Source organism: Microcaecilia unicolor, chromosome 2, assembly GCF_901765095.1.
Source record: "Microcaecilia unicolor chromosome 2, aMicUni1.1, whole genome shotgun sequence".
Lineage (NCBI taxonomy): Eukaryota > Metazoa > Chordata > Amphibia > Gymnophiona > Siphonopidae > Microcaecilia > Microcaecilia unicolor.
Window position 1 is genome coordinate 320,500,769 of NC_044032.1, and position 576,716 is coordinate 321,077,484.

A 576,716-nucleotide genomic window follows, 5' to 3' on the forward strand; every position below is an offset into this window, starting at 1 on the left:
CCTGTGGGTCACTAGTTATTAATTGGGACTTAGCCACTAGACCTTTACGGATTAGAATCGCTACCCCTCTCTTCCTTCCCTCAGCCGATGTGGCATGCACTTCTCCCACCCAACCGCGCTGCAGTTTTTGGTGTTCCTCTGGAGTTAAGCGTGTTTCTTGTAGGCAGGCCACATCTGCTTTATGGCTCTTTAAGGCTGCCAGGATCTTAGTCTTCTTTACTGGTGTCGTGATACCTCCCACGTTCCACGTCAGGAACCTAGTAGATGTAGCATTAGGCATAGGGTGGGATCGAAGGTCTGTCTAGTTACTTCCATCTATTATAGCCCCCAGTGCCCAGCTCACCGTGGCTTCTCTCCCCTTCTCATAATTGGTCCCCTCTAATTCTTGCTGTCTCAGTGTTCCCTCAGCCCCTTTTTTATTGTACAGTCTGAACCCATCCTCAACAGTAGGTCCACATTCCTTTAACATTACCGTTTGTGCCCCGCATTCTATCAGCCTCTTCCCCTCCATCCCTCCCTCCTTCCTCCCCCTCCTTCTCTTTCTCCCTTCCATTCCCTGCCCACCAAACCCTCCATACTTCCCTACCATTAGCCCCTCACTCTCCTTCCCGAACAACGGTTGGGGGAGTGCAGATCTAATGATGGTGGACTGCCCCCCCTCCACCTTATATCTTATCTTAGGAAACTGAACCCCTATTTAAATGTAATTTATCTGCATAAAGTATCAGTTGAAAACAATCTCACATTAACAACATATGTTAACTAGAACTCTTGTGAACTTAACTCAGTGTCCTTCATTTTGAAAGCCTTCCGTTTCATCTGGTATGCCTGGTTCAGATTTGGCTTTGTTGCTTTTCTTCCACACACTATAAATCCTCAGCCTTGTTCAGAGTCTGCAGTGTTATCATATTTTAGTCCTTGTTGTGCTTCTTGTGGCGTTGCAAAGGTTCTCCACGTGCCATCAATTTGCACCTTTAGAAGCGCTGGATATAGCAGCATAAATCGTTGTTTATTAGTTACCAGGTGTCTGCATATAGGCCCAAAGCCTCTCCGCCTCTCTTGTACCGCTATGGAGTAGTCCTGGAATACTTTTATGGGTGACCCTTCAAAAGCCAGTGTGTCCCATTTTAATCGGGCCCCTCGCAAGATTTCTTCTTTATGTACAAAGTTATGTACCTTTACAAGTACTGCCCTTGGCCTTGTTCCCGTGTTGTTCCGCTTCCCCAAACGATGGGCACGCTCTAGGCATAGCGGCCCTACACTATCAGACAGTGCGAACTCCGTCTTGAGCCAGCGCTCAAGCTGAAAGGAGAGGGAACGTTCCGGGACTGACTCAGGTACTCCGATTATTCGGAGGTTCGATCTCCTAGATCTATTTTCTAGGTCGTCTAAATGTTGAGTGAGAGCTCTGAGCTCACGCCGCAGATCTTTTATCTCGGACGCCTTAGCAGTCCTTCGGGTCGTTTCATCTAAGTGCGTTTCCATTCCCGCTATTTGCTCGGAGAGCTTGGAAAATTGTGGTGCCAGGGCGGACTGCACTGCTTCTGTAAGTTGAGATAGTTGTGCAGCGGTAAATGTTGATACACCGTCTGACTTCGGGCTCGTCGCCATCTCTCCCTGCCCGTGTTGTTTTTCAATCTCTTTCTTTGCCGTCCTGGTCGACATCACCCTCTGTTCGCACACTACAAAGAGGTCCATAAACTCTGTCACGATGCAGTGTTCAGGATTCGTTCCCGTGTTTTATCGTTTCGAATGATTTTAAGGGGGGGGGCTAACCCAGGAGAGAGCCAAGACACGTCTGCTCTCTCTCAGTCCATCACGTGATCCATCCATGGTATTTTAATGATTATGTGTTGAATACTCTATGCAAAACTCACTCAATATAAAAGCCGCTACCTATTTTTCTCAAAACTGCTGCCAATGGACTTAAATTTGGAAGAGTGTTAATTGTTCTTGAGTAGTGGGTAGCATGTTTTCATAATCACATGTATGCACTTACCCCCTAATTCCATAAACTTATGTGCCCAAATATATGCCTAGTTCTGAACAGGAATGGTTTTGGACTATAATATCTAAGATTCCAGAAAACTTGAGAGGATCATAGATTGTGGTTAAACACCTGGAATGAATTTAATGAACAAGTATTATATCAAATTGCACCAATGCAAACTAGGAAGGTTTAAACATCAGAATAAATGGTTTACAACTGAATTAATCTGTTTAAAGCAGAATTGTAGGACAATGGAAAAAAAAAGTGGCGTAAAGATTCAAATGCAGGAAAACTGTAAAAAATATAAACTTGCTATAGAGCACGCTAAGGGAGCTTATTGTTCCTATATAACTGATAGGGATATTTTGCACACTAATAAACGTTTTCACATAATGTTTAGACTTAATGTTATCCACAGCTCCACAGTTAGCTTTGTATTTTAGATCTAAAATTGAAAAACTACAGTCAAAGTTGCATACTCAGTCAGTACTTAGAGACTATTGCCTAGACACTGGAATAGGGCTAAACTATCATGCAGCAGATATGTCATGGTGTTCCTTTCCATTAGTTGCATTGATATTAATAAACTGATCCATAAATTCTCTAAATTCCATTGTATCTTAGATAAGTTTTCAACATATCTGATGAAGTTTGCAACGTACCTGATGAAGTTTGCACCAATTCGTTTTTGAAGCAGCCTGATGTCTTGGCTTGAGTATTATTTTGATCTAGGTGAATTTCTCATTGAATTTGGCAAAGTTGTTCTCACTCCTATAAGGAAAAATTTAACAATTCCAACATTGAATATTACCAACTACAGACCAGTGGTTTCAATTCCATACTTTGTCAAGATTATGGAAGGACTGGTTACCAAACATTTAGCTGACTGTTTAGATCAGTTTAATGTCTTACACATTTCTCAAGGAGACAAAGATAGTGGGAAAATGACCATGAACTCAAGAGACAGGGGCAGCACTCTTAAACTTCTCAAGTTGATTTTATTGATCGTAGACTACATTAGTGAGAGTCTCTAGTCAGTTTTGAAGAGCCTGATCCTGTTCCCACTCCTTTTCTTGGCTGTCTCTCTTACGTGGGACTCTGGTGTTCTTTCCATTTCTGTGGATCTTTTACATTCTAATTTTTTTAATTTAGTTTTTAAAATAATATACAATATCACAATACTATGCAAAAGAAAATTCAGAAAAATACAGGTAATCAATATTTCAAGAATAAATTCTAATCTTCATCCATAGGCGCCCGGTATAAGAGGCTTGGGGAGGCTTACAGCTGCCATTTCTTGCCGTCTTCCAGATCCCCCGCTCCCCCCGTCATCAATCATCTCACGTCTGCCCAGAGTGCCCGCCCCTCAGCTGCCCGATAGCCCATTCCCTTCCTGCCCTCGCCCTACGCCCTACCTTAAAATATTGTAATTTTCCTGGAGCGGGCGGCGCTGGCATTGCAAGGAGCAGCAGGCTCCAGCCTTCCCTCGCATGGCTCCGCCCTCTTCTGACATATTTCCTGTTTCCGCGAGGCCAGAACCATGCGAGGGAAGGCTGGAGCCTGCTGCTCCTTGCAATGCCGGCTTCTCTCGGCATAACCTCCCCGTCTCAGCATCCGGCTGCAGCTTAACCCCACACTGACACTAACTACTTCCCCCTGCAGCTGCAGGCTGGATTGTGAGAGCAGAAGGAGGCAGCAGCAAGGGAGCATCTGGTACAAGTTTACCCAGAGGTAAGGCAGAGAGACAAGTCCCCTCTCACGCAGAGAGTGCCACTAATCAGAGAATGTGACAGGCAAAGAAGGACTAGGGCTATTCACTGCTCCAAGTCCTGAACAGAGGAGAGATATGAAACACAGTAGGAGATATGAAAGAGGAGAGACTTGGAGAGTGCAAAAAGATATAACAAGAGATTGAGAGAGATAGGAAAGAAGAGACAGAAAGCGGGAGAGATTGATAGGTAGCAAGGTGAAGAGATAGAAGATGAATGGAGGTTAGAGAGATTTACCAGTTAAGGGAAAGGGGGGAAGAAGGAAAAGTTGTGCATAGTGTTTTGCAGTTGAGCGATTGTGGTTAGCATATGCTTTGAGCAACCACTTTATTCTTTGACATATGATACATATCTAATATCTAAATTTAATAAAAGGTATTAATTGTGACTTATTTTTATTTATTTTTTCTGTGTTTTCAGCCAATTATGGATTTAAGCTCCACCCCCAACCCCGCCCCCTTTAGCCTCCCCAAACAGTTGGGCCACCGACCGCCTATGTCTTCATCCACTATAAAAAGTAATCAAATCCAAGATAAAGAAATAAAAAGTAAAACATAGTAACATAGTAGATGACGGCAGAAAAAGACCTGCACGGTCCATCCAGTCTGCCCAAGAAGATAAATTCATATGTGCTACTTTTTTTTTATTTGTACTGTCCTCTTCAGTGCACAGACCGTATAAGTCTGGCCAGCCCTATCCCCGCCTCCCAACCACCAACCCCGCCTCCCAACCACCAGCTCTGGCACAGACCGTATAAGTCTGCTTAGCACTATCCCCGCCGCCCAACCACCAGCCCCGGCACAGACCGTATAAGTCTGCCCAGCACTAGTCCCGCCTCCCAACCACCAGCCCCAGCACAGACCGTATATGTCTGCCCACACTAGCCCCGCCTCCCAACCACCAGCTCTGCCACCCATTCTAGGCTAAGCTCCTGAGGATCCCTTTCTTCTGCACAGGATTCCTTTATGTTTTTCCCACGCATGTTTGAATTCCGTTACCGTTTTCATCTCCACCACCTCCCGCGGGAGGGCATTCCAAGCATCCACCACCCTCTCCGTGAAAAAATACTTCCTGACATTCTTCTTGAGTCTGCCCCCCTTCAATCTCATTTCATCCCTCTCGTTCTACCGCCTTCCCATCTCCGGAAAAGGTTCGTTTGCGGATTAATACCTTTCAAATATTTGAATGTCTGTATCATATCACCCCTGTTCCTCCTTTCCTCCAGGGTATACATGTTCAGGTCCGCAAGTCTCTCCTCATACGTCTTGTAATGCAAATCCCATACCATCCTCGTAACTTTTCTTTGCACCGCTTCAATTCTTTTTACATCCTTAGCAAGATACGGCCTCCAAAACTGAACACAATACTCCAGGTGGGGCATCACCAACGACTTGTACAGGGGCATCAACACCTCTTTTCTTCTGCTGGTCACACCTCTCTCTATACAGCCTAGTAACCTTCTAGCTACGGCCACCGCCTTGTCACACTGTTTCATCGCCTTCAGATCCTCAGATACTATCACCCCAAGATCCCTCTCCCCATCCGTACCTAGCAGACTCTCACCGCCTAACACATACGCCTCTCTTGGATTTCTACTCCCTAAGTGCATCACTTACAGGAGATACGTCCCTCCCACCTATTTACTTCAGACACCTCCTAAGAGTGAACATTAGGAGCTGCATTTTAACATGGACTTCTTCTCTGGCATTCAAAAATTCTTCCAATTGTTTAGGCTCAAAAAACTGAAATTGTTTGCCTTCAATCAATATTTCATTTATTTGTTGCATTTGTACCCCACATTTTCCCACCTATTTGCAGGCTCAATGTATACAATTACAAAGAAAACATAACACAAGAGCCTGTACCTTGGACCGCAGAGCCAAAAAGGCCTGACGCCTTGCCTGTGTTTCTCTTGCTAAATCAGGAAACATCCTTATTTTTGAACCCATATGTCGATAGAAAAGCTTTAATACAGAATTACGGTCAGGTTCAGAGGTGAAAGTCACCACCAATGTAGTCCTCTGGGTAATAACCTCCAAAGAAGATTCCAAAAAAGCTGTTAAATTCAAGTCCCTTTCACCTCTAGGCTTAGCAACCAAACCGTTGGAAATCCCAAGGTTTAGAATATACTGAGCCCTGGTGATAGGTGGTAAAGCATCAGAGGGCATATTTAATACTTCCACCATATATTTCTTAAACATTTCCAACGCAGGTAATAAAGGAGACTTCGGGAAGTTCAAGAGTCTCAAATTAAGCCTTTTAGACTGATTCTCCAAGTATTCCAAATGTCTTGTAACAATATTTTTTTCCTTAATTGAGGCTATCTCCAAACTTTTTTCATTGTCTGTACTTTAGATTTTAGAGAATCAACTTCAAGGGCTAATTGGCCCATCACCTAAGCCTGCATCAGAAACAGAGATTAAATCCTTAGTATTTTGTCTTGTAATATCCAGAAGAGAAGTTTACATGTTACCAATGGTATCCTACAGTAACCTCAATGTCACTATGGCTGGTCTCACCAATACCCGCCTTGAATCAGAAGCATTTCAAGTAACAACTTGAGTTAAAGAGTTAACAATACCTTCACCAAGGATCTTGTTATCATGCTGGTATCCCAAACTCAAAGTTGAAACTGTACTCACAGTCAAAGTCCCCCCTGAAATGACAGGATTCTCCCCAAACTGAGTCATCAATGCCGCTTCGACTACAGCTGCGGATCTACTTCCTGGTTGTGGGGGAGCCTCACGTTCAACAGGGCTCAAAGAAGCACCGCTCAAACTACCTCCTGAGGCTCCTGCCTCAGGAAGAGGCGAAGAAGTAAAAGGCAGTAGCACTCGAAAATGCTCGAGAGTTGCCTGCCTCATCAGAGGTATAGAGGAGGGAACTGGGAGAGGCTCACGGATCTTCCCTCTCCTCTTTCCTATTACACTCAATGAGCCTGATCGGGTAGCAACACCAAGAGAGACAGAGCACCACCAGGTGCATCGCTCCTCACAGCGCCATCTTGGATCTGTACATTCTAATTTTTTAAATATTTCCCAGCCCTAAAGGTGTTCACTACTGAAAATTATTTCAGACAGCTTTTATATATTAAACAGCAGCTTAATCACATCTTCTAAATGGGATTAAAGCCTTGTCTAGTTTTGCTAGTTTTAAGAAGATGCTTAAAACCTATCTCTTTAGGAAATATGTTTTAAATACAGTGAATTAGTTGTGACTTTGTTGTTAGTTCAATATATGCTCCTAGATATCTAGGTCTCTTATGGTTATCCACTTTGAAATATATTTGGTAATAACGGACTATAAGTTCTGTAACTGTAAATTTGCATGCACAATTTATAAAATAAGGTCAGACAATTATTGGCTTAAATTGGTGTTAATTGGAACCAGTTAGCAGTTTTGCACCCAACTGCCCTTGATTGCTATTCTATAAGTTGCATAAGCAAATTCTATTGTGCCCAACTTCTAGGGGGCGTGAATATGGGAGGGGCATAGGCAAGTCAGTGGCATGCCTAAGAGTTAAGTGCAAGTTATAGAATACTAGGTGTTACGTGCCTAACTGCCACAGTTAGGCACAAGCACTTATACCAGCCTTTGAAATGGCATAAGTGCTCATACCTGGTTAGGCGCAAAACTATCCTTTATAATAAAACGCACCTCCAACATTCTGAAGCTGACTGCATGGCTAAGGCATTCCTGCTCTCTGTATCCATCTCCTGAACTGACATGTACTTCTGGGTTTGTCACAAGCAGAAGTGACCAACCACACGAGGTTTCTCAGCTTCAGAATGTTGGAGGTGCATTCTATTAAATAGGATTGGTCAGTTCCTTGAAGCACAGCCAGAGGTCAGCGTCCTGCACAGTAATGCTCAGACACCAGAGAGAGAGGGGGGGGGGGGCTGACACCAGAGGGGGGGAGGTATCTCTGACACACACACACTCTCTCTCTCTCACACACTCTCTCTCTCACAGTCAATGTCTTTCTCTCTCTCACTCTCACACACTGTCTCTCACACACTCTATGTCTCACACTGTATCACATTCACTCTCTATGTGTCACACAGTCACTCACACAATCTCTTGGTCTCATACACTCAGACTCACAGAGAGTCTGTGTCTCACACTCCCTCTCTCGCACACACTATCTGTGTGAAACTCTCTCTCTCTCTCTCACACACTGTCTCACATACGCACTTGCACACACTCTCATTCTCACACACACTCTCTCTCTCTCTCACAGACACACTCGCACCCAGACTCACTCTCTCTCTCTCTCACACACACACTCTCGCACATTCACTCTCTCTCACACACAGTCACTCTCACATACACTCTCTCAAACATACACACTCCAAGGAAAACCTTGCTAGCGTCCGTTTCATTTGTGTCAGAAATGGGCCTTTTTTACTAGTTGTTATAGAATTTGCACTTAGTGCACATCACCCTGGTGCCTAAATGTTGGTGCTCTTTCCTGAATCTACCCCTTATTGTTAAAATGCATTGAGTCATTGCATAGAATTAGAATGGAGACTCAAAGATCAGCAGTCTCACCATAAGGTTAACTAGTTGCAAAACAAAGTATGTGAAACTGAAAAAGTGCTTGACTCGTTCTGAAAGTAGTTAAAGATAACAAACTTTTATTTTACATATAAATAGAAGTACTTAGGAATCCTACCGTTCTTTGGAGCGACCCAAATGTTGAAGAGCCTAACAGAAAAGAAGTGGACTCAAATGTGAGGTAAGCATAATTTATTCTCTTGGCTTTGTTCATCTGAATTTAAATGTCATATTCAGCATTTTATTTTATTTTTTTATTTTTTGCTTAAACTTATTCTAGACCTGGACCAGAGGCATAGCCACAGGTAGGCCTGGGTGGGCCGGGGCCCACCCACTTAGGGCTCAGGCCCATCCAACAGTAGCACATGGTAATGAAAATGCTGCTCTCCACAATACTGGCACCTTCGCATGCTCAGTTTTCAGCGCATGCCTGCTGCAGACTACCAAGGTGGAGACTGGAGAGAAGCATTTTCCCACCAGCTGAGATATTTTTTTGATGTGGGGGTGGGGGAGAGAACATTTGGTGCCCATCTTCTTCTTGCCTAGGCCCACCCAAAATCTGCTGTCTGGCTACGCCCCTGACCTGGACCCTAAGCAATTCACAGCAACATAAGAATTTTTTTTAATTTATACAACAAAAACAACCCTCACCAGGGGCGTAGCTAGGTGGGGCCACAGGGGCATGGGCCCCCACAGATTTAGCCCTGGCCCCCTCTACTTTCGACCCCCCCCCCTTCGCCGCCGCCACCAGGTACCTTTGCTGGCGGGGGTCCCCAACCCCCGCCAGTTGAAGTCCTCTTCGCTAATCTATTTCTGTGAGTCTTGACTCCTGACGTCCTGCACCATAGCCTTCTGTGTGCCACGAACAGCTCTTTTGATCCCACCATCCAAAACTAAAAGTTACATCAAAGGGATGTGACCTGCAGAGCTGCTAATGGGGTGCAGAGAGCTATGGTTCCACAGTTTCTCATTGTTTTCAGCTACTAAGTTGGAGAGTTGGTGGCTCGGCAGGCAAAATGAGCACGTGAGGGAACGGGTGGGACACATGGAATGGAATGTTGTAGATTCTATTTCTCGTTAAGTAGTGGTCCAGCAGAACTACCACTGAAGGAGTGAATTACCTGGGGAGGTGAGAGGGAGAAGATGGGCAATGATGCTGGTGGTGGTTGATGTTGTGGAGGTTGAGAAGATGTTCAGTGGTGCTGTTGATGGTGGGGGAGGACATAGAGAAAGAGATGAGGTGATGGTGGGGTGAATGGAAAACAAATGAGGCAATACTAGATAGTAGATTATTGGAGTAAAGAGACCAGGCAATGGTGGGAGGGGAGAGAGAAAGGAGTGATGCTGGATGTTGCAGGGAGATGGAGAAACCTTTTTTGGCAGATAATTCTCTTGAGTGTGTTTAGCTTGCATGTTACATCTATTAATAGAGGTATGGGGATGGAGAGGACAGAGGGACATAGTGAAGGGGTCATTCCCTGCTATGTTCAGAAGTGGTGACACAGATGTTGCAACCCCAAGGATTTAATCCAAAAAGTTTCCCAATGAGACTCAGGAATGACCTCCCCTAAATTGAACAGACTTGCTCAAGTGCAACACAGGTATACAACCCACAAGACTTCATCTTGCAGCACACACACAAAAGAATTTTGGAAACTAATTGCATTTTATCATTCAGCTGTTGACTCTTAAGGCTCTTGCCTATGTGGAGTGGAGGAGTACACTAATGGTTAGTGCATTGGGCTTTGATCCTGACAACCTGGGTTCAATTCCCACTGCAACTCCTTGTGACCTTGTACATCAATTTAGATTGTGAACCCTCTAGGGACAGAGAAAGTACCTGCATACATCTAGTAGCACTATAGAAATGAGTAGTGTAGTACTCTTGCTTTTTTTCAGCTCAGCAGGAACTTATCAATAGACAAAAGCTTATGGATGACCATTGAAGGTGCGGTATGGCAGCTGTGCTGCCTGTGTGACATGAGGTGGTAGGCCATCGGCGAACTAGTATAGTATAGCATATCATTGGAGGGGCTAGCTGCAAATTTGGAGGGGGCTCTTTCCCTTTAAACAGGTTGTAACTTCAGGAAAGACCTGCATCCAAACCCCTAAAGCCAGCCACAACTTCAGAAGGAAACCCCTTTACTACTACTACTACTACTTAACATTTCTAGAGCGCTACTAGGGTTACGCAGCGCTGTACAATTTAACAAAGAGAGACCCATTTGACTCACATCTTTCCAGTAGTAGCTCAAGATGAATTACATTCAGGCACACAGGCTATTTTCCTATCCCCATAGGGCTAACAATCTTAGGGGCTCTTTTACTAAGCTGCGCTAGTAAATGGGCTTAGCGCCTCTTTACATTGGCCTTTCCTGATTGCTAAGTCCATTTCTAATGCAGCCATCAAAATGGATTTTTTTTCTAAAGTTAGATTAGTGCATCCATGTCCATTCTCCACCCCTGACAACTGCCCTAACCCCCCCCCTCCCCCCCTCAAATAAGAGAAATAAATACTGCACACTTAGCACATGCTTACGCATCCTATGTTAGGCACCTAAAGAGCCCCTAAGTTTGTACCTGGTGTAATAGGAGAGTTAAATGACTTGCCTAAGATCACAAGGAGCAGTAATGGGATTTGAACTGGGCTACTCCACCATGTCTCTGCCAGGTATAAATCCACCATTGCTCATAAAGTTTGACTGCCAATACTAATAGCACTCAGCTACAGCATTTTGTATGAACATTTAGCAAAATGGAGTCATCACATTTTGCTTTTTTTGGTACCAAGCACAGATTCAGAACTCCTATAAGGCTGCAGTAGATGTTTAATGCAGGACTTGACCCATGCCCATTCCTACATTGATATAAGTGTTTGCTCTTCCTTGTAAGCAAATTCTAGGCAGTCAATAAGTCACATTTTAATTATCTGCTACAAGAAACCATTCATTATGAACAGAATTTTCAAAAATATGTCTGACTGTGGAAGTGAACATCGAAATGGAAACGCACACCCCCAACGCCATGTAAAATCACCCCTCTGAAATGGACATTCAAAAAAATGTATAGATGCCTGGAGAAACCAGAGACAATAAGTAGGCCAAAACATTCATGATTTCAAAGGATGTGTCAAACATATATGTCTGACAATACGAAAATAAACTTGCCCAAATATCCATAGTGCTCACCAGACACCTGTCAAAGGAGCACTGTAAGCTGCAGACACCAAGCAACATGCTGACATATACGGCAGCCAACAGAACATCTAGAAGGTACAACAGGAGTGCTCTCATCATGTAACATAGTAGATGACGGCAGAAAAAGATCTGCACGGTCCATCCAGTCTGCCCAACAAGATAAACTCATGTGTATACCTTACCTTGATTTGTACCTGTCTTTTTCAGGGCACAGACCGTATAAGTCTGACCAGCACTATCCCCTCCTCCCAACCACCAGCCCCGCCTCCCACCACCGCTCTGGCACAGACCATATAAGTCTGCCCAGCCCATTGTATATCCATTAGTGCACAACTCGATGTCCATTCACTGTCAATGTCAGACCACTGTAAAAGTGATGCCTTGGACATCCACTACACATGTGATGTCTTGGGCATTGGCTACTATACAGTACACTGTGGATGTCCACCGCAGCTGCATGATACTCTTTCCCCCCCCCCCCCCCCCCCCCTTTACAAAGCCTGGACATACAATTTCAGGTCTGCATGTACCTTCAATTGGTATTCCTACAAGTTCACTAAACACCTCCATGACCCTAAACACTGCAAACATTGCATCTTCAATTGGTAACCCTACAAGTTCGCATGCAAATTCAAAGTTGCTCCAGCCTCCTCATATCAGTGCCGTATAAGACTATGAGATGCTCTGCTGAACCACCTGTCTGTAACAAAAATAAAGGCCATACACTGGCAACAAGGCTAAAACCTGAATAACATGTGCATCAATGGGTACTGTGGAGAAGTGCTACAATCTTGTCAAATCTACACCTTGGGAATTAGACAATGATGGGGGAACCCTGTTACAGCTCACATTGTTCACCCCCCCCCCCCCAATCATTATCTGATTTCCAAGGTGTAGATTGACAAGGTTAGAGCACTTCACCACAGTACCCATTGATGCACATGTTGAAACAGTGGCAGCTGGCCCTGAGCCCACTGCGCCAATAATCAGGCCATCCCACCACAGCTTATCAGACTGAGCAGCTACAAAACCTACATCACACACATTTGTACGTTTTCTCATGCAAGTGGCCAGGGCAAATTGTACTGTGACATTAAACATACGCAGCAGGATCCCCTCACCTAAGTAGGTGGAAGGCCCGTATCACACCCGATGTACAAATCTCTTCAGCAACATGTATTAACAACCATTAGTGAAAGAGGCGGGACACTGAGAATGAACGAATAAGGAAGCTTCTGCTAGAGACGTCGGGACTCGGGAGGGGAGCGCTTCCAGTGATGCTGCTGCCCATGCGGTCGGACTCGGACGGAGGTTAGGTAAATTTAAAATAAAAGAAAAAGGATCCTTGGGGGGAGAAGAGGGTGCCAGGGCGGGCAGATAAGTGGCGGTAACCATGGCGCGGTGCAGGGCAAAAAAAAGGTGCTGGTACGCCGTACCGTTGTGTACCGGCATAAAAAAAGCACTGGAATCATATACCCATAATCTCTCCTTTTCTCTACGGTATACATATTGAGGTCTTCAAGTTTCTTCTCATACTTCTTTTGGCACAAGCCCCATATCATCTTTGTCGCCTCAAATCTTTTAATGCTCGTAGTGAGATACAGCCTCCAAAATTTAACAGAGTACTCCAAATGGGGCCTTACTGATGTGTACAGAGGCATTAACACCTACTGGATATGCCACTCTGTAGCCTAGCATCCTTCTGGCTACAGCAACCGCCTTGTCACATTGTTTCACTGCCTTAAGATTCTCCAACACTATCATCCCCAAGATCTCTCTCCTGGTCTGTGCTTATCAGCCTCTTACCCCCTAGCAAATACAGCTCTTTTGGATTTCTACACCCCATGTGCATCACTCTACACTTATTTGCATTAAATTATATCTGGCAAACATTATACCATTCTGATCTTTTTAGATCACTTTTTATGTTGTCCACTCTGTTGCAAATCTTCGTTTCATCTGCAAAAAGGCAAACTTTCCCTTCTAACCCTTTGGCAATATCAATCACAAATATATTGAACAGAATTGGCCCCAGTACCGACCCTTGGGACACTCTACTACTCACCTTTCTTTCTTTTCTCTGAGTAAATTCCATTCATTACCACCTTCTGGCTTCAGCCTGTTCAATTTGTTCATAAGCTTCCTATGAGGAACTGTGTCAAAGGCTTTGCTGAAGTCCTAATAGACCACATCTAGCACATGCCCTTGATCCAGTTCTCTGGTCACCTGGTCAAAGAAATCAATCAGATTCATTTGACACGATTTTCCTTTGGTAAAACCATGTTGCCATGGATTTTGCAAGCCATTGGATTCTAGGAATTGTACTATCCTTCACTAGTACCTCCATAATTTTCTTGCTATTGAAGTGAGGCTTACCAGCCTGTAGTTTTCCACATCTTCTCTGTCACCATTTTTGTGGAGAGGGACCACATCCGCTCTTCTCCAATCCCGTGGAGCCTCCAAGGATTTATTATACAAATCTTTAAGGTGGCCCACCAGAACCTCTTTGAGCTCTTTCAATATCCTCAGATTTATCTCATCTGGCCCCATACCTTTGTCCAATTTTGTTTTTTCCTGTTGTTCATAAACACTTTCTTCCATGAACGGTGTGATATCTACTCCACTCCCATTTATGACTTTGTCAGCCAACAGAGGTCCTTATCCAAGATTTTCCTCCTTGAACACAGGACAGAAGCATTTGTTTAGCATGCCTGCCTTTTCCTCATCACTCTCTACATACATATCAGTTCTCAGCAGCTTTCAGTCTCATAATTCCATTATTAGCCTTCCTCCTTTCCCCTATATACCTGAAAAAGTCTTGTCGCCTTCTTTTATGTCTCTAGCCACTTTTTTCTTCTGTCTGTGATTTATGTGGTATGTGATATTCTTTTCTATGTTCTTCTTTCTGCATTCTTCTTTACTTCATAAATGCCACCTGTTTTGCTTTTATTCATTCAGATGTTTGGTGAACCATATAAGTTTACTTTTCCTCTTGCTTTCATTTACTTTCCTTATATAAATATCCATTGTCATTTTTCTTGCTCCTTGGACCACTTTTTCACTTCTCTTATATCCTCCCATCCTGCTAGCTCTTTCTTCAGGTACTCTCTCATTTTACTAAAGTCAGATTGTTGGAAATACAGGACTGAGTTTTGTGTGTCTACACTCCCCTTTAGCTCCTATATCGAACCATAAAGTGTAATTATCACTGCTGCCCAGAGGGGCACCCACTCGGACCTTAGAGACATTTTTCCCATTTGTGAGCAGTGGCCAGCTGCAATACCTGTGTGTGACATTTGAAATATCCAATATTTGCTACATAGAGCTCTCATGGCCTGTTCCTGCCATCTGACAGAGGGGATCAGATTGCACCATTACTTAAGAATACATTGCACCAAACCCCTTCCGAATACAATGACTCATCTGCCTCTCGCAAACATTTGCACTATGAAGAGACTTACACACTGCTCTTATGCCTGTTCATTGCATGGATGTGTCCAGCATGGCACACAACATTACAGAAACTTCTAGTATGGGATAAGGGAAGGGTTCAGGCAGGGGTAGTGGCAGCAAAGTTGGCCGCAGTGGTCTCAACTTTTTTGTACACTAGCATATGACATTCAGGCAATCAACATTACATCCAAAACATAAGAAGGATTTCTCCAGACAATGGTAGTTCCCTGTGCCCCACAGTCACCTGTTTGGTGCTGTGACCAACATCAGCAATACCAGTCACTTTTCCACAACTGTTCTCCAGTAATACTTCAGGGAGCCTTTAATTAGTTCAGCAAATTGAGATTTTGCAGTAAATATATCGTTAATGATTTTAAGGTGGCCAAACAGGTAGATAAGGGTAAGAACATAAGCACATAAGTGTTGCCATACTGGGACAGACCAAAAGTCCATCAAGCCCACTATCTTGTTTTTAACAGTGGCCAATCCAGGTCACAAGTCCCTGGAAATCCCAGAATAGTAAAACAGATTTTATGCTGCTTATCCTAGAAATAAGCAGTGGATTTTCCTAAGTCCATCTTAATAATGGCTTATGAGCTTTTAGGAAATTATCCAACCCCTTTTTAAACCCTGCTAAGCTAACTGCTTTTACCACATTCTCCAGAAATAAATTCCAGAGTTTAAGTTACGCATTGAGAGAAGAAATATTTTCTCCAGTTTGTTTTAAATTTACTACTTAGTAGTTTCATTGTGTGCCCCCTAGTCCTAGTAAGAATAATGTATTTGGTATATCACCTTTCTGTGATAACAATCAAAGCTGTTAATGGCAAAAGGATGCTAGAATGCATAGGGAAACTAAAGAAGGTGATAATTTGTTTGCCTATCAGTCTCATTTGGAGTACTGTGTGCAATTCTGGAGACTGCACCTTAAAATGACATAAACCTGATGGACTCGATGTACCATATTCAGACATCCTCAGGGCCAGATAAACAGTCAACTACCTGGTGCATTCTCGACTCCCTAGAGGGATCATAGAGACTTATACAACAGCTCACATCACATCTTTAACTAACAGTTTTCTGTATATTGGGCTAGTTTTCTTATGACTCAGCCAAAACATGTCCTGGTGGGTACCTTGGCCTGCAGCAGTTCCCTTGGCTGATTGTGGCTCAGGTATTGTGAATGTGACTCTTATAGGTCTCTTGGGCTTCTGGTTGGAGTATTCTCTTGTATGGTGCCCGGGTTGTGTGGTACCTCTTCAGTGGTAACCAAAGGCACCCCCTACCCCAGTAACACAATCCAGATCTGTCTGCAATCAGGGACTCATGACTAAGTCAAATATGTCTGGACATTATTCTCTGCTCTGATCTATCCTCCGTTTTGACCAACAGCAAGTGATGTGGAAGATTTTTTATAACCTCTACCTTCCTCCAGTCATTGTTGTCATCAACTTTGACCCGGATGGTCTAGCCTTCTTTTGGGACTAGTCTTTCTTTGGCCTTCATATTGCAATAGTAAGCCTGTTTTTTTCTTAGCTGCCTTTAGATGATGATAAATCATCTGTGATGGTCCCCAGCACAGCATTCATAGAAGGCAGAAGATGATTCGAGATGGAGACTCTTCTAATGCCTACGATGGGGTATTCCTCCAATCCAATAGACTCAGAAATGGATCAATTCAGGCCTCTGAGGCTTTCTATTAAATTTGCTTTGCTGTTCGGACAGCATTTTCTTCCTTCTCATTTAACTGAGAGCATCTAGGGAGGACTTTATACAGTATGTCAAAACTCAGTGTCATGCAAATTTTGCAAACTTTCTGTAGATGAATGAAGAGTTATCACTAAACACCTCTTCTGGAATACCATGGCATGCAAAATGCTTTCTTAGACAATATATGATGTCGCTTTTCTTCCTATCCAGACAATCAAGTTCAAGGTAATTGCTCAGTAGTCCACTACTAGGACTAACTTCCAACTGGATCTTAGCACATTTAGCACTTCTGGATAAAGTTCTCAATTTCACATTTCATGGACAGCAAGAGAAGTACCTCTCTCCCACGAGGAATGCATCTGTGTCTGCCTCTGTGTGCAATGTACAACCATTATGCTTTGTAAATCAGACCCTGTTCATCACAGAAGTTGTGAAAATGTCACATCTTGGGCAGCAACATCTCATCATTTTGTGGACACTGGGATATTGTCTATTGCTTTGACCTTTCAGGGGGTCTGACTGCAATCCTTCTGCTTTGTGGTCCATTCCAGCCAAGGAGGTTTGATTAACTTCCTTGTGTGCAGTCACCTCAGAGGCAGACTGCAAGGGCTAGACAACTCCTGAGGCAGGCCTATGACCGAAACATGGATCTGTGTCGAGTCTGTAATAAATTTGTGTTTTTTTTCTCATTTAACCTTACTGTCCCAGTCTCTGGTCCACTTCTCACTCCTGCTTTTTTATACAATCCTTCTGCTGACAGCACTTGTCCTGTAAATTCTACAGACTAGCAACTGAGGAACAACTTCTCTTGGTTTAAACAAATACATTTATATATGCATCTGACTAAGATGTCTTCAAGGTTATGATCTTGGTTCATTTGAGCCTGCTCAATGGTATCTCCACAGCTATAGACAGCAGGTCTCAGACCAAAGAGTGCATCATGAAGGCACCTTTTAAATTATTCCAATGCGGGGGTCACGCGTTGCCGTGATGCGGAGCAGACACTGAAAAGCTAAGCTCCGTGCACATCGCCCTAAAAACAGCAAATTTATCACCCCAAAAGCAGCTTACGGACTGAATAAAGGAGATTAAACGTATTTGGAATTACTCACTTGGCGAGACAGAAAGGGACCGACGTCGGAAATCTGGAATGGCGGCGAAACTGGTCCGAAAAGATCGAGAGTGGCTGAGGTCGACGACAAACAAAATGGCTGACCCTCCGAATCCAGAGGAACCTACAGCGGGATCAGCATGGGTAGCTGAAATTACAGCCGAGATCAAGGCGGCGGTAGAAGCGGCATTAGATAACAAGCTGCAGCAGATATATGATCGAACGGAAGAAGCCCATGAGAGTCTGGATTCTATTGGCCTGGAATTAGATGCAGGCTTACAGTGCACCTCAGAATTAGAAGACCATGCAGTGGCGATCCGGGCAGATCATAAGGCCCTAGCACAACAAGTGGCAGATATGGCAGCTAAGATTGACGACTTAGAAAACCGCAGCCGAAGAAATCATTTGCGGTTAGTAGGTCTACCAGAGGGAATCCTAGATAAGGACTTAACAACATTTCTGGAGACCTGGCTGCCGAAAGAACTACAAATCGAATCATACTTGGCGAACTTCTGCGTAGAGAGGGCCCACCGGATAGGACCAAAACGATCGGCGATGACTCGACCCAGAGTGGTTATATTTAAAAGCATGAATTTTTGTCACAAACAACAGATATTGACGGCAATGCGAAACGGCCGCCAATTACAATATCAAGGACAAAAAATTCTGTTTTCAAGATTACTCCCCGCAGGTACAGCAGATGCGGAAAGCATTTTCACCGTTGTGTACGAAGTTATACCAGAAGAAGATTCGATTCGCATTACTCTACCCCGCTAAACTAAGAATTATGGATAATGGAACAACTAGGATTTTTGAGACAGTAGCGGAAGCCAAAGAATATCTACAAGGGAGAGATGCAACTAAAGCGAGGGAGGACAAAGAGCCGACCAATTGAACTGGCGAGAAGACAGAGACTGATTAATGAATCGAAGAGAGGTTGATAAATTAGCAGCCGATGGGCGGCTGCCACATGGAATGTGATGTGAGTAAGGACTTAATATGTAAAGAATGACTGCTTAAGAACAAAGGGTAGGTAAGATCCTTCCTTCCTTCCTGAGCCCTTATGCCAAGCCCCCTCCCTGCCCGTCTTCAAGTCTTTGCTTAAAGCCCACCTCTTCAATGCTGCGTTCGGCACCTAACCCTTACCCTTCAGTGAATCCAGACTGCCCCAATTTGACTGCCCCTATCGGACCGACCGTTCACTTGTCTATTAGATTGTAAGCTCTTTGAGCAGGGACTGTCTCTCTTTGTTAAATTGTACAGCGCTGCGTAACCCTAGTAGCACTCTAGAAATGTTAAGTAGTAGTAGTAGTAAGATCACTTGATATATGGGCACATTGCATAGAGGGGGCAAACAGTTAACTAAAGGAAGTATATAATGGATTAAACAATGTGATATAGTGATAATCGATGTTGGGGAGATGTGGGTGACAAAGAGTGCCTCACTAACCGAAGGAATGGGTTGGAGATATGGGAAAGTTGAGGATGGGGGGGAGTGGAGACGGGCGGGGGGAGGGAGACAGAGTGGGAGGGAAGAGAGGTGGGAGGGGCAAGAGGGGATGTTTAACAGATACTGGCAAACTAAAAGACACTCAGACTGTTGTGCAGACAGGACAGAATAGATATGTACACATGATAACACAAAATGGAGGCATATACGGAAGTGCAGGAAGGCTGAAGCTGGGACAGCGAACTGCAATATACTGGATGAATAGGCTGCTAATGAGATATATAAAAGAAGGGCTAGCATGAAAGGTATGACACTGTATTCCTGGAATGTGGGAGGCATTGGGTCACCCATTAAGCGAAAGAAAATACTGGGGGTGCTGAAAAAGAAAGAGACATCTATAGCAATGTTGCAGGAAACACACCTATCATCAGAAGAACATGCAAAACTTAAGTCCTGGTGGGTGGGTACACTGATAGAAGCTCCAGCGGTGAGGAATAAAGCGGGGGTGGTGATATTATTCCATAAAATATTGCAGGTGGACCAACACTATATATATAGTGACCCCGCAGGTAGATTCATAATAGCGAAGGTGATGGTTAATGGTATAAAGATGCTATTGGTGAATGTATATGCCCCTAATGTATATAGCAAAAAATTTGTTGGGACATTAATAGCAAAAATCCAAAATATCAAAATACAAGACCCGCATATTAGAACTATAATAGGGGGAGACTTCAATATAGTGGCAGACCCCAATATGGATAGATCATATAACTCAGGGGGCAAGCTGGGAGACCAAACGAAGGGAATTCCACTGATATGCGACTCACTAGAAGTAGTAGATGTGTGGCGAATCTTAAACCCAGATATTAGAGATTACACCCACTACTCTTGAGCACATCAAACACAATCCTGAATCGATTATATATTGGTCAATGAAGGAGGAGTTACAGACATACAAGAGGCAGGAATAGATCCTACTATAATATCGGATCATGTGCCGATATTTCTAATCTTTAACAAAAAAGGAGCAACAAAACAACAATCTAAATGGGTGTTTCCCCTAGAGCTTTACTATGATAGTGCTTTTTTGCAATACATTAGAGAAAAATGGATGAACTATAAACAACATAATGAGATACATACATCAGAGTCTATATTGTATTGGGAGGCAGCTAAGGCTGTGCACTGAGGAGAAATAATTGCGTATTGTAGCCACAAGAAAAAAAGTAGAGAGAAAGAAATACTTAGGTTGATTCAACAAAGATGAAGCTATGGAGATAAAAGCCAGAGTATAATATGAGAACAATTATTAGCCACACAAGCTCAGCTCAATATGTTATTTCACCAAAGAGCACATAAATCAGCTATATATTATCATTACCAGTTATATAAATTTGGAAATAAGCAGGGCAAATTCTTAGCAAGGCTGATCAAAAAAGGAACAGGGCCTCGGAAAATTCTTTCTCTGCAACATTCATCTGGCAAAGTGATGCATTCAGATGATGCAATTAGGCAAAAATTCCAGGCCTACTATACAAAACTCTATAGACCTACAACAAAGGATCAATTAGATCCAGCAATGTACCTATGCAACACAACACTGCCCCAAGTAACAGAAGGCCAAAAGGCGAGGTTAAATAAACCTAATGATTTAGATGAACTTACTAGAGCAATCAAAAATAGTACACTACATAAAGCCCCAGGACCAGACGGATATCGGGCGGAGTTTTATAAATTACTAGAGGCAGATATAGGTAAACCGATTTTGCAATCATTTAATCGGGCGGTGGAACTGGAGGAATTTCCGGTGACATTGAGAATGGCAGACATGGAGGGGCATAATGGAACAGAAATGCCTATCTCCATGGGCGTTAATCTCCGAGAACGGGTCCGTGAAGGGGCGGACCGAACCGTATTATCGATAAAAAATAGACGCCCATGTTTTATTCGCCAATGTGTGAGCTGGGCGTTTTTGCTTTTCAGCGATAATGGAAAAGGAAAGTGCCCAGCTCAAAAACGAATAAATCCAAGGCATTTGTTCGTGGGAGGGGCCAGGATTCGTAGTGCACTGGTCCCCCTCACATGCCAGGACACCAACCGGGCACCCTAGGGGGCACTTTTACAAAAACAAAAAAAACAGGTAAAAGAGCTCCCAGGTGCATAGCACCCTTCCATTGTGTGTTGAGCCCCCCAAATCCCCCTCAAAACCCACTGCCCACAAGTCTACACCATTACTATAGCCCTAAGGGGTGAAGAGGGGCACCTACATGTGGGTACAGTGGGTTTGGGGGGGTTGGACGACTAATAAGCATTAAGCAGCACAATTGTAACAGGTAGGGGGGATGGGCCTGGGTCCACCTGCCTGACGTCCACTGCACCCCCTAACAACTGCTCCAGGGACCTGCATACTGCTGCCTGGGAGGAGGGTATGACATTTGAGGGTGAAAATAAAAAGTTGTGAAACATCATTTTTTTGTGGTGGGAGGGGGTTAGTGACCACTGGGGGAGTCAGGGGAGGTCATCCCCGATTCCCTCTGGGGGTAATCTGGTCATTTAGGGCACTTTTTGGGGCCTTATTCGTGAAAAAACAGGGTCCAGGAAAAGTGCCCTAAATTCTAGCTACAAACGCATCCATTATCGGCGAAGGGCGCCCATCTCTGTTCGGGTGATAACCACGCCCCAGTTCCGCCTTTGACACGCCTTCAACACGCCCCCGTCCACTTTGTCCGCATCCGCGACGGAGTGCAGTTGAAAGCGTCCCAAATTCGGCTTTTGATTATACCGCGTTATTCGTTTTTGTGAGATAAACGCCCATCTCCCGATTTAGGTCGGAACTTGGGCGTTTTTCTCGTTCGATTATAAGCTGGATAGTGGTATTTCCTAAACCAGGGAAAGACCTGGTTAAGCCAGAGTCGTTTAGACCGATATCCCTAATCAATTATGAAGCTAAACTATTTGCAGGGATTTATGCCAGCCGACTGGCAAGGATACTACCAAGCATCGCTGCAGGGAGGGTTTATTAAGGGCAAACAAATAGTGAAGAACATCAGGGAAATTTTAGCATCGTTAGAATGGGTAAGAAAGAAGAAGGAAGATTCACTACTTACAAGCTTCGACGCCGAAAAGGTGTTCGATAGAGTAGACTGAGGATTTATGTTTAGCGTAATGGGTGCATATGGGTTGGAAGGAACGTTCGTGAAAGCAATCGCCACATTATATAAAGATCCAATGGCATGACTTATAGTAAATGGAGAATATACAACACCTTTAGAGATATGCAGAGGAACACGGCAGGGATGCCCACTGTCTCCCTTGCTATCTATTTGCTTTGACACTGGGTCCATTAATTTGGACAATTCTAGAAGATCCAGAGATCACTGGAGTTAGCATGGGAGAACATGAGTTCAAGATCTCGGCCTTTGCCGATGATCTATTAGTGCATTTGACTAAGCCAAGTATTGCACTACCAGTACTACTGGAGATATTTAAAGAGTATGGATCGTTCTCAGGATTTAAACTAAATATGCAGAAATCCGAAAGTATGCCCACTAATGATAAGATGCAGGGGAGATAGGAAGGAGACTTTCCTTTGCATTGGACAATAGGAGAATTTAAATACCTAGGAATAATATTGACGGCAGATCCCCAAAAGCTGTATAGGCGGAATGTGGACAATCTCCTACAACATACAAGACAAAAGTTGGCTCAATGGCAGAATTTACCGTTAATATTAAGTGGAAGAATCAGTATGTTTAGTATGGTCCTCTTCCCTAGGTGGCTCTATGTTCTTAGGCAATTACCAATATACATACAAAACATAGAACTAAAACAACTAAGAAAGATGAATTCTCACTATTGCTGGAGGAGGAAAAAAAACAAAACTTAAACTAGATAAACTGTTTGGAGTGTTGCGAATGGAAGGGATGGGGTTGCCTGATTTAAGAAGATATAATTGGGCATGTTTAATGAGACATCTGGCAGATTGGATATTAGGAACAGATGACTATACACCGTGGGAGATGGAAAGAACCTTGTTTAGGCCATATCACCCGTATTATCCACTACATGCAGTTGGTAAACGGATTCCTGCACAGTGGAAGAAACATGTTTTACTAGAGTCAATGAGAAGAACATGGCAGTATGTGGTGAAGCTTATGGGGAAAAACCCAAGATCTACTGATATAATTCCACTAATTGGGAATGCTGAATTTGAGCCTGGACTTATATCAACTAGATATGATAAATGGGCACAAGAAGGGATAGTAGTAGTGGCGGACATACTTCACGACACAGGAAGGATTAGGACTAAAGAAGAGATAGGGATGATAGTGGGGGATAACATTATAGATTGGTACTCGTACTTGCAGGTGAACACCTATGTAACTAGAGTGTTAAGGTCGGGGTGCTCCAAGGAAACCCTGGAAACCTTTTTTCTGCCCCCAGGATATCAGCGGGTGATGGTATCAGGGCTATATGGAGCAATAATGAAGGCAACACCACCTAAAAAATACGATGGGGTAGCACAAAGATGGGCCACTGAACTGGGAACGGTGATTAGAGATGAAGATATCCTAGCATACATAAAAGAAATTAAAGATAACATACATAGTGCTAGACTTAGAGAAACCCAGTATAGAATAATCACGAGCATATTTTACACCTAAACAAGCATTTTATGCGGGGCGGATAGCGATAAGTAAATGCCCTAAATGTGAAAATACAGAACCGACTTTGATACATATGTTATGGGAATGTACGCATGTGAGGAACTTTTGGACTAGGATTCAAAGATACTGTGAACATATAATGAATAAACCAGTTCATTTGACACCTCTGCACTGCTTACTAGGTAATAGAGGAAGTAGGAGTAATCTTAGATGACAGGAACGCCAATTTATATATAAAGCATGTATAATAGGGAAACAGTGCATAATGCAATACTGGATACAAAAAGAAAGGCCATCATATTGGCATTGGCACAATAGCTTACATTTATTAGTAACGTGGGAAGCTAAAGAAGTCAGAGGAACTTTAAACCGGAAAAAAGAATTCTGGGAAATATGGGAACCCTATGTTCAAGCCTTAAGTAGTATAATATTATCATGGGAGTCTTGAGAGTGAAGAGCGATTATTTTAATATGAACATAACAGGAATTGGATGTATAACAGTATGAGGGGAGGGTGAGCTGTAGAACATTAAGGAGATGAGGGGAGGGGGGGAAGGAAGGGGAAGAGATTAAAGGTGATGAACAATTCTAAGGTATGCAGTTATATGATAAGCTAGATTGTGTAATATATATATAATCAGAATATGTTGACATCTCATTGTCAGGTTCTCAGGTTCAGAGCCCGCGGGGCCGGGCTCTGGAGCAAACGTGAGCCCTTGGGCTGCTGACGAGGAGCGACAGCAGCAAGCAAAACCCACCAACCAACGCTGGGCAAGCACACCGGCAGGGACTGCAGGCCCCGCCCAGCGAACCGGAACACACGGACTGGAACACTGGACTGGAATTCCCCGGACTGGAGGACACAGGACTGGAACTCCGGACCGGAACACTGGACTCGAATCCCCGGACTGGAACACGGGACTGGAATCCCCCGGACTGGAGGACACAGGACTGGAACACTGGACTGGAGCACACCGAACTGGTCCACATAGCTTCACCTGCACTTAGCTACTAAGCCCCCCAGGAGTTGAGCTCCTGGGTTCAAGTAGCCGGCAGGACTTGCTGGACGACACAGGGACCAGGACTAGAACAAGCTGTAACTGAAGTGCGCCCAACTCCTAAACTGACCAAAAGTGTTCCTAAGCCCGGCACCAACAGAAGAGCTCCTAAGCTCTCCACTAACAGCAGTGCTCCTAACAGAAACTAACAGGGGTGCCCCTACGCCCTACACTAACAGAAGTGCAGGGAAGCCACAAGGGAAAAGAAAGGGAAGACAAACGCCAGACCTAACACTGGTGCTTCCTAAGCACCAAGCTGCAGCAGCTAAACACGGGTTCTCACCCCGGTGCGTCCTAAGCACCCAGCTACAGCAGCTAAACACAGGTCACGAGGAAAAGCGGGGAAGACACCAGGAAACAAGTAGGAAAGCCAAATACCCAAACAACAAAGGTGCTTCCTAAGCACTTACTAACAAGGGTGCTCCCAGCACCAAACTCCAGCACTGCACTAACAGCAGTGCTACTCACCGTAACAAAAGGGAAAGTAGGGGAGCCAAAGGGAAAAACAGGGAAGTCAAACACACAAGTCACAAGTGCACACTACACTAAACTAACCTGGACCTAAAGCAAGTAGCCAGAAGCAAACGTTGTGAAGGCCCTGAAGGAAAGAACACCACTTCCTTATCAAGGCCCTCCCAGATGATGTCACTCTCCCTAGAGCCAGGCAGAACACACTGAAACCCCGAGAGGCCCAACCCACATCAATGCAGCACCGAGAAGCTCTTGAAGCCTGTACACCCAGGGAGAGGTAGAGCAACTCAGTCCACACCCACAGCTGCAGTGAAGTGAGACAAATAGCCCCATGCTGGCAGCAGCGGGCACAGAGAGAGAGAGAGCTAGCTCAAACAGGACAGAAAACTGGAACAGAAGCCAGCTAAAAAGCTGACCCCCAAGCAAAAGGTAAGGTTGAGAGGGGTTCTGACCACGATCATAACAGCACCTCCTCCTCAAGGCTCCCGTGTCCCCACGGGAGCTTCAGGTCTCCAAAGAAAATTTTAGGTCTCCATGGGCAACTGTGATGAAATCTACCAATGGGTCTCAAAACATAGACCTGGACTACTGGACAGGAAGTAGCAAGTACATCTGGAACTTGGAAACCAGAGTGGCTTTGGCCGCCACGAGGCTCATTAGGATGGCTGCTAGGCAGGATCAGAGTCTTGGATGCAACAAGTGGAGTTCTATTCAACAGGAACCATCTCCTGAAGGAGTCCACAACTTCCTTGACTTCCTGGCACTCCACTGTAGCAGCCAGAACTGGGCTAGAGCCCACACCCATCCTGAAATCTGAAGCCGGACAGGGACTCGAACTGGACTTCAGACTAGACCTTGCCTCTTGGTTAAAGTGGGAACTCAGAATAGACTCAGCATCTTGACTGAGACTGCAACCTGATCCGGCCTCAGCATCTTGGCCAGAACTGCAACTCACACTGGACTCAGCATCTTGCCTGGGACTGGAACTCCAACTCGACCCGGACTCAGCATCTTGCCTGGGACTGGAACTCCAACTCGACCCGGACTCAGCATCTTGCCTGGGACTGGAAGTCCAACTCGACCTGGACTCAGCATCTTGCCTGGGACTGGAACTCCAACTTGACCCGGACTCAGCATCTTGGCCGGGACTGCAACTCCAACTTGACCCGGACTCAGCATCTTGGCCGGGACTGCAACTTGACCCGGACTCAGCATCTTGCCTGGGACTGTAACTCAATTCTGATTCGGCATCTCGGCTGGACACTTGGTGTAGACTCAGTGCTCATCGTGGACTCGTAATCTTGGCTGGGCTCTACATTCGGTATAGACTCAGCACTCATCGTGGACTCATTGTCTCGGCTGGACTCTGTACTCAGTGCAGACTCAGCACTCATTATGGACTCATCACTCGGTGTAGACTCAGCATCCCGGCTGGGACTGCAACTCAGTCCAGACTCAGCATCCCGGCTGGGACTGCAACTTGATCCAGACTCAGCATCCCGGCTGGGACTGCAACTCGATCCAGACTCAGCATCCCGGCTGGGACTGCAACTGGATCCAGACTCAGCATCTCGGCTGGGACTGCAACTCGATATAGACTCAGCATCTCGGCTGGGACTGCAACTCGATATAGACTCAGCATCTCGGCTGGGACTGCAACTCGATATAGACTCAGCATCTCGGCTGGGACTGCAACTCGATCCAGACTCAGCATCTCGACTGGAACTGCTGCAACTCAGAGTGGACACAGCATCACGGCTGGCCTCAGCACTCGGGGTAAACTCAGCCCACAGCGTGGATTCAGCATCTGGACCGGGACAGGCACTTAGTCCGGGACTACTAAGCCACCTTCTTTCAGCTTGGGCCTCAGGATTATCGCGCAAGGCTGGATCCGATAGGAGTTGGAAGTGGTAAAAGAACAGCTTGGTAGAGGGATCCATAGCAGAAACTGGGTTTTCTTCGAACCCAAGCCAGGAGACACGCCTTCTCTCTGCGGCAGCTTCAGGGGTATCCTTCAAGGCTGGATCAGACAAAAGTGCAACCCGGTAATCCTGGAGTGTCATAAGCAGATCCAGATCAAAAATTGGGTTGGAACTGGGATCCGAACTGGAACTAGGAGGCTCGGTTTGAAGCGCCACTCGAACTGGACTCCGAGGCTTGCATGGAGGCGCCATCTGGACTGGCACCGGAGGCTCGGTGAGAAGCCCCCCTCGGACTGGAATCGGAGGCTCGGCCAGTAGCATCCCACGGACTGCACTCTGAAGCTTGAGTGGAAGCGCCACTTGAACTGGCATCGGAGGCTCAGTCAGAAGCATCCCTCGGACTGGACTCAGAGGCTTGAGTGGAAGCGCCACTTGAACTGGCATCGGAGGCTCGGTCAGAAGCGTCCCTCAGACTGGACTCTGAAGCTTGGCTGAACGCGCTGCTCGGACTGGATTCAGAGGCTTGTCTGGGCGCGCTGCTTGAATGGGACTGGACCCCTGCTGGGCCCACAGCATGGAATTCCCAAGACGTTTCCTCTCAGCGACAGCTTCAGGAGTATCCCACAAAGCTGGATTCAAGACCAGGCTGCGGCGATATTCAGCGAGCGTGATAAAAGGGTCCATATCTGAAACTGGGTTTTCAGCTATTCCAAGCCACCGGACACGTTTTCTCTCAGCTGCCGCTTCAGGGGTCTTCTTCAAAACAGGATGAGACAAAAGTTTATTCCGATACTGACGAAGAGTCATAGAAGGATCAAGAACAACAATGGAGCTGTTCTTGCCGGGCTCATGGCCTTCGCAATCTGTCAGGTTCTCAGGTTCAGAGCCCACGGGGCCGGGCTCTGGAGCAAACGTGAGCCCTTGAGCTGCTGACGAGGAGCGACAGCAGCAGGCAAAACCCACCAACCAACACTGGGCAAGCACACCGACACCGGCAGGGACTGCAGGCCCCGCCCAGCGAGCCGGAACACACGGACTGGAACACTGGACTGGAATCCCCCGGACTGGAGGACACAGGACTGGAACACGGGACTGGAATTCCCCGGACTGGAGGACACAGGACTGGAACACTGGACTGGAGCACACCGAACTGGTCCACACAGCTTCACCTGCACTTAGCTACTAAGCCCCCCAGGAGTTGAGCTCCTGGGTTCAAGTAGCCGGCAGGACTTACTGGACGACACAGGGACCAGGACTAGAACAAGCTGTAACTGAAGTGCGCCCAACTCCTAAACTGACCAAAAGTGTTCCTAAGCCCGGCACCAACAGAAGAGCTCCTAAGCTCTCCACTAACAGCAGTGCTCCTAACAGAAACTAACAGGGGTGCCCCTACGCCCTACACTAACAGAAGTGCAGGGAAGCCACAAGGGAAAAGAAAGGGAAAACAAACGCCAGACCTAACACTGGTGCTTCCTAAGCACCAAGCTGCAGCAGCTAAACACGGGTTCTCACCCCGGTGCGTCCTAAGCACCCAGCTACAGTAGCTAAACACAGGTCACAAGGAAAAGCGGGGAAGACACCAGGAAACAAGTAGGAAAGCCAAATACCCAAACAACAAAGGTGCTTCCTAAGCACTTACTAACAAGGGTGCTCCCAGCACCAAACTCCAGCACTGCACTAACAGCAGTGCTACTCACCGTAACAAAATGGAAAGTAGGGGAGCCAAAGGGAAAAACAGGGAAGTCAAACACACAAGTCACAAGTGCACACTGCACTAAACTAACCTGGACCTAAAGCAAGTAGCCAGAAGCAAACGTTGCGAAGGCCCTGAAGGAAAGAACACCACTTCCTTATCAAGGCCCTCCCAGATGATGTCACTCTCCCTAGAGCCAGGCAGAACACAGTGAAACCCCGAGAGGCCCAACCCATATCAATGCAGCACCGAGAAGCTCTTGAAGCCAGTACACCCAGGGTGAGGTAGAGCAACTCAGTCCACACCCACAGCTGCAGTGAAGTGAGACAATTAGCCCCATGCTGGCAGCAGCGGGCACAGAGAGAGAGAGAGCTAGCTCAAACAGGACAGAAAACCGGAACAGAAGCCAGCTAAAAAGCTGACCCCCAGGCAAAAGGTAAGTTTGAGAGGAGTTCTGACCACGATCATAACACTCATGTACCACTGCTGATACCAATGTTGAGCTCAATGGAGAGGGAGGGAAAGGATAATGGTTAAAGTTAATGACGAACTATAACCTCTAATTAATCAAGAGGTCATGACATTTTTGAACATCGATATATTTAGGTTAATGGAAATACCTTTTTGAAGTGTCATCAATAAAATGTTGGAACTAATAGGTGAAGGGGGAAGGGGTTAAATGTGAAAATTTGATGACTATTAATAAGGATGTGTATCTGTGGAGTTCATGTCAAACAAGCTCTTAATGTGTTATAGTAAAGTTGTATTTTCTGATTTGTCATCAATAAAAACTGTTGAAACATAAATTATTCCAGTGCGAGGAGGTCACGTGATGCCACACTGAAAAGCAGACGTGAACGAGGAGAGCTCCCAGGCCCCGACCGAAAGAACAGCTAACACAGCTGCAAAAATCGGCAAAGATAGATTTTAGATAGCGGAGGTCGAGACAGAACAACTGTGGGCATAAGAGATCCGGGTTTCGATGGCATCTAAATCGGTGTGGAAACAAGGGGCTAAGCCGAAGGTGGCTGAAACCCACAAAATGGCGGAAGCTGAAGAGGGAGGCCCAAGTTCAGTATGCTCCACAAGGGTGGCCGAAATCGTATCTGAGGTAACTCGGGCATTAAATTTATCCTTAGGATTAAAGACAAACTTGAAGCAATGGACGGGAAAATGGAGGCACTAAAAGGCAAATTTACAGCGTCGTGCCAAAGACTGTCGGACCCAGAGGACTGAGTGCAGCAAATAAATACAAGGAAATGCTACAAGCGAGGGTAAAGGATCTGGAAAACAAACTTGATGACATTGAAAACAGATCCAGAAGAGAGAACCTTCGCTTAGTGGGTTTACCAGAAACCATCACGGATATCAAATTACGTCCCTTTTTGGAAGAATGGCTCACTACCGCGCTTCAGTTACAATCTACGGCAGGCCCGCTCCGAATTGAGCGGGCACATAGACTGGGCCCTAAAAGACAAGAAGACGCTAAGCCGAGAGTAGTTATTTTCAAGTTGTTGAATTATGTCCACAAGATGGAGATCCTTAGAGCGATCAGGGCAAAAGGCCCATTGAAGTACGAAAATAAATCGGTACTCTGTTTTCAAGATTTTTCGATGAGAGTTTTGTTGCTTAGAAAAGCATACTCACAGATCTGTTCCACATTGCATCAGCGATAAGTGCAGTTTGCACCGTTGTACCCAGCTTGTCTTGAGATATTCTCGGATGGAAAAGCTACCTTCTTCGACACACCTGCGGCGGCTTGTGAGTTTCTGAACCAAAACGTATCAGCGCAACAGGCTGCCGCTGAGTGAGAAGAGGCGAAAGCAGATAAGGTCAGAACTGGGAAGAGTCGCTGGTAAGATGAATCACTTTACTGGATTAAGAACGATTGGTGCAAAGTGGAAAGAGGAAGATATTCAGCTCTGTTTGAAAGCTGTAAGACTTCTGAATTGGTTTAAAAGAACACATTGATTGAGAGCACGACTAGAGAGATATTGTGAAATACAGTAGATGGGAGACCAGAGTGCCCGAGGAAACATATCGGATCTGGAGGTAGGTGTGTCTCTGTCGGAGAGGTGAGATCCCTATTTCCCCAGACTAGGGTGAAGTTTGGCTGGGCATTCGGAAAGCTGAGGCTCCGAACCATTTTTGAAACGTTATAATAAATCACGAGTTCAGAGGAAAGTACTTGCTTTGTGAGTGGACATGAAAAGTTGGACTGTTATAAATAAGCATGCAATATGAGATTTTTTACCGGTTCGAAAAGCACAATTGGATGTATAATTTAAAAAGGGCTGGTAGAATTGGATCAATTAAAAGTAGGGGTGGGATACATTGGTGTTGGAGGAAAGATGTAAGATTGGGGGAAGGGAGAGGATTGTAAATGCTTTGGATCTGGCTATAACTATGGTGAGAGCTGGTATAGATCATATGACATAAAGGAGTACGAATATTTTATGAGGAACCTGGGGAGGGAGGGAAATGTTATTGTGGTTACAGGTCTATCTGAGGGAACATTTGATTGACTGTTGTTTAATGCATAAAGCAAGACCATTTCAAGATGGATTAGCTGCATAAAAGTGATTTTGCTGAAAAATGGAATGAGAGGACTGCATATGGAACGGGCTGTCTCTGAGGAAGGGGGGGAGATTCTCTCTCGAAGTGACCTAATAGGCTTTGCTCGGCACAGATATGCTGTGGACGGGCAAACCTCAGGGGAGGTTGTTTAGGAATTTAAGGGATAGAGGGGAGAGGCTTAGCAGGGGAGCACATCAAGGAAGCGGGGGGTTGAGGGGGAAGGGAGTTCAAGTTAAGGATGGGAGGGGAAAGGTAGGGTTTCGGCTCTGTGTGGTCCAAGGGGTGGGGGCTCCACGGTGGCTCTGGGGGAGGGGCGGTCGGGGAAGCCTCCAAGGTGGATCCTTCTGCAGCTAGGTGGAGAGGGTCAGAAGCTGGGCCGACTCTCCTTTTGATGGAGGAGTTGGAATTTTTGGTTCAGAGGAAATTAAAGGGGGAAGGATGAGACCGCTGAGATTTGTTTCATGGAATGTAAGCAGTATAACGTCTCCGATTAAACGCCAAAAAGTTTTGCAGCTTCTGAATCGGCAGAAGGCGGACGTAGTATTTTTACAAGAGACCCACGTCTTCGATAGAACATGCTAAATTTAAGAGATGATGGGTGGGACATTTGCTAGAAGCTTCAGCGCAGGACCGCAAAGCTGGGGTGATGATACTGTTTAGGAAAACCCTTCATGTACAGACACAGGGCTGCTGGCGGTCAAAGGATGGTAGATTTGTGATAGCCAAAGTACTGATTAACCAGCGAGCATTATTGTTGGCAAACATATATGCACCTAACTATAACCATAATTTTTTTTGGTCGCTGGTCCACACTATTGCTAAACACGAAGGTGTCCCAGTAATTCTAGGAGGAGACCTGAACACAGTTCATGACCCTAGCTCAAAGAGGTCAGAGGGCTGAAAGGGGGACGAGTACGCGGGGGATTCCTATGCTCTGTGCGGCTCTGGAATTGATAGATGTGTGGAGGCTTTTACATCCAGATGATAGAGACTACACACATGTGTCAAGGGCCCACTCATCACAATCCCGAATAGATTATTGGCTTTTGTCTAGAAATCTTTTTTCCATGATCTACAAAGCGGGAATAGGACCATACGGGGTTTCAGATCATGCCTATGTTTGGTGGACTATGAAGGTGCAATCAGGAGGGGGTCAGCAGTTTCACTGGCAGTTCCCCTCATACCTGCTACATGACAATGAGATTCGAGAGCATTTAGCGCAATATTGGATAGACTATCAAATGCACAATGCCGCCCATCGAGAAGACCCGATATTATTTTGGGAAACCGCCAAGGGGGTGTTGAGGGGGGTTATTATAGCATACTCAAGCTATAAAAAGAAGGCAAGAGATAAAGCTATTATTCGTTTAAGCTACCAGGTGGGAGAGGCCCGAAAACAGTGGGCCTGTAGGCCTACCTCCCAGAATAAGGCGAATCTTTTTGCGTTGCAGGCCTCCCTTAATACCTTACTACATGCTCGAGCAATAAAGTCTATGCAATATTATAAATACCAGTTATATCTTCATGGTAATAAACAGGGGAAAACGTTGGCAGGTCTGGTGCGGCGGAAAATGGGAAACAAAAGATACTGCAAATTTTGAGACCTGGGGGAGAGTTAGTGAGAACTGATGAGGAAATAGCAGAAACTTTTCAACAATACTATCGGGAGCTGTGTACTTGCCCGAAGGAGGATGATCTAGAGAGCAGGTCCTATTTAGAGGGGAGGGAATTACCAACTCTACGGGATTCGCAGCGAGCTAGACTAAATCAACTGATTACAGAAGAAGAGATGTTCAGAGTGATACAACAAGGGGCTTTGTTTAAAGCTCTGGGCCCAGATGGCTTTCGCTATGAATTTTACAAAGTGTTAAGCCATCAGATTGTGACACCCCTGGCGGCTTTGTTTAATAACTTTGTAGAGACAGGGGATATGTCGGACTCTCTGAGTGAAGTCCGGATGGTGGTATTGTTAAAACCGGGCCGGGACCCTGAGCAGCCGTCATCTTATAGACCCATATCTTTATTGAATGTGGAGGCTAAGATGTTTGCCAAAATACTGGCCAATAGACTGGCAGTGATATTACCTTCTTTGATAGAAGATAGTCAGGTTGGGTTCGTGAGGGGGCGGACTATTGCTAAGAATATGCGGGAAATACTAGCTTCAATAGACTGGGTGGAAAGGAAGGGGACGCCTTCTCTGCTGATCAGTTTTGATGCAGAGAAGGCGTTCGATAGAGTGAGTTGGGACTTTTTGTTCGTGACTTTAGAGACCTACGGTTTTGAGGGATCATGGATTCAGGCGGTGCGAGCATTGTACAAAGCACCGCGGGCAGTAATATGGGTGAATGGAATCTTCTCAGAATCTACTGACATACAACAGGGGACACGACAAGGGTTCCCGCTATCGCCACTGTTGTTTGTTTTAAGCATAGATCCTTTGATTAGGGAGATATTGTCGAACCCAGATATTCGTGGAGTGGAAATGGGAGGACAAGACTTTAAGGTATTGGCTTTTGCCGATGATCTGTTGGTACATTTGACTAACCCCAGAGAATCCCTTCCTGCTTTGATGGATAGCTTCGCCGAATTTGGCGACTTCTCAGGGTTTAAATTAAATTTGGACAAGTCTTTGGCCTTACCAACTAGTAGTTCAGTGAAGCAGCAATGGGAGGGACAATTTCCTTTGAAATGGGCTGTGCGTCACTTTAAATATTTAGGTATCAAACTCCCCTATAGGACGTTTCTGATACAGGACTTGAACGTGTCTCATCTGTTAGAGCAGACAAGCCATCTCTTATCACAGTGGTCATCGCTGCCTATCTCAGTGTATGGGCGTTTTCAGTTGTTTCATATGATCCTGTTTCCCAGGTGGTTATATACGCTGCAACTACTGCCGATCAAACTTACTAGGAGGGAACTTAATGCTCTATACGGAATGGTATCACACTTTTGTTGGCAAGGGAAGAAACCTAGAACTCCATTTAGATACTTGATCGGTACGTGGCAGCAGGGGGGATTAGGGCTGCCGGATATGCAGAGCTATAACTGGGCATGTCTGCTCCGGCACCTGGGAGACTGGGTGTTGGAAAGCCAAACATACACACCTAGGAAGTTGGAGCAGGCCATGAATGGTAAATGGAATGTTTTCTCCTTGGTCCACTGCCCTGTGGCTAAACTTCCCGAGGAGTTGCGCTCCAAATTTCTCCTGAAATCGATGCGGATGTCATGGAAGTACTTGATATCTTTGTTAGAAGGGAATCCGCAACAGTCAGACCAGATACCCTTGGTGGGCAATGTAGATTTTGAACCGGGGATTGATAATATCCATTTTAGACGGTGAGAAAGCAGGGGGGTTAAGTATGTTGTTGACCTTTTAGATGCGGATGGGAAATTAATGACATGGGAGGCAATGTTGCAGTCAGGGAAGGTGGACGGGCGTGATTTGTTTGCCTATAGACAGGTACAACACTATATTCGCAGTATGGATTTGGGGGACACGCGGTTTCCCCTTAGACAACGACTATTAAACTTTTTTGAGCCCATTCAAGATAGAGGGGTCTCGGTGTCCACCCTGAAGCGAGCGCTAGAGGCAATTCAGATGAGACAGGAGAAGGGGGAGTTGCAGCAATGATGGAGTCAGGATTTGGGCATACCGGCCGCATCGATAGATCCAAATCAATTAGTAGGGCGAATACCATCGGGGTCGGTGAGCGCGGAGCTTAGAGAATGTAATTTTCGAGTGCTGCACAGAGCGTATTTTACACAGGAACGCCTTTTTAAAGCGGGAGGAATAGAATCCCCAATTTGCAAAAAATGTGAGACTGAAGTCAACTCATTTATACATGCGCTCTGGAAGTGCATACGTATTCAGAATTTTTGGAAGACTATAATCTCTTATTTAGAGAGCCTGGGGGATAGGCCAATTAAGCTATCTCCTACAGGATTGCTACTGGATCAATATGAGGATTTTGGCCCGCAAAATAAACATTTTAAATTGTTGATCAGGAAGGCAGGGATGCTGGGCAAGCGAACCGTGTTGGGGGCGTGGATCAGCGACCAAGCTCCATCATATTGGCAATGGAGGAATAAGCTACATGGTCTGATGCTGTTAGAATCAGAATATGCTCGCTTGACATTTAAGTGACGGAAACAGTTTTTGTCCATTTGGGATAAATATATCCAGTCCTTGTCCCACAGAGCCTGCAGCTTGGTGCTGAATTTGTTTTCCTGAGGCAAGGAAGGGGGATTTTTGGAATAAGATTGGGAGGACCCGTGGCATAGCCTGTGGCGGTTGGGGGGTGCCCGCACTTGGAGAGTACAGAGCGGAAGGGGGAGGGGGAAAAGGGGGTTTGACACTAAGCACTTGATGAAGAACAGTACTATCGGGACATTGAAGATGGGATTAATCACCTTAACGTAGGATGATAGTCCTACGCAGAGTCACTAGTTATAGGGTTGAGTAGTACATGAGTGGTTTGGGGGGGAAGGAGGGGGAAAATGGGAGAAAAGATTGATGAAAAATCGTATTATTGTTTTGTTGCGGAGGTCTACAACTTCAGCTTTGATCTGCATATCTGTTGTTATTTGGAATGTTCTTTTTGAATTATCATCAATAAAAAATGTTAAAACCGTAAATTATTCCAGTGCCACGGGTATTCCAAAGGGGAGTCTGCACCACATCTATTTCCCCAAATGAAGTCCCAAATGTAGTCAGTTTGGTGGTCTGCTCATCTAGGATCACATGCCAGAACCCACTCTTAGTGTCAAGGCAGGAAAAAACCTTAGCACTGTGCAAATTTGGGAGAATATCCTCCAGGGTTGGCATGGTGTAATGAGTGTGACAAAGAGCTTGGTTGAGTGGTTTCAGGTCTATGCATATTCTGATCTTTACCATTAGGTTTTCTGAACACCAGCAGTGCTGATATCCAGTCAGATTGCTCCTGCATCTTAACGAGAATCCCATGATCCCCTAACTCTTGTAACTCCTGGCCTTAATAGTGACTGGCAGGTGTTTTATCCACATTTGCATGGAGTCAGGCTGTTTGTTGTTTATATATGTTAAGCATTGTTTGTAACAGATTTTCTCCATGGACAAGCAGGCCTATAATTTTCACAATTGGGTAACATTTTAAAATACCCCAAGTCCCATCTTCGCCCTGACCAGAAATTGGAGTTTATTGGAGCCCTGCTCGATATGCAAAAGTTTTGAGTCTTTCTGGCTTCTCAGGTTCAAGCCTCTCAGTAGGTCGTGGCTCTGCATATGTTGAGGTTGTTGGGCCACATGACGTCTACAGTGTACATAACACCCATGACACACCTTCATATGAGATCAGCCCAATGGACCCTGGCTTCTCAGTGGTGCCAAGCCATGTGACGTCTAGAGGATATCATCCGGAACTTGTTCACTCCCTTCTGTGGTGGACCATTCGATCTAATTTGACTCTGGGACTTCTATTCCAAATTCCTCTGTCATAAAACATGCTGACGATGGATGCATCCCTCCTGGGTTCAGGAGCTCGTATAGATGGGATTCACACTCAAGGGGCTTGGTCTGCCCTGAAACAGATTTCCAGATCAATCTCCTGGAGCTCCGTGCAATCTGGAATGCTCCAAAGGCTTTCAGAGATCGTCTGTCTCACCAAATTGTGCTCATTCAAATGGACAATCAGGTTGCCATGTAGTATACCAACAAGCAGGAGGGTACTGGATCACGTCATTTGTGTCAGGAGGCTGTCCGGACGTGGTATTGGGTTCGCCGAGATGGCATGTTCCTTTGAGCCACTTATCTGGTGAGCAAAAACAACAGTCTGGCTGACAGGCTCAGCAGGGTCATGCAACTGTACGAGTGGTCTCTCCACATAGGCGTTGCCTGTGAGATCTTCTAAGCATGGGGCACCCCCTCAGTGGATCTCTTTGTCACTCATATGAATCACAAAGTCCCTCAGTTCTGTTACAGGCTTCAGGCCCATGACAGACTAGCATCGGATGCTTTCCATCTTCATTGGGGGACAGGTCTTCTGTACGCATATCCTTCCATTCCTCTGGTGGGGAAGACTTTGCTGAAACTCAAATGTAGTAACTGAAAAAGTAAGGCAAAAAAGATTAGTCTTCATACAACAGGACTCAGAAAAAGAAAAACAGGCAAAAATAGCTGGTAAAGCTAAGAGAAGCTGGAAAAGCTGTCAGGAAAGTGAAGAGGCAAATGGAAGATAGCTGACACGGTGAAACTGAGGGACAAGACATTTTTCAGATATGTAAGTGACAGGAGAAAGTGCCATAATAGCATTGGGAAGCAGCTGAGGGGGAGGAATATGTAGAACTGATAAGGATAAAGCTGATCTTCTTAACAATTATTTCTGTGTTCACAAATAAATGGCCAGAGTAGGGACCTCAGAAAACAAATGTAAATGGGGATGAATGCATGGTAGACCAGGACCGATTCTCACAACACTGTGTTCACGAGGAGCTAGCTAAACTTAAAGTAGACAACGTGATGGGGCCTGATTGGATACATCGGAGGGTACTCAAGGAAATCAGAGGTGTTCTGGCAACTCCACTGTCTAACCTCTTCAATGCTTCCTTAGTCTGGAATGGTCCCGGAGGACTGGAGAAGGGCAGATGTGGTCCCTCTGCACAAGAGCAGAAGTATGGAGGAGGTTGGGAATTGCAGACCTGTCAGTCTGACCTCAGTGGTGAGCAAACTAATGGAAACTCCGATAAAAGTGGAAGATTGTGAGGTTTTTTGAATCAAATGGACTGCAGCATGGCTTCACTAGAGGCAGGTCACCTCAAACAAATCTGATTGATTTTCTTTGACTGGGTGACCAAACAGTTGGACATGGGAGGGGTGGTAGATGTGATGTACTTGGATTTTAGCAAATCCTTTGACACGGTTCCACATAGGTGACTGATTTAATAAACTGAGTGCCTTCGGTATGAGACCTAAAGTGACTGGTTAAAAACTGGTTAAACGGAAGGAGACAGAGGGTAGTGGTAAATGGAGCTTGCTCTGAGAAAAGGGATGTTATCAATGGTGACTGCAGGAATTGGTCCTCGGACCAGCTCTTTTTAATATCTTTGTGAGTAATATTGCGGAAGGACTGTCTGCTAAGGTTTTGCACTTTGCAGATGATACCAAACTCTGTAATAGGGTGGACATCCCGGAGGTTGTGGATGAAATGAGGAAGGATCTAGTGAAGCTTGAAGAATGGTCCGATAATTGGCAACTAAGATTTAATGCTAAGAAATGCAGGGTCATGCACTTGGGTCACAAGAATCCAAGGGACAGTATAATATAGGAGGTGAAGTGTTTCTGTGTACGAAAGAAGAGCAGGACTTGGGGGTGATTGTGTCTGACAATCTTAAGGTGGCCAAACAGGTAGAAAAGGCAATGTTCAAAGCCAGAAAGATGCTTGGGTGCATAAGGAGAGGGATGACCAGCAGGAAAAAGGAGGTGATAGTGCCCTTGTATAAATCTCTGGTGAAGCCCCATTTGGAATACTGCTTGCAGTTCTGGAGACCGCGCCTACAGAAAGATATACACAGGATGGAGATGGTTCAGAGGGCAACTACAAAATTGGTAAACAGTCTCTGTCATAAAACATATAGAGAGAGGCTCATGAACCTCAACATGTATATGCTGGAAGAGAGTTGGGAGAGAGGGGATATGATAGAGACGTTTAAATATCTCAATGGCATTAATATACTGGAGGTGAGCCTTTTTCAAATGATCTGGAATGAGAGGGCATAGGATGAAGTTAAGAGGAAATAGGCTTAGGAGAAATCTATGGAAATACTCTTTCATGGAAAGGGTGGTAGATGTGTGGAATGGCCTTCTGGTGGAGGTCATGGAGACGAGGACTGTGTCAGAATTTAAGAAAGCTTGGGGCAGGCACATGGGATCCCTTAGGAAAAAGTGGCTACTGAGAAGGGACAGACTGGATGGGCCATTTGGCCCTTATCTGCTGTCATGTTTCTATGTTTCATTGGGTCTGTAATAGTTAGTCTGCAGCATTCTCCTCTGTAAACTGAAACTGTCTATGTTGTGTTTTACTGTATGACTCATGAAGCTACCATGACGCTATTAAAAGTTTTTGCATGGAGAAGGGGAGGAACAAGATGGCGGCTTGAAGGGAAGTCGCTTCTGGTCTCATACTGACTCCTTTATATTCTAAGCATTTTACTTAGCTTACTTTATGCCTAAACTGAGAGGTAGACAGCGTATAAGCCCTGCTATACCTGTCTCACCGATAGTGGGGTCCATCAATCGTTTTGCTGTTCCAGGAAACCAAGGACACTTTGATTCTTCACTGTGAGGGGGAGCGACAGGAGGTGAGTCACTCCCCCAGCTTGAAGCCGATACATCTTTAAGCCCTGAGATTAGGCATCCACCGCCAATGCCGGCAGTCGAGCAAGGATCGTCTGAGCAGGAACCCCTGCGGTCCGAAGGGGCGGTAGTACTTCCTACAGGGGGGCCAGACCCAAGCGGTGGATTGCTGAGCACTCCCGCATGGATGGGTGTGCCGCAGCATGGCGTCAGCGCTTCTGGTGTGACAACTGCGGAGATGGAGAAGCAACTATCTGGAAATTTACTGACGGAATCAATTTCTCTAAGTAAGTCTCAAAAAGTTCAGATTGCCTTTGAAAAGGTCTCTACATTGGAAAAGAAAGTTACAACTGTAGAGGAAAAAATTGAGACATATTAAAGATATAAAATCCTGTCAACAAATTTAAACAAATATTATCAAAGAAAATTTGTGGCTGCAAAATAAAATTGAAAACTTAGAGAACCAACAGAGGTCTAAAACGTTATGGCTAATACATTTCCCCAGACAGCTTTCAGTGGCACCTCTAATAACTTTTAAAGATATATATCTGAAATATTGAAAATACCAGAACAAGCATATCCTCTGATCTCAAAAATTTACTATTTGCAGACTTATAGAAAAAAAAAATTACTGACCAGTCTGTTGCTGACGGAGGTGAAGCTGTTTTTGAGACTTTAAACCTCATGCAAACATTTGAAGATGATAATCTAGGTTTAATACCAACAACCTTAATTGTGACTTTTGTGTTGCAGCCTGACAGAGACTGGATATTAAAACAATTATTTCGTCATAGAAATGAGACTTTTTTAAATTCTATGATTAGAATATTTCCTGATGTATCTAGAGTGACCCAAAAAAGGCGTCAATGTTTCCTTAAATTACTCCTCGTGTTCTTCAGTTGGGTGGTTTGTATTGGTTGAATTTTCCATGCAAGTGTGTTGTCAAGTTTTTTATTTTTTTTTATTTTTTGTTACATTTGTACCCCACGCTTTCCCACTCATGGCAGGCTCAATGCGGCTTACATGGGGCAATGGAGGGTTAAGTGACTTATGAATTATGTTTTTTTTAGCCTTTGCATTTGAGTTCCTTTTTGGATTCCAAGATAGTAGCAACACCACCTCTGCATCCAGGAGTGGTATTGTCTTCTACACCCTGATCTGTTTTGATTTATTCCTGTGATTCTCCCTTCTTGTCCCTAATTTTTGACAAGTGATTGATAATTTTTCCTGAGTACACCTTGTTCCCCTCCTCAATAGTAGACTAAAAATGGATTTTATATATATATATATATATATATATATAATTTTTTTTCTCATTGATACAATTTGTAAATGTAAAAAAATTTGCTTTATTATTCATTTTTTCTGTATCAAGATATATTCTTAGAAATTTTGTAATATACTTAAAAATAAACTTTAAAAAAAACGTTGTTGCATGGAGAGAGAACTGGTGGAGAACAGACTCCCAGTTTGCAAGGCAAAAACTCTTGTCCAGCACATCTGAACTATAAGTTATTTTCCTTCTTTTATTACTGCATCAAAGAAGATTTTGGTTCAAGAGTTCTAAGTGGAGGAGTGGCCTAGTGGTTAGGGTGGTGGATTTTGGTCTTGGGGAACTGAGGAACTGAGTTCAATTCCCGGCACAGGCAGCTCCTTGTGACTCTGGGCAAGTCACTTAACCCTCCATTGCCTGCCACATTGAGCCTGCCATGAGTGGGAAAGCATGGGGTACAAATGTAACAAAAATAAATAAATCTTCATATAGTGATGTTCTATATTCTGATTTAAGCTGCATGCCAATCACACCCAGTGAAAGGGTAGAACAGTAAAATCTTGTGAATTGCAAATGAACTCTTGTGGGTCTCAGTGAAAATTTTGGGATTCTTCAGTGGACTTCAGTTTAATAAAGTCTCAGTACATTTACTTCAAAGCATTAAATGGTGACAGAGCAATGCTATAATTAGTTTATACAGTTACTACTACTACTACTACTACTTAACATTTCTAAAGCGCTACTAGGGTTACGCAGCGCTGTACAATTTAACATGGAAGGACAGTCCCTGCTCAAGGAGCTTACAATCTAAAAGACAGGTGTACAATCTAAAGACAAGTGTAGAGTCCGTCTGATAGGGAATACTATCAGTTCAATACAGAGTCAAGAAAACACTCTCTCTGAGGAAGTTTATCAAAGCTAAAAAATTATATTGTCTTAAGGAATTCAAGTGAGAAACTGAACTGTAAAAAATCAGAAGCCTGCAATAGCAAATATTGTATAGAGCTCCCCAGCTCCTACAAAGCAGGAAATCTCCAGAGCTTCACCTGCAGTGGCGTACCAAGGGGGGGGGGGGCGGTCCGCCCCGGATGCACGCCGCTGGGGGGGGGGGTGCCGGGTGCTTGTCAGCTCTTCATTTTCATGCTCCCTTCTTGTTCCGGGGCAGAGGGAGCATGAAAACGAAGAGCCAGCAGGCGCGCAGCACCCCCCCCCAGTGGTGTGCACCCGGGGGGGGGGGTTCTTTTGCTGGGGGGGGCGTCACGCTGTTCCAGGGGGGGTGCTGCACCCGGGGGGCGGGGCACATCGGCGATCCGCCCCGGGTGTCAGCCCCCCTAGGAACGCCACTGTTCACCTGCTATTCCAGGATCAAAAGTTCAGCTCTTGCACAGAGTGCTTATCTCAAAATGTATTAAGTAATGAAGTAGGTACTGTGTACTAGCAGAGGAAGGAGCTACAGCACACACCCCATCTTTGCACTAGCTACAAACAAATTAACCAGTTGAGCACAAACCCAAGGCACACTCACTACAGCACAAACCCAAGGCACACTAAGGGGAAAAAAAAAAGATTACCATATAAAGGTTTCCTGGCTCCCCTCAGTCTCAGGTCAGTGCTACCAGGCCTAAGCAAAAAAAGTAGCAATTCTGACACAGAGCCAACGTTCACAGTCACTGCAGAGGGTATTCTAAGAAAAGGAAAAAAAAGTGAAAAGGGGGTTTATTTTTATATGTGTAAGCAAAGGCAGATTCTATTGTGTCACTGTGAACTAACTGAGCAGACTGAACAAAATGTTCAAGCCAAGCTAGATGATGCTGAGAACATAGATTAGAATGGACAGTATACTCATTTAAAGAGAACGCACAAGCTTACAGAAAAGTCCAGAAAAAAATATGAAACAGAGGTAGACAAATACCTCTTTCTTTTGGACAAGTTCTGGTTTAAAGTAGAGAAAGGTATGTTTGAGTTAAAAAAAAAAAAAAGGCAAAGCTAATAGACTCCATATAGAGCAATTACATAAAAAAAGGAAAAGCTAATAGACTCCATATAGCGCAATTACAGTCAGTCAATCTATAAGCGGTACCAGTGCAGTCAGAAGAATATTGCCAGTTTCTATGCAGGAAAGGCACTGCAGATAGATCAGCCCAGAGAAAGAGAGAGACAGATCTCACACACAAGATCATGATGACAGAGGCAATTAAAAGCACAGAACCTCACACAGATCCTGCAGGGGAAAATGAATCCCCATATTCTGTCACCTGTAGGCATAGCTCTAGAACTTCGAAATCACACAGGGCAAGCCATTCCAGTACGGTCTCTATTGCTATCAAATTGCAAATTGAAACAGGCTGCCAAATCACTTTATAGTAAGCAAGAAGCAGCCGTAAAAACTAAGAAACTTAAACTAGAAGAAAAGGGAAAGAAAGCAGTGACTGATGCTGCCACTGCCACTGCTGCCGTCTCTCAATGTAAGAAGATGGAGTTAGACATTGCCTTGGAGGTGGTCCAGCAAGAGAACAAAGAAACTGCCATTGAGGCCCAATTTAAAGTACTTGAAGAAGTCGCAAGGCAGGATGGCAAGGATTCTGCCCAGCAAACTGCAGCTTATGTGAAGGCTCACACCTTTGCAGATAAAGCATCATCAGATTCTGAGAGAGTGCATTCCTCCACAGTATAGCTCACCTAAAAGAAGCAAGCCTAAGGCTCGCTCCAGGAAAGTGCACCATGGGGAAACGCTTCATTTCAACAACAAACTTTGGTGCCACACAGGAACTGGGCCCAAATAAAGGACATGCCCAGCTAAACACACTCCCCCCTGATATTCAGCTGCAGCAAGCAGCACAATTAGTTGCCACCACCAGCACTGAGCCTGAATGTTCAGTGTCAGGCCATTTCTAGTGACCGGCATTCAATATCTGGGAGGGGGGTTTGGCCGACTCTAATTTAACTAGCTATGTGAATATTTGGCGCTGGCTAGTTAAGTTAATAGTGGGCAAAGATAGGACTGCTACTTATGCAGTCTGATTTGCCCACTAAACTTAGCCAGCCAGAGCTTGAATATTCATGGATAGTTGGATATATTACGCAATATAGCTAGTTAGCCACTGTGCGCTAAGTGCTAATATTTAGCAGAGATAACCGGCTATCTCACACTGAATATTAACACTTAGCCAGTTAAGTGCTATTTAACTGGCTAAGAGCTGTTAAATGAAAAGTTATGATAGTGTGTGTGACTTTAGTGGGCCTGATATTCAGCCAGCGGCGGGAAGCATATTTGCTGTCCGCTGCTGGCATTAAACCTGGGTATTCAATCCTGGGCTGTATCCGGTGCTGGCATTGAAAATCTTGGTTTATTTTACCTGCTATAAAGTTAACTGGCTATATCGTTATTCAGCGCTTAGCAGTTAACGTTTTAGCAGTCAAAAATAGGCCTGCTATTTAAGTGGCCTGTTTTGACCGCTCAACATAGCCAGTTTGACACTGAATATCCACACCTAACTGGCTATATCGCTAACTAGGATATTCAGTAGAAGATAACTGATTATCTCCTGCTAAATATCTGCAGTTAAGCACTTTAGGTAACATAGTATGTGCCTAAAGTGCCAAGTTATGAAGGAGCCCAAAAACGAGGGCTTGAGGCCTGCCATTCTCTAGTCTGTAGGGGTTCTTCTGCCAATGGGTGTGTCCTGCTAAACTTTTCTGCTTCTTCTAATACTGTGGATCCATGGTATTTGGGTGGACAGGGAAGCAGGTCTGGATCTTCAGGATAGGCTCTTATCTGGATACAGTCTTTTTGCAGTAGCACTGAAGTTCAAGAAAGGGAAGACGTGAGTAGAAGGCTACTCCTGAGACTATAATCAAATCAGCGGGTAACATTCTCTAATGACATATTTGTGGAGAGTCCAACAACTACCACCTTTTTTTTAAAGCAAGAATAATTGATGATAGTTAATAATACATTTACATAGGACTTAAAAAAAAAATAAAGTCCCCGGTTGGGTAGCCTTTGCACATAGAAAATATATCTAACATATTTATATTTGATAACATAGCCTCCAACTGAGTAACCCCGGTCTAAGAATCTCTCTCTTTCTCTGCTTACCTTGCATCTCTTTGGTTATATCTGGAAACAACCTTTCCCCATATCTTAAATAAATTTTTTTTGAAAGAACTGATCTCTATCAGATCACAAAGCTAAAGATGCAAGCCTCACTGCCAATGTGGCCAACTCAAAGTCAGAAGAATCTATGAGAACATCAGACACATCCATCAGTGTGCCTTCAAGCTGAGAGCCTGACTGCTTTTTCATTGCTGATGGCAAGAATTATATCCAAGATACTGGAAGAATAGTCTCAGATGGAATCTGCAATACAGCCATTAAATACCACTTAAACAAATCTCTAGCTGTACTCAGAGGCAGTCCTGAATGACCTGAGGATCCCTCAAGGTTTATACTCACAGGCCACAATAAGCTGAGCTGATAGCGTATTATTTATTTATTTATTGCATTTGTATCCCACATTTTCTCACCTCTTTGCAGGCTCAATGTGGCATCATGAATAGTGGAAATACATGATAAGATGGATATTTAGTATTACAGACAGATCTTGGGTAACATGATTATAATAAGACAAGATAGTAGTCTAACAAGCAGATATACTAAGTCTTTTCTGGATATACTAGTAAAAAAGGCCCGTTTCCAAAACCAATGAAACAGGCGCTAGCATGTGGCTTTTTTTTTCTGTGTGTATGTGTCACAGAGTTATTTTGTGTGTGTGTGTGAGTGTGAGTGTGTGAGGGTGGGGTATGTGTGCAGGTTGTTGATGTGTGTCTTTTTTTTGTTTTGTTTTTTGCTTGGGGGGGTTGGGGGATGTGCTGTGCTGTGCTGTGCTAGCAAAGTGAGATGGATTGGTGTGTGGCTTTGAGGGTGTGTTTCTGTTGTATTGTGTGTGTGTGTGTGTGTGTGTGTGGCTTTGTCTGTCAAGGAGGTTTGTGGAGGGAGGTCTTTCTGTTGGTGAAATGTAAATGTGGTTGTAGGGGGGTCAGCCTTTGCTGAGTGGTGGATTGTTTTTTCCGGGGGGGGGGGGGGGTTGTGTTGTGCTGAGGCAGCAGTGTTGTTTTAGATGGGCGGAAGGTAGAGGAGCAACTTTGTGTCATCAGCAAATTTGATAACCTCGCTAGTTACCCCCATCTCCAGGTCATTTATGAAAATATTAAAAAGCAACGGTCCCAGTACAGATTCCTGAGGGACCCCCACTAACTTCTCCATTGCGAATAGTGACCATTTAACCCTACTCTCTGTTCCTATCTTTCAACCAGTTTTTTATCCATAACAATACACTACCTCCAATCCCATGACTCTCTAATTTCCTCTTGAGCCTTTCATGAGGGACTTTGTCAAACACTTTCTGAAAATCCAGATACACACCTTTGTCGACATGTTTGTTTACCCCTTCAAGGAAATGCAGTAGGTTAGTGAGGCAAGACTTCCCTTCACTTAAATCCATGTTGACTTTGTCTTATCAGTCCATTACATATCAACAACAGTAGCTCTGCAAGCTCATCTTTTAGTTCCATCAGTACCCTGGGATGAATGCCATCTGGCCCAGGAGATTTGCTACTCTTTAGTTTGCAGAACTGCCCCATTACATCCTCTAGGTTTACAGAGATTTCATTGTTTCTCTGATTCGTCAGCCTCGAATACCCTGTCCGGCACCGGTATCCCAACCAAATCCTCCTTGGTGAAGACTGAGGCAAAGAACTCATTTAATCTTTCCGCTATTTCTTTATCTTCCCTGAGTGCCCCTTTTACTCCCCGGTCATCCAGTGGCCCAACCAATTCTTTTGCTGGTTTCCTGCTTTTAATATACCTGAAAAAGTTTTTACTATGTGTTTTTGCCTCTACCGCTATCTTTCTTTCAAAGTCCTTCTTAGCCTTTCTTATCAGCACTTTGCATCTGATTTGACATTCTTTATGCCACTTTTTATTATCTTCAGTCGGTTCTTTCTTCCATTTTCTGAAGGATTCTCTTTTTGTTCCAATAGCCTCCTTCACCTCTCTTTTTAACCACGCCGGTTGTCGTTTGGTCTTCTGCCCTCCTTTACTGATACATGGAATATATTTGGCCTGGGCCTCCAGGACAGTGTTTTTGAACAGCATCTACGCCTGTTGTAGGTTTTTTACCCTATCCTTCACTCCTCTAAGTTTTTTTTTTTTAACCATTCTTCTCATTTTATCATAGCTCCGTTTTTTGAAGTTAAACACTAACATATTTGACTTCCGTTGTCTACTTTTTTGAAAGCAGATTTCAAAGCTGATCATATTATGATCACTGTTATCAAGCGGCCCTCGCACCGTTACCTCCTGTACCAGATCATGTGCTCCACAAATGACTAGATCTAGAATTTTTCCTTCTCTCATCGGCTCCTGTACCAGCTACTCCATAAAGCAGTCCTTGATTTCATCAAGGAATTTTACCTCATTGTCGTGCCCCAATGCTACATTAACCCAGTCTATATTGGGGTAATTGAAATCACCCATTATTATCGTGTTGCCCATTTTATTAGTGTCCCTAATTTCCTTTAACATGACTGTGTCTGTCTGCTCATCCTGGTCGGGTGGACGGTAGTACACTCCTACCACCGTCCTTTTCCCCTCGACACATGGAATTTCAATCCATAATGATTCTAAGAGGTCGTTTGTTTCCTGTAAAATTTTCAGTCTATTTGATTCAATGCCCTTGTTAATATGCAATGCTACTCCTCCCCCAATCCGGTCCACTCTATCACTGCAATACAATTTGAATCCCGGTATGACAGTGGTTATCCTCCTTCCACCAGGTCTCGGAGATGCCTATTATATCTATTTTTTCATTTAGTGCAATATATTCCAATTCTCCCATCTTATGTCTTAGGCTCCTGGCATTTGCATAAAGACACTTCAAGTTAGGTTTGTTATTCCTAGTCACATTATGTTGATTACTTGACAGTATTAATTTACTATCTTCTGCCTGATTTTTATTATTTCTATTCACAGATGAATCTATTAAGGTCGCCTTTGCAACCTCACCATCAGGAACCTCCATCCTCCCTGTTTGGGCAATATCTTTACAAGATACCTCATTCCGAACCTTACAGCCTTCTCCGGGGTGACACCCAGGTCCACTCCGATCCACTCAGGGCCTCCGCTCTAGGTGCCCAGTGTTCCCACCAGGTGCTGTGGAGGATTTGCAGCCCTTCTGCATTTCCTCACAGCTGTATCCGGGGTGACCCCAGGTCCACCCCGATCTTCCCAGGGCCCTCGCTCCAAGTGCACAGAGTTTCCAGGTGCTTTTTGGCTAGGATCAGGCGACCCTCAGGGGGAGGACTGCTGGCTTCAGCCTAACCCCTGGTAAGCCTTTCCTCAGCTGAGAGGTGCCCAGCTCTACCACCGGCTGCCTTTCAGGTGCTGTGGAGGACTTGCAGCTCATCTGCATATCCTTACAGCCTTCTCCGGGGTGACACCCAGGTCCACTCCGATCCACTCAGGGCCTCCGCTCTAGGTGCCGCGCACCTAACGGCGCGGGACATTTTTTTCTTTACATCTAATCTTCTTCCCAATTGCTAAAGTACCTCAGTCGTTTATGGCCCCTATTCACATTCTCTTCCTAGCCCTGTCCCTTCCTAATCTTTTCCCTCACCCCCTACCTCGCTCCACTACAGGAACTCACTGCCCATCCATCGACTTCATCACCTCACCTTCTCTCCTACCCTCCTCCTCCCTCTTGGCTTTTAATCTCCATCTCTTTCTTCCCTCCATTTTGCCTTCCCCATTCCACCTAAATATCTCTCGCCTTTGACGCCTTCGTGGCCACACCTCTCCTACTCTCCTCCACTCTCTTTTACTCCTTCTCTTACTCTCAGCCGGTGACATCAATCCCAATCCTGGCCCTCCTCACCAACTATTATCCCAACTCTACAGATCTCACCGCAACCTCTCTAACCTCATCTCTATTTCTCTACTCCCCTCTTCTTCTCTGCCCTTCTCTTGCGCCCTATGGAATGCCCGCTCTATCTGTAACAAACTCCCCTATATCCAGGACCTCTTTATCTCGCGTCACCTCCATCTGCTCACCATAACAGAAACCTGGCTCTGCCCTGATGACTCTGCTTCAGTCGCAGCCCTCTGCCATGGCGGTTATCTTTTTGAACATACTCCTCGCGGGCGGTGTTGGACTACTTCTCACTCCCTCCTCCAGATTTCAACCCCTTCTTCCACCTCAATCTCACTGTTTTTCCTCCTTTGAAGTCCACCCTATCTGCCTTTTCTCTCCTCTGCCTCTTCGAATAGCGGTCATTTATCGTCCCCCTGATAAGTCCTTTTCATCCTTTCTCAGTGACTTTGATGCCTGGCTTGCCTTCTTCCATGATCCTTCCTCCCCCTCTCTCATCCTTGGTGACTTTAATATTCCTGCTAATGATCCTTCCAACTCTTATATTTCCAAGTTACTTGCTTTAACATCCTCCTTTAATTTCCAACTATGCTCCACCTCCCCCATTCATCAAAATGGTCACTGTCTTGATCTCATCTTCTCCTCCAACTGTTCACCCTCTAGTTTCCTTGCCTCTGATCTTCCCCTCTCTGATCACCATCTTATAACTTTCACACTTAAATCTCCTCCCTCCCAGTCCCCATCCTATCTTATCTAATTTATCTAGGAATCTTCACGATATTGACCCTTCATCTCTATCCTCCCATGTTTCAAACCTCCTCTCTACTGTTGCACCATCTACGTCTGTCAACGAGACTGTTTCTTCTTACAACAATACTCTGTCCTCCGCCTTAAACACTCTTGCACCTTTGATGACCCGCTCTATAAGGCTTACAAAACCCCAACCTTGGCTGACTTCTAATATCCGCTACCTACGTTCCTGTACCCGCTCCACCGAACGCCTCTGGCGGAAATCTCGGGCCCTTGCTGATTTCTTACACTTTAAGTTCATGCTGACCTCCTTCCAATCTGCTCTTTTACGTGCCAAACAAGATTATTATATCCAACTGACCAACTCTCTCGGCTCTAACCCTCGACTTTTCTTCACCACATTGAACTCTCTCTTCAAGGTGCCCCCTCCCCCAACTCCCCCTTCATTATCTCCTCAGGCCCTTGCTGAATTCTTTCACGACAAGGTTCAAAAGATAAACTTTGAATTCTCTACCTCGCCACCTCTCCCTCCACTAGTCCGTTCCCCTCTCTCTCCTTCCCCTCATTCCTTTTCCTCCTTTCCTGAAGTTACTGTAGAGGAAACTACACTTCTCCTTTCTTCCTCAAAATGTACCACCTGTTCCTCTGATCCCATTCCCACCCACCTTCTTAATGCCATCTCTCCTGCTCTTATTCCTTTTATCTGTCACATTATCAACCTCTCACTTTCCACTGCAACTGTCCCTACTGCCTTTAAACATGCTGTGGTCACACCTCTCCTTAAGAAGCCTTCACTCGACCCTACTTGTCCCTCTAATTACCGACCCATCTCCCTCCTCCCTTTTTTTCTCCAAATTACTTGAACATGCTGTTCACCACCGCTGCCTTGAATTTCTCTCCTCACTTGCTATTCTTGACCCACTACAATCTGGTTTTGGCCCTCTCCACTCAACCGAAACTGTGCTTACTAAAGTCTCCAATGACCTATTACTGGCTAAATCCAGAGGTCTCTATTCCATCCTCATTCTTCTTGATCTTTCCGCTGCTTTTGACACTGTCGATCACAGCATACTCCTCGATACCCTGTCCTCACTTGGATTCCAGGGCTCTGTCCTTTCCTGGTTCTCTTCCTACCTCTCCCTCTGTACCTTCACTCTGGTGGATCCTCTTCTACTTCTATCCCTCTGCCTGTCGGCGTACCTCAGGGTTCTGTTCTTGGTCCCCTCCTCTTTTCTATCTACACTTCTTCCCTTGGTTCATTAATCTCATCCCATGGCTTTTCCTACAATCTCTATGCTGATGACTCCCAAATCTACCTTTCTACCCCTGATATCTCACCTTGCATCCAAACCAAAGTTTCAGCATGCTTGTCTGACATTGCTTCCTGGATGTCTCAACGCCACCTGAAATTAAACATGACCAAAACTGAGCTTCTCATTTCCCCCCCAAACCCACCTCCCCACTCCCCCTGTTTTCTATTTCTGTTGATGGCTCTCTCATTCTCCCTGTCTCCTCAGCTCGAAACCTTGAGGTCATCTTTGACTCTTCTCTCTCCTTCTCTGCTCATATCCAGCAGATCGCCAAGACCTGTCGTTTCTTTCTTTACAACATCCGTAAAATCCGCCCCTTTCTTTCTGAGCACTCTACCAAAACCCTCATCCACACCCTTGTCACCTCTCATTTAGACTACTGCAATCTGCTTCTTGCTGGCCTCCCACTTAGTCACCTCTCCCCTCTCCAATCGGTTCAAAACTCTGCTGCCCGTCTCATCTTCCGCCAGGGTCGCTTTACTCATACTAACCCTCTCCTCAAGTCGCTTCATTGGCTCCCTATCCGTTTTCGCATCCTGTTCAAACTTCTTCTACTAACCTATAAATGTACTCACTCTGCTGCTCCCCAGTATCTCTCCACACTCGTCCTTCCCTACACCCCTCCCCATGCACTCCGCTCCATGGATAAATCCTTCTTATCTGTTCCCTTCTCCACTACTGCCAACTCCAGACTTCGCGCCTTCTGTCTCGCTGCACCCTACGCCTGGAATAAACTTCCTGAGCCCCTACGTCTTGCCCCATCCTTGGCCACCTTTAAATCTAGACTGAAAGCCCACCTCTTTAACGTTGCTTTTGACTCGTAACCACTTGTAACCACTCGTCTCCACCTACCCTCCTCTCCTCCTTCCTGTACACATTAATTGATTTGATTTGCTTACATTATTTTTTGTCTATTAGATTGTAAGCTCTTTGAGCAGGGACTGTCTTTCTTCTATGTTTGTGCAGCGCTGCGTACGCCTTGTAGCGCTATAGAAATGCTAAATAGTAGTAGTAGTAGTAATTCTGAACCATACGCTGTTGTGTGACTGAAACAGGACTAATTAGCAAGTAAATCAGGAGGCTGAGACACAGACTTCCAAAGCAAGGCAACTTTTATTAGCTAGCTGACACAGTACTAAGTTCAGACTCAGGATACTGCGCCCCGAGCGTCACCTGACACTCGTTCTTATACAAATTAGTGGTCATGCGCATAAAACACACCATACAACACACATACACATGCGCAGTACATTAGTAGTTCTGTAGTTCTCTTTCTGCAAATGCGGGGGTTGGGAGGAGTAGGTTCATGAGGGTAGGGTTCTTGACAGGCTTTCTTGGCTGCCTCGTCCGCCCGCCGGTTGCCCCGGGCTATGGATTCTGTCTTCCCTGTGTGGGCCCTACAGTGCATCACAGCGACTTTTCTTGGCTTCCATACAGCTTCAAGCAGGTGACAGATTTCAGTGGCATTTGCAAGCCCTCTTCCTTCCGCTGTCAAGAACCCTCAGGCGAACACTACACAATCAACAGGTCACCCACGTACTGGACAACTGGTCCATATTCGATCTGGCACATCATCAGATCTCTGGCGGGTTGCTATGTCGAGCTGCATAGGGTATACTGTGTTTGGGGCTGGATGAACTTTAGGATCTTGAGTTTGCAACATGAGACAATACATGCGATACCATAGAAATATGTCTTGAAACAATATCATACAGGAAACAATCAGTGGCTTCAGAGGCGTTACTGATGATGCCTATACCAAGTAAGCAAAAAGAAATCATTACAATTGAGAATGTATAGCAACATTCCTATATGGACCACCAGTTTAAATGCTGGCCTAGAGTTTAGCAGTTTATCTAACAAAATGAGTTCAACCAAAATCTCCTTCCAGCATTGGTGCAACCTTAACAGAGTTGTTTTGGGATATAAAGGTTACAATCAAGGGTGTATCTGCGTGGGGCCACAGGGGCCTGGGCCCCCGCAGATTTTGCCCCGGACCCCCCTACCGCCGTTAACCCTCCCTCCCTCGCCTACCGCCGTCACCTACCCCAAGGTCCGCTTCCTCTGGCTTTTTAAAATATTGCTTCAGCTGGCGGGGGACCCCAACCCCCCGCCAGCCCAGCCGCGATTAACTTTTTCATCCTTGTCGTGCAGCGCGCTGTGAAAGCTGCATGCATCTTTAGATCCAGTTGGATGGAGTCTGACGTCGCAGCACGTTGACATTACAATGCAAAGGTGCAAGTGTGAATGCAAAGTCCAAATAGAAAATCCTGCTAGTGCAAAAGTCCACAAAAGTCCAAATAAAGTAAACAGTGCAAGTTTTGCAAGTTCAGTGCAAGTTTTGCTCCCTACATGACTGTCGGCCTTCCCCTCATTTCTAGTTTAAAAGCTGCTCAATTTCTTTTTTAAATGCCGATGCCAGCAGCCTGGACCCATCCAGGTTAAGGTGGAGCTCATCCTTTTGGAATAGGCTCCCCCTTCCCTAGAATGTTGCCCAGTTCCTAACAAATCTAAAACCCTCCTCCTTGCACCATCGTCTCATCCACGCATTGAGACTCCGGTGCTCTGCCTGTCTCTTGGGCCCTGCGCGTGGAACGGGTAGCATTTCAGAGAATGCTACCCTAGAGGATCTGGATTTGATCTTTCTACCTAAGAGCCTAAATTTGGCTTCCAGAACCTCTCTCCCACATTTTCCTACATCATTGGTACCTACATGTATCAAGACAGCTGGCTCCTCCCATCTAGGTGACATGTGAGGTCCGACACCTTTGCACCAGGCAGGCAAGTCACCAGGCGATCCTCTTGTCCACCAGCCACCCAGCTATCTATGTGCCTAATGATTGAATCACCTATTACAACAACTGTCCTATCCTTTCCCTCCCGTGCAGCACCGGGAGACACATCCTCTGTGTAAGAGGATAGTACATCCCCCGGTGGGCAGGTCCTGGGTACAGGAGAACTTCCTACATCACCTTCTTGGGGTCCTCCCTCCTCCAAGGCAGCACAGAGGCCACCCGACAGGAGGTGGGACCTCTCTACAATATCCCTGTAGGCCTCATCTATGTATTTCTCTATCTCCCTCATCTCTACCAAGTCTGCTACTCTTGCCTCGAGAGAACTAACATGCTCTCTGAGGTCTAGAAGCTCTTTGCATCGGAAACACACACATATGACAACTCACCAACTGGGAGATAATCATACATGTGGCACTCAGTGCAAAAGACTGGGTAGCATCCCTCCCGCTGTTGGACTGCTGACTCCATCTTAGTGTTTTTAAGTTTTCAATCTTATATGAGTAGCTGTAGTATTAAGAATATTAGTAAGATATAAGTGTCCTGTAGTTTATATAGGATATTGTATGATCCCTGTTGTGTTACCTGCTTAAAGGGTAATTAATGGTAATGTATGGTAATGTAAGAGCACTCCTAGCTTATTAGCCTAATTACCTGCTATAAATGTAAAGTTATCCTAGGGGTGGGTGGGAAAACCAGACCAGATCCTGCCGTGCTTGCTAGCCTCTATCTGTTAATGCAAATGAAATGGCTTATTTCACTCAGTAGAGAAGAACACAGTTCCAGAGAGCACCCCCAACACAACCCCAGCACAAAGAATAGGAAATCACCAGCACAGCAATTCAATACAATATAAAGAAAACCTTCCAGCCCAAAATTGAAAAACTAGCAATTTTAGATTAAGTAATAGGATAGACCCACAGCAAAGGAAAGAACAGCATTTTTTTGTGGGTTTTTCTTTTACTCTTAGTTTGTTTTAGATAAGATATATACCGTATTTTTCGGACTATAAGACGCACTTTTTCCCCCCAAATTTGGGAGGAAAATGGGGGGTGCATCTTATAGTCCGAACATAGAGAAATTCGACTTCGGGGATCCCCAGCCCGCCCTCCCTCCGAGTTCCGAGATCGCCCGCCCTCCCTCCGAGATCCCCTTCCCGCCCGCCCTCCCAGGACCAGAGCTGAGAAAAACAGAACAGGGAAGAGTGACGTGCTGAGGCTGCATGTTTTTCACTTCTGCTGCTGCCCCGACTAGGTAAAATTACTTAGAACTCAGAGGGAGGGAAGGGGATCTGGGAACTTGGGAGGGCGAGTGGGAGGGAAGGGGATCTCGGAACTCGAGAGGGCGGGCGGGAGGGAAGGGGATCTTGGAACTCGGGAGGGCGGGCGGGAGGGAAGGGGATCTCGGAGAGAGGGTGGGCGATCTCGGAGGGATGGCGGGCTGGGGATCCCGGAACTCGGGAGGGCGGGAGGGAGACAGACGGAAGGACGGACCCTGGAAACGGGAGACATTTGGACAAGACACACTGGCGCACCTAGGTTGTAGAGGAGGAAAAAGGTGCGTCTTATAGTCCAAAATATTTTTTTTTCCTATTTCCCTCCTCTAAAACCTAGGTGCGTCTTATGGTCCGGTGCGTCTTATAGTCCGAAAAATACGGTACTCAAACAGTTATAGAAGAAAAGTTTTAGGACACTGGCAGCCTCAGTCCGTCAAACAGTTTAGTAATAAAAGATTTAGAACACAGGCAGACTCTGCTACCAATCCAAACCAACTCTAAGAATCCCACAGGTTCAAGGTAAGTGAAGCTCAGCATCTCCCACCCCTATATTTGTTGGGGTTTTTTTTTTTTCAACTACTATACAACCTATCTACATGTACAGTACAATCTCGCTTATCGGACATAAATAGGACTGACTCGTTGGATAGGTAAAAAGTCGGATAACACAGAAAACACTGCATAAACCCCTCAAACAATGCATAGAGTTTTCCGATTTTCAAAAATTGTTCTAAAACAAAGATTTTTAATAGAAATAAATGTGATGATGTCACCAAGGTGTCTGTTTGATAGGCTGAATGGTCGGATTAGCGAAGGTTGGATAATCAAGACTGTACTGTATCTTAGTATACAGTTTCTCTGGGAACATTACTATCGTAACATTACTTCTGGTTGTATGATCCATATTGATTTGTGCAGTGTACCAGACCTGGGTGGAGACCTACTGTATGTTGCCTTTATAGAATAAGTGTAATGTGTGTGCCTTTGCACGTTGACAGACGCAGCAGACTTTTATAACATCACTATCCACATGTCTAATGTTCTGTGTACACTGCTGTTGTGTCACAAATATGCATTGTTTTATTTCTACAAGTATTTCTACTTGCCAAGGAGTCCTTGGAAACCCGTCAGAAGTAGAAGTAACTAATAAAAAACTGTTAGGAATGGATGAAATGAAACCTTCATACCAATTTCACATTACTCAAGGTACCATACAACTTGATTTCTCTCTCTGTTTTGGTTTTTTTTTTTTTGGGGGGGGGCTTTCTTTTTAAATTTTATTATGCTTTTTAACTGACATCTTCATGACTGCTCATTTTGGGGTTTTCTAGCTCAGACAGCTCCCAGGTATGCAAGTGCACTATTTGGGGCAGGAAATGTTTTTGTATCATCTCCAGCATTATTTGAAAAAGTGGGCTAAAACTTTTTTTTAGGTGACAGATCAATAGTTTATATAAAAGCAGGATAGTGATTAATGTGAGTAATGGCAACATCTGAATAGTGAATTGTTAGGTTACAAGCAGAATTTATTTTAACTAAACAATTATTTGAGGGGAAGGGGTTCAAAACAGGGTCTATTTAACAGGTTCAGTTCAAGCAAGCCGTCTCTTACAGAGCAAACAGATAATTTAGAAGCCAAGTATCAGCACAAATTTATTCAGTCTTCAAGATCCTAGGTAGCTTTTATGAGCTGTAGTATGGGGCTAATGCTGAGTAGGCTCAGTACTGCTGTCAAATTTCTAAGAATGAGACATGTCCAGGGCGCAATCCTCTGTTTCAGAAGCCAAGATCAAGACAGTACAAGGTCTTTTTACTTTTATAACTTTTATAAGGGGGGGGGGGGGGGAAGTCCACGGTTCCTACCCAGAGGCTTCACTGCTAACACTTGGTTGAGAAAACTTATATTATACTCTCTTCTGTTTGAAGCTCTTTGCACTTAATACTTTCTATAGAATGGGCTTGTGTGGCCATCAAAAGACATTTAATATGATCAAAACATTTACACAAATATGAATATGTATGTCTGGAATCTCCAGAATATATTTAAAAAGGTATTTTTAAAGGACTCAGATTGAATCTATTTAAATGGAATCAAATATTTGTTTATAAATCTTCATTTCCAAGTACAAAATTAAAATGTAATTTTATTTTCTTTTATTGATGTTTTACATTAATCTCTTGTGCTTTTCATAGGTCATTCAACAGAGATAGATCGTTCAGTAACAGTAGCTCAGATTTTGGAAGTGAATGAAAAACATGAAGATGAGTCATGGGAGGAAGAAGTAGACTGCCTAGTAGCCTGGACAAATACTCTTAGTTCATCAGTGCTAGAAGATTAAGCTGTATTACCACTTATGACAAATGGTTTCTGAATGGTCTGGTGTATATATTTTTCAGTAGGAAACAGATATGAAATATGTTTATAAATAACTTTCTACAGAATAATGAAAGTAAACATAGACTGATGCCAAGTGATTATTTTGATATGCCCCATAGTCTTGTAAAGTTATTAATATAATCTGATTGATATTCAGCCAGCGTTTTTTAAAATGCTGACCACTGCTGACTAAATTAGTCCCAGATATTCAGTGCTAGGCCGGGCCAAGTCCTGGCACCAGCACTGAATATCCAGGGCTAATTGTCCCTGTGCTGGCCACCAGAGTTTATATGATTCCAGGCTGAAAGGACAATTATGCAGGCCCTGGCTGAATGTCTGCCAGAACCTGCATAAAGATGAAAGTGCTCTTTAGCACCTCTGATACATCTCCCTCCCCACCCCTCCCTGAAGCAGCCTCCTCTTTCTGATCTGACTCCCACTCCTTCCTCCCTGAGTCACCCCCTTTCACACACACACACCCCTACACCCACCACCCCCCTCCCTGAAGCAGCCTCCTCTTTCTGATCTGACTCCCACTCCTTCCTCCCTGAGTCACCCCCTTTCACACACACACACCCCACCACCACCACCACTAAGGATATGTCCCCCTGGGCCTAAGTGAAATCCATGGAGGTCCAGCAGGGGCAATGGGAGCAGAAGAGAAGCCCACTCGCTCTTGCCCCTAATGGCTGCAACTCCAAAATAGCTGCCACAACCTCTTACAGTAGAGATCCCAGCAGCTATTTTGGAGTCACAGCAACTAGGGCCAGGAGTGAGTGGGCTTCGCTCCTGCCCCCTTTGCACCCACTGGTCCACTAGGGACTTGAAGTAGGGGATACTGTCCTGGGTGGGGTGTTATGAAGGAGGTCAACTCATTGAGGGGGGTGGGAGGCAGATCGAAAGGAGGGGCTATTTTGGGGGGGGGGGGTAGGAGGCAGAGCTGCTTTGGGGAGGTGGAAGACAGATCAGAAGGAGGGGGCTGCTTTGAGGGACTGAGGAGCACTTTAATCCTTTTGCAGGTGCTGGCCAATATTCAACGCTGGTACCCGAACAGCTAATCGGCCAACTTTAGGACAACTGCTGACTCCTCCCCAACTTTGCACTCTGTATCACCCCAGACCTGCCCACTTTGGAAATGGCTGGTCAAAGCCAATATTCAACAGTAGCACTACCCAGTTGTGCCACTGAATGTAAGCAGCTGGGCAGCCATAAGTGATTAAAGTGGGCAGGACTCTTTCCTGTCCATTTATATTGCTTTGAGTATCTAGTGGAATAAGACTAACTTCCATTTCAAAGTCAGTGTGTATAATTCAAAACCCACAAAGGGCAATTCTATAACTAGGCATGTGTAGTTATGTGCATCTTGTACATCTAAGAAGTGCCTTAATTGGAACTAGGCACTATTCTATAAGGTAGCACCTAAGTGCTATAGCATATCACTGCAAGGGTGTTGTACACATAGGGTGACCATAGGCAGGCCATGGGAATGTCACCAAGCAATGTATGCAACTTATAGAATACTGTCAGTTGCGCCACACATTGCATGGCACACCTAAATGTGCCAACTACACCAGCCATTGACCTGTCGTAATCTAATCTAATATAGCATTTATATTCTGCCAAATCCCCAAAGATTCAAAGCAGATCACATTGTAAAAAAACAATCTGGGATTAACAACAATAAGGTTAAATGATCAAACTTACATGAAAAAAAATTTATTTAAGATGTTTAATCCTATATACTTTTTAAATAAGTAAGAATTGAGAAGACAGCAGAAAAAAAGAGTAAGCTGACAAAGATAGTCAGCAGTGGGTTGAGATCCTGGAGAACCAGGTTCAATTCTCTCTGCAGCTCCGTGTAACCCTGGGCAAAGCACTTAACCCTCCATTGCCCCAGGTACAACAGTAGTACAATTTGCTACATAGATTGTGAGCCCACTACGGACAGTCCCAGTACCTGTAAAATGAAACTGTAAACCTCTTAGGTCTAAGTGGTATATAAATACTTAATGAATGAAATGAAAGAATTTCCAAAATTGAAAAGGCTGAAAATTAATAGAGCTCTAAAGGGTTCTTTTATAACATATTCCCTTGACCAAAGGAAAATAAATAAAAAGGTCTCCTTAGTCCTAAAGGCAGTGGTGTAGCCAAGGGTGGGCCCAAGTGGGCCCACTTTGGGCTCAGGCCCATCCAGTAGCAGTACACCTATGATGTGGCTGGCAGGTATTCTTCCCAAGCCCCACCAGCCGAAAACTTCCAACAACTGTCCCTCCTGCATACCTTGTAAATAGATCTTCACCTGCAGCAAGTAGCGACTGATACATGCTGTAGGGCCAACATGAGCAGTGTGTATTAGTTGTTGCTCGCTGCCGGTGAAAATCTATTTAATAGGTAGGCGGGGGGGATGTTTGAGAGACCATATGGTATGCAGGCAAGAGAGGGAGAGACCAAATCACTGTGGGACAAGGCGGAGTTCTGCCCACCCATCTTGGGCCCAGGCCCACCCAAAATTGGGTGTCTGGCTACGCCCCTGCCTAAAGGGTCTAGAAAATCTTGGAAAACAGAACAGATCTACCAGATATTTAGGACTAGTGCTTTCAAAGATTTTAATTATATATTCCAATTTAAAAAGAACTCTGGCTTGAACTGACAACCAATGCAAGACTTTAGTGTGCCAAAGCAGCTTTCCACTAATATCCTATAATGACTTAGGTGCTCCTAAGTGCCATTATAGAATGGCGCTAAATGCACCCCATTGTGAAACCTACATCAAGGCACCAAATTATAGAATTACACCCCATCCCTTGGTGTGTCTCAGTCTATGTTACAAAATCATACTAAATATAATTTGAATACTAACTACAAATATCTCCAGAGCAGAAGCCCATGATGAAATTAAGGGCCAGTTTTACTAAAGGGGTTTCCTCATTCTAGACCAGATGTCCTAAGCATTGCCCCATAGATTTAGAAAATAAGGTGCTTAGGCTAACAGGGCATATAAGCACATATGTTGTACCTAATCTATAAAAGCAACATATAAGCCTATGTGCCTTTATAAAATTACCCAAGAGAAGGAAGGAGCAAACATTTCTACCTGGTCTGAGGCAGGAGTAACTCTATGCTGGAATGTGTAAGAGCCTATTTGAGCTTATAAAACACTCTTCTACACACACAAGTCCTTTATAAAACGAATCCAAAAATGAGTATACACCCTTCAGTACATGAAGTCCTTTGTATCTGTTGGGAAAAAGCACAGTACATCTGGCTCCAAAGGAACATTAACGCAGTTACAGTATTCTGTTATTAAAAGTTTGTTTCACATGAGAAGTTACCTATAATTTTGTTAGTTTTATATAGGAGTTTACATGTACCTATTTGGTTTCAATCAAAGCCATCTTCTCCCTCTGATGCTCCTTGGCTAGGTAACAGTATATGAAGTGTCACTAACATGAACACAGCTTATGTTGGGAAATGTAGCACACATTGGGACACTAGAGGTGAAAGGAACAATCACCTATTTCAAGAACACATCAATAGTGGAGCAGAATCAGCCATTTGGACACAGATAAGTTCACTTCACTGTCATTTTGAGAATTGTTTTGAGTTTTAAACTGTGACTGGCAACATCTCGTCAAGATATATATTCTCGGATTTCATTCACATTTAGAAGTGACTTTAACGGACCTATGAGTGTGCAATGATGTTTAAGAAGGTTGCTGCCTTCTTGGTGAGCACATGGTTCAGAGCACACTTTACACTTTTAAATTACATAGCAATATAGTAACATAGTAGATGACGGCAGAAAAAGACCTGCACAGTCCATCCAGTCTGCCCAACAAGATAACTCATATGTGCTACTTTTTGTGTATACCCTACTTTGATTTGTTACCTGTGCTCTTCAGGGCACAGACCGTATAAGTCTGCCCAGCACTATCCCCGCCTCCCAAGCACCAGCCCCGCCTCCCAACCACCGGCTCTGGCACAGACCATATAAGTCTACCAGCACTATCCCCGCCTCCCACCACCGGCTCTGGCACAGACCGTATAAGTCTGCCCAGCACTATCCCTGCCTCCCAACCACCAGTCCCGCTTCCCACCACCGGCTCTGGCACAGACCGTATGTCTGCCCCGCCTCCCAATCTCGACTAAGCTCCTGAGGATCCATTCCTTCTGCATAGGATTCCTTTATGCTTATCCCACGCATGTTTGAATTCCGTTACCGTTTTCATTTCCACCACCTCCCCCGGGAGGGCATTCCAAGCATCCACTACTCTCTCCGTGAAAAAATACTTCCTAACATTTTTCTTGAGTCTGCCCCCCTTCAATCTCATTTCATGTCCTCTCGTTCTACCACCTTCCCATCTCCAGAAAAGGTTTGTTTGCGGATTAATACCTTTCAAATACTTGAATGTCTGTATCATATCATCCCTGTTTCTCCTTTCCTCCAGAGTATACATATTTAGTTCAGCAAGTCTCTCCTCATACGTCTTGTAACGCAAATCCCATACCATTCTGCTCCACTATTACATAGTAACATAGTACTATGTTACTGTGTTACTATGTAATAGTGGAGCAGAATCAGCCATTTGGACTCAGATAAGTTCACTTCACTGTCATTTTGAGAATTGTTTTGAGTTTTGAACTGTGACTGGCAACATCTCGTCAAGATATATATTCTCGGATTTCATTCACATTTAGAAGTGACTTTAACGGACCTATGAGTGTGCAATGATGTTTAAGAAGGTTGCTGCCTTCTTGGTGAGCACATGGTTCAGAGTACACTTTACACTTTTAAATTAATATATGTATATGAACATTGAATACATTAAAATGTTTGTTTTTGACACTTTTTTGTCAATACATATTCATTAGGGATATCCTGAAAACTCAAATAGCTGGTGGTCCCCCAGGACAGGTTTGAGAACCACTGGTCAAGGGCAATGGAGTGGAGGAGTAGCCTAGTGGTTAGTGCAGCAGACTTTGATCCTGGGGAAGTGGCTACAATTCCCCCTACAGCTCCTTGTGACTCTAGGCAAGTTACTTAACCTCCATTGCCCCAGGTACAAAATAAGTACCTGTATATAGCTATGGGGGGGCATCCCAGCCTCAGCCCCCCCCCCCCAACCCTAGTGGACAGTCAAGCGCCTGTGTTTTAGGCACTACTGGCTTCCATCCTGCTCCCGCTCCCTGTACTTCTGTCCGATGGCCAGTCAAGTGCCTGTAGTTAGGCACCACTGGTTGCCATCCTGCTCCTCCCTGTAACGTTGTCCTTCAATTTTACAGGCAGCTGGCAGAGTCAGTGAGGTAAACACATTGCCTTCAGTGACCCGGAAGCTTTCCCTCTGCTACAATGCCTTGTCCCATGTAGGCAGGACACTGCAACAGAGGGAGAGCTTCCGGGGCCGCCGAAGGCAGTGTGTTTATCCCACTGACACTGCCAGCGGCCCGGAAAACTGAAAAAGGGCAGTGGTGCAGAGAGCCAGAACAGGCAACATTAAAAAGCTAAAACCAATTAGGTACGTCTTCTTTTCCCTCGCCTCCAAGCAAGCAAACCTATGAGCCACTCTATCCACATTGTCGATCTTTATGATTGGTAACATTTTTATTTGATCTCGCTTATATTTTCAAATGTGCCGGCTTCGCAGCATGTGGATATACACAGGGGAAATATTGAGTAATTAGTTCTAGATTGTAAATCATTTTGTCATTTGGAGGGGCTGGTTATAGGGACTCTCTGTATTTGTGCAGAGATGTTTTCACCTAGTAAAGGGCTACCAAAACAGGTATTATGAGAATCAGGTGCTTAACAATCAGACTTACTATTTCTAACTACAATTTAAAAAAAACCCAAAAAACATTAATTAAGTTGAGACCTGGGATCCTTTAACATATTTTTTTTTCTTGTATGGGAACATGCAGAGATTATAAAAATGCACTTACCTTTTTTATTACTACTGTTTCACAGAGAGGTATAGAATAAAGAGGCAGGGACTTCCTGTCAAGAGGCAGTCTAAATGTGCCAACGTTTTCCAGTTCAGCACACTGTTAGCCACCAAATTCAGTGGAAAATATATCTGTTGGTTCAGGCCGCTTTCTAAGTGAATATTCCATCACTGTTTAATTATTGCTACTAAGTATTACATATTAAGGGAATTTTGCTTTAAACTTTGTTTTAATTTGTTTATCCAGTCCTTATTCGCACATGATTTTGCTTTATAAACCCAAAGGTGAATCCTAAAGGTGGTTGAACAATTAGGTGTAAACTGTGTTGTTTCTGACTTTACCTGTTTTGGACTGCTTTGGGTGCTACTGATCTATTCATCTGCTGTCTAGAATTTTGGAAGTTTGAAATGAAAAAATAAAAATTAAGCTTTGCATGTACTCTGTAGTTGTTGTTTACTTTTGCAGTGTGTGTGTGGATGCCTGTTCTGATGTGTGCATGTCTATACATATGGCTATGATTTCTGAACATGCGGCATCATTAAAGGACAGACTTTTAAATGCTCAGTTGGGTATATATGCTAATCACAACTTTGTTAAATATTTCAGACATATCCATCTATTTGCTCCCATGAGAATTCATTTATTCTGTCTCGCTGTATTTTCAAATGTAAGCCACATTGAACCGGAGCTTGATTGGGATAATGTGGGATATAAGTGTAAAAAAAAAAATCCTTTATCCTCCACCTTTTAAGACACTGCCTATCCAGCTGGATGGTGATGGCCCAAGGAAAGTAAGTTTGGTCCTGTGAAGACTGACTAACCTGTTCCTTAGCTGGGATCTAGTATTACCATATTGAAAATGTGACTATACCATGCTTCTGTGGTTATGTTCCAGTAATAAGTTGGCTAGAGTCACTAGGGCTCATTTTCAAAGCACTTAGTAAGGGGCCCTATTACTAAGGCGAGCCCAGAAGTGGCCTGCGCTGGTCCATTTCCTGAGCGCACCTGGAAAAAAGGGGATTTTTTAATGTGCCAGAAAATGGACGTGTGGCAAAATGAAAACCAGAATGCGTTCATTTTCTTTCTGAGACCTCAACACCTCCCATTAACTTAATGGTAAAGTCTCATGTGCTAACCAGGCGGTAAGCGTGCAGCACGCACCAACTACCGATTACCACCAGGTAAGGTCCCCACGGTAGAAAATATTTTCTACCGTGTTTTGGACGCATGCCAAAAATGGAATTACTGCCCAGGGCATGCAGTACCCAGGTGGTAGTGCCAATTTGATACATGTTGGACGCATGTAGGTGCCTACGTGCCTTTGTAAAAGGGTTCCTTAAAATTCCATAGGTTACTCACGTAATTTTGTAAGTCTAAGTGCTTTGAAAATACAGCTCACTATTGTCCCACAAGTTTTAACTTTTCATGGGTATCCAGATTATTTGTGGGTTTTATTTTGGGGATATAGCATACAGTTCAAACTCCTCTTATTGACGTATAAGTGCATTCACACTGCAGCTCCTCAGTACCTCTCCACTCTTGTCTCTCCCTACACTCCTCCCCGGGAACTCCGTTCACTGGGTAAATCTCTCTTATCTGCACCCTTCTCCTCCACCGCTAACTCCAGACTCTGTTCCTTTTATCTTTCTGCACCATATGCCTGGAATAGACTTCCTGAGCCGGTACGTCAAGCTCCATCTCTGGCTGTCTTCAAATCTAAGCTAAAAGCCCACCTTTTTGATGCTGCTTTTAACTCCTAACCCTTATTCACTTGTTCAGAACCCTTATTTTATCATCCTCACTTTAATATTCCCTTATCTCTTATTTGTCCTGTTTGTCTGTCCTAATTAGATTGTAAGCTATGTCGAGCAGGGACTGTCTCTTCATGTTCAAGTGTACAGCGCTGCGCAAGTCTAGTAGCGCTATAGAAATGATAAGTAGTAGTAGTGTGTTCAGAATTGGTGCTGTTAAGAGGCCCTTTTACTAAGCTGCATAAGCATGTAAGCGTGCCCAATGCGCACCAAAGTGGAGTTACTGCCCAGCTACCGCTTGGCTGTTGCAGTAATGGCGCGAGCCCGATATGTGCATCCAAAAAATAATTTATATTTTGGATGCACGCCAAGTGGCATTTGACACTCGTAGGTCATTACTGCCCTGTTACCGCGTGAGACCTTACCGCTAGGTCAATGGCTGGCAGTAAAGTCGCAGACCCAAAATGGACACGTGGCAATTTTTATTTTGCCTCATATCCATTTTCGGCAAAAATTTTAAAAGGCCTTTTTTTACAGGCGCGCTGAAAAATGGATCAGCGCATGCCCAAAACCCACACCTACAGTACCGCAAGCCATTTTCAGCACACCTTAGTAAAAGGACCCCTTAGAGGCTTCTTTGCAGGATTTAGTGTTACTTCAGAAAGTAATTTGGCAGACATTCCTTTATTTGTCTGCTCCTTTGTAAGGTGAAGGGGGTGGAAGGAACACTGTCAGGAACTCCAGGAACTTGAACTGGTTAATGTCAGCTTTAGAAAGAGAAAGCAGTAGAACCAGATGAAAGAACAAGAAAATTTATTAATACAGCTTAATAAGGCATTTTACATTTCTTATAAAGTAAAGTTGAAATGGTCACGTGATGTGCTGAGGGAGGAAGACGCATCTTCCATCTTTCTGGGATTCCCCCTCGCCCTCCCCACTCACAACAAGCGTGAAAGTGAGCGAACTGGCCCCTAACTCAAAATAAACACGGGTGACAACTGATGGATCACTTTGTGACCCGGGAAACAAGGGCGAAATTGAGCGGAGTGGGAAAGAAGGGCGCAGACACGAAGCGCGGGCCTGGAGAATCCAAGATGGCGCCCAGCCCATCCCCGGACCCACCTCCGCAGTTCCACCCACAGCAATTACAGTAACTCACCGAAGCGGTGAAAGCCACGCTCGAACCCCAACTCTCAAGGCTTTCAGAACAGCTGGCCAGAGTAGAATCGCTACTGGGTGAGACGACTGTGTTCAGTTTTGGAGGCCATATCTTGCGAAGGATGTTAAAAAAAATGGAAGCGGTGCAAAGAAAAGCTACGAGAATGGTATGGGATTTGCGTTACAAGACTTATGAGGAGAGACTTGTTGACCTGAACATGTATACCCTGGAGGAAAGGAGAAACAGGGGTGATATGATACAGACGTTCAAATATTTGAAAGGTATTAATCTGCAAACGAACCTTTTCCGGAGAGGGGAAGGCGGTAGAACTAGAGGACATAAAATGAGATTGAAGGGGGGCAGACTCAAGAAAAATGTCAGGAAGTATTTCTTCACGGAGAGAGTAGTGGATGCTTGGAATGCCCTCCCGCGGGAGGTGGTGGAAATGAAAATGGTAACGCAATTCAAACATGCGTGGGATAAACATAAAGGAATCCTGTTCAGAAGGAATGGATCCTCAGGAGCTTAGCCGAGATTGGGTGGCAGAGCCAGTGGTGGGAGGCGGGGCTGGTGGTTGGGAGGCGGGGATAGTGCTGGGCAGACTTATACGGTCTGTGCTGGGGCTGGTGGTTGGGAGGCGGGGATAATGCTGGGCAGACAGACGGTTTGTGCCAGAGCTGGTGGTGGGAGGCAGGGCTGGTGGTTGGAAGGCGGGGATAGTGCTGGGCAGACTTATACGGTCTGTGCCCTGAAGAGGACAGGTACAAATCAAGGTAGGGTATACACAAAAAGTAGCACATATGAGTTTATCTTGTTGGGCAGACTGGATGGACCGTGCAGGTCTTTTTCTGCCATCATCTACTATGTTACTATGTTACGACGCGCCGGACGGGGGAACTGGAGGTGCGGGTGTCAGAGCTGGAGGACTCGGCCAGGAGCAGGGATAGAGAAATAAAAGACTTACAAAGTGCATTAAAAAGACAGGCGCAACACCTAGACGATATGGAAAAACGATCAAGAAGATCTAACTTACGCCTGATCGGCATCCCGGAATCGATCTCGGACTGCGCGTTGTCCACGCAGTTGGAGCGCTGGTTAAAAACAGAATTTGCGCTCTCTGACAGCATCGGCCCCCTGTGCCTGGAAAGGGTGCACAGGCTGGGCAGAAGGACCAACCCAGGCAACAGGCCCAGGGCAGTCATAATAAAAGTCCATAACTTCCTGCACAAGGAAGAAATCGTGAGGGGTGCAAGGGCAAAATGGGACACCCTGACCTATGACGGCGTGGGGAATAAAAATTTTTCAAGACTATTCCGCGACCTTGCAGGAGCGAAGGAAGGCTTTCGGCCCAGTGTGTCGCCATTTGGCCGGAAAGCACCAGAGATTTATGCTCCTCTACCCTGCCCAATTGAAAGTACTCATGGAAGGCGGGTGGAAGATGTTCCAGACCCCAGAAGAAGCGCAGGAGCTGCTCCAGAGAGACATACCCCCGGATGACGAACAGAACAGCTGAGGGACACATCAGCTACTTGGAGGAGCCCATAGGAGGTGAACTGTTACAGCCCATTACCTTGCAGTACTATTGCAGCCCTTCACTAGGTAGCAGACATGTATGAGTGACAAGGCTGAATGCGAGGATGACTGTGAAGGGGTGAAGTGGTTGGAGGACCTATGTGGGAACTAAGAAGGGATGAGGGGAAGAGGAGACCAAGGGAAACACTGTGTGGGGAAGTGGGGAGGGGGACCCGCAGTCACAAGACCTAGGAATTCCCACAGTAAGTAGTGGGAATGCGAAGGAAGTGTAGAGGGGGGAAAAGGGGGGGGGGCAGAAGAGGGGAGGGGGAAAAGAAGGGGGGAAGCAGAGGGGGGAGGGATGAGGTGTAGAGAAGGGGAACCACAACAACTACGAGGTCGCAGACCTTCTAAGCTCTGACATAGGGAAAAGACTCATAGAACCTTGAACACTGTCAACCCCCAGGTGCATAGAAAGACGAGGAACCAGGTGAAGGGGAGGGTGAGGCTGGGCGCCCGAACCCCACTAATTAATATGAGATCCATAGACATCACAGTACGTACAACATGCAGGGATGACAAAGGTGACTAGATTTGTGTCCTAGAACATATTGCAACACCAGTGAAAAGGGCGAAAATATTACAGGCCTTGCAGAGACATAAAGCAGACGTGGCTTGCCTCCTGGAGACAAGACTCACGGAGGAGGAGCACCCTAAATTACAAAGAGCATGGGTGGGGCAAGTATTTTCGGCCTCAGCGGGAGGTAGAAAACGAGGAGTAGCAATTTTATTCAGGAAAGGGCTGGCGGCGAAAGCTGAGTTAATAGCAGCAGACCCCCAGGGGAAATATGTCATGATACACCTTTGGCTCCAAAACAGGGAATTTTTGGTGGTCTCACTGTATGGAACGAATGATTATACACCAACTTTCTTCCAAACCATTATAAAGCAATGCATCCCCCATAACTCAATGAAGTTGATGATCTGAGAAGGACACCACAAATCCTAGGGGAGCGCCGCAGGGGGTAGCAAGAAAAGAGCACTCCCAACATTTATGCGCACCCTGAACCTAGTGGATACCTGGAGGGCCCTGCACCCCGAGACCAAAGACTACACACACTAATCTAGGGCGCACGGAACAAGTTCGAGAATAGATTACATGCTGATAGATAGCCTGGCCTTTCCCTGGGTATGTGGAGCCGGCATTGGGCCCACAGAGATTTCAGACCATGCACTGGTGTGGACGGAACTAGAAGTCCCAGACCACTACCGAGGCACAGGGGGCTGGAGATACCCGAGTTACCTTCATGGAGATAAAGAGTTCATGCAATACTTAAATGCTAAATGGGGGGAGTATGAGAGATTTAACAAGCAGCACGCAGACAACCCCAACCTCTACTGGATGGCCTCCAAAGCGGTCATACGGGGAGATATCATAGCATTCGTGCAAGCACGGAAGAAAAAGCAGGCTAGGGCGATCTTGCACTTGGAGGCCCAACTCAGGAAGGCCAAACGACAGTATACAAAAACCCTGACTACCGCAAACAAAGAACAGTATCTAGCGACCCAGGTGATGCTCAACACGCTAATACATAGCCAAACAAGAAGATCCCTCACATATTATAAATGCAGGATGCAGAAATTTGGGAACAAAGCAGGTACGCTCCTAGTGAGGTTGATTAAAACGGAAGGCCCCAGCAGAGTGATCACAGCAATACAGGACCCCCAGGGTGTGACAAAAACAAGAGTGAGGACATAGGGCAGATTTTTTATAATTATTTCAGTGCACTCTATGAGGGGTGGACCACAGGGGACACGAGTAGTTTGGTAAATTACTTAGACAAGTTAGGACTCCCTAAACTACAGCAGCAACACATAGAGATGCTAAATCACCCTCTAACAGGGAAAGAGTTGCAAGATACAATCAAAGCCCTGGCCCTGAACTCGGCCCCGGGAGCAGATGGCTTTATGGGAGAATATTACAAGTCCTTACCCAAGGCGGGGCTAGAGGCGATTGGGTGTTACTTGGAACATGTAATTGAAGATCAGAGAGTTCCCCTATATGCGAATGAAGCCCTGATCACACTGATACCTAAACCAGGAAAAGATGTGGCGTATCCGGGCTCTTATCGTCCCATCTCATTGATAAATGTAGATGTAAAAATATTAGCGCAGATACTAGCTACATGCCTGGGGCACTTGTTGCCGGAACTTATAGGAGAGGAGCAGGTAGGCTTCGTCCGAAACAGACAAGCAGGCAGCAATGTTAGACGCCTCCTGTTGGCCATGGCAAAGTGTCAGAGAGAACAGAGCTCAGCACTGATCCTCAGTTTAGACGCCGAAAAGGCGTTCGATAAGGTGGATTGGGGATACCTGTTCGGACTACTGAGCTACATAGGCGTGCAGGGCTGGTTTGGAGACGCCTTAAAGGCACTGTACAGCGACCCTAGGGCAGCTGTCTTGATGAATGGGGTCAAGGGAGAGCTTTTCCAGATACATCAGGGGACAAGGCAGGGGTGCCCACTCTCGCCCCTCCTGTTCGTACTAGCGATGGAGCCGTTGCTTCGTGCCTTGCGAGCGGATGGAGGGGTGAGAGGGGTGTCCTTGGAGGGAGGCAAGGTCAAGGCCCTGGCATTCACTGACGACCTGCTCGTGGTGACTCAAGAACCAGAACAATCTGTACCTAGGATCTTAGGGGTGATCCAGGAGTATGGGGAACTCTCGGGCTACACATTGAATATTCAAAAATCCAGAGCCCTAGAGATTCTACCGGGGGATAACATAAAACATAGACTTACATTACCTATAGTGGGAGGAAGGGGCAATTACTGTAAGTATCTAGGAGTCAAAATACCTCAAGAACTCTCCCAAGTGTATACCTGGAATGTGCGGAAGTTGCTGAGTGACATGAGAATGAGCTTACAAATGTGGCAGGGACTCCCCCTATCACTAATGGGTAGAATAGCCCTATATAATATGGTGGTAGTGCCTAAGTGGTTGTATATGTTCCAGACCCTGCCACTATACCTAACTAGGGCTGTCAAAAAATGGCTGAATAAGATGCTACAGACTTTTTTGTGGGCAAAGAAAAAGCCAAGAACAGCCCTGACCAACTTGCACTTGCCGGTGGAATTTGGTGGCCTTGGACTACTGAACTTGTGCTATATGACGGTAGCCAGTGGACTGAGGCATCAAATGATTGGCTAAGGTGCACACAATATTTCACCCTTCCCACCTGGAACTACAAGAGACTGAGCAACGACATATAAGTTATCTGCTACATATGAACAGTAAAGAAGAGACTAATTTGCTAGACAGGGCACAGCTTCTGCCAGTGGCACACGCAGTTTGGCGCTGGCTCTGCTGACACCATCGGTTTTCAGCCCATATAACCCCATACCTCCCAATCTGTGGTAACCCGGAGTTCCAGCCAGATCAGCTTCATGAAGTGTTCACATACTGGAGAGAGAAAGGGCTGGAATACATTCTACAGGCCATTGACGAGGATGGAAAGATCAAGCCGTGGGCAACCCTCCAGGCCCAATTCTCTCTGAGTTCGACAGACTGGCTTCATTACTACCAACTACACCACTACATAGCGAGCCTCCCACAAGAAGCACTAGCAGAGGATGTACAGGAGGAACTAGGTTCGGCACTCTCCCTGGGGGCACAACAAAAAGTCCTGCTAACGTACTACCACAGGCACTTTAAAGACATGGCAAAAAAACTATCAAAACTGTGGAGTGAGGAATTGGGGACAGAAATTACAACTGCTATGTTATGGGAACATCTCATTGGACACCGCAAGAATTCGGATCAAGCGAATTTCTGGGAATTACAATTTAAGTTCACACTGAGAGCGCACATACTTCCCAGACGCGCATTTCATATGGGGGTTTCGCCGGATGGAGCATGCCCCAAATGCGCAGCAGAAGGAGCCACGTTGGGCCACATGTTTTGGGGCTGCCCACGGGTCCGAAAGTTCTGGAGAGAGCTAAGCAGATAACTGCCATCTGGACCATAACCTGGCAGGAGGACCCTAGACTCCTCTTTGGCTGCCCGCACTTATCCAGACCCCTGCCCAGGGGATGCCGGGCATTTGTCCTGCGCACAGTAATGGTGGCGAAGAAAACAATACTGTTAGCGTGGCTGTCCGAGGAGGGCCCCACAGTATCCCAATGGAGAGGGCAAATGATCCACCTGTTATGTAAGGAGAGAACAAGCCTGAGAACCCGAAAGCCGCGATTCACCAGGACTTTCTGGAGTTCCTGGACCCTGTTCTGGTTGACATTAACGCCCTACGCCAGGGGGCACATAATGAACATGTGACATAGACAGAGTACCTATGCAAATGGAGTGTGAGGACTGCGAACAGGGCATGTGAAAAAGAATGGGAGGGGGGAGGGAAGAGGAAGGAGAGGAAAGGGGGGAGAGAAGGGGATGAAAATGTAAAAAAAACCACAGGAGAAACAATCAGGAGAAATGAAAGACGCGAGAGACTTGCGGCTGTGTGATTAGCACTGTGTTTTATGTCAAAACAAAACGTTAGACCAATAAGCAGATGTTCCATATGTAAATGTTCTGTTGTGATTTCTCCAATAAAAACTATTTAAACATAAAGTAAAGTTGAGGGCTATTATTTTCCAGGATACTGTGATGTGTGTTAAGACATTGACCAGACTCAAGACTAATGGTAAAGTGTAAGTTATGGGATAATGCAACTTCATTTAAAAATGTCAGTGTTAAATGGGAATGGGAAATGGGACTTGATATACTGCCTTTCTGTGGTTTTTGCAACTACATTCAAAGCGGTTTACATAGTATATTCAGGTACTTATTTGTACCAGGGGCAATGGAGGGTTAAGTGACTTGCCCAGAGTCACAAGGAGCTGCAGTGGGAATCAAACTCAATTCCCCAGGATCAAAGTCTGCTGCACTGACCATTAGGCTACTCCTCCATAAGTGTGTATGTGGTTTATGTTGATGCAGGACAGACTGTTTACTTAGAAATCTGTTATCAAGTGCACTGTAAGGCATTATTTAGGAGTATACCAAGCACTACTCATGCCTATATGCCTATTGTTCCCCCCCCCCCCCCCCCCCCCCCCCCCAAATGTCAGGTCTGGATACGCACCTGGTATACAGTATGTAAATTGCTTTGATTGTATATCAAGTCCCATTCCCTTTCCCTAGGTTACATAAACATGTCAGATGTTATTACCAATTACTTGATATCTTTCTGTTTAGTTCTGTATGACCATTTATCTCAAAATAGTTTTCATTTCTAGGCATATTTGCAATAAGTAAATAAGAATGCCATATTTATTTATTTATTTATTTATTACATTTGTATCCCGCGCTTTCCCACTCAAAGCAGGCTCAATGCTGCTTACATAGTAATGGGAAGAAAAGTATAACAATATAATATAACAAATATAACATTAATAAAAGAGATAAGTAGGTAAAGATAGGTAATGTGGAAGGGAGGAAGGTGGGAGATTTAGTCTGGAGCAATGTCTTTGTCTTCTGGGTATGTTTTGGGTAGATGCTTGACCATTGGGTATGTGTTGGGTAGATGCTTGACCATTGGTCTATATAATTTTTCTTCTGTAGACATAGACGCTTAAGCACATAACTTTCTCAGAGGACAATCTTCATAAATGGGTGACAATTATGCTTACTTGAGTATGTCAGAAAGCTCTTTAAAAATTTACTTTTAATTTTACAGTGTTTGATATCATGCTTCACCAAAACAGTCTGAAGCATGGAACAAAAATTGTTTCTATAAAATCTCCCTTATGACCTCTGTGGCCTAATTAAATAATAATAATATCATAAAACACATAACACCCTTACTCCCACTACCACCCCACCACTGCCACCCAAATTAAATCCTCCCAACTAACCAAAAGATTGGAATAAAACCAGACTTTTGACTGCCTCTTAAAGGAGGGATACAATCTCTTGAAACATAAGTCTGCAGATAAAATGTTCCATAGTTTAGGGCCATACACCGAACAGGCACAACAGCTGGTTAACTGCAACTTAAGGACGATTCCATGCAGAACTGCTGTTATAGAATTGACAATCAGCACCCAAATGTGTGGTGCCTAACTTGAGGTGAACTTCCTTGAATCTACCCCTCCTAACTGTTCAAAAGAAACATGTCTAAGTTCAGGTGGGTGCATCGAGATAGAGACTTGATGAACGAGGAAGGAACCCTATGGAGAATATGCTGTCCAACAAAGAAGGGAAGGGATGTAGGTCAACCAAAAACAAGTAGGACTAGAGAAATTGATAAATAGAAGTCTTTATTGCCAAAGAGCAGATACAATGGACTCGACATGGTCCCATGCTTTGGCAATAATATGCCTGCCTCAGGAGTCTGAGTATCTGTTAAGCTGTCTCAACATCCATCCACAGAAATAACATAAAAACAACAGCAACAGTTGATCCAAAACGCCTCACAAAATGCCAAAATATCTCTATAAAAGCGTGGGAAAACCGCATTTTCTGAGGCATTTTGGATCAACTGTTGTCGAGTCCATTGTATCTGCTCTTTGGCAATAAAAACTTTTATCTATCAACTTCTACAGTCCAACTTGTTTTTTGGACGATCTCCATCCCTTCCCTACTTTGTTGGACAGCATTGAGACAGAGACCATTTCTGAAGGTGCAGAGCCAGGAGTAAACAAAGTTCCCCCAACAGGATTGTGATAAATTAGACCACGTCCTTGAATCCCCATTGCCTTCTCACTATAGGATTATCCCCAGGGGAGCTATAATACAGTTTTGGAACTCCAAGGTCAGAAGTCAAACCTGGACTGGCTTCATGAAGGGGGAGCACTGTAACAATCTGTTCAGAAGACTTGGGTAGGGGACAGACTAAAGGGGGAAGACAATGTCTTATCCTGAGAATTAGGACCAGATAATAGGGAAAATAAACCCTCTTACCTGCTAAAGTGGCAGCTGCCAGAAATCCCATGCAGCAGCCAGGATTGTGAGAGAAGCTGCTGTGATACTTGGGGGAGGGGCATTAGTAGTACAACCTCAGGAAGCGGATAGCTTACACCTGGGAGGGAGCAGAGTGCCCAAGAATCCTAGTAGTTGGAGTGCACAGTCTGTCCTCCAATCCAGGTGAAGAAAGACTATGCCAATCAGTCTGGGAGCCATGGCTGACATCTATACAGAAGCTATGGAATAGGAGGCATGGACAGCTAATGTCCAGGACTTGAGAATCCTGTTCCCTGCTTTCCAGAAGCATATCTCAGGCTGAAATTCCCCATTTCTTTCATTGCATAGTGCCTTGGGAGTCAGGTGTCCTGGACTAGGGCTAGTGTGTGTTATCTTTGCTCTACCTTGACAGGTACAAAAATTCAAGGTTCTGCCATCATTTTGGGTAATCCTGCATAAGTGCAGTATCTCTGTTGCCAATATCCTATATAATAATTTGCACCTCCAACGTTCTACGTCTGGATGACTGGGTTCATAACATCTATTCCCATTGGTCCGCCCTCGCGTCAAAATGTAATGATGTCAGAGGGCGGAACAGTGAGAGGGAAGGGAAGCCAGCGCCAGCCAGTCAGAGAGCGGTCAGGTACAAATCGAGGGGAGGAGAGAATCGCCCCACTCCCTCCCCTCAGGCCCCCCTCCTCCGAGTTCCAGGTCCCTCCCTCTCCTCTGAGTTCCAGGGCCCCCATCCCTCCCTCTCCTCCAAGTGCTAGCCTGATCTGTGCTGCCCGCCCTCTTCTCCCAATCCTCCGCCTGCCCATCACTTTCCTGCGTGCTGCCTAGAATTTAAAAGTTCTTACCTCGGGATCTGGCAGCAGCAGTGAAAGGCAAGCAGGCGCGGCGCTTCAGCCTGCTGTCCCTTCTCTCTCAGCTCTGCCTCTGGTCTCGCCCTCATTTCCTGTTTCCGCAAGGAAGGTGATGGGCAGGCGGAGGATTGGGAGAAGAGGGCAGGCAGCACAGGTCAGGCTGCCACTCGGAGGAGAGAGAGGGAGGGAGGCAGGGGCCTGGAACTCAGAGGAGAGGGGGGCCTGAAACTCATAGGGAAGGAGAAGGGGGCCTGGAACTCTGAGGAGGGGGCATGGAACTCGGAGGAGAGGGAGGAAGGGGAACTCGGAAGAGAGGGAGGGGGCCAGGCTGGAACTTGGAGGAGAGGGAGGCCAGGAACTCAGAGGGAGGGGGCCTGGAACTCAGAGGGGAAGGGAGGGAGGGAGGAGAGCCAGGTTGGAACTCAGAGGGAGGGAAGGGGAGGGGGCCTAGAACTCGGGGGGGGGGGGGGGGAGGAGGAAGGGGGAATGCACTACCTGTAAAAAAGAATTTCAGCACCCCCAATCATTTTGAAAAGTTGGCTCCTATGGCCCCATATAAGAGGTTTGGGGAGACTAACAGCCTTATTTTCGAAAGTGATGGGCACCCATATTTCGACCCAAATCGGGAGATGGGCGCCCATCTCCGTATAATCGAAAGCCAATTTTGGGCACCTCCAACTGCAATCTGTTGTGGGAGCGAACCAAGTTGGCAGGGGTGTGTCAGAGGCGTGGTGAAGGCGGGACTGGGGCGTGTTTATCAGCCGAGCAGAGATGGGCGCCCTCGGCCGATAATGGAAAAAAGAAAGGTGTTTTAGCGAGAATTTTGGTCACTTTTTCTAGACCCTTTTTTCTCACAAACAAGTCCCCAAAAAGTGCCCCAACTGCCCAGATGACCACCGGAGGGAATCGGGGATGACTTCCCCTGACTCCCCCAATGGTCACTAACCAAGAAAAAAGAACTTTAAAAACTTTTTTTGCCAGCCTGTATGCCAGCCTCAAATGTTATACCCAGCTCCATCACAGCAGTATGCAGGTCCCTGGAGCAGTTTTTAGTGGGTGCAGTGCACTTCAGGCAGGTGGACCCAGGCCCAACCCCCCCTACCTGTTACACTTGTGGTGGTAAATGGGAGCCCTCCAACCCCCCCCCCAAAACCCACTGTACCCACATATAGGTGCCCCCTTTCAGCCATAAGTGATATGGTAATGGTGTAGAGTTGTGGGCAGTGGATTTTGGAGAGGATTTGGGGGTCTCAGCACCCAAGGTAAGGGAGCTATGCACCAGGGAGCTATTTTAATGTTTTTTTTTTTAATGTTTAAAAGTGCCCCCTAGGGTGCCCGATTGGTGTCCTGGCATGTGAGGGGGACCAGTGCACTATGAATCCTGGCCCCTCCCACGACCAAATGCCTTGGATTTGTTCGTTTTTAACATAGGCGCCTTCGGTTTCCATTATTGCCGAAAACCGTGGCCTCCCATCTCTAAAGGCGCCCAAATGTTGATATTGAATCGAGAGATGGCTGGCCTAATTTCGATTATAGGTTGGGAAATATGGGCGGCCCCAGCTGTTCTGTGTTTCAGATGTCTTCGTCCGCAGCTGCTCTTCCCATTTGGAAGCTTACTCTGTGCTTGCACTTCAGAGGTATTTCTTTACATTATGGAGTGGTATTTGAAAACTTTTTAGCTCCAGTTACAGTAAACCTTGTTTTTCCCACTGTATGCTTGTGTACATTTGTTTGTAGTTTTGTTTTTTGTTGGGGGGGACGGGACTTTTTTGCCAATTCTAAATTCTAGCCTGCAAACTATTTTCAAGGTGGCCATAGGTATGTGCCTACTGAGTCCTTAAGTCATGGTGAGGGAGAGGGTTTTTGGTTACAGTTCCTAATGCAAATTACCTGCAGGTGGCTACAGCGGCCTAGTGGTTAGAGCACCAGTCTTGCAATCCAGAGGTTGCAGATTCAAATCCCACTGCTGTTCCTAGTGATCTTGCCAAGTCACTTAACCTTACATTGCCTCAGATGCAAACTTAGAACCCTCCTAGGCCCGAGAAACATCCAGAGTACCTGAATGTAACTCACCTTGAGCTACTACTGAAAAAGCTGTGAGCAAAATCAAAATAAATTCAAACATATATATTTATGTCCCCTAGCCTGTGCCCTTCTGTACCTGTTGTATTATATTGCAATTGTGATGAAGTAAACATCCATCTAATGCTTTTACCATTGTTTTCCCTTTTCTCCTCAGCACTATATACCATTGATGATACATTCATAGGCGCCCGGTACAAGAGGCTTGGACAGGCTAAGCCTCCCCGGCTGTGCTCTGAGGGGTTTAAATTGTTGATTTACCTCCATCCTCACAGCAGGAGCTGCAGTGAAAGCCCTCTAGCCTTGTCCAGTTGTAGAAATTGGTTTATGGTTTGTTTACCTTACTGCTGGGAGAGCGGGGGAGGGGGGGTTGGCTGGAGGTGTCCTGGGTTGCCGGGGAGATATTTAACGAGGATGACTTCCTGACTTGCGCTGAGGACAGATAGCAGCAGAATCATACTGGGCCAGCATGATCAGAAAAATAAAGTCACCAGACAACAAAGGTAGAAAAGATCATTTATTTTCATTATAGTGTTTGGAATATGTCCACTTTGAGAATCAGGTGCTCAACATTAAAAGTTTATATTTATTTACTTATTTATGGCATTTTATCCCACATTAAACATGAATTAGGGTGTTTTGTGGCTCTACATGAGAATTGTGATGATATGATCCCTTGTTTCATATTGTTGACGGTCTGCATTTTCCGTATGGGTGGTATATTGGTGTATTAGGTTCTGCCCAGTGTAATATTTATGGTACAGTAAGGTTCTGAGTGTGTTTTTGCACAAAGTTGCGCATAGTGTTTTGCAGTTGAGTGATTGTGGTTAGTATATACTTTGAGCAACCACTTTATTCTTTGACATATGATACATAGCTAATATCTAAATTTAATAAAAGGTATTGTGACTTTTATTTTTACTTATTTTTTTTGTGTGTTGTCAGACAATTCTGGATGTAAGCTCCGCCCCTGACCACACCCCTAACCCCACCCCCTTTAGCCTCCCCAAACAGTTCGGCCACCGACCGCCTATGATAGAACCCCACAGCACAGAGTTGTGTAAATAATAGGTATGTTGTCTAGCACTAGTGATCTGCCAAGTAGAAACTAGCAGATAACCATAGGTAGTGCCTAGATGATGTTTGCTCTCTGATCGCCAGACACCCTTACCCACAACCAAACCTCATTGGTGAGGGCCAGGAAGGAGCTACAAAGAGCTGGGCCATCTTTTCACATTGAATGTATCCATAGGCGGTAGGTGGCCCAACTGTTTGGGGAGGCTAAAGGGGGCGGGGTTAGGGGGTGGAGCCAGGGGTGGGGCTTATATCCATAATTGTCTGATAACACACAGAAAAAATAAAATAATCACAATTAATACCTTTTATTAAATTTAGATATTAGCTATGTATCATATGTCAAAGAATAAAGTGGTTGCTCAAAGCATATTCTAAGCACAATCGCTCAACTGCAAAACACTATGCACGACTTTGTGCAAAAACACACTCAGAACCTTACTGTACCATAAATATTACACTGGGCAGAACCTAATACACCAATATACCACCCATACGGAAAATGCAGACCGTCAACAATATGAAACAAGGGATCATAATATCACAATTCTCTTGTAGAGCCACAAAACACCCTTTTAGGGTGGATAGTGTTCACAATGAGCTCCTTTTATTAATGACCAGATAGAGATAAGAGTTTTCAAATTTCAATTTTGGCATAGTATAAGTCATCACAAACAAAATATAGGAAAACCAAAAGCATTAGGGGCTTAGAGCCCATTTAGTTATGTTTAAACAAAAGAGATCTGCATGAAACAAAATATTAATTTTTTTATTTTGACTTAAACCCTTCAGAGTAAGCACCTACCTCTCCTGAAATCCAATGTGCGCTGCATGCCACAATTTCCTCAAATTATTATGGTCTGGGTCTGGGAAGGAAGTGGGAACACCTCAGACAGCCACTCTTAACCAGCCTTGAGCCTTCCCTACTCAGTGATGGCCCCTCCCGCGCATTCCCACCTATGCGGAACAGGAAGTTGCATCGTGATGGGAGCTCTCGTAGGGAAGGCTGACTCTGACTGGCTGAGCCTGAGGCAAAGAAGAACATCATGATGACGATCGGTGACGTTGGGTAGCCCGAAGCCGGTTTAAGGCGGATCAGCGGTGTGGAGGCAAAAAAAGGAGGAGGAGGGACGCAGCGTGCCGGTGAGAGTAGCCCCGGGCGGGCGGAACTGGGCATGGAGCTCAGGTGATGGTGAGCCGGCAGCACTGCAAAGAAGAGAGAGGACTGGAGTCAGTTGACTGGTCTACTCTCAGACAGTGGCGTAGCCAGACCTGACATTTTGGGTGGGCCTGGAGCTAATATGGGTGGGCACTATGTATATAGGTATGTGTATAGTGTGTAGCACTTAATGATGGATTTCTAAGTAGTCCACCGAACAGCTGCCCTGCATCAATATAAACCACATATATTGATATATATACTTCAATATATATACTTAATAGAAAAACAGATATTTGTAATACATTATCCCATATCTTAAACTTGACCAGACATAAGTCTGCAATAATGGCAAACATCTTAATACACATGACAGGATCCTGCAATATAATTACAGCAATAGCATAGATCCTTCAAACTTTGCTTTATAACAAATGCTTGATTAAGTAAACTTTGAAGTCTTTTTCACTTCCTCTAGCTCTACTCTATCTCCCTTCTGATACTGACAAAATAAAATGACCACGGTTTGGTACATATCCTTCAACTTTACATTATAATAAATATATATGCCTTATTAAGCTGTATTAATCAAACATTTAAAATTTGGTAAATATACCTTTGAAGACTTTTTCCTTTCTACCTACTATGGAATTTGTCGCATATAGAGGACATAGCTAGAATGTTTCCTCTTATAGCTTTCCAAAGGAAAAATATATTTAAATTCGGGTAGCACCTCAATAATAGCAACACAAAATCCCTTCACCTCCAGGTACTTTGTGAAGTAACAGAAAATCCTGCAAAGAAGCTTCTTAGAGTCTATGTTGCAAACCTTAACCAATTCTGAATACAAATGCCAATAACAGTACCTTTAAAAAGGCACCAGTGAATACACACAACAGCAATACGCATCTCATTGGAAAGGCCAGACAAGTCAGACTCCTAGATCCCCCACACAAACTACATGCCAGCAAAATCTCTCACCTGCTGGTTCACATGCAAAAGTTTAGCAATGTCATTAAAGCAAAATGTATTTTCACATATCACAAACTCTTCCTATCCGAGAATGTTTTATATAGAAACAAACACAAAAAAAGCAATCAGATTTTCACTTACCAGCTCTGTCAACACTTTGTCAGCTAAACTATCTCTTTGAACTTACTGTTGGAACCATCAGCCAATGAAATGGCTTTTAGCTGTAGCTATCCCAGGTTACCTGATAATTATGCACACATCATTGCAGTCATGCCCTCCTCTTGGTGTACATGCTCAGAAAAAAAAACCCCAAAAACTTTGAACCATTTAAAGATTTTAACAATTACACTATTTATTTTTGATTTCTTCCCAGTCTCACTTGCACACCTCCCTCCAAACCTGTTCTCTTTAATTTGAATGTTGTTCACTTCAAGCTCACCCCGAAAGAGAAGTTCTTCCCACACCAAAGACATATATAGCACTGGTTGTATTCATTTAAGCAACTTCAGCAGAGCATGCCTGCCTCAGTGAGCATTGCTGCGCTGCCTTCACTTCCAGTTCGCCAGGACAACTTGGACAGGGGAGAGAGGAAAATCACAACTTCAGGCAAAATATTTTGCAAGTGAGCAGACCTCAGCTGGGGAGGCTTAGCCTCCCCAAGCCTCCTATACCGGGTGCCTATGGGCTCTATGGTAAGGGGGGGAGAGCCTGGACGGGCATTTGTCATAGGCGCCCCGTATAAGAGGCTTGGAGAGGCTATGCCTCCCCAGCCCAGCTGTGATCTTCCCCACCTGCCTCCTCCTCCAAATGTCCCGAGACTACCATCCTGCTAAATTCGGCCTCTGCTGCTGCTTCTGTTGAGCAGCGGCAGGAACAAGCACAGCGCTAAGCCGCTGCTTCTCTCAACAGCCATCATTAGAAAAAGAAGCACGGGGCCGCAGCAGCCTTCAGGCATGCGCTGTCGACTCTGCCATCCTCTGCCCCCACTGACGTCAATTTCCCGTTCCGGGAGCAGAGGACCGGCAGAGTCGACAGCGCATGCCTGAAGGCTGCTGCGGCCCCATGCTTCTTTTTGTTCTTGTCTTGTGCTGTAAAGAGGGAGGCCCGGAGGGAGAGAAAATGGTTGCAAACAGTAAGGGAAGTGATGTGAGGACGCTGGAGGAGAGAGGGAGAAAGTGGAAACATGCAGGGGAGAGCCAGGGACATGCAAAAGAGCAGGGGAGAGCCAGAGAGAGATGGGGACAGAAAAAGGGACCATGGAAGAGAGCAGGGCAGAGCCAGGGACATGGAAAAGAGCAGGGAAGAGCCAGAGATGGATGGGGAGAGAAAGAGGGGTCATAGATAAGAGCAGGGGAGAGCCAGGGACATGGAAAAGAGCATGGGAGAGCCAGAAAGAAGATGCTGGATGGAAGAGGGGTACAGAGAGAGAGAGAGATGAGTGGAAAGATGGGGAGAGAAAGGGGACATGAGAGAAGCTGCTGGGGAGAAACTGGGGGAGACCCTAGCTGTCAGACGGAGAAATACTGAATGAAAGGAGGGAGAAAGAGGGAAAATGCTAGGAGGGGGACGGAAGAGTAGGGAGGGAAAGAGGAAAGGATCCTTCCCACTGGAAGGATAGGGAGAGACAGGACATGCTGAATGGAAAAGGGTCAAGAGAGAGAGCAAGAGATAACTGTCTAGAAGGGAGATAGAGGGAGACAATGGACGGAAGGAGAGGGAGACAATGGACAGAAGGATTGGGAGAGGGTAATGGGTGGAAGGATAGAGAGAGAAAGAGGGATGACACTGGCTGGAAGGGCAGGAGAGAAAGAGGGAAGGTGCTGGACATGGATGGATAGAGGGGAGGGAATACTGGAAGGAAATGCACATGGATGGAGGGGATGGAAGAGAGGAGAAATCTGGACATGGATGGAGTGGAGGGCAGGGAAGAGAGGAGAAATGTTGGACAAGGATGGAGGGAAGGAAAGACAAAGGAAGGAGATGCACACAGATGGAGTGGAAGGGAGAGAGGAGAAATGCTGGACATGGATGGAGGGAAAATTGCAGAATTTAAGGCCTGGATCGGAACACTTTGAGGGCAGATGTTGAAACTGGAGAAAGGATATGGATAGGGCTAAAGGTGGTAGACAGGACGCATAGGGAAACAGGAGGATGGTGGACATGGTGAGAGAAAAAATAACAAATGGAAAGAAGACAATGTATAAAACAGAAGACACTGGGACCAAAGTGAATAGAAAAACTAAATGATCAGACAACAAAGGTAGAAAAAAGTATTTTATTCAGAATTTATTAACTGGAATATGTCAGCTTTGGAAATGTGCATCTGTGGTATTTTGCATGTAAGTTTCAATTTTTCTAGTATTGCTACATGCTGAGTCTGACTTCTTGAGGTAACTTTCCAGTTCAGTATTTTGCCTTCATATCTGTTGTGTCATGTGTTTTTCATGTGTGATCAAGGTGCAGTATTCTGCTAGCGTGTAGTATTTTCAGTCCTTTTTGTTTTTGTGTTTCACTAGGTTGTGTACTGGTGTTTTAAAGCCCAGTGTAATTACAGTGCTGCCTTTCCACGCATAAGGTTGTAGCTCGTCCTGTCCTTGGAATTAGTGCTGTTATGGTTTAGTAAGGTTATGAGTGTGTTTTTGCACAAGTTTGTGTATAGTGTTTTGCAGTGGAGAGATTGTGTATTGGCCTTACTGAGGTGGCACCAAAACATCAGAAAGGGTGTAGAGCCTAAATCATGACACACTACCTCTTGAAGGATCTACATATGGTCATTCATAAAAGGAGCTCATTGTGAACACTTTCCACCCTAAAAGGGTGTTTTGTGGCTCTATATGAGAATTGTGATATTATGATCCCTTGTTTCATATTGTTGACGGTCTGCATTTTCCGTATGGGTGGTATATTGGTTTATTAGGGACTGCCCAGTGTTATGGTACAGTAAGGTTCTGAGTGTGTTTTTGTACAAATTTGTGCATACTGTTTTGCAGTTGAGCAATTGTGGTTAGTATATGCTTTGAGCAACCACTTTATTGTTTGACATATGATACATATCTAATATCTAAATTTAATAAAAGGTATTGTGACTATTTTATTTTTACTTATTTTTTTTTTCTGTGTGTTGTCAAACAATTATGGATATAAGCTCCGCCCCTGGCTCCTCCCCTAACCCCACCCCCTTTAGTCTCCCCAAACAGTTGGGCCACCGACCGCCTATGGTGATCACACAGGAAAAGAAAATAGCATGAGATTGATGTTGTGAAGTTTTCTTTTTGAAACACTCAGTCAAATTTGGAAACACAGGAGTTAGTCTTAAGACTGTTGATTTGTCCGTTGTTTCTGTGTTGTTGCCAGTGTTTTGAACATTCAGTGCTCTGTAGATCTCTAAGGAGCACCATAGGTGAATAAAATCCCATGATGAAGTCAAACTTGGAATCTTACAAGGTTGGAAGAATTTACCCTGGCAAACAGCAGTATCATCATTTGAAAGTACTGAACAAAATTATACCTAATGGAATCAAAGAAGCTTGAAAGCACATATTTAAAGGACAGGAGGAACTGTATCTAACAGGTTTGCAAAGTAACAAGGATTTTCTCATTCCCACATGGTTTATACAAATTCATGTTTAATCGTACTACTCGCCCTTACTGTGGTCAAACTGTAAGAGAAAGTAGCATGAGCATGATGTTGTGAACTTTTATTTTTGAATTGATTTCTCTGTTGTTTCTGTGTTGCTGCCAGTGTTTTGAACATTCAGTGCTCTGTACATCTCTAAGGAGCACCATAGGTGAATAAAATCCCGCGATGCAGTCAAACTTGGAATCTTAAAAGGTTGAAAGAATTTACCCTGGCAAACAGCAGAATCATCATTTGAAAGTACTGAACAAAATTATAGCTAAGAGAAAGTACGAGAAAGTAGCATGAGCATGATGTTGTGAACTTTTCGTTTTTAATACTTCAGTCAAATTTGGAAACTAAGGAGTTAGTGTTAAGGATGTTGATTTGTCTTTTGTTTCTTCTGTGTTTCGTCCAGTGTTTTGAACATTCAGTGCTCTGTACATCTCTAAGAAGCACCATAGGTGAATAAAATCCTGCGATGCAGTCAAACTTGGAATCTTAAAAGGTTGAAAGAATTTACCCTGGCAAACAGCAGAATCATCATTTGAAACTACTGAACTAAATTATACCTAATGGAATCAAACGAGTGTGAAAGCACATATTCGAAGGCAGGAGAAGCTATATCTAACAGGTTTCCAAAGTAACAAGGATTTTCACATTCCCACTTGGTTTATACAAATTCATGCATAATCGTACTCCTGGCTCTTACTGTGATCACACAGTAAGATAAAGTAGCATGAGTATGAAGTTATGAACTTTTCTTTTTGAATCCCTCAGTCAAATTTGGAAACTAAGGAGTTAGCGTTAAGACTGTTGATTTCCCTGTTGTTTCTGTGTTGCTACCAGTGTTTTGAACATTCAAGGCTCTGTAGATCTCTAAGGAGCACAATATGTGAATAAAATTCTACGGTGCAGTCAAACTTGGAATCTTACAAGGTTGGAAGAATTCACCCTGGCAAACAGCAGAATCATCATTTGAAAGTACTGAACAAAATTATAGCTAATGGAATCGAACAAGAGTGAAAACACATATTCAAAGGAAAGGAGGCGCTGCAACAAACGGGTTTCCAAAGTAACAAGGATTTTCATGCTTAATCGTACTCCTGGCCCATACTGTGATCACAAGTAAGAGAAAGTAGCATGAACAAGATGTTGAGAACTTTTATTTTTGAATCCCTCAGTCAAATTTGGGAACTAAGGATTTAGCGTTAAGACTGCTGATTGCTCTGTTGTTTCTGTATTGCTGCCAGGGTTTTGAACATTCAGGAGGTGAATAAAATCCCGCGATGCAGTCAAACTTGGAATCTTACAAGGTTGGAAGAATTTACCCTGGCAAACAGCAGAATCATCGTTTGAAAGTACTGTACAAAATAATACCAAAGGAATAAAACGAGCATGAAAGCAGATATTCAAAGGACAGGAGGAGCTGTAACTACCTGGTTTCCAAAGTAAAAAGGATTTTCTCATTCCCACTTGGTTTATACAAACTCATACTTAATCGTACTCCTGACATTTACTGTGATCACACAGTAAGAGAAAGTAGCATGAGCATGATGTTGTGAACCTTTTTTTTTTTTTCAATTCTTCAGTCAAATCTGGAAACTAAGGAGTTAGCGTTAATACTGTTGATTTGTCTGTTGTTTCTGTGTTGCTGCCAGTGTTTTGAACATTAAATGCTCTGTAGATCTCTAAGAAGCACCATAGGTGAATGAAATCCCACGATGCAGTGATACTTGGAATCTTACAAGGTTGGACGAATTTACCCTGGCAAACAGCAGAATCATCGTTTGAAAGTATGTAACAAAATTATACCTAATGGAATCAAAGGAGCTTGAAAGCAGATATTAAAAGGACAGGAGGAGCTGTATCTAACAGGTTTCCAAAGTAACACAGATTTTCACATATCCACTTGGTTTATACAAATTCACGCTTAATCGTACTCCTGGCCCATACTGTGATCACATAGTAAGATAAAGTAGTATGAGCATGATGCTATGAACTTTTTTTAAAAATTGTTCAGTCAAATCTGGAAACTAAGGAGTTAGCGTTAAGACTGTTGATTTGTCTGTTGTTTCTGTGTTGCTGCCAGTGTTTTGAACATTCAAGGCTCTGTAGATCACTAAGGAGCACCATAGGGGAATATAATCCCGCAATGCTGTCATACTTAGAATCTTAGAAGATTAGAAGAATTTACTTTCTCAAACACCAGAATCATCATTTGAAAGTATTTAATTATACCGAATGGAATCAAAGGAGCATGAAAGCAGATATTCAAAGGACAGGAGAAGCTGTATCTAACGGGTTTCCAAAGTAACAAGGATTTTCTCATTCCCACTTGGTTTATACAAATTCATATTTAATCAAACTCCTCGCTTTTACTGTGATCACCATAGGCGCCCCGTATAAGAGGCTTGGAGAGGCTAAGCCTCCCCAGCCCAGCTGTGACCTTCCCCGCCTGCCTCCTCCTCCAATCGTCCCGAGACTACCGTCCTGCTAAATTCTGCCTCTGCTTCTGTTGAGCAGCGGCAGGAACAAGCACAGTACTAAGCCGCTGCTTCTCTCGACAGCCATCATTAGAAAAAGAAGCGCGGGGCTGCAGCAGCCTTCAGGCATGCGCTGTCGACTCTGCCGTTCTCTGCCCCCACTGACGTCAATTTCCCGTTCCGGGAGCAGAGGACCGGCAGAGTCGACAGCGCATGCCTGAAGGCTGCTGCAGCCCCATGCTTCTTTTTGTTCTTGTCTTGTGCTGTAAAGAGGGAGGCCCGGAGGGAGAGAAAATGGTTGCAAACAGTAAGGGAAGTGATGTGAGGACGCTGGAGGAGAGAGGGAGAAAGTGGAAACATGCAGGGGAGAGCCAGGGACATGCAAAAGAGCAGGGGAGAGCCAGAGAGAGATGGGGACAGAAAAAGGGACCATGGAAGAGAGCAGGGGAGAGCCAGGGACATGGAAAAGAGCAGGGAAGAGCCAGAGATGGATGGGGAGAGAAAGAGGGGCCATGGAAAAGAGCAGGGGAGAGCCAGAGACATGCAAAAGAGCAGAGGAGAGCCAGAGAGAGATGGGGAGAGAAAGAGGGGCCATGGAAGAGAGCAGGGGAAAGCCAGGGACACGGAAAAGAGCAGGGAAGAGCCAGAGATGGATGGGGAGAGAAAGAGGGGTCATGGAAAAGAGCAGGGGAGAGCCAGGGACATGGAAAAGAGCATGGGAGAGCCAGAAAGAAGATGCTGGATGGAAGAGGGGTACAAAGAGAGAGAGATGAGTGGAAAGATGGGGAGAGAAAGGGGACATGAGAGAAGCTGCTGGGGAGAAACTGGGGGAGACCCTAGCTGTCAGACGGAGAAATACTGAATGAAAGGAGGGAGAAAGAGGGGAAAATGCTGGAAGGAGGGGACGGAAGGGTATGGAGGGAAAGAGGAAAGACACTGGAAGGATAGGGAGAGACAGGACATGCTAAATGGAAAAGTGTCAAGAGAGAGAGCGAGAGAGAACTGTCTAGAAGGGAGATAGAGGGAGACAATGGACGGAAGGAGAGGGAGACAATGGACAGAAGGATTTTGGAGAGGGTAATGGGTGGAAGGATAGAGAGAGAAAGAGGGATGACACTGGCTGGAAGGGCAGGAGAGAAAGAGGGAAGGTGCTGGACATGGATGGATAGAGGGGAGGGAATACTGGAAGGAAATGCACATGGATGGAGGGGATGGAAGAGAGGAGAAATCTGGACATGGATGGAGTGGAGGGCAGGGAAGAGAGGAGAAATGTTGGACAAGGATGGAGGGAAGGAAAGACAAAGGAAGGAGATGCACACGGATGGAGTGGAAGGGAGAGAGGAGAAATGCTGGACATGGATGGAGGGGAGGGAAGACAGAGGAAGTACATGCACATGGATGGAGGGAAGGGGAGTGAGGAGAAATGCTGGACATGGATGGAGGGAAAATTGCAGAATTTAAGGCCTGGATCGGAACACTTTGAGGGCAGATGTTGAAACTGGAGAAAGGATAGGGACAGGGCTAAAGGTGGTAGACAGGATGCATAGGGACACAGGAGGATGGTGGACATGGTGAGAGAAAAAATAACAAATGGAAAGAAGACAATGTATAAAACAGAAGACACTGGGACCAAAGTGAATAGAAAAACTAAATGATCAGACAACAAAGGTAGAAAAAAGTATTTTATTCAGAATTTATTAACTGGAATATGTCAGCTTTGGAAATGTGCATCTGTGGTATTTTGCATGTAAGTTTCAATTTTTCTAGTATTGCTACATGCTGAGTCTGACTTCTTGAGGTAACTTTCCAGTTCAGTATTTTGCCTTCATATCTGTTGTGTCATGTGTTTTTCATGTGTGATCAAGGTGCAGTATTCTGCTAGCATGTAGTATTTTCAGCCCTTTTTGTTTTTGTTTCACTAGGTTGTGTACTGGTGTTTTAGAGCCCGGTGTAATTACAGTGCTGCCTTTCCACGCATAAGGTTGTAGCTCATCCTGTCCTTGAAATTAGTGCTGTTATGGTTTAGTAAGGTTATGAGTGTGTTTTTGCACAAGTTTGTGTATAGTGTTTTGCAGTGGAGAGATTGTGTATTGGCCTTACTGAGGTGGCACCAAAACATCAGAAAGGGTGTAGAGCCTAAATCATGACACACTACCTCTTGAAGGTCGTTCATAAAAGGAGCTCATTGTGAACTTTCCACCCTAAAAGGGTGTTTTGTGGCTCTATATGAGAATTGTGATATTATGATCCCTTGTTTCATATTGTTGACGATCTGCATTTTCCGTATGGGTGGTATATTGGTTTATTAGGGTCTGCCCAGTGTTATGGTACAACAAGGTTCTGAGTGTGTTTTTGCACAAATTTGTGCATACTGTTTTGCAGCTCAGCAATTGTGGTTAGTATATGCTTTGAGCAACCACTTTATTCTTTGACATACGATAATATCTAAATTTAATAAAAGGTATTAATTGTGACTATTTTATTTTTACTTATTTTTTTTTCTGTGTGTTGTCAAACAATTATGGATATAAGCTCCGCCCCTGGCTCCACCCCTAACCCCACCCCCTTTAGCCTCCCCAAACAGTTGGGCCACTGACCGCCTATGGCATTTGTGTTCCTCAACAGAAACGCCGACCCAGCCTTCCCCCTTACCATACAGCCATGCAGTTTGGATGGAACAGGTGGCCTTCTGTACGGCCACACATCACACATATGTACCAAAGTTTATCTGTCACAGTTCACCTGTCATGCAATCCATATTGCTGCCTGCTCTCACATCAACCCCAGCATTTTGATAATATGTAGTGCACAAAGAAATATGTAACTTGTATTAAATAATCCAAACAAAAAAAATAAACTATGTACAAATTTTCCCCCTTCCCCCCCCAAATGTCCCTCAATGTTGGCCATGTCCTCCTCTTGCAATGGTTATGTGCAGCAGGCTAATGAGCAGCACCAGGAGCAGCCTCACTGCCCTATGGTGCTGCTCATTAGCCTGCCACATTGCCCCCATCTCCTGCCTCATTGCTGACACCTCCTGCAGCAACTGGTTTTGGGTATGCAGCAACTGGTTTTGCCCATCAACCAGCTGCTGCAGGAGGCACAGTGCTGGGGCATGGGATGGGGTGGAGGGGGGGGGGTGGGGATGAGGGCGGGGGTGTGGGCTCTCATCATCCCCCTCAAGGGGAGGCATGTCTGGCCAGGCCTCCTCCTCCTCTTGGGCCGCCTCCTTCCGCCGCTGGTGCTCTGTGTATGTAACAGAACATTTCTCCTAACAGTTCCCTTAAAAACATAATCGCCATTACATGATAACCTTGCTAGCGCCTGTTTCATTTGTGTGAGAAACGGGCCTTTTTTTTACTAGTACCTAATAAACAGCTTTTCTATTTTTCCTATAATATCTGAGCCTTATAGCCTTTCCTTTCAGTGTTTATTTTGGACTGTAATGAGTCTCAGATCTGTGTAGGAGAGAAGTTTATAATGTATCTAATCCCAGAGTGCTAAATTACAATTACTTGTCATTTGTGTAATTCCCTTCTTTGCCTGCTCTCTACCTAAGGCATGACAATTGTGTTTGGTCCCCACAATTAACTTGGGCAGTAGTTGCAGACTGGTTCTTACCAACCTACAACCATGAACGGATGTCATCTGCAAGCATATAGTTTCAGTCCCGTGGCCCTTCCAAAAGCCAGACTGCCTCGGACTAATGCAGTCCACTTCCTCTGCAAATTCTAGCATTTGTTTATATACAAATCATTCAATAAATTTACCCAAAAAGGATAGCTGAGAGACCAAACCCCTTTACATTGTTTAAAATCAGAGATACAACTGTCTTTTTCAATGGAAAGGAACCTGTCCCGTAGTCGGGGATTCATTCAGCAATGCTGACAGTAAAAGGGCTATCCATTCTCTGCCTTTCTTTAAAAAACAAACAAACTGTAGGCATTAGATTCAACTGACAGGAAGTAGCTCTAGTCTCACACATATCCCCAACTTCTTCCATCAATACAGAATGGAAATAATCCATAACATTCTCTGGACCTAAAGTCCTGGATGGTTCTACAGCTATATTATCAGAATTCCATCCTATTCCAATTCTGTCATCAATCTTAACCAATTCAAACAAATGTTGCAGTCTATAGTCCTCAGCGTTCAACTAAGTCATTAAAAAAGGGGGTTTTAGGGAGCAGGGTGCTAGGCTGTTTGCAAATACAATAAACCTATGGTTCCAAACCTCTATCTGAGCACCTATCCCCTTTATCTGAAAGTGTTGCCTCTCCGAGTTATATTTGACCAACAGCTCCAAGGTAGCCACATTAATAACAGAAGGTGGTCAAAACAAGGAACAGTTAGTCCCTTAAGTTCCATCGTCCCTCCTCCTGTACAAAACAATCAAGTCAATAGTATGTCCATCCTAATGGGTAGGTATTGAAACCATTTGTTTAAAATCCATATCCTCTAGAAACAATTTAAAAAACCCTTCTCATAAAACAAAATATGACCCCCAAAGTGAATATTAAAATCTCCCATGAGAATAGGTTCCAATATACCGTAACTTCACTAATAAACAGACACAATTTATCTAAGACTTCGGGACTAGGAGAGGGACAAGATAAATAATCATTACTCCCACACCCTTCTGCAAGAAAATTAAGATGTCACAGCACTATATTACAAAGATCATTTTCAAATATAAATTCAGATTTTAAAAAAAATTTAGAACTATCCCACCCCTCTCAAGAAACTAGAAAATATAAACATTCCCTGTGCAACAACCGATAACATAAAGGATTACCTTCTGTTCAGAAGGTATTTCCCTAGTTTTTAACTGAAATAAGTATTACATTGACTTTCAGCCCTCCATGAAGTGCTCCCAGATAACCCCTCTTCTTTACCTACTCCCCACCATACTCAGTGCAATAGCCATCTTTAAACCCATCAGCTGCTTATCTCCTTTCCAACCCCAACCTACTTATTTAAAAGATTTCTAAAACCCTCAGCCCTCACCCAGTACTCAATACTCCACACTACAACACATAAAAGAAGAAAAGGAAGATCTCTTACCCACTACCATAACTAATACAAGAACCATCAAAAATAGTTATTGCCAGACAGTTGTCACGTATGTGAATGCTTCCTTGTTTGTGCTCACCTCGCCCTCTGGTGGCCAGAACCGGTGGCTGCTATGGACTGTCACCTGTTCTAGACTTCAGCCCAGTCTGGTCCAGATCTTCCGGGCTGCCAGACTTGCTTTTCTTGTTTGTGCCTGAACAGCACCCGTAGCTGCCTTGTGATTCCTGCAGTGAGCTTCAGCAGCTGATGGGCTTTATTAATCACCTAGAAACTTCTGTGTTTGCTTTTGCATCGTCTAAGGTCCCTGGTTTGTTGGTGCTTTAGATTGTAAGCTCATTTGAGCAGGGACCGTCCTTCTTTGTTTATTTTGTACAGCGCTGCATAACCCTAGTAGCGCTCTAGAAATGTTAAGTAGTAGTAGTAGTTTGTTGCACTTCTGCCTAGTCTGGTTTCTTGTATAGTTCCTTGTCTGATTCTAGTTAGTCTGTGTGTAGTTTAGCTTAGGTTTATTGCTTATGTCTTAGTCTTGTTTCTGGTTTGTATTCTTGGTCTAGTTTCTGTTTGTCTGTGTCTCTTGCTTAGTTGCTGCTCTGCAGCTTTGTCCTGTCTCTTTTCTGTCAGTGTTTGTACCCTGTTTCAGTGGCTGCTTGTCAGCTTTCAGTTCCTGTCCTTTAGCTTGTCCATTTCCTGCTTTGTGTGGTTTTATCGGTCTGTGACTCCTAGCCCAGTTTCCTGCCTTGCTGCCCATGTATATTTCTTTCTCCTCTGACCCTGTCTCTGTTCAGCCTAGTTGGTATTCAGTTTCTGCCCTGTCCTGTAAGTCCTGCCGGCCGCCTGCACCCAGGGGCTCAACTCCTGGGGAAGGGCGGTCAAGTGCAGGTGAAGTCTAGCTGTTTCAGTCAGAGTTCTGCCTTGTCTCTGGTGTGGGGTGGTTTTGCCTGCCACTGCCACTCCTCGGCAGTGGCCCAAGAGCTCACGAACCTAGTTTCTGACTTGAAAACCTGACAACAGTGCAATAATCTCAAAAACAATACCTTCCCCCAGCCCACCCATGACTCACACTAAAGAGTGGACGAGTAGCCTAATAGTTAGAACAGTGGGCTGAAAACCAGGGGAGCCTGCTTCAAATTCCCCTGCAGTTCCTTATGATTTGGGGCAACTTACTTAACCCTTCATTGCCTCAGGTATAAACTGTGAGCCCTCCAGGAACAGAAAATATCTACTGTTCCTGAATATACACTGCTTTTGATAGTTTTGGGGCTTGCAGGCAGTATGTAAGAAATTAATAATAATGCAGAATACAAAAAGGGCCCTCTGGTGAGACCTGCTGGAGGGAAAGCCCACCTCTGGGTCTACCCTGCTCTCCCAGCAAGGGTTGAAGACTAGGAAACTCCTGGCTGCTAAGCAACAAAGACAGCAAAGACTACAATGAAACTGGCAAAACCCAGTATCTACTAGTGTTCAGTAGTTCAAGTCCTGATGCTTAGCCTTCTTGAAGTGCACTCTCCTTACAGGTCATCCCTTTTGAAGGAGCAGTGTCAGCCCAGCGTGGTGACATCCCCCAGCAAAGGGGCTTAGTCTAGGGACCTCCAAGCTTCTGAGCAACAATTAAGGCAGAAAAGATGATGATGGCACCTGACATGGCTGAACATGTACTAGTTATGGTAAGTTTAGTAGTCCAAATCCTGGTGCTCAGCCTGCTTGAAGTCCATTTTCGAGATCCATGGATGGTTGGGCTAGCCAGCTTTGGGGTCAGAGACCACTCTATTTTTCACCAAATTTCTTTTTATTAGTGCAACAAATACAATACCTGCAAACCATTATTTCTACACTATCCATAGCTGTAGAGATCTCTCTTTTGTAGCTCAGTTACTATTCTGACAGGCTCCATTGAATGACATCACTCATATGTGAATTTTGATATCCTGCTGGTCCCAGAAAACACATTACATGTAAGCAATCTGTAACTTTCCACTGACAGAAAAGTAAAACTAAGTTTCTATGCATGGATCAATGAAAACTAATATAGAACTAGAGCAGCAAGAGAAGCCATCACCTGAAACAATATGTTGTAATAAAAAGGATTTTAGAGATTGCTTTTCAATTCTATCTGCCTTGACTAACAAGCGCACTTGGGGTCTGTATTGTTGATTAGAAGTAATTCTGTTTAAAATGATTGTTTAACTCTAATTGTGTGAAAATAAGTTGGAATGTAGAAGATAAAGGAACATCTCTGAAGCCAGCTTATGCAGGAGGGAGGCAGGGTATGCTTGAAGTGCAGGAGATAAGCCACCTGGCCAGTGGTTTGTTTACCTGAACCGAGAGCGTGTGACTGCATCCTCATGTACATTCCTGTAATTTTCCTGGGCTCTGAAAATAAGTTTTAGCTTAATAAAAAGGGGGGCTTGCTACAGCAGAGCTTTGAGGCTTATCTGTGGATGGATGCATCGCGCAGAAAAGACTGTTCCTGGTCATAAAGAGACTTCGGGCTTTCGCTGCAGTGGGTCTCCCGGCTGATGAGATAAGGGCCTGAAATTCCTGACTAGTGATGTTGTATGTATAATATGTATATATCGGTCTTATAGCTTTCTTTTAGTTAGATGATTTAATCATTGTATAAATCTTAATCATTGTAGATTTTAGAACCTCTAATAAAGGTCTCATTTACCTAATACAAATCCAAAAGAATCCACAGTAATTATTGAGTAGTCTGTGTTAGTAAAGCAGGCTGTAAATCCATAGCAGTACATATTTCTGATGCAGTTCCAAAGGCCCAAGCATAAAAGAACAGTGAGACGCCAGTGGCTATGAGCACAGTGGCTTTGGGACTCCCCCAAAAATGTTGATCCTTGCCTTCTTATATAACTGCAGATGTTGAATTCTTGCTGCCATCCAGCCTGGTTCACCACCTGATATGGTCATGGTGGCTGAAGATATCTGCTGCTTGATAGTGGGAATGGGAGAGCAAAACTTTGGGAAGGCATGAGTGAGTGAAGGGAAAGGAAGAGAGTGGAGAATAGAGGCAAAGTGTGAGAAAGAAGAGTGTGCAGGAAAAGATAATAAGTGAGAAAAGGGCGAAGGAAAGAATGAGTGGGGGAGATAGGAGAGTTGAGGAGTAGATGAGTAAGTAGATGGATAAAAATGTATCAAAAAGGAGGTGATCGGGGAAAGGAAAGTATGGGGGCAAAGGCGAGTGTGGACAAAGGAGAGAGAAGACAATGAGGGAATGACTAGGTGAATGGGAAAGTCCAGTCTATAGTCATCAAACTTCTTTATAATGTCTACCGCTTTGACAATGGCTCGCCTCTTTTGATACCCAAACACTGGCTACCTGTATCTCTGTCTGCTTTAAGTTCCTTTTGTCAGCAGAGATTAAATATGTTCTCCTGCTGACCATTACTTCGAGTAGGGTTTAGTGCCACTTATCCAGGAGTAAGACAAGGAGAGTAGCTCCTAACGATAATACTTTATTTTAGGTGCCAGCTTCATTATGTGTTTCTGACATCAGAACAGTGCAGTTTGCCATCTTTAATTAAAGCTCCCTTACTATAACGTCAATGTCCACTGAATTAGAAAACCTCTTTGAGATTTCATTTTAATTGGCAATAGAGTTCTTATGCATGTGTATGTATATATATGTGTATGTGTGTGTGTATATATATATATATATATGTTTCATATATTTCATAGATCTCAATGACATTTTTCCTTTATGTCATAATCTTTTGTAGACACACACATTGTTTTTACATTTGGATAGAATAATCAATATACGGCAGAGAAGGTAAAAAAATACATTCTTCTTTTATTTTATACAGTTTACATGCTAATGTTTGATTTGAAACATTCATTATTTTTCAATATGCATTATTGAATACTGCTCACATAGAGATTCTATTATAAAATTTAAAAATTCATGAACATTTGACTACATTTTTGATTTTGCTTATGAGTTTTTAATGTTTAACTATATAATTTATCTCTAATATATACAAGATTAAATACTACTCATATAAAGTCTCATTTTATAAGTTTGTGAATATCTGATTTAACCTTAGGTTTTGAGATTGAATGTTGATTTTATATTTATGAGTTTTTAATGATTGACAGGTGTAATCTTTATTGTCAATGTGTTGGATAATCTTAAAGAGAGATATTCATTTAATTCTGTGTATGTACACTGGAATTGAATGTAAAAAAAATTTTAGGTTTATTATTTATACAATATCCCTTGAACATTGTTTTTTGTAGAAGTTAAATTATTACTGATCTTTATTAGGTTTAGTTTATCACTGTGGTTGGTTTTATGTTTATTTGCCTTTTATCTCATGTTTGAGATATCGCTTGCAATAGTATAAATTTTTTTAATATATTTGTATTGTCTCTTCACATGACCATACGTCATTGTTTGTTTTACATTGTTTATGTTTTTTGATTTGTATAGACTCCTGACACAGGCCAGTATGGCTGAAACACAGCTGTGTCGAGTCCCTTTCTCCCTGCTAGTTTGGCTAATAAAGTTGATTCTTCATTTTTACATCCAAAGTGTCGTCTTTTTTATGTAATTTTTGATTTTGATGGATTTATCTTTTAAATACATATTTTATGATTAATTTTAAATTTTGACATTTTTCATATATATTTTTTATTTTTACTTATATTTTTTTGTTTTTGTTAGTCATCTTCGCTGTTTTGTTTCTTGTTTAAGTTAAAGATTCTCTTATTGGTCCTCAAAGGTCTCACCCCCCTCTAATCCTGAACACATTATAAACCTCCCAAGTCCCTATTCTCCATTACACCTGCTTTGTTCGTCTCAGCAGACTCTTCTATGTTTATTCTCACAATCCCAACTTCCAGCTTGAGGTCGTTCGCAAAACCACTTTCAGCTACATTGGGCCAAAACTCTGGAATTCATTACTATTGATATTAGGACTGAATACTCATACTCCAAATAAAAAAAAAATGAAGAGCAGGACCTATGGGGAAAGGGCTGGGATAATGAAAGGAGGAGGTAAAATTATGTACCAAGCCTTGAACACGTTTTTTTTTTTCTTTTTTCTCCTCGACTTTTCTCTGAAGGACGGATCTAATCCACTTTATTTCTTCTCCCTTCTTTCTATCATTAAAAATTGTAAACCACTTAGAAGCAATAATCTTTGCAATTGAACATAAGAATAGCCATACTGGGTCAGACCAATGGTCCATCTAGCCCAGTATCCCGTTTCCAACTGTATCCAATTCAGGTCACAAGTATCTGGCAGAAACCCAAATAGTAGCAACATTCCATGCTACCAATCCCAGGGTAAGCAGTGGCTTCCCCATGTCTGTCTCAATAGCAGGCGATGGACTTTTCCTCCAGGAACTTGTCTAAACCTTTTTTAAACCCAAACACGCTAATCGCTGTTACCATATCCTCTGGCAATGAGTTCCAGATCATAACTATTCATTGCGTAAAAAAATATTTCCTCCTATTTATTTTAAAATTTCTATGTAACTTCATTGAGTGTCCCCTAGTCTTTGTACTTTTTGAAAGAGTAAAAAAAATTGATTGAGCCCTAACCTCTTTAGCCTTTCCTCAGATGAGAGGAGTTCCAGCCCCTTTATCATTTTGTTGCTCTTCTTTGAACCTTTTCTAATTCTGCTATATCCTTTTTGAGATACAGCAAGCAGAACTGAATACAATACTCAAGGTGAAGTCACACCATAGAGCGATACAGAGGCATTTGAGTATTCTTAGTCTTATTTACTGTCCCTTTCCTAATAATTCCTAGCATTCCTTTCAGGGCAAAAGATTTCAGCATATTATCTACAACAACATCTAAATCTTTTTCTTGGGTGCTGACCCCCAAGGTGGACTTAACTGAAATCATAGTTACCTGATGCTATCTTTCCAATGTGCATCACTTTGCATTTGTCCACATTAAATTTCATCTGTCATTTGGATGCCCAGTCTTCCAATTTCCTAATGTCTTCCTAAAATTTTTCATAATCCGCATGTGTTTTGACACCCTCGCACCTTCCACCACCCGTCCCACAAAGCGTACTAATCCCCAGCCTTGGCTGACCCCTTGCATCCGCTACCTTCGCTCCTGCGCACGATCTGCTGAATGCCTCTGGAGGAAATCTCGTACTCATCCAGACTTCCTTCACTATAAATTCATGCTATCCTCCTTCCACTCCTCCCTATTCCTTGCAAAACAGGACTATTACACCCAATTGACCAATTCTCTCAGCTCCAACCCCCGTCGTCTGTTCGCCACCCTTAACTCTCTCCTCAAGGTGCCCCCCGCTCCCACTCCCCCCTCACTCTCTCCTCAATCACTGGCTGATTACTTCCACAACAAAGTACAAAAGATCAACCTTGAGTTCACTACCAAGCCATCACCCCCACCCCCCCTCTTCACCCATTAACCCTCTCCCTCAACCAACCAACCCAGGCCTCCTTCTCCTCCTTTCCAGAGATCACCGAGGATGAAACCTCCCGCCTTCTTTCCTCCTTGAAATGCACCACCTGTTCCTCTGATCCCATCTCCACCAACCTACTTAACACCATCGCCCATACTGTCAACCCCTCCATCTGTCGCATCCTTAACCTCTCTCTCTCCATTGCAACTGTCCCTGATACCTTCAAGCACGCCCTAGTCACACCTCTCCTCAAAAAACCATCACTTGACCCTACCTGCCCCTCCAACTATCGCCCCATCTCTCTCCTACCCTTCCTCTCCAAAATACTTGAACGCGCCGTTCATAGCCACTGTCTTGATTTTCTCTCCTCTCATGCCATCCTCGACCCACTCCAATCCGGCTTCCGCCCTCTCCACTCGACAGAAACAGCACTCTCTAAAGTCTGCAATGACCTGCTCCTGGCCAAATCTAGAGGCCACTACTCCATCCTCATCCTCCTCGATCTCTCTGCCGCTTTTGACACTGTCAATCACGATCTACTTCTCGCCACTCTGGCCTCATTTGGGTTCCAGGGCTCTGTCCTCTCCTGGTTCTCCTCCTACCTCTCCCACCGCATATTCAGGGTGCACTCTCATGGATCTTCCTCCACTCCCATCCCGCTATCTGTTGGTGTTCCCCAGGGATCTGTCCTCGGACCCCTTCTCTTCTCTATCTACACCTCTTCCCTAGGCTCACTGATCTCATCTCATGGCTTCCAGTATCATCTCTACGCTGATGACACCCAGCTCTATCTCTCCACACCAGACATCACCTCAGAGACCCAGGCCAAGGTATCGGCCTGCCTATCCGACATTGCTGCCTGGATGTCCAACCGCCACCTGAAGCTGAACATGTCCAAGACCGAGCTCCTCGTCTTTCCACATGTGTCAAACAGAAACACTCTATGTATGAATCTGAAACATCTGTTTTGACATCTGTTACCCCTGGCCATACAGCGAGTGGCCAATGTCAGTTCTGTCGTCAAACTATCGTTGGCTCTGAATGGACCCACCCTGTTACTAAGCATGTTTACAAATTCAGATTTATGACTATGCGAAAGTCATCATTAGTGGTATACGTGATAGTATGCCCTTGTAAACTGCTTTATGTGGGTCATACAAAAAGACCTTTCAAAATACGCCTCTCTGAACATTAGAGTTGTTTGAAGACAAATACTATGACAGCTCCACTGGGCACTCATTGTATTCAACAGGACCATAGTTTTAATCAATTATGATGGTTTGTTATTGATCATGTTCCCCATTCTAAGCTTGGAGATTTTGAGGCCACACTAGCCACAAGAGAACAGTACTGGATTTTTGAACTGAACTCTGTAGCTCCTATGGGACTTAATGATTTCATTGAATGGAATGCTATTATTTATTTATTTATGCATTCTTGTATCTCACTATTATCCAAAAACAAGTTTTGGTTCAAAGTGGCTTACAATTTACATTTTTGTGGAGTTACAATAGTGTTGTGCAATGTGGAGAGGGCATCTACAGTTCATGTGGTTATTCACATGAGTTTTTGAAGAGACAGATTTGAAGTGGAAAAGGTAGTGGTAGCTTTTGTGTTCAATTGTAGAGTTTTGGTGATATTTATTCATATAGTTTTTGAAGAGGAAGATTTGAAAGGAAGGCAACAATATATTTGTGATTAGCTGTAGAATTCTTTTTGAAGAGGTAGGTTTTCATTTCTTTTCTGAATTGGAGATTTCTTATGGTTTTTGGTATTGAGTTACACCATTTGGAACCCAGGTAGCTAAATCCTGCTGTGTACATTTATTTACATTTGTACCCCACATTTTCCCACCTATTTGCAGGCTCACTGTGGCTTACATAGCGCCGTGGGGCGAAAGCCTCCTCCGGTCAATAAACAAATATAAAGCAATGTATTACAAATTAAATAGATATGTACAGACACTATTGTGTACAGGAAAACATAGAGAGTGAAGTTATATAAAGTTCACTAAGTTCAAAACAAGCCTGGGTTTACTTGAGTCGCTGGATTCAGGTGACTAAGTTGGATTATTAGGATATGCCTTTTTGAACAGATAAGTCTTTAGTGATTTCCGGAAGTTGAGGTGGTCGTACGTAGTTTTCACGGACTTTGGGAGTGCATTCCAGAGTTGTGTACTTAAATACAAATCAGTTCATGGATCCAGCTTCTCATATATGAATCCTTTGCAACTAGGGTGGCGGACATTTAAATAAGAGCGTGATGATCTGATTGAGTTTCTGGTTGGTAGGTCTTTAAGGCCAGACATATATCATGGGGCATCACTGTATACAATTTTCTCCGAGGACAAGCAGGCTGCTTGTTCTCACATGTGGGTGACGTCCAACGGCAGCCCCAGATCGAAGAACTTCCTAGCAACAAATGTTTGCTAGCCCTTGCGTGCGCATGCACGACGCGCATGCACAACCGCCTTCCCACCCGCACGAGATCAGTCTTCTTTTTTCCGCAGCTCAAGACGGTTGTTTACGGTCGTTCTGTGCCTCAAGGAGACCCCTCGCGCGTTTTTCACCGCTTTTTTCCTTTCGGAACGTCTCAGAAAGTAGTCCGTTGTGTTCTTGTTAAAAAACAAAAAATTTCCCTCTATTTTTTAGTTTTGTCCCATTTTCTTTCGTCGTCGGAAGTGGCCTTTCTTTTTGGCATCATCACGAATTTTGATTTCGCCGGGGTGATTTTTCCGCCCATGTCATCGAAGCCTGCCAGCGGCTTCAAGAAGTGCACGCTTTGCAGCCGGACGATTTCGCTCACTGATAGGCACGTTTCGTGTCTTCAGTGTCTGGGGACTGGTCATCGTCCTCAAGCCTGCACTCTCTGTCTTCTGTTGAAGAAGAGGACCCAGGCAGCAAGACTGGCTCAGTGGAACCTTTTGTTTGGAGCCTCGTCCGGTACTTCGACGCCCGCGGTACCGAGGTCATCGGAGGCATCGATGTCATCGGAGGGTGCATCGTCATCAGGAGCGCAGGTGAGGGTTGTCCATTCCCCTGCTGGTAGCGGTGAGCCCTCGATTAGGTCTCCGCCTGCCTCGAGGGCTCCTGCGGTACAGACGCCCCAGGATCAACCTGTTTTGGACCCTGCCCCGAGGAGGCGTTTGGATTCAACGTCCTCCTCTTCGGTACCGGGAGGTTCCAGTGATGTGCTCCGTGCGAAGGCAAAGAAGCATTGTCATCAGTCACTTTCCCGTCACTGAACCGAGCGCTGAAGGATTCGGCACCTGCTAAGCATCGATGCCGGGAGGCCCGCTCGCCCTCCATACAAGAGGTGTCGGTGCGCTCTGCTCCGGACAGCCCGGTACCGCCTCCGTGCCCCAGACAGATTCTGAGCTCGTCGCCGGTACCGGCCCCACTGCCTTCCTCGACAGCTGCTCTGAATGAGAGCCTCCATGCCATCCTTCCAGGGATCCTGGAAGAGCTGCTACGCCCGTCCGCTCCGGTACCAGGGGTGCTTGCGCCACCGGTGCCGTAGAGAGAGGCGGCGGCTGGTTCCTCGCCCATGGTGAGGTCTCCGGTTCCGGTACCGCTTAAGGTACCTGCCTCGGCGGCCTCCCAGGCTGACTCCCCGACGAAATTGATGGAGGGAGCTTCACTGCCACCGGTGCGGGAGTCTTCCTCCCGGCGTACCCACCGTGGCCAGGTTTCCACGGAGTCGAGACGGGCCTGGCTTCGGACTGAAGTTCACGAACTGGTGTCTGATACCGATGGTGAGGCCTCGTGGGAAGCAGAGGAGGACACGAGATATTTCTCTGACGAGGAGTCTTGCGGTCTCCCCTCTGATCCTACTCCCTCTCCTGAAAGGCAGCTTTCTCCTCCCGAGAGTCTGTCTTTCGCGGCCTTTGTCCTGGAAATGTCTACGGCCATTCCCTTCCCTGTGGTTACGGAGGATGAGCCAAGGGCTGAGATGTTTGAGCTTTTGGACTATCCTTTGCCACCTAAGGAATCATCCACTGTACCCATGCATCATGTCCTCAAACAGACATTGCTGGCGAACTGGGCGAAGCCATTATCTAATCCCCACATTCCCAAGAAAATAGAATCCCAGTAACGGATCCATGGGGATCCAGAGTTAATGCGGACTCAGTTGCCTCATGATTCTGGTGTGGTGGATCTGGCCCTTAAGAAGGTCAAGAGTTCTAGGGAGTACGCTTCGGCGCCCCCATGGCCGAGACTCTAGAACCTTGGATTCTTTTGGGCGGAAGGCCTACCATTCTGCAATGCTCATTTCCAAAATCCAGTCATACCAGCTTTATACGAGCATTCATATGTGGAACAATGTGCGGCAGTTGGCGGACTTGGTGGACAAGCTCCCTTCTGAGCAGGCCAAGCCTTTTCAGCAGGTGGTCAGGCAGCTGAAGGCGTGTCGTAAATTCCTGGCCAGGGGTGTTTACGATTCTTTTGATGTCGCGTCCAGGGCTGCTGCTCAAGGTGTGGTGATGCGTAGACTCTCATGGCTGCGTGCCTGGCGAATAGAGTCCAGCAGCGGATTGTGGATGCTCCTTGCCGGGGGGATAATATTTTTGGAGAAAAGGTCGAACAGGTGGTAGAGCAACTCCACCAGCGGGACACCGCTTTCGACAAATTTTCCCACCGGACGCCTTCAGCATCTACCTCAACTGGTAGACGTTTTTATGGGGGAAGGAGGACTGTTCCCTATTCTTCTAATAAGTGTAGGTACAATCCTCCCTCTCACCAGCCTGCTGCTCAGGCTAAACCCCAGCGCGCTCGTTCCCGTCAACAGTGTGCGCCTCAACAGGCCCCAGCAGCTCCCCAGCAAAAGCAAGGGACGGGCTTTTGACTGGCTCCAGGAGAGCATAGCCGAAATCAAAGTGTCCGAGCCGGATGATCTGTTGGTCGGAGGAGGTTAAAATTTATTCATCAAAGGTGGCCTCTCGTAACCTCCGACCGGTGGGTTCTCCAAATAGTTTGGCTAGGATACTCCCTCAATTTGATCTCAAAACCTCCAAATTGTCCACCGGGAGCTCAGTCCTTCAGCTTCCGCCACAAGCAGGTACTTGCAGAGGAACTGTTTGCGTCTGTTCTTGCGGCCGGCGGAGTCCAATCAGGCCAGCAATACTATGCAGACAAACCCTCTCAACTATACCTTAAGAAACTCTGACAGGTGGATTAAAGCCTTTAAAACAAAAACACAGAAAAGAGAGCCAAGAGCAGCTTCCGTTGGGGGGAAACACAGATTTATTTTTTTATCCAGAGATTTAGGATAAATAATAAGAAATAGTCATAGAAATAGTCTAGAATATGACAGAAATTAGAACATATTATAGAAATAGAAATCACAATGGAAAGTTGGCCAGGGCAGTCTCCCAGTTCTCTGGCATGAGACCAGGAGCGCTGCACACTGACCAGCCTCCTATCTGACAGAGAAATATTATATAGGATTTCTTTTCCCTTTCAATACCAGAGGAGCACAAGAAGGGGGGAGGGTTTCTTCTTACCCCCTTAATTAGCATCTTACAGTGAGGCAGGATCTCCTGACAATAAAGAAATATATAGCATCTGTTTATATTTCCTTTTGAAGATGCATTTGGTCTGTTGTCCAAATGTTTTGGACCTCTTCTATTCATCTTTACAGCCTTTCTCACACAAGAATACATTTCTCAGAACCTTTAATTAGTATTTCCCCTATTCTAAAAGAGGAGACAAAAGTTAACTACTGCTTCCTTATAGAGTTGCTATAGAGGTGTTAGGTTTCTCTGTCAATAGAACTATTGCTATTGACTCCAGGGAACAGGGAGATAGTGTTTGAATTGTTCTAGGCAGAGAAGGAAATAAGGTGTTACCTGGTCTTCCTCTCATGGTTGTAAAAAAGGTAATTCTCTCCTGGATAGTAGCCTTACTTCAAAGGGCATGGGAAAGAATTCTGTCTCCTGACCATATTCAATGGGAGAGATTGTGGGCAATCAGGGCAAGAGGAGGAGTAGAGTGTTCTTCTATTCCAGCAAGCCAGCAGGCTGTTCCCCTGATTAGAAGGAAAGAAACCTTCATTTCTCTCTGTCCAACATATGAGACATTAATTTCTGTACATTAAATAATTGGAGGCCTTCCACCTCCTACAACAGAACTCTCCGCCTTTCTCAGCGCCAATGCGGTCGAGCCCATGCCACCGGGGCAGGAAGGGTTGGGATTCTATTCCAGGTACTTCCTTGTGGAAAAGAAAACAGGGGGGATGCGTCCCATCCTAGACCTAAGGGCCCTGAACAAATATCTGGTCCGAGAAAAGTTCAGGATGGTTTCCCTGGGCACCCTTCTTCCCATGATTTAGGCAAACGATTGGCTATGCTCTCTGGACTTAAAGGACGCTTACACTCACATTCCGATACTGCCAGCTCACAGACAGTATCTTCGATTCCATCTGGGAAGACAGCATTTTCAGTATTGTGTGCTACCCTTTGGTCTCCCCTCTGCGCCCAGGGTGTTTACAAAATGCCTGGCTGCCGTAGCGGCATCTCTACGCAGACTGGGAGTTCACATGTTCCCTTATCTCGACGATTGGCTGGTGAAGAACACCTCCGAGGCAGGAGCTCTACAGTCCATGCAGATGACTATTCGACTCCTGGAGCTACTAGGGTTTGTGATCAATTATCCAAAGTCCCATCTTCTTCCAGTACAGAAACTAGAATTCATAGGAGCTCTGCTGGACTCTCAGACGGCTCGTGCCTATCTCCCCGAAACGAGGGCCAACAATCTCTTGTCTCTCGTTTCCTGGGTATGGGCGTCGCAGCAGATCACAGCTCGGCAGATGTTGAGATTGCTCTGCCACATGGCCTCCACAGTTCATGTGACTCCCATGGCCCATCTCCACATGAGATCAGCTCAATGGACCCTAGTTTTTCAGTGGTACCAAGCTGCTGGGGACCTAGAGGACGTAGTACTCCTGTCCACGAGTTTTCTCCAATCCCTGCATTGGTGGACAATTCGATCCAATTTGACTCTGGGATGTCCCTTCCAAATTCCTCAGCCCCAAAAAGTGCTAACTACGGATGCGTCTCTCCTGGGGTGGGGAGCTCATGTCGATGGGCACACCCAAGGGAGTTGGTTCCTCCAGGAACAAGGGTTACAGAGCAATCTCCTGGAGTTGCGAGCGATCTGGAACACTCTAAGGGCTTTCAGGGATTGGCTGTCCCAGCAAATTATTCAAATTCAGACAGACAATCAGGTTGCCATGTATTACATCAACAAGCAGGGGGGCACCGGATCTCGCCCCGTGTCAGGAGGCCATCATAATGTGGCTTTGGGCTCGCTGGTATGGCATGTTTCTTCAGGCCACGTATCTGACAGGCGTAAACAACAGTCTGGCTGACAGGTTAAGCAGGATAATGCAACCTCACGAGTGGTCGCTGAATTCGAGAGTAGTACGCTAGATCTTTCAAGTGTGGGGCACCCCCTTGGTGGATCTCTTTGCTATTCGAGTCAACCACAAGGTCCCTCAGTTCTGTTCCAGACTTCAGGCCCACGGCAGGCTAGCGTCGGATGCTTTCTCCTGAATTGGGGGGGAGGCCTCCTGTATGCGTATCCTCCCATACCTTTGGTGGGAAAGACTTTGCTGAAACTCAAGCAAGATCGAGGCACCATGATTCTGATCGCTCCCTTTTGGCCGCATCAGGTATGGTTCCCTCTTCTTCTGGAGTCGTCCTCAGAAGAACCGTGGAGATTGGAGTGTTTTCCGACCCTCATTACTCAGAACGAGGGGGCGCTTCTGCATCCCAACCTCCAGTCCCTGGATCTCACGGCCTGGATGTTGAGGGCGTAGATTTTGCCTCCTTGGGTCTCTCCGAGGGTGTCTCCCGTGTCTTGCTTGCTTCCAGGAAAGATTCCACAAAGAAGAGTTACTCTTTTCTATGGCGGAGGTTTGCCATCTGGTGTGACAGCAAGGCACTAGATCCTCACTCGTGTCCTACACAGACCCTGCTTGAATGCCTTCTGTACTTGTCCAAGTCTGGTCTTAAGACCAACTCTGTAAGAGTTCATCTTAGTGCGATTAGTGCATACCATTACCGTGTGGAAGGTAAGCCTATCTCGGGACAGCCTTTTTCGCTTCATGAGAGGTTTGCTTTTGTCAAAGCCCCCTGTCAAGCCTCCTACAGTGTCATGGATCTCAATGTCATTCTCACCCAGCTGATGAAACCTCCTTTTGAGCCACTGAATTCCTGCCATCCGAAGTACTTGACCTGGATGGTCATTTTCTTGGTGGCAGTCACTTCAGCTCGTAGAGTCAGTGAGCTTCAAGCCTTGGTAGCTCATGCTCCTTACACTAAATGTCATCATAACAGAATAGTCCTCCGCACTCACCCTAAGTTCTTGCCGAAGGTGGTGTCGGAGTTCCATCTGAACCAGTCAATTGTCTTGCCAACATTCTTCCCCCGTCCTCATACCCGCCCTGTTGAACGTCAGTTGCACACATTGGACTGCAAGAGAGCATTGGCCTTCTATTTGGAGCGGACAAGCCCATTCAGACAGTCCGCCCAAATGTTTGTTTCTTTTGATCCCAGCAGAAGGGCAGTGGCTGTCGGGAAACGCACCATCTCCAATTGGCTAGCAGAATGCATTTCCTTCACTTACGCCCAGGCTGGGCTGACTCTTGAGGGTCATATCACAGCTCATAGTGTTAGAGCCATGGCAGCGTCAGTGGCCCACTTGAAGTTAGCCACTATTGAAGAGATTTGCAAGGCTGCAACGTGGTCATCTGTCCACACATTCACATCTCATTACTGCCGACGCGACAGTCGGTTTGGGCAGTCGTTGCTGCAGAATCTGTTTGGGGTTTAGAATCCAACTCCACCCCCCTAGGCCCTTTTTTACTCTGTTCCAGGCTGCACTCTCAGTTAGTTGTTTCTATTTAGGTCAATCTCAGTTATGTTCTCACCGTTGCAAGGCCCAATTGACCCTGTTTGTTGTTTTGAGTGAGCCTGGGGGCTAGGGATACCCCACATGTGAGAACAAGCAGCCTGCTTGTCCTCGGAGAAAACGAAAGCTACATACCTGTAGAAGGTATTCTCTGAGGACAGCAGAAGTTAAGTATAACAGAATAATAGAAGAGATAAGTAGGTAGAGATTGGCAATGGAGAAGGGAGTAAGATGGGAGAATAGTCTGGGCCAATGTTGTTATCTCCTGGGTATGTGTGGGTAGGTGGGGTCATAAGATTAGTCTGGGTCATTCGGATAGGCTTGCTTGAATAAATGGGTTTTTAGTGCTTTCCGGAAGGGTAGATAGTCACAGATTGATCAGATGGGTCTGGGGAGGGCATTCCAGAGTTGGCTGCCCAGGAAGGAGAAGTTGGATCCATAATAGGTTTTGTACTTGAGTCCTTTGCAATTGGGGTAATGCAGGTTGAGGTAATTTCGGGAAGATTCAGACATGTTTCTGGTTGGAACGTCAATCATATTGAGCATATAGCCCGGAGATTCACCGTGGGTAATCTTGTGGATTAATGTATGGACCTTGAAGTTGATTCATTCTTTGATAGGGAGCCAGTGAAGTTTTACATGAAGAGTTGCGCTCTCAAAATGTGATTTGCCAAAAATGAGTCTTGCTGCTGTATTTTGTACAGTCTGGAGTTTTTTCAGGATATGGGCCTTGCAGCCTAAGAAAATACTATTACAGTAGTCGACATGGATTGCACCAAATTCCGGAATGTTTTCAGGGGGAGATAGGGTTTTACGCGTTTAAGTATCCACATCATATTGAACATTTTCTTTGTAGTGGATTTAGCGTGATTATCGAGCGAAAGGTGGTTATCTAGTGTTCTAGGGGTGATCCAGAAAATTATAGACCAGTAAACTTGAAGGAAGGTGCTGAGCAAAATAGTGCAAACTAAAAATTACAGAACACTTGATTTAACATGGTTTAATGGGACAGAGTCAGCATGGGTTCAGCCAAGAGAAGTCTTGCCTCACCAATTCGCTTCATTGCTTTGAAGGCATGAATAAATGTGTGGATGAAGGTGAGCTGGTTGATGTAGTGTATCTAGATTTTAAAAATGCTTTTGATAAAGTTCCTCACGAGAGACTCCTGAGAACATTAAGAGTCGTGGGACAGGACACAAGGTTCTGGTATGGAATTGGATCTAGGACAGAAAACAGAGGCTAGGGTTAAATGGTCATTTCTCTCAATGGAGGAGGGTGAACAGTGGAGTGCCGCAGGGATCTGTATTGGGACTGGTGCTATTTAACATTTTATTAATGATATAAAAATCGGAATGACTAGTGAGGTGATTAAATTTGCAGATGATACAAAACTTCAAGGTCGTTAAAACATGTGCGGACTGTGAAATATTGCAGGAAGACCTTAGGAAACTGGAAGACTGGGCATCCAAATGCCAGATGAAATTTAATGTGGACAAATGCAAGGTGATGCACATTGGAAAGAATAATCTGAATCATAGTTACCTAATGCTAGGGTCCACCTTGGGGGTCAGCACTCAAAAGATCTGGGTGTCGTAGATAATACAGTTAAATCTTCTGCTCAGTATGCGGCAGCAACAATAAAAGCAAACAGGATGCTAGGAATTATTAGGAAAGGGATGGTGAATAAGACCGAAAATACTATAATGCCTTTGCATCGCTCCATGGTGCAACTGCACCTTGAGTATTGCTTTCAGTTCTGGTCGCCATATCTTAAAAAAGATATAATGGAATTAGAAAGGTTCAAAGAAGAGCGACCAAAATGATAAGGGGGATGGAACTCCTCTCATATAAGGAAAGGCTAAAGAGGTTAGGGCTCTTCAGCTTGGAAAAGAGAAGGATGAGGGGAGATATGATTGAGGTCTACAAAATCCTGAGTGGTGTAGAATGAGTAGAAGTAGATCGATTTTTTTTTACTCATTCCAAAAGACTATGGGACACTCGAGGAAGCTACATGGAAATACTTTTAAAACAAATAGGAGGAAATATTTTTTCAAAAGACTATGGGACACTCGAGGAAGCTACATGGAAATACTTTTAAAACAAATAGGAGGAAATATTTTTTCACGCAACAGATAGTTAAGCTCTGGAACTGTTCCCGGAGGATGTGATAACAGTGGTTAGCATATCTGGGCTTAAAAAAGGTTTGGATAAATTTCTGGAGGAAAAGTCCATAGTCTGCTATTGAGACAGACATGGGAAGCAATTGCTTGCCCTTGGATTTGTAGTATGGAGTGTTGCCACAATTTGGGTTTCTGCCAGGTATTTGTGACCTGGCTTGGCCACTGTTTGGAAAACAGAATACTGGACTAGATGGACCACTGGTCTGACCCAGTATGGTTACTCTTATGTTCTAAGCCAGAAGTAACCCCCCCAAATGACCAACCTAAGGGCATGGATCTTCTACTATACAATAACAATGTGGATAATGGGGATACTAGCAACAACTCCAAACGAATGGAACCTGATACCAGTACGCATCACAAGAAGAAGACGCCCACTCCAACAACTGGAAGAGTCCAATTGGCACCTAAACAACGCAGTGGCCATACTAACAACCAGCAACATGAAACCAAACATGAACAACACCCAACAAAACCACAACAGCAAAACAGACAGACCACACAGACAACTACAAACTGCTAAAAACACCAACGTTAAATATTATACTTATGTCTCAATACGAATAGGTGACATTAAATGCAAGATCAGCACTAAATAAGACAACACTACTAAGAGATTGGATAGAAATGGAACAACTTGGACTACTGCTTATAACTGAAACATGGCTGCACTAAAGGGGAGGAGGTGTTGCAATAATATACAAATCCTCATTCACAGCAGAACCTGTCGCTAAACACACATCCTCAACAATCGAAATCCTGGCATGCAAAATCACTGACAGAACACTAACTGACCAACTATGCATCACATTATTTTACCACCCTCCAGGAAGCTGGACAAATGCCCTAGATGATTTCATGGACTTGATATCAAACATCTGCACCAATCACCCAAATGGCCTATTAATAGGTGACATAAACCTGCACCTAGAAAAACAAAATGACACAAACACCAGAACACTAATGAACTTCATAACCCAATGGAACTTCACAACAGCACAAGCAGTCTTATCGCACACAAAAGGACACCAATTAGACATACTAGCCCACAGATTCTCAATGGCGATCAGACCACAGCAAGCTCACTTTCACAATTCAATGGAAAGAAAGTGGCAAGAAAGAGAGCCAAGGACCCAACACACATTCACAACCAGAGGAAAAGTAGACAAACATACATTATGGACAACAACGATGAATGAACTCAACAACATACCACCCAAGGATGAATACTTCATGAGAAACTGGGACGAAACAAGTGAAAACACACTAAACAAAATAGCACCACTCAAAACAAAAACAACAATCACAAAATAACCACGTACACATGAAGATACTCTGTAGGAAACTTGAAAGAGCATGGGCCAAAAACAAAACAAACGCAAACAAAACCATATGGAGAAAAGCCATAAGAACATGCACAAAGGAATTCTATCACTTTAATGACAATGGTGAGGTTCTAGATGAGATACTATGGGATGCAATGAAAGCAGTGGTGAGAGGAGTATTGATCAAATGGGGGGGGGGGGGGGTGCGGAAAAAAAGAGAACGAGGACAGCAGTCGTTGGAGTTGCGCACCCGCCTGGTCCATTTAGAAAAAGCACATAAACGTAACCCCACATTAAAACTTTTGGAGGAGCTTAAAAAAGTAAGGGGATCATTAGAGCAACTGCAAATGGTAGACATTGATTACATGAGAACTAAGCTTAAACAGCACAATTTTGAATTTGCCAACAAATCAAGCACCCTATTGGCCCATCTGTTACGGGTCAGATGAACCAAATCTCTTATTCAAAAAATGAGGGATGGAAAGGGAGGTTGGTACTACGCAGACACCGAAATAGCTCGGAGCTTTGTGCAATATTATCAGGAATTGTATAAGAACCCTGAAGGCGAATCAGGAGTTGGGCTAGCCCAATATCTGGATTAGATACAGTTAAATTGTCTGATTGATTCAGAAAAGGCCCAATTGGGGGAACCTATTCAACTGGGGGAAGTACAAGGGGTTATCAAGAATCTCCCGAATGGGAAAGCCCCCAGACTAGATGGATATACAGCAAGGTTCTATAAATGTTTTGTAGGAGAGCAAGGGTCTCAGCTAACATGGCTGGGCAATGGAGTGTTAGAGGGTAGTGGACTGCCAAGATCTATGTTAGAGGCAGGGATCTCGGTGCCGACTAAACCGGGTAAAGACCCCACAATTTGTGGTTCCATCTCATTGTTAAATGTAGATGTGAAGATATTGGCTAAAATCCTAGCCAATAGGTTGGTAGGGTCTTGTAGAAATTGATACATGTTGACCAATCTGGGTTTGTTTCGGGGAGACAGGTGGGAGATAACAGACGTACTTTACACTTGTGGGAGGCACAGAGGACACAACCAGAGACAGCATTGTTGGCCATTGACGCAGAAAAGGCTTTTGATAGGGTGAATTGGGGGTTTTTGAGGGAGGCTATGAATCGTATGGGTATGGAAACAACTTTAGCAGGTGGGTGGCGGCCCTTTATGCAGACCCGAAAGCTTGTCTCCATATTAATGGCCATTATACCCCATTCTTCCCAATTGGTAGAGGGACTAGGCAGGGTTGTCATCTGTCACCACTTCTATTTGCCATTTATATAGAACCTTTGGCGGAATTGGTGCGTAACCACCCTGGTATTCGGGGTATTATGGCGGGGAAGAGGGAGCATCGTATAGGGGACGAGGGAGCATCGTATAGCTTTGTTTGCTGATGACTTATTGCTTTATGTGGCAGAGCCAGAGCGGACTTTGGCGGCAGTGTTGACTGTACTTGGTGAATTTGAGAAACAGGCAGGAATGGATTGAGGGTAAACATGGATAAAAGTGAATTATTGGGGATCTCCCTAACCCAGATGGATGAAAACAGCTGCAACAATATATTCTGCAGTTTATATGGGGAGGCAAGCACCTCGACTAGCTGGGTGGGTGATATGGGGAGAGATGGAGAGGGCTGGTAGAGCGGTGCCAAGGACTGAGTGGTACTATATAACTACATAACTTCTCATAATGTAATCCATAACTGAGTTGTAACAAATCATATTTCCATCATTTACAATGAGGCTTATTTTCAAAGCACTTAGCCTCCCAAAGTTCCATAGAAACATATGGAACTTAGCCTCCCAAAGTGCTTTGAAAATATGCCTCAATGTATTGTAAGCCACACTGAGCCCGCAAATAGGTGGGGAAATGTGGGATACAAATGCAACAAAATAAAAAATAAAAAAAATAAATATATGGCTGCTCAAATTAAGATGGTTTTGGATTGGGAACGGGGGAGGTTAAAGTCAGCGAGTCAGGTGGAGCAAGCATATTGCCCCCAAAGGGCTTTGAAAACTTATTTGTGGACTACTGAGGGAATAGGAGGGGCGCTGACGGGAATAGAAAATCCATTCCTTAGGCATCTTATGAGTATGTGGGGGGACCTACGGAAGAGTTGGGGACAGGGAGATAAGGTATCCACCTGGGCGGCTATGAGTTGGGAACCAAAGTTTGGGGCTGGGAGGGATAGTGCCACATTTGTGAGATGGGATCAGGTAGGCCTTTCAAGTTTTTGAGATATGTTGCAGGGGGGAAAGATGAAGAGATTTGAGGAGTTGAGGTCCAAGTATGGACTCCCTGAAGGTGACATTTTTCCCTACCTACAAATCCAACATTTTGTGAGAAGGATGGGGTGGAAGGGAGAGAGTCCACAAGAGATGGAAAGCTTGGAAAATTTGTGGGGCTTGTTGCAGAGGGTGCCCAGACCCAACTCCGTGCTGAATAAATTCTTTAGGGGAATTACATTGAACATTGATCATTACATTGGTGATATTGGTGATCCCTGTGGTACCCCGCACTCAGACATCCATGAGGTTGATGTTTGGTTGGACATCTTTACAATGTAGGTTCTGGTCTTTAGGAAGCCATTGAATCATGTTGCCATTGCACTGCTGATTCCTATGTTGTTGAGCAGTGTTATTAGTGTGGTGTGGTCTACTAGGTTGAAAGCACTTGACAGGTCGAATTGTCCTTGGCATATTATACTTCTGAATGTTGTTATAAGGGTGGTTATGACCGTTTCAGTGCTGTGTTATGGTCTGAAAGCCGATTGGGATTTATGAAGAATTGAGAATTTTGTCAAGTATTCCGTTAGTTGCTGTGTTACTAGACCTTCCACCGTTTTGGTCAGTAGTGGTATTGAGGATACTGTTCTGTAATTTCTGATATTGTTGATTTTGCTGGTCATGTTTTTGGGGATAGGTATACTATCACGGGCATTTTCGAAAGGGGCGTCCAAAAAGCGACAGAAAAGGCACATGGGCGTGCCCGTGAAAGAAGGTTGTCCAAATCCAATAATTGAAACCGGGCCATAAGGGCGTCCTCGGCGCGAGGACGCCCATCTATGGTCGTCCCCACAGGGGGCGTGTTATGGGCGGCATTACCAGATGGGCGCTCCCAGCGTATAACGGCTTGCAAAATGGTTTCCCATGGATCATTAGTTAGACCTGAAATAAAAGCGACCAGAGTAAGGGGGAAGTCGTCTTTAGACCCATTAGTGATTTTGTGCAGTTGGAGAGTGGCGAGAGCGTTGTTGGGAGAAAAAGCTGAATCGTTGTTTGGAAAGAAAGCTGAGAGTTTGTTGAGTACCTGTTACCTTTGTCTGTCTGCCGTAGTTGGAACGTTTTCCCCCTCACCTGCCTCATTTGTGTTTTAACTTTTCAGCTTTCACTTCTAGCCCCCAAACCCAGACACCACTACTCCTTCCTCTATCTCCCCCATCCCCTCTCCCTATCCATTCACTGCCCCCAACTTCATAATTCATTCCCTTACCTGTTTGTAGTCTCTGTTTGTGTTTGTCCTGTGTACTGCTGCAGCGTGTTTGTGAAGACTGTCTTTGCTGCTTGGAGAGTGAATGGCTAGAGGGTGTGGCAGGAGAGTTTGTAGTGGATCAGAGAGTGCTTGCAGTGTGTGACCGCATTGTTTGTCAGTGGTGGGAGAGTGAGTGGCAGCTTCTGTTTGTTGCTGCTGTGTTTCACCAAGTTGGTAGGGAGAGGTGAGCACTGGTGGCACTGCATTGCACCTGTAGTGTGGGGAAATGGAGGCACTAAATGCACAGGTGGTTTACATGTTGGAGGAAGAGTGGAGGCACCGCAGGAGGTACTCACGCCCCTGAGTTTTCAGGCCCTGTAGCAGTTTCCTAGACCTCACTGACCTGCAGTGTCTCACTAGGTACCACTTTGATAGGGCTGCCATTCATCACCTTTGTGACCAGCTCAAATCCCTCCGGCAGCCCAGGGCCCGTAGGAATAACCCCATCCCTGTGCAGCTAAAGATCACTGCTTCTCTATCTTTTCTGGCCACTGGGAGTTTCCAGTCTGTCCTATCTGTGAACACAGGTCTCACCCAGGCTTCCATTTCTAACTGCCTCATCCAGTTCCTTGATGCCTTCCTTACCCACATCTCTGAGTACATCACCTTCCCCACCACCCCCCAGGCTCTGCAGAACAACATGGTTGACTTCTATATCGTAGCTCGCTTCCCCTCAGTCATAGCCGCCATTGACTGAATACATGTCGCAATCAGACCCCCCCCCCCCCCCCCGGGCACGATAGGCCATTTACAGGAAAGCATTCCAATCACTCAATATGCAAGTTGTGACTGACGCCCAGGGGGAGATTCTAGACGTGTGTGCCCAATACCCAGGTTCCACCCATGATGCCTATATATTGCAGCACTCAGGAATCTTCCGTAGGTTTGACCGAGGGGAGATCACCAGTGCAGCATGGATCTGGCCAAACTATACCTCCTCCACTGGACAACCCTCAGCACACTCCACAACCCACTATTCCCCCTCCCCCAAAAGGTACCCGCTCCAAACAATACACACTCATCTTTCTCATCCTGCTTCTCCCCAAAGGTGACAGAGGCTACCCACAGCGGAGTTGGCTCATGACCCCCATAGTGCACCCACAAACAGAATCAGAGGAGAACTACAACAGTAGACATCAGACCACCCGTGGCATCATCGAGTGCACCTTCGGACAACTTAAGAACAGGTTCCGATGTCTGGACCGTTCTGGAGGGGAGCTCCTGTACAGCTCCCAAAAGGTGGCAAAGATATTCCTGGCCTGCTGCATGCTACATAATTTGGCAATGCGCAGAGGACAGGCCCTCCCAGAAGAGCCACAGCCACCACAGCAGCAGGCCCCAGATGAACAGGATGAGGAGCCCCCTCCACCTCCTGCCCACAGAGCAGAGTGCACACCAGCTGGGGGTCAGAGCCAGGCAAAGACTGATCAAGACAAGTTTTCTGTGAGAGTAAGTTACACACCAACAGCACCCCCCCTCCCATCACCATCACCCGCTCTGTGCATATTTCCCTCCCTCTAACCCTCACCCCCCAGCATGTCCCATCACTTTCCCCACCCCCTCTCCTGTCCCCTCCTACCATGTTCCTTTGCAGCTGGTGCTGCAGGTGAACTCTGTTGAGAGTCCTCTGATGAGCTCCCGCTCTCCTCCTCTGTGTCCACAAGGCAGCCTGCTGCCTCGGCTGCCCTGTGGAAGTCCAGCCACCTTGTGCTCTGTGGCTTGCCCTGCAACCTGGGCACAGGACCCAGAAGGGGAGCTGGTGTGGTGGCTGCTGGACCAGTGGCTGGGGAGGCTGAGGATCTCAAGCTCCTCTTCTCAGCAGGTGGTTGCTGTGCAGTGGTGGAAGTCGACACCAGTTGTTGCTGCATCAGGGCTGTATTAGGTGCTATCAGGTCACGGCGTAGGCCCTCGATGCTTTGCTCCAGCCGTTGGAGCTGTTGTACTGCTTCCCGTTGCACCTGGAGCACTTCTCGGGCCTGGAGCACTTCCCATTGCAGCTCCAATTTCTGGCACCGGTAATCTTCCATCTGCACATTCTGGCCCAGCAATTGTGTGGCGAGGTGCAGTAGCTGCCTCCTCTGGCTGGATGGCCTCTACTGAAGAGGTGCCCCCACTTCTGCATCTTCTTCAGTGCCACCATCAGCAAAGGCTGAGGGTGGTGGAGGGAGAGCCTCTGCTGCAGATGGCGGAGGGAGAGCCGGCGCTGCTGCTGCTGCTGGGTCCTGTGGTTCCACTCCATGGTCCTGCGTGGTTTCTTGTGCAGGCACTCTGGTTTGATGCTCTGTGTGCTGGGGCTGGTGGCCACTAGGGCTAGCTTCTTCCTCTGACTGGCTGCTATCACCTGCATAGCAAAAGGGGAGGAAATGTGTTGGTCAAAATAACCCACTTTTTTTTTTCAGCATTCATATACATAGCCCCACACACAAAGACCCAGCAAAGAGATGGTGAGGAATGGGATTGGCAGGCAAGCCACAGATGTCACTGTACATGGTACAGAGCTGGAGACAAGGAGCACAGTGTACTACAGAGACTGATGTGCAAAAGAGCCACACAGGCAGGTGGGTAGACATAGAACTGTGGAAGGAGTGCAGAGGACACAGTGGCTACAGCACAGAGCTGTGGGAAGGAGATATGCAGTTTGGTGATGGGAAAAGAGGACGGAGTAGGGAAGGTACCCAAAGCTGTGAAACAGTGCTAACCTACACAACACATTGCTGGAAACCCTCCCCCCCCCCCCCCCCCCCCCCCCCCGGCTACTCCCTGTGTCATGATCTGTAATGAATAATGATTTGCATTGCATGTGGTCTTCTCCCCCCTTTCCCTACTGAGGAGCAACACACTGTTCCCCACTTGTGTAAAACAGAGTGTAGAACAGCACAACAGATACCCCAGCTTCCTAATGGTGAACCTACCTGCGCCCTCAGGCTGTACTGATGTGTCAAGGGGCCCAATGCCGTGGATCCCCTCCTGGGGCAAGAGCCCATGAATGATGCGCTCGATGGGGGTCAAGTTATAGGTGTCATCTGCTGGGTGGTTGGAACCAGCCTTCCTCCTGACATCACACATCAGACGGCGCCACTTTCATTTGCAGTCTTCCACATCCCTGCCACAGTGGAAGACCGCATTGAGCCGGTCCCTTACTGCCTCCCATCCTCTTTGCTTGGTTGTAGCAGCTAGACTCTGGCCCGTGGGAACAAAGAGATGCATGTGCCTCCTCTGGATTTCTTAAACCAGCAGTTCAACTTCTGCGTCGGTGAAATTACCCTTGTGGGTGGGTGGTTGCTTTGGTGCCATTGTACCAATGCGATGCAAAGAATCAAAAATACAGAAAAGGGCGCTTAAATACTCTCTCAGGGACGTCCATGTGAGAATGAGATGGGCGTCCCTGAGATGAGTGGCCTAATTTTGATTATCGACAAAATCCCTAAACGTCCCCAGCTGCCTTGGTGATTTGGGCATCCTAATTTCGATTACAGGTAGGGAACTATGGGCGTCCCCAGCTGTTCTGTTTTGGGCGTCCTCATTTCGATTATGGGTGATAATGATAACTGTCCCCAGCTGCTCTTCCCATTTGGAAGTTTGCATTCCCTTTATGGGCGCCTCTTTAAAACAGCATTCTCTGTTCTTGCACTTTAGAGGTTTTTCTTTAGATTATGAGGTGGTATTTCAAAGCATTTTAGCTTCGGTTATAGTAAACCTTGTTTTTGCCACTGTATGCTTTTGCATGCCTGTTTGGGTTTTGGGTTTAATTTTTTTTTTTTTTTTTTGGGGGGGGGGGGGGGTGGGACTTTTTGGCCAATTCTTGAAAGATAACTGGTATGTGGGCTTTGTTTCAGACTGGGTGCTTAGCATATACTCCTGCAGGAGCTCCTTGCCGTGTGTGATGTGCTCCCTCGCTGCCCCCTATTCTCTCTCTCCTTTGTTGAAGCAGGCAGCCTCTGGTCCCTTGGAGCCAACAGATTCTTGCACCACAAGTTCAAGGTAAGCTCATACCTCTCAGCCACCTCTTCCCTTTCTGCTATGTAGGTGCTAAACAAACACTTCTTGCATCTTGCAGGACAGCTGGTCAAGAGGATTGTAAGAGACAGCAGTGGACTGTAATACACTGGACTCTGAGAGCCATGATTGTTTCTACCCAATTCATTGTACAGATGTCTTGTTCTCTATTGGACACACTCAGTTGTGGCTGCCTGTGGGGTGGGGGAGGGGAAGAGACCCTGAGAATGGATGTGTGCATCCCTCATGGTCAAGGGTTCCCCATTCTCTGTATGTTCTCTGCATTCAAATCTTACCTCTATTTTCTCTAGGTTCACGGGTATCCACAGCTGTTAGTTTTTCTCCTGCTTTGCACCTCATGTGTCTCCCCGCTAGGTTCTATCCTTCTTTATATGGTGAACCCCTGTCCCCTTTTATGAAGTGCCCACCCATTCTCAAGGTTGGTGGGGGTGGGGGGGGGGGGAAAGCATATATGCATTGAATGTCTTTTCCACATTATTCAACACAGTCCTACAATCCTCCATAGTTATGGAACAACAACATTTCTATCCTGCAAACTATTTTCAAGGTGGCCATAAGTGCGTGCCTACCACGGCCTTGAGCCCTTAAGTCATGGTGAGGGAGGGGTTCTGGTTACAGTTCCTATTGTAAATTACCTGCAGGTGGCTACAGCCTGGTGCCTATATAATTCCCCCTAGCCTGTGCCCTTCTGTACCTGATGTATTATATTGCAATTGTGAAGCTTTTACTGTTGTTTTCCCTTTTCTCCTCAGCACTATATACCATTGATGATACATTCAATGTGAAAAGATGACCCCGCTGTTTGTAGCTCATTCCTGGCCCTCACCAATGTGGTTTGGTTGTGGGCAAGGATGTCTGGTGATCAGAGAGCAAACATCGTCTATGAGCTACCTATGGTTATCTGCAAGTTTCTACTTGGCAGATCACTAGTGCTAGACAACATACCTGTATTGTGGGGCTGTATGGTAAGGGGGGGGGGGGGGGGTAAAGAGGCTGGATGGGCATTTCTGTTCCTCAACAAAAAAGCCCACCCAGCCTCCCCCCCTTACTATATAGCCATGGAGTTTGGAAGGAACAGATGGCTTTCTGTATTGCCACACTTATCACACATGTACCAAAGTTTCTCTGTCACAGTTCACCTGTCATTGAATCCAGATTGCTGCCTCCTCTCACATAAACCCCAGCATTTGATAATACCACATGTAGTGCACAAAGTACACACACAGACCCTGGTAGTAGAAAGTGTAACATCATAATATATTTTCATAAACAAACTATTTACAAAAAAAAAGCTATGTACAAAAAAAGCATCAATGAGGCTGCTGTTCCTCCAAGGCCCTTCTCATAAGTACATAAGTAATGCCACACTGGGAAAAGACCATGGGTCCATCGAGCCCAGCATCCTGTCCACGACAGCGGCCAATCCAGGCCAAGGGCACCTAGCAAGCTTCCCAAACGTACAAAGTTGTATGAGTAGCACGAGCCGGCTGTGTGTATCCTGCCTTTGCTCGACAGAGTGCTGCAGTGCTGCCACCTCCTGCAGCAACTGGTTGACTACAGCAACCAGTTGCTGCAGGAGTTGCAGTACTGCGGCACTGTTGTCTGGAGCGGATGGTGTGGTGGAGCTGGTAGTGTTGCTGGGGCTGGTGGGTGCTCCTCCCCCTCCAGAGGAGGCATATCTTCACGTCTCCTCCTCGGCCACCTCCTGCTGCAGCTGCCGCCCTGCAGCACCGACTGCCCAAACCAACTGTCGCGTCGGGTATCCTGCTGTAGGCAGTAGTGAGATGTGAATGTGTGGACAAATGACCACGTTGCAGCCTTGCAAATCTCATCAATAATGGCTAACTTCAAGTGGGCCACTGACGCTGCCATGGCTCTAACACTATGAGCCGGGACATGACCCTCAAGAGTTTCCCGACAGCCACTGCCCTTCTGCTGGGATCAAAAGAAACAAACATTTGGGCGGACTGTCTGAATGGGCTTGTCTGCTCCAAATAGAAGGCCAATGCTCTCTTGCAGTCCAATGTGTGCAACTGACGTTCAGCAGGGCGGGTATGAGGACGGGGAAAGAATGTTGGCAAGACAGTTGACTGGTTCAGATGGAACTCCGACACCACCTTCGGCAAGAACTTAGGGTGAGTGCGGAGGACTACTCTGTTATGATGACATTTAGTGTAAGGAGCATGAGCTACCAAGGCTTGAAGCTCACTGACTCTACGAGCTGAAGTGACTGCCACCAAGAAAATGACCATCCAGGTCAAGTACTTCGGATAGCAGGAATCCAGTGGCTCAAAAGGAGGTTTCATCTGCTGGGTGAGGATGACGTTGAGATCCCATGACACTGTAGGAGGCTTGACAGGGGGCTTTGACAAAAGCAAACCTCTCATGAATTGAACAACTAAAGGCTGTCCAGAGATAGGCTTACCCTCTACACGATAATGAAAAGCACTAATTGCGCTAAGGTGAACCCTTACAGAGTTGGTCTTGAGACCAGACTCGGACAAGTGCAGAAGGTATTTAAGCAGGGTCTGTGTAGGACAAGAAAGAGGATCTAGGGACCTTGCTGTCACACCAGACGGCAAACCTCTTCCATTTGAAAGAATAACACCTCTTCGTGGAATCTTTTCTGGAAGCAAGCAAGACTCGGGAGACACCCTCAGAAAGACCCAAGGAGGCAAAGTCTACGCTCTCAACATCCAGGCCGTGAGAGTCAGGGACTGGAGGTTGGGATACAGAAGCGCCCCCTCGTTCCGAGTAATGAGGGTTGGAAAACACTCCAATCTCCACGGTTCTTCTGAGGACGACTCCAGAAGAAGAGGGAACCAGATCTGATGTGGCATCAGAATCATGGTTCCACGATCCTGCTTGAGTTTCAGCAAAGTCTTCCCTACCAAGGGTATGGGAGGATACGCATACAGGAGGCCCTCCCCCCAATAAAGGAGAAAGGCATCCGACGCTAGACTGCTGTGGGCCTGAAGTCTGGAACAGAACTGAGGGACCTTGTGATTGATCTGAGTGGCAAAAAGATCTACCAAGGGGTGCCCCACGCTTGGAAGATCTTGTGTACTACTCTCGAGTTGAGAGACCACTCGTGAGGTTGCATTATCCTGCTCAACCTGTCGGCCAGACTGTTGTTTATGCTTGCCAGATAGGTGGCTTGGAGAAACATGTTGTGCTGGCGAGCCCAAAGCCACATCCTGACAGCTTCCTGACACAGGGGGAGAGATCCGGTGCCCCCCTGCTTGTTGATGTAGTACATAGCAACCTGATTGTCTGTCTGAATTTAAATAATTTGATAAGACAGCCGATCTCTGAAAGCCTTTAGTGTGTTCCAGACCGCTCGTAACTCCAGGAGATTGATCTGAAAACCTGCTTCCTGGAGGGACCAACATCCTTGGGTGTGGAGCCCATCGACATGAGCTCCCCATCCCAGGAGGGACGCATCCATAGTCAGCACTTTTTGCGGCTGAGGAATTTGAAAGGGACGTCCCAAGGTCAAATTGGAGCGAATTGTCCACCAATGTAGGGATTTGAGAAAAACTGTGGACAGCTGGATCACGTCCTCTAGATCCCCCGGAGCTTGAAACCACTGGGAAGCTAAGGTCCATTCAGCTGATCTCATGTGAAGACGGGCCATGGGAGTCACATGAACTGTGGAGGCCATGTGGCCGAGCAATCTCAACATCTGCCGAGCTGTGATCTGCTGAGACGCTCGTACCCAGGAAACAAGGGACAGGAGATTGTCCATCCGCGCCTCGGGAAGGTAGGTATGAGCAGTCTGGGAGTCTAGCAGAGCTCCTATGAATTCTAGTCGTTGAACTGGAAGAAGGTGGGACTTTGGATAATTTATCACAAACCCCAGTAGCTCCAGGAGTCGAACAGTCACCCACATGGACTGTAGAGCTCCTGCCTCCGAGGTGTTCTTCACCAGCCAATCGTTGAGATAAGGGAACACATGCACTCCCGGTCTGAGTAGAGACGCCGCTACGACTGCCAGGCATTTTGTGAACACTCTGGGCACAGAGGTGACACCAAAGGGTAGCACACAATACAGAAAATGCCGTGTTCCCAGACGGAATCAAAGATACTGTCTGTGGGCTGGTAGTATCGGGATGTGAGTATAAGCATAGCCAATCGTTTTTCTGGATCATGGGAAGAAGGGTGCCTAGGGAAACCATCCTGAACTTTTCTCGGACCAGATATTTGTTCAGGGCCCTTAGGTATAGGATGGGACGCATCCCCCCTGTTTTCTTTTCCACAAGAAAGTACCTGGAATAGAATCCCAGCCCTTCCTGCCCCGGTGGCACGGGCTCGACCGCATTGGCGCTGAGAAGGACGGAGAGTTCCTCTGCAAGTACCTGCTTGTGCTGGAAACTGAAAGACTGAGCTCCCGGAGGGCAATTTGGAGGTTTGGAGATCAAATTGAGGGAGTATCCTAGCCGGACTATTTGAAGAACCCACCAGTCGGAGGTTACAAGAGGCCACCGTTGGTGAAAAAACTTTAACCTCCCTCCTACCGGTAGATCGTCCGGCACGGACACGTTTATCTCAGCTATGCTCGCTTGGAGCCAGTCAAAAGCCCGTCCCTTGCTTTTGCTGGGGAGCTGCAGGGGCCTGTTGAGGTGCACGCTGTTGACGTGAACGAGCGCGCTGGGGCTTAGCCTGAGCAGGCTGGTGGGCAGGTGGATTGTACCTACACTTATTATAAGCATAGGGAGCATTCCTCGTTCCCCCATAAAAATGTCTACCTGTTGAGGTAGATGCTGAAGGCGTCCGGTGGGAGAGTTTGTCGAAGGCGGTGTCCCGCTGGTGGAGCTGCTCTATCACCTGTTCGACCTTCTCGCCAAAAATGTTATCCCCCGGCAAGGAGCATCCGCAATCCGCTGCTGGACTCTATTCTCCAGGTCAGAGACACGCAGACATGAGAGTCTGCGCATCACTATACCTTGAGCAGCGGCCCTGGACGCAACATCAAAAGTGTCGTAAACACCCCTGGACAAGAATTTGCGACACGCCTTCAGCTGCCTGACCACCTCCTGAAAAGGCTTGGCCTGCTCCGACGGGAGCTTATTCGACCAAGTCTGTCACCTGCCGCACATTGTTCCGCATGTGGATGCTCGTGCAGAGCTGATACGACTGGATCTTGGACTCGAGCATAGCAGAATGGTAGGCCTTCCTCCCAAAAGAGTCCAGAGTCCTAGACTCCCGCCCCGGGGGCGCTGAGGCGTAATCCCTAGTACTCTTGACTTTCTTAAGAGCCAGATCCACAACCCCAGAATCATGAGGTAACTGGGTCTTCATCAACTCCGGGTCCCCATGGATCCGATACTGGGACTCAATCTTTTTGGGAATAGTGGGATTACTTAATGGTTTCGTCCAGTTCACCATCAATGTCTGCTTCAGGACATTATGAAGGGGAACAGTGGACGACTTCTTAGGTGGCAAAGGATAGTCCAGGACCTTGAACATCTCAGCCCTGGGCTCATCCTCAGTAACCACTGGGAAGGGAATGGCCGTAGACATTTCCCGGACAAATGACGAGAAAGACAGACTCTCAGGGGGAGAAAGTTTTCTCTCTGGCGAAGGAGTAGGATCAGAAGGAAGACCACAAGACTCATCAGAGAAATATCTGGGGTCTTCCTCTGCCTCCCACGAGGCCTCACCTTCGGTATCGGATACAAGTTCTCTGACTTCAGTCTGAAGCCGAGCTCGTCTCGACGCCGAGGAACTATGTCCTCTATGGCGGTGCCGATAAGACTCCCTCGCCGGCGGCGATGAAGCTCCCTCCAGCGACGTTGACGGGGAATCAACTTGGGTGGCAGCAGACACCGATGCCTCAAGCGGTACCGGCATCGCAGTCATCACCATGGGCGGGAAGCCAGCCGCCGCATCCCTCGACAGTACCGGAACAGATGGTTGCAGCAGCCCTTCCAGAATCCCTGGAAGTATGGCTCGGAGGCGCTCATCTAGAGTGTCTGTCGAGCAAGGCTGTGGGGCCGGTACAGGCGACGAGGTCAGAATCTGCCTGGGGCGTGGATGCGGTGCCGGGCTGTCCGGAGAAGAGTGCATCGAGACCTCCTGTATGGAGGGTGAGCGGTCCTCCCGGCGTCGACGCTTTCTGGGTGCCGATTCCCTCGGTGCCCCGGAGCTCTTGGTACCATGACGGGAAGGTGACCAATGACGGTGCTTCTTCGCCTTCGCTTGAAGCACGTCAGCGGTACTTCCCGGTACCAACAGGGACATGTAATCCACACGTCTCCTCGGGGCCGGGTCCGAAGGAGGTCGGTCCCGGAGGGCCTGTACCGCAGGAGCCCTCAAGGCAGGTGGAGACCCACTCGATGGCTCACTGCTACCAGTGTGGGATCTCTGGGCAGCCATCACCTGCGCTCCGGACGTCGATGCACCCTCCGATGCTGACATCGATACTGTCGATGACCTCAGTACCGCTGGCTCCGTCGACGTCGAAGGACCGGATGGGGCTCCAAACAAAAGGTTCCACTGAGCCGATCTTGCCGCCTGGGTCCTCTTTTTAAGCTGAAGACACAACGTGCAGGCGTTGGGACGATGACCAGCTCGCAAACACTGAAGATACGAGACGTGCCTATCAGTGAGCGAGATTGTCCGATTGCACCACGTGTACTTCTTGAAGCCGCTGGCAGGCTTCGAGGACATGGGTGGAAAAATCGCGCCAGTGAGGTCAAAATTCGCGATGGTGTCGAAAAGAAAGGCACCAAAACAGGGAAAAACCCGTACGGGCGGTCAAAATGGCTGCTCACAACAAAGAAAGGAAACTTACGGAACAAAAAGCTAAAGAAATAGAGGAAAATAAACTTTTTTTTAAAAAATAGAAAACACGAGCAAACTTGTGAAGAAACACAAAAGCGACGAAACTCTGCGAGGGCCTCTCTGGGGCACAGAACCGAAAAAACAGCCGCCCTGAGCTGCGGAAAAAAAGAGACTGAGGAGCACGCTCGCGCTATGGGCGGGAAGAAGGTCGCGCATGCGGTTCGCGCATGTGCACGCGAGGGCTAGCAATCTTTGTTGCTAGGAAGATCTTCCGATCCTGGGGCTGCCGTCGGATGTCACCCCATCAGTGAGAACAAGCAGCCTGCTTGTCCTCGGAGAAACCAGCGATTCCCCTATCATAGATAAAAAGGCTTTCATTTACTGCATGCCAGAATGGGATGTCGTGGGCAGGTCCACCAAATATGCATAAAAGAGTCCGTGTGCGACCCACAGCTCCAACAAAGATCGGAGGCATTAGGGTACATGCGCTTGAGTCTCTCAGGGGTATACCACCACCTAGTGAGTACCTTGTAAGCATTTTCTTGCACTAATGTACATGCTGATGCCTTTTGGACCTCCCCGCAGATCACTTCCTACTCCCGTTCATTAAAGTAGCAATTTAGATCTGCTTCCCATGCCCCCTTAAAACTAAAGGGGGAGGGATCACTTCCCCTAAAGAATTTATTCAGCACGGAGTTGGGTCTGGGCACCCTCTGCAACAAGCCCCACAAATTTTCCAAGCTTTCCATCTCTTGTGGACTCTCTCCCTTCCACCCCATCGTTCTCACAAAATGTTGGATTTGTAGGTAGGGAAAAATGTCACCTTCAGGGAGTCCATACTTGGACCTCAACTCCTCAAATCTCTTCATCTTTCCCCCCTGCAACATATCTCAAAAACTTGAAAGGCCTACCTGATCCCATCTCACAAATGTGGCACTATCCCTCCCAGCCCCAAACTTTGGTTCCCAACTCATAGCCGCCCAGGTGAATACCTTATCTCCCTGTCCCCAACTCTTCCGTAGGTCCCCCCACATACTCATAAGATGCCTAAGGAATGGATTTTCTATTCCCATCAGCGCCCCTCCTATTCCCTCAGTAGTCCACAAATAAGTTTTCAAAGCCCTTTGGGGGCAATATGCTTGCTCCACCTGACTCGCTGACTTTAACCTCCCCCGTTCCCAATCCAAAACCATCTTAATTTGAGCAGCCATATATTTATTTTTTTTATTTTTTATTTTGTTGCATTTGTATCCCACATTTCCCCACCTATTTGCGGGCTCAGTGTGGCTTACAATACATTGAGGCATATTTTCAAAGCACTTTGGGAGGCTAAGTTCCATATGTTTCTATGGAACTTTGGGAGGCTAAGTGCTTTGAAAATAAGCCTCATTGTAAATGATGGAAATACGATTTGTTACAACTCAGTTATGGATTACATTATGAGAAGTTATGTAGTTATATAGTACCACTCAGTCCTTGGCACCGCTCTACCAGCCCTCTCCATCTCTCCCCATATCACCCACCCAGCTAGTCGAGGTGCTTGCCTCCCCATATAAACTGCAGAATATATTGTTGCAGCTGTTTTCATCCATCTGGGTTAGGGAGATCCCCAATAATTCACTTTTATCCATGTTTACCCTCAATCCATTCCTGCCTGTTTCTCAAATTCACCAAGTACAGTCAACACTGCCGCCAAAGTCCGCTCTGGCTCTGCCACATAAAGCAATAAGTCATCAGCAAACAAAGCTATACGATGCTCCCTCGTCCCCTATACGATGCTCCCTCTTCCCCGTCATAATACCCCGAATACCAGGGTGGTTACGCACCAATTCCGCCAAAGGTTCTATATAAATGGCAAATAGAAGTGGTGACAGAGGACAACCCTGCCTAGTCCCTCTACCAATTGGGAAGAATGGGGTATAATGGCCATTAATATGGAGACAAGCTTTCGGGTCTGCATAAAGGGCCGCCACCCACCTGCTAAAGTTGTTTCCATACCCATACGATTCATAGCCTCCCTCAAAAACCCCCAATTCACCCTATCAAAAGCCTTTTCTGCGTCAATGGCCAACAATGCTGTCTCTGGTTGTGTCCTCTGTGCCTCCCACAAGTGTAAAGTACGTCTGTTATCTCCCACCTGTCTCCCCGAAACAAACCCAGATTGGTCAACATGTATCAATTTCTACAAGACCCTACCAACCTATTGGCTAGGATTTTAGCCAATATCTTCACATCTACATTTAACAATGAGATGGAACCACAAATTGTGGGGTCTTTACCCGGTTTAGTCGGCACCGAGATCCCTGCCTCTAACATAGATCTTGGCAATCCACTACCCTCTAACACTCCATTGCCCAGCCATGTTAGCTGAGACCCTTGCTCTCCTACAAAACATTTATAGAACCTTGCTGTATATCCATCTAGTCTGGGGGCTTTCCCATTCGGGAGATTCTTGATAACCCCTTGTACTTCCCCCAGTTGAATAGGTTCCCCCAATTGGGCCTTTTCTGAATCAATCAGACAATTTAACTGTATCTAATCCAGATATTGGGCTAGCCCAACTCCTGATTCGCCTTCAGGGTTCTTATACAATTCCTGATAATATTGCACAAAGCTCCGAGCTATTTCGGTGTCTGCGTAGTACCAACCTCCCTTTCCATCCCTCATTTTTTGAATAAGAGATTTGGTTCATCTGACCCGTAACAGATGGGCCAATAGGGTGCTTGATTTGTTGGCAAATTCAAAATTGTGCTGTTTAAGCTTAGTTCTCATGTAATCAATGTCTACCTTTTGCAGTTGCTCTAATGATCCCCTTACTTTTTTAAGCTCCTCCAAAAGTTTTAATGTGGGGTTACGTTTATGTGCTTTTTCTAAATGGACCAGGCGGGTGCGCAACTCCAACGACTGCTGTCCTCGTTCTCTTTTTTTCCGCACCCCCCCCCCCCCATTTGATCAATACTCCTCTCACCACTGCTTTCATTGCATCCCATAGTATCTCATCTAGAACCTCACCATTGTCATTAAAGTGATAGAATTCCTTTGTGCATGTTCTTATGGCTTTTCTCCATATGGTTTTGTTTGCGTTTGTTTTGTTTTTGGCCCATGCTCTTTCAAGTTTCCTACAGAGTATCTTCATGTGTACGTGGTTATTTTGTGATTGTTGTTTTTGTTTTGAGTGGTGCTATTTTGTTTAGTGTGTTTTCACTTGTTTCGTCCCAGTTTCTCATGAAGTATTCATCCTTGGGTGGTATGTTGTTGAGTTCATTCATCGTTGTTGTCCATAATGTATGTTTGTCTACTTTTCCTCTGGTTGTGAATGTGTGTTGGGTCCTTGGCTCTCTTTTCTTGCCACTTTCTTTCCATTGAATTGTGAAAGTGAGCTTGCTGTGGTCTGATCGCCATTGAGAATCTGTGGGCTAGTATGTCTAATTGGTGTCCTTTTGTGTGCGATAAGACTGCTTGTGTTGTTGTGAAGTTCCATTGGTTTATGAAGTTCATTAGTGTTCTGGTGTTTGTGTCATTTTGTTTTTCTAGGTGCAGGTTTATGTCACCTATTAATAGGCCATTTGGGTGATTGGTGCAGATGTTTGATATCAAGTCCATGAAATCATCTAGGGCATTTGTCCAGCTTCCTGGAGGGTGGTAAAATAATGTGATGCATAGTTGGTCAGTTAGTGTTCTGTCAGTGATTTTGCATGCCAGGATTTCGATTGTTGAGGATGTGTGTTTAGCGACAGGTTCTGCTGTGAATGAGGATTTGTATATTATTGCAACACCTCCTCCCCTTTAGTGCAGCCATGTTTCAGTTATAAGCAGTAGTCCAAGTTGTTCCATTTCTATCCAATCTCTTAGTAGTGTTGTCTTATTTAGTGCTGATCTTGCATTTAATGTCACCTATTTGTATTGAGACATAAGTGTAATATTTAACGTTGGTGTTTTTAGCAGTTTGTAGTTGTCTGTGTGGTCTGTCTGTTTTGCTGTTGTGGTTTTGTTGGGTGTTGTTCATGTTTGGTTTCATGTTGCTGGTTGTTAGTATGGCCACTGCGTTGTTTAGGTGCCGATTGGGCTCTTCCAGTTGTTGGAGTGGGCGTCTTCTTCTTGTGATGCGTACTGGTATCTGGTTCCATTCGTTTGGAGTTGTTGCTAGTATCCCCATTATCCACATTGTTATTGTATAGTAGAAGATCCATGCCCTTAGGTTGGTCATTTGGGGGGGTTACTTCTGGCTTAGAACATAAGAGTAGCCATACTGGGTCAGACCAGTGGTCCATCTAGTCCAGTATTCTGTTTTCCAAACAGTGGCCAAGCCAGGTCACAAATACCTGGCAGAAACCCAAATTGTGGCAACACTCCATACTACAAATCCAAGGGCAAGCAATTGCTTCCCATGTCTGTCTCAATAGCAGACTATGGACTTTTCCTCCAGAAATTTATCCAAACCTTTTTTAAGCCCAGATATGCTAACCACTGTTATCACATCCTCCGGGAACAGTTCCAGAGCTTAACTATCTGTTGCGTGAAAAAATATTTCCTCCTATTTGTTTTAAAAGTATTTCCATGTAGCTTCCTCGAGTGTCCCATAGTCTTTTGAAAAAATATTTCCTCCTATTTGTTTTAAAAGTATTTCCATGTAGCTTCCTCGAGTGTCCCATAGTCTTTTGGAATGAGTAAAAAAAAATCGATCTACTTCTACTCGTTCTACACCACTCAGGATTTTGTAGACCTCAATCATATCTCCCCTCATCCTTCTCTTTTCCAAGCTGAAGAGCCCTAACCTCTTTAGCCTTTCCTTATATGAGAGGAGTTCCATCCCCTTTATCATTTTGGTCGCTCTTCTTTGAACCTTTCTAATTCCATTATATCTTTTTTAAGATATGGCGACCAGAACTGAAAGCAATACTCAAGGTGCAGTTGCACCATGGAGCGATGCAAAGGCATTATAGTATTTTCGGTCTTATTCACCATCCCTTTCCTAATAATTCCTAGCATCCTGTTTGCTTTTATTGTTGCTGCCGCATACTGAGCAGAAGATTTAACTGTATTATCTACGACACCCAGATCTTTTGAGTGCTGACCCCCAAGGTGGACCCTAGCATTAGGTAACTATGATTCAGATTATTCTTTCCAATGTGCATCACCTTGCATTTGTCCACATTAAATTTCATCTGGCATTTGGATGCCCAGTCTTCCAGTTTCCTAAGGTCTTCCTGCAATATTTCACAGTCCGCACATGTTTTAACGACCTTGAAGTTTTGTATCATCTGCAAATTTAATCACCTCACTAGTCATTCCGATTTTTATATCATTAATAAAATGTTAAATAGCACCAGTCCCAATACAGATCCCTGCGGCACTCCACTGTTCACCCTCCTCCATTGAGAGAAATGACCATTTAACCCTAGCCTCTGTTTTCTGTCCTAGATCCAATTCCATACCAGAACCTTGTGTCCTGTCCCACGACTCTTTAATGTTCTCAGGAGTCTCTCGTGAGGAACTTTATCAAAAGCATTTTTAAAATCTAGATACACTACATCAACCAGCTCACCTTCATCCACACATTTATTCATGCCTTCAAAGCAATGAAGCGAATTGGTGAGGCAAGACTTCTCTTGGCTGAACCCATGCTGACTCTGTCCCATTAAACCATGTTAAATCAAGTGTTCTGTAATTTTTAGTTTGCACTATTTTGCTCAGCACCTTCCTTCAAGTTTACTGGTCTATAATTTTCTGGATCACCCCTAGAACACTAGATAACCACCTTTCGCTCGATAATCACGCTAAATCCACTACAAAGAAAATGTTCAATATGATGTGGATACTTAAACGCGTAAAACCCTATCTCCCCCTGAAAACATTCCGGAATTTGGTGCAATCCATGTCGACTACTGTAATAGTATTTTCTTAGGCTGCAAGGCCCATATCCTGAAAAAACTCCAGACTGTACAAAATACAGCAGCAAGACTCATTTTTGGCAAATCACATTTTGAGAGCGCAACTCTTCATGTAAAACTTCACTGGCTCCCTATCAAAGAATGAATCAACTTCAAGGTCCATACATTAATCCACAAGATTACCCACGGTGAATCTCCGGGCTATATGCTCAATATGATTGACGTTCCAACCAGAAACATGTCTGAATCTTCCCGAAATTACCTCAACCTGCATTACCCCAATTGCAAAGGACTCAAGTACAAAACCTATTATGGATCCAACTTCTCCTTCCTGGGCAGCCAACTCTGGAATGCCCTCCCCAGACCCATCTGATCAATCTGTGACTATCTACCCTTCCGGAAAGCACTAAAAACCCATTTATTCAAGCAAGCCTATCCGAATGACCCAGACTAATCTTATGACCCCACCTACCCACACATACCCAGGAGATAACAACATTGGCCCAGACTATTCTCCCATCTTACTCCCTTCTCCATTGCCAATCTCTACCTACTTATCTCTTCTATTATTCTGTTATACTTAACTTCTACTTTCTCTAATAATATTCTGTATTCTCTATTACTATGTAAGCCGCATTGAACCTGCTTTGAGTGGGAAAGAGCGGGATACAAATGTAATAAATAAATAAATCCTTTAAAAAAATCGGCGTCACGTTGGTCAACCTCCAGTCTTCAGGAACTACAGACGATTTTAACGACAGGTTACGTATTACTAACAGCAGATCAGCAATTTCATGCTTGAGTTCTTTGAGTACCCTTGAATGTATGCCATCTGGTCCAGGTGATTTACTACTCTTTAGTTTGTCAATTTTGACTCAGTACATTTTCCAGGTTCACCGAGATTTCTTTCAGTTCCTCCATATTATCACCCTTGAAAACCATTTCCGGTACAGGCAATTTTCTTACATCTTCTTCCGTAAAGACAGAAGAAAGAATTCATTCAATTTCTCCACTATGGCCTTGTCTTCACTGAGCACCCCTTTTGCTCCTTCATGATCTAATGGTCCCACGGTTTCCCTTGCAGGTTTTCTTCTTCTGACGTACCTGAAAAAGTTGTTTCTGCTTTCCCTACCCTATTTTTGTATCAGGCGACAGTCGTATTCTGCATCTGCAGCTGAGGTAAAGGATTCTGCTGCCATGTGCTGTTTGCACAGGAATCTACTACTAATCATTTCTATAGCACTACTAGATGTACACAGCACTGTACACTTTATATGCAGGTACTTTCTCTGTCCCTAGAGGGCTCACAATCTACGTTTTTGTACCTGGAGCAATGGAGGGTTGTGACTTGCCCAAGGTCACAAGGAGCTGCAGTGGGAATTGAACCCACGACGCCAGCCTCAAAGCCTGCTGCACTAACCATGAGGCTACTCCTCAACAGCCAATATTGTTCCAGTTTTCCAGTAGTAGGTATATTGGTGCTCTAATGTATTTCGGTAGCATAATTAAATTAAATATCTACTTCTGAAGGTTATAGGTATGGGTGGGAATGGAGAAGATTACTTGCAGGGATGGGTAGGGATGCGATAGATAGATAGATAGATAGATAGATAGATAGATAGATAGATAGATAGATAGATAGATAGATAGATAGATAGATAGATAGATAGATAGATAGATAAAACGGCACTGAAAGAGAAAAAAGGTGAAACAGAAGTATCAAAACCAGAAATAGATGTTAGGGGGGCAGGGAAGAAGACAGGGAACACAGATAGAAACAGAAAGTGAAAATGAGATTTTGGAAAAGTAATCAAGAGAAAATCAGCAAGAGGAAGTGAAAGAGAAACCAGGACCAACACACTTGGAAAAATAAATGATCAGTCAACACAAGTACCTTCTGGTGTGGGGCCACTTTCATAGTATGAGCCCTGCTATCTGCACAGTTCATACTGCAAGATTGGCACCAGATGGGGTGTCAAAGCAAAAGTTGGTACAGAGTGCCATAACCTTCTGAGCCAGTTCTGAGGGAGACAGAGGGGATAAGTGGAGATGCTGGATTTGGGGGGAAGGTAGGATGAGACAAAGATGCTAACATTGACAAATAATAGGGTGGGATGAGGGTCTGTTGTGAGGGCTGGGAGAAAGAGGCTGACTAACAGATGCTGAGGATGGGAAAAGGGGCACATGAAGGCTGGGGGTTGAATTGGGAGAAAGAAGTTGATGCTGGGAAAAGGGCAAAGGGCTGACATAGGGGCTGAGAACTGAATCGAGAAAAGGGGATTTTGGGAGCAGTGGGGAGATGCTAGCAGGTGGCAAAGGGTGAAGGAGGTTGATGCTTGGGAGTGAGAAAGGAGGACAGACAGTGTGGCAAGGACAAAGCAAGGGCATATACAACTGAAGGTGGAGCAAGAGGAGCTGAGGGATAGATACTGGGTAAAGTAGGAAAGGCAGGGTAAATGGGGGAATGGATGCTAGGGGAAAGGGGTCAAAGAGTCAGAGGGCTATGAAGGTGAGACAAAAGAAGGGGACAGGTCTTTGAAGGAGGTGAGAGTGGAAATGGAAGTATAAAGGGGAATGGAAACCTGGAAAAGGTGGTAAGATTCTGGAGGTGGTATGGGAATGAGTGGCAGGGAAGGAAGAAGGTTTGTGGGGGGATGAGAGGCAGAGGTAGATTTGATTTGCTTACTTTATTTATTTTTTGTCTATTAGATTGTAAGCTCTTTGAGCAGGGACTGTCTTTCTTCTATGTTTGTGCAGCGCTGCGTATGCCTTGTAGCGCTATAGAAATGCTAAATAGTAGTAGTAGTAGTAATGAGGCTGATTAGGGTATGAGTATAGAGAGTAGAAATGGGGAACTAGAAGGTGCCTGAAAGATGGGAATAAGAGAGACAGGGTGAAATGGGAGGATTAAAGAAGCAAGCATATGATGTAGAAAGGAGAGACACTGGGCTGGAAAAGGATGGGAGGAATAAAATCTAGCTAAAAGATAAAAAGGCAAATAAGAGAAATGTAGAAAAAAGCTGAAACAGAAGAATCAGTGTTTTAGAGAGATGAAGGGAAGAAGATGGAAGGCATGAAGAAACAGAAAATAGATATGAGATACTGGAAAATAACTTAGCCAGTGATTCCCAAACCTGGTCCTGGAGGCACCCCAGCCAGTTGGGCTTTTAGGATATCCACAATGAATATTCATGAGAACAAAAGAGGAAGAAGATGGTGTAGAAGACAGAAGCAAAGAGAGAGAGTGGAGGAAGAGAAAGGGGAAGAATGTGTGTAGAAAAGTGAGAAGGGAGGAGGGCGGGCAAATGGAAGAGTATCCTATATAATAATTCTCACCTCCAACAGGATGTGCTTGGGACCGTGCCTGCCGGAAGTGGTCTGCTAGGCAGGCACGCACTGACCTCAGTGACAGACAATTTGGCAAAGCAAAACAATCTGAGTGCTGGCCATTAGGACACAGGGTTGATAGGAGAGTTTTAAAAGACTGAAGGAACCGAAGTGTTAAATGGGGGGAGGGGGGAGTTCTGAATGACTGAAAGACATGAACATTTGGGAAAGGAAAACAATCTGAATGCTGGCCATTAGGACACAGGGTAGATAGGAGAGTTTTAAAAGGCTGAAGGAAACGAAAGTGTTAAACTGGAGAAGGGGGGGGGGGGGGAGTTGTGAATGACTGAAAGACATGCAAATTTGGGACAGGAAAACAATCTCAATGCTGGCCATTAGCACACACGGTGCATAGGAGAGTTTTAAAAGACTGAAGGAACCAAAAGTGTTCGGGGGGGGGGGGGGGGGGGGGGGCAAGTTCTGAATGAATGAAAGAAATGAAAATTTACGAGAGGAACACAATCTGAATGCTGGGCATTTGTACACAGGGTAGATAGGACACTTTTTTTTTTAAAAATGAAGGACGTGAAAGTATTACATCTTGGGGGAGGGGTGAGGAGGAAAGCGGTGGGGTATCCGGATACTGGGCGTTAGGGCCACGGGGGTACATAGACTTTTGAAAGCCTTAAGGAACCCAAAGTGTGGGAAGGAGGAGGAAAAGGAGGGGAGGGAACGGGGTGAGGGGCATTAGGAACAGGGGAGGGGGCCCTGTCACACACTCTCATTCTCACACACACGCTGTCACACAGACAGTCTCACTCTGTCACACACCCGCACATTCACTCTGGCTCTCTCTCTCAAACATACACACTCCCAGGAAAACCTTGCTAGCGCCCGTTTTATTCGTTCCAGAAACGGGCCTTTTTTACTAGTAAGGGAATAATGGGAAACCCAGGGCAAGGTGAAAACAAAAGAAATGGAAGGGACAGAATAAGCTAATCAATGCCTACTTGAGGGGAGGGGGAGAAAATTCATTGATATGGCATTGAATAGCAATCCGAACTCTCTATCCCTTGCTCCCCCCCCCCCAAAAAAAAAAAATGAAGTAGTCAAACTAAGCCTATGCTGAAGTCTTAAAAAGTAAGAGTAGCAATTTTGTAAGTAATCTGTTATTCGACTGGAAGTCAATTATATTGTTTCAATAGGGGTATAGTATGATCAAAGAGATGGGCACAGCAGAGTAACCTGATGGCTGTTTTCTGGAGTGATTGAAGTTTCTTTAGTGTGTGATGGGGCAAACCAGCGTAAACAACATTGCAAAAGTCAAGACAGGTGGAAATAAATGAAAGGATTAATGCATGGAATTATGAAGTGTCAACGAGGTAATGAATTGCTCATAGTTGGCAGAAAACTAGAAAACTAATTTTGTCAAGTGTGAGATCTGTAGCAGAAAGGAGATAGAGGAATCAAAGATAATACCTAAATAACAAAAGCAGATATTGGCGGGAGGAAGTGACGTCAGTGTAGGGACATGGACGCCTGACGGCAGAGCTCTGTGCTCGACGGAGTTGAATTAAGCTAAACCTCCCCAAAAACAGAGCGCAACACCCGCAATTCTGTACAGGCAAGCAACCCAAAGCTATGGCAGCCCGAAAAAGACTTGCAAAGTTTAAATATACGGGAGATAAAAGCGAGGCGGGCAAAATCGCAGGATCGCGATCGGGACCAGGTGTCAAGATGGCGCCCAGAGACTCTGAATCAGATCCGGACCCCGAGGAGCCGATAGTGAGTAGCGCGGACATTGACAAAAATGAAATAGCCAGGTGGTTCAAAGACTTGAAAGCAGAGATGATAGCCACCAGGAGGGGAATACAGTCTTCCATAGCGGAGCTCCGTGAGGAGCTAAAAGAGATCGGGTCCAGGGTAGCAGAGACGGAGGAGAGAGTGGACACTCTGGGAGAAGAAGTGCAGAAATGCAGGCAGCACTGAAAAAAGAGCACCAACAGGCTGGACATGGAAAATGCGGTAGAAGACTTAGAAAACCGCTCGAGGAGGCGTAATCTCCGATTCAAGGGCATCCCAGAAGCAGAACAATTCAGAGATGCGATAAAGGTGGTGCAAGAGATCAGCGCATACATACTCAAAGAGCGGTCTGGAGGAGGAGAACAAACTGGAAAAGAGCTCCCGATCATAGACAGAGCGCACCGGAGCCTAGACCCGCAGAGGGGAGGTCAACCCCGCGATATTATAGCCTGCTTCCATGAATTTGGAACGAAGGATGCGGTTTGGAAAGCAGCCCGGGCTCTGGGAGATTTCAGTTGGAAAAATTGTAAACCAAAAATATATCAAGATCTAGCTCGACTCACTCTCCAGAAACGGAAGGAATTTAAAGAGGTGACTCAATATTTACAGAAGATGGGACTGAGATACCGGTGGCTATAACCATTTGGGCTCCAGGTCACAGTTGGAGACAAGCACAGGAAACTACAGTCTCCCGCGGGAGCCTGGAAGACCTTGAGAGACCTGGGATGTGAAGATTTGCCGACACAGGAGGGCCCGGCGCAGCATCCAAAGCGGGGACCTGCGAAAATGCAGCAACCAGGAGGGACTAAGTCAAGAGGAGAGAAGGGACCTAATATTTGAAGGAGAGGGGGACAGAGCCCGGAGATGGAGAAGTGGACTGAGTAAAGCTAGACCAGACTCCGTATGGGGTCTCTCTACAATCAGTGGCTCAAGCTGCAGAACTGAATATCAACATTAGATGCTATTGAATTGGCGAGATGTGTGGTGATGTATAATTTAGGGAGGGAGGAGGGAACTACAGGGGAGTATGTTGTCGGGGGGAAATCACTAGCGGGGACACACTTCCTTCTGGAGGAACTGGCAAGAAGGGAGGACGACCAGTTGAGGGGGATGGGAGGGGATGGGGTGGGGGGGTCGAGGGTAGGATCTTGGAACGTGAACGGTCTTAACAATCCAGGGAAGAGAAGTATCATATTTAGAGAATTACGCAGGTTAGAGTGGGATGTGGTAATGTTACAAGAAACACACATTCAAAAGAGGGATGAAACATTGCTACGGAATAGGGTACTTGGCGAGGGGTACCCATGTGCTAATCCCAATGGGGGGAAAACAGGGGGGTTGATTATATACATCAAAGATAATTTACAATTTATCAAGGAACAGGAATACAGGGGGAGCCTGGCAATTAAAGGAACAATTAAGGGCCAACCCATTACATTCATTAACATCTATGCACCAAACGAGGGTCAAGGGGTATTCTTTGACAGGATTCGATCAGATTTAGTGTCTTTTGCTACTGGTCAGATAATTTTAGGGGGGGGGGGTGATTTTAATTTCCCAGTAGCAGGAAGAAAAAGAACGGGGGCGAGGTACACGAGGGGGCAGCTTCTTAAACTAATGCGAGAACCTGACTTATTAGATATTTGGAGATTACAACACCCGGGACAAAAAACTTTTACTCATTATTCACATGGTCAGAAGACCTATGCTAGGATCGACGTGATCTGGGGCAGTCGCTCATTATGGGGGGGCAATTAAAGTGTCTGAAACTGACAGCATACAGTGGGGGAAATAAGTATTTGATCCCTTGCTGATTTTGTAAGTTTGCCCACTGACAAAGACATGAGCAGCCCATAATTGAAGGGTAGGTTATTGGTAACAGTGAGAGATAGCACATCACAAATTAAATCCGGAAAATCACATTGTGGAAAGTATATGAATTTATTTGCATTCTGCAGAGGGAAATAAGTATTTGATCCCCCACCAACCAGTAAGAGATCTGGCCCCTACAGACCAGGTAGATGCTCCAAATCAACTCGTTACCTGCATGACAGACAGCTGTCGGCAATGGTCACCTGTATGAAAGACACCTGTCCACAGACTCAGTGAATCAGTCAGACTCTAACCTCTACAAAATGGCCAAGAGCAAGGAGCTGTCTAAGGATGTCAGGGACAAGATCATACACCTGCACAAGGCTGGAATGGGCTACAAAACCATCAGTAAGACGCTGGGCGAGAAGGAGACAACTGTTGGTGCCATAGTAAGAAAATGGAAGAAGTACAAAATGACTGTCAATCGACAAAGATCTGGGGCTCCACGCAAAATCTCACCTCGTGGGGTATCCTTGATCATGAGGAAGGTTAGAAATCAGCCTACAACTACAAGGGGGGAACTTGTCAATGATCTCAAGGCAGCTGGGACCACTGTCACCACGAAAACCATTGGTAACACATTACGACATAACGGATTGCAATCCTGCAGTGCCCGCAAGGTCCCCCTGCTCCGGAAGGCACATGTGACGGCCCGTCTGAAGTTTGCCAGTGAACACCTGGATGATGCCGAGAGTGATTGGGAGAAGGTGCTGTGGTCAGATGAGACAAAAATTGAGCTCTTTGGCATGAACTCAACTCGCCGTGTTTGGAGGAAGAGAAATGCTGCCTATGACCCAAAGAACACCGTCCCCACTGTCAAGCATGGAGGTGGAAATGTTATGTTTTGGGGGTGTTTCTCTGCTAAGGGCACAGGACTACTTCACCGCATCAATGGGAGAATGGATGGGGCCATGTACCGTACAATTCTGAGTGACAACCTCCTTCCCTCCGCCAGGGCCTTAAAAATGGGTCGTGGCTGGGTCTTCCAGCACGACAATGACCCAAAACATACAGCCAAGGCAACAAAGGAGTGGCTCAGGAAGAAGCACATTAGGGTCATGGAGTGGCCTAGCCAGTCACCAGACCTTAATCCCATTGAAAACTTATGGAGGGAGCTGAAGCTGCGAGTTGCCAAGCAACAGCCCAGAACTCTTAATGATTTAGAGATGATCTGCAAAGAGGAGTGGACCAAAATTCCTCCTGACATGTGTGCAAACCTCATCATCAACTACAGAAGACGTCTGACCGCTGTGCTTGCCAACAAGGGTTTTGCCACCAAGTATTAGGTCTTGTTTGCCAGAGGGATTAAATACTTATTTCCCTCTGCAGAATGCAAATAAATTCATATACTTTCCACAATGTGATTTTCCGGATTTAATTTGTGATGTGCTATCTCTCACTGTTACCAATAACCTACCCTTCAATTATGGGCTGCTCATGTCTTTGTCAGTGGGCAAACTTACAAAATCAGCAAGGGATCAAATACTTATTTCCCCCACTGTACACGCCTCAGATCACGCCCCGATGTGGGTGAACCTGGGGGGGCTGGGCAAGGTAGGAGGGGGAAAGATATGGCGATTAAATGAATCTCTGATCGACTCCGAGAAAGATTGTAAGGAGGTGAAAGAAATATTCAAAGAATATCTCACCTTTAATGATAATGAAGAGGTATCCGACGGGACCTTGTGGGACGCCCTTAAAACAGTGGTGTGAGGGCATTTGATTAAAAAAGGGGCACAACGAAAGAGGGAGCAGGGGGCACGGGAAATGATGATTCGCCAAAAGTTGGTTGACTGTGAGGCACTTCACCATAAGGAGGGGAATTCACAGAGACTTAGGGAATTACTTGAGTGTAGAGCGGAATTGCAGAAAATCCAAATAGGGAAGATGGAGTTCCAGAGGAATCTCTTACAGCAAAAATTCTTTGAATATAGCAATAAAGCAGGTATGCTGGCTAGGAGATTGCGCCAAAGACAAGCTCAGAACATGATAACCAAATTAAAAAGAGGGGGGGGATCTATGGTACATCAAGATAGAGATATACGGGCTGAATTTGTACAATACTATACTAAACTCTATTCTAAAGAAGAGGGGGCCAATTTGGATGAGATGCGGGACTACGTGAGGGATCTGGGCATTGGGAAAATAACAGATCAAAGGGTGGAATTGGAAGCCTCCATTATATTAGCTGAAGTGTTAGGTGTCATCAAAGGATTGAAAGAAGGGAAAGCGCCGGGATTGGATGGGTTCACGGGGAAGTACTATAAAGTGTTCAAACAGGAACTGGCCCCGCTACTACTCCGGGTGAGCAATGCTTGCTTCATTGGGGAGGAGAAGCCTACCAGTATGCAAGCAACTGGGATATCAGTTCTCCCCAAACCAGGGCGGGACCCAGCCTTATGCGGCTCCTATAGGCCAATATCCTTGTTAAATACAGATGTCAAGATTCTGGCCAAGGTGATGGCGGACTGCTTAAGCAAGGTACTCCCTCTCCTGGTCCACGAAGATCAAGCGGGATTTGTACCGCATAGGCAAGTAGCAGATAACATCCGGCGGACTCTGAATATCATGTGGGGGCCCCAGAGGGGACTCCCTGACACTCCTAGCGATTGATTCGGAGAAAGCATTCGATAGGGTGGACTGGGAGTTCCTCTGGGAAGTTATGTCACAAATGGGGATGGGGAGGGGTCACATGGGATGGTTTAGGCAGCGGCCAGAATAAAAGTTAATGGGGGCTACTCAGAGCAATTTGATATCCAGCGGGGAACTCGACAAGGGTGCCCGCTATCCCCACTTTTATTCGCCCTAGCCATAGAACCATTTGCCCAGTGGATTCGATCTACCCAAGGGGTTCGAGGGGTTCGGATGGGGGGACAGGAACACAAGATCGCACTTTTTGCGGACGATATTCTATTCTACATCTCATCCCCAAAGTCAACATTGCCCATATTGATTGAGGAACTTAAACATTATGGAGGGTATCGGGTTTTAAGGTGAACTACGATAAGTCTGAAGTAATGGGGGTCACTATAACTGATGATGAGCAGGACAGAATAAAAGAGGCGTTTACATTTAAAATAAATAAAGAAAGTTTCCGGTATTTGGGGATAAGGATCCCGAGAGAACTTAATAAACTATATCAATTAAATTACATACCCCTCCTGAGGGATCTTCAAGATTTGAATAGATGGAAGAAGGGGTGGCTCTCATGGTGGGGTCGCATTGCGTCAGTGAAAATGAATATCCTGCCCCGGCTTCTATTTCTATTTCAAACACTGCCAATCCCGGTACCTAAAAGGGAACTAGTGAAGCTGCAATCGGATTTGGGGACGTTTGTATGGGGGGGGGGGGGGGGGGGAGCTCCAGCCTGACTAGCGCGGAAAATAATCTGGGGTACATCTGAGCAAGGGGTCAGGGGGATGCCAAACATCCTTTGGTATCATTGGGCCTCACAGTTAAAGCAAATTGCAGTATGGAGTAAGGTTGATCTGTCTCCAATAACTAGATTGGAACAGATCTTTGTTCAAGAAGGGGCCTTGGAATTCCGGATACTGCGTATGGAAGGTTAACTTTAAACCCCTTTGTCTCACATTTGTTAGCTATGTGGGGATCTTTAAAACATAAGCTAAGAGGTTCTAGGACTAGATCCACCTATGCATGGATTACACAGGACCCTGGATTCCCAGCGAGGGCACAAGGAGGGGTATTCACCACATGGTTCCACAAAGGGCTGGTTCATTTTTGTGATTTTCTAACAGAGGAGGGTATTAAACCCTTTGCAGAATTGCGGGAAGCATATGAGCTTTCACCCTCAGATGTCTATGGGAAAGAAAGCCAGCAGATCAATATCACAACAAAAAGATTTTATTGAAGAAACCGTGTATGAACAAATCGCCCGACACAGGCCGTATTTTGCCCACCTAGGGCTGCGTCAGGGGCTACAATGAACAAATATATAATAATTATCATAGATCATCTAATATAATAAAACGCATCCTCAACGTTCTGAGGACAACGTTCTGAAGTCACTCAGACTCCCAGAACGGTTCGTAAGTTCGTGGTGGTGAAGCCACTGAACGACTTTCTGCCCCGCCCTCGCGTCAAACGTCATGACGTCGTGGGCGGAAAACCAACAGAAAAACGAAAGAAGGGACCGCATCAAGGAAGGGGGAGGAGTAGGGAAACACGCTCCGCGTGTTTCCCTACTCCTCCCCCTGCCAAGGAAACGCTGGCTACCAACCTAGAAAACCACCCAAAAGCTACATAGATAAAATGGAGCCCCGCCAACAGAATGACCGAGGTCCAACACCCCCCGCCCCCCTCACGCAACGCCCCTCCCCAAAACAACCAACAAACCTCAATAGAAGAAAAGAAATCCCACAAAAAACACGAGGTGCAACACCCCCCCCCCCCCAAGCCACCCACCGTCGCGTACCTTTGCTGGCGGGGGACACGAAACCCCGCCAGCATAAGTCCTGTCTTCAGACTCCGGCGTGATCTTCAGCATTACTAGCCTCTGCAGGCAGGGCTTCTGTGCGTCTGACGTCATGCACGTACAGGACGTCAGACGCACATAACCCCGCCCAGCAGAGGCTAGCAATGCTGAAGAACATGCTGAGTCAGCAGACAACACAGGACTTCTGCTGGCGGGATTTTGGGTCCCCCGCCAACAACACTACGCAACGGTGGGTGGGATGGCGGTGGCAGCGGGACTATCGTGGTGGGTGGGATGGCGGCGGCGGCGGGGGGGGGGAACATCGCGCGGAGGAAGCAGTGACGGCAAAAAAACAAACCCCTGCAATCTAGCAGCGCTTCCTTCACTCATCTTCAAAGCACCGCTTCCAGAAACCCCTGCCCCCACACACACACTCACTCACTCATCTGGCAGCGCTACCAGACCCCCCCCCCCACACCCCTCTTCATCCAAGTTGAACACCACAACACACCCCCCACAACCCTCCAACACACACACTCTCTCTCTAAAAATCTCATCTGCCAGCGCATCCTGAACCCCCCCCCCCCCCCACACACATACACTCTGTCTCATATGGCAGCGCTTCCAGAAACCACGTACACACACACACATATACACACACACACACTCACTCTCATCTGGCAGCGCTTCCTAAAACCCCTGCCACACCCACACACAGTCACTCACTAATCTGGCAGCTGTTCCTGAACCCCCCCCCCCCCCCCCACACACACACACACACTCACTCACTCTCATTTAGCCACACTTCCTGAACCACCCCACCACCACCACACACACACACACACACAAACTCACTCTCATCTGCAAACGCTTCATAAACCACCACCCCCACACTCATCTGGCAGCGCTTCCAGACCCCCCACACACCCCTCTTCTTCCAAACTGAACCACCCAACACACCCCCCACACCCCTCCAACATACACACTCTCACAAAATCTCATCTGCCAACGCTTCCTGAACCCCCCCTCCACGCACCCCACCCCCACACAATCACTCTGTCTCATCTGGCAGTGCTTCCTGAAACCCCTGCCACCCCCCCACACAGTCACTCACTAATCTGGCAGCCGTACCTGAACCCCCCCCAACACACACACACACTTACTCACTCACTCTCATTTAGCCCCGCTTCCTGAACCCCCCCCCCTACACACACACTCACTCACTCTCTCATCTGCCAGTGCTTCCTGAACACACGCCACAAACACTCACTATCATCTGGCAAAACTTGAAAAACCGCCCCCCCCCCCCCCCACACACACACTCACTCACTCATCTGGCAGCGCTTCCTGAACCACCCACACCCCTCTTTTTCCAAGCTGAACCCCCCCAACACACCCCCCACACCCCCAAAACACACACACCCACACTCTCATCTGGCAGCGCTTCCAGAAACCCCATACACACACGCACTCACTCTATCTCTCATCTGGCAGCGCTACCTGAACCCCCCCCCCACCCCCCCCCCCCCCCCCCACACACACTCACTCTCTCTCAACTGGCAGCGCTTCATGAAACCCCATACACACACACTCACTCTCTCTCTCATCTGGCAGCGCTTCCTGTACCCCCTGCCCCCCCCCCACACACACACTCCCTCACTGTCATCTGCCATTGCTTCCTGAACCCCCCCCCCCCCACACACACACACACACTCACTCTCTCACTTTCATCTGGCAGCACATCCTGAATCCCCCACACCCCTCTTCTTCCAAGCTGAACCCCTCCAACACATCCCCCCCACCCCACACACACACTCTCTCTCTCTCTTCCTCTCCTCCAGCACACCAATTGCTTACGTGCAGTGGCAGCAATCTCAGACACCAGAGAAAGAGGGGGGCCTGACACCATAGAGAGAGAGGGAGGTATCTCTGTCACACACACACACTCTCTCTCTCTCTCTCTCACAGACAATGTGTTTCTGTCTCTCACTCTCATACACTCTGTCTCACAGTGTATCACATTCACTCTCTATGTGTCACACAGTCACTTACATACTCGCTTGGTCTCATACACTCAGTCTCACAGACAATCTGTGCCTCACACACACTCTCATTCTCGCACACACTGTATCTGTGTGAAACACACTCTCTCTCTCTCTCTATCACACTGTGTCTCCCATACGCAATTGCACACACTCTCATTCTCAGACACACACTCTCACACAGACACACTCACACCCAGACTCACTCTCTCTCTCACACACACACACACACACACACACTCGCACTTTCACTCTCTCTATCACACACAGTCACTCTCACATACACTCTCCAAAACATACACATTATGAGGAAAACCTTGCTAGCGCCCGTTTCATATGTGTCAGAAACGGGCCTTTTTTGTCAATTTATATATTTGATATATTATGCTCGTATGTGTGTTATATTTTATTTATTATGATGGTCTATGATAATTATTATATACTTGTTCATTGTAGCCCCTGACGCAGCCCTAGGTGGGCGAAACGCGGCCTGTGTCGGGCGATTTGTTCATACTCGGTATCTTCAATAAAATCTTTTTGTTGTGATATTGATCTGCTGTCTTTCTTTCCCATATTGGATTTTGCAGATCGTTTGCCTTGTTGTTTTTTGGGACCCTCAGATGTCTATGCATACACACAGGTTAAACATTATATCACTATGGTCCGGTGGGTCAAAGATAAACTAGTGGAAAAAGAACGGATGGAAGATATATGGGGGAAAATTGATCTGTGGGGGAAGGGAATCTCTAGGCTCTATGATCATATAAGGGGGACAGAATTTGTAAAACACTCATATATGGCAGCCTGGGAGAGGGATTTGAAGCAGGAACTGACCGCCTCGGAATGGGGTCGGGTGTGTAGAGAGGTTAAAAAAGCCTCATTATGCATATTACTTAAAGAGAACGCATATAAAATATTGAGTAGATGGTACTACACGTCAGAGAAAGTAACAGCAATGTACCCCGGGGCCTCCGATATATGTTGGAGGTGCAAGGAGGAAAAAGGCACCTTCTATCATGTGTGGTGGGAATGTGCACTAATACAGAATTATTGGAAGGGTGTAACAGGGGTATTGACGGAGGCTCTAGAAGCTCCATTCCCATGCGATCCCAAATGGTGCTTATTAGGATGGGGAAATCAAAGAGGGCCAAAATGGGAGCAAAGGTTGAAACGGATAGGCCTAGCAGCAGCAAAAACCACAATAGCTGCGTTTTGGAAACAGGCCGGGGGGCCAACGGTGCAAAATTGGAAGGGGAAAATCAGGGGAATTAGATTAATGGAAGAACTGACGGATAAAAGGCGGGGAGGTACAACTCAGATGCACAAGAATGGAAACATTTAGACCAGATATTGGGGTAAGATCTGAATGGGGAGTGGGGGGGTTACGAGTGGAACAGGTCTGGAACAGGTGATAGAGGGGGTTTGGGGGGGGTGGGAGGGAATGGAAACGGGTTTTGATGTCATTTCATGATTCCATGTTTGTATCCCAATGTTTGCTGAGGTCATGTTTGATGTTAAAGTTGAGTGGGAATTGGACTTGTAAGGTTTTCTTTTTCTATGCAGATGATTCAATAAACTTTACAAATTAAAAAAAAAGCACATATTGGCATAATAGAAGTGCCAAACAGAGTAATGGGGAACGGAGGGGGGGGGGGGGGGGGAAGTTGGACCAGAAAACCAGATCAAAAGCGGCAGAAAGGTCTAAAGAAACCGCCAATACTGTTCTATATTGGTCAAAGTGAAAGTGAAGTTCACTTATAAGTACATAAGTACATAAGTAGTGCCATACTGGGAAAGACCAAAGGTCCATCTAGCCCAGCATCCTGTCACCGACAGTGGCCAATCCAGGTCAACGGCACCTGGCACGCTCCCCAAACGTAAAAACATTCCAGACAAGTTATACCTAAAAATGCGGAATTTTTCCAAGTCCATTTAATAGCGGTCTATGGACTTGTCCTTTAGGAATCTATCTAACCCCTTTTTAAACTCCGTCAAGCTAACCGCCCGTACCACGTTCTCCGGCAACGAATTCCAGAGTCTAATTACACGTTGGGTGAAGAAAAATTTTCTCCGATTCGTTTTAAATTTACCACACTGTAGCTTCAACTCATGCCCTCTAGTCCTAGTATTTTTGGATAGCGTGAACAGTCGCTTCACATCCACCCGATCCATTCCACTCATTATTTTATACACTTCTATCATATCTCCCCTCAGCCGTCTCTTCTCCAAGCTGAAAAGCCCTAGCCTTCTCAGCCTCTCTTCGTAGGAAAGTCGTCCCATCCCCACTATCATTTTCGTCGCCCTTCGCTGTACCTTTTCCAATTCTACTATATCTTTTTTGAGATACGGAGACCAGTACTGAACACAATACTCCAGGTGCGGTCGCACCATGGAGCGATACAACGGCATTATAACATCCGCACACCTGGACTCCATACCCTTCCTAATAACACCCAAAATTCTATTCGCTTTCCTAGCCGCAGCAGCACACTGAGCAGAAGGTTTCAGCGTATCATCGACGACGACACCCAGATCCCTTTCTTGATCCGTAACTCCTAACGCGGAACCTTGCAAGACGTAGCTATAATTCGGGTTCCTCTTACCCACATGCATCACTTTGCACTTGTCAACATTGAACTTCATCTGCCACTTGCACGCCCATTCTCCCAGTCTCGCAAGGTCCTCCTGTAATCGTTCACATTCCTCCTGCGACTTGACGACCCTGAATAATTTTGTGTCATCGGCGAATTTAATTACCTCACTAGTTATTCCCATCTCTAGGTCATTTATAAATACATTAAAAAGCAACGGACCCAGCACAGACCCCTGCGGGACCCCACTAACTACCCTCCTCCACTGAGAATACTGGCCACGCAATCCTACTCTCTGCTTCCTATCTTTCAACCAGTTCTTAATCCATAATAATACCCTACTTCCGATTCCATGACTCTGCAATTTCTTCAGGAGTCTTTCGTGCGGCACTTTGTCAAACGCCTTCTGAAAATCCAGATATACAATATCAACTGGCTCCCCATTGTCCACATGTTTGCTTACCCCCTCAAAAAAATGCATTAGATTGGTGAGGCAAGACTTCCCTTCACTAAATCCGTGCTGACTTTGTCTCATCAGTCCATGTTTTTGTATATGCTCTGCAATTTTATTCTTAATAATAGCCTCCACCATCTTGCCCGGCACCAACGTCAGACTCACCGGTCTATAATTTCCCGGATCTCCTCTGGAACCCTTCTTAAAAATCGGAGTAACATTGGCTACCCTCCAGTCTTCCGGTACTACACTCGATTTTAGGGACAGATTGCATATTTCTAACAGTAGCTCCGCAAGTTCATTTTTTAGTTCTATTAATACTCTGGGATGAATACCATCAGGTCCCGGTGATTTACTACTCTTCAGCTTGCTGAACTGACCCATTACATCCTCCAAGGTTACAGAGAATTTGTTTAGTTTCTCCGACTCCCCCGCTTCAAATATTCTTTCCGGCACCGGTGTCCCCCCCAAATCCTCCTCGGTGAAGACCGAAGCAAAGAATTCATTTAATTTCTTCGCTACGGCTTTGTCCTCCTTGATCGCCCCTTTAACACCATTTTCGTCCAGCCATGATGGTTTTCATACTATAGTGAGTCCTAAAGCCAGACTGGCAAGGGTTTAGAGTGAGTTTGCCAACTACTATTTTTTCTAGTACTTTCAAAAGACCCTCGAAAAGCTTAGATTTAGAAGCTGCATCAGCAGACCAACCTTGAAGTCACAGAGATCAGCACGTGGAAACACTCACTGCAATAGACTTAAAAGAAGCTCTCAGCAAATCATACAAGGTATTGGCTAAAAAAAGCAGAACACATCTCAATTTTCGCCACTTCTTCGTCTATTAAAGACAAATCATCGGAAGGCCTATCTAAAACTCTTTCAGACCAGCAAAAACAAGCCCTGGCCACCAAGGACCCACAAATGGCAGCCTGTACCACCAGAGCAGAGACCATCAAAGCTAGACTTTAACAGAGACCATCCGCCTATCCTGAATGTCCTTAAGAGCCGTGCCACCATCTACAGGCACGGTATTCCTCTTGGTATCTGTAGAAACAACTGGAGGCTTAAGAAGTGATTTATCATAGTCAGGAATCAGATATAAATGTATCATAGATACATAGCTTAAACGGAGCATCCGGCACATCCCACTGTGCTTGAAAGATATCCCTGATATCCTGATGAATGGGAAACATTTTACCTGTCTTCCTTATGCCCTTAACTAAAAGGCCAACCTTACAATGCTGTACATCCGTGGCTTCTTCCTCAAAATTTAAAGTGGAAGAAAGTAAAGATATAAGTTCCTTTAAATCTTCCTTATGAAAGATCATCAATACTGAAGGATCTTCTCCAGGTAGAAGCGCATCCTCAGCAGGAATAATAGATTCAGTGTCCTCAGAGAACTCTGTGATATCCAAACCAGTATCATCTTCTAGAAGGGGCATATCTGGGTCTGTATCAGACATAGGATCATCCACAAGATCTGAAGTTAAAATCTTCTCTGTAGCAGAAGAAGCAGAAACAAGTGGAGCAATTTCATGTAAAAGAAAAACTTTGTACATTTGCAAAACAAATTCAGGAGGGAATCCCCCCTCAGGAATTTCCTGCTGGTTATGAGAAAGCTGAGAAGAAACCCCCAACAATGAGTCCTTAAGAGACACTGGCCTCTCTGCTGCGGCAATCTGTTTCTCCAAAATGGCGGCGTTTCCCGTCGAAACTGAAGATGACGCTATCTGAATTCCTGCATCAGAAACAGAAGAAACCGCTGGCTCAGAAGCGAGAGAATTGTCAGGAGCTCTTTGACAGTGCAAAATTTACAAACACCAGCCGCCGTAATACCCCTTCTTTGACAGAACATGCAGCACTTCAGTTTCTCTGCCATAGCAGAGACCGGCGAACATGACTTTTTTTTTTTTAACACCGCCAAAACTCTCCCAGCAAGGAAAGACAGCCAACTAACAATGAACCAAATAAAAAGGTAGGGATGCTGAAGGAAGCTAAAGTAGAGCTGCTTTGCTCTTTTTTTTTAACTCAGAATTAATGCAGCTGTTTCTCCTGGCTCTCAGAACACCCTTCCCACAAAAGGGCTGAGGCAGTGCAAATCAAACAATTAAACAAAAGATAGAAGCACTAAAACAAATACAGTGCAATCCGCTTAAGTGCAAGGGTCTGGGACCAAAGGAATGCATGCAGTTAACCAGAGCGTGCACTTAACCGTTGTGACCCAAAGAAGCTTGACATCTGATAAACATATGTACAGTACTGTTTATTATATGTACAGTATACAGTCTCAGTTAACTGACATTAGGCTGGCTTGAAGTAATCAGTTATAGTCCTCTGTACTCTCTTGGGTCTGTGAGTTCCATAGACTACGTCTGCCAGACGGTAAAAACTGTCATAGCACTGACATTCAGTAGCCTCCAGATAGGCCTGCACAGTGTTGAGACACTCCAGCGCTCTTGCAAAAGTGACAGGAGGAGGTTGTTGAATTTCATCAGCATGTGCCTCGTTGCTCATTTCTTCATCTGTTCCATCATCAGCCGTTGTTGCCTGAATGTAGGAGCATACATCAGTGCTGTCTTCAGCTGTTTGTAGATCGTAATCAACAGCTACATAGCGATAGAACTCCTTGTCAGTAAAACCGGCTGGGATGTCAATAACCTCTTCATCTGACGCGTTTGCAACAGCTGGACCTGCTTCATCCCTCTCCACATCCTTAACAAAGCTTGCCCGCTTGTAGCAGTTCATAATGGTTGCCTGTGTAACATGATTCCAAGCTTCTTTCTGCATATGTAGGGAATCCAACAGTGATAGATTACGAGCCAGTTCAACAGCACGTTTATCCTTCACAGTCTGGTCATCCATAATGCTCATCAGATGACGTAGCACAAGAGCCCGATAATGTTGTTTGAAATTGGCTATTATGCCCTGATCCAGAGGTTGGATCAGAGAGGTAGTGTTTGGTGGCAGGAAGACCACCTTGACGTTAGACAGTCTGACATCATCCCTGTGTGCAGCACAGTTATCACAAGGCAGCAAAATCTGACGCTTTTGTGCCCACATTCTAGTGTCTAACTTCTTTAGCCACTGCTTCCAAATTTCCCCAGTCATTCACCAATTTGCGTTAGCCTCGTATGACACAGGAAGTCGCTTAACTTTCTTGAAGCAATGGGGCTGTTTGCTCTTTCCAATGACGAGGGGTTCCAACTTCTCACTCCCACCCATATTGCAGCAAAGGAGGATTGTCAGTCGGTCCTTCAATGTTTACCTCCAGTAGTTTCGGCATGTTTGAATGCAAGTGTTCCATCAGGAATCGCTCGCCAGTAGAGACCATTTTCGTCAGCACTGAAAATGTCACGAGGTGCAAACTCGTTCAAGATGGTAGGAAGAACTGAAACAACCCAATTTTCAGCACCAAAGTCATCAGCGTCTTGTTTCTCACCATGATGTTTCTTGAATTTTATGCTGTTCCTTTCCTTCCATCTTTCCAACCATCCAACAGTGGCTTTGAATTCAGTCAGTGCAAGACTTTCTGCTACCTGGTTAGCTTTCTCCATAAGCAGTGGACCACTGACAGGAAACTGTCTGCTCCTGACTCGAGAAAACCACCGAAGAGCATATTCTACCTCTTCAGCTTTTCCTGCACGTTTTCATTTCCGTTGTGGATTTGTATTGTTTTGCCAGTCTTCCAGAACCTGGTCTTTCTGCTTCAAGACACGTGAAATTTGACTGGGATTGACACCATATTCTTTAGCAATAGATACTTGACTTTGTTTGTTTTCTAATTTTTTACGAACTTCTATTCATTCAGCCAGTGTTAAAGTCTTACAGTTCCGCCGCCGCAACGATGACCCCGGTGCACACTCCAACAACATTCTTTCCCCTTATCTGCCTGGGGCAGACCCCGGTGCACGCTCTATCAAAACTCTTTCCCCTTATCTGCCTAAGGCAGTTAAAGAGGCGGTAAATTTGAAATCTCAGTTGTCATGCACCAATCGGCTTCCATATTCCATGCACGCGCTTATGCAGAGTCTTTCCTGCAGAGAAGCGGTCTTGAACCATGCATATAAGTGAATCTTGCACTTATCAGTGGTGCGCTAAAACGAGTTTGTCCCCATAGAAACTGATGATACCAAAAACAGGACCGAAGTATGGCATGCAGTTAAACAGAGCATGCTCTTATCCAACGTCCACTTAGAGTGCACTGTATTTGGGAGGACTTGGTGGGGGGGGGGGGGGGAGACCCGGCCTCCCAAGTTTAACACCCTTGAGGCTCACTGAAAACCCCGACAGGTATCAGCCTCCAACTTTACGAGAAAAACCAGAGCACAGAATGCACTGATTATTTATTTTAAAAGCCAAAAAAAAAAAAAAAAAAAAAGAAAAGAGACTGAAGGGCTCACCTCCTTCCACTTGCTGGAGACTGAAAATACTGAATCTCACTCTAGCTAACCAGAGCTCTTATTAGTTCTCACAAGAGTCAGAATTCTCAGTCTCCACCTGCTGGAAGGAGGTAAGGACCCACCTGGACTATTGTGTTCAGTTTTGGAGGCTGTATCTTGCTAAGGATGTAAAAAGAACTGAAGCAGTGCAAAGAAAAGCTACAAAATGGTATGGGATTTGCGTTACAAGATATATGAGGAGAGACTTGATGACCTGTATACCCTGGAGGAAAGGAGAAACAGGGGTGATATGATACAGACGTTCAAATATTTGAAAGGTATTAATCTGCAAACGAACCTTTTCCGGAGATGGAAACTAGAGGACATGAAATGAGATTGAAGGGGGGCAGACTCAAGAAAAATGTCAGGAAATATTTTTTTCACAGACAGAGTGGTGGATACTTGGAATGCCCTCCTGCGGGAGGTGCTGAAGATGAAAACGGTAATGGAATTTAAAAATGCGTGGGATAAACATAAGGGAATCCTGTTCAGAAGGAATGGATCCTCAGAAGCTTAGCGGAGATTGGGTGTCAGCACTGGTGGTGGGAGGCAGGGCTAGTGCTGGGCAGACTTCTACGGTCTGTGCCCTGAAAATGGCAGATACAAATCAAGGTCAGGTATACACATAAAGTAACACATATGAGTTTATCTTGTTGGGCAGACTGGATGGACCGTACAGGTCTTTCTCTGCCGTCATCTACTATGTTACTATCAGGCTTATTTTCGAAAGAGAAGGACGCCCATCTTTCGACACAAATCACAAGATGGGCATCCTTCTCACAGGGTCGCCAGATATTTGTAACCTGGATTGGCAGAAGCAGGATACTTCATTTCGACCATCCCCCCCTTCTATTCTCTACCCCGTTCTGAGGTAGCACAATTTGGTAGATGACACCAGCAAATCTATCAGTATCCTGAACAAGACTCCTTGCAACTGGCATGGGGCCTTGAGCATCCGTACACGTAGATCTGCCACATCCTGTCCCTATGAAATGTATTGTTTCAGAGAAGGCGAGATGTAGCAGGCCTTAACCCTTACAGATGATCAAGGCCCCACACCAGGCATACTGGGTCTTGTTTGGAGATGCTGACTGCAATATAAATGTTGTCCTCCTCCCCAAACTATGTCGCCCTAAGTTGTTGCCTAGTCAAACTTCTGACCACAGGTCCTCCTAAATAGTTATATGGTTTACAGATTCCATACTCCCTTTCAAGTACCCTAAGATCATCTTAACTCAACCTTCTAATGATTCTCACTCACTCCAAAATTTGACTTGAACATACTCCATGCATATCTTTTCACTATTTGGCATCTGCCTTCTGAAATTCTATTCTTGTTGAACTTGAACTGAATCCTGTAATGCTATGTTCAAATGCAGTCTGAAGTAGAGAATGATACAGAGATGGAGACAGGCAGTAACAGAAACATTTTTGGAGAATTTAGTGTGTATGCGGGAGCAAAACTTTTTTTTCCGCTCCACATGAACTGTGAAAAGTCTTGCTCCCAATGTGATTACTTTTCTGTGATTTTCGCTCCTATCCCCATCCTACAGGCCTGGCATCTCTGCGTCTTCCTCCCCCTTCCCACTGCAGTGCCTTTACTTACATTATTGAGCTGTTCAACAGCAATTCCCACAGGCCTCCTCTGGGGCCTTCCCTCTGCCAAGTCCCACCTTCTGATGCAACTTCCTGTTTCACAAAGGCGAAAACAGAGCGAAGGCCCCGGAGTATGCATGTGGGAATTGCTGTTGAGCTCAATAATGGGAGGTAGAAACACCAAAGCGGGAGTGAGGGAGGGAAAAAGAAAGTGCTGGACCCACGGGTAGGGTGGGGGAGCTGGAGAGAAGAGAGATGCTGGACCTGTGGGAGGATGGAGTTTTCTTTTATTCCAGCCAACCAGTATTCCACTAAGTCCAGCAAACAAAAGAAACACAAATACCCAGTCCAACAGAATTCAGTATTCAGAGGCTTTGAACCTTGCACTGTTCCTATCTAGGGTTGCCCAGTTCAACTTCCAAACAAATTTTTCTCAGTAGTCTGCCCCTGCCACTATTGAGGGGCTGGCAGCTCACCTCCTCTTCACAACTCTACTCTTTCTGTGGCCTCCCACAGCTGCCTAGTCAGTTCCTTGAACTGTCCATCAGCAAGCTTCCCATTCCATCTCACCACCTTCTGCTTCACCGATAGAGCTGCGGGGGAGGGGGGGGCGCCTCCCTACATGTGTTTGAGATGGAATCGCCTGTGTTTGAGATGGAATCTCCTGTGTTCTCCACCCCTCTTGTTTTCAGCTGGGCTGAGAAAAGATCTTCCCCTTGGATGTGAGAGGAGGCATCATGCATTCTTTTTTTTACCCAAGGTAACTGGGCTACATCCCCAGAGCTCCCCATGGTGGCCAAACTGGGTAACTTAGGCTCTAACCTTGAAAAAATAATTACTTTCTTCCAGATCTTCCTTCTCTCCCTTAGACCTAAGGCATGGGGTTTCATCCTGGAGGGTTGTTTCTCATGAACTTGCCTCCTAGAAGGGCTCAATAAGGCTGCCTCATCACAATAGCTACTTTATAATGAGAAGCCAAAGCCCTATAGCGGTCACTTATGTTTTTGCCAATGGAGTTCAGTTTGGCGGAGTTGGCACTGTCAAAGGAAAGCTGCACTAAACCAAGGCTCGCTAAAATGTTGTAGATGTGAATCGCATGTTTACTCTTTCCAAAAATCTAGGACTAGGGGGCATGCAAAGAAGCTACAAAGTAGTAAGTTTATGTTTAAATCTTTTTACTGGACAAATCATTCACAAACAGTGTCGCCATCCAATGAACAATTTGCAACATATCTATTACAATCAGGTGAATAATCGTCTCAAGTTTTATGTATTTCTCCCTCCCCCCACCCAGCCTCAACCTTCTTTAAATTTTACCCCCTCAATAAATTCTCAACCAGAAAGAGTAACAAAATTATCTCTTAACATAAATGTCTCTAAGACAACATAGCTATTGATCTCTTAACTTCCCCAAGTTTCTCTAGCTCCATCCATCCTTTGGATGTAGGTCTCGTAGATTCCAAACTAATCCAAAAAAACAAAACAAAAAAAAAGAACGAGGGAATGTTTGGCTCTTTCAACACCTCCAATGTTATCTTACATCTTTCGGGATGCTATAAAGCTATTGTCTCTTTAAATTTAACCACTATATCTACAAACCCCACGAATGTCTATTCCCAACTCTGTATTCCCAACAAGTAGAGATCTTTCCTTCCTTCCTCAAGGTGTACAGTCCGGGTCCCCCCTCCCTCACCAATTCCCTCCATATTCATATCCTCAGATAATATTTCAATTAAAGGAGTTTAATACAAAGCTGCGAGCTCTATGCAACATGGATTGGAGATAACTATCCCAAATAGCCAAGAACTTTTGTTTCTTCTTCTAAGAAGAGCGTGCATATTGGAGTTCCATTAACATCATATTATGAGTCTGTTCCTCCATTGCCAATATGAAGGGGCTTGGTCGCCAATCCAAACCCCCAAAATAATACGTTTGCCCACCACCCCTGCTTTACGGATTAACAATTTAAAGGAACGATCCTGAGGCCCCATATCTTCATATTTATCTAGTAGGAAACCTGTCAGTGACATTTTGATCGGCCTACCCCGTCTCCAAATAATTAATTACTTTTCTCCAAAATGTTTGTATAATTGGACATGTCCAAAACGCGTGTATAAAAGAGTTCACCAACCGCTGGCATTTCTTGCATATAGGGGAGTCTATCCCTACCAAGTAGTAAATTAAAAAAAAATCAGAGAAAATATTTCACCTCTCAAAGTGTAATTAAACTCTGGAATTTGTTGCCAGAGAATGTGGTAAAAGCAGTTAGTTTAGCTGGGTCTGAAAAAGGTTTGGATAGCTTTCTAAAAGAAAAGTCCATAAGCCATTATTAAGATGGATTTGGGGAAAATCCACTGCTTATAAGCAGCATAACATGTACTGCATTGTACTATTTTGAGATCTTGCCAGGTTCTTGATGGATCTTTGGTCTGTCCCAGTACAGAAAACACTTTTATGTACTTATGTAGAAGATGACTTGGCAATCAGAGGGGCTAGGGAATTGTAGGTGGATGATAGTGCAGTGTAGTGTAGGTGGATTCCAAGACCCTGCCTGAGCTTCTACCAGAAAGAGAAGTGGAGGATAGCTGTATGAGAAATGTGGCAGCAAAGGTTGTAGGTGAAAGCTGTTTTAAAAAGCATATTTAAGATGGGGCAGAGGGAGAAGGGAAAACCGAAGCAGCTGAAGTGAGGTGGAATTTAAGGAGATAATGATCAGTCCATGGGATAGCCAGTGGAACGGAGGAAGAGACCATAATAGGCAGGTCTGAGAGGTAAGAAAACGATGGCTAAGATGCCCTGCCTGATGGGTAGCTGAGGAGACATGCAGAGTCAAAAAGAGATAATGAATAAGATCAAGAAAGTCAGGAGTCAATGCTGCTTGGGGATCATCTAGATGAAGTTTAAATACGTATTCTGCCAGAGCAGGTGTTAGACAAGGCTGGGGCCCAGGGCAGAAATTTGGGAGGGGACCCCAAAGCCCACTACCAAGCTGTGTCTTCTTCAGCTTCCTGCTGGCTTAGGGCTCTGACCAAGGGACAGTTGCCCTAGTTGCACTCCCCTAACACCATCCATGGCATGTGCAATCTTTATAAATGCATCTATTTCTTAGTATGGTTTCTTGGGATTTTGGGTTAATTTATGTTTATCATGTTTGGTCAGCTATTCTGTCATTGTGTGTTACCAAGGTATTCTGTTAGCACAAATTTTCTATGTAGCACTCTGTAATAATTTGGCTTGTTCAGTTTTCCAAATAGTGGAGGGGATGTTTGTGAGGAAGAAGGGGAGAGGAGATGGGGGTTTTGTTGATCCTTGTTCTGTATTATTGTTTGTGATTTATAAATGGCACATACAGAATACTGTTCCTTTTATTAACGTGTGCTAAAAATATTTAAATATAAAAATCAGCTGGCTTCTGCAGATGGGGTCAGACTAAGCTTGCGGGAACGGGGACAGAGAAACTTTATCCCCATGTCATTGGCTAGTCTAAAGACCTGGCTTTTTAATAGGCTTAGGACAGATTGGACAATCTAGTTTCAACTCTCTTGGAGGGCTGGGACCACTGAGCCTGGGTTTGTAGAGGTAGCCGAACACCATTTTTGGTTGGAGGGGACAAACAAACCAATCTCCAAATCGGACCTCAACCTAGTTGCCCATACTGTGTTGGACAAACTATTGGCCCCAGTGGCCTACTATTTCCTGTGCCTACAGAGACAAGCTGCTAGAGAACAGCAATCATTTCTTATTAATATTTTCTCCATTTATGAATTTTTGCACTTCCTAAATCACTGCTTGCCTTGTTTGTTTTGTACATTTTAAATAGGTAGCTAGTTACTGAATTTTCCCAATTTCCTTCCAGTAGCCTCAATACCATACTGACTAAAACGATGGAAGGTCTAGTAACACAGCAACTAACGGAATACTTGACAAAATTCTCAATTCTTCATAAATCCCAATCAGGTTTCAGAACACAGCACAGCACTAAAACGGTCATAACCAACCTGATAACAAAATTCAGAATGCCAAGGATAAAATGTATTACTACTACAATTCGACATGTCAAGTGCGTTTGACCTAGTAAACTACACCACACTAATGACACTGCTCGACAGCATTAGAATCAGCAGTGCAGTGGCAACATGGTTCAATAGCTTCCTAAAGACCAGATCCTACATTGTAAAGATGGCCAACCAAACAACAGCCTCATGGATCTGTGAGTGCAGGGTACCACAGGGATTACAAATATCACCAATACTGTTCAATGTAATGATGACGCCACTCGGAACAAAACTAGAATTAATGGGTTTCAACCTATTTATATATGCAGATGATGTCACCATCTTTATACCTTTCCAAAACAATATCACAAACATACACGACAAAATAAAAAAAAAAAGGTTTGGACCTCATGGAAGAATAGGCAACAACTTTCAAACTAAACTGAACAGAGACAAAACCAAATTCTTAGTACTATCCAGCCCACACAACCCCATATCCCACCAAAAATTCACTGGGACAGAGAAATATCCAGAGTACCTGAATGTAACTCACCTTGAGCTACTACTGAAAAAGGTGTGAGCAAAATCTAAATAAGTAAATAAATCAACCAACAAATAAAAACACAACTTAAAAGACTCATTCTCGACAAACACCTAAATATCAGCAGTAACATCAAAATACTTTCAGACACTATTGAGAAGAATAAAAGACTATTTCCCTAGACAATCTTTCTGAATACTGTTCCAATCAACGATACTATCGCAACTAGACTACTGCAATGCAGCATACATAGGGTGCTTGGAAAATGCACTAAAACCACTGCAAACAGTCCAAAACACAGCAGCAAGACTGATTTTCAAGAAATCGAAATATGAAAGAGCAACCCCACTGCTTGAAACACTACACTGGCTACCAGTCAAGGCAAGAATATTTTTTCAAAGCGAGGACCCTCCATTGCCCCATGTAAGCCGCATTGCGCCTGCCATGAGTGGGAAAGCGCGGGGTACAAATGTAAAAACAAACAAAAAATATTTTTCAAGATACTATTCAAATATATGCTTAAGTGATTGAACTATCCTCAAGCAATGACAGACCAGAAAACAGAACTACCTACTCCATCTTCCCAACTACAAAAACACCATCTACAAAACTATCTACAGAGCAGGATTTAGTTACCTAGGTTCCAAATGGTGGAACTCGATACAAAAAAACCATAAGAAGCACCACAAACCTTCTCCAATTCAGAAAAGAAATGAAAACCTACCTCTTCAAAAAAACTCTCCAGTTAATCAGAAAGATATATCGTTGCCTTCCTTTCAAATCTACCTCGTCAAAAACTATATGAATATGAATAAATGTCACCAAAACTCTACAATTGAAAACAAAAACTACCACTACCATTTCCACTTCAAATCTCTTAAAAAAAAATCTATGGATAGACACACGAACTATAGATGCCCTCTCCAAATTGCACAACACTACTGTAACTCCAACAAAATGTAAACTGTAAGCCACTTTGAACCGAAACTTGTTTTTGGATAATAGTGGGATACAAGAATGGTTAATGGTTAATTTCCAAATTCAGTCTAGCAAACAGCTAAACTAAATAAGAAATCAAAATAGCAAAGATATAGCATGATATGGAAAAAACTAATTAGGAGAGTATGCCAGAAAACCATGGTCTAAACTTTCACTATAGCCCATATCTACTTTAAAAGAGTTTCCAAATGCTCCTTGAAGAAGATACCTACTAAAGTTGACACTAAAACGAGAAAAACCAATCGAGTCCTTAAATAAGCCAGACCGCGCGCGAACCCACCGTGTTATATACTTTAGGGAAAGCACATTTCAGGCACGAAATAAAATGTAACTTTCCGACAGCCACAGAAACCTCCGCTTCCTCACATCCGGTTACCCCCACCGTCTGGCCTGTCCTTACATGCCCACGGCGCGATCCGCCCTTCTAATGGTACCAAGAGCGCGCCTACTGCTGGTGGGACTTCTCCACAACCTACATACCGCCCACCAGCTACTCTCCTACGTCCCCCCCCCCCCCTCTCTTTATTAAATTCTCTTGTTGACATATATAGGATCGAGAGGACTAGGCTTTGTCTAAAAACCAAAGTCACCAGAAACTAATACAGCCCACCCTGACCCCTACACGAAGAAAGAGCGCCTCGTGTAACATCGTTGTTTGTTTCCTCCTCCTCTGTATAGGGTCACGTGAATGAACATCGCCTGCGAGTTGAGGGGCGGGTGCATTGCACATTACCCCCCAGGGTCGGATGGATCACCGACCGAGGCAATTTCTCTTTTCGATTGTCGGCGCTTCTTTGGACCTAGCGGTATTTACTTAAGTGCCGCCGCAGAGGAGTTGTACGTTATCCACTTTTATTTCTTTTGTGCCTTTTAAAACTAACCTTGGAGTCCAGAGGATGACAGATGATCACTATTTAAGCCGGGGCTTGGCCGAGTTGTTGCCTGCACTTCGTGTTTTGCAAGATTTATTAATTGGTTTTGTTGTAGATTATACTTTGTTTCCTGGAGTTGGCGGTGGAGTCTACCGAGAACCATTACAAAAGGGAAGGAGGAAAAGAGCAGCCTGAGGCCGCAAATTTGCAGACTTTCGCTTCACTATTACTTATTTCCTGTGGTTGTGCTACTTTGGGCCTCTGTGCTGTGCATTTTATCAGATATTTGTGTATTCGAATATAAATAACATATAAAGAAGTTCACTGCAATGGCTGGGGAGATGAAGGAGCAGCTGGTTGCGCTACCGGGCACCTCGCTACAGAAAATCTGCCGGCTGCTGGTGCTGTTCTGCGCCCTGCATCTCTTCGTGATTATGGTCTATTACATGGCTGGCAAGGAGCTGAACATCTTCCAGTACTTTAGCGAAAACCAGCAGACACAGAACTGGGAGCGCAACTGGCAAAATGTCAGCACGCCGGCTGTGGAGCTCCACGACTGCCCGGAGACCTCGCCGTTGCTGGGTAAGGACTGTGCCCCTTCCTCACCCATGCCCACCTCTGTGCTAAGCGGAATGTAGTGTGTATTAGTCGCTGTTCGGCCCAAGTATGCAAAGATGGGTTTCTCTCCTCTCCTTTCGTTTAATTTTGCAACCGTTGTCCCTCTTGAGCTCTATGTGTATAATTTATCGAGTTGGGTTAAGTATTATGCATTTGTAAGGATTTTGTTTAAAATCCTTTTGGGAAGGAGGCCTGCAATGCAAAAATTCATGTGTTTTGTGGACATCTTATGTAAAATAACCCACATCAGACTGGTAGGTTGTTTTTTTGTTTGTGTTTTTTTTTTGTATATTTAAGGTTATAGGAGGATGTTTTGAGAAATGGAACCCTTTCCTTCTGATTGTAACCAAACTGTGGTAACAGTGGACCCTATTCTATATATGATGCCCAAATTTGGGTCCAAATCCAAGAGGTGCGAGCAACTTGGCTAACAGTTAACCATCAATAATTGGATGCTAACAGCCAATTATTGATGTTAATTGGTACACATCTAGCTGCGTGCTGTTCTATAACACTAGGCGCCTAAATACCATAGCATGCAACCCAGAATGAGGTGTGGGCATGGGAGGGACATGGGGATTCCAAAAAGTTGAACACTGTGCACAACTTGGGCTCTACCAGGTTTCAGTTTCAGCAGGTGTAGAAAACGGCATTGTGCTACTCCTATTAAGGGCACGCACCCTTTATAAAATAACGCTTAGTGCTGATCTTTTTCTGTGCCCATTTTTGAATGTTGTTTATAGAATATACCCCAATGTCACCACCAGGTCTTTTTAATTAACTTAAATTGAGTTGGAGGGACTGGTACTTTGCAAAACAGAATTTTCAAAGCATTCATTGCAATAACAAGGAAGACAAATGGTACGGTCTGGATCACATGAGAAGTTTTTATTTATTTATTTGGATTTTGCTCACACCTTTTTAAGTAGAAGCTCGGGATGTTACATTCAGGTACACTGGGTATTTAATGATACAACAACAAAAATCATAGGAAGCAACTTTACAAATCGTTTAGGGATTCTGATCTCAACACAAATTACCCTGCCTTGGAATACAGTGAAAGAGTTTGTGCAATATTTCGGGTGCTCAAGTATCCAGACCTCTGCCCCCCCAAAGCTAGCAGCTGTGCTATACGATGAATCTTTTTTCTTTTTCGGTTTAAACAAACTTCAAAACTACTTACGACCAATTACACTTCAGAAAAACACTAAAAACTCACTTGTTCAAAAGGGCATACCCTACTGATACAACATAAATGACTGGTCTCTGCCACACAACATGACTAAGGATTGTAATGGACAGTACACAACTTTTCAGCTGAACGAGTCTTTTATGTGGTCCTACCACATGAACCTATCCTACCACAACATCACTCTGTAATTGCTTACCCCGGAGTCTGTAAACACCTCTCTGGTGCTATGTAAGCCACATTAAGCCTGCAAATAGGTGGGAAAATGTGGGATACAAATGTAACAAATTTCTTTCTCTTTTAAACCACTATATGTTAAAGAACAATTGGCAACATTATACAAAAGAAAATGGAAATCATAGTAACATAGTAACATAGTAGATGATGGCAGAAAAAGACCTGCACGGTCCATCTAGTCTGCCCACGATAAACTCATGTGTATACCTTACCTTGATTTGTACCTGTCTTTTTCAGGGCACAGACCATATAAGTCTGTGCAGCAGTATTTCCCGCCTCCCAACCACCAGTCCCGCCTCCCATCACCGGCTCCGGCACAGACCCCGTATAAGTCTGCCCTCCCCCATCCTAGCCTCTCAACCACCAACCCCTCTTCCCCCCTTCAAAGTAATGAAGGACCCCTTTTACATCTAATGTTAACCCACAGAGATTGTTTTTGCATTTCCAAATGCCTTTTAAAGGTCTAATACTTCCTCATACTCCCTCCAAAGACAAAACATATTCCACCTTAAACTAACGATCTATGGTGAATCATTTTATTCCTGGTGAAGAATACTACTACAAAAACATGAGTCAAAATTCAAGTGAGATTGGTTGTTTAATGGAGGGGTTCCCTCCCCCCAGCTTTAATAGTTTCATTTGTTATGTTTCTTTATTTAAGCTTTTAGCTCGCACCTATTTTTCCTAGGCAAATTATGTTCAAGTACAGTACTTGTTAAAAAAAAAAAAAAAACCACTTCACGTAGCTCTTCAGGGGTCCTATGTTTTATGAGCCCTCTTCAGATTGTTTCTTTGCATGGGTACTACTACTACAAATCATTTCTAGTGTTTGCTATGAAATTATTTCTTTACTAAACATATAAACTCTGGGGTAGGTATTAGGCTTGTGACTAATTTGAGTACCACAAAGATATTTAAACGAAACAGTCTGATACTTCAAATGCCAAACAGAGAGGCAGATGCACTAAACCTTAATGAGCATTTAACGACCCTCCAACGAGGAAATTTTGATCCACTGCATGCATCAAAGGGCTTTTACCGACGAAGCTAGCAGCTAATGAAAACGGAATGCAGATGAGGGATTCTTCTACAAACCCTATTGAAATGACATACACTAACCTTTTCCGATTCGTTTAACACATGAAAACACTGTGAAATCTAACGAGAGGTCTGTACCTCTCGTTAGGGCTGTCTGCTACAAGTTAACAAGTGAAATCTATTTTAAAAAATAACTAGGGGGCGAAAACGCGCGTCAGGGGCGTCCTTTATTGACGCCGCTGCTCCCCTCTCCCTCAGCACCAAAAAAGAAAAAAAAATCAGGAGGGGGCAAGGGCGCTCGTCATGAGCATCCTGTATGGACGCCTTGCCTCCCCCCCCCCCCCCCCCCCGCTGCTCCCCGCTTCCCCCCCCCCCCCCCCGCACGAAAAATCTCCAATTTTAGCAGCCCCGGGCCGGCCCTCCTCCCTTCCTGTGTATTCTCCCACACTAGCTCCGCCTCCCGCCATGCTTCGGTCCCGTGCCCCGCCCCCGCTGCCCCCCCTTAGGTCGTCGCCGCCGCTCCCCCCCTCCAACGACCCCCCCCCTCTTTGCCTTACCGGCCCGTTCAGCGCCTCTCACCTCTGCTGCACGGGCAATAACAGCTGATCGGCGATTCAGCAGGCCTCCTCAGACGTCCCTTCTTTCTTCCTGGGCCCGCCCTCCTCTCCCATCTACTTAACAAATACCAAGAGAGAATAAGATTGACCCAATCTACACCTCCCACCTTAATCCATTCTCCACTACCTATCTCTACCAACTTATCTATTCTACTACTCGGCTTTACTTAATCTATACTCTCTCTACAATGTATTCCCTATTACTGTGTAAGCCGCATTGAAGCTGCTTTGAGTGGGAAAGTGCGGGATACAAATGTAATAAATAATAAATGCCCCTTGAAACCCAAATTGCCTAGGATCACTGCCTCGAAAAAATCTATAGAGCACAGATATAGGTCTGGGAACCAGTCTCAAAATTATCCACAAATTTTCTAAACATTCATTCTCTTGAGGATTTGTCCCCCTCCACCCCATATTCCCCACAAAATGCTGAACATGAACATAAGCAAACCTATCACCTTCTGTCAATTCATATCTAGAACACAGTCTCAAAACTCAGCAATTTTCCACCCTGTAAGACTTTACGAAAATGTATCAACCCCTTCCTCTCCCAATACCCAAATCTAGCATTCTCCCTGCCTGCTCCAAATTTCGGTTCCCACCTCGGGGGAACCAGTGTAGAAACCCCTCCCTCCTGTCCCCATCTCCTCTGAACCTCCCTCCACACTCCTAACAAATGCTTCACATATGGATTATACAAACCTATATGAACCCCTCCCTCCCTCTCCGTAGTCCACAAGTAAGAATTAAACTCCCTACCAGGGCTGTAAGACCTTTCCACCAGACTTCTTATTCTCACCTTCCCAATCCATAATCATCCGCACCTGCGCCGCATAATAATACCATTCAATGTTAGGAACTGCCCTTCCTCCTCTCTCAGGCGCCCCCCTCAGCACTCGGCTTCCTAATCTAGGATGCTTCCCATTCCAAATAAACTGCGTTACCAAGCTTTGTATCTGCTTAATAGCTCCTCAAGGTTTTCTACCGGCAAAGCTTGAAACAGAAAAAGCAGCCGTGGCAAAACATTCATCTTGATCAGTGCCATTACACCCCCACCCAACCACAACTCTTCCAACTAGACAATTCAGATTTGATTTGTCCCACTATCTTACCATAATTAATATTGCTCACCCTATTAAGATCACCTGGAATTTGAATCCCCAAATACCGAAATTTGCCTTTGGCCCATTTAAAGGGAAATCTCCCACCCATTCTACTTGCTGCCCCTGGGGGTAGTGATATATCCAATATCTCACTTTTAGCCATATTTACCTTAAAACCCGCATATTCTTTAAATTCCTCCAAAATCTCCAATATCTTGGGCAACGTTTGCACTGGATCAACCACATATACAACACATCATCAGCAAATAAGGCTATTTTATGCTCCCTCCCCCCAACCCTAACTCCTCTCAAGTCTGGGTGTTGGTGCATGACTTTCGCCAATGGCTCCATATACATCGCAAACAAGAGAGGAGAAAGCGAGCATCCCTGCTGGTCCCTCTCTCCACTGGAAAGAAATTCGTATATCCCCCATTTATTTGAAGACAAGCCCTTGGCTTATCATAAAAAGCTGCCAACCACTTATAAAAATTACCCCCCAAACCCATCCGCTCCAACACTCCCCACAAAAATCCCCAGCTAACCCTATCAAATGCCTTTTCCGCATCAGTGGCTTCCCATATCAAATTCAAAGTGCGCCTAATATTATCCCCTACCTGCCTGCCTGGAATAAATCCCGCCTGATCCGCATTCACTAGCTTGGGCAGCACTCTAGCCAACCTATTCGCCAATACTTTCGCCACTATCTTCGCCTCGACATTCAATAACGAAATAGGCCTGAAATTCCCTGGATCCTTCCCAGGCTTAGGAATAGCCACCCCCCCCCCCCCCCCCCCGCCTCTGACATAGATCTGAGAAACCCTCCCCCCTCTAAAACTCCCATTTCCTACCCTCACTAATAAATCACTCACTTTCTCAACGTAGCATTTATAAAATTGCCCTGTATATCCATCTAATCCTGGAGCTTTCCCATTCGGACATGTCTTGATCACACCCTGTACCTCTTGCAATCGAATAGGTTCCCCAATCCTAGCTTTCTCAGCCGCATCCAACTGCTGCAGGGGAATCCTGTGCAGATACTGGGCCCAACCCTCCTCCCCAACCCCCCCTTCTACACTGTACAATTTTTCATAATATTTCAAAAAACATTCCCCTATCTCCCTATTCGTGTATTTCCAACTCCCCCCCTTGAATTTTTTGTATATTAGAGCGCCCCTTTCTGGCCTTCAGATATCTAGCTAGCATTTTGCTAGACTTATTTGCAAATTCAAAAACCTGTTGCTTTAATTTATATCGCATAAACTCCACCTCCTCCATCTGCATTTGCATCAATTGTCCCCTCACCTCCCTTAATTCTTCCCACACTCGCTGTGACAAACCCACAATTTTGCCTAATAAGGATAGCTATCCCCCCCACCCTCTTCACCTCCCCCCCCCCCCCCCCCCCCGATATGTCACCACTTCTTGATACTGCCTGCGATGTAGCATATGGGTATCCCTTGGTCGGAGATGAGTTTCTTGCAAAAATGTAATTTCCCATTTCAAATTCTCTAGTTCTTTAAACACTCCGCTTCCCATGATTATTTAATCCATTCACATTCCATGTACCAACCACCAAAGATTTTCCCTTCCTCATACTCTCCCTCCCCCCCCCCCCCCCCCCCCCCCCCCCCCCAATAGTGCCGGATCCGCCTAACTGCAGTCCAGCCATCACAAAGGAAATGACTCACACACCCAGGGCCTAAAACATCCCTTATTCATGACCCAATCCCTTACTTTCCTCTATCCCCCCCTCTATCTTTTCCGCTTTAATTCCCCCCTCCACTCTAACCCCCCTTCACTGCCCTCCCCTGAACCCCTCCCGCTATTCCCATTATACTACCCCAGTCCTCTTCTACTGAATGTCATTCATATGCGGTTCATCTCCTCTCCTCCTCCCTTCAAGAAATGGACATCACAGTTGTCTTCCCTCTCGTCCCCTCCTGCCATCCCGTGGCCAGAACTGAATCTTTAACCCGCTCAGCCTTCTCCATCCAATTCGGAAGTCCTTTGCATCCTAATGCACTCAGAGCTGACCACGCCTCCGGGTTCTTGATCTTGCGGGATTTCCCCTCCACTGTTAGCCACATAGCAAATGGGAACAGCCACTGATACCGTATCCCTTTAGCTCTCATAAAAACAGTAACTTCCCTAAAGGATCTACGTTTCTGCAGAGTGCTCCAGGCCAAGTCTTGATACACTCCAATTTTGCAGTTCTTCCACTTGATTTCTCCCTGTTGTCTCGCCTTGGCTAAAATCTTCTCTTTTATAGGGAAATTTGCAAAACAAACCACAATATCCCTCGGAGCAAAGTCCTGCTGTGACCCTGGTGCCCTGTGAGCTGTCTGTATCTGCAAATCAGATCTTTCACTCCTCCCATCTGGATAAAGAATAAACTCACACAATTGACAAAGACATCAGACTCCGGAATCCCCTTAAAAAGTAAATTGTTTCTTCGGGACCTGTTTTCCAGGTCTTCCAAGTGCTCCTTAACATTTTGGAGTTCTTCCTGCTCACCTGAGAGCACTTGACGCACCAAACTCACTTCTTTCTTAAGGGTCTCTACCTCCTCCTCCTCCTCCTTACCAACCCGAGACCCTAAATCTCTCAATTCAGTATGAATGTCTCTCGTGGCCATATGAATATCCTTTCGAACTCCAGCAAAATCCTCCTTCAGCTCCTGGAACCAGGCTTGTACTGCTCTATTCACTGGCTCCCCCATCCCAGAGTCTCTCTCCTCCAGCTGTCCATTCCTCATTGGATCCTCAGACCCTGCCATTTTTTTCTTCATTTTCACTAAACTTCTTCCCGCACCCTGTAGCTCCCTCTGAGCACTGACCTCCAATGTCCCCAGGTCCACACAGCCATCTGCTTCTTTATGCACAACATCCCCTTCAGCCCGTACCACTACCTTAGCTATTATGGGCCCCGGGGTCCTCTGGTCTCTCTGAGCTCTGGGTAGCTCCATTTGCCCTACAGTTCCTTCTGCCAAGTCTTCCTCCGGCTCTCCATCCAGATTGCTCAGCTCTCCCCTCTCCTTTAACAGTACCTCCGATTTGTCAGCACAGCTTCCCTGCCCCTCGACCGATTCGCCGAGTAACACCCCGGGGGCCTCCTCCTTATCTTCGGAGCACTTCACTACTCCTGCCTCGCCATGCTGCTCCGTGCGTCTCGCGCCTGCCGACGCTGCCATTTTAGCAGAGCCCCGCTCCGATCCCGCCAACAACACCGCTGCCGCTTTTGCTCCGGGGGTCACGGAGAACTTAAATTTCTCTAACCCCTTCTTCGGGGGCATCGTTATCAACTCGTCTTCTCTCTTTTCCCCCCTGGAAACTGCAACAGAAAAGGGTTTAAAGGGATTTGAATAGCTTGCCCTGACGGAGCTCGTTATTCAAGCTCCCATCTCTTTGCGTGACGTCACTTCCTCCTCTTAAATTATTTTCTAATATATAAACTTAATTTCATTGTAATATAATTTCCCTAAAACCTTGACCAGTGCTTGAAAATAATCACTGCAGGCTCCTTTCTTGTAGAATCCAGTTTCTACAAGCCACAAGTTTGATTAAAATGCTTCATTTTCATCATACCCAACAGAGCCTGGAAATTCTTTAGAATCACCCAAATAGTATCCAAGCTAGAATATATATTATAATTTAAATAATGAAAGACTATATTTTACTTCCAAGCAAAATATCATCTGCACACATGGACCTCAGCTAATGAATCTGAAACTAAAAGCCACAGTGCTTTTATAATGGCTGACTTTGCACCACATTTGGAGTGCCCAGTTGTTCTTGCCCATGTCTACTCTGCTATCAAAATGGCTGCTATGACCTCTTGTGGTACACAAGATTGCCACTAGAGATCATGGCAACCATTTTGAGAGCAGAGCCAGCCGTGGGCAGGAGCGACTGGGGATCACTCCTGCTCTCTTACTACACGCCTAGAATGCCAGGGATTGTAAGATAGGCCCAATGGGGAGGGGGTTCCTACAGGTGGGCAGGGGAGGCAATACCTGTTGGGGGGGAAAGGAGGGATAAACAGGGCAAAGCACATATATTTGGCTTCCACAGCTGGTCACTTCCAACCGAAACCATGGCCGTAGCCTCTTTGGCAAAACCGAATCCAGGCAGAAAAAGAATTTTGAGCAAGTTTCGGCACTCTAACCAAAACCAAAATTCGGTCGGCCTCTAATGAGCACACCTCCCCTTCAGTTTTGTCTTTTTTTACCACAGACCTGCTAAGTCTCCTGCTTTTGCAGGTCATCTCCTGCAAAGGAGCTGGGATCTACCACTGAGCAGCCTCTGCTTCCAGCCTCAGCAGGAGAGACCTTCCTAAAATGTCGTCATCTGCTGCTGCTGATCCCGTATCAGCAAGAAATGACGTTTTAGGAAGGCCTCTCCCTTCTGCCACTGGGAGGAGAGTCTAACGCTGGTGCTGTTATGGTTGGATTTGTGCAAGGTTGGGCAGAGTTGTGGGTGGGGCTGGGTGCAGTTATGGGTGGGGTAGGCCCTAAATCTCACGCATAGGAAGTTGGCCCCCTTGGCAGTTTTGTTACCATGCTCTCTGTGGAACAAAAAAAAATGTTTTGGTATTACACACTGGCAATGAAGAGAACTAACAGGCACGAAATCCCCACTAAGGTGACTTGCAGAAGAATGAGCTAACCTTTTAAGCCTTCACAGATTAGTCATTAAAGCCCTGGTGTTGTGCTCGGTCTTTCAGTCTTCTGTGCACTTCTCTGCATCTGTGCAGAATAGCAAATAGCCTCGTTGCCATTGATTTTAATATGCTGTGTACTGGTGTTTAACGCAGGACTTTGTGCAGGATTGGCTTCTGTTCAAAACCCTTTTAAGCCACTGTGTGCCCACAAAATTGTGCACTAAAGATGTGCTCACCCTGTGGTAGGCCCACACAAAGCCTTGCACGTTTTACTGCTTTGGCCTCTGTGCTAAGCTACTGCATCTCTTTATGTTCGGTTTCATACATATTTTTGTGTATTCAGCTTCATTAGCCCCTTCAGTGACAACGCTATTTGTGGCTGAATTTGAACAGAGGGTAGTCTATTCCTCCCCTTGGTTTACCCACATTTCACTATGGAAGAGATTCCTAGATGATATTTTCTTATGGGAGGGCACGGTTGATCAATTACAAGCGGTTTTTGATTGGCTCAACGCAAATTCTACAGCATTACAGTTCACCATAACATGGAACATAAAAGAAATTGAATTTTTGGACACCAAAGTAATCATTGACCTTGGCCAATTAATCACCACAGTGTTTCGCAAAAAATAGCTAGAAATAGTTTATTGCATTTTCATAGTTTTCACCCATACAGATTAAAAATGAGTCTTCCCATAAGTCAGTTCCTAAGAATCAGACAGATTTGTTCAAGAGATCAAGATTTTGAGGAACAAGCTAGAAAATTATGGGAAAGATTTTTGTATAGTGGTAACCCCTTGAAAGCGATTAAGAAAGCATATCTGAGGGCAAACTATGCCCAAAGAGCTGTTATTGCAGTATTCTAATAAGGAGGTAGAGAACAGAACAGTAGCAGTGCTCCCGCATATGTCAGGAAGTTCTAGAGTTACATCTTTGATTCATAAATATTGGACTGTTCTACAGGTTCACCCTTCGTTGCAGGAGAGACCGTTAATCGCCTACCGTAGTAGGGGTAGAACTATTGGCAAAATGCTTTCTTATAAACGATTAGAATATTTACACAATTAGGATGATCTTATTGACGGTCAATGTGGAAAGTGTCAGTGGTGTGCATTAACTATCCAAGCAATTGATTGGCAGGTGACTGGGAACATGCAAAACTTTACAGCACGACATAATACTAATGGTAACAGCAGCAACATGATTTATATGATATTTTGTCCCTGTCAATTAATATATGTGGGTAAATCAAGGAGACCAGTGAAATATAGACGAAATGAACATAAATCAAGAATTTACACACCACCCTTACAGCTCCCATTGTAAACCGTTGGTTGATCAAACAGCATGATTGGTTAGACATTAAGTGGCGTGTCATTGACCAGATCCAATTGGGGAGAGAGGGGGGTGATGTTGACAGCCTTCTCTGCTATAAAGAGCAATGGTGGATTTATACACTAGGAACAATGACCCCTGGGGGCTTAAATTTAGAAATTGATTGGGTAGCTGCAATATAATGAGACGTGATGACAGGGGGTGTGGTTATGAGTTACTGACGCTCTGAGCCTTGAAGCATTATAAAAACACAACACTGCACATGGGTGGAACAAGCACAAAGATGGCAGACACCGATGCAACGTGGAGAAATTCTCTTGCACTTTAGGTATGTGATGTTTTTTGAAATGTTTTCTGACCACTAATATGATATAAAATAGGCTGACTGAAAGTTTTATTCTTTAGCTGATCAGACCACATCATGCCGCATGTAGGTGTTGGCGTCCGTGTATGCATTTTATGTAATCTTGTACGGAAGATATGCAAGTGATATAATTTGAAGCTGCAAGGCTTTTTAAAGAATTGATGTACAAGATAAAAAATATTTTCTAAGACTCAAGGTGGTTGGTATACGAAAGAAGTTTGGACTTAAGTGATGTTATAAATTTAAATATTAACAGCTGGGTTTATGATCACTTACATAAAGAAATGTTTTGTGGCATTTTTTTGGAGGGTTTTATTTATCTTCCTCCAGATCTCCTCTTCTTTTCCAGAAACTAGAGTTGTCCTCCATTCCTCTACTTCCACCCCTATTGCCTTCCCATTTGCTGGTTCCTACTCTGTCTCTATAGCTAGTCCAATTTACTAGGCAGGGCAGGCTCATTCATCAGGAGGGGGAGGTCTGGGGGAACTAAAGAACTGAAGATAAGAGTATTTAGGATTTAATCATAAATTGTCCAGACATAAATAACCATTCTGCCTTCTGGACGTTGATTTAAAATTCTGCTAATGTCTAGGGGAAAAAAGCTAGACAGGTAGCAATTGTATCTTCCTGAGCCCTGTGGACATTTTATAGGACCCACCTAAACATACGCACACAGAGTTTGCCAGTATCTGGCTTTGTCCACAGCAACAGATGTTGGCTACAATACACATAGCAAATAATAAAAACTGTGTTTCTTGAGGTAGTTTTCAGGGTACAATTAATAACAAAGAAAATGAAATAAAAGGAATAAGAAAATATTAGCATTGTCTGTTTCTGTGTTCTGTGTGTGCTGGACATGTGTTGTGTCAGGAAGGTGACTGGGGTTGGGGAGGGGCACATGTGGAAGAGGAAGTAGATAGAATTTTGTGGGTACTAGTTTTCAGAGTGGAGTGGTTGCAGGGTATTGATTTTTGAGTTGGGGGCAGTTTGTGGGATGGTCAAATGCTAACTGATCCTGCCCACTCTGCAGGCCATATGCTTGATCTTGTCTTTGTTGATGAATTCTCGTACATCTCTGAGGAAAACAAATTCTACTCAAAGCCAGTTTTTACCTGTACAATAGGACTATATAATTTTCATAAGAAGCATCTCCTATATTGCATAAACGTGACATAACCACTCTTTCTAGCACGTGTTAGTTTCTTCTAATACCTGCAGTAATCTTCATCGTTAGACGTTCACTCCATTCCCTAACACTGTCTATGCCAGTGGTGTAGCCTTGGGCGGGGGGGGGGGGGTGCTTTGGGGGCCCGTCCCCTCCCACACTTTGGGCTCGGGCCCCGTCCAAACCTGCAGCACCCCCTGATGCAGCTGGCAGGGATGCCAAAACCCCGCCAGCCAAAAAAAATGCAGTTCCTGAGCTTCTCCCCTCCTTGCACATCTTCTGTAATGCAGAAGTCCACAGCATGTCTCCTGCTGCCGATGCTGGGGTTTCTCGCACATGCTTAGTTTGTGCAAGAATTCAGCATGCTTGGAGTCAGTTCCTGGAGGCATGATGCTGACTACTACATTACAGAAACAGCGCATGGAGGCGGGCAGCTGCTCAGGCACTGCATTTCTTTGGGGGAGAAACAGAAGGAATTTATTGCTCCCCTCCCCCCCCCCCCAGTCTATCCTTGGGTCCCCCCAAAATTGAAGGACTGGCTATGCCCCTGGTTCTATCTTCGATTCCTTGTCATCTATACCAGACCAGTCCAAACAAATGGGTTATGTCCATCTACCAGCGGAAGGAGACAGAGAAAATAGTTCCAAGTAAACTACCCCTTAAGGGTATCGTGCAGCCTGGAATGTTCAGTATTTTCTCTGTCTCCTAGCGGATGGTGGACAGATCGTGCAGCTGCTCTGGATTGCTGGCTGGTAGCTCCTGTCCCAGATTCTTCTGGTGACAGTGGAGCCAGGGGTAGCCGTGTTGGAACTAGTTTTAGATGATACTCAGTGGTCCTGAGTTCCTCATCTGCCAGCTAGGGTGATATCCAGTGACCCTGGTTCCCTCCCCTGGCTGTCTTTCTAGCAGGGTGATGGTTGATTGTGGCATGGAGTAATTTGTCTCCCCTTTGGGGTTCTTCTCTTCTGTGGTGGTAGGTATATCTGAATTTCTGCCTCTGAGGTAAGCCTTTATTTATTCCTGTCACTAGTGAAGAAGGTTGTTTATAAAAGAAAAAAAAGGAAACTTTTTTTCCCCTCCTTTCCTGCCTCTGAGGTAAACCTTTATTAATTTCTGTCACTAGTGAAGAAGGTTGTTTATAAAAAAGGAAACAGTTTTTCCCTCCTTTTCTGCCTCTGAGGTAAACCTTTTTTAATTCCTGTCTCTAGTGAAGAAGGTTGTTTAAAAAAAAAAAAAGAAGAAGAAAAAACTTTTGTTTCCTTGTCATCAAGCAGATGAAGCCATTACGTATGGGTTGTGTCCATCAACCAGCAGGGGGAGATAGCACTCAATTTTTCACAGTGCCTCATGGCCAGCTAGCTCCACTGCCTCTTCAGTATTCTCTATCTCCCCAAGCAGGGTGGCTACAGCTTCTTCGAGCTCCATCAAAAATCTGCCTGGGGGTGGCTCCTGGCTTGCCAGTTGTTAGCCGGGGTGTTAAAGGCTATAGCAGCTTCACTGTGAAGGCACATAGGTCAGCCCTTTCCCTGCCTTACCCATGCCCCCGTGGATGTGGACATATTAGCTTGCTTTTCCCTGTCCTTTCCCGCTCAGTGGATGCAGGCACATTGGTTCGCCTTTCCCTGCCTTTCCCACATATCTGAGCCTCCGGAGTGTTTTTATTTACCTCTTTTGCCTCTGCTTTCCTCACAGCATTAAAATAAATAAATAATTAATTAAAGTCACGTCGCGCTTTAGCGCAGCGATCTTGGAAAAGAGGTTTTTTCTCTTGAGATTCTTCTGCAGGACCGGAGCTGTGATACTCGGTCTAGTGAGGTAAGAGTGTTTTCTGACTTCTTTGGGGTGGGCCCGCGATCGGGACGTTTTTGGCGTGAACCGCCATTTTTGAATTTTACCGCCGTTTTCGGCGATGGCTGCAGAGACTGTAAAGTGCTGTTCTAAATGTGGCAAGCGCAAATCAGCAGCAGGGCTCTGTAATTCGTGCTGTACAGACGGTAGAGCCGGCCCGAGCATGGCGAGCAGCGATCTTTTGCGCTCTGAGCTGGCAGCGGACGCCATTTTGGATTTTTCACATGGCGCGGCCTCCGTTGCGACGGAGAGCCCTGAATCCGGGGGGGGGGGGGCCCTCTGAGTGTGGCTAATAATAGAGCTGATAGCCCTGGGCAGGATCCGGGCGGTCAGGGAGCGGTTTTCTCCCCTGATTTTGTTTTAATGCTGCATAGGGTGTACATGCTTAAAAGAGCTCTTCCACAGGGTTCTTCTGACCCTCTGCCTGCCCCCCCCCCCCCCCCCCCCCGGTGGATCCTGGCCTTTTGGAGTTGGCTTTGCCTGTTTCTTATCCTCCTGATAAACGCAGAAGGACTAATTCCCCTTCTGAGTGTGGCGCACCCCCCTTTTCCCCCCTGTGGTTGGGCTATGAGGATTCTGAGGGGTCTGGCCGAACTTCTTGGGCTGAGGAGCCAGAGTCGGGTGCAGAATTGCCACAGGAGCTTGATGATCCATCTGCGGTGAGGATTTTCCACCGCGAGGAGCTGCCAGCGCTTATTTCAGATGCCTTACAAGCCCTCTCGATTGAAGATCCTGGGAGTGGCACAGCCTCCTCTGTTAATCCAAGGATGACTAGTACCAGAAAGCCTGCTCAAGCCTTTCCTTTGCATGACTCCATCCAAGAGCTTATTTCGGCTCAATGGGCTGACCCCGAGGGACCTTTGAAGGTTGCCAGGGCAATGGGGCAATTATACCCTCTGAGTGAGGAACATTTGGCTCGCTTTGCAATGCCTAAAGTGGATGCCCTGGTCACGGCTGTGACAAAGAGAACTACCCTCCCTGTTGAAGGAGGTGTTGCCCTGAAGGATATTCAAGACCGCAGGCTTGATTCAGCTCTGAAGCGGTCCTTTGATTTGGCAGGTCTCACTCTTTGGGCGTCTGCATGCAGTTGTTATGCTGCTAGAGCCTGCCTGGCTTGGTTACAGCAGGCAGTGGAACAGCCTGGTGATGGAGCGGAGACCTTATCTGAAGTGGCTCCGCGGATGGAGTCGGCCTTGTCCTTTTTGGCTGACGCCCTTTATGATATGGTCAGAGCTTCGGCTAAACAAATGGCTGTAGCAGTGGCGGCTCGCCGCACTCTTTGGCTACGACATTGGGCGGTGGACATGGCCTCTAAGCAAAGGTTGGTGAAGTTGCCCTTTCAAGGCCTTCTCCTGTTTGGTGAGGAGCTGGAAAACATTGTTAAAGGCCTGGGGGATTCCAAACCTCAGCGCTTGCCCGAAGATAGGCTGAAGCCTTCCTCTAAGGGTCAGGCGGTCCGCTCCTCTTACAGACCTCGGTTCCGTGAAGCTAGAAGGTACCGCCCGGGGCGTGCTGCTGGGTTCACTTCGCGTGCCCGCTTTCAGCAGAGAAACTCCTTTCGCTCGGACAAACCTTCCGCAGCTGCCGGTTCAAGGCCTGGAGTTCAGGGATGACCCTCTCAATGATGGTGCGCCGGCCCCCTCCTCATTTCCTGTCATCGGAGGAAGACTTTCTCTCTTTTTTGAGGAGTGGGCCAAAATCTCCGCAGATCAGTGGGTCTTGGACCTGATCAGAGACGGATACCGAATAGAATTCGATGCCCCGGTGAGAGACGTGTTGTGTTCTGCCGCCAAACGGGCGGCGGTAGAGGAGACTTTGCACAGTCTGTGCCGGATAGGGGCTGTGACCCTGGTGCCTCCCGTCGAACAAGGTCTAGGCCGCTACTCCATTTACTTTGTGGTGCCACGAAAAGGCGGGTCTTTTCGCCCGATCCTGGACGTAAAGGAGCTAAACAAGTCCTTAAGAGTGCGGCATTTTCACATGGAAACCCTGCGCTCCGTCATTGCGGCGGTACAGCCAGGAGAGTTTCTCACGTCTCTGGACCTGAAAGAAGCTTACTTGCACATACCAATTTGGCCCCCGCACCAGAAGTTTCTGCGGTTTGCGGTGTTGGGAAAACATTTCCAGTTTCGGGCCTTGCCTTTTGGCCTCGCCACCGCTCCCTGAACCTTCTCCAAGGTAATGGTGGTAGTAGCTGCCTTTCTCAGGCGAGAGGGTATCCGGGTTCACCTGTACCTAGACGACTGGCTCATCAGAGCAGACTCAGAAAAAGAGAGTCATCTAGCTACAGCCAGAGTGGTTTCAGTCCTTCAACCTCTGGGCTGGGCCGTCAATATGGCCAAAAGTTACCTGACCCCCTCGCAATCTCTAGAATATTTGGGGGCCAGGTTCGATATAGCCTCGGGCTATGTGTTTCTTCCCGAGCAAAGGCGGTGCAAGCTTCAGAATCAGGTCCATCTGCTCCTGAGGATGCCCCGCCCACGAGCTTGGGACATTGTCCAGCTGTTGGGATCGATGACGGCCACCTTGGAAGTGGTGCCATGGGCGAGAGCGCACCTGAGACCTCTACAGTATTCTCTACTTCAATGATGGTCTCCAGTATCTCAGGATTATCAGTGCAGACTTTCTTGGCTTCCTGTGGCCCGCCTCAGTATGGAGTGGTGGCTCTCGGACAGCATGTTGCGGCGGGGAATGCTGCTGGCGCTCCCCGATTGGTGCCTAGTGGTGACAGATGCCAGCCTGAAGGGCTGGGGCGCACATTGTCAGGGGAAGCTTGCCCAGGGTCTGTGGACGCCCGACGAGTCAGAGTGGTCTATCAACCGCCTGGAGTTGAAAGCGGTGTTTCTGGCTCTTCTGGCCTTTCAAGTGACCTTGGAAGGATTGGCTGTCCGAGTGATGTCGGACAACACGACAGCAGTGGCCTACATAAATCGACAAGGCGGCACAGTGCAGAGCTCTAGCCGCGCAGGCCGAACAAATTTGCCACTGGGCCGAGCTGCATCTACAGTCCCTGTCAGCAGGTCAGAGCAACGTGCAAGCCGACTATCTAAGCAGGCATCAGATCGATCCAGCGGAGTGGGAACTAGCAGACGATGTATTCCTGCAGATATGTGCCAAATGGGGCAAGCCAGTGATGGATCTTATGGCGACCAGTTCCAATGCCAAAGTCCCGTGCTTCTTCAGCAGACGGAGGGATCCTCGCTCTGCCGGGTTGGATGCCTTGGCTCAACCCTGGCCTTGCTGTATGTCTTCCCTCCGTGGCCCTTGATAGGGCGAGTGCTCCTGCGGATTCGGCTGCATCCAGGAGAAGTGGTGCTCATCGCCCCGGATTGGCCCAGGAGGCCTTGGTATGCAGACCTCCGACAGATGCTGTTGGAGGCTTTCTTTCCATTACCTCTGGTTCCACACCTATTGTCACAGGGTCCGGTGGCCATGGAGGACTCCTGCCGCTTTGGTCTTATGGCATGGCGATTGAGAGGGCGCAATTGAGAGATAAAGGCTACTCAAATACTACTACTACTACTACTAAACATTTCTATAGCGCTACTAGACTTACGCAGCGCTGTACAAATTAACATGAAAAGACAGTCCCTGCTCAACAGAGCTCACAATCTAAATTGGACAGACGAACAGACAGCTAGGGGTGGGGAAATTGCAGTGGTAGAGGTGATAAGTGAGGGTGTTGAGTAAGAGAGTCATGGTTAGGAGTCGAAAGCAGTAGCAAAGAGGTGGGCTTTAAGCTTAGACTTGAAGACAGCCAGAGACTGAGCCTGACGTACTGGCTCAGGGAGTCTATTCCAGGCATAGGGAGCAGCGAGATAGAAGGAACGGAGCCGGGAGTTAGCAGTGGGGGAGAAGGGGGACAACAGGAGACATTTACCCAGTGAACGGAGTTCACGGGGAGTAGTGTAGGGAGAGATGAGAGCGGAAAGGTACTGAGGTAATTTCCACTCTCCTGCAGGCCCGTAAGCGCTCCACTTCCGTGGCTTATGCCAGGATTTGGCGCCAGTTTGAAGTCTGGTGTGTTTCAAGAGCGCTTTCTCCGTTGCGGGCTCCTGTCTCGCCGATTCTGGACTTTTTGCAGGATGGTGTACACAAAGGCTTGGCCTATAATTCCCTGCGGGTGCATGTGGCAGCATTGGCCTCCCTGCGTGGCAAGGTTGAAGGCGTGTCCTTAGCTGCTCATCCAGATGTGGCACGGTTTCTTAGAGGGGTGCTTCGGCTCCGTCCTCCCGTGTGGGCACCTTGTCCAGCTTGGAACCGGGGGTTAGTATTGAAGGCCCTTCAGGGGGCTCCCTTTGAACCGCTTCGGCGTGCTTCAGAGAACGATTTGACACTGAAGGCCGTCTTTTTAGTGGCCATTACCTCGGCGAGACGGGTGTCAGAGCTCCAGGCGCTGTCCTGTAGAGACCCTTTTCTGCAATTCTCAGAGTCAGGAGTCACGGTTCGGACCGTGCCTTCCTTCATGCCTAAGGTGGTTTCAGCATTTCACCTAAACCAGCCTGTTTTTCTTCCCTCCTTTGTTGAGGAGGAGTTTCCAGATTCATTTGGGCAGTTGCACCTTTTGGATGTGCGCAGGACTCTGTTGCAGTATCTGCGAATTACAAATTCTTTCAGGACTTCTGATCATCTTTTTGTGCTGTTTGCAGGTCTTCGCAGAGGGTCTTCAGCGTCTAAAGCCACTATAGCCCGTTGGCTCAAAGAAGCTATCTTTTCAGCATATCTGCTGTCAGGCCGGGCTCCGCCTGAAGCCTTTAAGGCACATTCCACAAGAGCAATTTCCTCTTCCTGGGCGGAAACTGGAGCACTATCTCTTCATGAGATTTGCAGTGCTGCAACATGGGCTTCTAAGCTCTCTTTCGCCTGACATTACAGGCTGGATGTGGCTGCCAGGAGGGATGCGCGTTTTGGAGCACAGGTGCTAGCGCGTGGTGTGGCTTGTTCCCACCCTATTTAGGGATTGCTTTGATACATCCCATACGTAATGGCTTCATCTGCTTGATGACAAGGAAGGGAAAATTAGGTTCTTACCATGATAATTTTCTTTCCTTTAGTCATAGCAGATGAAGCCATGAGCCCTCCCTGTATGATTGTATTGCAGTGATTCTGATTTTAGGTGCTGTTCTTGTTTCCTGAAGTTATATTCCTTCCTTGGGGAATCGGAAAACAGTCTTCAGGATTCTTGTTACAGTTATAGGAGGATGAGTTCATTCCCTCCAGTTCATGTTTTGGGAGGATGAGTTTATTCCCTCCAGGAGGATGAGTTCATTCCCTCCTTTTTTGGAGTTTATGCCCTTGTTAAGGGGCCATCGTTCGCTGTGAGGAAAGTTCATGTTATTCCCATTGTGGTTTGCCATACTGCTTTGGAAGCTTCAAATACTGAAGAGGCAGTGGAGCTAGCTGGCCATGAGGCACTGTGAAAAATTGAGTACTCTCTATCTCCCCCTGCTGGTTGATGGACACAACCCATACGTAATGGCTTCATCTGCTATGACTAAAGGAAAGAAAATTATCATGGTAAGAACTTCATTTTCCCTTAGTTGAATGTTGACTGTACTCTCCATGACCTTGACCAACAGAGGTATTGAAGCTACAGGGCAGTAATTAGAGATTACATCATTTGTCACCTTGGTGTTTTTGCGTATGGGCGTGAGAAGAATGCGTCCATGGTCTGGTGGGAACAGGCCCTTTGATAGTAGGTTGTTGAGGTGGGTCGCCAAGTCGACTACAAAGCAGCGGGGAGCACTTTTCAACAAGTGATTGGGACAAGCATCCAGACCACAGTGTTTGCTAGAGAACTTACGTAGAGCTTTGGACACCAATAAAGGTGGACCAAATGCGGTCAACCGGGCAATGGTCAGCAGATGGAACTATTGAGCTGAGGAAGTCATCCACGGCAGATAAACAACTTGCAGAAGTAGAACGTAGAGTTAAAATTTTGTCATTAAAGTAAGTTGCTAACTGGTCTGCTTGAGGATGGTCTCCACTGGAAGACTCCTGCTTGCTAGTGTCTAGGAAGGATGCAAGGAGTTGGTTCAATTTTCTGGGGTCTTTTCCCACAGACTCCAATTTCTTAGAGAAGTATGTACGCTTAGCTTACTTGATCGCATACTTGTACGTTCGGTGACTGTTTTTCCAGGCATCGTGCGCCGCAACAGTTTTCCGTTTACGCCACATTCTCTCTAGCCTCCTTGTCTTAGTTTTTAAGGTTTTAAGATCAGGAGAGAACCAGGGAGTAGAACGATCTTGTAAGAGGCTTTGAGCTGCATGGGTGCAATGTGGTCAAGTACCTCCGTGCATTTGTCGTCCCAGATCTTGAGATAGAAGGGAGAGTCAATTTGTTCAGCCCAGTTTGTGTTATATATATGTTTCCACAATTGTACCGGGTCGATTGATCCTCGTGAGTAATACATGGTGACTTTCCCAGGCTGCGTTTGGTCTTGCGTTTGGCCAATTCAGCGTGAATTGTAGTTTGAAATGATCAGACCAGGGCATTTCAAGCCATCGGATGTTAGATAGATGAAAATTGGAGTCATCCAGGAATTTAAATGAGAGGAGATCTAATGTGTGACCCTTAGTGTGAGTTGGGCTAACGGAAGGACAGAGTAGACCCCATTGACAGAGGAAATCAAGGAATTGGATAGTATCTGGCGAGTGCAGATTGTCGAGGTGGAGGTTAAGGTCTCCCAGTATGAGGATGTTCGAGTTGGACATACAGATGTTGGAAATAAAGTCCAATAGGTCAACCTTGTCTATTGATCCAATTAGTTGGTGGCCCATAAAACAGAACACAGGTCAGATTCACCCGACGAGATGTGTGGTACACACTGACTGACGCAATTTCAAGCGACACGGAGATAAGTTCTGAGCAGGGAATGACTTGAAGATAATGAGCGATGGATAATGGCTAGACCCCCGCCTCTTTTATGGGTCCTTTCCTGATGAACAATTTGATAGTTATCTGGGCAGAGGTCAACAAAAATGGGATCTTTGGATACTCTGATCCAGGTTTCAGTGATGACTAGCATGTCAAGTTTCTCAGAAATAATCCAGTCACGTATAATTTCCGGTTTGTTCATTACTGAACATGCATTGATGTATCCAATTCTGATGTGGTGGAACTGGGCAGCAGAGTCCTTGACAAGTGGGATTAGGATATGGGGTCTGGGCTTAGGAGGACAGGGCTCAGAAGAGTGACGGCGAGGTACGGAATCAGGATGGGAGAGGTGACGAGTTTGGCGACCAACAAAAGTTTGTGTGTTCCTGTGGATTAGTGGAATATGATTAATATTCTGCTCTTGAGCAGACAATGTAAAGTGTATGAGAGTGGATAAATAGAAGATCTGTAATGAAGTGTGTGAGAGCATGATAGTGTCAGAGCTAAAGGTAGATACAGCTGAGGCAGGGCAGAATTGTATATCCACGGAGAAGCTGAACCTGCGGCCCGGGGGTAGTAAGGGGATAACTGTCGGGATCAAGTTAGGGGAAGCTGTAGCAGAGCAGGGAAAGGGAGAACGAGTAACAGGCTAGTCCTGTAGAGACCTATGCGGTGCTATAAAGAGAAGAGGGAGGGGGAGTAGATCCAACACTGAAATAGCTGTACACAATAGGTAGGAGGAAAGCAATTTGTAAATCCACAGCACTCCGTGGAGCACCTTGCAGCGAGAGATCCTCGATGAAAGAGAGCAACCATAGGTACCAGCTGATCAGTGCCAAAATGAGCTCCTCCTCCTCAGCGCTGGACCAGCTGACTGACGACGAGACGGGCTCCTCCTCCTCAATGCAGGAATGGGAACTTGAAGAGACTGCACCTAGACCTTTGCGAAGGAGAAACCATGACCCGAGAGCCCGATTTCTGCTGCGGACCAGGAGTGTTGGCAGTACCCGAATTTGGATCAGATCCAGATACAGTTCATTCAGGGAGACGGCGATCCGTGCCCTCTCTAGTAATCTTCAGCAATGATCAGCTGATAGTAAAGTGGAAGCCGGCGAACAGAGGGCGGTGAAAGCAGGCTGTATTCAAAAGTTGCATTCGAAGGAGACCCTTTAGCGCTGGGTTACTGGCGGTGTTTACCATATGGTGATCAGCGATGCAGGAAATAAGCACGGTCCGATGGTAGAGCTGAGTGGCGAGCAGTGCAGGCAGAGAACAACAAAGGGTGATCTGTAGTGTGGTTAACGGTCGGGGGAAAATGCTGTCGGTGAGTAGGGGCGAGCCAGTCGTTAAATCAAACAAGCTCCCTGCAATATAGTGGATCCAGCAAGAGGAACAAGGGCAGGTCTGTGCTCCCCGGCAGCTGTCACTGCACTTTCAACGAGATCAGGAAATGAAATTGCCGGCGGTCCACAGAGACGCTGGTGGTCGGTATGGTTGGATGATTGCTGGGGAAAGGCCAATCAATCAGCAGTTCTCTAGGATCCCTATGGTATTACTGATCTAGGCTATATACCAGGAGATAGTCTGATCTCCGTTGCCAGCAAAATCGGGCCAATATACAGCCAAATTTCGGTCTAAGTTGAAAAGAGTCTCTGGAGCTAACGGTTCATATGACCTCTATTCGGCAGCCATGTTGTTTATCTTTCAAATCAAATGTGGTTCCGGAAGATTAGAGGGTGGCCAGGGTAATGCCGATTTTTAAAAAAGGTTCCATAGGGGGATTCAAGATGGCTGCCACACCGGATGGTTGTTGAAACGCTCTTGCCGACCTGAGCTAAAAATTTCTTAGTTATTCTTTTGAAATGCCTCATACCAAACGCAAGGGAGTGCTGAGGATAGTGCCTCCACCTACCTCAGCCTCCTCGCCAGCTCAGACCTCGATAGAACGTTTCTTCCCCGGCACTACCAGACCTTTACGGGGAGCGGATCCCATAGCGGGGAAGCCTGGGGAAGTGGACTCCCCGCCGGGAGAGGAAGTCTCCCTGTCTCCACCATCTCTCATGTTGATTCCTCCCAATCCGGCGTTGAGAGAGGCCCTGGCGGGAAACCCCGACGATTCGGAAGGTGTGTCGCTAGGGATTACCAGGGAGGATCCAGGCATGCAAACAATGATTCGGGGAACCGGAGGAAGTTTGACTTCCACGGCGCAAACTGAGGAGGTGACTCTACAAACATTGAAAGTGATGTTGGAACAGATCACTATGACACTTCAGAAGACCTCAGGTGATGTCTTAACTTTAAATTCTAAGTTTGAAGACCTAAAGAAAACTGTAGACTCTGTAAAAAATGATTTGACAATGCAAGTACAGTCAATACAACAAGAGGTAAATACCTTAAAAATCTTTAAAAATGTGACTGCCAAGGATTGTACTGATATGAGACGCAAACTTGAACAAATTGAGAACTTCAACAGGCGCCTGAATCTCCGATTTTTGAATTTTCCAGTTTTAGCGGGGGTAACTGTGATAGATACCTTTAAGCAATACCTGACAGAAATTTTGAATTTTCCTCCAGAGGCTATAGCCCCTGCTGAACAAAATATATTACATCCCCAAAATTAGAGAAGGAGCACAAGGCCCTGAAAAAGATAATGTTGATCTCCAAAATAGTTCAGATATTTTGGAACAATCTTCAGATACTATAATTTACAGAGCTACAATGGTGGTATCCTTATTGTTTGAGCAAGACTATAATAATATCCTGAAACTTTATTTTCGAAATTTAAAAGCTCAATTTCATGGTTCCAAAGTATGGATTTATCCAGGCGTCACCAAGTCTACACAACAAAAAAGGAAGATGTTCTTGCTTTAAAAAAAAGGACAATTGCATACCCGTGTAAGTGTATAGTGAAACTGGGCCAAACTAAATATACATTCTTTTAACCGGAACAGCTAAAATCGTTTGTAGACATGAAACAAGTGAAATGATTTGTCTGGAGTTAATGCAGCTTTACTTAAAATTGTTTATTTCCTTGTAATTACTTCTCTAACTCTTCCCCCCCCCCCCCCCTTTTTTTCTTTTTTATTGGAGTCTAAGGAAGGTCTCAAATTTATATTGTATGTATAAATGTTTAAAATATTACATTCTTTATGAATATTTAATTTAATGTTATGTGAAAATTTCAAATCTAAAATAATTTTTCATTTCTACCTGCATTTCTGAACAAGGTAATCCTTGACAATTGTATTTAAAAGCATAAATAAAATTTTTAAAAAAATGTTCCAGAGGTGATCCGGGAAATTATAGATCGGTGAGCTGACGTCAGTGCCGGGCAAAATGGTAGAGACTATTATAAAAAAACAAAATTGCTGAGCATATTCAAAAGCATGGATTAATGAGACAAAGCCAATATGGATTTAGTGAAGGGAAATTTTGCCTCATCAATCTATTACTTTTCTTTGAAGGGGTGAACAAACATGTGGATAAAGGTGAGCCGGTTGATATTGTGTATCTGGATTTTCAAAAGGCGTTTGACAAAGTACCTCATGAAAGACTCCTGAAGAAATTTTAAAGTCATGGGATAGGAAGTAATGTCCTATTGTGGATTAAGAACTGGTTAAAAGATTAAAAAAACAAAGAGAAGGGTTAAATGGTCAGTATTCTCAATGGAGAAGGATAGCTAGTGGGGTTCCCCAGGGGTCTGTGCTGGGACTGCTTCTTTTTAACATATTTATAAATGATCTAGAGATAGGAGTAACTAGTGAGGTAATTAAATTTGCTGATGACAGAAAGTTATTCAAAGTCGTTAAATCGTGGGAGGATTGTGAAAAATTACAAGAGGACCTTATGAGACTGGGAGACTGGGTATCTAAATGGCAGAGGACGTTTAATGTGAGCAAGTGCAAAGTGATGCATGTGGGAAAGAGGAACCCAAATTATAGCTACGTCATAGAAGGTTCCACGTTAGGAGTCACAGACCAAGAAAGGGATCTAGGTGTCGTCATTGATGATACGTTGAAACCTTCTGCTCAGTGTCTTGCAGCGGCTAAGAAAGCAAATAGAATGATAAGTATTATTAGAAAAGGAATGGAAAACAAAAATGAGCATGTTATAATGCCTTTGTTTCGCTCCATGGTGCGACCGCTCCTCGAATATTGTGTTCAGTTCTGGTCGCCGCATTTCCAAAAAGATATAGTGGAATTAGAAAAGGTACAGAGAAGGATGATGAAAATGATAAAGGGGATGGGAAACCTTCCCTATGAGGAAAGGCTAAAGCAGCTAGGGCTCTTCAGCTTGGAGAAAAGGCGGCTGAGGGGAGATATGATAGAGGTCTATAAATTAATGAGTGGAGTAGAACAGGTAGATGTGAAGTGTCTGTTCACGCTTTCCAAAAATACTAGGACTAGGGGGGCATGCGATGAAGCTACAATGTAGTAAATTTAAAACGAATCGGAGAAACATTTTCTTCACTCAACGTATAATTAAACTCTGGAATTTGTTGCCAGAGGATGTGGTAAAGGCGGTTAGCTTAGTGGAGTTTAAAAAAGATTTGGACAGCTTCCTAAATAAAAAGTCCATAGACCATTATTAAATGGACTTTGGGAAAATCCACTATTTCTGGGATAAGCAGTATAGAATGTTTTGTACTTTTTTGGGATCTTGCCAAGTATTTTTTGACCTGGATTGGCCACTGTTGGAAACAGGATGCTGGGCTTGATGGACCTTTGATCTTTGTATTTATGTACTTATTTAATAAATAAGGTATCATCTTATTTTCTTTTCTATGTTTTATTTTATTTCTGTTGATTACATTCATGAGGGGGAACTCCACTGGCCAAACACACAACCCACCCATAACAAAGGACACACACTAGACATCATCACCCACAAATTCTCACCAGAACCAATTATCACACTAATAGACACAAAATGGACAGTCAGGCCATGGTCCGACCACCACAGTGCAAACCTCTCCCTCCACTGGAGAACAAAAAAGATACAACAAAAACAACAAACATATACTACGAGAGGCAAAATTGACCCACTAACATTCTGGCAACAATTCTATACGGACGAATGGACAATACCTACAGACTCACCCCAGTTTCTCCAAGATTGGGATAACAGATGCAGAACAATGCTAGACAATATAGCACCACTTCAAACCAGAACCTCACATAGAAAAAACTCAATACCATGGTTTAACGAAGAGTTGAAAGAACTAAAAACACAAGTCAGAAGATTGGAAAGAGCATGGAGCAAGAAAAAAGACGAAAAAACACACAAAGACTGGAAGCAACTACAAAGAAAATACAAATGCACGATTAGACAAACTAAAAGGACCTACTACAAAACCAAAATAGGACCAAACTATAAGGATACACACAAACTCTTCTCACTTGTAAACAATCTTCTAAATACTACCAAAGTCACCTCTAACAACGCAGATACTCCATCAGCAACCAACCTTGCGAACTACTTCAATGAAAAAAATCATAAAACTCCGACTCATGATACCCACTAACACAACGGACTACACAAATATCCTTGAATGTCTAGACCCAAATCCCGGAGAATACCCAGCAGATCGATCATGGACCGACTTTGACACGATCTCATCAAAAGAAATCTCACATTGGCTAGGAAAATACGCCAAATCACAATGCAAATTAGACACCTGCCCTAACAGTCTAATAAGATCCGCACCCAAACAATTCAAAACAGAACTCACCAACCACATAAATTACAGGCTCCAAAATGGACTCTTCCCCACGGATAAAGGAAACATCCTACTCACTCTGTTACCGAAAGATGCTAAAAAAAGCACAATGGACCTTTCCAACTACCGACCAGTAGCATGCATTCCACTCATGACCAAACTCATGGAAGGCATAGTGACGAAACAATTGACTGAATACCTAAATAAATACTCAATTCTACACGAGTCCCAATCAGGATTTCGGACGAATCACAGCATCGAAACTGTACTAGTGTCCGCAATGAACGCATTCAAACAAGCAATTGCGACTGGTAACAACATCCTCCCCCTACAATTCGACATGTCCAGTGCTTTTGACATGGTTAACCATGATATACTAATATATATACTAGAATACTTCGGAGTAGGAGGCACTGTTCTCAAATGGTTCAAAGGATTCCTGACCACAAGATCATACCAAGTAACAACGAACGAGGACAGATCACCACCATGGATACCTGAGTGCGGAGTCCCCCAGGGATCCCCTCTCTCACCAACACTATTCAATCTAATGATGATACCTCTAGCCAAGCTACTAGCCAATCAAAACCTCAACCTCTACATTTATGCAGATGACATCACAATTTACATTCCATTCAAACATGATCTAAATGAAATCACCAACGAGATCAACCAAAGCCTCCAAATAATGCACACCTGGGCAAATGCATTCCAATTAAAACTTAATGCAGAAAAAACACAATGCCTTGTACTCACCTCACAACATAACACAAAAATCTTCAACACCATAACCACACCATACTGTTCCCTTCCGATCTCACAAAACTTGAAAATTCTTGGAGTCACCATTGATCAAAACCTCACTCTCGACACCCACGTGAAAAACATGACCAAAAAGATGTTCTACACCATGTGGAAAGTTAAAAGAGTAAAACCTTTCTTCCCGAGATACATCTTCCGTACCCTGGTACAGTCAATGGTAATAAGCCATCTGGACTACTGCAATGCACTGCACGCCGGGTGCAAAGAACAGACAATCAAAAAACTCCAAACTGCCCAGAATACGGCCGCCAGACTCATATTTGGAAAAACTAAATATGAAAGTGCAAAACCACTAAGAGAGAAACTTCACTGGCTCCCAATTAAGGAACGCATTGCATTCAAGATCTGCACGATGGTACATAAAATCATTCATGCAGACGCCCCAATCTACATGCTAAACCTCGTGGACCTACCTCCCAGAAACGCCACAAGATCATCTCGTAAATTTCTCAACCTGCACTACCCCAGCTGCAAAGGACTGAAGTACAAACTGATGCATGCCACTACCTTCTCGTACACGAGCACGCAGTTATGGAATGCATTATCTGCAGACTTGAAAGCAATCAACGAAACAACTATCTTTCAAAAATCTCTGAAAACATTCTTCTTCAACAAGGCCTACAATGAACACCTATAGTAACATAGTAACATAGTAACATAGTAGATGACGGCAGAAAAAGACCTGCGCGGTCCATCCAGTCTGCCCAACAAGATAAACTCACATGTGCTACTTTTTGTGTATACCTTACCTTGATTTGTACCTGTCCTTTTCCGGGCACAGACCGTATAAGTATGCCCAGCACTATCCCCACCTCCAAACCACCAGTCCTGCCTCCCACCATCGGCTCTGGCACAGACCGTATAAGTCTGCCCAGCACCATCTCCGTTTCCCGCCACCGGCTTTGCCACCCAATCTCGAAGCTCCTTAGGATCCATTCCTTCTGAGCAGGATTCCTTTATGTTTATCCCACGCATGTTTGAATTCCGTTACCGTTTTCGTTTCCACCACCTCCCGCGGGAGGGCATTCCAAGCATCCACTACTCTCTCCGTGAAAAAATACTTCCTGACATTTTTCTTGAGTCTACCCCCCTTCAATCTCATTTCATGTCCTCTAGTTCTACTGCCTTCGCATCTCCGGAAAAGGTTCGTTGCAGATTAATACCTTTCAAATATTTGAACGTCTGTATCATATCACCCCTGTTTCTCCTTTCCTCCAGAGTATACATGTTCAGGTCCGCAAGTCTCTCCTCATATGTTTTGTAACGCAAATCCCATACCATTCTCATAGCTTTTCTTTGCACCGCTTCAATTCTTTTTACATCCTTAACAAGATACGGCCTCCAAAACTGAAGACAATACTCCAGGTGGGGCCTCACCAACGACTTATACAGGGGCATCAACACCCCCTTTCTTCTGCTGGTCACACCTCTCTCTATATAGCCTAACAACCTTCTAGCTAGGGCCACCGCCTTGTCACACTGTTTCGTCGCCTTCAAATCCTCAGATACTATCACCCCAAAATCCCTCTCCCCATCCGTACCTATCAGACTCTCCCCGCCTAACACATACGTCTCCCGTGGATTTCTACTCCCTAAGTGCATCACTTTGCATTTCTTCGCATTGAATTTTAATTGCCAAACCTTAGACCATTCTTCTAGCTTCTGTAGGTCCTTTTTCATGTTTTCCACTCCCTCCGGGGTGTCCACTCTGTTACAGATCTTAGTAACATCCTCAAATAGGCAAACTTTACCTTCTAACTCTTCGGCAATGTCACTCACAAATATATTGAACAGAATCGGCCCCAGCACCGATCCTTGAGGCACTCCACTACTCACCTTTCGCTCCTCCGAGCGAATTCCATTCACCACCACCCTCTGGCGTCTGTCCGTCAACCAGTTCCTAATCCAGTTCACCACTTTGGGTCCTATCTTCAGCCCATCCAGTTTATTTAAAAGCCTCCTGTGGGGAACCGTGTCAAAAGCTTTGCTGAAATCTAAGTAGATTACGTCCATAGGTCGTCCCTGATTCAATTTTCCTGTCACCCAATCAAAGAATTCAATGAGGTTCGTTTGGCACGATTTCCCTTTGGTAAAACCATGTTGTCTCGGATCTTGCAACTTATTGGCTTCCAGGAAATTCACTATCCTTTCCTTCAGCATCGCTTCCATTACTTTTCCAATAACCGAAGTGAGGCTTACCGGCCTGTAGTTTCCAGCTTCTTCCCTATCACCACTTTTGTGAAGTGGGACCACATCCACCGTTCTCCAATCCTTCGGAACCTCTCCCGTCTCCAAGGATTTATTAAACAAATCTTTAAGAGGACCTGCCAGAACCTCTCTGAGCTCCCTCAATATCCTAGGGTGGATCCCATCCGTTCCCATGGCTTTGTCCACCTTTAGCTTTTCAAGTTGTTCATACACACTCTGTTCCGTGAACAGTGCTCTATCCACTTCAATCTCATTTGTACTTTTTGCAGTCCATCGCGGTCCTTCTCCAGGATTTTCTTCTGTGAAAACAGAACAGAAGTATCTATTTAGCAAATTTCTTTTTCTTCATCATTATCCACATAGCGGTTCGCAGTATCTTTTAGTCTCACAATTCCCTTTTTAGTCATTCTCCTTTCACTAATATACCTGAAGAAAATTTTGCCACCCCTCCTTACATTTCTAGCTATTTGTTCTTCCGTTTGCGCTTTCGCCAGACGTATCTCTCTCTTGGCTTTTTTCAGTTTCATCCGGTATTCCTCCTCGTGTCCCTTTTCTTGAGTTTTTTTGTATTTCTGGAACGCCAACTCTTCAGCCTTTATTTTCTCAGCCACTTGCTTGGAGAACCGTATCGGTTTCCTTTTTCTCTTGCTTTTATTTACTTTCCTTACATAAAGGTTCGTGGCCCTATTTATAGCTTCTTTCAGCCTGGACCGCTGTCCTTCCACTTCTTGTATTTCCTCCCATCCCATCAGCTCCTTCCTCAGGTATTCCCCCATTTTACTAAAGTCAGCATGTTTGAAATCCAGGACTTTGAGTTTTGAGTGTAAAACACAGATCTTGAGTGGCCACCCTCCTCTTCAGCCGTCATATCAAACCAAACCGTTTGATGGTCACTGCTGCCCAGTTGGGCACCCACTCGGACATTTGACACATTATCCCCATTTGTGAGTACCAGATCTAGCGTCGCTCCCTCCCTCGTGGGTTCTGACACCATTTGTCTGAGCAAAGCACTTTGAAAAGCATCCACGATCTCTCTACTTCTTTCTGATTCCGCAGACGGAACCTTCCAATCTACATCCGGCAGATTGAAATCTCCCAACAACAGCACCTCTCTTTTCTTCCCCAACTTTTGAATATCAGCGATCAGATCTTTATCTAGGTCCTCCAATTGTGTCGGGGGTCTGTAGACAACACCCACATGGACAGAGGTTCTATCCTCTCTTTTTAAGGTGATCCATATCGCTTCTTCCTTTCCCCAGTTCCCTGTCATTTCAGTCGCTGTGATATCATTTCTCACATATAGAGCTACTCCTCCACCTTTACGCCCCTCTCTATCCTTCCTAAAAAGATGTTTGCATCCCATTCATGGGAACCATTGAGCCATGTCTCTGTGATTGCAACTATGTCCAAGTCTGCCTCCAAGATTAGGGCATGAAGGTCATGAACTTTATTGCTTAGACTGCGAGCATTTGTGGTCATCGCTTTCCATCTACATTTCCTAGTATGTGTTTCGGTTTTAGTGATTTGGGGGTGTCTTTTCTCTTTGGGTACCTTCATATCTTTTTGTTCCACCTTCTTTGCTTTTTCTTTTTCTTCCGCCTCAGTTTTATTTTCAGGAGCATCACAGTGCTGTAGTGGAGCAAAAGAATTCTGTAGGGGCAAAACTTGTGAGGGTGGATGCTTCTGTGTCACATAACGAAGCCTGCCTGAGCCTACTGTGAACCATCTATTCTTAGGTGGTATTATCCTTTGAGGCACCTCACCAACCCACTCAACTATGAAAGCTCACCTTATACAACTATCCTAATCACTCCCTCCTTCTTCCCTCCTCCCTACCTGATCGCTACACATTACGAATTGTATCTGATATCTTATGATTATGTCAACAAATCTATGTAAGCCACATTGAGCCTGCAAATAGGTGGGGGAGTGTGGGATACAAATGCAATAAACAAATAATAAAAATAAATCCACTCCTCAGCATCCTTGAAGAGCCCTGGCCATGATGGTCTTCCTTTAGGATTCTATAAAATCTTGGCCCAGAAAGTTGTTCCTACCTTGCTGGTGGTATATGAGGAAGCTTTGTAGAAGGGGTCTTTTCAGGATACTGTGCGAGGGGCTACAGTAATATCTATTCTGAAACCCAGTCGTGATCTCTTCTTGACCACATCCTATCACCCTATTTCGTTGTTAAATGTTGATATTAAACTCTACGCAAAGATTCTGGCTACAAGGCTCCTTCATATCGTACCCCATTTGGTACGTACTTCTCAAAAAGGGCTTGTAAAGGGATAGAATGTGGTCATTTTTTAAAATTTATTTATTTAAAGTTTCAAATTTATTACAAGCATTATCTCTTGTTACAGAAAATCAGAGCATATTAACGTTCATGAAAACTAAATATTTAGACATTCCTAATAATAAGAACATACTAAAAAAAAGGAAAAAATTAACTCTTTCTTAGACCACCTAAATATCAAGAAGGCAGGGGGCGCTAGGAAACAAATGGTGGTATTTATCTTAAGAAGAGAAGAACAAAATGAAAACAAAGATGGCCTGGACTTAACATCCACTTAATTAAATCTTAACCCAGATTTCTTACTTTTCAGAAACTATCTGGTAACTTTCTTAATATCCAAAAATTCTTTCAGTTGCTGAGGTTCAAAAAAGATATATTTTTTATCTAAATACTTAATTAAGCATTTACAAGGATAAGAAAGAGTAAAACTAGCTCCTAAGGAGCGAGTCTCTTCTCGAAATGCTAGAAAAGCTTTTCGCCTATCTTGTGTGGTTTTTACCACGTCAGGATAAATCCAAACTCTATCTCCCATAAAAGTTTTCATAGTGTTTTTGAAGAACAATTTTAGTATTGAGTTTAGATCCTGCTCGAAAACCATTGAGACAAGTAATGTTTTTCATTCAAGAATTTCCACCTCTGATTGTTCAAGAAATTCAGTTAGATTTTGCAAGTCTTGAACATCTTTCTTCTTCATGTTTTTTGGAACAGGTAAATAATAAATCTTAGCCACTGGAGGAATTAAATCTGGAGAATATTGAAGTATTTCAACTAAATATTTCTTGAACATTGCCATTGGAGTCACTTCTAAAGATTGAGGAAAATTCAAAAGACGTAAATTCAAACACCTGTTGTAGTTTTCGAACTGTTCAATTTTTTGATGTATGATAGTCTTATCCTTAATAAGCAAATCTGTTTTTAGTTTTTAATTAGAGATATCGTTCTGAACCACATTATTTGCTTTTTCAGATTCTTTCTTAAACATCTTAAATGCTATGTTTAAGGAGTCTAGTTTACTCACAACAGATGCAACCGTCATAGTTAATGTTTGAATCGCTTCCGAGATAGTGCCCAAAGTTGCCGCACATGGAGCCTTCCGCTCAACAGAGTCTTCCTTTCCCCGAGCTTCAGATAGGGTTCCGGCAGCAAAGCTTCCTGTCTCGCCCACTTCGGACGTCTCTAGGAGCAACCCACTTCTGTAACCCGCTGGGCAGGGCGGTGGATTAAGCTCGGGCGAGGATAAGTTTGTGTCCGTTCCAAATAGGGAAGGCGTTCCACCTCCGTCTCCCAGGGCTGGAACCTGACTCAAGCCCGTTCGATGTGGTGTGCTGGTGGCATATCTATCGAGCGTTGACTGAATCAGAGCTGCCTCGGAGTTTGCTGCCGGTAAGCTCTTAACAGCTCCTTTCCTCTTAGTATGCGGCATGATTGAATGAGGAAAGTAGTGAAAATTATCGCCGAGGAAAGGTTCAGCAGCTTGCAGCGCGTCCTCCAGCTAGACCGCCATCTTGACACGCCCCCTATCTATCTAGAATGTGGTCATTAATGTTTGGTGTCTACTTTGCGCTCTTGAATCGGTGCGAGTCCAGGATGTTGACTCATTAGTTGGCTTCAATATCGAGAAAGCCTTCGATGCACAGTGTCCTGGCTATATCTTTGGGAGGTGTTACGGGGCTTTGGCTTTTGGGGATCCATTCTAGCTATGATTCGCTTACTTTATGCAGATCCCTGGGCTCAGGGTTTAGTAAATGGTCTCCTATCTCCGCGGCTTTGTTGGGGGACCCACAGATCAGTGGTATCAGGGTGGGTGGTTGTGAATTCAAGGTAGCTCTATTTTCCAATCATTTACTGGTGGCCCTTACTCATCCTATTGTGGCTCTTCCCAGGGCTTTGGTCTTCTTGAAGACCTTTGGCCATCATTGTGGTCTCTGGGGTTTTCCCCATAAAGTGGGTGGGAGAAATCTGGACCTATGGATTCCAAAGATCTGAGACGATTATATACTTTTAATGTTTCCCCCTTGTCTGCTATAAAACATTTGTGTGCTAAATGGAAAGGTCATCCTTTGTTTTTGTAGGGTACAGTCAGTGATGTGCTAGTACATTTTTAACAACAGGCTCCGTCCACCTCTGCGCCCCCCCCCCCCCCCCCCCCCACCAAATTGAGAGAGCCTGGGAGGGGCAATGCATTACTCTCTCTGGGAAAAAAATGTTTTTTAATGTTCCCAGGCTCCAATCTAATTAATGTGGGAATAAAATGCCTTAAATAAATAGATAGAAACTCGGAACGTTGAGCACCTCATTCCCATAATGTCTGTTTTGGAAGCCCTTTACCAGGAGAGAAAAAAAAGTCTCTGCACCTATAGCAGGGTTAGGTGTCTCTATAACCAGCCCCTCCAAATGACACACTGATTACGATTTATAACAAATTACTACTCTACCTATGAAAAGTTATTCCCTTATTATACTTCCTCTGTGTACATTGCTATGCACAAGGTGGCAGCATTTTTAAGAATTTAATTTTTTTTTTTTTTACAGTAACCACCCCACCCCACCTACCTATTGCAGACCTCCTCCCCGATCCCCAGAGCTGAAGGGTCCCACTCCCAGCGCATACCTGAAGGCAGTGTCCCTGGTGGTCTAGTGGATTCTTTGGGGCAGCAAAGATCCCCAGTCTTTCCTGCCCTCTGCTGGCGCTGACCCTCCTGCTGCCACATCTTCTTTAAAATGGCTGCCGAGACTTACAAGGGCGGCCTTGCAAGACATCTCCTTCCTCTTTCTTCCCTCCCCTCCATCCATATGCATCTCCTTCCTCTCTCATCCAACCATGTCTAGCTTTTTTCCTCTTCCCCTCCATGATCCATGTCCAGCATTTCTTCTCTCTCCTCCCCTCCATCCGTGTTCATCTCACTTCCTCTCTCTTCCCAACCCTCCATCCATCCATATCCAGCGTTTCAACTCTTTCCCTTCCCCTCCGTCTGTCCATGTGCATCTCCTTCCTTTGTCTGCACTCCCCTCCATCCATGTCCAGAATTCCTCCTCCCTCCCCTAAATCCATGTGTATCTCCTCCTCTCTTTCCTCCCCTCCATTCATGTCCAGCCTACTTCCTCTGTCTTCCCTCCCTTCATGTCCAGCATTTCTCTTCTCCCTTCCCCTCCATCTGTGTGCATCTCCTTCCTCTGTCTTTCCTCCCCGCAAACATTTCTCCTCTTTCCTTCCCTCCACTCCATCTATGTCCAGCATTTCTCCTCTCTCCCCTCCATCCATGTGCATCTCCTTCCTGTCTTCTCTCTCCTCCATCCAGGTTCAGCATTTCTCCTGCCCTCCCCTCCATCCATCCATGTCCAGCAACTCTCCTCTCTCCTCACTTCCTATCCATGTCCAGCGATTCTCCTCTCTCCCCTGCCCTCTTCTCCCATCCATGTCCAGCGATTCTCCTCTCTCCCCTGCCCTCTTCTCCCATCCATGTCCAGTGATTCTCCTTTGTCCCCTATTCTCCCCTCCATGCGCAGTGACTCGCCCCAGCCTCCACCTGCTCCCCTTTTCAGCTCCCATTCCAATTCCAACCCCAGTGCCGGCTCACCTGCCCGCCCTCTGCACCCCGATAGCCCTCCTTTCCTTTCTGCAGCTGCCCTGTGTTAAAATATTTTATTTTACCTCAAGTCATGGCGGCAGCACTGAAAGCAGAAGGCTCGGCTCGCCTCCAGCCTTCCCTTCCCTCTCAGTGTCCCGCCATCGCGGAAACAGGAAATACCATCAGAAGAAGGTGGGACTCTTCCACAAAAAATTTGGCCTGCATTCCTACTGCTCCTGTTTTTTGCCTCTTCGGGACAATGCGGAATTACCTCCGGGTATGATGTCTACTACCTATGCTAGATGGCAGACTCAAGGGTTGTTCTTGTTGCAACATGCTGTAGAGGATGATGAACTTTATTGTCCTATGATGTGTTAAGGCGTATGGTTTGCATCCTTCTGATTGGTACCCTTATCTACAATTAAAACATTATCTTCATGATTTGATCCAGGACAGCCTGGTAGACTTTGCTGAATATAAACAGGTATCATATGAAATGGAAGCATGCAGTGAACACTCGTCACTTTGATTTAACCAATATGCCATGACAGTTTATGGTGATAGGTGTGTCAGTGTGAGTACTGTGTGTTGTTAAAGGAATCCTGTTCAGAAGGAATGGATCCTCAGGAGCTTAGCCGAGATTGGGTGGCAGAGCCGGTGGTGGGAGGCGGGGATAGTGCTGAGCAGACTTATACGGTCTGTGCCAGAGCAGGTGGTGGGGGCGGGGATAGTGCTGGCCAGACTTATACGGTCTGTGCCAGAGCCGGTGGTGGGAGGTGGGGCTGGTGGCTGGGAGGCGGGGATAGTGCTGGGCAGACTTATATGGTCTGTGCCAGAGCCGGTGGTGGGATGCGGGGCTGGTGGTTGGGAGGCGGGAATAGTGCTGGGCAGACTTATACTGTCTGTGCCAGAGCCAGTGGTGGGAGACTGGGCTGATGGTTGGGAGGCGGGGATAGTGCTGGGCAGACTTATACGGTCTGTGCCCTGAAGAGGACAGGTACAAATCAAAGTAGGGTATACACAAAAAGTAGCACATATGAGTTTATCTTGTTGGGCAGACTGGATGGACCGTGCAGGTCTTTTTCTGCCGTCATCTACTATGTTAAGCCAAAAAATGTAAAGATTATGAATCAGGAAGGACTGATTTGTATGAACAAAAATGAAGTTGATGACCCATGATAGCAATAGACAAGTCTCTCTCTTGACAAACTCGTAAAGGACAATTGGATTATCGCATTGCAACCTTGACAACTTTGAAAGAACGAGTGAGAAAATTTCTTTCTTGGCCTTCTGAACTCTTGTTGCAACATGACAATGCTAAGCCTCACACAGCAGAGGCAATTGCAAAGATGGATCCTCAGTTTTACCCCATCTGTCATACAGCTCAGAATTAGTGTGTTATGATCGTGGTCAGAACCCCTCTCAAACTTGCCTTTTTCCTGGGGGTCAGCTTCTTAGCTGGCTTCTGTTTCTTTTGTCTGTCTTTTCTGAGCTAGCTCTCTCTCTATATGCTGGCAGCTTCCAGCAGCATGACTCTAATTGTTTCATTTTACTACAGCTGTGTGTGTGGACTGAGTTAGCTCTACCTCTCTTTGGGTGTACTGGCTTCAAGAGCTTCACGGTGCTGCATTGGTGTGGGTTGGGCCTCTCAGGGTTTCAGTGTGCTGTCTGCCTGGCTCTAGGGAGTGTGACATCATCTGCCTTGATAAGGAAGTGGTGTTCTTCCCTTCAGAACCTTTGCACGGTTGCGTTTGCTTTAGGTAGGGTGGTGCAGTGTGCACTTCTGACTTTGTGTCTAGTTTCCCTGCTTGCTTTTGCTAAAGGTCCAGGTTAGTGTTAGTGCAGTGTGCACTGGTGACTGTGTGTTTAGCTTTCCTCCTTTTCCCTTGTGGTTACCCTGCTTTTCCCTCTTGGTGCTTTGGAAGCATTGCTGTGTGTAGGGCTTTGGAAGCTCTGTTGCTGATAGAAGTACTTCAGGATGGTGATGTTAGGAACACTGCAGAGTTTGCTGTTAGAAGTACTTCTGGTGTGTTAGTAGAGGGGTATAACTGCTATCACATACAGAACTTATTCCTTGGGAATTGATGCCACAGGCCGGGATCCTGTAGGAACCTTTCAGATTATCCCCCCACCCACAACCCAACCAGAACAAAATCCTTTGATGCCAACCAAGATCCCAGAATTAAAGATTCCCTATCAGATTGTACCAATTAATAATTCTAAAGACTTAGTGGCATTAGAAACAGGGTTTGGGGAAACTAACTTGTGGCTCGAGTGGGCCCATTATACTACCAAGAGTTTGAATGTTTCCAACTGTTATTTTTGTTCCCATGCAAGAGCTGAACCAACAGTAGTCCCCTTTCCTCTAGATCTTTACAATGATCCAGATGGGTTTTGGTGTATGTTAGAGCTACTACAGATAACAACAGAAACTAATTAGTCTTGTCAACACCTTGACAAACATCACCCTTACCTACCCCCTCGGATGAGGGTTCCACCTGCATTCAGGATTCCAGATCCTGCTACCAGATATCATACATGTCTGGAACGATATGGAGTGAAAAATTCACGGTTTTTGGGAAATTTGACCAATTGCAATAGTTCCTTAGCAAAGGGAGCTCTGAGGGGTCTGAACCTCACAGATTTTTCACAGGCTAGAGCAGATGTATGGTGGTATTGTGGAACCCATACTATCCACCATACACTTCACAGAAGTTGGACAGGCAGATGTGCCCTAGTCAAATTGGTAATTCCAATCATTATAGCATCCCTGATTCCTCCTCATAGCAGCTCTTCCTCACGAGTGAAGAGACATGCAATGCCTGGATCGTTTGATGATCGGGTCTATATAGATGCAATTGGAGTTCCAAGAGGGGTACCTGATGAGTTCAAAGCCAGAAACCAGATTGCTGCAGGGTTCGAGTCTGCCTTCTTTTGGTGGGCTACTATTAACAAGAACGTAGACTGGATTAACTATATATACTACAATCAGCAGAGATTTGTCAATTACACCAGAGACGCGGTTCAAGGAATTGCAACACAATTAGATGCCACCAGCAGAATGACGTTAGAAAATCGATTAGTGCTTGACCAGATACTGGCAGCGGATGGCGGGGTGTGCCATAAAATAGGTACACAGTGTTGCACCTTTATCCCCAACAATACAGCTCCAGATGGGTCAATTACCAGAGCTCTGAAAGGTTTAACCTCACTGTCGCAAGAATTGGCAGAGAACTCTGGTGTCGATACATCCTGGACCGGTTGGATGGATAAAGCTTTTGGTAAATGGAAGACATTTATCATTTCTGCGGCCATCACCATAATCATAGTGGTTGCAATTTTTGTGTTAGTAGGATGCTGTATAATCCCTTGTGCTAGAGGCTTAGTAGAACGCTTAATTGAAACCGCAATAACAAAAAAGACAACTGCAGGACAATATGCCCTGTATGAAAATCTCCTTCCCAACACCACAGGGGATAACACGTTGGACTATCTCCCTATGAGATGGACCAATCGCTATGCAAATCCTAGAGACAATGTAGAAATGTCTGCAACAGTATAATCATGTAATAGCACACACACAGGGATGCAATATAATAGCGTTAAGCCTGATGAAATGATGTAATCAATAATCAATATGACTATGTAATCAATGCGAATGTGTACTCAAGATATAATCAGTATATAACCAAAGATTTATTGATTGTTAGCAAGATATATATCTCCATATATGTAAGAGTAAGATTGAACCTGCATATTAATAGGTTTAGAAATATTATTGTTGTAGTTATAGTATGCTACTTGATCGCAGATATGGGTAAGCCCCCCCAAGAAGAATTGAAATAACCAAAGTAGTGCCTATGTTATAACCTTAATTCAAACAAATCTGACTATACCAGTTTTCAATTAGACTCACTCGATGCTATAATTTTATAGGATACCTTCTGGAATGGATGGTACCATGGTTCCTTAACCCTGGTGTCACCCTATGAGATAGGGTGAAGAGGGGAATGTTAATATGTGTTCTAGCTGGAATGGTGGTGGGCCAAGCTACACAGCTTGGAACAGTTGAAAAGTACTAACTAGGCCCAATAACCTACTGATGGCCTTATAGCAGAGAGCTTGCAAAAGCAGAGCTGCTTGGTGAGTCTTAATGAAACCTGGTACAACTTTCAAATTGAGTGTAACACTTAAGATGAGGAAATTAGAGATACAAATGATAAAAGTTAGGTTCTTAAGATGGAGATTGTGTTAGAGAAAATGGCTTCTGGTATCATAAGATATAAAAACACATGATCTCTGTCATAAGATCAGAAAAGAGGAAGTGAAAGTGTAAAAGTTGAAATTATTAAGCAATCTTTGGGAGGAGGGGCAGGTGGGCACCTGACCGGAGGTCATGACTCACAGATTAAGTAATATTAGAGAAAAAAATCCCTCGCCATAGACTTGTATTGGGACCAAAGACTATAAAAGAGATGAGAATTAGACAGATTTTTGGAAGATTCCCCCACGCTTTCTTGACGGCGAAGCTCTGGCCAGTTGGTCCCAGAACCTGCCTGCTGGGATCATCTTTGACTCCTCTCTCTCCTTCTCTGCTCATATTCAACAGATTTCCAAAACCTGTTGTTAGAATATTTCTATAACTAAACTATTTCTGTCTTTATTTCAACTTAGTCTTTATCTTCTACCTGTCCTACAACAAAACACCCACAGGGAAAAGCTTTCTTCACTGAAGCTGTTTTATAGCTCTTTTCTAGATTTAATGTGGGAACATAAATGGCCAAAGATTCACTTAGATCCAAATAGACAGAAAGCTGTGGTTATGGGAATTAGATTTGAACTGCGCCTTCTGATGCCTCCCCAACAGCGATACCCATGGGAAAGGGTGTCGCTGGAATTCAGGGAGGCGGTCCGCAAGATCGTAGAAGAACAAACCCCCTGTACACCTCCGTGTGGAAGGATCCCACGGGGGTCTATAGAGGGGTAGATTAAAAACAGGTGTTTGTGCTGTTGGGAGCATTGCAGTCTTTGCTGTTTGTGTTTGGTGCTTTGGAAGCACTTTTGGCTTACTTCTTGATACGCTGTCTTCATTTGGATTCCAGGGCTCTGTTCTTTCCTGGTTCTCCTCCTACCTCTCGCTTCGCACCTTTAGTGTACACTCTGGTGGATCCTCTTCTGCTTCCATTCCTCAATCGGTGTACCTCAGGGTTCTGTTCTCGGTCCTCTCCTGTTCTCCATCTACACTTCTTCCCTTGGCTCTCTGATATCATCTCATGGCTTTCAATACCATCTCTATGCTGATGACTCCCAAATTTACCTCTCTACCCCTGAAATCTCAACCAACACCCAGTCCAAGGTTTCAGCCTGCCTATCTGACATAGCAGCCTGGATGTCCCAACGTCATCTAAAACTTAACATGGCCAAAACTGAGCTTCTCATCTTTCCCCCTAAGCCTACCTCTCCTCTCCCCCTTTTCTCTATTTCTGTGGATGGCACTCTCATTCTCCCTGTCTCATCAGCTCGTAACCTTGGGATCATCTTTGACTCCTCTCTCTCCTTCTCTGCTCATATTCAACAGATTGCCAAAACCTGTTGTTTCTTTCTCTATAACATTAGCAAAATCCAACCCTTCATCTCTGAGCACTCTACCAGAACCCTTATCCACACTCTTATCACCTCTCGTCTTGATTATTGTAACCTGCTTCTCATCGGCCTCCCTCTTAGCCATCTCTGTCCTGTTCAATCAGTCCAAAACTCTGCTGCACGACTCATTTTCTGCCAAAGTCGCTATGCTCACGTTATCCATCTCCTTAAGTCACTTCACTGGCTCCCTATCCGTGTCCGTATTCAGTTCAAGCTTCTCTTATTGACCTATAAGTGTATTCACTCTACTGCTCTCCAATACCTCTCCACTCTCGTCTCTCCCTACGCCCCCCCTCGGGTACTCCGTTCTGTAGATAAATCTCTCTTATCCGTTCCCTTCTCCTCTACTGATAATTCTATACTCCGTTCATTTTGTCTTGCTGCACCCCACGCCTGAACGTTTTCAAGTCCAAACTTAAAGTCTACCTCTTTACCACTGCTTTTGACTTCTAACCACTTCTCACTTACCTTGTCCTTTAACCTCACCTATTATTCCCTTACCCTTATTTGTTCTGTCTGTTTACCTGTCTTTCTAGATTGTAAGCTCTTTAGCAGGGACTGTCTTTTTTGTGTATGGTGTACAGCGCTGTGTATGCCTTGTAGCACTATAGAAATGATAAATAGTAGTAGTAGTGGAGCACGTGTATGCAATTCAGAATCACAGTCACCCTCATAGCAGATCATTTTTAGTGTGTGTTTGACAGGAATTGTTGATTTTTCTGAGAGCCACTGGGAAATAGTGTTGGCTGATCTGCTGATTGAAGGAAAGGCAGGTAGCTTCCTTGGATTGACTTTGAATTTTATTATAGAGATTTTCCTTGTAAGCAGATTTGTCAGATTTAGTGGTGAACCTGACTTGAAGAGATTGAAGCTTCCTATACTTCTAAACCACAGATCCAGGCTATCTTTTTCTATCAATTGCAGAACTTGTATTACTTGCCAAGAATTGATTGCTTTTCATGAATGCTCTCATCTCGTGTTATGTAGTTCAAACCACCTTTTGTGTTTTTTTTTTTTTTTTAGTTGGCCCATTGAGTGTTGAGTTCTCCATTCCCGTGGATCTGGAAGAAATCAAAAAGAAAAACCCTGAAGTGAGGGACGGAGGCCGCCATATTCCCAAAGACTGTCTAGCTTTACAAAAAGTAGCACTTATTATACCATTCAGGCATCGTGAGGAGCACCTCAAGTACTGGTTGTGTTATTTGCATCCAGTTCTTCAGCGACAACAGCTTGATTATGGTGTGTACATCATCAACCAGGTAAGATTTATACACATATATATAAATGCATGCACTTTATCTGTTGTCATCTTTTCACGTAGGTCAACATCTAGATGAATGTTTAACTAGCAAGCATTTCCATGAGACAAGACTTAAGTCACTGTTAAAATTGGCAGCATATAAATAGTTGAGAAATGTTTACTCTTTCACACACAGCTAAGCTATTAAAGAAAGCAAACATTATAAATTGTATTGAATGTAGAGGATAGTCACTACTGTCTCCAGTACTATGGAAGGCTATTAACCAGATTATATTTCTTCACACCCTAAAATAAATTTGCAGTGTAAGAACATAAATAGGTAGATTAGAAAAGAAGTTTTGTTTTATTTCTTTATTCTTTTTGATTTATTGTTATTTTTTTGGTTTGTTCTCGATAGTTCATTGTATTGTTGGATTTAGCTCACATTTTCAGTAGTGGTTCGAGGCGAATTACATTCATATACTGTCTCCAGAAGGCTTATAATCTTAAGTTTTACCTCAGGCAGTAGAAAGTTTAAGTGACTTGCTCCAGGTCACAAGAAGTTGTCAGAGGAATTTGAACCCTGGCATCCCTGGGTCTTAGCCTGCTAAGTTAATCACTTGGCTATTTTTCTACTACTGATTGTGTGCCTGAATGCTTTCTGGTGAAAACCATATAATTCTTAAAAAAAATAACTTTTTCCCACACTGACTGAGTTGTCCTGCAGAGTGCCATTTGGCACTCGGGAGTTGAAATATTCCTAGATCACCATGCAGAACTTTGTTTGTATGATCTCTCTGGCATTATGCCTTTTGGTGAAACATCAGGAGGAAATACCTTACCTATTCAGATAGTCTCTAAGGATTACATTCTGTTTCCTTGCAAAATGTCGGTGATTTTCTTTTTTGTTTGGTTTTGCTACTGCAGGATCCAACCCTTATTGCACAATTAGGTTTTAGCCACAGAATTGCAGCAAGATACTTGCTGAGTTAGACAGTAGAGTGTTAGCTGGTGCCTGTTTCCACATTGGCCACAAATCCTGAGTTAATAGTTTAAGAATAGCAGCAATAGCACTTAGTTCCACTTCTTCCCCTGCAGCCTGTGCTTGGAATGTCATTTTAACCATGCAGTACAGAACACAGCTGCATGGTCCCAAAGTTACACAAGTTATTGCTGTTTTTAGTGACCAAACTGGAACCTGCATCCAGAGGGGAAAGAGGTTGGATGGGTGGGAAGGCAGTGTTGTGCCAGCCAACTAATTTTCTAAAGTAAGAGGTGATCTACATTTTGTTAAAGGGGGTAAAAAGGGACTAAATGAGAGGTATAGAGGTGAGTATGTGTGTAAGTGAGAGGATTAGTATTGAAAGGATGACTGTGATAAAATGGTTCCTTCTTTCTCTATCCTGATCCTAGATTTCCAGTGTCTCAGTTACAGTTAAGCCATTTATAGCTCACTGATAGTTCATAGCGGGTTACAGCAAGATAATAGGACACAATTCGCCTAGAATGTCACAATTTGGCCACAAAAGATCAGATCATGCTTAGAGTTAATAATTATATAAAAATATTTGTTGATCATATCTATTAATAAAGTTTTAAGGTTCTTTTTAAACTGGGTAACAATCTCAAACTTGATGGTAAAAATTCCCAGAATCTAACCGCTTGATATGCAAATAGACCTGGTAAACGTTTCTTGGAAGTATTACCCCCGGGGACTTGGAAAGGCAAATAGAAACTGCTCACAAATATTATAACATCGTCCTGTTAGAGTATTGCACCAAAGAACGTATACTATGGTACCATACCCTGGGTAATCTTCCATAAAAGACATTCCAATTTAAAATGATCGTCGCCTCAACTTTAAGCCAATGAAGCTTAATAAAATAATCTGTAACTCCATCTGATTTCTTTTTTTTTTTTTTAATATATCTTTGTTAACTCAGAGCAGAGTGAGCAACACAAAAAAATGAAGAACATCTGAACAATAACCGTCAATACAACAATAAATCTGAAATATGGTTGTACTAGCATAGATCATAATACTGTCGCTTGTGGAGGGATGTCCGCTGCCCTAAGATGACAAATTACCCAATCCACCATTTCTTTCATAGCGGCATGCCAAACCCTAATAGAGGGTCCCTCCTCATCTGTCCAAGATTGCAATATACATTTTTTAACCAATAAGGCAGATAGCAGGACAAATCTACACTGTGCTTCGTTGATGGGTTAAAGGGGACCCATCTCCCAAAAGCAGCACCCGGTATGTCTGATTAAACGAGCATTTAAAGGTCTGCTCAATGACATGTAAGGCATGAGTCCACAACCAGGAAAGGGTGTTACACTCCATAAAAGAGTGTATGTATACCTGGAAGTGCTTTACATTTGTTGCATGTGTCATCTCCCCAGAGACCCGTTCGCCACCCTTTCTGTCCTGTTATGCATACTCTGTGCACTATTTTACACTGAATATCTTGTAGGGCAGCATTTGGAGTAACCTTAGGAAGCTCCTGAACGACTGCAACTGGGAGCTCGAAAAATCCTCAACCAGATCTCTCTCCCACGTTTGTGCCAGAGGCTCCAAGTAAGACATCTTCCTACTGTCTCTGGCCAACTGATACCACTGTGACAACCTATTCAATTTAGATGAGAGGGACAGGAAAATTTGGTCAATTGGGGTAAATTGTTGTGTCTGTGTCGACTTCTGCTCAAGGGATTGAAAGTAGTGTCGAACCTGCAGGAAATGAAGCAAATGATTGTTGGGAAGGTTCCATGTGTACTTGAGTGGCTCAAAAGAGGGAAATGCCTCCTTCCCTCACCCCCCAACTCCCCTAGCCGCCCCAGATATCTGCAGCCTCCACTTCTCATGGAAGACCGCCAAACCTATACCTGGCAGAAAGTCAGGATTTCCCATTAACGACAAGAAAGGGCTACACCCATAGCCCCCCCCCCCCAAATGGTCCAATGCCACCATGACCACACCTTCCCCAAAGCACGCAAATATGGGATCGAACCTAGTATATCCATCTTCCTACTTTGCATTGGGTCCACAACAGAGAACACATCAAAAGGCTCACTCCAATTCTGCCAGAACTCTGCGGGGGCAAACACACTCGCACCCGTACGTAGTTCATGAATTAACCTCAATGGGGCAGCAACATTGTAAACTCGTAAGTCCAGCAGTCGTATCCCTCCTCGGTCCCTATTAGCTGTTAATTTGCAGACGGCTATCCCGGGCCTTCTGGAGTGCCAAATAAAGGAGCAGATTATTCTACGGTATAGGGCCCCCTCCCTCCGCTTGATCCACATAGGTACCATCTGTAGCGGATAAAGTAATTTAGGCAGGAGGACCATCTTGCACAAGGCAAATCTCCCCAGAAAGTTAATGGGGAGGTCACTCCAAGCCACGCTTAGCTTCCGTATCTGTTCTAATTTGTCACACACATTTCTTTGATAAACCCACTTATAGTCTGCGCTCAAGAAGACTCCCAAATATTTAACACCTGCAGGCGTCCATGAAAGTGGAAAGTCTATACTAGTGGTACTAGTACACGAATGTTAGATGGGTAAAGCCTCAGATGTTTTCTAAAATTAATACGTAAACTAGCGAAAGACCCGAAATGCTGAATAATACTCATAATAACTGGAAGCAATAAAGAAGCCTTATCAATCAGCAGCAACATGTCATCCGCAAAGAGATTGATGCGGTATTCTCGGCCTCCTATCTCTATCCCCCTAATATTGGGGTCTTGGCATATTTTCACAGCCAAAGGTTCCAAAGCAAGGACAAAGAGAAGTGGGGATAGGGGACATCCCTACCATGTCCCTCAGCCCAAGTGGATGGTCTCCGTCAAGGTATCATTGACTAGAATTTGAGCTGTAGGGTTGCAGTAGAGTACCCTTATCCAATCCTGGACATGCCCGGTGATCCCATAACGCTGTAACATCCAAAAAAGATATTCCCATACAACCTTATTGAATGCTTTTTCAGCATCCAAGCTTGCCAGTATCGCATCTCCAGGAACCCGCCTACCCTCATAGAGAATATGGCTTACTTTTATATTTCAATATTTTTATTGATGACAAAATACAAAGGCAAGAAACCATACAATAACAAATTTAAACAACGCGGTAATAACCTCTCATGCGTCAGGGTTAATGAAAGTGCAAATTAGCCATCAAATTTGTGGTTTAACAACTTTTCTCCCAACCCCCTTTATTCACCATCCCCCCCTTCTTAAGTATGTTATGCTTCCACAGATACATAATGATATTAGCATACATCATCCAGATACTTCCTTGTATCAGAAGGTAACACCATGGGACATATTGAAACATGGATAATATAGTCAATATGAAATCCTTATTAACAGAACCAGAACTTGTCCTTAAACTCCCTAACCCAAAGCTCTTCTTCCCTATCTCCTAGAACCTCCCCCCTCCCCTCCCCCAAGCATTGCTCAAATTCAGATTCCCTTCACTATTCAAAATATGACTTCTCGCCTTTGGTGAGATAGTGTTTATGTATGCCCCCCATACTGCTAGGAACCTCCGCTGCCTTCCCGGTGACAGACCCGCCCCTCTAGATTCCCACGTCAACAATTCATGGAGTCGATTCCTCCAATGCCAAAAGGAGGGCGGGCAATCACTAGTCTAATGAAGGAGAATGCATTTTTTGCATTTTTTCCCCAATATACAGGCCTTTCCAAGGAACAATTTCTCCCCCTTTGTGGTTCCCATCCAGAGTCTAGGCGCGCTAAATACAGCTCTTTCAAGAGTTAAAGTTATTGTGCGCCCCAGCACTTTGGTCAAGTATTTGCCAATCGCCGACCAGAATAGTGATATTGCTTACATTGCCAGATCCCATGAAAGAAGTTTGCCTCCAACCTGTGGCACTTCCTACAATGCTGTATGGTCGACACTCCTGCCCTAAAAGCTTGTCTCTGAGAGAAATATGCTCGATGAATAGTGCGAAAGTGACACGCCTGTAGTTCTGCACTGTATACCATGGCCACCCCACTCTGAAGAGCTGACAATATCAATTGTGTGGAAATGTTTTTGCCCGACTCTATGCTCTATGCTCTATACTCTGTCAAATCCTGCTCCATTGAAAGCCTACCCAACTTGCCATAAAACCAGAACACTGAAATTTACCCCGCTGCATCTCCTTCTAATAATTCTCTTAATTGTCTCCCGAACTGTGGGCGCAGACTATCTGGTGGAAGGGTACTCACGTAATGAGACAACTGCCTGTACGCCAACCAGGCCACCGTCCCCTGCCCACATTTCTCCAAATAGTCAGTTTACAAGAGCAGAGATCCATCCTCCATTACCAGCTGTTCCAACGAATGGATTCCCTTATTCCCTAATAGTCGGAAAATCCTAAGAGAATATGGCTTACTTTTAAAATATTAGCTGAAGCAAATCGTACTGGCACAAATCCTACCTGATCTGGGTATACCAAGTGTGGCAAAAAAACGGCCCAGACGGGATGCCAGAACTGAAGCTATGATTTTAAGATCCTGATTAAGCAAAGAGATGGGCCTATAAGAGCCCACCAATTCAGTGTCTTTCCCTGGTTTGGGCAATACAATTATAAAAACATAATTTAGGTTCATACCCATGTCCTGGGTATCTCTAATTGCATCTGCCATTTGTACAAAAGGAATCACAATGATGTCCTGAAGAATCTTGTAGAACTCGGGACTGAGCCCATCCAGACCTGTAGCCTTTGGAATTTTTAAGCTGCTTGACAACTCTCTGTATTTCACATCCATCCAAGGGGGCATTAAGGCTGCCAAGCTGATCCGGGGACAATGCGGGAAGATGAAGGGAATCAAAAAAATGTAGAACATGCCTCATGAGAAAAGGAACCTGTTTCGTACAAAGATTCATAAAAATGTACAAAATCCCATTGTATATCTGCAATGTTTGTATGAAATTTACCATTGGGCATATGTAGTCTGCCAGTATTTATTTATTATTTATTTGTTTATTTATTGCATTTGTATCCCACATTATCCCACATATTTGCAGGCTCAATGTGGCTTACAATACATCATGGATAGTGGAAATGAGAAGAGAATTGACATTTGGTGTTACAGAAGGATTTTGGGTTACATGGTAATGGAATACATGATAGTGATATAGCAAAAGGCATTCTTAACATTTCTGGATATATGTGGGAGTTTCACATGTTTTGATCTTTGTGGTATATCTTGTCAAAGAGATGGGTCTTTAGTAGTTTACGGAAGTTGGTCAGTTCATAGGTCGCTTTTAGGTTGCGTGGCAATGCGTTCCAGAGTTGCGTGCTCATATAGGAAAAGGTTGATGCATGCATTAGTTTATATTTTAGGCCTTTACAGTTGGGGAAATGAAGATTAAGGAATGTGTGAGATGATCTTTTAGCATTCCTGGGTGGTAGGTCTATCAGGTCTGACATGTAGGCTGGGGCCTCGCCATGGATGATTTTATGTACTAGGGTACATACTTTGAACGTGATGCGTTCTTTGAGTGGTAACCAGTGTAGCTTCTCTCGTAGGGGTTTTGCACTTTCGTATTTTGATTTTCCAAATATGAGTCTGGCTGCTGTGTTCTGGGCTGTTTGGAGTTTTTTTGAGTATTTGCTCTTTGCAGCCAGCATAGAGTGAGTTGCAGTACTAATGATTGTACCGGATTGCGGAAAACGGTCCTTGGGAAGAATGGTTTTACTCTTTTTAATTTCCACATTGAGTGAAACATCTTTTTGGTTGTGTCTTTCGCGTGATTCTCAAGTGTTAGGTGCCGATCAATGGTGACTCCAAGAATTTTCAGGGTTTCCGAAATTGGTAGATTTAGTTTTGGTGTGTTGATGGTGGTAAATTTGCTCGTGTTGTGTTGAGAGGTGAGTATTAGGCGTTGGGTTGTTTCTGCATTGAGTTTTAACTGAAAGGCATCTGCCCAGGAGTGCATGATATGTAGACTTTGGTTGATGTCATTGGAAATTTCTTTTAGGTCTTGTGTGAATGGGATGTAGATCGTTACATCATCAGCGTAAATGTATGGGTTGAGGTTTTGGTTTGATAGTAGTTTGGCCAAGGGTGTCATCATTAGGTTGAATATAGTCGGTGAGAGGGGAGATCCCTGTGGAACTCCACATTCAGGTGTCCATGTGGCTGATGTAGTCGAATTTGATGTCACTTGATATGAGCGTGTAGTTAGGAATCCTTTAAACCAATTAAGAACGTTGCCTCCAATACCGAAGTATTCAAGGATGTGTAGTAGGATTCCATGATCAACCATGTCGAAGATGCTTGACATGTTGAATTGTACAAATAATATATTCTTGCCGGTTGCAGTCGTTTGTTTAAAATTTAGTCATGAACGTAACTAGTACTGTTTCAGTACTGTGATTAGAACAGAATCCTGACTGGGACTCTTATAGTATTGAGAACTTGTTTAGATAAACTGTGAGTTGTTTGGTTACCATCCCTTCTGTTATTTTTGTTATTAAGGGAATGGATGCTACTGGTCTATAGTTGGTTAATTCACTCGCATTTTTCTTTGCATCTTTGGGTATGGGGGTGAGTAGGATGTTTCCTTTCTCCTTTGGGAAGAGTCCATTTTGTAACATAAAATTCACGTGTTTCGTTAGATCTGTTATAAAGTGTTGGGGGGCCGATTTCATAAGGTTATTTGGGCAAATATCTAGTTTGCAATGAGATTTGGTGAATCTTTTAAGTGTTTGGGAGATGAGATCTTCCGATAGTATCTCGAATTCAGTCCAGATCCAGTATAGCTTTTAGTGGCATGGTGATGAACTTGCGAGGCCAATAACCTCCCAGTCTTGTTACCCCAGAGATGTAATTTGTATTTATATAGTTTGATGTCCTATAATGCCCTTTGGTCCAACAATTTTGCTTCTTAACCTCAAAATATTCTGCTCCATTCTGATCGGAAGGACGAGAAAGAAAATGCCATCGGAGTACCCGCAGCTGGGAGGTCAGGTCCAAAAGGTCCCGTTCCGTAGCGTCCCACAGATCAATCCAGAGATGAATGGGTTATGTCCCCCTACCAGCAGGTGGAGATAGAGATAACTTCAGAGGTTTACTACATGTGGACATGTGCAGCCACTTCAACCTCAGTATTCTCTCAATCTCAGCAGGTGAATGGACATATCCTGTGCAGCTTTCTGGATTGAGATTTGCTCCTAGCCTGTTCCCACAGGATTAGTTGAGCTTGGAGGCCGTGCCACCGTTTAGCCAGTTCGGGGTACACCTGGTGGTGCCAGGTCCCCCCCCCCCCCCCCAATCTCCTGTTCCTGAGGGCGCTGTGAGCCTGTCCTCCTGTGTCTTAAAAAAAATAAAAAAATTTATTAAGAAATTTCAAGCGCTGCAGGAGTGGGGATTATGCTGCACCATGTGAGGAGATTTCTCCTTTGCTTCTTCCAGAGTGTGAGAGTTCTGGGTGAGTTTTTTCTGTGTAGGGCTGGGTCCAGTGTCGGTCTCGTTACTGACATTGGGTCCCACCCGGCGTGTTGTTGTACTTGCGTGCCTTCTGAGTCCTGGGCCATCCAGGATGGGGGTAGTCAGGCCAGGTTTTTTGGCGGGCTCAGGAGCTCTTGCTCTCTGGCTCCGCCATTTTGATTTTTTCTACTTCGGCGATTTGAGAAGCTATCGGGACGGTAGTGGCCTGCTGGGCACTGTTCCCTTCTCTAGCTTCTGAGGCTTCTTGTTTACACCGGCTCCGGCGGTTCTGTTTCCCACGTTCTCTTCCCCGTTTCAGCATGGTAACTGCGATCTCGTTAGCGCCTCCTGTCATTTCAGCTGCTGCAGTTCCTGCATACAGTTGCTGTGAGGTTTCTCGACCAGCCTTTTGGCTGGGTTTTCTCCCTAGCAGTGGCGATTCTCTTTGGAGTTAGTTTTTCCTCAAAGGCGCTGGGCTCCAGCGGTGTAGGCGCTTTAGTGTGGCGGAACAGTGCGGTTCTAGGGATGCGAGTGGCGGCCGTTCTTCAGCCGCCATTTTGTTCTGTCTTTGCTGTTTTCTGCCTGACTTATTTCCCTTACTTAGTTTGGGGCTCGGTTATCCTTTCTGCTTTTGGAGTCGCTATGCGGCTGTTGCTATTTAGCAACGTTTCTGAACAGGAGCTTTGTATTTGCAGTGGCTCTGGTCCTGGAGTGCAGCCTCTTATGTTTTAGCCTGGCTGCTATTGCTGGCAGGTGGCTGCAGTCCTCAGGGCTGTTGTCTCTATGCGTAAGATTTCCTGCGCTCGGGTTGTTTCTCATCTCTGGGCTCTGCTTCAGTGTAGTTTGCTTTGCGTGGCCTTCTTGCTATAGAGGGTCAGTGCTCCTCTTGGGCTCAGCTGCATGGAGTGACTTGTCTCCTGCCTTGCAGGCCTTGGCTTTTCCTTGTCTCCTGTGTGATGTTTTCTCAGCTGGGCGGGGAACAGAGAAAAAGAGGTGGGAAAATAAGTCAGGCTATCCAAAAGATGGAACCAAATGTTTATATAAAAAAACAAAATTTATTAATCTTTAAACAAAAAATGATATAACAATAACTCATTAAAATTGACTGGGCGGCCAGTCTGATTGCACCCTTGCGGTGGTTACCGTCTTTTCTGCCCCCTGGGAGAGTCATGCAGGCAGGTTTTTGGTTTCCTGGTGCCCTGTGGGTGTTAGCCCTCTGCCCTGACACTTGGGCCACTTTCTGGCTCCTCCGGTCTTCTTTTTTAGTGCCCTTAATCTCTGCAAAATAGGGTGGGTTCCGTTTCTTGGGTGTCCAGGTGCAGTTTGGAGGGTGTTCGCTCTGACACCGTTCCTGGCCGTCAGGTTTCTTATTGCTTGGCTGGCCAGCCTGGACATAAGAACATAAGCACTGCCATACTGGGAAAAGACCAAGGGTCCATCAAGCCCAGCATCCTGTCTCCGACAGCGGCCAATCCAGGCTTCAAGAACCCCGGCAACCCCTCCCCCCCACCCCCCCCCCCCCCAAAAAAAAAATTAATAATGTTCAATGGACTTTTCCCTCAGGAATCTGTCCAAACCCCCTTTAAACTCCGTAAGGCCAGTTGCTGTCACTACATTCTCTGGCAACGAGTTCGAGTCCAACTACGTGCTGAATAAAGAAAAACTTTCTCCTGTTTGTTTTAAATCTACCATATTCTATCTCCTGCGTGACAGACAAGCATAGCTGAGTAGCTGATTATCAGAGTTATTTGTCTCTGGGGGGTCAGCCTTGCTTCAGGCATGGCTTTTCCAATCTGGCTGCGTCTCCTTTCATCGATATTGACTGTGACTCTAGGGGTCCAATCTCGCTCAGCCTCTGGGCATTGAGCTTGATCCGTCTGTGGGGCTAGGGTTAGTTCAGTCTCAGGATGTGGAGCCTTGCTCTGCAGCGAGATGTTGAACTTAGCTCTTTCGCTGAACGTCTAGGCTTGCTTCGGATGCCGGTCGTTCCTCAGGCTGTGCCTTGAACCATTCCTTTCCATTGGGCATTGTTCTGTCTTTGACATCGAGCCTGACTATGGTACTGGGCATCATTGTTTCTCAGTAGGGACTTGCTCCATCTTTGAACGTTAAGACATTCTCCTTCTCCAGGTGTTGAGCCTTGCTCTGTCTCCCGGCGGTGAGTTTTGCTCTTACAGACATTGAGCCTTGATCCATCTCCGGACGTCGGGCCCTGCTCCGTCTACGGATGTCGGGCCCTGCTCCGTCTACGGGCGTCGAGTCATTCTCGACTGCATGGAGATCGACCCTTGCTTCGTCTCCACTTATAGGGCCTGGCTCCATCCCTGAACGTTGGGCCTGGCTCCATCCATGTACGTTGTGCCTTGCTCCTTCTCTGGACGTAGTGCATTGCTTCATCTCTGGGCTTTGCAATTGCTCCGTCTCTGGACGTTGAGTTTCGTTCTGTCTTTGGACGTTGGGTCTTGTTTCCTCTCTGTACATTCAGCCTCACACCATCTCTGAACAGGAAGCGTTTCTCTCCTTTTTCAGACCTTCAGCCTCGCGCATTCTCGGTGCATTGCACCTCAGGTTGTCTGGCCTAGCGTGGTCTCTGTCGCACCTTGCTCTGTTTCGGGATGAGGTGCCTGGTTTGGCCTGTGGAGTTGGGCCTTGCTCTTGCTTGGGCGTCAGGCCTCGCTACGTTTCTGGCTGTCAGCCTGGCTTGCCTATGGACGTTGGACCGTGCTTTGTCTGTTAAATTTGGGCCAGGCTCAGTCTCTGACCATGGAGCCTTACTGCTTGCCTCGCTGTCGAGCCTCCCTCCATCACTGAGTGGGGGGCCTGATTTGCTTTTGGGCTGTTGGTTTGAGCTTTGCCTGTCTTTTGAGGTGGAGTCTTCCCCTCTGGAGGGCAGTCTAGTTCTGGCTCTCGCTTGGACACTGGTTGCCGGGCCTTCCCTTAGTGGAACCTTCTGGCGACTTGGGGGTTGGGTTTTTCCCCATCTGGGGGTATCTACCCCTGTGCTGATTCTGATAGAGACCCCTTCAGCTGCCTCATTTTTTCTGTTCCTTCCTGGGGGCAGGGACTTGGTTCCTGTTGTTTCCAGTCTTGCCTCTTTCCTGCTTGGTGCATGTCTATTTGGATGGGCATCGTGATTGCTTGTCTTCAGGTGACAGTTTTTGGAGCTTTGTCTCTATCTGTCGTCTCTGGTCTTGTTTTGGCCTACAGACCCTTCCATGCGGAAGCTTCTCCGCTTTGGCCATCAGGCCAGGCTGCTCGTACATTCCTCCTTCGTTTCCCCTTGGTCGCAGGTCTGGCCCTGTCTTGGGGATTTCCTCTGTCTCCACCTGGAACTCAACATTGGCTCCTTACCTTATGGTAGAGCCACTTTCTCCTACTGGAGCACGTCTGAAGTTCTTTCTCTAGAGCCATTTCTTTGCTCTCTTCTGGGGTTCCAGCCTCTCTCAGAGGACCCAGAGGATGACTGGCGTTCTTCTCTGGAGCCATTCCCTTACTCCCTTCTAGGGTTACAGCCTCACCCAGCGGGCCCAGTTAGGCTGATTGGGCCTTGTTCGGTTTCCATCGAGGTCAGAATTTCCTTTGCTTCTGGTTAGCATTCCTTTCCCATTTCTGCAGAGAACCCTGTTCTGTCTCTGACCGTTGAGCCGGACTTGGTCCCTGTAGCTACACCCTGTTCTTCGCTCTGTGTGGAGAAGGGTTCCTTGCCTCCCGTTCTCGGCGGGATCAGGGTCTGGCAGTCGTGTCTGACTCATTGCTTGAGCCTAGCTCTGTATTAGTCAAGTGACCATGCTGTTTTTGACTAAAGGTAGCACTGGGTCCAACTTCTACTGAGGTCTGACCTTGCAAGTTGAGCAGCAGCCTCCTCGTGTGGAGCCAGATGGGGTCCGGTCTCCGATTTTCTGACTGTCTGGTGTGTCTTGCTCTTCTCGGGCACACAACTCGGGCTTCGACTTGGCTGGAGAGTCTTGAAGGCTGTCTCGGGCTACCATTCTCTTTAGAAATGGGGATCTGATGGAGCATTAGTAGTCAGGCTTCCTCTTGTGTCCTATGGAGCAACAGTCAGGTCTCCCAGTGCAAGTCGGTCATTTTGACTGGTCCCGTCTCGGGAGTTTAGGACTAGCCTCGTCGCCAGGGGTAGTCTGTTTCATTTTTCATTCTAAAGCTCTCATTTGGTCTGACAGTTATGTGTTCCTTTCTGGTAGGTTCTGCTGTTTCTTGTGAAAGCTCATCTACATCAATGGTAGATGAGATCGCACCACCAAGCAGGCCCCGAGAAATGAGAACATAGTCCAAGCGTGCATGGGCCCTATGTGGGTGAGAGAAAAAGGTAAAATCTTGTTCATCATTGTGGAGTGTTCTCCAGATGTCAATCATCGCCAATTCCTTCATGAAGAAATTGACCCCTCTCTTATCATGATCCTCTAACGGGGCTTTAGGTGGCTTACAATCAATGGTGGGATCACTGGTAATATTAAAGTCCTGTCCAATCACTAAAGAATAGTCATCCAAGGACGTCAGCTTGGCAATGAGTAAAGAAAAAAAAATCTATGTGAGTAAGTATTAGGGGCATACACGCTGCAGAGGTCTACTCTAACCCCCTGCAATTCACCTGCTACTATAACATATTTGCCCTCTTGGTCTTGGTAGAGCTTGTGCAGGGTAAAATCAAGAGACCAGAATGGCAACCCCAAGATGCCTCCCATTATATGATGCAAAATACAATTCTCCCACCCAGTTACGCTTTATTCAGGTGCCTCTGTCACTGAGAAGTGGTCTTCCTGTAACACAGCAACATCAGCATGCTTCCGTTTCAGTGCATGAAGGATCCTGGTGCGTTTAATGGGCGAATGGATGCTGTCTACATTTAGGGATACTACCTTAATAGTTGACATGGCTATGGGCAAACCAAACCTCCAAAAGGGATAATAGACTACAGTCAGGAGTGCGGCACCAGGGCCTTCCAGCCAGGCCCTCTCGCACAGTCCCAGAGTTCCACCATCCAGAAAATGGCAAAAAACATATTAGAGCATTTCGTATGCTGGAGAAAGAGAGAGAGATCCACTAAAAGAATAGGAAGAAAGAGAGAGAAAACACGCTTCCTGCCCCCTGCCACCCCTCCCTTCTAAGCCTAAAAACACAGAAAAAAATAACAATAAGAAAAAAAAAATAACCCCCCCTCCAACCCCAGCCTACCCCCCAGTGCAATGATCCAAACATTCCTCACACCTTGCATCCACATCAACATACCTAAATTCACCTCCAAACAAATTCTAACCCCCCCCCCCCCCCCCCCCACTGATACTCCGACACAAACCCCGTAAGAAAACAGAACTTGATTTGGTATATTCCCGATATCGACGGTTTCAGTTCTAGCTTTTGGGGTATACCAAATCAAGTCCTGTCCGAGTTCGTCCAGTTCTAGTAATCCCCAATATTTAGACTCTGGCATTCGGGGGGCACCTGGACTCTCCATATTTAAGTCACATGTTTTAAGACAGGCAAGAACAGATAATAGCAGAAAAAGAACAAGGACCAAAGGCAACGCCTCCACATATAATCCTTTCTCAGCCACTTTACGTTATTCCCTCCACAAACTTTTTCAAATCTGCAGGATCTGAGAAAAACAGGGTTTGTTGTCATGGACGACTCACAGTTTGGCAAGTTATAGAATTGCAAATTTCACTCCTTTATTAAACAGGTGCTTGCAGTGCTGGCTCATTTGTTTGCGCATCTCCGATACTCTGGGCGAAAAATCTTGAAATAATAAAATCCGAGCCCCATAGACCACTTGCCTTTGAGCTCTAAAAAGTTGCATGAGTTTTTCTTTCTCTACATAGTTTAGGACTCTAGCCATAACCGGCCGTGGTCACGCATCTCCCTCCTTGAGTGGCACAGTCCGGTGAATGCGCTCCACTTTCATACAGAGATCAGATGGTAAAGAGTCCAATTTGTGAGGCAGCCATCGCTCCAGAAAATCCCTCAGCTCCTGCTCTTTAACTGATTCAGGGAAGCCAATAATACGAATGTTGTTCCGTCTCCCTCTGTTCTCTTGGTCTGCGACACAGTGCATTACCTCATTTTATTGGGATTCCAAGTCAGCGAGGCACACACACAGTCTTCTTGGTTAGAGATACGATCCTCCGCCCTTTGCAGTTGTGAGCCCTATCGTTCCAGGTTTTCTCGAATGTCATCCACTGAGGCTTGTAATTGGATAACCTATCATCCAAGATGGCGGTGAGTACTTTGTTAATTCTCTGACCACTGCTTCTTGAACATCACCACTGGGGCTACAATGCTGCGGCCTAGTCTATCACCATCTTAGGATTCGTGCATGTATTCGGCGATCCCTCACCATTCTCTTAGTTTGTCGGCATCCAGTACAGCGCCCACGAATGTATTATGATAACCAAAGAGTTCCTAAGGGTTCCAAGTCTCACTGAACATCTCTGGGCGAATAGAGGTATAATTTTGCTGGGGTTTTGCTCCATTAGTTAACAGCGGTTGGGACAGAGTCGAAGAGACATGCGGCCTGCCTCAGCAGTGTGGCATCACATGACTCCCCAACTCTATCTGATTCTTAAGTGAAAAGATTAAGCAAACAGCAAACGTTCTGATAGTCTGGTGTTTTTTTCAGCAAATATTTTGGCAACCCAAATAGACAATGTTGCAATAATGCAATTTACTATGAATTGGAGACTGTACCACCAGTTGAAATAATTCTACTGGGAGATATTTACAAACAGCCGGTAGCTTTCTAATGGTATAAAATGAACTTGATTAGTGACTTTATCTGTGATTCATGGAATGATACTACTACTACTACACCTGAAATTTTAATAGATTGATCTCAAATTAAACGTTCACCATCTATTGTCAGATTTGATATCGAATCCTGATTATGTCTCAGAAAAATAAATTTAGTTTTATCTCTATTCAATTTCAAATAATGAGAGTTCATCCAGTTTGTAATTATAGAAAGATGATGGGAAACATCATTATGCAAGCCTGTAGGCTAATAGTAACCGGGAATACAATTGAATATCATCTGCAAAGATAAAAATTTTAAATCCTGCCTTTTCCAATTGATGACCCAAAGAAGACATAAGAACATTAAATAATATTGAGGAAAGTGGTGATCCCTGAGGCACACCAGAAGGAGGGGACCAATATTCAGAAATTCGTTCCTTGAATTTGACCCAATAAATTCTTAAGGTTAGAAATCCCCTAAACCTTGATAATACGTTATCAGATATACCATATTTATCTAAGATCTTTAATAATACACTAGGAAAAAATGCCCGTTTCTGAGCGGAATGAAACGGGCGCTAGCAAGGGGCCCCCTCCCTCTGTCCCTCGAAGCTACTTGCCTTGTTCGCTGTGGGCCGTTTCGGCCCTGGAGTGTCAATAGCACCGCCCTCGACGTCATGACGTTTTGACGCGAGGGCGGTGCAGACACTCCAGGGCACACCGGATATCTCGGGCGCCTCAACTTCCGTGGAGGCTTCAGAACGTTGGGGTTGTCTTTTATATATATAGATTATTGTCCACTAGATCAAAAACACTGGAAAGATCCAGTTGCATAATAAGGGCATTGTTTCCTTTACTCATTAAATTTCTCACATAATCTACCAATGTAATTAACAGAGTTTCTGTGCTATGATTGGCACGAAATCCTGACTGAGATATATGTAACAATTAAACCGATCCAGATATGTCACCAGTTGTTTTGGTCACCAGAGCCTTCATTATTTAACAAATAGGGAATGGGTGCAATAGTTCTGTAGTTGGCAATATCTCTTTTACAGGCTAAACAATTTTTTACTATAGGTGTAAGAATAATTTTAGCAAAATATTTAGGAAAAACCCAGATTCTAAATAATTAATCCAATTTAGTAATACTTCTTTAGTAGAGGAGTGTGGTAGCCTTGTTAGTCCACTCTTAAGGTTATCAATAGAAATCAAACAACATAAAACATGGAAAAGAAAATAAGATGATACCTTTTTTATTGGACATAACTTAATACATTTCTTGATTAGCTTTCGAAGGTTGCCCTTCTTCCTCAGATCGGAAATAAGCAAATGTGCTAGCTGACAGTGTATATAAGTGAAAACATTCAAGCATTACTATGACAGTCTGACAGGGTGGGAGGATGGGGGGTGGGTAGGAGGTATGCATGGGGACATCAAAGCATATCATTGATATTCTAACAGGATGGGTGTGGATAGGTGAGGGGTGGGGTGATCAACAGAGACATACAGCTTTATGGTTTATAATGGGCTAGGAACCCCAGATCCTTGTTAAGTCCTTTCTGTGGGTGTTAAATATTCAATCATTCTGACTTCAAAGGTCTTACGTTCTTGTATGGTTTTAAAGTTACCTTTCAGGATTCTCACTGTGAAGTCACTGGTACAGTGTCCTGGTCCTGTAAAATGCTGACCAACAGGGGTGGGAGCCCTACTGGCACCAGTATTGTTCATGTGATGTCTATGTAAATTGAATCTTGTCTTAAGCATCTGGCCTGTTTCTCCAATATAGCATCCTTCGTTACATTTTTTACACTGAATGATATATACCACATTGGAAGATGAGCAAGTGAAAGATTCTTTTATGTTGAATATCTTTCCTTTGTGGATGACTGTGGGATCCTGTGAAATATTTTGGCATAGTTTGCAACTGGATAAATTACAGGGAAGTGTGTCCTTCTGTTCCTTTTCAGTCTGTGATGGAAGTTTACTTCTGATTAGCTTGTGTTTTAAGTTGGGTGGCTGTCGGAAGGCCAGTACTGGTGGGGATGGGAATATCTCTTTCAGTAATTCATCCTCCTGGAGTATAGGTTGTAGATCTCTTATGATTTTCCTCAGTTTTTCCAGCTCTGGATTGTATGTCACTACAAGGGGGATTCTGTCTGTGGCTTTTTTCTCCTTGTACTGTAGCAGATTCTCCCTGGGTGTTTTGAGGGAGGAGGCAATATTCTTGGAGATTATTTTGGGGTTGTAGCCTTTCTGTTTGAAGGATGCAGTCAGGCTTTTAAGGTGTCTGTCTCTGTCCCCTGGGTCAGAGCAGATACGGTGGTATCTTGTGGCTTGGCTGTAAATGATGGAGCTTTTTGTATGTGAAAGATGGAAGCTGGAGTTGTGGAGGTACCTGCATCTGTCTGTGGGTTTCTTGTATATAGATGTTTGTATACAGCCATCACTGATTGAGACCGTGGTGTCCAAAAAATTGACTTTTTCTGGGGAGTAGTCAATTTTGAATCTGATTGTAGGATGGTATGTATTGAAGGCAGAATAAAATTGTTTGAGTTTCTTCACCCTCCGTCCAAATCATAAAAATGTCATCGATGTACCGGTAGTATTTTAGAGGTTTGGTCTGGTGTGTATTCAGAAATGTCTCTTCCAGCTCAGCCATAAAAAGGTTGGCATATTGGGGTGCTTCTTTGAAAGCTCTAGGCATTAGTCTTAGGCATAGCAGGTCCAAGTCTGACAAAGAAAACTTATTAAAAGTGTTCCACATACAGTCTACTAAATATCCTTCATTTGGATTTGTCCCTGTAAAGATATTCCATAAGCTTTCAGTTGACATATGCAATAAATCAAAAATATGCTTCAAGAGATAAGGGGATGGGGTTGTGTCTTTCACTATCACATTTCTACCATGATTTGTTCCTTAAATTTATAATTCCTTATCGTCCATAGACCAGTCCAAACCAACAAATTGTTTCCCCCTACCAGCAGATGGAAGTGGAGATACTGAATTAGTCCAGTAACATCAGTTTAACATAGCAGCATAGTGGATAGTTTAAGAGCTGGTGCAGCCCAGAATTCTGTAGTATTCCTCCACCTCCAGCAGATGGTGTAAGTTGGTTTTAGCTGGTGCAGCAGGTTATAGGCACAACTCATAAGTACATAAGTAATGCCACACTGGGAAAAGACCAAGGGTCCATCGAGCCCAGCATCCTGTCCACGACAGCGGCCAATCCAGGCCAAGGGCACCTGGCAAGCTTCCCAAACGTACAAACATTCTATACATGTTATTCCTGGGATTTTGGATTTTTCCATTTAGTAGCGATTTATGGACTTGTCTTTTAGGAAACCGTCTAACCCCTTTTTAAACTCTGCCAAGCTAACCGCCTTCACCACGTTCTCCGGCAGCAAATTCCAGAGTTTAATTACGTGTTGGGTGAAGAAACATTTTCTCCGATTTGTTTTACATTTACTACACTGTAGTTTCATCGCATGCCCCCTAGTCCTAGTATTTTTGGAAAGCGTGAACAGACGCTTCACATCCACCTGTTCCACTCCACTCATTATTTTATATACCTCTATCATGTCTCCCCTCAGCCGTCTCTTCTCCAAGCTGAAAAGCCCTAGCCTCCTTAGTCTTTCTTCATAGGGAAGTCGTCCTATCCCCACTATCATTTTAGTCGCCCTTCGCTGCACCTTTTCCAATTCCACTATATCTTTCTTGAGATGCGGCAACCAGAATTGAACACAATACTCAAGGTGCGGTCGCACCATGGAGCGATATAATGGCATTATAACATCCTCACACCTGTTTTCCATACCTTTCCTAATAATACCCAGCTCCTTGGAAGCAATCCATGATCTGCTTTCCATGTGGTTGAATCTAGGGGCCTTCATCCTAGAATTCAGTCCAAGATCCTTAAACCAGTAGAGCCACAGTTCCCTCAGCTATTAGGGCAAACTCCAGCACTGATTTTCACAGGGGTGAAAAGGAAAGACAGGTCACTACTCTCCTGATTTCAGTCATAGGGGCCTGCAGGAATCCCTGCTGGGACCTGGCTGCTGATTGGCCAGTGATGGTGATGCAGCATGTTAGCCAGTTGTTTACACGAGCATGGTTTATTGTGAGGACCTTTCAGTTTTGGCAACAGGGGGTGAAGAGTCTCAGGGGGCCACAGGAAGGATCCTTTTAGTGCCAAGAGCTCAAGGGGGCCCACAGAGGTACCCAGCAGATCTAGGGATCCAAGACTATCTGGTGCCAAACTAGGGAGCCTATGGGAGGCAGAGGAAAATCTGGTTGACCTTTCACAGCCAGAGGAGGAAGACTCATCCATGGTCAGACTGTTCCAGCGGGAGGAACTAACTCAACTAATTCTGTGACGGAGGCTCTGCAAACCTCTGCTCGGTTGCTGATAGAGCTCTTGGATGGGTCCATCCTAGAAGGGCTCTAGAGACCAGTGAAGGCCTTTCCACTACACAGAGCCTTATCCCAGATGGTCCTAGCCAGTTAGGAGGTCCTGAAGAGCATCCTTGTGGCATTTGGCTTCTTGGCAATCTCTATCCCCTTCCTCGGGACAACCTGGATACTCTTTCAGCTCCCAAAAGTGGATGACCTAGTTAGAGTGGTGACCAAGAAGACTAATAGAATGGCAGGGGGCATGGTGCTTAATGATACATATGACAGGAAGGCAGAACAGCTCAGGTAGGCCTTTGCTTCCTCAGCTACTAGGATCCAAACTTCTGTTTGCACAGGATACATAGCCAGGGCTCTTGCACTGGATCCAGCAGCTGCTTGAGTCCATGGAGGTGGTGCAGCTGGAGCTAGCAGAACCTATTTTTGACACCTGATGTCTCCTTGCAAATCTGACATAAAAGCGCAAGCTCTTCAGCTCATCCTGTAGTAACAGCCACACTTCAGAGCAGTAGAGGTGATCCCTCTGTAGAAAGAAGAGCCATGAATATTACTCCATTTATGTTTAAACAATTATTTTTATTAACAAACAAATAAAAGTACACACAAACATAATTGTTCAAAGTTTTCATTTTTTTGTAGATTTCCCTTCCACTACTGTTGCCCCCCCCCCCCCCCCCCCCCAGATACCGTACCAGCCCTACACAGTAATACCTCTTACTCGAAGTACATAATCCTCAAACCAGCACGAGAGGTTTGGACTCATATAACCTCTCGGACCACAGAATCTCCATACCTCATACCACCCTTCTCAGAACCTCCCAACCCTGTAAATTACCCCCCTAGAGTGGCCCAAAAGGAAAACACAAGACCTATAGTATGCAAGAACTATTCAGAGGAAGAACAGAATGTGGTGCATTCCAAAAGCCCTCTTTAAGACGCCTAGATCCCCCTACCCCCAAGGAAGTTAGATTGAGAACAAGAGACTGTATGACGTCAAAAAGCTGAAGCCATTTAGGTTGGTCTCCCTTTCCCTCTCTTCCACGTCGCCATCATCCCCAGTTACCCAAAAGAAAGCAAGCCAAACCTATGAGCTGCTGCATCCATGTTGTCATTCTTTATTGTTGATAGCATTTTTATTTGATTTCACTTATATTTTCAAACATACTGGCTTGTGCATCATACAGATGTACACGGAGGAAGTATTGGTTTCATCGGTTAGAGTACTAATTAGTTCTAAATTGTAAATCGAGTAATTTGGAGGGGCTGGTTATAGGGACTCCCTGTATTCGCGCAGAGATGTTTTCACCTAGTAAAGGGTCACCAAAACAGACATCATGTTATGAGAATCAGGTGCTTAACAATCAGACTTATTATTTATAAGTACAATTTTTTTAAAAACGTTTAACATTTTTAAAAAAACGTTTAACATTTGTTTCCTGTGCCTACATCAAATGAAAAAGATGGCTTGTAGGCACTTGCTCCTTTTGTTTTGTGGAGTGCAGTGATATATTATAAAAATGCACTTGCCTTTTTTTATTACTACAGTTTCACAGAGGGGAATTGAATAATAAAGGAAGGGCATCCTTCATGCAGAAGTTCTGTCCTGAATCAGTTTAAATGTGCCAACGTCATCCAGTTCAGCACACCATTAGTTGCCAAGTTCATACTAATTTAATTATGTTCAAGGAAAATAAATCTGTTGGCTCAGGCTGCTTGCTATGTTAATGTTCCATCACCGTTTTATTATTGCTGCCAAGTATTACATATTAAGGGCATTTGCGTTAAACTTTGTTTTAATTTGTTTATCCAGTCTTCATATGTTTATGGTTTTGCTTTTAAATCTAAAGGTGAATCCTAAGGGTAATTGAACAATTACATATAAACTGTGTTGTTTCTGACTTTACTTGTTCTGGACTGCTTTGGTTCCTACTGATCTGTGCATCCTCTGTCTAGCATTTTGGAAGATGAAAATGAGAAAATAAAAATTAAGTCTTGTATGTACTCAGTAGAAGTTGTTGTTTACTTTTGCAGTGTGTGTATGGATGCCTGCCTGTTCTGGTGTGTGCATGTGATAATGTTTGAATAACTGTCTATACTTATGACTATGATTTCTGAGCATGTGGTGTAACATGACTTCTTGTTACAGTGGCATCATTAAAGGACAGACTTTTGGATGCCCAGTTGGGTATATATGCTAATCTCAACTTTGTAAGAAGTGTTTCAGACATACCCACCTACTTTCTCCCATGATGTAACTGAATTCTATTATTCTGTCTCACTGTATTTTCTAATTTAAGTCACATTGAACTCGAGTTTGCTTGGGATAATGTGGTGTACAATTTTTTTTTTAATCCTTTATCCTCCACCTGTTAAGACGCTGCCTAACCAGCTGGACGGTGATGGCACAAGGAAAGCAAGTTTGGACAAGTGAAGACTAACTTTATGTATGTTGCTAGAATTAAACGAGATCCATCAAGTCGATCCGTTTTCTAATTGTTGAATGCTCACTTTTGTGGCAATCCATGAGAATTATAGAAAGAAGATGGAAAATCCAAATAAGGCAAGTAGACTAGATACTGGACCAACCTCATTATTTTACCTCCTGTTTATTTTTTTTATTCAACAACTGGTCCAATTTTGAGGATAGATATATTTGGATAGATAGAAATAAATGTGAAAGCTTTGCCTGCCCTCCTCCATTAGCATATTCTTGATTGTTGACTTTGGCACACATTTTTTGTTGTAGGATTTAAATGAGAGGGAAAAACTTTCTTGTCTGTACAGCATCCAGTCTCCAGTGTTTTCTACATGTCTGCCAAAATCTTGGTATTCACTTCCATCCTTCTTTCAGTGGTCTGTCCTCCCTATTACTTGGAAACATTCATTTTATGACCTACCTGAGTTTGAAGTATCAGTATATCAGGCAATTGGCAAATAACTATATAGAATGGCAGTTTGTGCGAGAACAATTGTGGCTTTTGGAATAACAATAGTTTTGCAAACCTACCTAGATAAATCTTTCCAAATACACTGTATTGACATATTTCGTTACTGTTAAGATAAATGTTTTTGTGGACTGGTGCCCTGGATCTTAATTTTCAGCTCTTACAGTGGTATTTGTACTTTTTGTGATCCTGTAGTGGTACAGATGAACTATCAAGACTCTGAAAATTGCAGAAATGGGTCTCTACAGGACAGCGCCTGGAGCTCTGACACCCGTCTCACCGAGGTAATGGCCACCAGAAAAACGGCCTTCAGTGTCAAATCTTTCTCCGATGCTCGCCAAAGCGGCTCAAAAGGAGATGCCTGCAGGGTTTTCAAAACTAGCCCCAGGTTTCAAGCTGGACAGGGTGCTCGCACTGGAGGTCGGAGCCGAAGCACCCCTCTAAGAAACCGTGCCACATCTGGGTGAGCAGCCAAAGACACGCCTTCCACCTTACCACGAAGGGAGGCCAACGCTGTCACCTGCACCCGCAGGGAATTATAGGCCAAGCCTTTTTGTACACCTTCCTGCAAAAAGTCCAGAATCGGCGAGACAGGAGCCCGCATTGGAGCCATGGCTCTGGAAGCACACCAAGACTCAAACAGGCACCAAATCCTGGCATAAGCCACGGAAGTGGACCGCTTGCGGGCTTGCAGGAGAGTGGAAATAACTTTATTGGAATAACCTTTATCCCTCAATTGCGCCCTCTCAGTAGCCATACCGTAAGACCAAAGCGGCAGGCGTCCTCCATGGCTACCGGTCCCTGAGTCAACAGGTTCGGTACCAGAGGTAACGGCAGAGGAGCCTCCAGGAGCATCAGTCGGAGGTCTGCATACCAAGGTCTCCTTGGCCAATCCGGGGCGATGAGGACCACTTCTCCTGGGTGCAGCCGAATCCGCAAGAGCAGGCGCCCTATCAAGGGCCATGGGGGAAACACATAAAGTGGACCCGGAGGCCAGGGTTGAGCCAAGGCATCTAACCCCGCCAAGCGAGGATCTCTCCGTCTGCTGAAGAAGCACGGGACTTTGGTATTGGCACTTGTCGCCATTAGATCCATCACGGGCTTGCCCCATTTGGCACAGATCTGCAGGAATACTTCGTCTGCCAGATTCCATTCTGCTGGATCGATCTGATGCCTGCTCAGATAATCGGCCTGCACATTGCTCTGACCTGCAATATGAGCTGCCGACAGACACTGAAGATGCAGCTCGGCCCAGTGGCAAATCAGTTCGGCCTGCGCGGCTAGTGCTCTGCACCTTGTTCCGCCTTGTCGATTTATATAGGCCACCGTTGTCGTGTTGTCCGACATCACTCTGACAGCCAATCCTTCCAGGGTCACTTGAAAGGCCAGAAGCGCCTGAAACACCGCTTTCAACTCTAGGCGGTTGATGGACCACTCCGACTCCTCGGGTGTCCATAGACCCTGGGCATGCTTCCCCTTGCAGTGTGCGCCCCAGCCCTTCAGGCTGGCATCTGTTACCACTAGGCACCAAACGGGGAGCGTCAGCGGCATTCCTCGCCGCAGTATGCTGTCCGAGAGCCACCACTCCATGCTGAGTCGGGCCGCAGGGAGCCAAGTAAGTCTGCATTGGTAATCCTGAGAAATAGGAGACCATCTCCGGAGTAGGGAATACTGTAGAGGTCTCAGGTGCGCTCTCGCCCAGGGTACCACTTCCATCGTGGCTGTCATCGATCCCAGCAGCTGGACAATGTCCCAAGCTCGCGGGCAGGACATCCTCAGGAGCAGACGGACCTGATTCTGAAGCTTGCACCACCTTAGCTCGGGTAGGAACACATAGCCCGAGACTGTGTCGAACCTGGCCCCCCAAAACTCTAGAGATTGTGAAGGGGACAGGTGACTTTTGACCATATTGACGACCCAGCCTAGAGATTGCAGTACTGAGACCACTCTGACTGTAGCTTGTAAGCTCTCTGTTGCAGAGTCTGCTCTGATGAGCCAGTTGTCTAGGTACGGGTGAACCCTGATACCTTCTCGCCTGAGAAAAGCAGCTACTACCACCATTACCTTCGAAAAGGTTCGGGGAGCTGTGGCGAGGCCAAAAGGCAAGGCCCTGAACTGGAAATGTTTTCCCAACACCGCAAACCTGAGAAACTTCTGGTGCGGGGGCCAAATCGGTATGTGCAAGTAAGCTTCTTTCAGGTCTAGAGACGTGAGAAACTCTCCTGGCTGAACCGCCACAATGACGGAGCGCAGGGATTCCATGTGGAAATGCCGCACTCTCAGGGACTTGTTCACTTCTTTTAAGTCCAGAATAGGGCGAAAGGACCCACCTTTTCGCGGCACCACAAAGTAGATGGCGTATCGGCCGCAGCCTTGATCGGCGGGAGGCACCGGGGTCACTGCCCCTAACTGAATCAGACCTTGTAAAGTCTCCTCCACCGCCGCCTGTTTGACGGCAGAACCGCATCGGGACTCCACAAACACGTCTCTTACTGGGGCGTTGAATTCTATTCTGTATCCATCTCTGATCAGGTCCAGAACCCACTGATCTGAGGAAATCTTGGCCCACTCCTCGACAAAGAGGGAAAGCCGTCCTCCGATGACAGGCATCGAGGAGAGGGTCGCCCCTGAACTCCTGGTCTTGAGCCACCGGCTGCGGAACGCTTGTCCGAGCGAAAGGAGTTCCTCTGCTGACCACGGGCACGTGAAGTGAACCCAGCAGAACGCCCCGGGCGGTACCTTCTAGCTTCACGGAAGCGAGGTCTGTACGAGGAGTGGACCGCCTGGCCCTTAGAGGAAGGCCTCTGCCTATCTTCGGGCAAGCGCTGGGGTTTTGGATCACCCAGGCCTTTCACAATTTCTCCAACTCCTCACCAAATAGGAGAAGTCCTTGAAAAGGCAACTTCACCAACCTTTGCTTAGAGGCCATGTCCGCTGCCCAGTGTCGTAGCCACAGACGATGGCGAGCCGCCACTGCTACTGCCATTTGTTTAGCCGAAGCTCTGACAAGGTCATAAAGGGCATCAGCCAGAAAGGACAAGGCCACCTCCATCCGCGGAGCCACATCCAAGAAGGGCTCCGCTCCATCTCCGGACTGAGCCACTGCCTGTTGCAGCCAAGCTAGGCAGGCTCTAATAGCATAACAGCTGCATGCAGACGCCCGAACAGTGAGACCTGGAATTTCAAAGGACCGTTTCAATGCTGTTTCCAGCCTACGGTCTTGAACATCCTTCAGGGCAACACCTCCTTCAACAGGGAGGGTAGTTCTCTTTGTCACCGCAGTGACTAGGGCATCCACTGTAGGCATTTGAAAACGAGCCATATGTCCCTCACGCAGAGGGTATAACTGCCCCATAGCCCTGGAAACTCTCAAAGGTCCCTCGGGGTCAGCCCACTGAGCCGAAACAAGCTCTAGGATGGAGTCATGCAAAGGGAAGGCCCGAGCAGCTTTCTTGGTACTAGCCATCCTGGGATTACCCGAGGAGGCCATGCCACTGTCAGGATCTTCAATCGAGAGGGCCTGCAGGGTATCTGAAATAAGCGCTGGCAGCTCATCACGGTGGAAAATCCTCACCGCGGAGGGATCATCCAGATCCTGTGGTAAATCCGCACCTGACTCTGGTTCCTCAGACCAAGAACGTCTGTCAGAGTTCTCCGAATCCTCACACCCCGACCATGGGGGGGGGGGGGGGGGGGGGGGGGGGGGGAAAGGTGCACCACAATCTGAAGGGGAATTAACCCTTTTGCGCTTATCTTTAGGCCAAGCATCCGGGAAAAAAACCTCACTGGACAGTCCCAGGCCAGAATCCACCGGGGGGGGGGGGGCAATCAGAGGAGCCTCAGGCGACCCTTGAGGAAGGGCTCTTTTCATCATGTATGCTTTATGCAGCAAAAGCACAAAATCCGGGGAGAAAATCTCACCCTGGGCACCCAAATCCTGTCCGGTGCTAGCCACTCCTGAAATAACCTCATCTCGAGGTGCCCCACCCGGCTCAGGTCTCTCCGTGTCCGTGGAGGCCGCACCATGCGGTGTAAGCAAAATGGCGCCCGCTGCCAGCTCAGAGCGGGAAGAAACATCGCTCGCCATGCTCGGGCCGGCTCCTACGCCAGTACAGCACGATTTACAGAGCCCTGCTGCTGATTTGCGCTTGCCACAAGTGGAACAGCGCTTTACATTGTCCGTAGCCATCGCCGAAAAACGGCGGTAAAATCCAAAATGGCGGTTTCGCGCCAAAATCGCCCCGATCGCGGGCCCACCCCGGAGGAGTTGGAAAACACTCTTACCTCAAAGGATCTAGTGTACAACTACGATCCTGCTGAAAATCAGGTCAAAAACCTCTGTTCCAGCGTCTCTGCGTTTAAAAACGCGACGCGACTATTTTTTTTTTTTTTTAAGCTGTGAGGAAAGCAGAGGTATTGAAGACTCCGGAGGCTCAGATGAGTGGGAAAGGCAGGGAAAGGGCGAACCTATGTGCCTGCATCCACTGTTGGTGGGTAAGGACAAGGAAAGCAAGGCAATATGTCCACATCCACAGAGGTATGGGTAAGGCAGGGAAAGGGCTAACCTATGTGCCTTTAAAGTGAAGCTGCTATAGCCTCCAACACCCCGGTTAACAACTGGCAAGCCAGGAACCACCTCCCGGCAGATTTTTCTGGAGCTCGAACAAGCTGCAGCCACCCTGCTAGGGGAGATAGAGAATACTGAAGAGGCAGTGGAGCTAGCTGGCCAAGAGGGCACTGTGAAAGTTTGAGTGCTCTCTATCTCCCCTGCTGGTTGATGGACATAACCCATACGTAATGGCTTCATCTGCTTGATGACAAGGAAATGGTTTTTTTTAATCCTTTATCCTCCACCTGTTAAGATGCTGCCTTAACCAGCTGGATTGTGATGGCACAAGGAAGCAAGTTTGGACAAGTCAAGACTAACTCAAAATAACCTGTTCCTTAGCTGGGCGTGTTCCACTAATAAGTTAAACGATTAACTGGCTTTCTTGACAGGGTTATATAAACTTTGGATGCATGACTAGGAACAAAAACATATACTTATTTATTGTATCACAATTCTTTGTGTATAGCCACAAAACAACCTTTTAGAGTGGATAGTGTTCACAATGAGCTCCTATTATTATCAACCAGATAGAAGAGATAAGAGTTTTCAGTTTTGGCACAGTATAAGTCATCGCAAGAACAAAATATAGGAAAACCAATAGACTGCATTAGGGGCTTATAGCCCATTTAGTTATGTTTCAACAAATGAGAGATCTCCATGAAACAAAATATTTATTTTTATTTTGACTTATAAAACCACTTGTCCCTGAAACATACTCAAAACAGAATAACCCATTTGTATATCTAAAATGTAAACTTCTACAAAACAGATAAAAGTGAAGATGTGAAGAGATCCAAGATGGCGTCATAGAGAGCGGTCGTAAACCCAGAGAGCTCTTGCACTCCAATTAAGTTTTTGGCTGTTCGACGCGTTCCCAGGAAATGGGAAAGAGAAAGGGGAAAATCGGTACCCCAGCTCCCTCGGGACCGGTTGGAAACCCCATCGCACGCCAACCTACCTTAGAGGCATTTGGAATCTGGGTAATGGAGAATCTAGAGGCTACTTCGGCGATAATCGCACCTCTATCTGCGAACAGTAGCATTGAGGGAGTTACTCTCAGCCCTCCCTCACAGGGCCAGACCCCGCCGCAACCCGGAAGCAGTGTTGTGGATAGCGCACTCGTGGGGACGTCCGAGTTCGGCTTAGTCAACCACGCTGGCGGAGGGGGCTCCTTCACTGAACTTTCTTCGGGTATAACATCTCCTGGAGGCTCGAGGGTGACCTCGTCGCCTATCCAGATTCAAGAAAGTACTTCTGGGAATCTTTGCGTCTCGGTAAGACCCATTACAGTCACGATGGACACTCTCTGGGAGGCAATACAGGGAGTGAACTCGTCCTTAAAGAAAATTTCAGATTCTCTCCAAGGAGAGACGGTTGAACTTAAAAATAATTTTTTGCAATTGTCCACTAAAGTTGACGGTCAAAAGAACGATCTAGAAAAAATTGAGAAAGAGATGACCTCTTCTAAAGAGGTCATAACTGCTTTGATTAAAGAGAAAAATGTTTCTGTAAGGAAAATGGAATTACTGGAAAATCAACTTAAAAGAAATAATTTAAGGTTTCTGAACTTTCCGATATCAGCATTTATCTCTTCTACGGAATTACTTAAGAAATATCTTTCAGAAGTTCTTGGTTTCACAAATGATAATTATCCATCAATTACAAAAAGTTACTATATAAAAAGAAAGTCGAGTGTATCTGGGAAACCACCTAAAGAGTCCTTTAATCTTACTGAATTTCTAGAAACATCTGTGGAACCAGAACGTGCAACACTGATAGTTTCCTTCACTTTTGAAATGGACAAAATGAACATATTACGTTTATATTTCCATCATATGAATGAAGTTTTTATGGGGGAGAAGATATCTATTTTTCCTGATTTATCTAGAGAGACACAATTAAGAAGAAAGGAACTTTTGGCGTTTAAACCGAGAGTTCTAGCCCTTGGGGCGACTTTCTTCATTAAGTTTCCCTGTAAATGCATGATATCCTATAAATCTAATCATTTTCTGTTTACAGACCCCCAAAAGCTTCAAGAATTCGTTATTGCTAATGAAAGAATGAGTGACCCCTCTGTATTAGCTAACCAGACTCTTGCAACTGTCTGATTGTAGCCCTAGTTATCACCTCCGCTCTAGAATTTAGTATTATTCTTTTTCTTTTAGTTTAAGAATATTTATTTCCTAATTCTTGGATCAATATTGTGGAATAAGTATTATACAAGTAATCCTATTATGATATGATTTTTTCTGTAATGTATAATTTTCAAAGATTTCCAATTTTGTGTTTCATTTTGAATGGCATAATAATAATTATAATAAAGAGATTAAACCATAAAAAAAAAAAAAAAGTGAAGATGTGGTTCCATGTGCCCCAATGAAAGGAGAGTTTTAATTTTACTTCCATCCATTTAATTTCAATATATTCCAGATTTATCTTTCAATAATTTTTATTGATGACTTAAGAAATCAGCCAATACAAATATTTATGGAACAGTCAGTTTCAAACTACAAGACAAGGAGAAATTCTTCCACATGTGATTCCCCAATCATTATCATCAACTCTTTTATCATTTTATATCCCACCTCCCCCCTCCCTTTATGTTGAAGTCTTTTTATTAAGATGAGTAAGCATGTCCAATATTAGCAACAGCTCAAACGAAAGGACTTAAACATCAAATAGCTACCCAGCCTCTGTCAGAGGATAGTTCCTTTTGTTAACTCCCTCCCCTATATTAACCAAGCAGCCATTTATCTAGTCTCATAGCTGCTGAAACAGTAAGCAAACGTTATCAGTAGTCCATTATATCCATAATAAGCCCCCCACCCCTCCTCTCCCCTCCCTCCTCACCCTTCCCCCCTCAGAGTTCTGGGTTTAGGATCTGATGTCACTTCTGTAAGGCAGTGGAAGGTGCCACTGGTGTCTCTACACTCCATTTCAATCTGTGTAGAATCCTCTGCCTGGTGTGAGGCTGAAGAGTAGTCCAATAGCGCTTCCACACTCCACGGAATGCATTCTGCTCCTGATCTGAGTGAGCAGACTTAGTAAGTCCACACAGTTCCAAGTGTAACAATTCTGTCATCTTTGTTCTCCACAGCTCTCTTGTAGGCGCCTGAGTCTCTCTCCAGCTGAGCAAAATCACTTTCTTTCCGGTCAACACTGCCCTTCTAAGAAAGCCTGTGCATCCCACCGGGATCGGTTTGGCGATGGCATATACGTCAAACAATAGCAGCGGGGTATCTCCCACTGCCCGCTTCCAGCAACGGCTGACCTCTGCCAAGACCTGCTTCCAAAATGTTCTAATCTGTGGGCACAGCCAGAACATATGGCCCAAAGTTGCCATTTCCTCTCCACATTTAGGGCAATTTCCTGTTCCAAAACCTGCCCTTCGCGCTCTGGCTGGTGCTATGTAGGCCCGCGTGGCAAACTTGTACTGCTGCTCCCATTGCCTGGTAAATACTGACCTACGCAGAATGGATAGCAGGTAACTTTGTAAAATATCAGCCGTGATCTCAACCTTTAGTTCCTGCTTCCAATCCTGTGCCACCTGCGATAGTCGATATCTTCCGTTGTATCCAGGAGATGTCTGTGGTGAAATCGCAGTGGTACAAACTTTTCTGATCCCAGGGTAAGTGCTGTTGAGATCGTTTCCTGCACGTCCTCTGTCAGGTTCATTGCTCCCAATGAATGGGCATAGTGCTTCACTTGTGCATGTGCATAAAAATCTGATGCAGTCAAACCAAATTCTCTTTGTAAATCTGCAAGTGGCTTGACCTGCCCTTCCTCGTCCAGCAACTGAAAAAGGTATTGAATCCCCTTCATCCTCCAAGATTTAAAATGTTGTGCTGATGATCCATCTGGGAAATCCGGGTTCAGATTCAGTGACACAAAAGGAGTAGCATCTGCTGCAAAGCCTTGCCTGCGACACAACCAACGCCACATCGCTCTTTCTGATCGCACAAAACAGTTCAAAGGTTGCTGTCCAGCAGGTCTTGTTTTTGAGGTATGCACTAGGCAACTAGGATGCACCCCTGGCACCAGTGAGGCTTCCAGCTGGGTATTTGTAAACTGCTGGCTTCCCACTAGCCAATCTCGCACATGTCTCATGGTGCAGGCAATTGTGAGGTACCTGATACTGAGTAATCCCATGCCTCCATGTGTTTTAGGTTTGCATAGCACATTCAACGCTATTCTGGGGCGTTTGTTATTCCACAGAAACTTCCTTAAGACTGCGTGTAGTGTTTTCTCCTCCCTCCCCCGCAGATACAGCGGCAGCATCTGGAATCTGTATAGCCATTTTGGTGCTATCATCATGTTAAAGAGGGCAATGCGCCCCGTCAGGGAGAGGGGACAAGAACCCCATATCCCCAGGAGGCGTCTAGTTTCCTCCAGCAGCGGCTGCACATTCCTTCTGTACAGCGTTGACAAATCTACCGGGATATCTACCCCCAGATATTTAAGCTTCTCCTCCTCCCATTTAAAAGGAAAGGGACCATGCCAACTAGATCTAATGGTGGGGGACATTGGGAGCGCCAATGACTTTCCTAAATTTAATCTAAACCCCGATAACATCCCATATTCCCCTATCTTCTCTAATAGTCGGGCCACTGATGTTTGCGGGTCTTCCACCAGAAGCAGTAAGTCATCTGCGTATGCTAATAACTTTACCTCCCCTTTACCCACCTTCATGCCCCGAATTCCCGGCTCCGCGCGGATTTTGCATAATAAGGGTTCCAACGATATCAAAAATAGTAGCGGGGACAAAGGGCACCCCTGCCTTGTTCCCCGCCTTATCAAGAATTCTTGAGTTCTGACCCCATTTACCAATAACTTGGCCCGTGGGTCCGCATAAAGCATCTTAATAGCTTGTAGGAACCAGCCCCGTAACCCAATCCACTGCAACGTCTCAAACATAAATGGCCATGTTACCCTGTCGAAAGCGCGCTCTGCATCCAAACTAATCACTAGGCCTGTTGCAGCTTCCCCAGGCGCCGCTATCACAGCTGCAAGCAGCTTTCGAACATTTAACACTGAGTGTCTACCACGCACGAATCCCACTTGTTCCTCCCCAACTATAGATGGGAGTACACTCGCTAGGCGCTCTGCCAATATCCGGGAAAAAATCTTAATGTCCACATTAATTAGTGAAATAGGCCTATAGGCAGCTGGGTCCGTTAAGTCTCGCCCTGGTTTGGGGATTAAAGTGATCAGCGCTTCGTTCGCCTACTGGGGGAGCCGTCCTGCTTCGGTCGCCTCCTCAAATAGACCTATCAGGGGCCCCACTACTTGTTGTTTTAGCAATTTATAAAATTCACCCGAAAACCCATCCGGGCCGGGTGCGGAGTGCATTTTCAGGGCCTGTATTGCCTTCATCACTTCCTTTGCATCTAAGGGGGAATCTAGCGACTCAATTTGGTCTCCCGTCAAATGTGGCAATTTAGACTGAGTTAGGTATTCTTGAATCTTCCCCCGTATCTCTTTCCCTATCTGTTCCCCCGAATACACCCCCTCAAAGTGCGTTCGAAAAATCTCCGCAATTTCCTCTGGGCTCGTGGTGCACGAATAAGGGCCACTACGTAGTCTAGTCACCACTTGCCTTCTTCGAGCTCCCTTAATCAGCCGAGCCATCATACCTCCCGGGCGATCTCCGAATCTGTGGAGGTGATATTTGCGGACCACTGTTGCTCTCATGAACCTCTCCTGAAGCAGGCTATTTAGCTCTGTCCGCGCTGCGATCAAGGACTCAAACAAGTCCTGTGTGGGGTGGGCAGTGTACTTCCGCCTGGCCTGTTTTACCCTCCTCTCTGCCTGTACCACCCGCTGTGCAATTTGCCTATTCCTCCTGCTGATGTATGCTATCACGTCCCCCCGCATTACTGCTTTTGCAGTGGACCAAAAGAGGCCTGCATTATCCACGTGCTGTGCATTATTCAATTGAAAATCTGCCCACTTATCAGCTAAATATGCGGCAAACTCAGAGGAAGAATATAGGTATGCAGGGAAACGCCAACCTCCAGACGCTCGGTAATAGGGTTGGGCCTCTATGTCTACCCAGATCAAAGCATGGTCCGATATCTCATCGGGACCAATAGTCGCGTTCAAAACCTGGGAAAACAGCCGCTGCGAAACAAGAATATAATCTATGCGGGACTGGGTTCCGTGGGCCCACGAGGTATGCGTGAAATCGCGTTCTGTATCGTGCAGCAACCTCCAAGGGTCCACCAACCCCAGCCCGTCACAGAAGGTTTCCAGCACACCAGGTGTCGACGTCTTCCCCCCTCGACTGTCGGCCTGTCCTGTCTAATCCCGGCTCCATGACCTGATTCATATCTCCAGCAATAATTAGTGGGTCGGAACCATATTCCTGGCATTTTGCAAAAAGATCTGCAAAAAATTTCTTTTCTCCTGACTGGGGCGCATAGACTGCTACAAGCAGCCGCGTCTGACCCTGCCAATTTAATTGCACCCCCACATAATGCCCCCCACTGTCCGCAAATAGAAATTTGGCTTTTATTGCTGCTGCCTTATGCACCAGAATTGCCACCCCCCCTCTTCTCCCCACCGCTGAGGAGCAAAAAACCTCTCCTACCCAATGCCTTTTTAGTTTCTGATGTTCTATCTGAGATAACCTAGTTTCCTGTAGACATGCCACTCCCACCTTGTGTCGCTTTAATGCACCTAAGATCTTTGCCCTTTTAACCGGGGATGTGATCCCACCTACGTTCCAGGAGATCAATCTAGTCCCTCCTCCCGGCAGATTAGCCATCTCCTCTTTGCACTATGTATGACTTCAGTTTGCACTCTACACCAGTCCTCAGGGGACCCAGCCTCCCCCCTTGGAATGTCCATCTCCGTTTACACCTGATCTGTGAGCCCACCAGTCTCCCCATCTGCTCAGACCCTTTCCCCTTTAGAGATTCCCATCTTTCCAATGATCCCTTCTGATTGAGACCCCCAGCCCCTACCCCCCCTCTCTTCCCCTCTCCTCCTTTGAAACTCCCCTTAACCCCCGTCTTCCCTTCCTCCCTCCCCTTGTGGTCTTCTCCCATTACTATTAATGTGTATTGGGGATTCCCGTGTCCCCGGGCCCCAGCTCCCCCTCCCCCCCAGCATTAACTCTGCATCAGTTTTGGAACTCTTTCATTACTCAGTATAGGTCCCCAAACAACAAACCTTTTGCACTGCAGATCTCCCTTCCCATGTGCACTTCAGCTGTTTGCCGGTTCAGTGTTTCCTTGCTGGTCCCTTTTCTCCAACTCCATCACAAATCTCTGTGCTTCTTGGATGTCATCAAATTGCTTCCACCGGCCCTCATGCTTGATTTTCAATATTGCTGGGTAAATTAGCATGAAAACCTGTTGATTTTCATGCAGTTTCTGGCACAGTGGGGTGAACTTTTTTCTTTTTTCCTGCAGCGCAGCTGAGTAGTCCTGGAAGATACGTATCTGTTGCCCCTCATACTGCAGCGTGTTTCTTTTTTGGCGAAACCCTCTTAATATTTCTTCTTTGTGCACATAGTTGTGCACTTTTACGATCACCGTTCTTGGGGCCTGCCTGCCCTCCTGCCTCCGACCTATGCGGTGAGCCCTTTCCAGGCACAGTTTCCCTGCATGGTCCGATAACGCGAACTCTTCTGCTAACCACTTTTCTAGGAGGTCTGATAACAAGCGGTCATGTACTGACTCTGGCAGCCCCACTATGCGAAGGTTCCCCCGCCGTGACCTATTTTCTAGGTCTTCCATTTTTGCTGACAAGGTTTCTAGTGTAGCGGCCATTTTTTTTTCCCTCTGCGTCGCGGGGCCTGCTGCATCTTCTACAGCGGAGATTCTTCTTTCCAGTTCTCCAGTTCGTTGGACCGTGTCTGCAATAAGCGCTTCCAGATTGGACACTTTAGTGTATAGTTTTTCCAGCTTCGGGTCTAATGCAGTGTCCATCGCTTCCACGATCTGCTGTAATTGTTCCGTGGTGAACAGGGTTCCCCCGCTCGCCGGGCGTTCCTCCGCTATCGCGGTTGGCGCCTTTGTTTTTTCTTTGTCCTTTTTGGTCCCTCGATTCGCCATTACACGTGTTGGCGAACTCAGATATTTGTCCATGAAGAGCTAGACTCTGTCTTATGCTGTTTTTTGGGGGAGATGTAGGCTGATAGTCCCAGTTTAAAAGCAATTTAAGGAGCCAGGGCCCAGGAGATCGCGGGACCACGTCTTCCTCTCTTCAGAGCATCACGTGACCCCCCATATTCCAGATTTATAACACCAGGCTTCCAAAAGCAGATTACAGCAACAGTTAAGATGAACCCATCAGGAAACAGGATATTCTCACAGAAATTTGGCCATCAGTATTGTATAGAACAGTGTAAAAAAATGAACACAAAATACAGAGTTTATAAAAGCTGGTTCTACCAGCTACAATAAGTTTTTAAGCTGTTTTAATGATATTCAGTTTTATTTCATGATTATTTATTTCTATATATGGGAAGCTTTCAAATAAATTAAAAAGCTGTCAAATAAGTTCTTTTGTGCTCCACCTTTTAAGACACTACCTGTCCAACTGGAACAGCTTTTTACTTTTTACAGATGGACCATGCATAGGCAGTCCTTTCTTTCTAATAATCTTTTTCTATTGTTTTCAATAGCGTTTTCTGTTTTGGGTGAGCACAAATGGTGGCAATCTCCACCTACTGGCTTCAGTACATATAGAGGGGCATAATCGAATGAAAACGTCTATCTCCATGGGCGTTTATCTCCGAGAACGGGTCCGTGAAGGGGCGGACCAAACCGTATTTTCGCAAAAAATAGACATCCATGTTTTATTTGACAATTTGTGAGCTGGGCGTTTTTATTTTTCAGCGATAATGGAAAATGAAAGCGCCCAGCTCAAAAATGAATAAATCCAAGGCATTTGTTCGTGGGAGGGGCCAGGATTCGTAGTGCACTGGTCCCCCTCACATGCCAGGACACCAACCGGGCACCCTAGGGGGCACTTTTACAAAAACAAAAAAAGAACTCCCAGGTGCATAGCATCCTTCCCTTGTGTGTTGAGCCCCCAAAATCCCCCTCAAAACCCACTGCCCACAAGTCTACACCATTACTATAGCCCTAAGGGGTGAAGGGGGGCACCTACATGTGGGTACAGTGGGTTTGGGGGGGTTGGACGACTAATAAGCATTAAGCAGCACAATTGTAACAGGTAGGGGGGGATGGGCCTGGGTCCACCTGCCTGAAGTCCACTGCACCACCTAACAACTGCTCCAGGGACCTGCATACTGCTGCCAGGGAGGTGGGTATGACATTTGATGGTGAAAATAAAAAGTTGTGAAACATCATTTTTTTGTGGTGGGAGGGGGTTAGTGACCACTGGGGGAGTCAGGTGAGGTCATCCCCGATTCCCTCCGATGGTCATCTGGTCATTTAGAGCACTTTTTTGGGACCTGTTCGTGTGAAAAAAGGGTCCAACAAAAGTGTCCTAAATTTTCGCTAAAAACGCCTTTATTTTTTCAATTATCGCCCTAACGCATACATCTCTCCTCGGCCGATAACCACGCCCCAGTTCCACCTTCGCCACACCTCTGACATATCCCCATCAACTTTGTCCGCATCCGCGACGGAGTGCAGTTGAAAACGTCCAAAATTGGCTTTCGATTATACCGATTTATTCGTTTTTGTGAGATAAACGTCTATCTCCCGATTTGGGTCGAAATCTAGGCGTTTTTCTCTTTCGATTATAAGGTGGACTATAGGCTAGATAAGCTCATACCATCTCCTGTTCTCAGTCTAACTTCCTTGGATCTTCCCCTATACCTATTGGAAGAGAGCATTCAGCGGCTTACATCAGCCATCTCTGCTACCTCGCTTTACTTGATAAGATATTCAAAAGAAAACTTCGGCCCCTGGGACGCGAAGATTTCAAGTTGGCATTCCAAACCAGAAAAAACTTTCGCCGTGGAAACCCCCCCCCCCCCCCCCCAACATCCTGCGCCTCCCAAGTAGCTAATAAATGAATTTGGTCACTCCACTTTCAATAAGATGGTAGATCTGAAGATATTCATGATTACAAGATACATTTGTGGGCAATGAGACACACCTTGTGAAATAAAGCTGTCCCCCCTTTACTTGATCCCAGAAAGGCCCCAGGCTTATCCAGTAATGGATTCACTGAGCCCACGATTTTGCATCCCAGTATGGCACCCAAGTAGTGAACTATGGCAGCCCTGAAACGTTTAATCAATACACACTCCCAAAAAGAATGAAAAAGGGTATTTTTCACATAGTCTATACCCCTCCCCCCACACTTTAAATAACTGTACCTGAATAAAGTGTGCCCTATGCAGAATCAGAAAATAATATTCTCTAAGGTTGGCTCTAAAAGTGAGATGGGGAATCTAACTGAAGCCAACATGTTCCAATCAGTCAACTCCCTGGCCTAGATCCCCTTCTCAACACTGCCTCACCCCACCCATATCTTTAACCTTCTCAAATTGGTATAGAGCCCTATGCAACACAGAAACTGAGACATCACATTCAGGGATAACACAAAAGAAGTTTCTAAGTCATTTCCCCATATGTAGCTGGAGATGACTAATAGTTAATGTTTAAGTTGACAATGTACAAATCTATTGCCGCATCGAAGGCCAGTACTCTGTCGAATCGCGTTGCTGATGACACAAAGTTATTCAAAGTCGTTAACTCGCGACAGGATTGTGAAAAATTACAAGAGGACCTTACGAGACTGGGAGACTGGGCGGCTAAATGGCAGATGACGTTTAATGTGAGCAAGTGCAAGGTGATGCATGTGGGAAAAAAGAACCCGAATTATAGCTATGTCATGCAAGGTTCCATGTTAGGAGTTACGGACCAAGAAAGGGATCTGGGTGTCGTCGTCGATAACACACTGAAACCTTCTGCTCAGTGTGCTGCTGCGGCTAGGAAAGCGAATAGAATGTTGGGTATTATTAGGAAAGGTATGGAAAACAGGTGTGAGGATGTTATAATGCCGTTGTATCGCTCCATGGTGCGACCGCACCTTGAGTATTGTGTTCAATTCTGGTCACCGCATCTCAAGAAAGATATAGTAGAATTGGAAAAGGTGCAGCGAAGGGCGACTAAAATGATAGTGGGGATGGGACGACTTCCCTATGAAGAAAGACTAAGGAGGCTAGGGCTATTCAGCTTGGAGAAGAGACGGCTGAGGGGAGACATGATAGAGGTATATAAAATAATGAGTGGAGTGGAACAGGTGGATGTGAAGCGTCTGTTCACGCTTTCCAAAAATACTAGGACTAGGGGGCATGTGATGAAACTACAGTGTAGTAAATTTAAAACAAATCGGAAAAAAGTTTCTTCACCCAACGTGTAATTAAACTCTGGAATTCATTGCCGGAAAATGTGGTGAAGGCGGTTAGCTTAGCAGAGTTTAAAAAGGGGTTGGACGGTTTCCTAATGGACAAGTCCATAAACTGCTACTAAACGGACTTGGAAAAATCCAAAATCCCAGGAATAACATGTATAGAATGTTTGTACGTTTGGGAAGCTTGCCAGGTGCCCTTGGCCTGGATTGGCCGCTGTCGTGGACAAGATGCTGGGCTCGATGGACCCTTGGTCTTTTCCCAGTATGGCATTACTTATGTACTTATGTACTTAAAAGGTATCACCATCCCTTCTTACGTAAGAATGTTTCAACAAGATATAACTACAGTTTTCTCATTTGAGAAATACCAAATTGTCTAGCTCTGGTTGAAAAGATGGATTACCCTGCAATGAGAGCTGGTCTGTGACCATAGGGTCCCCTCCTAATTTCCTCACCAACGCCCTCCATGCATCCATTAAGGGGTGGAAGATAACACTACTACCCAAGATAGTCTTGTGTTAAGTGAAACCTTTCATAGTGTGGGGGCTACTCCGGAGAAGCCTCGCTTGTGGGTATCACATCGTGTAATGTCTTTTGGAGAGGGTATGGTTAGGGATACCCCTTGGTTTGGTCTAAATCTGTTCTGTATCTTGTGCAGTATATTAAAAGTTTCAATATGCTTTTGCAGTTGTTCATTTGCTGTAATTTCCAAAGTTTTGGCATCCATGGAATGCTTGTGACTGGATGATAGTTCTCTGCCGTGTCAGATGTGCGTTTGTGGATTTTGGCAGCGGGGTTAGAACAATTTCTACTAAGGAGTCGGGATAGCATCTTTGTTGGAGATTGATGTTATTGAATTTGGTAAGCCAGTTTATTATTTCTTGTGGCGTGTCAGGCAGCAGGTATGCAGGACATGTATCTAGACTGCATGATTTTTTGAGAGCCTTATTAGGTTCCTTTTCACATCCATTGGGCTAACCTTCTTGAAGGATCCCAAATTCTATCTGTTAGAATGGCTTTGTATCTCGCTAGATTTAATGATTTCTGGTTCGAAGTTGGCTGGGCTAGAATTCTGTCTTGTTTTCTTAACCTTTTCTTGGAAAAACTGAGCGAGTTCTGCCTTTGATTGTAGGAGTCTTGAAATCATTAATATGTTGTCAGTTTTAGTCAATCTCAAACACTTTAAATAGGGTTTTTGATGGGTTATCTGAGTTAGTGACTTCTCGACCATAGAATTCCATTTTGGCCCGTGCCACTTGGTGCTTATATTCATTTATTTCTCTTCTCCAGCTGATGTATACTGTGTTGTCTTTTGTCCTTTTCCAGGAGCACTCTAAACACTTGCAGGATCTTTTTTTGATTGCTAGAGAGTTACAGAACCAAGTATTAGCTATGTGTCTCATTCTTTTTGCTCAAATAGGAGCTATCTCTTCGAGAATGTTGCTAATATTCACGTCCCAGACTTTGAGGTAATGGTTGTTAGCTTCTGCCTTTAATTTGGGAAGGACCCGGTTTTCTTTTTGTTACATTTGTACCCCACACTTTCCCACTCATGGCAGGCTCAATGTGGCTTACATGGGGCAATGGAGGGTTAAGTGACTTGCCCAGAGTCACAAGGAGCTGCCTGTGCCTGAAGTGGGAATCGAACTCAGTTCCTCAGTTCCCCAAGACCAAAGTCCACCACCCTAACCACTAGGCCACTCCTCCACTCCTCCTCCAGAATTCAGTTGGTTTGATCTTATGTCTTTGAACCTTGGCAGTTTTTTTTTCGTTGTTTAATTTTGTGTTGAGAGTTTTTAGAACAAAAATGAAAAATGTTCTGACCATATTATCGGGTTCCAATTCAGCTGGTCCAGGAGTAGTTGTTCAGGGCCTTTGGAAAAAACCTCAAAATCTAATCTGTGGCCTTTCTCATGTATAAACATCCCAGAGTCTAAGGCCAAGTTCAGAGAATCTAAGAACCTTGGCCTTAGACTCTGGGATGGTTATACATGAGAACCTTGTAAATTGTAGCACATTGGGATCCAAGTGGTCTTCCAGGTGTAAGTTAAGGTCTTCCAGAATGAGGTCAGAGCTATTTAGAGTGAGGTAGGAGATCTTTTCAAATAGTGTTTCTTGAGCTTTTTGCCATGACTTAGGTGATGGATATATCAGCATTAAACCCAGGAAGCATGCCTTAGACCAGAATAGTAGTTTGCAGGACATGATTTCTGAGGTGTCATCTCCATGGCAGTCTGTCTGTGAGTTGAATATCTAAGAATTCCAAGTGCAGCAGGGTGAACCCTCCCCCTTTTTATTAAACCAGGTAGGCAAATAGAATGTGGGGTGAACTGTAGTCATGGATCCACGTTTCGGTTATGAAGATAAATCCTGGTGATAAAAGTGATAAAAATCCACTATAATGAGAGCCTTTCCACAGACTGACCTTGCATTAAAGTATACGCATTCCATCACGTTATTGTCTGTGTCTACTGAGGGAGTTTTGTTGCAGTTTATCTTGACTGGGGCATAGAAACCAGTCTCTAACTGAACTGAGATATACTTTTGCTCTCCTATAATCCAGTCCTTAAGATGATGAAGCAGATAAGCCATATTGTATAAACCCAAATTTGACAGTCCTATCCCCCTAACCCCAGCCCCCCTACAACATTTGGAAGCGTAGCTTCGGCTTCCGCCTAGTCCAACACAACTGAGAAAAGAGCCGTTCCTTGTCATCAGCAGCAGATGAATCCATTAACTGATGGGTTATGTCCGCCTACCAGCAGGTGGAGATAGAGAACACTGAAAAACCATAGTGCTCTGTGGATGGCTAGCTCCATCTGCCTTCAGTATTGCTCTATCTCCCAGCAGGTGTGGACATAGCTTGATCAGCTCCTGGAAAAATTCTGCCTGGGGTGGCTCCTGTGCTTTTGCAGGGGTGTTGTGGGCTGGTGGTACCCACTTTGAAGGCATATAGGTTCGCCCTTTCCCTGCCTTACCCGTCCCCCTGCCTACCGGAGTACCTCTGTTGCTGCCTGCCTCCAACTTTCCTCAAAGCGTTAAAAAAAAAAAAAAAAGGAATACGCATTGGTTCTGCGTGGCTATTCTGAGGCTATTTTCCACATGCACCTTGACCGGAGCTCGTTTGACTCGGTCTTTTGAGGTGAGAGTGGTGCCCAGCTCCTCCAGGGAGGTCCCGCTGACGCCATTCCAATCGGGGTAAGTTTTGGTGCGAAGCCACCATTTTACTTATATAATTTCGTCCGGTCAGACAATGGCTGCTGAAGCAGTTAAACACTGTTCCCGTTGTGGTAAACGTAGATCAGCACGGGGATCTGTAAGACATGCTCTTTAGATGCTAGAGCTGGTATGAGCATAGCGAGCGATGATTCTTCCCGCTCAATGGAGCTGACAACGGGCGCCATTTTGGAAGCGCCTCAACCCTCGTTGTTGCAGAGGAGTCTGAGTGCAGGGGGACGCCTCGGTTAGAGGCTACCAGAGGAGCTCCTGTTCCCGTTTCTCCTAATTCAGAGACGGAGGGTCAGGGTGAGTGTTTCTCCCCGGAGTTTGTGCTTTTAATGCATAAAGCTTTCATGCTGAAAAGAGCTCTGCCGCACGTGTCTGACACTGCGCTGCTACCTGGTTACCCCCGGGTGTTGATGGCCCGGGGCTGGCTGATTCCCCCGAGCGTTGGAAGGATGCAAAACACAGACGGGTAAAGGCTGGTGAAGCTTCCCTTTCGGGGCCACCTGTTATTTGGAGAGGAGCTTGAGAAGATTGTGAAAGACCTGGGGGACCCTAAACCCCAGCGCTTACCCGAGGATAGGCGGAGGCCTTCTTCCAAGGGTTCTGTGTGGCCCTCCTCTTCCAAACCTCGCTTCCGTGAAGCTCACAGGTATCACCTGGGGGCTCTGCTGGGGTATCTCAACATGCCCGTTTTCAGCAGAGGAACTCCTTTCGCTCGGACAAGCATTCCGCAGCGGCCGGTTCAAGGCCTTGAGTTCAGGGGTGGCCCCCTCAATGACGGGGCGCCGGTCCATTCCTCTATTCCTGCAGTAGGAGGACGTCTTTCCCTCTTTCTCGAGGAATGGACCAAGATTACCTCCGATCAGTGGGTCCTGGACCTGATCAGAGAAGGTTACCGATTGGAATTCAGCACCCCAGTGAGAGACGTGTTTGTGGAGTCCCGATGCGGTACTGCCGTCAAATGGGCGGCGGTAGACCCCTCCGAAGGGACACCACCTTGCAAGTGGTGGAGGGGCTTCCGTGTTTCAATGACTCAGAGGGCTATGCTGTAGGGTTACCCATATCAGACAGGCCTCTGAGGAGAAACCAGACACAGAGTGTCCCAACCTGGAGGATCCAAGATGGCGTTGAGGGAGGACGTACGCTAGTTGAGTTCACGTTTTACACCAGAATGCCTGAAGAAGAAGGCACGTTCCCAGAGAATAGGGAAGAGAAAAGGCAAAGCCGTGGGTGCTGTCCTCCTCGGACACGGATGGGGTTCCCACCACTTCTCAGTCTATTTTGGAGAGATTCGGGGTCATAACGTCGGGGATATCGGTTCTTGCTTCGGTGAACAGCAAGGCTTTATTGCCAAATCTCAATGGAGGGAGTGACTTTGAGTCTCCCTGTTGGCACGACCCCTCCAAGACCCGGAAATAGTAATGCTTTGCTATGGAGGTCAGTAATGGAAACGCCCAAAGTGGGTTAGGATTTTCATGTGACCCGAGGAGGTCCTGGCGCAGCATCGACTCCGGATAATAAACTAACTGGGGGATTGGAGAGTGAGCTCTTCCCCCCAAAGATATCTGGAGCGGTTTCTGTGGAGAAATTGGACTTGGTGAAGCCAATATTGTCATAAAGGACGTACTATAGGAACTGCAGCACAATGTGAATAACTGTCTTCTTCAGATGTTTAAAATTTTTCACTATGTGAGTTAAAGAATTTATATTAATACTTATCTAACAAAGTGGAAGTCCAAGATATAAAAAATAGAGACTTTGATTATGGAAATGGCTTCTCTATGAAAATTAGATAATTTGGTAATGAAGAATAGTTATCTTTCTTGTAAAAATTGGAATTTCTGGAGAACCAATTAAGGGAAAATAACTTGAGAATGATAAATTTACCTATAATATCCTATATATCAGCTACTGAATTCTTGAAGAAATATTTCTCTGATACTTTGCTAATACCTTCTGATAGCCACCTTTTGCTGACTAAAATTATATTTCCTTTAAAATCTTCTTTATCAGAGAAAAGAGATGTAAGTTTAACTGACATTTTGGAAAATTCAGAAGTTATAGAGTTATATTATTAGTGACTTTCGTCTTTGATTAGATAGGAACAACGTTTTGAAATTGTATTTCCGATACATGATTGATAGTTTTTTGGGTTCAAAGATGAATATATATATTTCCTGACACATCAAGGGAATCGCAGACTGGGAGGTGTGAAGTCTTGGCTCTTAAGCCAGGAATCATTGCCCCAGGTGGGACCTTCCTAGCATGATTCCCTTGTAAGTGTTTTATTTTCTTTATTACTTACTTGTTTGAACCTAAGAAATTATAAGAGTTTGTGGAAACAGATGAAGAATCCTCTGCAGCAACTTCCTTCAGTTACCACTGTACCGGCTGCAATAACCGATTAACCTTCCTCCCTCAGAAAATGTGAAGTGTAAGATTAACCATTTTGAGTTTTTCTTATTTTCTTTAAGATTGTTTTCCTGATCTTGGATCTTCCAATTGTGGACAATTATGTAAATATATATTGTTGAGAGAAAATGTTTTCCTTTTTATATTAATTTCTGTATTTCCTTACATTTATGTGATAAATGTGAATGTAATTAAGTAAAATGATAAATAATAAAAAAAAATGGGTGGCGGTAGAGGAGACCTTACATGTCTTGCTGCACCTTGGAGCAGTGATCCCTGTGCCTCCTGCCGAACGCTAGTCCATTTACTTTGTGGTGCCTCGAAAAGGCGGGTCTTTCCGACCGATCCTCGACTTAAGGTCAGTCAACGAGGCTCTAAGAGTGCGACATTTGTGCATGGAAACCCTGCGCTTCGTCATTGCGGCGGTACAGCCAGGAGAGTTTCTCACATCTCTGGACCTAAAAGAAGCTTACTTGCACATTCCTATTTGGCCCCCGCATCAACGGTTTCTCCGGTTTGCAGTGTTGGGAAAACATTTCCATTTTCGAGCCTTGCCTTTTGGCCTTGCCACAGCTCCCCGCACCTTTTCCAAGGTTATGGTGGTAGTAGCTGCTTTTCTCAGGTGACAGGGTATCCGGGTTCACCTGTACCTCGACGACTGGCTCATCAGAGCGGATTTGGCAGACGAAAGTCGTCTGGCCACAGCCAGAGTGGTCTCAGTACTGCAATCTCTGGGCTGGGTCGTCAATATACCCAAAAGTCACCTGACCCCCTCTCAATCTCTCGAATATTTGAGGGTCCGGTTCGACACGGCCTTGGGGTTTGTCTTTCTACCCGACCAAAGGCAATGCAAGCTTCAGAATCAGGTCCGTCTGCTCCTGCGGATGCCCCGCCCGCGGGCTTGGGACTTTGTCCAACTGCTGGGGTCGATGACGGGCACTTTGGAGGTAGTGCCATGGGTGAGAGCGCACTTGAGACCTCTGCAGATTGCCCTGCTTCAACGATGGTCTCCAATGTCCCAGGATTATCAACGCAGACATGTGGCTCCCTGCGGCCTGGCTCAGTTTGGAGTGGTGGCTCTCTGACAGCATGCTGCGGCAAGGAATGCCGCTGGTGCTTCCCTCTTGGTGCTTGGTGATAACTGATGCCAGCCTGGTCGGCTGGGGAGCACATTGCAAGGGAAGCTATGCCCAGGGCCTGTGGACACCCACGGAATCGGAGTGGGCCATCAATCGCTTGGAACTGAGAGCGATGTTCCAGGCTCTTCTGGCCTTTCACAAGACTCTGGAGGGGCTGGCAGTCAGAGTTCTGTCGGACAATACGACAGCTGTGGCCTACATAAATCGACAGGGCGGCACTCAGTGCAGAGCACTGGCCGCGGAGGCCGCTCAGATTTGCCACTGGGCCGAGCTACATCTGCAGCTTCTGTCAGCAGCTCACATAGCAGGTCAGAGCACCATGCAAGCCGATTTTCGAAGCAGGCATCAAATCGACCCAGCTGAGTGGGAACTGGCAGACGAAGTGTTTCTTCAGAATTGTGCCGAGGAACGCCTGTCGTCAAGCACAAATGCCAAAGTCCCATGCTTTTTCAGCAGATGGAGAGATCCTTGCTCGGCGGGGTTGGATGCCTTGGCTCAACCCTGGCCTCAGGGCTGTATGTGTTCCCTCCATGGCCCTTGATAGGGCGAGTCCTCCTGCGAATTCGGCTACATCAAGGAGTGGTGATTCTCATTGCCCCGGATTGGCCCAGGCGGCCGTGGTACGTGGACCTCCGGTGGATGCTGGTGGAGGCTCCTCTTCCTTTGCCTCTGGTACCGAACCTGTTGAGGCAGGGGCCGGTGACCATGGAGGATCCCTGCTGCTTTGGTCTTACGGCATGGCTCTTGAGAGTGCGCAATTAAGAGACAAAGGCTATTCTAACAAAGTCATCTCCACTCTCTTGCAGACCCGCAAGCGGTCCACTTCCATTGCTTATGCTCGGATCTGGTGCCAGTTTGAGGTATGGTGTGTTTCAAAGGCGATCACACCCACGAGGGCTACAGTCTCGCAGATACTGGAGCTTTTGCAGGATGGTTTACAAAAAGGCTTGGCCTACAATTCCCTGTGAGTGCAAGTGGCAGCATTGGCATGCTTTCGAGGGAAGGTCTCTGGCCTTTCCCTGGCCGCTCATCCGGACGTTGCCCGATTTCTAAGAGGGGCGCTCTGGCTCCACCGACCAGTGCGGCTGCCATGTCTGGCTTGGAACCTGGAGCTGGTGTTGAAGGCTCTCCAGTGTTCGCCCTTCGAGCCACTGTGGTGAGCTTCAGAGAAGGATATGACTAAAGACACTCTTTTTGGTGGCCGTAACCTCGGCGAGACGTGTGTCTGAGCTCCAGGCTCTGTCCTGTCGAGACCCCTTTCTGCAACATTTTTCTAATTGTCAGACAAGTAAAGTGATATACATCGCTATATGTCCCTGCAAACTAGCCTATATAGGCAAAACAAAGAGGAAGCTTAACACTAGAATTATAGAACATAGGAGCGCTTTAAAGAACAAGTCATTAGAAAAACCATTAGTACAGCATTTACTGGCCTTAGGTCATAAGTTTGATGAGTATAAATTTTGTGCGATTTATGTATATAAGAACAAGTGGAGAGGGGGTTCGGCAGACACATATCTGTTACGGAAAGAGCAGGAATTTATCTATAATTTAAATACCCTCCATCCACATGGTTTAAATGCTGATACAGACCTGTCTGTTTTTTTATGATTCCTGTTTCTAATGGCCTTTTTTATGATTTCAGTTGTTTTAAGATTCCTTTGCACTGTACATGTTATCATGTGTTATTTTACAGTATTGTCAATCAACAATGAGATAGGCATCTAAGACATCCACCATACATCCAGTTTGTCCATCCCCTTTTTTTGTCATCATTTTTTCATTTTTTTCATTATTATTATTCTTTTCATTTTTTTATTAATTCACTTTTTATCAATTCACTTTTGTATTATTCATTATTTCTTTTTTGATCTTTTACTGATATCACTGTTTGGTAACCAGATTCATAAGATACACTTATTTTACTGATGTCATTGTTCGGCACCTCGTTTCATATGTTTATTTATTTATTTATTTATTCCATACACTTTTGGTATTGCACTTTTTCTATCTCCCTGATGTTACTTTTGGACCATCATTATTTTCCCCCAACAAATAATTTTTATATATAGGTAATATTTTTAGTCCCGTTATTCACCTTATTATTTTTAATTAGATGTTTTCACCTTCATTCTGTATTACACGTAGATTTACAAATCAGGTGTTACATCTGATCCACTTTGTCTGTCAGATACTTGGGCCGTGTGGTAGCGATATTTTCTCAGCGTCATTTTGACTTTTAATTTTATCACTCCCATTTAGTTTTTTTTATTAACTATTAATTTGATTATATAGGCCCTTAGAAAGTGGTTGAGTCTTATTAGTAGCACGTCTTTGTTTATTTATTTATTCAGACGTCCCATTTGTATCAGTGACGCTTTTGACCTTTGACCTTTTTCGTTTCGATTTGTCGGTCGCTTAACTCCCTGGTTTCCTTTTAAAATAAAGAAAAGAGAGATTATTAAAAGGAAATATATTGTTTAGGGTATCCCTTTCATTAAACTAGTTTTTTAGTAATTTGGTATACGATCATCGTGACGTCACCAGCTGTAAAACTTATTTATTTTTATTTTTATTAATATTCATTATTTTGCATGGCTTATTTTTTCATTGGTTGTTATTAATTGAACCTTTTCAAGCTGGTGTATTATCTTTTTAAAGATAAAACATTGCGGGACCGCCACGTCTTTGAGCCTGACCTTTGACTCCTTGTTTCCTGTTTAAAGCTTCCTTTGCTCGTTGTCGGCTTTTTTTCAGCAACCTCAGAGATATGAGACCGTAGTACTGGCTTTACGTAAGTAGCACCTCCGTTTTAAGACTATAATAGCTATATGTTATTGGAAGAACTTTGTCAACGGCAAGCACTAAATGGTTTAAAAAGTATATAAGATTTCTTTATGAGAAGTGTATAGAATGACGCTATTGATCATTCATAGACGAATGCATATTATCACTTTCATCCTCTTTCTTATCAGGTCAGCGGATTATGTTTTGGCATCTCTGATTCAGCTGTTTTTTTCAGATCAAATCAATCCTCCGTATATGTGAGTCTAGAAAATGTTTTTAAATTCAATTTTTCTTATTCATTTTTTATTTTACTAGCAGATACCATTTGATGTTTATCCAATAATATTTTTTATATTCTTTTTTTCATCTTGTAGTCATTGACAGGACATTCTCCATTTGCCTCATATTTGGTAGCAAAGGACTCTTGTATAGGTGGGTGCCTTAGCCTATGTTTGCTTATAGTTCAGATACCTGTTACTACATGTGCATATGAACTACCATAATTATAGGATGTAGCTGTTCTTTTTGTTTTTGTTTTATTAATAATTTTAGATGGTGTTTTCTATATATGTATTTCCCAAACAACAAGTGTTGTATATAGAGCATGTTTTGGTATGTATCATTTTAGATTTATGTATGTACATTTATATAGACAGTGGCATACCAAGGGGGGGGGGGGGCGGTGGGGGCGGTCCGCCCTGGGTGCCAGTGGGTGGGGGGTGCTCCGCTCCCGCCGCCTCCCGTGGCCGTTCCCGCGGCGCCGCACATTTAAAAAACCGGCGAAGCAGCATCACAGGCAGCGCCTCGTGCCCTGCTTGTAAAAAAAAATCAAATCTCCTTCCTCCTTCTCCTCCTCGTCTTGACGTCGACTCGGGCCTTCCAATCAATTTGAGTCGACGTCGACGTCAAGACGAGGAGAAGGAAGGAGATTTGATTTTTTTTTACAAGCAGGGCACGAGGCGCTGCCTGCGACGCTGCTTCGCCGGTTTTAACGGGACTGAGGTGGGGAAGGAGAGGGGCGAAAGGGACTCGGGTGGGGGTGTTCAGAGGGGAGAAGGGGACTGGGGTGGGGGTCTCAGACAGGGGAGGGGAGAAGGGGACTGGGGTGGGGATCTCAGAGGGGAGAAGGGGAGGGGAGAAGGGGACTGGGGTGGGGGTGTTCAGAGGGGAGAAGGGGACTGGGGTGGGGGTCTCAGACAGGGGAGGGGAGAAGGGGACTGGGGTGGGGGTCTCAGACAGGGAGGGAAGAAGGGGACTGGGGTGGGGATCTCAGAGGGGAGAAGGGGAGGGGAGAAGGGGACTGGGGTGGGGGTGTTCAGAGGGGAGAAGGGGACTGGGGTGGGGGTCTCAGAGGGGAAAAGGAGGGGAGAAGGGGACTGGGGTGGGGATCTCAGACAGGGGAGGGGAGAAGGGGACTGGGGTGGGGATCTCAGAGGAGAGAAGGGAAGGGGAGGGGAGAAGGGGAGAAGGGGACTGGGGTGGGGATCTCAGAGGGGAGAAGGGAAGGGGAGGGGAGAAGGGGACTGGGGTGGGGGTGTTCAGAGGGGAGAAGGGGACTGGGGTGGGGGTCTCAGAGGGGAAAAGGGGAGGGGAGAAGGGGACTGGGGTGGGGATCTCAGACAGGGGAGGGGAGAAGGGGACTGGGGTGGGGATCTCAGAGGGGAGAAGGGGAGGGGAGAAGGGGACTGGGGTGGGGGGTCTCAGAGGGGAAAAGGGGAGGGGAGAAGGGGACTGGGGTGGGGATCTCAGACAGGGGAGGGGAGAAGGTGACTGGGGTGGGGATCTCAGAGGGGAGAAGGGGACTGGGGTGGGGATCTCAGAGGGGAGAAGGGGAGGGGAGAAGGGGACTGGGATGGGGGTGTTCAGAGGAGAGAAGGGGACTGGGGTGGGGTCTCAGACAGGGGAGGGGAGAAGGGGACTGTGGTGGGGGTCTCAGACAGAAGGGGAGGGGAGAAGGGGACGGGTGGGGATCTCAGACAGGGGAGGGGAGAAGGGGACTGGGGTGGGGATCTCAGAGGGGAGAAGGGAAGGGGAGGGGAGAAGGGGACTGGGGTGGGGGGTCTCAGAGGGGAAAAGGTGAGGGGAGAAGGGGACTGGGGTGGGGATCTCAGACAGGGGAGGGGAGAAGGTGACTGGGGTGGGGATCTCAGAGGGGAGAAGGGGACTGGGGTGGGGATCTCAGAGGGGAGAAGGGGAGGGGAGAAGGGGACTGGGATGGGGGTGTTCAGAGGAGAGAAGGGGACTGGGGTGGGGTCTCAGACAGGGGAGGGGAGAAGGGGACTGTGGTGGGGGTCTCAGACAGAAGGGGAGGGGAGAAGGGGACTGGGGTGGGGGTGTTCAGAGGTGAGAAGGGGGCTGGAACTGGGGGCTGAAAAAAGGGGCAGAGAGAGAGAGGGGACAGATCCTAGATGGAAGGGAGAGCGAGAAGGAGGGCAGACCCTGGATGGATGGGAGAGGGAGGGCAAATGGTGGATTGAAGGGGCAGAGAGAAAGGGCAGGCAGTGGATGGAAGGGACGGCAGAGAGGGCAGACACTGGATGGCAGAGAGAGAGAGAGAGAGAGAGAGAGAGAGTGAAGACAGATGCTGGATGAAAGGAAGACGGTGAAAAGAAGATGAGGAAAGCAGAAACCAGAGACAACAAACTGTAAATAAAATATATTTTTTTATTTTTTTTGCTTTAGGATAAAGTATTGTAGATGTGTTAAATGTTTATAATAGAACATGTAAATAAGGTAATCTTTTTATTGGACTAATTTTAATACATTTTGACTAACTTTCGGAGAACAAAACCCCCTTCCTCAGGTCAGGATAGGATACTGTAACAGCACTATACTGTACTGACCCGAGGACGGAGGTTTTGGCCTCTGAAAGCTAAATGTATTAGTCCAATAAAATGGTATTATTTTACTTTCTATATTTGTTTTATTTCTATTTGTTAATTTGTAAAGTGGTGATTGGTACTTGTTAGTTTTTTTTCAAATTTACATCTGCTGTCTTTATATTTTGCACAGTACTAGGGGACAGTTTCTGTTTCTGTGGTGTTGCATTGTATGCAGAGTCTGGCATTGGGGGTTCAGTTTAATTTTTGTCTAAATAGAAAGTTTATGATTACTTATTCTATAGTGGATTAGGGTGTACAGGTATCTGTGTTTGTGAAAAAGACATGGCTTTCAGTTGGCATTGACTGTGCAGGATCTACGATCTGTACTATTCTGTCTGGTTTCATTTTACAATAGGTGAATTGATGTTCTAGTGCTCACTGTAGTGTTTAAGATGCTTTCCTTTTCCTTGTGTTCCAAGAGGAAGGCAGCCTGCCAATAATAGGCAAACTTACCTCGACATCAGGAAAAGACTCTCCCACCAGAAATCCAAAAGGGTCTCCTGCAGACACAACTACTTCATCTGACTGCAGATTGGTAGCCAACAAGTGAAAAGAAGTATCAGTCACCTCTAAACATGGCAGAACACCGGTAGACAACCCTAGGCCCCTAAAATGAGAATGCGGGTTGAACAGACTCCAACAGACTTTGTCCAACAGACTCTGTCCCTGTACAAGACTGAGCTTGATGGAAAAATCCCTGACTCTTCCCGGAATGGTCACATTTTCAGCACAAACTACCTCACAGACCTGGGGTATGGTCTGTCCAGACCAGGCTAACAGGCGTAGATTCAGATTCCACTGGGCTGCCATCCAGTCTACTCCTGGTTCACCAGATCTACATAAACTCCCAGTCGCACAAGGCAATCGGAGCCCAGACAATAAGGGCTGCTGTAGGCCTTTGACAATAGAGAAGTGGTGGGTGAAAGACTTCTGTCCCACAGTCAAAGGAAGGCTGCACATTCCCACAAGCGGCTTGGCATCTTGTCCAGGTACCTGCACAGAAGTGGAGGAACACTTACTGAAGGGAAGTTGCACAGACTTGCGAAGATGGTAATACAGAGTGTCACTGATGAAGGAAAGGTCGCTAGGCAACAGCAAAGTGGACTGAAGTGACTGGATGTCAGCTATCTGGACGGAGATGGTGTAAGCATCCTCCTTCTGGTGGATGTCAGTCAACCTGCGTGGGTGCGGTAGATCAGGACAGGAAGTGGAAGAAGAGGCCTCCTGTGGTATGTCTGGAGCAGCATCTGGCGAGTCACCTGCAGTAGGCGAGTCATTCAAAATAATCTCCAAATTGTCAGCTTGTAGAACAATGTCAGCTATCTGATCTGTCTGGACTCGGATTACTTCACCATGCTGATCTCCCCCCTCTGGTGAACCATACAACTGGTGCTCCCAAGTATGAGGGTCTGCTGAATTCTGGAAATTAATTCGAATAGGGGTGTCCCTAAGCTCCCTGGAGCTGGAACCACCGACTCTGCTCAATTGCTTTATTCTCCCATAAGGAATGGGATAGATGACTTCAGATCAGATAACTTCTTGGACATAATCCAAAATAGGCCGCAATCTCTTCAGAAGATCATTTCCAATCAAGTATTCTTCACCACCACTGGTAGTAATGATGGCAGGGTGTTTGACAGTCATCTGACCAAGCTGCAAGGAAAGCCAAACGTGTCCCACAGTACCAGTGCTCTGATTGCCATAGGCCACCAGTGACAAGTCGCATGGAGTGACGCGCAGCGCATCCCAACTTCCCTTTAGAAATGCCTCAAGTTTCTGAAACAAGCCCTGGGTAATCAACTTCACCTCTGAGGCTGTATCCAGTAGACCCTGACAGGAAAATTTCTGTTGAATCAACAGATCCATGGTATATCTGTAACCTTTGGGAATAAGTTTACCTAGAAACTACCTGTTTTCCTTACGTGAGTCCTGTAAAAGAGGCCCTTCCGGGTTCGAGGGCTGGGCATCAGCACTGGGCACGGTGGACTCCTCCCTGACTAATGTCAGAGCATCCACGTGAACTGTGAACCCAATGTTTGGTGAAGTAGGGGCCGAGTCTAGTCATGCCTGGTCTTCCTCTGAAGAGGATGCAGGTGCCACCTCAACGGCGTTGACACTAGGCCCAGTCTCGGTGGATAGGCCGGGAGCCTTGTCCTTACTCTTTTGGTATGTGCCTCCTCTCTTCTGTGGAGAGGATGTCTGGTGTACGATTCCAGGATCAGGACTCTGATGTTTTGCCAACAATTGATCATTTTGTGCTTCTAGGGCCCAGATCTTCTCCGCAGCCCACTTCCTCTGATTAAAACGCTTCTTTTTCAGGTGTTGTTGTTGGCCCTTCCGTGTAGTAGGAGGCGCTGTGCCACTTGGTTGGCGAGGTGAGGTACTGCCAACCCGTGACTGTGCAGGAGGACTTGTCACCTTGTTTTCAAGAGAAAGCGTGGATGTGACAGCACAAACACTGGGTGGAGCCACCTTGGGGCGGCTCTTAGGAGCTAATTTGGGAGCAGTCGCAGTGGGCTGCACACGACAGATATCAAAAATCTCATCAGCCTGTTTCAGAAGGCTGGAAAAAGGTACTTTGTGTTTTCTTGCCAAAGAGATTTTCAGTTGGTCAGGCAGACCTTTCAAAAAAATATTTCTGATTTCACCAAATTCAAGATCTTTTACATCTGGGGCAGCCCCCCCCCCCCCCCCCCCCCCCCCCCCCCCCCCCCCCACCGGTAGTAGGCTTGCTTCAGGCGATAGGCCCATGCACGCGGACTCTCATTGGGACCACAGCACACAGTATAGGCTTCCCGCTTCACCTCCGTGGCATCAGCAAACAAACCATAGCGCTTCTTTAAAGCTTGTTCCACGGCGAACAGGTCAGGGCAATCAGCCAAAGTCACCTGCAAATAAGTTTGACACTCTTCATCAAACTTCCATTTAAGCAAAGCCCTTTTATCAGAATCTGCATGGACTTGTTACGTTTGAAAGAGGCCATAAACTGATTGCAGGTGAGCGTGTATTGATACTGTACCAGGGAGGAGCTGTCGTGGTGTGATCCTTAGTACTTAACTTAAAGCTATTAGGCTCCAGCTCCTGATCAAATCTTGGGGACCGATCAGGCACTCTGTGCTGTTCCAGCGGAGGGCTGGATGACCTAGAATCATCACTATCCTGCAACTCCATAGGTATTGCAGTGGCATCATAACCCATGTTATACACCTCCTTTCTCACCGTATCTAAGTCTCCCTTGTACTGATTTATTGCCTTTAAACAAGAATCCTTCTCCTACAGAGCTTGGGATAAACGCTGTGAGAGCGATTTATTTTTCTCTCATAAATCAGTCATTTCCAAATTAGCACGGTGCCACGCCTGCTGGGCAGAGCTAAGACTCCCCTTTTCATGTTGTAACTCTCGGCGCAAAGCAGAAATAGAATCCTTAGATTTTTCTCTCACTTCTTAATAGGGAGACTGAAACCTGGCTGTCTCTTGGTTCTTTAAAGTCAAAGTTTCCATTACATCAGTTAACTGTTGAGTTTTAGAGCACAGAGAGGCATCTTTCAGCTTCAATTCACTCCCCAAGGAGTGGGCGTGGCTTTCCCATTACAATTTTTCCTATTATAAAGCCGAGCATTTATCATTAAGTACAGCACATTTAGAGCATGCATCATTATTGTGGGTAGTTTCAGACTAGAGAGTTGCACGGGGACAGAAATCTTACCCATCCCCGCCCGTCCCTGTTGGAATCTTACCCGTCCCCACTGGAATCTTACCCATCCCCACCCATCCCCGTAAGAATTTAATGGTACATAAAAGAAAATTCCAGTCAGCTCCCTCAGTCTCTCTCTGGATTTGAGCCACAGCACTGTAGGCAAGGAAGGAACGGAAGTTGGAACTTGGAACACTCTGGTGCGCACATGTAAGATTTGTCTCTGATTCACTGGCAGTGTGTGCTGAGAGGTCGCCACATGCACACGCCAGTAGGTCAGGTGACATCTGATTCTCGTGCCTGTGTCAGAGCTGAGGTCTGTGCACCAGTCTGGGAGCAAAGAGGACTAATAGTAACATAGTAAGTGACAGCAAATAGACCTGAACGGTCCATCCACTCTGCCCAATAGTCACACTCATGATCAATTCATCATTAAATCAACGAGTGTGATATTATATACTTGATTATGGTCTTTCTTTCGTGTTTCTGGAACAAAGACCACAGAAGTCTATCTGGCCCCATCCTTATGTTCCAACTGCTGGAGTTGCCATCGAAGCCCACTCCAGCCTATTCATGTTCTCATTTGTGGGACACAGACCGTAGAAGTTTGCCCAGCACTATCCTCATGTTCCAGCCACTGAAGTTGCTGTCTAAGCCCTTTCCAGCCCATCCTACACCAGATTGCCATGTATGAGACACAGACCATACAAGTCTGCCAGATATCAGCCCTAGTTCATCACAGCCAGAGTCGCCATCTAAGCGTCACTTGACACATCCACACACATGCAGCCATTTAAGGTTAGCTTTTATATAACTTCCATTTTCTAATTAGAGATCCTCTGTGTTCATCCCACGCCTTTTTGAATTCCGTCATTATTTGTGACTCTACCACCTCCTTAATGGAAGACTTTCCACATTTATGCTGTTAAAGCAAGGAAGAAGAGGAGGAGGAGGAGACAGCACTCAAAGAAATTGGTATTCGGTAGATGAGAGGCTGGTGCAGGTGCAGCATACACTTCCACGGGAAGCCCGCAGAACTGCTTCCATCCCCGCGGGAACCCCGCAGGAACTGCCTCCGTCCCCGCAGGAATCCCGTCCCCGTGCAGCTCTCTATTTCAGACCCTCCTCTTCCAGCAGTTGCCTGAGCAAGCTGGCTCTCCCAGGCAAGCTGTAATTCAACCTTTTCTCTTTTGAGAGCCTCCGCAGCGTCATGCAAGTGCTGGAGCTTAACTTGTAGTGAGGAACGATTACAAGTAGCGGGTTTTTTTTATAGCCAGTAGGGTACAAGCGAGTTCAGACAGATCTGTAATAGTAAGCTGAGCTTTGCCCTTTAAAACCTGATTCAACACAGAAGTGTACGCCACATGACTCTCAGTAGATTCCTTACGAAACAAGGAAAGCAAAGAATCTATCATATACGCCGGCATGGACTTGCTCTGTGCAGATATTAGAACTTCAAATACAGCTAACTCTAGTGCAGTTAATGTATTGCTAGATGACATCATCCTGCCGAAGGGCTGTACAAGAGTCAGTAATCTAAACACAGCAGGCAATAAAAGTCTTGCTTATCAGTAAGTCATAAATACCAGACACCGATATACAGCTAACAAGCAGGGCACACTTCAAACAGAAGCTTGAAATGGACACTCCTCCTTCAGTTCTCTGGCAAGGACTTTTCAGTGAAAACACAGCAAGGTACAGCACAGAAGAGAAGTACAGATAACATTATAGCCTGGCATTTCTCTCTCAAACAGAAAAACACAGGAATAAATGATCTCAAATACATGAGATCCCCGGGCGAGTGCCCCAATTATGTAGGTAGTATAAATAAAAAAATGTATTGAATCTGCTAAGAGCAATAAGAATAAGAAACTAAAAAAACAACTTGCTCTAATTGACTATTAGAATTATCTGTGCTGTTTCAGAAGATATATCGTAATTGATTTAAATAAAAGGCCTCAGTAGCCAAGGGTATCAACTCAGTGGACACACCTATATAGGCTTCAATCATGGGCCAGCCACCACCTCCGAAAAACCTACAGAGTGGGATAACTAAACCAATCTGTAGTAAAAAAAAAACGGAGTAGGGCTAATTGATAATTAAACAACTGTAGGCACAGATAATATCAAAATAGGCCTGAAAAGTATCTAATGTCATATGTCGGAAGAATGAAAAATACAATTCACAAAGGAAAGTAGAATGTAAAAAAACCATATGGCTAAAAAGAGTACTTAGCCTCAAACCCGGGAAGGAAAAAATCCACATCCGAGGGGCGCCTCCGTCAGTTCTCTAGCAAAATGGTGTTACATATAAAGTCTTTTCAAATCCCTGAGAATCTTTCCTTTCGATCTCTCTCTTTCTCTCGACAGTCATATAATTCTCACTGTTTCGTTACTTCTTTAGGAGAGGATATGCAGAAATAGCGAACATCTTCCGCATTACATACATTTATACAACAAAATGGCAACTGTTTTAAAGGCAATCAAAAAGGAAATAGATCACCTTCGGTATGACATAACTTCCTGAAGATGTCATTTAATCAAAATTAATCAGAACATATTAAGTAGCTAATTAGTAGAAATTACCAAGGGCAGAGGAAAACACACATCATATCTCTCAATAGAAGGCTTCCAATTCCATCGGGCCATTAAGGCCGTGAGGAATTAGATGGTATATCCATCTCTGTTCTTTTTGATGCAAGGATCTAGAAATGTCACCGCGTCTACCGTTATCTTTTATTTGCTCGATAACGGTACAACGTAATTGATCAAATGTGTGTGTTTTTTTATAGACACAGTGCTTAACATAGTAAACATAGTAGATGACGGCAGAAAAAGACCTGCACGGTCCATCCAGTCTGCCCAAGAAGATAAATTCATATGTGCTACTTTTTTATTTGTACTGTCCTCTTCAGGGCACAGACCTTGTAAGTCTGGCCAGCCCTATCCCCGCCTCCCAACCACCAACCCCGCCTCCCACCACCAGCTCTGGCACAGACTGTATAAGTCTGCCCAGCACTATCCTCGCCTCCCAACTACCAGTCCCGCCTCCCACCACCAGTTCTGGCACAGACAGTATAAGTCTGCCCAGCACTATCCCTGCCTCCCACCACCGGCTCTGGCACAGACCGTATAAGTCTGCCCAGCACTATCCCCGCCGCCCAACCACCAGCCCCGGCACAGACCGTATAAGTCTGCCCAGCACTAGCCCCGCCTCCCAACCACCAGCTCTGCCACCCATTCTAGGCTAAGCTCCTGAGGATCCCTTCCTTCTGCACAGGATTCCTTTATGTTTATCCCACGCATGTTTGAATTCCGTTACCGTTAGGCATGTAGTTTCTCATTTTGAATGCATGATTTATGGTCAGTGAGCCGTGTTTTTAACATACGTTTAGTCTGTCCTATATATCTTAGCCTACAAGGGCATGTAATCAGATATATTACTCCTTTAGAAGTGCAGTTGGTGGTGCACCTCAATTGAATATATCTGTTGTTGGTATTGTCCCAGATCTGATCTGTTTCTTGCATAACACTGCACATAGTACATTTACAGCATTTATTGTGTCCCAAAATGTCAGAATTTTGTCTTATCCATACATCAGAACGGCATAGCAGATCTGATAAATTAGCACCCCTAGAATATGATACCATGCATTTTTGATTGGAAAAACGGAATGAGTTGATAAAATCTTCCAGTGTTTATATATAATTTTAGCAATCTGAGGAGATAGCGATGTATATTGCATAATACATGGAATATTCATAGTATTAGTTTTATGTTTAGGTTCTAACAGAAATTCTCAATAGTTGAATAGTGCTCTCTTGTATGCATGTTTAATAATCTTCTTAGGGTATCCCCCTGTTGTGCAATTTTTCTTTCAGTAGCTTAGCAGATTGTTTATATTTCTGTGAAAAATCACAGATCCGTCTATATCTCAAAAACTGAGCAAATGGTAAATTATCATGGATATGGAAAGGATGCATACTGCCATAGGATAGTAATGTATTGCGATCTGTAGCCTTAGTAAACAAATCAGTCTCAACTGTGCCATTATTGTTAGTAACTAATACATCCAAAAAACTTATTTCGTGATAATGTATGTTACTTTGAAATTTAATGGTGGGATGACAAGAATTTAATTCGTTGACAAATTGATTCAACTGCTTTTCATCAGATTTCCAGATAACAAAAATGTCATCGATATAGCGCCACCAGCAGGTCACATGTTTAAACAATGTTAATTTATATATATTATGTTCCTCAAAATGTGACATGAAAAGATTAGCTACAGCAGGGGCAAAAGCTGCTCCCATGGCTATACCTGAGAGCTGAGCATAGATATCACCATCAAACATAAAGTAATTATTAAGGAGGGCTAGACGTAACAATTGTGACAAAAAGAAGGTAGGGACAGTAGTTGGTCTAGGACGTGATTTTAGAATTTCTTCAAGTATATCAATAGCCTCACTTTGAGGTATAGCTGTGTATAGCAATTGGACGTCAAGGGTGACAAGGATACCTGAAATATATGTTGTAGAAAGATCTTCAGTTTTTTTGAGGAAGTGGGTCGTAGCTTTAATATATGATCTAGTGTATGGAACCGAAGGAGACAGAAAGCCATCTATGTATTTACAAGTTCTTTCAAGTAGTAGAGTCCTGTGTAGATACAATAGGGCGTCCCAGTGGCTGAATTAAAGTTTTATGTATTTTGGGGAGTAAATAGAAGATAGGTATTTTGGTATATCTATGACAAAGATAAGACTTTTCATTCTTAGACAAAAATCCCTGTTGGACCCCCACATCAGTAATTTTTTCAATTTTAAGGAGGAGGTCATCAGTATGGTCTTGTTGGATTTTAGAGCAAGTCATAGTATCAGACAATTGACGATATGAATCTTCTTTATGTAATAAAACAGTAGCTCCCCCTTTATCAGCTCGACGGATGATAAGGTCAGGATCATTTGCAAGCGATTGTATGGCTTGTCTTTCTTGAAATGTTATATTATGTTGAATGAATAACTTTTTTTGTTCTAATTTGCAAAGGTCCTTTAAGATGTGACGGTAAAAGTATCACCGGGTCCATCAGACCAGGAGGAGTCCATTTGCTTTTCTGGCTCACATTTGAAAAAGCTGTATGTTCATATTCCAAGTCCTGAAAAAAGACTTTTAGTTGTAATGTCCTTATAAATTTAGCAAGATCAACTCTGCTTTGAAAAGCATCATGATGAACAGAGGGTACAAATGTTAATCCCTTCATAAGGACTTGCAATTGAGTGTTAGAAAATCCTTTATCTGTTAAATTAATTATAGGTTATCGTCTCTCATTCGCTGTCTGCCCTGTGTCTTGGTTTGTTCAAAAGACACTGTTGTTCTCCCTCGATTTCTGTGGGCACCTCTGCCACTTCCTCTTGCTCTGATAATAATCGACCCCGATTTCTCACTAGTATCATCTTCACCGCTAGAAGTGCTTGATGATAAATCGCCTTTTAGTTTATAAGTATTTGAAGTTTGTGTATCTTGCCTCATCCAAGTATATATGTATCCTTCTGAGTAATCTTTTTTTTATCACATGCGAGTTTCTTCATTCTCATGGCCCCGAGATGGCTTTATCTTTTTCAACAATTGCCATTGTACCTGAAGGGTAAGGAAGAAAAGACCATGAATAGACTTATTCAAGGTTTCTTGTGGCAAGGCAAATGCCCTAGGTTGTCAATGACAGTGATCACATCCCCGCGGGAACAAGGGGGGATGGGGCTTCTGAGTGTGAGGAATTTATCGATAGCTTGCGCGATGCGCCACATTAATGATTGGTATCGGGGCAACACAGAGTTTTCTATTACGGAGGCAGAGACATCCATCTTTCCCAGAACGCATTTCAGTTACCTACTTCATTCGGGTAACCGGTTACCCCAGCTGGCGTTCCAGAAACATCCCTTGTTACAGTCACTTAGAGCTACGTGGCGGTGGGTATGCAAGAGACATCACTTTACAGCAAAAACCACCCCTTTGCTTTCTATCGGTAATAATCCTGATTTTCCACCGGGGCAGGGTAACAGTATTTTCAGTTAATGGGCAACCCAAGGAATCATTTATCTGTCTCAGGTGGTCAGTGAAGAAGGGAAGTTAAAATCTTTTACTAAACTGGTGGAGGAATTTGGTATACAGGGGAAACATTATTTTACATAAGTACATAAGTAATGCCATACTGGGAAAAGACCAAGGGTCCATCGAGCCCAGCATCCTGTCCACAACAGTGGCCAATCCAGGACAAGGGCACCTGGCAAGCTTCCCAAACGTACAAACATTCTATACATGTTATTCCTGGAATTGTGGATTTTTCCCAAGTCCATTTAGTAGCGGTTTATGGACTTGTCCTTTAGGAAACCGTCCAACCCCTTTTTAAACTCTACTAAGCTAACCGCCTTCACCACTTTCTCCGGCAACGAATTCCAGAGTTTAATTATACGTTGGGTGAAGAAAACCTTTCTCCGATTTGTTTTAAATTTACTACACTGTAGTTTCATCACATGCCCCCTAGTCCTAGTATTTTTGGAAAGCGTGAACAGACGCTTCACATCCACCTGTTCCACTCCACTCATTATTTTATATACCTCTATCATGTCTCCCCTCAGCCATCTCTTCTCCAAGCTGAATAGCCCTAGCCTCCTTACTCTTTCTTCATAGGAAAGTCGTCCCATCCCCGCTATCATTGAAACATTACGTGGCTTCCTTGCTGTGGACAGACCTTACGGTGGATGTAATAGATACTCTTACAGAGACTTACTCATTAGGGGCCCAGTTGTTGGTTCCTTTAAGGTTCCATCATCAGCAATTAAAAGACTCTACCTCTGAAATAAATTATGTGCGCTTGGCCCGAGACTGGTCAGATGATTTAGACAGTGTGATTTCGTCCGAGGTATGCCAGGATTTTATAAAGAACTTATACCGGATGCACTTGCCAGTCACGCAATGTGAACGATTATATAGATTTCTATTAAAAACATACATGCCACTAAAGAGGGCTGCCCGAGTGATAGAATCCTGTGATGGGACCTGTCCAAGGTGTGGGTGCGAGAATGCTAGTTTAGGACATATGTTTTGGCTGTGCCCCTTAGTAGTGGCGTTCTGGGGGGATATTATTCATACATTACAGCAACTTTGGGGGTGTACTCTGGTTCATGACCCCCTACTATTATTTTACAAGTACAAATTCAGGGGCTCGCCGCCCAAGGGATTCAAAAGTTTCACTCGTTTGGCAACATTATATGGGATCTCCACTATTTTAAAGTTCTGGCTGTCTGATTTGAGACCTCCTCTAGCCTTTTGGAGAGCACAGTTACTACAATAAATGAGGCTTATAAGATGCAGTGTTCATTCACTGGATAGTGCAGCGGGAGAGAAATTCCGTGCGCAATGGGAGCCATTGTGGTTGACCTTACCTTCCAGGGGACGGAGTTATATTTTGAACATCTGAACAGCTCATTGGGGGGTGGGAGGGATAGGTTGGGGTGGGTTAGCTGTTGGGGAGTTGGGGGGTAAAAGGAGTTACTGATATGCTGGTTTGATCTAAATGATATATAGTATGTGATATTAAGACTAGATGGTTTCTGAGGATATAAGAGAATTGTATTAACCTTAATGGTCATGAGGATCACATAAAGGAAGAAGAAACCATAAAACAAATAGAAAAGAGAAGATGGGATAAAAAGTTAAGTTTGAAGATGATGGCTGTCTCATTTTGTTTTAAGGAACATCTGTTTCTTTTGAATTTATGTACAATTCTATGGTTGGATGTATTTTTTTGCAGTGTCATCACTCTGTTTTGAGGAGTCATCAATAAAAACTGTTGAAACATAAAAGAAACTTTACAATAGGAGGGGAGGGGGGGTTAATGTTAAACAAAAATGATGATGGACTGTACCATTTGGTTCTCTTTCTCGTTTGGCACAGGTTATTAGGTACAACACTGTATAGTCAGATTGTTGTTTATGTTTTGTTCCGTTTTCTGAAATGTCATCAATAAAAATGTTGAAACATAAAACAGTTGCCATTTTGTTAAATTGATTTAAATAAAAGGCCTCAGTAGCCAAGGGTACCAACTCAGTGGACACACCTATATAGGCTTTAATCATGGGCCAGCCACCACCTCCGAAAAACCTTCAGAGTGGGATAACTAAACCAATCTGTAGTAAAAAATGGAGTAGGGCTAATTGATAACTGAACTGTAGGCACAGATAATATCAAAATAGGCCTGAAAAGTATCTAATGTCATATGTCGGAAGAATGAAAAATACAATTCATAAGGGAAAGTAGAATGTAAAAAAACATATGGCTAAAATGAGTAGTTAGCTTCCAACCCGGGAAGGAAAAAATCCACATCCGAGGGGCGCCTCCGTCAGTTCTCTAGCAAAATGGTGTTACATATAAAGCCTTTTCAAATCCCTGAGAATCTTTCCTTTCGATCTCTCTCTTTCTCTCGACAGTCATAGAATTCTCACTGTTTCGGTACTTCTTCAGGAGAGGATATGCAGAAATAGCGAACATCTTCCGCACTGCATACATTTAACATGTACTCTCAAGGGCGGAGCAATGGCAGAACAACGAAGGGGTTGGCAGGGAGGGAGGCGGGGGGGGGGGGGTGGGAAATAGCTCCTGGCCCTGCCCTCGCGTCAAACGTTATGATGTTGGGGGTGGAGCAATGCCAGAACAATGAAGGGGTTGGCCAGGGAGGGAGGGGGGAGGTGTTGGCGAAGAAAACCTTGCTAGCGCCCGTTTCATTTGCTCTGAAACGGGCTTCTTTTACTAGTAGTATATATTAGTTATATTCATAGATGAGGAAAATATACAAGTATAGAACAGCTCTGCAGCAAGGCTTAGCAAAGTACCAATATATAACTTGCTGATGATAATAATAATAATAAAATAAATTGTCACTAAATAAAGACTATGCAAAATGATTCTTACTGGAACACCGATTTTGTAATCGTGAAAACTTATACTACACCTCTTATGCAAAATACCAGGTTAGCAGCGTATTCTCTGACCACGAGCTATGACCTAACCAGTCTTTATCTCAGATAAACACCAATCACTAATTCCCGACATCTATAGAAGTAAATCCTGTTATCTCACCATGCTGTCTGTTAGGCAGTCTTTCGATGAGGTAGGTGCTGATTTCTTCTTAGACTCTAGCTATATCCACAGCGAGTCTGTCTCGGATTTAGTGCAAAGTCTCCCTCTGCAGAAAGCAGGTGTCCGTCACTCAATGCCGTATTCCAGAGCTGATGTAGCTGAACCCAAATATATTTCCACCAGATATGTAGTTCACAAGGTTAGAACAACACAGTCTCTTGCTCGCTCCGAGCCTTCTAACCTTGCTTGTCTTCTTAGGTCTTTCTTGTCAGTCCCAACTGTCTGATGGTCTCTGAACAACTCACTTTCTTTAGTTCCCACTTTCTTAGTATCTCTCCATCAGATGATCCGGGACCAATCATAATCTTGTCCAGCTAACTCCATGAACATGAAGAGTCCTTTGTTCGTGACCCTGAAGTGGCTACTTTCGGGTCTGCATATCTGTCTCCAACCAGGCTTACTGGAGCCATGGGTCTCACTCCCCTTTCATCTTCTCAGGGTAATAACAGGGTGGTTGTAAAAAAGAATGTCCTTGGCATTGGCATGCCTGCCAGTGATTTTCCACAAGCTGAAAAGCTGGATCTTGCTGACACAGATGTGTTCAGGTCAGAGGTTGTAGAATCCATCTTGTAACAGGATGTCAGGCTTGTATGAGCCAAGACCAGCTCAGGTGCGATCTCAGGTAAATACCCCTACAATATCCTTTTGGTAGGTAGGGCATATTCCCCGGGGTGGGGGGGATGCTTTCCTCCCCCCCCCCCATGATTATGGGTGAGGACTAAATCTTTGCAGCAAAGAATCTTTCTTTCTTTCTTTTGTTTATTTCTTCTTTCTCTCAGCTTTGTGTCCTTCATATGGTCTGATATTTGACAACTAAGATTTAATGCAAAAAAAAGCAGGGTCATGCACTTGGGTCGCAAGAATCCGAGGGAGCGATACAGTATAGGGGGTGAAGTGCTTCTGTGTATAAAAGAAGAGCGAGTCTTGGGGGGTGATTGTGTCTGATGACCTTAAAGCTTCCAAACAGGTAGGAAAAGCGACGGTCAAAGCCAGAAGGATGCTTGGGTGCATAAAGAGAGGAATGACCAGCAGGGAAAAGGAGGTGATAGTGCTCTTGTATAAATCTCTGGTGAGGCTCCATTTAGAGTACTGTATGCAGTTCTGAAGACTGCACCTACAGAAAGATATAAACAGGATGGAGACAGTCCAGAGGGCGGCTACAAAATTGGTAAGTGGTCTTGAACACAAAAAATATAGGGACAGGCTTATGAACCTCAACATGTGTACACTGGAAGAGAGGAGGGGGAGGAGATATGATAGAGACGTTTAAATATCTCAAGGACATTAATTTACAGGAAGTGAGCCTTTTTCAACTGAAGGAAAACTCTGGAACGAGGGAGCATATGATGAAGTTAAGAGGGAATAATCTTAGGAGTCTTCTAAGAAAGTATTATTTCACGGAAAAGGGGATGGAAGCATGGAATGGCCTCCCGGTGGAGGTTGTGGAGTCAAGGACGGTGTCACACTTTAAGAAGGCATGGGATGAGCACATGGGATCGCTTAGGAAATGGAAGAGTTAGGGGTTACAGAGGATGGGCCATTTGGCCTTTATTGCCTTCATGTTTCTCTGTTTCTATGAATAGGCAATAAACACTGCCTGCTAAGGAGCACATTCATGCTAAAGTTCACTCTGCTTAAGGCACAGTCTGTAATACAAACAGATTGCAGGAGGTTGTTAAGCTCCGTATTACAGCTACAGTTTATTACAATTTACTGTACCACCCAAACTGGCAGAGCAGAGCGGTGTACAGGCTAAACAGGAAAGGAACTCCATGTATACTGTAATAGGACAGGGACTCAGAGGGGCATAATCGAACGTCGCCGGCCAAATAGATCGCCGGTGATCTATGTTGGCGGCAGCGCTACAGCTGGCCGGAACCGTATTATCGAAAAAGATGGCCGGCCATCTTTTTTTTCGATAATACGGTTTAGCCCGGCCAAATGCCGTGGAGTTCGCCGGGTTTGAGATGGCCGGGTTTGTTTTTCAGCGATAATGGAAAGTTATGTCGGCCATCTCAAACCCCCGCCAAATTCAAGGCATTTGGCCATGGGAGGAGCCAGCATTTTTTGTGCACTGGCCCCCCTAACATGCCAGGACACCAACTAGCCACCCTAGGGGTCACTGCGGTGGACTTCAGAAAAGCTCCCACTTGCATAGCTCCCTTACTTTGGGAGCTGAGCCCCCCAACCCCCCCCCCCCCCCCAAACCCACTACCCACAAATGTACTGCACCCACTAAAATTGCTCCAGGGACCTGCATACAGCCTGTAGGACTTATTGCTGCTGTATAACTTTGGCACACTAGTTCACACCTGAAGACTAATCTCTCTGAAAAAGTCCTTTCTTGAAATAAGCACGTTTACTCACAGTTAACTGCAGATCAGAGATTGTGCCCCACTGGCACAGAGTCCTCTGGTACTAAGATTAGCAGTAGGTCAGAGCTGGCACAATGGTGTACAATGTCCTCTTTCAGCACCATTCAAGGTAAGAACTACGTTCTCTAACGTGGGTAAGACAGGAAAGGGAACTAAAACTGACTTACAAAAATGGGCACTACTGCATGGACTACAACAGGAAACAAAACAGGGCACACTCTGACCCCTTCCCGTGCACTCCGCTCCATGGATAAATCCTTCTTATCTGTTCCCTTCTCCACTACTGCCAACTCCAGACTTCGCGCCTTCTGTCTCGCTGCACCCTACGCCTGGAATAAACTTCCTGAGACCCTACGTCTTGCCCCATCCTTGGCCACCTTTAAATCTAGACTGAAAGCCCACCTCTTTAACATTGCTTTTGACTCGTAAACACGTGTAACCACTCGCCTCCACCTACCCTCCTCTCCTCCTTCCTGTACACATTAATTGATTTGATTACTCTATTTTTTGTCTATTAGATTGTAAGCTCTTTGAGCAGGGACTGTCTTTCTTCTATGTTTGTGCAGCGCTGTGTACGCCTTGTAGTGCTATAGAAATGCTAAATAGTAGTAGTAGTAGTAAAAGCACCATGGGACTAGAGCCCAGTACCCTACACCCACCACAATGCATTGCTAATGTGACTCTGCAGGGCACCTAACAGAAAAGGTGTCACACTCACCCGAGAGCCACATCGCAACCAGGGAAAGGCTGTCGGAGGATACAACACATTCTGCTGTCATGGAGGTGGGTAAGGCATTTGAGGCTGGCATACAGGCTGGCAAAAAAGGTTTTTAGTTTTATTTTTTTAATTTGGAAGGGGATTGGTGACCACTGAGGGAGTATGGGGAGGTCATCCCCCATTCCTTCCAGTGGTCATCTGGTCAGTTGGGGCACCTTTTTGAAGCTTGGTCATGAAAATAAAAGGACCAAGTAAAGCCGGCGAAATACTGCTTAATGCCGCTTTTTTTTTTCCATTATCGGCGTAGCCACGCCCATGCCCTCCCATGTCCCACCTTCGCTAATCTACCGACGCCCCCTTGAACTTTCGCCGGCGAAGCAACGGGAAAGCGGCGATGCTGTCAAAAATGCCGCTTTCGATTATACCAATTTCGCCGCTTTTAAGAAATCGTCGGCCATCTCCCGATTTATGTCGGAAGATGGCCGGCGATCACTTTCGATTATAAGCTGATCAGTCACACAAAGGTAAAGTAGAGAGAGAAAGGTGGATAGTGCAAAAGAAAAGAGGACAAGGATAGGGACACAGTGGACTCGCACGTCAGACAATCCAAGGATTCAACCAAAGGTGTTATAGGTTTGGTTAAACAGCCAGGTTTTAAGGTCTGATTTTAAGTTTTTAAATGACAATTTGCTGCACATTGAGAGGAGCAGGCTATTCCAGGTAAAAAGTGACAAAAAAGAAAAAGCAGTGTGCCTAGTTGATTGAAGTGCTGCTTTAGGATTGGGTAAGACTTAAGTGGTAGTCATTAAGGGAACAAAGGGTTTGACTAGGACAGTAAGGAGTTGTGAGATTGGATAAGTAATCTGGAGCACTATGCCTAAAAGCTTTAAAGGTGAGCATTGCGACTTTATAAATAACCCTTACAGAAAGAAGAAGAGAATGACAGATATATTGAAGGGGAGGGGGGAATGCTGGACATCATCAGCATCTCTCTCCTTCTCTCTCATTCCCTTCTTCCCCCTCCCCATTCAGAAAAAGGGAATGGGAAGAAGAGAGATGCTGAATTCCATGGGGCTAGGGATGAGAGGTGCTGGAGACCATGGGGGGAGTAGGAGGGAGGGAAGGAGAGAAATGCTGGACACCATGGGGGGTTTGAGAGGGGAAGGAGGGAAAGAGATCTGGATAGTAATGGGAGGGACCATGAATGGTGGGGATGGGTGGAGCTTGGGAACTTCCAATAACACAAAGGCATTTTGCTGCCCTTGGATATTACCATTCTGTTGGACCAACTTGATGTTTCTTTGACAAGCTATGACATTTTAAGCATATTTCCTCACTTTGAGAAACTTGTGAAGCAAGTAAATGTTTTTTATACAACCTGCCCTTCAGGCAGGGATTTAGGATTTTGCAAAAACTATTTGTTGGGTACCTGTGAGAGGTACATGTACATTTTTTTCTCTTTGCTGTCTCAATTTATTTAGTATGACCCTAGACTTCTCTGTCTATCATGATTATAAATATGCAGCACTTAAAGATGTGATTATATCCCCTTATATTGATTTTAATTACTCCTTTATTCTTGATACTTCTCTTATGATTCCAGAGTCATGATGTTAGCATTTAATTTACAAATACCACTTAAATGGTGAAACTGGTGGGGAGTGGGGTTTACTATGAGCAAATGTGTTAACTTCTTAACTTTTGATCCACTGTGAATCATGGTTGAAATAAGGTGGAATATAATGCTGGATTGGATTAGATATATGCCATAATTTATAGATGTATACCTTTCATTTAAATGTAAAATCTATAACAATTCAAATATCATTGGAGAAAAATAAATGGAGAGTCCTTACATTGAGTGAACTTGGGCAACAAAATTTGGTATTTATTTCACTAGGAATGGACTTGGAGCCTTCTCTGTAATAAATGATTATTAGAGCAAAGTTTGGGTGCTGCAAAACATTATATAATTAACTGCACCATAATTAACTGTACCATAAGAGATAGGCCTTCCATTTTGATATGGTTAAGGTTTGAGCAAGCTGCTACTAGATGTTCTACTTTGGTAATGAGTACCTTATACGGAACATGGGAAGAACTTACACTGCTAATTGCCATCTTGATTTTCTTGTTTCCTTTCATCTGTCCTTCCTTTCATCTGTCCTTCCTTCCCCACCCCTTCCTTCATGCTTGTTAATCCAGCCCTTAGCAAAACAGTGAAACAAGGAGAAATACTCTGTGATCTGATTCTTACTGTGCACCTGCTCTTCTGTACTCTGCACCTGCTCTTCTGTACTCTGCACCTCATAGAAAGAAAGAAGCTGTGATCCCTATGACTTCTGTACTGGTAACGTGAAAATCATTTTTTATTCCATGCGCAATCCATGATTCTGTAGTGTGCGCACCATTTAACACCATTTAACTACTACAAATCATTTCTAGATTCTAAAGCTCTGCATTAGGTTTGCAAAGGCTGCTACTGCTGCAGTTTAATAATCTGTGACTGCATTTGTAATTTGTGTGGTTGCCAAACTCTAGCTGAGTTATGACTGTTTCACTGGAGATATTAACTAGGAAAAGAGTATAAGAAGCAAAAGAACTGAATAACCAGATGGTAAATGATTTTAAGGATATGACATATTTATATTAAATGGGGAAGAAAACACATATTGTTTCAGCTGCCTCCTTCCCTCCCCCCCCACCCAAAAAAATGTCCTATGGGTCCTAATGTCAGGTTATGTTTTATATTGTGTATGGGGAGGGAGTTGGTCTTTAGGTCTTTATTTTCAGCTAAAATGAGTAAATTTTTTCATTCCAATACAATTTTTTTTTTTAGTCTCCCAGTAGATTGCAAAGTTCATGTTGTCATGATTATTCGTACAAGCTGTTGAACTTGGTAAAGATTCTAGGTCAGGAGTTAAAGGGTCATCTGAAGTGAAGGACAGCACTTTACCTCAGGTGACATTTTTAACCACTGTGGCTGAAAAGTGTCACTGATGGGCCCCGAAGCCTCACCCCCTCCCAATCTTACTCCAAGTTAGGAGGCAGGAACAATACCTATTCATTCCTGCATCTGGAGCTGCCATATTGGAAAAGTGTTGTATGAACCACTAGGGGTCAGCCAGCCAAGTAAGAGAGCATACCAACATATTACTAGGAGTCAGGTATTGCTGTTTTTCAAGATGAGAGCTCCAGGAGCAGGGTGGGGATGAGGGGTTGGGGTTATCAGGGACTTTTCAAGCTGCAGTAGTTAAAGGGTCATCTAGGGTACAGTGATGTATTTTCTTTTCTTTAAATTTTAACTGTGTTTGTGAACTGCTTTGACCTATTTAATGTAAAGGTGGTATATCAAATAAACATAAACATTTCACCTCGATGATTCTAATTCTTGCACTAGAATCTCTTAATACAGCTCAAGGGTTGTAGTAAAGATTCACTGTTAAGAGGTAAAGACCATGATAAGATCCAGGTTAATCAATTGCCTCATTTTTTTTTTTTTACATCAGTCTTGCTGTATACAGTAGACTGATATTCCAACTTCCACTTTAAAAAAATCAAGCTTGCATTATGTCACCAAAAGATCAATCCAGACTAATGGGTTATACCCATCTTCCAGCAGGTGGAGATAGAGAGCAATAATGAGCTGTTCTTTATAGGGTACTGTGCAGTCTAGCTCAGCCAGTATTCTCTGTCTCCAGCATACGGATAGCTGCTCCTGTGCAGTTCTGTGACGTTCCTTTGTGGTGTCTGTCCTATCCTTTATTTAAGGTTAAGTTAAGTATGGGGTTGAGGTGCTCTTGAGATTCAGGTGCACACCTAGTGGTTCTAAGTCCCTCCCTTCTCTCCCACTACCACTTCTCTGCCTCTGTTTTCTTCTCCACCATTTTTTTCTCCTACCTCTTTTAAAAAAAAAAAAAAAAAACACAGTTTTTTTATATAGATTCCTCTCTGGTTTTGGAGAAGTTTTATGCCTCTGTGTGCCTTTTAATTAAACAGACTGGCAGTTACTGTGTTAAAACTGTGAGTACATCCTTCTTTATTATGGCTCAACTTTTAAAATCCTATTCCTAATGTGGCAGTTGGGTTTCGCCGTTGAGCCAGTGTGCTATGTGTGTAAAACCTTCAGATGTACATATTTAGTCATTTTTGAGCTCCTCTCAGGGCTCGACAATAATGCAGAAAGATCTCACTACCAGCGCAGTTTTGGCGGGCTCTGCCACGACATCCACAGACTGTGACGCTGCGGCCATCATGAACACTGGGTTGCCACTCATGTGGTCGGTACACGAGCCTTTACCCACCACTTCAGCTGATTCTTCCACACCCATTTCACCGGAATTTGTCGTCCTTTTGCACCAGGCATTCTTGTTAAAATGTGCATAGAATGTTTCTGACTCCCCTTCGTCTCAGCTTCATTTTGAAGAGTACCTCTCTAAAAAGAGGAAATTAACTGATGTGAGAGAGGTAGAGGATATGTCCCCTTCTCCTCATGAGTCGAGGGAGGGTTGTTGGTCCTCTGACCATTCTGTGTCTCAAGAGCTTCCTGAATCAGGTCTTCCTTAAAGAAGAGTTGCTTTTGTTAATCACAAAGGCTTTAGAGGTGTTAAATATTTTCTCCAGCTGCTCAGACTAACACTTCTGTCCCTTCTATTATGTCTGGCACCAAGCAGCAGCAGCCTGTAACTCTTATATGTCTAGAGCTTCTTTATTCTGGGTTCAACAATTACCTTTTAGAGGCAAGCTACTCTTTGGGGCGGATCTAGAAAAGATTGTTAAAGACTTGGGAGACTCCAAAATTCAGCGTCTTTCAGAAGACAGACCTAGATCTCAATCTAGGACAACAAAATCTCATTTCAGAGAAGTGAGATGTTTCAAGCCAAGGAAAGCTGGGCCTACTACACAAAAGTCTTGTTTTCAGCAAAAGTCTTGTTTTCAGCAAGGACAATCTTCCTTTTGAGGGGGCAAGAAGACTTTTATCAACTCCTTCCAGACTCCTCCACCTCTGCTCATACCTCACAATGATAGGGTTCACTCCTTGTCTCTTGTTATAGGAGGATATCTCTCCCTCTCTTGTGAGGAGTGGGCCAAAATTAAAACAGATCTGTGGGTCTTGAATATAGTTTTTAAAAATGGTTACAAACTAGAATTCTTCAATCCAGTTGCACACCTATTCTTAAAATTTCCTTGCAAATTACTAGTCAAATGTCATGCAGTCCACACAACATTACAGTCTGTTAGACCTCAAGGCAGTTCAGCCAATCCCTCATCTGGAAAGGGGAATGGGGAGATTTACTTTGTGGTCCCCAAAATAAGGGATTCCTTCCTCAAAGGCATCAACAAATCTCTCAAATTTCAACATTTCAGGATGGAGACCTTAAAATATGGCATAGCCTCGGTCCATCTGGGAGAATTTCTAACCTCCTTGTCCTAGAGAGAGGCTTATTTTCATATTCCAATTTGGCCTCCTCACGGGAGATTCCTCAGGTTTGCAATTCTGGGAAAACATTTTCAATTCAAAGCCATGCACTTTGATCTTTCAGCAGCACCAAGTACATTTTCCAAAGTAATGGTGGTGGTGGCTGCCTTTCTTTGCAAGCAGGGCAATCAGGTTCACCTTTACCTGGATGATTGGCTTATTCAAGCCCCGTCATATCAAGAGAGCGTTCAGAATTTTTCCAAAGTGATATCTCTACTGTATGCCCCAAGTTGGGTAGTGAACTACACCATAAGAACATAAGAATAGTCATACTGGGTCAGACCAATGGTCCATCTAGCCTAGTATCCTGTTTCCAACAATGGCCAATCCAGATCACAAATTCCATGCTACCAGTTCCAGTGCAAGCAGTGGCTTCCCCATGTCTGTCTCAATAACAGACTATGGACTTTTCCTCCAGGAACTCATCCAAACCTTTTTTAAACCCAGACATGCTAACTGCTGTTACCACATGCTCTGGCAATGAGTTCCAGAGCTTAACTATTCATTGAGTGAAAATATTTTTTCCTATGTATTTTAAAAGTATTTCAATGTAACTTCATTGAGTGTCCCCAAGTCTTTGTATTTTTTGAGAGTAAAAAATTGATTCACTTCTACTTGTTCTATACCACTCAGGATTTAGTAGACATCAGATCATATCTCCCCTCAGCCGTCTCTTTTCTAAGCTGAAGAGCCCTAACTTCTTTAGCCTTTCCTCATATGAGAGGAGTTCCAAGAGCCACTTAACTCCGACTCAGACCCTGGCGTATCTGGGAATCAAGTTTGACACAAAGGAGGGGAAACCCTTTGTTCTCCTACCTTGTCAGGTGAATATTCAACATTAATTTTTTTTTTTGTTACCATTTGTACCCCGCGCTTTCCCACTCATGGCAGGCTCAATGCGGCAGGCAATGAAGGGTTAAGTGACTTGCCCAGAGTCACAAGGAGCTGCCTGTGCCGGGAATCAAACTCAGTTCCTCAGTTCCCCAGGACCAAAGTCCACCAACCTAACCACTAGGCCACTCCTCTTCTTTCTCTTCCATGCCCGAATGCTTGGGACTGTGTCCAAGTTCTCAGTTCAATGGCTGCTACCCTGGATGTACTTCCATGGGTGAGATTCTATACAAGACCCCTTCATTCTCCCTTCACGGGGGACCAACAGCTCAAAAGGGAACTATTGAGGTGTTGGTTCCCCGTGTCAGAGGACTGTGACGTTTTGGTACCTTGGACCCATCAAGCCAGGGTCAGTTTGAACTGGTGGCTTCATCCTCCAAACATGCAATGAGGTCTACCATTACGCACACAAAATTGGTGTGTGATAATTTCAGAAGCCAGCCTCCTGGGTTGAGGAGCCTATTTTCTCCATCAGACAGCATAGGGTTGATGGTCAAAGATAGAAACATCATGATCTATCAGCAGGTTAGAACTCAGAGCCATTAGGAAAGCTCTTCTTGCCCCTCTTCTTCGGGGGATACCAGTGCAGGTGTTTTCAGATAACATGACTTCAATTTCTTATATCAACAGACAAGGGGGAACAAAGAGAGCGCCCCTTGCCAGGAAAACTCACCTTCGCTTTCAGTGGGCGGAACTGAATGTTCCACTTCTTTCTGCTACTCACATTGTGGGATATCTAAATACTCAAAGCAGACTACCTCAGCAGAAATTTTCTGGATCTGGAGGAATGGCAGCTGTCATGCACAGCATTCAATTTGATAACATCCCTTTGGGGCCTTCAAGTTATGAATCTCATGGCTTCCAGTCACAGATAACAGGTGAACTCTGTCTTCAGTTGCCAGAAGGAGACAAGCTCTCTGGGAATCAAAGCTCTAATTCACAATTGACCAACAAAAGGTCGTCTTTATGTTTTTCCCCCTGTGACCAGTGATAGGAAGGACGCTTCAGTACATAGCACATCTTCCAGGGCGAGTAATTCTCGTAGCTCCAGACTGGCCAAGATGTCCCTGGTATGCAGACCTCATTTGTTTTCAGATTGCTCCACCCTTTTGCCTACCCTCTCAGAAGAGATTCTTGCATCAGGGTCCAATTCTCATGGAGGATCCCTACTCCTTTGGTCTTATGGCCTGGCTGTTGCAAGGTCACAACTGAGAAAGAATGGATATTGAGAAGAAGTTATTACGACTTTAGTTCTTCTGCGTGTGCTAGGGTTTAGAGAACCTTTGAAAGTTGGTCTAAAGTGAGAAGTATCTCTCCATTTAATGTTTCTTTGCCTCCAATTTTGGCCTTCAATAAAGTTTTAAGAAAGGATTGGCTCTTAATTCTCTCAAAGTTCAAGTCGCGTTCTTTTGCATGCTATAGGAACCATACCCAGCGGGTTTCCATCAGAGCACATCCAGATGTGGTCCGTTTTCTTAGAGGAGGTACTTATTTGCGTCCTTCTCTTAGGAAGTCTGTCTGGAGTGGAATCTTAGACTAGTTGTCGAAGCTCTTTAAAAAGCTCCATTTGAACCTTTTCCTAAGGCCACTATCAAAGATCTTACTTTGAAATCAGTTTTTCTAGTCTGCTAGAAGAGTTTTGGAGATATAGGCTCTGTCTTGCAGAGATCCTTTCCTGTGTTTTTCTGAAGCAGGTGACTCTTATCAGGATAGTTCCTTCCTTCCTTTCTTCTCAAAGTAATTTCCTCTTTTCACATTAGACTATATTTTACCTTCTTTTCGTAGGGAAGATTATCACAGACTATCTCTTTAGATGTTAAAAGGATCCTTATGTATTACTTATTATCTACCAACAATTTCAACAATCGGATCATCTTTTTGTTCTTTTCTTGGGCCCCAAGAAAGGTATGCTGGCCTCTAAGGCAACCATAGCTAGATTGTTGAAAAAGCAGTCTCTTTTTCTTATTTGTTCTAAGGGACGTCTGCTTCCCTAGATATTAAGGCTCATTCTACTAGATCCCTATCTACTTCTTTTGCTGAAATTTGTAAATCTGCTTCATGGTCCTCTTCTAATTCCTTTATTAAGCATTACTGTTCGGATGTTGCAGCCAAAACAGATGCCTCTTTTGAGGTTCAGGTTATTTCTACTAGATTGTCACACTCTAATCAAGGATTGCTTTTTCACAGTAGTCTAGACTGATCCTTTGGAAGGAAAAAATTAGTCCTTATCTGTTAATTTTGTTTCCTTTAGTCCCAAAGGATTGGTCCAGAGCCCGCCCTTCCTTAGTACTTAATTTTGTCTTCAAGTACATAGTTCACAGTTTAGAGTTTGCAGGTTTCGAGGGGGTCATGTGACGTGATGAAAGCGAGTGGTAGCTGAAGATCGAAGCTCCTTCATGCCCAGATTCTCACCACTAATTTTCAGCAGCTTTTCCGTTTCAAACCAGTACCTATTGTAACGAAGGTCTGTGTGACATCTTTTGCTATCCCTTTGTGCCTTTGGTGGGAAATTCGAGGTGTGATGGCTGCAAAAGCTTTGAAGTGGAAGGCTTGAGATAAGCAGTGAGGCCAGAAGCGCAAGGTGGCGACTCCCCGCTCACCACCTAGGCCCTCCATCAACTTTGCATGGTCATCATTAAACATTTTGACTGTGCAATTTAATGTTTTAATGTGGAATGTAGGAGGCATGCAGTCCTCTATTAAAAAAACAGAAAATACTATACACCCTTTAACCAGAGACATACATTGGTTGCTTTATTGCAGGAAATACATCTAGATGCCAAGGAACATTCTAAACTTCATAGAAGTGGGTGGAGAGATCTTATGCCTAGGATGCATTTGGGAAGAAGTCAGGGATAGTCATTCTGATCAGAAAAGATATTCAAGTGCAAACCCATTAAGTTATTACTGATGGTTGTGTCTGTTTTTGTGTTGGTTTTAGCAACTTTGAATGGGAAGGGAATGCTGTTATGTAATGTCTATGCCCCCAACAGTTTGGATAGGAAATTTTATTCTAAACTGTTGACAGATTTAAACACATTTGATCGTGTGTCTATGCTAGTTGGGGGGGGGGGGGGATTTAAACGATGTGTTTAGATAGGTCACACCCCAGGGGAAGGGATTTGTCCCGCATGCAGCAGGAGGTGGCTATGTTCTGTAACTTGCTGGAGCTGGTGGATGGATGGTGCACTTGTATCCAATAGGGATTTCACTCTTGTTTCCTGTTCCCACTCCACCATGTCTAGAATTGACTACCTTTTGCTTTTGAGGGAGCTATTCCCACATGTAATGGCGGCCACAATAGAGCCGATAGTTATATCAGACCATGCCTGCATACAGCTGTGATTATGTCTTGGGTATTCAGGTGGGAAGCCTTCTCAGTGGAGATTTCCCATTGGACTATATAAAGACGTAACATTTTTGCCATTCTTGCTTTCCAGGTGGAAGACATACATAGAAAACGATCATGCTCACCGGGAGACCCCCATCCTTTTTTGGGAGGCTGCCAAGGCAGTCTTGTGAGGAAAGCTGATTGCTTACTCTAACCACCAGAAAAAAAATCTAGATTCTGTGAGGTGCTGCGGCTGGAGAGGCAAGTTACAAACTTGAAGCGACTATATGGCAGAAGCCCTACTTTATCAGTTAAGAAACAGCTCTGGAGGCCCAATAGGCTTTAAATACCATGATCCATCAGTATGCCCAAGGATTGGCGGGACACTATAAGTATAAATTGTACAGGTTTGCAAATAAAAGTAGTTCCTTGTTGGCGAGGATGGTTAGGCAAATTGCTGGACCTAGCCATACTCTTACCATGCGGGACACTGAGGGGATGTGCCAGCATTCCGATGTTGGGATCCTGTCGATTTTACAATCGTTTTATATTGCCTTATACTCTGAACCAAAAGATGCCCCTTAGATGGTGACACCTGTTTGGCTAGTCTTGACAAGGGTATCTGCATCTGAAGCCCGGATGCTTAATGCTCATATCAGCCCTGAGGAGGTGGGGTTTGCAGTTAGGCAGAGTCCGCTTGAGAATGCACTGGGGTCAGATGGGATTCACTGAGAATTTTATAAATTATTGAAGGATGAATTTGTGCCCATCCTGACTACTGTTTTCAATGCTTATGTAGACCAGGGTTCCTACCAGACACACTCACTATGGCCTAGATTGTGGCTTTATTGAAACCCGGGAAGGATCTGGAGAGGCCGGAGTCTTACCGACCAATATCTTTGTTAAACTATGAGACTAAGCTGTTAACTAAAATTCTTGCTAATTGGTTATCTCGGGTATTGCCGTTTTTGATTGAGGAATTTCGGGTGGGGTTTGTGAGTGGGAGGGCTATATCTAAAAATATAAGGAAGATATTGGCAGCTTTGGAATCAGTCCCTGTGGAGGGCACTCCTGTACTGTTTATAAGTTTCGATGCGGAGAAAGCCTTCGATAGAGTGATGAGGGGGTTTCTCTATGCAACCATAAGTGTGTGTGGTCTGGGAGACTTCTTTCTTAAAGCGGTAGAGAGGTTGTATTACCCATCCACAGGCCCAAGTGTGTGTGAATGGGATATGCTTGGAATTCTTTGAGGTTAAGAGGGGTACTCGCCAGAGTACTCCCCCTTGTCCCCCCTTTTGTTTGTGTTAAAATTGGATCCCCTTATTCAGAAAAGTCTACCGAGTACTAATATTAAAGGATCTGCTACTAGACATCACACGTTCAAAATTGCAGCATTTGCAGATGACTTGGTGGTGTTCCTGTCTGCACCACAGACATCGCTTCCAGCTCTGCTTGAATGTTTTAGAGAGTATGGTGATTTTTCTGGCTTTCGTCTGAATTACAACAAGTCCGAGGCATTGGCACCCGGCTTTGTTGCGGGAGCAATGACCTACTCCCTTTCTGGTACAATGGACGAGGAGAGCATTTTGATATTTGGGCATATTATTAACCATGGATACTCCTACTTTGTATCGTCTGAATGTTGACAAACTGTTGCATGATACTAAAGTGCAGTTGATGTCCTGCCGTGATCTTCCGCTGTCCTTGATGGACAGGATTTGCTTGTTCCATATGGTGCTTTTTCCACGATGGTTGTTCGTTCTTCAAACCCTTTCTCTTCGCTTGTTCCAACAGGACATTAATTCTCTGTGAAAGCTGCTGGGGCATTTTTTGTGGAACGGCCAGAAGCTAAACTGCGGTGGTATTGGATTTCTGGAGACGAGAGGGATTGGTCCTGCCAGACATTAAATTATATAATCAGGCATGTCTTTTAAAACAGTTAAAGAACTGATTGTTTGGCTCCACTTTGTTTACCGATGTAGATTTTGAGAAGGATTATTTTCACCCATGGCATCTCAATTACCTACTCCATGCAGAGTGGAGTGTCTTACCTGGAGAGGAAAAGTTGCTGAGACCACTTTGACTTACTTGGAAAGAGCTTCTACTTGGTTGGGGTCTGAACCCTCAGCACACGGCTGTGTTGCCCATAGTGGGTAATGCACAGAGTTTCGTCAGGAGTTGGAACATGAGGTGTTTCGCCAATGGACAATGCAGGGAGTTTCGTTGGTGGAATGCTTGTTGCATTCGGATGGTTCTTTATTGAAGTTTGAGGATTTATGACAACACTTCTCTTTTGGGGAGTCTGATTATTTTGCATACTTACAACTCTGTCATTATGCCTGCTTCCATTTCTTGCAACATCTTCATCCAGTTGGGGGCAGTAGGATTCAGGAATTTTTGGAGGTGGAGGCTCAAGGCCAGGTTTCGGTGTCATGATTTTACAAAAGACTTAGCTCACAACTGCCGGATAAATCGTATGCTATTTTGTTGAAAGCTTGGGCCAAAGAGCTGTGTTGTCCTCTTGCTATGACATCATTTTGGGGATTGTTGTTGGGTATCCCAGCGGTTGTTCATAGTGCACAGGGTATATTTTTCACACTAATAGGCATTCTCTGCGTTGTCTGTGTCTTCCCTCCGTGTCCTAAATGTCAATCCAGCACTTACTCCTTGCTACGTGGGCTTTGGCAGTGCTCTCGTATCAAATATTTCTGGGCAAAACTGGGCAGATAGATACAGCCTTCTTGGGGGCCCGGGGAACTTCTCTTCATACGAAAGACATATATCTTGAGGAATAAGTGCATTCTCAATTGCTGGTTGGGAGATCAAGGCCCCAGTTTTTGGTGCTGGAGAAATAAATTTCGTGAGTTAATGGTGTAGGTCATCCTAAGTGGCAGAAAACATTTCTGCTCATCTGGAAGCCCTATTTATTTACCATTTCCCATAAGGCTCACAGTCACATTTTGAATTGTCTTGGGTGTTAATTGAAATTAAGCTAGTGCTCAGTATGCCAGCCATTTCCGGGGGGGGGGGGGGGGGGGGGGGGAGTCTCATTTTTGGTCAGTTAGGTTGACTGGGGCCTTCAGAGTCCCTGATCTAAGTTAATAGTGGTGGTTTAGCTTTATTGTTGGGGAGAGAGGAAGGGGTTGGGGAGAGATTTTTTTTTTAGGGTGGGAGGTACCAAGATGCGGTAGTTTTAAGTTTATAGAAAAAACAAAAATTGTTGACTTTTGGAATATGTCTGAAGTTACTGAATTTGATGTTGGAATTTCTGCATTTCTCCTGTTGATTGTACCATTGGGTTTGTCATCAATAAAAAAAATTGTTAAAAGCTAGAGTTTGCAGGTTTATTTGGTTCTGAGGCACATTGTTTTCAGCTATTCTCCAAGTCATTTACTAATCTTGTTAAAGAGGTGGGAGTTTTTTTGCTTCATAAGTCACTTCTTTCTACTGCTTAGCTATCAAATACTGGCTGACCTAGACTGCACAGTACCCTATAACGCACAGCTTATTAATGCTCTCTATCAGCACTTGCTGGCAGATGGGTATAAACCATTAGTCTGGACTGATCCTTTGGGACTAAGGGAAAGAAAATTAACAGGTAAGAAATAAATTTTCTCATATTGTACTCTGAATTTTAATGTCTGATTACATTGACCCCACAGTTAGGGTGCTTTAGCTATACTTTTTGAGTGTGCACAGAAATTACTGCTTTACTACCTGAAAGAAGTTGCAAGCTTGGCAGTTGCAACATTTGAATGAAAACTTGAATGTTCCCAAAACTATTAGAAGAAGGATGAAATCAGCTGCAATATCAAAATCACAGGGAAAGAATATCCCTTTTAAAACTGTAGATGTGCTACATTTTTATTTAGATTTTGAAGATATTTTATTATATGGTTGTCATGTCACTATCTTAGCCCTTCAAGGTAGTTGGAGAAATAACCATCTCTCTGTTCCTCAGTAATGAGGAAAACACAAAGCTTCCCTTGTGCTGCTGCTAATTTGTTTCTTGGGATTTATTAACTGCTTTTATGAAAACATACACCCAAGGTAGTGTACAGCTTGGCACAGACACAAAGAAGAACAAACCTTTGTGGAAAGCAAACAGAAGCAACAACAGCAAAGGCAAAAAAACAGTCCCAAAGCAGGTGGTGTGGTGCAGAAACTTTATTGGTAGGTAGCAAAGACTAGACACGATTCATGTTTCAGCCATCTTAAACTGCACTGGTATTAAGAATCTAAACACTTGTGTTGATTTAAAAAAAAACCAAAACCTCAATATATCTGCCACTAGTATAGCACCGGCGAACAGCTCTAAATTGCTGGCAATTTTGTTAACAGCTTAAATACAAGCAATAAGGCTAGGATAAATTACAAAAGCTAGCAAATTTGGCAACAGTATAATCAATATTGACTGGTTAAATGCCACATCAGTGAAGGCTAGGGAGGTAAAATTCTGCAATAAATGACTGCTTCTTCTGGTTCAGGAACTGACAAGAGGGGGAGCTATTTTAGATCTTATCCTTAGTGGAATGCAAGACCTAGTACAAAAGGTTACGGTGTTGGATCCGCTGAGAAAAAGTGATTATAATATGGCCAAATTTGACTTCATAACTGAAGTGCAGCAGCTAAGGAAATCTACTGTAGCAGTTAATTTTCTTAAGGGTAACTATGATAAAATGGTTAAAAAAAGCTGAAAGGCTCAGCTGCAAAGGTTAGGACTTTAAATCAGGCATGGGCATTGTTTAAAAATACCATTTTTGAAGCCCAGACCAGATGTATTCCACGTATTATTAAAGGTGGAAAGAAGAGCAAATGACAGCATGGGTAAAGGGAGAAGAGATAGATGCAAAAGAACATCTTTCAGAGTATGGAAAAAAAAAACCTGAATGAAGAAACAGCATAAGCACTGGCAAGTTAAATGCAAAGCATCGATAAAGAAGGCCAAAAAAGAATAAGAAGAGAAACTTGCCTCGGAGGCAAAAACTCATAGTAATAACTTTTACAGGTATATCAGATCAGGAAGCCTGTGAGTGAATTTGCAGGACTGTTAAATCATCAAGGAGTGAAGGGAGCACTCAGGAAGGACAAGTCCATAGCAGACAGGTTGAATAAATTCTTTGCCTTAGTCTTTACTGAAGAAGATGTAAGAGATCTACCTGTTCCAGAGATGGTTTTCAAGGGTAATGATGCAGAGGAATTGAAAGAAATCTCGGTGAACCTGAAAGATGTACTGAGCCAAATTGACAAATTAAAATATAGTAAATCACCCGGACCAGATGGTGTATTCCCCAGGGTACTGAAAGAGCTCAAATAGGAACATAAGAATAGCCATACTGAATCAGACCAGTGGTCCATCTAGCCCAGTATCCTGTTTCCAGTAGTGGTCAATCCAGGTCACACGTACCTGGCAGAAACCAACATAGTAGCAACATTCCATCATACCAATCCCAGGGTAAGCAGTGATTTCCCCATGTTTGTCTTAGTAGCAGACTGTGGATTTTCTTCCCAGGAACTTGTCCAAACATTTTCTAAACCCAATCTGCCGGATGTAGATTGGAAGGTTCCATCTGCGGAATCGGAAAGAAGTAGAGAGATCGTGGATGCTTTCTAAAGTGCTCTGCTCAGACAAATGGTAACAGAACCCACGAGGGAGGGAGCAACACTGGATCTGGTGCTCACAAATGGGAATAGTGTGTCAAATGTCCGAGTGGGTGCCCACCTGGGCAGCAGTGACCATCAAACAGTTTGGTTTGATATGACAGCTGAAGTGGAAGGCAGCCACTCAAAACTCAAAGTCCTTGATTTCAAGCGTGCTGACTTCAGTAAAATGGGGGAATACCTGAGGAAGGAGCTGATGGGTTAGGAGGACATACGAGAAGTGGAAGGACAGTGGTCAAGGCTGAAAGAAGCTATAAATAGGGCCACAAACCTTTATGTAAGGAGAGTAAATAAAAGCAAGAGAAAAAGGAAACCGATATGGATCTCCAAGCAAGTGGCTGAGAAAATAAAGGCTAAAGAGTTGGTGTTCCTGAAATACAGAAAAACTCAAGAAGAGGAACACGGGGAGGAATACCGGATGAAACTGAAAGAAGCCAAGAGAGAGATACGTCTGGTGAAACCGCAAGCGGAAGAACAAATGGCTAGAAATGTTAGGAGGGGCGACAAAAATTTCTTCAGGTATATTAGTGAAAGGAGAATGACTAAAATGAGAATTGTGAGACTAAAAGATCCTGCGAACCACTATGTAGATAATGAAGAAAAAGCAAATTTGCTAAATAGATATTTTTGTTCTGTTTTCACAGAAGAAAATCCTGGAGAAGGGCCACAATGGACTGGCAAAAGTGCATTTGAGAATGGAGTGGATATAGCACCATTCACGGAAGAAAGTGTGTATGAACAACTTGAAAATCTAAAGGTGGACAAAGCCATGGGACCAGACGGGATCCACCCCAGGATATTGAGGGAGCTCAGAGAGGTTCTGGCGGGTCCTCTCAAGATTTGTTTAATAAATCCTTGGAGACGGGAGAGGTTCCGAGGGATTGGAGAACGGCGGAGGTGGTCCCTCTTCACAAAAGTGGGGATAGGGAAGAAGCTGGAAACTACAGGCCGGTAAGCCTCACTTCGGTTATTGGAAAAGTAATGGAAGCCATGCTGAAGGAAAGGATAGTGAATTTCCTGGAAGCCAATAAGTTGCCAGATCCGAGACAACATGGTTTCACCACAGGTAAATCGTGCCAAACGAATCTCATTGAATTCTTTGATTGGGTGACCGGAGAATTGAATCATGGACGTGCTATAGACGTAATCTACTTAGATTTCAGCAAAGGTTTTGACACTGTTCTCCACAGGAGGCTCTTAAATAAACTGGACGGGCTAAAGATAGGACCCGGAGTGGTGAACTGGATTAGGAACTGGTTGACGGACAGACGCCAGAGGGTGGTGGTTAATGGAGTTCACTTGGATGAGGGAAAGGTGAGTAGTGGAGTGCCTCAGGGATCGGTGCTGGGGCCGATTCTGTTCAATATATTTGTGAGTGACATTGCCGAAGGGTTAGAAAGTAAAGTTTGCCTATTTGCGGATGATACTAAGATTTGTAACAGAGTGGACACCCGGGAGGGAGTGGAAAACATGAAAAAGGATCTGCGGAAGCTAGAAGAATGGTCTAAGGTTTGGCAATTAAAATTCAATGCGAAGAAATGCAAAGTGATGCACTTAGGGAGTAGAAATCCAAGAGAGACGTATGTGTTAGGCGGTGAGAGTCTGATAGGTACAGGCGGGGAGAGGGATCTTGGGGTGATAGTATCTGAGGATCTGAAGGCGACGAAACAGTGTGACAAGGCGGTGGCTGTAGCTAGAAGGTTGCAAGGCTGTATAGAGAGAGGTGTGACCAGCAGAAGAAAGGAGGTGTTGATGCCCCTATACAAGTCGTTGATGAGGCCGCACCTGGAGTATTGTGTTCAGTTTTGGAGGCCGTATCTTGCTAAGGATGTAAAAAGAATTGAAGCGGTGCAAAGAAAAGCTACCAGAATGGTATGGGATTTGCGTTACAAGACGTATGAGGAGAGACTTGCTGACCTGAACATGTGTACCCTGGAGGAAAGGAGAAACAGGGGTCATATGATACAGACGTTAAAATATTTGAAAGATATTTAATCCGCAAATGAACCTTTTCCGGAGATGGGAAGGTGGTAGAACTAGAGGACATGAAATGAGATTGAAGGGGGGAAGACTCAAGAAAAATGTGAGGAAGTATTTTTTCACGGAAAGAGTGGTGGATGCTTGGAATGCTCTCCCCCGGGAGCTGGTGGAGATGAAAGCGGTAACTGAATTCAAACATGCGTGGGATAAACATAAAGGAATCCTCCTCAGAAGGAATGGATCCTCAGAAACTTAGCGGAGATTGGGTGGTGGAGCCAGTGGTGGGAGGCGGGGCTGGTGGTTGGGAGACGGGACTAGTGCTGGGCAGACTTCTACGGTCTGTGCCCTGAAAAGAACAGATACAAATTAAGTTAAGGTATACACAAAAAGTAGCACATATGAGTTTATCTTGTTGGGCAGACTGGATGGACCGTGCAGGTCTTTTTCTGCCGTCATCTACTATGTTACTATGTTAGGTACGCTAACCAGTGTTGCCACATCCTCCTGCAATGAGTTCCAGAGCTTAACTATTTGTTGAGTGAAAAAAATATTTCCTCCTATTTATTTTTAAATTATTCCCATGTAACTTCATTGTGTCCTCTAGTCTATAGCCTTTCGTCATATGAAAGAAGTTCCATCCCCTTTATCATTTTGCTTACTGTTCCTTTTCCAATTCTGCTAAATCTTTTTTGAGATACGGCAGCTAGAACTGAGCACAATACTCAAGGTGAGGTCGCACCATGGAACAATACAGAGGCATTATAGTATTTTTGGTCTAATGATTGGTTTAATGGGACAAAGCCAACATGGATTTAGTGAAGGGAAATCTTGCCTAACCAATGTACTACATTTCTTTGAAGGGGTGAACAAAAGCTTGAAGATAAGGATAAGGTGGGCTGGCTTGCTATTATGGGAAGAGGGGCTAACTAGCCTGTAGACCTAGCTGGAGTGGGAGCAGGAGCTGTAGGATGTACATAAGTATTGTCATACTAGGTAGCTAGTTTAAGGGAGAACAGACACTGAAGGACACAACCTCCTATCCCATAACTCCAATTTCCTCTGGAGTTTTTCATGAGGTACTTTGTCAAACACCTTCTGAAAATCCAGATACACAATATCAGCCGGCTCACCTTTATCAACAGACCCCAGCCAGAGAAATTTATTTTCCTTATTCAATTTAAGCCTGTGAGCAATTTTCTATTATAACAAAACATTTCATAATATCTATAAGTGTTTCAGACCAGTTTGAATGAACAGAGCACACAATCGAGCTACCGTCTGCATATATGAAAAAAGTTAAATTAGACTCCTCCAAGAGAACACCCAATGATTACAGTAAAACATTGAACTAAGTAGGTGACAAGAGAGAGAGAGCCCTGCGGAACTCCACAGGGCGGTCTCCAATAATTTGAAAAACCCTCATTCCGTTTTACTGAATAAGACCTGCTTGAAACCACAGATCCAGAAATACTAAGGATTTCGTGATCCACTAGATCAAAGGCACATGAAAAGTCAAGTTGGATTAGGATGGCACATTTTTCTTGGCTCAGCAATGTTTTTCCCAAGGCAGCAATCGGTTCGATGGAGCCTGAGCTTCGGATGTTACATACCCTTCACTGAAGCCACAGAGTCAGCTTCAGAACGTTGAGGTTGCTTTTTATTATATAGGATGGTCCTTTTATAAGCACAAACTGCTATTCTCCAATTATGTTTGTTTGCCTCTGCAGGAACTTTCTGCCATAACCTTTCCTTTTCTCTACACTCCATTTTTATGTTTAAATCTGTTTATTCAAAACAATAACTTCAAATACAGGCACTCCATTTTTAAAGAAAGCAATTCTTGATCAAACCACTTATTAGATCGCCTAATTACTCTAGTCTTCTTAGAAGACGGAGCAATTTCATCCAAGATTTCCTTCCTTACAATATCCCAATTGGAAATCAAGACCTTAGATTGTGTTAAATTTTGGTTTACCTCCTCGTCCACTGTATACCAAAAATTTTCGGGCTCAAGTTCATGCATATTCATTGTGGATATCCTGAAAATCTGACTGGGAAAGGGTACTCCAGGACTGGATTTGGGAAACACTGTACTAAGGAAGCTAAAATCCTACCAGATTTGTTATGTGAAAAATACGTCATCCGCAAGTAATTATTTTATTTACTTTCGATTTATAATCCACCTATTAACTAGGTGGTTCACAATGTACATACATAATAAAAACACATAAAAACAAACAGCAGAGCAAATGGAAATTCTCTCAAAATTCTTCTCTGTCAACACCAAAATAGGCTTGAGCAAATAAATGTGCTTTAAGATGTTTTTAAATACAGTCAACTCTTTAAATAATTGCAGTCTCAGTGGTAGTTTATTCAGTGCTTTTTTTGTAGAAAAAAAGGTGCCGGTACTCATTATGGGCGGGGTCACCACATATGGCTCCACCCCTATGATAGCCACACCCACATTAACCACACCCCCTATACCAGCCATGGCGCATATAAACAGACATCATTGAAAATATTACAGTACTATAGGAGAAAAAAATAACGTGATTTGCTAAGTAGTAGTAGTAGTATACCCAGTGCAAAATAAGACAGCCAATGTAATTTCTCAAATTGGACATATTACAAACACTAAAATGAAAATAAAATGATTTTTTTCTACCTTTGTTGTCTGGTGACTGTTTTTCTTTCCATATTGGTCCCAGTCTGTGATTCTCCTTTCCTTTGTTTTCGCTTAATTGTCATTTTTGTCTCCTTTTTCTTTGCTTTCTCCAATATTTTTCAGGCTCTCTCTCTGTCCAGATTTAATTCATTCTTACTATCCATTCTTTAATTTCCTTCATCTACCTGTGGCTTTTCATCTTTTCCTCACCCTTGTTCTTCCCATGCCCCTTCCTCTTATTCTCCAGTCTTTCTCTATTCCCCTTTGCCATCCAGCAGCTCTACTTTCTCTCCCCATCCTTCCAGTGTCTCCCCTATTTCTTTCTGCATTCTTCCATCCAGCGTCTTCCCTCTTTCTCTCTCTATCCTTCCGTTTCCCTCTCTCTCTCTCTCCCCATCCTTCCATCTGTTTTTCCCTCTCTCTCTCTCCCCATCCTTCCATCTGTTTTTCCCTCTCTCTCTCTCCCCATCCTTCCATCTGTTTTTTCCCCCTCTCTCTCCCCATCCTTCCATCTGTGTTTTCCCTCTCTCTTTCCCCATCCTTCCATCTGTTTTCCCTCTCTCTTCCCCATCCTTCCATCTGTGTTTTCCCTCTCTCTCCCCATCCTTCCATCTGTTTTTCCCTCTCTCCCCATCCTTCCATCTGTTTTCCCCTCTCTCTCCCCAATCCTTCCCTCTGTTGTTTTCCCTCTTTCTCTCTCTCCCCATCCTTCCATCTGTTTTTCCCCTCTCTCCCCAATCCTTCCATCTGTTTTTCCCTCTCTCTCCCCATCCTTCCATCTGTTTTCCCTCTCTCTCCCCAATCCTTCCCTCTGTTGTTTTCCCTCTTTCTCTCTCTCCCCATCCTTCCATCTGTTTTCCCCTCTCTCCCCAATCCTTCCATCTGTTTTTCCCCTCTCTCCCCAATCCTTCCATCTGTTTTTCCCTCTCTCTCCCCAATCCTTCCCTCTGTTGTTTTCCCTCTTTCTCTCTCTCCCCATCCTTCCATCTGTTTTCCCCTCTCTCCCCAATCCTTCCATCTGTTTTTCCCCTCTCTCCCCAATCCTTCCATCTGTTTTTCCCTCTCTCTCCCCATCCTACCATCTGTTTTCCCTCTCTCTCCCCAATCCTTCCCTCTGTTGTTTTCCCTCTTTCTCTTTCTCCCCAATCCTTCCCTCTGTTGTTTTCCCTCTTTCTCTCTCTCCCCAATCCTTCCCTCTGTTGGTTTCCCTCTCCCTGCCAAGTTTCCCGCGAACGGCGCGAAGACGCGACGCATGCGGCACCAGCCCCTATTTCCGGCCGCTGCTGCTTCTCCTGTTGAGCAGCAGCGGCCGCTACACAAAGAAAAAGAAGATTTAAAAAAAAAATTGAAACCTGGCTGAAATGCGGCACCCCGGCACTGTAGACAGCTATTAGGCATTGGCTGTTGCCCCGCAGCCGCTCCTCCTCTTGCCTCTACGTCACTGCCCCTGGAGGAAGACCCCGGAGGAGTGCAGTGACGTAGAGGCAAGAGGAGGAGCGGCTGCGGGGCAACAGCCAATGCCTAATGGCTGTCTACAGTGCCGGGGTGCCGCGTTTCAGCCAGGTTTGAAGTTTTTTTTAAATCTTTTTCTTTGTGTAGCGGCCGCTGCTGCTCAACAGGAGAAGCAGCAGCGGCCGGAAATGTGGGCTGGCACTGGCTCCGTCACGGGGCGGGGGGAGCAAAAAAAAGAGGTGCCGGTACGCCGTACCGTTGCGTACCGGCACAAAAAAAGCACTGAGTTTATTCTACTTAAGAGATCCTCACAGCTTCTGTACTAACATTATAATGTAGCTCAATTGAAGGTACAACAAGTTGTCATGAGTTTTCTGATCTCAGAGAAAGTTGTTGTTTATAAATATGTGTAACACCCGAGTGAAATAATCAAGCACCAAGCCACTCAGGGTCTTAAAAATATGTACCAACAACTTAAAATATACCCTGTAAAAAAAACAGGATGCCAGTGAAGATCCTTAATTGAAATGGAGACATGATCAAAATAATGCAGACCATTGATTATACACACAGCATCATGCTGGACCACTTGAAGTTCTTTATATTGAGCTTATGAAATGCCCAAATACAAGTTAAAGTATTTTGGACCTGGTGGATCACTATTGCCTCTGTTGCTCAGTTAGTTCTCATCTTCTAGGCTAAGGGCTCCATGACCGGTGCATGGAGCCCTTGGCCTTCCTCTATCTTCCTCTTACAAAGGTGACTATATAGAGTCCTCTACCACTGAAGATACTTCCATCTCTACCATCTCAAATACCCTGCATATAAAGGGCCAAACGACTCTATCAATGACCTTTTCTACTTCCATTGCTAAGAGTAGCATTGTCAGTCTTAGCCTCTTAGCCTTCCAGATTAAGTTCAGTTCTGCTGTTATATTATCTGAGACTTGACAACCTGGGATGAAGCTTGATTGGTCCTCATGAATTAATTGGGCCATAGTTGTTTTTAATCTGCTTGTCAAACATTTTAGTCAAAAGCTTTATTATAAACACCTAATAAAGATGCACTATAAGAGCCACATACAAACAAAAAAAAATGAAGGCAGATAAAGATCATATGGCCTGTCCAGTGTGCCCATCCATACTATCTACTATCCATTTCTCTCGTTCCTAAAGCTCCTATGTACCTGCCCCATAATTTAGTTCTCATCTCAACCACTTCCAGCAGGGGGCTGTTTCACAAATTCAGCACTCTTTCAGTGAAGAAATATTTTCTCAAATTGCTTACATAGTAACATAGTAGATGACGGCAGAAAAAGACCTGCATGGTCCATCCAGTCTGCCCAAGACAAACTCATATGTGTATACCTTACCTTGAATTGAATTTGTACCTGTCCTTTTCAGGGCACAGACCATATAAGTCTGCCCAGCAGTATTTCCCGCCTCCCAACCACCAGTCCCGCCTCCCATCACCGGCTCTGGTACAGACCGTATAAGTCTGCCCTCCCCTATCCTTGCTTCCCAACCACCACCCCCTCTTCCCCCCACCTGCTCCGCCACCCAATTTCAGCTAAGCTTCTGAGGATCCATTCCTTCTGCACAGGATTCCTCTATGCATATCCCATGCATGTTTGAACTCTGTTACCGTTTTCATCTCCACCACCTCCCGCGGGAGGGCATTCCAAGCGTTCACCACCCTCTCCGTGAAAAAAATACTTCCTGACATCTTTCCTGAGTCTGCCCCCCTTCAATCTCATTTCATGTCCTCTCGTTCTACAGCCTTCCCATCTCCGGAAAAGATTCGTTTGCGGATTAATACCATTCAAATATTTGAACGTCTGTATCATATCACCCCTGTTCCTCCTTTCCTCCAGGGTGTACATGTTCAGGTCAGCAAGCCTCTCTTCATACATCTTGGAACGTAAATCCCATACCATCCTCGTAGCTTTTCTTTGCACCGCTTCCATTTTTTTAACATCCTTCGCAAGATACGGCCTCCAAAACTGAACACAATACTCCAGGTGGGGCCTCACCAATGTCTTATACAGGGGCATTAAAACCTCCTTTCTTCTGCTGGTCACTCCTCTCTCTATACAGCCTAGCAATCTTCTAGCTACGGCCACCGCCTTGTCGCACTGTTTCGTCGCCTTCAGGTCCTCAGATACTATCACCCCAAGATCCCTCTCCCCGTCCGTGCCTATCAGACTCTCCCCGCCTAACACATACGTCTCCCTTGGATTTCTATTCCCTAAGTGCATCACTTTGCATTTCTTCGCATTGAATTTTAATTGCCAAACGTTAGACCATTCTTCTAGCTTCTTCAGATCTTTTTTCATGTTTTCCACTCCCTCCGGGGTGTCCACTCTGTTGGAAATCTTGGTGTCATCCGCAAAAAGGCAAACTTTACCTTGTAACCCTTCGGCTATGTCACTCACAAATATATTGAACAGAATCGGCCCAGCACCGATCCCTGAGGCACTCCACTACTCTGAGCGAACTCCATTTACCACCACCCTCTGGCGTCTGTCCGTCAACCAGTTCCTAATCCAGTTCACCACTTCGGGTCCTATCTTCAGGCTGTCTAGTTTATTTAAGAGCCTCCTGTGGGGAACCGTGTCAAAAGCCTTGCTGAAATCTAAGTAGATGACGTCCATAGCACGTCCTTGATTTAATTCTCCCGTCACCCAGTCAAAGAATTCAATGAGATTCGTTTGGCACGATTTCCCTTTGGTGAAACCATGTTGTCTCGGATCTTGCAACTTATTGGCTTCCAGGAAATTCACTATCCTTTCCTTCAGCATGGCTTCCATTACTTTTCCAATAACCGAAGTGAGGCTTACCGGCCTGTAGTTTCCAGCTTCTTCCCTATCCCCACTTTTGTGAAGAGGGACCACCTCCGCCGTTTTCCAATCCCTCGGAACCTCTCCCGTCTCCAAGGATTTATTAAACAAGTCTTTAAGAGGACCTGCCAGAACCTCTCTGAACTCCCTCAGTATTCTGGGGTGGATCCCGTCCGGCCCCATGGCTTTGTCCACCTTTAGCTTTCCAAGTTGTTGATACACACTCTCTTCTGTGAACGGCGCTCTATCCACCTCATTCTCAGGTGTACTTTTGCCAGTCCCTCTCGGTCCTTCCCCAGGGTTTTCTTCAGTGAAAACAGAACAAAAGTATCTATTTAGCAAATTGGCTTTTTCTTCATCATTTTCTACATAGTGTTTTGTTGTATCTTTTAGTCTCACAATTCCCTTTATAGTCTTTCTCCTTTCACTAATATACCTGAAGAAGTTTTTGTCTCCCCTCCTTACATTTCTAGCCATTTGTTCTTCCGCTTGCGCCTTCACCAGACGTACCTCTCTCTTGGCTTCTTTCAGTTTCATCCGGTATTCCTCCCCGTGTTCTGCTTGTTGCTACTAATTGGTTTTCTGTCATATACTTATCAGTGGCGTAGCCAGACTTCGGCAGGAGGGGGGTCCAGAGCCTGAGGTGAGGGGGCACATTTTAGCCCCCCCCCCCCCCGCCATTGCTGAACCCTCCCCCGCCAACAACTTTGACCCCCTCCCCACTGACTACCCTCTCGACCTCCCCCTCCCGCCATCGCCTACCTTTGCTGGCGGGGGACCCCAACCCCCACCAGCCGAGCCGAGGTCCTCTTCTTCCCAGTCCCGTGCAAGGCTTTGTTCTAGTCTGATGTCCTGCACGTTGTACTTTCAGGACGTCAGACTCACAGAAACAGAACGAAGCCTTCTGCTTCTGTGAGTCTGACGTCCTACACGTACAACATGCAGGACATCAGACTAGAACGAAGCCTTGCGCGGGATTGGGAAGAAGAGGGCTCGGCTGGCAGGGGTTGGGGTCCCCCACCAGCAAAGGTAGGCGACGGTGGGTTGGCGGCGGGAGGGGGGGTCGAGAGGGTCGTCGGCAGAGGGGTCCAGGGGCAAATCTACGGGGGCCCCATACTGGCTACGCCACTGATACTTATGACCTGGATTGGCCACTGTTAGAAGCAGGATACTGGGCTAGTTGGACTATTGGTCTCACCCAGTTTGGCTATTCTTATGTACTGAATCTGTCCCTTTCACCTTCATCCTATGCCCCCTTATTCCAGAGCTTCCTAGACTCGCCTCCTGTGCATTTATGCTGTGGAGGTATTTAAACATCTCTATTATATCTACTCTCTCCCGCCTTTCTTCCAAAGTATACATATTGAGATCTTTATCTGTCCCTATACGCTTTATGATGAAAACCACTGACCATTTTAGTATTCGCCCTCTGGACTGACTCCATCCTGTTTATATCTTTTGAAGGTGCTGTCTTCAGAATTGTGCACAATATTCCAAATAAGATCTCACCAGCCCCTCTCACAGAGGCATCATCTCTTCCGTTTCAATACTGGCCATTCCTCTCACTGTGCACCCAAGCATCTTTCTAGCTTTTGCTGTTTCCTTTTCTACCTCCTCCCCTTCGTGCCGTTCACTGCCGCTGTCTTGACTTTCTTTCATCTCAAGCTGTTCTTGACCCTCTCCAATCTGGCTTTTGCCCTCTTCATTCAACTGAAACTGCACTTACAAAAGTTTCCAACGACCTGTTACTGGCCAGATCCAAAGGTCTCTATTCTATCCTCATCCTTCTCGATCTATCCGCCGCTTTTGACACAGTTGATCACAGCTTACTCCTTGATACGTTGTCTTCACTTGGATTCCAGGGCTCTGTTCTTTCCTGGTTCTCCTCCTACCTCTCGCTTCGCACCTTTAGTGTACACTCTGGTGGATCCTCTTCCACTTCTATCCCACTACCAATCTCTGTACCTCAGGGTTCTGTTCTTGGTCCTCTCCTGTTCTCCATCTACACTTCTTCCCTTGGCACTCTGATATCATCCCATGGCTTTCAATACCATCTCTACGCTGACGACTCCCAGATCTACTCTCTACCCCTGAAATTTCAACCAGCATCCAGACCAATGTATCAGCCTGCCTATCTGATATCTGCCTCCTACAAAAACAGATTTCCCTATTCCTTTAGATTAAATAGCACGACGCTGTGATCGTGTCAGAAGCTTAGTAACATTGATATCTGAGTTCAGGCTTACATAGAGTAATGCTACAATGGCTTTTTTTTAAAAAAAACCTTTTAACCATTGCGCCTTTGATAGAGTACAAAAGCTGAAACACTACTATTATTAGATATAGCCTGTTGTTCATATTCAAAACAAAGTCAAGTTATCCGCTGTGGATGACGTCTGCTTCCTACAAAAATAGATTTCCCTATTCCTCTAGATTAAATAGCGCGACGCTGTGATCGTGTCAGAAGCTTAGCAATCTTTATATCTGAGTCCACGCTACAATGGCTTTAAAAACTTTTTTCTAGCACATAATAATGAAGCGTTGCGATTGATTTTCAATCACACAGCTCCCTGTGAACATCTCTGTAAACTGGCTTATATTCCCTTTTTCAATATTATTTTTACACAGGTTTATAACCAATAGTTTCTGCATTTCCAGACGAGCTGTTTTTTTCAGAATATAGATAATATACGTGAGTTCTATTATATCAATATATCATTTTTCTATCACACTACTCTTTTGATCATACCCATTTCTATTTTTACATTTATTTTTATTTTTATCTGTATCGTCATATTTCCTTTCTGTACCTTTTTAGCTGTTTCTCCAGCAATATCTCTGGTTTGATGGTGGAATACCACTATATAGGTGGGTGCCTTTTGAATCATATTATTGAGGATGGGTGTCTGATGTCTGAATATGCTGTTATGTCTGTATCTATTTTCCTGTATATACTTTCTGTGTGTTTCTTGGGATACTCTATAATTACCTTTTTGGGATTCTGTAACATGTACCTGTATATATATGTGGTAGATATATTACCTATTTGTGACTAACATACGCGATTTCTGATAGTCCAATTTTCATTATGAATAAAGTGTCTGTGGGATTTTGATGTTATAGATTTTAATGATATTGATTTATATGTAATTATAGATGTATATACATATATATTTTATGTCATTTGACCTTTTTTTAATATATTTTTATAATATTATTTATGTTCAAATCATGCAATCTCTATGTTATCATTTTATGTTTTTATTTAGATGTTAAGATGCATAATTTATTATCTATCTATTATTTTTTAGCCCCTGAAGCAGCCCAGTTGGGCGAAACACGGCCTGTGTCGGGCTATAATATGTATATGTATATGAGTTTCTGTATACATATTTTAATTTTGTTACATTAATAAAATACATTTCAGTTTATCAACGATCTGCTTTGTACAGTTTCCACTTTGGAGTTTGCAGATCGTCTGCCCCTTTGTTTTCTTGGACCCTATCTGATATCGCTGCCTGGATGTCTCAACGTGATCTGAAACTTAACATGGCCAAAACCGAGCTTCTCATCTTTCCCCCTAAACCCACCTCTCCTCTCCCCCCTTTCTCTATTTCTGTGGATGGCACTCTCATTCTCCTTGTCTCATCAGCTCGTAACCTTGGGGTCATCTTCGACTCCTCTCTCTCCTTCTCTGTTCATATTCAGCAGATTGCCAAAACCTGTTGTTTCTTTCTCTATAACGTCAGCAAAATCTGTTTCTTCCTCTCTAAGCACTCTACCAGAACCCTCATCCACACTCTTATCACCTCTCGCCTAGATTATTGCAACCTGCTTCTCACCGGCCTCCCACTTAGCCATCTCTCTCCTCTTCAATCAATCCAAAACTCTGCTGCGCGACTCATTTTCCACCAGAGTCGCTATGCTCACATTAGCCCTCTCCTCAAGTCACTTCACTGGCTCCCTATCCATTTCCGCATTCAATTCAAACTTCTCTTGCAGATCTATAAGTGCATTCACTCTACCGTTCCCCAGTACCTCTCCACTCTTGTCTCGCCCTACGCCCCCCCCCCCTCGGGTACTCCGTTCCGTAGATAAATCTCTCTTGTCTGTCCCCTTCTCCTCTACTGCTAATTCTAGACTCCGTTCCTTTTATCTCGCTACACCTCATGCCTGGAATAGACTTCCTGAGCCTGTACATCTAGCCCCGTCTTTGGCTGTTTTCAAATCCAGGCTAAAAGTCCACCTCTTTAATGCTGCTTTTGATTCCTAACCACTACTGACTTGCCCTGTACCCTTTTATCCCCACCTCTTTAATTCCCTTACCTCTTAGTTGTTGTTCTGTCTGTTTGCCTGTCCTATTTAGATTGTGAGCTCTTTGAGCAGGGACTGTCTTTTCATGTATGGTGTACAGCGCTGTGTATGCCTTGTAGCGCTATAGAAGTGATAAGTAGTAGTAGTAGTAGTACCTGTTTGGTAGAAATTCTGTAAAACATTATTCCCTTGGGATTTTGCAGCCCAGATTTTTAGCATTAAGTCTTAGCTGCCAGATGCTGGACTCCTTGTGGCACACCACTGGTAACATCCTCTCCCTCAGAGTGAGCTCCATTTACCACTACCCTCTGTTGCCATTCAGTCAGTCAGTTACCCTAAAAATGAGCAATGGATTTTCCTAAGTTCATCTTAATGGCTTATGGAGTTTTCTTTTAGGAAATGGTCCAAACTTTTTTTTAAACCCTGCCAACCTAACTGCTTTTTCCACATTCTCTGCAATGAATTCCAGAGTTTAATTACACATTACATGAAGAAATATTTTCTCCAATTTGTTTTAAATTTGCTACTTAATAGTGTCATTGCATGCCCCCAAGTCCTTGTATTTTTGGAAAGAATAAACGAGTCTTACCTTTTTTGATTCATCTATATCTTTTTGAGATACGGTGACCAGAAGTGCACATGATATCCGAGGTGCAGTCGCACCGTGGAGTGATATAAAGTTATTATTATAATCTTAGCTTTGTTCTTTATTCCTTTCGTAATAATTCGTAATGTTCTATTTGCTTTCTTAGCTGCCACTGCACGCTAAGCAGAGGGTTTCAACATGTCATCAGTAATGACACCTAGAGCCTTTTCCTGGGCAGTGACTCCTGATGTAGAACCTTGCATCATATAGCTAAAGTTCGGGTTCCTCTTTCCTTCATGCATCACATTTCACTTCCTCACATTAAAGGTTATCTGCCACCACAGGGGCGATTTGGACTGTTTGGAGAAAAATGAAGGCAGATAAAGAGAATATAGCTGGTCCAGTCTGCCCATCCATGCTATCTACTATCTCTTTTCACCTTAGAGATCCTATGTACTTGTCCCAAGAATTCAGATAGGCTATTCACGCCACCATGTCCACCAGAGACCATTCCACATTTCCATAGGTTACTCCTGAGTCTGTCCCCCTTCACCATCCTATGCTTCCTAATTCCAGAGCTTCTTTTCAATTGAAAGAGACTTGCCTCTTGTGCATTTATGCCATGGAGGCATTTAAGCATCATATCTCTCCTCCCATCTTTCTTTCAAAGTATACATATTAAGATTTTTTTAGTCAGTCCCTATATGTTGACCATTTTAGTAGCCACCCCCTAGACTGACTCCATCCTGTTTATATCTTTTTGAAGATGTGGTCTCCAGAAGTAAGCACAGTACTTTAAATGAGGCCTCACCAGACGCTTATACAGAGTCATCATGACCTCCTTTATCCTGCTGGGCATTCTTCTCCCTATGCACCCAGATGTCCTTCTGGCTTTCGTCATTGTCTTTTCTACCTGTTTGGCTGTCTTTAAGATCCCATAGGCGTAGACTGGGGGGGGCGAGGGGGGGCAATGCCCCCCCCAAACGACGCGAGGCGCCGCCGCGCCATTAGTTTAAAAAAAAAAAAAAAAAAAACATGCAGGCAGGCACGCGCTCCTCTCGGTCCGCTTGGCTTCCCTGCCCTCTCTATCTGCGTCCCGCCTTCCTCTGACGTCATTTCCTTTCGGGCGGGACGCAGACAGAGAGGGCAGGGAAGCCAAGCGGACCGAGAGGAGCGTGTCCGTCTACCCCTCTCTCTTCCTCCCTCCCTCCGGCGCAGGCAGCAGTCTTCCAGCGTTCCTGGCAGCGGTAGCGTTGTACACGCTGCCTTCGGCTCTGCCCCAAAGCCTTCTCTTCAAGTTCCTGTTCCCGCATAGGTGGGAACAGGAACTTGAAGAGAAGGCTTCCGGGGCAGACCGAAGGCAGCGTGTACATCGCTACCGCTGCCAGGAACGCTGAAAAAGCTGAAGACTGTTGCCTGCGCCGGAGGGAGGGAGGGAGGAAGAGAGGGGGTAAACGGAGTCACGATCTTGGACCTCGCGGGGGGGGGCAGTAGAAGATGGATGGGACTGGGAGGGGTGGGAAGCAGAGGGAAGGAGCAGGAGATGAATGGGACTGGGAGGGGTGGGAAGCAGAGGGAAGGAGCAAGAGATGGATGGGACTGGGAGGGGTGGGAAGCAGAGGGAAGGAGCAGGAGATGAATGGGACTGGGAGGGGTGGGAAGCAGAGGGAAGGAGCAAGAGATGGATGGGACTGGGAGGGGTGGGAAGCAGAGGGAAGGAGCAGGAAATGAATGGGACTGGGAGGGGTGGGAAGCAGAGGGTAGGAGCAAGAGATGGATGGGACTGGGAGGGGTGGGAAGCAGAGGGAAGGAGCAGGAGATGAATGGGACTGGGAGGGGTGGGAAGCAGAGGGAAGGAGCAGGAGATGGATGGGACTGGGTGGGGTGGGAAGCAGAGGGAAGGAGCAGGAGATGGATGGGACTGGGTGGGGTGGGAAGCAGAGGGAAGGAGCAGGAGATGAATGGGACTGGGAGGGGTGGGAAGCAGAGGGAAGGAGCAAGAGATGGATGGGACTGCGAGGGGTGGGGAGCAGAGGGATGGACCAGGAGATGGATGGGATTGGGAGAGGTCAGGCACAGCAGAGGGAAGGAGCAGAAGATGGATGGGACGGAGGGATGGTGAGCAGAGGGAAGGAACAGAAGATGGATGGAACTGGGAGGGTTGGGGAGCAGAGGGAAGGAGCAAGAGATGGATGGGACTGGGAGGGTGGGGAGCAGAGGGAAGCCTACTGGAAAGAAGACACTGCATAAACAGAAGACACTGGGATCAAAGCGAATAGAAAAACTAAATGATCAGACAACAAAGGTAAATAAAAGTATTTTATTCATAATTTATTAATTGAAATGTGTCAGCTTTTTGAAATATGCATCTGTGATATTTTGCCTGTAAATTTCATTTCCTTCCTCCATATTAGCATATTCATTTGCATATTTATATATGCAAATGATATGCTAATATGCTCCGCCCATTCTTTGCCCCCCCAAATGAAACAGTCAAACTACGCCTATGAGATCATCATATATGATCGCACACAAGTCCTGCTTCTCTTTCATGCACTGAAGTACTTCATCCCCTAAACTGCTGCTCCCTCATGCTTTTGTAGCTCAAATTCATGACCCTGCTTTTTTTTTTGCATTAAATCTTATATGCGAAATTCTGGACCATTGTTCAAGATTTTCTAGGTCCCTCTTCGTATTATCCACCACAGACTTTATTCTTTCTTTTTAATAATGGAGTTCTTTTCTGGTTGGTTGAGTGTTTTTATTGTTGTTGTACTATCTGCAAAGAGGCAAACCTTATCAGATGGCCCTTTAGCAATATTGTGTACAAAATTGTTTAAAAGAACAGGAACAAGTACCGAAACATCCCTTTCCTCAGAGTGAGCTCCATTTACTAATGTCCTTTGTTGCCTTCCAGTCTCCCAGTTCCTACCCAGTCAGTCACTTTAGGAGTAGCACAGAAGCTTCAAGCTGCTATACTGGAGATGTAACTGTTCAGTTTTCCTGAGGTTTTTATTATTTTTTTCTCTGTCTCCCTTAGCTTATTCAGCGGTGCCATTTTAGCCTCCAGAGATCAAACTCAGTCTTTCTGAGTAATATTCTCGACGGGTGTTAAGTATAGTTCCAAAGCATTGCAGTGAATTGGATGGTGCTGTACTTACTTCTGTAGAGCCATAGTAAAGTGTGCCCACCACAGAGAGGCAGGATTTGCCTTGGAGGTTGAAGTCCTCCCTAATCTTAATTTGCCTAGCTAGAACCAATTTTTACTCAGTAGTGGAAGGATTTTTTTTCCTTCCAGCCCTACCTCATGGAGCTTAACTTTGATGGACTTTAGCTGTTCATTGAGAATCTGGACAAGATAGTAAATGATCATGCAAAAATTATGACACTAAAGTCAGTTTCAAGCCTCACTAAGCATTATTATGCAAAGAAATGGCCATCTGCATGTACACTTTTGGATGCAGGATTGTTCAGGCTGTAGTAGTGTAACCCTAAGGGGTTAAAATAATCTTAACTGGGCTTCTCCAGAGGGAAAAGAAAAAAGGGTTCTGTAGTGACATCACTCTGGAATAACAGCTGAGCAAGCTGAGACCTGGTTGCCTTGGCGACAGCTTGCTGGTCAGTTAAAAGTTGAGAAGAAGCAGATGAAGAGAATATATGTATTTTTGAGTGTGAGAGTGGCCAGAAGGAGAAGGGGAAAGCACTGAGAGTGAGAGGACGTGTTGATGGTGGCTGTGAGAAAGAAAGAGAAAAGTTGGAAATTTTATTTAGGGGAAGTGTAAATGCTGAGGAGAGGACAGCTGAGATTGTATATGAGTGACTGGTAAGAGAGTGAGAGGCTGAGTTGTCTGCTAGTGATAATATTAAATGTGAAGAGTTATAAGGATGTCAGGAAAATAGTGTGACAGGATTGAGAGTGTGCAGTGTGTTAGGGTTCTGAGATAGAGAATTGGGATCTGCCTGCAGGTTAAGGGGTATCCAGCACTGCCTATTTATGTGTATGCTGTATTCCCAAGATTGATCTGCCAGTTAAAAAAAGTGATGCTGTGTGTTTCTGTGAAATCTTTGGGATGGAATGTTGGATTATGCACTCCATAGGGAGTGTGTTACTGTGTGAGACCTTGAATGCAGTGCTGGAGCCTGCTGCAGTATTAGAGAAGAGAATTAACAGTGAGAGATAGGCTTGGTAGTGAGAAATCCTCAAATTTATTTGGCTTTTAACTAGTGACTGTGGCCACAGTACTGAGACATTAATTGTTACCAGAGAGGGGTCAGTTCCTGAAGAAAAATAGGGAGTTTAGGGTTTTGCCTCTCAGTTTATTTTCTTTTAAGAGAGGTTTAGGGAGAAGAAAGCAGTGAAGTACTTCACATTCAAGACTTCTTCAAGGGCCCCCAAGCAAGAAAGAGTTTGCTCCCATTGGTCACAGACTGAGCATCTACAGCTAAGTGCCAATATCAGAGGAAAAACTTTGTCAATTTGAAGTAGTATAAAGGAAAGAGAAAATACTTGCCTGAGAGTTTAGCTGAGTAATCCAGACGATTGAAAGAGACGGTCCTGTAAAATAAAATTGGAACCCAGAGAATCAAATTCTTCGTGCACTTACATCAAAGAATAATTACAGAATTCACAGAAAGTAAAGTTTCAAAATTTAGGATGTTGTAAAAAGGGAAAAAGTACTTATCTGACTTTTGGGGGGTTTTTTTGTCTGATGAGTGAACTCTACCTGTTGATAAGCAGAACAGACAAAGGTTGAATGTAAAATTACATATTAAGGAAAAAAAAGTAGTTTTGTGATGGAAAGAAGAATTGTTCTAAATCTATACAGTTAAATACTTACTTCAATTTGAAGTCACAAAAATAAAAAACAGTTTTTAACATGCAAAATTGAAGGTTTGGTTATTCAAAGAGTTGGGTTAAATTGGTGAAAAATTGAGTGTAATTTCCTTCCTTGCCTTCTTAAGGTGAGCAAGGGGATAAGTTTTTTTTTGTATCCCCCGCCCTGTTCCAGCGGAGGATTCAGAGTCACTGGCACGACTACTGATACAGAGTACTCTGATCTTTCTGATCCAAACTGCCTGAGAGGGGGTGGGGCTTACAGTAGGGAAACTGTGTGGTAAGTCCCCATCTGCTCAATCAGAGGTGAGATTCAACAATAATTAATTCGCCGGATAACTCCATTCTGGACCAACCTTCCCAGTATCTTTTGATTGGCAGTTTTGGTTATGTAACAAATCAAGGCAGTCAGACCACCATTATGGAGGAAGTAATTGAGGCAGCAAACCTAAGGAGCCACAAAGCTGCTCTGTAGTGCAGATCTTGCTCCCTCTCATTATTAGAGGGTATTGTACCCACTTGATCCAGTCTGGCTTTGTCAACTAAGTAAGTGTTTTTCTTGTCTTCTTGGACTTTTTCCTATTCCCAGCATGACTTTATGGCATCTTCAGCCGATTTATCACCCTAGTGTACTTGCATTGTAATGGCAGCCCTGGCATGAACTGAGAGATCCTGGAAAGGAAAGTTTGTTCTTATGTGTATCTGCGCTTACATGAATAAACACAACGTTGTCAATAGAATTTTTAGGTAGGCATCTACAGAACATCACCCTAGAGTACCTCAAGGTAGATGAAGCAATGGGCAATTACACTTCTGATTTGTTGGGATATGCACTCTGGTTCCTTTTATTTGGAACCACTTGGGAGCCAACAGGTCCAGCATAGGGTTTCCAAAATGTTATTGCCATAAGAAAAATTGCAGTAAATGTATTACTTTTAGGGGATAATATTTCTCTTGTAGCTAAATTTTATTTCCTTAGATTATTGCATTAAAACACCATTCCCTTTAATATTTCTTACATCAGTGAAAATCCTTGAACTTCATGAACCTTATTGAATGAACATTAGCATTGTACCTTAGTAAGGTATATGCTGTGACATTAATGGAAATTTGCTTGAGCTGCCCTCGAACAAGTCATGATTTGTACCTTTTTGTAGGGGCAAAAAAAATTAAAACAAAACTCCTCAGGAAATTCTGTATTCCTTGTCATCAAGCAGATGAATCCATTACAAATGGGTTGTGTTCATCAACCAGCAGGGGGAGGTAGAGAACACTGAAACCATAGTGCCTCATGGCCAGCTAGCTCCATCTGCCTCTTCAGTATTCTCTATCTCCCCAGCAGGGTGGACACATCTTATTCAGCTCCTTCAGAAATCTGCCTTGGGTGGCTCCTGTGCTTTTGCCAGTTGTAGCAGGGGTGTTGTGGCTGGTGGTGCCCACTTTAAAGGCACATAGGTTCGCCCTTTCCCTGCCTTACCCGGCCCCCGATGTGGATGTAGACACATAGGTTTGCCCTGTCTCTGTCTTTTCCCACACTCTCCTTTGTGGATGCAGGCACATTGGTTTGTCCTTTCCCTGCCTTTCCCACTCTACTGATCCTCTGGAGTTGGAAATGTGCCTCTATTGCTGTTGCCTCTAACTTTCCTCACAGTGTTAAAAAAAAAAAAAAAGTTGCATCGTGCTTTGGCGCTGCGATTCCAGAAAAGCGGCCCTGCTTTCTGTATCCCCTCCAGTGGAGTCTGGCCTTGGATTACCATCAGGCACATTTTCCCCTGACAGATGGCCGCAAGACAAGCACAGAAGGATGGATTCCCCTTCAGAGAGTGGCGCACCCTCTTTTTCCCCCCTCCGTAGTAGGGATGTGAGGACTCCGAGGGGTCTGGCAGGCCCTTGTGCTCTGAATAGCCAGAGGAAGGTGCAGGATTGCCACCGAATCCAGATGATCCTTCCGCGGTGAGGATTTTCCACCGCGACGAGCTGCCAGCGCTTATTTCTGATGATTTGCAGGTCCTCTCTATTGAAGATCCTGGGAGTGGTGAAGCCTCCTCTGGTAATCCGAGGATGGCAAGTACTAAGAAGCCTGCTCGAGCCTTTCCTTTGCATGACTCCATCCAAGAGCTTATTTCGGCTCAATGAGCTGACCCCGAGGGGCCTTTGAAAGTCGCCAGGGCAATGGGGCAATTATACCTTCTAAGTGAGGAGCATTTGGCGCGCCTAGCAGTGCCTAAAGTGGATGCCCTAGTCACGGCTGTGACAAAGAGAACTACCCTCCCAGTTGAAGGAGGAGTCGCCCTGAAAGACATGCAGGACCGACGCCAGGAATCAGCTCTGAAACGTTCCTTTGAAATTTCAGGCCTATCCTTACGGGCGTCTGCATGCAGCTGCTATGCTGCCCGAGCTGCCTCACTTGGTTGCAACAGGCAGTGGAACAGCCCGGGGATGGAGCGGAGCCCCTTACTGAGGTGGCACCGCGGATGGAGTCGGCCTTGTCTTTCTTGGCTTACACCTTTTATGATCTGGTCAGAGCTTCGGCTAAACAGATGGGTGTGGCGGTGGCGGCTCAGCGCCTGTTGTGACTATGGCATTGGGCCGCTGACGTGGCCTCTAAGCAAAGGTTGGTGAAGTTGTCCTTCCAAGGCCTTCTCCTATTTGGTGAGGAGTTGGAGAAAATTGTTAAAGGCCTGGGGGATGCTAAACCCCAGCGCTTACCCAAGGATAGGCTGAGGCCTCTCTCCAAGGGTCAGGCGGTTCCCTCCTCTTACAGACCTCGCTTCTGTGAAGCTAGAAGGTACCGCCCGGGGCGTTCTGGGTTCACTTCTCGTGCCCGCTTTCAGCAGAGGAACTCCTTTCATTCAGACAAGCGTTCCGCAGCAACCGGCACAAGGCCTGGAGTTCAAGGGCGACCCTCTCAATGATGGTGCGCCGGCCCTCTCCTCAATTCCTGCAATAGGAGGATGGCTTTTCCTCTTTCTCTAGGAGTGAGTCAAGATTTCCTCAGATCAGTGGGTTTTGGACCTGATCAGAGATGGCTACAGAACAGAATTCAATGCCCCGGTGAGAGACGTGTTTGTGGAGTCCCAATGCGGTTCTGCCGTCAAACGGGCAGCGGTAGAGGAGACCTTGCAAGGCTTGATTCACCTAGGGGCAGTGTCCCCGGTGCCTCCCGCCGAACATGGCTCCGGCCATTGGTCCATTTACTTTGTGGTGCCATGAAAAGGAGGGTCTTTTCAGCCCATCCTCGACTTAAAACAAGTCAACAAGTCTCTAAGAGTGCGGCATTTTCACATGGAAACCCTGCGCTCCGTCATTGCGGCGCTACAGCCAGGAGAGTTTCTCACGTCTCTGGACCTGAAAGAAGCTTACTTGCACATTCCTATTATCCCCCGCACCAAAGGTTTCTGCGGTTTGCGGTGATGGGAAAACTTTTCCAGTTTCGGGCCTTGCCTTTTGGCCTCACCACAACTCCCCGAACCTTTTCCAAGGTAATGGTGGTAGTAGCTGCCTTTCTCAGGTGAGCGGGTTCACCCGTACCTAGACGACTGGCTCATCAGAGCGAACTCGAGAGAGGAGAGTCATCGGATAACAGCCAGAATGGTCTCAGTACTTCAATCTCTGGGCTGGGTCGTCAATATAGCCAAAAGTCACCTGACCCCCCTCTCAGTCTCTAGAATATTTGGGGGTCTGGTTCGACACGGCCTCGGGGTTTGTTTATCTACCTGAGCAAAGGCGGTGCAAGCATCAGAATCAGGTCCGTCTGCACCTGAAGATGCCTCCCCCCGCACTTGGGACATTGTCCAGCTGTTAGGGTCCTGGGCGAGAGCGCACCTTAGACCTCTGCAGTGTTCCCTGCTTCAACAACGGTCTCCAATTTCTCAGGATTATCAGTGCAGACTCACGTGGCTCCCTGTGGCCCGGCTCAGTATGGAGTGGTGGCTCTCAGACAGCATGCTGCGGCAAGGAATTCCGCTAGCGCTCCTTGATTGGTGCCTGGTAGTAACAGTTGCCAGCCTGAAGGGCTAGGGTGCACATTACCGTGGAAGGCATGCCCAGGGTCTCTGGACACCCGAGGAGTCGGAGTGGTCCATCAATCGCTTGGAGTTGAAAGCGATTTTCCAGGCTCTTCTGGCTTTTCACTCGACCCTGGAAGGATTGGCTGTCAGAGTTCTGTCGGACAACACGACAGAAGTGGCCTACATAAATCGACACGGTGGCACTCAGTGCAGAGCAGTGGCCGCGCAAATTTGCCACTGGACCGAGCTACATCTGCAGTTTCTGTGAGCAGCTCACATTGCAGGTCAGAGCAACGTGCAAGCCGATTATCTAAGCAGGCATCAAATCGACCCAGCGGAGTGGGAACTGGCAGATGAAGTGTTTCTTCAGATCTGTTCCAACTGGGGGACGCCCGTAGCGGATCTTATGGCCTCAAGCACAAATGCCAAAGTCCCGTGCTTTTACAGCAGACGGAGAGATCCTCGCTCGGCGGGGTTGGATGCCTTGGCTCAACCCTGACCTCAGGGCCTCCTGTATGTGTTCCCTCCGTGGCCCTTGATAGGGCGAGTACTCCTGCGGATTCGGCTTCATCAACGGGAGGTGGTTCTCATTGCCCCGGATTGGCCCAGGAGGCCGTGGTATGCGGACCTCCGGCGGATGCTGGTAGAGGTTCCCCTTCCTTTGCCTCTGGTACCGAATCTGTTGTCACAGGGACCGGTGACCATGGAGGACGCTTGCCGCTTTGGTCTTACGGTATGGCTATTGAGAGGGCGCAATTGAGAGACAAGGGTTATTCCAGTAAAGTCATTTCCACTCTCCTACAGGCCCGCAAGCATTCCACTTCTGTGGCTTATGACAGGATTTGCCGCCAATTTGAGGCTTGGTGGGCTTCTAAAGCGATCACACCCATGCGGGCTTCTGTCTCGCCGATACTTGACTTTTTGCAGGATGGTTTACAAAAAGGACTTGCCTATAATTCCCTACGTGTTCAAGTGGCAGCCTTAGCATTTTTTCGAGGGAAGGTCGCTGGCCTCTCTCTGGCTGCTTGCCCGGATGTGGCACGGTTTCTTAGAGTGGTGCTTCGGCTCCGTCCTCCCTTGCGGGGTCCGTGTCCGGCCTGGAACCTGGGGTTAGTTTTAAAGGCCCTTCAGTGTTCGTCCTTCGAGCCGCTAAGGCGAGCTTCAGAGAAGGATGTGACCCTATAGACGGTCTTTTTGGTGGCCATTACTTTGGCGAGATGGGTGTCTGAGCTCCAGGCGCTGTCCTGTCGAGACCCATTTCTGCAATTCTCAGAGTCCAGAGTTATGGTACATACGGTGCCCTCATTCCTGCCTAAGGTGGTTTCAGCATTTCACCTAAACCAGCCTATTTTCCTGCCTTCCTTTTTCAGAGAGGAGTTTCCGGAAGCCTTTGGGCAATTGCATCTTCTAGATGTGCGAAGGGCTCTGTTGCAGTATCTGCGCATGTCAAATGTTTTTAGGACCTCTGATCATCTTTTTGTCCTATTGTCAGGTCCACGCAGAGGGTCTCCAGCGTCTAAAGCCACTATAGCCCGTTGGCTCAAGGAAGCTATTTTTTCAGCCTATGTGCTGTCTGGCCGGCCTCCTCCTGAAGCCTTCAAGGCACATTCCACAAGAGCGATTGCCTCTTCTTGGGCTGAAACTGGAGCACTCTCTGTTCAAGAGATATGCAGTGCAGCGACATGAGCTTCTAAGCTCTCATTTGCCCGACATTACAGGCTGGATGTGGCAGCCAGGAGGGATACGCATTTTGGAGCACAAGTGCTGGCGCGTGGTGTGGCCTGTTCCCACCCTATCTGGGGATTGCTTTGATACATCCCATTCGTAATGGATTCATCTGCTTGATGACAAGGAAGGGAAAATTAGGTTCTTACTTTGGTAATTTTCTTTCCTTTAGTCATAGCAGATGAATCCATGAGCCCTCCCTCAGTGATTCATTGTGTGATTGATGTTGTTTTATGTTCAGTTATTCCTGTAGATAAGTTCCCTCATTGGGAGAACTTGGAAAACAGTCTTCAGGATTTTTGTTCTGTTATAGGAGGTTGAGTTCGTCCCTCCTTTGTGTTATTGCTCCTGTTCTGGGGCGTTCGTCTGCTGTGAGGAAAGTTCATGTTATGCTACTTTGCGGTGTAATACTGCTTTGGAAGCTTCAAATACTGAAGAGGCAGATGGAGCTAGCTGGCCATGAGGCACTATGGCTTTTTAGTGCTCTCTATCTCCCCCTGCTGGTTGATGGACACAACCCAATCGTAATGGATTCATCTGCTGTGACTAAAGGAAAGAAAATTACCAAGGTAAGAACCTAATTTTCCCATTGCATCTGAAATCATGTACTGCTAACAGTACATGTCTCCAGGAAATGTTTTAAAAACAGGATAAGGGGGCTTTTCACTGCTGTCTGATTAATTTTTAATGCATACAAAATAGTTTCACTGCTTTGTACTGGAGCTGGACATGCAATGTATGGGCAACCCAATGATGGGTGCAAGTATGAATATGTGAATCTTTTTTTCTAATGAAAAAGGAAACAAATTCTGGAGGAAAAATCCTTTGGTTTTCTTATATTAAAATACTAAAGAAATGTTAAGTCAAGACTGCTATCCTTTAAACACTACATATCACCTGATTATGAAGACTTAACACTAGCATTCTTCCTCTTTTATTTTCTATGAACATCTTTCTTGGAAGGTTTACTGTTTTCATAAGTGTTTAGTGTTGTCAGGGCCGGTCAAACCCGGTAAGCAAGGTAAGCACTGCAGGAGGGCGCATGCTTTCAAGGGCGTCACTTTGCAAGCAATCAACCTCTGCTGAGTATCTAATCTCTGCTGCTCATCTCAGTCTGGCTCCAAAGCTGTCAGCTCTCTGTCCCATCCCCTCCCCCCTCCCAAGCAGAGAAATACCCTCCTTGTGTTTGTCAGAGGACATCACTGCTCCAACTGAATCTGTTTCTGAAATAACTTGTGGGAGCTTAGCTAACCTCTGTCCTCTGCCCAGAGAGGGCGCAGACAGAGACAGCACATCAGAGCCTGGACCCTTGTTTTGTCAGAGACTGCTGTTTAGTGCTGCACCTGACCCACCCTTTTCCACCCCCCACCCCCAACACAGCAACTCACTGGACAGGAGGGCTAGATGCCTGCTTTCAATTCCTAACCATCACCTATCTCTCATTTCCACTTCAGTAACTCCTGTTAGTCTGTCCAACTCAGATTGTAGACTATGTTAGTTTATGCTGATTAAGTCTGTCCTAGCTAGATCCTAAGCTGTGCTCGATGGGAAGGCTATTGTGCTGCATGCGGAGTCTAACTTCTTAGGATTTCAGGTTAATTTTTGAAGAATTTGAAGAGGGGCTACCTCTGTTCTACATGTGTGACTGCAAGGCCAATTGTCTGAATAGGGGCCTGTTTGTTAGATTCTGAAATTTTGATAACACATTGTTTTTCAGAGTTGGCAAGACTGTCTGTTCTCCTAATTCCTGGTCTGTGTGCTAAGTTATTTTTCTTCTATACTGGTGTAATATTTTCAATGATGCCATGGCTGGTAAAAGGGGTGTGTCTACTGTGGGGGCGGAGCCATAGTGATCCCGCCTCTGGATGCGTAGGGGCGCCGACTAATAGACTGCAGGAGGGCGCTAGAAACCCTAGGGCCAGCCCTGAGTGTTGTGTTATTTCAGTTGTTCATCTTTCAGCTTTATGCAGGCAGGGGTTTGAATAAAACCTGCTTTACCATTGGTTTTCTTCTCTCAACTTTTGCACAGTGGAGCTAAATTTATTCTTGGCACATATCATCAAATGACCATTGTCAAAGGATGTGATGAAAACAAAGATGAAACAGAATAGATGTTAGGACTTGTCTCCCTCTACTCATGTCTCTGCTCTTTAAAAAACTGCATTACTTCTTATTATACCATTTTTCTGTAATGCTTAATATTTCTTACATAAGTGTTTTCACTTTTTTTGTTTTAAAACAGGATGGAGAAGGAACTTTCAACCGTGCTAAACTTCTGAACATAGGCTTTGTGGAAGCGTTGAAAGAGTATGACTATGACTGCTTTGTCTTCAGTGATGTGGACCTCATTCCCATGGATGATAGAAATACCTACAAATGCTATAGCCAGCCAAGGCACCTCTCTGTATCCATGGACAAATTTGGATTTAGGTAAGTTTTATATAATCGGACATATACCAGCATATCACCAATGATATAGAGCAAAGAAGGGCGATGGGATGGCTTCCCTAAGAGGAAAGGCTAAAGTGGCTAGGTCTCTACAGCTTGGAGAAAAGGCGGCTGAGGGGAGATAGGTCTATAAAATAAAGAGTGGTGTTGAACGGGTAGACGTGAAGCATCTTGTTTACGCTTTCCAAAAATAATAGGACTAGGGGGCATGTGATGAAGCTACAAAGTAGTAAATTTAAAATGAATCGGAGTAACTTTTTCTTCACTCAACATGTAATTAAATTCTGGAATTCATTGCCAGAGAATGTGGTAGGGGCAGTTAGCTTAGTGAAGTTTAAAAAAAGGTTTGGATGGCTTCCTAAAGGAAAAGTCCATAGACCATTATTAAATTGACTTGGAGAAAATCCACTATTTCTGGTGTAAGCAGTATAAAATGTTTAGTACTTTTTTGGGATCTTGCCAGGTATTTGTGACCTCTGTTGGAAACAAGATGTTGGGCTTGATGGACCTTTGGTCTGTCCTAGTATGACAATACTTATGTACTTATGTAGTTACCAAAATGTATACATGTTGTAGAGTTTTGCGTAGATACTGACTGAGCTGAAGTTGAAGTTAAAGACAAAAATTCACACACAGTGATGCATGCTGATGACCATCTAGTTTGACACTTGATCCATAAAAAGGGAAGGTGCATTTCACATGCACTTCTGAAACTTAAAACTTCATGCTTCTGAGGAGAGATTTATGCAGCAGCACAGACAAGGCAAGGGGGGCAGTAGAGTTTCCAGCCACCACAGGCACAGAGGAAGGGAGGGGAAGACCTGGAATGAATGAGGACGACAGGTAAATAAATAGAATACTAGTACTATAAAAGAATAAAAGGGAGATGGCAGGCAAGGGAAGGGAATGAGAAAGGAGAGGGTTGAGGATGAATGAGATGGTATATAAGGGAGAAGTGAGTTAAGGGGAGAGAGGAGTATAATTCTTTTGCAACCATTGTAGTCCCAACACCCTCAACCCATGCAATTATCCCCCCCCCCCCCCCCCCAAAAAAATAAATAAATATATAAATATATTACTCAAACCTGTGCCTCTCTTGTACTGGACGTTCCTTGAAATGCTTGTATGTGTGTGGCCTAGTCATCACCTACCTCCAAAGCTGAAAAATGCAGGAATCCTTTTTAACTTACAAAATTCTAAATGTGAGCAAGTGAGATCAGAATAGAAAGTTCTGCAATGAGTACGATGGTTCTGTAAGCTATTGACGTAACTACCGAGTAGCTAGTGATTTCCTTTTATTTGCTGAGGTATAATTTTGTTCCTTAAAGCATGTTAGACTCTTCAGAACTTGTTCTTCTTCCACTAGCTGATATTGCAGCCATTGAGGGTCTTCCATCATTTTTTCCCCAGTTTAAGAGCTTTCTTTCATATATCCACCCACCTCAAAGTATATGAAATGTTCTTTTCTTTTACTTTGTTATCTGTGGGTCACTTTGGGTTTTCATAGCTCTCTAAAATCTTTCACTAGTTAAAACTAAATCATTTGATTTCTCTCCCCTCTGAAAGTTCAGACAAATATAGAAATAGTTGCAGGATAAATCATAGTGTTGGAAAAAATCCAGAAAAATAAAAATCAGACAAAAGATTGCAAATTAATACTGTCAAGTACTAAGCATGATGTAAATAGGAACAACAAGCATAGTTTGAAATGTCTAGATGTGAATGCCCGAAGCCTAAGAAATAAGATGGGAGAGTTAGAATATATTGCACTAAATGAAGAATTAGATATAATAGGCATCTATGAGACAAGGTGGAAGGAGGATAACCAGTGGAACACTGTCATACCAGGGTACAAATTATATCATAGTGATAGGGTGGCTCGAATTGGTGGAGGGGTAGCATTTTATGATAAGGAGGGCCTTGAATCAAATAGATTGAAAATTCTGCAGGAAACAAGACATCTTGGAATCCCTATGGATTGAAATTCCATGTGTAAAGGGGAAAAGGATAATGATAGGAGTGTACTACCGTCCACCTGGCCAGGATGAACAGACGGATGTAGAAATGTTATCGGAAATTAGGGAGGCTAACAAACTGGGCAACACAATAATAATGGGTGATTTCAGTTACCCCGATATTGACTGTGTAAATGTAACAACAGGGCATGCTAGGGAGGTAAAATTCCTTGACGAAATCAAGGACTGCTTTATGGAGCAGCTGGTACAGGAGCCGACAGGAGAAGGAAAACTTCTAGACCTAGTCCTTACTGGAGCGCATGATCTGGTACGGAAGGTATTGGTGATGGGGCCGCTTGATAACAGTGATCATAATATGATCAGATTTGATATTAGCATTGGAGTAAGTATACACAGGAAATCCAATATGTTAGCGTTTAACTTTCAAAAAGGAGTCTATGATAAAATGAGAAGAACGGTGAAAAAAAAATTGAGGAGCAGCTGTGAGGGTCAAAAACTTACATCAGGCATGGATGCTGTTCAAAAATAACATCCAGGAGGCCCAGGCCAAATATATTCTGTGTTTAATACACAGGAGGGAGGAAGACCAAACGACAGCCAACATGGTTAAAAAGTGAGGTGAAGGAAGCTATTAGAGCTAAAAGAAAAAACTTCAGAAAATGGAAGAAGGAACCGACTGAAAATAATAAGAAACAGCATAAGGAATATCAAGTCAAATGCAAATTGCTGATAAAGAAAGAGGGAGCTTGAAAAAAAAAGATTGCGTTGGAGCAAAAACATATAGTAAAAAATGTTTAGGTATATTAAAAGCAAGAAGCCAGCAAAAGAATCGGTTGGACCACCAGATGACTGAAGGATAAAAGGGGCAATCAGGGAAGACAAAGCCATAGCAGAGAGATTAAATGAGTTTTTGCTTCGGTCTTCACCGAGGAAGATTTGGGAGAGATACCGGTGCCAGAAATGGTATTCAAAGCTGACGAGTCGGAGAAACTGAATGAAATCTCTATAAACCTGGAGGATGTAATGGGGCAATTTGACAAATTGAAGAGTAGCATATCACCAGGATCAAATAGTATTCATCCAAGAGAAATGATAGAATTGAAAAATGAACTAGCGGAACTGTTGTTGGAAATATGTAATTTAAAATCGAGCGTAGTACCAGAAGATTGGAGGGTGGCCAATGTAACACCGATATTTAAAAAAGGTTCCAGAAGAGATCTGGGAAATTATAGTCCGTTGAGCCTGACATCAGTGCCGGGTAAAATGGTAGAGACTATTATAAAGAAGAAAATTACAGAGCATATTCAAAAGCATGGATTAATGAGACAAAGCCAACATGGGTTTAGTGAAGAGAAATCTTGCCTCACCAATCTATTACATTTCTTTGAAGGGGCGAACAAACATGGGGATAAAGGTGAGCTGGTTGATATTGTGTATCTGGATTTTCAGAAGGCGTTTGACAAAGTACCTCATGAAAGACTCCAGAGGAAATTGGAGAGTCGTGGAATAGGAGGTAGTGTTCTATTGTGGATTAAAAACTGGTTAAAAGATAGAAAACAGAGAGTAGGACTAAATGGTCAGTATTCTCAATGGAGAAGGGTAGATAGTGGGGTTCTCCAGGGGTCTGTGCTGGGACCGCTGCTTTTTAACATATTTATAAATGACCGAGAGAAGGGAGTAACTAGTGAGGTAATTAAATTTGCTGAAAGTTATTCAAAGTCATTAAATTGCGGGAGGATTGTGAAAAATTACAAGCGGACCTTACGAGACTGGGAGACTGAGCGTCTAAATGGCAGATGACGTTTAATGTGAGCAAGTGCAAAATGATGCATGTGGGAAAGAGGAACCCGAATTATAGCTATGTCATGCAAGGTTCCACATTAGGAGTCACGGACCAAGAAAGGGATCTAGGGTCTTGATGATACGTTGAAACCTTCTGCTCAGTGTGCTGCTGCGACTAAGAAAGCAAATAGAATGTTAGGTATTATTAGGAAAGGAATGGAAAATAAAAATGAGGATGTTATAATGCCTTTCTATCAGTCCATGGTGCGACCGCACCTCAAATATTGTGTTCAATTCTGGTCGCCGCATCTCAAAAAAGATATAGTGGAATTAGAAAAGGTGCAGAGAAGGGCAACGAAAATGATAAAGGGGATGGGATGACTTCCTTATGAGGAAAGGCTAAAGTGGCTAGGGCTCTTCAGCTTGAAGAAAAGGCGGCTGAGGGGAGATATAATAGAGGTCTATAAAATAATGAGTGGAGTTAACGGGTAGATATGAAGCATCTGTTCACGCTTTCCAAAAATACAAGGACTAGGGGGCATGCGATGAAACTACAATGTAGTAAATTTAAAACGAATCGGAGAAACTCTGGAGTTCGTTGCCAGAGAATGTGGTAAAAGCGGTTAGCTTAGTGGAGTTTAAAAAAGGTTTGGACGGCTTCCTAAAGGAAAAGTCCATAGACCATTATTAAATGGACTTGGGGAAAATCCACTATTTCTGGGATAAGCAGTATAAATGTTTTGTACATTTTTGGGATCTTGCCAGGTATTTGTGACCTGGCTTGGCCACTGTTGGAAACAGGATGCTGGGCTCGATGGACCTTTGGTTTTTCCCAGTATGGCAATACTTATGTACTTATGTAAATTTAAAACAAATCATAGAAAATGTTTCTTCACTCAACGTGTAATTAAACTCTGGAATTCGTTGCCAGAGAATGTAGTAAAGGCGGTTAGTGGGGTTTAAAAAAAGGTTTGGACGGCTTCCTAAAGGAAAAGTCCATAGACCATTATTAAAATGACTTGGAAAAAATCCACTGCTTATTTCTGGGATTAGCAGCATGAAGTGTATTGAACTTTTTTGGGATCTTGCCAGGTATTTGTGACCTGGATTGGCCACTGTTGGAAACAGGATGCTGGGCTTGATGGACCTTTAGTCTGTCCCAGTGTGGCAATATAGTAACATAGTAGATGACGGCAGAAAAAGACCTGCATGGTCCATCCAGTCTGCCCAACAAGATAAACTCATATGTGTATACCTTACCTTGATTTGTACCTGTGTTTTTCAGGGCACAGACCGTATAAGTCTGCCCAGCACTATCCCCTCCTCCCAACCACCAGCCCCGCCTCCCACCACTGGCTCTGGCACAGACCGTATAAGTCTGCCCACCGCTATCCTCTCCTCCCAACCACCAACCCCTCTTCCCCCCACCGGCTCCGCCACCCAATTTCGGCTAAGCTCCTGAGGATCCATTCCTTCTGCACAGGATTCCTTTATGTATATCCCATGCATGTTTGAATTTCGTTACCGTTTTCATCACCACCACCTCCCGTTGGAGGGCATTCCAAGCATCCACTACTCTCTCTAAGTACTTATGTACTTAGAAAAAAAAGGCCTTGAAAGGTTTCAATCTGCAAGAAAAGATGACAAATTTGTGGCTATTTGTTTGTAAACATTTATGAAGGTCTGTTTGCAGTGTTCTGGTTGGTGCATGAGGTAACTTGTCTCTGTATAATGCTCTGGTAAGCAGAGCAGAAAGTAGTGCTAGTAGGTTTTTAATAAAATGATACATATGTAAAATGATCTGTTGACAAAATTGCATGGCTGTGAAATAATAGCAGGTTTTGTGGGTATGTTTTTTTTTTCCTTTTTGTTTATACCAGGCCATTCCAGTCTAGTGGGTTACATCTACCAGTGGATGGAGACAGAGAAAGAAAGCAGTTCTTTGTGAGTCATCCCTTAAGAGTATTGTGCAGCAGTGGAACGTTCACGCTGATGGTAGCTGGACCGTGCAGCTCTGCCTTGGTGCTTTTCAGCCGGTTCCTGACCCAGTGGTTGCTGGATGTCAGTTGAGCGGGGGGTTCTCCATGGTGGAATTTAGTTTCTTTTTCCTTATGAGGAAGAGCTTGGCTGACATCAGTGGGTTTATATCATCTGTAATTGCTCTAAATCATAGAGATTTAATTGAGCATTTGAACACATAAATTATAATTAATAATAACTAGCCTCATAAGCCCAGGGTACCTTTATATTAGGACACCTCTGACTGGCTCTCATCATAGACTAACCTACCAGCCCGAAACCGCAGAGAAAAACTCTCATATTAATGTTTCACTGAGAGAAAAGTCTGCGATGTCTAGACTAGTGGGAAAACAATCATAATCTTGTAGAATTGTAGTTCAAATGCTCAATAAATACTCAACAAATTTCCTATTTCTGTCGAGGAATAAGAGAGATATGTATGGATGCTGAACCACACGGAGGATGGAATGGAATAGAACTCTGTTGATGGACAGCGATATTATAAGATGGCAACCATGGATCAGTTGAGAGAAAATATATAGCTACGGAGTGTTGAGACCCTTTGTGGTGAAGCTAAGTATATATATTTTTCAACTTGGATGCCGTTTGTTGGATTTAGAAGCATATTTTTTGTCTTCTTATCTTTATAGACCAAACTTAGAGTTTCATTGATCACATAAGGAAATTTGTTGAGTATTTATTGCGTATTTGAACTACAATTCTACAAGATTATGATTGTTTTCCCACTAGTCTAGATATTGCAGACTTTTCTCTCAGTGAAACATTAATATGAGAGTTTTTCTCTGTGGTTTCGGGCTGGTAGGTTAGCCTATGATGAGAGTCAGTCAGAGGTGTCCTAATATAAAGGTACCCTGGGCTTATGAGGCTAGTTATTATTAATTATAATTTATGTGTTCAAATGCTCAATTAAATCTCTATGATTTAGAGCAATTACAGATGATATAAGTTTCTAATTGGATTTGCTCTAAGCAGTTTTGGAATTTTTGGTTATACACACAGTATTACTGACATTCAGTGGTGCCAAATCCCTCTACCCCTCCTCCCATATGGTACTTGAATTCTGCTCTTACTCCTGTTATGCAACTTCTTCTCAGCTAAGCTCAAGGGATTTAAGACCAGGGGCGTAGCCACGGGTGGGCCTCGATGGGTCTAGGCCCACCCAGTTTGGGTTCAGGCCCACCCAGCAGCGGAGCGGAGGGAGCAGGCAGCGCTGATCCTGCATCTGCCTCCTTCTCTCTGACGGCAGTGCTTCCCTGACACTGCCTACCGCCGCCACGATTGCACGATCTACCTCCTCCCTCTGTCTCACTCTCAACAGCAGCGGTAGCATCACGATTCAAACACGCTGCCTCCTGCAGAGGTGGACCGGGGAGAGAACCTGTTGTTAAACATTTACCAGCACACCACTGTCTAGTGCCCACCCATCCAACCTGTTGGCCCACCCAAAAATTGACTACTGGCTACGCCACTGTTTAAGACTACAGTACTGTTGCCATATTCCAGGATACACCTAGTACCCTGAGTTTCCTCCCCTGCCCTCCAACTTTGGTGCATCTCCTTCCCTGAAGGCAATTATGGATCTGCTCAAGTAAAGTTGCCAACAATGATTTATCACATTTTCAGTGGTTTTTCTGTTTCTTTGTTCATGGTTTGCGCTGCCTGAGTTTTCTGCTTTACGGTTTCCCCTGGTTACGATTTAGCTTTCGATGGGACTAGGAGAGCTGGAAACAGATCAGCAGGGAAGTGTTTGTAGGCATTTAGCATCTTAGCCCTGAATCCTTTTATTGGTGCACTTTTTTTTTTTTTTGGCTCATAGCGACCTTTAGTGCCTTCATGAGGGAAGTCTTTTTTTGGCCCAGACCATCCCTACCATTAAGTATTCTATTCTAAATAATGTTAGGGCTTCAGAACGGTAGCAGTTGCCACAGATTTTTCACTAGCATGGCACTTACTGCAGTGTTCTGCCACTGTGGAAAGGTTGCTTTAGATGGGAGGTTATTCTGCCGAGTCAGGATTTACTGCTCTTTGGTTTTTGTTTTTTTTTATATGACACATAGCAATCTTCAGCAGGACCAAGCTGTATTAAGCATGAGAAGGTGGCCATTTTCAGTTTCCCACACCGTCATTTTTTATAGTGTGGATATGGTAGCTTATTACCTTCAGTTCTGATACCTGGATGTACGACATGCCTGTAACACCTGCAGTTCTGATTTAGCTATTGCAGTGGTGCTGTGCATTGCTACTATTCCAGTCCCCTCCATACAATCGCTAGGTGGCCAGCTGTATGACTCATCTCTGGTGGTCATCAGGTGCCTATTCTGCATTAATCGTCTGGGTGTCTCTGACAGCAACCATCCTTTCTTATAGATGTGATAACTATTTTTAGACCTTGCTTGCAGTTTCCAGCCCTATGCACAGCTCCAACACCCCCTGGTGTCGTACAGCTGAAATAATCAACTTACTAGCACTTCTTCAGCGGCATCTCTTTTGATCCGTTTGGTCACCTTTATAGTAACATAGTAAATGACAGCAGATAAAGACCTGCACGGTCCATCAGTCTGCCCACAAGATAAATTCATTTTACATAGTATGCAATACTTTATATGCATACCCGAATTTGATTTGTCCTTTTGCATTTTCAGGGCACAGACCGTAGAAGTCTGCCCAGGACTCTTCTTGTACTAAACGTTCTGAAGCTAACGTCGAAGCCCCTTAATATTTACACTCAAGCCCATCCATATCCAGTCATGATCAGGGCATAGACCGTAGAAGTCTGCCAAGCACTGGTTTTGCTTCCCAATTACCGGCGTTACCACCCAATCTCCGCTAAGATTCCATGGATACATTCCTTCTAAACAGGATTCGTTTGGTGTTTATCCCACGCATATTTGAATTCCATTACCGTTTTTCATCTCCACCACCTCCTTCGGGAGAGCATTCCACACATCCACCACCCTCTCTGTGAAAAAATACTTCCTGACATTACTCCTGAGTCTACCCCCCTTCAACCTCATTCATGTCCTCTAGTTCTACTGCCTTCCCGTTGCTGGAAAAGGGTTGTTTGCAGATTAATACCTTTCAAATATTTGAGCGTCTGTATCATGTCACCCCTGTTCTCCTTCCTCCAAGGTATACATGTTCATGGTCGGCAAGTCTCTCCTCATACGGTTTGCAACGCAAATCCCATACCATTTTTGTAGTTTCTCTTTGCACTGTTTCCAGTCTTTTTACATCTTTAGCAAGATACGGCCTCCAAAGCTGAACACAATATTCGAAGTGGGGCCTCACCAACGACTTGTAGAGGGGCATCAACACCTCCTTTCTTCTTCTGGTTATACCCCTCTCTATGCAGACTAGCATCCTTCTGGCCACGGTCGTCACCTTGTCACATTGTTTCTTCACCTTCAGATCCTCGAACACCAACACCCCAAGGTCTCTCTCCTGAGTCTAGCTTACTAATCTCTCCCCTCCTATCCATTGTCTCTCTTTTGGGTTTCTGCACCCCAAGTGCATCACTCTACAGTTCTTGGCACTAAATTTTAACTGTTCTATCTGAAAACCGTTATTTTTTTTTCTTCTGTTGTGGATTTCACTCTTATAATGTGATTTAACATTAAATGTTGTGAAAAAAATTTTTTTTAATTTTAATAACAGTGCTCAGTGCTTACATATTGCTCTGACGGAAATAGCTCTTAATAATACATTTATCCCAACATCATTGCACTGTAGCCCTCCCTGCCTACCATCTCATTGACTCACATGAACATTTCTTTTGGTCACATCTTTTTATTTTCCTTTTATTTGCCATTAAATAAAGTGCTGTACTTTTCTTAGGGCCGGGCTTCTTCCTTATTGGCTATGACGTGGTGTCCTTCCAGAGTAACTAATCGCAGTGTTTAAATTTTAACTGCCAAAACCTCAACCATTCTTCTAACGTTCGGAGATCCCTTCTCATTGTTTCTACTTCCTCCAGGGTATCCACTGTATTGGCTGTTTTCGTGTCATCCGCAAAAAGGCAAACCTTTCCTTCTAACCTTTCAGCAATATCTCCCACAAATATATTAAACAGAAAGGGCCCCAGCACCGACCCCTGAGGAACTCCATTGCTCACTTTCCTACTATTACTACTACTACTTATCATTTCTGTAGCGCTGCTAGACGTATGCAGCGCTGTACACTTGAACATGAAGAGACAGTCCCTGCTCAACAGAGCTTAACAATCTAATTAGGAGAAACAGGACAAACAAGAGATAAGGGAATATTAAAGTGAGGATGATAAAATAAGGGTTCTGAACAAGTGAACAAGAGTTAGGAGTTAAAAGCAGCATCAAAAAGGTGAGCTTTTAGCTTAGATTTGAAGACGGCCAGAGATGGAGCTTGACGTACCTTCCTTTCCTCCAAGCAGATTCCAGTTACTACCACCCTCTGCCACCTGTCGGTCAACCAGTTTCCTATCCAGTTCACCACTTTCGGTCCCAAGTTCAACCCTTTCAGCTTATTCACGAGTCTTCTGTGGGGGTACAACTAGCACACGTCCTTCATCCAGTTCTTGGTCACCCAGTCAAAGAAGTCAATAAGATTCGTTTGGCAGGATTTTCCTTGGTAAGCCATGTGCCTCGGGTCCTGTATCCCATTGGCTTCTAGAAAGTTAACTATTCTTTCTTTCAGCAGCGACTCCATTATTTTCCTACCACCGATGTGAGACTTACCGTCTGTAGTTTCCCACTTCTTCCCCGTCTTATTTTTCAGATACTTGTTTGGAGAACTGTATAGGCTTCCTGCTTCTCTTGTTTTTGTTTACTTTCCTCGCATAATATCAGTTGCCATATTTATAGCAGCCTTTACCTTTGACTGCTGATTTTCCACATCTCCTACACCTTCCACGCTAACAGCTCCTTCTTCAGATGTTCCCCCCCATTTTATCAAAATCAGTACGTCTGAAATCCAGTACTTTGAGTTTTGTGCATCCACACTCCACCTTTGCCCTTATATCAAACCATTTGGTGTGATGATCACTATTACATAGGTGGGCACCCACCCGGATATTGGAAACACTTCTCCATTCGTGAGCACTAGATCCAGCATCGACCATTCCTTAGTGGGTCCCGTCACCATTTGTCTGAGCAAGGTACTTTGACAGGGATCCACAATCTCCTACTTTTTTTCCGATTCTGCAGGCAAGACGTTCCAATCCACTTCAGACCAATTGAAATCTCCCAACAGTAGCACCTTCTCCAAACCTCAGGGCTTACAAGTCTTGAACCTTTTTACTCTGCCGTCATGTTATTCTGGGAGTGACTTTCCAAATTGTTTACTTTTGTCACCCCTCACCCTCTAGTTTAAATGTCTAGAAACATACTGTCTAAATTTGTCCCCAAGGATCCCTTTTCCCATCACAGAAAGATGTAGCTCATCATTACCATACTGCCTGTTATTTTTCCATGTATTACCCCAGGCTTCTATGTATCTAAAACCTTCTTCTTTACACCAAGACTCAGCTACTTATTGAATTCCACTGTTTTGCATAGTCTTTCCTCTTCCTTCCCCCCCTCCCCACATGGGAATTACTTCAGAAAAAGCCACAGTCCGATCCAAAGATTTCAGTTCCTCCCTAAGCTAATGTCCTAGTCAGCTATTTTGTATAGCTTTTCTGGTTGCTTCGGGACTCTCAGGTTGTTTTGCCCCATCTCACCAGTTACCTATTTTTCTCTAGCTGTGCATCTTCCTTTGGCTTTCTTGTATGCCGCAATCTGTTGCTCAGTAGAATTTACTAGCGATGTTTTGTTCTTGTTTTTGAGGTCTCACTTCCTGGCTAGATTTCCCTTTCTGTCAAAAAGGGTTATTTCTTTTTTGCGTTCAGTCCAAGGGTTTATTTCCCTATTCAAATTATCTTCCCAATTTAGGGAATCCATTGTTACAGAGGAATGTCTCTCATTTTGCATGGACTGACTGCTCATAGATTTCTCTATTGTTGGGATATGGAATTTTTCTGGAAATTTCAACTATAGTCTTTCTACCTTCTCAATTCTGATATTTTTCTGTTCCCACTGTTTTTGGTGCATCCCACTAGTCTAGACTGGTCTAGTATGGAAGGAAGGATAAATATGTCTTATCTGATAATTTTCTTTCCTTTAGTCCTACCAGACCAGCCTAGACAACAACCCTAATTGTTTTCTTTAGCAATATGGTGCTGCTGCTCCTTTTTTTGTGGGCTTCATACCCTCTCTTTCCAGCATTTTGCAGTGTACACAGTCTGTATTTCTCTTGTCTTTATCAGGGCCGGTCTTAGCAAGTGCGGGGCCCTATGCAGACCAATTTGACGGGGCCCCACCCTAACTCCGCCCCATCCTAGCTCCGCCCCCACCCTAGCCCCAGAGCTGGCCACCCCTCCCTCCGAGCTCCAAGGCCCCCAGCTCCAGGGCTTGTCGATCCTGCACAGTCAATGCCAACTGAAAACCATGTCTTTTTCACAAACACAGATACACCCTAATCCACTATAGAATAAGTAGTAATATTTAAACTTCTATTTAGACAAAAATTAAACTGAACCCCCAAGATGCCAGACTCTGCATACAACACCACAGAAACAGAAAATGTCCCTAGTACTGTGCAAATATAAAGACAACAGATGTAAATTTGAAAAAAAACTAACAAATACCAATCACCACTTTACAAATTAACAAATAGAAACAAAACAAATATAGAAAATAAAATAATACCATTCTATTGGACTAATACATTTAGCTTTCAGAGGCTAAAACCTCCGTCCTCAGGTCAATACAGTGTAGAGCTGTTACAGTATCCTATCCTGACCTGAGGAAGGGGGCTTTGTTCTCCGAAAGTTTGTCAAAATGTATTAAAATTAGTCCAATAAAAAGATTACCTTGTTTACATGTTCTATTATAAACATTTATTAACACAGCTACAATACTATATCCTAAAGCAAAAAAATAAAATATATATTTTATTTACAGTTTGTCGTCTCTGGTTTCTGCTTTCCTCATCTTCTTTTCACTGTCTTCCTTCCATCCAGCATCTGTCTTCACTCTCTCTCTGCCATCCAGTGTCAGCCCTCTCTGCTGTCCCCTCCATCCAATGTCTGCCCTCTCTCCTTGCCCCTTCCGTGCACATCTGCCCTCTATCTCTGCCCCTTCCATTCACTGTCTGCCCTTTCTATCCCTTCCATCCACTGTCTGCCCTTTCTCTCTGCCCCTTCAATCCACCATTTGCCCTCTCTCTCCTATCCATCCGGGTCTGCCCTCCCTCTCGCTCCCCCTTCCATCCAGGATCTGCCCTCTCTCTGCCCCTTTTTTTTCAGCCCCACTATCCCCACCAGTCCCCCGTTTCAGCCCCAGCCCTTTTCTCCCACCAGTCCAAGCTTCAGCCCCAGCCACTTCTCCCTATCTCCTTTTCAGCCGCCAGTACCCACAGTTTTCAGCCCCTGCCCCTTTTCAGCCTCCAGTCCCAGTACTAGCCCCCTTATCCCACCTACCTCCTTTTCAGCCCCCAGTTCCAGCCCCCTTCATCCACATGCCTTGTATTAGAACCCCGCTTTTCAGCCTCAGAACCATTCTCCCACCTGATCCACGTATGCCCCATTTTCCCACCAGCCCCATGCATGGCCCCCATTTCCCATATGGCCCCTTCTCAAACCCAGTTCCAGCCCCCTTCTCCCATCTGAGAACCCTCATCCCACACCCTTCTCCCATCTGAGTCCCCCTTACCCCCCCCCCAACTGAGAACCCCATCCCACACCCTTCTCCCATCTGAGTCCCCCTTACCCCTCCCCTAACTGAGAACCCCCATCCCACACCCTTCTCCCATCTGAGTCCCCCTTACCCCCTCCCCCAAACTGAGAACCCCCATCCCACACCCTTCTCACATCTGAGTCCCCTTACCCCCTCCCCCAACTGAGAACCCCCATCCCACACCCTTCTCACATCTGAGTCCCCTTACCCCCTCCCCCTAACTGAGAACCCCCATCCCACACCCTTCTCCCATCTGAGTCCCCCCTCAACCTGACCCGACCCACCTACCAACTCTGTTCTCCTCCTGCTGCACCCACTAACTTTTAAAAAAAAATTGAGAAGCGCTGAGTAGCAGGCAGCGCCTTGCGTCTGCCCTGCTAGTAAAAATCTCCTGCACGTCGTCGGGCCGGCCTTCCCGCATTGAGTCCCGCCCTCTGAGGTAATAGGCTATTACCTCAGAGGAGGGCAGGACTTAATGCAGGAAGAGCCTATTACCTCGGAGGAGGGCGGGACTTAATGCGGGAAGGCCGGCCCGACGACGTGCAGGAGATTTTTACTAGCAGGGCAGACGCGAGGCGCTGCCTGCTACTCGGCCACTTCTCAATTTTTTACAGGACAGCGATCAATCGTCGGGGGGGAGGGGAGGGGGGAGCGGCGGGCGGGGCGACCCCAGGCGCGCCACGCGGGGCCCTATGCGGCCGCCTCGGTTGCCTCGCCCTAAGACCGGCCCTGGTCTTTATACATCTCCTGACTCAGTGAAATAGTTGTAGGTCAGTTGAGTTTATGCCTAAATTGTTTTTGGGTGCCTTATTTGAAGGTGGTGTTTTTGAATATTTTGGATGAATCAACAGCACCGTTGCTTGGCTGTTCAAAATACTGAACATTTCATGGTTGCACAAAGCCCTGAAAAGGGGGAGGGGCTCACAAAGAACTATTTTATTTCTCTTTCTCAAACTAGTCTGGGCTGGTCTGGTAGGACTAAAGGAAAGAAAACGATCAGGTATAGCTGATCAGGTTTTTTTACAGGATATCCACAAAGAATATGTGTGTTAAGTTTGCTTATACTGTGTTTTCATTGTATAAAGTCTTATGGTATGCATATTACTTCTGAGCCAGAATTATGCACCAAAAAATTAAAAATTCTGTGCACAAAATTTGCAAATTCTGAAAAATTCTCCAAGTTTGTCATAATTTAAACAATATTAAAGCCCCCTCCCTGTACACAGATACCATCCATATTTTCCCAGCCTCCTTTCCAGCATCTATAGCATCCACCTTTTTTACAGCCCCGTTCCCTTGCACCCACTCACCATCCATAGTTATTTTCCCAGCCCCCCACCGTACCCACACACCATCCATACTTTTTTTTCAACCCCCCTGCCACGTCCACACACCATCCATAGGTTTTTTTTCCAGCCCACCCACTGCATCCACACACCATTCATAATTTTTTCCAGCCCCCCCAAACAGACCATCCAAGGTTTTTTCCAGCCCCCTCCCCCCCCCCCGTCCACTCACACTCACCAGGGAGGTGCAGTGAGAAGGAGCTGCATTGGGAGTGCCTCTTTGGGTCAGGAAAGAACCTGACCCTTTCCAGCCGCTGCTCTGGGCTGGTACTGCCACTTCTTGCAAATGGCTGCCGAGACTTCCTGCGGCAGTTTCATGAGATTACTGCTTGAAATCTCTGCGGCCATTTTGAAGAAGTGGAGCACCAACTGAAAGCAGTGACAGTGGGCAAGAAAGAGTGGGGTTCTTTGCTGCCCACGAGGAGGCCACTGGACCACCAGGGAGTTAAGGTAGGCTTGGGAGGGCCCACCGAGGTTCAGGGGGCAAGCCAACCAGATTCTGTGCAAAAAGGCTGAATCCTGTGCAGCTGGGGAATTAGCATATGTATCATAAAATATCTTGAGAACACCACTTACTATGGGTTCCCTACAGGGCGGACTGACAAGGAACTGGTCCCTTGGGCAATAAGGCTCACACTCCCCCCACCTTCCATCTGATAGAGTGTGCTGGTTTTGCATCTGTTGTGATATTTCTAACTCGGTAAAGACAAACACTAATGTCATTAAATCATATTAGCGTGCATCCGGTATACATTTCAAATGATATGCATGCTGTTTTCATTCTAATGCTGCTGAGGCTCTGGGGCAATTGTTCTCAACCTTTTTTTTCAGTTGGGACACACCTGATGGACAATGCTCACATATGTGACACACCATATACATGATCCTCACTGCCCTTTGGTCTGACACAGCATATAGCACTTCTTATGAGTTAAATGTATTATGCTCTGCATCCACAAAAATCCATCTTGCCCTTCCGAATAACAGATGCAGATCACAGGTAGGAAATTTCTCCATGGAAGTTGCCATACAAAAAAATATTCCGATTATCATGTCATCTGAGCAATAGCAACATAAATCTCTCCACTTACCAGGCATATTGTGAAATTATACAAAACCTGAAAAAAACATAACTCAACAACATGTCATATGACAGTAGCACTAAACCTATGATTCAAACAGCAAGAACCCTACCTATGAATAGGCAGCACTACAAATATTACACTGGGTCCTAGAACACCAGTATACCTACTACAGGTAAAACAGAACAAGTGGTACAGCTACAGATCTCTATTCAACAGGGTGTAGCTGTGGGGAGCCTTGGGGGCCCAAGCCCCCCAGTCTTGACTCAGGCCCCCAGGCTTTCTGCGCAGGGCCACATTTAGAAATGTCAGGTTTTGCCCCAAGTCTGCTCTCTCTCTCTGTTCTCCCCCCTCTTCTGCTTCCTTCCATACCCCCCAGTCCTGCAATCGCTACCCTCCCTACCGCCCCCCCTCACGGTCTTCTGTACCTCTCTTCTAGTATCAGCAGTGACTAGAGCAGGTTGCTTCCAGCTTGTGTTGGAGCTTTCTCTCTGCAAGGTCTTGCCTACGCGAGACCCTGTAGAGAAAAAGATCCAACCCCAGCTGGAATCAGCCTGCTCTAATCACTGCCGGTAGTAGAACAGAGGTAGGGAACACCGCGGGGAGGGGAAAGGAAGGGAGAGGGCGAGGTAGTGATGCAGGGGGAGCAGAATGGGGGGTGAGATCGTAGGAGAAATGCCAGAAATGGGGGAAGGAAGGGGAGAGAGAGGATTGGCCTGGGAGGGGGGCCAAGGAGGGAGGGTAGTGCTGGAAAAGAGGGAGATGGGGGGGGCCAAGGAGGGGAGGACAGTGCTGGAAAAAGGTGGTGATGGAGGCCAGAGGGGGGAGGGCAATGTTGGAAAAAAGGTGGAGATGGGGGCCAAGGGGGGGAGGAGGGCAATACTGGAAAAGAGGGAAATGGGGTGTTCCCGAGAAGGCAGATGCTGAACATGGGGAGGATAAGGGATAGGAACACAGAGGGGAGATGCTCGACCGTTTGGCTAAGGGTGCAGAGGAAAGATAGATACAGGGCCGTGCCAACATGGTAAGCAGGGTAAGCACCGCAGGGGGGCGCTGACCTCTGGAGGACGCCGCCGCGCCATGCTTACCCTCACCGCTTACCTTATTTAAATTTACCTCCGACGTCGCAGCAGCTGAGCAGCGTCAGTGAAAGCGCTGCCGAGTCTCCAGCCTTCCCTTCGCGCTCGTTCGTTCCCTCAGTGTCCCGCCCTCACAAGGAAATGACGTCAGAAGAAGGTGGGACACTGAGGGAATGAACGAGCGCGAAGGGAAGGGAAGGCTGGAGACGTCAGCAGCGCTTTCACTGATGCTGCGCAGCTGCTGCCACAATGAAGGTAAATTTAAATTGGTTGCGGATCGCTCCGCACGCCACTTCTCGCCATTGCCCTCTCTCCGATTTCTAATCGATCTACAGTGCATTGCAGGGGGAGGGGGGTACTGTTTATTTTGGCCTCCTTGCGCTCTCGTTTTTTTCTGCCGTCAGTCCAGTCTAAACCGGTTAACAGCCTGTTCTGTTTCTGGAAAAAAGGAAGGGGAAGGCAAGGCAGGCAGTGAGGGCGCTCCTGCAGCTGCCAGTGCCACCTCGGGTCACACGCTCTCTCACACTGGCAGGAAAAGAGCCAAGTAACAGGGAACGCCAAGCTGGCAGCTTGGATATCTGCCCTCTTTTGGATCTCCTTCGTATAAGTTTATTAGCACTTCCCTTTCTTAGTAAAGAACAACAAATAGGATTACTGAATTGGTTCCCTGATTTCACTTTTGGTGAATACTCTTCTCGTTTTGCTGGGTAGCCCTTGAGATTGAGTCAGTGGCGAAGCCCGACCTGACATTTTGGATGGGCCCAGAGCTAATATGGGTGGGCACTATATATAGATAGGTAGATAGATAGCCCTGTCCTACTCCCTACCCACCCCCTATGGAATTAAATAAAAAAAAATACTTTTTTTTCATGCCCACCTCTGCACGCACCGGTCCACCCAGAGAAAACCGCCGGTGCCTACAATTTTTTTTTTTTATTTTAAACTAGGCACTGCAGAGACCATCCCCACCCAAAAACCCACCAAAATGAGAGAAAGACAACTTTTTAAAAATTAAGCTAGCTTGGCATTATTAAAATTTATTGTTGGGGAATTTTTGGGTGGGTATGGGCTCTTCATTGCCCTAGGCACTGGCAGTGATCGTCTAACCCCCCCCCCCCCCCCATCCAAAAGCCCACTACCAGACCACAGCCATCATTTTGATAACAAAGAGTAATCAAAATACTGGCAGGTCATGGTGGTGGGCTTCTGGGTGGGGGTGGGCTCTTCACTGCAGGGCAAAAAAAGGTATATTTTAATCATTAAATATATATTTTTTGCCATAGGCAGTGAAGTGCTTACCCCACCCAGAAATTCCACAACAATAATTTTAATAGTGCCCACCAGGCCCCAGCTAGCTTAATAAAAATAAAATTTACATGATTTTAAATTATTATGTAAAAACCCCAAAACCGCATTTACAACAATTTTATTACCTGCTGCTCTGCTGGGCTGGCTGCTGCTGCTTGGCACCAAAGTTACCTGGGGCTGACAGGAACTCGAGTCGATTCTGGTATGATCTCTTCTCAATTCGAAGACCGAGTCCCGGCCAATTCCCACGTTTTTCCAGGGACGGCAGGGCCAGGCTCACGCACCGTGCATGCGTGCATGTGGCCATGTGCAGCTATTTTTTCAGCCTGCCCTCCCTCAGGCTGAGATGCCACGAGCACGCACAGCCACCACGTCCGGGTCATACTGCTACCGCACCGCGTAGGATGGATGTGTGGACAACCATGATGCATTCTGCCTCTCCTGAGTCTAAGGCTCTAAGCCCGAAGGTAGGTGGTGGGCTGATGATGTCTGAGCGTGCCAACGCGGGTGCCCGCGAGTACGCTAGAGGCTGTGTGTGTGTGTGCGCTTGGGGGGTGGATGGGCCTGAAATCAGAGCCACAGTGACAGGAGAGATCAGCTGCTGCCAGAGCACCATGGGTGCCGTCTCGGCCGTCAAGCTAGGCTGCTGCTGCGGCAGTTGGGTATGCGCTTAGGTGGGCGGGCCTGGGCCGAAATTGGCCCACCCGAAGCTACGCCCCTGGACCGAGTGAAAGGTAGATCCTCTTCATTCCACCTTAAAATAAGCTTTTACGGGGCCCAGCGCAGCTGGCAGCTGTTGTGTAGCCTGGGGAGACAGAGTGTACCTGTGAACGTATAGCACTCCTTGTCTGGTGCTCCGCTCTTCTCCCAGCAGGGCAACGTTAGGGGATAGCAAACAGGGGCAATTACCCTGGACCTTCATGTTACAAGTGGCCCCGAGTTTGGCTTAAGCTAAGAAAGCTTGTAGATGGTCTTTGGAGCCCCTTAATGTATAATGCCACCCTAGCTCCCAGTCTCACTCCATTAGTAGGAGCATGGGGCAAAGCAACTAAGGCAGCTTGACATAGTTCTATCGAGAAGCTGCAGCTTTATGTCCAGGGCCGAGCCATGGTGCAATGACAGCTGCGGAGGGAGGTTTAATTGTGCCATTCTGCTTGTGTTAGTGGCAGTCAAGGGAGGTTAGATCAAGAACAGGAGACGGTAAGCTTGTAAGCCTTGCCATGATTGCTATTGAGAATGATATATGTGCCCAGTTAGATATCAAAGATTTAATTACTAATTTCGTGAACATGAAAGCACGAAAGGCTAAGTGGTTGTAAACCCTCTATTTGTTCCAGATCCCACAAAGATGCACTCCATCTTTCAGCTCCTATTTTCTTTGCATCTTGTGCCACACGGGGGGGGGGCGCCAAACTGATAGTCTGCAGGGGGGGCACCAGAGACCCTAGGCACATCCCTGGATAGGATGGTGAATATGGAGAGAAAAGAAATGTCAAAACGGACAGGAGACCTACAAGGAAATGGAGAAAAACAGAAAAGCAGAAAACAGACACTTGAACCAAAGCAAATGGGATAGATAGGGTTTTGGGGGATTTTTTTAATGTATTAATTGGAATATATCAGATTTGGGAAATGTGCATCTCTGATGTCTTGCATTTTAGTTTTTGTTTCTCTGCTGTGTGCAAGGTCTGACTTTTTGAGGAGTCTTTTCAGTTCTATATTACTAATCTGTGGTCCTTTGTTTCCTATTTGTTGGGGGTCTGTTTGTGGTTTGTGCATTTTACCAAGGTGTGTTATTTTGATAGCCTGTGGTTTCTGTGTAGAGATCTGTAGTAGTCCTGTTTATTCTTTTTTTTCTCATTAGGTATTATGTGGTGTGGAATTGCTGGAGAGGGGATGAGAAGGAAATGGGAAAAACCAGTAGGTGAGACGTGACAAGAGAGGGTGAGAGAAAAGGAGAATGAGGGTAATATTAAATGGGCAAACAAACACAGAAAAGAGAAAAGTGAAGAAAACCAAAGATTAGAACCAGACAGATAATAGAGAAGACAGAAGGAGAGAGAAGAAATGGAAAGGCAAACATGGAAAAGAATTTAGGAGAAGACCGACATAAGGAAAGTGGAAAAGAGATTAAAACCAGCCCAGATAGAAAAAAAATTGCCCAGACAACAAAGAGGGAGAGAAGGGGATATAGTGGACATGGGGGAGGGGTGGAGAGTAAGATGACAGAATTGAGATGCTGAATTGGGATGGAGAAGGATGCTGGCTTGGAGGAGGAGGAGGAAAGAGATGATGCTAGATCAGGTAGGGAGGAAAAAGGGATATTGTAGGATGCTGGACATGAGGTAAGTAGGAAGACAGGGGGAGATGCTGGACATGGGTTGAGTAGAAAGACGGGAGATGCTGGAAATGGGGAGGGTAAGAAAACAATAGGGGGTGCTAGACATTGGACAGGGATGGGGACAGAGAAGGGATATGCTGGACATGGGAGGAATAGGGATATAGGGTAGGGAATGACGTGGGGACAAAATTTGCCCCTTTCTTGCAAGCTCTGTCTGATCCCATCCGCAGAAGCTTCGAACAGTTAGGATTTTATATTTAAATCATTTATTAAAGTTTAAAACGAAAACAATATTCTGTACAACTGTCATTTTATAAATCACAACCAATATAGAACAAAGATTTTTTTTAAAAACTGTCAGATACAGGATTTGGGGAATGGGGGAGGGGCGGGGGGGGGAGGGGGTGGGGGGAGGGAGGAGGGATGCAAGCAGGGTACAGTATTAAATGGAAAGTATATAAAAGTAAGTAATGAAGGCTTCTGGGGGGCTCTGTCTCCCCGAGCTGTCAATGAAAGGCGGCTTGGCAATAGGAGACAAGCTCTGATGGAAACGTGGGCAGAACACAACAGTGATGCTGATAAAGTGGAGATGCAAGTTAGGGGGGGCAGAGGCTGGGATGTCCCCCTCGATTACAAAAGTGGGACATCTATGGATATCGCTCCACACTTTCAAATCCAAGAATAGTAAGAATAATAACATGGAATGTAGGCGGAGTAAATTCGCCAATAAAACGCTCTAAGATTTACAACAATTAAATAGGCAGAAAGCAGACATAGCACTTTTACAGGAGACGCACCTGAACCAGATTGAACATGCCAAGCTCAGCACCTGGTGGGTTGGGGATTGTATAGCAGCAAATGCACAAGGCAAAAAAGGAGGAGTAGCGATACTAATCAGAAAAGGCATAGCCTCTGTAATCAACCCACTTCTGATTGATACTGAAGGCCGCTATGTTATCTTGGAAGTGGTAGTTGGGCGACAGAAACTGCTAATCTGTAATGTTTATGCTCCGAATAGATATGATCGGAAGTTTTATCAAACCTTGATTAATTTTCTGCTCAGGCAACCGCACGCAGCTATGGTGATGGGGGGCGATTTAATGCAGCTTGGGACCCCTCTCTGGACAGAATCAGCCCCGGAGACGGCCTCTTCATGTTATAATAATAGAGACCTCTTACAATTGAGGCCAGATGTTGGGCCTGGTTGATGTGTGGCGGGTGCTGCACCCAGGTGAGAAAGATTACACACATCTGTCACGGGCCCACTCAACTCAGTCGAGAATTGACTATATTCTGACATCGCGTCAGATGTTTGGGGAAGTGACAATAGCGGAGATAGTACCGTACATGTGTCGGACCATGCCTGGGTTAAGATAGAATGGATACCAAGTGGTACGACCCAACAGAAACATAAATGCAATTCCCCCTAGAGTTTAGCTCAGACCCAGTGCTAAAAGGCCGATTACAAGCTAGCTGGGCAGCATACAGCACTCATAATCAAGATCATATAGATGATCCAGTTTTGTTTGGGAAGCGGCTAAGGCGGTTCTTAGAGGCGAAGTTATAAGTCACACATATTTTGTGAGGAAGGCACGAGACAGAAGATCTTGCGTTTAAGTAATCAACTTTGTAAGACACGGAAGAGATATGGGGAGACACATGCGATAGGGGATAAACAACAAGTGTTAGAGCTTCAAACCGCCTTGAATGCACTTTTGCAAGAGAGGGCACACAAGTCACAGCTCTACTATCGATATATGCTTTATAAACATGGTAATAAAACAGGCAAGTTGATGTCAAAAATAATTACCCCCCGGGGAGGGACTAAGAACATTCTGGCACTGAGGCAAAGAGGGGGAGGGCTTCACACATCAGACAAGGCAATTTGTGAAACCTTTCGGACCTTTATCAGGGCTGTACGCTTCCCCAGAGGAAGACGACCTACTAAATCAGATGTACTTAGAAAAATCTAGCTTACCAAAGCTTACAATACAGAGTTGGACAGCCTTAATCAATTAATCACTGAAGACGAAGTTAGTATGGTTATAGCCCGTAGCCCGCGATTGAAAGCCCCGGGACCTGATGGTTTAAGAGGAGAATTTTATAAATTGATGGAAGGAGGAGTTATACCCGCAATTACTAGATTTTTGAACCAACTAATAGAGAGACAGAGGATACCCCCTGACTTGAATAGGGCTCAAATAATAGTCTTGTTGAAGCCGGGGAGGGACCCACTAGAGCCGACATCGTACCGGCCTATCTCCCTATTAAATTATGATACCAAGTTGCTGGCAAAAATCTTGGCTAATAGACTAGCGAGGTTGCTCCCTCGGTTGATTCACGAAAGTCAGGTGGGTTTTGTGGGAGGAAGAGCAGTGAGTAAAAACTTGAGAGCAATATTGACATCACTAGAGCACAGTTCGCAGACGAAGGTAGCATCGTTGTTGGTCAGCTTCGATGCGGAAAAGGCCTTTGATAAGGTTCACTGGAAGTTTCTTTTTGATACGTTGGAACATTATGGATTTTCAGGGAGATTTGTTGAGGCAATTCATGCCTTATATGCCAACCCATGTGCCACATTGAGTGTGAACGGGATAGAGTCGGAAAGTTTCTGTATTAGGAGAGGCACAAGGCAGGGGTGCCCCTTGTCCCCTCTTCTCTTTGTTTTAGTTTTAGATCCCCTTATCAGAGATATCATGGCAAACCCTTTGATCCGGGGAGTGGGCTTAGGGACCCACATGTTTAAGATCGCAGCATTTGCGAATGACATTTTGGTACATCTCACAAACCCAAGGGAATCCTTAGACACGTTATTGGAAACCTTTCGTGAATATGGAGACTACTCAGGCTTCCGAATCAATCTAGATAAGTCAGAAGCTCTGGCTTCGCCAGAGGTGAATCAGAGGGAATGGGATCCTGAATTTCCATTGAGATGGGCTAGAGAGTCTTTAAATATTTAGGAATCCGACTCACAATGAATACTTCAGAATTATATCAGTTGAATGTTAAAATCTTACTGGAACATACTAAGGCTAAATTAGATTCTTGGATGAGTCTTCCACTGTCATTAATGGGACGGATACATTTAGTCCAAATGGTGCTGTTTCCGCGCTGGTTGTACGTCCTTCAAACCTTACCCATGCGCCTATCACGGACTGATTTGAAACGGATGATGCGTCTTTTTAGTCGGTTTTTGCTGGGCAGGCAAGAAGCCTAAAGTTAGCCAAAACATGTTAATAGGGAGCTGGAGACAGGGGGGAATGGGTATCCCGGATGTGTTCCTATATAATCAGGCGTGTTTGTTGCGTCACCTAGGAGATGTGGTGAATACCACGCAGTATTATACACCTATAGGCTTGGAGGAAGCCTTTTTTGCTCCATATGATATATTAGCACTGCTTCATTTACCTCGTAGTCGACTCCCTTCTAAATTTAAAAAAAGCATAATACTACAGCCCCTTCGGGAGGCGTGGCAGTGGTGGATGCGGCAGATGGGGGGCCAACCACACGTTACAGATCAAATCCCAATCGTAGGTAATCCTGTTTTTGAAGCAGGGATAGACAACCCGACATTTGGTAGATGGCAAGGGCTGGGCATCACAAGATTGGAACACCTGTTATTGGAAAATGGGGAAATGATAACATTTGACGCTCTTCAGGATAAAGTGGGATCAGCTTGGGGCAATAGATTTGCCAACGCACAGGTCCGACATTATATGAAATCCCTGAACCAAGCACCCCTGAGGGGGCGGATGGGGGAACTTTTAAGGGTCTTCTTTGAGGAGTTGCAGACAGAGAAGCAATCGGTTTCAGCATTGTATGGGGCACTGGCTAGGCGTAGGTTCCCAGAGGCAATATGTTGATCTTAAGCGGAAATGGGAACAAGATCTTGGGACCTCACTGGCAACATGGGATGTGTCAAGGCCACCTTGAAGAGCATCCGGGCGTTGGTAACAGATGAGAGGCTGAGGGAGTGTGGCTATAGAGTGGTCCTTCGGGGGTATATGTCTAAAGCACAACTGGCTCATATGTTGGGGCCGGACAACTCGGGGTGCTCTAAATGCGGAGGGGGTCCCAGCTCATTATATCATGCATTATGGCAATGCCCCAAGGTGCGCATGTTTCTGGCAGAGGGTAAGAGGGTTTTTGATTCGATTGGGGAATAGAATTCAAGGAACGGAGAGGCAGTTTTCTGTTGGACCAACCAAGAGCGTTTGCTCCATTATGTGCCCCTGCTATAATGTTATGCAGGAAGCTGAGCTTGGTAGCTCGGAAATGCATTATGCAATACTGGGTCTCATCGGAGGGGCCAGCTTATTGGCACTGGCGCAATCAGGTGCATCTCCTGGCCTCTTGGGAGGCTAGAGATTCAAAACAATCGCCTAAGCGCAGAGTACGTTTTCTTCAGATTTGGACGCCATACCTGCAAATTCTTAGCCCGAGGGGACGTAGTCTGCTTGTTAACGCCTGATAAATAGTGGAATAATGGGAGAGTATGGGTAGCCTGGAGTAGTAAATTTAGTCTAGAGCGGTATTCTGCTTGCAAGGGGGGGAGGTATTGGGTGGGGGGGTTGGAGGGGTTGAGTGAGATGTATAGGGCTAAAGCTTGGCAGTGCTCTAGAGCTTTGATGTTTAGTTTTCTGGTATTTATGATAAGCACTATTTCACCTAACGAGGTATTTAAAGTGTATGATATTAGGAACAAAAGTCATTTAACATCTAATATTAGCACTTGCCAAGGAATTGTTAAGAGGGGAGGGGGGGAGAAAAATGGGGAAGAAAAGTGTTTGGCGATGTTGAATATGTTGCTAGAATGTTGTTTTGTCTATCAATCAATGCTATATGAATATTCCAAGTTAATTTGTACTGTGATAATCGTCAATAAAACAGTTTAAACATAAAAAAAAAACTGTCTCACCTTCCCCCTCACAAATATCCTCTCCACTATTGAGAAAACCAAACAAGCCAAATTACTATGGAATGCTACATAGAAAATTCATGCTAACAGTATTTAGCCAGTGTATTTAGCAAAAGCTACACTGGCTACCAGTACCTTACAGATCTAAATTTAAAACTATGTCTGATTTTCATGGTCCTCAGACAAAATGGGCCAGAGTACTTAAAAAGTTAGCCTTTTATTTGTTGCATTTGTATCCCACATTTTCCCACCTATTTGCAGGCTCAATGTGGCTTAGAGATCTGTTATGGCTTCGCCATTCCAGGATATCAGATACAATAGGTGTTACAAAAAGATCCAGAATGAGAAAAAGATCTATGTAGATAGTTATAGAAAGATGACTTTCAGAATAGGGTGGGTTGGTGTAGTGTTATAGTTAAGCTATGGGACTCTCATTGTAGGCCTTATTGAAGAGGTAGGTTTTCAGAGGTTTACACACCTTTATGACCATCACTATCTGTACCCTCATCAAAAGAAATTGTACGATGTGATACTTTCCAGCGAGTCTTCTCAGGAGTAGCCCCCACACTCCGGAATCTACTCCCAGAGAGTCTACCTATAACTCGAGACTACCTCTACTTCAGGAAGCAAGTGAAAGCCTGGCTCTTCTCTCAAGCCTTTAATACATAGGGTGACTGAATATACACCCATTCTGCACCTGGGCTAGCTTGTTACACATATAGGCATATTCCTTGTCATCAAGCAGATGAATCCATTACGAGTGGGTTGTGTCCATCAACCAGCAGGGGGAGATAGAGAATACTGAAAAACCATAGTGCTTCATGGCCAGCTAGCTCCATCTACCTCTTCAGTATTCTCTATCTCCCCAGCAGGGTGGTTGCAGCTTGTTCAGCTCCTTCAGAAAATCTGCCTGGGGTGGCTCCTGTGCTTTTGCCAGTTGTAGCAGGGGTGTTGTGGCTGATGGTGCCCACTTTAAAGGCAAATAGATGAGCCCTTTCCCTGCCTTACCCGGCCCCCGATGTGGAAGTAGACAAATAGGCACACCCTGTCCCTGTCTTTGCCCACGCTGTGGATGCAGGCACATAGGTTCGCCTTTTTCCCTGCCTTTCCCACGCTACTGATCCTCCGGAGTTGGAAATTTGCCTCTTTCGCTGTTGCCTCAAACTTTCCTCACAGCGTTAAAAAAAAAAAAAAAGTTGCGTCGTGCTTTGGCGCTGCGATCCCAGAAAAGAGGTTTTCTTCTGATTGTGCAGCGTGACCGGAGCTCGGAGACTCGGTCTGGTGAGGTAAGAGCATTTTGTAGCTTCTCCGGGAAGGGCCCGCGTTCGGAACGATTTTGGCGTGAATCCGCCATTTTGAATTTCCGCCATTTTCGGCGATGGCTGCTGAGAAAGTAAAGCGCTGTTCCGTTTGTGGCAAGCGCAAATCTGCAGCAGGGGTCTGCAAGGCATGCTTTTCAGATGGTAGAGCCGGTCCGAGCATGTCGAACGGTGTTCCTTCCCTGCTCTATGGAGCTGGCAGCGGGCACCATTTTGGAACAGCATGGCGCGACCCCCGCTGAGGCGGAGGGGTTTGAGCCTGGAGGGGCGCCTCGTGTAGAGGCTAATAAAAGAGTTGTTTCCCCCGGACTGGAAACGGGAGGCCAGGGTGAGCCATTTTCCCCTGAATTTGTTTTGTGTTTAAACATTTTTTATTGATGACAACGTAGAACAAAACATTGCATTTCAGCCTGAACATATTAAAGCCAACATCAAATCTACTGTCAAACTAGGTGATGAGGTCTGTCATCAAACATTTTTACCATTTTCATCCCAATCCCTTCTCTTCCCCCCTCCCCCTCCCCAACCCGACATGGCTCGATAGTTTTTGCATGTAAGTAAACCAAATTTGCATAACCTTTAATCTCTTATACATACTTCGGTCCTTTTTATCATACACTGATACAAATCATACAACAGCTACCATCAACCAGTTGTTCCATGTTTCCTTCCCCCCCCCCCCTGTTCCCTTTCTTCTTCCCCCTTCCCCCCCTCCCCTTCCCTCCCTATTATCTCCCCCTCCCCCCCCCCCCCCCCCCCCCCCCCCACCACAACAAGAACAAGACTCACATATAAAGCCAATCATCTAAAGACAAGTCACAGATGGTTAAGCAATAAACTTTTTCCTCGTGGGCTCAGCCCTTGTATATATTGACCCCATATTTGCAAGAAAATTTTTTTCTTTTTTGGGTTACCTCTCGCCTCTCTGGCCTCCCAGGTTGCCATTTCATGTATCTGATTCCGCCAATGCCAATATGCTGGCGGGTCCAGGGATACCCATTTTTGTAATATAGTCTTTCTAGCCAACAGGCATACCTTCCGACACCACAACCTAGGTCCTTTCGCCTGTGAACCAAATGCAGACTGTGTATCCAACACATAATGGTCCCATGTCCCCCTTGTTTTTAACTGTACCGTTTTAATCAGGAAACTCTGAATTTGCTTCCAGAATCTCTGAATCCTCGGGCAGGCCCAAAAGGCATGAAACAGTGTGGGAGCTACATTGTCACACTTAACACATTTTACTTCTCTATTAGGGTCCATATGTCCCCATTGTTGCCCTGAGATATAAGCACGCATTGTCACTCTATATCCCTTCTCTCTAAGCCTTTCATCTATGGTGAGTTTCGGAATGCGTCTCAGCGTGGCCTCAACTTCCCAGTCCCCCAAACTCTCCCCTGAGTCCTGTTCCCACTTAAATTTAATATATCCCAAATCTTTGGTGGGTACCCTCTTCACCAGAGCTCGAGTTATAGTTGACACTGACAGTCCTACCACCTCCAAGGTCTGAAAGAATTTTGTGATCTGTTCGCCAATTTTCAGCACTTCCTATGTTTTTTTGCAATTCCTCAAATTTGATTATGCCTCCGTCTTTACTAAGCAGGTGTTCCACTCTAGTGATCCCCTGTACCTCCCATCTATGGAAGGCCGGGTTTGTTTGTCCAGGGTCAAAACTCGGGTTCCCTCTAATCGTTAAAAGTTCTGAGGTCTCTGGTGTGCCCCCCAAGGTCTTAATAAATGTTCTCCAGGCCTTACGCATAGGTTGCAGCAGGTGACAATGTTTGAATTGTGTCGGTATTTGTCCCTGATCTAAATGCAACAGTGTAATGACATTGTATGGGGTAAAATATTCCCGTTCCAGCTCCAATGGTGTAAATGTAGTAGATTGGCCTACCCAATCTCCTATGTGTCTAAGTAGACATGCTTGGTTGTATATGGCTAGGTCTGGCATCCCCAGACCCCCACTATTCCATCCTCCCTTCATTATTTTAGCTTGTATTTGAGGTTTTTTATTTGCCCAACAAAACCTACTAAGAATTCTATTTATGTGTGTGAGGTCTTTATGTTTCAAGCGCAGGGGCAGGGTCTGCATGAGATAAAACCATTTTGGAAATATCACCATACGTATTAAGTTTATCCTGCCATTCAGGGATAGTGGCAGGCCCTCCCAACTGCCCAACCGACGTTTTGTTCCTTCTATAAGGACCTTGATATTTAAGTTGTGGAGTTTTTCTAGGTCCATAGTCAAATGAATTCCCAAATACTTAAATGATCCCTTTGCCCAGCTTAAAGGGAAATCCTGTTCCCATGAATTGCTCACTGCCTCAGAAGAGGCTAGTGCTTCTGATTTATTCAGGTTCAGGCTCAGCCCTGCATAGTCTCCATATTCTTTTAAAGTCTCCATTAACACCGAAAACGATTTTTTGGGATCTGTAATCAATACTAAAAGGTCATCTGCGAATGCTGCTATTTTGAATTCTGCCTGACCCATGCGCATTCCTTGTATCGTTGGACTAGTTACAATGTCCCGGATCAATGGGTCTAAGGACAGGACAAACAACAATGGCGACAAAGGGCAGCCCTGTCGTGTTCCCCTGTATATGGAGAATTCCGCGGATTCCAACTCATTGACTCGTATTCGCGCTTTGGGCTTGTGATAAAGGGCCTTCACTGCTGATACAAATCTACCATCAAACCCGTAATTTCCCAGTGTGGAGAACAGGAATGTCCAGTGGACCTTATCGAATGCTTTTTCAGCATCGAAGCTAATCAGCAGGGCTGGCCTGTCTTCATATTTCCTCCTCTCTAAAGCCCCTATGATTTTCCGTAAGTTTTTAGCTATTGCTCTGCCTTCTACAAATCCGGTTTGGGATTCGTGTATTAGCTTTGGCAGGACCTTTTTCATGCGATTGGCCATTATTTTTGCAAGTATTTTGAGTTCCACGTTCAGAAGAGAGATTGGACGGTATGACTCCACATTTTTGGGGTCTCTACCTGGTTTTGGTAACACCACTATTCTTGCAAGAGACAATCCTTCCGGGGGTTTTTCCATGTCTATTATTTTGTTGTAAAATTTAGTTAGAGCCGGGGCTATATGGTTGCCTAATACCTTGTAAAATTCTATACGAAAACCATCTGGGCCGGGGGCCTTTAACAGCTTCCCTTGTCTTATGCCCAATGTCACCTCCTCCTCCGTAATTGGTAAATTTAATTGGTCTTTGTCTAGTTGGTTGAGTTTTGGTAATGCCAGATTATTTAAATATAAGGATTCCGATAGTCCCTGTTCCCTTGGTTTCGCATAAAGGGTACGATAATATTTAGCAAAGGCCTCACATATCTTTTCCGTTTTCTGTTCCATTCTCCCATGTTCTCCCTTTACTTGTAAGACCCTTCTCTTGCTCCCTTTCGGGGTGGCCAATCGTGCTAACAGATGTCCCGCCTTGTTCCCAAATTTGTGTAATTGGAATTTATAATAGGTTTGGGACTTCGTGGCCCGCTGATGTAATAACATGTTTAATGTGACCTGTAATTCCAAGAGATTAGCCCGATGGATCTCAGCATGTGTTCTGCCATATGTCTGGCGAGCCTTACATATTAATTTGCTTAGTCTAATTATCTCTTTGTTGCGGGCTAACCTGAAGTGGTGGTAGTAACTGATTATTTCCCCACGCAACACTGCCTTCGCTGCTTCCCAATACAAGACAGGATTCTCCATATGTGTTTGATTTAGTACCGCATAGTCTTCCCATCTTTCTTGTAGCTTAGCTTTAAATTTCTCATCCCCCGCTAAATCTAAAGGGAATTGCCAAAAGTTACCTTGTGGTTTCCTATCTCCCCATTCCCATTCGAGAAGCACCCAGGCATGGTCTGAAATCGTGTAGGGCCCTATGCTAGTATCTATAACCTTGTCGAGCATGTTTCCTAGTATAAGTATATAATCTATCCTTGCTTGAGAAGCATGTGCTCGTGCATGATGAGTATAATCTCTGTCATTGGGGTGTAACACCCTCCACACATCTATAAGCTCTAACAACTGTCCTAATCTTTGCAGGCCTTTATGGGATGCCACTGAATCACTTCTCTTACCCTGCGTACTATCCACCGAGGCGTCCCAGACTGTATTGAAATCTCCCCCCACCATTATTTGCTCCCCCTGATATGAGAGCAGGCGTTGTATCAAGTGGTTGTAAAATTGCTTATCGTAATGATTGGGGGCATACACATTACATAATAATGTTTTCCGACCTGTGATCTCCAATTCCACCAATACGTAGCGGCCTTTGGTGTCCGCCTCTATGAGGCGTGTCACCGCTGGCAGTCCTTTGCAGACTAACACCGCCACCCCTCCCCTCTTCCCTTGAGCTCCCGCCGAGATACACTCCTCCACCCACCATGTCTTAAGTTTTGCATGTTCCTCTTGGCTAAGATGTGTTTCTTGCAGTAAGGCAATATCTATCTTATTTCTGTGTAGTTGTTGTAGTATTTTTGTTCTCTTTATGGGCGAGCTGATTCCACCCACATTCCACGTGACAAGTTTAACCATAATCTACAGGCGTGCTTATTAACTGTTGCAATTCTCCGATGTTATATATTTTTCTCAGGGTGGCGCCCCAGCCTGCACCCCCCTCCAGACCTCTTTGAAAATCTCTCCTGACTTTGTCCCCAGTGGCGGATCCCTCCCTCCCATTCAGATTAATCTGGATCCCCTTTATCCCTCCCTCCCCCTCATCCCTTCCCGCCCTCCCTATAGTCTGCCCCTCCCTCCCGCCCCCATCCCTCCATTTGATGCTCCCCCACATGGGAACAGATCACTTTTCCCGCCTCCCGACCTCCCTCCCGTGTATGAAGTGCTATTGCGACCTATGGGCCCCAGCCCCCAACCCCTCCTTCCAATCACCCCTCCTACTCGCCAGACAGTCTTCAACAAACGTTATACCCTTCAAAATACATTCATTTAACCCGTACATCTTACTCCCCTCCTTAAATATATTGCAACTTTAAACTTATATACATTTAACTGGGCTTCTGGTCTGGTGTGGCTCCGATCCCCTATATTCTGGACTGTCTGGGTCTGCAGGCGTCCTGTCTGGGATCCAAAGTCATCCAACCCTGCCTGGGCCAAACCAAATGGCTTGAGACAAGCAGATATTCAAATCTCCCTGGCTCCACAGTCCAAACAAGCTCTTTTTAACTGCTGACTCCCGAGCCCTCTATGTGTTTACGGTAGGCTTCAACATTTCAGTCCATGAGCCCCCAGCTAGGCCGCTCCATATTACAACAATTAAGTCATTGTATCCATGAGAACTCCCTCTGATCGTGAGTCTATCTTTATTGTGGACTCCTCACTTCGGGTTGTCTATCTCGTCATTTCCCAATTCTTCTGTTGCAATCTTGGCCACAAAATGCTGTGCCTCCTCTACTGCATCAAACATGTGAGTTGTTCCTTTGTGAATGATTTTCAGTTGAGCTGGGTACAACAAATTGAATCTGATCTTCCGGTTGAATAATTCAGTGCATATCGGGGAGAATGCTCTTCTCCTCCCCGCTACCCCCGCCGAGTAGTCCTGGAAACACAGGATTCTTTTTTGCTCATACATCAGTACCTTATCCTTCCTTGAGGCTTGTAGGATGTATTGCTTGTGGTTAAAATTTAAAATTTTCATAATAAGCACCCGGGGTCTGCTGTTGTTATCCTTGCGGGGACCGAGCCGGTGTGCTCTCTCCACTCTCAATGGCCCCAGGCGTGCCGGGAAATCCACTCTTGCTGTGAGCCAGCGCTCTAGTTCTTCAATTAGATCTCTGCCCCCCATAGCCTCTGGAAGCCCTATCAGACGCAGATTATTGCGTCTAGATCGATTTTCCAGCTCTTCCAGCTTTTGTTCTAGGGCTTCCATTTGTTTTTTTGCTCTTTTTTGCTCCGTTTCCATTTCCTGTAGTTTGTCTTCCACTATCCCGGTCCGATTCTGGCAGGCCACACACTCTGTCATCAGATCGTCCATACGTGCATGCAGCTTCTCCAAAGTCGTATCGATGGGAGCGAATCGCCTTTCTAGCAGCTCCTCCATAACCGCGGACATTTCCGCCGTTATCTCCGCCACCCACGACGGACTAGCAGCATTATCCGGAACACTGGGCGGAGCCGCCATCTTGGATTCTGTTTGTTTTTGCCGCAGCTTATCCTTCTGGGCAGATTTCGCGGCCATACCCCGTTCCTGTCTTCCGATTGCCGCTTATTATGCTCACGCCTGTGTTCTGGCACTTTTTAATGTGTTTTTAAGTCCGTTTTTCGGCTCATTATACCTGGGAGGGAGGATCGAGGTCGGAGAGCTCTTCAGTTGCGTCTGCTCTCCGCCATGGCGTCACGTGATCTCCCCTGAATTTGTTTTATTGCTGCATAATGCATACATGTAAAAAAGAGCTCTTCCGCAGGGGTCCTCTGCGGCCCTGCTTTCTGTATCCCCTCCAGTGGAGTCTGGCCTTGGATTACCGTCAGGCACATTTTCCCCTGACAGATGGCCGCAAGACAAGCGCAGAAGGGTGGATTCCCCTTCAGAGAGTGGCGCACCCCCTTTTTCCCCCCTCCGTAGTAGGGATGTGAGGACTCTGAGGGGTCTAGCAGGCCTTCATGGTCTGGAGAGCCAGAAGAAGATGCAGGATTGCTACCGGATCCAGATGATCCTTCCGCGTGAGGATTTTCCACCGCGATGAGCTGTCATCGCTTATTACTGATGCTTTGCAGGTCCTCTCTATAGAAGACCCTGGGTGTACTGAGACCTCCTCCGGTAATCCGAGGATGGCAAGTACTAAGAAGCCTGATCGAGCCTTTCCTTTGCATGACTCCATCCAAGAGCTTATCACGGCTCAATGGGCTGACCCCGAGGGGCCTTTGAAAGTCACCAGGGCTATGGGGCAATTATACCCTCTAAGTGAGGAGCATTTGGCGCGCCTAGCAGTGCCTAAAGTGGATGACATAGTCATGGCTGTGACAAAGAAAACTACCCTCCCAGTGGAAGGAGGAGTTGCCCTGAAGGACATGCAGGACCGACGCCTGGAGGCAGCTATGAAATGGTCCTTTGAAATTTCAGGCCTATCCTTACAGGTGTCTGCCTGCAGCTGATATGCTTCCCAAGCCTGCCACGCTTGGTTACAACAGGCAGTGGAACAGCCCAGAGATGGAGCGGAGCCCCTTACGGAGGTGGCACCGCAGATTGAGTCGGCTTTGTCATTTTTGGCTGACACCCTTTATGATCTGGTCAGAGCTTCGGCTAAACAGATGTCTGTAGCGGTGGTGGCTCGCCGTCTTCTGTGGCTACGGCATTGGGCAGCTGACATGGCCTCTAAGCAAAGGTTGGTGAAGTTGCCCTTTCAAGGCTTTCTCCTGTTTGGTGAGGAGTTGGAGAAAATTGCTTACCCGAGGATAGGCCGCGGCCTTCTTCCAAGGGTCAGGCGGTTCCCTCCTCTTACAGACCTCGCTTCCGTGAAGCTAGAAGGTACCGCCCGGGGCGTTCTGCTGGGTTCACTTCGCATGCTCGTTTTCAGCAGAGGAACTCCTTTCGCTCGGACAAACGTTCCGCAGCAGCAGGCTCAAGACCTGGAGTTCAAGGGCGACCCTCTCAATGATGGTGCGCCGGCCCCCTCCTTGATTCCTGTGATAGGAGGACGACTTTCCCTCTTTCTCGAGGAGTGGGCCAAGATTTCCTCAGATCAGTGGGTCTTGGACCTGATCAGAGAAGGCTTCAGAATAGAATTCAATGCCATGATAAGAGACGTGTTTGTGGAGTCCCGATGCGGTTCTGCCACCAAACGGGCGGCGGTAGAGGAGACCTTGCAAGGCGTGATTCACATTGTGGTGGTTTCCCCCGTGCCTCCCGCCGAATGCGGCTCTGGCCGTTACTCCATTTACTTCGTGGTGCCGCGAAAAGGAGGGTCTTTTCGGCCTATCCTCGACTTAAAACAAGTCAACAAGTCTCTGAACGTGCGGCATTTCCACATGGAAACCCTGCACTCCGTCACAGCGGCAGTACAGCCAGGAGAGTTTCTTACGTCTCTGGACCTGAAAGAAGCTTGCACCAGAGGTTTCTGCGGTTTGCGGTGATGGGAAAACATTTCCAGTTTCGGGCCTTGCCTTTTGGCCTCGCAACAGCTCCCCGAACCTTTTCCAAGGTAATGGTGGTAGTAGCTGCTTTTCTCAGGCGAGAGGGTATTCGGGTTCACCTGTACCTAGACGACTGGCTCATCAGAGCAGACTCTGCAGAAGAGAGTCATCAGGTTACAGCCAGAGTGGTCTCAGTACTGCAATATCTGGGCTGGGTCGTCAATATAGCCAAAAGTCACCTGACCCCCTCTCAATCTCTAGAATATTTGGGGGTCCGGTTCGTCACAGCCTCGGGGATGGTCTTCCTACCCAAGCAAAGGCGGTGCAAGCTTCAAAACCCGGTCCGTCTGCTCCTGAGGATGCCTCGCCCGCGAGCTTGGGACATAGTCCAGCTGTTAGGGTCGATGATGGCCACTTTGGAAGTGGTGCCTTGGGCGAGAGCGCACCTGAGACCTCTGCAGTGTTCCCTGCTTCAACGGTGGTCTCCAATATCTCAGGATTATCAATGCAGACTCACGTGGCTCCCTGCGGCCCAGCTCAGTATGGAGTGGTGGCTCTCGGACAGCATGCTGCAGCGAGGAATTCCGCTAGCGCTCCCCGATTGGTGCCTGGTGGTAACAGATGCCAGCCTGAAGGGCTGTGGTGCACATTGCCGGGGAAGGGTCTTTAGACATCTGAGGAGTCGGAGTGGTCCATCAATCGCTTGGAGTTGAAAGCGATTTTCCAGGCGCTTCTGGCCTTTCAATTGACCCTGGAAGGATTGGCTGTCAGAGTTCTATCGGACAATACGACAGCAGTGGCCTACATAAATCACCAAGGAGGCACTCAATGCATAGCACTAGCAGCGCTGGCCACGCAGATTTGCCACTGGGCCGAGCTTCATCTGCAGTTTCTGTCAGCAGCTCATATTGCAGGTCAGAGCAACGTGCAAGCCGATTATCTGAGCAGGAATCAAATCGACCCAGCGGAATGGGAACTTGCAGACGAAGTATTCCTGCAGATATGTGCCAAATGGGGAAAGCCCGTAATGGATCTTATGGCATCAAGCACAAATGCCAAAGTCCTGTGCTTCTACAGCAGACGGAGAGATCTTCGCTCGGCAGGGTTGGATGCCTTGGCTCAACCCTAGCCTCAGGGCCTCCTGTGTGTGTTCCCTCCATGGCCCTTGATAGGACGAGTACTCCTGCGGTTTTGGCTACACCAAGGAGAGGTGGTTCTCATTGCCCCGGATTGGCCCAGGAGGCCTTGGTTTGCCGTCCTCCAGCGGATGCTGGTAGAGGATCCTCTGCCAACCTCTGGTACCGAATCTGTTGTCACAGGGCCCGGTGACCATGGAGGACGCCTGCTGCTTTGGTCTTATGGCATGGCTATTGAGAGGGCACAATTGAGAGACTAGAAATATTCCAGGAAAGTCATTTCCACTCTCCTACAGGCCCGCAAGCGTTCCACTTCCATGGCTTATGCCAGGATTTGGTGCCAATTTGAGGCTTGGTGTGCTTCTAAAGCGATCACACCCATGCTGGCTTCTGTCTCGCCGATACTTCACTTTTTGCAGGATGGTTTACAAAAAGGCTTGGCCTATAATTTCCTGCGTGTTAAAGTGGCAGCCTTAGCATTCAAGGGAAGGTCACTGACCTCTCTCTGGCTGCTTGCCCGGATGTGACACGGTTTCTTAGAGGGGTGCTTTGGCTCCGTGTCCGGCCTGGAACCTGGGGTTAGTTTTAATGGCCCTTCAGTGTTCGCCCTTCGAGCCGCTTAGGCGAGCTTCGGAGAAGGATGTGACCTTAAAGACGGTCTTTTTGGTGGCCGTGACATCGGCTAGACGGGTATCTGAGCTCCAGGCGCTGTCCTGTCGAGACCCATTTCTGCAATTCTCAGAGTCCGGAGTAATGGTACATACGGTGCCTTCCTTCATGCCTAAGGTGGTTTCAGCGTTTCACCTAAACCAGCCTATTTTCCTGCCCTCCTTTTCTAAAGAGGAGTTTCTAGAAGCCTATGGGCAGTTGCACCTTCTGGATGTGCAAAGGGCTCTGTTGCAATATCTGTGCATGTCAAATGCCTTCAGAACCTCTGACCATCTTTTTGTTCTTTTCACAGGTCCACGCAGAGGGTCTCCAGTGTAAGGTCACTATAGCCCGTTGGCTCAAAGAAGCTATCTTTTCAGCATATCTGCTATCGGGCCGGTCTCCGCCTGAAGCCTTTAAGGCACATTCCACAAGAGCAATTTCCTCTTCTTGGGCTGAAACTGGAGCACTCTCTCTTCATGAGATATGTAGTGCAGCTACTTGGGCTTCTAAGCTCTCGTTTGCCCAACATTACAGGCTGGATGTGGCTGCCAGGAGATACGCGCATTTTGGAGCAGAAGTGCTGGCGCGTGGTGTGGCTTGTTCCCACCCTATCTAGGGATTGCTTTGATACATCCCACTCGTAATGAATTCATCTGCTTGATGACAAGGACGGGAAAATTAGGTTCTTACCTTGGTAATTTTCTTTCCTTTAGTCATAGCAGATGAATCCATGAGCCTCCCTCAGTGGTTCATTATGTTACTTTTATGTTCAGTTTTTCCTGTAGATATGTTCCCTCATTGGGAGCAGTTGGAAAACAGTCTTCAGGATTTCTTTCAGTTACAGGAGGATGAGTTCATTCCCTCCAGGAGGATGAGTTCATTCCCTCCTTTGAATTATAGCTCCAGTTTTGGGGCATTCATCCACTGTGTGGAAAGTTCATGTTATTATGCTTTGCGGTGTAACACTGCTTTGGAAGCTTCAAATACTGAAGAGGCAGATGGAGCTAGCTGGCCATGAGGCACTATGGTTTTTATGGTTATGCTCTCTATCTCCCCCTGCTGGTTGATGGACACAACCCACTCGTAATGGATTCATCTGCTATGACTAAAGGAAAGAAAATTACCAAGGTAAGAACCTAATTTTCCCTTTTTAAAGAACTTTGGAAGGCTTAGTGCTTTGAAAATATGCACCATACTATAACTTAGATCAGTTCCTTATTTCTTGCTTAATTATACAAAGAACTTGCTTGATTTAGCTAGCCATCGAATTATCACAGCTGACTCTGTACCACGCATCTTGTTCCCATCATATATCTGCTCTTGGTCCCTCAGCTATGTGGTAAGCCATATTTCGGAAAATCTTTAGCATCATATCTATGTTAGTTGAATGTTCTAATGCATTCTTATTAGGTGTATCATTATGCTAACGTATTATATCTCTGGTATTTGAATTCCAATACTGCTAAATATGTATATTTTGATACTGTTTCAAGGTAGTTCTACTATTAGATTTCAGTTTACCTCATTTATTGTATTTAGTTTATTCTTGGTTATTTTAATATTGTTACACTGTTAACAGAATTGTAAGTTTTATGTTAAACAGTACCTGCTGTACACCGCCTTAGGTGAATCTAGTCAAAAAGGCGGTTAATAAATCCCAATAAATAAATAAAAAGGCAAGTTCAATAGGAACTAAAAATGGCAGTGAAAAAAGAGTGACTGTTATATGCATATGAGAAATGCTGTGTTAAGCAATATTTGTGACATGAATGAGGCACATCAGATAATATGAGCGAGAAAGTGTGAAACTGTATATCAAATTTATGATCCACTTAGATAAGTGATGTTGTGCTTAAATCCTTAAAGAAAACTACTTCAAAGTAGGTTGTGGAACCAAAAGAGTATGTGCAATATTTGTCAATGTGAATACTGTGTAAACAGTGGGATAAATGCAGTGTAAACAGAGGGATTACTGATACAGTACAAAGTACATGAAAACCAACATTTTGTGCATTTGCAACATATAAAATGAATGTAAGAAACAATTCCTATCTCTCTTGGACTATTCAATGTGTGTTACAATTGAATGTATTATGAACAAAGCAATTCTTGTTACAGTTAAAAGTTTATTGAAACCAAAACTTCAGTGTGTTTCCAGTTTCCTCCTGTTAAGAGACCATTCCTATCTCTCTTGAACTGTGCACATGAGGAATGTGTATTATAATACCTGAATGAAAAACGCTAACAAAAGCGCTGGAACTGAAATTAAAAGAAACAAAGGGAGGTTAGTGCTGCGGCTACTGCCGCTACTAATGATCAGAAAAATATACATGTTTTGCTTTTGAAAGGTGATCGAAGCACTTACCGGAGTGCAGAAATACAAAAGACCTTTAGCAGTAAAATGGATGACAGTGAACAAAAGTGAGCCAACACATGGTACATAATATGGCAATTTATATAGTTAAATAGAAAATTACTGATTAAATATACTTGTAACTGTGTGAGTAAAAGAACAATGTATTTAGTTACAGCCTATGTTCTGTGTCTGCTCCTTACTTTGTTCTTCCCTCCCTTACCTTCCTCCCCATCGTGACACAAGAAGATTCCCTATAGGCCTGCTCCGGGGCTTTCCCTCCTCCAGCTCCTGCCTTCTGCTGTAACTTCCTGTTTAGCAAAACAGGAAGTTGTGTCAGAAGGCGGGAGTCAGTGTTTACAATTATTATAAAGCAAAGTTGAAGGATATATACCATTGTGGTAATTATTTTGCAGGATACTGTGATATATGTTGAAATGTTGACCAGACTCAACTCTACTATAATGGCAACGTTTAAGTTATGGGATAATGCAAATTCTCCGAGGACAAAGCAGGCTGCTTGTTCTCACTGATGGGTCGGCGTCCACGGCGGCCCAGGAATGGAGATTTTTTTCCAGCAAAAATCAACAAACTTTGTGACAGCTTCCGGAGCTCGGGGCAGAAGCACTGCGCATGCGCGGCCATCTTCCCGTCTGCGTCCATTCCCACCTCAGTTTTCTTTTTTCGTGGAGGAGAGTGGCTGCATGTCTGTCTCTCTCCCTCAGGCCCAGAGAAAGACTTCGGTGTTTTAGCGCTGTTAATTCGCGCTTTCTTTTTGTTTTTCGTCGCCTCTTTTGTCTTTTTCTAGCAAAAAAAAAAAAAAAGAAATCCTTCTTTTCTCCCCGTTTTTAAGTTTCCTTTTGCTTTTGAGGCAGCCTTCATAGGTTGCGCATACGCGGTTCTCATTTTTGTGCCCCTCTGTTGGCACAATTGAGCCCTTTGATTTCGCCGCCACGATTTTTCCACTCATGTCCTCGAAGCCTCCCAGCGTGTGCTTGATGCCAGCGGTCGATCTCAAGCACTGACCCGCACACATGGTGCATCCAGTGCCTTGGGCCTGACCATCGCCCAGATGCCTGTAAGTTGTGTCTCAGCTTGAAAAAGTGGACACAGGCGTCAAGAAGAGCTCTTCAGGACCGTCTTTTTGAAGCTCCGACTGATTCCTCGGCGTCGACATCGGGAGAGAAGGTAATGGCTGTCCGGACTCCGGACTTCACCACTAGCTTGGGAGTAGTGAGCCGTCGAGCGGGTCTCCACCTGTCTCGAGGGCTCCTGCTGTGCAGGCCCATCGGGACCAACCGCTGTCAGACCCGACCCCGAGGAGGCATGTGGATTCCACGTCCTTCTCGTCAGTACCGAGGAGTGCCGGTGACGTGCTTCGAGCGAAGGCGAAGAAGCATTGTCATCGGTAACATAGTAACATAGTAGATGACGGCAGAAAAAGACCTGCATGGTCCATCCAGTCTGCCCAACAAGATAAATTCATATGTGTATACCTTACCTTGATTTGTACCTGTCTTTTTCAGGGCACAGACCGTATAAGTCTTCCCAGCAGGATTCCCCGCCTCCCAACCACCAGTCCCACCTCCCATCACCGGCTCTGGCACAGACCGTATAAGTCTGCCCTCCACTATCCTCGCCTCCTAACCACCACCCCCTCTTTCCCCACCTGCTCCGCCACCCAATTTCGGCTAAGCTTCTGAGGATCCATTCCTTCTGCACAGGATTCCTTTATGTATATCCCACGCATGTTTGAATTCCGTTACCGTTTTCATCTCCACCACCTCCCGCGGGAGGGCATGCCAAGCATCCACCACCCTCTCCGTGAAAAAATACTTCCTGACATCTTTCCTGAGTCTGCCCCCTTCAATCTCATTTCATGTCATAGTAACATAGTAACATAGTAGATGACGGCAGAAAAAGACCTGCACGGTCCATCTAGTCTGCCCACGATAAACTCATGTGTATACCTTACCTTGATTTGTACCTGTCTTTTTCAGGGCACAGACCATATAAGTCTGTGCAGCAGTATTTCCCGCCTCCCAACCACCAGTCCCGCCTCCCATCACCGGCTCCGGCACAGACCCCGTATAAGTCTGCCCTCCCCCATCCTAGCCTCTCAACCACCAACCCCTCTTCCCCCCGCCACCCAATTTCAGCTAAGCTTCTGTGGATCCATTCCTTCTGCACAGGATTCCTTTATGCCTGTCCCACGCATGCTTGAATTCCGTTACCGTTTTCATCTCCACCACCTCCCGCGGGAGGGCATTCCAAGCGTTCACCACCCTCTCCGTGAAGAAATACTTCCTGACATCTTTCCTGAGTCTGCCCCCCTTCAATCTCATTTCATGTCCTCTCGTACTACCGCCTTCCCCTCTCCGGAAAAGATTCGTTTGCGGATTAATACCTTTCAAATATTTGAACGTCTGTATCATATCACCCCTGTTCCTCCTTTCCTCCAGAGTATACATGTTCAGGTCAGCAAGTCTCTCTTCATACGTCTTGGAACGCAACTCCCATACCATCCTTGTAGCTTTTCTTTGTACCGCTTCCATTTTTTTAACATCCTTCGCAAGGTATGGCCTCCAAAACTGAACACAATACTCCAGGTGGGGCCTCACCAACGTCTTATACAGGGGCATTAAAACCTCCTTTTTTCTGCTGGTCACACCTCTCTCTATACAGCCTAGCAACCTTCTCGCTACGGCCACCGCCTTGTTGCACTGTTTCATAGGCTTTAGGTCCTCAGATACTATCACCCCAAGATCCCTCTCCCCGTCCGTGACTATCAGGCTCTCCCCACCTAACACATACGCCTCCCTTGGATTTCTACTCCTAAGTGCATCACTTTGCATTTCTTCGCATTGAATTTTAATTGCCAAACGTTAGACCATTGTTCCAGCTTCTTCAGATCTTTTTTCATGTTTTCCACTCCCTCCAGGGTGTCCACTCTGTTGCAAATCTTGGTGTCATCCGCAAAAAGGCAAACTTTACCTTGTAACCCTTCGGCAATGTCACTCACAAATATATTGAACAGAATGGGCCCCAGCACCGATCCCTGAGGCACTCCACTACTCACCTTTCCCTCCTCCGAGCGAACTCCATTCACTACCACCCTCTGGCGTCTGCCCGTCAACCAGTTCCTAATCCAGTTCACCACTTCGGGTCCTATCTTCAGCCCTTCTAGTTTATTCAAGAGCCTCCTGTGGGGAACCGTGTCAAAAGCCTTGCTGAAATCTAAGTAGATGACGTCCATAGCACGTCCTTGATTTAATTCTCCCGTCACCCAGTCAAAGAATTCAATGAGATTCGTTTGGCACGACTTCCCTTTGGTGAAACCATGTTGTCTCGGATCTTGCAACTTATTGGCTTCCAGGAAATTCACTATCCTTTCCTTCAGCATGGCTTCCATTACTTTTCCAATAACCGAAGTGAGGCTTACTGGCCTGTAGTTTCCAGCTTCTTCCCTATCCCCACTTTTGTGAAGAGGGACCACCTCCGCCATTCTCCAATCCCTTGGAACCTCTCCCGTCTCCAAGGATTTATTAAACAAATCTTTAAGAGGACCCGCCAGAACCTCTCTGAGCTCCCTCAGTATTCTGGGGTGGATCCCGTCCGGCCCCATGGCTTTGTCCACCTTTAGCTTTCCAAGTTGTTCATATACACTCTCTTCCGTGAACGGTGCTCTATCCACTTCGTTTTCAGGTGTACTTTTGCCAGTCCCTCTCGGTCCTTCCCCAGGATTTTCTTCAGTAAAAACAGAACAAAAGTATCCATTTAGCAAATTGGCTTTTTCTTCATCATTTTCTACATAGCGTTTTGCTGTATCTTTTAGTCTCACAATCCCCTTTTTAGTCTTTCTCCTTTCACTAATATACCTGAAGAAGTTTTTGTCTCCCCTCCGTACATTTCTAGCCATTTGTTCTTCCGCTTGCGCCTTCGCCAGACGTACCTCTCTCTTGGCTTCTTTCAGTTTCATCGGTATTCCTCCCCGTGTTCCTCTACTTGAGATTTTTTGTATTTCTGGAACGCTAACTCTTTAGCCTTTATTTTCTCAGCCACTTGCTTTGAAAACCATATCGGTTTCCTTTTTCTCTTGCTTTTATTTACCCTCCTTACATAAAGGTCTGTGGCCCTGTTTATTACTTCTTTTAGCCTGGACCACTGTCCTTCCACTTCTCTTATGTCCTCCCAGCCCATCAGCTCCTTCCTCAGGTATTCTTCCATTTTGTTAAAGTCAGCTCGCTTGAAATCCAGGACTTTGAGTTTGGAGTGGCCGCCATCCACATGAGCTGTTACATCAAAACAAACCGTTTGATGGTCACTGTTTCCCAGGTGTGCAGCCACTCGGACATTTGACACACTATCCCCATTCGTGAGCACCAGATCCAACGTGGCTCCCTCCCTTGTGGGTTCGTTCACCATTTGTCTGAGCAGAGCACTTTGGAAAGCATCCACAATCTCTCTACTTCTTTCCGATTTTGCAGACGGAACCTTCCAATCTACATCCGGCAGATTAAAATCTCCCAACAGCAGCACCTCTCTTTTCTTCCCCAACTTTTGAATATCAGCGATCAGATCTTTATCTAGTTCTTCCAATTGTGTCGGGGGTCTATAGACAACACCCACGTGGACCAAGGTTCTATCCTCTCTTTTTAAGGTGATCCATATTGCTTCTTCCTTTCCCCACTTCCCTGTCATTTCAGTTGCTGCGATATCATCTCTCACATACAGAGCTACTCCTCCACCTTTACGTCCCTCTCTATCCTTCCTAAAAAGATTATAGCCTGGTATGTTTACATCCCATTCATGGGAACAATGGAGCCATGTCTCTGTGACTGCAACTATGTCCAAGTCAGTCTCCAACATCAGGGCTTGAAGGTCATGAATTTTATTGCTTAGACTGTGAGCATTTGTGGTCATTGCTTTCCAACTACATTTCCTAGTATGTGTTTTGGGTTTAGTGATTTGTGAGTGTCTTTTGTCTTTGGGTACCTTCTCCTCTTTTTGTTCCCTCTTTGCTTTTTCTTTTTTTTCTGCTTCAATTTTAGTTTCAGGAACATCACAGTGCTGTAGTGGAGCAAAAGAATTTTGTAGTGGCAACACTTGTGCGGGTGGATGCTTCTGTGTCACATGACGAATTCTGCCTGAGCCTACTGTGAGCCATCTGTTCCTTTGTGGTTTTATTCTCTGAGGCAGTGGTGAGAAGTTATGATTCTGCACAGTCCTATAAGTTGCTTTAATTGCATCTAATTCTTGCATTACTTTATATAGCTCTTGTTTTAAAGTAGATAGCTGAAGGCAGATAGGACAAGCTTTAAGTTTCCAGATGATTGGCCTTGAAACCAAAGCAGCACAATTATTGCAGAGAATAAAAGTCATCCTGATTGGTTGAAATGGGTATGAACAGGTGTACTATGTTGGAGTATCTGCCTGCAAGACTGCCTGTGTATGACTGTGGAGTAAAGTTAATAAGGTTTGGTTTGTCTATAAATGAGTGGACAACCCTGGGGTGGGTGGGTTGTGGGGAGGGTGGGTGGGATTATAAGTCCCAATGGGTCAGCTTAAGTGCTGCTATCAAGGGAATTCTCTAGTTGAATGGACCAAAATGGTAGTGTCTGATCCAGCACTTTACAATTTATTATACTTTTTAAAACTGCCCTAAGATATTAATAACTTTCCTTTTAAATAAATCTAGATATTGCCAATAATTATAGCAGTGTCAGCTATGTAAAAATGCCCCTCCCCTCTATCAGAGTTTGGCAGGAACAGAAAGAAAGAAAATAAGACAAAGAGAGGTTTCCCAGTGCTAATTAAATTGATTAAGCAACAAGCCTTAAAAAGTTTAGACAATATCAGGTAGGTTTCTCACCTAATGCCAGTCAATTTGAGAAGAGTATGGGATTTAGGAGTCAGAATAAACCTGTCCTTTTTGTAGGAGCTTGGTTCAGTCCCAGCACCTAATGTCCTCTCGTTCTACCGCCTACCCATCTCTGGAAAAGATTTGTTTGCGGATTAATACCTTTCAAATATTTGAACGTCTGTATCATATCACCCCTGTTCCTCCTTTCCTCCAGGGTATACATGTTCAGGTCAGCAAGTCTCTCTTCATACGTTTTGGAACGCAAATGCCATACCTTTCTCGTAGCTTTTCTTTGCATCGCTTCCATTTTTTTAACATCCTTCGCAAGGTACGGCCTCCAAAACTGAACACAATACTCCAGGTGGGGCCTCACCAACGACTTGTACAGGGGCATCAACACTTCCTTTCTTCTGCTGATCACACCTCTCTCTATACAGCCTAGCAACCTTCTCGCTACGGCCACCGCCTTATCACACGGTTTCATCGCCTTCAGATCCTCGGATACTATCACCCCAAGATCCCTCTCCCCCTCAGTACCTATCAGACTCTCACCGCCTAACATATAAGTCTCTCGTGGGTTTCTACTCCCTAAGTGCATCACTTTGCATTTCTTTTCATTGAATTTTAATTGCGTAAAGCAAACCAATTCAAAACTGCATAGAGCAATATAAAATCAGAAACCTGGCTGACGTTTTTGTATTTTTTGTAATGATTTGATGTTGAATTACATTTTTTCTTCTTTTTTAGACCTATTGTAGAGTTTCATAGGTCAGATTGAGGATTTGATGAGCATTTGAACTTATAAAATTGGTTCTTTTCCATGAGCCTGAACATTGCAGATTTTTCTCTCATGATTAGAAATAGATAGGAGAGCTTTTCTCTGCGGTGTTGGGTAGGTGGTGGTAGCCGAAGATGAATGTCAGTCAGTGGTGTCCTAATATGAAAAAAGGTACCCTGGGCTTATGAGGCTACATATACAGTGGGGGAAATAAGTATTTGATCCCTTGCTGATTTTGTAAGTTTGCCCACTGACAAAGACATGAGCAGCCCATAATTGAAGGGTAGGTTATTGGTAACAGTGAGAGATAGCACATCACAAATTAAATCTGGAAAATCACATTGTGGAAAGTATATGAATTTATTTGCATTCTGCAGAGGGAAATAAGTATTTAATCCCTCTGGCAAACAAGACCTAATACTTGGTGGCAAAACCCTTGTTGGCAAGCACAGCGGTCAGACGTCTTCTGTAGTTGATGATGAGGTTTGCACACATGTCAGGAGGAATTTTGGTCCACTCCTCTTTGCAGATCATCTCTAAATCATTAAGAGTTCTGGGCTGTCGCTTGGCAACTCGCAGCTTCAGCTCCCTCCATAAGTTTTCAATGGGATTAAGGTCTGGTGACTGGCTAGGCCACTCCATGACCCTAATGTGCTTCTTCCTGAGCCACTCCTTTGTTGCCTTGGCTGTATGTTTTGGGTCATTGTCGTGCTGGAAGACCCAGCCACGACCCATTTTTAAGGCCCTGGCGGAGGGAAGGAGGTTGTCACTCAGAATTGTACGGTACATGGCCCCATCCATTCTCCCATTGATGCGGTGAAGTAGTCCTGTGCCCTTAGCAGAGAAACACCCCCAAAACATAACATTTCCACCTCCATGCTTGACAGTGGGGACGGTGTTCTTTGGGTCATAGGCAGCATTTCTCTTCCTCCAAACACGGCGAGTTGAGTTCATGCCAAAGAGCTCAATTTTTGTCTCATCTGACCACAGCACCTTCTCCCAATCACTCTCGGCATCATCCAGGTGTTCACTGGCAAACTTCAGACGGGCCGTCACATGTGCCTTCCGGAGCAGGGGGACCTTGCGGGCACTGCAGGATTGCAATCCGTTTTGTCGTAATGTGTTACCAATGGTTTTCGTGGTGACAGTGGTCCCAGCTGCCTTGAGATCATTGACAAGTTCCCCCCTTGTAGTTGTAGGCTGATTTCTAACCTTCCTCATGATCAAGGATACCCCACGAGGTGAGATTTTGCGTGGAGCCCCAGATCTTTGTCGATTGACAGTCATTTTGTACTTCTTCCATTTTCTTACTATGGCACCAACAGTTGTCTCCTTCTCGCCCAGCGTCTTACTGATGGTTTTGTAGCCCATTCCAGCCTTGTGCAGGTGTATGATCTTGTCCCTGACATCCTTAGACAGCTCCTTGCTCTTGGCCATTTTGTAGAGGTTAGAGTCTGACTGATTCACTGAGTCTGTGGACAGGTGTCTTTCATACAGGTGACCATTGCCGACAGCTGTCTGTCATGCAGGTAACGAGTTGATTTGGAGCATCTACCTGGTCTGTAGGGGCCAGATCTCTTACTGGTTGGTGAGGGATCAAATACTTATTTCCCTCTGCAGAATGCAAATAAATTCATATACTTTCCACAATGTGATTTTCCGGATTTAATTTGTGATGTGCTATCTCTCACTGTTACCAATAACCTACCCTTCAATTATGGGCTGCTCATGTCTTTGTCAGTGGGCAAACTTACAAAATCAGCAAGGGATCAAATACTTATTTCCCCCACTGTAATTAAAAGATATTATATTAGTTCAAAGACTCATTAAAACCTTTGTGATTTGGAGCAATTAGATAGTATTTAAGTTTCTGATTGATTTTTAATTGCCAAACCTTAGACCATTCTTCTAGCTTCCTCAGATCCTTATTCATGCTTTCCACTCCCTCCCGGGTGTCCACTCTGTTGCAAATCTTAGTATCATCCGCAAATAGGCAAACTTTACCTTCTAACCCTTCGGCAATGTCATTCACAAATATATTGAACAGAATCGGCCCCAGCACCGATCCCTGAGGCACTCCACTACTCACCTTTCCCTCCTCCGAGCGAACTCCATTTACCACCACCCTCTGTCGTCTGTCCATCAACCAGTTCCTAATCCAGTTCACCACTTCGGGACCTATCTTCAGCCCATCGAGTTTATTTAAGAGCCTCCTGAGGGGAACCGTGTCAAAAGCTTTGCTAAAATCTAAGTAGATTACGTCTATAGCATGTCGATGATTCAGTTCTCCAGTTACCCAATCAAAGAATTCAATGAGATTCGTTTGGCACGATTTCCCTCTGGTAAAACCATGTTGTCTCGGATCTTGCAACTTATTGACTTCCAGGAAATTCACTATCCTTTCCTTCAGCATCGCTTCCATTACTTTTCCAATAACCGAAGTGAGGCTTACCGGTCTATAGTTTCCAGCTTCTTCCCTATCACCACTTTTGTGAAGAGGGACCACATCCACCATTCTCCAATCCCTCGGAACCTCTCCCTCTCCCAGGATTTATTAAACAAATCTTTAAGAGGACCCGCCAGAATCTTTCTGAGCTCCCTCAATATTCTGGGGTGGATCCCATCCGGTCCCATGGCTTTGTCCACCTTTAGCTTTCCAAGTTGTTGATACACACTCTCTTCCATGAACGGTGCTCTATCCACTCCATTCTCAGGTGTACTTTTGCCAGTCCCTCGTGGTCCTTCTCCAGGATTTTCTTCAGTGAAAACAGAACAAAAGTATCTATTTAGCAAATTGGCTTTTTCTTCATCATTATCTACATAGCATTTCTACATAACATTTCACTGTATCTTTTAGTCTCACAATTTCCTTTTTAGTCATTCTCCTTTCACTAATATACCTGAAGAAATTTTTGTCGCCCCTCCTTCGAGACACAGTACCGAGAGCTCCGGGGCGACGCCGACGCCGGTACCGCTTGCGGCATCGACCTTGGCTGCCACACAGGTCGACTCACCATTGACGTCACTGGAGGTAGCTTCATCGCCGCTGGCATGGGAGTCGACTTCTCGACATCACCATAGAGGACAGGGTTCCTCAGCGTCGAGACGGGCCCGGTTTCAGACTGCAGTTAGAGAACTCTTGTCCGATACCGAGGAGGATGCCTCATGGGATGAAGGGGAAGACCCCAGTTATTTCTCTTCTGAGGAGTCTTGTGGTCTTCCTTCTGATCCAACTCCTTCACCTGAGAGGAAGCTTTCTCCACCAGAGAGTCTCTCCTTCTCGTCATTTCTCCGGGAAATGTCTGTGGGCATTCCCTTCCCGGTGGTAACTGAGGATGAGTCCAGGACTGAGATGCTCGAGGTCTTTGACTATCCTTCACCACCTAAGGAGTCGTCCACTGCTCCTTTGCATAATGTCCTTAAGGAGACATTGCTTAGGAACTGGATGAAACCGCTCAGTAATCCCACCATTCCCAAAAAAAGCTGAGTCCCAGTATCGGATTCATGGAGAACCTGAGTTGATGAGGTCGCAGTTACCTCACGACTCTATGATTGTGGATTCCGTTCTCAAGAGAGCCAGGAGTACTAGGGATTTTGCCTCGGTTGCCCCCAGGGCGAGAGTCTAGGACTCTGGACTTTTTGGGGGGAAGGCCTATCAGTCCTATATGCTCGTATCCAAGATCCAATCATACCAGCTCTACACGAGCATTCATATGTGGAACAATGTGAAGCAACTGGCGAACTTGGTGGACAAGCTCCCTTCGGAGCACGCCAGGCCTTTTCAGGAGGTGGTCAGGCAGCTGAAGGCATGTCGTAAATTCCTGTCCAGGGGTGCTTACGACTCTTGATGTGGCATCCAGAGCCGCTGCTCAAGGTATAGTGATGCGCAGACTCTCAAGGCTGCGTGCCTTTGACCTGGACAATCGAACCCAGCAGCGGCTTGTGGATGTTCCTTGCCGGGGGGGGATAATATTTTTGACGAGAAACCGCCCTCGACAAGCTCTCCCACCGGGTGCCTTCAGCAGGTAGACGGTTTTTCCAGGGAAGGAGGACTGCTTCCTATGCTTACAATAAGCGTAGGTACAATCCACCTTCCCGACAGCCTTCTCAGGCTCAGCCCCAGCGCGCTCGTTCGCGTCAGCAGCGTGCCCCCAGACAGGCCCCTGCAGCTCCCCAGCAAAAGCAAGGGACGGGCTTTTGACTGGCTCCAGCTGAGCATAGCCACCATAAAAGTACCTGTGCCGGATGATCTGCCAGTTGGGGGGGAGGTTAAAATTTTTTTCACCAGAGGGTGGCCTCTTATAACCTCCGACCGGTGGGTTCTTCAAATAGTTCGGTTAGGGTACTCCCTCAATTTGATCTCCAGACCTCCAAATTGCCCACTGGGAGCTCAGTTTTTCAGCTTCCAGCACAGGCAGGTACTTGCAGAGGAACTCTCCGCTCTTCTCAGCGCCAGTGTGGTCGAGCCCGTTCCACCCGGGCACGAAGGGCTGGGATTCTATTCCAGGTACTTTCTTGTGCAAAAGAAAACAGGGGGGATGCATCCCATCCTAGACCAAAGGGCCCTGAACAAATTCCTGGTTCAAGAAAAGTTCAGGATGGTTTCCCTGGGCACCCTTCTTCCCAATGATTCAGGAAAACGATTGGCTATCCTCTCTGGACTTAAAGGATGCTTATACACACATCTCGATACTTCCCGCTCACAGGAAATATCTTCGAAATGCCTAGCGGTGGTTTCAGCGTCGCTATGCAGACTGGGAGTGCATGTGTTCCCTTATCTCGACGATTGGCTGGTGAAGAACACCTCGGAGGCAGGAGCTCTATAGTCCATGCAGATGAGTATTCAATTGCTGGATCTACTCGGGTTTGTGATAAATTATAAATTACCCCCACCTTCTTCCAGTTCAGAAACTAGAATTTATAGGAGCTCTGCTGGACTCCCAGATGGCTCATGCCTATCTTCCTGAGGCGAAGGCAGACAACCTTTTGTCTCTTGTTTCCATGGCCAGAGTGTCTCAGCAGATCACAGCTCGGCATGATGTTGAGACTTCTAGTCCATATGGCCTCCACGGTTCATGTGACTCCCATGGCGCGTCTTCATATGAGATCGGCTCAATGGACCCTAGCTTCCCAGTGGTATCAAGCTGCAGGGAATCTAGAGGATGTGATCCAGCTGTTGAGGAGTGGCCTAGTGGTTAGAGTGGTAGACTTTGGTCCTGGGGAACTGAGTTCAATTCCCACTGCAGGCACAGGCAGCTCCTTGTGACTCTGGGCAAGTCACTTAACCCTCCATTGCCCCAGGTACAAATAAGTACCTAAGCCACATTGAGCCTGCCATGAGTGGGAAAGCATGGGGTACAAATAAAAAAAAAAAATAATTTTCACAATTCCCTTCAGTGGTGGACAATTCGATCCAATTTGACCTTGGGACGTCCCTTTCAAATTCCTCAGCCTCAAAAAGTGCTGACAATGGATGCATCCCTTCTGGGGTGGGGAGCTCATGTAGATGGGCTCCACACTCAAGGAGCTTGGTCCCTCCAGGAATCAGATCTTCAGATCAGTCTCCTGGAGTTGCGAGCTACTAAATGGACTTGGGAAAAATCCACAATTTCGGAAATAACTTGTATAAAATATTTCTACGTGTGGGTAGCTTTCCAGGTGCCCTTGACCTGGATTGGCCGCTGTTGGGGGACAGGATGCTGGCTCGATGGACCTTTGGTCTTTTCCCAGTATGGCATTACTTATGTACTTATTTACTCTAAAGGCTTTCAGAGATTGTTCAAATTCAGACAGTCAATCAGGTTGCCATGTACTGCATCAACAAGCAGGGGGCACCGGATCTCGCCCCCTGTGTCAGGAAGCCGTCCAGATGTGGCTTTGGGCTCGCCGTCACGGCATGTTTCTCCAAGCCACGTATCTGGCAAACGTAAACAACAGTCTAGCCGACAGGTTGAGCAGTCACGAGTAGTCGCTGAACTCGGGCGTGGTACGCAAGATCTTCCGAGCGTGGGGCACCCCCTTGGTGGATCTTTTTGCCACTCAGATCAATCACAAGGTCCCTCAGTTCTGTTCCAGACTTCAGGGCCACGACAGACACTTTTCTCCTGCATTGGGGGAAGGGCCTTCTGTATGCATATCCTCCCATACCTCTGGTGGGGAAGACTCTGCTGAAACTCAAGCAGGACCGTGGAACCATGATTCTGATTGCGCCCTTTTGGCCGCATCAGGTTTGGTTCCCGCTTCTTCTGGAGTTGTCCTCCGAAGAACTGTGGAGATTGGAGTGTTTTCCAGCCCTCATCACCCAGAACGAGGGGGCTCTTCTGCATCCCAACCTCCAGTCTCTGGCTCTCACAGCCTGGATGTTGAGAGTGTAGAATTCGCCTCCTTGGGTCTTTCTGAGGGTGTCTCCCGAGTCTTGCTTGCTTTCAGGAAGAGGTTTTACTCTTTTAAATGGAGAAGGTTTGCGATCTGGTGTGACAGCAAGGCCCTAGATCCTCGCTCTTGTCCTACACAGACCCTGCTTGAATACCTTCTACACTAAGACCAGACTCTGACAAGACTAACTCCGTAAGGGTTCACCTTAGTGCGATTAGTGCTTATCAACTTATCACCGCCTTGTAGAGGGTAAGCCTATCTCTGGACAGCCTTTAGTTGTTCGCTTCATGAGAGGTTTGCTTTTGTCAAAGCCCCCTGTCAAACCTCCTCCGGTGTCATGGGATCTCAACGTCGTCCTCACCCAGCTGATGAAGCCTCCTTTTGAGCCACTGGATTCCTGCCATCTGAAGTATTTGACCTGGAAGGTCATTTTCTTGGTGGCTGTTACTTCAGCTCGTAGAGCCAGTGAGCTGCAAGCCTTGGTAGCCCATGCTCCCTATACTAAATTTCATCATAACAGAGTAGTCCTCCGTACGCACCCTAAGTTCCTGCTGAAGGTGGTGTCGGAGTTCCATCTGAACCAGTCAATTGTCTTGCCAACATTCTTTCCCCGTCCTCATACCCGCCCTGCTGAACATCAGTTGCATACATTGGACTGCAAGAGAGCATTGGCCTTCTATGTGGAGCGGACAAGCCCCTTCAGATAGTCTGCCCAAATGTTTGTTTCTTTTGATCCCAACAGAAGGGGAGTCGCTGTTGGGAAACGCACCATTTCCAGTTGGCTAGCAGATTGCATTTCCTTCACTTACGCCCAAGCTGGGCTGACTCTTGAGGGTCATGTCACGGCTCATAGTGTTAGAGCCATGGCAGCGTCAGTGGCCCACTTGAAGTCAGCCACTATAGAAGAGATTTGCAAGGCTGCGACGTGGTCATCTGTCCACACATTCACATCTCATTACTGCCTTCAGCAGTTGGTGCTGCAGAATCTGTTCGGGGTTTAGAACCCAACTCCACCCCCCTAGGCCTATTTGTATTCTGTTCCAGGCTGCACTTTCAGTTAGATGTTTCTTCGTAGGTCAATCTTTGTTATGTCCTCACCATTGCGAGGCCCAGTTGACCTTCTTTTGTTGTTTTGAGTGAACCTAGGGGCTAGGGATACCCCACATGTGAGAACAAGCAGCCTGCTTGTCCTCGGAGAAAGCGAAGATCTTACCTGTAGCAGGTATTCTCCGAGGACAGCAGGCTGATTGTTCTCACCAACCCGCCCACCTCCCCTTTGGAGTTGTTGTTGTTCTTTATTTGCTTTTTCATATAACTGAGGCGGGAACGGACGCGTGCGGGCGGGAAGATGGCCGCGAATGCGCAGTGAGTCTGTCCCGTGCTCCGGAAGCTGTCACAAAGTTTGTTGATTTTTGCTGGAAAAAACCTCCATTCCTGGGCCACCGTGGACGCCGACCCATCAGTGAGAACAATCAGCCTGCTGTCCTCAGAGAATACCTGCTACAGGTAAGTATCTTCGCTTTTATTTTAAAATGGAAACTTTGGGTTCCTTTTACAAAGCCGAGGTAGTGATTCCCACGTGGCAAATGCGATGAAGCTCATAGAAACTGAATGTGCTTCATCGCGTTTGCTGCACCAGGAATCATTACTTTGGCTTTGTAAAAGGAGCCCAAAGTTTCCATAAGTATGTATGGGGTTTATATTTGGTGCAGGATAGACTGTTCACTTAGAAATCTGTCATCAAGTGCACGCCAAAGCATTATTTAGGAGTATACCAAGCACTATTCAAACCTATATGCCTGGGCCCCCTACCCTCCCAAGTCTGGTTACGCCACTGCAATACACAAACTGCATGCAAACAAAGTACCACACCTCGGTCACATTTTCTAATTTAAATTTAGGAGATTAAAATAGAACTCATCCTGAATTAAAGTGTGATGGCATCTAATATACAAAATATAGGCAGACCCTCACCAAATTCAGAACAAGTGATTAGAAATATGAAGAGTGGAGGAGTGGCCTAGTGGTTAGGGTGGTGGACTTTGGTCCTGGGGAACTGAGGAACTGAGATTCCCACTTCAGGCACAGGCAGCTCCTTGTGACTCTGGGCAAGTCACTTAACTAATGCATCATACATTCACCTCTGAACTCTCATTCCTGTAATATCACATCACTCATACCTTCTCACAGAAAGATATATACCATATGTCCTCATGCCTTTATATCGCCCTCTAAGCTCCCATTGTTTCCTTCCAAAGTTTCAATGTTTATGTTCCATTGTTACATTCCCTAACGACAACTCAATTGTTTCGCATAACTCTGCACAATGTAACCCATAACCAATCTGTAACAAATTGTATTTCCAACATTTAACTCATATTGTAAGCCACACTGAACCCGCAAAAAGGGGGGAAAATGTGGGATACAAATGCAATAAATAAATAAACCCTCCATTGCCCCATGTAAGCCGCATTGAACCTGCTGCTATGAGTGGGAAAGCGCGGGGTACAAATGTAACAAAAAAAAATATGAAGACAAAACTTGAACTGGGAACCCCAAGAAATCAAACTTGGCATGAACAGCAAAACCATAGAAATGAAAACAGAAATGTATATTTCTTCTTGTACTGAACACAATACAACATAAGTACATAAGTAATGCCATACTGGGAAAAGACCAAGGGTCCATCGAGCCCAGCATCCTGTCCACGACAGTGGCCAATCCAGGCCAAGGGCACCTGGCAAGCTTCCCAAACGTACAAGCATTCTATACATGTTATTCCTGGAATTGTGGATGTTTCCCAAGTCCATTTAGTAGCGGTTTATGGACTTGTCCTTTAGGACAATGCACATTTCCCAAAGCTTAACATGTTTTCAGCTAATAAATTCAAAATAAAACACTATTTTTCTACCTTTATTGTCTGGACTTTTATTTTCCTATCACGCTTGTCTCAGTTTCTGTTTTCTGCTTGCCTGTCTTCTCTCTTTCCATTGACTGTTGTACATTTCTCCTCTCTCCTCCTGTCTTGTTTCATTTTCTTGACACACTTTCCCTTTTAGCTCTGTCCTCCTTTTTTTTCCTTTCTACCTCTTTATACTCAAACTTAACCCTCTTTCTCACCTTCCAGTTCTCCATCTCCTTTTTACTTTCTAGCTATCAATTTTCCATTTCCTCTCACCCTGTAGCTCTGCCATGTCCTATTTCACTCCTTTCCCAGTCTATTATGTTTTTCTATGTTTCATCAAAACTCCATTACCACATTTCTGCCCTCTGTATTCACTATCTTCCTCTCACTCATCAACTTCACAACTTCCCATGGTTCCACCATTCCCATTATCTCTCCTCCCTCTGCCACCTCCACTCTTATAGACCAGCATCCCCTCCTTCTTTCTCTCCTTATCTATCCTCCTCAACCCTTGTAGCTTGATACTTTCCTATCCCTTCCACTTCATCCGTGTCCTATCTCTCTTTTCTCCTGCTCCCTCTCTTCTCTGTCTCTTCCTCTCCTCCACCCCAGGTCCCACAATTCTCCCCCTCCCTCCATCCTGTATCCAGCAGCTGTTTCCCTCCCCCATAGTCCACCATCTATTGCTCCCTCCCCTGGGTCCATCATCTCTTCCCTTCTCTCTGCCTCTGGGTCCCACATCTCTCCCCCCCCCAGTCTTCCATCTCTGCCTCCTATCCTGGTCCCACATCTCTCCTCCTCCTCCTCCTTTCCCTCCACTTTAGGGTGCCACATCTCTCCCTCTATCCCTTCCTCCTCTTGGCCTAAGGTTGCCACATCTATCTCTCTCTCTCTCGCCCTCCCTCCAACTCCTGGATTCAACATACCTTTCCTCCACCCCACTTCCATTCTACCTTCTTTCCCCCCATACACCATCTCTGCTCCCCCCCCCAATCCACCATCTTTGTCCCAACATCCCACCCTGATCCAACTTCTCTGGCCCCCCTCCCCAGGGTCCAACATCTTTGCCCCCCCTCCCCAGAGTCCAACATCTTTCTTCTTTCTTTCAAACCTGGATCTAACTTTATCTACCCTTCCCCCTCATCCCCTCGAAGCCAGCATCTCCCACTCCACCACAGGGTCTGGCACTCCCCTCCGCCCTTGGATTCCTCATCTATCTTTCTCCCCTTCTTTCCCCTCAATCTCTGGGTCTGGCTGTTTCTCTTCTGCCTGACATCTCCCTTGTCTCCAAATCCCCCCCTTTTAGCTCAAAATTTCCACCCTAGCAATTCCTGTATCCCTTATTTGTCCTGTTTCTCTGTTCTATTAGATTGTAAGCTCTTGTCAAGCAGAGACTGTCTCTTTATGTCCAGAATACAGTACTGCGTACGTCTAGTAGTGCTATAGAAATGATAAGTAATAGTAGTAGTAGTAAAATGTCCATAACTTCAAACAGTGCCCTGGCAGCTACATAGGCTGACGTTGGAACCTTCTCTCAGCCTTGCAGAAACAGGAAGTTACATTAGAAGGGGATGGAATGTTGCCAACAGAAGGTTCCTGCATCAGCGGCACACAGCCTATGTCACCGCCAGGCCTTGTTCAGAATCACAGACATTGTGAAGAGGGGGGGGATTCAAAGACCTGGGAGATGCCAGGGCGCAGGTGGGAAAGGGGGTGGTAGAGCCAGACCTGAGGATGGAGTGGGGAGAGAGAGATATAAGACGTGGGAGGACAGTACTGGGCCCCCGACTCCTCTGGGCCTCATCAACTGCCCAGTTGCCCAAATGGTCAGTCCATCCCTGGTTGCCTATAACAAGCATTGATAGTCTTTCACAGTGGAGGAGTGGCCTAGTGGTTAGGGTGGTGGACTTTGGTCCTGGGGAACTGAGGAACTGAGTTCGATTCTCACTTCAGGCACAGGCAGCTCCTTGTGACTCTGGGCAAGTCACTTAACCCTTCATTGCCCAGGTACAAATAAGTACTGTTTTAATTTCCCCCTCTAGTACCTCTTTCTGACTCCAGATCACACGGGGGGACTAAAGATACCTATTTCACATAACAGGTTCTGTATGGTTTCTCCAACCTCCATTGTCACCCAATCACAAGGAGGTCTGCTCTGGGTTTGCATTAGGGGCTGTAATCGAAATCTAATTCCCATAACTACTGCTTTCTGTCTTCCTGGATCTAGGTATACTCTGGGCCATTTATGTTCCCAGATAATGCCTATTAAAAAACTGTCTAAGTTTCTCCAGAGACTGAGTGTATGTGATGTGCCTTGTAAGCTAAATGTAAGGTAAAGAGAAGATAGAATAAAGACAGAGATAGGTTTAAATAGATAGATACATTTTATTTCTTACCCAAAGACAAGTCTTCAAATTGGTACAAATACAGACATCAGACTTAATCAGGTACATTCAGCAGACAGATTCTGGGTACAACCGGACAGAGCCCTGCCGTCTGACAGAAGCGTTGGGGAGGATTCCAAAGCTATGGCAAATTGTCCCCTCTTTTATACACAAACCTCTCCATAGAAGTCAATGGTGAGATTACCTAGCTCTCAATTTCTGAGATGATACTTTCCCACGCAGTCTTATCAGCATGTTTTGGGAAGCGTTGAGATAACAGTTCCACATCTCTCTGTGTCGCAATACTTTTCACACCATCTTAAGAACTCTGTATAACCTCTGTAGCTTCTATACAAACTAATAGACTCCATTTTGTTCATCTGATTTAAAGTGACAGTTGTACCAGTTTGTGGTCAGGACTCATTGTTCAGACCTGCTTTTTACGATTCTGAAATATTAAATCATGTACCTGTTATTTGGCCTAGTCAGTACTTCTTCAGTTTATTTTAGCTGTTAAAGGTATGTAAATTGACCATCACTATTCCAGTGGATGGATCCCAAGCGGGGACACATATTAACTTACAGGAAAGCAAGTCCTTGCGCAGCCAGTCATAGATTTTTAAACCTAGCTGGTATTTTTACAGCCTGAGTCCTAAAATCTGGCCTTCCCACCCTTCCGGTGGATCCAGTGAGGGTCTCTTGCTGTACTATAATTATACATCCCCACTTGTCACCCCCTCTGAGGAGGGGTGACACAAAGCTCGTCATCATCCATTCCAGAAGGTGGCAAGCTATCAAACGAGAGGGGAGTTTTGCTCTTATGGGTTGCTAGCAGATATTATGCCAGACAGAAAACTTCAATCTTAGGTGGTATATTTTGGGCATATGGAATTCCCTTTATATTACTCAACCCCTTGGGCTTTATCCTGATGTCATTTCTCTTGAGACTTAGTCAAACCTGTAGTGAGAAATGTTTTTATGAATGGGACTAATCCACGAGTTCATTTACAAAATCCCATGCAGTATAGGTATACGGGTAATAGCATTTCAGGTGGATCATACTAATAAATACTTTCAGGTTTTGCTATGACTTCTATTGTATCTGTTGCATAGTACATGGGGAGATAATCTAATGTATCTTTCTCAGTGGTCTTGAGAAGGAATAGTGGTTTTGATTAAGCATTGTTATGGTGGCTCAACAAATATATGGTTAGTATTCAGATTGCAGGCTGTTTAAGGTTGTAGATATTCAGAATCCTCAAACAGGTCGGGATTCTTGGACCTTACTAGTACTATCATTGGCATTCAATCATGAGCACTAATAAGTGGATAGCAAGTATGAGGTTGCCTCATACAGCAAAGAGGGTCAATCCCAGCACCAAAGGTCATGCATGGATCTTGACATATGCATAATGACCTGGAAGTATGGGAAGCAATTTATATATCCCTTACCCCACTTGGAGCTTAGTCAAACCTACAGAAAGACATGCCTACACCAGAGTTAAACAATTGCATAACAGGTTGATATTAACAGGGTTTACACCTACATTATGATATCTTAGCCAGTATTAGGGTTTGATGTTACCCTTGTATCTGAGCAATATCCACTTCAATTTTAATTACCTAAACAGAAATAACAGGGAAACTCTTAGAAAATAATTAGAACAATAAAGAACAATAATAGGAAAATAAAAATAAAACCTTTTCAATATCTAGAACAGGATTACTGCTAAACTGAAAATAAAACAAAAATTATGAATCTATAATGTCCATAAACAGCAACAGTAATTCTCAAATTAAGTATCAGTTCTAAATTCTCTTTCATCGATTATGGTTGAGGTGGTGGAAAGCGTTGAAGAATCTGGAAGATCTAACAGGGCTGGATTTTCAGGCTGGCTTGCTGAAGGAAGTGACTGGTCTTGAGATGGTTAGGCTGGTTCTGCGTATATCTTTCACATGGACCCAAAACTTATGGTCCAATAGTTTGCAAGGTGTAAAGATTATTGCCACAACCTTGGGGGATCTAACATCATTTGGATAGATCTTGAAGACGTACTTGTGGTGTATAAAATGGGATCTTTCCATGTCTTTATTCTAGGCATACACCATCATAATCAGTCCATCAAGAGCAGAGGCTGGCAAAGGAATAAGCAACAATAACTGTATGCCTGAATGATACATTGCTATATCTTAGTGGGCATAATCAGTGTGAATTGAATAGACATGAAAGACAATGTAAACATGGAGAAAACAGTGCTAATTAAGTGCAAAAGCAAAGGGAAACCAGAAGGGTTCAATAATGAAAAGCCAATTTACATAAATAGCAATAGTATATATGAAATTAATCTACAAAAAAACAATTAGAATTTAGAGATGATGGTAAATGTTCAATTATTGATGTATGGAGGGCAAGGAATATGGTGAACAGAATAGGCAAAAGGCACGGATAATGCGTTGCAATGTATAGCCAGTAGGTATGGATTCTTCACCTGTAATGACTACCATTCACCAAGGGTTGAGCCCTCAGCTGCAGGAGGCCAGCAGGACTTACGAGTTAGATGATTCAGAAAGAGAGGTAGAGGCCAAAGCTTTTGTAACTCTAATAAGTGGAGAGCCTGACTCTTTCGCTCATGGACCACTTGATGCATCTGTTGAAACTCACGCTCAATAATGTCTCGTTTTTCACACCAGGTAATGTTGGGGTCTGTGCATCTGTCTTTTAATTTAGCGATTCTTTGCTGCAACATAGCCTTCAGATCAGATACATTATCGGGTAGTTCTTCTTTGCTAGCAGTCGTGTCCTCGGTGAGGAACGTCAGCGGAATTCGTGTATCCATCTGGAGAAAGGCAAAACTAAAACAGACCAGTAAATTTATTGAAGGAAGTCATAATGCTAGGAGGTGGGTTGTGGGTATAAATGGGGGCCAGGAAAGAGGCTTGGTAAGAAACAAAGCATCGAAATGAAAAACCAAAAAAAAATAAAAATAAAAATAAAATAGGCTTACACACAAAAAAATTGAAAATAAAAATAAAACAAAATATTATACATCTGAATTGCGGCAAGGCATATTCAGATGGCAATGCAAGGAAAAGGTTCCTCGAAAAGACAAATGGAAGGAAAAAACATTAAAAAGTGCAGCCACATAGAGTTTAAGTAACCCTTTTCAATCAGTCAAAGAAGTAGGGAGAAGCATATCGCTTTAAGACAAAGCTACCACGTGGTAAGAGTTAGTTGAAGCAAGGTGTTAGTTAAATACACAAAGCATAAATTCCAGGACTGCTGCACACAAATAATGTACACCAGTTCTTCTCACAATCACTCACAGTGAAAGACAGAGAGATAAAAAGAGCAATAGTTGCCATATTGTGATAACCTGTTTTGAATAGAAAGGAATCAGAAAGTGGAGTGTACAACTTTCTCAATTTATGTCTGAAAGCTTCACCAATTCTCAGTCCAAGAATACTATAAAATCTATTGATCAGCGCAAATGCTCCCCCAAATGGCCAGTTCAAGGGAACATTTCTCGCATTCATTCCATATAACGGATAATGGTTATTAAATATTTCTTCTTTCTTAGACAAGGAAATAATGAAAAGCTTTCAGATGTCACACATATCATAGAGAGATTTCAAAAATGAAGGCTTTATATTCATGAAAAAACTAAAGAAGTGAATGTCACATCATTTAAACAGCGCAACAGTTAAGCAGAAACATTTTAACCATGAGCAATACACAGCTTTTATTTAAAAGGGATCCCGTATAAAGTAAAATGGCATAAATAAGTCAGTACAGGTATATATATAAAATGAACATCCTTCGGGGATCGCTCATCCCTGCAGTTGATAAGAACTCCCCAGGGAAGGTATGCATAAAAGCAAATAAATAAATAAATAACTTGCTGACTTAGTTAGGTCATTTGTATGGTACCATAAATATACACTTGCTATTAAACCTCGAAAAATATAAGATAAAGACATGTCACCTGTAATAGAAACCGAAACATCACACCAATACAGATACAGAGAAATGGTTTCTGGATACTAAATGAGAAGCTGAGTAATATGAGTAACTGAGAACAACAAAATTAGATCGGGTTCGGATTACGTCCAGTCATTATGGGGGCGGTTAATATTGATCCCTAGGTCTGTGGTCATTGCAGTCTACGTTGATCCGGGTTCCACAAAGGGAAAGATTGCCGTTCTGGGGGATTTTGACGGGTTTGACGGTTTTGACGGCGGATTTGATTCATAACTGCATTTTGAGGTGGTAGTGGACATTCCCATGCATAATGACCGTATTGATGACAACGATAACACTGAACATCTATATAACGATCAGGGCTAGGCCGGGAACGATAGTCTCTGGGTCGTATATTAGTGATGGGTGGGCCTTTTGCAGGTTGAGACCGGCGGCCACGATTATCAGGGTAATCATTCCTACAGTCTTGCCGATGTGGGTTATCTAGCGAGGGGAGGTCACTTGGTTGCCTGCGGTCTCTCTGTGGTTGTCGTATCTGCATCTGGGAGACACGCAACGATGGGGAGTCTGAAGGAGGTTGACGGTATTGACTATGAGGAAAGTGCCGGCATGGACATTCCATGGCGTAATGTCCCAATTGGAAACAACGGTTGCATTGTACTTCAGCTCGGTGGTTGGGAGTAGGCTGAGAGCGATAGTCCCGGCACTGATTGTTACCTCTAGGACCATTGAATTTATGTGGAATGGGGTGAATCGGCTCTTGTAGGGGGCCGTCTACTAGGTCGTGGATTAAGATTGACCTCACCAGGTATCAATAACGATGTCAGATCGACAGTGTCTGGGATCACGTAATCAGTGATAGTCAATAGCCATCTACTGAGGATCTGATAGTGGAGATGACGGGTGGAATCGGGTGTGTATGTGTAAATAAAGTTTAATAAGCTTTGCAGAGTTTTGGTCTTAAAGGTGCCCTTACGGGGCCACGAGAGTCCAGGCTGAAACTTATTCCAGGAATGCCATATTTGGCAAAACTTTATAAGATATATGTGGTCTCCTGGGAAGTGATTTATCACTCTCTCAAGAGGCAGCATAATGAATTGGGTACCAGAACTCTGGTATGGTAGAACACCGATATCAGGGTTGTGTCAAATAGTATTGGCAAATCTAGTCTTATAAAACACCTATATCACTACAATCTGTTACTATTATCTCCAAAAAAAAATTCGAATATACAATGGCAAGCTTCATAGCAACACATGCAATAAATGAAAATATACTCACGTGCAATGTAATCTCCAGGGCAGAAAATTAATAGAGAAAGAGGACAATTGGCGGGATCACTACGCCCGTCCGAAATCTCGGTGGCATACCGCAAAATAGAAAGGTTTTGTTTCGGACGGAAAGTCCTTACCAGGGTTCTGAATAGATGTCAGATCACCAGTATTACTATAAGCATGGTGAGCATACACAACAAAAGGGCTAGGCACTTCATGTTGGTAGTTTCCATAGTTAAATGTAAGATCTGGACTATACCAAAGGCAATTGGTGGTTAATGAAAATGAGTAATAAAAGTAATCCTAGGGTCTTAACCAGAGGTAGTGAACAACATCACCCAATATGTATAATGACGGGACCTTGTGAGCAAGTGGTCTACAAATAGCTTCAGACCTGCAATTAGCTATAGAGGGAAAAAAAAAAGAACTAAATTAGTAATATATATATTGACCAGATCTAGAACCCGGTACAAGGTCAGTGGTTCAAAAGGCAGCTTCAGAGACAGCAAGGAGACCTAGAAATGATAATTTGTTAACAGTTTACAAAAACATGCAATGATTATCCTGATAGTAAAACATACAGAGATATAACACAATCATACTCACGCATCTATTAATGTACTCCAACATAGGGACCCAAAATAAAATTACTAATTGGCGGAAAGCTCGACGCTTTGACCGCAAGTGACATTAGGAGAAAGCAAGACATAAACTGCAAACAGAAATATGCATAGAGAGACAGTACAAAAGTAATAAATACTTAGTGTCAGCTATTATAGATTTATACTACTCTATCCCAAATTAATAAAAACTGCTCCCCAGAGTGTGCTTCTAAAGGCGTAAAGAAAACCCAGTTTCCCAGCCTACCAAGACTATTCCGTATACATGGCAGAGCCCCCAAAAAGGGACATTGCAAACACTCCCAAAAAGGACTCAAGAAACCAGCGAATAAGGTGTCATGAGTCGAAGAGCAGCGGTCCAATGGGTTTTCGCTGACTAGTGAACTTCTCGTGTGCGTTTGAACTTCTCGTGTGCGTCTAATCACCCCAAAGGACCTGTAGTTTGAGACTTCTTCGTGTACAACAACCTACTCAAAATTTTGTGGTTAGGGAACTTCTCCGTATACGAATAACCAAACTACAACATTGGAAAGTTAGGAAACTTCTCGTGTAAAGCTAACCATCCAAAAATATTGAATGCCCGAGTCAACCTGTATACAATCGCAACGAAAGTCGTTAGACGTCTCTTTATTAACCCCGCGCTCATCTATACAAGTAACTCATAGGTGGGCAATAATGCCGAAACCGCAGGCCACTCCGAAAATGGAATGGAAGTCTGCTCCTAATAAATAAGATGCCGTCATCCATTGAAGGATCTCCTTCAATGCATGTAAGTCCCAGACATCGGTATCAAAGTTAATTGCATGACACTAGTACAATAAGTAGAGAGAGAAAAAATATTAAGAAATAAAGGAGAAAGAAAGAAAAAGGAAATAATAAATATGGCATGTTCCTAGAAAGAACCTCTGAAACCTAATCCAGAAGTAACAAGCAAAAAAAAATTATTTTAAAGGGAAAAAAAACATGTAAGCTCTTCGGGTAAGGCACCTTACCTTTACAGTGTGTACTAAGGTTGCCACACAGCAAACTATGAAAGGAAAGCTTGAGGGTGGTAGAGCAGAACAGAAAGGAAGCTAGGGCAAGCAGTACAAACTCAGTCATGCAAGACGAACAAAGCTGAAAAAGACTGAGAAATACTTAAACTTGTAGGACAGTTTGACATACGTAGCTTAGTGTTAAAGATTATAGATGGCAGCGGACCAGCACTGCCATCATAGAAGTAAAAGTTATGAAAATTTGAGCACAAATATTTTTACAAGAAAGAGTCTGTAGCTAGCATGCTCTGGAAATCACGCTATACCCCTGTGTTATAGAACACAAGCACAATATGATAGCATTTAAATGTAACAAAAACAGTTGCTTCTCAACAATATAACCAAAATATGCAACAGTCTTCCTAAAATACTACCAGCATTCAGCAAGAAATACATGCATATTAATCATACTAAGGTAAATGTGACATTATAGTGGAACATTAAGACATATATCTGTACAGGGCAAAAGAAAGTAACATCTGTAGGAATTGAGTAATACCATTTAAAGTGCAAAAACCAGGATCATGAAGCATAAATCATGGGGGCACGTAAATGAACTATCAGCATAATACCAAAAACAGATTAAAGAAGCATTGTAACGTAATCACAGGAAGCCACACTAGGACAAAGAAGGAGGAAAGCCGGTTTTCAAAGGGGTAAGGTTATGTATGTTTGAAGGAAAGATACCTTTTTAACACTTTGTAAGCACATGGTGTAGCACAATGAAGTCTATCAGGCTGTCACTAGCAGCGCAAAAAATAAAGAAACCTGTCTCGGGTTTAAAATCATGACTCAAAGACGGAGTGAGAAAGCATTAGAGTATCTATTGTTTAAGGGAGGTGAGCTGAAAGAGAGGGGCAACGCACAAAAGTCAAAGCAGTATGAGCATAAATTTTGGGGAGTGGGAGACAACGTCTAATAAAAGGAGAATGCAGAGTAAGACTAAGATGCAGTGTCATAATCTTAAAAGTGAAAGAAAAAGAATACATCCGTACATTGTTACATGCTCAGAGGTGCCCGTATAACGGACTTGTTAGTTAGATGGATTTAGGAGCAATACAGTTGACAGAGGATAGACAGCAAGAGGTTCACAATATCCCTGTGTAAATGACTGGTTAACTTGTACCACTTCAGCATAGAACAGAAAAAACGGATGGAGAAGGGGAAAAAATTACTTTCTGAGCTTTTAAAAGTGAACTGTAGAGCCTCCTCTGCCAAAGCAGTGCTGGACTGATAGGCAGCTAAAGTGGGCAAGCTTCCCAGATTCCTCATGTCCTTGAGATAGTGAACTACAGCGCTTGTTAGGGGAAAACTCTTAAAAGTTACAGAAAGAAATGGCAGTTTCGGAAGCCTGGATAAGGATATGTGAGGGAAAAAAAGGGTTTAGAACTTCAGCTCTTCGGGCAAATTTAAATGGATTTATAAAGGCAGATTCGAAGCCCAAGAGGGAGTATTACTAGTAATGTAGTAAGTTTTGTTCCAGAAAGAAAATTAAAACGCACACCACATGGGACTGAGAAGGAAAAAGAATAGTTTTATAGGGAATCAAAAAATGATTTCTAGTTTGCACCAGAAGCCAAAAAGGTGTATGTAAGGTGTTAAGTTACCCCAATTGGTATCGTGCGGGCCACATCCTTATAAATTTTAGGAGTCGGCAAAGCATCAGAGAAGAGGGCAGGGAGGATTATTATGGCAGAGAAAGTGGGAGCAGAACAAAATGTCGTAGAGGAAGGAATTCAGATTGGACTTAAGGGAAAAAGAAGTGGCTATGGGGGTAGGGTGAGAGCACAGAACTGAGCAGCAGTGAAAAAGAGCAATCAGTTGAACTACGCAGTAGATAATAAAAGACAGGAAATGCGCTTCAAAGTGAAAAAAGCCAAGCCAGATTTAGACAACGCCATACAGAGATAAGAACTAAGAAAAACAGAGACGGAACAGTATAGTTCACACAAAAATCCAAGTCAGACGGAGTGCAAAAAACACACACAAAGATGTAAAAGGAAAAAAGAGCGGACCCGCCCCCAGACCACAAGACAGCCATATACTGCTACAGAAGTTAAAAAGGAAAGATAAGATCAGGAAATGTGTGTAACAGCTGAAAAGATAGCACAGGAGCATAAGATAGAAACTATATATCCGTGAGGAGAAACGGAAATCAGAGGTTCTAATGCTGCACTAGGAGAAAGAGCTGAGAAAAGTACAGGAAGAAGGGCTGTTAGAGGGAAAGCATAGTGCAGAGGACTGAAAGAATAGAATAGGGTATGCTGGGAAGTGTAGTGCACAAGGGTGTGGATACGGATGGCAAAGACTGAAGGAATATACAATTCTTGCAGTTATCATGAGAGACAGAGAAGTTTAAAACAACCGCAGATAAGACTTAGGGAGATAAGGGGAAAGCAGCAGTTGGACGGCGGTAAGCAGCTACAAAGCTGAACCCCGTAATTAGTGTTTGCAGCTGAAAAGAAAAGAAAGTTGTAGGAAGTAGGAGGGACAGTCCCGAGCATTAAAAAAAAAATCTCGTGGATAACTGTTTCAGCACAAGATCAAAAGTATGTGTCGCACACACAGAGTAAAGGCAATAGCAGATGTGGAAAGGTGGGGGCTGTCAGTTTTGAAGAGTGGTAATAAGAACAGAGAAACCAGAAGGATTTTAGAGGAGAGCAATCTGAAAGCGTGCTGTTCTCCCAGAGTAAAGAAAATTCCCCCCGATACGGGAACATCCAGAAGAAAAAGAGCAAGGGGACTGATAGGCAGAGGTAGGCAGAAAGAGTTAGGCTGAAGGAGAGCAGGAAAAGGGATTGGGGAGGCGACAGAAGAAGAAAGAACAGAATACATAGTAAGAACAGGGGGACAGGGATTTGAAAAGGGGGGATTAAGACAGACACAAGATGGGATGGGAAACAGAAAATGCGCAATCTCTAAGGATTGTTAAGCGAGAATGCTAGCATAAGACCAATCCAAAGATTTTGAACATTGAAATAAACTTACAGCAAACCCCAAATCGCAGTCGCCTGGATTCGTTGTATGCATCATTCACACAACAAGCACAGTCTTGCGCACATCTTTCAAATCAAAGGGATGGACAGAATAGGAGAAAGAAAGAGGGTGAGAAAGAACAGAACAGAATGTAGAAGTGAAGTTAGAACTCAAAGAATCATCCCCACTGCGTTAAAAATTTGGGAAAGAGATTAGCATAGGAAAGGGCAGAGAATCAGGCGTGTTAGTGCAGCGCAGGGCATGAAAACATTCAGGGAAGAAAGTAAAAAGACAGAAGAATAGAGGAGTATTTAAGTGGGGGTGAGAATGGACAGGACATAATGCCCCTGAAGTGGGCAGCGTCCATGAGAGGGATAACAGCAGAACAGCAGGGGAACAGAAAAAAGGTGATAGAAAGATAACATAGAACATTTGAACGCACAATATAAGTATCCCTCTTGCGTTCAAAAGAAGAGAAAGAAGGATAGAATGAACGGTCAGCGTACGGCCGGTCACCACTGTTTTAATTTCCCCCTCTAGTACCTCTTTCTGGACTCCAATCACACGGGGACTAAAGATACCTATTTCACATAACAGGTTCTGTATGGTTCTCCAACCTCCATTGTCACCCAATCACAAGGAGGTCTGCTCTGGTTTGCATTAGGGGCTGTAATCGAAATCTAATTCCCATAACTACTGCTTTCTGTCTTCCTGGATCTAGGTATACTCTGGGCCATTTATGTTCCCAGATAATGCCTATTAAAAAACTGTCTAAGTTTCTCCAGAGACTGAGTGTATGTGATGTGCCTTGTAAGCTAAATGTAAGGTAAAGAGAAGATAGAATAAAGACAGAGATAGGTTTAAATAGATAGATACATTTTATTTCTTACCCAAAGACAAGTCTTCAAATTGGTACAAATACAGACATCAGACTTTAATCAGGTACATTCAGCAGACAGATTCTGGGTACAACCGGACAGAGCCCTGCCGTCTGACAGAAGCGTTGGGGAGGATTCCAAAGCTATGGCAAATTGTCCCCTCTTTTATACACAAACCTCTCCATAGAAGTCAATGGTGAGATACCTAGCTCTCAATTTCTGAGATGATACTTCCCACGCAGTCTTATCAGCATGTTTGGGAAGCGTTGAGATAACAGTTCCACATCTCTCTGTGTCGCAATACTTTTCACACCATCTAAGAACTCTGTATAACCTCTGTAGCTTCTATACAAAACTAATAGACTCCATTTTGTTCATCTGATTTAAAGTGACAGTTGTACCAGTTTGTGTCAGGACTCATTGTTCAGACCTGCTTTTACAGATTCTGAAATATTAAATCATGTACCTGTTATTTGGCCTAGTCAGTACTTCTCAGTTATTTTAGCTGTTAAAGGTATGTAAATTGACCCATCACTATTCCAGTGGATGGATCCCAAGCGGGACACATATTAACTTACAGGAAAAGCAAGTCCTTGCGCAGCCAGTCATAGATTTTTAAACCTAGCTGGTATTTTACAGCCTGAGTCCTAAAATCTGGCCTTCCCACCCTTCCGGTGGATCCAGTGAGGGTCTCTTGCTGTACTATAATTATACAGTACCTGTATACAATATGTAAGCTGCATTGAGCCTGCTATGAGTGGGAAAGCGCGGGGTACAAATGTAACAAAAAAAAAAAACAGTATGTAGCAAGAGTCTCTCCTTACCTTTTACCATGACTATTGTAGGTGCATTTTGCACAAGTGCCTGTAAAGAGCCTGTCTGTTTGTCCGTTTTTAATTTCAGGTGCGTACATTTCCAAAGCTAAAACGTCAAGAGCTGAGGAGGGTGAAGAGGCTCACATAATACCAGAGGGGCTCTCAACCCCTGCCATCACAAGAGGGGCAGAAATTGTGTGTTGGAAAGAGATACCCAACCTCAATTAGCATGTTGGGGGCGGGGGGGGGGGGGACATAAACCTGTGGAACTGACAGCAGAATTAGCAAGTGTCGGCAAGGTTCCCCAATCCCTGCTGGGACATAGAGGGACAGCCCTATAGTATTTGAAGAGAAGGAGCAGGACTGCCAAATGATAAGAGGTATTGGTAAGATGGGTAAAGAAGTCTAAGAGGAGACAGAGGAAAGGAGTTGGGTTGTGAGCAGTGGGAAGAGAGAGAAAAGAGAGATGATACAAATTCAGTCTCTGCTACTCAACCACCTCTACTCCAACGCTCTGTAATTGCATGGGTGGTGAGTAACTGGGTGTCTGCTGGAAGAGTAACAAATGAGGTGAGTGCAGTACTTTTACATTTGCCCCACTTGCTACTCTTGCAGCAGACACCCAATTACTCACTGGTCACATAGTTACACAGTCGCACAAATAGCTAACCCACTCATTCAGTGAAAAATGCTCTAGTGCAATGCTTAAACTATGCACTTACCAACTTGTTTTGTTTTATGTATTACAGTTATTGCTGATCTTTGAGACTGGTTCAGTGGCTGTGTTGGGGCTAATTACAATTGCCTTGTCTCAGATAGATAGAGAACAAACAAAGAGGGGAAGTACAAAAAGACAAGTAATGGTAATTTAGTTCTCTGGGATTAGGTCGCAACTTCCCCCTCTCAGATACGAACTCATTACAGTCCAAAATAAACACTGAAAGAAAAAGACACAAGGCTCAGATATTTAGGAAAAATAGGAAAGCTGTTTATTAGATATATTGGCACCAATAATAGCAGTTCAAATCATATCTGTCAAGGCAGGATAAAGATTACACACTAGCCCTAGTTCTAGAACTTATAGGACACCTGGCTCCCAAGGCAGTAAGAAAGGAGAGAAAGAACAGTTCAACCTGACAGATGGCAACACTCTTGAACTCACGAACCCATATCCAGAAGCAGTCAGGGAGCTGTTGAATTCCTTTGGATAAGGCAGGTACCATGGCTGGAATGGCAGGTATTCTTCTTCGGGACAGCAGCAGCAGAGACCCCAGGCCAGTCAGCAGATGGTAGCTCCCCCTATGCATGCAGGGTGGCCACTCTCTTTAACAAGCCCTCATTATATGGCCGGCTCAGATGACTGTCTGACAGCAGCTCTCACACAAACTGTACTTGATAACAGCCAGCACCCTGATATTTTTTTTTGAACCCTTCTTATACCTTTTCCTCAGGATTTGAAGAGTCATGCTTCAAATCCTGAGGAAAAGGTATAAGAAGGGTTAAAAAAAAAAAGACATCATGCTGACCAATGACCAAATCTGGGGGTTTCCATTGTTATGTCTTTGGGACCCAAAAACCCATCTTCAGATGCCGTACTGTTTTCTCTTGACCATGAATTTCCCAGCTCGGTACACAAAGAGGGGCATAATCGAAGGGACGCCCAAGTTTTTCTGAGGACATCCTCGCAGGACATCCCTGTGAAGGGGCGGGAAACCCGTATTATCGAAACAAGATGGACATCCATCTTTCATTTCGATAATACAGTTGGGGACACCCAAATCTGGAAATTTAGGTCGACCTTAGAGATCGTCATCCTTAGTCTTGGTCATTTCTGATTTTCGGCAATAATTGAAACCGAGGACGCCCATCTCAGAAACGACAAAATCCAAGCCCTTTGTCATGGGAGGAGCCAGCATTCGTACTGCAACTGGTCACATGCCAGGACCCCAACTGGGCACCTTAGGGGTCACTGCAGTGGACTTCAGAAATTGCTCCCAGGTACATAGCTCCCTTACTGTGTGTGCTGAGCCCCCCCCCCCCCCAAATCCACTACCCACAACTGTACACCACTACCTTAGCCCTTATGGGTCAAGGGGGCACCTACATAAGTAATGCCACACTGGGAAACGACCAAGGGTCCATCGAGCCTTGGTACCTAGATGTTGGTACAGTGGTTTCTGGTGGGCTTTGAAGGGCTCACATTTACCACTACAAGTGTAACAGGTAGGGGGGGATGGGCCTGGGACCGCCTGTCTGAAGTGCACAGCACCCACTAAAACTGCTCCAGGGACCTGCATACTGCTGCGATGGATCTGAGTATGACATTTGAGGCTGCAAAAAAATATTTTTAAAGAATTTTTTTGAGGGTGGGAGGGAGTTAGTGACCACTGGGGGAGTAAGGGGAGGTCATCCCCGATTCCCTCCGGTGCTCATCTGGTCAGTTCGGGCACCTTTTCGTGGCTTGGTCGTAACAAAAAAGGACCAAGTAAAGTCGTCCAAGTGCTCGTCAGGGGCGCCCTTCTTTTTTCGATTATGGGTCAAGGACGCCCATGTATTAGGCACACCCAAGTCCCGCCTTCGCTATGCCTCCGACACCCCCCCGTGAACTTTGGTTGTCCCTGCCATGGAAAGCAGTTGGGGACACCCAAAATTGGCTTTTGATTATGCCGATTTGGGCAACCCTGGGAGAAGGACGCCCATCTTCCGATTTGTGTCAATAGATGGACGTCCTTCTCTTTCGAAAATAAGCCTGCAAGTTTGTTATTCACAGTTATTTTTGCCTCCCATCATCCTTGATGTGTCAGCAATGTGCTTGAGGCCTAGTGCATGAACAAGCCTCTACATGGAAAACTGACATGGCCTAAGTCTGTGAGAAGTCAGGTTCATAATAGAATAGTACCTTTCTGTAGGGCCACTTTGTCCCCACAGCTGTGGCATGCTTTACCATGCAGATGGGCTATTGCTTTGATTCCAGGGGCCAGCTGAGGTTGGGGATGCTGTTGAGACAGCATTTACAGCCCATGGAGGTGGGGGAAGGAGACCTGCAATAACCAAACTAAATTCGGAAAGGAAATAAATGGAAGGAAAATTCCACGGGTAGTTGCAAATGAAGGCTACAGTGCTAGACTCAAATCCTGGTTTCAGAAGAGCAGGAAGACCAAACAAAAACAACCAGGTCAAAGAAGGAAAAAAAAACCCTGAAATTTTAATTGTGCATCGCTGCTTCAAGGATGTTCCTTTGATGACCATAGTTTATGACTTTGGCATGTCCTGTGCTTTGCAAAGCTTTTAATGTAGATTTAGGTTTGTGTGTTTATTTTTATATATCCAGGTTACCTTACAACCAGTATTTTGGAGGAGTGTCCTGCCCTGAGCAAGGATCAGTTCCAAAAAAAATCAATGGCTTTCCAAATGATTACTGGGGTTGGGGAGGTGAAGATGATGACATCTACAACAGGTAAACCTGCAACTGCACTTTTTTTCTATTTCACTACTATTTTCAGAGCATTTGGATAGAAAAGGTCAGTTCTTCTCAACTTATCCCTTCTTAACTTATCACAGAAATAAAACAGGTCTTGCAGCAAGGAAGCATTCCTTTTCCTTACCAACCTGCCAGTGTGTACAGCTGAAACACATTTCTTGTTCACTTTTATTTAGCCGGTATAGTTTTTTACTTCCTTTTCTTTAGGGCAAGAATTGGGAGGAATTTATCAAGGATTAAAAGTGTCTTTAGTAACAGACTGGCTAAAGCACTAAGAGGCTTTAAACTAAATTTGCTGGGGATGGAAAGAAAGGCCCCAAAGTCATTAGGGGCCATCAGGAAGGTAAGACATCAAATACCGTTATAGAAATGCCCGTAGCATCATAAATAAATTTCTAGATCTAGAGGTCTGCAATGATAGAAGCCGACTTGGATGTTAGTGGCAGTCACGGAGATGTGATTCATGGAGAACCATGACTGGGATATAGTTAGACCTGGCTATAATTTAGTCAGACAGACAGAGTAGGAAAAAAGGATGGAGGGTAGCATTATATGTTAAGAATAATATTAAAGTGACAGAACTGCAGGACATGGAAACGCTTCTAAGAGGAGGATTGTGAGATTTCTTGAACTACATGGAATGCGGGACCCGAGACAGCATGGCTTCACTAGTAGCAGGTCGTGTCAGACGAATCTTACTGTCTTCTTTGACTGGGTGACCAAACAGTTGGATGTGGGAGGAGCACTTGATGTGGTATACTTGGATTTCAGCAAAGCCTTTGACACGGTTCCTCACAGGCGACTGATAAATAAATTGAGTGCCCTCGATATGGGTCCTAGAGTAACTGATTGGGTCTAAAATTGGTTGAATGGAAGATTACAGAGGGAAGTGGTAAATGGAGCTTGCTCTGAAGAAAAGGGATGTTATCAGTGGAGTACCGCAGGGATCGGTCCTCAGGCCAGCTCTTTTTAACGTCTTTGTGACAATATTGCAGAAGTGCTGTCTGGTAAGGTTTGTCTTTTGCGGATTATATTAAACTCTGCAACAGGTGGACACCCTGGAAGGTGTGAATGACATGAGGAAAGACCTAGCGAAGCTAGAGGAATGGACCGATATTTGGCAACTAAGGTTTAATCCCAAACAAAATCCGAGGGAACGGTACAGTATAGGGGGTGAAGTGCTTCAGTGTACGAAGGAAGAGCGGGACTTGGGGGTGACAGGCAGAAACAGGTAGAAAAGCGATGGTCAAAGCCAGAAGGATGCTTGGGTGCATAAAGAGGCATGAACAGCAGGAAAAGGGAGGTGATAGTGCCGTTGTATAAGTCTCTGGTGAGGCCCCATTTGGAGTACTGCGTGCAGTTCTGGAGACCGCACCTACGGAAAGATATAACAGGATGGAGTCAGTCCAGAGGGTGGCTACGAAATTAGTAAGCGGTTTTGAATGCAAAAATTAGGGACAGGCTTATGTATATGCTGGAAGAGAGGAGGGAGAGAGGAGACATGATAGAAACGTTTAAATATCTCAAGGGCATTTATGTACAGGAAGAGAGCCTTTTTCAAATGAAGGAGTGCTCTGGATGAGGAGCATATGAGAAAGTTAAGAGGGAATAGGAGTAACCTAAGGAAGTATTATTTCACAGAAAGAGTAGTGGAGGCATGGAATATGGCCTCCTGGTGGAGGTGGTGGAGTCAAGGACTGTTCCAGAATTTAAAAAGGCATGGGATAAGCATCTGGGATCGCTTAGAAACAGATAGAATTGGGGGTTACAGAGGATGGGCAGACTGGATGGGTCATTTGGCCTTTATCTGCCGTCATGTTTGATGCTGCTTTCGACTCCTGACTTGTAACTTTTATCTTATCCTTATGTGTCCTTCTCTCTATCCTTCCCTTATCCTTTTTGGTCCTGTCTGTTTGTCCTGATTTAGATTGTAAGCTCTTTTGATCAGGGACTGTCTTCTTCATGTTCAATTGTAAAGTGCTGCGTACGACTGGTAGCACTATAGAAGTGATTTATAGTATAGTAGTAGTCATGTTTCTATGTTTCTACATATGGGTAAGAACACGCGCTGTGGGTCAAGCTGGTAAGAGGAGGGGGTCACGTGATGCCGGCAGGCGGATAGGACGCTCGCAAGCCCTGCTCCGACCCTGAATCAATAATCTGCAAATTTAAACCATCTTCTTGAACTCCCGCCGCAACAAAACAATTTCAGCTGAAGGTAGCAAGAGCTGGAGCTTTTGAAGACGAGGATACAAGGTCGTCCGAGTTGGACGCTGGGGTATGCCGGCAAAAACACCGTGGCCTCCTAGGATATTGTGCAGGTCACGAGACCCAAGATGGCGTCGCCACCAACCAACAACACAGTTGTTACTTTATAGAGGAAGCGGTCCGAGAGCTGACAAAACAATACTGCGGTTCTAGATGAACGACTTTCGAAATTGCAGGCATCGGTGGACACAAATGAAAATTTAGAGAGACAAGTGGCGCGACTTCAGAGCGCGGAAGAACGTATTAGCTGACAAGAAGACAGGTCAGAAGCCTTAGAGGGGAGAGTGATAGGGTGGAAACTCTGGCAAAGCAGCTGTCGCAACTCACCGACAATTTAGAGAACAGAAGTCGTCGCAACATATAAGATAATTGGCGTCCCTGAGTCTGTAAAGGACGGGGAGCTTCGGGACTTTGTTGCCTGATGGCTGCCTGAGCAGCTGAAAATCGACCAGTCCAAGGGCATGATGCGGGTGGAAAGAGTGCACCGTGTTGGAGCAGTGCGAGAAGCCAATCGGCGCCCGAGACCGTTCTGGCTAAAATCTTGGACTATGCAGATAAAGAACAGCTCAAGCAGGCGTTTCGAGTGAGCAGAGCTTTGGATTATAAGGGAACCCGCATATTACTATTCCAGGACTTCAGCACGAGTGTCGGAGCAGAGAAGGAGAATGGGTCAACAATGCAAGATATTATATGACAAAGGAATCCGTTTTTCAATGCTTTATCCTGCAAAGGTTCGAATACAGCATGATAATAAGGCTCTCTTTTTCACAGAACTGATGAACCTTAAGAAGTTTGTGGAAAAAATTCAGAAAGAATAATGGCTGAAAGGAACGAAAGTTCAGGAACGAAACGACGCGTGTGATCAGAAAGCGGAATTTGGGTGTCCAGAGCTGAGTGAGTAAATGACTACAAGACTACTGAAGGACATATTTGCGGGACACAGCAAAGACTTCACAGTGTTACAGCAGTTAAACGGACAGTGGTGCTGCCCACAAGGCCTTTGGTGGAGGAGTGAGGGAGGCAAGTTAAGGTGGCTGTGGTTGTGTTATGTTTTATTTTTTGCAAAACAGCAAAAGTAGAGGCTGACAAATGCGCAAACCAGTAGGGAGATAATATCAAAAAACAGTTTATTCAGAATATTCATATCCAGGATATTCTGAATAACTGGTTTTTGATATTATCTCCCTATTGGTTTGCGCATTTGTCAGCCTCTACTTTTGCTGTTTTGTTTTGACTTTCCGTGGAGGCTTCTCCTGTCTTCTGTGTTTTATTTTTTTGCCTGACAGAAGCCTTAATATAGTGATCCCTCCATCTGAGATGTGATGATATAGCTGATTGTTAAATAATTGGGGAATGAACCAATTATTTTGAGGAGTTGCGAGAGGGAGGGGGAGGCTTTTTTGAAGGGAAGGGGAGCAGGGCAAGGTTGGAAGGGGAAGGGGAGTGGAGTATGAATGTGGGGGAGTTTGTTATAAGATGGTTGTGGTGGATGGTGAGTTGGGGTTATTTTAGAGGATGGGAGGAGGGGAGAGGATTGGGAGGAGCGGGGGGGTAGGGGCTGGGAGTGGGGGGTATGGCTTGGGTCTCCAGGTATAGATGAACAACCAAGGATATAATAAGGCAGAAGCTCTGGGAAAGGTATTGGAGGTTGGGGGGGCCTACCTGGGGGCTCACCTGATGTACACAAAAAGGATTTTCTGGAGAATTATGGTCCAAGAAGCTTTATATCTTTAGCAAATCTGAGAGTTGTGACAATAAATGTTGATGGGATCCACTCCCCTGTTAAGAGAATGAGACTTTTGCAATATTTAAAGAGGTTGAAAGCTGATGTAGCATTACAGGAAAAACCATTTAAGTAAAATAAACATGCTAAATTAAGAAGGGACTGGGTTGGAGAAGTGTACTCAGCATCCTATAGTGACCACCAGAGAGGAGTGGCTGTGCTCATTAATAAGGCCTTGGCATTTACACCTCACGAAATTATTCAAAACCCAGAAGGACGATGGGTAATAGTCATGGGGATGTTACATGGGGTTAAGAATAGCCGTATGCAGGCTGTACGCACCGAATGTTTACTCTCTCAAATTTTTTACGCAAATTCGCTCCAAGCTGGCCAAATTAGATGATTACCCGCTGATAGTGGGAGGAGACTTTAATATAACTAGTGATCCATCTATTGATTGTCAGCCGCCTAGCAACCCCTGAAGGATCATCTCCATAAGGGAGTCAATTATTTAATTGATGAACTGGCATTGCTGGATACCTGGCGCCTTTTGCATGAAGAGAGAAAGACTTTACTTTTTTCTCCTACCCTCATAAGGTACATGCCCGCTTAGACTATGTACTGGTCTCAGGAGAGTTAATGGGAAGGGTACAGCAAGCAATGATTGGGGAGGCTGTGATATCGGATCATGCGCCGGTATGGGCGGAGTTTGGATGGACCTCTAGTGCGCGGCCGGCTCGGTGGAGAATGAATCCTGCACTGTATCAAAGTGATGTTTAAAGACTATCTGAAAAAGGTGTGGTCAGATTTCGAGGTTGAGAACCAGGTAGAGGATGTAGGGGCGAGAACGTACTGGGAAGCAGCTAAAGCAGTTATCAGAGGAAAAATTATAGTGTTTACTGCAGCGGCCCGTAAGAAGAGAGATCAGGAATATAATGCTAGCAGGGAACGGTTAGGGGAAGTCCCGCCGGCGATATATGGCGCGCCAAGTAGAGGAGAACCAGGCGCTTGTATTTAGGAAGGAGAGGCAGAATTTGCTTAATGCCGCCGCCCAGTATAGTATTAAATTATACAAAATATGGCCTGCACAGATTGGGGAATAAGACAGGGAAACTCTTGGCCGTCCTTGGTGAGGCAGTGGTTCTGGAAGGAGTTACGATTACTAAAATGAAAGGGGTGCAGGGGGTAGTTCACATTACATCCCAAGAGGACATCCAAAGAGAGTTCCTTGCTTTTACGCATCTCTGTATGATTCGGGCTCCTTTCCAGTCAAGGATGTGAAGATTTCTTTAGATATTTGCAATTACCAAATCTATCTAGAGAGCAGGCAGATCAATTAATTACACACTGTAACAGGCAAGGAAGTACAAGCGGTTATCAAGCATTAAAATTAGCAAAGGCTCGGGACCGGATGGTTTAGGCAGCAGAGTTCTACAAAATTTACATTGTCCATGCGTACCTGCATTTGTTTGTGATGTGTGAGAGATTCAGGACTCTCAGTCTATGGGCCCAACGTTAATCACGTTTTTTATCACAGTTTTACCAAAACCAGGGGAGAGGACCCGGAGCTAGTGGGTTTCATATAGGCCTATCTCCCTCATCAATCAGATCTAAGATACTAGCAAGTGTACTGGCAGCACGGTTGGGGGAATTTCTTCCCTTGCTGGTGCATAAAGGACCAAGTAGGTTTTGTGAAAGGTAGATTTGCGTCAGCCAACATATTGAAAGTGTCGCATATTGAGAGAAGGTGCGCGTAGGCCAGGGGATTCAATACTTGCTAGTTTGGATGTGGAGAAGGCATTCGATAAGGTCCTGTGGCCTTATCTCTTTTGGGTTCTACAGCGGTTTGGTATTAAACGAGCCTTTTAGATTGGATTAGAGTGCTATACAGGAATCCGACGGTCCAGTTGCTGGTTAATGAGGCCCTCATGCCCAGTATATCTTTGGGGCGAGGTGCTCGGCAGGGATGTCCCCTTTCCCCTTTATTGTTCGTGCTGTCGTTAGAGCCATAGGCTGCTCGGATCAGGCAGGAGGGGAGTGAAGGGCATAAAGATGGGCGACACTGAATATAGAGTTAATATGTTTGCTGACGATATGTTGTTGTTGGACAACGCAAAAGAATCATTGCTGATAGTGATGGAGATAATCAGAGAATTCGGGGCTTTTGCATTACTGTGCATTAACTTTGGGAAGTCGGAAGCATTAGCTGTTGCGTCCCTATGCCACAGTACAGCCCTGGAGAACTTTCTGCTACTTTGGGCGAGCACAGGGATCTGAGTTCTGACTATGAGTGGATGTATTTGAAAAATGTTATAGAAAGGGTAGAATTGGTAAGGAGAATATGTTCACAATGGAAGGACCTCCCGGTCAGAGGTCAAATAGCATTGGTCAAAATGGTACTCCTTCCCAAGTTGCTTTACCCACTTCAGATGTTGCCAATGTGGATAGCTCGACGGAAGGACACAGTATATCCTAGCACGTTAGCTCATTTATATGGCATAATAAATGCCCTCGTATAGCTTTCGCTAAGCTATCCCGCATTAGGCGAGAGGGGGGACTCCGACTCCCTGATCTGAGGTTATATAATGTGGCAACGATGATGCGGTGGATTCATGAATGTCACACTTTGTCCACTAGATATGCTCTTCCCGGATTCTGGCAAAGCTGGTGTGCTCCTTTCGATGTGTTTTATGTCTTTGGGGATATAAAAAGGAGCTTGGGACAGGTATCCATAGGATACGGAGCTATGGGGAAAGCATGGAAATGGTGGAGAGGAGTGATTGGTAGAGCCGGAAAGGGATACCCCTTTTTTTCCTTAATTGACAATCCAGATTTTCCAGCGGGGAGAGGGTGGAGCGCCTTTCAATCTTGGGTTCAAGGAGGATGCAGATACATAGGACACCTAATGGAAATGGGAGAGCAGACTTTCCCGTCTTTTGAGATGGCTAAGCGGGCATGGAACCTTACCAATAAACAGTTCTTCCATATTTACAGATACGAGATTATTATCAGAAATTAGCCCGTGAGGCTGATTCTCTAGTAAGATTCACGGTCACTGACATTGTGTTTTTAGCCATGCCGGCATCATTAGATGGGCTCTCCCAGTGGTACCATAACATAGTTGATTCTATGGGGGCTCAAAAGGTAGCTGGGCTGGCTTCTGGTCGGAGCAATATACTGGGAGAGGAGGTAACACAGGAACGTTTGGGGGGAGGCCTTTGAAAATGTCCCCAGGATTACACCTGATGCGGCACTACAGATATGCAATTCCGCATACTTCATAGGGTGCATATTACCCGACAAAGGGGAAAGGAAATGGGATTATGGGAGGATGATCAATGTGCAAAATGTCAGGGGGGAGTGGGCTCACTTCTCCATTCCTTTTTGGAATGCTAGGCCTTAGCAAAAATATGGCATCACTCTGCGGTCATGGAAAAAACGATAGAGAGAACTTTTGAGTGGGTCTTATCCTACACTGCTCCTGGGAGAAGCAGATCAGTTAAGGAAGGAGGGTTTATCAGAGGCACAATGCCAGTTGTAATTTTAGCAAATCCTGCAATCCTGGGTGGACTCATCTCCACCACCGACAAAAAAATGGGACCAGTTAATGAAGGAAATGGCTAGAATGGGTGGAGTTGCAATACTTGCTAACTGCTTCTGAGAGGCGTAAAGAATATCGAGACATTTGGAACACATATTCACTATTAGACAGTCAATGGGGCAGACCCGCTAGTGGAGCCTTTTAAACCCTTGGTCTATTAGGTTGGACTTTCCTGGAGACTTGGGAAGGGGGAGGGAGGAGGGGTATAAAACAATAAAAGCCAGATGCCGGATACGGTTCTGCCTGGTAAGTGGTTAATCATTATGTGACTGTTTGAGTGAAAATTGGTTGCTACAGGAAGAGTGAAAGTTGAAATAGAGCTTGATTTTGATTTGACCTGTTATGTATATGGCTTATGACCAAGGTTGATTTGAAAGGAAAAACATGTTATGTAATCCTGCACTGGCATTAATAAAGATATTTTTTTAAAGAAGGAGGAATTAAAAGTCTTTTTAATTACTCACCCACCAGCACAGCATCAGACATCAGTTTCAAGTTATAACAAACTTACAAAAATCTAACATCAGTACCTGCTGGTAATTATAAAGGTAATTAGGACTAATTATATGAGAAGGAAGAGAAGTTTGTTCCTCATACAAAGGTCACAGAACAGAGAGAAGGCAGAAAAGAAAGAAAAGAATGAATGAAAGATTCATAGTATAGAGAATTATTTCTACGAAGGTATGAAGTGGGGGGGGGGGGGGGGGGGGGGAGCAAACCCCTTCGGGAAAAACCGGCCATTTGGATGGATCTGAAACACTCTCTCCAAGCATGCCTGGTTTTTCAAAGTTTCTTTGTCAGCAGTGTGGTTTTGTAGGCTGTGGTGAGCATCCACCTCTCCTCTACCAATCATAGGTGCTGCATATGGACTGAAGATTTGTAATTGGGACTTTCATATGTGCTGGAGGCTTGCAATTGGTCCTTGCCATACCTTTTCTCAGTAACTCACTTTTGTAACAGGATATACCAGGTATCTGAGTTGCCTTAGCAACATTTTCACCATGAGAGCATGTGACCAGCCAGAAATTCCTTCATTTGGCTGATAGGAAAAGAGAGATGGGGGGATGGGAAATAATGCAGTATATCTGAAGTAAAACTTAATTATAGACAGAAGACATCCACAAGATAACGAGGAAAGGAGAAGTACTACTGATAGGTGATTTTATTATGCCGGATATCGACTGGAGTGCCCCTGCTGTGGGGTCATCTAGAAGCAAAAGGATCTTGGATTCTTTACAGGAAGAATTGTTTCAGCAGCGGGTAATGGAACTGATGAGTGATGGAGCTGTTACAAACGGGGAAAATGTTTCCGATGTTACAATGGGAGATCATTTGGCATCTAGTGATAACCGAATGGTGTGGTTCAATATTAAAGAGGAGAGGGCTTACTCAAGATTGAAGGTCCTAGATTTCAAAAAAACTAACTTTACCAAGGATGGGGTAAGTTCTCGAGAAGAATTGGTTGGATGAGAGCAGCTGCCCCTGGGAGGTGAGAGAGGAAAGTGCTACACGGGGGTTTTGGGGGTGTTGGGAGGAGAAAAGAGAGAGAGACTAAGCCACAGGGGGGCACCAGAAACCTTAGCACTGGCCCTGAAGTACCCCCCCCCCCCCCACCCCCGCAGAACTGTAGGTGAAAGACTCCCGCTCAACTTATAGTTCACAAGACCAGGTGCATGAGTTAGTAAGGGTAGCCAAGTAAGATGGTTGTCCAGAATGATAGGCCTTATGTATGCGGCAAAGAAATTTGCAAGGGATGCAGTATTGGACAGGTAGAACTGTGAAGATGAATAAAGAGTGGAGTAATGCAATGGAATCTGTGAGCAGAGCAGTCTGATAGTGGTGTTTTGCAGTGTCTGGAGGCATTATAGCTTTTGGAATTTGACAGTAATCTATCAGAAAAACATTCACAAGTGTATGAAATAAATCAAAATCAGAAAACAATGCAGAAAACGCAGTTGAATTACATGTAAAATGTTAGGACAGAAGGACAACTAGGAAGGTAGGATAGCACCAAGCAAAAGGAAATGACTGTCTGAATTGGGAAATGAGAGCACTGGAATAAGTGAGGGTGAGAAAGGGAGCCAATCACCAGCAGCTACAGACTTGTCAGGATTAAGTACCAAGTTTCTGGTTTTCTAGACATAAGGCCAAAGAACAAATTTGTAAAGGAGTAAGATCAATGTGATTAGTGAACGTCAAAAGACCAATAGAATATCATCATATATAGAAACCGTTGTGATAATTGTGTGATTGAATGAGGGTGTCCAATGGGATGATGAAATATGAAAAGAATTGGAGAAAGAAATTGAGCCTTTGGAACGCCACAAGTGGATAGAGTGCGATGGAAAAATGGTTGATTGATCGGACCTTCACCATTACCCACCAATCAGAAAAGAGGTGAACCAGCTCAAGATTGTCCCAGACAGGCCAGTCTGGACAAGTCGAGAAAGCAGAAGGCATGATCGACTAGTTTTGTAAAGGTGGCTGATAGTTTAAGAGAAACAAACTAGCACAATATCCCTGGAATCCAGAGTAGCATGTATTTCTCTGAGGAGAAGCAATCAGAACAGTTTCTGTTGTATGGGTGAAAACCAGCCTGTCTGGGGTGGAGGATCAACTGCTTGTTTGATATGGGTGGAGAGTTGTTCAAGTGCGGTTAAGTGCTGAATATTCAGCATTTAAGATAAGCAGCCAAATCGGACCACATAAAACTCAGTTCTGTCTTTATGTTGTATTGCTTAGACAGTTAAGTGCTGAAGATCACACTTAAATGAATAAGAGAGAGCCAGCCACATAAAATCAAATATTCACTGCTTGGCCCTGAATATTAAGGGATAATACTGCGGCGGCAGCTTAAAAAAAAAACAAACGCTTTCCACCGCAAGCGGAATATCTCCTTCATTTTCAAACTCTCATATCCCAATGAATGACCACTGATTAAGACTATTCCATTTTCTGATATCTGGAAATCCCCAATGTTAAGGCTGAAAAGGTTTATGACTGACTACTAGTAAGAAAATTGATACTCAGGGGAGGAGGAAGAGTAGCAGGGAGGAGCCTGGAGAGTGACCCAAGTTACTGGGAGGTGTTTTCTTATATCTGGCAACATGTGCTGCTAATTCCGGAGTCGCCTACTGACATCAAACAAGGGCCAATAGGGTATAAAGCACAGCAGACACCTGTGGCACAGCCACAAGGTGTGCAGTAAGGGACACACCAGCCCCCTTGTAAACCCCTTTGGAGCCATGATGAGCCAGGTCACTCTACTTGAAGGTTGATTAACATCGTTCAGATACTTTAAATTGTTTTCTTAGGGGAAGCGAAAGACTAAGCACCAACATCTGGCAGTGAGCACTCTGTCAGCCCTGGACCGATGGAGAGACACTTGCAGCTGCTGAGTAGGACCTTCCTCCCCTCTAATAGCAGGCTTATAAGTTCTGGATAAAGGCATACCCCTGTCTTCCCGTCTCTCCCCCCCTCCATGAGTTTATCCCAAGAAGGTTTCTCCCTAGAAGGGGGAAAGTCGGCTAGGCATCATCCTACTTTACATCCAGAAACATCTGGTCATTTACAACCTGTTGTATTTCCTACAAGAGGCTCCAGTTGATGAGCTGAAGCCTCATAAATTTCATTGTTTGATGTGTGGAAAATAGTGAGAGGACTAAAGCTATGCTCCATGGTCTCCAGGTGAAAAGAAAATTATCAGAAGCTTCAACAAGTAGATGTTTATTCTAAGAAGGCAGATCGCTTCAATTGACTCTGTCCATGCACATGGGGTCTTCTGGGATAGAAAGATGTCTGATTAAAAGAGTCATTGCTTTTGAGCATTCGTAAGCCACTGGTAACCACTCGCCTCCACCTACCCTCCTCTCTTCCTTCCCGTTCACATTAATTGATTTGATTACTTTATTTTTTTTTTGTCCTATTAGATTGTAAGCTCTTTGAGCAGGGACTGTCTTTCTTCTATGTTTTGTGCAGCGCTGCGTACGCCTTGTAGCGCTATAGAAATGCTAAATAGTAGTATTAAGAAGTAACTAATTTGGAAAGTTTGAAAATTGGGTTAGATCTTCTAACTTCAAATTTCCTGAATTTCCCAGTGTGCCCGTTGCCTCTGTAGAGATTCTCTTGAAAAAATGTTTCAAATAAGTATTAGCTTTAATTAATGGTGATGATATTTTTTTGCCTAATAAAGTTTTTGAGGATAAATCAGGAGGTAAGTAGGTTCAGATTTATTATCTGCTAAGAGTACGGATATTTCAGATCTAACTGCTTTTTTGGAAGCTATTCGGGATAATTTTTTTTTAATATTGGAAAACCAAATACAATTGAAGAACAGAAATCACAATGCAGTCCATCTTGCTAGGCAATGTAAAACCAAACCAGAACCCTTGGCATGATGCTATTACACATATCTGAAGCAAGCTTTATCCTTCTTCTTATTCCCCCCCAAAACTCCCCCCCCCCCCCAAATAACACTCCCACTAAAACTAACCCTCCCTGAGAGCAGTGGCATGAGAAACTGAGGATAATCAAATCAGCAAGGCATTATTATGACAGACCAGCTCGCCATTGTACAAAGGGATCCCAGGTGCGCAGGAAGGATAGCAATTGTTCCTACGAAGTGCTGTCAGCTTATTCATGCGACATAAAAAAGTCCACTTTTGGGCTCATTTCGAAAGAGAAGGGGTGCCCATCTTTCGACACAAATCGGGAGATGGGCGTCCTTCTCCCAGGATCGCCTAAATCAGCATAATCAAAAGCCGATTTTGGGCACTCTCGACTGGCTTTCCGTTGCGGCGTGTCGGAAGCATAGCGAAGGTGGGACTGGGGCGTGCTTAACACATGGGCGTCCTCGGCCGATAATGGAAAAAAGAAGGGCGTCCCTGACAAACACTTGGCCGACTTTACTTGGTCCTTTTTTTTTTTACGACCAAGCCACAAAAATGTGCCCTAAATGACCAGATGACCACCGGAGGGAATCGGGGATGACCTCCCCCTACTCCCCCAGTGGTCACTAACTCCCTCCCACCTTTAAAAAAAATGTTAAAATATTTTTTCCAGCCTCTATGCCAGCCTCAAATATCATACCCAGATCCATGACAGCAGTATGCAGATCCCTGGAGCAGTTTTAGTGGGTACTGCAGTGCACTTCAGGCAGACGGATCCACGCCCCCCCCCCCCCCACTACCTGTTAAACGTGGTGGACCAGGCTCTGCTTGGCCGCTGGACAACCCTGGGTTTCACCTGCACTGACCGCTGTTCCCCAGAGGTGAGCCCCTAGGTGCGGGTGGCCTGCAGGGCTTACGAGATGGAGCAGGAAGCGGGGTGATGAGCGTGATGGCCAGACAGGCAGCAGGCAAGAGAGTGATCCAGGTACAGGCAGAGTCAGTAGGTAGGCAGCAGGTACGAGAATAATCCAGGTACAGGCAAGGTCAGGAGGCAGGCAGCAGTCACAACAGTAATCCAGGTACAGGCAAGGTCAGGAGGCAGGCAGCAGGTAAAAGAATAATCCAGGTACAGGCAGAGTCAGTAGGCAGGCAGCAGACACGAGAGTAATCCAGGTACAGGCAGAGTCAGCAATGAAGAACAAAGTAGAGGAGAAGCACACTACTGAGCAAATAACACCTACCAAAGTAGAAGCCAAGCAAGGAGTCTAGGGAGAGCTCAGCTGATACAGTACTGGCGTCTGACATCAGCAGAGAGAAGGGGCACAGCAATAGGACAAGAGCAAGGGAAGGAGGAACCAGAAGACCATATGAGAGAAGCAAGGGAAACCAGGCAGAGAAGGAGAGCAGAACCAGGTGGGTGGAAGCAAAGCAATCAAGGAGCCTGCAGCCAGAGAAGAACTACACACACATGGCGCAGGGCTGTGCCAGTCAAGTGTGCGTGTTGACGGGACACTGCGCAGCCCGAGGAACGCCGGCTTGCGTTGAGGTAAGGGACATGACAGATGGTAAATGTGAGCCCCTCCAAAACCCACTGTACACACATCTATGTGCCCCCCTTCATCCCTAAGGGCTATGGTAGTGGTGTACAGTTGTGGGGAGTGGGTTTTGGGGTGCTCAGCACCACCAGGTAAGGGAGCTATGCACCTGGGAGCAATTTCTGAAGTCCACTACAGTGGCCCCTAGGGTGCACGGTTGGTGTCCTGGCATGTGAGGGGGACCAGTGCACTATGAATGCTGGCTCCTCCCATGACCAAATGCCTTGGATTTGGTCGTTTCTGAGATGGGTGTCCTCGGTTTCCATTGTCGCAAAAAATTGGGGACGACCATCTCTAAGGTCCACCTAAATGTGGAGATTTGGGCGTCCCCGACCGTATTATCAAAACAAAAGATTGACGCCCATCTTGTTTCGATAATACGGGTTTCCCCACCCCTTCGCGGAGAAGTCCTGCGAGGACGCCCTCAGGAAAACTTGGGTGCCCCATTCGATTATGCCCCTCTTTAGCTATTAAAAGTTCATGTGTAGGAGTCCGTGGTTGCTTCCAGAAAGCTGCCAAAGCTAAGCGGGCTGCTGTCCTGACATTAAAGCCAGCTAACAATATATCCTTGATAGATCCATAGGTTTAATGTGCAGAAGTCCACGACCCATGTTTGCCTGAACCGGTATGCCCAGAATATCTTGCCGAACTTCAAAAAACATCATCCAGAAGGCCTGTGCCCGTGGACAGTCCCACCAAATATTCACAAAAGTCCCTTGTAAGCCACAGTATGCAACAGTGATCAGAAGAGGAGGGATAAATCTTATGTAATCGTTCTGGGGTAAGGTACCACATATATAGCATTTTATATCCATTTTCTATATATTACCTTAAGCAGCCTGCAGTATATTTGTTCCCATATAATCCCTCCCTAAGGTGCATTCCCACTTTTGTACATATTTACAAAAAGATCATCCCGAACTTTCCTCAACCTCCACTTCCCCAATTGCAAGGGCTTGAAATACAAGACGCTACACGCGTCAACCTTTCTCACTGAGCACGCAGTTTTGGAATACACTGCCCGCGCAACTTAAGAATGATCCACGAGCAAGCTTCCTTCCGCAGATTATTGAAGACCCATCTTTTTGAAAAAATTTACGGAAAGAAACCAAAACACATAAAGTCCACACTTACTGTTCATTAATGCATCATACATCCACTTCTGAACTCTCATCCCCCGTAATCTCATACCTTTACTCACAGAAATATGTATACCATATGTTTTTTATGCCTTAATATTGCCCTCTAAGCTCCCTTTGTCTCCTTCCAATGTTTCAATGTTTATGTTCCATTGTTACATTCCTTAACGACACCTCGATTGTCTCGCATAACTCTGCACAATGTAATCCATAACCAATTTGTAACAAATTGTATTTCCATCATTCATTTCATATTGTAAGCCACACTGAGCCCGCAAAAAGGTGGGAAAAATGTGGGATACAAATGCAATAAAATAATAAAAAATAATAAAATAAATAATTTAATCAGGGAAGCAGCTTGGTAGAATCTGGATATACAACCCATGCCACTCCCCTTTTGCATCGCTCTCTCCAACAGAGTAGTGTGCTATTCGGGATCATTTTTCTGAGCGCTTAACCCTTCTAGTTTCTTTTCCCTCAGAATTTGATAAAACTTGGGTATTGAAAAATTATTTTAGGAAAAAAGCGTTTTCTGTGGAGGAAAGTTTCCATAGCTATACAGATTTTTCAGATACTAACTATAGGCTCCTTCTACAAAGCCACACTAGCAATTCCAGCAAGGCAAATGAGACCCATAGAATTGAATGGGCTTCGTCGCATTTGCCACACCAGAATCGCTAGTGCGGCTTGTAAAAGGAACCCTATGTTTTCTTTGAACCAGATCAGCAAGAAAGACTGTTAATAAATAGGGAAGGTAGCAGAAGAGCGGGTCCAAGGGTACACAGACAAAGACTGCAAAAAAGAAGCATGTGGAGGGGCATTTTTGGACGGGGGAAGACCAAACTCTAAGGACAGCACCGCAAAGGGGTTGGGCATCCCATACTATCAAAACAAGATGGGCGTCCATCTTTCATTTCGATAATATGGTCGGGGACGCCCAAATCTCAACATTTAGGTCGACCTAAATGTTGAGATCGCCGACCTTAGAGATGGCGACCTCGGTTTTCACCGATAATGGAAACAAGGATGCCCATCTCAAAAAGGACCAAATCCAATGAATTGGTCATGGGAGGAGCCAGCATTCATAGTGCACTGGTCCCCCTCACATGCCAGGACACCAACCGGGCACCCTAGGGGGCACTGCAGTGGACTTCAGAAATTGCTCCAGGTGCATAGCTCCCTTCCCTTGGGTGCTGAGCCCCCAAAACCCACTCCCCACAACTGTACACCACTACCATAGCCCTTAGGGATGAAGGGGGGCACCTAGATGTGGGTACAGTGGGTTTCTGGTGGGTTTTGGAGGGCTCACATTTACCACCACAAGTTGTAACAGGTGGGGGGGGGGGGATGGGCCTGGGTCCGCCTGCCTGAAGTGCACTGCACCCACTAAAAACTGCTCCAGGGACCTGCATACTGCAGTGATTGAGCTGGGTATGACATTTGAGGTGGGAGGGGGTTGGTGACCACTGGGGGAGTAAGGGGAGGTCATCCCCGATCCCCTCCGGTGGTCATCTGGTCAGTTCGGGCACCTTTTTGAGGCTTGGTCGTGAAAAAAAAGGGACCAAGTAAAGTCGGCGAAATGCTCGTGAGGGACACCCTTACTTTTTCCATTATTGGCTGAGGCGAAACCCATCTCAAGCACGCCCCCGTCCCGCCTTCGGTATGCTGCTGACACGCCCCCGGGAACTTTGGTCGTCCCCGCGACGGAAAGCTGTTGAGAACGACCAAATTGGCTTTTGATTATGCCAATTGGGTGCCCCTGAGAGAAGGACACCCATCTCCCGATTTGTGTCGAAAGATGGCACCCTTCTCTTTCGAAAATTCCCCTGATAGGGAGGGACTTTCAAATCATAGCATTTGAAGATGCATTTGATTCTGCTAATGCGGTTTGCCTTTCTGTTGATTTGACTTCCCATGTCCAAGCAATGTGTCCCTGTGTGCTTCTTTTTTTGCTGCAATAGATAGGGAAGCCAATAGGTAGAGAAATGTTAGATCACCTTGTTTAGACTAGGTTGTATTGTCTTGATTTCTTAGGTTTTCTTGTTTACTGCTTCTCCTTCCCAAAGACAAAGATGAGAATATATGATGGAGTAGAAGATGATTTGTATTTTCTGCAATAGAAGTAATACAATAATCAAAGCAAACATAACCCCTTTCCCCCTCCCCCTCCCCAAAATGCAAGACTAGTGAGTGTCCAGAAATCCAGGTGTAACATGTGGGGCTAGACAAGGGGGAGGCCACACACACAAAAAAAATTTAACACAGGGCAAGAGAGACACAGAAAGGAACTCGGCTACCAGAAAATAAAACTTCAACTCATTCACAGAATATTATACCCTAAGAAATACAAAATCAGGAAAATAGTACAGAGAAGAGAGAAAAGTACAATGATAATTTGAATAAGTCCATTAATTCCATAAGAAGCAATTAACATTCTGCAACAGCTTGTTACAGTGCTTATTGTACTGAATTTATAAAATAATTAAAAAAAAAACGATACTCAGTTTTTGCCACCGAGTTGACTCTTTTTATTCACAATATTTTTCAAGAGGCTGAACTTAAGCTTGGTCTAGAAGCTACTTTAGGTGATGTAGGCAGGGAGGCTCTTGTAAGTTAATTTAGGCCATGTGTTTCTGTAATATTTAAAGTAGAGAGGGCTTAATGCTAGTGCTAGTTAGTGCTAATAAAATGTGCTCATTTTTACAGGATAGTTTCTAAGGGTATGTCACTATCTCGCCCAGATGCAATCATTGGAAAATGTCGTATGATTCGCCATAACAGAGATGTAAAAAATGAACCCAACCCGCAAAGGTAAGAGTATCACCTTTAGTGTAATTTGACATCTATTTAGCTGAATAAGTTAGGCTCAAATGCTGTGTTAGGGTTTATTGAAAAGGAGCAAGTCTTAACAAAGATGTTTTTAACTTATTTTTTCTTATGTGACAGGTTTGACAGAATTCATCATACCAGAGAGACGATGATTCAGATGGTATAAATTCACTCACATATAAAGTGATGAAAATTGAGAAAGAACCGTTGTATACAAAAATAACAGTGGACATTGGTTTACCAAAAAGATAGTATTTTTGAGTCAGGACAGATCAGTAGTACTTTCTATTTTCCTAGTTTCATTCAGTTGTAGTGCCTTTTGACTTTTCTCAAGGACAAGAATGACCATGGATGCCTTATTTGATTCATCAAGATTTTTAATACTTTTTTTTAAGTGTTGACTTTTCTATGACTATCCAGCTGTACTTTATCTTTGTGTGCTGGGACTGACAATAGTTTGCTGTTCTAGTGCCTCTTACAGTATTAAGTGTTACAAATACACAAGGTTTGCAAAGTAAGCAGTTTAGTAAGACAGTTATATAGGAAGAGGCAATAGTCATGCACCTTCCTGCTCAATCACTGCTAATAATAAACATAGCCAACCACATGAAAACACTTCTGAAGTTGTGAAATGTTTAGCAGAAACATGTCGCTGCAGAGAGGTCCCTTTGTGCTTTAACATCTGCACTGGGATAAAACCTTATGGGAACCAAGCGTTGGAATTAATTATGTGTGTATAGTCTTCTGAAGATATAAGGCTTGTATTTTGATGTAAATCTCATTTCTGTCGTTTACTTTTTGACAACATTTATATATAATGAGCAGTAGGGAGTTGCAGCTGTTGATTCCTCAAGTTTTCTTCCACTGAATTTAATTTGTGTACAAATCAGGATGTAATGTTGAACATGTTTTATGAAGGACTGAAAACTGCTGCTATAATGTAGCTCATAATTTGCATGTTTGAAACATTTGTAAAAGCAGTTATCTTTCTCCAGTTGGCTGTGATATGTATCAGTTTGAGACCAGTACCAATGATGAAAATTTAACCTCTCTTTCTTTAGCTAGGAACAAATAATTTCACATGATTAAATGGCAGTTCACATGTAGTAAGAAAGTAAGTACCACATTCACACAGAGATTTGCATGAAAAAATTCTAGTTTGACCTTTTATTATGAATTGTTTTAATTTACAGTTGCTTGCATAAAAGAAGCATAATAAGATCAGGGTTGATTTAAAAAGTGATTTCTTTCTACACCACTATTTAAAGTACTTGGGCCATGTTTTACTAAGCCGCAGTGTAGGTGTGCTAATTTTTTAACACGTGCTAAAAATTAGCGTGCGCTAATGCTAGAGACACCTATATATTCCTTTGGGTGTTTCTAGGATTAGCGCGTGCTAACTTTTAGCACGCACTAAAAAGTTAGCGTGCCTAAAGTACAGAATAGTAAACAGGGCTCTTGGTATGAAAGGTTACTTTCTTTAGATTTCTCTCACAATATTAGTTTAAATCATTTATAAATTTGTGTATTTTCACATGCTTTACATGGAACATTTATTCCATAGAATGAATATTTAATGGCACCTCTCACAATATATTATTGGGAGAGAGATTAGATTGAAGACTTTATACTGTGGGACACATCGTAGAACAAGCCAGTTAAAGGAGTTTTTAAGGAGTAAAAACTAAAGCAGTTTGTTGACAACATTGGCATGAAATAACGTGCTTTTTTATTTTTATTATATTATTGTGCGCATACACAGATTCATTCCATTGAAAGTGTCGTATGATTTTTATATCTGAGCACAGTAACAGCTTATTTACACCTTTGCCTCTATTATTTTATAATTGAAACCTTACTGCTGGTTAGCCAAGCACATTCATTTCCAGATTAACTCCCAGACCATGGGCTGATGATCAAAGGCAAATGTGGGCACTAGAGGCCACTAGCACTAGATAGTGCCCATGTTTGCCTTCGCCCTTGATCAGAGCCAGTGAATGCATGTAACAACTAGCACGCCGACTCTTGAGTGCAAGTGGCATGCAAATGCATACTAAACAGGGCATTAGGTTATTCCTCCCCAGTGCTCAGCAGGCAGCGTGCCAAACATTGTTGCTGCTCTCACTGCAAACCCTACGCCAGCTTGGAGCTAGTGTTAGGGTTTGCAGAGTATTGGGGAGCCCTATCCAGCATGCATTTGCATGCTTACACCCCCCCCCCAAGAAACGAGCTTGAAGTCTGGTGGGCCCCCAGCCTCCCCCCCTGTTCAAAAGTTTCCCTGGTGGTATAGTGGGCACCACTCCCACCGCCCTGGTGGCCTAGTACATCCCCAATTCCCCCCCCCCCTCCCCCCGGTACCTTTGTGAAGCAGGAGGAGAGACATAGCACTCCTTCCTGGTGAGCGCCACCTTCAAAATGGTGCCCTGTCCGGTGCATCAATACCATCTTATATGGTACTAAAGCCCTGCCCAGTGCATCCCAGGATTCACCGGGCAGGGCACAGTGCTGCCATTTTGAAGGAGGAGGGAGTACCTTCTCTAATGTAAATTGGTGCATTTTAAAAATTTTACTTCTCATTGTTTGGTATCCTTTTCAGTGGCATAGCCAGACAACCAATTTTGGTGGGCCTGAGCACAAAGTGGTGGGCACCAAAAATTCTCTCTCTCTCCCCCCCTTCCCCCAGCACTTCCCAACTCAAAATATAAATGCTTTAGCTGATGAGGATCCCCAATCTCCGTCAGCTGGGGACCTCCACCAGAGATGGCCAGAACTCCGCCCCGCCAAGCCCAGTAGGCAGTAGCAACTCCTCGAGCCATGATGCGAGCACCACATACGTGCTTAGTTGTCAGTGGCTCCAGGATGCTGCCCCCATCTGCAAAGCTCGGCGGAAGGCAGCTCGGCCAGCCCCAGAAGAGATCCCCAGCTGGCAAACTTGGGGATCCCCACTAGCCACAGCAAGGTTCAGGCTGCTGTTAACCATGCTGGTGACCAGGGCAGAAAATAAAGAAGCCCCTCCCCCAATTCCCTCTCCTCTCCAATCTCTTCACCTGCCATTACAGTCACACTGACAGACCCTCACAAATTACAGAACAAGGGATCACAAATTAGAAATAAAAATATGTAGACAAAATTGAACTGGGAACCCTCAGCATGCACTGCAACACTGGAGAAAAAAAAAAGCGCATTTCCTTTTCTATTTAACACAATAAAAAGACATCCACTATGCACATTTCCCAATGCTAACATATTCCATTTAAAACATTCAAAATAAAAGATTTTCTACCTTTATTGTCTAGACATTTTATTTTTCCATCATGTTGGTTCCAATTTCTCTTTCCCGCTTTCCTGTCTTCTGCTAATTCTTCAAGCGGCTGTCCATTTGTCTTTCTTCTCCTGCCATTTAATTTCCTCACTACACTGCCTCTGAAATATTGATCTTTCCATTTTAGCTCTTTCCTTTCTTTCTTTTCTGCCGCTGTACACTCAAATTTCATCCTCTTTCTAAATCTTTTCCTTCTTTTTACTTTTCAGATATCTATCACATTTCCATTTCCTTTCACCCACTAGCTCTCCCATTCCCCATCTCTCTCCTTCCCAGCCTATCATTCCTTTCCATCTTCAATCTACGCACCATTACCATATTTCTACCCCTGTAATCACTGTTCTCTCATTTATTTCCTTGCCATCTCCACTCCTTGGGCCTCTTCCCCATGCTTTCCACCATTCCCAGTGTCTCCCTCCCTCCACCCTTCCAGCCCAGCATCTGTTCCCTCTTTCTCCAATCCTCACCCTGTAGCCTGATATCTCCCTATCCCTTTTACCTCCCACCACCAGCATCTTCCTGTCCCATCTCTCTCCCCTCCCCTATTGTTCAGCATTTTTCCCTTTCTCTTCCCTACCATCCATTGTCCATCTTCTCTCCCTGGATCCATCTTTCTCCCCCCCCCCCCCCCCCCCCCCCCTTGTGCATCTCTCCTTTCCTCTCCTCTACTCCACCTTAATGTCAACCTTTCTCCCTCTCCCTGCCTTGAGCCCCCTGATCTAACATCTCTTTCCTTCCCCCCCCGCCCCACACACAACACACAGCATCTCGCCATGGCTTCCTTCCCCTCACCATCAATGCCATGTTCAAACATGTCCCTTCTCATCTCTCCCTCCTTGCCTTCCACGTCCATGCATTGTCCAACACTGTTTTTTCTCTACTGGGCCTTTGACCACTCCTATGCAGCCTTTCCTCCCCCTCCCCCATCCACCTCCAACCCCACTCCAACAATTCTCACCTCTCGGGTCCCTTGCAGCATCTCTCCATTCCTCCCACCGCCAACCTAACATTAACCTGTCTCACCTCCTCATGCCCAAACCACCTGCCAGCATGCTGCACATTTTGTTCCCCTCTCCCCCCACCTCCAAGCAACCGCCGCTGGCGCGCACAGGCCCTCCCTCCCCTTCCATCCCTGCTGGACGTCTGCAGCAGAGCCGCACGCTGCCGCCGACTACATAACTGCTTCCTTCCGTGCGGACGGCCCCGCCTCTTCAGAAAGAGTATCGGGAAAAGGTGATGCTGGCTGGAAGGAAGCAGTTGTTGTAGCGGCGGCAGTGTGCGGCTCCCGCTGCAGAAGTCGGGCGGGGATGGAAGGGGAGGGATAGGCTGGAGGGGAACAAAACCTGCGGTGTGCCGGCAGGTGGCTGGGAGGAGGGCGCTGAACTCGCGCTTTTCGTTGGCTGAGTGCACCGTTGCGGGTGGCGCCCAGGCCCACCCAGACCCACCTGTGGCTACACCCTGATCCTTTTACCTGTCACTTTTCAGGAGCCATTTGATGCTTCATACCAAAAGTTGTGTCCAATTTGGCTTTGAGGCATGAGCCCACCCAATTAAAATCGTGTTCTTTATTTATTTATTTTTTTTGAAAATGTTTTTATTTTATGAAGAAATACATCATACAAGTATAAGCACGAGGAACGCAAGCTATAACATGATGCAAGCAGCAAACCTGCCCGATCTATTACTGTGTACAATTATTCATTTTGGACACGAGGCCCAGATCAGTAGCTATACATTGCTAAAATAGCCTCTCGTCCTCCTGCGTTCTATATATGTTATATTAATCAACATATGTTCTATGTACATTACAATAAATCAACATTTGACATGAACATGGTGTCTCTCTCCTCCTTTTTCTGTTTTTCCCCCCTTCTATCAATGTGTTACCCCCTCCCCTCTGTACCCCCCTACCCACTCCTTCGACACTGGTTTTTGACTCTTTTTGTTTTTTTTGTTGTTATGCTAGATATTTTCTTCCTCCATACTGTTGAGAGCTTACCGATGCCTACCTAATTGGCCATGCCTGCCATGTCCTCATAAGTCTCTGTAAGTTACTTTTTTTGCCCAAAGGGTTCATGTCCCACTCCCGTTCCCACTTCGCCATCTGTGTCATGCTGGCCTACCATTTGGCCAAAGGTGGTGGCGATCTGTCAATCCAGTGTTGCAGGATAACTCTCTTTGCTAACACTAATGCTAAGAGAACAAATTTACATTGTTGAGCAGAAAGCCCCCGATCCACGAGGTCAGCATCAGATCCTAACAATAGTATGCTGTAGGACCATTCTAGTTTAACTTGGAGAACCCCTTCCAACTTTTCAATGACTCCGACCATAGATCCCGTAGTACCCAGCATTCTAGAAAATGGTGTATTAGGTACCCTTGCCCTGTGGCACTTCTCACATCCATCAGATTCCCATAAACCCCACATCTTTCCCTTACATCTCGTGACATAGGCATTATGAAGTATTTTGTACTGAATTTCATGCAATCCCGCATTGGGAGTAATCTTGAAGGCCAGGACAAAGCATCTTGAGAGTTCTTGTTCTGATATCTTCCTTCCTATGAGTGAACTCCAGTACTGCGCAAGCTGCGCGAAGGTTGGTAGTGTGCGCCAGGTTAACCCCACTTTATACCAATATGAAGCCGGTTTTGCTCCGGGGCCAACTGCCTAAAGGTATGGTCAAGTTTAGTAAATGCTGGATACTCGTTGTTGGGGCCTCCACAGATTGTATATAGTGTATTAGTGTAGGTGAGAGAAAAAAGAGCTTCTGTGGTACCTGCCATTCAGATTGACACATTGAGAAAGTCGGGGGTCTGCCTCCTCCTACTTCTATCAGCTGCCCTACATATCGGCAGCCCAACTGGCCCCATGTCTGTAATGACGTTCTCCCCTGCCCCGCAGGAAACCTAGGTTGTTCCGCACCTCTGCAAAAGGGGAAAATCCTCCCACCCTCTCCCGCCACCACTGCCATGCCATTCGCAGTGGGTGAAGCAGCGGCAACTGCTTAATTACGGTCCTATATTGTGAAGAGCCGAGAAAGGTCCAGAACGGCTTGGCCTCATTTTCCCACAAATCCACCGGAGCGAACACCCTCTTCCCCGTATGTAGTTCATGTATCCATCTTAGTGCGGCTGCGACATTGTATAATCTCAAATCTGGTAGCTTAACCCTCCCGCTGTCCTTTCTCTTGTCAGCTTGTGATATCCAATGCGCACCCTCCGATTACCCCAAATAAAGGAAGAAATTACTCCCCTGAATGCTTTCTCACCCCTACTTTTTATCCATAAAGGCATCATCTGAAGTGAGTATAGAACCTTGGGAAATAATACCATCTTTACCAGGGCCACTCTACCTAGAAAAGAATGGGGAAACTCCCTCCATCTCCCACATAGGCTTCGAATGGCCTCCAATTTGTCGGTGACATTCTTTTTATACATTACATTGAAATCCAGGTGTAAATCCACGCCCAGATATTTCAGTGTGCCTGCTGACCAGGACAGGGGGAAATTTGGGAGCTGTCTGCATACACAGTCAGAAGACAGCGCCAATGCCTCTGACTTCTCAAAGTTGATCTTAAGTCCCGAGAATGATCCAAATTGCTAAATTAAGTCAATGAGAATGGGGATTCCCTTGGATGTGCAGCCTAGAAAAATTAACATGTTGTCTGCAAATAGGTTAATCTTGTACTCCCGCTGTCCCACTTGTATCCCCTGAAGCTCTATCAGCTGGCGAATTTTACAGGCCAGCGGCTCAATGGCTAAAACAAAAGCAGAGGTGACAGAGGGCACCCCTGTCTCATTCCCCTCTCTAAGGCAAAAGCATTGGACAATGTTCCATTAATCAAGATCTGGGCTGTAGGTTTGCTATGTAGAGCGTGTACCCCTGACAGAAAACTCCCTGTATATTCCAAATTGCGGTAAGATCCAGAACAGGTGGTCCATAGTATTTTATCGAAAGCTTTTTCCGCATCTAAGCTTGCAATAATTGCGTTCCCGGCCTTCCCCCCTTGGCTTTCATAGCGCTCAGAGCCCTCAAATGTTTGTGGAGGCATATCTGCCTGGGAACAAACCTGTCTGATCGCCATGGACCAATAGAGGAAGAACTTGTCCCAACCTATTAGCCAATATGCTAGCAAACATCTTGATGTCTTGATTTAGTAGGGAAATTGGTCTATACGAGTCCAGTTGCTCTTTGTCCCTACCTGGCTTTGGCAGTACTACTATGGTAGCATGAGTTAAATTACCTACGGTCTTACCCAGGGAGAGTAGAGCCTGTCCCATCTCACTAAATGGGCCCACCATATGCACCCCCAAAAGCTTGTAGAACTCGGGTCCCAGCCCATCCGGCCCAGGCGCCTTCACCAGTTGAGTCTTTTGAGGGCAGTCTGTATTTCCTCCCCTGAATAGGCGCATTTAATACCGCCAACTGTGCTGGGGCCAGTATCGGAAGTTGGAGTCCTTGAAAGAAATCAGTACGCTGCTCCACGTCACAGTCCCCAGCGTCGTACAGCGTTTGGTAAAAGTCCACGAATGCCGCCTGGATTTCTGATTCCCTCTCACAGATCTTTCCTGATTTCATTTTAATGCGAGAGATCACTTGTTTCGCCGACCTATTAAGAACTAGGGTCGCTAACATTCTCCCCGCCTTATTTCCCATCTATGGAGTCTGTGTTTATATAATTGAATATCTCTCAGAACTCTCTGACTCAGGATGTCATTGACACTGCCTTTTAATTCTTTGAATCTATCCCTCGCTTCCTGATCTCCTCTCAAGGCTGATGCTCACACGTCCTGTAATTCTTTTAATTTGAGGAGAAGTTCCCCGTCCCGCTTTTTTCCTCATACGTGTTGTGTATTCTATGATTTTACCCCTCATTACTGCTTTCACAGCTTCCCAATATATTACTGTATCGGTCTCTTGCGGTTTTGTTGTCTTCTAAATAATGCTGCCACTCTTCAATTAGGAAAGGTTTTAAATTCTTGATCTAGGTATAGTATAGGGTTCATCCGCCAGCCTGACACCTTTAAACTACCCAATTCTGCCCAAACCATACCATGATCGGACACTATGCCTGCCTCAATGTCTACTTTGCGTGTTTTGTGAGAAGAGGGAAGGAGATATCAATATATAGTCCAATCTCGCCCGGACTTTATGGACATGAGAGTAGAAAGTGTAATCTCTCTCTTTCTGGGTGAAGAGCTCTCCAGATGTCAAATAGCCCCAGTTCATTTTGCAACAGTCCCACTCCTTTCCTTTCGAAATCCTGGGCCTTTTCTTTGGGGGGTTGCAATCCACAAGAGGGTCTGCTGTAATATTAAATCCCCACCACCACCACCAATTTATATTCACTAATAGTAAGCCAATGCTGCTAGCAGGGATGCGAAAATTTAATGAGTAAACCATTGGGTGCGTACACTGAACATAAAGCTACTTTACTGCCTTGCAGAACTCCCACCCAGATAACAAACAGTCCTTCCGGATCCTGAATGACTTGTGTCTGCTAGAGTCCAGTCCCTTGCTAATCAGTATAGCCACGCCCCACTGTCTACTATTGAAAGATGCGAAGGCCAATTCTCCCACCCAGCTCTGTTTTAGCTTGGCATGCTCCACAGGTGAGAGGTGAGTTTCCTGAATTAATAGCACATCTACTCTCATGTGTTTGCTATATTGAAGAATTTTAGATCTCTTAACAGGCGAATGCACACCATCAACATTCAGTGTGGCCACGCATAAGCTAGCCATTCAGCAATTCCATCAGTCCAGTACAAAAGTGCATCTGTCCACCAAACCCCAAGGCAGCATCCCAGCTGACCACCCTTTAGAATATCGACTATAAGCATCTGCAGAGTTGTTAGCTCTCCCACAATCCTCATACCAAACAGTGTAGCATCAATTCCCGACAACACCAGTGCCCCTTGTCCCCCCTCCGCCCTGCCTCTCATCAACTCCCCTGCCCCCTTCCCCCTCCTCTCCCTCCCCTAATGCACCCTAAACCCGTCTTCTCACAGCATCCACTCGTCCAGTCATCCGCTCCTCATTCATCCTTCCATTCTCTCCCCCTCCATTCTCCATACTGATTAGCATTCCCCTCTCCCCTCCCCCCATGTTATACCCAGAACTCTCTGGCTCATCCCCCTTCCCCCCCCCCCCTCTGTGGAATATTATTAGCAGCCTACTTGTCCCCCACTTATCGTTTCTTCAAACCATGGCATTAGTATAACATAATAACAGGAACATCCATAACATTATGAACAACAAACCCTTAAACAGTTCCAACCATTTCTTTCATCATGTGCTCAGGGCCGCTACTGAAAGCCCTCTGAAGCGTCCGTAAGCTGCCGCCACTCTCTCTGATGCTATTCCTGCATACAAATCACTTATTCCATTACCAGTGTCTTTGGGTTGCCAGCCATCCGATTCTCATCGGTTTTTCTCAGATATGTGGCAGCAACAGTTCCTCCTGCTCCAGTCACAGCCAAGGATATATGTGCCACATCGCCTAGTCACCCAAGACATCTTAGAGTGGAGTTGATAGCAGCCTCTCTGCACTTCTTTCATTGTAACCTTGCCCTTTACTGCGCGACCTCTGCGCCAATCAGTTAGTTATGCCAGGCGTCCACACAAATTATTCGGGTTGTCACATTTTCCAGGAAGGCCTTTAATTCTTCAGCTTTGGTCAAAGTGACCGTGCGATTATTATGGGTAATCCGAACCCAGGCCTGGTACTGGAAGGCGAACTTGATGCCCTTATTGAAGAGTTGTGAACAAAATGGCGCCAAGATTTTCCTCTGTTCTGTCCGAGAAGTCCTGGAAGAGCAACAGCCTCGCTCCTTTGTATTCAATCATACGCTGCTTTTTAAAGAGCTCCAGAATCTTAGCTTTTATTGCATAGTTCAGGTATCTGGCGATAACCGGTCTTGCCCTCCCGGAGTCTTCCCTCCGTACTCCAATTCTGTGAGCCCTTTCCACGTGGACTGGTCCGAATTCCGAGGGCAGACCCAGGGCTCTCCGGGATCCAGTTTTCAGTTAGTTCACGGAGCTCGTTTTCTGGCACACTTTCGGGAACACCAATTATGCGCAAATTATTTCTGCGTTTCCTGTTATTTTGGTCTTCCACTCTTTCGAGCAGCGTATGTACCTGTGTCTCCAGAGCTCCGATGCGGGTCTCCGCTGCCATTAACTGATCTTCCTGAGCAGATATTCTTTCCTCCGCCTGCTGGATCCTTACCGCATGCCCCGCTACGCTGTCTTTAATTTCCTCCACTCCCGCGTGTAGTTTGGCTAATTTGTCATCCATGAGCTGCGATAAGTGTCTCATAGAGACATGGACCGTGTCTTCCTGCAGTTCCATCTGCGCCGTGGGTATCTGCGGCGAGGAAGCCAGCGACGCATCTTTTTTGCAACCGTGCTCGTTTTTTTCATGGCCCTGGTGCAGCGCCTTTACCGGCATCCCCTCTCTTCTGCAGTCTCAACAATGCTGCTCCCAGCGTCCCTGTACTTTTATCTGAAAGCGTGGGTCAGTCCCCTAGGCAAGTTCGTCTAAATAGTGTATTTTTGAGAGAAAGGGAGAGGAGCCGAGCCAACGGACGTCCGTTCAGGCTGCAACCATCACGTGACCCCCCCCCCCCTCCAAATCATGTTCTTATGTTGATATGATGTGGCTGGGTGCTTTTTGTATTCCACTGTAGATGTTCTAAAGAATGAAAATGATCAAGGTCATCTTTGTGATCCTACTGTGGGCATGCCTAAAGTTCAAATCCTAGAACCAGCTAAAATAAAACTGTTAGGGCCATAGGAGCCAAATTTTGAAAATGATTGGGGGTGCTAAACTCATAACTCACAAAATTCCTATCATCAGCAAAGAAAAGGAAAAATAAAATCTAGTAGTGAGTGCAGGGCCGGGTCTTAGGCAGAGGCGACTAAGGCGGCCGCTTAGGGCCCTGCGCTTAGGGGGGCCCGTGCAGCGCGCCTCAACTCTGCCTCACTCCGAACGACCCCTGCTCGGATGACCGCATCATGATCCCGCTAAACCGCCCTCGCTCCGCTCCCGCCACGTTGCAGCACGGTGCCTACCCCCCGCTGAGCTGCCGTCAGCAGCCCTCCCACCTCCCCGGACCCCGACAGTTGCATTGACGGACCCGACAGACAGTTGCAGCGCCAGCACGACGGCCCCGGCTCTCGACAGAGAGTTGCAGCGATGGCTCACCCCAGCGTTTCACTTCCCGCTCAATGTCCCGCCTTCTGATGAGGTATTTCCTGTTTGGCGGGTGGGAGTCACTGAGCAGGAAAGCTGCCTGGAGCCTGGTCGGAGGTGAGCCGGTGTGAGAGTGAGTGTGACTTAAAAATAAATAAAGACAGTCAAGTGGAGCTTGAGGCTGGAGCAAGTTTGTGCCACTGCCATTCAAAGGCAAGCCATGTATGATGATAACTTTTCTTATAAGGAAGAAGGAAGTTTCAAACCCCTTTTGTGCCATTTTAAAGGTAATACTATTGCAGTAGTCTATTATTCTCCCATCAGTGATTAAGTCAAAATTCAGTGTTTTATGAACGGCAGTGACAGGAAAAGATCAAGACGTTAGCTAAAGTGGTGCGTGAATGTGAGGGGTGGGGACAGGGGCAAGTGGAGAGGGCTAGTAGTGTCAGACTTTACTGTTAATTTGCCCAAGGTTATTGAAAACTACTACTACTACTTAACATTTCTAAGCGCTACTAGGGTTACGCAGCGCTGTACAATTTAACATAGAAGGACAGTCCCTGCTCAAAGAGCTTACAATCTAAAGGACACATGATAGGGGCAGTCAAATTGGGGCAGACTAAAATTGTCCATCTAAAGGTACTATCTTGCTAAAGCTGGCCAGATATCATGTGTATTTAGGAGAATTTGAGTTTCCAAGCAAATAGCATTGTAGCCTCAAGAAAGAGGGGCATTTCTCTAAGCATATTCAGCTTAGGAGAGGAAAAGAGCACATATAAAATCATTTCCAAGGAACCTTTTTAAATTAAAAAATAGGGGAATTTGAAAGTACTGGATCTTTTCTTAGTATTTTCCTTTATTCTCCTTTGTTATGAGAATTGGAACTACTAATTGTAGTGGACTTGAACTGAATTTCTGGGGAGGGCGGTTCATGATAGCATTGGGCTATTATTTCAATCAGTTTTTTTGTACAAGTTGTACAAGTTTAGCTTCATTTGTCTTATTTGAAATTGCATAAATAAAACATTTTCTAAAAATGGAATAATCTTATCAATGGGGTAGAGCTATGGTGGGGGCAAGGCTAGGGCGGGGAGGGGCTAGGATGGGGCCCACAAAATTGGTCTGCACAGGGCCCCGCACTTGCTAAGACCGGCCTGAGTGAGTGACCAGCCAGTATCTAAATGTCAAGAGCAGGGCAGGTAATGTGGGCATGGGGAACGTTCATGTGGCCAAATCAAAGCTAAGTGTCACGATGGTGACTATTTTCCTTGGCTGTGCTCACCTCGCCCCTCTGGTGGCTGCCATAGACTGTCTTGCTGTCTCCCTACACATTCCAGACTTTCATTCAGTCCGGTCCAGATATTCTAGCCCTCCAGACTTGGTTGGAAGTTTGGCAGCTAGCCTCACCCTTAGCTGCCTTGAGATTCCTACAGCTGAGCTTCAGCTGCTGATTGCCTTTATTAGGCACCTGGCCCTTTCAGCAGGGCCTTTGCATTGCCAAGGGTCTCGAGTAACTGGTGTGCAGTTGCACTCTTCCCTTGTTCTGTGCTTATTTCTTGGTGCCTGTGTGTACTTTAGCCGTTGTGTTCTCTGTTTGTTTGTCTGCTAGGTTCTGCTTTCAGTCTAGCTTTATTACTTGTATGTATGTCTTTCTTAGTGGCTGCTTGGCAGCTTTCAGTCATTGCCCTAGTTCTTGTCTGTGTCAAAGGAGCCAGCTCTGTGGATGCTGTGGGTGCTTGAGCACCCCCAGTATTGAACAAACTTCTTGAGGGAGAGGTAATTTCCATTTGGTTTAGCACCCCCAATAATTTTGAAAAGTTGACTCCTTTGGTCTGTGTAGCCTAGCTTTGTGCTAGTCTGTCTTGTTTGGTTCCTTGTTCACCTTGGGCTTCTGCCCTAGAAAAGCTTGTCTCAAAGTCCTGTATAGTATCCGTTCTTCCTCTGTTTGTGGCTGGTTGTCTTCAGCTTCAGTTCCCCTCCTGCTTGTGTCTGCCCTGCTTGCTTTCAATTTCCTTCCAGCCAAGCCTGTTTTGGAAATCCTGATTCCTATCCTGAACCCTGTTTTGGCCAAGCTTGTTTAAGAATCCTTTCTGAGACCACGTGACGCTATGAGCTGAGCAAGACGTGAATTGCCTCTGCTCCGGGACCCTCACCCCTAGAACACCTATCTTCGCTGCAGACTAACGTTTTTAATACCGCCAGCACAGCTGGTAACGTGCATATGGACAAGTATATCAACAAATCGCCAGTGGAAATGGCGCAGCAGTCAGCAAAAAAGGAAAAAAACTAAAGCGGGGAACCCGGATGGGAAAATGGCGGAAGCCTCATTGACCGCGGCAACACCGACAAGTTTTACGGAACAGCAATTGATACAATTAACCTCTGCAATCGAAAAAGCATGGGATCCGAAATGGTCTGCGTTGCATGACAAATTGGACAATTTTCAGACGGTGCTAGATGGCTTGGGGATCAGAACGGGCAACCTGGAAACCAGAATGTCGGCGATCGAAGATGACTCTCGTGGATATGGCCCCGACATCCAAATCTTACAACAACAGCTGAAAGAGCAAGATGAAAAGCTTGAAGATTTGGAAAGCCGCTCAAGAAGGAACAATGTGCGCATAGTAGGGCTCCCAGAGCAACTTCAGAACGTAATCTAGAAACCTGGCTGGAGAATTGGTTGGCAAAGGAGTTGGCCCTCACAGATTCCTCCGGCTCGCTGGTAGAATGTGCGCATCGAGTGGGGCGTAGAATGGAGGCAAACAACAGACCGAGGTTGTTAGTGGCGAAAAATCCTCAACTACAAGCACAAAATAGAGATCCTGCAAGGATTTAAGCAAGAATAAATACTCCAGAAAAGATAAGAGAAATGAAGACCACAAAACAATCCTGAACAAACAAAAACTTACCAGAGAGAACAAAAGAACAGCCAACCGATCAGCAAAACACCATGTGACAAGAAACAGAATGCCAGGAAATGGCAGTTATTTAAACTAGATGTATGAGCTTCTCGTTAAGTATGTAAATTATCTACCAAAGCTCAAGCAGACAACAAATGACGGCATTACACTGATAGTGAAACCAGTATAGTCCACTCAAAAAAAATAAAAATAAACAGCAGTAATGTTGTATACCATTAAAAATTATGTTGGCACTCAAAAAAAATTAATTAAACTTTAAAAAATGAATAAGAACCATTAAAAATATATAATAATAAACAATAATGTTCTTAATACAAAAATATGAAGACTATAACTTTTAAAAAAAATATATATTGGATGAATATATATAAATTATCAATTATCAGTCATTTATTTGACAGTTATCACTTTTCATTATTTGGTGTTTCTCTGTCCACAATATCTGCTCACATAATTTATCATTATATATTTACAAATGTGCAATACTATTATGATGTCCGTATATGTTTGGCTACATATTTTATTAAGGTGGATATATTTTATTTATAGTTTCTTAATATTATGTTTCTAATTTGTCCTATTTTGTATAGAATGTTGATTGTGACCCGAGGCAGGCGCTTTGGCGCCGAAACACGGACCGTGTCGGGTCCTTGGTACCTGATAGGAAGCCAGTGAAGTGACTTGAGTAGAGGGGTGATATGAGTGTATCGGTCCAGGCGGAAGATAAGACGTGCAGCAGAGTTCTGAACGGACTGAAGGGGGGATAGATGGCTAAGTGGGAGGCCAGTAAGGAGTAGGTTGCAGTAGTCAAGGCAAGAGGTAATGAGAGAGTGGATGAGAGTTCGGGTGGTGTGCTCAGAGAGGAAAGGGCGAATTTTGCTAATGTTGTAGAGGAAGAAGCGACAGGTCTTGGTTATCTGCTGGATATGCGCAGAGAAGGAGAGGGAGGAGTCGAAGATGACTCCAAGGTTGTGGGCAGATGAGACAGGGACGATGAGGGTGTTATCAACTGAGATAGAGAGTGGGGGGAGAGGAGAAGTGGGTCTGGGTGAGAAGACAATAAGCTCGGTCTTGGCCATGTTCAGTTTCAGGTGGCGGTTGGATATCCAGGCAGCAATGTCGGATAAACAGGCCGATACTTTGGCCTGGGTTTCCGCAGTGATGTCTGGTGTGGAGAGATAAAGCTGGGTGTTGTCAGCATAAAGATAGTATTGGAAACCATGAGATGAGATCAGGGAGCCCAGGGAAGAGGTGTAGATTGAAAAAAGAAGGGGTCCAAGGACGGATCCCTGAGGAACTCCAACAGAGAGCGGGATGGGGGTGGAGGAAGAACCATGAGAATGTACTCTGAAGGTACAGTGGGAGAGATAAGAGGAGAACCAGGAGAGGACAGAGCCCTGGAACCCAAATGAGGACAGTGTGGCAAGAAGTAAATTATGATTGACAGTGTCAAAAGTGGCGGATAGGTCGAGGAGGATGGAGTAATGACCTTTGGATTTGGCAAGGAACAGGTCATTGCAGACTTTAGATAGTGCTGTTTCTGTCGAGTGTAGGGGGCGAAATCCGGATTGAAGCGGATCAAGGATGGCATGAGAGGAGAGAAAATCAAGGCAACGGCTGTGAACGGCGCGTTCAAGTAACTTGGACAGGTAGGGTAGGAGGGAAATGGGGCGGTAGTTGGAGGGACAGGTAGGGTCAAGTGATGGTTTTTTGAGGAGTGGTGTGACTACAACATGCTTGAAGGTGTCAGGGACAGTTGCAGTGGAGAGAGAAAGGTTGAGGATATGACAGATGGGGGGGTGATAGTAGGAGAGATGGTGGGGATGGGATCAGAGGAACAGGTGGTGCATTTCGAGGAGGAAAGAAGATGGGCAGTTTCCTCTTCGGTGATATCAGGAAAAGAGGAGAAGGAGGCTTGGGTTGGTTGGTTGCGGGAGTGGGTTATAGGGTGAAGAGGAGGAGATGGTTTGGTGGTGAATTCTAGGTTGATCTTCTGCACCTTGTCGCGGAAGTAGTCAGCCAGTGATTGAAGAGAGAGTGAGGGAGGGGTGGGAGCGGAGGGCACTTTGAGGAGGGAGTTAAGGGTGGCGAAGAGACGGCGAGGGTTGGAGCTGAGGGAAGTAGTCATTGGGTGTAATAGTCCTGTTTGGCAAGGAATAGGGAGGACTGGAAGGAGGATAGCATGAATTTGTAATGAATGAAATCAGTATGGGTGCGAGATTTCCTCCAGAGGCGTTCAGCCGATCGGGCGCAGGAGCGAAGGTATCGGGTGCAAGGGCTGGGGATTAGTACGCCTAGTGGGACGGGAGATGGATGGTGCAAGGGTGTCCAGAGCAGAGGAGAGAGTGGCATTGTAGGTGGAGACAGCCTTGTCGACAGACTCGGAGGACATAATGGAAGGGAGGAGATTAGAGATACTAGAGGATAAGGTGGGAGGGTTGACAGCCCGGAGATTCCTGGAAGTAGTGGTTAGTGTTGGGCGGGACTGAGGGGGAGGGTGGTGTAGTGTGAAGGTGATCAGGTGATGGTCAGAGAGAGGAAGAGCCGAGGCGCAGAAATTGGAGGGTGAGCAGGTAGAGGAGAGGACGAGGTCAAGACAGTGGCCAGATTGGTGAGTAGGGGTGTGGAGTTCAGTTGGAAGTTGAAGGAGGAGGTTAGAGTGAGGAACTGAGAAGCGTATGAGTCGGATGGGTTATCAGTGTGTATGTTAAAGTCTCCAAGAATGAGGGATGGGGATGAGGGCTGAAGAAAAATGGAGAGCCAGGCATCGAAGTCGGTAAGGAAGGAAGAGAGGGACTTATCAGGGGGGTGGTAAATGACTGCAACTCTGAGTGGCAGCGGGTAGAATAGACGGATGGAGTGAACTTCAAAGGATGGGAAGCAGTGAGACTGCTGCAGGAGTGGAAGTTGAAAACTGCAGGAGGTGAAGTAATACCCGACGCCCCCACCGCGGCCACTGGGCAGGGCGAATGGGAGAAAAGATAACCTCCATGACATAGGTCCGCGACTGAGGCAGAGTCGTCAGGGTGAGCCAGGTTTCAGTTAGGGCGAGCAGTTGAAGGGAACAGGAGATGAAGAGATCAGTGGTGAAGGAAAGTTTTTTGCAGACCGAGCGGGCATTCCACAGGGAACACGAGAAGGGGAGGAGGAGGGAATAGAGATGAGATTGGAGACATCGCGGAAACGTTTGCATGGATGAGAACGAGGACGAGGACTGGTTTGGGGGGCCTGGGTTGGGATTGATGTCTCCCGCGGATAGCAGGAGAAAGAGCAAGAGAGTGCTGAGGTGGGTAGTGGAGGTAGGGCGATGAAGGCGACGAAGACGGATGCACTTAGGAGAATTGGGGAAGGGTTCAAGCAGGAAGGAGGTGTTGAAGGTTGAGAGCTAGGAAGGAGGAGGACAGTAGAGATGGGTGAGGGGTGGGGGACCGGGGGTGGGTAGGGTTTGTAGTAGTGAGCAGGACTGGAGAGGACATGGCTGGGGCCAGTGAGTTCGGCGGTATACAGCGGTGGGGGGAGGGGGAAAAGATTAGGAAGGGAGTAGGGCAAGGAATAGAATGTGTATGGGGGCCATAAGTAGTGACTTAGGTGTTTACGGGTTGGTGGGTAGAGGGGCTGGCGGTGGGTAGGTAGGTTGATGGGGGGGCAAGCAGGCAGATTGTTGGGCTGGGGCGGGCAGGTAGATGGGCAGGATGAAGGGTGAGCAGTTAGTCAGGAGAGTGAAGGGCTGGCAAGGCGGCAGGGGGGGAGGCAGGTAGGTGGTTGTGCAGGCTAGGAGGCAGCAGGTTGTAGATGGGCAGACAAGTAGGCAGGTCGGTTGATTGGCTAGCAGGCAGGCAGGAACAGGCGAGTGTGGTGGAGAGCTCAGTAGCAGGACTGGAACAAGCTGGAATAGTTTGGAGGTTGGTTGATTGGCTGGCAGGCAGGTAGCTGGAGCAGATGGACTGGAACAGCAGAGAAAAGCTGGATCAGGCGGACTGGAACAAGTTGGGGCTGATGGCAAGTCCCTCTCAAGGCAGGAAAGGAGGAGTGGTGATCCTATTTAAAAGGGCCTGTCATACAAAGCCGCGCTGATAGCTAGAGACCAGAGAGGGCATTATTTGATGCTAAAGATATGGCTACAAGAGTTAGAGATGAATTTGTTGGTGGTATATGGTCCAAATAAACAGGACCCAGAGTTTTATCAGACAATACTTAAATTATGTCACCAAAATGGAGACATTCCGTTAACGGTGGTGAGAGATTTAAATCTGATTATGGACCAAGAATTAGACTGTACAAGCCCCACTTCCCAGCATTATCAAGGCTACAGAGGGGAAACCTTACCATCAATAGTGCAGGCCATAGACTTAGTGGATGCTTGGAGGGCTCTCCACCCGTCAGAGAGAGACGCAGGCCAGATTGGACTATATGTTATAGCACGAGATTTGTTTTACAGAGTACATGGGCCAGAAGAGAGCTCGGACCACACTCCAGTGTGGTTAGATATAGAAACAAATAATGATGGAAAGGGAGGGAAGAGCTGGAGATTCCCAGCCTATTTATATGCAGACTCCCATTTCCAAAATACATCTGTGAGAATGGGACGAGTATGCGACACATAATTCACAACATGAAGTACAAGCGTCCCTATACTGGTCGGCCTCCAAAGCAGTATTGCGAGGAGATGTCATCGCATATGTTTCTCTTAAGAAAAAACGTGCAGCCGCCAGTGTGTTATTTATTACTAGAAACACAATTGCAAAAGGCAAGGCGGGCACACGCTCGAAACCCATCCGCAATGACATTAGAGAATTTAAAGGCAATTCAGGTGTCTCTCAACACCTTGCTACATGAAAAGGAAACGTAGTCCCAATTATATAGGAAATATAAATTGAAAAGATATGGTAATAGGCCGGGTCGGATGTTATCTCAATAAAGGCTTGGGGTGGCCACAGAACGATAGACACGTTAAAAGACCAACAGGGGGTGATAACAAATAACCCTACTAAAATTGCACAAATATTAGCCACACATTTCACCACTTTGTACAACCGAGAGCAGTTAGGGAGCCCACAAAAAAATAAAGCCAATACTGGTACAGGCCGAGCTCCCTAAACTGACTGAAATGGAGCAGCAGGCTCTGAATGACCCGTTGACTATGAAGGAACTACAGGCAGCAGTGAAAAAATTAAAACTACACTCAGCACCAGGGCCGGATGGATTCTTCGGAGAATACTACAAATTGTTGCCACCGAAGGCCGGAGGCGCTCTGTTAGACTATTTGAAGAGGTCATAGAGAGAGGTGCCTTTCCCCTATATGCTAACACGTCTACGATAACACTCATTCCAAAACCAAACAAACCAAAAGAGTTAGCTGAGTCCTACAGACCCATCTCCTTATTAAACGTTGACACGAATTGATAGCAAAGATTCTGGAAGAGCGCTTGGCCCCAGTCCTTCCTCGATTGATCGGGGCCAGATCAGGTAGGCTTTGTCAGAAATAGGACCTGGGCCTTGAACGTCAGGAAGGCACTGGTGGCCATGGCCAGGTGTCAAGAAGGAAGTCCCGCTATGTTGTTAAGTTTGGATGCTGAAAAAGCTTTCGATAAACTTAATTGGGACTTCCTCTTTCAAACCTTAGAACACATGGGATTTGGTGAATGGTATCAAAAAGCAGTGAAAACTTTTAGGCGTGTTTTCAAAGCACTTAGCCTTACAAAGTTCCATAGGTTACTATGGAACGTTGTAAGGCTAAGTGCTTTGAAAATGAGCCCGCAAATATAATCAACCTAAAACAGCCATTTTGGCTAATGGGATAATAAGCAAGGAATTTAGCATAGGACGTGGTACAAGACAGGGATGTCCCCTGTCTCCAATGTTGTTTGTGCTCTCGTTAGAACCGTTGTTATGGCAAATAAATCGAGTGGAGGCAGTGAAAGGGTACGATTGGTAGGACATCAAATTAAAACACTAGCCTACGCAGATGACCTGTTAGTAATAGTTTCAGACACCAGGCACTCTCTCAATCCGTTATTAGAAGTTTTAGAAGCCTACAAGCAATTGGCAGGTTTTTCTCTAAATCTAGACAAGTGCCAGGCCCTCTCAATACCTCCAGATCTAAAAAAATAAGCAATGTAACAGGGTTCCCCTTTAAGAACGCCGATGGGGTGTTAAAATATTAGGAGTACTGATACCTGCGAAACTGACCCAATTATACACAATTAACATTCAACAACTACTGAGAGACACTAGACAGAGGTTACAGGGGTGGGAGTCTCTTCCATTAAATTTATGGGGAAGAATAGCAATGTATAACATGTTTGTAATACCAAAATGGTTATATGCATTTCAGAAGAACGCAGGCTGAACAAAATTGCCACTGGAAAGGGAAAAGTGCACACCTATTCACTACAAACAGTGTATACCCCAACGGAATATGGTGAATGGTTTAATAAGTGTAAAAAAACATAACTGTGGCTAGTGGAATGCGACACATTAATGACTGTTTTCGCTAGATATCCTACTATTCAAATACTGAACTGGAAATGCGCCTTCTCCCACAGACACATTTTAGTAACTGTCTGCATACTGGAGGAGGGGAAATACCAAGAATTCTGAAAGTCACAGGTATAATGAGTTCAGCAAAAGCGACATGGAAATGGGTATGTCGGTTGCACCAATCCTCTCCCAAAGTGACTCCATTCCTATCTATAGTCAACAACCCAAAATTCAACCAGGATGCATATACCCGGCCTTTTCTAGCTGGAAGCAGAAAGGGATTATGTACCTTCTACAAGTGCTGACTCAAAACATTTCAAGAACTGAAAACAGAGTATTTAATTCCCTCGAAGGACATTTTCCAATTATGCACAATTGTAGCATTACATCCAAACATTGCCGTGGACGGATTTAACAGAAGATGTGCAAGAAGAACTGTAATCAGCTTACTCACTAGAAGCGCAAGTGAAAGTACCGGCTGGCACACCATCACCGCCACATAAAGGACATGACCCCTGAAGAAGAATATAAGCGACTAGCAGAAAGTTGGGGGAAAGACTTGTCCTTGGAGGTAACTTTGGACCAGCTTAAAGATCATATCCTGTCTATTCGGAGGCGCTCCGTATATACAGCACATTGGGAAATACAATATAAAATTGCAATGTGGATGCATGTTGCTCCAAGAAGGGCGTTTCATATGGAAGTGTCCCCATGGGGGACATGCCCAAAATGCGGGGCTGAAGGAGCAACACTGGGCCACATGCTATGGTCATGTAAAGGAATAAGAGAATTTTGGAGAGTCATAGTAGCCCAAGTGTCAAAATTGTGGAAGGTGAGGTGGCAAAACAATGCTCGACTGTTTATTTGGTCATTACCTAATCCCACTGCACAGCCCGAAAGGAATGAAGGCCTTTTGGGGGAAAACCGTTATAATAGCAAAGCAATGCATCCTGGCGGAATGGATTACAAATTGATATCCTACATCACAACAATGGAGATTGCGCACAATCAATTTGATATGTATGGAAAGGATGGGTATCCAAAACTTTTCTTCAATAAAGGGAGAGAATTGGCAGCAATGCTGGAGCCTATTTCTGATACTTTAACCTCAGCAGCACGGAATCGCCTTCTGAACAGATAAACATAAGAGTCTGAGCAATGATGGTGCAAAATATCTGGTTTTGAATATTAAAGGGGAGGGGGGATAGATATAAGGGAACGGGGAAAGGAGAGGGAATAGGGTATATAGGAAGGTGGGCACAAGGGGAGGAAAGGGGGGAGGGATAGAATAGAAAAGGGGATTTAGCTTATTGGGAAGAGTAGAAGAATAATGCAGAGTAACCATGTTGGAAGTAAAATGTTGCATGACTGTTGGATGTATGTTATTGACAAGTATCTTCTAATAAAAATGATTGAGACATAAGAATCTTTCTAGTGTGAGTTTCTTGGTGTTCCAGCCTGCTTGCTCCAGTACCAGCCTTCCTCTAAGTCCTGCCGGCTGCCTGCACCCATGGGCTCAACCCCTGGGAATGGCAGTCAGTGTAGGTGAAGCCTAGTTCCAGTCCGTGTGTTTCCGGCTTGCTTATCTGCTATCTGCAGTCCCTGCCTTGCTGGTGTGCTAGCCCAGTGCTGGTTGGGGGGTTTGCCTGCCACTGCCGCTCCTCGGCAGTGGTCCAAGGGCTCACGAATCCAGGTTTAGCCTTGAGAGTCCTGACACTAAGGTCCTGCCAGTCTCTCCCCCTTTGTACCCTGTGCAGCTAGCTCTAAGAACTTCTCTCTTCCCCCTCCCCCCCATTCACTTTTCCCCCACTAGTCCCTCTCTCTTCTCAGCCCATCTCCTCGTCCACTTTTTCCCCTTCCTGTGCTCCCCCTGCACTCTTTAATTTTTCTCCTCCTTCACAGGTATAATTTGATGTTTCATATTTGCCTGCCCAACTCCCTACTTCTTTTTGGCCTGCTCTGCTTCTCATTTCCCCTTGACCCAGCCTTCTATTTCCCTCCGCTCCCCAGCAAGTTCCAGTGTACCTAGCCAGTTGTCATTCCATGTAGGTTTGGCTCAACCATCCCTTCACTACTTCCATTTCTCACTCTCCTCTACAGATGAGACTTTTGGTAGGTTTGACTCATCGTCAATTTGTGACTCCCCGTCACTCACAGGCTTGGATCATTTTTTTTTTGTTACATTTGTACCCCGCGCTTTCCCACTCATGGCAGGCTCAATGCAGCTTCCCTTCTCTGCTATCCCTGGCCCCAGGCTATGGGCGTAGAATGGGGGGGACCCAAACCGACGACAAACGACGACTGGTGCCAGTAGTAAAACAAACAAGCAGGCACGCTTGTCTTCGCTTCCCTGCCCTCTCAGTGTCCCGCCCGAAAGGAAATGACATCAGAGGAAGGCGGGACGCAGACAGAGAGGGCAGGGAAGCGAAGCGGACGGAGATGTGTGTGTCTGTCTACCCCCTCTTCCTCCCTCCCTCTGGCGCAGGCAGGAACAGGAACTTGAGAGAAGGCTTTGGGGCAGAGCCGAAGGCAGCGTGTATACGTCGCTACCGCTGCCAGGAGCACAGAAAGGCTGAAGAAGACTGCTGCCTGTGCCGGAGGGAGGCAGAGAGGGGGTAAACGGAGTCACGATCCTGGACCTCGCGGGGGGGGGGGTGCAGCAGAGGGAAGATGGATGGGACTTGGAGGGGTGGGGAGCAGAGGGAAGGAGCAGGAGGTGGATGGGACTGGGAGGGGTGAGGAGCAGGAGATGGATGGGACTGGGAGGGGTGGGGAGCAGAGGGAAGGAGCAGGAGATGGATTGGACTGGGAGAGGAGGTGAGCAGAGGGAAGGAGCAGGAGATGGATGGGACTGGGAGGGGTGGGGAGCAGAGGGAAGGAGCAGGAGATGGATGGGAGGGGTGGGGAGCAGAGGGAAGGAGTAGGAGATGGATGGGACTGGGAGAGTGGGGAGCAGAGGGAAGCCTACTGGAAAGAAGACACTGCATAAAACAGCTGGGACCAAAGCGAATAGAAAAACTAAATGATCAGACAACAAAGGTAGAAAAAAGTATTTTATTCAGAATTTATTAATTGAAATATGTCAGCTTTTTGAAATGTGCATCTGTGATATTTTGCATGTAAATTTCAATTTTTCTGGTATTGCTGCATGCTGAGTCTGACTTCTTGAGTTAACTTTCCAGTTCAGTATTTTGCCTTCATACTTTTTTTATTTCTAGTCCCATGTGTCATGTCTGTTGTGTCATGTGTTTTTCATGTGTGATTAAGGTGCAGTATTCTGCTAGCGTGTAGTATTTGCAGCCCTTTTTGTTTGGCTTTTTTCCCACAAGGTAGTGTATTGGTGTTTAGAGCCTGGTGTAATTACAGTTCTGCCTTTTCATGCATAAGGTTGTAGCTCGTCCTGTCCTTGGAATTAGTGCTGTTATGGTTTAGTAAGGATATGAGTGTGTTTTTGCACAAGTTTGTGTATAGCGTTTTGCAGTGGAGAGATTGTGTGTTGGCCTTACTGAGGTGGCACCAAAACATCAAAAAAGGGGGTAGAGCCTATATCATGACACACTACCTCTTGAAGGATCTACATATAGAGCCTATGCATTTCTAAGGTCAACGCTGGTATGGTATGGGAAAGGGGGTGGGGAAATACTACTGGAGATGAAGAGGGAGTGCTGGGTAAGAAGGAAGGAAGGAAGGAAGGGAGAAAGAGCTGGCTTGATATCTCATACATATTCATTATGGTTATTCCCCAAAAAAGCCAGCTCTTTTTCCCTTCCTTCTTCCATATTAGCATATTCATTTGCATATATATATATATATATATGCAAATGATATGCTAATATGCTCCGCCCCATCCTTCCCCCCCCCCCCCCCCAAATGAAACAGTCAAGCTACGCCCATGCCCCAGGCACATCCTTCTTTTCTGATACTGGTCTTGTTTCCCCATCCCCTGCATTGCAGTACTTCTCCTGGTACAGTTTACAGGGCAATGGCCTGCAGAGTCTACATGAGATTCTCTGCCACATGCCCACCCTGAGTCCTGGAAACAGCAAGGATCACAGCTTGAAATCTTAGAGATTACACGCAGCAGCCCAAGGCATTGGAGCATGCACCATTCTAAACCACAGTGTTCTTGCCTGCCTGCCTGCCTGCCTGCATGATATTGCTCCAGTGACCAAGGAACAATTATCCAGCTCATGGAACTGATCTAAGACCTGGGAGGTGGGGGTTGCTGCAGAGTTTTTGCAAAAGGGGAGCAAGGATTCAGCAATTAAGCAGGGGAAAAGCCAGGAGTCAAAACAGGAAACACCAGAGTTTGTGAGACAGTGTGGTGCAGATGATCAAAATCCCCACGCTGTTCCAAACACTGCTTTAAAATTAGTGCTGGAACAGCGCGAGGCAATAACGCCCATATGATCAAAGCTAATTGCATGCATTCATACATACTGGTAGCTGTGAATATAGGGGTATTTTGTGGGAGGATTGTGCCTGGGTAATGCACCCAAGGGACAACCCTCCCACAGAAGTTGTTTGACAGGTTCGGGTTGTCCAAAAAAAAAAGCCTGGACCTGTCAAACATTGCAAAGGGCTGGAGGTCCAGTGGACCTTCAGACTGCCCCCCCCCCGACAGAGGAGCCCACTGCGGCCTGCTAGACCTGACCAGACCCAACCCAATGATGACTCCCCCCGGCCCCCTCCCAACAGAAAAGACCTCCTCTGATGGTCTATGGCCCCCCTTACCCTGACCCAAACCCCCACCCTGACAGAGGAAAGGGCTGGAGGTCCAACCTGGTAATCTAGCATCCCTGAATCCCTCCCCTCCCCAAATACCTTCAATAATGAGGAGGGAGTAGCACTCTCTCGTCCTTCCAGTGCCGCCTCTGAGATGGTGGCACTTTCCCCTGTCCATTGCATCCTGGGATGCATTGTGCTGGGCTTCCCTACCATATAAGTGAGAAACTCCCTTATATGGTAGAGAAACCCAGCATATCCCAGGATTCACAGGGCAGGGCACTGCCATTATAGCCGGTGCAGGAAGGAGGAGGGAGTGCTACTCCTTCATCACTTGAAGCTACGGGGGGGGGGGGGGGGGGGGGGGAGAGTTTGGGGCCTCTAGACTACCATGTTGGGCTGGAGGTCCAGTGGACTTCTAGCCCTTTCTTCTGTCAGGACTTGAGGTTTTGGGTGGGGTAAGAGGGGGTACTAGACCAGCAAGGGTGTGGGGGGATCTGGCTGGGGTGGGGGGGGGAGCTAGTGTCCCACTGGACCACTAGGGTCTTTTTAGAGTCTGGGGAAGAGGGGCCTTGTGTTTGGCTGGGTGGGCTTAGGTTTCACAGGTCCGGAGACCTCTTCTGCTGGTCTCTCCCATTCCTCCCATGCTCGGCAAACCCTAACACCATCTCTGAATTGGCATAAGGTTTGCAGTGGGAGTAGCGCTGTTGTTTGGTGCACTGGATCATGAGGGAAACTCTTGTTTGCATGCAATTAGCGGGCAGAGCCTGTGAGCCGCATTGTTACGTGCGCTCACCGGCTCTGATCGGAGCGGGAGCAAAAGGCGGGCACTAGTATGGCACTACTGGCCTCTGGTGCCTGTGTTTGCTTTTGATCATCTGCCCCTATGACCCTTGTTCCCCTTTCCCCCAGTGGTCTGTCACCTCTTCTTACCGCTGTGCTACTTCTTTAGGCTTACTCAGCCCAGTGCCCCCACTAAGCCCAACATTTCTTCCTCCTGTGGGATACAACGGAATATTTTTTTTTATAAACAATGTTACTCTCTATTCCCCCCTCAATTTAATTCCTGACCATTGTTGTAGGGAAATTATTGAGTTAATCATGTTAACATATACTAACAAGTGTAGATTATAAGAAAAGAAACGACTTCTGACCTTGTGTGTTAGAAGAAGAACTGATGTTCTTAGATATTCTTTTTGGCTAGCTTGTAAAAACCTCCTAATGGTCTAAAACTGTAACATTTTCATCCAAGCTTAAAAAGATATGCTTCATGTACAGCTGCACGTAGATGAGAGTCTAAAAAGGTATATAAGAAACGGGAAGGTATGGGAAGGGGCAGACAACTTCATGAGGGTATACTGGATTTGGCTCCTTGCAAGAAAATAAAAACTGTTTTAAGCCTGACTTGTCCGTGGTGTCATGAGTATCATTGGAAATTTCTTTTAACAGCTTGGTCCTTCGAGCCGAAACCAATAACCTTTTCCTTGTGTCAGGATCGGAACTGTTGCGCACACAGAAGATCCCATAAAAAGGGGCCAGTTCTTCTGATACTTGGATGGGTGACGGTTTTCTTTCTTAGTTGTCACGAATCACATGGGACCAATGTAGGTAATTTTTTATTTTTTTTTTTTAGTAATGGAGATTTGGATTGAAGACTCTTTTCAGTCTGGGACTGCTATAGTGTAAAAGAAGTCCGGGGTCTGGGACCCACTCAAAGATCATATCTGGGTGAGAAGACTACAGGAATAAATAACTGTGTGCAACGTTAAAAAAAAAAAAAGAGCGAGAGAAAAGAGTTGGTAGGAATTTGGAGTTCCTGAAACCACAATTTAATATAACCATGGAAATTTGTTGGTAGATTGGTTATTGGCGCATGTGTGTGGTTGTGTTAAGAGATCTCCAGGGCAGGAGAACCTTACAGGGACCCAAAGTTTATGCATAAACATAATCCAGAAAATGTGTTGCATTTACATAAATGAAAAAAGAAGTTGGGATTTGATGGTAAATTAACTGTTGATTCGTGTAAGAAATTACTACAAGATATAGAAGATTTGAGATCACTAATCCTAAGAAAGCAGGGAAGAATGGCTATAAAGAAGCCCAAGACTGGTTCCTAGAATCTTGTAAAAGACAGAAATTAATGGAAGAAAAGCAGTCAAAATCCGAGTTACATGAATGTACTAACACAGGAGGATGATCGTAAACCCCATATTCGACCATGTCCGAATGCTCGACTTACGCCACCACCCTATTCGGAACCACCTAAGCCTAGCTGCCCTATGAAACCAGTCACTCCCACTACATCGCTTAAGGCTAGCTATGTTACTAAAAGGTGGAAAATCAGGGGAGAGTGGCAAATTAAAAGTCCCCATGCGTGGCAGACGGACGAATATGAAAATTTTCCCATAGAAGTACCCAACCCTCGAGTAGGTGAACAAGGTCAGAATGACACCATGTTGGTTTACCGACCATGGTCCCTAAAAGATGTAAAAAAAAAAAAAAAAAGGCCACAGAAGGGATTCCACACTCCAAAAATTAAATCGTTAGATTTTGAAACTCAGATTCGTAACTTATGTCAAAGTTACCGGTTAATGGGGTGGAAATGGAAAGAGCTTTTAGGCAAATTCTTGGTCCTGATTGGTGCCTTATCAGTGGAGCCTGGCAACCCACCGATGACAACAACAGACCACTGAACTATGATGATGCCGTCTTGCCCAAGCAATAAATCAATTAATGGCTCATATTAGGACTAAATTTGTACCAAGGGCAAACTGGACTATTATAAATCCATGTATTCAACAAGAAGGAGAACAAGTAGAGCCATATTTTGTCAGATTAAAGGAACTTTTGATATCCATAGTGGCATAAATCCCCCGCCCAATATGGATAATGATACACCATATGAATAACAGCTTAAAAATGCCTTTAAAGGGTGCTTACAACCTATTAATGGTTTTATTACTAAACATATGGTAACACAACCGCACATGTCATCTCAGCTCTCTTCTTGAATAGGCTAACATGCAGAGACACTTTCAAGAAAGGAAAAAATAGAAAAAGTCCAATCTTTTAATGGGTGGATGAGGGTACTGGCGAAATATACCTGGCACAACCAAGCCAAATTTAGAGGGAACCGAGGGCGAGGTAAAGGAAGAGATAGACAATTAGAAGGGAACCAGGATGTTATGTGTGGCGGAAAGAAGGAGCATTGGGCTCTGGAATGCAGAGATCGGAAGGCCAAACCGAGAGCATGACTAAAAAGGGAGTCCCCTCTGTTATTCCGGGACAGGGAGATGATGACTTGGAGGAAATAGGAAAGCTGAAATGGAAAGCGGATGTTGAAGATGAAGAAGTACTGCAGCTAGAAAGAGTTTATAATTGCCTTGAAAGTCATGCCTTGCCTCAGATAACCCTCATGGTCGAGAAAAAGAAATTACTTTCTGTGTGATACTGGGGCTGGGACGCACAGTTGTAAAATTTGATGATGCAAAATTAATTCCCTTATCCTCCGAGACTATTATAGTAAAGATGCAGGTTGTCAGCAGGCCACCACCTTCAGGCCTTCCTGCAGGCCCTTCCCTGGACACAGCACTCCCAGAAGCAGACTCCAAAAATATGCTTAAAACTGCTTTATTACATCAGCAAGGCCAAGACATTTCCTCTTTCAGACACAGTCCTTGGTTACAGCACATATCACCCCTTGTTCCTTCCCTCCGCCGGCCACAGTTTTTGGATACAGTTTAAATCATTCACTGCTTCACCAGCATGGCCTGATTCATGGACACAGTTTTAAATCACTCACTGTTTCACCAGCATGGCAGTGTTCTGATGACAGTGCAAGTCACTTACTGTTTTCCGAGCATGGCACCACTTCTGGACACAGTTTAAATTACTCAATGCTTCCTGGACACAGTTTAAATCACTCACTGCTTCCCCAGCATGGCCAGGTTCCTGGACACAGTTCAAGTCACTACCTGTTTCTACAGCGGGTCTGACTTCTGGTCACAACTGAAATCATTCACTGCTTTACAGTACGGCACCTCTCTCCCCCATGAGTGGAACAGCTGCTTAACTTTTCCTCCAAGCTTTCCCCAGCCTTGAAGAAGGTTTGTTATGAAGCCTTTCAACTTCTTCCCTTGTACCTGAGGTAGAACAGCAATCTCCATGGGCTCACTTCCCCAGTCATCTTGGGCTTGGATCTCCTCTCCGACCTCTTTCTCCAACTCCCATTTCCATGGGCTCCTCTTCCTTTATGGTCCCCAGCTGGTCCTCTCCTCCTGATTATTCTTCCTCAGCCAATTCCCCTCCTCTCCCTCGGATCCTGGGACTTGTAGTTCCCTTGTTGCTCCCTTTGGCTTGCCCCAGGGCTTTGCAGGGGTTCTTGGAACTGTAGTCCTCCTCCCTTCTCCGGCTCTTGGGAACATGCCTCTGTGGGGGTGTGGCTTCCAGCCCCTAGGATCCTGGGTCTTGTAGTTGGAATCCCGGTATGAAACCTACCCATCTTGCTCCTCTCCCGGATCCTTCTTCCCTGACTCTCAGGGGTGCCTCACAAGGTGGTAGCATAATAAAGGAACCACTATCTAAATTAATAGAGGTTCTTGAGCCTGAGAGTGGTAGACGCAGTACATGCCAAGGTGATTGTATCCAAAGTCTGCCCATGTAATTTATTAGGGAGAGATCTTCTTCACAGCTTAGGAATTGCCATAGTGCCAACCGAAATGCTTTTAGAATTGAGGAAGGCACGTATATAACACAGGCTGTGGCAACCCTTCATTTTCTTCTACAGTCTAGACCTAATCATGAACGGCCCATCCTCTGTAAATAGGGAACTAGTGCGATAATACAGTGTTAGAATTCATGTGTCCTGAGGATTTGCACTGTACTACTTACTATACTCATACATCGAAACGTGACCTGATTCCTTGTATGAGACCGTTTTTTTTTTAAGCTGAAACAGTGCCGAATAACTATTTTGAAATTGTACTGGGATGACAAAGGCTTTTGCGTAGCTCATTTACAACTGCCTGACATGCTGTCAGAAAACCATCTCTATAGATCAAGCTATGCCCCACACATTTCCCTGTCCAAACCCATCATGCTAAATGGGCAGATGTGGGCAGATTGTCACTACTTGTGTACATAATGATAATTGGGAACCCTGGAAGAATATGGACTCCAATTTAACCCCACAGTAGGTGCCTGGTCAAAATAAATGTCATCGACCAAGGTGGCACTGCCCACGGTACACCTGAAAGACTTACCTGAAAACTTTGACTGACATCTGTACTACCTAAATGAGCCCAAGGATGTAGAGTTGCCCGGGGTCCCCTCCACCTTATGGCCAAGGGAAGTACTGATATCGGTACAATCAAAGATTCACCGATGATTTACATCACCCGAAAAGCTCATTCAGGCCCTATCAAAAGCAGTATACCCTGAAACCAGAAGCAAGCGGATGGAATCCGACCAGTCATAAAAGACCTTTTACAGACAGGAGTATTAATTCCTTGTTCAGACTCACCCTGTAATACTCCCTTGTTCCCTGTTAAAAAAAAAACACCTCCTTCCCAAGGATGGAGAATGGTACAAGATTTACAAGCGGTAAATAAGGCAATAATCCCGAGAGCACCCACTGTACCTGATCCATCCACCTTGCTAAATGACTTAAGACCACAAACAAATACTTTTCAGTCATAGACATCACTAATGCCTTTTTCAGTATCCAAATTGATCCACAGAGTAGAATTTGGTTTGCATTTAAGTACATAAGTATGCCATACTGGGAAAAGACCAAGGGTCCATCGAGCCCAGCATCTTGTCCACGACAGCGGCCAATCCGGCCAAGGGCACCTGGCAGCTTCCCAAACGTACAAACATTCTATACATGTTATTCCTGGGATTTTGGATTTTTTCCAAGTCCGTTTAGTAGCGGTTTTATGGACTTGTCCTTTTAGGAAACCGTCCAACCCCTTTTTAAACTCTGCTAAGCTAACCGCCTTCACCACATTTTCCGGCAATGAATTCCAGGTTTATTACACGTTGGGTGAAGAAAAATTTTCTCCGATTGTTTAAATTTACTACACTGTAGTTAATCGCATGCCCCCTAGTCCTAGTATTTTGGAAAGCGTGAACAGACGCTTCACATCCACCTGTTCCACTCCACTCATTATTTTATATACCTCTATACCTAGTTTGCATTTACCTTTGGAAGAAAGAGGTATACCTATACTCGCTTTCCTCAAGGATACTGTGAATCACCCACCATTTTTTCACAAATTATGTCGGCAAACCTAGCAACCTTTGAACACCCACAGGGAGTCAGGTACTACTTTATGTAGATGACATTCTTCTGGCTTCAGAGACTGAGGAGCAATGCAAGCTTGATACTATCAGTCTCCAGTTTTTAGCTGACCAAGGCCATAAGGTAAACAAATCAAAACTTCAGCTATGGCAAACTACTGTGCGGTATCTGGGATATAATCTTTCACATGAAGGAAAGCATTTAGATGAAAACCGTAAAATTGCCATATTACAGGCGCCAAAACCTAATACAAAAAAAAATGATGTCCTTCCTAGGAATGACAAATTTTTGTAGGTCCTGGATACTTGATTATGCAGCCATTACAGCACCTTTGTTTGCTCTAATGTATGATACACCTATAGCAGCTTCAGACCCACTTCTTCGGACGCCTGAAGCAGAGTCAGCATTCATAAAAATCAAACAGGTCCTAGTTAGTTCCCTCAGTTTTAGGATTGCCAAACTATGCTAAACCATTCTTCCAAACAGTTGACTGTAAGGATGGGTACATGACTTCAGTACTAACACAAGAACATGGAAACAAACAGAGGGCCATTGACTATTACTCTAGTAGACTATACCCCATTGCCCGCGCCCTTCCACACTGTGTTCAGGCCATGGCAGCTGCCTCTGTGGCAATACAGGCATCCGCAACCCTGGTATGTTTCCACACACTCCACTAATTCGAGTCCCACATGCAGTCGCGGTAATATTATTTCAGAACAAGATTTCATACCTATCACCCTCTCGACATCTCTCCTGCATGACTACCTTATTGTCACAGCCACATCTGACTATTGAACGCTGCACCACCTTGAGCTCTGCAACCCTGGTACCCATTGCAACTGATGGTAGCCCACATGACTGTCTTGCAGAAATAACCCAGAAGGTGCTGCCTTGACACACCTTATCAGCATGTTGACCTCACTTTATTTGTAGATGGTTCCAATAAAAGGAACCTTGATGGAACACATGCTACAGGTTTTGCAATAGTAACCCATGACCAAGTCTTAAAAGCAGCATCATTACCCGTAACTTATTCAGCACAAGCAGCAGAACTGGTAGCCCTAACCGAAACCTGTAAACTAGCAAAGACTAAGACGGTCAACATTTACACAGATAGTATGCCTTTTCTACTGTCCATACCTTTGCACAGCAATGGATAAACAGAGGCATGGTAAGGAAATAAACCAAAAAATCCTTATCCTTCAATTACTGGATGCTGTCTTACCTCCTAGACAGATAACTGTTTGTAAGTGTTCAGCCCATACTAAATGTACAGATCCCATTTCTTTAGGCAATGCCTTTGCAGACAAAATAGCAAAAGAAGCTGCACTATTTGCTCCTTTACATGACAATTCTTTTCCAAACCGATGGAGAAGCAGCCTTTCTGGATCTGGCAATGTTATGCCAGATGCAACACGAATCCCCAGAACATGAAAGATAATATTGGATAAAAAAAAGGAGCCATCCTTGTAGATGACATTTACTTATCTACTGAAAATAATATATATTACCAAAAGATTTGTTCCGATATGCTGCAGTAGTGAGCCAATGGGCTAAGCCATGTCTCAACAGGAGGATGGTAACAATAGTAACAAGAATATTCACAGCATACGGGTTTTCACAATATTCTAAAAATTTTTGTTCACACTGTATGCTTGTGTGCTAAGCACATATCCAGGAAAGACTCAGACCCCGAGTGGGCACCTTCCCTCACTCAAAGTACCCATTTCAGTACTTATGTATGGATTTTATTGAATTGAATAAATGTGAAAACAGAAATAGTGCTTAATAGTCATTGACATGTTAACCAAATGGGTAGAAATGTTCCCAAAGCAAAACAGCTGATGCCCTGACAGTGGCCAAAGCTTTGGTAAAAGAAGTCTACCACGGTATGGCATTCCAGAGAACATTTACAGTGACAATAGCCCCCATTTGTGAATTCCATCATTCTCTATTAGAGAAACAACTAGCCATTGACTTGAGGAACCATTGTGCCTACCACCCCCAGTCGGCAGGACTGGTGGAAAGACACATTGGAATCTCAAGAGCAAATTGAGAAAAAATAATGGGACTCGCGGCAATCCAAGATGGCGGACTGACCCTGTCGTGGTGTTCCACGTACTTAATCCTCTGAATGCCGAAGTGAAGAGGGTGGTCAGCCGCGGCAGGGGACCCCTAGCCGGCCCCCAGCTTCAGTGCTGGGCTCTATTGAATCCTACTTGCAGAGACCGGAGGTGACTGAAGGAATGGGAGGCGGCATGCTGACGGCGTCTGGGCAAGGTGGAGATCCAACTACGCCCCTGCTCGAGGTCACACTAAGGCCCACTCAAGGAGCTCCCCCCCCCCGCAACCTTGCAGTGCGAGTTCTCCAGTGCAATCTTTCCTTCAGCAGCCAGAGAGCAGGATTGAAGTAGAGAGATTGGGATCCCAGGGAGAGCAATGGAGAAACAAAGGATGTTATACTCCTTTAGTGTAAACTCTGCCTCGAGAGAAACAGCGGGAGATCGTTTGGCAAGTGAAAAGAAAGCTGACGATAGTAGTTCTACTGTTCAGGTACAGACTTTAAATTTTCCTCAGTTTTTACAAGAGAAGCTGGCTGAAGTAACTCTGGAAAATATTTGGGCTCTTATTGTCACCTGGGGAAGGTTTGTGTCCTCAAACCCAGATTTAGAGACCAGGACACAAAAATTAGAAGAGGAAATGGAAATAGTTAATAATGAAATTTTAAAAACTGCAGAAAAAGTAGAAAATCAGGAAAAAAAATGTTACTCAACTTACAATTTAAACAACTATGATAAAGGATAATATGAATATGAGGAAGAAGATGGAGACTTTGGAAAATTCTCTGCGATCAAACAATTTAAGATTTTGAATTTTCCTAAGGTGCCATCGATAACACCGAGGGAAATGCTGAATAGATACTTTAAAGAAATTTTTGGACTTAAAGAAGATATATTTCTCCTTTTTCTCAGGTATATTACCTTCCAAATAAACCAACAGAAGCGCAAGTGCCTATTAACCAAGCTGACCTACTTTAGTTTCAGCTATTCTTGAATCCTCTGATACGGACATGGTTACTCCTCTACTTTGTTAGCAACTGTTGCATTAGCTTTGGATAACGTTTGGATCATGAAAATGTTTTTCAAAATAAAGATAAAAAATTCCTAGGTCTTAAATTATCTGTTTTCCCAGATGTGACTAAAGAGACGCAAAAAGACGTAGGCAGTTTCTGCTGCTTAAGCCAGGAGTACTTCAGATTGGAGCTACTTTTCATCTTCGATATCCCTTTAAATGTATAGTCAGATCCCAATCAGTCAAATATGTTTTTTTTAGCCATTCCAGCTTACAGAATTCCTTGTAAACAAATGCTCTTAGGGTTTGAGAGAATGTTAATGATTATTGACATCTATTAAAGCTCTGTTAAATAATGCCACCTCGATATTAGGTTCTTAAATCATTCAGAAAAATGCTTTTTTTTCTTGTTTTTTTCTCCACTATTGGTAATCTTGGATTAAAATTAGTCTTGTTCTTCACATTAATATGTTTGTTTTATATGCTTTTCTGTACAAGCTTAGGCTTGATGAAGATTGTTTATCAATTATATTTGAAACAAAAAAAAAAGAGAAAAATAATGGCAGAAACCGAAAAGAACTGGATATACTGCCTTCCTTTGGCCAACTAACAAAGAAGTTTCTTTGTCCAATGTCATTCCAGATCAGCTTGTAGATCCTGAACATACTGAGCTTGGAAAGGTTCAAGCGGGAGACTGGGTCATCAAGAGAGAAAAAACTGGGCTTCACCCCGCTGGGAAGGTCCATACCAAGTACTCCTGAGTACCCCTACAGCTGTAAAAATAGCTGAATGAAGTACCTGGGTACACCTATCACACTGCAAGAAGGTAGCAGAACCCGGAGCTGAGATTAGGCAACCAGAGTAGACCAACTTCTCGCAGGGGTAAGCCCAGCTGCAAAGGGGAGGTGCTTCAGTAGGAACCCTCGTCTCAAACCCAGTGAAGAAAACAGCAACCCAGGCGAGAATTTAGGGTCGAGAATGGAGGCCTTGACATCTGATCCAGAAGACCCACGTGAACAATTGACTGAGACAACAGTTTGGAGTCCCCTCGACAACTACAAAAGAGGAGAGCAATCAAGACCTTGACTGACAGACAGATAACACTCAGGTTGGTCCTAAGAACAATCTGTGGTATAGTTCTTATCATCCTCCTATTCCAGGTTATAGACACTATCAAAAAGACATTAAATCCTGATAACCAGAAGGGGAATAATTCCCAGACCACTTCAAATTGAATACAGGAGGCATTCATTCGAGAAAAATGCCAAGTTATTGCAGGAACTGATCCCACGGAATGGGCAGGAACTGATCCCACGGAATGGGCAGATACAGGGCTTCCTGAACCTCCTAAAAAATTACTTTTTATGAGGGTCAGACCAGTACAGTGGAAATAGATTTTTGTGAACTGACGAGAGGTAGCTGCGCGATGTACATGGTCTGACAAATATGTGTGCTTCCTTCCCATAAATACTCCCGGAACTCGTCAATGCACTACATGGGACCTAGCTATTTGGAGCACAAGCTCCACACCTTGGGGGTATTATCTACTAAAAACACAAGATGATCCAAAGCAGATTCTCCATCATAAAAAAAGGCAGTGTCCGAGTGTACAGGTGAGACAAACTGTAATAAACTACTAATTACCCTACAAACACCCCGGAAGACAAATGAATGGTGTACGCTGTAGGAGCGTACGTTTCCGGGATTGATCTATCGGACATTTCTTTATCCAGATATTGGAGAGGAATTTCTCGAGATAACTTCAGACTCGGGAGATGATGCTGGAAACGTTTATTAATAGCTTACATAGAGGACCCGGTCCGTGTTTCGGTGTAAAAAATGCCTGCTTCAGGGGTATCAAATAAAATTCTACAAAACATATAAATGTGTGATATTTATATGCTAAACATTATATAAATAAACATACAAATAAAAAATATATGTATATATAAATATAAATAACAATTGTAATTTTAATTAAAAACATATATGTTTCTCATTTAATCATTTTTAATAAAAGTGAATAAAAATAAATAAAATACCATAAGGACACATAACCACATGTATTTTTCTAATATTGAAATAGCAGACATATAGTTAGAAAAGTAAATTATCATCAAGTCAAATGTATGTAGGACATTATACATATGAGATATTGACCAATAGACTAAAAAAATCCAAGCAAAGACAAAAAAAACAAATGTATTAAAAAAAAAGGTTGGGGGAAAAAATAATTTTCTATATTGAAAAATATAAATAACTAGTAAAAAAGGCCCGTTTCTGTCAGAAATGAAACGGCGCTAGCAAGGTTGAGAGAGTGTGTGTGTGTGAGAGATGGAATGTGTGTGTCAGAGAGAGAGACAGACACCCTCATGATCAAAAGCAAACGCCGGCGCTAGAGGCTGTTAGCACCGTACTAGTGCCGGTGTTTGCTACACCGCCCCATGATTAGAGCCCTCGAGCGCGTGAAACAACGCGCTCGAGGGCTCTTTGCGCAAGTAGCATGCAAATGCATGCTAAACAGGCATAGCGCATTCATCCCCAATGATCAGCGTCCAGCGCGCCAAAATTTGGGGTCGCTGGTCCGCGGCAACTCTACGCCAGCTCCACACTTCTACCCCAAGATCAGAGATAATTGCACTGCTTACATTTGCATGCATTATCTCTGATCATCCATGCGGTAAAGCCGCTATTTTAGAGCACTGTTAGGAACAGCGCAGGGCTTTTGATCATCTGCCTGAGTGTGTGGTGTTTTGTGTGTGAGAGAGAGTGTTTGAGAGACAGAGTGTCTGTGTGTATGAGACTGTGTGTGTGTGACAGAGAGATAGATAGTGTGTCAGAGAGAGTGTATGTGAGAGACAGAGTGAGTGAGTGTGTGCCCCCACCCCCCTCCCCCGTTTATAGTCTGAGGACCCCCTTCCACCCCCACCACTGGTCTCAGGACCCCCCCTCCTCCCCTGCCCCCCCTCCAGCCACCCAGTCCAGCGACCCTCCTCTCCCCCTGCCCCCCCTGCAGCCACCCATGTCCCAGCGACCCTCCTCTCCCCCTGCTCCCCTGCCAGCCACCCATGTTCAGCGACCCTCCTGTCCCCCTCCAGCGACCCTCCTCTCTCCCCTGCCCCCCTGCAGCCACCCTATGTCAGCAAACCCTCCTCTCCCCCTGCAGCCACCCATGTCCAGTGCCCCTCCTCTCCCCCTGCCCCCCCTCCATCCACCCATGTCCAACGACCCGGCTCTCTCACCTGCCTCCCTCCAGCCACCCAGGTTGTGTAGCGAATTCTTCGGGGCAGGCAGGAAAGATCCCCGGTCCTGCCTGCTGGCGCTGACCCTCCCCCGCTGCCAGATTGCTGTTCAAAATGACCGCAGAGACTTCCAATGGCGGACTCTTGAGACTTCTGCTGTAGTCTTGTAGGCCGCCCTTGGAAGTCTCGGCGGCCATTTGAACAGCGATCCGGCAGCGGGGGAGGGTCAGCCCCAGCAGCGGGCAGACAGGACCGGGGATCTTTCCTGCCTGCCCCGAAGAATTCGCTACACAACCTGGGTGGTTGGAGGGGAGGCAGGTGAGAGAGCAGGGTCATTGGACATGGTGGATGGAGGGGGGGCAGGGAGAGAGGAGGGTGCGCTGGACATGGGTGGTTGCAGGGGACAGGAGGGTCGCTGAAACATGGGTGGCTGCAGGGGGGGCAGGGGGAAAGGAGGGTGGCTGGACATGGGTGGCTGAGGGGGGACAGGAGGGTCACTGACATAGGTGGCTGCAGGGGGGGACAGGAGAGAGGAGGGTCGCTGGACATGAATCAGCTGTGAGGCATGGAATGTTTTTGTTTCTTTTTTCGCGGGTTCTGAAGTTCACAGCATAATAGAACGGTGACGTCAGCCTGACTTCGGAGCCTAGCTCAGCAACTCCGAAGGAGGCCACGGACACAGGCAGCAAGATTAGAACGTTGGAGTGAGAATTATTATAAGGTAAATTACCACAACGTGTATTGACTCAGAGTGTTGCCTCCTAACTTGCGCATTGTGGGATAAGAGAACAAACTTCCTCTGAGTATTAACTCTGTGTGGATGCAAGGGAATAAGCTAATATATTGTAAAACGCATATAAAATCACATCATAAGCAGTAGCGTCAGTGGTGCATAACTAGTGGATAGAGAGAAGGGGATATCTTTACTTTAAAATAAAGGAACCAAACACAATATATAAATGAAAAAAATGAAGAGGTATACATATGTTAAAAAATGCCCCGCATCATAGATTTTGCATGAAAATGCTAGGTATATTTATGTTCATATAAAAATAAATCCAAAAGATAAAAAATGTGGAGAGTCACAGTTTGGACGGACATAAAGTACCAAAATCACAGGGCAGACCATTTAAATGAAAATCTGCATGAAACATTCTTGCTTTGGCATTCGCTAAAACTACATTGCAGTAAAGAGGTAGGGAGACTCGGAAATCGTTAACAGCTCAACTCCTAAGTAAGCATAAAGTTAAGGCTAGGCTGGTAATGGGTGAGGTGGCGATTCCTCAAATACACTTGTAAAGCCACTCCAGATGTTAAATATATATAAAAATATGTGCATAGGAAGTATCGAGGTAAAATAAAAGGCTACAAGATAAATGCACGTAGGAGGATGCAGACACAGCGTTCATCAAATATCCATCGGCTCGTAGCAAAGAAAAAAACGCCGAAAGACGTCAGATATTTAAATAGGTATTGAAATACATATGTATGAACGTCTCATTTTATATGGAGATTTTTACACAGAACGTAAAACGAGAGAGTAAAATGGCATTGGACTGGCAGGGAAACCGATATTGACTGAAACAGCCATTACACTGAAGACCTGTATTAACACCGGTAAGGATTTGAATATAGCTGGATAAGCAATGTAAAGAAATCTTTACGAACTAAACTAACAAAGGTGTACATTTGTATACATTTAAATATGTGAATAAACAACTTGTAATCTACAGTAGATGATTAAAAATATATCATCGTAGGTTATACTTTACTGTTGGAATTAATCTGCTTACATATAATCAATGCCAATACACATTGATCAAAGGACACATGAAATATAACCATTTTTTTTCAATTACGTTATGTTGTTAAATCTAAACCGTGTCAATGCCATTATATTGTCAATATAATTGCTTCTAAACAATATATACTGTTGAACATCAAAAACAAAAATTCAAAAAAAGTTAAATTTAAACAATTGACCTACACTATTAAATTTGTCTGTTAACAGTTACCAAAACAATGGTTACAGGAAAATTTTTAACAGATCTAACAATTACATTAGATAAATAAGTAACCTTCTTTCACAAGGGATAATGTTAATGAACATGTAACAGAAACTGTCAAAAGGAATTTTTAAAAGAAGTGTACTAATTCTAAGGCAGCATTTAAACCATATGGGGTCAGTGAATTCAGAAGAAAAATAATTCTTTGTTCTTCTCTTAATAATTGTGTGTCAAGGTCACCTCCTCTCCATGATGCCTTTAGTACTTTAAAAACTACAAATGTCAAATCAGTAATGCTGTGATCTTTTTTGTACCAATGCTCCACTAAAGGAGCACTGGAAATCCGGCGACTGATACAGCTTCTATGTTCAATGATACGGGTTTTGATAGCTCTTTTTGTCTTGCACATGGCAAACAATGACGTAAATGTTTTTTGTAGAATTTTACCTGAGACCACTGAAGTAGGCATTTTTATGCTGAAACACAGACCGTGTCGGGTCCTCTATGTAAGCTATTAATAAAACGTTTCCAGCATCATCTCCCAAGTTGGCTTGTCTGTTAGTCAGCCTCTACTCCTGTTGGTTTGTTCTGCTTATCATGGAGGGTTCCCCTGTTTTTTGTTCCGACCCTAAAAGAGTGACATTTTTCTGTAGTAATGGAAAACAATGAAAATTTATCCCTAGGCGTTGACACTTTTGGCTAGATCTGTTTCAGTTATGACTAAGTGACCAAAGGGTGCCCTATATGACCACTGGAGGGATTAAGGAATAACCCCCCTTGCTCCCCCAGTGGTTACTGACTCCCTCCCATCCAGCTCAGATGTGACTGTGACAAAGATACCAGGCTCTATGATAGCTTCACATATGATGGCCATTCTTATTAGAGCAGCAAGCAGGTCCCAATAGTAGCCTAGTGGTCAGTGCAGTGGCCTATAGAGCAGGGGACCTAGACCCATATCCCACTGTAACTGGTACGCTTGTGGTGGAACATGTGAGCCCTGCAAAATACACTAAATACCTACTGTACCTACATATAGGTGACACCTGCAAGCTAAGAGCTATTGGAGTGGTGTGCAGTGATTAACAGTAGGTATTTTTCTGCTCCTGGAAGGCTTACCATGCAATATAAGGCGGTTATGGTGAGATGTGTACCTTTTATGTGAAGTTTACTGCAGTGCTGCCTAAGCTGCCCCACTATGCTGGGATGTCTGTGTGGCCAATCCACTAAGTATTATGGCCCCCAGACATCCCAGTGGCTGGTTTTGGGGCTTTTTGAAAGCTTCCCATGTCTAGATATTAATATCATGAAATAACAATTGAATATCACTAAAACAGCTATATTTTGTTCATACAGATCTCTTCTTTTTTTATATATATACATAACAAAATGGGTTATAAGTCCCTAATTCAATCCATTGGTTTTCCTATTTGTTCTTCTGATGACTTATACTGTGCCAAAAATGGAAATACAGTGAGACAGACTAATAGAATTCAGTAACATCCAAAACTTATGTTTTAATCGTCTTTATTGAAAGCTTCATACAGAACAAGAAAAAAAAAAACAGCAAACCAACCAACATGGCACAATAACCACTTTTAGAACCCTTCCCCTGGCTTCCTGAAGTGCTATGAGCCAGTGGCGTACTAAAGGGGGGGGGGCGGTGGGGGCAGTCCGCCCCGGGTGTCGGCGGGTGGGGGGGGTGCTCCGTCGTCTCCTGCTACCACCCTGCGTTTTTTTTTTAATCTATTCAGCGAGCGACGCAGGCAGTGCCTCGTGTCTGCCCTGCTGTGTGCTGTCAAAAAAGAAAATCGCTTCGCCGGCGTCGGGCCTTCTCTCGCTATGTCCCGCCCACTTTTAAGGTAACTTCCTATTTCCTCGAGGGCGGGACATAGCGAGAGAAGGCCCGACGCCGGCGAAGCGATTTTCTTTTTTGACAGCACACAGCAGGGCAGACACGAGGCGCTGCCTGCGTCGCTGCATGGATTAAAAAAAAAAACGCAGGATGGTGGCAGGAGAAGAGGGCTCTGTCGCTCTCCACGGAGGGGGGGGCTCAGATGGGAGAAGGAGGTGGGGGAGCTCAGAGGTGAGAAGGGAATTGGGGAGGGGGTGAGGGGAGCTCAGAGGGGGTTCGCAGAAGGGAGAAGGGAACTGGGGAGGGGTGGGGGAGCTCAGAGGGGTTCGCAGAAGGGAGAAGGGAATTGGGGAGGGGTGGGGGGAACTCAGTGGGGTTCGCAGAAGGGAACTGGGGAGGGGTGGGGGAGCTCAGAGGGGTTCGCAGAGGGTTGAAGGGAACTGGGGAGGGGTGGGGGAGCTCAGAGGGGTTCGCAGAAGGGAGAAGGGAATTGGGGAGGGGTGGGGGGAACTCAGAGGGGTTCGCAGAGGGGAGAAGGAAACTGGGGAGGGGTGGGGGAGCTGAGAGGGGTGCTCAGAGAGGAGAAGGGGTCTGAAGCTGGAACTGGGGTCCGACAAGGGGGCAGGAGGGAGAATGGGTCCATGCCTGGGGCAGGTAGGAGAATGGGTCTGGGGCTGAAAAGGGGGGTTGCAAAGCATGTGGTGGATGAAGGGGGCTGGAACTGGGGGCTGAAAAGGAGGGTATTTGAGATAAGGGGGCTAGTGCTAGAACTGTGGGCTGAACTGGGCTTTAAAGGGGACAGGGAGAACTGGCTGGGGCTGAAGCTCAGGACTGGTAAGAGAAAAGGGCTGGGGTTGAAACTAGGGGCTGAAAAGGGGGCAGGGAGAAGTGGCTGGGGGCTGAAGCTCAGGACTGATGGGAGAAAAGGGCTGGGGACTGGTGGGATAGTGGGGCTGAAAAGGGGGGCCGGTGGGAGATGTGGGCTGGGGCTGGAACTAGGGGCAGGTGGAACTGGGGGCTGAAAAGGGGGGGGGCAGAGAGAGAGGGGACAACAGACCCTGGAAGGAAGTGGGGAGCATGAGGGAGGCAGACCCTGGATGGATGGGAGAGGGAGGGCAGACGGATTGAAGGGGCAGAGAGAAAGGTCATATGGTGGGTGGAAGGGGGAGAGAGAAAGAGGGCAGACTGGGGCAAATGGTGGATGGAAGGGAGAGAGAGGGCAGACAGTGGATGGAAGGGGCAGAGAGAGAGAGAGGGCAGACAGTGGATGGAAGGGACATTAGAGAGGGCAGACACTGGATGGCAGAGAGAGAGCAAAGACAGATCCTGAATGGAGGAAGACAGTGAAAGAAGATGAGGAAAGCAGAAACCAGAGACAACAAACTGTAAATATATATTTTTATTATTTTGCTTTAGGATATAGTATTGTAGCTGTGTTGTTTATAAATAGAACATGTAAATTAAGGTAATCTTTTATTGGACTAATTTTAATACATTTGACTTAACTTTCAGAGAACAAAACCCCCTTCCTCAGGTCAGGATAAGATACTGTAACAGCACTATACTGTCTGACCTGGGAAGGAGATTTTGGCCTATGGAAGCTAAATGTATTAGTCCAGTAAAATGGTATTATTTTATTTTCTGTATTTGTTTATTTCTATTTGTTAATTGTAAAGTGGTGATTGGTATTTGTTAGTTTTTCAAATTTACATCTGCTGTCATATATTTAGCACAGTACTAGGGACATTTTCTGTTTTCCTGTGGTGTGCATTGTATGCAGAGTCTGGCATCGGGGGTTCAGTTTAATTTTTGTCTAAATAGAAAGTTTATGATTACTTATTCTATAGTGGATTAGGGTGTATCTGTGTTTGTGAAAAAGACATGGCTTTCGGTTGGCATTGACTAATCTGTCTGTTTTCATTTTACAATAGGTGAATTGATGTTCTAGTGCTCACTGTAGTGTTTAAGATGCTTTCCTTTTCCTTGTGTGACTCGTAGAAATGACTGCTTATGGTATGGTAGAATTGCTGTATAGGTCCTGAGTGTTTTGTATTCTCGGCATGCCTAGTACTGGATTTGGGGGGGGGGGGGTGTTAAAAAAATGACCGGCCCCGGTGTCAACTACCCTAGGTACGCCACTGCTATGAGCACAAAACTGCAGTATGTGAAGGGACAAAATCTTTAGTCGAATAGCAAAAATCCAACGCTGTGAAGAAAGGGCTCTGATGGAAACCTACATAAGTACATAAGTTTTGCCATACTGGGAAAGACCAAAGGTCTATCAAGCCCAGCATCCTGTTTCCACCAGTGGCCAATCCAGATCACAAATACCTGGCAAGATCCCAAAAAGTACAAAACATTTTATACTGCTTATCCCAGAAATAGTGGATTTTCCCCCAAGTCCATTTATTTATTTATAGTACATTTCTACCCCACATTTTCCCACGCATGCCGTCCAAACCTTTTTTAAACTCCACTAAGCTAACCGCCTTTACCACATCCTCTGGCAACAAATTCCAGAGTTTAATTACATGTTGAGTGAAGAAAAATTTTCTCCGATTCGTTTTAAATTTACTACATTGTAGCTTCATCGCATGCCCCCTAGTCCTAGTATTTTTGGAAAGCATGAACAGACCCTTCACATCTACCTGTTCAACTCCACTCATTATTTTATAGACCTCTATCATATCTCCCCTCAGCCGCCTTTTCTCCAAGCTGAAGAGCCCTAGCCGCTTTAGCCTTTCCTCATAGGGAAGTCGTCCCATCCCCTTTATCATTTTCGTCGCCCATCTCTGCACCTTTTCTAATTCCACTATATCTTTCTTGAGATACGGCGACCAGAATTGAACACAATATTCGAGGTGCGCTCTCACCATGGAGCAATACAAAGGCATTATAACGTCCTCATTTTTGTTTTCCATTCCTTTCCTAATAATACCTAACATTCTATTTGCTTTCTTAGCCGCAGCAGCACACTGAGCAGAAGGTTTCAACATATCATCAACAACGACGACAGTAGATCCCTTTCTTGGTTCATGACTCCTAACGTGGAACCTTGCATGACGTAGCTATAATTTGGGTTCCTCTTTCCACATACATCACTTTGCACTTGCTCACATTTATAAATATGTTAAAAAGCAGCGGTCCCAGCACAGACCCCTGGGGAACCCCACTAACTACCCTTCTCCATTGAGAATAATGACCATTTAATCCTACTCTCTGTTTTCTATCTTTTAACCAGTTTTTCATCCACAGTAGAACACTACCTCCAATCCCATGACTCTCCAATTTCCTCTGGAGTCTTTCATGAGGTACTTTGTCAAACGCCTTCTGAAAGCAAAGTTACTTACCTGTAGCAGGTATTCTCCGAGGACAGCAGGCTGATTGTTCTCACATATGGGTGACGTCCGACGGCAGCCCCAGGAACGGAATCGTCCTAGCAACAAAGTTTGCAGAGCCCTCCCCCGCACGTGCGCACCCCGCGCATGCGCAACCATCTTCCCGCCCGCAACGCGAATGTGCCTCAGCCAAATTACAAGCAAAGGTAAGGAAAGAGACAACTCCAAAGGGGAGGTGGGCGGGTTGGTGAGAACAATCAGCCTGCTATCCTCGGAGAATACCTGCTACAGGTAAGTAACTTCGCTTTCTCCAAGGACAAGCACGCTGCTTGTTCTCACATATGGGTATCCCTAGCCCCCAGGCTCACTCAAAACAACAAACAGGGTCAATTGGGCCTCGCAACGGTGAGGACATAACATAGATTGACCTGAAAATTAACATCTAACTGAGAGTGCAGCCTGGAACAGAACAAAAATGGGCCTGGAACAGAACAAAAATGGGCCTGGGGGGGGGGGGGGGTGGAGTTGGATTCTAGACCCCAAACAGATTCTGTAGCACCGATTGCCCAAACCCGACTGTCGCGTCAGGTATCCTGGTGAAGGCAGTAATGAGATGTGAATGTGTGGACAGTAGACCACGTCGCAGCCTTGCAAATCTCTTGAATAGTGGCTGACTTCAAGTGGGCCACTGACTCCGCCATGTTTCTAACACTATGAACCGTGACATGACCCTCAAGAGTCAGCCCAGCTTGGGTGTAAGTGAAGGATATGCAATCTGCTAGCCAATTTGAAATGGTGCGTTTCCCAACAGCTACTCCCCTTCTGTTGGGATCAAAAGAAACAAACAGTTGGGCGGACTGTCTGAATGCGCTTGTTCGCTCCAGATAGAAGGCCAATGCTCGCTTGCAGTCCAATGTGTGCAACCAACGTTCAGCAGGGCGGGTATGAGGACGGGGAAAGAATGTTGGCAAGACAATTGACTGGTTCAGATGGAACTCTGACACCACCTTGGGCAAGAACTTAGGGTGAGTGCGGAGGACTACTCTGTTATGATGAAATTTAGTATATGGAGCATGGGCTACCAAGGCTTGGAGCTCACTGACTCTACGAGCTGAAGTAACAGCCACCGAGAAAATGACCTTCCAGGTCAAGTACTTCAGATGGCAGGAATTCAGTGGCTCAAAAGAAGGTTTCATCAACTGGGTGAGCACGACATTGAGATCCCATGACACTGGTGGAGGTGTCAGGGGGCTTTGACAAAAGCAAACCTCTCAAGAAGCCAACAACTAAAGGCTGTCCAGAGATAGGCTTACCTTCTACACAATAATGATAAGCACTAATTGCACTAAGGTGAACTCTTACGGAGTTGGTCTTAAGACCAGACTCAGACAAGTGCAGAAGGTATTCAAGCAGGGTCTGTGTAGGACAAAAGCAAGGGTCTAAGGCCTTTGCTGTCACACCAGACGACAAAGCTCCTCCATTTAAAAGAGTAACTCTTTTTAGTGGAATCTTTCCTGGAAGCAAGCAAGATGCGGGAGACACCCTCCGACAGACCCAAGGAGGCAAAGTCTACGCTCTCAACATCCAAGGCCGTGAGAGCCAGAGACTGGAGGTTGGGATGCAGAAGCGCCCCCTCGTGCTGAGTTATGGGGGTTGGAAAACACTTCAATCTCCACGGTTCTTCGGAGGACAACTCCAGAAGAAGAGGGAGCCAGATCTGGTGCGGCCAGAAGGGCGCAATCACAATCATGGTCCCGCGATCCTGCTTGAGTTCAGCAAAGTCTTCCCCCACCAAAGGTTATGGGAGGATACAGGAGCCCTTCCCCCAATAAAGGAGAAAGGCATCCAATGCTAGCCTGTCGTGGTCCTGAAGTCTGGAACAGAACTGAGGGACCTTGTGATTGGTCTGAGCAGCAAAGAGATCGACCAAGGGGGTGCCCCACGCTTGAAAGATCTGACGTACCACTCTCGAGTTGAGAGACCACTCGTGAGGTTGCATTATCCTGCTCAGTCTGTCGGCCAGACTGTTGTTTAGGCCTGCCAGATACGTGGCTTGGTAAAACATGCCGTGACGGCGAGCCCAAAGCCACATCTGGATGGCTTCCTTACACAGGGGGCGAGATCCGGTGCCCCCTGCTTGTTGATGTAATACATGGCAACCTGATTGTCTGTCTGATTTTGAATAATTTGATTGGACAGCTGATCTCTGAAAGCCTTCAGAGTGTTCCAGACCGCTCGCAACTCCAGGAGATTGATCTGAAAACCGGTTTCCTGGAGGGACCAACGTCCTTGAGTGTGAAGCCCATCAACATGGGCTCCCCACCCAAGGAGAGACGCATCCATTTTTGTGGCTGAGGAATTTGAAAGGGACGTCCCAAGGTCAAATTGGATCGAATTGTCCACCAATGTAGGGATTTGAGAAACCCCGTGGACAGCTGGATCACGTCCTCTAGATCCCCGGCAGCTTGAAACCACGGGAAGCTAGGGTCCATTGAGCTGATCTCATGTGAAGACGAGCCATGGGAGTCACATGAACTGTGGAGGCCATGTAGCCGAGCAATCTCAACATCTGCCGAGCTGTGATCTGCTGAGACGCTCGGACCCAGGAAACAAGAGCCAGATGGTTGTCTGCCCTCGCCTCAGGGAGGTAGGCATGAGCAGTCTGGGAGTCCAGCACAGCTCCTATGAATTCTAGTCTTTGAACTGGAAGAAGGTGGGACTTTGGATAATTTATCACAAACCCTAGTAGCTTCAGGAGTTGAATAGTCATCTGTATGGACTGTAGAGCTCCTGCCTGCGAGGTGTTCTTCACCAGCCAATCGTCAAGATAAGGGAACACATGCACTCCCAATCTGCGCAGCGACACCGCTACATCTGCCAGGCATTTTGTAAATACTCTGGGCGCAGAGGCGAGGCCAAAGGGTAGTACACAATACTGAAAATGCCGTGTCCCAAGACGGAATCGAAGATACTGCCGGTGAGCTGGTAGTATCGGGATGTGAGTATAAGCATCCTTTAAGTCCAGAGAGCATAGCCAATCGTTTTCCTGAATCATGGGAAGAAGGGTGCCCAGGGAAAGCATCCTGAACTTTTCTCGGACCAGATATTTGTTCAGGGCCCTTAGGTCTAGGATGGGACGCATCCCCCCTGTTTTCTTTTGCACAAGAAAGTACCTGGATTAGAATCCCAGCCCTCAACCGCATTGGCGCTGAGAAGGGCGGAGAGTTCCTCTGCAAGTACCTGACTGAGCTCCCGGTGGGCAATTTGGAGGTGTGGATATCAAATTGAGGGAGTATCCTAGCTGGACTATTTGAAGAACCCACCAATCGGAAGTTAGAAGAGGCCACCTTTGGTGAAAAAATTTTAACCTCCCCCCAACCGGTAGATCATCCGACACGGACACTTTTATTGCGGCTACGCTCACCTGGAGCCAGTCAAAAGCCCGTCCCTTGCTTTTGCTGGGGAGCTGCAGGGGCCTGTTGAGGTGCACACTGTTGATGTGAACGAGCGCGCTGGGGCTTAGCCTGAGCAGGCTGGCGAGAAGGTGGATTGTACCTACACCTATTAGAAGGATAGGGAGCATTCCTCCTTGGGAATGTGGGGATTAGATAACGGTTTCGCCCAGTTCATCAACAATGTCTGTTTAAGGACATTATGCAGAGGAACAGTGGACGATTCCTTAGGTGGCGAAGGATAGTCCAGGACCACGAACATCTCAGCCCTGGGCTCATCCTCAGTAACCACTGGGAAGGGAATGGCTGTAGACATTTCCCGTACAAAAGAGAAGGACAAGCTCTCAGGAGGAGAAAGCTTCCTCTCTGGTAAAGGAGTGGGATCAGAGGGAAGACCACAAGACTTCTCGTCAGAGAAATATCTGGGGTCCTCCTCTTCTTCCCATGAGTCCTCCCCCTCGGTATCGGACACCAGCTCCCTGACTGCAGTCCAAATCAGAGCCCGTCTCCACGCCGAGGCACTACGTCCTCGATGGCGGGGTCGAGAAGAAGACTCCCGCACCGGCGGCGATGAAGCTTCCTCCATCGACGACGCCGGGCAGTCAACTCGGGTGCCCCCTAAGCAGATGCCGCACGCAGCACCAAGACAGTTGAAACCGGTACCGCACGCGCCACCGGTGTCGGAGACCTCACCACGGGTGGGGAGCCAGCCGCCACATTCACTACCGGCACCGGCGGCGCAAGCACCCCCGGTACCGAAGCTGACGATTGCAGCAGCCCTTCCATGATCCCAGGAAGGATGGTTCGGAGGCGCTCGTCAAGAGCATCTGTCGAGAGAAGCTGAGGGGCCGGTGCAGGAGACGATGCCAGAATCTGCCTGGGGTGGGGAGGCGGTACTGGGCTGTCAGGAGAGAAGCGCATCGACACCTCCTGGATAGAGGGGGAGCAGTCCTCTCTGCGTCGATGCTTAGCAGGTGCAGAGTCCTTCGGCGCCCCGGAGCTCTCGGTACCGTGGCGGGAAGGCAATTGATGGCGATGCTTCTTCGCCTTCGCTTGAAGCACGTCACCGGAAGCCCCCGGTACCGACGAGGACGTGGAATCCACATGCCTCCTCGGGGTCGGGTCCAAAAGAGAACGGTCCCGATGGCTCTGTACCGCAGGAGCTCTCAAGGCAGGTGGAGACCCACTCGATGGCTCACTGCTACCAGCATGGGGGGCCCTATGGACTGCTATCACCTGCGCTCCCGACGTCGATGCACTCTCCAATGTCGACATTGACACCGCCATCGATGACCTCGGTGCCGCTGCCGACGTCGACCTCAAAGAACCGGACAGGGCTCCGAACAGCAGGTTCCACTGAGCCAATCTCGCCGCCTGGGTCCTCTTTTTGAGTTGAAGACACAAAGTGCAGGCGTTGGGATGATGACCAGCCCCCAGACAATGAAGACACGAAACGTGCGGATCAGTGAGCGAGATTGTCCGGTTGCACCGCATGCACTTCTTGAAACCGCTGGCAGGCTTTGATGACATGAGCGGAAAAAGCGCATCGGTGAAATCAAAACTCGCGATGATGTCGAAAAAAAGGTACCATAACCAGGGGAAAAAACCCGTACGGGCGGCCAAAAACCGCGCACGAAAGCGAAAGGTAACTTAGAGGCCAAACACTAAGCAGTAAAGTAAACTCCTTTTTTTTTTTTTTTATTTAAAATAAACAAGAAAGAACTCGATGAGGAAAAAATCCCGAATAGCAAACGAAGGGACGAACAGCGAAAACAAGCTGTGAGGGCTCTTTCTGAGGCGCAGAGCAGCGAAAAAACCGCCACCCTGACTGTGGAAAAAAAGAGGCATGTTTGCGTTGCGGGCGGGAAGACGGGTGCGCATGTGCGCGCGAGGGCTCTGCAAACTTTGTTGCTAGGAAGATTCCGTTCCTGGGGCTGCTGTCAGACATCACCCATATGTGAGAACAAGCAGCCTGCTTGTCCTCGGAGAAAATCCAGATACACAATATCAACCGGCTCACCTTTATCCACATGTTTGTTCACCCCTTCAAAGAAATGTAGTAGATTGATGAGACAAGATTTCCCTTCACTAAATCCATGTTGACTTTGCCTCATTAATCCATGCTTTTGAATATGCTCTGTAATTTTGTTCTTAATAATATTCTCTACCGTTTTGCCCGGCACCGACGTCAGACTCACCGGTCTATAATTTTCCGGATCTCCTCTGGAACCTTTTTAAAAAATTGGCATTACATTGGCCACCCTCCAATCTTCCGGTACCACATTTGATTAATTACATATTTCTAACAATAGCTCCGCAAGCTCATTTTTCAGTTCTATCAGTACTCTGGGATGAATACCATCCGGTCCAGGAGATTTGCTACTCTTCAGTTTGTAGAACTGCCCCATTAGATCCTCCAGGTTTACAGAGAATTCATTAAGTTTCTCCGACTCGTCAGCTTTGAATACCATTTCCGGCACCAGTATCACTCCCAAATCTTTCTCGGTGAAGACCGAAGCAAAGAATTCATTTAATCTCTCCGCTACAGCTTTGTCTTTCCTGATTGCCCCTTTTACTCCTCGGTCATCTAGCGGTCCAACCAATTCTTTTGCTGGCTTCCTGCTTTTAATATACCTTTAAAAAAAATGTTACTATGTGTTGTTGCCTCCAACGCAATCTTTTTTTCGAAGTTCCTCTTAGCCTTCCTTATCAGCGCTTTGCATTTGACTTCACATTCCTTATGCTGTTTCTTATTATTTTCAGTCGGTTCCTTCTTCCATTTTCTGAAGGATTTTCTTTTAGCTCTAATAGCTTCCTTCACCTCACTTTTTAACCACGCCGGCTATCGTTTGGTCTTCTGTCCTCCTTTTTTAATACGCGGAATATATTTGGCCTGGGCTTCCAGGATGGTGTTTTTGAACAGCATCCATGCCTGCTCTAAATTTTTGATCCTCGCAGTCACTCCTCTAAGTTTTCTTTTCACCGTTCTCATTTTTTCATAGTCTCCTTTTTTAAAGTTAAACGCTAACATATTTGATTTCCTATGTATACTTACTTCAAAGCTAATATCAAATCCGATCATATTATGATCACTGTTATCAAGCGGCCCCAGCACCATTACCTCCCGCACCAGATTATGTGCTCCACTAAGGACTAGGTCTAGAATTTTTCCTTCTCTCGTCGGCTCCTGTACCAGCTGCTCCATAAAGCTGTCCTTGATTTCATCAAGGTAGTTTACCTCCCTAGCGTGTCCCGATGTTACATTTACACAGTCAATATCGGGTTAATTGAAATCACCCATTATTATTGTGTTGCCCAGTTTATTTGCATCCCTAATTTCCTTTAACATTTCTGCATCTGTTTGTTCATCCTGGCCAGGCGGACAGTAGTACACTCCTATCATTATCCTTTTCCCCTTTACACATGGAATTTCAATCCACGGTGATTCCAAGATGTGTTTTGTTTCCTGCAGAATTTTCAGTCTATTTGATTCAAGGCTCTCCTTAATATTCAATGCTACCTCTCCACCAATTCGATCCACCCTATCACTAAGATGTAATGTGTCCCACTGGTTATCCTCCTTCCACCAGGTCTCAGAGATGCCTATTATATCTAATTTTTAATTTAGAGCAATATATTTTAACTCTCCCATCTTATTTCTTAGGCTCCTGGCATTCACATATAGACATTTCAAACTATGTTTGTTGTTCCTATTTACATCATGCTCGGTACTTGACAGTATTAATTTGCAATCTTTTGTCTGATTTTTATTTTTATTTAAGTACACCTGATCTACTACGGTCTCTTTTGCAACCTCACTATCAGGATACCCTATCTTCCCTGTTTTGGTGATATCTTTGAAAGATACCTTATCCCGAACCATGCGCTTTTGAGCGACTGTCGGCCTTCCCCCCATTTCTAGTTTAAAAGCTGCTCTACTTTTTAAATGCCGATGTCAGCAGCCTGGTCCCACCCTGGTTAAGGTGGAGCCCATCCTTTTGGAATAGGCTCCCCCTTCCCCAGAATGTTGCCCAGTTCCTAACAAATCTAAAACCCTCCTCCCTGCACCATCGTCTCCTCCACGCATTGAGACACCGGAGCTCTGCCTGTCTCATGGGCCCTGCGCGTGGAACTGGTAGCATTTCAGAAAATGCTACCCTAGAGGATCTGGATTTGAGCTTTCATTGGTAACGACATGTACCAAGACAGCTGACTCCTCCCCAACACTATCTAAAATCCTATCTAGGTGATGCGTGAGGTTCTGCACCATCGCACCAGGCAGGCAAGTCACCAGGCGATCCTCACGTCCACCAGCCACCCAGCTATCTATATACCTAATGATCGAATCACCACCTACAACAGCTGTCCTAACCTTTCCCTCCCGGGCAGCACTTGGAGACATATCCTGCTCTGGCATCTATGGTTAGGGTCCTTTTTGTGTATACTTTAAAAAATTTTAAATGCACACCTGAAAAATACTTTTGTGGAAAATTGAAATGTCCATCAGTGTGTTTTTAATGACCATTATGCAAGCTGGAACCAAAATGCATGATAGTGTCTTTTTCCTTTGTTGTTAGCCTGAATGCCAGTATTTTTCTTTGCAAGACCTGGGAACCAGTGGCCGCCTCCATTGGCCCTGAATTTGGCTCCCTGATACTGCTTTCCCATCCCCTACATTTTCCTGAGAGTTGCTGCTGGCATAACTACAGAACAACAACTTAATACCTGTACCGCATTCATTTTAAACTGTGCAAGCTGTGTACTACCGGTTGAAAACAGAACTGTTCAAAAGGTGACATAACAAACAACCTCGAGAGGAAGCATAAGGGCAGATTAAAAAAACTGGAGGGGGGAACCTGCTTGAAGAGAATGGGGGTGGAGGTTGACGTCAGCTGCTTTATCCAGAGATGGTCTTGACTCACATTGAATTCTTTTTTGACACACTGGCCCCTGCGTCAGAAATAGCATGACATACATCATAGCTCTTTGCTTTCTCACATGAAATGTGGCTTACAAATCCACTATCCCAAAATTTTATATCTATATAAATAAAATCCCCTCAGGACATTCTGAATCCCCCTCAGACGTTCTGAAGCTCACCTCACTCCAACTGTGGCTCCTGACCTAGGCTATTTGGACTCCCGCACTCAGCCACGCCCATCTGCGCCCTAGGCCACGCCCCATCTGGACATAAAAACCACTCTCAACGTTCCATTGACCCACTGACGTCAATGAAGCCAGTTCGTTTGTTCAGAAGCTCTGTAGCACAGTCTGTGGGCCCCGCCCGCGCGTCAAACGTAATGACGTTGAGGGCGGAGCACATTCAAGGAGCCAATCAGTAGCCGAAAGCAGGAGAGAGGGCGGAACGACGAAGAGGAGGCGGGTTCGAAGCTCTGTAGCACAGTCTGTGGGCCCCGCCCTCGCGTTCAAACGTCATGACGTTGAGGGCGGAGCACATTCAAGGAGCCAATCAGTAGCCGAAAGCAGGAGAGAGGGCGGAACGACGAAGAGGAGGCGGGAGAGAGGGCGCCAATGTGGAAGAGGAGGCGGCCCGGCAGCGCTTCTACACACTACGAGGAAAACCTGGCTAGCGCCCGTTTCATTTCTTTCCGAAACGGGCCTTTTTTACTAGTATATATATAAGTCTCACCTCAAACATTCTGAAGCTCTGAAGCTCACTCTGTGGCAGGGAGAAACACTGAAGCCCTGCAATTAGGCTGTCAGCAACACTCACTGTCACTCATGCACCACTCACTCTCACTCATAGACCCCGCCCTCAGCCATGCCCCTTCGCACATAATTCGCAACCCCCAACGTTCTAAATGAAGCTGCCACTTCCGTTTTTGAGGTGGCAGAGACCAAAATTTTTCTCCATGACTGTCTGCCACGCCCTCACGTCACAACGTGATGACATCGAGGGCGGGGCTACGACATTCAGCGAATCGCCAGTTCCACCGCCCTCCGATGCTCCACCTCCCCCCCCCCCCCCCCCCCCCCACCACCCAATACATTCTCACCTCCAAGGAGTGTTTCCCTACTCCTCCTCCGCTGTCTCCTGCAATGGCTCCTCCCTCATGCTCGGTACACTGTTCTCTTCCAGCACTGCCTGTGTTGGCCACGGTGCTCTTTCACTACAAACAGCTCACACAGGCAGCAGGGAGTAGCCGGCCGGCTCCTCGCCTTCAAGGTACATGCCAGAAGGGTGGCTTGCACAGGGTGGGGGGGTGGGGGAGGGGGAGGAGGTCATCTCTCTTTCCCTACAAGGATTCTGCTACGTAACCGAGGAAGACGGAGAGCAGCTGACTTGCTGTTCCTTTCTCTTAAGTGCAGAAACACTGATATGCACTGAGCCAAAACAGACATCTCATGTTACACAACTCAGCTGTGGAACTAAAAAAAAAAACCTGCATGAAAGAAGGGATCGTTGTCCCATGAGCAGCTGACTTGCTGTTCTTTTGCCTTCAGCGGAGAAACACTGATATGCAGTCAGCCAAAAGACAGATCTCATGTTACAGATAAGTGAGGAGCTCTGCAAAGCAAAGTGAGCTGTGGAACTAAAAAAAAAAAAAAAAAAACGGACGTGACTGTTGTGTTCACAGACACTCCTCGGGTTATTTGGCACTCTATGAAGGGTTCATTAACGCTTTGGGAAATACCCATTGTATTACAAATAAATATTTTAACAACCACCATATCCGTTTCCCATGGAGAAACACCATCTCTCTATCTCTCACTCACACACTCCCCTGCCACCCCCCTTAATACAAACAAACAAACAAACACAAATGGAAAATCTAAATGACACTCTCTCAATAACACACACACACATTCCCCCCAAACACCACCACAACATCATACAAACACTCTGCCATGCTCAATCAACATCTCTATTTCTCACTCACACCAACACACTCTCCCCCCCCCCCCCAATAAATACATAAGCTGTAACATGCAGAATCAGCGTCTCTCACTCACAACCATACACATACAATCAAAACAACACACAAAAAACATTTATCCTAAAAATCACTTTCCAAACATGTCCTGCAGGAAGCCAATATATATATACATACACCATTGTGCCTAAATTAAAATCTATTTGAGCCCACTTCCTGGTATGAAATTAAATCTTGTTAAGCTATGTTTTTCACAAGGGGTACTTACTGGCCATTCTGACTCAGATATGTCTTCTAGGTACTCCTGTTCCCTTTCAAGACACTTTGATGATCTTTCACTGGTGAAAGATAATTTGACAATGTTACCCTCTTCTTCGACAGGAACACTGGCTTTTGATAGCTATTCGTGTCCAGTTTAAAATTTTGCTACTAATTTATAAAACGCTACATTCTGGCCATTCTCCTCTTTTACTATAGTACTTGGTGCCTTACACCCTTTCACAAAGACTTCATTCTTCAGATCAATCCCTTCTCACCATACCAGACTTGTGAAGGGTGCCTTTTGTACAGTTTAGGAAAACATGTTTTCAGTATCTGGCCCCATTCTGTGGAATGCGCTTCCACTGGAGCTAAGGCAGTTGGATTCTCTTCTATCATTGGAGATGATCCTAAAAACTTTTTTTTTCAGCACGTTTTGGGTCCCCTACATTTTTTTCCCCTTCCTCATCTCTTCCCTTCCCCCTGAACTTCTGGGTTGGAGCGGTACGTTCTGTGTGCATTACTTGTTCCCTCCCCTCTTTTTCCTTCTCCCTCATTTCTGCCGTCATTATTATATTGTTCATTTTTTGCTATGGGTTTTTTTGCAATTATTTTATTATAAGCCGCTATGATGAAATTTTTCTTTAGCGGTATTATCAAATAAATGCAACCTGAACCTGATATATCCTGTAAGTGCTAGAATTATACTGCTACAGAGGACATTGGAGGGTCATGGGATAGGAGGAAAAGTCCTATTGTGGATTAAAACTGGTTGAAGTATAGGAAACAGAGAGTGGGATTAAATGGGCAGTATTCACAATTGGAGAAAGGTAGTTAGTGGGGTTCCTCAGGGGTCTGTGCTAGGACCGCTGCTTTTTAATATATTTATAAATGATTAGAGATGGGAGTAACTAGCGAGGTAATTAAATTTGCTGATGACACAAAGTTATTAAAAGTCGTTAACTCGCGACAGGATTGTGAAAAATTACAGAAGGACCTTACGAGACTGGGAGACTGGGCGGCTAAATGGCAGATGACGTTTAATGTGAGCAAGTGCAAGGTGATGCATGTGGGAAAAAAGAACCCGAATTATAGCTACGTCATGCAAGGTTCCAAGTTAGGAGTTACAGACCAAGAAAGGGATCTGGGTGTCGTCGTCGATAATACACTGAAACCTTCTGCTCAGTGTGCTGCTGCGGCTCGGAAAGCGAATAGAATGTTGGGCATTATTAGGAAAGGTATGGAAAACAGGTGTGAGGATGTTATAATGCCGTTATATCGCTCCATGGTGCAACCGCACCTTGAGTATTGTGTTCAATTCTGGTCGCCGCATCTCAAGAAAGATATAATGGAATTGGAAAAGGTGCAGCGAAGGACGACTAAAATGATAGCGGGGATGGGACAACTTCCCTATGAAGAAAGACTAAGGAGGCTAGGGCTTTTCAGCTTGGAGAAGAGACGGCTGAGGGGAGACATGATAGAGGTATATAAAATAATGAGTGGAGTGGAACAGGTGGATGTGAAGCGTCTGTTCACGCTTTCCAAAAATACTAGGACTAGGGGGCATTTGATGAAACTACAGTGTAGTAAATTTAAAACAAATCGGAGAAAGGTTTTCTTCACCCAACGCGTAATTAAACTCTGGAATTCGTTGCCGGAGAACGTGGTGAAGGCGGTTAGCTTGGCAGAGTTAAAAGGGGGTTAGACGGTTTCCTAAAGGACAAGTCCATAACCACTACTAAACGGACTTGGGAAAAATCCACAATTCCAGGAATAACATGTATAGAATGTTTGTACGTTTGGGAAGCTTGCCAGGTGCCCTTGACCTGGATTGGCCGCTGTCGGGTATAGGATGCTGGGCTCGATGGACCCTTGGGCTTTTCCCAGTGTGGCATTACTTATGTACTTATATACTGTGCTCAGTTTAATTTTTCGTAAAGTTGTTAATGTGACCTAACTGGCAGTGATTTGTTTGCTCTAGCCTACTGCAAATAATTTACTATGAGTAGAACTGGTGGGGAGGGGGAATTTATTCAACGTTGTTAAATCGCATAAGGATTGTGAAAAATTATAAGAGGACCATATGAGACTGGGAGATAGGGCATCCAAACGGCGGATGACGTTTAATGTGAGCAAGTGCAAAGTGATGCATGTGGGAAAGAGGAACCCGAACTAAAATTACGTCACTATAGTTATCTGGTTTTGCTCTGTGCTTGGTAACCTTGGGTTTAAAAGAGGAATTGTAAGGATATTGATAAACGTAATTAAAAAAAAAAAATTATTAGCTAGTCTCCATACACTTTTCCCCCATAGTTTCAAAACCTGAATTTTCTGCTACAGCACTAAGGCCCTCACGATCAAAAGCAAACGCCGGCGCTAGAGGCTGTTAGCGCCATACTAGTGCCGGCATTTGCTACCGCCCCAATGATTAGAGCCCTCGAGTACGTGACAACAACGCACTCGACAGTTTCTTTGTGCAAGTAGCATGCAAATGCATGCTAAACAGGGCTCAGCGCATTCATCCCCAATGATCAGCGACCAGCGCGCCAAAATTTGGGTCACTGGCTGCGGCAAACCCTATGCTAGCTCCGAGCTGGCGTTAGGGTTTGCAGATCATTGGGGAGGAATGGTGAGCCCTGTCCAGCATGCAGTTGCATGCTGGCAGGCCCCCGTTCCCCCCCACCCAAGGCAAACCTGCCAACAGGGGGCTGAGGTCTGGCAGACCTCCGATCCCCCCGACGATCCACCCCTCCCCCCCAGGTTCAGGGAGGGCTGGAGATCCAGTGGTCTCCAGTCCCCCCAAACCCCTAGAAAATGGTCCCTGGTGGTCTAGTGGCCGCCAGCCAAACCCCCTCCCACCCCCCCACCCAGCGAGCGACGGGGGGGGGGGGGCTGGAGGTCTGATGGACCTTCAGCCCACCAGCATTATCCGGCCAATCCCTGGTGGTCCAGCTTAAAGGACAACCAGGGATTGGTCGGACAACGCTGGGGGGGGGAGTTGGGTGGGCTGGAGGTCCGTTGCTTGCTGGGTGGGAAGGGGTTTGGCCGGCGGCCACTAGACCACCAGGGACCACTTTCTAGGGGTTTGGGAGGGACTGGAGACCCACTGGATCTCCAGCCCTCCCTGAACCTGGGGGGGGGGGGATCGTCGGGGGGGACCGGAGGTCCGCTGGACCTCTAGCCCCTGTTGCTTGGGGCAGGGGTAGTCAGGGCCTGGTGGTCCATGGACCTCCAGCCCTGTGTTTGACAGGTTTGGGGGCTTTTGACAGCCCAGACCTGTCAAACAAGTGTGGGGAGGATTGTGCTGAGCGCATGCTCAGCCACAATTCGCCACACTTCTACCCCATGATCAGAGATAATTGCACTGCTTAAATTTGCATGCATTATCTCTGATCATCGGTGCAGTAAAGCCCCGTGCTGTTCCAGCGCTATTTTAGAGCGCTGTTTGGAACAGCGCGGGGCTTTTGATCATCTGCCTACTGTAAACCCCCTGGTGGCAGAGCAAGGTATTACAATGATGGTACCAAATATGTCACAGTGAGGCATATTTTCAAAGCACTTTGGGAGGCTAAGTTCCATAGGTTTCTATGGAACTTTGGGAGGCTAAGTGCTTTGAAAATGAGCCTCAGTGTTTCCCCAAAATGACTCAACAGCAACCAGGGAGTTTAACAATTAAAAAAAACATATTTTTTTTATTAGTATTATATTTAAATGTTAATTAAATTTTACCAACTTGCACATTCAACATATGTGTTTCAATTACAGGTTTAAACATTGGGAGCATTTTCAGATAACTATAAAATTAGGTACTTAATCATGTAAGAACATTCAATTTTACAAAACACTAGATTCTTTAACATTTCTTTTCTCCTGTCTTTCAGATTTCCATAGACCCTCAAGGATCTCAACATGTAACTCTACTCTTTTTTTCCTTAGTTATCTCTCACTTATTGTTCAGGTTTCCTTTACTATTTTCTCTTTTGTGCACTTTTTAAAATAGTGTCAGTCACTTAGCTGCTCTCTCTGTTTTCTCTCTCTCTCTTGAACGGTGGGCGCCTTTTCTTTCAGGTGATGATCTCCCAGCATAAACTTTCTTCCAGTCTTTTCCTAGTAACATGCTCTCACCAATAGAGCTCTCTTCCAACTGCCAGCCTGAGCTGCTTGTTACTCTCCTGAGAGTTCCATCAGCATGCGGAACACTCAGCGCATGCACACAGACCACTCAGTTTCACTGCACTGCTCTCTGTCTCTACACCAGATCTAGAAGGAGCCAGGTAATCTTTTAAAATTTAACCTATAGGGTTACACTATAACAGACTCTAGAAGGAACAGCAGGGACTAGTTCAGTCTTAGAACAAAATAAAAGAGAAAAGCAAGCATTTTTAGCTAGTTCCCATACAGGGGCATAATCAAACAGGGATGACTACTACTACTACTACTACTTAACATTTCTAGAGCGCTACTAGGGTTATGCAGCGCTGTACAATTTAACAAAGAGAGACAGTCCCTGCTCAAAGAGCTTACAATCTAATAGACAAGTGAACGGTCGGTCCGATAGGGGCAGTCAAATTGGGGCAGTCTGGATTCAGTGAACGGCAAGGGTTAGGTGCCGAACGCAGCATTGAAGAGGTGGGCTTTAAGCAAAGACTTGAAGACGGGCATGGAGGGGGCTTGGCGTAAGGGTTCAGGAAGGTTGTTCCAAGCATAGGGTGAGGCGAGGCAGAATGAGTGGAGCCTGGAGTTGGCGGTGGTGGAGAAGGGTACTGAGAGGAGGGATTTATCCTGTGAACGAAGGTTACGGGCGGGAACATAAGGGGAGATGAGGGTAGAAAGATAGTGAGGGGCAGCAGACTGAGTGCATTTGTAGGTAAGAAGGAGAAGCTTGAATTGAATGCGGTATCTGATCGGAAGCCAGTGAAGTGACCTGCAGGAGAGGGGTGATATGAGTATATCGGTTCTGGCGGAATATGAGACGTGCAGCAGAGTTCTGAACAGACTGAAGGTGGGATAGATGGCTAAGTGGGAGGCCGGTGAGGAGTAAGTTGCAGTAGTCCAGGCGAGAGGGTAGTGAGAGCGTGGACGAGAGTTCGGGTGGTGTGTTCAGAGAGGAAAGGGCGAATTTTGCTGATGTTAAAGAGGAAGAAGCGACCGGTCTTGGCTATCTGTCTGGATATGCGCAGAGAAGGAGAGAGAGGAGTCAAAGATGACTCCGAGATTGCGGGCAGATGAGACGGGGAGGATGAGGGTGTTATCAACTGAGATAGAAAGTGGAGGAAGAGGAGAAGTGGGTTTTGGTGGAAAGACGATAAGCTCGATCTTGGACATGTTCAGTTTCAGGTGGCGGTTGGACATCCAGGCAGCAATGTCGGATAAGCAGGCCGATACCTTTGCCTGGGTCTCCGCGGTGATGTCTGGTGTGGAGAGATACAGTTGGGTGTCATCAGCATACTGGAAACCATGAGATGAGATCAGGGAGCCCAGGGAAGAGGTGTAGATTGAGAAGAGAAGGGGTCCAAGGACCGATCCCTGGGGAACACCAACAGATAAGGGGATGGGGGTGGAGGAAGATCCATGAGAGTGAATTTTGAAGGTGCGGTGGGAGAGATAGGAGGAGAACACAGGCAGAGGACAGAGCCCTGGAACCCAAATGAGGACAGTGTGGCAAGAAGTAAGTCATGATTGACAGTGTCAAAAGCGGCGGATAGATCCAGGAGGATGAGGATGGAGTAGTGGCCTCTGGATTTGGCAAGGAACAGGTCATTACAGACTTTAGAGAGTGCTGTTTCTGTCGAGTGAAGAGGGCGAAAACTGGATTGAAGCGGATCGAGGATGGCATGAGAGGAGAGAAAATCAAGGCAGCGGCTGTGGACTGCGCGCTCAAGTGTCTTGGAGAGGAAGGGTAGGAGGGAGATGGGGCAGTAGTTGGAGGGACAGGTAGGGTCTAGTGATGATTTTTTGAGGAGTGGCGTGACTACAGCATGCTTGAAGGTGTCGGGGACAGTTGCAGTGGAGAGAGAGAGGTTGAGGATATGACAGATGGAGGGGGTGATAGTAGGAGAGATGGTGTTAAGTAAGTTGGTGGGGATGGGATCAGAGGAACAAGTGGTGCATTTTGAGGAGGAAAGAAGGCGGGCAGTTTCCTCCTCGGAGATATCAGGAAAGGAGGAGAAGGAGGTCTGGGTTGGTTGGTTGAGGGAGAGGGTTGAAGGGTGACCATCTCTAAGGGCATCCATCTCTAAGGACGTTCCGGCGAACGGGCGGGGCAACCCGTATTTTCGAAACAAGATAGATGTCCATCTTTCGTTTCGATAATACGGTCAGGGATGCCCAAATCTCAGCATTTAGGTCGACCTTAGAGATGGTCGACCTAAATGTTAAGATCGTCGACCTTAGAGATAGTCATTCCCGGTTTTCAGCAATAATGGAAACCTCATCTCAAAAACTACCCAATCCAAGGCATTTGGTCGTGGGAGGAGCCAGCATTCATAGTGCACCGGTACCTCTGACATGCCAGGACACCAACCGGGCACCCTAGAGGGCACTGCAGTGAACTTCAGAAAAAGCTCCCAGGGGCATAGCTCCCTTCCCTTGGGTGCTGAGCCCCCCCAAAACCCATTCCCCACAACTGTACAGCACTACCATAGCCCTTAGGGATGAAGGGGGGCACCTAGATGTGGGTACAGTGGGTTTCTGGTGGGTTTTGAAGGGCTCACATTTACCACCAGAAGTGTAAGAGGTAGGAGGATGGGCCTGGGTCTGCCTGGCTGAAGTGCACTGCACCCACTAAAACTGCTCCAGGGACCTGCATACTGCTGTGATAAAGCTGGGTATGACATTTGAGGCTGAAAAAAAATGTTTTTTTAATATTTTTTGGTGGTGGGAGGGGGTTACTGACCACTGGGGGAGTAAGGGGAGGTCATCCCCGATTCCCTCCGGTGGTCATCTGGTCAGTTCGGGCACCCTTTCGAGGCTTGGTCGTGAAAAAAAGGGGACCAAGTAAAGTTGGCGAAATGCTCGTGAGGGACGCCCTTCCTTTTCCATTATCGGCCGAGGACGCCCATCTCTTAACCATGCCCCGTCCCACCTTCAGTACACTGCCGATACGCCCCCGTGAACTTCGGTTGTCCCCGCGACAGAAAGCAGTTGAGGAGGCCCAAAATCGGCTTTCGATTATGCCGATTTGGGTGACCCTGAGAGAAGGACGCTCATCTCCCAATTTGTGTCGGAAGATGGGCGTCCTTCTCTTTCGAAAATAAGTACAGCTCTTTTCCCCATAGTTTAAAATTTAAACTTTCTCTTGAGGTAGAAATTTAACAGCCAAGAGTATTAGACTGTCCTAAACAATGTTGTTTTCTGTTCTTTGCCTGCTGGAGGAGTAGCACTGAATTAGGTGTTAATTAAGATGTGAGGAAGTAGAATATTTGCAAAGGTTACTAAGGGCAATCTGATTACTGGGCTAGCTTCAAAGGGTTTGTTTGAAGCAGTCTCCTTAGAATCCAAATTATAGAGAGAGGAAAGGTCCCACAACTTTGAGAAGTTTTGAGAGACGAGGACATTTCTCTGATAAGTGACATTATTTTGCTCTGTGTTTGGTAACTTAAAGTTTGGGTTTAAAAGAAGAATTGTAGAAAAAACCTTTATTATCTAGTTTCCATACCCTTTCCCCCCATAGTTCTAAAAACCTTTCTGCCACAGTATTAACAGTGTCACATACCTGAGACATGGGTGGAGCCAAGCCTTCTCCCCTCAAATTAACTATATACTTCCCTTATGACTTCCACACTTTGGGCGTATCTACACATTAGCGTGCCTTCACATTAAAACAAGGAACTTCTCCCTACTTCATTTCCTCAGCTACAACCTTCTTGGAGCCTGGTGTGTTTATCTTGTTGCTGTTCTGTCTGCTTCTGCCTGGACCTGACCACTGCTGGATCGCTGCCTGACCTGACTTCTGCCTGGACCTGACCACTGCCGGATCGCTGCCTGACCTGACTTCTGCCTGGACCCAACCACTGCTGGATGATTGCTGCCTGACCTGACTACTGCTGGATCGCCGCCTCCCTGGTACTGACTTCTGCTCTGCTGTGTCTTCACCTCCTGTCTGAGCCAAGTCCTCTTCCTCACCCAACTTCATAAGTCCTGTTGACCACCTGAACCCAGGTGCTCAACCGCTGGGGAACGGTGGTGGGCGCAGGTGAAGCGTTGGGTTTCTGACTGCTGGTCCTTTGATCAGCATAAGGGCTCATTTCTAGAAGGAACAGCAGGGCCTAGTTCAGTCCTTATTCCCACCCACCCTCCCTTCTTCATGTATAGTCAATTATTCTAATTAGGACAAGAGGAGAGTTTTTGTTAAGAGTTTTAATTACATTAGGTTCTGAGAAGCAAACACTAAATAAATTACATATTACACCATTTAATCTTAAAGCTCTTTATATTCATCTGCTGTCAGTAGTACCTTAAGAAGTTTTAATTAAACAACTCTATAATACTAAGATGCAGACAGAAGTCCAGCAGCGAGAGGGGTGCTATCCAGTTTTTTTGCATTGAGTTCAACATGTATGATTATCTCCCAGTTGGTGAGAAGTTATATGTGTGTGCTCAATGCAAAGAGCTCCTAGCTCTCAGAGAATGAGCCCATTCTCTTGAGGCTGGAGTAGCAGACTTGGTGGAGCTGAGGGATACAGAGAGGTACACAGAGGGGGCCTGCCAGGACATTGTAGAGAAGTCACACCTCCATTCTGACAGCCTCTGTGCTGCCTTGGAGGAGGGAGGTCTAACAGGACAGCATCACCCTAGTGCAGCTGGAAGTAATCCTGTAGCCAGGACCAGCCCACCAAGGGATGCAATATCCTCTCGCACCAAGGATGTGTCCCCAGGAGCTTCTGGCCAGGAGGTTAGGACTGCTGTTGTAGTTGGTGATTTGATTATTAGGCATGTAGATAGCTGGGTGGCTGGTGGACGTGAGGATCGCCTGGTCGCTTGCCTTCTTGATGCAAAGGTGGCGGACCTCATGCGTCACCTAGATAGGAAGGAGCCGACTGTCTTGGGTGCAAGTGACATTGGAAAATATGGGAGGGAGGTTCTGGAAGCCAAATTTAGGTTTTTAGCTCAAATCCAGAACCTCTAGGGTATCATTTTCTGAAGTGCTTCCCATTCCACACGTAGGGCCCAAGAGACAGGCAGAGCTCCAGAGTCTCAATGCATGGATTTTATTTATTTATTTATTGCATTTGTATCCCACATTTTCCCACCTTTTTGCATGCTCAGTGTGGCTTACAATACATTATGAATGATGGAAATACAATTTGTTACAACTCGGTTATGGATTACATTGTGAAGAGTTATGCGAGACAAAATCAAAGTATCGTTAAGGAATATAACAATGGAAAAGAACAGTGAAACATTGGAAGGAGACAACAGGAAGCTAAAAGGGCAATTTATAATAACAAGAAGACATATGGTATATATTTTTCTGTGAGTAAAGGTATAAGTGAGGTGAGATTACGGGGGATGAGAGTTCAGAAGTGGATGTATTGATGCATTACTGAACAGTGAGTGTGGACTTTATGTGTTTTGGTTCTTTCCGTAAATTTTATCAAAAAGATGGGTCTTCAATAGTTTGCGGAAGGTGGCTTGCTCGTAGATCGTTTTCAGGTTGCGCGGCAGTGTATTCCAGAACTGCGTGCTCATGTAAGAAAAGGTTGACGCGTGCAGGGTCTTGTATTTCAAGCCCTTGCGATTAGGGAAGTGGAGGTTGAGGAATGTTCGGGATGATCTTTTAGCGTTTCTGGGTGGTAAGTCTATTAATAGAGACGTCCAAATCGGTATAATCAAAACCCGATTTTGGATGTCTCCAACTGCAGTCCATTGCAAGGATGTCCAAATCTCAGGGGGGGCATATCGGAGGCATAGTGAAGGCAGTACATGGGCATGCCTAAGACTTGGACGTCTTTGAGCCATAATCGAAAAAGGTAGGGACGTCCTAAAGTAAAATTTGGACGTTTTCACCCGGACGTATTTGTTTTTAAGAATAAGGCACAAAAAGGTCCCCGAAATGACCAGATGACCACCAGAGGGAATAGGGGATGACTTCCCGTTACTCCCCCAGTGGTCACTAACCCCCTCCCACCCTCAAAAAACATCTTTAAAAATATTTTGTACCAGCCTCAGATGTCATACTCAGGGCCATGACAGCGCATGCAGGTCCCTGGAGCAGTTTTAGTGGGTACAGTGCACTTCAGACAGGCGGACCCAGGCCCATACCCCCCCCCCCCCCCCCCCACTTGTTAGTTTGTGGAAGAAACAGAGCCCTCCAAAACCCACCACAAACCCACTGTACCCCACATCTAGGTGCCCCCCTTCACCCGTAAGGGCTATGGTAGTGGTGTACAGTTGGAGGTAGTGAGTTCTTTTGGGGGGGGGGGGGAGGGAGGTTGGGTCGTTCAGCACACACGGTAAAGGAGCTATGTACCTGGGAGCAATTTATGAAGTCCACTGCAGTGCCCCCTAGGGTGTCCGGTTGGTGTCCTGGCATGTCAGGTGGACCAGTGCACTACTAATGTTGGCTCCTCCCACATCCAAATGGCTTGCATTTGGACATTTTAGACATAGACGTCTTTGGTTTCAAAAATCGCCGAAAATCAAAGACATCCATGTCTAAGGACGTCCAAATCCAAGGACGTCCTTGGTATTTTCGAAATGAAAGATGGGCGTCCATCGTTTTTTGAAAATACACTTTTCCCCGCCCCCAGATTTGGACGTTTTACAAAGACGTCCAAATCCCAACTTGGACATTTCTTTCGAAAAATGCCCCTCCGGGTGTCTTTAAATAAAAAGCAAACAAAAGACTGCAAATTAACACTGTCAACTGCTGAGCAAGATGTAAATAGGAACAATAAACATAGTTTCAAATTTCTATATGTGAATGCTAGAAGCCTAAGAAATAAGATGGGAGAATATATTGCAGTAAATGAAAAATTAGATATAATAGGCATCTCTGAGACCTGCTGGAAGGAGGATAACCAGTAGGACACTGTCATACCAGGGTACAAATTATATTTTAGTGATAGGGTGGATCGACTTGGTGGAGGGGTAGCATTCTATGTTAAAGAGGGTCTTGAATCAAATAGATTCAAAATTCTGCAGAAAACAAAGCACATCTTAGAATCCCTACGGACTGAAATTCCATGTGTAAAGGGGAAAAGGATAGTGATAGGAGTGTACTACCGTCCACCTGGCCAGGATGAACAGGATGTAGAAATGTTATCAAAAAGTGGGGAGGCTAACAAACTGGGGAACACAATAATAATGGGTGATTTAAATTACCTATTATCACAGCAAAATTCTACTCAATGAAACCATGTATTGGTTTAAATCACCCCAATATTGACTGACTAAATATAAAATCAGAGCATGCTAGGGAGGTAAAATTCCTTGACAAAATCAAGGACTCTATGGAGCAGCTGGTACAGGAGCAAACAAGAGGAGGAAAAAATCTAGACTTAGTCCTTAGTGGAGCACATGATCTGGTGCAAGAGGTAATGGTGATGGAGCTGCTTAATAATAGTAATGATAATATGATCAGATATCTGCTTTGGAGTAAATACACACAGGAAATCCAATATGTTAGCAGTTAACTTTCAAAAAGGAGACTATGATAAAATGAGAAGAAAGGTGAAAAAAAAAAAGCAGCTGTGAAGGTCAAAACTTTACATCAGACATGAATGCGGTTCAAAAATACCATCCTAGAAGCCCAGGCCAAATATATTCCGTGTATTAAAAATGGAGGTAGGAAGACCAAATGACAGATGGCATGGTTAAAAAATAAGATGAAGGAAACTATTACAGCTAAAAGATAGTCCTTCAGAAAAAGGAAGAAGGTTCCGACTGAAAATAATAAGAAAGCATAAGGAATGCCAAGTCAAATGCAAAGCGATAAGGAAGGCAAAGAGGGACTTTGAAAAAAAGATTGCATTGGAGGCAAAAACACAGAAAACATTTTTTTAGGTATATTAAAAGCAAGAAGCTGGCAAAAGAATCAGATGGACCACTAGATGACCAAGGGGTAAAAGGGGCACTCAGGGAAGACAAAGCCATAGCGGAGAGATTAAATTAATTAATTGCTTCCATCTTCACCAAGGAAGATTTGGGAGAGATACCGATGCCAGAAAAGATATTCAAAGCTGACGAGTCAGAGAAACTGAATAAAATCTTTATAAACCTGAAAGATGTAATAGTGCAATATGACAAATTGAAGAGTAGCAAATTGGTATTCATCCCAGAGTACTGATAGAATTGAAAAATGAACTTGCAGAACTATTGTTAGTAATGTGTAATTTATCTTTAAAATCAAGCATGGTACTGGGAAATTGGAGGGTGACCAGTGGAACACCAATTTTTTAAAAATGTTCCAGAGGTGATCTGGAAAATTATAGACCGGTGTGCCTGATGTTGGTGCCGTGCAAAATGGTAGAGACTTATAAAGAACAAAATTACAGAGCATATTCCTAAGTACACAAGTGTTGCCATACTGGGAAAGACCAAAGGTCCATCAAGCCCAGCATCCTGTTTCCAACAGTGGCCAATCCAGGTCACAAACACCCAGCAAGATCCCAAAAATGTACAAAACATTTTATGCTGCTTATCCCAGAAATAGTGGATTTTCCCCAAGTCCAATTTAATAATGGGCTATGGACTTTTCCTTTAGGAAGTTGTCCAAACCTTTTTTAAACTCTGCTAAGCTAACCACCTTTACCACATTCTCTGGCAACAAATTCCAGAGTTTAATTACACGTTGAGTGAAGAAAGATTTTCTCCAATTCGTTTTAAATTTACTACTTTGTAGCTTCATCACATGCCCCCTAGTCCTTTTTTTAATTTTTATTTATTGTAATTTTTATAACATTACAAGTCCAACACTTGTTTATAGAAACACAGTGTAGAATATCATTAATAAGAAATGTTTTATACAATAAGAAAATAAAACATTCACTTTCTTAGACCACTTAAGGGGGCATGAAAACCAAATATAAAGAAATATTAAGAAGTATTATTCATTTTTAGTAAGGCAGTGATTCCATTACATATCCAATATTATTAAAGCCTTTTCAAATCTAGAAAAACTTTTAATTGTTCTGGGGCATAAAATCTATATTTTGATTCTCCAAATCTTATCATACATTTACATGGGTAGGCTAAGAAAAACGTAGCTCCAAGATCAAGCACTTGCTGTTTCATTTTTAAGAAAAGCTTTCTCCTCTCTTGGGTTACTTTAGTAACATCTGGATAAATCCAAATTTTCCCACCACCAAACAGGTCTTTGGAATGTGTGAAGTAAAGTTTCAAAATATTATTAAGATCCTGTTCAAATACGAAGGAGACCAAAAGTGAAGCTCTTTCCGGTGTATTATCAATTGACTGTTCCAAAATTGCTGAAATATTACTCAAATCCAAATTGTCCATGGGACTATGTTCCACTTCATTTTTCCCAGGTCTTTTAGGAATATAATAAATTTTATTTATAGGAGGTATAGCGGACAAAGGACTTTTCAAATTTTCAACCAAGTATCTTTTGAATAAATCTAAAGGTAATGTCCCTGGTGGTTTAGGAAAGTTCAATATACGAAGATTTAAACGTCTATTGTGGTTTTCAATTTGTTCAATTTTTCTATGAATAGCCAGTTTATCTTTTGCCACAATTGAATTATATTCTTGTAATTGCTTAATGTCTTTTTGCATCAAATTGACATGGGAAGATAGATCCTCTTTCACAACTTCTATTGTTTTAACCATTTCTTCAAACTTGAGAGATAATACTGAAATCTCACCTGAAGACTTTTGAAGCGTATTGTCCATTGCATTCAGCTTTATCCAGATTTTCTCAAGGCTTATCTCCATGGTTGCTCCAGAGGCGCCAATTAACTCTTGGGCCTCTACTTCCAGGCTTTCTGTCTTGGTGGTAGACCCTCGCCAGGCATCTGTTCATCTACGCTTAAGGTAGACTGAGAGTTGTCTCCCAACACCGTTTTTAATGCTGGACATGGAGGAATATTGGAATCTGAGGGCGGAGACAGAGATGTTTCCTGGCCTGGCGTAGTTTCCTCTCCTTCAGGGAGCTGCGCTACGGGTCTTGCCGCCCCCAGCTCATTTGAGGCTCCAGCGACGTAGCAGTCTATGCTCTGCTGAACCGGCGAGGAAGACGAAACTGGCGAGGGAATACGTCTCAATATTCCCTTTCTTTTAGTATGGGGCATTGTTCTTTTTTAGGTAATGATTCAAAACCTCCAGCAGAGACACCACGATTGCACACCAAACACCTTCACGACACGATCTTGACATGCCCCGAACCTGCCCCCTAGTCCTAGTATTTTTGGAAAGCGTGAACAGACGCTTCACATCTACCCGTTCAACTCCACTCATTATAGATAACAATTACTTTAAATTTAAGGAAGTTTTTTCTCCAAACAAAAGGAGTAACTATGGGAGTATCAGTTTCCCCCACGATTGCGTGCCTGTACATGGGATTATTTGAACAGAATTTTGTATATGTATCTATACGTTACAAAAATGTCCTTCTATGGAAACGCTTTATAGATTATATTCTTTTTGTTTGGTCAGGAGATAAATCAGGGTTGGATGATTTTTTAATATACTTGAATCAATGTGATAGTAATATCTCCTTTGAAGTGACAGTACAAGATCAGCAAATTCATTTTTTGGACATTTCTATTGTGTTTTTTGAAGGGTGATTTAATACTTATATCTATAGAAAGCAAACGGATCGTAACTCTATCCTTCATTATCGGAGCTACCATCCTAAATGTTTATGGGATGGAATACCAATTGGACAATTTTTAAGATTAAAAAGATTATGCTGTAAGGAAGAGGATTTTAAACAACATGCATCTGTAGTTATGAGTAGGTTTGAACACAGAAAATATCCTAAAAAGGTGATAAAGAGAGCCCTCAAAAGAGCGAAAAATGCCCATAGAGAATGGGCGTTGTGTGAACCTTGTAAAACTGAAGGGGAGATATTAACATGCATCTTACCATACTCTAAACAAGCAATTCAGATGCAAAACATTTTGCATGCACATTGGAATGTATTGACAGTTTCCCAAAATTGCTTATAGAAGAGCGCAAAATTTAGGGGAAATGTTATCGGTAACCTGCAATAGAAAGGCAGTTAATAATTTAGATGGAGGTCGCTCTTGCTGTAATGCTTGTATTTATTGCAAGTATGCCATGTGCGTGGACAAAGTAGATTTTGGCAATCAAGTATATTATCTAAAGAATAACACAGATTGTAACTCTGAGAGTAATATATGCCCTGCAATGTCCGTGTAAAAAATGGTATATTGGTCAAACCATGAGGAAAGTGAAAATGCGAATAGCAGAACATCTCAGTAACATTAGGATTTTTAAGAGAGAGGCTCCAATTGTCAACCATTGGATCGAAACAGGACATAATGTAGAAGAGCTACGATTTGTTGTTGTATCAATTATTTAATCATAGAGGAGGTAATATATGTCAAGTGCTTACTCGTTTAGAGCAGAAATTAATCTACTCTTTTCACACAATTGAACCAATGTGATTAAATCGTGCAATTGAATGGGAGGGTATACTTGATTGAGTTCATGTGATATAACTCCGTTTAAGAGCAGAGTTGGACATAGTCAGTCCATTATGCTTATGGCACACTAACACATGTTTGTGTGAAACAGTCTTTGAGATCTCGCAGCCATGTCGGGTTATGAATAATTTGTCATGCTTTGTATGGTGAGTGTATTTTAAATGGTTTGAAATATGGTTTTGTCGTAAAAATCTTTTGTATAGGTACTGTGTATGACATTTAATGTGTTGTATATATAGGCTAACAGCTCCTGAGGACGCCTCTTTGACAAAACACAAATTTGTGGTGGGCTAAAAAAAGTATTCTAACTGCTTGATATTAAAAGCGAAGAGAGCAAATCCAGGTTAAGAACAACTTGAGACTGTGACAGAGGACTCGGGGTTTTTTTCACCCATTGAGAAAAAGAAGATTCCTTACTGGTTGATGTACCTGTATGACTACTTGGATGATTAAAGGACATATTGAGGGGCATTTTCGAAAGGGACGTCCTCGCAAAACATCCCGATCCAGGGGCGGGGAACCCGTATTTTTGAAACAAGATGGACGTCCATCTTTCGTTTTGATAATACGGTCAGGGACATCGAAATCCTGAAATTTGGTCATCCCTAGATTTGGTTGTCCCTAGACTTGGTCGTTTCTGATTTTTGGCAATAGTCGAAACCAAGGACGTCCATGTCAGAAACGACCAAATGCAAACCATTTGGTCATGGGAGGAGCCAGTATTTGTAGTGCACCCTAGGGGGCACTGCAGTGGACTTCATAAATTGCTCCCAGGTACATAGCTCCCTTACCTTGTGTGCTGAGCCCCCCAACCCCCCCCCCCCCCCCCAAAAAAAACCCACTACCCCCAACTGTACATCACTACCATAGCTCTTACGGATGAAGGGGGCACCTAGATGTGGGTACAGTGGGCTTCTGGTGGGTTTTGGACGGCTCGCTGTTTCCTCCACAAATGTAACATGTAGTGCACTGCACCACTAAAACTGCTCCAGGGACCTGCATACTGCTGTGATGGAGCTAAGTATGACATCTGAGGCTGGCATAGAGGCTGGGTGGGTGGGGGTTAGTGACCACTGAGGGAGTAAGGGGAGGTCATCCTCGATTCTCTCCGGTGGTCATCTGGTCATTTCAAGCACCTTTTTGTGCCTTGGTTGTAAGAAAAACACAACCAGGTAAAGCGTCCAAGTGTTCGTCAGGGACATCCTTGTTTCTTTCGATTATGAGTCGAGGACGTCCAAGTGTTAGGCACGCCCAAGTCCTGCCTTCACTATGCCTCCGATACACCCCCTTGAACTTAGGCCGTCTCTGCGACGGAAAGCAGTTGGGGACGTCCAAAATCGGCTTTCGATTATACTGATTTGGATGACCCTGGGCGAAGGATGTCCATCTTCCAATTTATGTCGAAAGATGGGCGTCCTTCTCTTTTGAAAATGAGCCCAATTGCAAACCTTTTAGGAAATATAGGAATGTGGTTGGTCTATTTTAAATTGAATTAGGAATAGAATGTGTGAATGTTAGGGGATTTTGGTGTATGTTTTATGAAACATTTATCTGCATGTCTTTTTGATAAATAATTTAAAAAATAATAAAATGTTAGTATGATATGCTAAATGTTTATTATAAATTAGCATTATATAAATAATCTTGGGATAAACTTTCTATTTTTACAATTATACTTGACTATAAGCCAAGATTTTTGAACCCCAGAAAAAGTCCAAAAATTGGGATCTTGGCTTATAGTCTATTCAGTACAATATTGTGTCCTTCCTCCCCTAGCAGTGACCTGCACATCTATCTCTTACCCTTCACCACCCCCCCCCCCCCCCAGGACTGACATCTCTCCACCTCTGTTCTCTCCCCTTTCCCTGGAGTTACAGCCATTTCTTTCCCTCTCCTTTCATCTCCCCCACACATACACACAGCTACCAACATGTCTTTCTGTTCCCCCCGAGGTAGCCGCCATTTGTCCTTACCAGTACTACCTGGACATTGTCGCTGACATAGAAGTAACTGCAAGTAGGGATGGTGCGAGACCTTGAGCAATCTGCACATGCTCAAGGCCTTTCGGCTGCTTATTGATAACTGCAAGGTGAGGGAGAGGGGAAGAATAGAACATTGTGCCGACTCAACTATAAGCCAAGATCCCAATTTTTGGCTTTTTTATGGGGCTCCAAAATCTCAGTTTATAGTCCAGTAAATACAGTATTTATGAACACTACAAAATGCCTTGCTTATTTCAGAATATTGAACTTTTGTCCAGAATTCAGGATTCCATTTAAGAGAGATATAGATGATGAAAAGGGGAGAGGAGTAGTTTTCTATGTCAAAAACAAAATTAAAGCAACTGAAGTACAGGGTATATGGGGGAAATGGGAAATGCTATAGATCTTCTTGGAAAGAAGAAATGGTACGTCATCCACTCTGGTGTTGTCTACAGACCTCTGATGCAAATGGAACTGGAGAGATGATCAAAAATACTGAAAAGGTAGGATTGAAGGGAAAGGGTGATACTGGAAGACTTTTACTGGCTATAGATTGGAGTATCCTATATGCACAATTGGAAATAAATAATGAGATTATGGATACCTTACAAGGGGCTTTGCTCAGGCAAATGGTTTCAGAACCTACCAGGGAAGGGGTGATGTTGGATCTAGTCAGTGTGTTTTTTCTAGCAAAAAAGGTGTCTGTACTCAAATGCCAGGTCACCCTTCAAGGGTGGGGTGATCACTGAGGGACCCACCCCACAATAGCCAGGCCCCCTGCAACCAGTCACAGAATCTATGACAAGGCAGGATTGGTGTGTAGAGCCTGAGCTCTTTCATTAAAACTTGGGGACCATGGGTCAATTTTAACAGACAATGGAAAAGGTGCCAGTACTCTACCCCAAGCACCCCCTCAAAAAAAGCCCTGGATCTAGTACTCGCAAATGGAGAAAGTGTGTCTAATTTCCAGATGGATATCCACTTAGGTCGCAGTGATCATTTACATATTATGGTTTGATATAAAAGCTAAGACAGTCCAAACACACCAAGCTCTAAAAGTCTTAGATTTCAAACATGTTGACTTTAGTAAAATGGTGACGTTCCTGAAGGAGGAACCAGCAGGGAGAAAATAAAAAAAATGGCTAAAGATTACAGGGTGATGACACTTTTTTTTAGGTATGTTGGAGAAAGAAGGAGGGCAAAGGTAGAATTTCAAGACTCAGATGCTGAGGAAAGGTATGTGAAGAGTGACAAGGAAAAAGCAAAATAGCTAAGCAAATACTTCTGTTCAGTGTTCATGGAAGGAAATCCTGGAAGCTGAACACAGATGACTGAAAAAGGTATGTAGAGAAATAGAGTAGATATCATACCATTCACAGAATAAAGTGTTTATGAACAACTTGAGAAACTGAAAGTAGACAAAACCATGGGGTTGGATGAGATATATCCCAAGATACTGTCAGGCAGATGATCAAAAGCAAATGCCGGCGCTAGAGGCTGTTAGCGCCATACTAGCGCCAGCATTTGCTACTGCCCCATAATCGGAGCCCTCCAGTGTGTGAAACAACGCGCTCTAGGGCTCTTAGCACAAGTAGCATGCAAATGCATGCTAAACAGGGCTCTTAGCGCAAGTAGCTTGCAAATGCATGCTAATCAGCGCTTAACACATTCATCCAGCGCGCCAAAGATTGGGTCGCTGGCCGCGACAAACCCTACGCCATCTCCAATCTGGCGTTAGGGTTTGCAGATCATTGGGGAGGAATGGTGAGCCCTGTCCAGCATGCATTTGCATGCTGGCAGGCCTCCATTCCCCCCTACAGCAAACCTGCCAGCGAGGGCAGTTGAGGACATCCAAAATTGGATGTTTCAATGAGAAAGACGTCTTTCTCATAGAAACATCCAATTTTGGACGTCCTTAACTGCCCATTGCAGAAACGTCCAAAATGTGGACGTCCTCAACTGCCCCGTCACAGAAACGTCCAAATTTTGGACGTGTTCAACTGCCCTGTCGCTATACCTCTGACACCCCCTTGAAATTTGGCCGCCCCTGCAACAGGGCAGCTGAGGACGTCCATCTTCCGATTTAAAGATGGGCGTCCTTCTCTTTTCATTGGTCCCCAGCCCAGACCTGTCAAACAAGTGCGGGAGGATTGTGCTGAGCGCATGCTCAGGCACAATTCTCCCGCATTTCTACCCCATAATCAGAAATAATTGTGCTGCTTAAATTTGCATGTATTATCTCTGATCATAGGTCTAATAGCGCCCAGCGCTGTTCCAGCGCTATTTTAGAGCGCTGTTTGGAACAGCGTGGGGCTTTTGATCATCTGCCTGTGAGGGAGCTCAGAGATATTCTAGCACTTCCTCTAAGGATGTGTTTAACAGATACTTAGAGACCAAGATTGGAGAAGGGCTGATGTGGTTCCTATTCACAAAAGTGGTAACAAAGGAAAGGTTAAAAACTACAGGCTAGTTTGCCTTGCATTGGTCGTGGAAACGTAGTGGAGACAGAGATGCAACTGAAGGAAAGCATGGTGAATTTCCTATAATCTAATAGATTACAAGATCTGAGGCAACATGGTTTTATCAAAGGCAGATCATGCTGAACCCATCTGATTAATTTCTTCCACTGGGTGACAAGAAACTAAGCCAAGGGAAAACAAAGTGGGGGGTGAGGAAGATAGGCTCTTTCCAAACAATGGAGAAGACGTATAATTTTAAGTAGCATACGATTTTCATTACTTCTTTATATTTCTTTTATAAAATGTTTTTAATATTTATTATTGCCTTTTGTTTGACTCAACACAGCCATGTTTTAGCGCTGTAGCGCCTTCTTCAGGAGACTATGAAAACATATATAAAACATGAATAGTACAAACAAAAGGCAATAATAAATATTAAAAACATTTTATAAAAGAAATATAAAGAAGTAATGAAAATCGTATGTTACTTAAAATCATACGTCTTCTCCATTGTTTGGAAAGAACCTATCTTCCCCCCCCCCCCCTTTGTTTTTCCACTACTTGTTTCGTGGGGATTAAGTGCACCTGCACACTCTGTGTGGCACTTTTGTGGAAAGAAACTAAGCTAAGCCATATGTTACTGTGCCTCATAGGAAATTCATGGATAAACTGAGCAGCCTGAGTTTAGGACCCAAGATGGTGAACTGGTTTAGGAAAAAGTAGTGGTGGTAAATGGAATTCACTCAGAAGGTGAGTAATGGTATACCTTAGGGATCAGTCCTTGGAAAGATTCTGTTATGTGCATTTGTCAGCAATATTGCCAAAAAGAAGAAAAAAATTGCCTCTTTATGTTTGACCAAAATATTTGTGACAGAGTTGACACCCCAGTGGGAGTAGACAACATGAGAAGTGATCTACAAAAACTAGAAGGATGGCTTAAATCTTTGCAGTTAAGTTTTAAGTACAAAAAGATGCATTTGGGCGCAGGAATCCAAAGGAAGCTGTATGCGATAGATGGCAAGAGATGTATGGGTACAGACCAGGAGAGAGATACTGCAGAGTGCTTGTTTTGCAACCTTGAGAACATTAGATATTATGTGATAAAGCCAGAAGGATGTTTGGCTGCATAAGCAGCAGAAATGAGGAGATAATGCCCTTGTACAGGTTGTGAATGAGACCTCACTTGGAGTACTGTGGTCAGTTTTTGAGGCCATATCTTGCTAAGGATAAGAAGAGAGGGGAACTTTTCCAGAGGAAATTAATCAAAATCGTATGCAGTCTGTGCCAGAAGATGCATGAGAAGACCTAAATAGATATTTTCAAAAGAAGGGGGATACTAAAGGACATGAAATTAAGCTACAAGAAGGTAAACATAAAAGGATTATCAGGAAATCCAGGTTACTAACCTGTAGCAGATGTTTTCCATGGATAGCAAGATACTGCTTGATAAAACCCATAAAATGCTAAAATCACTTCAGTCAAAATAATACAAGCTCTTGCTGATGGGTGACATTATTGATTACTTCTGGCACAGAGCTTTTCCTGCTCACATACCTATGTACTTACCCATGCTGACTGACAGCATCTTCATCCGTTGCAAAGTCCAAATCATGAAAAAACTCCAAACCGCCCAAAACACAGCAGCCAGACTCATTTTTGGCAAATCACAATTCGATAGCGCAACACCACTTTGTGAGAAACTTCATTGGCTCCCCATCAAGGAACGAATAAACTTCAAAGCCCACACAATGATCCACAAGATCCTCAATGGTGAATCTCCAAGCTACATGTCCGACTTGATCGATCTTCCAGCCAGGAACTGGTCCAAATCTTCTAGAACATATCTCAATCTTCATCTTCCCCACTGCAAAGGTCTCAAATATAAAACCTACTATGCATCCAACTTCTCTGTTATAGGCAGCCAACTCTGGAACACCTTACCCAGACATATCCGAAAAACTAATGAACTTCTACCCTTCCGAAGACTTACCTCTTTAAACAAGCCTACCCAAACATCCCTACTTAATTCCCAAACCTAATCCATACCACTAATACTTCCTATGCTCCAATCCTTTCCCCACTTCTCTTTACACTGTCCAACTTTATTTAACTGTGTTATCTCTATGATATATTGCACCACACGGTGTATTATCTCTACATTATCGGCGAAAACCGAGGTACTTTGTACCGCACTTTTGTAAGCCGCACTGAACCTGCTATCAAGCAGGAAAGAGCTACAAATAAATAAATAAATAAATGTATGCGTGTCATTTCCTACTTGCCACTGTTACTTGGAGAATACCTCATCTTTACTAAAGCTTAGAGTAGAATACAACTCCTTGGAGAGGTGAGCAGGTATGAGCTGTCCAAGGAGAACACCTGTTCCAGTTAAGTACCTACTTTGGTTTCTAGTGGAGAAACAGGAAAGCAAGTCCTAGCTACAAGTTGCCTTCAACAGAAAATGGGGAAATAACCATGAAAGGCACTGCAACAGGCAGACAACCTTTTTTTTTTTTTTTTTTTAGCTTTTATCCTTTTGCAAGGCAGCCTAGAAATTAAGAAAATGGGCCTGTGGAAGTTAGATTATAATTCCCCAAAGAGCTACTGGAGGACAGACTGCTGCATTGGGAGTCTCTTTCCAAAAAGTAATGTGGAGGGTATTTTCAAAAGGACATCCAACGATGGACATACTAAAATATCACCCAGTAATAGAAATAGAGCAATGGACGTTTTCATGTTTTCCAAAACCATCACAGGGACATCCATAATTTGGATGTTCCCAAGAGCACAAGAATGTTTAACAGGAGGGAGCTGAATTTCAGCATGGAGGAGAGCAACCTCCTAGCAGTTCTTTGCATTATTCATAGAAGGCAGCTCTTTAGGCACCTCAACCATATGCAATCACTAGCTTATTTTCAAAAGAGAAGGACACCCATCTTCCGACACAAATCGGGAGATGGGCGTCCTCTCAGGGTCGCACAAATCAGCATAATCAAAAGCAGATTTTGGGCATCCTCAACTGCTTTCCGTCACAGGGATGACCAAAGTTCACAGGGGCGTGTCGGTAGTGTACCGAAGGCGGAATGGGGACGTGATTGAGATGGGCGTCGTCGGCCAATAATGGAAAAAAGAAGGGCGTCCCTCATGAGCATTTCGCCGACTTTACTTGCTCCCTTTTTTTTCACGACCAAGCCTCAAAAAAGTGCCCGAACTGACCAGATGACCAACAGAGGGAATCTGGGATGACCTCCCCTTACTCCCCCAGTGGTCACTAACCCCCTCCCACCCAAAAACATATTTAAAAACATTTCTTTCCAGCCTTTATGCCAGCCTCAAATGTCATACCCAGCTCCTTCACAGCAGTAAGCAGGTCCCTGGAGCAGTTTTAGTGGGTGCAGTACACTTGTGGTGGTAAATGTTGAGCCCTGCAAAACCCACCAGAAACCCACTATACCCACATCTAGGTGCCCCCTTCACCCTAAAGGGCTATGGTAGTGGTGTACAGTTGTGGGGAGTGGGTTTTGGGGGGGCTCAGCACACAAGGGAAGGGAGCTATGGACTTGGGAGCAATTTAGGAAGTCCACTGCAGTGCCCCTTAGGGTGCCCAGGTGGTGTCCTGGCATGTGAGGGGGACCAGTGCACTATGAATGCTGGCTCCTCCCACAACCAAATGCCTTGGATTTGGTCGTTTTTGAGATGGCCGCCCTCGGTTTCCATTATCGGCGAAAACCGAGGTCGCCCATATCTAAGGTCAACCTAAATTTCATGATTTGGCCGTCTCCAACCGTATTATCGAAATGAAAGATGGATGCCCATCTTGTTTCGATAATACGGGTTGCCCCGCCCCTTTACAGGCCATCCTTAGAAATGGGCGCCCTTATAGATGGGCGCCCCCGTTCGATTATGCCCCTCCACGTAACATAGTAGATGACAGCAGAGAAAGACCTGTACGGTCCATCTAGTCTGCCCAACAACATAAACCTCATATGTTCTACTTTATGTGTATACCTGCTATTTTCAGGGCACAGACCGTAGAAGTCTGCCCAGCACTAGCCCCGCCTCCCAACCACCAGCCCCGCATCCCACCACCAGGTCTGCCACCCAATCTCCGCTAAGCTTCTGAGGATCCTCTCCTTCTGAACAGGATTCCTTTATGTTTATCCCACGCATTTTTTAAATTCCGTTACCGTTTTCACCTCCCGCGGGAAGGCATTCCAAGTAACCACCACTCTCTCCGTTAAAAAATACTTCCTGACATTTTTTTGAGTCTGTCCCCCTTCAATCTCATTTCATGCCCTCTCCTTTCCTCCAGGGTATACATGTTCAGGTCAGTAAGTCTCTCCTCATACGTCTTGTAACGCAAACCCCATACCATTTTTGTAGCTTTTCTTTGCGCAGCTTCAATTCTTTTTACATCCTTAGCAAGATACGGCCTCCAAAACTGAACACAATACTCCAGGTGAGGCCTCACCAACGACTTATACAGGGGCATCAACACCTCCTTTCTTCGTCGCCTTCAGATCCTCCGATACTATCACCCCAAGATCCCTCTCCCCATCTGTACCTATCAGACTCTCACCGCCTAACATGTACGTCTGCCGTGGATTTCTATTCCCTAAGTGCATCACTTTGCATTTCTTCACATTGAATTTTAATTGCCAAACCTTAGACCATTCTTCTAGCTTCTGAATCACCATGGGGATCGGTATGTGAAGGTGAATTGGGTACAGATTTTTGGTCTTCAATTTCCTTTATTTGCAGAGACATTAAGTGAGTCTGCAATTTCTGCAGTTCCTTATTTTGTTTTGGGGTGTTTTTCAAAAAGGTTCTACAATGGTGTAAAATGTGTTCTTTCATTTCTGGCCATAGCTTCTGGGAAATTCCTACAGTATTATCAAGTCCCTCCTTAATCTTAGATGGTAAAGTTTCCTTAAACAAATTGTAAAATATTGGAAGACTATTTGGAGCATCCAAACGCTCTTCTGTTTCTTCTCTGTATAGCTGTTGTAATTTAAATGTATTTTTCAATAGGTTCAGTGGGTTCCCAGCGTTGGGAATTAAGGACAGAGAAGTCCTTACCAGTGGGAAAGCTAGTATATATGGCATTAAACAGGGATCTCTTAATAAGAGAAAATTCAGAGCTATCGTAAGTACCTTCAGTAGCCGCATTGCTGTAACCAGCAGCTGCGAAGAGATCAAAAACATTAGCTTGGGGTATGCATGCTAACAATGCCTTAATATTGCCTACTGCGAGTGTTTTTCCCATAGTTAACTCTTCAAATCTTCGTATCCATTTATTTCCCCTATCAAACAGATCAGGTAATTGCTGAGTTAAACTATTGAGTTCAGCATCAGAGTATGGAATGTACTCTGTATGTGGGACACCTCCAGAAGATTTATTAAACAGAGGTAAAACTTTAGTTGGTGGTGCGGAGGGTTTTATACAATGAAATTTATTCTCATATTTTTCCCAAATATTAAGACCCTCAGCCATATAAATTTTAACCCTCGGACCCCAGCCGGGATCTGGGTGAGAATTAATTAGGTCTCGAGCAACTTTAAGTTTGTCAGTTTGTACTGAACCCTCACGGGGATATCTATCTGAGTGTGGCCAAAGGGACTCAGACCAAACTGCAAGGTTGTCAGCCCACGGCTGAACAAAATACCAAGAATTTTCTTGTTGGGCTACATATATTCATTAGGTGTGGTAGGGACAGAAGCGCAAAACATGGCAGAGGAAACTGGGTAGTCCAGTATCCTGTAAGAGACAGAACTATCACCTATGATATCCTTGTTTTTAAGCGCATTACAGAGGCATGGGGTTTTGCCTTTCACGGTCTGATTATCTGTGAGAGCATCATGTTTAAAACAACATGACCGGGAGATCACGTGAGACATGAGCTGAATAGCAACGAGTTGCTGGAGCTCCGAGATCCATGCCCGATAATCAACGATCTCTCGCGGACCCGGACCCAAAATTGAAAGGGACAGTAACCCCACATATGGACAGATACCTGAGGAACACATCTGGGACGATGGCACAAAGATCATCAAAGAAGGAAAAGCTAGAGAAAACGAAGACGGATAACCCCGAGCAATTCAAAATGGCGGAGGCCGACGCAGCACAACCCGGAGGCTTTTCGGAAGCGCAACTCCTACAGCTCACTGCGGCAGTGGCAAGGGCCTGGGACCCCAAATGGGCGGAGATGGAACAAAAGCTAGAGACCCTGGCCGCACAGTCAGATGGTATAGGGACGAGAGTGGGAGATTTGGAGACCCGGGTGTCGGCCCTCGAAGACGATAGCAGAAGCTACAGCCCCGAAATAGCAAACCTCACAAAGCAACTAAAAGAGACTCATGATAAATTGGAAGAATTAGAAAATCGTTCCAGAAGGAACAACATAAGAATTGTTGGACTAACAGAGAAGGTTCCGGAACGGAACTTAACAAGCTGGCTCGAAAACTGGCTCGCAAAAGAACTGGCACTCACAGATACCATAGGCCCATTAATAATCGAAAGAGCACATAGAGTTGGGCGGAAATCAGAAGATGCCACACGACCAAGAGTGGTAGTGGCCAGAATCTTCAATTACCGACACAAGATGGAGATCCTACAGGGCTTTCGAATATGTCGAGACTCATTAAAGCACGAGGGGAACAGAGTTTTAATTTTTCAAGATTTCTCGACAGAAGTGCAGCAGCAGAGGCGCCAATTTCACCCGGTATGTGCAACTCTAGCAAGGAAGGACATACGATTTTCACTGAGGTTTCCAGCCACGTTAAGGATTTTAATTGGAGGCCAATGGAAATCATTTAAAGAAGCAGCGGCGGCAACAACGGCAGTGCGAGAAGCTGGACTAATCAACGTGGAGTGAGATAAGAACTGACTTGGGGACGCGAGACCAACAACAAGTGCACGAACAATGAGACAGAAGGGCATGGACTCATGGGCGTAAGTGATCTCCACACTCCATCTCTAAGACCTAGAGGATGGAACCAGGGAATCAAAGGGGGAGAAAAGGAAGGGAGGGGAGGGAGATAGGGGGGATAGGAACATGCCTTCACACATCACAACAGAAAAATAATAGACAGAGCAAAAGAAAAGAGAAAATGTATATAAAAGTCCCTCAGGGCAAACAATATGCCAGTTAAAATAATAACATGGAATATAGGAGGGGTAAGCTCCCCAATCAAACGAGCAAAAATACTAACGGCCCTGAAAAGACAACAGGCAGACATAGCATGCATTCAAGAGACTCATCTCAATGACGCAGAACATAAAAGCTAAAAAGGACGTGGGTGGGGGAAATTTTTGCAGTGCCTGCGCAAGGAAAAAAGGGAGGGATAGCAATACTTTTTCGAAAGGGATTAATATATAGGGCGACACAACTGGCCACTGGGAAAGATGGACGGTACATTATAATAAAAGTGTGGCTGCCAGGTCTAGAAATCAGGCTAGTGGCTCTTTATGGCCCAAACAACTATGAGCCGAGTTTCCTAAGGACACTAATAAGTAAGTGCGTCACAGAAGGGAAGGAGAAGCTGGTAGTGGTGGGGGATTTTAATCTGGTACTTGATCCCCAGACAGATTGCTCAAATAGTTCCTCACCACACCATTCTGGGAAAAGGGCGAAAGAGATGACCTTATTTGCAAAGGAACTCAATTTAATTGACATATGGAGAACGTTTCACCCCCTAGATAAGAATATACACACTGATCGAGAGCACATGGTTCGCAATCCTGCCTGGATTACATATTGGTGGACCGAACGGTCTTTCCACAGATGGTAAGAGCAGAAATAGGTCCAGAAGAAATATCGGACCATGCTTTTGTGTGGGTGGAAATTGAGACGGGCACAGGCAATGAAAGGGGTAGAAGATGGAGATTCCCAACGCACCTATACTCGGACCCAAAATTTGCAAAATATCTTGCGGGTAGATGGGAAGATTACACACAGAATAACACCACACATGCACAAACACAACCTATTCTATTTTGGACGGCCTCAAAGGCCGTCCTTAGAGGAGATATTATTGCGTATAGCAGCAAGCAAAATAAGCGCAGAACAGCGGGAATCTTGAGGCTAGAAGAAAAGCTCAAAAAAGCACAGAGAGCACATGCACGGAGACCGTCAAAAGATACCTTGGACACTTTAAAATCAACGCAAATAGCATTAAACTCGTTAATACATGAGAAAGAGAGCAGGTCCGCATTGTTCTACAAATACAAATTACATAAGTTTGGCAACAAAACAGGGCGATTACTAGCAAACATAATCAAAAACCAAGGAGGCCCTAGAGCAGTGACTACACTAAGAGATAAGACAGATAAAATGACTAATGATCATAAACAAATTGGTCAAATTTTTACTGAATATTTCGCCAAGTTATACAAGAACCAAGAGAGTGTACAAGGGGAGGAACTTAAAAACTATCTCCAAAACTCCAGGCTCCCAAAAATGCAAGACCAGCAAATAGAAGATTTAAACGCACCCTTGACTTTAAAAGAATTGCAAAAGGCAATCAAGACACAGAAGCTTCGCTCAGCCCCAGGTCCGGATGGACTACCAGGGGAATACTACAAATTACTGCCTCCTGAAGCCCTGACTCATTTACTAGATTACTTTGAAGAGGTGATCCATGAAGGCCGCTTCCCAGCTTTTGCAAACACAGCTTTAGTAACACTAATTCCAAAAACAGGAAAGTCACCAGAGAAACCAGGGTCTTATAGACCAATATCATTATTAAATGTCGAAATAAAATTACTGGCAAAAGTCATGGCGGACCGCCTGGCAGTGTGTCTGCCTGACATTGTTGGAGCTGAGCAGGTTGGATTTATCAGAAATCGGAGGGCGGGCCATAATGTGAGGAAACTATTACTGGCGATGGCAACATGTAAAATTAAAGACATCCCAGCTTGGGTAATAAGTCTAGATGCCGAAAAAGCGTTTGATCAAGTAAGTTGGGCTTACCTATTCCAGGTGTTAGCAACGGTGGGCATAACGGGGTGGTTTGCCAAAGCAATAAAAACCTTATACACGGACCCCAAGGCCAGTGTGATTGTAAATGGACAGAAAGAGAAAGAATTCCCCATACAAAGAGGCACCAGGCAGGGATGCCCACTCTCGCCATTGTTGTTTGTGCTAGCAATGGAACCATTATTGAAGCAATTAATGCAAGACAAAGAAATACAGGGAATAGAGGTGACAGGTCAACGGTTGAAAGTGTATGCATATGCAGATGATCTGCTACTATTTCTAACTAACCCCAGATGCTCTCTAGAGGCGGTACTGAGCGGGATAGAGAGATTTGGAGAACATTCGGGGTTCAGACTAAATTACACTAAATCACATATCCTACCAGTCAATGCAGAAGCAGTGGGAACCTGGAAAGGCCCGCAACATCTCACGTGGACCCAGAGACCAATCACATACTTAGGAATTAAACTACCTGCAGACTTGGGAGAGCTTTATAAAGAGAATGTTAGGAGGTTATTAAAAGAGACTGAAGAGAAGTTGGCTATGTGGAGATCACTGCCCATAACACTCTTAGGACGGATTGCCCTATACAACATGACTATAGTACCAAAATGGCTATATGTATTCCAAACTATCCCACTCTCCCTAAAGAAAAAAGATGAAAAGACACTGAACAAAGCATTACAGAAATTCCTTTGGCAGGGGAGAAGAGCACGTTTACCAATATCCACCTTGACAACTCCGGTGGAATACGGAGGACTGGGACTGTTGAGTATTCGATATATGACAGTGGCTTGTGGAATGCGCCACATTAACGACTGGTTCCGTGGAACAGAGGATTTTTCTAACACAAGTTTGGAATTACAAGTGGTACCAGAGAATCATTTCACAAATTACCTACATGTGGGAGGTGGCCCCATACCCGAAGTATTAAGGTACTCGTGGATAATGCCGTCAGCAAAAGCCACATGGAACTGGATATGCCGGCTGCACAAGTTCTCAGCAAGAGTGACACCGTTTAGGTCTATATGTGGAAATAGAAATTTTGCACCTGGAAACATGTATGCGGTGTTCCACAGATGGAAAAATAAAGGAGTGATATACCTACTGCAAGTGCTCAACCGGGAGGGCAAGATAAAACCGTTTTTGGAACTACAGAAAGAGTTTGGCCTTGCAGCAGCAGATGAATTTCACTACAAACAGCTCAAACATTATGTAAATACCTTGTCATGGGAGTGGTTGGCGGAAGACGTACAGGAGGAACTGGCATCGGCATTCTCTATGGAGGCGCAGCAGAAGGTCCCACTCACATATCACCATCGTCATATCCGGGATACCGCAGCAGAACTGGATTATAAAGGACTGGCAGAGCAATGGAATAAGGACCTGCCGATCAAGATACAGGCTTCACAGTTGCAAACACATATCCTCTCCATCAGGCAACTAACAACAGCAGCGAGCCACTGGGAATTACAATATAAATTCGCACTGAGATTATACATAGCTCCTCGAAGAGCCTTCCACATGGGTGTGTCCCCATGGAGCGCGTGCCCAAAATGTGGAAAAGAAGGAGCGACACTAGGACACATGTTCTGGGCCTGCCAGAACATTTTGAAATTTTGGAGGATCATTACAACCTATGTCTCACAGTTATGGAGCACGACTTGGAGATGTGAGGCGACTTTGCTGTTTGGACAACCACGGTTGAGTACACCTAGCCCAGGGGGGTTCAAAGAGTTTGTACTTAAAACCACCATTGTAGCTAAGCATGTCATTTTGACAGAATGGATTTCAGCCAAATCACCCACAAGACAACAATGGAGAAGCAAGATGTTGCACCTAATGAGAATAGAACGGCAAGGGATCTATAACCTAGACACAGAGACAGGAAAGAAATTTCAAAAGTGCTGGACCCCCTTTTGGTTGACACTAACTCCAGCAGCCAGAAGTCATCTTTTGAATTTTTGAACATTTAAAGGCAGTTAGAGGGACATACCTGGCATAGAAGAAGTAGATTAGATAGGATCAGAGATGTTGTAGATGTGAAGGATTAGTGGAGAGATAGCTTAGTACTAGGGAAGGGGGGGGGGGGTAAAGGGAGGGAAGGGAGGGAAGAAGGGAGAAGAAAGGGCACTATTGTTGAGTACTGTTAAATGGGGGCAGGAACGGCTGTAAAGGATAGGCGCACGATAAGGTTTTTTCTCGGACACAGAAAGCAGTGTCTGGGATGTCGTAAAATTCTAAGTGGTTTGCCTTTTGAATAAACAAATTGGATATAAATGTTTGGCAAATATAGAATTGTGGTGGGTTGTAAGTTGGGCAGAAGGGGGGAGGGAGTGGGAGAAAATTAAACTGTTCAAAGACTCTTAGACACTGATAGGAATTACTGTATTGTATACTGAATGGAAGTGTTGTCATATTTTGGCGAATAAAAAAGATTTAAACATAAAACAACATGACCTAGTACGCTTGGCTATGGGGCTCTCATCTGCCTCCCTGAACGGGGGACAGGCATTATTTGGAGTTCGAGACATTTTAAGATTGTGCTCTAAATCAGCTAGTGGTCTCTCCATACGTTCAAGGCTCCCTGTAAAAATATCAGGAGGGCCGTGTAATGAGTCATGTTGTAATGAATCCCTACTGGATCTGCCGCTTTGACTGGCTTTAGTAGCAGAATCATCTGGTACTGAAGTGAGATTGACGATTCTGTCAATTTTGACTGTGGCAGGTGTAGAGTCACGGAATATAGTATGAGATGAGATGGAATCCTTGAACCTTATAAGTTCATACGGGGAACCACCGTCATTTAAAATATCAGTATCAGGCATTTTAAGGTCAGTGTTTAGGTCAGCAAATGTATTAGACATACACTCAAGGTTTCTAGTGAGAATATCCTTAGGGTTTTAAACATTGAAAATCATTAATTTGGGGAACCTCTGGGTCTACAGCAGTAGCTGAGAGTGGCGTAATGTCGACTGTGCCTTTAATTTGGACAGTAGTGGGACAGGTTAAAAAAATCTGTAGAAGGTTGTAAATCTTGATTTAAATCAGAGTTTTTCAATTCCTGTGACAAATCGGGATATAATTTTTTATAACCGATGGCCATACTACAGGGTAATAAATTAGCAGCTCCTGTGGTTTCTAAACCTGTGGGTGCACCGTAAGGTGGGGGTTCCACAGGGGCTGTGGGTTGAGGAGAAGGAAATTTACTAGAGTCAGGTAGGGATTTAGATTCTAACTGTGTATCCCCAACTAGAATCCACTTATTAATAGCTTGTAAATGTTTAGTACGAGATTTACCCTTTTTGTAAGTCTCATTCTATTTAATTAGTGTACGCAAAATATTTGGGTCAAAAGATCCTTGTGGGGGCCAACAAAGATCAGTCTGTTTCTTACTCCAATTATACCACTTATTACAAAGTTTAGTAAGATCCTTTTTTTTCTAAGGGAAAATACGTAATAACAAGCTGAAGAGGTGTAGCATTGTTATATATACAATTTTCTATATATTATTAAAAGAAAGTTTAACTTGCCACCTTGCAATCAAACCTGCACTGGCGATGTCCCAGAGATCCTGTGACTGAATCTGGCAACTATCACTGAATGGAAGATTTTCTTTATCCAGGAATCTCACCGCTGAACCCGGATAAACTTCTTTTAAACTAAACATGTGTCAAGAAATCCTGCAGCTTGAATCTAAACACTGTCTCGTACTTGTGGAGTCCTGTCGTCCGGCGCTGGGCAACTTGACTCCCCTCTTCACAGTCGGAGTTCACCAATGTTTTTAGGCTGCTTGTATCCCCTCCCAAATTAGCATGAACCAGGCATTCTCAATTGGGAAGAGTGGAAATATATACTTTGAAATTGGTGGAAATATACTTAGCTGGATCAAGGGTTTCCTAACCACAAGAACATACCAAATGAAATCAAACTGAAACCTATCATCACCGTGGAAAGCAGACTGTGGAGTACCCCAAGGATCACCGCTATCACCGATCCTCTTCAACTTAATAATGACCCCACTAGCCAAGTCCCTATCCAACCAAGGCCTTAACCCTTTCATCTATGCAGACGATGTCACAATATACATTCCTTACAAACACGATCTGACAGAAATCACCAATGAAATAAAGCTCAGCTTGAACATCATGGACTCATGGGCAAATGCCTTTCAACTAAAACTCAATAAAGAAAAAACACACTGTCTCATCCTCTCATCCCAATACAGCGCGGACAACCCCACAAGTATCAACACCCCAGATTACACTCTCCCTATCTCAGATAGCCTGAAAATCCTCAGCGTTACAATGGACCGTAATTTAACACTACAGAGCCAAGTGAAATCCACAACAAAGAAAATGTTCCACTCAATGTGGAAACTCAAACTCGTGAAACCATTCTTCCTGAGGGAAACATTTCGCAGCCTGATACAATCAATGGTACTAAGCCACGTAGACTACTGCAATGGAATTTATGCAGGATGCAAAGAACAAACCTTAAAGAAACTCGACCGCTCAAAATACGGCAGCCAGGCTTATATTTGGAAAAACGCGATTTGAAAGCGCAAAACCCCTGCATGAAAAACTACACTGGCTCCCAATCAAGAAACATATTGCCTTCAAAATCTGTACCCTGGTTCACAAAATTATCTATGGTGAAGCCTCGAGATCCATGACAGACCTCATCGACCTACCAACCAGAAACACTTCTGAATCAACACGAACATATCTAAACCTGCACTACCCAAGCTGCAAAGGACTTAAATACAAATCAACTTACGCATCCAGTTTTTCCTATATAAGCACACAACTGTGGAACGCATTACCAAATGCCTTGAAAACAATGTACGACCATCTAAACTTCCAGAAATCACTAAAAACTAACCTGTTTAAAAAGGCATACCCTACCGATCCAACTTAAATGCCTTATCTCTGTAACACAACAAAAGTAAAGTATGTAATGGACATTACACAACTCTCCCGTTGACTTCCACATGAACTCTTATCTTACCACAACATCACTTTGTATTTGTTCATACTGGAGTCTGCGAACGCCTCTCCTGTACTATGTAAGCCAAACTGAGCCTGCAAACAGGTGGGAAAATGTGGGATACAAATGTAACAAATAATCTACTATAGTAAAACTCACCCTCAACGTTCTGAGGACACTGACATCACTGAAGCCAAGCCCTGACTTCCTTCAAAAAGGTTCAAAGGTTCGTGGTGGTGAAGCCAACAAAATCGCTCCGGGCACCGCCCTCGAGGACGGATCAATGGCAGAACAACGAAGGGGTTGGCAGGGAGGGAGGGAGGCAGGGAGGTGGGGGGGGGGGGGAAATCGCTCCAGGCCCCGCCCTCGCGTCAAACGTCATGACGTTGGTGGCGGAGCAATGGCAGAACAACGAAGGGGTTGGCCAGGGAGGGGGATGTTGGCGACAAAAACCTTGCTAGCGCCCGTTTCATTTGCTCTGAAACGGGCCTCTTTTACTAGTAATAATAATAAAAGAAACCAAAGCTATGGGCATATGAGAGAATATTTTATTCACTTTACCAAATACAATAGTTTCTTCATGAGAGATTTAATACAGTAACATAACAAGATGTTCACTGTCTGCATCTCCAAAATACTCTTTCTGAGATGGCAGCTTATATCGTTTGTTTCAGACAATGATTTACAAGACTATTTCTCTGCAAACTGTCCTTCTCACAGATTATTATCAGCATCTGGATTTCTTAAGCTGCTTGGGCAACATTCTTCTACTGTTTACATTAGTTTCTTTTCTCAAGGCCTGCCTGTAAGGGTAACATAAATTCCAGAGATCATAAATCCCAGAGTCATGCAGGTTCATAAATCTTTGATAGATTCCAGAGTCATACAGACTTATCAATCTCTGGCCTTTTGACCTATTCCATAGTGCATGACTATGTTATTTCTACACCTCCTACCATGCTTACCGGGTTGTGCCAGCCCTGCTCAAATACCCTCCAGAACCTGCCTAGCTCCTCCCCTGGTTTCACCTTAGAGAATCTAGCTTGGACAACAGGGGGTGCACACTATTATTTATTTGTTGGGACCAGGGCAGGACTAGGATATACCTAGGAGGCCAAGCAAGCTCTACACCAGACTTCACACAATGATGGAGACCACACCAGTTATTTTACTGACAACAAAAATAATCTTTACTATCCTTTAATTGATGAGGGTACAGCTTCAAACAGTTCAACAGAGATGGCCAACTATTTACAATAACTTTTTCCTCTCTTCCAATCAAGCACAGAAATTACAATTTCTCCTTATTCTCCTTGGTCAACATGATCAAAACTCCAGTGCTGTTCACCACCAGCTCCAGCACCAGAAAATACTGTATCAACAGCACCCAAAACGAACTCCCTCATGACTGAAGCTAATAATATACAAATAATATACATGCTATTAGCTTTGATCATGAAGAAGTAAAGCGAGAGGATGGTGCTAGTGCATGCACACAAGAGCTTTGCTTATGCGCAGCTCTTTGTGTTTGACAAAAAAAAATAATCAGTCCAGCTCCTACCACTGTTACCAAGTCCTTCCTGCACACATTTCAACTGGAAGTTTAAAAAACTGCTATTTTGGAATAATTTTAAGCTATCAGCAAAGTAGCCACATGTAAAACCTTAAGCTTAGATAATTTTTTAGCGTGCATTTTTCACACTGCCACAAAAATTAACTGACTAGCACCAAAGTTTGCTTGGGGGGGGGGGGGGTGGAGGAGGAGGAAAGGTGACTGGCAGTTTTATGCAGGTAGAAAGTACAGTCCAAGGGCTACTCTACAACACAACCTTCTCCAGCCTTTATGCCAGCTCAGGTGTACTGTGGAGTTAATGGCTGTATAGGCATTGGGGCAAATACATAATGTCCCTTGTTTGCATGCATTTTTTTATTTGGATTTTCCTCAACAACTTTTCCAGTAGTAGCTCAAGGTGAGTTACATTCAGGTATACTGGGTATTGTAAATAATTGTCACAAATTGAATGCAGTGAAAAACAGGTTCAGGCTTTCTAAAGTAAACTAAGCCTCTAAAATCATAGCATCTCTCAGTCCTGATACTTCACTGAAGAAATGTGACAGCCTGCTTAACCTTGGCAGAGTTACAAAGTTGGCAAGGGTTGTGTATAGCTGGACATAGGCATACTGAGAAACTATAAAAAATAATTGGGCCAGGTGAAGAAAAGTTCAATTTAAGGGTAAGCGAAGTTTGGAGATAGGAGAGCTGAAACTTGGTCATAATTGGATAAGAGATAAGCAAACTGAGACTTGGTCATGATTGGATAAGAGATAAGCAAACTTGCTAAGGTTGAAACTCGGTCCTAATTGGATGAAAGATAAGAAAAGTTAGAACTTGGGCATAATTGGATATATGTGCCAATTATGACAAAAGTGCAGGTGGGAAAGTGAAATGCTCATAGGGATCTATGGGACCAAAAATGTATAAAAGGTCTGCTACCTAAGCAGTGTTTTCGGAGAAGAAGAGTGAAGCCAGCAACCTTTGAAGGCACATGTCATCAGTCGTGAAGTGTTGTTCTGTTGGATTATTTGTAGTAAATAATTAGCAGATTTAGTACACACAGCTTCAGCTTTAGAAATGTTAATTTCTTTCTTCATCTCTCTCTCATTCACCCCTGAATAATTCACTGCTGAGTCACTCTAAAGTTGAAGTAACAAAACATCTGTTACTCACAGTTTGTAGTTTGATTATAATCAGACAGGTTTATATATACATATTACTATACATTTGTATTATCAGCTCCTTCCATGTGCTTAGATGGTAATGGATGCTCACACCACCATAGATCCTCTCAGGTTAGGAGAGATCATGAGCTCCATGTGCTCCATGTGCTGCATGTGCTGCATCTACTGTGTCTAACCCCCACAGGAAGTTGCATAGCTGTGTGACCTCTCTAAGTAATTCACATCAGAGGTCACAGAGTAATCACAGAGAAATAATAGGTGACAGGCAATGCATGTAAAAATACAATTACATTCCAACAAACCCCTTCTCATGCATAACTGTCATGCAATTATTTATTCATACAAAGTCCAAGCTTTATACGCAGATTCACAAAATGTTCTCTGGGTAACGGTTTGGTCATGATGTCAGCTGTCATCTCACTGGTGTGACAATAGTGTAGACTGATGACCCCTTCTTTCACCAACTCTCGCACGTTGTGGTATTTCGTTGCGATGTGCTTGGTGCGTGACTGAACCTTGTCATTCTGTGACAGTCGGATGCAGCTCTGATTATCTTCCATTATCTGGATTGGTCTTTTTTCAGCTATTCCGAAATCCAGCATAAGTTTTTCAATCCACATCAGTTCTCTGCACGCTTCCGATACGGCCACGTATTCAGCTTCTGTAGAAGACAAACTCACAATACTTTGTTTATGACTGGCCCATGAAATTTGTACATTTCCATACATAAACACATATCCACTTGTGGACTTATAATCAGAATGATCCCCTGCCCAATCTGAATCACAGTAACATATTAGTTTTGGATTACTATTGGCTGAAATCTTTAATTTACAATCAATGGTACCCTTTAAATACCTTACCATCCTTTTAACTGCAGTCCAATCTGATTTGGTAGGTGAGCTGACCCTTCTGCTCAAAATTCCTACTGCATTTGCTATATCAGCCCTGTATGTGGTAGCTAGATATAAAAGCTTACCTATGGCTGATCTATATTGGATGTTATCTGGTAAAGGTTCTCTTACTGTTTCATCCTTCAGAAAATCAGTGATCATGGGTGTGCTTACAACTTGGGCATCTTGCATACCTAAACTTTCAATAAGCTCATTTATTTTCTGCTTCTGGCTTAGAAGATAAGAACCATCATTTTGTTTCTCAATTTCTATACCAAGATAGTATGACACATTACCAAGTTCTTTTATCTCAACATTGAGGTTTAAACACTTTACAATGTCCTTGTACTCTTGCTCACTTTTGCTTGCAATGAGCAGATCATCAACAAAAGCTAAAATGTATGCATATTGTCCATTTGTGCACCTAGTGTACAAGCATTTATCTGCTTCACCTTGCTTAAATCCTAAATTGTCAATATTTCATGCAATTTATCATTCCAACATTTTGCACTTTGCTTTAATCCATAAAGACCTTTGTTTAATTTACACACTAGCTGTCTTTGTTTTGTATTTATGAAACCTGTGGCTGTTCCATGTACAAGTCTTCAGTTATATCTCCGTGAAGAAACGCTGTTTTCACATCAATGTGGTTGACTTGCATGCCTTTTGAGACTGCAATGCTCAGAAGTGTTCTGATTGTCGTGTGTTTCACTACAGGTGCAAACACTTCATCAAAATCTTCTCCATATTTTTGAAGATATCCCTTTGCCACTAATCTGGCTTTATACCTTTCCACTTTTCCTTGTGCATTCCTTTTTAACTTGAATACCCATTTGCATCCTATAGCTTTCTTGCAGGAGGTAATTTTGTAAGAATCCAAGTATTATTTTTATGCAATGCATCAATTTCTTCTTGTGCAGCTTTATGCCATTCAGCAGCTTCTTCTGCTGGCATTTTCTCAATCTCATCCCATGTTAAGGGCTCTTGAGCTTCTGCTGACTTGTTAGGTAAGACAGTCTTGGGGGTGGAACACCTTTGTTTTCCCTGGATGAGCGTCTGACAACAGGTTGGTCTGACCTTTCCGCATCCTCTAAATCTGAGAGTCCTTCTCCAATTGATTCCCCTTCTCAACTGTACTGTCTTCTTCAATGATCCTTTCTGTGTCTGCTTCCTCTGCCTGTTCCTCGTTAGATACAGATGAGTTGCTTTCAGACATCTGCCTTGGTATGGCATTTATATACACTGGCATGTCTATTATGGTTCTAGTTTCATATTCTGGATGATAAGGCTCATCTGGGATAATCCAGCCTTTATCAACCCTTTTGTTTTCATCAAAATATGTAACATGTCTTATGCCAACAATGCCAGTTTTCAGATTCAAAATTCTATATCCTTTGTGTCCTGGAGCATAGCCAACTAAAATGCCCCTTTCTGTTGTGGAATCCAGCTTATGCCTTCTTTGCTTTGGTATATGAGCATATGCTGTACTTCCAAATGTTCTTATGTGTGACAGGTTTGGCTTCCTACCATGCCATGTCTCATGTGGTGTGCGCTCAGCGCCTTTAGTTGGCATTCTGTTTTGTAGGTACACTGCTGTGAGAATGGCTTCCCCCCATAGTCTTTTAGGGAGATTGCTATCTGACAGCATACACCTGGTCATTTCCACAAGTGACCTAAATTTTCTCTCTGCAACAGAATTTTGCTCTGGTGTATAAGCTACTGTTGTGATATGCTGAATGCCTTCTTGTTCTAGAAATGTGCGCATGCTTTGTGAAGTGAACTCACCACCATTGTCGGTCTGAAGAACCTTTGGTTTTCTTTCAAATTTATGCTCACCATGGCTACGTATTTCTTCAGCATGTCTGTGACTTGACTTTTCTCTTTCAGCAAATAGGCCACACAATATCTAGAGAAATCATCCAAGAATATTAGCACAAATCTGTTATTTCCCAATGATGGGATATTAAACGGTCCACATAAGTCACTGTGTATTAAGTCCAGCACTTTATTACTCCTATTTCCTGTGTATGCAGGAAATGAGGGTCTCACACCTTTTTGAGTAACACAGTCTATGCATTTCTCCATTTACCAGCATCTGCACTTATCTGAATGCCTGTGGCTAGTTGCCCACTGTAAAGATCCTGGATCACCTTAGAATCACAATGTCCCAGGCGGCGGTGCCAGATTTCCGGACTACATTTACCATCATTCTTCCTTACTTGCGCCATATGTGAGGCTTCACCTGAAATGTTCAGCTTATAAACATCATTATGCATAAAAGCTTCAGCATACACTTCATCATTTTTAGAGATTGTGCACTTACTGTTTTCAAAATGAATCGCAAATCCCTTCTTATCTAATGTAGATACACTAAGCATATTGCAAACTGCTTGGGGAATATACAAGACATCACTTACAGGAATTTCTTTAACTTCATTAGACACTTTGCATTTTAAGAATCCAATCCCTTTTGCTTGGATCTTAGCAGTCCCTGCGTTTGCAGTTTTAAGAATACCTTCCTCTGGACACATTTCCTGAAAGAAATTCTTACAATTGGTTAAATGGCATGTGCTCCCTGAATCCAAAATCCAAGTACTTTCATTTGAATTATTATTTACCATAGTCAAAGATTTTTTCTGCCATTAGAAAGCCCTTGTGTTTATCTTTGTCCTTCATACATTTCCTGGTTTGAAAATTCTTTAGTTCCATTGGCTTAGGTGAGCTAGAGGGAGTGTTTTGTGTTTCCTTACACCATTTAGATACATGTCCCTCCTTTCCACATGAGTAGCAAATCAGCTTGCCCTTGGGTGGAGTTTTCCCATAGCTCCGCCTTCCTCTGTTCTTTGCCAAGAAATTTGTTTCATTTCTCTCTGACTTGCTTTGAGAACACATCTCCTCAGAATCATTTATTATGCATTCCTGCCTTAGTTTTGATGTTGTCTGTTCAAAAGATTGCCCTTCAATGGCCTCATTTACAGACCTAAAAACATCAAACTTCTTTGATAGTGAGGTAAAAAGAAATGCTCTTTTCAATGCATCACACATGGGAATTCCAGAAAGTTCTAGCTTTTGAAATGAAGACATAAGATGCATAATGTGATCATTACATTTACTTTTATCCCTTAATTTGGTTTCATTCAACTCTGCCAGCCAAATTGGTTGCTGCTTTGCATATGTAGTTGCATACATAGTTCTCAGTTTATATAAAATGTCCTTTGGTGTATCTTTTCCCTCCACTAATATGGCTTGTTTCTCTGAGAGAGCTTCCAAAAGCATGCACTTCACATAATAGTTTGCATTGTCCCATTCAGCCATATTTTCAGCTGTTCTGTCTTGGTCTAAGCATATATTTAATCCTTTTGCTCGAAGGAGACATATGAATCTTAATTCCCACTGCTGATAATTAAACTCAGTTAATCTAGGCACCTTGAGAGAATAGAACAATGGTGAATTTCTTCCCTCAGCCATTTTCTTAGCCTTCTGTCTGCTGTGTGGGGGGAGAGAGAGACAGACTGAATCTTTCCTTTAAAACTTAAGAGAAAATGTGGCCTTTTTTTCTGCCTGGTAATATTTCTCTTCTTTTTCAATTCCTGGCCCCTGGGCCCATAACCCTTTTGTTGGATTATTTGTAGTAAATAATTAGCAGATTTAGTACACACAGCTTCAGCTTTAGAAATGTTAATTTCTTTCTTCATCTCTCTCTCATTCACCCCTGAATAATTCACTGCTGAGTCACTCTAAAGTTGAAGTAACAAAACATCTGTTTACTCACAGTTTGTAGTTTGATTATAATCAGACAGGTTTATATATACATATTACTATACATTTGTATTATCAGCTCCTTCCATGTGCTTAGATGGTAATGGATGCTCACACCACCATAGATCCTCTCAGGTTAGGAGAGATCATGAGCTCCATGTGCTCCATGTGCTGCATGTGCTGCATCTACTGTGTCTAACCCCCACAGGAAGTTGCATAGCTGTGTGACCTCTCTAAGTAATTCACATCAGAGGTCACAGAGTAATCACAGAGAAATAATAGGTGACAGGCAATGCATGTAAAAATACAATTACATTCCAACATGTTCTACCATGTGAATGTCTGAACTGCTTGTACTATCTTTGGGTAAGATGCTTTTGCTAATAAACTATCTTATTATATCTTTTGAATACTGGGTTTCCTCCTAATTACTGAATTTGCCACTGCCTAGACTGTAAATCTGACACAGCAGATACAAGGTTAGAGTAATTTAAGTATTTAGAGGGGATATGCAGTTCTTACCAGGATAGTAAGGAGAGCTCTTGGCTTCCGCTGCCCAAACAGGTGAGGCAGACATAATAATATATACATTTTTGGTAGTCAGAGGATGGGGTTTCTCCCTCTGACATTAGGATCTGCCTCTCTAAATTTAATTAACATTGGGCATCGTTCTAACTTTAATTAACATTGGGCTCCGGACTGTAAATTCCTTTAAGATATTTTTCTTAACCTTTCACCTGGGCCACAGAGCTTTACTTTCAATTAAAGCATTTTCCTTTCACTGTTAAGCATTTTCCTTTTCCTGTTAGTATTATCCCTAACGAGCTCTGTAACTAAAGTGCTCAAGGTGCCTGCCAAGTTTGGCTTCCTTATCAATTCAGCTACAGAGCACGGCTGCAATTCAACTGGCATAGTGAACTTTTAAAAGCAAATTTTTCTTTCCGCCTTTTTTCCTCATGTCCCATGCTGAAGTGGTATAAGTCAAAACAGTCATTTCACATATCTTCTTTTTAACCTCTTCTTGCCTGTCTCTGTCTCCTTTATTGCTCATATATCCACCTGCCTAACTCAGTACCTTATATTTTTTTCCCACCTTTAAACTCCAGTTCCATCTCCCAGGACTGATAAAAACTGTCTTATCAGCATATTCTTCCCGTGCGGCCTAATGCTAATTTTAGAGGTTTTGAAGTGATTAAACTGCAAGGGTTTTCTTTTTCCGGTGTTAAGATTCACCGCGGGTTCTTGTCCGGTCTACTGACCGAGGTTTGTCCGGTCTACTGACCAAGGTTTGTCCGGTCCACTGACCATGGTTTGTCCAGTCTACTGACCGAGGTTTGTCCGGTCCATTGACCGAGGTTGAGGGTTTTTTTTTCTGGTTCAAGGAGAACCGAGGATTTTTTTTTAATTAATGCTTTTACAATTACATTTACAAGTCATACACAAACTTGAACTGGTAATGCGGACCTATATATTAAAGCAATTATAAATTTTCCCAAAATAAATTATTATATTCTATCCTCTTTAGACCACTATATTGGGGGGTCACATGAAGGAAATACAACAGGAGAAGTTTTAAGCAAACCAAATCAACTTATATAGCCTAGCACTCACCTAACCATTCTAAATATCCTCAAACTAGTTCTAACCAGTAGCCAATTTCTTTATTTTTACAAATTCACTAAGATGTTCAGGTTGAAAAAACACATATTTTATCCCTAAGAATTTAATGACACATTTATAGGGGTAATTGAGATAGAAGGATGCTCCCAGAGCCAAAGTTTCAGCCCTAAGAGATAGAAAAACGTTCCTTCTCTCCTGGGTTAATTTAGTTATATCTGGGAACATCCATACTTTTTTACCCAGGAAAAGTGACTTTGCATTTCTAAAATAAAGGCGTTTGACCGCCTCTAGATCTTGTTCGAATACAAAATTCACTAGCAATGTCACTCTTTCAGAATCTTCAGTCATAGAGGTTTCTAGAAAGTCAGTCAAATTCATAATATCCTTATTTTTTGATGATTCGGAAGTCTCTGGGTCTGGCTGTACATCAGCTACTTTCTTTGACTGTATAAAATAAATCTTGTTTATTGGTGGAAACATTTCTGGGGAATAATGTAATATTTCCGATAGGTATTTCTTAAATGCATCCAATGGACTAACCCCCAAAGACCTTGGAAAATTCAAAAAACGTAGTAATCTGTGATGAAAATTTTCAATCTGTTCTATTTTTCGATGAAGAAAAGTCCTGTCTTTGACTGTTGTTACGTTAAACTCCTATAAGGTCTTCATTTAAACCAAGGATTTTTTGTGATACAGGTAACCTTTAGCGACCTTGTCTTAAGTGTCTCGTAATGTATCCTGAGAGAACTCTCAATGAGTGGACGCACTAATTGATGGGCCAGGTTTAGACCGCAGGGTTTGCTAAGTACCTTCACCATTGCATATACGTATTGAAGATTTTTTGTTTGTGTACACATTGAAGTTTTTTTATTTTTGTCCAGCTCAGCTAAAATTCTACCTTTATGAAATTGCCATAGGCAACCCTTTCTCTTTACTTAGATGTATTCACAGGTTTCCTTCCCTTTTGTGAAGTATCCCTGAACACTGGAAAGTTCTGAAGACAGGTAAGTATATAATTCACTCTAATTTTTAGGATTAATTTTTAATGCAGATTTAGCCATAGTGCCAGCCTTGTTGCCTTTTCATTTAGTTAGTCAGTCTATTAAACCCCTTTCACACTGTAATAAAATTAAGCACATAATTACACAACACCATTTGTACCACCCTTTGTGCCATCTACTTTTCTGACCATGGCCACGCCCTTACAAACTGTTCTTATCCTAATTGGGGCACAGGAAGGTAATCCCACATCTCTGCACACTTCCCAAAACCCGGCACATCCTTCAGTGGTTGCAGCTGCAACTACAGCTCCATCTCCATATGAGTTGGGGTTCTCCAAGCCCATTATTTCCCAGCCCATTCTTTTTGACAAACCCACTTATATACTATCATCTGTTCCCTCCAGTCTACAACCCATTGTTCCAGGGGCTGCTATGCTTGTAATCCTTCAACCTGTACCCCTGCAAGGTATCCTTACTACTGCTATCCCATCTAGCTCTGGACCAGGCTCCCTGCTCCAGACTCACCCTTCAGTGCCAAAGTCTGTAACCCTTAATCAGCCCTCCAAATCAGTGAACCCCCTGTCACTCCCTATTCCTTCAGACAATGCTAATCCAGGTCAGTCACAAATTGACACTCTAACTGCCCTTGGCAAAATAAACCAGGCTCCCCATGTCTTGCAGCAACCAGAAGTTGCTAACCCAGACCAGCACTCACATATTCAGTGCTGGCGTTGTCATCACCTAGGTCATTTTGCTGCCACATGTTGCAAAAATTCACAGTCCTTTCATAAGCATGCCCGGCGTAATAATCCCCGTCCAGCAACCGTTCCCCTTGTGGAACCTGACCCAATGCCGTTCTCAGTAACTAGGCGTGGCCCTTTCCTAAGCAGATTATTTGGACCCTATAATCACTTTGCTCTAGTGGCTTGGGTGTTCATCTGTACTATTGTGAAGAATAATACTTAAGATATTGGATTAAAGATTAGGAGTTATCCTGACTGTGTTTAGTTAATTCTTGCTTCTTGTGTTCGTATTTCTTTTTCAGCAGTCTCTTCTAACTTAATTATAAATAGTGGTTACTTCCTACACTGTCTTGCATTATTGTATTAACCATGTAAGTTTTTTTCCACCACCTTGTGCTATCATGCCCTGCTCTAATGCCTTTACTTTATCTGTTATCTATGTAGGAATAAAATGGTCACAGTTCATCGGGCTTCCTATTTAAAGATTAGGTTCTTTTGTTTACCTCCTGAATCCCCTAAATCAAAACAATGTAATAGATTTGTTTTCAGCTAAATTTGTAAATATATTGTGCAACTCATTCTTTTAACAAAATGAAACAGAATGGTCTTGTGTCTGTATTTTCTGTATGCTTACAGCTGCATCTCTCCTTTTCTCTGTGTAAACGCTTACACTTGGAAAGCCTGTCAGTTTCATCTTTCTGTACTTCGAGGTCATGCTGACCCAGCAAGGAGCACTCTTCTCCCCCTCCCCTTCTAAACTTTGTGTAACAGGCTAAACTCATTATTTCTTACTTTTGGTTTCAGTTATCTTTTTCACACCCTGCTTGCAGCACGGTACTGATTTAGCTAAACTGTATTTTAACATCTTGTTACATTAAATTGTTACCGTTCAATGCTTTCTGTCCAAATCTCTTTTGATTAACAGCTATATTTTCTTCTGCTACAGGAGAAATTAAAGGTTTATTTTCCTTCCGTTTCTTCTCCTGTGTGAGTGTGTGTAAAGCTTTCTAAAACTTTCTTGTGCAGCGTTTATTGAACAGCGATCCTTCACAGACAGTTTTTCCTTTCGCCACTGCAGACGTAATCTACTTAGATTTCAGCAAAGCTTTTGACACAGTTCCCCACAGGAGGCTCTTAAGTAAACTGGATGGGCTGAAGATGGGACCCGAAGTGGTGAAATGGATTAGGAACTGGTTGACGGACAGATGCCAGAAGGTGGTGGTGAATGGAATTCACTCGGAGGAGGGAAAGGTGAGTAGTGGAGTGCCTCAAGGATCGGTGCTGGGGCCGATTCTGTTCAATATATTTGTGAGTGACATTGCTGAAGGGTTAGAAGGTAAAGTTTGCCTATTTGCGGATGATACTAAGATCTGTTACAGAGTGGACACCCCGGAGGGAGTGGAAAACATGAGAAAGGACCTACGGAAGCTAGAAGAATGGTCTAAGGTTTGGCAATTAAAATTCAATGCAAGAAATGCAAAGCGATGCACTTAGGGAGTAGAAATCCATGGAGACGTATGTGTTAGGCGGGGAGAGTCTGATAGGTACGGATGGGGAGAGGGATCTTGGGGTGATAGTATCTGAGGATTTGAAGGCGACGAAACAGTGTGACAAGGCGGTGGCCGTAGCTAGAAGGTTGTTAGGCTGTATAGAGAGAGGTGTGATCAGCAGAAGAAAGGGGGTGTTGATGCCCCTGTATAAGTCGTTGGTGAGGCCCCACCTGGAGTATTGTGTTCAGTTTTGGAGGCCGTATCTTGTTAAGGATGTAAAAAGAATTAAAGCGGTGCAAAGAAAAGCTACGAGAATGGTATGGGATTTGCGTTACAAGACGTATGTGGAGAGACTTGCGGACCTGAACATGTATACTCTGGAGGAAAGGAGAAACAGGGGTGATATGATACAGACGTTCAAATATTTGAAAGGTATTAATCTGCAAACAAATCTTTTCCGGAGATGCAAAGGCGGTAGAACGAGAGGACATGAAATGAGATTGAAGGGGGCAGACTCAAGAAAAATGTCAGGAAGTATTTTTTCACGGAGAGAGTAGTGGATGCTTGGAATGCCCTCCTGTGGGAGGTGGTGGAAATGAAAACAGTAACGGAATTCAAACATGCGTGGGATAAACATAAAGGAATCCTGTTCAGAAGGAATGGATCCTAAGGAGCTTAAGCCGAGATTGAGTTGCAGAGCCGGTGGCGGGAGGCAGAGATGGTGCTGGGCAGACTTATACGGTCTGTGCCAGAGCCGGTGGTGGGAGGCGGGACTGGTGGTTGATAGGCGGGGATAGTGCTGGGCAGACTTATACGGTCTGTGCCCTGAAAAGGACAGGTACAAATCAAGGTAAGGTATACACAAAAAGTAGCACATGTGAGTTTATCTTGTTGGGCAGACTGGATGGACCGTGCAGGTCTTTTTATGCCGTCATCTACTATGTTACTATGTAATTATAGATCCTGTTTTCTGTTTCACTCCCCCCTCCTTTCTCTCTCCCTTCCATCCCCCTTCCACCCCTCCCTCCTCTCCCCTCTAGCCCCCCTTCCACCACCCTACAACCCCTCCCTCCTCTAGCTCCCCTTCCACCACCCCTCAACCCCTCCCTCCTCTCACCCCTCTAGCCCCCCTTCCACCACCCCTCCTTTCTGCATTTGAGAACTGTTTTATTTCTTATTTTAGCCACCAGAGGGGGATACCATTATACAGATTTCCAGTTATGTTTTTAATTGTTAGGAGATTTCTAAGAAAGCAATATGGATGTTTGACACAATCCCATTCATTTATGGGTATATTGTGGGTGCACGGTTACAGAAAGGGTAATTTGATATAGAAGGTTCCAGAAATGTTAAAATGTTTTTTAGCTGTTTATGTGTCAATTGGATGTCCCTTTTACAGGTGCATATTGTAGGAAACTTACATAACAGAACATTTAGCAGGTTTTAACGCATGTCGCAGTGGTGCGAGGATGTCATAGAAGGCGTAGAGTTATGTTGAAATGTTTTGAATTAGGAAAATGTATTTGATATCCTCTTTCTACTACACTTTTTTAATGGGCTACAATAGTACTATATTTATTATTCCACATTACCCTTACAGACACTACTTTCATTAATTCGGTCCTGCCTTCCATGCTTTATTTTTCCCTTCTTTACTCTGAGTTGGCATCCTTTTGAAGCATGCTACAACACTAGTCTCCCATCAGTGCCACCTACAGCTACATTCTTCGAGAGATAATTATTCATACCTACTCCATTTACTGGATCAACTGTTACACTCTATTTATTTATTGTTTAATACCTACACATTCTGTTCCATGCTTTCTGTCTCCTTATTAGATGTACACGCCTATGTTTATGTTTTAATTCATGTTTCGTACATGCCTTTGCAGACACTGGGGCTCATTTTCAAAGTACTTAGACTTACAAAGTTCCATAGGTTACTATGAAACTTTGTAAGTCTAAGTACTTTGAAAATACGCCTCACTATAATATGTGAAGTCTGCTACAAACCTTGACTCAGCCATACTTCATCCTGTATGCGTGGATATTTATGGTTCTAGATTTGTCATAAATTTCTACTTATTCTCACTGCCTTGTTTGCAACACTGTTGTTTACATTCTGATTTGCTCTACCATTTCTGAAATAAATGCTATGACATTTTAACTTTCTTTTGTTTTTGTGCTGTTTGAAATTGTTCCCACACAAACCTACTAGGGGTCCACCCCTTTATCGCTGCTATTCTGGTTTTTCTTTGTTGAGCACTAGTGTCCACATATCCTCAATCTCTTCTGCTTGCCAAGGTCCAAACTTGAGACTGCATTCTACTCCAGTTAATCCAAGAAGTCTAAGGCATCCAGAGCAGACCACCTTCTCGCATGGGTAAGCCCGGCTACAAAGGGAAGATGTTTCAATAGGACGCCTTGTCTCAAACCGGTGAAGATCATAACAACCTAAGCGAGAATTTAGGGTCCAAATGGAATTCTTCACTCCTGATATCGGATGACCCACGTGAACAATTGTCACACCAATGTGGACTCACCAGTTCGGCCTGCTCCTCTCTCATCTGGATACTTTTGCATTTGCACTCTTACTGTACATCACCTTTTCTTCCAGGACATTCTTCCTGCACAATTTGGGACTCTTGATTATATGGTTTTCTACTGCTTCTATTGTGTTTACCTGTACTGCATTCTGTGTTTTATATATATACTAGTAAAAGAGGCCCGTTTCTGAGCAAATGAAACGGGCGCTAGCAAGGTTTTCGTCGCCAACACCCCCCCTCCCTGGCCAACCCCTTCGTCGTTCTGCCATTGCTCCGCCCCCATCATGATGTTTGACGCGAGGGCGGGGCCCGGAGCGATATCCCACCCACCCCCCCGCCTCCCTCCCTGCCAACCCCTTCGTTGTTCTGCCATTGCTCCGCCCTCGAGGGCGGGGCCCGGAGCGATTTTGGTGGTTTCACCACCACGAACCTTCGAACCTTTTTGAAGGAAATCAGGGCTTGGCTTCACTGACGTCAGTGTCCTCAGAACGTTGAGGGTGAGTTTTATTATAGTAGATATATATATATATTCCCTTTTTCTCCCCAGTTCAACACTTAGGTCAGGTATTTTCTTATGTGCCCACTCTGCCCTTATTTTAGCTTCACGCGCATCAATAGGTTTAATTTGGCTTCCTTCTTTTCAATCTGTTATACCCTTCATCAATTGCCCCCTACTAATTAATATTTGTACAGGTGATGATTTCTCAATCATCAAGAGGGGAGGTACTGATAGCCTTTAGCCTTGCCTCTGCCTCCAGTCATAAGCTCTCACAGTTGGAGACTTGGTGCACTGGAAGTACTACACCAGCCAACCCCCCACCAGTACAATGATTGCCACTCCTCCCAAACAATTAGTCACCACTTCCTGACCTGATACCTATGTCAGAAGGGCGTATTCCAAATTAAAACAAAGAAAAACAAACAGCTGTTCTGTTTACCTATTTTCCTTTTGAGAAGGTCAGTTTGTAATGAGCTAAGTTATGTGAAATGTTCAACATGTATAGAAAAGATATTGCAAATTAGCTAAAAGGAATAAGAGATGTGAATGTTTTCTAATCAGGATTGTATAATTTCAGAACAGTGATCCCTACAGTTGCATTGTCATGACAGGATATTTTGTCAAGTTTGATAATGCTTCTATCTACATAATTAGATTTTTACATATACCTTGAACTGTGCAAAGAATGACATCTGCAGAATGCCCTTAAATTAATGACGTTACTAATGAAGTGGTCAACTATTAGATGGACTGTTTAACTAACTGGAAACCTCAGCAGTCTTCAGTAGAAGTCTCCTAGATGCAACATGATGTCTTCTATGTGAACCCCTGCCTGCCTGAGTGAGCCTGCCCGAGTGAATCGTTCAACAGTATACAGACTGCAGTTTCACCATACCTGAACCACTCTGATGCCAAAATTGTCTACTCATCACATCAATGAAATTTTAAGTGACTTTGAATTCCCTGATTTCTAGCTACTTACATTTTACAACTACACATTGTGGACTCTTTTCCCAAAGATTTTATTCTTTTTACTGAATTATCCCTTTATATCATAAGCTGTTTTATGCATTGCTAATGTTATACAAATGTTCACCATGCTAGGGAAAACTTTTATACTTCTCGAATTGCTCTATAACACCCTGTATCAAAAGTTTAGTACAACAGTTAATTGTAACTGCTTTATATAAGAAAGAACCTACAGGTCACTATGTCCTGTATGAACACCCTATGGCTGATACCAAGCACACCACCTATGTATTTTCCAAAATAACTCAATAGTGCCTTCATATATGATCTAGATCTATTACACCCAGCAGCAACATAATGGCAAAACTATGATCTTGCTCATAATTATAAAACTACTGCAAGTTAAGCAGTGTAACAGATGGCCACACCCACTCTAGTCATGTGTGCCAGCCCCCCCTTGGGGGGCCGGCAAGAGGGGAGATGTAAATAATTGTCACAAATTGAATGCAGTGAAAAACAGGTTCAGGCTTTCTAAAGTAAACTAAGTCTCTAAAATCATAGCATCTCTCAGTCCTGATACTTCACTGAAGAAATGTGACAGCTTGCTTAACCTTGGCAGAGTTACAAAGGTGGCAAGGGTTGTGTATAGCTGGACATAGGCATACTGAGAAACTATAAAAATAATTGGGCCAGGTGAAGAAAAGTTCAATTTAAGGGTAAGCGAAGTTTGGAGATAGGAGAGCTGAAACTTGGTCATAATTGGATAAGAGATAAGCAAACTTGCTAAGGTTGAAACTCGGTCCTAATTGGATGAAAGATAAGAAAAGTTAGAACTTGGGCATAATTGGATATATGTGCCAATTATGACAAAAGTGCAGGTGGGAAAGTGAAATGCTCATAGGGATCTATGGGACCAAAAATGTATAAAAGGTCTGCTACCTAAGCAGTGTTTTCGAAGAAGAGTGAAGCCAGCAACCTTTGAACGCACATGTCATCAGTCGTGAAGTGTTGTTCTACCATGTGAATGTCTGAACTGCTTGTACTATCTTTGGGTAAGATGCTTTTGCTAAGAAACTATCTTATTATATCTTTGAATACTGGGTTTCCTCCTATGACTGAATGTGCCACTGCCTATACTGTAAATCTGACAGAGCAGATACAAGGTTAGAGTAATTAAGTATTTAGAGGGGATATGCAGTTCTTTCCAGGATAGTAAGGAGAGCCCTTGGCTTCCGCTGCCCAAACGGGTGAGGCAGACATAATAATATATACAGTATTTCCCTGTCCCTGGAGGGCTCACAATCTAAGTTTGTACCTGAGGCAATGGAGGGTTAAAGGACTTGCCCAAGATCACAAGGAGCAGTAGTGGGATTTGAACCAGCCACCTCTGGATGTCAAGACCAATGCTGTAACCAGTAGGCCATTCCTCAACTCCATCCAACCCACACAGATCATGGCCACATTTGTTACTTGTAGCGGTAGGGGTCTGCCAGCATACTGCACTGGTAAACGCAGGCACCAGTCCAGTGCTAATGGGCCTCTAGTGCCCGCGTTTACTTCCTGATCACCCTCTGCTGGTTACTTAAAACACTCACTGGGGTAGTGAGGGCTTGGCTTGTACAGTTCACTTGCAGTACACTTAAGCAGATGTTAACTGTTACAAGTCAATTAGTTTTCACTTGCAGGCTGCTTGGTATCTAGGTGATAAGACACTGTGGATCTGCAGCAAGGCTTTTTCAGACGTTAAACAGATCTTTTCTCCTCCTGCCTGCTGTAAGTTGCAGGATGCCTGGATGTCACAGCAGGTACCCTGAATGAATCCTTTCTCCTTCCCTGGACCTTCCACTAAAATAAGCCAGCAAGTGGATTTCTGGTCTGTACTTGTCCCTTGGTCCTTGAATCCTTGCTTTTTAACAACTGTCTTACAGTGCCAACTCATGAGGGTATGACAGTTTGATTCTGCGTTCAAGATTACTGCATCAGGCTGGACAAATGGGATCTCCTTCTTAGCATGGGTCAAAGGTGGGAGATGGGACCCAAAACAAATTTGGCAAGCAAGAAGGGAGCTTATAAGACATAGGGGGGAGGTAACTGCTGCCACCAGACCCTTCCCCAAATTATCATAAAACCTCCTATTCCATTAATTTCCAGAAGATTCTATCTACCCTCTCTAGAAATTTCTAGTATAAGCATGACTTCCTGACAGGTGCAGGGACAGGAAAAAAACCAACAGGTTAATAGAAAGGCCACAAATGAACTCGACTCCAAGCTGTCTATCAAATCAGTAATAGAAGAAGCCTAGAGACAAGAGCTGGAAATAAAATGCAGGCAGCTTCTTCCTTCCTATCAGGGCTGTGTAGACCAGCAATGGAAGCACAATGGATTATGGTGCTCATTTTCAAAGCACATAGACTTACAAAGTTACACAGAGAATTAAAAGCACCACAAAGAGCTGTTAAAGTTTTCATGACGTTATATACATTTATACTGATTCCAGGGTTCTGGCTACCTCTGACTGCTCAGCACTCAAAAAATATTTTCAGTATGCAGGTCATTTAGTGACCCCTGGATTACATTTGTAAGTGGTTTCACATTGGTATGTACTTGAAATTGAGTTTGAAATATTTAAAATTTAATTCATGATGCATGACAGCTGCTGGAGACTACTTAGAAATCCATTGCCAGGTGCACACTATGGGTTATATTCATTAAATAGATACAGTAAATGGTGCTCAAAAATTGTTACCGAAAAAAATTGGCTCAATGCTATTCTATAATGGGAACTTAAAGATGAGCGCCCATTATAGAATTAGGATTGAGTGCCAATTTTGGCACCCAAATTTGAGCACTAGGTCTTATGCCTGCTCAAACCAGGTGTAATTACCAGCGCCCAATTTGGGCACACATTCCCGAGATTCTATAACACTGACTATCGCTGACCTGCCTATACACCAAACATGGACGTGCACCCTTTAAGGTTGTGTGTTATGGGATTTGGGCACACATTGTTATAGAAAAGTGCATAGCAAAATGTGCTCCTGTCACATTCGCGAGCCCTTGTGCCCAGACGGAGCACAGTGATGAGGTATCTAGCCTGCGCCCAGTCAGGCAGCCGAGCAAACCCCTAGGTGAACCACCGTTCCCTGAGGGTTGAGCCCCCAGGTGCAGGCAGCCCACAGGACTTACGGATACTGCGGGGTCAGACGGCGCAGACAGGGGCAAGAGAAGACAGGACTCAGCAGAAGCTAGAGTGGGTCAAGTAACCACCAACGGAGGATCGGGATTGAGTAGTTGGGTTCCAAGCAGAAGTCTGCTCAGGCAGCAAGCAGAGGGTAGTCAGGTTCCAGGCAGCAAGCAGAGGGTAGTCGGGTGCCAGGCAGGGGTCAGGTCTCACAGCAAGCAGAGAGTAGTCTGATTCCAAGCAGAGGTCAGGTCAGGCAGCAAGCAGAGAGTAGTCAGGTTCCAAGCTGGGGTCAGGTCAGCAGTCAGGATACCAGCAGAGGTCAGGTCAAGTACTAGCAGACAGTGTCTCGAAGATGCACAAACCACTCTACTGAAGTAGAAGCTGAAGCAAAGTTTGTGAGGAGGTGCTGCCCTTAAATAGTCTTCATTATTAGGCAGACAACTGTCAGCTGGCGAGAGGCAGGGAAACAGGAGTCAGCTGGTCGAGAGAGCAACGACAGGTCGGCTTACAGGAGGAGGCGGAATCCAGGCCCAATCGGGCAATCTGGACGTCGGCGGCGTGGCTACAGTTCCCGGGCCTCGCAAACGAAAGAGAAGAGCTTCCCCAGGAACGCAAGCGTGGGCAAGATGGCTGGCGTTCCGAATGGCTGCCAGAGCAAGGGGCCGACCCACCTCAACGGCCGGAGGGTACTAGTGGATCGGGGAGAGAGGCGTCGGCCTGGCCAGCATGGCTGACGCTCGCCTTCACTAAGTCGGAGCCGAGGAGCGGACCGATCAGGAGGAGCACAGAACGGGAACAGGTGAGGGACATGACAGCTCCCAGCTTCAAATTAGTGCCGATTAGTCCCAATTAGCACACATTTATTGGCACTAGTTGGTTCCTTAGCCAATTTCATTGGGCACACATCTTAGATTGACACCCAATTTTCGATGCTATTATTATTATTTATTGCATTTGTACCCCACATTATCCCACCTTTTAATGTGGCTTACAGAGTGTTGTTATGATGCAGTCATTACATGGTCTTAAATACAGTCGATAAGCTAAGGTAGGTAATTTAGATGCAAGGTGCTAGGTAAGGTGTTGTGAGAGGTGTTTTAGATGCATCTGAGTAGTTTGGGGAATAGTTAGTGAGGATGTCCTTAGTAGGCTTTGTTGAAGAGATGTGTCTTCAAAGATTTGCGAAAGCTGGTTAGGTTGTCCATTTTTTTCAGGGCCATGGGTAGTGCGTTCCAGAACTGTGTGCTTTTGTACTCAAATGTAGTAGCGTATGACTGTTTGTATTTAATTCCTTTGCAGTTGGGGAAGTTCAGATTGAATAGAATATGGGGGTTAGTTAGTAATTAGTTGCCAATAAGAGTATAACTAGCCCAGCTTACCTAGTGCTTACTCATATTAACATTTAGTTCCTCAAAAGAAATCAGGTCTGGCTACACCACTGCTGTAAAGCAGATAAGTTTGTATAGCAAGGTTTAGAACCAACTCACAGGCAGGGCTGCCAATACACAGGAGTAACATAAGTTCCAGTTAAGGCAGCTCAGGCACCAGAGTAAAAGACTTGATGCTTTTAGTGAGCAACTTATCTGACCAGAAGCACAATTTTTAAAACAGTATCCATTTGTGATAAGAAAAATGATATGAAAGATCTAAGCAGGGAAATGAGCCAAGGGTTAAAGGGTCCTGAAACTTTACACTAGGGGCAGGTTACGGGAAGAAATAATGTCAGTAGTACCTAAACATTTAATTGCTAGTGTTTAAGATAATTTCTATTATTTGTACTGGTCTATTCTGGTAAAAGAGAAAATTGCCTGAGAAAGTGCTGCCTGACTTTGTGCCAAAGGTAAGACTATAATTACAAACTCCCTGTTCATAAGTTCATGTTTCAAAACCAGAAGTTAAACAACCTGTATATACTTTGTGACTCCAGGCACTGTTTATCTTGCATGAATTAAGTATGTAAGTATTGCCACACTGGGACAGACCAAAGGTCCATCAAGCCCAGCATCCTGTTTCCAACAGTGGCCAATCCAGGTGACAAATACCTGGCAAGATCCCAAAAAAGTTCAATACATTTTATGCTGCTTATCCCAGAAATAAGCAGTGGATTTTCCCCAAGTCCATTTTAATAATGGTCTATGGACTTTCCTTTAGGAAGCCGTCCAAACCTTTTTTAAACCCCGCAGTTGCACACATAACTGCTAATCAGTGCCAATTAGCATCACTGAAGGCCAATTGTAGCATATTAGGGCTTATTAACCCCAATTATCAGCTCAATATTAGATTAAGCACACTAGGTTATAGAATATGCCTAGAATCTAATGCGCGAGGTGTTCCTCACAGTTTCAAATGGGTGTGATGTGGGCGTTCCTACATTCCATGTGCATACTTATGGAACACTTTTAGAACTCAGCCTGTTCCAGTCCGTCCGTTCTAGCTTCTTCCAAGCTGTCTTTTCTAGCCTGTCCCAATTCGTCTGTTCATGGCCCCCATTCACATTCTCTTCCTTGCCCTGTCCTTCCTGGCCTGATCCCCCTCCCCCTACCGCAGGAACTCACTGCCCATCCTCTCTCGTTCTGCTCACTACTGCAATATCCTTACCCACCCCCGTCCCTCACCGCCTCACCATCTCTCCTGTCCTCCTCCTCCTTCCTAGCTCTCAACCTTCAACACCTCCTTCCTACCATTAACCCTTCCCCATTCCTCCTAAGCGCATCCCATATTCGTCGCCTTCGTTGCCCTACCTCCCCCACCCTCCTACGCACTCTCTTGCTCTTTCTCCTGCTATCCACGGGAGACATCAATCCCAACCAAGGTCCCCCACACCTGTCCTCGTCTCATCCATGCAACGATTCCTTGATATCTCCACTCTCATCCTTACTCCCCTCTTCCCTCCCCTCTCATGTGCCCTGTGGAATGCCTCCGCTCGGTCTGCAACAAACTTTCCTTCACCCATGATTCTTCATCTCCCGTGCCCTTCAACTGCTCACCCTAACTGAAACCTGGCTCACCCCTGACGACTCTGCATCAGTCGCGGCCCTATGCCATGGAGGCTACCTTTTCTCCCACTCTCCCCGCCTAGTTGGCCGCGGTGGAGGCGTCGGGTTACTACTTTCGCCCTCTTGCAGTTTTCAACCCCTCCTCCTACTGCAGTCTCACTGCTTCTCATCCTTTGAAGTTCAATCCATCCGTCTATTCTACCCACTGCCACTCAGAGTGGCTGTCATTTACCACCCCTCTGACAAGTCCCTCTCCTCCTTCCTTACCGACTTCGATGCCTGGCTCTCCGTTTTTCTTGATCCCTCATCCCCATCTCTCATTCTTGGAGACTTCAACATACACGCTGATGACCCATCCAACTCCTACGCTTCTCAGTTCCTCACTCTGTCCTCCTCCTTCAATCTCCAACTGAGCTCCACCACCCCTACTCACCAAACTGGCCATTGTCTTGACCTTGTCCTCTCCTCTACCTGCTCACCCTCTAATTTCTGTGCCTCGGCTCGTCCTCTCTCAGACCATCACCTGATCACCTTCACACTTCATCACCCCCCCTCCAGCCCCGCCCAACACTCACCACTACTTCCAGGAATCTCCAGGCTGTTGACCCTTCCACATTATCCTCTAGTATCTCTAATCTCCTCCCTTCCATCATGTCCTCCGAGTCTGTTGACAAGGCTGTCTCCGCTTACAACACCACTCTCTCCTCTGTTCTAGACACCCTTGCACCATCCATCTCCCATCCCACTAGGCGCACTAATCCCCAGCCCTGGCTGACCCCTTGCAACCGTTACCTTCGCTCCTGTGCCCAATCGGCTGAACGCCTCTGGAGGAAATCTCGCACCCACCCCGATTTCATTCATTTTAAATTCATGCTATCCTCTTTCCAGGCCTCCCTATTCCTTGCCAAACAGGATTATTATACCCAATTTACTAATTCCCTCAGCTCCAACCCTCGTCGTCTCTTCACCACCCTTAACTCCCTCCTTAAGGTGCCCTCCGCTCCCACTCTCTCCTCAATCACTGGCTAACTACTTCCGTGACAAGGTGCAGAAGATCAACCTCGAATTCACCACCAAGCCTCCTCCTCCTCTCCACCCTTTCACCCACTCCCTCAACCAACCAACCCTGGCCTCCTTCTCCTCTTTTCCTGACATCACCGAGGAGGAAACCGCCCACCTTCTTTCCTCCTCGAAATGCACCACCTGTTCTTCTGATCCCATCCCCACCAACTTACTTAACACCATCTCCCCTACTGTCACCCCCCCCCCCCATCTGTCATATCCTTAACCTCTCTCTCTCCACTGCAACTGTCCCTGACACCTTCAAGCATGCTGTAGTCACACCTCTCCTCAAAAAACCCTCACTAGATCGTACCTGTCCCTCCAACTATCACCCCATTTCTCTCCTGCCTTTCCTCTCCAAGATACTTGAACGCCGTTCATAGCTGTTGCCTTGATTTTCTCTCCTCTCATGCCATCCTCGATCCGCTTCAATCCGACTTTCGCCCCCTACACTTGACAGAAACGACACTATCTAAAGTCTGCAATGACCTGTTCCTTGCCAAATCCAAAGGTCATTACTCCATCCTCATCCTCCTCGACCTATCCGCCACTTTTGACACTGTCAATCACAACTTACTTCTTGCCACACTGTCCTCATTTGGATTCCAGGGCTCTGTCCTCTCTTGGTTCTCCTCTTACCTCTCCCAACATACCTTCAGGGTACATTCTTATGGATCTTCCTCACCCCCATCCCGCCCTCTGTTGGAGTTCCTCAGGGATCTGTCCTTGGACCCCTTCTTTTTTCAATCTACACCTCTTCCCTGGGCTTGTTGATCTCATCTCATGGTTTCCAATATCATCTTTATGCTGACGACACCCAGCTTTATCTCTCCACACCAGACATCACGGTGGAAACCCAGGCCAAAGTATCGGCCTGCTTATCCGACATTGCTGCCTGATGTCCAATCGCCACCTGAAACTGAACATGGCCAAGACTGAGCTTATTGTCTTTCCACCCAAATCCACTTCTCCTCTCCCTCCACTCTCTCAGTTGATAACACCCTCATCCTCCCCGTCTCATCTGCCCGCAACCTCTGAGTCATCTTCGACTCCTCCCTCTCCTTCTCTGTGCATATCCAGCAGATAGCCAAGACCTGTCGCTTCTTTCTTTATAACATCAGCAAATTCGCCCTTTCCTTTCTGAGCACACCACCCCGAACACTCATCCAACTCTCTCATTACCTCTCGCCTTGACTACTGCAACCTACTCCTCTCTGGCCTCCCACTTAGCCATCTATCCCCCCTACAATCCGTTCAGAACTCTGCTGCACGTCTTATCTTCCGCCAGGACTGATATACTCCTATCACCCCTCTCCTCAAGTCACTTCATTGGCTTCTGATCAGGTACTGCATACAGTTCAAGCTTCTCCTACTTACCTACAAACGCACTCTCTACCCTCATCTCCCCTTACGTTCCTACCCGTAACCTCCGCTCAAAGGACAAATCCCTCCTCTCAGTTCCCTTTTCCATCACCGCCAACTCCAGGCTCCTCCCTTTCTGCCTAGCCTCACCCTATGCCTGGAATAAACTCCCTGAGCCCATATGCCAAGCCCCCTCCCTGCCCACCTTCAAATCCCTACTCAAGCTCTTCAATGAGAGGAGAGTTGTTGGACATGGATGGATGGAGGGGAGGGCAGGAGAAATTCTGGACATGGATGGAGGTGAGGGAAGACAGGAAGGATATGCACATGGATGGAGGGGAGAGGAGAGAGGAGAGGGCAGGGGACAGAGGAAAATCACTGGATGTGTATGAGAGGGGAGGACAGGGGGCAAAGGAGAATCACTGGACATAGATGGGAGGGGACGGCAGAAGAGAATTGCTGGACATGGATGGGTAGGGAGGGCAGGGGAGAGAGGAGAGTTGCTATGGATGGAGGGGAGGGCAGGAGAAATGCTGGACATGGATGGAAGTAAGGGAAGGCAGGAAGGAGATGCACATGGATGGAGGGGAGAGGAGAAATTCTGGATACGGATGGAGGAGAGGGGACAGTTGAAATGCTGGATAAGGATGGAGGGGAGGGAAGAGAGAGGACGTGAGATGAACATGGATGGAGGGGAGGAGAGAGAGGAGAAATGCTGGAAATGGATAGAGAGGGAGGAGAGAGGAAGGAGATACATACTGACAGAGATGAGGGAAAGGGAAAAGAGGAGAAAAACTGCACATGGATGGAGAAAATAGGCAAAAGCTAGATCCACTCTATACCTCCTCCAGTCAAGTCCACGGAGGACCCAGCTTTACCTATGGATGTAGAGCAAGAAATGAAGAAGAAAGAAGGAAAGTAAAGAAATAAATGGAAAGGAAGCCCTGGAAGTGGAGTTAAGGGAGCAGATAGAGAGCAGCAGAATCAGAGACTGGGACTAACATGATTAGAAAAACAAAGTCAGAAGATATCAAAGTTAGAAAAAATAATTTTATTTTTATTTTAGTGTTTGGAATATGTCCAATTTGAGAATTTACATCTGCTGTCTTATTTTGCAATTTATAGCAATGTTCTGTTTTTCTGGTATTGTGTTGCATGCAGAATCTGTATGCTAATTTGGATTGTGTAATTTTGGGTATATTGGAGCTGTAACAGCTTACAGAAATTATTTATAATAAAAAAAAGTTATTTTTCTTCTCCTGTACTGATGTAATATTTTCAATGATTACTGTTTATATGCACCATGGCTGGTAAACGGGTGTGGCTAAGGCAGGAAATGTTTAAAACATATCTTGTCAACAAGGGGCGAGGCTGGGAGCGGGGCGGGGCCAGTGAACTAGTCTGCACAGGGCCCCGCAGTTGCTAAGACCAGCCCTGCCTGCAGCACCATGTTGCAGCCAGGATAAACAAGAAGCAGGTGAGTACTGAGAGGTGGCATTGTGTGTTGCAGGAAGTTAAAATAGGACAGTGGTGGTGGTGTGTGTGTGTTTTAAGGGCTATGGTTACTAACACCTACACTCCCCTTATCTTCTGCTGTTGAGTCACACAATAACTGTCCTCCTGCACCCCTTCCTACAGAGGAATGGGAGGTTCGGCACCAGCTGTGGGAGATGCAGGCGAAGTGGAAGAGTGCATCAACACACTGCTTAAAGAAGTGGTTGGGCGTGTTCAGCATTCGACAGATGCCATATGTGAGCAGGTGCGTCTCATGTCTGATGCACAGTGCGAGAAGCTGAACTTGGTGGGCAATGCATTGTTGTGTGGGTTGGAGAACACCAACACCCATTTGCAGAACACCCATTTGAGTGACCTGTGTGAGATACTGAAAAGGAATTTTCACGAGCAACAGCAGCAAGCCGAAAGGCATTTCACGGAGCAGTAACAGCAGATGAGGATGTGCTTTCAGGATCTGCGCCAGGAGATCAGGGAGCTGAGGCATGAGTATTGCAGGATGACACCGCCGTCAGTTCCCGCAGTGCAAATGGTATATTCTCCTTATTTATTCCCTATATACATCTCTCCCACAGTCACATATTCTCTACCCCCTTTGACATGTGTTCGTCTAATGCGTGTGTTCTTTTTTCCCCTAATCTCGTGTCCCAGCACTTCTCTCTGTATCTCCCATGGCTACCATATAGTTTCCTAGCCACCAAACACACACATATTTGTGCACTTTTAACCTTGTTTTTTTTATTTTATTCACAGCCTGGATTACAAGCCAACTCCACCCTGTCCCTTCCTTGTGTCCCAGCCCTTCTCTTACCAGTAAGTATCTCACGTGCTTATTGTGTTCATATTTTGCAGACGCACTCTTGTTTTTTCTATCCTCATAGCCAGGGCTTCCGGCCTCCTCACTATCCCTCCAAATGCACTGAAACCTTTTTTTTTTCCTTACAGCCTGGACGAGAAGCCAACTCCCCCCTGTCCCTTCCTGGTCTCCCAGCCCTTCTCTTACCAGTAAGTATCTCACGTGCTTATTGTGTTCATATATTTTTTCTATCCTCACAGCCAGGGCTTCCGGCCTCCTCACTATCCCTCCCTTGTGTCCCAGCCCCTCTTGTATTTTCCCATATTCATGTTTTGCAAATGCACTGTTAACCTTTTTTTTATTCTTGATAGCCAGGACTACAAGCCATTTCCCTATCCCAGGCCCCCTGTCAGTAGTAAATAGTACATTATTTTTCCACGCACACAGTGTTTACATCTTCATAGCCACCACACACACCCATAATGTACACTTTTAAAACTTGTTGGGTTTTTTTTTTTTTTTTGTTTCCTCGCAGCCCCAATTACCAGCTATCCTCTGTCACATTGTCCTACCGAAACCTCAAGCCTTTGTACCCTCAGATAGGGTAATTTATGAATACTCTGGTTACTGCCCCCACCCCCCCTAACAAGATCCACTGATACATGTGTTCAGAATTCACAACTACTTTTTTGTTCCTTTTTTTCAAGGTGCAGTGAAACAGCAAGATCCGTCAGTCCTGTGTGACAGTGCAAGTGGAACACCTGTCTGTTTTTTAATGCACTTTTTTTACATATCGTGTGTCCGGGTTTAACATCTTGTTGATTATACATTTGGGGAAATAGGTTCAAGTTTGCCGCAACACCCTAGAAATAGATATGTACACCAGTAAAACACTCCTAACCATCCATTATCTCTCCCTACTCATATACGCAAACACAACCTGCAACCCAGATAATAACAAACCCATTATCCACAAATCACACAGCACTCACACACACACAATGTCCAACCTAGAGAACATCCACAACAACTCACCCACAATACAACAATACTATTTACAACCAAACAACAACCCACCAAACCAAAGACACAACAATCAACCAAAAGGAACAACCTCCGGATTTGAATACCGCCGACTAACAAAGGAAAACAACAACGACAACAAATTCAATCATCGAAGAAACAGACAACTAATAAAAATAAACACATCGAACCCCCCCACGGAACCATACCATTCAATCCAACTAGGATACATCAATGCAAGATCAGCAGTAAGCAACTCAGTAGATAAACTAGACTGGATTACCACAGATAAATTAGACCTTCTATTTATCACAGAAACCTGGTTCCACAGCCCTACAGACCCCGCCATCTTAGAAACATGCCCACCAGAATACAAAATAACCCACTGGACAAGAAATGGGGAAAAAAGAGGCGGCGGAATAGCTATTATCTACAAACCCGAATTCACCATCACAATCACGGGTGAATCTACCTCGCCTCAACTTGAAATTGCATCGACAAGAATCAATCATCCAAACCTAATAGGACACCTTAACACAATCCTATTCTATAGACCACCAGGAAAATGGCAAGACTCCCAAGCACAACTCATGGATTTCATCTTGAACTCCTGCATGTCAGCCTCAAACATCCTCATACTAGGAGACATCAACCTACACCTAGAAGATGACACTTCACCAAGCACACGAGAATGCAAAGAATTCCTAAAACTCTGGGATCTGCAAATACCCAGCACACAACCAACACACGAAAAAGGACACACACTTGATATCATAACAAACAAATTCGAACCGGATTCCACCATCATACTCACCGACACAAGATGGACACCCACACCATGGTCAGACCACCATAAAGCAAATGTCTCTCTTTGCTGGCGAAAAACACACACTAACACAATCAATAAACACGAGCGAACAACATACACAACGAGAGATAAAATAGACCCCACAATATTCTGGCAAAAGATCTACCAGAACAAATGGCCAACAAACGCTGACACCATCCAATTCCTCCAAGAATGGGACGATCTTTGTACAACAACATTAGACAAAATCGCCCCAATCCAAACCAGAACATCACGCAGGAAGAAAACAAATCCATGGTTCAACGAAGAGCTGAAAAAACTTAAAACACAAGTCAGAAAACTAGAACGAGAATGGAACAAAAACAAAAACGAACAAACACTGAACGCATGGAAATTACTTCGGAGAAAATACAAATACACCATAAAACAGACCAAAAGACTACATTACAAAACAAAAATAGGACCAAGCTACAAAGACACACATAAACTCTTCAACCTTGTGAACAAACTGCTAGACACCACACCAGTTACAAACAACGGCAAAGATGTACCAGATGCGGACAACCTTGCGAAATACTTCAAGGAGAAAATTATACAACTACGACTCAGAATACCTGCCAGCCCTATTGAGTACGCCACAATTTTAGACTGTCTAGACCCAGAAGAAGGAACATACCCTGCAGACAGAACTTGTACCGAATTAGAAATACTATCTGAAGACCTCATCTCCGAAACTCTCAAAAGATATGCAAAATCCCACTGCAAACTAGACACGTGCCCAAACAACCTCATGAAATCTGCTCCTCAACAATTCATAACAGACCTAACGAACCACGTAAACTTCATGCTACAAAATGGACTCTTCCCAAAAGAAAAAGGAAAAATATTACTCACCCCAATCCCTAAAGACACAAAGAAAAGCACAAGTGAAATAACCAACTACAGGCCAGTAGCATCCATACCTTAATAACCAAAGTAACAGAAGGAATGGTAACCAAACAACTCACAAACTATCTAACAAACACTCAATACTACATGACGCCCAATCAGGATTCCGATCGAATCATAGCACAGAAACAGTATTAGTTACCATTATGACCAAATTCAAACAGACAATCGCAACTGGCAACAACATACTCCTCCTTCAATTCGACATGTCAAGTGCCTTTGACATGGTTGACCACGGAATCCTGTTACATATACTCGAATACTTTGGCATTGGAGGTAATGTCCTGAATTGGTTCGAAGGGTTCCTAACCCAACGTTCATATCAAGTCACATCAAATTCGACCACATCTAAGACATGGATACCTGAATGTGGAGTACCACAAGGATCACCGCTCTCACCAACCATTTTCAACTTAATGATGATCCCTTTGGCAAAACTCCTATCAAACCAAAACCTTAACCCATACATTTACGCTGATGATGTGACAATATACATCCCCTTCAAACAGGACATTAACGAAATCGTCAACAAAATTGATCAAAGCCTACACATCATGAACACATGGGCGGATGCATTTCGACTGAAATTAAATGCAGAAAAAACTCAATGCCTGATTTTCACCTCTCAATACAACACAAAAGAATTCATAACCATTAACACTCCAAACCTGAACCTTCAAGTCTCAGAAAACGCTAAAGATCCTTGGAATCACCATCGACCGCCACCTAACGCTTGAAACTCATGCTAACAACACAACAAAAAAGATGTTTTACAGCATGTGGAAACTAAAAAGGATAAGACCATACTTCCCAAAATCCGTCTTTCGTAGCCTAGTGCAATCCCTTGTGCTCAGCCACTTGGATTATTGCAACTCACTATATGCAGGTTGCAAAAAACAAACACTGAGGAAACTGCAAACAGCCCAGAATACGGCAGCCAGACTTATCTTTGGAAAGCCAAAATATGAAAGTGCACAACCATTAAGAGAAAAACTGCACTGGCTTCCACTCAAGGAACGCATAACTTTCAAAGTATGCACATTAGTCCACAAAATCGTTCATGGTGAAGCCCCAGCCTACATGTCAGAGTTGATAGACTTACCACCCAGAAATGCCAAAAGATCATCTCGAACCTTCCTTAACCTCCACTTCCCCAATAGCAAAGGCATGAAATACAAACGTTACACGCGTCAACCTTTTCTCACAAGAGCACGCAGTTTTGGAATACACTGCCGCGCAACCTAAGAACAACCAACGAGCAAGCTTCCTTCCGCAGATTATTGAAGACCCATCTTTTCGAACAAGTCTACGGAAAAAAACAAAACACATAAAGTCCATACTTACTGTTCAATAATGCATCGTACATTCATCGCAGAACTCCCACTCCCAAATTATCACATCACTCATACCTTTAATCACAGAAAGTTATAAACCAAATGACTTCACGTCTTTTTATCGCCCCTAAACTACCATTGCTTCCTTCCAAAGTTGCAATGCCTATGTCCCATTTGTACATCCCTAACGACACCTCAACTGCTTCGCTTAACCCTGCATAATCTTATCTCTAACTATCTGTAATAAATTGTATTTCCAACATTCAAATCATATTGTAAGCCACACTGAACCCGCAAAAGGTGGGAAAATGTGGGATACAAATGCAATAAATAAATAAATAAATAAAATAAAGTTGGATAGAATTGAGGTGTGTATTGTAATAGTACTGCTTTTTTTTTTTTGTCCTTGACAAACCTTGGTAAAGGTGACAGTAGCACACGTTTTTGTTACTGAACTAATATACTGTTATAAACATTGGTTATATGCAGTGCTTTTTTTTTTTTAAGTAAAAAAATGTATGTGTACTTATGGTTATATGTGATATTGTGTACACTGCTGTACTAGGCTGCGCATTTGGTCTGTTATTCTCTAAACATTTTACGAAATATTACAAAATATTATAGAAAAATTGGACAGGAATCATAGAATTAAAAGTCCTTTATTACTCACCCACCAGCACAGCATCAGATAATTGTAACAAACTTACAAAATCTAACATCAGTACCTCTGGTAATAATAATCAGACTAATTACATAAAGAAGAGAAAAAAGGAAGGAAAGCTTATTCCTCATACAAAGGTCACAGAACAGAGAGAAAGAAGAGAAAGGAAGAAAGAAAGAAAGAAAGAAAGAAACACAGATTCTTAGATTATATAATTAGTTTCTACGAAGGGGGGGGAGAGCACCCCCTTCGGGAAACAATAGGCCATTGGACGGATCTGAAACTCTCTTTCCAAGCATGCCTTGTTTTTCAGAGTTTCTTTGTCTGCAGCATGGTGAGCATCCACCTCTCCTCTACCCTGGACCAATCATAGGTGCTGCATATGTGCTGGAGACTTGTAATTGGGTCTTTCATGTGTGCTGGAGGCTTGTAATTGGTGTCCTTGCCATACCTCTTCTCAGTAAATTACATTTGTAACAAGTTATACCAGGTAGCTGAGTTGCCGTAGCAATGGGAAGCACCATCAGAGCCTGTGACCAGCTATAAATTCCTGCATGTGGCTGACAGCAAAAAGATGGGGGATGGGAAAGAGTGCAGCATACCTGAAGCTGAAAAATTATAGGACACCACACACAAGGGTTTTGTCACAAGTTTTTATTTGTATATTAGGTTTCAACAATTTTTATTGATGACAAAAAGAACATGCATTAGACTCCAGTTACATCTGACACGAACACAAAAACATCTAACAACAAAGAAACTAGCTTGTCATCAAAAACTTTTTTCATTTCTCCCCCCTCCCCATCCTCTCCTCTCTCCACCATTGCAAACTCCATCACCACTGTGAGAACAAAACGTTCCACTGAAAAAAAAATCAGGATATCATAACCCCCCCCCCCCTTTGAGGAAATGCCTGAGCCTTCAATATATTCACCACATGGATGAACCACTCTATATACCGTGTTTAAAGGGAATTAACCACTAGGCTCCTCCCTCTGACAGACAAACTTTGTATATATGGCCCCCAAACTTCCAGAAACTGCCTCCGCCGCCTAGGGGAGCCACCCACCCCCCTTCTTTCAAATAACATGAACTCATGTAGGTTGTTCCGCCAGTGCCAAAAGTCAGGGGGGGGGGAGTCTCCAACCCACTGACTCATTATCAGCCTCTTACCTATCAGGCAAGCTTTCCGAATCAACTGACGGGCCACTCTGCCTTGTAAGACCAAAAGTTCGTATTTAGCTAACAAAATCCCCTTCGGGGAGCACATGACTCTTGAACCCAAAAATGATTCCAGGTATTTAACAATGGAATTTCAAAAATGTTGCACCTTGTGGCACTCCCACAAACAATGAGAAAAAGATGCCGGGAGCCTCCCACATTTCTCACACAGAGGCGTAGATGTCCCACCCATCTTAAAGATCTGAATTTTCGTAAGATAGGCCCTATGCAAAATCCGGTATTGACACTCTCTGAGCCCCGCATTTCCCGTCAATCAAGGTATTCTAGCTGTCAAGACATTGAAGTCCAAGGAAAGATGCGGCCTCAACAAATCTCCTGCCCATCCCTGCTGAAGAAGTTCCCGATTTTTATGGACTAGGCATTTTCCCAACGCCTTATGCAGGCCTGAAATGGAAAGACGCTCCCCTGGCACCGAATGGAAAAATTGTCTCAAAAGATGGCAATGCCTAGACCCCAGTGCCGTTTTGTCTAACGACGCAACATAATGCTTCAGCTGATTATAGGCAAAGATACCACCCATATCAAAACCCATACCAAGGGCTCCGAAATTCAAAATTGACCCCTGCAAATTCAACACATGTTCTAATCTAGTTATACCCTGCCAAGCCCATTTCCGAAATATCTCATTTTCCAAACCCGGCCGAAACAACAAATTCCCCTGAGTGGGGAGGACATCCGACACCCATCTATTCAACCCCAACAGTTGCATCAGGTCTCTCCATACGTTCCTCAGAGGGACCAATAATATGCTGTTGCGCAGTGTGTCTGGAAGCATCTTACTAGGGGCTTGTATCAAAAAATGAAAGTGGCATGGTGCGTAGTACTGGCCCTCCAGTCATCTACATGCATAATCATCTTGTGCCAAAAACCAGTCTCCGAGGTGTCGCAAAAGACACGCCTCAGATCTGGTAACCCAATGCTACCCTCGCCCCATGACCCCTGCAACACACTCAGCGAAAGCTTTGCTTTCTTTTCTCCCTCCCCAACAGAAACATCTAAGCACTATTCGAAACAAGTTCAGATCTCCCCTAGTAAGGTAAATGGGCAACATGTGCATCAAATATACCCATCTGGGAACTCCACCATTCTAAACAGCTGGATCCGCCCACTAAGCGACAGTGGCAAAGACATCGAAGCCCACAGCCTCTCTGTCGTGGCTTTTAACAATCGAGACATTCAACTGATACAACTCAGAGACCCGCATAGATAAATGTAGACCCAGATATTTAAAAGATCCCTGTGCCCAACGAAGAGGGAACTCAGGGTCCCACTCCTGTCGCATACTATCTATTGAAGGCAGCGCAAAGGATTTAGAATAATTAAGGCGAAACCCCGCAAAGGCTCCAAATTCCTGGAAGAGTTCTAATAAAGCGGGCAAAGAGGTACGTGGCTCAGTAAGGTGTACCAGCAAGTCATCTGCGAAAGCCGAAAGTAAAAAGCTCAAACTCCCAATTGGTACTCCCTTGATCTCCGGATGGTGACTCATTTCGCGAATTAGGGGATCCAAAGACAGCACAAATAATAACAGGGAAAGGGGACAACCTTGTTTCGTCCCTCTGTAAATCCGAAAAGACTCTGATCGCTCCCCATTTACCCACACATATGCCCGCGGTTCCAAGTACAAGACCTGTATAGCTTCTATGAAAGGCTGCTCAAAACCATAGTGTTTTAACACAGCAAACATATGTGACCAGTTCACACGGTCGAACGCCTTCTCTGCGTCGAAACTAACTAAGAGTGAGGAAAGATGTTTCTGGGCCACCACCTCCAAAGAAGTCAAGATAGAACGAACATTTTGAACTGCTGTCCGCCCCTTCACGAACCCCACTTGGGCCACATCAACCAAGGATGGGAGAACTGTGGCCAACCTGTTGGCCAACACTTTGGCATATAACTTCGCGTCAACATTAAGGAGAGAAATAGGCCTATAAGACTCCAGTTCCGCCGCATCTTTCCCCACTTTTGGTATTACTACAATCTGAGCTTCTTTAAAATTATCTGGAATCGATCGCGTAAGCACCATCGAATTGAATAAAGATATTAACGGACTTCTGATCTTATCAAAAAACTGTTTGTAAAATTCTACTCTGTACCCGTCCGGTCCAGGAGTCTTATGAGAAGCACTCTGTTGCAGGGCCACCATCAAATCTCCCTCTGTAAAGGGCTCACTTAACCGTTGCCGCTGACGAGCAGAGAGCTGAGGTAAATCCAAATTAGTTAAATACATATCACTATCCAACTCTGCTTCCGAATCAGCAGCATACAGTGCCTTGTAAAACTGACCGAAAGTAGCTGCAATGTCCCCATCTGTCCGCACTATCCGCCCCTCCTTTGTCTTCAATTGCACCACATGATTAACACCCCCCTTTTTGTGTACCATTCTGGCCAACAATCACCCAGCCTTATTACCATGCTGAAACAGACGATAGTTATAATACGCTTGGGTCTTAACCGCTCTCTGATGTAGCAACTCGTTCAACCCTTTCTGTGCTTCCAACAAAGCCTCCCTACATCCCGAAGTGGGAGAACTCCCGTATCTTCTCCTCAGCCTCCGCACCAAAGCCCCTAGGCGGACGATCTCCCCATCTCTCATCCTTCGGGAGTTTGCTGAATAAGAAATGATGTCTCCTCGCAGAACAGCCTTTGCGGTTTCCCAAAAAAGGGCAGGCCGATCCACATGCCTTCCATTATGATATACATAGTCGTCCCATCTATCTGCCAGATAAGCTTGGAATCTCGAGTCATGCACCAACTCCAAGGGATAACGCCACATCTTACTACCAAGACCCCTCGCCCTATCAGTCAAAAGCAGCCAAACCGGGGCATGATCAGATATCGTTATGGTCCAATCTCCGCCTCTTGCACCTGAGAAAATAGGGATCTGGATACAAACAAATAATCAATACTGGACAGAGCCATGTGCCCGCGGATAGGTGAGTAAAGTCCTTCTCAGATGGGCGTAACAGCCTTCAAGCATCTACCAGCTCCAGAGCTTTACATAACGACGATAGTGCCCTACCATTTCCCCCCGAACTCCAGACCCCCGGATTGGAACAATCCATTAAAGGATCAAACACTAATTTGAAGTCCCCTACCAGGACCAGCCCCCCCCCCCCCCAGTGTGCGGAGCCAGTCTCCCAATCAAGGCTTGAAAGAAACTGCCAGTGAAGACATTGGGGGCTTATACATTACATAACACTAGGTGGCGACTGGCCAACTCCACATCAGCCAGCACCCATCTCCCATTCGGGTCCATCTGGACTGATTTAAACTTAAGTGGAATGCCTTTTCGAAAAAGAATCAGCACCCCAGCCTTCCTCCCTACCGCAGGGGCCTCCACTAAAGATCCCACCCAACTTCTTTTGAATTTTGCGTGCTCTCCCGAGGACAGATGTGTTTCTTGTATAAAGGCTACATCAGCCTTTTGCCTTTGTAATGCTTGTAGTACCTTAGTACGCTTTATGGGCGAGCTGACCCCCCCTACATTCCATGTAAAGATTTTAAGTGATCCCATATTTCCAATATTGCTAACTTCACTTGACAAGAGAGGAGACCCCCCCAGCCCCCCCCCCCCCCGCCATCCATTCCGAAAACTGCTCCTCCCCACTACTCCCAGACATCTCCTCAGCCCTTCCCTCTCCCCCCCATCTCCCCACCCGCCCCCTATATAACCCCTCATGGCTCCTAAGAAGCCCAATCACGCGAGCTCCCCCCTTACCTATGCACAATCCCATTCCATACATACATATTCATTTACCTATTACAACCCACCCATACATAAGTACATAAGTAGTGCCATACTGGGAAAGACCAAAGGTCCATCTAGCCCAGCATCCTGTCACCGACAGTGGCCAATCCAGGTCAAGGGCACCTGGCACGCTCCCCAAACGTAAAAACATTCCAGACAAGTTATACCTAAAAATGCGGAATTTTTCCAAGTCCATTTAATAGCGGTCTATGGACTTACTACTTACTACTACTACTTAACATTTCTAGAGCGCTACTAGGGTTACGCAGCGCTGTACAATTTAACAAAGAGAGACAGTCCCTGCTCAAAGAGCTTACAATCTAATAGACAAGTGAACGGTCGGTCCGATAGGGGCAGTCAAATTGGGGCAGTCTGGATTCACTGAACGGTAAGGGTTAGGTGCCGAACGCAGCATTGAAGAGGTGGGCTTTAAGCAAAGACTTGAAGACGGGCAGGGAGGGGGCTTGGCGTAAGGGTTCAGGAAGGTTGTTCCAAGCATAGGGTGAGGCGAGGCAGAATGAGCGGAGCCTGGAGTTGGCGGTGGTGGAGAAGGGTACTGAGAGGAGGGATTTATCCTGTGAACGGAGGTTACGGGCGGGAACGTAAGGGGAGATGAGGGTAGAGAGGTAGTGAGGGGCAGCAGACTGAGTGCATTTGTAGGTAAGAAGGAGAAGCTTGAATTGAATGCGGTATCTGATCGGAAGCCAGTGAAGTGACCTGAGGAGAGGGGTGATATGAGTATATCGGTTCTGGCGGAATATGAGACGTGCAGCAGAGTTCTGAACAGACTGAAGGGGGGATAGATGGCTAAGTGGGAGGCCGGTGAGGAGTAAGTTGCAGTAGTCCAGGCGAGAGGTAATTCCTTTAGGAATCTATCTAACCCCTTTTTAAACTCCGTCAAGCTAACCGCCCGTACCACGTTCTCCGGCAACGAATTCCAGAGTCTAATTACACGTTGGGTGAAGAAAAATTTTCTCCGATTCGTTTTAAATTTACCACACTGTAGCTTCAACTCATGCCCTCTAGTCCTAGTATTTTTGGATAGCGTGAACAGTCGCTTCACATCCACCCGATCCATTCCACTCATTATTTTATACACTTCTATCATATCTCCCCTCAGCCGTCTCTTCTCCAAGCTGAAAAGCCCTAGCCTTCTCAGCCTCTCTTCATAGGAAAGTCGTCCCATCCCCACTATCATTTTCGTCGCCCTTCGCTGTACCTTTTCCAATTCTACTATATCTTTTTTGAGATACGGAGACCAGTACTGAACACAATACTCCAGGTGCGGTCGCACCATGGAGCGATACAACGGCATTATAACATCCGCACACCTGGACTCCATACCCTTCCTAATAACACCCCAACATTCTATTCGCTTTCCTAGCCGCAGCAGCACACTGAGCAGAAGGTTTCAGCGTATCATCGACGACGACACCCAGATCCCTTTCTTGATCCGTAACTCCTAACGCGGAACCTTGCAAGACGTAGCTATAATTCGGGTTCCTCTTACCCACATGCATCACTTTGCACTTGTCAACATTGAACTTCATCTGCCACTTGCACGCCCATTCTCCCAGTCTCGCAAGGTCCTCCTGTAATCGTTCACATTCCTCCTGCGACTTGACAACACTCATAACTCCCCTTACCCTATAATCCATGATTCCTCCCCAACCACACATCTCCCTATTATTTACCGATGCAGGAACCCACAAAAGGAACATCAGAAATCATCAATCCCCCAGTTCCCCTTCCTAAAACCAAACAACAGTTCAAATAACATCATATTATTTAACACAGTGCTAGAGAGACCTGAGTGGTGCGCTCACGGGAACGCCGCACCCCAGCCTCTCGCCGGTTACCACAACCGTCCAGTCCAGCCAATCTTCTGCACCAAGTATCTTTACCATCCGGACAGGGCCTTTCATGCTGGTCCCTCAGCCACCACGGCTTGCTGCGCAAACTTCTCCGCTTCCTCTACCGTATTGAAGAACTGCTGGGACCCCTTGTACCAGATCTTCAGTCGTGCGGGATAAATCAAAGCAAATTGAATCTTTTTCTTAAACAAAAGTTGACATATATCCCGATAGGCTCTCCGCTGCTGGGACACCGCCGTGGAAAAGTCCTGGAAGCAGCGCACCACCAAATTTTCCTATTTCAGCTGCTCCGATTTCCTGAGCGCTTGAAATATCCCCTGCTTGTGGGCAAAGTTCAGTACTTTAAAGATCACCACTCTGGGCCTTGGGTCATCTTTTCTCACAGGTCCCAACCTGTGGGCGTGTTCCACCCTCAGCGGGCCTGCTGCGAGTGTTAGTTGGAGCTTTGTGGGTAACCAAGATTCCAGAAAAGACCTCAGATCAGCTTCTTTGATGGTTTCCGGAAGACCTATCATCCTGATGTTACTCCTCCGCACCCTATTCTTAAGGTCCTCCAGCTTAGCCTCCAAGCACTCCACCTTCTGCTTCAGAGCCTTATCCCAGTTCTCCTGCCTTTGCACCCGATCCTCAACGTCTGACAGCCGCTGTTTGTACTGGGCAAACTCCGTCTGGATGCCTCCCAATTTGTCATCTATCCCCTGTAATTGCTCTGCAATCCGTTGCAATTTCAGGTCCATGGAAGCCTCCAGTATTGAGGACACCTCTGCCACCACTTCCGCGGCCCACGCGGATCTCACCATTGGAGGACTCCTGCACCCGGCGTCCACCATCTTTGATTCAGGCACCCAACTTCGCGCCCCCTCTTTCTTCCTCGATTTCGCCACCATCCTCCGCTCGTGCTCGCTTTCCCGTCGCACAAAAGCTGGTACTGTGTCTCTCCTGCACTCGGGCGGAGTTCACACACTTTCCGGTCGCGTTTTGCTGCTTTAATATGTCAGGCAAGGATGGAGCTCTGCTCAACGACTGCCACCTTCTAGCCGTCCATCAAGTGACCTCTTCTATTTGTATGATATTAATAAACGAACATTTCAAGTATTCATACAGATGGTCGGTCTAATGAATTAAATATAAGCTGTGGTTTAAAGAACGCTATGCATATATGTCTTCTTGGCTTCTACCTTGGTAACTCAATATATACAATACAGTAATGCACAAGTGGTAGCTGACTACACAGGCTGTGGAAATCTGCCAAAGTACTTCCGGATCAGCTGCTGTCGCACGGCATTTCCCCTGGTTACATCGGATCCTCTGTCCAAGGGGGTTATGTCCACTTCTGGAGGCACTACTATGTCGATCTCTAGGTAATGCTTCAGTGCGATGTTATGCAGCACCCAGTCACTATGTCCGCCACCTTATCAGGAGAATATTGCAGGGATCCCCCAGAAAGGTGCAAGCAGCGAAACCAGCTCTTTAATACACCAAAGATCTGCTCAATAGTACACCTAGTCGAGATGTGTGACTCGTTGTAGCGCTTCTTTGCCTCCCAGCGGGGCGCTGTGAGTGGGGTCAGTAGCCATGTTTTGGATCCATATCCGGAATCCCCTGCTATCAATACATTGCTATCAACGCCTAACAGTATGCCAAACAAAGGCCTCTCATAGCTGTGTAGTGCCACTTTTATGTTTAATCATTTTTATTGTCAACAAATGCTTCATAATACATCACAGGCGTGAAATAAAACTTGCAAACCAGATCAGCCATGTTGAATTTTACATTTAACAAATAGTATTACAACCCCAAACCCTAAACAGAGTAACTCCCCCCCTCTCCTCCTAGTCCCCCCCTCCCCATGTGAGTCATTCAAGTGTTCAAAATATAACTTCTCGCTCTTGAGGGCATAGTCAACCACAAAGGTTCCCACAGTTTGCGGAACTCCTCTCCCTCGGTGCTGTCCAATACTTGCACCCTACATCTATCGAGCTTCATTTGCTGTATCATCAGAGCACGCCAACATGGCAAAGGTGGCCTCACCTCTGACAGCCAGGATTTCAGAATTGTGGAGATCCCAAATAGTATCGCCCACTGCACATATCTCTTAAACCCTTGTGGTGGCATCTCTGTAAATTTATAGGTATAAAATAAAATCAGAGGGTCGCACACCAAAGAGCACCCCCATTGTGTGTGTAAGGAATGAAGGACATCCCCCCAAAATTGCTGTACCAGCCGGCAAAGCCAAAACATATGTCCCAACGTGGCTGATCCACTCCCACACCTTGTACAAGTCCCATCACATGAATCAATTATACGAGCTACTCTCTTTGGTGCCAAATAAGTCCTTATGAAGAATCTATATAACTTCTCACACTGCGGGACTGACAGGTGTATCTGATATATTTTCCCTATAAAGGCTACATCGGCCTTTTGCCTTTGTAACGCTTGTAGTACCTTAGTACGTCTTATGAGCGAGGTGACACCCCCTACATTCCATGTAAAGATTTTAAGTGATCCCATAAACCCAATATTCATGTATTTTTCCAATATTGCTAACTTCACTTGACAAGAGAGGAGACCTCCCCCCCCAGCCCCCCCCCGCCATCCATTCCGAAAACTGCTCCTCCCCACTACTCCCAGACATCTCCTCAGCCCTTCCCTCTCCCCCCCATCTCCCCGCCCGCCCCCTATATAACCCCTCATGGCTCCTAAGAAGCCCAATCACGCGAGCTCCCCCCTTACCTATGCACAATCCCATTCCATACACACATATTTATTTACCTATTACAACCCACCCATATAAACACTCATAACTCCCCTTACCCTATAATCCATGATTACATATATCAGGTGTAAGTGTGCAACCCAATTCCTCCGACCAACTTCTAGCCAACCGCATATAGTCTATTTCTTGGGTAGCTGTTGGTGATGGAACCGCAGGGGGACAGATACCCATGCCCAAAGAGAATAATTCTCTGTGAGTATATCTACTACGTCTTCTGTAAGGTCTGACCACAAGAGGGAAGACACATAATGTTTTAATTGTGTATAAGCAAAGTAGTGTGTGCCAGAAATGCCAAACTCCGCTGTTAGTGCAGCAAGTGTTTTAAGCTGCCCCTCTTCATTAACTACCTGTGACAAATAAACGACTCCTCTGTTCCTCCACTGACTAAAAACACTAGCACCCAGCCCTGGAGGAAACTCTGGATTGTTGCAAATGGAAAGCAGTGGTGTAACTTTGGCGTTAAAATTATGTCTCTGACACACCCACCTCCAGGTAGCTCTGAGCGAGCGTAATAAGGGATGTCGTTGATATGCTTGGGGTGGTAGATGGTAGCCCGTGTGCAGAAGATAACTAAAGTGTGTTCCGGGGAAAATTGACGTCTCTGCCACAGTATTGGAGAACTCCGCTGATCCCCGAAACCAATCGTTGATGTGCCGCATTGCACATGCTATCGAAAGGTTCCTTAAACTCAGAAGCCCCATCCCTTTGGCATGAGGATCACTGATAAAGGCAGTCTGGGACGTTTACCCCGCCAGAGAAAATTCTGTGTGAGCCTATTTAAAACCCGTTCCTCCTTCCCTTTCAAAAACAGTGGAAGCTGTTGAAAAAGGTAAAGCCACCTCGGGGCCATAAGCATGTTAAAGAGTGCGATCCGCCCCCATAGAGAGAGTGGAAGAGCTTGCCACAGCGTCAATTTGAGTTTCATGCTTTCCATCATTGGGCCGATATTGATTTTATATAGCGCCGACAGGTCCCGTGGAATTAATATTCCTAGATATTTTAGTTCTGTATCTGCCCATCGTAGCGGAAAGATCCCCTGCCAAGTATGTTGCAACCTAGTGTCCAAGGCAAGTGCGCATAACTTCTGAAGTTTCAGCGAAAACCCCGATAAAGCCCCATATTGCCTTATAATTCCTAGAGCATGTTGTAAAGACGCTTGGGGCTCCCTGAGGACCAACAGAATGTCATCTGCATAAGCCAGTGTTTTCACCTCCTCACCAGCAATGTTCACCCCCTTAATTTCTCTTGCACCATTCAAAGCCCATATCAAGGGTTCCAAGGAAAGATCAAATAAGAAGGGCAACAGGGGACACCCTTGTCTTGTTCCCCTGCGAACCGGGAACCAATTAGATCTCCCCCCATTTGCTACTATTTGTGCACCTAGCCCTTCATATAATGCTCTTATATGATGAATAAATCCCTCCGGAAACTCCATCCACTCTAGCACCCGAAGCAAATATCTCCAATCCACATGGTCAAATGCCTCCGCCGCATCTAGGCTAGCTAACATGCCAGGTTCTTTTTGACCAGTGCATTGGGCCATGGCTAAGAGAATTCTCCGCACATGCAAAACAAAATGACATTTGGGGATGAACCCCATCTGTGCTGGACTTATGAGGTCCGAGATATTCGCTGCTAATCTATTAGCCAGGATCTTTGCTAGAAGTTTGATGTCTACGTTAATAAGAGAGATGGGGCGATAGGAATCAGGGTCTTCTGCCAGCTTGTCCTATTTGAGTAGTAGAGTAATCAGAGCTGTGTTTTCGTGCTGTGGGAGCTTCCCATCATCTATCACCGTCTGGTAGTAATCCATTAAAGGTGAAACAATGGACAACTGTAATGTTTTGTAAAATTCCCCGGAGAATCCATCTATCCCCAGGGCCGATCCCAACTTGAGGCCATGAATAGCGTTTTGGAGCTCTTTTAGCTGTAAGGGCAGTTCCAAGGAGTCGCGAGTCCCCCCGTCTAACCGGGGCATCCCCGAAGTGGACAGGAACTTGTCCACTTCATAAGTACATAAGTAGTGCCATACTGGGAAAGACCAAAGGTCCATCTAGCCCAGCATCCCGTCACCGACAGTGGCCAATCCAGGTCAAGGGCACCTGGCACGCTCCCCAAACGTAAAAACATTCCAGACAAGTTATACCTAAAAATGAGGAATTTTTCCAGTCCATTTAATAGCGGTCTATGGACTTGTCCTTTAGGAATCTATCTAACCCCTTTTTAAACTCCGTCAAGCTAACCGCCCGTACCACGTTCTCCGGCAATGAATTCCAGAGTCTAATTACACGTTGGGTGAAGAAAAATTTTCTCCGATTCGTTTTAAATTTACCACACTGTAGCTTCAACTCATGCCCTCTAGTCCTAGTATTTTTGGATAGCGTGAACAGTCGCTTCACATCCACCCGATCCATTCCACTCATTATTTTATACACTTCTATCATATCTCCCCTCAGCCGTCTCTTCTCCAAGCTGAAAAGCCCTAGCCTTCTCAGCCTCTCTTCATAGGAAAGTCGTCCCATCCCCACTATCATTTTCGTCGCCCTTCGCTGTACCTTTTCCAATTCTACTATATCTTTTTGAGATACGGAGACCAGTACTGAACACAATACTCCAGGTGCGGTCGCACCATGGAGCGATACAACGGCATTATAACATCCGCACACCTGGACTCCATACCCTTCCTAATAACACCCAACATTCTATTCGCTTTCCTAGCCGCAGCAGCACACTGAGCAGAAGGTTTCAGCGTATCATCGATGACGACACCCAGATCCCTTTCTTGATCCGTAACTCCTAACGCGGAACCTTGCAAGACGTAGCTATAATTCGGGTTCCTCTTACCCACATGCATCACTTTGCACTTGTCAACATTGAACTTCATCTGCCACTTGCACGCCCATTCTCCCAGTCTCGCAAGGTCCTCCTGTAATCGTTCACATTCCTCCTGCGACTTGACGACCCTGAATAATTTTGTGTCATCGGCGAATTTAATTACCTCACTAGTTATTCCCATCTCTAGGTCATTTATAAATACATTAAAAAGCAACGGACCCAGCACAGACCCCTGCGGGACCCCACTAACTACCCTCCTCCACTGAGAATACTGGCCACGCAATCCTACTCTCTGCTTCCTATCTTTCAACCAGTTCTTAATCCATAATAATACCCTACCTCCGATTCCATGACCTCTGCAATTTCTTCAGGAGTCTTTCGTGCGGCACTTTGTCAAACGCCTTCTGAAAATCCAGATATACAATATCAACCGGCTCCCCATTGTCCACATGTTTGCTTACCCCCTCAAAAAAATGCATTAGATTGGTGAGGCAGACTTCCCTTCACTAAATCCGTGCTGACTTTGTCTCATCAGTCCATGTTTTTGTATATGCTCTGCAATTTTATTCTTAATAATAGCCTCCACCATCTTGCCCGGCACCGACGTCAGACTCACCGGTCTATAATTTCCCGGATCTCCTCTGGAACCTTTCTTAAAAATCGGAGTAACATTGGCTACCCTCCAGTCTTCCGGTATTACACTCGATTTTAGGGACAGATTGCATATTTCTAACAGTAGCTCCGCAAGTTCATTTTTAGTTCTATTAATACTCTGGGATGAATACCATCAGGTCCCGGTGATTTACTACTCTTCAGCTTGCTGAACTGACACATTACATCCTCCAAGGTTACAGAGAATTTGTTTAGTTTCTCCGACTCCCCCGCTTCAAATATTCTTTCCGGCACCGGTGTCCCCCCCCAAATCCTCCTCGGTGAAGACCGAAGCAAAGAATTCATTTAATTTCTCCGCTACGGCTTTGTCCTCCTTGATCGCCCCTTTAACACCATTTTAACACCAACCGACTCTTTGGCCGGTTTCCTGCTTTTAATGTATCTAAAAAAGTTTTTACTATGTATTTTTGCTTCCAACGCTAATTTCTTCTCAAAGTCCTTTTTTGCCCTCCTTATCTCCGCTTTGCATTTGGCTTGGCATTCCTTATGATCTATCCTGTTACTTTCAGTTGGTTCTCTTCTCCACTTTCTGAAGGATTGTTTTTTGGCTCTAATGATTTCCTTTATCTTACTGTTTAGCCACGCCGGCTGACGTTTAGTCTTTTTTCCCTTTTTTCTAATACGTGGAATATATTGTCCTGAACCTCCAGGATGGTGTTTTTAAACAGCATCCACGCCTGATGCAAGTTTTTTACTCTGCGAGCTGCTCCTTTCAGTCTTTTTTTCACCATTTTTCTCATTTTGTCGTAATCACCTTTTCTATAGTTAAACGCTAGCGTACTTGATTTCCTAGTTTCACTTCCTTCAATGCCAATATCAAAACCGATCATATTATGATCACTGTTATCAAGCGGCCCTCGTATCGTTACCCCCTGCACTAGATCATGAGCACCACTAAGGACTAAGTCTAGTATTTTTCCTTCTCTTGTCGGCTCCTGAACTAGCTGTTCCATGAAGCTGTCCTTGATTTCATCAAGAAATCTTATGTCCCTTGCGTGTACAGATGTTACATTAACCCAGTCTATATGCGGGTAATTGAAATCCCCCATTATTATTGTGTTGCCCAGTTTGTTTGCGTCCCTGATTTCCTTTAACATTTCCGCATCCGTCTGTTCGTCCTGGCCAGGCGGACGGTAGTACACTCCTATCACTATCCTTTTCCCCTTTGCACATGGAATTTCAATCCACAGTGATTCCAAGGAGTGTTTTGCTTCCTGCAGAATTTTCAATCTATTTGATTCAAGGCTCTCGTTAATATACAATGCTACCCCTCCACCAATCCGATTCACCCTATCACTACGATATAATTTGTACCCCGGTATGACAGTGTCCCACTGGTTATCCTCCTTCCACCAGGTCTCAGAGATGCCTATTATATCTAATTTTTCATTTAGTGCAATATATTCTAACTCCCCCATCTTATTTCTTAGGCTCCTGGCATTCGCATATAGACATTTCAAACTATGTTTGTTGTTCCTAAGTACATCATGCTTAGTACTTGACAGTATTAATTGGCAATCTTTTGTCTGATTTTTATTGTTATTTAAAGATACCCGATCTACTACAATCTCTTTTGCAACCTCACTATCAGGATACTCTATCTTCCCTGTTATGGTGATATCTTTGAAAGATACCTTATCCCGAACCATGCTCTTTTGAGCGACTGTCGGCCTTCCCCCCACGGATGGTGGGCCGGTAGAGGTATATAAGTTTCTAAAGTGGTTCTGTAACAAACTCAGTAACTCATTGGTTCTGTTGTGCATATTCCCTCGTGCGTCCTTCAGTGCAGCAATAGTATGATTTCCAGTCGGGGGGGGGGGGGGGGGGGGGGGCTAACCATCTTGGCCAACAGACCTCCCCGTCTATTCCTGTATTTATGCAATCTAAATTTCTGGTATGTGATGTTCTTTTGTGTTTGTTCTTGTATTAGGGAATTTATGGAAGCCTGCAACGCTTCATAATTATATCTATGTGTCTGTGTGGGGGAGGTTATAAGTTTGCGCTTGGCTTTGCTCAATTGCCCTGTCAAATTAATGATACTAGCGGCCACTTTGTTCTTTCTGGCCGCCATGTAGGAGATAACCTCTCCCCTCATTACTGCCTTTGCAGTACAACAGTATAAAACCGGGTCAATTCAATGTTGCTGATTGTGTGAAGAGAACTCCTCCCATTTTTGCTGTAGAAAGCTGGTAAAATCTACATCTTTCATTAAATATCCAGGAAATCTCCAATGTTTTGTTGTGTGATTCCCCCACCTGTAGTGCCACTTTTAAAACAGGTGTCATATGCATCCCCTCCAGCACCACTGCTAGATCTATTAAAACACAAAAACACTCACCAAGAAGCCACCCTTGTCTGAATTCCCCCTCGGCAAATTTCTTCCACAGCACACTGTTTGACAAGATGTAAGAGTCATGGCAGCTCCCCAGATAACACATCCATCCTTCCCTCCTCTCCCCTGGTTTCCCTGTTCCTTTCAATCCTTCCCCATCCTCTCCATTATTTCTTATGTAGGTTTTATTTTGTATTAGCTTAATTTACTGGATTGGCGTTTGCCTTTGCGGTGTGATGTAAGCCACATTGAGCCCGACGCAGTTGGGAAAATGTGGGGTATAAATGTGATAATAAATAAATAACGTGATAACATCGAGGATCCTAAGGTTTGCATCGCACATCACTTGGACATTCAGTGAGTATCCCATCTTGCGGTTACAGTACTGTATTTCTTGATCCATAGGCAGGGTGAAAGCAACATGTGTGCAGTCAATAGCTCCCAGGACATTGGGCATGCCAGCAATCTTGTAAAAGTCCTGCTTGATCCTCCTCCGCTCCTCTTCCCCCGCAGGGTATGTAATGTGCTTGTGAACACATCTTTTCATGGCAAGCAGAACCAGCAATATAGAGCAAAGGGGGGTGGGGGGGTCAAAGTGTATGTTGTGTATTTGGTAATGCGCCTTTTTTAAAAAAATTCTTTTTATTAACTTTTTCTTTACATAACATCCATATAGCTAAACATATTTATCGCAAAACTTTCTCATATATATATCAACAACATCCCTCCACCCCCCCCCCTCCTAGGCATCGCATGTATACATCAAACTCCCCCTGCATCATTATACATATATCACCCTGTTAAACCTCGCCATTCCACATAGGAAGCCATTTTTTTGAAAATCTCACCAGGCCCCCTCACCGTAGGGCTGTAAGTTTGTCCATCAAACAACAATAGTCCACTTTAGTCAATATTTGATCCACAGTGGGGGTCGCCAATTGCTTCCAATGTCTTGCAATTAGAATCCTGGCTGCAGTTACAATGTATGATAAGGGCCCATAACGTAAGCCACGTCCTTCCCTTGGCGGGATGTTCAACAAGCATAGCCCAGGAGTTAGTGTAACCTCAGCTCCCAAGCCATTCTGCAGTCTCATCTGTAAGTCCTGCCAAAACTGCTGTATCATCGGACAGTCCCACCATACATGCCAAAATGTTCCTTCCGCCCCACAGTTATGCCAGCAACTTGCCCTTCCCGTTTTAAACATACGGGACAACCGGCTGGGAGTCATATATCATTGGTACAGCATTTTATACCCATTTTCCAATAAAGGGGTAGCCACAGAGAATGACAGTAGTCGTTTGAATATCTTTTTCCAAATTTCTGGTTCATATGTAGAACCCAATAGGGACTCCCATTTATTAATACGCATATTTAATGGTTGGGACTTATGAAGTAAAGCTCTATAAATTCGGGAAATCCCTCCTTTACCTTCCCCAGATCTCATTCCCATTTCAAGCTCCGTAGCCACCAGAGACAGATCCTCTCTGGCTTTCTTCTGCACAAAATCTCTGATCTGCATATAATGAAACCTGTCTCTGTCCCCCAAACCAAATTCCTCTTTTAAAGTTTCAAACGAATGGCATTTCCCATCCTCCCATATCTGTCCCAACAGTCACAGAGATGCCGCCCCTACACCCCTTCTCTCTTCCCAGGAACAAAATCTGTAGCATATATTATGGGCGTAGTCAGATGATATTTACACCCCAGGAACCAGGCTGCTCTACATCTTGCGCATTCTTCTAGCGCCACCCTCATTGGACCCTTCAATCCTGTTATGAGTCCTCTCAGCAACTGTAGGGGAAGCCACGCCACCACCCATATGGGCACCCCCTTCATCCCCCACTGCGCCGCATAAGTCCACAACTTATTCAGACCCCTTTGCACCATGGCCAGCATTTGAAATAGAGCAGCTCTGTAATAGAGCCCAAAGTTAGGTACCCCCATGCCCCCATCCTTTCTTAATTGATATAATATTCTACGATTCACTCGGGGTGGCCTCTTGCGCCAAATGAAGGCGAACATTTTCTTGTTAAGTGTGTGAAAGAAGTTATGTGGCACAGAGACAGGCACAGCCATAAATAAGTATAGTAACTTGGAAAGCATTGTCATCTTTACCGCTGCTATTCTGCCCATCCATGACATTTGCAGCCCCCCCCAATCTCTCTAGTTCTTGCAGGAGTTCCCGCATTTTCGGGACAGAATTCTCCTGGAATAGATCCCCCGTATCTGGTGTTAAATTAACCCCCAAATATCTAATGTATTTCGGAGACCATTGAAAAGGGAAGTGAGATTGTATTTCCTCTTGTAACCCTGCAGGGCACTGTATTGGCATGAGTTCTGATTTTTGAGTGTTAATCTTCAGACCTGCGACTTGTCCATACCCCTGAAGTATCATCATCACTGCTCTCAGTGAGGGTTCAGGTTGTGAAAGTGTAAGCAGGACATCGTCAGCATAAAGCATAATTTTGGTTTCTTGCCGCCCTATTCGGATGCCCTGCACCGCTGGATCTTTTCTAACCAAGATTGCCAGTGGCTCCATAGCTAATGCGAACAATAGCGGGGATAAGGCACACCCCTGCCTAGTACCTCTAAACAATTCAAATGAGTCAGTGTATGTGCCATTAATTCGTAACTGAGACATAGGGTGACGATAGAGCGCCAGGACCCAACATAGGTATTGCCCACTGATGCCCACTTTCTTCAACAATGCAAATAGGGCCACAGCACTCTATCGAATGCCTTCTCAGCATCCAGTGAGAGAAAGATCGTCGGTTGTCCCACCTGTTTGATTCTGTCCAATATATATTGTGCTCGTCTCGTGTTATCAAAAGTTTGCCTATTTGCTATAAATCCCACATGGACCAAGCGTGGCAACACCCTTTGCAACCGGTCAGCCAGGATTGTGGTTAGAATTTTATAATCGGTTCCCAGTAGAGATATGGGCCGATATGAGCCGCAACTTTGTGGGTCTTTATGCAGCTTAAGGAGTAATACCACGGTGGCTAAACGCCACGACCATGGGAGCACAGAGTCAAGCTGAATATCGTTGAACACTTTAAGCAAGATGGGTGCTAAGATAGAGTTAAAGCATTTATAGAATCTATTGCTATACCCATCTGCACCCGGGGCTTTTCCCCTGGGTAAACCTTTGATTGCTAAGGTCACTTCCTCTAGTGTTATGGGTGCTGATAGCAATTCTTGCTCCGCCCCTCTCAGGCTAGGAATGTCTACTGTGTCCAAAACATTCTGTATAGCTTCCTCTGCCACCTGCCCCTCCGGTTGATAGAGCCTCTGATAGTACTCAACAAATATTCTCTGAATCTCTTCTACTTGATCCCAGCTCTGCCCATCTTCTGTTCTCACTCTACCGATGTCATTACGTCCCCTAAGTTGTTGTAATTTATAGGCTAATAATTTACTCGCTTTATTATTAAACTCATAGTATTCCTGTTGTGTCCGCTGCATTTGTTCCTTAATGATTTTAAGTTCCAAATCCAGTAGTTCTACTCTGGACCTATGTAATTCCTCTTGCTGTCTGGCCGTAGCCTGGCCTTGTTTAACTAATGTTTCTAGGTGTTGTACTGTATGTCTATGAGCAGTTTCTTTCTCCCTATGGTCTTTCCCTAAATATGCTTGCAATGCTATTATTTTCCCTCTAATCACCACCTTTAAACTTTCCCAGAGTATCTCTGGTGTTATTCCCGGTGTATCATTAAATTGTAAAAACTCCCTAATTTCTTTTTCAATTCCTTGTACATTTTGTGAGTCATCCAATATCCCATCAGGGAATTGCCAACTTCTAGATCTTGTACTCCTTGGAAATCCCCTCAGGATTATTGCTATCAGAGCATGATCGGACCAGGACCGGGTGTAAATCTCTATAGATTCTGCCTGGGTATGCCTGCACTTCCCATCCACATATCTATTCTCGGATATATATCATGTGGAGCAGAATAGCACGTATAGTCTCTCTCACCTTTATGCATTACCCGCCAGATATCCACCAGCCCCCAGTGATTTAGAAATTGGAGTAGTTTATCCCGCTCTGGCTGAGCATATCCAGCCATTCCGGTCGAGTTATCCATCGTGGGCTCTATTGTCAGATTGAAATCTCCACCTACCAATATCGCCCCCTGTACACATCGCCCGAGGTGATTACCAAGGGTAGCATAGAAATCTCCCTGGGAGTGATTGGGAGCATATATGTTAACCAGTGTATAAGGTTGCCCCCCAAGGGACAGTACCACAATCACAAATCTACCCCCAGTATCCCTTTTGACCTCCTGTACTACCCAGCTGTGGCCTTGTCTAAAAAGGATCCCCACTCCTGCTGTTTTATTTTGTTGTCAATTCGAAGCTAAATATTGGTGAGGATATCCCTGATTATATAGCAAATGTTCATGTCGGGGCAGCAGATGTGTCTCCTGTACAAACAGTATGTCCGCTTCCACCCTCTTCGCCTCTCTAAATAGCCTCCTACGTTTTATAGGGGAATTAAGGGCCCTTGTATTGAGGGATAAACAGGTTAGTTCTATCATGGGGGTTTACAATCAACCTCCCTATTCAGCTTCCTGAGAGTCTTACTCTGCCTCCAGCATATATGTAAAGGAAGAAACCCCCCCTGAGATACCCCTTTTCCCCGTACCCCCCACATCCCCCCTGCTCCCCCCTTATCTAACCGATGGGTCAACTTTATCCCACCTCTGAAAGTAGAGAACGGTGACCAACCACATGCCCAGCAGTGCACACAACTTCCCCATATATTCATATATAACCATATTCCCTCCGCACCCTTACCCACCCTCGCAAAAGCAACATCCAATTCTTATATATTACCACTACACCAGTCCCAATATTCAAGTCATGTTGTTCTGCGAGGGTGTCAACTTCTTGTCTGATTGCTGTCTGGTAAGGCACCCTTTGCCTCTCGCCACTCTTGTCCAGCGCTGTCGGACCGTCTGAGATGTCGAATCCAGACTGCTGCGTTCTTCCGCGCCCCCCACGGGAGCCTCCACCTCTGGCCATGTGGCGTGTGCTTCATCCACGTTTAAAATCCGGTTCCATTTTCCTTCTTGGTTGTAGGCCAAAGCAAAAGGGTGCTGCCACCTGTATACAATTCCTTTGTCCCGCAGGTATCTGGTGAAGTTCTTCATTTCTGCTCGTCGTTTAAGTGTGGCCGGGGCCAAATCTTGATATAGTTCAATAGGGAATGTATCCCATTGCAGAGCTTCCTTTTTGCGTGCTTTGTGGAGTATAGCTTCTTTTACCTTATAATCTGAGAAACAGGCAATAATGTCTCGTGGTGTATTAGCTCTCATCCTCGCCATTACTCTATGAGCCCGATCCACTTTAATTGATTCAGGGGCCACCTCTTGTCTGTCCTCGGACAGCAGCATGCTCGTGATTTGCTGTGTGACCTTTTCGCAGTCCAAATATTCTGCCTGTTCTGGAACCCCTCGAATGCGGATGTTAGATCTCCTTCCCCGATTTTCCAAATCTTCAATCTTCTCCTCCAACGATCTACATACCGCTTGTTGCTCCTTCAATGTATATTCTACCGTGTTCAGGGCCTCCTGCTGGCCCTCCACATGTTCATCAAGATCTTCCACCTGTCGTCCCAGCTCTGTAATCTCTCCGCGGAGGTCCGCTGCTAAAGTGGCAAAAGCCTCCCAAACTCCTTTAATATCGGAGCGGATCACATCCAGCAGTGCCCAAAAGTCTCTAGCAGACAGTTCTCTTTCCTCCGTACTCTCACCGGGTGGAGTATTACCCCCGACGCTAGCGGTTTTTCCCCACTCCTCGACAGGCGCCATCTTGTCCGTGCTCTGATGCGGTACATATGTAAAGTCTTTTAAAGACTTGCGGGACCCCGCCACTTCTCTTCCAGACATCTTTGCCCGCAGTGTCTTCCGCTACAATTATTTTAATTTTCTGTTCGCTATATCCGTTTCCAGCGGTTATATATGATGAAGCTTCTAGGATGGCATGCGGAGCTATTCTCTCACACCGCCAATGCTCAGCGTGACGTCACCGCTCTCCTCGGTAATGCACTTTTTAAACTCATCATGGCGCAGGAATGTGAGCAGTCCTAAAAATGAATACAAGTGGATAGCACTAAGAAAGATATGAGAAGGGGGTGTAACAAAGGGGGAAGAGGGCAGACACCATGGAGGCAAGACGGGGAGGGGGTAGTGCAAAAATCAGAGTAGTACCTGTGTTAGATGTCTTGAAACAGTAGACTGGTCCACGCCGCTGTTACCCCCTAACACATGCTGGAATGTCCCTACAGCAAGGAACTGCAGAGCAATCAGCAGCTTCACCAGCCCAGGTACTGCATGAGATCTTGAAGTGGATAGGTGAATATCAGCTCGTATATCCTCGTACAGCTCATATATAGCTGATCAGGACAAGCGGTAGTCATCTACTATTTTCCTGTCTGACATGTCTTCCAACACCACCCGTGGACAGAACACACGTGGGCGGGGCAAGGGCGAACATGGGCAGGGGCTTGATGAACGGGTTGCCTTGGCTCCTGTCGTTGCCTGTCAGCTTGTTGCCTCTCAGCAAAAAAGTCCAACTGTGCCAAGAAAAATCCACCATCCATTTCCAGGTTGCGGCAAGACACGTGTAAGACCAACGTAATGATAGCATGCAGATTTGTGCGTCGCTTGTTAATGATGTACAGTATCCCCGGCACTACTTCCACATCATATATATGTACACACACAACCAATGCGTGGAGACGTGATGTCCTGAAAAGTACAAGCCAATTGGTTTGTCTGTGTTTTCCCTCCCGCCCAATCCAAGTCAGGAAATTCATGTTGCCTCATGCAGTATTTCTGATCACAAGCTAACTTTGACCCCCCCTCCCGCCCCCCCCCCCCCCCATTTGGATCAACATGTTATTTCTGTTTTTTTTCTACTACAGTTTGAATCTATTATTTCTGTCCACTGGCTGTCTTATAACCCTCCCACATCCTTTTGGAAAACAACATCACAAGAAGAACACACAGAATTATCTTAACAAAAAGATACTTTATAAGTTTTAAAAGGGAGGGGGTAATATATAAAAGGGTCATGTGGAAAAATGTAACAAGGGAGGGGATATAACAGTATATACAAGGTGGGGATCAGTATACAGACGGGGGAAATATATACAATATATACTAGGGGAGGATATATTATACAGGGAGGAAAAATATACAGTTTATACTGGTACAGAAGGGGGGAATAGTCATAATATATATGGGGGCAGGTGGAATATATGTGGGGTTGGATAGGGGAGAGAGGGAGGAGAGGTGGTCATGGACACGACACAGTGGGCCATACTTGGGAGGAGAGAAACTGGAGCGCCTGGGAAAGGTCCTTCAGTGTCTGCCCTCCCATATGCGCATTAGATTCTAGACATATTCTATAACCTAGTGTGCTTAGAAATTAGTGCACATAAATTCTAATTAATGCCCATTACTGTTCTTAATTACTTTTTAAGTTCCAATTATCAGTGCTGATTAGCATGTTCAGTAATTGAATTATGTGCACTGTTTTAGAATGCACTTAGATTTCCACACAGAAATGTAGGAATGATATATAGACTCTGAGCACGCAAAGTTGCGTGTGCTTGTTATAGAATAAGGTCAGTTGTGTGCATAAATTAATCTAATATTGAGCTGATAATTGGGGTTAAGCCATATGCTACAATTGGCCTTAATTGATGCTAATTGGCACCAATTAGCAGTTATGTGTACATGGCACTGTTCCCTCTATGCTGGGCAGGTGTCCTCCACCTCCAGCCCTGCCAGGTGGTGCTGTTTCACTATCACATTTTCAATAGTGAGAGACAGGCAGGCTTTGCAGGACTCCAGAGAACCTGCCTGTCCTTATAGAAAACACAGTATTGAAGCACCACCGCCCACTGGAACAGCTTAGAGGGAACATTGGTCATGGACAGCAGTTACGTACACATATAGAATGATAGCATTTACATGCCTACCTGCTACAGTTAGGCACTAGCACTTACACCAGCCTTTAACATGCGTTTTTTTTTAGTGCATCCGTCATTTTTTCTGAATCGGTATCTTTAGAATGTGACCTTTATGTTTTTGGTTCTTCTACGTTTCTTTGATGCATCGAGCTCTCACAGTGTGGAGATAAGAAAACGAGCAGAAGAACTAACAATGGACAGAGGACATTTTTCAAAGAGGGCTGTCATATGATAATTAGCACTGATGTACTTGGGGGGGGGGGGTAAATGTGGTCAATATCCAATTAGAATCTTAGGGGCAGACAAAAAAGAAAGACTATATAACTTGTAAACCTTAAGGAATGTGTGTGTCTGCTTGCTTTCAGAGACACCCATTCTTGCAAGAGTGTATTTTTGGAAATAATATATTAATTACTAGTAAAAAAAGGCCCGTTTCTGACACAAATGAAACGGGCGCTAGCAAGGTTTTCCTCGGAGTTTGTATGTTTGAGAGAGTATGTGTGAGACTGACTGTGTGTGAAAGAGAGTGAATGTGCGAGTGTGACAGAGAATGAGACTGCTGGGTGCGAGTGTGTCTCCTCTGTCCCCCCTCCAGCCACCCACCGATTGTTCTCTCTCCCCTGCTCCCCCCTCTAGCCACCCAGCGATTCTACTTTTTCCCTTGCCCCCCTCCAGCCACCCACCGATGCTCTTCTCTCCCCTGCCCCCTCCAGCCACCCAGCGAGTCTCCTCTGTCCCCTGCTCCCCCTCCAGCCACCCAATGAGTCTCCTCTGTTCCGACCCCCCTCCAGCCACCCAGCGAATCTCCTCTCTCCCCTGCCCCCTCTCCAGCCACCCAGCAATTGTCCTCTCTTCCCTGCTCCCCCTCCAGCCACCCAGCAATTCTCCTGTGTCCCCTGCCCCCTCCAGCCACACAGCGAATCTCCTCTCTCCCCTGCCCCCCTCCAGTCACCCAGCGATTCTCCTGTGTCCCCTGCCCCCCTCCAGCCACCCAGCAATTGTCGTATCTCCCCTGCCCCCCCCCTCCAGCCACTCCTCCACTTTAATCAGCATATATTAAATTCCCCCCATGTGCTACAGAAAAGCACCGAGCACATCCTAAATAATAAAACGCACCTCCAACGTTCTGAAGCCATATTTCCGGAATGTTGCAGGAATGCTTCAAGGCTTCACTTTCTCGGCTTCAGAACGTTGGAGGTGCATTTTATTATATATATATATATACACATACATACACACACACATAGTGCAATCCGCTTAAGTGCAAGGGTCTGGGACCAAAGAAATGCATGCAGTTAACCAGAGCGTGCACTCATTGTGACCCAAAGAAGCTTGACATCTGATAAACATATGTACAGTACTGTTTATTATTATACGTACAGTATACAGTCTCAGTTAACTGACATTAGGCTGGCTTGAAGTATCAGTTATAGTCCTCTGTACACTCTAGGGTCTGTGAGTTCCATAGACTATATCTGCCAGACATCCAGTGGCCTCCAAATAGGCCCGCATGGTGTTGAGACTCTCCAGCGCTCTTGCAAAAGTGACAGGAGGAGGTTGCTGAATTTCATCAGCATGTGCCTCGATGCTCATTTCTTCATCTGTTCCATTATCAGCTGTTGTTGCCTGCATGTAGGTGCATATCTCAACATCAGTGCTGTCTTCAGCTGTTTGTAGATCGTAATCAACAGCTACGTAGTGATAGAACTCCTCTTCAGTAACACCGGCTGGGATGTCAATAACCTCTTCATCTGACATGTTTGCAACAGCTGCATCCCCCTCCACATCCTTAAAGCTTGCCCGCTTGTAGCAGTTCACAATGGTTGCCTGTGTAACATGATTCCAGGCTTCTTTCTGCATATGTAGGGAATCCAACAGTGACAGATTACGAGCCAGTTCAACAGCACGTTTATCCTTGCCAATCTGGTCATCCATAACGCTCATTAGATGACGTGGCACAAGAGCCCAATAATGTTGTTTGAAATTGGCTATTATGCCCTGATCTAGAGGTTGGATCAGAGAGGTAGTGTTTGGTGGCGGGAAGACCACCTTGACGTTAGACAGCCCGACATCATCCCTGTGTGCAGCACAATTATCACAAAGCAGCAAAATCTGATGCTTTTGTGCCCGCATTCTAGTGTGTAACTTCTTTAGCCACTGCTTCCAAATTTCCCCAGTCATCCATGAATTTGCGTTAGCCTCATAAGACACAGGAAATCGCTTAACTTTCTTGACACAACGGGGCTGTTTGCTCTTTCCAATGACGAGGGGTTCCAACTTCTCACTCCCATCCATATTGCATCAAAGGAGGATCGTCAGTCGGTCCTTCGATGTTTTACCTCCAGTAGTTTCGGCATGTTTGAATGCAAGTGTTCCATCAGGAATCGCTCGCCAGTAGAGACCATTTTCGTCAGCATTGAAAATGTCATGAGGTGGAAACTCATTCAAGATGGCAGGAAAAACTGAAACAACCCAATTTTCAGCATCAAAGTCATCAGCGTCTTATTTCTCACCATGCTGTTTCTTGAATTTTATGCTGTTCCTCTCCTTCCTTCCATCCTTCCAACCATCCAACAGTGGCTTTGAATTCAGTTAGTCCAAGACTTTCAGCTAGCTGGTTAGCTTTCTCCATAAGCAGTGGGACCACTGACAAGAAACTGTCTGCTCCTGACATGAGAAAACCACCGAAGAGCAGCATCTTCTACCTCCTCAGCTTTTCCCGCCCGTTTTCGTTTCTGTTGTGGATTTGTATTGTTTTGACAGTCTTCCAGAAGCTGGTCTTTCTGCTTCAAGACATGTGAAATTTGACTGGGATGGACACCATATTCTTTAGCAATAGATGCTTGACTTTGTTTTCCAATGTTTTAAGAACTTCTATTCATTCAACCAGTGTTAAAGTCTTACAGTTCCGCCGCGATGACGACGACCCCGGTGAACGTTCTAACAGCATTCTTTCGCTTATTCTGCATGTGACAGAGACAGTAAATTTGAAATCTCGTTGGTTGTCACGCGCCAATCGGCTTCCATATTCCATGCACGTGCTTATGCGGAGTCTTTCCTGCAAAGGAGCGGTCTTGCACCATGCATATAAGCGAATCTTGCACTTATCAGTGGTGCGCTAAACCGAAGTTTGTCCCCATAGAAACTGATGGTGCCAAAAACGGAACCGAAGTACGGCATGCAGTTGAACAGAGCATGCTCTTACCCGACGTGCACTTAAATGGAGTGCACTGTACAAATATGATTTAGCAACCTCTATAACAGCTTTAGATATTAGAGCAGCATGCAGGTTCCCTCCCTGGAGTAGTGTAACCGTCAGTGCAGTGCACTGTGGAGTGGGTGACTCTGGTCCCTATCTCCTACCCCGTCCAGCCAGTCTCACGCTTCCATGAGAAAGGCTGAGTGAGGGAGCTCCGTAGACCCGACTATTAAGCACTAGCCCACGGGACCGCATCACACCTACTATTGAGCCCCCTGCTGACTATTAAGCCCCCCCTCACTGCTACGACTCCCTCCGAGTTCAGCCATTGTGGATTATAAACTGGTTGAAGGATAGGAAATAGAGAGTGGGGTTAAATGGGCAGTATTCACAATGGAGAAGGGTAGTTAGTGGGGTTCCTCTGGGGTCTGTGCTAGGACCACTGCTTTTTAATATATTTATAAATGATTTAGAGATGGGAGTAACTAGCGAGGTAATTAAATTTGCTGAGGACACAAAGTTATTCAAAGTCGTTAACTTGCGACAGGATTGTGAAAAATTACAGAAGGACCTTACGAGACTCGGAGACTGGGCGGCTAAATGGCAGATGACGTTTAATGTGAGCAAGTGCAAGGTGATGCATGTGGGAAAAAAGAACCCGAATTATAGCTACGTCATGCAAGGTTCCACTTATTGTAAGACATTTCCTCCTATCCCATGACCCTCCAATTTCCTCTGTAGCCTTTCATGAGGTACCTTGTCAAACGCCTTTTGAAAATCCAGATACACGATATCAACCGGCTCCCCTTTGTCCACAGGAAGGGCCCGGCTCACGTCCAGAGTCATCGCCACCTCACCAGGTACACAGGGCAGTGCCTCATCCAGCCACAGCATGCACCCAGCCCCGCTTCGTGCCCCAGCCCGACCGACCCAACCCTAAGAGCCAATCCTTATCCCGAAGTTACGGATCTGACTTGCCGACTTCCCTTGCCTACATTGTTCTAACATGCCAGAGGCTATTCACCTTAGAGACCTGCTGCGGACATGGGTACGGCCCGGCGCAAGATTTACACCCTCTCCCCCGGATTTTCAAGGGCCGGCGAGAGCTCACCGGACGCCGCCAGAACTACGCCGCTTTCCAAAGCTCAGGCCCCTCTCTCGGGGCGAACCCATTCCAGGGCGCCCTGCCCTTCACAAAGAAAAAAGAACTCTCTCCGGGGCTCCCGCCGGCTTCTCCAGGATCACTCGCGTTACCGCACTGGACGACTTGCTGCACCCATCTCTGCCACTCCGGGTTTGGGGATCTGAACCAGACTCCCTTTCAATCAGCCGAGGGCAATGGAGGCTATCGCCCATCCCTTCCGAACGGCACTCGCCTACTTCTTAGAACCGACTCACCCATGTTCAACTGCTGTTCACATGGAACCCTTCTCCACTTTGGCCTTTAAAGTTCTCGTTTGAATATCTGATACTACCACCAAGATCTGCACTCGCGGCAGCTCCACCCGGGCCTTCGCCTCAGGCTTCCATGCTCACTGCGGCGGCCCTCCTACTCGTCGCGGCTTAGCCCCCTAGAAAGATCAAAAAGACATGCGCGGGCAGCTCAGGGCCAGCGACGGCCGGGTATGGGCCTGATGCTCCAGCGCCATCCATTTTCAGGGCTAGTTGACTCAGCAGGTGAGTTGTTACACACTCCTTAGTGGATTCCGACTTCCATGGCCACCGTCCTGCTGTCTATATCAACCAACACCTTTTCTGGGGTCTGATGAGCGTCGGCATCGGGCGCCTTAACCCGGCATTCGGTTCATTCCGCAGCGCCAGTTCTGCTTACCAAAAGTGGCCCACTGGGCACTCACATTCCATGCTCGGCTCCAAGCCAGCGAGCTAGGCTTCTTACCCATTTAAAGTTTGAGAATAGGTTGAGATCGTTTCGGGCCCAAGACCTCTAATCATTTGCTTAATCTAATAAAACTGCATCTGAGCAGCATGAGCGCCAGCTATCCTGAGGGAAACTTCGGAGGGAACCAGCTGCTAGATGGTTCGATTAGTCTTTTGCCCCTATACCCCCGTCGGATGACCGTTTTGCAGGTCAGGACCGCTACGGACCTCCACCAGAGTTTCTCTGGCTTCGCCCTGCCCAGGCATAGTTCACCATCTTTACGGTCCTATCACGCACGCTCATGCTCCACCTCCCCGACAGGGCAGGTGAGACGGGCAGGTGGTGCGCCCGCCAGCACAGCGGCGGCGGGATCCCACCTCAGCCGGCACGCGCCAGCCCTCACCTTCATTGCGCCGCAGGGTTTTGCTCTCCACCCTCCGACTAGCGCACGCATTAGATTCCTTGGTTTATGTTTCAAGACGGGTCGGGTGGGTCACCGACATCGCTGCTGACCCCTGGCGCCCGGCATGGGCCTCCCCACCCAGCGGTGCGACGCGGTCAAGGCACACTTAGGATAGTCCGTCCCGGTCAACAGTCACACCAGGGACAGGGGGCCCCGTCCCCCTCTGCACACCAAGGGGTGGGCGGCAGCAGTCATCTCCCTCGGCCCCAGGTAAAATGGCGAAGCAGCTGCCAGGGGGCTCTAACGCACACCACCTGGGCGGCATGCCACCTTCTCCGCCGGCCTTCACAGCCAACCCAGAGCCGGTCGCAGCGCCGCACTGGAGGAAATGCGCCCTGCGGGGGCCGGAGCCATCCAGGAGACATTCCATGCACTGCCCCCAGTCAGGGGGGGCAGTGGGGATACACCATCCACAGGCGGCCAGCCACTGCCCATCGGGTAGCCCGCCGGGTTGAATCCTCTGGGCGGACCGCACGGACCCCACCTGTTTACCTCTTAATGGTTTCACACTCACTCTTGAAGTCTCTCTTCAAAGTTCTTTTCAACTTTCCCTTACGGTACTTGTCCGCTATCGGTCTCATGCCGATATTTAGCCTTAGATGGAGTTTACCACCCGCTTTGGGTAGCATTCCCAAACAAACCGACTCCGAGAAGACCAGGGCCTGGTACGCTGGGGGCCACTACCGGCCTAACACCATCCGCGGGCTGGGCCTCAATGAGAAGGACTTGGGCCCTCGAGCAGCGCCGGGGAGGCGGTCTTCTGTACGCCACATTTCCCGCGCCCGCCACATGGGAGGGGATTCGGTGCTGGGCTCTTCCCTCGCTTTTACTGAGAGAATCCTGGTTAGTTTCTTTTCCTCCGCTTAGTAATATGCTTAAATTCAGCGGGTCATCACGTCTGATCTGAGGTCATAGCCGAGGGGGGAGAGGACGCCAAGGCCCTCGAGGACTAAGCAGGTGGAGGTAGAATGGAGAACTGGTGGAAGGGCAGACACGGGCAGCCTCAAGTCAGACTGCAGACAGCCACGCGCCAGGACTAAAGGCGATAGCCCAACCCCCACACTCGGTCCCAATCACCCCTCAGCGTGAGAGCCCTCCCAGGGTCTGCTCTTGAGGGGACGAAGGGTCCGAAGAGGCACGTGTCAGCGGTGGAGGGGCAGGCCAAGAGAACCCACCCCCACCGCTCCGGAAAGAGACCCTGCGAACAGCCCCAGCTGCGTGCTTGGCGGGAAAACGCCGAGGCGATTGACGGAACAGGTGACCCTCAAACAGGCATAGCCCTGGGAGGAACCCAGGGCCGCAAGGTGCGTTCAAAGTGTTGATGATCAATGTGTCCTGCAATTCACACTAATTCTTACAGCTAGCTGCATTCTTCATTGACGCATAAGCCGAGTGATCCACCGCTAAGGGTCACGCTTTCGCCCTTATACCGGTATTGAGGTCACGGTGGAAGGGGCTCGGAACTCATTTTCTGGATGCCCCCTGCTGCCGCTGAGGCAGGTCGACAGAGACCGGCAGAAAGGAAAACAAGCCCAGAGGCTCAGAGTCCAGGCGCTCAGCCCAGGAGCCTCCTCCCCCGGAGGCAGAGGAGGATCGCCAGCACGGGAGGGGAGGAGGAGGTGGCAGGGCCCCCCCCCCCTCTCTCTCACTCCCACAGACACAGGGCACCCTAGGCGTACAATGCCGGGGCCCTCGGCGCCCATCGTCATGGCCACCCCACATCGCTCGAGTCTTCAAAACTCCGCCATGCCCCGCCACCGGGGTCACCGCTAGGTACCTGGAACCATCAAGAGGGTACTGTGCTAGACCAGACAGGGCGTCCCTCGCACGGGCTCCAGGACAGGGAGTAGGATCAACTGGGCACCTACCTGCCTGTTCAGTCCTCTCCCCGCCACCTCTGCCCGTCCGCAGGCTGCGTCCATCCGGTGCGCCAGGTCTGCCCACACAGGGGCCCCTCCTTCTCCCTTCCTCCCCGGTTTCACGGGAGAGAACCCACGTTCCCTTGTGCTTCAGGCTCTCCGTGTTCCCAGGAAAGAATGCAAGGAGAGAAGGGTCCCGCGGCCTGACCCCTCCCAGCTTCCCTCTGCCTTCCTCGTACGGGGAGCATGAAGTTTCATCGGCAGGGGGTCGGAGCGTCAGTCCTGACACCTCCGGCATCCGAGGGGAGTCCGAATGGGTCTCACGAGACACTTCTCGCACACCTCCCCTCTCGCATGGCCCTCCCGCGCGCTCGAGCGGGGAGGCACCCCAGGCCTTAGTGTTGGCACACTGGGAGGAGGCGGAGGAGTCTCCTCCTCTCTCACTGGCATACATTCCGGTAATGATCCTGCCGCAGGTTCACCTACGGAAACCTTGTTATGACTTTTATTTCCTCTAAGTTTGATCATCTTCTCGGTGCTCCGCCAGGGCCGTCGCCAACCCCGGCAGGGCCGATCCAAGGACCTCACTAAACCATCCAATCGGTAGTAGTGACGGGCGGTGTCAGGGCCGGTCTTAGGCCGAGGCGACCGCATAGGGCCCCGCGCTTAGGGGGGCCCCACGCGGCGCGCCTCAGTCAGCCTTGACCTAGTTCTGCCCGGGGATCGCCGCCGCCCGTCTGAACTGCCCGCCCTCTTCTCTCCCCCACGATCGATCCCTTTTCTTTTTTGCTTTTAAATTTACCTCCAGTCCGGCAGCGTCAGTGAAAGTGCTCCCAGTAAAAGCGCTTCTCTTCGCTGTGTCCCGCCTTCTTCTGACGTCAGGGATCGATTGTGGGGGAGAGAAGAGGGCGGGCAGGGGAAAGAGGGACATGGATGGGATGGCAGGGCTCAGGGAGAGAGGGGAATTGCTGGATACATGGGTGAATGGAGGGGGGCAGGGGAGAGAGGAACAGATGGAAGGGCAGGGCCCAGGGAGAGGAGAAATTGCTGGAAATGGAGGGGAAGGGAGAGGGGAGAATTACTGGATGTGGATGGAGGAGGGAAGGGCAGAGAGGGCCAAGGATGGACTTGGATGGGATGACAGGGCCCATGGAGAGGAGAAATTGCTGGAAATGGAGGGGAGGGGAGAGAGGAGAATTGCTGGATGTGGATGGAGGAGGGAAGGGCAGAGAGGGCCAAGGATGGACTTGGATGGGATGGCAGGGTCCAGGGAGAGGAGAAATTGCTGGAAATGGAGTGGAGGGGAAAGAGGAGAAATGATGGATGTGGATGGAGGGCAAATTGTTGAATTTAAGGGCTGGATCGGAACACTTTGAAGGCAGATGCTGAAACTGGAGAAAGGATAGGGACAGGGGGCTACAGATGGTAGACAGAACACATAAGGACACAGGAGGATGGTGGACATGGTGAGAGAAAAAATATCAAACGGAAAGAAGACACTGCATAAAACAGAAGACACTGGGACCAACGCGAATAGAAAAACTAAATGATCAGACAACAAAGGTAGAAAAAAAGTATTTTATTCAGAATTTATTAATTGGAATATGCCAGCTTTTAGAAATGTGCATCTGTGAAATTTTGCATGTAAGTTTCAATTTTTCTAGTATTGCTGCATGCTGAGTCTGACTTCTTGAGGTAACTTTCTATTCAGTATTTTGCCTTCATATTTGTTGTGTCATGTGTTTTTCATGTGTGATCAAGGTACAGTATCCTGCTAGCATGTAGTATTTGCAGCCCTTTTTTTTTCACAAGGTAGTGTATTGTTGTTTTAGAGCCTGGTGTAATTACAGTTCTGCCTTTCCATGCATAAGGTTGTAGCTTGTCCTGTCCTTGGAATTAGTGCTGTTATGGTTTGGTAAGGTTCTGACTGTGTTTTTGCACAAGTTTGTGTATAGTGTTTTGCAGTGGAGAGATTGTGTGTACGCACCTCTGACCCCCCCGGGGTTATGAGATTTGGAACTACTAATTGTGGACTTGAACTGAATAATTTCTTGGGAGGGGGGGTTTCATGATAGCATTGTGCTTATTATTTCAATCAGTTTTTCTGTACAAGTTTAGCTTCATTTGTCTTTATTTGAAATTTCATAAATAGAAAATTTTCTAAAAATTGAATAATCTTATCAATGGGTGGGGTGGGGGTGGGGCTAGGATAGGGGCGGGGCTAGGATGGGGCCCCACCAAATTGGTCTGCATAGGGCCCCGCACTTGCTAAGACTGGCTCTGGGCGGTGTGTACAAAGGGCAGGGACTTAATCAACGCGAGCTTATGACCCGCACTTACTGGGAACTCCTCGTTCAAGGGAAATAACTGCAATCCCCAATCCCTATCACAAATGGGGTTCAGCGGGTTACCCACACCTGTCGGCGAAGGGTAGACGCACGCTGGTTCGTTCAGTGTAGCGCGCTTGCAGCCCCGGACATCTAAGGGCATCACAGACCTGTTATTGCTCGATCGCATGTGGCTGAACACCACTTGTCCCTCTAAGAAGTTGGACGCCGACCACCTGGGTCACTTAACTAGTTAGCATGGAGGAGTCTTGTTCGTTATTGGAATTAACCAGACAAATCGCTCTACCAACTAAGAACGGCCATGCACCACCACCCACAGAATCGAGAAAGAGCTATCAATCTGGCAATCCTTTCCGTGTCCGGGCTGGGTGAGGTTTCCCGTGTTGAGTCAAATTAAGCCGTAGGCTCCATTCCTGGTGGTCAATTCCTTTAAGTTTCAGCTTTGCAACCATACTTCCCCCGGAACCCAAAGACTTTGGTTTCCCGGAAGCTGCTCGGCAGATCATGGGAATAACGGCACCAGATCGCTAGTCGGCATCGTTTACTTCTGAAGACAACCCTTTCAATAGCAGCAAGGTAATTGTTTTTGTTACATTTGTACCCCGCGCTTTCCCCACTCATGGCAGGCTCAATGCGGCTTACATGGGGCAATGGAGGGTTAGGTGACTTGCCCAGAGTCACAAGGAGCTGCCTGTGCCTGAAGTGGGAATCAAACTCAGTTCCTCAGTTCCCCAGGGCCAAAGTCCACCACCCTAACCACTAGGCCACTCCTCCACTTAGCTTTTGTGTGAAGCACTCGTCGTTGTCTGTTCGACAGGGACCACCGTTTCACCCTGCTATTGAAAGGGTTGTCTTCAGAAGTAAATCTTAGGAGTGTTTCATCATAGTTATCCACAGCTTAAGTCAAATGCCAGTGTGCTGTGTGGAGTTTTTTTGCCCAATGATAGAATCCGAGCATTTGTTATAAATTCAAGTTCACAACTTATAACAACGTTCAAAACCTCAGGCCAGTTGCCTCCGGTTTCTGAGGGCTTTTTCTCCACAGCACACAATAAGCACAAGTAATATTAACATTTCTGGCTAGAGTGTTGTGCATCATAGTATTAGGTTACACTTTTTACTCTAGCATTTACTGCAATCATTTTTGTATTATTTTTTCTCGTGTAGACAGGCAGTAGCTCGCCTCGCGGCAGACCCCCAGCTCAATCCCAAGATCCAACTACGAGCTTTTTAACTGCAGCAACTTTAATATATGCTATTGGAGCTGGATAATAATTTTATTAAAAACATTTACAAAAACAAAACCTCTTCACTTAACTATTCCCCTTACATCACTCTCCCCCCCCCCCCAAACCATCACCCAAACAAACCTCTCAACCCTCTTCCCCCACCACGCCTATCCATCCATATTACCCCAGCTCTGCAATCCCAAGATCCCCCAAAAACATTCCAAATACCCCCACCACACCACCCATACTATCTGAATCCATTCCCTCCCTACCACTCTTCCAAGACATCTTCACGGTGGCTTCAATCGTACCCTTTTCCACCTTGCTTCCCATACTCCCCTCCTCACCTTCATTCTTTCCCACTTAGCCACTTGTTGCATGTTCCGTACTATCTGCCATACCACCTGCTCAGCTTCCATATCCACTTGAAACATGTGGAACTGACACCGGGCAGCCCACAAACATCCTATCTAGATATTCCCTATAAGATATCTGGTATCTCTTTCTTGTTTATTCTTCCCTCCTCCCCCCTCATATGCCCACTCTTGATATTTCTGTTTCTCCATTCCCCCCACCCCCAAAATCCTTATCACCCTGCCTCCCACCTCCTTGGCGAAAAGGTATTCTGTCAATAAGTGGTCTTCTGTCTCTTTCCCCTCGCACCCCTTCCTAGGACAGTCTCTCTCTGCTTTACTCCTCCACCTCACATTCACCCTCACAAATAGTCTTTGGTGAAAAGCTGGCCAAACGATGTCCTCATATTTCCTCGGTACTCTGCCCAATGTCATCGCTTTAAATCCTTGCTCCATCACCTTTGACGTACAATTTTTCAAAAGTAATGTTCCCGGGAACACCTGCCCCCTTACTCTTTCCATCCATCTCCCTCTCCTCCCTTCCTTTATCTCAAGTGTTACCTTCCACTTTCTCACCACCTTCTCAGCCAGTCCCTGATACTCCTGCCTACTCCCTTTCCCCTTCCTTTTTCTCTTCTCTCCCCTCCCTCCTTCTTCTCCCTTCACCCATCTCTCCCAAAACCCGGCTCCCCCCTCTTGCAGACTCCACGCCCATCCTGATTTCTCTTCCCTCACCAGCCCTCCTAGATTTGCCTGCAAAAACATCCCCGTGAACTGTAAAATCGGATTCACCATCCCTACACCCCCTTGTTCCCACTCCCTACATACAACATCCCTTTTCACTGGATTCAGTCTATTCCCCCACAAAGCCCTAAAAAACAAACCTGAAATTCTTATATAGAATCCCTCCGGAAGCATGCAGACCTGTGCTATCCACCCAAATAAAGGCACCAGATATGTTTTGATTAATCGAGGAGGGATTTGTCCTATGAGTGGAGGTTTTGGGAAGGAGCGTAAGGGGAGATAAGGGTAGAGAGGTAATGAGGGGCTGCAGATTGAGTGCATTTGTAGGTTAGTAGGAGAAGCTTGAACTGTATCCGGTGCCTGATCAGAAGCCAGTGAATTGACTTGAGGAAAGGGGTGATATGAGCATATCGGTCCAGGCGGAAGATAAGACGAGCAGCAGAGTTCTGAACGGATTGAAGGGGGGATAGATGGCTAAGTGGGAGGCCAGTGAGGAGTAGGTTACAGTAGTCAAGGCAAGAGGTAATGAGAGAGTGGATGAGAGTTTGGGTGGTGTGCTCGGAGAGGAAAGGGCGAATTTTGCTGATGTTATAGAGAAAGAAGCGACAGGTCTTGGCTATCTGCTGGATATGCCGAGAAAAGGAGAGAGAGGAGTCAAAGATGACTCCGAGGTTATGGGCAGATGAGACTGGGAGGAGGAGGGTGCCATCAACTGAGATAGAGAGTGGAGGGAGAGGAGAAGAGGGTTTGGGAGGAAAGACAATAAGCTCGGTCTTGGCCATGTTCAGTTTCAGGTGGTGGTTAGACATCCAGGCAGCAATGTCAGATAAGCAAGCCGATAGTTTGGCCTGGGTTTCCGCAGTGATGTCTGGTGTGGAGAGATAAAGCTGGGTGTCAGCATAAAGATGATATTGGAAACCACGAGATAAGATCAGCGAGCCCAGGAAAGAGGTGTAGATTGAAAAGAGAAGGGGTCCAAGGACAGATCCCTGAGGAACTCCAACAGAGAGAGGGATAGGGGTGGAGGAAGATCCATGAGAATGTACTCTGAAGGTACGGTGGGAGAGATAAGAGGAGAACCAGGAGAGGACAGAGCCTTGGAACCCAAATGAGGACAATGCGGCAAGAAGTAAAGTAAGAAGTAAATTATGATTGACAGTGTCAAAAGCGGCGGATAGGTCAAGGAGGATGAGGATGGAGTAGTGACTTTTTGATTTGGCAAGGAACAGGTCATTACAGACTTTAGTGAGTGCCGTTTCAGTTGCACTATTACTGTCAAATCATCTATGTAAGCCACCACTCTCCCTCCTCCCTCCCCTAATTTCACCCCCCTCAATCCTTTTCTCCCTCCCCCTCTACCCCTCTCTAACCTCCGTACAAAAGGGTCAATCGCCAACACGTATAACAATGGACTTAATAGGCATCCCTGCCTCACTCCTGTTCTTACTTCCACCTGAGTCCCCCTCCACCCATTTACCAGTGGAAAACACACTGCTCCTTCATATGAACACTTTACCCTTGATGTCCATTTTCCTGCTAACCCATACTTCATTACCTCCCACACATATTCTCTCTGCACTCTATCGTAAGCTGTCTCCTGATCTAACGCAATAACCTTCGTTTCCACTTCCGACAGCCGCCCTCCCTACTTCTATTGCTTCTCTGTCAAAGCCGCCTCTATTGCTCCTCTTCCTCCCACCCCACCCCACCCCCTTGTGCCTTACAAAGTACCTTCCTCAGTACCTTCGTCATTTTCTTCACTATCATGCTTGCCAAAATCTTCTGAGCCACATTTATTAGTATCCTTCCCTTTACTAATCAAGATTAATACGGCTTCTGCCATGGACCGTGGTAACTTCCCTCTCTCATCACTCTCTCTAAAAACCTGTACCAATACTGGTGTCACCTCCTTTTCGAAAACCTGGTAAAACTCAGCTATCAAACCGTCAGGTCCTGGCGTTTTCTTCTTCCTCATTCCTCTTATCGCTTCCCTCACTTCCTCCTCTGTCCACTCCTCATTCTCTTCCTCCTCACCCCTTCCAGTATTTCCTCCACGTATCTACCCCATCTATTCCTCCCACCTTCCTATCTATCAAAATATTTCCCATAAAATTCCTCCACGGGAATGCATCAAGGAAAGGGAATGCAAATGAGCTGCTCGTTGTAGCTCACTTGCATTCTCTATTCCCTCGGAAGCCAGTCGGCCGGTCGAGCATGCGCAGAGCAGCCAGGCGTTATGCTGGCTGCTCTGCGCATGCCAAATACGTCCAAAAAGCGCCTAACATCCATCTAAAAAAAAAAAAGAACAAGCTGCGTGTCCCAAGTGCTTGTGAGGGATTTCTTAAAAATGTTTTTTTTAAGTTATGGCACCTTCGCTATGCCTGTGGCCGTCCCTGTGCCTCCGTGTGCTGCCCGGGAAAAGGAAGACGCTGCGCCGCTCACCCCACTCCACGGCCTGCTACAGGAAGGCTCCGATGTTCCTCCCTTCCGTGATCCCAGCTCAGCCGCCAACCCTGAGAGCCCACCCCAGGCAAGAAAAGTGCAGGAGAGCGCACACGTCTTCAACTCCCGTCCATCTTCTGCTCCTAGGTCTCTCTCAGCCAATCACAGTGCGTTTAGAACATGCTGTGATTGGCTGAGAGAGACCTAGGGGCGGAAGATGGACAGGAGGTAGAAGACGTGGACGATGGACGTCCTCAACTCACTCTCCTGCACTTTCTTTGCCTGGGGTGGGCTCTCAGGGGTGGCGGCTGAGCCGGGATCACAGAAGGGAGGAACCCCTGGAGCCTTCCTGCAGCAGGCTGTGGAGTGAGCGGCGCGGCGTCTTCCTTTTCCCGGGCGGCACAGGGAGGCGCAGGGACTGCCACAAGCATAACGAAGGTGCCATAACTTAAAAAAAAAAAAAAATTTTAAGTCCCTCACGAGCACTTGGGACACATAGCTTGTTCTTTTTTTTTTTAGATGGGTGTTAGGCGCTTTCCCACTGATCTCCATGGGTCCTGTTCACAGCAGCCCCAGCCTAACGAGAGGTGCAGACCTCCCGTTAGGTTTTCCACAGTAAGGGGACTGTAATACCTTAGTGCATCTCATTATAATAGCCTACTACTACTACTACTTATTTCTATAGCGCTACAAGGCATACGCAGTGCTGTACACTGCAACTGTAGTGCAGCTCATTATAATACCCTTTGGATCATTTGCATTCCTTTTTCGTTAGCTGCTACCATGACAGGAAAATGCCCTTTTGTGCATAGCACGGTTTACTACTTGCTCATTGAACTGGCTTGAACCAGTTTAAAACCCATGTTAATGGCTCGTTTTTTTTAGTGCATCTACCCCTCAGACAGATATATCCCATGCGATTTCAAGGTCAATCCCTACAGCCAGACCAGGATCCAGAATTAGCCCAGGATCCCTGGCTGACATAGGCAGTATGACATGGACCCAGGATACAGCTGGGAGGGGGGGGGGGGGGGGGGAAGGGAAGGACTCCCATGGGCTAATAAGGAGGAGGAAGTAGGAAGTGAGGAGATGGAGATGGAGTGGGTTGATCAGGAAGTGTCTTAAACTGCCCCAGATATCATGATTCTTGAAGAGGTGGAGATAATGGAGGTAGTACCAGAGAATGAATGAAACCAGCTGCTGGGAGTTTCAGTGACTGGGTGAACTCTGCTTTCTTCTTTCACAGTCCCAGAGCTAGGACCAGTGTCAGCTATTACTGGTAATGAGGGAGGTGGGACAAGCCCAGCATTATCATATGCCGTGGCTGTCATACATAGTAACATAGTAGATGACGGCAGAAAAAGACCTGCATGGTCCCATCCATTCTGCCCAACAAGATAACTCATATGTGCTACTTTTTGTGTATACCTTACCTTGATTTGTATCTGTCTTTTTCAGGGCACAGACCATAGAAGTCTGCCCAGCACTAGCCCCGCCTCCCAACCACCAGCCCCGCCTCCCCCCACCGGCTGTGCCATCCAATTTCAGCTAAGCTCCTGAGGATCCATTCCTTCTGAACAGGATTCCTTTATGTTTATCCCACGCATGTTTGAATTCTGTTACCGTTTTCATCTCCACCACCTCCCGCAGGAGGGCATTCCAAGCATCCACCACTCTCTCCGTGAAAAAATACTTCCTGACATTTTTCTTGAGTCTGCCCCCCTTCAATCTCATTTCATGTCCTCTAGTTCTACCGCCTTCCCATCTCCGGAAAAGGTTCGTTTGCGGATTAATACCTTTCAAATATTTGAACGTCTATCATATCACCCGTTTCTCCTTTCCTCCAGGGTATACGTGTTCAGGTCAGCAAGTCTCTCCTCATACGTCTTGTAACGCAAATCCCATACCATTCTTGTAGCTTTTCTTTGCACCGCTTCAATTCTTTTACATCCTTAACAAGATATGGCCTCCAAAACTGAACACAATACTCCAGGTGAGGCCTCACCAACGACTTATACAGGGGCATCAACAGCCCCTTTCTTCTGCTGGTCACACCTCTCTATACAGCCTAGCAACCTGCTAGCTACGGCCACCGCCTTGTCACACTGTTTCTTCACCTTCAGATCCTCAGATACTATCACCCCAAGATCCTTCTCCCCGTCCGTACCTATCAGACTCTCACCGCCTAACACATATGTCTCCCGAGGATTTCTACTCCCTAAGTGCATCACTTTGCATTTCTTCGCATTGAATTTTAATTGCCAAACCTTAGACCATTCTTCTAGTTTCCTCAGATCCTTTTTCATGTTTTCCATTCCCTCCCGGGTGTCCACTCTGTTACAGATCTTAGTATCATCCGCAAATAGGCAACTTTACCTTCTAACCCTTCGGCAATGTCACTCACAAATATATTGAACAGAATTGGCCCCAGCACCGATCCTTGAGGCAATCCACTACTCACCTTTCCCTCATCTGAGCGAATTCTATTAACCACCACCTTCTGGCGTCTGTCCGTCAACCAGTTCCTAATCCAGTTCACCACTTCGGGTCCTATCTTCAGCCCATCCAGTTTATTTAAGAGTCTCCTTTGGGGAACCATGTCAAAAGCTTTGCTGAAATCTAAGTAGATTACGTCTATAGCTCATCCCTGATTCAATTCTCCGGTGACCCAATCAAAGAACTCAATGAGATTCATTTGGCATGATTTCCCTTTGGTAAACCATGTTGTCTCGGATCTTGCCTAAAGAGAATCCACGTATGTGGAGAACTCAATAGATCCCACGAAGCGTAAAATGTAAACAAAAAGGTGGGAATATGAGCCAGGCAATCCAATAACTGGACCTAAAATGAAGTTTAAAATAAACAATATTTATTAATTTTCAAGCAAATGATAATAAAACAACTTATTGGTTTCCAGGAAATTCACTATCCTTTCCTTCAGCATCGCTTCCATTACTTTTCCAATAACCGAAGTGAGGCTTACAGGCCTGTAGTTTCCAGCTTCTTCTGTATTACCACTTTTGTGAAGAGGGACCACATTCGCCGTTCTCCAATCCCTCGGAACCTCTCCCGTCTGCAAGGATTTATTAAACAAATCTTTAAGAGGACCCGCCAGAACCTCTCTGAGCTCCCTCAATATCCTGGGGTGGATCCCGTCCGGTCCCATGGCTTTGTCCACCTTTAGATTTTCAAGTTCATACACACTCTCTTCCGTGAACGGTGCTATATTCACTCCATTCTCATTTGTACTTTTGCCAGTCAATCGCGGTCCTTCTCCAGGATTTTCTTCTGTGAAAACAGAACAAAAGTATCTATTTAGCAGTAAACAGTGTGAAAAGCCATTAACTCTTGAACTATGAACTAATCTGTTTGAACTGTGAGATGAACTTTAACTGATAAGCAGTTCCTGTGCTTTGGGTTCTGTTTGTGTGTTTATATTGGGGGAGAGGACTGTGCTCCAAGGAGGGAGAGGTTTAAAGTTCCCTTGGAGTTTTCAACCCCTGACCAAGGACAGCTTAAACAAACTATTTGCCACAGAACTTTTCTGGGGGAGGGAAGGGTGAAGTGTGCCTTCCTTTTTGCCTTGCATAAAAGAAGAAAACAAGTATTGTGCTATATAACAGAACTGTATCTACTGAGAAGTACTGGAGGTTATTATGAGAAGCAAGACAAATCCCAGCCTGGATTTAAGGATTGGGATTGAAGTGGGGGGGGGGGGGGGGGGGGGTTTGTTGCTTGTTTGTGTCTTGAGACTTGTTTTTCAGCAGCCTCTTCCTAAAAACTTGTAAAAGGACTCTCGCCATACTTCTTAACAGCAGTGCATAAGTACAGACACATAAACTTCACCAGATACAAGTTTAATGGAACCGTTCTAATCTGTTTATTCTAACGTACACCCTAATTATTGAACATTTTATTTTATCCTGTTATCATTGTTATGTTCTATCTAGTTACCCACGTCTCATTATATATAATTTTCTTATGCACCATAACTGTAACAAGGCTGAAATTATTATTTTATTAAAATGAATTGCCATAATATTCTCATGCACCTTATTTGTTATTCAGATCTCCTTATCCCATTAATGCGATTGTTGTTGTATTATATTGTAAGCCACATTGAGCCTGCAAATAGGTGGGAAAATGTGGGATATAAATGCAGCAAATAAATAAATAAGTACATAAGTAATGCCATACTGGGAAAAGACCAAAGGTCCATTCAGCCCAGCATCCTGCCCCCGACAGCGGTCAATCCAGGTCAAGGGCACCTGGCAAGCTACCCAAACGTACAAACATTTTATACATGTTATTCCCGAAATTGTGGATATTTCCCAAGTCCATTTAGTAGCAGTCTATGGACTTGTCCTTTAGGAAACCATCCAACCCCTTTTTAAACTCTGCCAAGCTAACCGCCTTCACTACGTTCTCCGGCAACGTAGAGTTTAATTACGCGTTGGGTGAAGAAAAATTTTCTCCTATTTGTTTTAAATTTACTACACTGTAGTTTCATCGCATGCCCCCTAGTCCTAGTATTTTTGGAAAGTGTGAACAGACGCTTCATATCCACCTGTTCCTCTCCACTCATTTTATATACCTCTACCATGTCTCCCCCTCAGCCTCTTCTCCAAGCTGAATAGCCCTAGCCTCCTTAGTCTTTCTTCATAGGGAAGTCGTCCCATCCCCGCTATCATTTTCGTCACCCTTGGCTGCACCTTTTCCAATTCTACTATATCTTTCTTGAGATGCGGCGACCAGAATACTGCACCATGGAGCGATACAACGGCATTATAACACCCTCACACCTGTTCTCCATAACTTTCCTAACAAAATCCAACATTCTATTCGCTTTCCTAGCCGCAGCAGCACACTGAGAAGGTTTAAGTGTATTATCATCGACGACACCCAGATCCCTTTCTTGGTCCGTAACTCCTAACGTGGAACCTTGCTTGATGTAGCTATAATACGGGTCCTTTTTTCCCACATGCATCACCTTGCACTTGCTCACATTAAATGTCATCTGCCATTTAGCCGCCCAGTCTCCCAGTCTCGTAAGGTCCTTCTGTAATTTTTCACAATCCTCTCGCGAGTTAACGACTTTGAATAACTTTGTGTCATCAGCAAATTGAATTACCTCGCTGGTTACTCCCATCTCTAAATCGTTTATAAATATATGAAAAGCAGCGGTCATAGCACTGACCCCTGAGGAACCCCACTAACTACCCTTCTCCATTGTGAATACTGCCCATTTATCCCCATTCTGTTCCATATCCTTCAACCAGTTTTTTTAAATTTATTTATTGAATTTCAATTATACAAACTAATATTCGTTTGCAGTGGCGTAGGAAGGGGGGGGGCGTGGGGGGCGGTCCACCCCGGGTGCACGCTGCTGGGGGGTGTGGGCTCCACGCTGGTGCACTGCCCTCTCTGCCCCGGAACAGGTTACTTCCTGTTCCGGGACAGAGAGAGCAGTGAACCAGCGCGGAGCCGACACACCCCAGCAACGTGCAGTCGGGGCGGATCAGCGGGAGGAGGGTGCGTCGTGCTGCACCCGGGGGGGGGGGGGGTGTCAGCTCCCCTCGCTACGGCTCTGTTCGTTTGTAAGGCAATACAGAGAAATTATTTAAAGGAAAAATAAGAAATGTCAACAGAAATATCAAGGAAACAAAGTTTTTAACTCTTCTTTAGACCACTATACTGGGGGGGGGGGGGGGGGGGGGGGTGGTAGTGATATGTAAGTACATTTTAAGGAGACTGTAACTTAGAAGAAACATTAAATATAGTCCAAATTGGCTTGATCCTGATCTTTTTTTTTAATTTTTAGAAGTCTTTATTGTACTTATTCAGATACATGACAAAATAGTAACATCTAGAAACATTTCAAATTATAGCGGTAGTAGGAATACAAAGGTAAACTATGATCTGAATTTGTATCAGAACAAACTGAACTCTTTAAGTAACTTCAACTTTTTCATTTTTGTACAAAAACTCTCCCTCCCATCCAAACCATCCCATCCCTCCAACCCCCCCCCCCCCCTTCTCCCAATCCCCGTGTCCAACTATGAAGCCCCGTTTTAGAGATGTTCCGGTGACAATACCCCTACTCAGCATTCAAAAAAGGCCGCCATATTCTCTCCCACCTAGGCAGGACCTGGGCTTTAACTGCAATCAATCTCTCCATCTCGCACACGTATCGTAACTTGGTAAGCCAGCGTGTTAGTGGTGGTACCAATGGAGACTTCCAACTCTGAGCCAGATTCGCTCTGGCTGTCTGCAAGGCTCCCCTTGTCAGAAGCCATTCATGTTCTCTGAGACCTACTGGTCGCTGTCCCAATATGTATATTAATGGATGCCACCGCACAGGTCCCCCTATCCATCTTTGAAGGCGCGCCTGGACTGCTCTCCAATACGCTCTAGCCTTTGGGCAGGTCCACCATATATGGCCCATTGTACCTAAAGCGTCACATTTCCTCCAACATCTATCTGAGACCTGCCCAAACATATGGTGCAAGCGCGCCGGAGTAAGGTACCAGCGGAAGAAGACCTTAATTGCATTCTCTTTCATAGGTATTGACCTCGCTGCACGCATTGTCCCCTTTTCCAGCTGTAACCACTTTTCATCCGTTAGGGTGAAACCCAATTCCTGCTCCCACTTTCTCCTATGTAACAAAGATGGCTTTTGATGCCCGGCTAACACTGCATAAAAGATAGGTGATCATCCCCCGTGTACTGTGATATCGCACACATACTTCTTCCATTGGGTGCGTTTCCCTCTTAAGACAAGTTACATAATCAGACCCTTTCAGAAAATGTCTCAATTGTAAATAAACGTAAAAGTCACTTTGCCGCAACCCAAAATCATCCCTCAAAGCCTCAAAGGAAACCACCTCTCCTCCTACATGCAATTGGCCCATCATATCTAGTCCGGCTTCAGCCCAGCGTACCAACACGGGGTTCCCCACACTCGGGTCGAACAACGGATTGTCAACTATGGGCGCCAGGCCCGAAACAGGCGGTTGCCGATCAATAAACATCCGATCCCAATAATAAAAGGTGGCTTGTACCGCTGGTGGAAAGCACTCAACCCGCCCTCTATATTTATTGGGTAGCCACATCAGATTACCCAGCTTACGGGATCCCACCATGGATTGTTCCAATTGTACCCAAAGCTTATGATCTTCCCCTCTGAACCACTCTACCGCCGATCTAGCCTGTGCCGCCCAATAGTACCAACACAGATTCGGCACTGATAGACCTCCTTGATTTTTGTTCCTATACAGAATTGCCCGTGCCAAGCGGGGTCTCTTTTGATTCCAATAAACCGCATCAGACGATCCTGCAAATTAGACAAATAAGCCCGGGGTACCTTCAGGGGAAGGACCTGAAAAAGATACATTAGCCGAGGCAAGATGTTCATCTTAATTGCCGCTATCCGGCCCAACCAGGAGAGTCCAATAAGGGACCATCTGTCCAAGTCTCTATAAATCTCTTTCTGCAATATCGGGTAATTAGCCGAGAACAATTCCGACTGAGCCGCAGGAATCTGTACCCCCAGGTATTGTATGGATCTAGTTGACCATTTAAAGACAAATGACGCCTGCAAGGCCTCGTACACTCGTGGCGACACTCCCACCACCAGACCTTCTGACTTATTAGCGTTAAGCTTATAACCTGAGACCCGCGAGTATTCCTCTATTTCCTTTAATAGGTTAGGCAATGAAGTTAATAGGTTTGTCAACGACAATAACACATCATCCGCAAACAATGCGATTTTGTATTCCTGCCCCTTTACCTCCACCCCAGTTACATTCACGTTCTCCCGGATGGCAGCAGCCAATGGCTCCATTGTCAAGGCAAACAGCATTGGGGACAACGGGCATCCCTGTCGGGTGCCCCTCCCCAGCGAAAACGTCTCCGAGTTCCCTCCGTTAGTCCTAACACATGCCTGCGGTCGTGTATAAAGCGATTGGGTCCAAGCTCTAAATAAGGGCCCTATCCCGAGCATGTGCAGGACCCTATCCAGGAATCCCCAATGGACTCGGTCGAAGGCCTTCTCCGCATCCAGCCCCAACAAGACCAACGGACAGGTCCTCGACCGAGCCCAATGCATCAAGTCCAGAGTTCGACGCACATTGTCCATGGCCTGTCTCTTTGGCACAAATCCCACCTGGTCTGGGTGAATCAAGGTAGGTAAGAACCTCCCCAGCCGATTGGCAAGGACTTTTGCCAGAATTTTAACATCCGTATTTAAAACTGATATGGGGCGGTAGGAAGCACAGTCCGCTCCATCTTTCTGAGGTTTAGGTATTACTGCCACCCAGGCTTCTAACATAGTCCTAGGCAGTGCCTGCCCATCTCTAACTGAGTTAATAACCAATGTTAAGCAGGGCGCCAACTCTCGTGCAAATTTCTTGAAGAACTCATTAGTAAAGCCATCCAGGCCTGGTGTCTTGCCCGTTGGCAAGTCCCTAATAACCTGCAATACTTCTTTAGTTGCACTGGGTCATCCAGTTCTCTTTTCTGCTTTTCGGATAATACAGCCAGCCCTCTATCTGCTAGATATTGGTCTATCCCCCCAACCTGCACGGCAGCATCTTCTCTATACAGAGACTCATAGAACTGAGCGAAGCGTTCTCTAATTTGGGCAGATTTATACAGCAGTGTACCATTCTCAGCTTTCACTCGCATAATATGTCTATCAGCTCTCATCTTTCTCAATTTCCGAGCCAACAATCTCCCTGGCTTATTAGTCCCTTCATAATATACCTGTTTCAATCGTGCATGCACAAACTTCAGGCTCTCCTCATGCAGCGCAAGTCAGTTCCAATCTCACATCTTGTAACTTACGGTAATCAGCCACCCTACCCGATGTCCTGTATTTAGATTCTAGATCCCCGATGAGGTCCATACATTTCAACAAGCGCTCTCTATGGATCCTATTTCTGTGACTGGCACGTTTAATAAATATCCTCGTGCCACCGCCTTAAAGGCATCCCACACAGTACTCAAAGCTGGCCCCGAATCCATATTTATTTCAAAATACTCCTTCAGGACCGGAAGGAAATCCGCTACAATCTGAGGATCCTGCAACAGGCAATTATTAAATGACCACCTGCAATCTCTTCGCTCTCCCTCTAAAGAAGGAACAACAACCCAAGCCGGAGCATGGTCTGAGATTGTAATATGACCAATAGCGGATTCCCCCCCCCCCTCCGAGAGGGTCCTGTCCAGAAAGACATAGTCTAGTCTCGAATAAGACAGGTGCGCTTGGGAATAAAAAGTATAGTCTCGCCCTCTCGGATGACACACTCGCCACCAATCACACAGACCCATTTCTTCTACTAAGTTCCGCAAGGCTTGGGAGATGTTATAATCAGCTTTAGTAGGAGATGCTGACCTATCCAGGCCCAGGTTGCATGGTTGCATTGAATCTCCCGCCATGAATACCCTCCCCCGGGAGAACGATTGCAATTCCCTATGGAGATGTCTAAAAAACCCCTCCTGGTTCTCATTAGGGGCGTAAATATTGGCCAGAGTAAACTCCTCCCTCTCAAGCTGCACATGCAAAAAAAGATATCGCCCGTTATGTCTCTCTTCAAGTGGAGAACCTGTACCTGGATATCTTTATGAAACAAAATAGCAACTCCTCTTTTTTTCCCCCCTTTAACATCAGAAGCACAGTATACCCCAGGATACATTTTAGATGCCAATAGCCCCTCATGCTTTGGTAACATATGCGTTTCCTGTAAGAACCCCCCCTTCGGGCACATTAAGCGTAACTCACGCTGAAGGGCGTGGCGTTTATATGGGATTGAGCCCTTTTACATTATAAGTAAGTATCTTAAAATCAGACATTAAACTTGTTCAATAAATCATTCCTATAAAACAGTGTATGAGGAACATTCAAACCTTCTGGTGTCAAACCCTTCTTACCCCTTCTCCGGATTCTCCCCAAGTAGTATAGTTCTTGGTCCCCCATTCTATACTTCATAGTACATTCATTCCCTAGTGAACAATCCTCCCCATCCCCCCCTATACTCCCTCCCTCCCATCTCCCCCTTCCCAGGAAACCACTAGCTAGGTTCTTAGTCCCTCGACTAGGAATATAGAAGGAAGAACCCATTAACCCAAACAGCTACCCAAGACCCCCTCCCCCATCCCCCCTCACTTCTTACCCCTGCTTTTTACGCTATCATCCCTCCTCAATGTTACAGAACTTTCGCCCCTATGGAAGTGGTTCTTCTTTTTCCAATACTACTTTACATAGTTCAAGTTATCCCATTCCCAGCACTCTTACTTATATAGTCATACTTAACATATACAAATTTATACGACTCTCCACTGCAACTCACAGCACAAGTTCATTTTATAACTTCAGGTGCCTGTTCGAGTCTTTTTCCCCTTGCCCTGGACTCGCTGCCATTTCTGCAGCTTGGCTCGCGTGGTCGGATCCAATTCAGTTGGTGGGCCTCTGTGGACACCAGCCCCTCGGTTCGTAGTATCTCCACACTTCTTCCAGGGTCCGGGTTCGGTACATACGTCCACCTGTAGTAAAGCAAAGGGCAAATGGAAAAGCCCATCTGTAGGGGATTTTATTCTTTGTTAAGACTTCCAGTGCTGGTTTCATCACTTTCCTCAGAGACAAAGTGTGAGCAGACAAGTCCTGAAAGACTTTAATTTGTGCATCATTATACTCAATGTGCTGTACTTGGCGCGCTTTCTGTAGCAAACTGTTCCTTTATGGTGAAAGTGGTAAAGCAGACCACAAGGTCCCGTGGTCTATTGTCTGTCCGTCTCCCCAGTGCTCTGTAGTGCGCGCTCAATGTGATATCTAGAGAGTCTATCAGATTGCTACAAAGCAGCTGTACAATGGCGCCAACATCTTCATGATCCCCCACCTCCGGGACTCCACGAAAACGCAGGTTGTTACGACGCCCTCGATTTTCTAAATCGTCCAATTTAAGCTGCATTTCAGCATAGGAGGTGAGTATTTTCGAAAGACGGGTTTCAGTCTCGATCAATTTTTCTGCGTTCTCATCCACCCGCACCTCCAAGTCTTCAACGCGGCCTCCCATCTCCCGGAGATCTACGCTCAACCCGTCCATCTTTTCTAGGATTTCCTCCTTTGACGCTTTGATTTCTTTGTGGATCTCCGTTAAAAATCTCGTTAAGTCTTTGGGCAATCCCCGCTTGCCAGTTGATTTCCCGATTCGCACAGGGATGGAGCGGAATCACGAGTCAGAATGTGAGGCGGGTGCAGACGAAAGCACATGGCGCCGCGTGGTCCGGAGCGCTGGCTTCTCCAAAGTGTGTTCACTCTCCTTCCGACACGCCGCCATTTATTTCAGCAGGAGTGTCGCTTTAGATTCCACACAGCACGAGGAACGTTGCAATAGCTAATTTAGTTCGTCAAACAAGCAGAAGGAACGCTGTTATTGCTCAATTACGGAGGGTGGCAACGGAGCTAGCTCTCTAGGCAGCCATTCAGGTCCCGTGACATCACTTCCTCCCTCTTGATCCTGATCTTTATCCCTATTTCTTATCGCTGACTTTGTTTTCATCCATTTCAGCTAGATGGTTTTTTTGAGTCCAGAAATGCCCTTAAGTGGTTTGGCTCAAAGAAAACATATTTTATCCAGACATACGAATCAGACATTTACAAGGATTACACCAATATATATGTTGCACCTAGTCCCTGACTTTATTTCTCTCAAAGACAAAAACTGTTTCCTTCTTGTTGCGTTATCTTTGTAACATCCGTGTATATCCAAACTTCCTTTTTGACCACAAATAATACTGAGGAATGTTTAAAGTACAGTTTCATTAACATATTTATATCCTGTTCAAAGACCAAAGTTATTATCAGAGTTCCTCTGGATGTTATTTCAATCACAGAATCTTCCAAAATAGCACTCAAATTTTGCATATCAATACCAGAAGCTAAATTTACCGATTTCTGAACTTTAGATAAGTAGTAAACTTTACTACATGGGGAATATCTGTTAAAGATAGTTTCAGAGTTTCTTGGAAATATTTCTTTAAGAAATCACGTGGAGTTAGAGCTGGCGATATGGGGAAATTCAGCAATCTCAAGTAAGTCGTCGATTATGATTTTCTATTTGCTCCTATTTTCCGAGCTGTAAATTCTTTATCTTTGACCAGAACATCAACAATAGTTTTCACTGAGTTAACATCTTCTTTCAGTTTGAAATATCTGATTAGTATGATCTTTTTTTACATTATCGAAAGAGTCTGACATTACTGTCAATTTACTCACAATTGTAGACATTTGTTTGGTTGAGTTTGCCCACCTCAGCAGTCAATTTCTGGACCGCTTGCCATATAGCTTCCATCGTTACCTCCTTGAGCATTTCTTGCTCCAAGATGTTCTCCTCTGCCAAACCAGGAGAGATACCGCCAAGCAAACTCAAACTCACAGACTCTTCGGTCTGAGATTGGTCCGCTACCTCTACTCTGGTAGCAGAAGGACAAGGATGGCGGATTCAGCACTGGCAGCGAGAGAGTAGTATCCAGCTCCAGAGTTGGCGTCGCTCCTTCGACGTCACTCAACGCGGGGCTCGCCGAATCATATTCAGGAGGTAAGCTTCTCACAAACCGATCAAGTGTTTGCTGGGCTGGGGATGATGTTAGGGCTAATGGCAGTTGCCCCCTTGTCGTCCCTTTTCTTTTTGTATGCGGCATAATAGTTTTAGAAGAAAAATCCAAACGAAGAATCACCCAATATTCAGAGCGATCGTTGCGAGACCAGCTAGGACCCTTCAACCAGTTTTTAATCCACAATAGGACAGTTCCTCCTATCCCATGACCCTCCAATTTCCTCTGTAGCCTTTCATGAGATACCTTGTCAAACGCCTTTTGAAATCCAGATACACAATGTCAACCGGCTCCCCTTTGTCCACATGTTTGTTTACTCCTTCAAAGAATTGAAGTAAATTGGTCAGGCAAGATTTCCCCACACTAAAGCCGTGCTGACTGGTCTCAGTAATCCTGTCCTTGGATGTGCTCTGTAATTTTGTTTTTAATAATAGCCTATACCATTTTCCCCTGCACTGATGTCAGACCTCACCGGTCTATAATTTCCCGGATCTCCCCGGGAACCTATTTAAAATCGGCGTTAACATTGGCACCCATCACAATCTTCCAGGGGTTCCGGTACCATGCTCGATTTTAAGGGATAACTTGCACTAACTCACAACAGTAGCTCTGCAAGCTCATTTTTACAGTTCTATCAGTACTCTAGGATGAATACCATCTGGTCTAGGAGATTTGCTACTCTTCAGTTTGCGAACTGCCAAATGACGCATTACAATACAGATGACAACATGGTGAGGAGATGGAACCCAAGCCTTCCCCCTCCCTCTCCAGTGCTGTCCATGTTGTCAAATACTCTGTCACCCCAAGGCCTTCCTTACCTCTTCTCCAGTGCTGTACATGATTGAAATTTAAAACGTGACCCCCAGCCTAAATCTTGGTCTTGAGTCTTCCTGGTCAGGGTGAGCAGCATGAAGAACACCACCTGGGGTATCTGCCACTTCCCCCAGCCCTGCCAGAGAGGCCAGCAGTTAGAGGATTTCCTACAGACACATGACATGAAAAAGGTGGGTGTATTGTGATATACCATATGGTGAGAAAACACAACCTCAGCATTTCCCCATCCATGGTGTCAGGTGCTTTGTGTGACACCATCTTTCCTTCCTACCCCTCCAATGCTGTATATGGTTGAATATCCCAAGTGACCCCAGCCTGGGGCTTTTTGTGTTTCCTCATGCTAAAGGTGTCCTGGATCTTCTGGCTGTTGTGCACCAAGCATTGTATTATTCCTCATTGTTCCAGTTCCCCTTCCTCTGCTTCAGCACTTAACATCCATATGGTAAGTTTTCAGCATTGGAAAGCTATGTCTTGTTAGTGGACCCAAGCCTACTCTTTCTCTCTGTCCATCCCCCTTGCGCAAATACAGTCAAATTGATGTAATAATGCCATGCTTCCCATCCCCTCCCTCCTCATATTGTCCCCAGCCTGCTCTTGATGCATACCCCCCACACTTCTCCCACATGTAATTGGCCTCTTCCCTGTGCAACAGCTGCTGCCCAACCCTATAACATGGTCTCCCTCTTCTCCTTCTTGTTCCCTTTCAGGATGGCCAAGACCTTCCTCTGGAGATATATATATATATATTTTGTGTGTGTGTGTGTGTGTGGGGGGGGGGGGGGTGTTTTCTACAGGCAGTTCCTCATCCCCTGGTGGTAACTTCCAGTTCCAGATTATCCTCTTGCTCCAATGCCTCCATTGCCAGTGTCTCTTATCATCCTCATCTGCCACTAGCAATAGAGATGAAGAAGGTGCTATGTCTGGCTGTGGCTGTTGGCCATGTGAAAGATGACAGAGGATGAGCTGGTATACAACATTCACTTGGCCATCAATTTCTTGGTATCTCTGCTGAAGAACTGGCAGAATGTGCAGGCACCGTACATTAGAGCACCATGGGCAAACCTCAGCGGCCTGTATTAACCTCTTTGTAGTGCTACAGGCCATAATAAAACTGGCCTTTATAATGTCTGTCTGTATCTTTTAGATACATTTGAGA

At 45.2% G+C, this 576,716-nt stretch overlaps 1 protein-coding gene and 1 non-coding gene across 2 annotated transcripts; one reads left to right on the forward strand and one right to left on the reverse strand.

Moving 5' to 3' along the window:
* The first annotated feature begins 160,062 nt into the window (after positions 1 to 160,062).
* Positions 160,063 to 402,475, forward strand: B4GALT1 (beta-1,4-galactosyltransferase 1). Its single transcript, XM_030194331.1, is given in 7 exon segments — positions 160,063 to 160,906; positions 202,658 to 202,893; positions 311,805 to 311,992; positions 384,397 to 384,522; positions 401,967 to 402,071; positions 402,207 to 402,238; positions 402,241 to 402,475. Coding segments are annotated over 7 exon segments (1,041 nt in total). The 5' UTR covers positions 160,063 to 160,653; the 3' UTR covers positions 402,342 to 402,475.
* A 151,922-nt stretch (positions 402,476 to 554,397) lies between these two features.
* Positions 554,398 to 554,551, reverse strand: LOC115463966. The gene has a single exon (XR_003941218.1). It is a non-coding gene; the product is annotated as a 5.8S ribosomal RNA (ribosomal RNA).
* Between the last annotated feature and the right edge of the window lie 22,165 nt (positions 554,552 to 576,716).